This window comes from Mercenaria mercenaria, chromosome 7, assembly GCF_021730395.1.
Source record: "Mercenaria mercenaria strain notata chromosome 7, MADL_Memer_1, whole genome shotgun sequence".
NCBI lineage: Eukaryota > Metazoa > Mollusca > Bivalvia > Venerida > Veneridae > Mercenaria > Mercenaria mercenaria.
In genome coordinates, this window is record NC_069367.1 from 18,566,314 (window position 1) to 19,143,029 (window position 576,716).

The 576,716-nt window shown below is 36.1% G+C and overlaps 5 protein-coding genes and 3 long non-coding RNA genes across 16 annotated transcripts; 4 read left to right on the forward strand and 4 right to left on the reverse strand.

Moving 5' to 3' along the window:
• Nucleotides 1-12,326: 12,326 nt before the first annotated feature.
• Nucleotides 12,327-13,280, reverse strand: LOC123556020 (uncharacterized). Its single transcript, XM_045346609.1, has one exon. It carries the CDS (start codon nucleotides 13,278-13,280, stop codon nucleotides 12,327-12,329), a length of 954 nt encoding a protein of 317 aa, XP_045202544.1.
• A 51,058-nt stretch (nucleotides 13,281-64,338) lies between these two features.
• LOC123554809 (uncharacterized) lies at nucleotides 64,339-289,456 on the forward strand. Of its 5 annotated transcripts, none has more exons than XM_053547715.1 (10): nucleotides 64,352-64,618; nucleotides 65,383-65,444; nucleotides 65,922-66,089; nucleotides 144,592-144,717; nucleotides 144,965-145,130; nucleotides 155,441-155,606; nucleotides 223,353-223,504; nucleotides 225,563-225,758; nucleotides 234,001-234,113; nucleotides 289,173-289,456. In XM_053547715.1, the coding sequence occupies exons 3-10, from the start codon at nucleotides 66,007-66,009 to the stop codon at nucleotides 289,188-289,190; spliced, it is 1,020 nt and encodes a 339-aa protein (XP_053403690.1). In that variant the 5' UTR covers nucleotides 64,352-64,618; nucleotides 65,383-65,444; nucleotides 65,922-66,006; the 3' UTR covers nucleotides 289,191-289,456. The 5 variants fall into 5 exon arrangements, with proteins under 5 accessions (XP_053403692.1, XP_053403691.1, XP_053403690.1 ...); XM_053547714.1 differs by lacking the exon at nucleotides 289,173-289,456 and adding an exon at nucleotides 246,887-257,894 and having other exon boundaries at nucleotides 64,381-64,618; XM_053547717.1 differs by lacking the exons at nucleotides 234,001-234,113; nucleotides 289,173-289,456 and adding an exon at nucleotides 229,047-232,657 and having other exon boundaries at nucleotides 64,339-64,618.
• On the reverse strand, nucleotides 194,633-197,414 carry LOC123558138 (uncharacterized). The gene is made up of 2 exons (XM_045350015.2): nucleotides 197,198-197,414; nucleotides 194,633-196,985 (listed from the first exon to the last, which is right to left on the reverse strand). Exons 1-2 carry the CDS (start codon nucleotides 197,412-197,414, stop codon nucleotides 196,849-196,851), a joined length of 354 nt encoding a protein of 117 aa, XP_045205950.2. The 3' UTR covers nucleotides 194,633-196,848.
• Nucleotides 289,457-289,895: 439 nt separating the features above from the next.
• LOC123555568 (uncharacterized) lies at nucleotides 289,896-295,005 on the forward strand. Its single transcript, XR_006687328.2, has 4 exons — nucleotides 289,896-290,024; nucleotides 291,132-291,267; nucleotides 291,864-292,032; nucleotides 292,519-295,005. It is a non-coding gene; the product is annotated as an uncharacterized LOC123555568 (long non-coding RNA).
• An 877-nt stretch (nucleotides 295,006-295,882) lies between these two features.
• LOC123554807 (uncharacterized) lies at nucleotides 295,883-300,311 on the reverse strand. Its single transcript, XR_006687122.2, has 4 exons — nucleotides 298,017-300,311; nucleotides 297,203-297,319; nucleotides 296,432-296,801; nucleotides 295,883-296,070 (listed from the first exon to the last, which is right to left on the reverse strand). It is a non-coding gene; the product is annotated as an uncharacterized LOC123554807 (long non-coding RNA).
• Nucleotides 300,312-321,223: 20,912 nt separating this feature from the next.
• On the forward strand, nucleotides 321,224-411,597 carry LOC123554806 (FUN14 domain-containing protein 1A-like). Of its 3 annotated transcripts, none has more exons than XM_045345155.2 (5): nucleotides 321,224-321,374; nucleotides 351,824-351,989; nucleotides 390,656-390,731; nucleotides 397,618-397,737; nucleotides 403,174-411,597. In XM_045345155.2, exons 2-5 carry the CDS (start codon nucleotides 351,844-351,846, stop codon nucleotides 403,249-403,251), a joined length of 420 nt encoding a protein of 139 aa, XP_045201090.1. In that variant the 5' UTR covers nucleotides 321,224-321,374; nucleotides 351,824-351,843; the 3' UTR covers nucleotides 403,252-411,597. The 3 variants fall into 3 exon arrangements, with proteins under 3 accessions (XP_045201090.1, XP_045201095.1, XP_053403694.1); XM_045345160.2 differs by lacking the exon at nucleotides 403,174-411,597 and adding an exon at nucleotides 369,058-369,133 and having other exon boundaries at nucleotides 397,618-397,680; XM_053547719.1 differs by lacking the exons at nucleotides 321,224-321,374; nucleotides 390,656-390,731 and adding exons at nucleotides 331,520-331,541; nucleotides 369,058-369,133.
• Nucleotides 411,598-424,447: 12,850 nt separating this feature from the next.
• Nucleotides 424,448-481,360, reverse strand: LOC123554805 (peptidyl-prolyl cis-trans isomerase NIMA-interacting 4-like). The gene is made up of 3 exons (XM_045345154.2): nucleotides 481,197-481,360; nucleotides 446,887-447,006; nucleotides 424,448-424,794 (listed from the first exon to the last, which is right to left on the reverse strand). The coding sequence occupies exons 1-3, from the start codon at nucleotides 481,308-481,310 to the stop codon at nucleotides 424,636-424,638; spliced, it is 393 nt and encodes a 130-aa protein (XP_045201089.1). The 5' UTR covers nucleotides 481,311-481,360; the 3' UTR covers nucleotides 424,448-424,635.
• Nucleotides 481,361-514,483: 33,123 nt separating this feature from the next.
• On the forward strand, nucleotides 514,484-541,955 carry LOC123554803 (uncharacterized). Of its 3 annotated transcripts, XR_008371620.1 has the most exons (9): nucleotides 514,484-517,221; nucleotides 519,158-519,256; nucleotides 520,395-520,493; nucleotides 522,520-523,015; nucleotides 525,408-525,569; nucleotides 525,871-525,958; nucleotides 526,861-527,014; nucleotides 528,772-528,876; nucleotides 541,024-541,955. It is a non-coding gene; the product is annotated as an uncharacterized LOC123554803 (long non-coding RNA). The 3 variants fall into 3 exon arrangements; XR_008371619.1 differs by having other exon boundaries at nucleotides 519,158-520,493; XR_008371618.1 differs by lacking the exon at nucleotides 514,484-517,221 and having other exon boundaries at nucleotides 518,658-520,493.
• Nucleotides 541,956-576,716: the final 34,761 nt, after the last annotated feature.

Here is a 576,716-nt window from a genome sequence, read left to right on the forward strand (position 1 = left end):
TTATTGTGAAAATAAGTTTCTGATTATATTATTGTGTTTGATCAACAAATATTTTTCTTTACATAGAAATGCCAAAAAAACAAAACAAAAAAAAAACAAAACTAGTATAACTTAAAAAGTTATCAATTATATATCAATTTAAAATAAATTACATTGTTCCCCATTCTCACTAATTGATACACTTGTAAGGTAGACTGACTCTCCAATAAACATTGACCCTTGTTTATTGGAACCATACTGTGATGGTCATTAGCCCCAACTGTGCTGGTGAAGACAGAAATCCCTTGGCCCACTGCCAAAATCTAACCCTTTAATTGTTTTGTGGATCTTCACACATTTTGGTGGGAAGAATTCATGCTGGAATGCATGACTGCATTTGTGGGGGAAGGGCAGCCAGGGCTAAAAGCAGGAAAAACATGTTTAACTGACTTTTTCTCATTAATTGTTTTGTGGATCTTCACACGTTTTGGTGGGAAGAATTCTTGCCTGAATACTTGACTGCATTTGTGGGGAAAGGGAAGTCAGGGTCAAAAGGAGAAAAAAAACCATTTAACTGACTTTTTCTCATTAATTGTTTTGTGGATCTTCACATGTTTTGGTGGGAAGAATTCTTGCCTGAATACTTGACTGCATTTGTGGGGAAAGGGAAGCCAGGGCTAAAAGCAGAAAAAACACATTTACAGTGAAATCATTAATATTTGTGGTGGGCTTACTACTGTTTGCAAATCAAGTTGCCCTTTCGCCTTTTTTTTAATCGATAGACTTTTACCTTTACGTCACTAAAGCAGCGATGCTGAAGCTATTTTTGGATATCATCTATACAGGACTCCGCCCTTTTATAGTGTTTTTTTCTTCTTCCGATACGAGTTAAAAAGTACACTGAATGAACCTGTTTACATTGGCTGCATGAACGAGAATTTTACAAGATGAAATGCTGATTTAAATACTGTTGGAGCAGGTGTTTAACTGGAATGTAACAGATGTAGTAGAGCTAATCTTCATTTAAAATTTAAATGAATCTTGTCACAATGCACACTACATTTTGGTAGCGTGGATGTGAAAAAAGTCACCCTCTTATACATTATGTGCAGGCATTTTTCTTCCTAAATTTCAGTACCTTTTGCTGCAGACTTGTATCTGGTGTTTAGTTTTCACAATAATTATAAAACGCGACTGACTCGTGGTAGAGTCTAATTTTTTACGGAATATCTTCAATTATTTTGGTCCTTTTAGATTGCCCCTCACAAATAGATCTATAAAACAAACTAAACGTCGAATTATTTTGACATATGAGTTTACAACTGGTTCTTTCCATGAACGAAGAAAGGTTTGTAAATTATCTGAAATAGTGTTTAACTCCTTGGGGCCGAAATACGACTAAAGACGCTATATTTTCTACCCCTGTAGCGTCGATATCCGACTATACGCGCGTTATCAGGACTCCCTAGGACGGCGATTGACAAGTATAGTCGCAGCACCGAGATCATGCTGATTGCGTCACGTACTTGTTAAATTTTGATAATCCTGATAAAAGCAAAATTATTTTGCATACCAGCTATTATTTCTTAGATGTTATAATTATTAATTATGCTAATTATTAGTTTCCTTGTTAAAATAAATGTTTGTAAATGTGCGGTAAAAGAAATAAAGAAGACGAACTCTGCTGTGTTTCGTATTTCAAAATATTAAAATAATGTCGGCTGCCAGAGATTTTTCTTACATTGAAGAAAATATATACATTATCATGCTGATTTTGACGTATCAGTTCCGTCGGATGATGATTCCAACTATGAAACTTCATTATCAGAGAAATTGATGGTCGGAAAATGTTAAGTTTTAGAGGGCTGAAATATTCGTACACTTACATCGCATTAAATTCAAATGGATAAAAATAACACAGCAAAACATGTTTCATACATAAAAATGTGTTAAATAAATGCTTTTTGAAAATTTAATAATTCTTCAAAGATGGGTGTAAATATTACAACTTAACTATCTCAGTGCATGTCACGCAACATTTGTGTACATGTTTAGAAATTAATTTATACATCAAAATAAACATCGATATTCCCTCAGAAATGGGTGTTAATTTTGAGTAATGCTGATGTTAATACTCTGTGTTAATAATGTATTTCTATTTATTGCAATTTAATGTGTTTAAATGTGAAACAAGTAATAAAATCGAAAATGTTCAAATACATGTATTTATTAAACACAATAGGTGTGTAAAAATGGTGAATGTTTCGAAGTGAAATTATTATTCTTTTTGGATATAAGTTACGGACGAAAGTGGATATATATAAATATGTGTTCAAACTTGGAAGGTTTTATAAGTATAGTTTGATTTACACCCATGTTAATAATATTTCCATGCATGATTTCAATTGACTGCATGCGAGTGCGATTATGATAAGATCAGATAATGTTCTTCGACGTCAGGTGGTAATTCTTATCTCGCCGCAGCATGTATATTATGATATCGGCCTCAGGGAGTTAAACTACTTCAAATATAGTAGATTAATACACATAAACGTAAACCCCACCGAAAAAAAGTAAAATAAAAATCTTGATCTATAATGAAGTTATATTTTTGCGATAGTTAATAAGCTTCGGAAGACTCTCTGCAGATTCAATGATACAGTAGATCTTTCTATAAAAACTTTATGACTTGCGTAATTGGAAATTTAGTAGATAATAATTGTCCTCACAAAAAAAAAAAACGCTGATTCCATTTAGACGTAGTTGAAATATTCAACTTTTATAACAACATATCCATTCTTTACAATGAATGAAAGTACGGCGATACAGTTCTTGACATTTCAAAGACAGAGTCAGAGCACGCGCTTTGTGTGACGTCAAGATAACGAGAAAAAGAATGCATTCAACTCTTTCACGACAAGGCGAATGAATAATTTATTGCGGATGGGGCAGGGTTAACCAGTGGAGATTACTCCAAAAATAGCTTCAGGTTCACTGTTTTTGTGACGTAAACGTGCAACTCTATCGATTTCAAGAAAGTTGAAGGGGCAATTTGATCTGCAAACAGTAGTATTTTCATGGTCGAGTCAATCGACAAAATTTAATCCCAATGAACAAGTAAAATTCTCATTCATTTTATGTTCAAAAGTTGAAATCCATGAATTCCTAACCCAACGAAATTGCTATTTTTACCAAAACCTTGAAATTTCATGCCCACGAAAATAATGATTTTACAGTAACTGACTTTTTCTCATTTATTGTTCTGTGGATCTTCACATGTTTTGGTGGGAAGACTTGTTGCCTGAATACATGACTGCAGTAAAGCGTCATACAGATTGTTATGCATAATATAATAGCTTCATTTCCTTTTCTTCATTGTTTATCATTTTTAGCTGACCTGAGCAATGCTCAGGTGAGTTATTGTGATCGCTCAATGTCCGGCGTCTGTCGTCCGTCGTCTGTCATCTGTCAACATTTAGCTTGTGTATGCAATAGAGGTTGTATTTTTCAACTGATCTTCATGAAATTTGGTCAGAATGATAACCTTGATGAAATCTAGGCTGAGTTTAAAAATGGGTCATCTGGGGATAGAGGCTGTATTTTTCAATTAATCTTCATGAATCTTTGTCACAATGATTACCTTGATAAAATCAAGCCCAAGTTTGAAAAGGGTCATGTGGGGTCAAAAACTAGGTCACAAGGTCAAATCAAAGAAAAACGTGGTGTATGCGATAGAGACTGTATTTTTCAATTGATCTTCATGAAATTTGGTCAGAATGATAACCTTGATGAAATCTAGGTCAAGTTTGAATATCTGGGGTCAAAAACTAGGTCACTAGGTCAAATCAAAGGAAAACCTTCTGTATGCGATAGAGGCTGTATTTTTCAATTGATCTTCATGAAATTAGGTCAAATCATAGAAAAACCTTGTGTATGCGATAGAGACTGTATTTTTCAATTGATCTTCATGAAATTAAGTCAGAATGATTGCCATGATAAAATCTAGGTCAAGTTGAAGTACGGGTCATCTGGGGTCAAAAACTAGGTCACTAGGTCAAATCAAAGAAAATACTGCTCCAATTATAATTGGTCAGAATATTTTTTTCCCTGAAATCACTAGGTCAAACATGTTTACACTGTTATGATGTGTTATGGTGTGTTTCTCAGGTGAGCAGCCTAGGGCCATCTTGGCCCTCTTGTTATGTAGATCTTAGATATATTGGAAAGCAATATGCACTTACACAGTGATATTTTTAAATTTTTAATAGTGTTTTTTTGTAACCATACAACCTGAAGCTGCTTTATTATAGATCGTTCTGGAAAGTCTCAGTAGGACATAAATGTTCCCTCTTTATGATATGCTCCCCATGACCTGTTGCAGGGAAGTGTGTTTGTAATTCTTACTCTCAAGTATGCTGTGATCTTGACCATTGACTGAATGACCCAGAAACAATATGGGTCATCTACAGACCATAGACATTTGTTGACCATATGTCAATGTTCCCCTGCTATACATCCTAAACCATTTTCCATCTCAAGGTCAGAGTGACCTTGACCTTTGAAGTTTTAACACCTAAACAATAGAGAATGTTCTGACTGTAGTCAGTCATATGGCTAAATCATTCTCCAGTTATTGATAAGAAACCATGTTTAGTCTCTATATCACTGTGACCTTGAACCTTGACCTACTTACCATCAAAACAAAAAAGATTATCTACTGACTACAGGCAATACTTCTTTGAAGTTATTAATGCTCAGCTTCAGCATTCTACAGTTTTTTGACAGTCAATTATTTTCAGTCTAGAGGTCACTGACTGACCTCGACCTCGTGATCCACCAAATCAACAGGGGTCATCTGCTGACAGTGGGCAATCATTGTTAAAGAACCTCTTCTCATGATAGCCCACCCGGTTAGCTCAGTAGGGAGAGCACAGATCTATGGATCATGGGGTCAGGAGTTCGATCCTTAGGCTAGGCTTATGTTCTCTATGATGATTTGGTAAAGGACATTGTGTCTGAAATCATTCATCTGCCACCTTACATTCATGTGAGGAGGTTGACTGTCACTAGCGAAGAACAGGTTTGTACTTATACAGAATCCAGGATCACTTAACTGAAATACTGTTGAAAATGCTGTTAAACACAAAACAAAATCTCCTTATGATAGTCTATTATGGTCTAGCAGTTTTGCTGTATAAACTTGGTTAGAACAATGCCAAAAGATCAAGGTCAGTCACTGAATTTCTTCAGAAGGTACCCGTTGTCTTCATTTTAGGTCCCCCCTATAGCTAAAAAAGATACAAACTTTTAAACTTAAAAGTCTGCCTGATGAACCACTAGACGGATGTTTCTTGCATATTTATGCACACATTTAACATGTTTGTTCAAATGGTTCAGCACTGAAGGGCCACCAGGGTTACATAAGCAACAACAACTTCTAATAAGCAGCAAACATGCCTTGACTTAACCTTTCTCAAGTTTGTTTAGGTTCCACTGTTGTATAATAAAGGGGACAAGGGAAAAACTTTTCAATGCCTAATTATCATAAACCACCTGATAGATGTTCACCAAATTTGACAAGAAGCAAGGTCAAACACTCATGGTCAGATGTGTGACAACTGGCCTTCATTGACCACATGTTAAGTGTAAATAAAGTGGTATAGGCTACAGAAAGTGTTTTAGTTTAAAAAAATTATCACTTGATTTTTAGCTCAACTATTCAAAGAATAGGGGAGCTATCCTACTCGCCCCGGCGTCGGCGTGAGCGTCACACAAATGTTAAAGTTTGCGTACCACCCCAAATATTTTCAAAGTCCATTGAGATATTGCTTTCATATTTTGCATACTTGTTTACCATCATGACCCCAGTCTGTAAAAAGGAGGAGGCAACTTTATCAAGCATTTTGACTGAATTATGGCCCCTTTTCGACTTAGAATATGCTTATTGTAATGTTAAAGTTTTACTCATTGCTTATATTATACTATCAAGCACTGAGAATAGTCGAGCACGCTGTCCACTGACAGCTCTTGTTTGGTATTCAAGGTTTAGAGCCAAGCAAAATATCCGGGTCTTCAGAATCACCCAAAATCCCGAATTTTTAAGAAATTGAGGCTTTTTGAGGTTACCGTTGCTGGCTGTTTTGGTACATGTTTATCAAAGTAGGCGGCTGGTTGGTATTCAAGGATCATCCTGGCATCAATTGCAAGGAAAATATCCGGGTCTTCAGAATCACCCAAAATCCCGAATTTTCAAAACAATGACCCTTTTTGAGGTATCGTTTCTGGCCGTTTTTGTACAAATTTTTCAAAGTAGGTGGCTGGTTGGTATTCAAGGACCATCGTAGCATCAATTGCAAGCAAAATATCCGGGTCTTCAGAATCACCCAAAATCCCAAATTTTCAAAGAATTGACCCTTTTTGAGGGTACCGTTACTGGCCGTTTTGGTACAAATTTTTCAAAGTAGGTGGCTGGTTGGTATTCAAGGACCATCCTATCATCAACAGGTCCCGACCTGCAGAAAATTGACGCTTTTTGATGGTACCGTTACTGGCCGTTTTGGTACAAATTTTTCAAAGTAGGTGGCTGTTTGGTATTCATGGATCATCCTAGCATCAATTGCAAGCAAAATATCCTGGTCTTCAGAATCACCCAAAATCCCGTATTTTCAAAAAAATTTACCCTTTTTGAGGGTACCGTTACTGGCCATTTTGGTACAAATTTTTCAAGGTAGGTGGCTGGTTGGTATTCAAGGACCATCCTAGCATCAATTGCAAGCAGAATATCCGGGTCTTCAGAATCACCCAAAATCCGGAAATTTTCAAAAATTGACGCTTTTTGAGGGTACCGTTACTGGCCGTTTTGGTACAAATTTTTCAAAGTAGGTGGCTGGTTGGTATTCAAGGACCATCCTAGCATCAGTTGCAATAAAAATATCGGGGTCTTCAGAATCACCAAAAATCTGGAAATTTTCAAAAATTGACGCTTTTTGAGAGTATCGTTCCTGGCCGTTTTGCTACAAATTTTTCAAAGTAGGTGGCTAGTTGGTATTCAAGGACCATCCTAGCATCAACTGCAAGCAAAATATCCGGGTCTTCAGAATCACCCAAAATCCGGACATTTTCAAAATATTGACGCTTTTTGAGGGTACCGTTGCTGGCCGTTTTGGTACAAATTTTTCAAAGTAGGTGGCTGGTTGGTATTCAAGGACCATCCTAGCATCAATTGCAAGCAAAATATCCGGGTCTTCAGAATCACCAAAAATCTGGAAATTTTCAAAAATTGACGCTTTTTGAGTGTAACGTTGCTGGCCGTTTTGGTACAAATTTTTCAAAGTAGGTGGCTGGTTGGTATTCAAGGACCATCCTAGCATCAATTGCAAGCAAAATATCCGGGTCTTCAGAATCAGCCAAAATCCCGTATTTCAAAAAATTTACCCTTTTTGAGGGTACCGTTACTGGCCATTTTTGTACAAATTTTTCAAGGGATGGTTTGGCAGGTTGGTATTTCAAGGACCATCCCTAGCAATCAAATTGCCATAGCAAAATATCCGGGTCTTCAGAATCCCCCAAAATCCGGAAATTTTCAAAAATTGACGCTTTTTGAGAGTATCGTTCCTGGCCGTTTTGGTACAAATTTTTCAAAGTAGGTGGCTGGTTGGTATTCAAGGACCATCCTAACATCAATTGCAAGCAAAATATCCGGGTCTTCAGAATCACCCAAAAACCGGAAATTTTCAAAAATAGACGCTTTTTGAGTGTATTGTTGCTGGCCGTTTTGTTACAAATTTTTCAAAGTAGGTGGCTGCTTGGTATTCAAGCACCATCCTAACGTCAATTGCAAGCAAAATATCCAGGTCTTCAGAATCACCCAAAATCCCGAATTTTCAAAAAAATGACCCTTTTTTAGGGTATCGTTTCTTGCCGTTTTGGTAAAAAATTTTCAAAGTATGTGGCTGGTTGGTATTCAAGGACCATCCTAGCATCAATTGCAAGCAAAATATCGGGTCTTCTGAATCACCCGAAATCCCGAATTTTCAACAGGTCCCGACCTGCAGAAAATTGACGCTTTTGAGGGTACCGTTACTGGCCGTTTTGGTACAAATTTTTCAAAGTAGGTGGCTGGTTGGTATTCAAGGACCATCCTAGCATCAATTGCAAGCAAAATATCCGGATCTTCAGAATCACCCAAAATCTGGAAATTTTCAAAAATTGACGCTTTTTGAGTGTGTCGTTGCTGGCCGTTTTGGTACAAATTTTTCAAAGTAGGTGGCTGGTTGGTATTCAAGGACCATCCTAGCATCAATTGCAAGCAAAATATCCGGGTCTTCAGAATCACCCAAAATCCCGAATTTTCAAAAAATTGACGCTTTTTGAGTGTATTGTTGCTGGCCGTTTTGGTACAAATTTTTCAAAGTAGGTGGCTGGTTGGTATTCAAGAACCATCCTAGCATCAATTGCCAGCAAAATATATCACCCAAAATCCCGAATTTTCAAAAAATTGACGCTTTTTAAGTGTATTGTTGCTGGCCGTTTTGGTACAAATTTTTCAAAGTAGGTGGCTGGTTGGTATTCAAGAACCATCCTAGCATCAATTGCCAGCAAAATATATCACCCAAAATCCCGAATTTTCAAAAAATTGACCCTTTTTGAGGGTACCGTTACTGGCCGTTTTAGTACAAATTTTTCAAAGTAGGTGGCTGGTTGGTGTTCAAGGACCATCCTAGCATCAATTGCAAGCAGAATATCAGGATCTTCAGAATCACCCAAAATCCCGAATTTTAAAAAAATCACGCTTTTTGATAGTACCGTTGCTGGCCGTTTTGGTACAGATTTTGCAAGGTAGGTGGCTGGTTGGTATTCAAGGACCATCCTAGGATCAATTGCAAGCAAAATATCCGGGTCTTCAGAATCACCCAAAATCCGGAAATTTTCAAAAATTGACGCTTTTTGAGGGTACCGTTGCTGGCCGTTTTGGTACAAATTTTTCAAAGTAGGTGGCTGGTTGGTATTCAAGGACCATCCTAGCATCAATTGCAAGCAAAATATCCGGGTCTTCAGAATCAGCCAAAATCCCGAATTTTCCACAGGTCCCGACCTGCAGGAAATGGTCGCTTTTTGAGGGTACCGTTGCTGGCCGTTTTGGTACAAATTTTTCAAAGTAGGTGGCTGGTTGGTATTCAAGGACCATCCTAGCATCAATTGCAAGCAAAATATCCGGGTCTTCAGAATCAGCCAAAATCCCGAATTTTCCACAGGTCCCGACCTGCAGGAAATGGTCGCTTTTTGAGGGTACCGTTGCTGGCCGTTTTGGTACAAATTTTTCAAAGTAGGTGGCTGGTTGGTATTCAAGGACCATCCTAGCATCAATTGACAAAACTGACTTTCATTGTCCATGAATTTGACCTACTGGCCTACTTTCTTGTTTGTAAGATACAGCCTTGAAATTTGCATGACATGACTGAACTTAAAACTGAATTTCAGTGACCATAAATATGACCTACTGATCTACTTTCTTGTTTTTCAAGATACAGCCTTGAAATTTGGATAACATGTACAGTTTTACAGACTGATCTTAAAATTGAATTTCAGTGACCATGAATGTGACCTACTGACCTACTTTCTTGTTTTTTAAGATACAAGTCTTAAAATTTGGATGACATGTACAGTTTTGCATATCGATCTTAAAACTGACTTTCAGTAACCATAAATGTGACCTACTGAGCTACTACTTTCTTAATATTTTAGCATCAGTTTGACCTTTGAAACATATAGCTCATATACTAGTATACACAGGTTTGCGATCCAGGGTCATCATGACCCTCTTGTTAGCTCACCTGAGCAAGGCTCAGGTGAGTTTTTGCGATAACTTGATGTCCGGCGTCTGTCTGTCTGTCTGTCTGTCTGTCTATCGCGAAAAGTAATCAAATGGACAATCAAATACATGAATCAAGTAAAAAGTGCTTTAATTTATTTCAACATTAGTTACATCCCTCTCCAAAGGGATTGAGATAGAACCATCTTTCGAGATTGAACATCAGTACATAAAGATTTAGCCTTACTCATCTGGCTTATGGAGATGACTTATTTTATGATCTGATATTTTTAAGTTGTCATCCTTCTAACGGAGACAGCGACAGTCAAAAGTTATCACGCTGTCCCGAAACGTCTTATTATTACATACCTAAAATTATTGTCCATTGAGTTTCTATGGACCGCGATCGTGCAATATTTTTCCATATTGACGTGGAACGCTTTCATATCGGACGTGGAATGTTTTCTTAACGTTGTAATGGAAAGAATCGCGTGACGTCCATGGCGCCCACGCGCACCTTGCGACAACAAGTTGACGTCATTTTCGACTAATAAAGATTAAGGACTTAATGCCAAATGTATATATAAAATATATTTTTAATTGCAAAAGTAGGTACTGGGAAAGATTACATATTTCGTCTAGAAGAATGCAGGAATAAAATAGTATAATTGCACTCACATAAAATTTTGCTTACTGGCTTGCGAGCAGTTCCCGTGCAATAGCAGTTTCCGTAATGTTCGTATAACTGCTCAGTTTTTACCATGAGCTTTTGTGACCGCTCAATGTCCGTCGTACATCTTGTGTCGTCCGCCGTGTGTCTGTCAACATTTTCTAAAAACATCTTCTTGAAAACCACTGGGCAGAATTACACCAAACTTCACAGGAATGATCCTTGGGTGGCCCCCTTTCAAAATTGTTCAAAGAATTTAATTCCGTGCAGAACTCTGGTTGCCATGGCAACCGAAAGAAAAACCTTTAAAAAATCTTCTTGTCCGAAACCACAGGACCTAGGGCTTTGATATCTGGTAAGTAGCATCATCTAGTGGTCCTCTACCAAGATTGTTCAAATTATCCTCCTAGGGTCAAATATGGCCCCGCCCCGGGGGTCACATGGTTTATATAGACTTATATAGGGAAAAGTTTGAAAGTCTTCTTGTACAAAACCACACGGAGTAGGGCTTTGATATATGGTATGTAGCATCATCTAGTGGTCCTCTACCAAGATTGCTCATATTATCCCTCTAGGGTCAAAGATGGCCCCATCCCGGGGGTCCCAAGTTTTAGATAGACTTATATTGGAAAAAAATGTTAAAAATCTTCTTGTCTGAAACCACAAGACTTAAGCCTTTGATATTTGGTTTGTAGCATTGTCTTATGGTTCTCAACCAAAATTGTTCAAGATGTACCACTGGGGTGAAAAGAGGCCCCGCCCGCGGGTCCCAAGTATTATATAGACTTATAAAGGAAAAAAAACTTTAAAAATCTTCTTGTCTAAAACCACACGACCTAGGCTTTTGATTAGGGGTGACTATTATGACTAATTTTGACTATTGCAATACTATTGATATTGCTGAAAAACTATTGCGATACTATTCTATTGCAGGTTACTATTGCGATACTATTGCAATAGTTATTGGCCACCATGTTTTATACAGTAAAACTACCAGCTGGCATTGTTGCACAGTGTAAGACACAGCACTGTTTATAATTGCTGTTTAATAAATATTGAAATGTTTGTATAACTGAAATGGACAAAATAAATCTTACACTAAATATTTTTAACATTTGTTTTCTATTTCTTGCATTTCTTGGCTTTGAAACAACAACAAAAAAAACCTATGCAATACCTGACTTCTTCATTAGTCATTACTAGCAGTCATTACCCGTACACCTATGTGGAAAAAAAAACATGTACTTCTCATTAAAACTTATCGAGCAGTCTAAAAGTACTTGTACTATATTAGGTTACTAATAGAAAAGACCACTTATTTAGTGGAAACATCCTATCAAAAATATAAATTAAAAGTAGATTACATAAACATTGAAAGGGAGCTCCTGACTAGATCAAGTTGATCAACAAACTTCAAGAAAACTGTATATTTCAGTCAGACAGTCACTAGAATCTATGGTTATGGTTTCCAGTTCTTTTTAAGAAATATTAACCGATCTACATGTTTAGGCTTAAGTGATGCCCTCAGAGCTGTGACTATATCTCCAGCTGTTGAAAACACCCTTTCTGAGGGGACAAAGGTTGCAGGAATACATAGATACTTTTTTGCTAATAATGCCAAAGTAGGAAACCTGTCACAGTTTCCACTCCACCATGTAAGTGGGCTTTTACTTGTAGCAATAGGCGGTTCCTTTTTGTAATTAGACACCTCTATCCCGGTAATTTTTTTGTGGAGATTTTACATCTTCAACCCCATAAAGACTTGACATGGCACTCGTCGTAGGGACTTTAGTAGGGACACTATCATCGTCCTCTGTCTTGATCTTCTTAGGAGGTGGGGCTGTGTCAGATAGTACAGTCACAGGATCACTTTGGTAACAATGGTAGGGGCGGAACTGTAGATGGATTAGACGTATAATCTGTAGGCGAATAAGTAGGCTCTTCTTTCTGAGTTTTCACCTTAACTTTATCGGACTGAGCCTGCAAAACAGAAATCGCTCTATTAACTGTTAAGTCATAGTATGCTTCCATCTTTTCCTGCTCTGTCAAAAATGGTGCTAATTTAAACCGTGGGTCAAGCAGTAAGGACAATACCAGTTCCTTTCTAGTGTCTTGGTTTTGATACCGTGCTGATAAATCCTCTACTATGGCTTTCTTAACAGCCTTGATCAACTCAGTGTCATTATCCTTCTCCTGCAGAATATTTGTTACCAACTGATACTGCAGAGGTATTATCAGAGATACTGTAGGAACACTTTCCTTACAAAGTGCAGTGGTAGCTGTCTTAAGTGGACTAAGGACAACAACCAGCTCCTCTGCAGCTGTTATTTCAGATTCTGACAACGTAGTAACATCTTTTTCCTTCCCCCGAAGCTCTCTGCTTGTAAGAGCTGCATATATAGCTGGTTGTTGTTCCAAAAACCTGCTTATCATATCAAGGGCTGAGTTCCACCTAGTGGAAACATCAATAGTAAGTTTATTGTCTGGCAGTTGCAGAAGTGTCTGTTTGTCTTTGAGAATTGTAGCTGCAGTAGTGATGCGGTGGAAATAAGATACAACTCGTCTCATCCTGGCCAGAAGCCTTGAAGCTGTAGGAAGTTTCAAAGCCTTTCCACATGCTAAATTCAGAGTATGGGCAAAGCTACCCAAATGCAGTTCAGTTTCAAACTGTTTCGCAGCCACAAACATATTTGAAGCATTGTCAGAAACAAGCGGAGGGTTAGGATAAAGGCTCCACTCATCCACTGCTTCTCTAAGGACCTTTGCTATATTTGTAACTGTGTGGCTCTCTGGCAAACATCTGGTTTGGAAGAAAATCATCAAAATAAGTTGTCATATATTTATACATGTTATTTGATTTATTAATATTTAATATTTAGTAATAGATGTGTATTTACATTTCATATGCCTCCCTCCATAGTCTAGGAGACTAGGAGGCTGTACTTGTTATTTCTGTCATACTTGTTACTTTACATGTCATACCATTATCTATTATAATGCTACTTACATTGTCAGTCATAGATCTGTCATGTGATTTTAGCAAAAAAATTGCAAAGAAAATAAGGAAAATAGCTCTACAGAGCAAAAAAGCTGAAGACTATTTGTATCCGCCATTATGCATTTTTTTCGCGTCATTTTTCTATTTAGTGTCTGTATGCCTACATAGCTGTTTAATATACCATCCACCAACTCAGATAGCTGACGAAGTAAAAGAAAGTGAACAAAATTACCAGAAACTGTCTCATATTTTAAAACATGTTTATATTATATAAACAAGAAAAAAATTAGACGGATGGCGGAGTTCTTAACGCGTGCTATCCGAATGGCTAATACTCTCCAATATACCATTCTAAATCAGTTTCTATTGCAAGTGAAATACACATGACACCTGTGTTAATCATTATCAGTACAGAAGTCGACTGTAAGTATGAAAAATGTGTAATTATATAGGGTTAAAGATTTGTACGGGTACTGCTTCTCTCTGCGAAAATATATAGTGCAAACCACACCCACTTCTGTGCTTCATAGCAGATGTGTACTTTATTTAGAACACATGGGGATTTCGAAGAAAATATGAGACTAAGCTGAATTTCGTTGTGTGTTGATCTTGTTTCCTTGTTGAAGAATAATTTTGAAATAACTTCGATTTTTGTACGGGTACTACCCTGATGCAAGTAGAGTCATTGCAAATGGCAGATTTCATACAAAGGGAGATAACATGACACGCTACATGACTAGCGTGTATGTTTTCCGAAGTCAAAATATATGGCTTGTGTGTGTTTTGAAAATTCAAGACGCACGTCCGTACCAAGATCACATCAAAATTACCCCCGAGGTACTGAGAAAATAAATTACGGTTATTAATATTAGGAGATCAGATGAGTTACAGTTAAATGCACATTTGTAAGACTCTAACATGTAGTTATATTTTAAATGTGCTTTGGTCTTGAAAAGGTAGTTTTCAGTTGAAAAAACATTACCAACACGGGCAGTAGCCACCTTCATCTCGTGCAGTATCCAGATAATTTTACCATATTACTCGTGCAGTATCCATTTTGTGCCACCAAGTGCAGAAAACCTGTCATTTTGGAAAAAGCTACCAAGGCCAGTGCATACATCTTTGCGAGTAAATATTCTAATATTGTTCCACTACATATTCACGAAATCAGAGTTTTCGCTAGGGTCTGTAAGTATTTTACACAAATGGAATCTTGACATCCGAAGAACCGGCAATACACAACATGTCACTTCTGACACGCTAAATAAATCGATTATTTCCAGTAAAATTAGAGAAAAAAAATGTTATGAATGGAAAGGGAATGAAAAAAATAAACAAATAAAACTGTATAATGACCTACTTTATTGAAAAACAACATCGCCGATGGGCTGAAGAACTGACAATACGCATCATATGTCACTTCTACCAGACCAGTTTTGACACGCTTATAAATCAATAATTTCCTGTAGTTTAGACTAGAAAGAGTATCAGGAGAAAATACTTATCGCTGTTTCTGAAGGATAAATTAAACGAATAATGGTACATTTCCCCTAGAAACACAGAAGTAAAATCCGAAGCTCCTGCGTTACAGCATTTTGTAGTCGCTGATCCTTTGGCTCCTGTGTTACTGATCAGTTCAGTCATGAATCGCCTTATGTTGACCTTTCAAAACATTTAATTCATTTTTTGTAGCACCAACGTGTTTCATGAATGTATCAGGGACAACACGGAATTGATAATATTGTATATTTATCAAGGAACGTACTGGAAATAACGTACTGAGTCATGGCATTGTTTACCTGCTATTTTGGTATGGTTTTCCGAAGTAACTGAGAAAAGTGCTTAGATTTTCTGAAAAACAAATAGCAACGAGTATTCCATTATGTTCAGAGCACATCTTGCGCTGTATGCCGTCTCTGACAATAATTTCTAAATAACTGAAAGAGACAATTTTCTTACCAAAACCGCTCCATTTGGTCCGAGATCATGCTTTACTGATCCGGTTTTTCAAAGCGTACAGATACACGTTTTAAGATTACTTTTATTTTTCTTCCTGGCCAATTTCTGTGAGTTTAACCCGATGGTCTACAGATGACCTAGGCACTTGAATGACATTGGTTCAAGCCGTCATGATTTGAATAGTTTGGAGATAGATTGTCTGTATTTGAACATCGTATCACCAGGGAGAGCGCAGATACTGTGAGTTTGATTCCCTGGCGTGTGACTATTTGATAAAGATATTTGTGTCTGAAAAAATTCGACCTCAACTTCTTCTGGAAAACAGAATCCAGAAATACATGACAGTTAATTGTCCGCTGTTAGCATAACAGAAATACTGTTGCAAAATGTCGCATAATCTAAACCAATCAGACTTGTAATTCAAAAGCTACTAAAGCAGTGTATTATCTTTTCCTCTGTACGGAGACTTCAGAAGACCAAAAATCAGAAAATAAAGCAACCAAAAAGTAAAGCTCTCTCACTGATTTACTCCCTTTTATTCAACTATTTCAACTGACACGAAAAAAGGTTGAAAGATGTACATATGAAATAAACATATTTCTGTATTCAATCGGTAATACATGAAAATTTCCGTTATTCAGATTGTCACTGTTGAAACCTGATCTCTTCAGAGGGTTAAATACTTGTCTCGATAAAAAAAAAACTTTTTCTCTCTGGGGTTTTGTGCATTTTCTTCAAAGTTTGTCAAACAAGTGGTTACTGAAAATTATCCTCGCTATCTAAAAATCTCTTTTTAGTCTTAAACATATCTACTTTAATTTTAACATTTTGTAGACGAAATGAGATTAGTATATGCTTGAGTACAGAACAGCTACTTTATTATTTCGTATTAGCTTTATTCTGCCTATTAATCTTACTTTGTTCTCAGTATTAATATCTTATTATTATATATAGAAATATATGTATCTGAATTTCCTTTTTATATAACTGAGTATTTTAGATAAAATTATACCAATAAAGCTTGAATTATGGTTCGAATTAACTCTAAACCTTCATCCTGTATAAAAGTGTATTTACAAACCTTACTCCAATTGGCATACTTTCAATTCTGCATCTTCAACAACGGGATACACAGGCGCTCGTGATGTCCTCATATATAAAAATCCTCTGAAAATATGTGAAATACTTTTGAATTTAATTGTGAATAATTTAATTAAAATATATATTTTCTCTTAAGTTTGTCGTCATATTATTTGTTCTATGAATGAGGTGGTTTGAATGGAGGGCAATGGCCCCATGATAACAAAAGAGCACGAGACGGAACAACAAGAGCTGCCTAGCTGTTGACAGCGCGCTCGACTATTCGAAAAATTCATATTAGTATGGGGTCAAAATGTAACCTGAGTTTTTCAGAAAAGAAGGAAAATAGACAAATAATATACCTGTATTTGTGGAACTGTATATCACAATGTGTAACTTTCCACAAATACAGGTATATTATTTGTCTATTTTCCTTCTTTTCCCTGAAAATCTCTGGTAATAATAATATTTATTACAATTTATAATAATTTATTATTAAATAATTTCTATGTCAAAAAAGGCCAAAGTTTCAAAGCCATATGTCAAACATTTTGGACAAAATATGGACTGGTACGAAAATTGAACAATTTCCAAGTCCAAACAGGGCCATAATTCATCCAAAATATTTGGCAGAGTTATGAATTCTTGCCTACAGATAAAGGATTGTTATAGTAAATAAGTGTTCAAAGTTTCAAAGCCATATGTCAACAATTAACTTAAAATGTGGACTGGTACGAAAACTACACCAATTTCCAAGTCCAAAAAAAGCCATACTTTAACCAAAATACTTGACAAGAGTTATGAGGGTACAGACTGTTATAATAAACAAGTGATAAACGTTTCAAAGCCATATGTCTAACAGTTTACCAGTTCGAAAAACTCAACCAAGATTTGTAAGCTAAAAGGGCCATAATTCTGACAAAAAGCTTGATGGAGTACTCTTGCCTAAAACTGGACATGGTGATGGTACACCATTGTTGAAAGTTTCAAAGCCACTTGTCAAATAACTTGGTCTGCCAGTTAAACAAAGAAGAAGTTCAAAGTCTGTATATTCTGCGATAAACAACTGTTGACGCACCGACTGGTAAGAGAAAAGATTCATTACTACTCGAATAAATGAAGCCCGGCATAATTTTCATCAAAATATTTCAATGGCCAATGTTAAAGAATGAAATCAATCAAGGCCTTCTTGTGATTTATCGTCTAATTTACCACGGTTCATCGGTCAGACGCTTGGATATTAACCCACTAGGGTAACGCCCTCGTGGTCCAATTCCTGCGCATCTAAACTTTTACCCGTGATAAATTAGACGCCAAACCACTCGAAGGTCTTGATTATTCGTTAAGGAAACAATGTTTGACTTAGGACTCTGCGAGAGACAATGAAATATACTCTCTAGTACCGGTAAATACATGTATACAGAAACGTGTATACAGAAACACTGCAGCTCCGTGGCCGAGTTGTTAAAATCGCTGACTTCAAATCGCTTGGCCCCTCACCGATGTGGGCTCGAGCCTAAGTCGGGGCGTTGAATTCTTCATGTGAGGAAGTCACTCAGCTGGCTTACGGAAGGTCGGTGGTTCTACCCAGATGAGAATTCAGACTTCGGTATCCTTTAGGATAAAAAATTGGCGTTTGTTTTAGGTAAAAATTCATTTACGAAAGTGGTTCCCGAACATCAACGGTGTATTGTAATCAGTATCCCCTAACGTTGCATTTTATAAAGTGCATTTCAACGGCATAAGGAATACCTCAGTCAAAAATTATTTCATACTTCATTATCTGGCTAGATTACGTCGATATTGAATGCGACGATAAAATCTGTCAAATTTTACGTCTGTTCGTGTCATTTGAACATCACACGCAAAGCTTTGTTGCGTTTTACGACGAACCCAATCGTTTTCTAGCGATATAGAATATTTCGGCGTATGGACTGTACAATACAATTGAAAATAAAAGGAAGAAGGAAGAAAATAAGTGTTGTTAAAATTCGCCATGTTTTCTCGAGCTTTGGCGGTCAAATACATGTTAAAGGTGGTCAATCACATTTAATCAACATTTAATGACATTTTTTACTTTTTGTACATTCTGGTAGAGAATTATTTAAGGAACAAAAAGACCGATTACATAGAGTTAGATTCCTATTTGAAATGTATATTTTATTATTTTTATAAAATTTTGTAATTACTCCACTTTAATATGAAAGTATATAAAAAGCTGGGTATTTCTTTTTATTTCGATACAATGTCTAGTTTTACGTTTGCATTTGATAGACATATCAACTATTGAACAATTTGAACCAAAATGCAAGTTTTAAAGCTGTGTGTAGCTTCTGAATTCATTTATTTCCAATCTATCTTTGTTGCGCAACCAAGATAGGCAAAGGGAGGTAATAATAATTTTTCAAACTTGCGTTTCTAATGAATTCCATCTAAATACATAATTTTTAATGCAAATATTTTACAAATATATTACAATATGTCTAATATTTATACATTTCCTTAGGCAAAGTATGTTTATCAAATTTATACTTATGATAAAATAACTCTATCTTGGTTGGGCAGCCAGGATAGGAAAATGAAATTTTAAAAATACCTCCAGTGAAAATCTAATTTGTATTAAGTGTTAAGTGAACATAAATGAGTGTAAATGATCAGATGCTAAAGTTTCGAACAAATCCGTTACATGGCCAAAATCTGATTATCCACCTTTAAGACCCCTGTGACCTTGACCTTAAACAGAGCGGCCAACTCTGTATGTCTAATCATCCTATTAAATTTTAAGGATGACTACCCGTAATAGGCCTCAATTTCACCAAAAGCGTACATATAATAACTTGATAATGTAAGCTTTGAAAATGTCAAACGATAGAAATAAGGTGCATATTGACAAGTTATATAGTGACAGAAGTTCGCAAAAAATTCCTTTAGATTACCTCCCCTGATAATTTTGGTTTTTCATGAATTATCTCCCCTGAAAACTAGAAGAAAAAAAATTCTCTTTTTCCCTACGGGGAATTTTAGATTTCTTTTTGATATTTGTATCAGAATCATATAATGCAGCTTTCTACCGCAAAAATTTCCCGAAACTCAAGTTCAGATTCTTTTTATCTAAGAAATTTTATTTTTCCCATAGGCATCAATGTTAACTTCAATACCAATTATCTCCCCCAAAAAATGATAAAATTTGAAAAATCTCTTGTTGAAACGTTCTTAATTTTGAATGTCTTTAAAGTGACCAAATTTCATTTAAATATTTCCATCCAGTTAAAAGATATGAAATATGGCTATTACACCATGTTATCCTTAACATTTTGAAGAAATCGTGTACATTGTACTTTTTTGGTGAACTTATATATTTTTAATCAGTAATGATATAAGGATTCTACAAACAAACAAAGTTTAATGTCATACTGGTCAGTAGTTTCTGAACAGTAGATAAGTAAAATGTGAAATAAATTCTTAATCCCATCTACGAATCAGCAATATAAAAAAAAAGCTAATTTGTGAATAGTTGTAAATAAATATAATTATATACATGTGTAAGTACCATTATAATGAACTGCGTATCTGTATGTGAATACGACTTTTTTGTCTTTTTTATATATTAGTAGTAAATTTTTTGTACTATATGTTGAGGCTTCAGACCTTAAACATAATTGCAATAATTATCTCCCCTGAACATTGTCATTGCGGAATCTGTTTTTCCTATATTTTTTTTATATCTTACATTTAACTCATTTGTATGTGTGTATTTGTAAGGTTAGCATGGGATGGTTCCCCGACCCATGTCTAACCATGTGACGGGGAGAATAAACGGAGTCACCCATTGGCCTCAAACGAAAAAAAAACAACAACAAAATCTACGAATCACCAGGGGTTGCGGTCAAATTGAATTCTTTAATGTTCAGCTATTTTAGTAAATCTTTTTAAGTGCCAAGCTTTAGTTACATCTGACTCACATTTCCTTTTAGGAACTTTTTTTGTTGAAGCAGTTTCATTGTTTCAACTTTCTGAGAACTGGCACTTGTCAAATTAGGAACAGTTCAGTTGCAAAGTCATGTTATACATTGCTAAAATTGAATTGTAACTACATACAGGATATTATTTGTTTTTCTGGCAATAAGGAACAAAATGCAAACCAGTTAGCTGCGGTGCAACAAAATATTTTCTATAAGAAGAGGGCAAAGTACTATGCAACTTCTTAGATTAATTGAAAATCAAATGGTATTCTTCACTGTATATAATGTATATATCTAAAATAACTACCAGGAGTTAATAACCATTAACATCATCTGAGAGGTGACACTTAATTACAAGCAAATCTGAATGCTAAACTTATGGAAATTACTTTGGCTAAGGATGGAATTTTCAGCTTAAACCTTGGTAAGCCAAACATGTAAGAATGAAAACAATCAATGCCTCCTCTGATTTGTCTTCTAATTTACCATGGCTTTATCATTCAAGTTATGGGTGTAACGATATGCTAGTCTCACGATACAATACATACAGATGCAATGATACGGCACACATCGCGATGTGTACCATAAATTATTCCTGTGACAAAATGAAAAAAAAATCAATGTTCCTACTAGTGATGAGACATCGGTTGGAATCGGTTAGCAAACTGATGCGATATATCGGGAAAATAATCGGTTGAATGTTATTTATTTTCATACTTCTTTATTCAAATATTAATGAGTTCAAAGTGACTGTTTTACTTTAAATTCTAATGCTCTTTTGAAAAATAAAGAACTACCATTAGTCAGATGCTGTAAAGCTGGTTCCAGGTAAACAGAAACTTGTTTAGTAATCACTAATCGTACGTCGCACGCTATTTTGCACAAATGCGTAACGTCATTTTGACGTCAGTTCGACGTACAAATTACTAATTGAGAAAATAAATAGCAAAAATGCGTTGAGATAAATCTGCATATTCTTTAATGGTATCGTAATTTACAGTTATTGCTTTGAACACATTGTTATTGTTTTTTATCATTAAGTATTACCGCCCGTTTCTTCAAATTAAATAATATGTATGCATTTTAATCTGCAATTAATTTTATCATGTTGTACCATGTTGATCGCAAACATTTATATCAACCTCCGGACGTTAACAAACCTAGCATCAACAGTGATCAGGATAATTATAACCCACAAAGAGGCAGTGCTGTTGCACGAAAATATTTGAAAAAAAAAAAATTTCATTAAACCGTAAATCAGTTAATTTTAGAAAAATTTTATGCATTTAAGAATATAACAGGTCCTGTGGATTTAAAACTTTTTTCATGCTAAATTCAGTTTTGTACTCTTTTGTTTAAAACAACACCAAAAATTTAATTCTAACACGACCAACAAATAACCCTACAAATAGAAGAAAATCAGACAACGGTTATTTTGCGATAATCCTGCGCGTGCAGTGATGTCATCCGGTCCTGGTGCGTAGCACGGTCGTAAAACGTAGTTACCATTTTTAGCTCGACTATTCATAGAATAGTAGAGCTATTGGACTCGCCCATGCGTCGGCGTCCGCGTCCCGATTTGGTTAAGTTTTTGTATGTAAGCTGGTATCTCAGCAACCACTTGTGGGAATGGATTGAAACTTCACACACTTATTCACTGTGATAAACTGACTTACACTGCACAGGTTCCATAACTCTATTTTGCTTTTTTACAAAATTATGCCCCTTTTTTGACTTAGAAATTTTTGGTTAAGGTTTTGTATGTAAGCTGGTATCTCAGCAACCACTTGTGGGAATGGATTGAAACTTCACACACTTATTCACTGTGATAAACTGACTTACACTGCACAGGTTCCATAACTCTATTTTGCTTTTTTACAAAATTATGCCCCTTTTTTGACTTAGACATTTTTGGTTAAGGTTTTGTATGTAAGCTGGTATCTCAGCAACCACTTGTGGGAATGGATTGAAACTTCACACACTTATTCACTGTGATAAACTGACTTACATTGCACAGGTTCCATAACTCTATTTTGCTTTTTTACAAAACTATGCCCCTTTTTCGACTTAGACATTTTTGGTTAAGGTTTTGTATGTAAGCTGGTATCTCAGTACTCACTAATTGGAATGGATTGAAACTTCACACACTTGTTCACTGTCATGATCTGACATACACAAAGCAGGTTCCATAACTCTGTTTTGCTTTTTTACAAAATTATGCCCCTTTTTTCGACTTAGAATTTTTTGGTTAAGGTTTTGTATGTAAGCTGGTATCTCAGTATCCACTAATGGGAAAGGATTGAAACTTCACACACTTGTTCACTGTCATGATATGACATGCAGTGCAAAGGGTCAATAACTCAACTTTGCATTTTACAAAATTATGCCCCTTTTTAAACTTAGGAGTTTTGGGTTATATTCTTATATGTAAACTGGTATCTCAGTACCCACTAATGGGAATGGATTGAAACTTCACACACTTGTCCACTGTCATGAGCTGATAAGCACTACGCAGGTTCCATAACCCTATTTTGCTTTTTTTAAATTATGCCCCTTTTTCGACTTTCGTATTCATTCAGTCGACAAGGCTGTTGAATAGTCGAGCGTTGCTGTCCTCCGACAGCTCTTGTTTTCTAACACTGTTAATACTAGTATGTCTTATTAGAATCGAAATAACAAATTCGCAAGTGTGATTTATCATAGAATAACCCTAATTTTTCTTTCTTATGCGAAACAATATATCAATCAGTATGAACTGTGCCATGAGAAAACCAGCATAGTGCGTTTGCGACCAGCATGGATCCAGACCAGCCTGCACCTCCGCTCAGTCTGGTCGGGATCCATACGCTTCGCTTTCAAGGCCTATTGAAATTAGAGAAACTGTTAGCGAACAGAATGGATCCTGATGCGCAGGCTGGTTCCATGCTGGTTGCAACCGCACTATCTTTGTTTTTCTCGTGGCGCGGCTCATATATTCTTATGCATACGAAATCAAAAGACGTGTTATCCTACGTTAAACAACGATTGGGAAGTTATTATTTCATAAAGAAATTATTTAGGCCCTATAACCAGTTCTCAACCAGCTTAAGTACCATTTAAATAACACCTTTTTTTATTCACATCATGTGCGACACTACAAAAAAAATGTTTCGTGCTCAAAATGAAATAAAATGTAAAAGAAAAGTTTAATAATCTCAGTGCTTTGGACAAACTTACCTAGATCTATAGACATTGTGTGCACTATCATAATAAATTAATAAATAACGGCGTTATCGATTAAATTTTGTTTATTGTCTTTATTAAAGACCGCGTATTATAAGCAGGAAAAAAAACATAGTTCGGTATCAAAGTTTGATGATTTCTTTATATCTATTCAAAATACATGTAAAGCATCAAAATGTCAAATCAGCTTTTTATATTTTATATTTGAGCGGAAAGCCTTGAAACTTCACATCCGATACTAGTCACAGTTCTGCATCTAGCGTTCACGTTTCTGTTCAAGTGGCCGTTTGTTTCTGTGCTTTTTTTTTCTTTTGGCGGTACCACTCTCGCCTCTCCGCAATTCTCAGACAAGGGTGGGGTGGGGGAAGTGGGGAGGGGGTATCACACTTCATTTGTTTAAATATCAATAAGATAGAGTAATCATTGACAAAATTCATAACATTTGTATATCAACTACGTATAGATACTGACCGACATAATCTCTAGTAAGACAGACAGATAAACGGACATACTGAAGAAACAAATCTTTCAGGCTGACTAAATGAATGATCGAGTAAATAATTACCAACTGGTCATGAATTCTTGCATACTCATCGGCTATTCGACTGCAAAAAGACACGCGGATGGATTGAATGGTCGATTGAATGTTGCGTTTCATTATTTGTTATGTATATTCATTTATACCTATTATTACCGCAGTAAATAATACACAACTTGCATATTTATTCGGAAAAAATAGAGCGAAAATAAACGAAACACTAAAAATTGGACGGCTATAGTTAAAATTCGGACACTAAGCTGTGTACGAACTTTTTCGAATTTTATATTAGCAAACGAAATATACAACAATGGAATGATATATAAAGATGAGTATGTCAAAGCATACATTAATCTAGGTTATATACTTATGAAAGAAATTTAATATACAAATTCAGCTGCTTCATGTCCTTTTTGATACAGTTTCTAGTTTTTCACTCCGTTATAGACCTATTTCCAAAAAGACATTCATGAATCGAAAAAGAAAAAAGGGTGTTGATAAGTTTGCAGTTGAATACAAGTCAACTGAAGATAAGTACCCTCATATTGCCGCATTCCAGAAAGCGATACGCAGAATAAACACCGTACTTTCGTTTTTAGAGCAATAAAAAGTTAAAAAGAAAAAAAAACAATAATGAAAGGTATCTTTTTTCCCGGGATTACGCGCAAATGCGCTAAAATGAAAAAAAAACTCCATTTATTAGGGATCTTAACGACTACGCTACACTGCGGAAGCATATTTTTGACCGAATTACTGCTGTATAACATCAAAAACCAGCAAAATGACCTACGTGAGGGAGCGAGGGAGCAGTTATTGCGTGACCATGTGAGTGAGGGACTGCGGACGAAGCAGACTTCTTTTCATTTGAAATTTATTAATTAAGACACCATGACTGTGCCTAATGATTTTTATTCTTTTTGTGTGCTCATTAGAACATAAAAGTATAATTTTCCCCTCGAACTCTGTAACCTGGCATATTAATCCAATAAGTGATAAAAAATGGAAATATTTGGCAGCTTATTGGATGTTTAAACTAATTAAATTATAAGAATCCTTATATAAGCCAATCCATAATTCGAACAAAGACCACCCACTTAAATCATTAGGGAGACTATGACTAACGAGTTGAGTTCGAGTTCAAGTCCGGAGACACTTACGTCCTCTGTGACTATTGAAAGAAGACAAGTTACTAAACCTTTATTCCTCCCACTGCGATTCGTGGGAGAAGTTGACAGGTTTTTTTGCTGAGAACAGGTAGAACCACAAGTTAGGCTCGCCGTTAATAACTGAAATACTACAAGAACGACACTAAACCTGAACCAACAAATAAACAAGCATGTTCGGTATTTAACAAAACTTGAAAATCTATTTCAGATCTCATGTAAACTATTTATAGATTGGTTGCATCAGACTCGGGCAAATAGTAATGATTATTTACTAACAAGCCAATTTATCCGAAATGTATGCTACTGACGGCATGGCATTACAATGAAAATCCAAAATTATCCTATTTCAAAATATACTTTTAAATAGTAGCACTAAGGACTGGCGAGTTATAATGATATACGTATTTTACATCAGGTATAATAAGAAATGCATAATGTCATCTCGCAGTACTATTTAAACATTAGAAATAATCAATCCTTAAACAGATACAATGCACGTTGCTTTACCGTACCGGCTTTAAAACTACGCAAATGTCGGTACTAATCAAGGTTACGTTTGTCAAATTTTCACTCACGAGACATTGCGAGCTAGTACCGATTCTTGTCAGCTTACATGATAACGAGCTGATATCACTATTTATACTATTTATTAAACTAAAATCACAAAAGGCACGAGACTGCTCTGTCTCGCCACACAAATAATTTTGAACTGTGCAATGCCGCCACACATTTTTTCGACCATATCATGTTTGAATGTCTATAACTCATTGAATATTGCGTTTTGTCGGTTAAAAGTTGGACAATATTCAGAGCAAACATTATTTTAAAGGTTGACATTAATAGTATAGCTGTAAGTTGAAATGTGAATTAAATATATCACGATAAACTTTCGTTTTCGCATTTTTCAACAAGATCACACTTTTACCTGGCCATAACTTACTCAATATACGTTACTTTTAAACGAGAAACATGGCTTGTTCTTTGTTCATGCTACTTTTTATAGAAATAGAGATCTTTAACATATTTTGCACCAACCGATTCTAGGATCGAAAATACTTACCCCAATATAGATGCCGGCAAAAATATCGGAGAACTGTTTTGTCCGCCACGAACTGTTTTGCTCGCAACCGGTTAATGGGTGGGGAATGTAATGCATTCATATAGACCTGTAAATTACCACTTAAAACACTGGATTTTATGAAAAACTAAACGGGAAACAGAACATTTGATTAGTTCATAGATGGTAGGTCTGTAGGAATATGTAATATAAATTCGTTGAGAAAGTAATTTAAAAATACTTCCATTTTCGTGGCACATCAAATAAAATGACGCTTGCCATGCAATTTTCTCTTTCTTTATAGGTCCAGTACAATTTTCTTACAGAACATTATTTTTTTGGACTGGACCTTAGATTTAAATGTAAAAGTGATTTGTTCAAATTATCATAGATGAGACGTTCATACTTCAAGTTTACTTCTAGGCACAATGTTCAGAATAAATTATTTCGAAGATACTGAAAATATAGAAGAAAGATTATAAAGATCTATAATATGCGTCACAAATTGTGAAATGAACCAAATACTTTAAAGTTATTTAATGGAAATCGAGCTAATAAAATCATCAAAGACGTTGCGTTTTTATGTACAGCAAAGTGAAATTATACGACGTAACGTTATGCAATCTAATATTTGCAGCTTTACTGTAAACGATGTAATATTTTCTCAGAATGATGGTTCATGAAAGTTTTATACTAACAAGATAAGTCATATATCTTAAGAAAGTTCATACAATGCACTTTTAGCAATCTATAAAGATCAATGCCAACTTTCAATAATAACTCGCATAAAATGGGGAAACTCACTTTTGAAATGGGGTTTTTGACGTAACATTTTCAGTATGTAATTTTTTAAAATATACCGTAGTCGTTTAATACTTGTTAATGATTATTGATTTAAACATGTACATAATTGTTAATGTATGCATTTTATGATAGTGTAAGTTTTGGTATTTTTTCCGATAAATTATTACAGTATAATTGAATAAATACGCACCAGGATGACGAGCGTAACGCTTGTAGAAAAATCCGTCAAGGTTTTGTTAAAGCGAGTAAATACGGAAATGACGTAAAATAAACGCATTGAATGATGCGCGGTGTGGCAACGTTAAATGTCGCAACGCCGCTAAATGTCGCAGCCACCGTTAAATGTCGCAAGGTTGACGTTAAATGTCGCAACCACCGCTAAATGTCGCAAAATTGTCTGCCGCTAAATGTCGCACCATTAACGTTAAATGTCGCAAAAATTTGCCCACCGTTATATGTCGCAACACCAACGCTAAATGTCGCACTTCCTATTTGACCCTATGACTATTAATTCCATGTGTATATTTATTTTTTTTTTTTTTTGAGAGAAAAAATGACAGGTTTATGTAATACAAATAATTATATTAATGATAAGTGCTGTTACGTATAGCAACAAGAGGGCCTTGTTGACCCTAGATCGCTCACCTGAGTCCACACCTTGCTTGAACAGTCACGCAAGAAAAATATTTGTGAAATTATTTTGTAATAGGGCCAGTGTTTTAAGACAAAAATGGTCTGAGGTTTCTTCTAACTAAATACGATTTGGTAATGGTGTTGTATGTTTGTGGGGGTTGGGTATGGGTGGAGAACGAGGTGAATAACGACACAGAAATCTAAGACACAAACACACAGCACCAAGACAATTAACAGAAAATATAACTATTTACACTTGTGAAAGAGTGGGGTGGGGGAGGGTATGTGTGGGTAGGCGGAAAAGGAGGATAATGAGGACAGGGGGAATGAGACTAAACCAAACAATTTTAAGAGACTAAAAGTAAAATAATATCAAAATTCCCGCTTTACCTGAAAGAATGTACAGAGGGCCACATAGGATCTTTCTCCGCCATTGAAGCCAGATAGTCGCCTTATGACTTTAAATGTTAACCTCCCAACAAAGAAATGAACCCATGGCTGATTAATAGAAAATCTTCGTTTTCTACAGCTGGTACAAAACACATTTACACTGTTTAGGTTAACTGGGTACGGGTATATAATAAGTGACACGGACAGGTTTAAGTCTTATTAAGATTGGTATGGTTCGCATGTGTAACAAAATTAATTGCGATTGAATGTGTTTTAACATATCGGGGTTCGATCCTTTGGTGGCAAGACATTTTAATGTCGTATATATCTTAAATTTTTCCATTACAAAACTATATTTTGTAGCAGCTTTTACTGAAATGAAACAGATTGGGCTGGGCTGGGCTGGGCTGGGCTGGTTTAGCCTAAATATTTGATAGAAGCTATTCGCTTTCTATACGCCCGAGGGGACTTATGTTGTTATGACCCCGATGTACGTCTGTCTTTTCGTCCGTCCGCAAGCAATTTCGTGTCCGCTCTTTATCTCTTGAATCCCTTGAAGGATTTCAATGAAACTTGACATAAATGTTCACCGCACCGAGACGACGCGCAGAACGCATGTGTTTAGTTTAAACATATTTATTCCCAAGAGTATATTACAGAATTGTACAATTACAACAATTAAACATTATATAAGGACAGGATAAGAATGAAAGACAATGTCTTATAGAATTCTTCATTCGCATGTGTTTGGACGACTTGCTTAAAGGCCAAGTTCACAGTTAGGGGTTTAAGATCATATGATCGTTTGTCTTGTATCCGCACTGTAACTCTGAACTGCTCGAAATATTTTTAGAAACTTGGTACAAATGTTCAGTATATCAAGAATGCGTGTAGAGCGCCTGTTTAGGATGGCTCGCTTCAAGGTTAATGTCATACTTAGAAGTCAAAGGTCATGCCTTCGTGCATATATCGTTCCGCATTGCGGTGCTCTTGTTACTCATGTTAGATTTTTTTGAACACGTGAGTTATGATGGCACGTCAATGTATCCCGTGTACTCAATATCTTATCTCGAGCGCATGACATTTATGTCGAGCACTCGAGATAATTCAATCTAAAACAAAAAAAGTATGTGTCCTAAACATACCACCATATAGAAGGACATGTAACTGATTTTTGTCTTGTGAAATTGTTCAGGACCAAAGGTTATCTACATGTGAAATTAAAAACTTAAGAATTAAACTAAATATTGTTAAAAGTCGTATTTGTTGACTTTAGCAATACTTCAGATTTTAATGAAATTTAATTGAACACATGATTCGCTACGCCAGGCAACCGTGATTATTTTTTTTTGAAAGAATACCTTAACTTTTAAGTTTATATTATTAAAGTATATTTCATTATTCTTGCGTTTTACATTAATGACTACAGACAATTGCTCAAAGAAATGGCTTTCCTAACATAAATGGTCAAGGTTGTTGATTCCAAGGACTAGAAGGGCAACAAATATAAGTTTCTTGATGATAGGATTACGTCATAATTTTAGGCCGTTATATTAATCTTTATACGGGCAGGTTGGCAGGTATATCTATAGGAACAGTACATACAATACGCTTTGATCAAAACGCACGACACGCGACATGGCCACACACGGTATTTCCACACAACACGCGACATAACTTCCGTGTCGTAATGTAATTTGAGAGTCGTGTTGCATAGTTTAGCGTCGTGTTGTGTCTCCTAGGTCGACGCACGAAATGCGGTATGACGCACGGCAATAAGAAACAAAGCACCCCGTGACAAGCGCACCAGATCTGTTTTAGTCACAGTATTTTCGTGTCGCGTAGTTGAACATCCTGTTGTGTAACAGACCCGGATCGATCCCTCCACCCCCAAACCCACCCTTGTTGGCTTAGTAGTGACTTATATACTCGTCAAAGTTGCTACCAATTATTTTGGAAATAATATTTTCTCAAAATTAACACCCAAAACGCCCCAGAGGCGACCATTTTATATCTATATTTCAATATTCTCCAGGGGGAAGAACCCATGACCCCTTAAAATAAGGGGAGTACCTCTCCAGTACCTTGAGATTAAGACAAAAAATGCACCAGAGGCAACCATTTTATACCTGTTTTTCAAGCTTTCCCGGGGAGAGCCCCTGAGCCCTCGAAAATGACAGGGGTAACCCCTCCCATACACCGAAATTTAGAACCAAAAATGCAATAAAAGTCCAGCATTCCATACCTGTATTTCAAAATTGTCAAGGGAAAGCCCCCTAACCACCTAAATTAAGGGGAGTGTCCCTCTAGTACGTACCTAAAAATTAGACAAAATATGCATCACAGGCCAACATTTCATACCTGTACATAAAAAATCTTTCCCACAAATACGGATAGAGGCACCCCGTACCTACCGCACGTCGCCGGTGACGCTTTTGTTTTAAACTGGTGCTCCCCCACCCCCTACACAACCCATCCCCCCCCCCTCCATCAACAATTTCTGGCTCCCGACCTGTTGTGTAACGAAATAAAGGTCGACTCAAGACATGCGATATAACGTGCGACAACACGAAGCGCGAGCTTAATGCCTCATGAGTTAAACAGGACTCCATAGAATTACATAGTTCAGACCTAAAATAAATTTAGAACTGTGGCGAGTACCACGTTATTGCTCAAACCTTTAGATATAAAATGTATAACGTATTTATGTTGCTGGACCACTGAAAAGCAAACTTGCAGATTAGAGTGGAAGGTCATTTCAGCCCTTCCCAAATGAACACATTGCATACTCATGCATGCAAGCATGCATTACCCAATCTTATCTCTAAGTTGTAAAGAATGTTTAACTTACCTTATTTTGCAGTGCGACATTTAGCGTTGGTGTTGCGACAGATAACGTTGCCACACGCGGCACTGTGCACAAAAGGCCTACTGTTCTTGATCTTTGACATTGACATCAAAATCAATGCTGGTCATGATCAACCTCCCTATTAAGTTTCGTGATCTTAGGCTCAAGCATTCTAAGTTATCGTCCGGAAATGGTTTAACTATCCTGGGTCAATGTGACCTGGGTCAGTGTGACCTTGACCTTTGACATACAGTACTGGCCTCAAAATCAATAGGGGTCATCTGCTGGTCATGACTAACCTCCCTATCAAATTTCATGATCCTAGGCCAAAGTGTTCTCAAGTCATTGTCCGGAAATGTTCCGGGTCACTCTGACCTTTGGTCTTTTGAACTAGAAATTAATAGGGGTCATCTGCTGGTCATGACCAACCTCCCTTTTACGTTTCGTTATCCCCCTCGTAAAGTTCGAACAAGTCTCTGAGATACCGGAAATGGACCAAACACTGAGTTGTGCCACGTGACGATTATATGAATGATGCATTAGTGATTAATGCTCCTAACTGTGTACAGAATCTAGTCACTATTACAAAAAAATAAGTGCAGGTTAGAGTTTACAAGGAAATTTATTGATGCAAGCATCAAAGACGCCGCCAAGTGTTGTGTCTGAAGTACATTTTTTGCAATATGAGAAATCACCTAATCATTACTTTATTAGTCTGACTGACTACAAGTTATCAACATGCAATACAAATCCTCTACTTGCAATGACATTAACATTGCGAGTAGGTGGTCCCTTTACATACAAAATTAAAGTAATTATTTCACTAACTAAGATCACCTCCTGTGAAAAGTTCTTATATGCAGGAGCGTGTGTATGAAGTTTCACAGAAATGCAGTTTGTTGGGAAATGAGGAAATGTTGAAATTATTTCAAAGTTGTGGTTCACAGAAACCATTATTTTTATTATCATGTAATGTAATGAGTGTTTTCTATTTACTGATGATTTTTTTTTTACCTTAGTCACCTGATTTCAGAATGCAGATTATACACCGCAATTTACTGTTTCCGTTGCCAAAAACAACCAACAATTTTGTCCAAGAAAAGAATGATATAACATAAATAATCTCTGTATTGCCCCTATTCACAAAGCATAAATCTTTCTTATATACTTTTGAATATCATAGAATTCATTTTTTTCGGACGAACGATAAACTTGAAGTCCTCGTTTAACTGTAAGGTTACTAGGAGTATGTCAGTGTCTAGATTCAAATCTAATATTACAAGAAATTTAGCAAGCATAATAACCCGCTGCCAAAGTGTAGAAAATATTTCAATGAAAATGTTTTTTTTTTTTTGTTTTTTTTTTGTTTAAGAAATAATCTGTAACAAAAGTGTTTAACACTATTTATGCACGATGGGCGGTTATACGTCGGGTGTAATAATTTCACGAGGGTGCAGCCCGAGTGAAATTATTAGTAAGACGTATTACCGCCCGAGTGTATAAATAGTGTTCTAACACGATCCGATTCATTTTTCTATTAAACAAAGAAGGCAGAAAACAGTGAATTATCATAAAACAAATCACTGTTCTGACGTCACAGTTATTACGTCATGGCGTCAAACGGCATAGCGGAACGCTGGAAAAGAAACCGATTGAAAACGGGCAAGTATTTTTAATGACTGTAATTAAGGATGTATTTAAAAATCCTTGGTAACGTGTTAGAATCGAAATAATATATCTCATTTAGTGATTTGCTCTTGAATAAATCATTGTTTGTCGTTCAGATGCGTATTATTATATCACTCGGGCTGCGCCCTCGTGATATAATTCCTTCGCATCTGAACTCCAAACAATGATTTATTCATCGACAAATCACTGGATGAGATATATTATTTCTTAATTAAAACACGATTTTGCTATAAATTATTTCATTTCCAATATGCCTTAAATCTAAAACAGTAGATAAAATATAGTAGCGCTACAAAAACTTTGACGTCATTCTAGCGTAAGCGTACTGTTTATTGGCGCATGTTTGGTAGATCCGCACGCTCCTTTGTTTATACACGCCAGGACCGGAAATGGTAATACGTCTTGCTGAATAGTTCCATTAGGGCGTAAATGATGGCGAATTATTCTGCATTGCTAATATCCAACTCATTGTGGTGTAAATTAATTAAGACAGTGCTATGTGACGTTTCGTTTTAAACATATTTTTAAGTAAACTATTTGATTAAATTTGAAAGCGTTATTTCTCGATGACATGGCGCCAAATATCACGTCTACGCGATGTCAACATAATATCGCTGTGGTAATTAAAGCATTTTTAGTCATATTAGAATTGAGTGCACTCAGTGAATGGCGTTTGAGAAATGTCTTTGGATATAGTCCTTACTTGTTTATCGTGGGAAGACGTCTAAAGTCAACACCCAGATTGTATGTAACAACTATTTCCAGTAGAACACACGGCAGGAGTCATATTTGCCCCTCCACCTTCAGTCTAGGCTGATACTGCCGGATGCAGTATCAATTTTAGTAAATCTCCCTCTACTAAACACTATAGACGGGATTTCAGCCGCAAAAATATGCTGTTCGACACAAAACCTTCTAATAACACGGTGTATGATCAATCCTATATTGTTGGTACAGAACTTGCGGTGCCTTCACTTATTGGTATAAGCAACGAACTTTTACGTACAAAAAAATGTAAACACGTAGGAGGCGAGTACGCGGAAAAATACGACTTTAGAGACGTAAATTGATTTTACTGATGTTATCAAGTAACTTCCAAGCTTCCATCTGCATGAAAACAAAATGAAAAGCTTCAGCAGTTTTCGCCAGTTTGAGTACTGCTGTACAAATGCAGCTAATGGAAATCATTTATTGCATTTTTGTTTTAAAGATTTGCGATGTTTTGAGCATAGTATTTTTTTTTAATAAATATATTCAATTTTTATCCATAGAAACAGTAAAAGAAAACTATTTTTTGAATCAATTCCTACTTGTAAAAAAAAAGATTTCATCAAAATATAAAGCACCTATATTTTACGTATAACACTGAACTGAGGCACCTCCGTTATTTTCCAAAACTTTAATGTAATATTTAGCAACTATATTTTGTTTTGGGAGGGACTAGACCCCGATTTTCAGTAACAAATTGCGTTCTCGCATAAAGATTAAGATCGGAAGCGAGACGGGAACCAACGACCCTTAAGAAGTCTTAAGAATGGATCCAGATCAGACAAAAGATCTGGATCTAAGATGTCTGCCACTCTGTCAATACTTCTGTCAAATTGAAAGAGCAGACGACAATTTTAGCAGACGACAATTTTCATAGCACGTGGTCCTTATCATTTATAACGAAAATTATGTTCCGCAGGTATTCCTAGCATGGATGAGATTTATAATGGTATTTGTTATTTGTCTACACAAAGATAGCGTGTACATAAATGATTTTTGTTCGGTTGTACGACCATTTTCAACATTATTTCTGTTATATAGGGCGGGCAGTTCACTTAACTTTAGTTCCTGGGAAGGACAAGTACTAGACCCAAATTCCGTAAGCAACTGCCTACTTTCTTACATAAAGAGTCGTGGTCAGTAGCGGGACCCAAATCCACGCCCCTCCATCAGTGAGAGGTTTCAGAGAATACAAACTTATCTATATATGTATTCCCTAGATTCTACACCACCCGGCACGTCCATAAATGAAGTAGATTTTGAAAGCGGGTTCCCTTAATAGCTACAGTTATTGTCAGGCAGTGGACGTTGGCAATTTGAGGCCCGTCTGGTAAATTTTCATTAACTCTGTCATACATGTGTAGATCAATTTATATTTTTGCTACATTTAATTGCATGCACATATTCTAGCTTAAAAGACTGCTACCTGGATTTCTGACCAGTACTCGCCTCCTAGGAAGGAATTGTGAAGATCACAGTCAAATTATGCTTACGGGATTCGAACCCGCGACCTCCGAGTATGAGTTCAACCAGCCCTATACCAATGCGCATCCACGCTACTCCGGACATTTTCAAACATGAACTGCAATTTCCATTTTTGTTTAACACCCGGGTCATAAATAAACCTTACATTCAATTAACGTTGGTGCCATGTCGCAGTAGTAAACTTGTAGAACGTAACCGCTCACCTGATGACTACACGGTCGATCCTATAGTTTTTAATTTCTCAGATCTCTTCTCTACTCTCTACAGTAAAGAAATCAAAGAACTTATTTTGAAGTCAAGAATAAATCAATTTGTACAGAATAGATTAAATATAAATCTAAATTGATTGAAATTAAACATAGAGAATATTTGTTTGTTTTGAGTGAAAATTTCAAATATTTTTCATGAGCGCTGTTAAATTTTCTCATTTTGAGGTGAGATCTACTATATTAACGAAAAAAACCAAACAAATTTTCTTTTTATGAGAGTCATGATGGAACTCAGTCGCTCATCCGACCTTGGCCTTTTGACCTTAAAAATATAACGGCCCTAGATTCAGTCAAGAAGGACCATTGGAACACACGTGAGAGAGGTCAATGCAACTCTATCTTTGACATACATCGAGAGATATTTAAGGAACTTGGCACAACTGTTCACAACAATTATTTGATGCGCCGCTCGGCAGTGAATTTAATTCTGATGGCTACCGATTAATTTATTCACCGTGAGTTACCGAGGTTGGTCGAGTAAATATCAGGCATTTTTTGGTTTTTTTTTGTTTTTTGTTTTGTTTTGGGTTAACGCCTTTTTTCAACAGTATTTCAGTCATGTAACGGCGGGCAGTTAACCTAACCAGTGTTCCTGGATTCTGTACCAGTACAAACCCTGTTCTCCGCAAGTAACTGCTAACTTCCCCACATGAATTATCAGAGGTGGAGGACGAATGATTTCAGACACAATGTCCAGGCATTTTTGTTATACCGGACATAACTTTTTCGTATTTTCACCTGGTGCTCGAAAAACTTTTGTTACACCCCGGGGTGTAGGATAGCCGTTGGGCCGAATGCACACATGTGCGCTCCTAGATTGTTACATCTGTTTTAAAGTTGAGGTTCAATGGGGTCTGTCCATTACTCGACTAAATGTTGGTACCTTGGTAACATAAGCCTGCTCATTATAACTGAGTATTCAGGATAAATACTGTATGGAACGAGAACCATATATCACATATATCACATTAGGACCCTTTCGGTGGCGTCAGTGCCAAGTTGGCGTCCGCTTATAGATTTACATGTAAACAGTTTTATCAGAAACTACTGGACCAAATGCTTTCAAACTCGACGCGTCTGCAACATGAGATGTCTTCACCTGACAGTAACATAAGTCTTTATTATATTTTATCAAAATTATGCTCTTTTTAAATTAGATATTTTGGTGGATGTTATTTTGGTGGATGTTTGTATATAAGCAGGTTTCTACTGTACCGAATGCTTTCAAAAAATGAGAATAAGAAGGAATTTTGACTTTCAGCATCAAAAGCTAACATGTGATAAAAGAATATTGCATTTCCTCATTGAATTTTTAAAACTCCTTCAGCCTTATTCAGTATGAAAAGATACTCATGCAATATCTACTATATATTGATACGAAGTTCTAAAATATCTTAAATAAATCTCGTTTTACAGAAAGATGACATCACATTTTTTCAACCTTTTGCCTTCGAATCACAGGTTGTTTTAAAATATTATGTTAGCACTAATTCCTCGTTGGAACTTTGATGTTAGCAAACTAATCTCTTTAATCTTAAAACACGCCCGTTGTTCATCTATTCAAATAACAATATATATCCATCAGGAAGGCTTATCAGTTACCTGCCGGGGTTTTTATCAACCGTTATCACCAACATTCGTCTACGCTTTAATGAAATATTGGCAAGTTTTGCACGAGAGTTCGGTAGGTTTTGCAAGTTAAAGGGGAAGTCCTTTTAACGGATGTTTATAGAGTGCTTGATGGATTTACTTTTGACAAGCAGTGTTTACTTTTAACAAAGACAAGTCCGAGGCTGGCGTATTTGACGAGGTGGGTACTGGTGTGAGATTAGAATCATGTATTACATTTATTTGTGTTACTAAGCATTATTCATTATTCATTCGTTATACGACAGACAACCCGGGGGTCAAAACCCCCTAGATGGATAGTCATAAATTTGACATTTGAAACTTTATCGATCCATCCTGTTCCATCCGTATTACAACAAAACAAGTTCATAATATAATTGGCTTCATTATATTATAATAAGATAATCATTTTTTTTTATCTATTTTTTGTGTGTTGAACTGTTTAATTAATATTACAGAAGGCCACATTGAAACTTAAGATGTTTAATATGTTCTAACACTGTTATTTATCTTTGTGTTACATTCTTTAAATAAAGTTATATGCTTTAAAACCATTTTGATAATTATAAATTTGACGACTAAATAAAACATAATCTGAAGTCTATATATCTTAATTAAAAGAACCAAGTGTATGAATACAAATATTGCAAGTTTATGGTCACGTGAACAAAAAGATTACCTCATGTCACCTAAGCTGCAGCTAATAACGTAGCAAAAATGGAAATACACAGATCGCCCAAAATGACAAAAATAAAATGTCACAGGCTTGCTTTGACAAAGCCAGTCTAATTTTATCAGTTTTTCAGAAAGATGACTCGGGAATGGTTACAGTAAGCTTGAGCTATAAACAGATTAGTATAAATTGATACACTTTCACCATTGATATACTATGAATGGATAGAATATGATTAAATCCAGTAAGGGTAGATTTCTCGGAAGCACAGAGCACAACAAACAGCTCAGCATTTGCAAAGTAGACCCACAACAAAAAGAATCTGTAACGGAAAAACATTATAGACGGGTTGCTTCAAAAATCCAACAAGTACATATTAATTTTATGCAAAATATAGAAAAAAGGGAAGAACAGCGCAGACACTCGTGTACACACGCACTCACGAAAAAGGGAGAGGATGGGGGCGCGATGATAGGGAGAGTGAGGAGAAAGAGGAATGAAAACACTAACAACAAGGCAACATACGGAACATAAAGTTACAAGACAGACTGAAAACATGTATCTCTTAAATTTACTGTTAGAAAAATATGCTCTTGTTTCATTGCATGCCAGATAATTAACGTTTTCTCTTGCAAATGTTTTCTCAATTAAGGCTACTCTAGAGTAGAAAAGAACTTATACTCGAACATTTGAAGTGTGTGTTTATTAGCTTTTTTCTGTACGTGGTATTTTATTGCAGTAAGACAAGAAGTCAAAAGTAGTATTTTTTGTTGTGCATAAGGTTGAATTTGCAATGAATCGAGCTTTACATGGAGTTTTGTGTAGTTTAAGGATCCAATAAAGAGTAGGACGCTTCATCTGATTGTCGTAAAATTTTTACATTGATCTACATGACTTTTTACAATATTATATATTCTTATCTTGTAGCGATAACTGATAAGTCTTCGTATGTAAGGTCGCATTCACCATAACGTAGGTTAATGTTTCGACCACCTTTCCTGAAGTAATAACTTTTGTTCTAGCAGAATTAACTAATAACCTCCATTTATTACAATAATCATACAATATATCCAAGGCAGATTGTATTTCTGTAATGTTTGCAAATATTACAATATCATCAGCATACAGAATCAAAAAAATTCTAAACATATTAACGTCAATACCATCTAAGCCACTTGCCACATACAAATATCCTCGATATCATTTAAACATGGAAAAAGAAAGGGAGATAACGCCTAATTGACATTCAAAACTATTACTTAACTGATTCATATATTTCACTCTTGATTTTACACAAGTATATATAGTGCGCACGATATTTAGTTTATTACCTTTTATTCCTAGTTTGATGTTCGATTAATTTTAACCATAAATTATCTCGATTAACATAATCAAAAGCCTTACTAAAATCTATGAGAGTACAATGTAACTGTTTGCCATTGTTAATAATATGTTTATAAGCCCATGTAACACAAAAATATTATCTGTAGCACCCATTTTTGCCATAAAATCTGCCTGAGCTTCAATGTATTACACTATAATTTTCAGCCCAGTCATACAAACGATTATTTAGAACTCTACCAAGTGTACTAAGAAGGGTATTAAATTATAATTATTAACGTCATTGAGACGGCCTATCTTATACAAAGGCACAACAAAACCTTCAGACCAATATCCTTGGGAAATAATCTACTTTGAAAATTTTATTAAACAAATTTAGTATATACGAGAAAGAACATTTTTACCGTGTATGAAAAATTCATTAAAATACTTTTGTTTGATTTTAGTAGACTTCAACAATTCAATCCAACGGAAGTGGATTGAATCCGGCTTAGCAATGAAAACAACAAAATCCTCGAGGACAGATAAAAAGAGCGAGATTTCACTTCCAAGCCGGGCTCAATCTACTATGAAAAAATGGCATGAGAGCTACGTTGTCATTTTTTAATATCACTGAAAAATTCTGAATTTTAGAAAAGCATTTAAGGTGGTTCACGGGTTTCCTACGAAAATTTATATAAGACTGAATATTAGGTCTGTATGTTCTAACATCTCCTGTCTTTCATTTGGAGAAAAAATAAAATCGTTCGGAGTCCACATTTCCTGGCAGCACAAGTATTTTTCAAGGGAAATCACCGCTTTTCTGTCATAATCGCATGTTATATCATTTTTTTTCAAACTCAATAGCTAAATTCAATGCTATCGGTTTGTAAATTATTTCATTTTGAAAATTCTTAAATAAAGAGATATCCGTAGTAAAGGTTGGGAAAAACAGCGGAAAAATTCAATGCATTAGATGGCCGTTTAGCCGATATAAAATAAACGGAATGGTCAAAGTTCTTGATTTTCAAATATAGAGGATAATTGTTGGTTTCGGTGTAATATCACGTTATAATTTCACCGAGTGGGCACCAAAAGTGGTATTTTCACGAGTGGCGCAGCCACGAGTGAAAATAACAACTTTTGGTGTTCACGAGTGAAATTACAGTGATATTACATCGATACCAACAATTTTTCTGTTTATTTTATGTCTAAAACTCTACTTTTGTTGTGTTTATTTCAATAAAATGTCGAAATTTGCGGGAAATTTTATCAGGAAGCATCGCAAAGATGACGTCATTTTAACGACGTCATCGTCATATTGTTTCCGGCTTTCAGTACGCTCGGTAAACTTTTTGACGTTAATCCGGGTATCAGATTTGATAATTTTCACTGAGTGGCCAGTGAGTTTATCAGGATATAATTCACCGTTATATTTCGATAAACCACCGAAAAACATAAAATAAAAAGTCTTATTTAATCATTTCCACACTGATTATTTTGGGTATCTACTCGTGTGAGCGATACCGCCCTCATGTGATTTATATACATGTAGGTTGTTTAGGGTATATAAAAACAATGCCAACGTATGACACATATTTAAGATTGTTGAGAATTTTAAAGACAGGTTCGTCCGAGGCAACGCATTAATTCGCACTGGTGAAAATATCAGTCCTCAATAATATTGATATGACTATTAAATTTGAAGAAATGTAATTCGTGTATTTTGACGTTTTGAGACGTATTTTTCTTTGTTCAAAGTTGAGCTTACTGAATTTGCCACTCTCCTTGGTAGAATTATACATACTCAACTATAAAACGTATGGATCATGTACCTGCAAGTTATTTTTGTTGGTACAATTTCAATTATATGCATTCTGTCGCTGTTTTTGATGGTACCTCTGACGATGGGTGAAAATAAACAAAGATACCTACCCGTTTGCACATGGGTACCGTCCTAGTTATGCTTGTATGTCAATAAACATTTATAAAAAAAACAAGCAGCGTTTGCTTCCGCATACGGTACACTAAATGAACGCAATTGAAGGTAATCGCTTTGAGGTTCTGGAAATAAGAAACTGGAAATGTGAAACCCGACCGTAAAGATGTAAAGAAGTGAGAGTGGACCGTGTTAGCAGTATTTCACCAATATCAATATCCTCACACCCACCCTCTATTCTACACATTCTATCATCTTGCCTTCTTGAAGTTCTTTTTCTCCTTCAGTCTCATTATGAAAACGACCAAATTTGTCGACGAATTGTGCAAAAGTGCTTATGTTAAGACCTTCTTTTTCTTCCTGAAAGGGAAATCGGACCCTCTCTCTGGGCATGTATTCGTATGTATGCTAACTTAAAAAGAAAAGTACTATCATTACTTTGAAATAAACGTTGAAATGACATTAGATTTGACAGTTGAAAGTCATTTGGTATATATTTTACTCTGTCTAAATTAAAGAAGGGACATTCTAAAATGTAATGAAATTCATCTCCTAAAGATGTATTATTACACAGATAACAAGTCCTGTTATTGCGCTCAATATTCAAAAATATTCCTAACAAATTTTTCCTACGTTGGAAATGACAATGATATTGCGAGATTTGTTGGTAAAACTTTAAAATAATTTCAAACTCAAAGGTTGTTTTAAATATTCTATAACACAAACATTTTCTGGAAATTTGCAAAAGTTTCATTTCAAGATAGAATAAACTTTTCCTTCAACCTCTTTTTTACAATATTGCGGAAATACACTGGTGCGGAAATACTGACTGATTCAACCAGTATTCAGCAAATCCAAGTTGTTCTAAAGATTCTTTTACATATTAAATCAAAGAAAAATAATTTACATTTAGCTGATGGAGTCTATACATGAACCTGTAAAGTTTACAGTTTATCTTTTCTTGTTTACCATTAATAGTTGTACACCAGTAGTTCAATATTCTATTTCTAATTATAACATCTATTGGTAATACACCAAGCTCACCAAAACCATGACATTAGGTGTTGACTTTTTAACCTGCAGTAATATTTTCAAAAGTTTAAGCTGAACACTTTTAACAATGTTAACATCATCACAACCCCATACTCCTGATCCATACACAGGCTCAAATAAATGTAACTATAAATCAGTACAAAGCTGCAACTTCCTACATTTTTTCAACCGAGCATACAAAGCTTTTCTAGCTTGGTCAACCAAATACATGTTAATTTTATTGAAGTTACCATTGTATTTAAATTTAATTCCTAGATAAATGAAGTCATGTTCAAGTGCCGCATTATTATAATAAAAGGTAGGCTTATTTCGCATTTTTCCACGTGAACAAATAACAACCTTAGTTTTATTGAAATTAACTGGAAGTTTCCAAATATCACAATATTCTGACATAACATTTAATGCAGTTTGTAAATCATTTTGAGATTCTGCAAATAACACTGTATCATCTGCATAAAGCAACAAAAATAACTTGAAAAACATTTCTGAAATATCACTTAGCATGACATCTTTTACATTGTTTGATAATTCCACTAGCCCTGAACAAAAATTAGACAATCAAGAAAACAGAAAATAAGATTGGTGATAAATTTTCACCTTGTCGTACACCAGTTCAGCTAATAAAGAAATTTGATAGACCTTGGCTACTCTTTACCATATCATATATTGCATATATACTTTCCCATCAATGTTATGCTGTAGCAATTTATTCCATAAACACATACGATTGGCAGAATCAAACGCTTTCTTGTAATCTACAAAGGCCCAATATAAGAGCAAGATTGGTTTGTTAATACTTTTACTTACTTCTCTTAGATTCATAATCACCGTTTGCAATACAGAATTAGCAACAGACGATAAGACAGGTAAGATGATATTTTGTTAAAGTTTAAGTATCAGACAAGCTGTAATAACTTTGAAATAATGTACAAATAGACAGAACAAGCATAGGATGGACCCAGTTCACCAAAAAATTTCTCGTCGTTTTCTTCTTGTTTCATTTCCCACCAATTCTAGCTCTGATTTTCAACATTTTGATGATAAGCAAAACTAAAGCCCCCGTGGTTCAATTCCTACACATCTGAACTCTGAACCGTGGTAAATCAGACGATAAACAACGCGAAGGCCTTGATTAGTTGTTAAATAACACATAGATTCTATACATTTAGATCTACCCTTGGTGCAAAAAATTTCGAAAACAACTTTTCGTAAAATTTTGAACCGAAACCATGATAACTGTATAGGAAACTTTCTAACTTAGAAATTGAGTGCTTACACTAATATGTTTCGTTCAAAAATAAGAAAGTTATCGTATTTTTTTTTTCAAAAAAAGAATTACTGCTGTCGCTATATACAAGGGAAGTAATTCAAAATCTCCTTATACGGAATCGGAAGCGTTATCTCGTCCAGTATGAAAAGATATGGATTTTTGGGATTGGAGTCCAATATGAAAAAAAAATACAGAGTTTGTGGATTGTAGATTTCGGAGTACAATATTCATTGTCACGTGATAGAAAGAAAAGCTTCCAATTGGTTAAAAATATATAGGTGTGAAATAAAGTTAATTACCAATGAAATGGTGTTGCTTTACATGCATATTTAGTGGGGGCCATCTTTGGTTCTTATCATATTCCGTCCTTTCTTTGTTTTTTCGAGAATATTGAATATCTCACTAAGAAGTGAGAAAATTTTCATCATGAAAATATTGAATTTTTCTCTTTTCTCAGTGAGATTTATTCTGTATTCACCAAAAACAAACAAATATCCTCTATATATTAAGTTGTTTATTATTATAAAGTTCATACTTCTTTATATATATAGATTTTGTCATTATATAATACGGAAGAGTATACTGACCCCCAATGTACATTCATAGTAGATAAATTCGTCAACACTTAAATATTATATTGATGTATTTCTAAACTTTTTGAGAGTTTATAAATATTATTTTTATTACCACTTTATATTTCTTTGTAGTTATATATATTAAAACAAAACTGTCAGTTACTGCATATCACTGTAAATGATATATAGCTTTGCCGATCTACCTGTACAAATAAAATAAAATGAAACTTTATGTCGTATGCGTCTTTCTAACGTCACAACACGCCTGACGTGATGGTCTGTTTCCTGCGCTGAGATTAAAATTTATTGCAAAATCATATCTCAACGTAATTAAGCATAAAATAAAAAGATTTTTTTTGAAATTTTCTCACTTCTCAATGAGATATACTGTATATTCACTCAAAACAAACAAATAATAAATATCCTCTACTTATCACATTGTAGATTAATAATTCGTTATGTAAAATTGTAGATTTTTATATACAGACGAGATTGTTTCCTACAATGTATGTAACCATGTTTATAGAGAATATTAGGTTACTGTCTGATAAATTTAAATCTAACACCTTTTGAAATCATGAACCAAATATTGTATAGATTACCCCTTCAACAATTCATTGCTGCCAAAATTATTAAACATAATATAACAATATTAACATAATTCTTATACCAGATAAAAACTAAACATAAAAGAAAAAATGCCATCGCATTGGTGACCCTCTGACAAATCTGAGCTGCTCTCCTTAGTCCCATTGACATCACAAAATATATGGTTTTACCAAATGTAAGCCACCAAATTATAATTTGAAGGACAAATATTCATTTGTCTGTAAGCTCTTGATAATAAGTAGATTGGTCTTTTAGCAGTATGTTGTGACAGTCAGAAATATACAAAAAAGAATCCCCCTTTCATATGAAAATGACTTGAAAAGTCCCTCTCAGAGCAAGAGGGACTAGCCAAATTTGAAGAGAAGGCCCCTTGGTATGACTATGGCCCTTTTTGCAGGTAGGGACCTGGATCTCTAAACATTTGTGAAGTTTCAATAGCGACAAAATAATTTCAGTCACTTTAAACCTTCACCGTCAGGTATTTAATAGCCGGTTTGACTGAGGACTGAGGTCAAATATTATTCCTCTGTTTCCTGGCAAAGCCAAAGGCGTATTTACTCTTCTAATAAAAGACCCTTGGAAATACTGATCAATATTTGAAGACGCGCTTTTTGCCAGTGTAAGGTTTCATATGCACAGTAACACGAGGGATATATCATTAAGTAGATGCGCACAAGTCATGTATTTATCCTACCCTCATACAAGATATAGCACAAAATCGGTCTGCCTAATAAACTTTGCTTTATCTAGTCAGTGTCAAGATATCACTTTTGCGGGAACTTTTGAAATCAAATATCTTATCAAAATTTTGCATTGATACCGTCACCATTGTATTGGAAATGTCTTAACTTAGAAAATGAGTGGTCAAATCAAAGGTTTTTGTCCAGAAAAAAAAAGTTTTTGCTCATTTTTCACTTTTACAGCACTTCAGCCGGAAATTTTGAAACATATTTTTCCGAGTTTTTCATTGAAACTGTTATAATTGTATTGGAAGTGTTCTAACTAAGAAAACAAGTGGTAATTTCATAAGTTTTTATCCAGAAACAAAAAAGTTACTACATTTTCTCAATTTTATCCACAAATTGAATTGCACTTGCAACCTTCATATATGCACACTGTTGCTTTTTCCAACGACTTCTTCCCAAAATTTCTGAGCAGGTAGGATAAATAGAATATTAGATTACTGTCTGATTTTTTTTTTTAATTCATTCTACGGAAAAATATATGACTCGGCAGAGCCTCGCCTAATATATTTTCTTCAACTCGCCTAATAAATTTAAATTTATCAGACAGTAACCTAATATTCTCTGTAAACATGGTTACATACATTGTAGAAAACAATCACGTCTCTATATAAAAATCTACAATTTTATTACATAACGAATTATTAATCTACAATGTGAAATTGCGTAAGTAGAGGATATTTGTTTGTTTTGAGTGAATATGGAGTATATCTCACTGAGAAGTGAGAAAATTTCAAATATTTTCATGAGCGCGTAATATATTCTATATTCACTCAAAATAAACAAATTTTCTTTTTATTTTATGCTTAATTACGTTGAGATATGCATTTTGCAACAAATTTTAATCTCAGCGTGGGAAACAGACGCACGTAAACGAACATGACGTCAGATGTGTTGTGACGTTAGAAAGACGCACACGACATAAAGTTCCATTTTATTTTATTTCTTGTTGCATAATGTTACGAAATTCTCATTAACTAAAATAATTTGAATCGAGAAATATACTATAAACAACAAAGTGCGACTACAATTTTCATCCTGTTTTAAGGAAATAAATTAAAATTTATACACAATGTACAAGTAGATCGGCAAAGCTATATCATTTACAGTGAGTGATATGCAGTGAGTGATATGGATCGTATATTAACTAGGTATCAATCTTAAATCAAGGTAACTGATCTCATTGCAACCAGAGGCCAAGTTCACATTACATATGCTTTGCTGACTAAGAAAAATCCTTCCACGGGGACCCCATTTAAACGGAATTACTTGTTTGCCTCTGAATTAAAAATTAATGGACCATTTCAACCTTGTGGACACTGTAGCTGGTTCATGATTTAATTTATATCAAACTTTTGTCACGTCTAAGATTGGCAAAAGATCTTGGCTCCTTTCACAACCTGGTCCTTTCCAAAACCAGTCAGATTGTAAATTATTGTCCAAGTTATATGTATGTGATATTGCAGAAGTAGTTAATTTAAAGTTTGTTTGCAAAGTAGCACAGTCAGTTATCAATTTTGCTTCACTTGATCGGCAAAAGATCTTAGCTCCTTAGGAAAACTGATATCGGATAAAAATTTACAGCAAAGTAAGACATAAATAAACCGTTCTGAAATTCATTTTTTAAATTATTTAGTTTTTATTATTTAGTTTATACATTGAAATTTGTTCTGCAGTAAATATATTCTCATAAAATCAAATGTTATGAGAATCGTTTCTCTAAAAAATCTGACAGTTTTTTTAAGTAATATATTTATAACTACAAAGAAATATAAACATGTAATAAAAATAATATATATTAACTCTCAAAAATTTAGAAATATATAAATATAATATTTCAGTGTTGACGAATTTATCTACTATGAATGTACATTGGGGGTCAGTATATGGTCCGCCGGCCAAGGGAAAAAATGAAAGTCGTAACCCAGAAATTAGACAAAGGTTGAGCTATGTATATCATGATGTTATTCAGGCAACTTTTAAGGATGGATGTCGGTCTGAGCAATATGTCAGTAAAATTTAATGACGATTTTAAAATCGTTGGTGTCTAATGAATACAATTTACCATTGCATAAGGATAACGCTGATTTGGATGGGGAAAAAGAAATTTATGTGACATTTCTTATATTATAAATTATCTTTTAATGCCTAATCAATCATTAACTTTGGTTGTCAAATAATGCTACGCTATGTACCATATACCGAATGAAATGTAAACAGTGTGGTTGATGTACCCCAGCCACCACATTAGTATATATACTTACGCGGGAAATCTTAAGAACATCTTATCCTTTAGAAAGGAACCGAACCCACATGTTTACAATAAAGAAAACAAAGTGATAACTAAAAAATAGGATGCCTATTCACCTTAATGCCAGTTGGCCAAACCTTATGGTTCGTGTTTCATTTCTGAGCGATTTGCATACTAACAGGCCTATTCTTTGCTAGTGAAGTAGAAATGCTGAAAGTATTGCAAAGCTAATAAGACTGCAAAATATTTAATTAAGGAAGTTCCCTATGGGGAACATCAAAAGGGAAGCAGATCCAGCAATGTAAGTCTTTATTCAAGATGACAGCTATTTCAAATTAATCCGAAATTATTATAGATATGAGTTAATGCTACCAAAGTTTTCATATTTTGATGGCTTTAATTCTCTTCTACGTTAGCTTAGGTCTTTTTAGTAGTCATTATGTACGAAGAAATTAAATCATCCAAAATTTAAGTTTGTTAAACAACCAACAAAATAGGGCATTTAGTTACACAGACTATTCAAATTATGATGGCCTCCATTTTCAAAATTTCCAAATAACTGCCTTAAATTCGATGAAACATGTACATATGAAGAGGTATAGTTCTTGAAAAGTCAAAGCTATAAACAGAAATCATCTGATATTGATTAAAACATGTTACAGCGGATTTAAGCCCATAACAAAATGACAAGCTGAATATTGATGAGCTACTATTGTTAAAATATTCAGTATTATGAAACAAATCAAATAAGTTTTCAAGGGATTGAAGTTTGGTAATTCAGATCAATCTAATAAAGATACTGTCCTGTCATTTTCAAACTGGCCGCCAGAAATAAGTTAACAAACATACATATGGATAAGATCTAAGTAATCATTGCTGTAAAAGAAGTCATCTGATTTTGTTAAAAAAAAATTAAAATAAAAAATTGAAAACTACATTACCAATATGAGCTACTTCTCTTGTTTTAATCACGATGGCGCCATTTTCAAAATGCATACCGTAAAAGATGTTGCAAAAATGATTATAATTTAAATGTTTCTTTTATTTCCTTAAAACTAAATGTTACTCTCAATTTTCATTCGAAGGATTTTGAATGTAGTTACAATGTAATATTAATTTGTATCAGAATTGTCTTCCCGATGAATGTTACAGTGTAACCTAGTAAAATAAAACGAGAAATGGAGAATATAATGAAATTGTCACTTTCTTTTATCAAGTGAAAATATCACATGTTTTTTTTTAAACATTTGAAAGGATTTATAAAGTCCATGTTTATACAATTCAGCTAAATATTCTTGGACAAAGTCCTATCTGATTACACAAACGGAAATGAGCATAAACAGTTCTAAACCTATCAAAGCAGTTTATGATAAATATATATTGATGTACCTTTTAGTGGTGCTTGAACGTTTTATCTGTTTTGTTTGAAATAGAAATTTTCAGATATATCACAATGCCAAAATCCTTCAATATCCTTCGACAAATACCTTTCAATGCGTATGCCTCTAAAATAGTGCCAAACTATACGAATTAATCTATAGCCAAGCATTTGCTTGACATTATGAACAGGTATTACAGAGCATCACAGTTGAGCATTGGCTGGAATCAAGAAGTCGTGTATCGTATCTGTTTGTTGTTTGGTCGTATGTGTAATACTAATTGGTATAGTTGTAATTGATACTTAAAGTAACGTATGTTTCAATCCAGTTGGGATGCAGCTTACTACCCGTTAAGAACATATTTCCCGTTTGACGCTTTGTCCGCGTTTCATTTTGAACAACTTCAAACAAAAAACCGGTAGTTTGATATCGCCGCAATATAATACGTCACAGTCGCCAGCTGTCGTTTACTCTTACAATGACAAGCGTGTAGGCCAATCAAAAATTAGTTGTTTGTTTTATTTTATCTATTGGTTTCTAATTTAAGATAACTGTTCAAATTCAGTATGAAAGTTCAACATTTCTATTAACATGAAAATGTAACGTCAACATATGCACATCATGGAAGGCACGTTCAACTTTCCCGCCAAAACACGTATAAACTAGCTCTTGTTTCAGAAAATATGTCGTTCTTATTAAATAATAACAAGCAGAACGACGTTATTGTAGATAATGTATACGACACTGTTTCAATAAAATACAATGTTGAAAGAATTATTTTCAGTCAAGGGCATTTTAACTTTAAAAAAAGTACATGTATGTCATGATGCCGAAAAGACTGACGATTCTTATTTTTTTTGCTGTAACTCTGTGATTCAAGCAGGTATGCAAATTTTGATTCCTTACCTCATGTTTTTATTTCGATGTAAACACGCCATGTACCCGGATAATCTTAACTCTGTTCAGCGACCCTAATTCAGTGCCAACATGGCGGATGTAAAGCCGATACAACTTTGTTTTCTGTGTAATTACGATGTATAAAGGAATGTTTCTGTTGTTATATCTATCTCCATTGATCAAGTGTATATTTATTTCAAAATGTATCATGTTAAATATATCAGCCTTTGTGTATTCAGGTGGAAACACGACGAACAAGGCAACTTTTTCAATGAAATCTTTTACAAAAAATCTTTAAAAATACTTCTATGCTTTTGATGCCTCGAATATTTTGTTGTTCAAAAGCAAAGATATACTGCTTTATAGGCCCCTTTACACTATGTTGTTAACCCACTACATGTTGACACAATACATGTTCAAATGTACTGACAGCGAGAAAAGGGATAAAAACATAACTTTGAATTGATAAAAACCGAACTCAGTTTACATAAGGAATGGATAAAAACCTAACTTACATGAAATTGTGTGACGGATAAACACCTAACTGACTAGTATTCTATAGAAATGAATGAGTTGACATGTACATGGTCTGATTATTGTAAACGTTACTTTATAAGCGGTATTGTCTTCAAACTTTGTCATTAATTTTAAGATGTTATATGTATGCCCACTACAGTCAAATATTTTTTCATAATTTTAATATTATGCAAATAGAAATGTTTGGAATAAACCCTAAAAATAACTCAGTATAAAAGTCAAAATTATTATATTTACATAAGAAATTATTTAATACCACCGATGTTCGAAGTTCTGTAGCCCCCAACCCTCTCTCCCTCCCCACCCCCCCCCCCCCCCTATATCTCTCTCACACACACACACACACACACACACACACACACACACACACACACACACACACACACACAGAGTTTCGGAAGAATTGTGTTTGTTTCAAATCTTGTATATCGTATAGTGTAAGAGATTTTTATAGAGGTGCTAATGGAATATTTTTGATATTGTTTAAATGGGGTTAGATTTATGATTAATTTTAAATATGATATTTTTCAGACGGTAAATAGGGAAGAAAAGTGTGTGTGTGTGTGTGTGTGTGTGTGTGTGTGTGTGTGTGTGTGTGTGTGTGTGTGTGTGTGTGTGTGTGTGTGTGTGTGTGTGTGTGTGGTGGGGTGGGATGGGGGAGTGATGCATGGACTGACGGGACAGGGGTGTGGGTATCCTTACATTTTTCACTTGTCCACGGACACTTAAAATCCACTTGTCCATAGTCAAATTTCACTTGCTCTGATTTGTAATATTAAACCTTCATGAAAGCGCAAATAGACTGGAGATCGAGTTCCTTTTTTAGGACAATGAAAAGAAAAGCATATCACAGTAACTGTGGTAAAATATACGCTGTTGAAATATTTGTCTTTTAACGTTTATAAAAGTCTGAAATCGCGTAAGCAGTGTTCGGGATCTTTTGAGGTCATGCCCGAAACACTGCCCACGCAATGGTGCAAAGCCAGATGAATTCAGAGAAAGACTCTTAAAACGTTCCGACTTGTTTTAGTCATACTTGCGATCTCTGTGTGCTTTTGATTTTAATTTGACTGACTACTGGGTCAAATTATGTTTACGTTTCTGATGTCTTTAAATGTCCTTTTAGTTCTCTGTGTGTAACCCTTGTTTTCCTTTTTATGGTTTTAGTTACAGAATGCTATATGCTGATGGTGCAAATATTTTTCTTCAGCTACTTTAAGTAGTTCTTATGTTCCCTTTAGCATGTATATGGTTTCTTCTTTTATGTTTTTTTTTTAAATGCATGTTGTAAAATGTGACTCTTCTTATTCTTGTGTAGTGTCAGCTAATTTTTTTATGTTGCTTTAAATGTGCTAAATCTGTATGTGGTAAATTACTTTTTCGTTTTATTTGCTAGTACATAAGAAGAAGAAGAAGAATCTTTATTATGCAATAAATCAAACAAGATCCATCAGCATATCTTCAATATACAAACAAAGTAATAAATATAACATGTATGGCAAGATAGCAGATATGTAAATACAAGTTTAACAATTGTATCAGTAATTCATAGGCATCAGTAATAACACAGCTTTGGGAGAGACAATTTTGATAACCCCAGCATGTGTATTAGCTACTTAAACATTAGAATTTATCTATTTAGATACCTCCTTTTTTCAAAAGCTTTAAAGATATACGTTGCGAGATTACGAGTATCTTTACTATTTTCATTATTAAATAATTGCAAAAATTTAAGATAACTTGGATGATGCCAGAAATACTTCCTGATATACTGTTTTCTTAAATCTACAAACTCCTGACATTCAATGACAAAATGATACTCGTCTTCTAATATGTGACAGTTAGTACAAATTCTATTTTCATAAGGTATATTATTTGGACGGCTCCATCTACCAGTCTCAACAGCCAATCTATGCGATGACAACCTCAGTCTTGTTAATGCTATTCGGAACTTCCTTATATTTATTACTGTTAAGTAATTACTGAAACTGAAATTAAATATATTCTTGTAAAATAGTGCTCGGCTGGACTCATTTATAGATGTGTTCAAATCCTGTATGTAAATATCCCTTAGACGTTGTTTTAAAATATTAAGAAAAACCTGTGTGTCTCCTACACTCTGAGCAAGCCAAACATGATAGAATCCTAATTTTGATAACAAAAATTTCACCTTGGAGACCCAGTTTATTTTGCGAAGATTTAGATCTATACAATTTTTCAAAGAAATATATACTTGTTTAGTATATTTAACCTGGTCACAATTGCTAATTTTAAACCAATACTTCATAATATTATAATGTCTGTCTGTTTCTAAGTTGTATCTACCTGTTTCCGCATAAATAAAACTGTTCTGTGTGGTAATTTTCACCCCGAGTAACCTTTTACAGAAGCTTAGATGTGTTCGTTCTACTTGTAAACCTTTATTAAACCCCCAAACTTCACTTGAATAATATAAAATTGGAATGATGAGTTTATCAAAAAGATCTAATGTATGTTTTGGCCCTATATCTGTAAACTTGTAAAGATATTTATTCATTTTAAAAATTGCCTTAAGTGCCTGTCCTGAAAGCATTTTGTCAGTCTCATTAAAAGAGCCACCTGAGGTAAATAAGATACCAAGATATTTAAATTTACTCACTATTTCTAACTGAATATTCTTATATCTGAAATTGATATTTTGGCTTAGCCTTCCCCCTTTTCTAAAAATCATAACTTTTGTCTTTTCTGTATTAACAGTTAGTTTCCATCTATCACAATATTCGGCTAAAACGTTTAAAGATTCTTGCAGATCATGTGCTGTTTTCGCTATTTTGTTTTAATGCGCTGTAACATGTATGTGATAATTTGTGATTGGTTTCTTATCTACTTAGAGCCAGATGCTTTATTTGCTTTAATATGCTTTAACATATTTGCATTTTATTACAGCTGTTTTACTTATGTTGAGCTTATTTACATGTGTTTGTCGGAAAATAGCTTTAAGCTAGTGTTATATGTTTATACTTTTCCGACGTTAAATAAATCTTCTTGTATCTAAATCTTCTCTGATATTTTATCATAGTCACCGAGTTACAGTGTGCGCGAGACCTAGTCAAAGAACCCATTATCTTTATCACCTCCATACCCCTGAAGCAACACACAATCTAAATTATATTTTATGTTTTCTCATTTTATACCTGAAAAAGTATGCTTGTCCGCGGACACACAGAATGAAAAATGCACTTGTCCGCCGGCAAAAAATCACGAGTCGGATAAGTTGGACATAGGAATCCCACATCAAAGAACTTCGAGCATCAGCAGTCCATAAAAAAGCACAGACGAACAGCAGTTTTCGTTTGGTTAGGTGTTTATCCATTCTAAGTTCGTATTTATCCAGCACTGTTTCCTATACCAGTTAGGAATTATCCGCAAATTTAAACCCACCTCATAATCAATACAATTTTTAAGCTATAAAAATCGATTTCAAACTCTGATACTGTTAAACATTGTCAAAGAGATATTTACGGAACTAATACATTTAATAAGTAAGGTCTTGCTGCAATTTCTGGTACTTTAAAACAGTTAGAAACATAAAACATGTTCATTTTGAAGACTTTTTGAGTACATTTTAATGATTTCCAGCCACATTATGTGACATTTCGATTGAAATATTTAGTACACAAAACATGTTATCAATACAGGATATCATGACTATCAAAAGGTTTACGCTAACATTGCATACTCACACAAAAACACGAAAAAAGACAAGGAAATTAACTACATACATCGTTTTTCTGTCAGCCATGTTGGCACTGAGTTAGGGTCGCTGAACAGAGTTAGGATTATCCAGGTACATGGCGTGGTAAATGAGATTTGAAACCAAAATTTGTAGTCCTGTTTGGCGCCATATAACATATACTGTGTTTTAACATAAATAAATAAATTCAACGGTCTGTTATAAAATTTTCACAGATTAAAATTGGCGATATTTCCGACAGTGTGTTATTTTTTTCTCCATTTCGCTGCCATGACCATCGGTTGTCTCTTCAACACAGCGCAAAATGACATACTTGATTTACATTAATTAATTCGAATTTAGTTTTTGTTTCTGCTGCTGGATATAATGAAATAAAATCACAATAATAATAATAAGTAGATGTTAGCCTATTTCATGGCATTGTGTTCTCCTACGTCACATACACACGTTTATTGTACACGAGTCCGCATGTCCAAGTCAAACGGACTCAGTCGACTATTACATTAGTGCAAAACACAGTAAAATAAGCCGATAGCACGATTCTGTTACATCTTTTATTCCTGAAACTGTATTGAGAAAACAGAAGTCACGTAAAACTTTTACCGAATAAGGGTCCTCTATGAATTTTAAAGCAATAGCACTACAAATTCGACAGGATAATACAACAATATTTTAATGAACAGAAATGAAAACAAATAAAGCGGAAAACAAACAAAATTTGGGCCTAACCATGCCTATCGATAAACTCCGTCCGTGCTGAAATGTACACGCACAACTTCCGATGACATGTCGAGTAAGCTTCAAAGACATGTACCGAGGTCACGGAGGGCAAACAGGTGTTTGAAGTGATTCACAAGTTCTTAATGAGTAGTAATGGTATAACTACGGAATAAAGCACATAACTAAAAAAAGTTTTTACAAATATGTCATAACGACATCAATGCACCACCGGCGTGTTCCAAACAAATGGTGCAGACTCTGTAACAGACTCTGTGCAGACATATGCATCTATGCATGTATGATGGACGTATTCTATTACTGATACCAAACATAGTGACTTCTCGTAACCTCTCAAATCAAATTTTAGAGTATATTTTTGCCATGTGGTGTACATTGATGTAATAATGTGTCCTCTTGTGTAGTTCTGAAATATACGTTACCGAAATTAGATAAAGGTAGTTACTAGATTATATTTTCGTTAAGGAAATGTAATATGATCGCGTAGTTAATTCCGTCCCCAAAGTGTGATATTTGAAAATTATTTTGGTCTATTTGAAGAAACATTTAAAGGTGACATTTGTTTCACTACCTGTGTTGTACTATATATGTAAGATATTCTATGTAAATAGATATATGTAAATGTGCAGTGTTAATTTACATCAGGAATTACATCAGCATCTTTGAACACATAATGCATATAAACCGATAATCACAGTAATTAATACAATCTTACATTCCATAAATATCAACGACGTATTACCGCCCGAGTGAAATGAGTTTATTTCCGCCGATACCCTGGTTAGGCTGGCGATATTCGCCAGATTATTATAACCATGTATCGAGTTTCTGCAATGTTTAACAGGTGCTGAGACTGACAACAAAAAATATAATTTCATGCGCAATTCAAATAGTCCGCCACGTTTATCAGTTTTGCCATAGAGTTGTATAAAGATTGTTAAACTTGCCTGTTTCAGTAGATCTATTTGCTCAAACATGTTATAATAATGTTTTATTTTTCTAACGGTAAATACTTGAAAGATAACATTAGAAAATATTACATAATGATGGTTAATTAATTCGCCTCTATGAATGAAATGTCGGTATGAATGGAACTTTTTCGTAACTCAACGTTGACCGCTCCGTTATAGATTATGACCTCGGTCTGAAAGCAGCAAAGGAAACAAACGCTGGTTCCGTGATGAATTATACTGCGCATTATTCAACGACCTGACATAACGTGGGATATAAGAAATGTGAAATATCAATTAAAATGAACTTATAGTGATATGAGTTATGTCAGGTCTTGTATTTAGGGCTTAAGTTTTAAGAATCAATTCTTTCAGATCATTTGTGATAGAAGAAACAAATTGCCACATTATACCTGTTTTTCTTTTCTTTTAGGCTATTTTTATACTAGTAAATTCGTTTTAAACCTTTTGACGAATACTGAAAGATATAATGTAAAAAGCGCTTTGCACAATTTGCTGTAAGGTAGGGGGTGTAGATGTAAGCGAGTTTTGTTTAAGCACACGTTTTCATGTTATATTAAGACAGTGGACCCGTATTGGTAATGTTTAACAATTGCACTAACTAGTGATATATTTTCGCACTGTGATTCATCTTTAAACGACTTTTACCGTGTCGTTGTTGTTTGTTTGTTTGTTTTCTTTATTTGTTAATTTTGTAGAAATTGTCTTTTTTCCTCCAACTGAAACAGAGACAAATTTCAAAGTGATAGCCATTGCGCAAAACGATTCATTTTACCAAATATTTTTCTGAATGAAACCTCAAAATATTGCGTAACAATTATAAAACACAAAATAAAATTGTCGATAACAATTTTTCTGGGGAACCTCGAGTAAAAGGATTTAATCGGACAGAAATTAAGGTCCAACTCATTAAAAATTATGGCCTTGCTCTATGCAGTCATGAAGAACCATATGGCAGAAGTAAAACCTACCTACCTTCATTTATACCAAATTTTGTAAACTAAAGAATAAATGTAAAATCAAGAACTTTTACAAATGCTACTAAGTATTTTCAAAGATGTCTAAACATTCACCCTTCAGGTAAAATTCATTTGAAACAGCAAAAAATGGCTAATCAAATAAAACATTTCTGGTTTTGTACGACAGATCAATGATAAGTCTTAAAAAAAAAACTCGGAGAAAAAGGAATATAATGAACAAAGTGGTCCTAGTGGGGCTCGAACCTACGCCCTCATGAAAATTAGTTAAAGTAATCTCATGGTAGGAATTGAATACACTTTAAAGAAGGGGTACATGTACATTATTACGGGTACTTCAATTTTCCTAACCATCGTATTAGGCAAGGAACATCATTAACAGTCCGGTTTACAGCGGAGTTCGAGCTCAAAATTTCCCTCATACCAACAAGAAAATCGCCCCATCTGATCAATGTTTATACATTCACACATGATGTGTGTGTGTGGTGGGGGTGGGGCGCGGGGGGGATTGCATATCGAAATATAGATGTTATGCTTGTTACCATTATATTTTATCTGATATTATGTCCCTCAATGTTTATTATCGCTTCTTAAGAAACATATAAACGGTTATGGCACGCCAATTGTCCAATAATAACGTGAACCCAGGTTTACGGTAAAAAAAAAAGTAGAATTAACAATTACAGATAAACAAGGGTTTTCGAACGTAAAACCAGGTTTTTCTAATACTTATCCATATTTTCGAGCGAAAGCACCCCCGTGAACCTAGGTTTAAACTAGGTTTTTAAATTGAACTTTGAATTTCGGCCGTTATTTAAGAAATAATCAAGATCTTCAAGTGGTTTATCGTCTAATTTACCACGGTTCAGAGTTCAGATTATGTAGGAAATGAACCACGAGGGCGATGAACTGTGGTAAATTAGACGATAAATCACAAGAAGGCCTTGAATTTTTTCATTCTGACATGCTTATTTACATATATTTTAAGAAATATTATGCTGGACTTTATTTACCCGAGGAGTAATGTATCGGACGTCATGTGGCAATTTGACGTTATCATTGACGACGTCATTATGCTCTCTTACCGGTCTGTGCGTCAACCGTTGTTTATCGCAGAATATACAAAGGTTGATTTCCTTCTTTGTTTAACTGGAAATCAAACCGAGTCATGTTAGAATCTAAGTTCACGAGCGTGAACCTATGTTTACGGGAGTAAACCAGGGTTCACGAGTGTAAACCATATCTTACGAACGTGAACATATGTTAACGATCGAGAACTTAAGTTTACGACCGTAAACATAGGTTTACGTTGGTGAACATAAGAGAATGACCAAAAATCATAATATTCTAATATGCTTTTCTCTGTTAAAACACTCTTACGCTAGAATGACGTCACGCTTCCGTGCGGTGACGTGAACGTTTTTGTTGCGACAAAGAAAGAGCGCTACTATATTTTATCTACAGTTTTAGATTAGAGCAGATTAGAATCGAGGCCTGCGCCCTCGTGATATTATTACGCCCGACGTATAAACTGCCCATTGTGTATAAATAGTGTTAATACACTCTTTTGCTATATTTTTTTTCTTAAATGGTTTACTGTTATTAGTTTCATGCAGACTTGTTGACTAATTTTAAATGACCGTACAGGCAATGACCAAAAATATACGTCGGTAATGGAGGCTCGAGTGTTGAGTGTTATTAGTACCCAAAATCTGTTTTACTTTATGAACCTAATGTGTTGTCAGTTGATCAATAAGCCAGTTTCACACACTGTACAAAATGACCTGTTATATGAACATGTAGATTTTAAACAGAGAAAATACAAATATTTATCAAGATATACTGCTTACGAATAATACTAAGGAGAGTTTAGATGGTTTTAGAGAAAATGTATGTAAACCGTTTTTGATAGTGTGGCTTCTCTTTTGTTTAAGCGCCAGGTAAATGATTTCAGCGATGCTACTGACTGTGACAATGTATTTGTAACGCCTGAATGTGAAGAAAAAAGGCAAATATTTTACACAGTAACGATTTATTATGTTTACTTCTTGTAAACCAAAGTGTATATGTAATATAATATAATTAAATAATAAGTTTTCCTTTCTAATTTCAGTCTATCATAGTCCTGTTGTATCACCGAGTATCAAGCTAGCAGAGAAAACCAAATTTGTTTTCAAAAGGAAGCTAATGGGCCTAGTGTTTATGTCAGTCCTGTACTGTAAGTAACTCTATTTATAAACTACATTTGAATAATGAGATATATATGAATTATACTTAATCAGTTTAGTTAATAAAAGTGAAACTACCGAAATAATTATTGGTAAAAAACAAATGTACCTTATTTGTTATGAATGTTACGTATGTTACATTTTGAAGTAATTATACACGTAATCTTACTTTGACATCTAAATGGAAGGAACCATTGGTGCCCCAAACCTTTCCGAATGAAACACAAATAGGCTCGATTTATATGTATCTCATTTGTATGCACGTCGTCTATTAATAAACTGATTGCAAAATTTTATATTTTCCCATAAAAATATATAAAGTTTTGAGTCTTTACACAATCATTTTGATGATGTCTTATTTTTACAGTAATTACAGTAATTTTGATAATTTTATGAGTAATAAAAGCGGCGAATATGTAGCTCTGGTGGATGGGGGTGGTTTTTTTTACCCCTAAAGTTTGGTAGAAACAGTCAAAATTTGGATGACCCTTTAAATTGATTTAGAACAGTCACATAAGCAAACCGCTAATATCTGAAAGTCCGTATTGAAACAATCTACTAAAAATTTGTGTGTAGCCAATAATACTTTTTGAAAGAGAGAGGATTCTGCATTCTTCATACACAAGGTTTACTCAAATGAGTATAATTTTTGTTTGACATCCAGTCTTAAACAATCCCGGAATAAATTCAATACGAAATTGAAAAACTAGAGGAATTACTGAAACTGGCCCCACAGACCAACAGTCATAAATTAGTGTAAATACCATTAATAATAAAAAGGAGATACCGAATGCCCTGTTGTTGCAAAATCATTACAATGAGTATTTTATATTCGATGAGAGAAGAAAAAAAGTGGAATTGTAATCATATGTGCAAATACCTATATTTTCAATGCCACAAAACGTTTCTCTTAATCCATGTAAAGTTCAATTCTATGGTCCCAATCAATGAATGTGTTCTGTTTTTTTTCAAAACGGAATAAACTAACCAAAAGGGCCAAATGCTTGTAGCATTTTTGTATAAAAACAACAAACAAGAGCTCTTCGAACACGAAATGCCCCCCTTGATGCATTCAGTAATTGCACAAGGAACAGAAATTATTTGCTTACTGTAAACAAAAGTTCTACTGTTCTGGTTCAATGTGACCTTGACCTTTGACCTATTGACCTCAAACTCAACAGGGGTCATCAGCTGGTCATGATCAATCTCCCTATTAAGTTTCGTGATCCAAGGCCCAAGCATTCTCAAGGTATAGTCCAGAAAGTGTTTAACTGTTCCGGGTCAATGTGACCTTGCACTTTGGTCTACTGACTTCAAAATCTATTGTGTCATGAACAACCTTCCTATCAAGTTTCATGATCCTAGGCCCAAGCGTTCTCAAGTAATTGTCTGGAAACGGTTTAATTGTTCCGGGTCAATGTGACCTTGACCTTTGGTCTACTGACTTCAAAATCTATAGGTGTCATCTACTGGGCATGATCAATCTCACTATCAAGTTTCATGATCCTAGGCCCAAGCGTTCTCAAGTAATTGTCTGGAAATGGTTTTAATATTCCGGGTCAATGTAATCTTGACCTTTGACCTACTGACCTCAAAATCGGTAGGGGTTATCTGCTGGACACGATGAACCTCTCTATCTTTCATGACCCTTGGCCCAAACGTTCTCAAGTTATCGTCCAGAAACCGTTTCACTGTTCCTGGCAAATGTGACCTTGAACTTTGACCTAATCACCTCAAAATCAAAAGAGTCATCTGCTGGTCATGACCAATCACCCTATCCATTTTCCTGATCTAAGGCCAAAGCGTTCTTTACTTTTCGCTCGACCTTGACCTTTGACCTACTGATCTCAAAATCAATAGGGTGCATCTGCTAGTGATGACCAACCTTCGTGTCAACTTTCATGATCCTAGGCTCAAGCGTTCTCGAGTTATCATCCGGAAACGGATTGGTCTACATACAGACCGACCGACCGAATTACCGACCGACAGACCGACCGACATCTGCAAAACAAAATTATGGGCAATAATTCATATGTTTGCAGGCCTTAATGGGGTATAGGCTCAACAAACATTTTATATAAAGGAGTCATTATAATAGCTCATATACTTTTTGAGCTATGAACATCACGAACAAAATAGAGTGCAGAGCCAGACGAAAAAAGAGCGCATGTTCATATCATGATAAAGACTAATGCAAGGTTTCATCTATTTTTATGAAATACATTTTGGCCTAGGTGCGTGAAGGTGAAAATGTGTATTTTGACTATTTGAGGGGCCATTACTTTGGAAATAGGGGACAGAGCCAGACGATAACTAGGAGGTGCGCAAGTTCATATCATGATAAAGACTCATGCAAAGGTTTCATCAATTTATAATGAGATACTTTTTGACCTGGGCCGCGCCACAGGATGAAAATGTGCATTTTTGACTATTTCCGGGACCATGGAAGTGTAGTTATACAAGTTGCAAGTTGCGTACTTTGGCACCGGCGAATGCAGCTCTTTTTGGCACCGGCCTCAAGGACGTGATTCTCAGTTCCCGATGATTTCGACATAATTTTGTGTGGTTTCTTTCCTGGCGTTTCGAACGTTCTCCCGAGTAATGTTGTGGAAGGTTAAAGGCCTGAAATTGTTCTTTAATAGATTGTCTGAGATTGTCTGAGAGGATCCTGAAAAACGCATATCCCATATCTCACGAAGTGATCTCTCCTCCTTTAAGCTCAACCTTTCGTGAGTTCAATCCCCGGGCGGGGCACATGTTCTCGATGACGATTTGATAAAAGACATTGTGTCTTAAATCACTCGTTCTCCACCACTGATTCATGTGGGGGAAGTTGGCAGTTACTATCCTCATGATTTGTTATTAAACAATATGTTCCTTCATGAACCTTTGGGACCACATCCTGTATAATAGTCCCAACATGTATAGAAATTATCACAATATCATTTTTAAATTCCTCTTACTTAAAAAAAATTACGATTTTTTTTCCCCTTAAAAAATGTTCTCGATACAGAACTTTGTGTGCTGTAGTTAAAATTCTCAACTACCTATTGAAACCTGAAACCTGAAATAAGAATAAAACTCTATTAAAAAGGGTGTTCAAAATATAATTAAATCATTCCAGACAAATTATGATAGTAATACTTAGAGTGTCAAGAAATATTTTTAAGTTGTATCAGGAAAGCCTTTCTTTTATATAGAAATCATAATTCAAGTAATAAACACAAACCCTTCTGCTTCTGTACAGGAAATTGTATCCGTTTATCAAGATGATCTTGGAAACAGGTTTAATGTTGATTTTCAAAGGAACTTGCAATATACCTTTACTTTTTTGTAACCAAATTATTCTCTTTTTTTCAGTTATGAATGGAGAAAATATTTGCTAAGTAGATTTGTAACAATTTGCACTCTCTTCGGCACCGGCCTGAACGTTTCCCGAGAATCATTACTTTAAATATAATAACTTAACCACTTACATGCATTGTTGATATCTATGGTTTTCTGAAAGATAATAAGTTAGTCAGTTTAAAACAAAATAATAAAAAAAACTCAAGGACGTGATTCTAAGTTCTATCCCTTTAATAAGATGTTCGTATTCTACCTGAAAAACATGATCTTATCAACTTGAATCGTCTGGTAAAATAATCCAGCAGAGTAACCACTTTCCTCAAGTGCACTACTATCATTCATAGAAACTAAACCGACGCTTCTATCTCAGCAGGTATTGCCAATCTATTTTAAATATGAATGAAAACATGAATTTTCATTACGCGATAGCTGAACAATGATGACGCCATTTCGGAGAATTTAGCATCACACCCACGAAAAATGCATGCAATTACGTATTTAGAAAGTGTTTATATGATTGTGATATTAAAGGAATTTCTTATTCATCCTAGAAGATGCTGCCATGAAATGTTACTTCACTAGGACAAACTGACAAAGTTGAACAATCATGTAAATATACCGTACACACCGTTTATCGAGAATATATATGTAACCAACGCACATCGGAATTGAGTTTTCTATGAAATAATTTCTGTCTTGGATGCACATATTTAAAACACTAAGCATGGCTGTAAAGATATGTATCTTTAAACGAAGGTATTAATCATTTAACGTTACGAGAAAAGACACTTGTTTATTTTGTCGTAGATAAAACATTTGCTTTTTGCCTATAGGTAATCCAACACTCAAGAATACATATTTTTATCGTGAATAATGATATGATATACATTTTGATCATAGATAATCCGACACTTAAATTTACATATTTAGGTCGTAGATAGTCCGACACGTGCATTTTTATCCAGGACAATCCAACATCCACATCTTGTGCATAGGTAGTGTCGTATAGATCTCGACATTCCAATCGTAGACAATCCGAAAATCTAGGGTATACATTTTGATCGTAAAAAGTGTCAGAGTAGATACTCCGAAACTCAAACTTTTGATCATAGATAATCCGACACTCAAAGATATACCTTTTGATCATAGATAATTCAACACTCAATGATATACTCCTTGATTCAAGATTGTCCGAAAGTCAAAGATGTATCTTTAGATCCTTAATAATCCGACGCTAAAGGATATACCTTTTGATCATAGATAATCCGACACTCAAGGATATACCTTTTGATCATAGATAAATCCGACGCTAAAGGATATACCTTTTGATCACAGATAATCCGACTCTCAAGGATATACCTTTTGATAATTAAAAAATAAATGTATAGAAAACCAGTGTTTTAATGTTATTAATTTTACGAGGGCGCAGCTCGGGTGAATTATTCTGTCGACGTATAACCGATTTTGAGTGTATTAATTTAATGTTGAATATCGTGAACAAGTTTAACAATGACCTAGGAAGGCAGCGTGGTATTGAGCGCAGACAAGTGTTGTTGAATAGTGATGACCTAGGAAGGCAGCGTGGTATTGAGCGCAGATAGCGGTGTTGAATATAGCGAGCAAGTTAACAATGACCAATGAAGGCAGCGTGGTACTGAGCGCAGACAGGGGTGTTGAACATAGTCCGCAAGTTAACAATGACCAATGAAGGCAGCGTGGTACTGAGCGCAGACAGTGGTGTTGAATATAGTGAGCAAGTTAACAATGACCTATAAAGGCAGCGTGGTACTGAGCGCTGACAGCGGTGTTGAACATAGTCCGCAAGTTAACAATGACCATTGAAGGCAGCGTGGTACTGAGCACAGACAGTGGTGTTGAATATAGTGAGCAAGTTAACAATGACCTATAAAAGGCAGCGTGGTACTGAGCGTGTTGAATATCGTGAACAAGTTAACAATGACCTAGGAAGGCAGCGTGGTACTGAGCGCAGACAGTGGTGTTGAATATAGTGAGCAAGTTAACAATGACCTATGAAGGCAGCGTGGTACTGAGCGCAGACAGTGGTGTTGAATATAGTGCGTAACCTAGAACTGAACGCATACATGCTACCTTACGCATATTTTTGATTGCTACATATACTTACCGCACTTATCTACTGCAATTAAGTTAAATCGAATCGAGACTTATATCCCACTTAGTTTTTTTTTATGAACTTCAATGTAATTTTATGAATGAAACATTTTAGGTCGGGTCAAATCGAGGTTGCAGTATAAATATCAGCGCGTGTATTACAAGTTATTCATTCGTAAGAAATCAACAGAAGCGTTTAAAGCGTAGTATTATAGTGCTACTATAGGAGATATATATATTATAGTGTAATAAATGCATTCATGGTGAAGGGATAATATGTATTACATCAGGTATGGTTTTTATGTATGAATTGTGTTGATAGTTATTTCATAAAATTTGTTAAAGCAAGTAAGTAAATCGTTTCTACCACCTGTGCCCGAATATTTCCAAACTTGTTTATTATTTTGCACCTAAACATTGACTAGATTTGATTTATAGATTTTTCTGAACTGATGATGTGTATCAATTACAGTCAGCACAATTTGAAAAAAAAATATTTTGAAGGGTATCCCATATCGCCTAGTAAACAGTTAAATATATTCCGGAAAAGCAATACAAGTTAAGTTCTGTGATCATATCAATCATTGAAATGTGCTTTTCCAATAATACATGTTTTTCAGTAAATTATCACAATATTAGAGAGAAATATATCTGGTATTTCAAATGTATTTTTCACTGGTAAGAAACTATACAATAGGTAAAACTTGTCAAAACATGAAATAAAACAAAAAATTGACACTGTTTTCAATTAGAGAAAGACATTTCAATCTTACACTGATTTCAATCTTACACTGAACACAAACAAATACTCTCTCTCTCTAAAATTCTTTTAAATTTCTAAGACTTGGTGAAACAGAAGAAAAATGAATGGGAATCTGATCTCGGGAAAGGCGTGCAGTAACCATGATTATTAGTTTAGACAGATTTACACTAAGATTTGGCTCTGAAACAAATCTACACGGATCTGTTAATACGTAATTTATAAACACATTCAGGCATACAAATATTTACCTGTAAAAAAATGTAATAAATATTCTTGCTTTTTTACCTGAAGATTCTGAAGAAGTTTTTGGAAACACTGGACTTTCAATGCAGGGATATATTTAACGACTATTAGTAAGTACATATTTAATATTCAACGCGCTGTCTTAGTAGTTGTAGATCCACCAACAATAATGAAATATTTATGAAATAAGTGTATGCATGAGCAAATCGATGCTATTTTGAAGTTTTGCGTCCTAATATTTGCAGTATTTTTTCTTTTTATCTCTAAAAGTATGTTAAAGTAACTTAGCAGCTTCTAAACTCTGTGTGGTTGCAAACTGATTTACAATTCTGATAATATTTTATTAATAGACCTTCAGTTCATAGAAGTCTGTGAATAAAGTGTATATGTTATATGTTATTTGTTATATATAGGTGGTATTTACTTACATAGATCCATACAACAGCAACTTTTGTTTTTCAAATTTAAAAGGATCTGCAGCATAAAGTTTATTTTCAGTTACTAGAACTATTTCCTAACATTTTAAATTTCGATTTCGAAGTTATTCATACTAAACAAAAATTTAACTCTTACACTTTATTTTACAGACAACATACAACGTAACGGAGACATTGAAGGCACAGAAACAAAGAGAAACAGAAAAATATCAGGGATTCGGATTGTTTGTGATTTATGTCAAAGAAATCCACTGCTGATTTCTTAAACAATCTGTTAATAATGGAGCGGGTAATTTACCTAATAATATGTTTTACATGGTAAGTAGAAGTTTAAGATGCTTTTAGATGGCTTTAAGCTGTTAGTTTTTTTTTTTAATTCATTATGAGAGATATTACAATGGGTAAGTTTGTTTGGTCACCAGTGTATTTCATCACTAGCATAAGTCATAGTTGCGAAAATTTTAATTTGTTTTTCATTGATTGTAGCAAGAGCACACTAGGTAACCCGATATGTTCGGCGCAGGATGCTATGGTTCGGCGCAGGATCGATACATAGATTTGAAAACTTTAGTGGTGTTAGTGTTCTCCTTATTTAGACAATTAACCAGTAAAATCACCTTACTAGTCTTATCACGTAGTAAATGAAGTTTCCAAAGCCGATTTAAAATCCTGAAAAGATGCCATTTTAAGCAAAACGGCGAAGTTAAATGTTAAACTTTACGCCAATTTCAGCAATTTTAAAGTTTATAGCCACATTTCTTTGAAAATATTGCAAAACAAAGCCAATATGGACTATATTTATCAACCTTTTCCCTGTCATCCTTCCAAATCATAATGTCTAAATCGGTGTTTTAGTGAAGATTTTTAAGTTTGAAATACACCATATGCACGAAAAATGGCGATGTTTGGCGCAGGATAAAAATTTTGCGGTGATGTTCGGGAGCAGGTTATTGTAAACTTCAAAATATCGCAATTACCGTTTTTGACGCTGTCAAGCAAATTGTTGATATCTAGTAGATTTTGCTGTATATGTTTAACGGTTTAGTACTGTAAAACACTTTAAATTCGCGAGATCTTTATTTCGCGAATTTGTCCCGATTTTTGGCATTTTATTATTTCGCGAAATCTTAAATTCGCGATGTTAAAATCGTTATTTTAAATTCGCGAATGTGAATCCGGAAGAAAACCGGAAGTACGACTGCATTCGGTTACTTTCTGCAATTATGGTACCTGTATGACGTCACTGTTAAAAGTTTATTCTCCGGTCCGCTAGTGCGTGTTACGCTCTTTATTGATAGCAGATTAGCATACATACCTTTAATATCTGATATGTGCTCGCTGTTGTATAGTCGTCAATAAATTGTCCTAAAGCTGTTCACCGTTCCTTTCTTTTGTTATTACGTAGCTTTAATATCCGTAACATTTTGCAAGTGTTAGAAGTATCAGATTGGGTTTAAAACCGGCTATAATCGCAATGTCTTCCCGGCGAATCACGTCGTTCTTTAAAAGAACAGATGTTACTGGAAATGGATTACCAGCACCATCCTCACCAGCCGAGAGGATTGTTACTTAAGAGGTTGAAGAGGCCGTGGCACTCAGTACCCCTCCGTCGAGGAAACGTAAGAGGGGACAATACGGGGACTACTCTCCAGAAACGAGATCAAAAATAGCGAGGTACGCGATTGAAAATGTGAACTCCAAGGCTGCTCGCCACTTCAGTGCCATTTTGAAGAGGACAATAAACGAAAGTACTGTGCGTAGCATTAGGGGATCGTATGCAAAACGACAGCGTCTTGATTTGGAATTTAATAAGGATAGTGAGGTCAATGCTCTACCACGGTCACCTCGTGGCCGTCCTGTTAAAATCGGAAAATACGATGATCAGGTTAAGGAATATATTCGGAAATTAAGACTAGCAGGGTGTGTAGTGAACAGCAGAATAGTGATAAGAGCTTCTAAGGGGTTTATTCTTGCTGATGATAGGACAGCACTGAAGCAGTATGGTGGCACCATTACATAAATCATGGGCAGCATCTATAATGAAGCGTTTGGGCCTTACAAAAAGGAAAGGTACTAAGGGTGTAAAACATCTACCCGATGACTTTGACGTTATCAAGTCTGAATTCCTTTCAAAAATCAATTACAACGTGAAAACGTATAACATACCCGACCAACTCGTCATTAACTGGGACCAAACTGGATGTAATTACGTGCCGGTGAGCTCATGGACGATGGAAGAAAAAGGTTCAAAACAGGTAAAATAAATCAGTTTAAACTAAAAAATATCATGGCTCGACTGGGACTCTATATTTACAATGAACGCTTGATCTTTGAACATTTATTATGCACCCCAATCATTGCAAACTTTTCACAGTTTCTTTCAGTTTAAAAAAAGTGTAAACCATTGTAAAATTGGTAAACAATGGTACATTTTGTATAATAATTATCTTCGTCTTTTTTAAAAGGGAAACGAGCACTGAGCGTATTTGATATTTTCAAGGCCCACCGTGGCGAGGAACTTAGGGATCTTCTAAAGAAGAACAACATTCAGATAGTTTATGTGCCAGCTAGTTGCACAGACAGACAGACAGCCCTTAGACCTGAGCGTAAATACCAATTTCAAGTTGTACATGAAAGCGTGTTTTGAGGAGTTTTATGCTAACGAAATCGCCGTCCAATTAAAGGATAGTAACATTGACTCTGTAAATGTTGATTGCGCTTGTCCACTGTGAAACCACTGCACGCTAAATGGCTTGTTAAAACCATGCAGAAAATTGAGAATGACACTGATATGGTACAGCGTGGCTGGATTCAGGCTGGAATTCACGTCACAGCTTAATTTAGAATTACTAGTACTTAGTACATGTACTATAGTATTGTAATGGAAGATAACTTTGTTTGAGCGGTCATGTACAGTAACATCGTTAGTTTCTTCCCTTGTGCTGATCGATACGTCATGAACTGGATAAATGTTTACTATTAAATAATAGAGATTATAGTTTGCTGTATACATGTATATTTTGTATATAATATAGTCATTTAACTGTACTTGTTGAACCATGGTGGAATCACGCAAAATCACAATAACTGAATTTCGTAAGTGCGAACATTTATCGTTCAGACACTATTTCGGACATCAGCGAATTTCGGATAAACACGAACAGGTAAAGCTATTTTTCGCGGTCACTTTGAATTCGCGAGTACTTAACCTCACGAATATTAGCGAAAATTAAATTCTCGCGAATAAAAGGTGTTTTACAGTATACGATGTACTGGTTTTCATTGGATAGAGTGCAGTGATCAATTTGGACACGGTCAAAGCATTTGTGTCTATTGTTTTTACCCGATTTCTGTAGGATAGTTTTTTATGCATGTGTCTGTGTCCATAATTCAATACAAGAAGAGTTGTGTCAGCCAATTAGTAAGACCATTTATTGTTATACAAACTTTAAGATCTCCGCCCTGGCCTTGATTCTTTTCAGACTTACGAAGCATATAAAGATTTATCCGGATAAATTTCTATTTTTTAAAAGAAATGTTAAGTTTTTAAAGATATATGCTGATGCAGGAAAATGTTCAGCATTGGCATATATCATTTATGGCGAGAGTAAAAATGTGACTGTCTAAAATGAAAGGAAATGAACTGGACAACTGGAGTATCAGACAAAACTATTAGATAACGCATGTTTTTAACACGAAAAAAAAAAAAGAAAAACATGCGTTAACGATATTCTAGCATCAAACGCGTATTCTTGCATAAAAACTTACATTTTTTTACTTGTATACCATGTTTGTATAAATGGTAGAAAAACCGTGTGCAAACAAGGCAATTCACGTGCTGATAATAGATTCTACATGATATGCTTTGTCAGGGATGTATATATGTATTTCTGTGCAGATTGACATCTGGTATCTGCGTCTTGATTCTTCCATAATATTCTCTTTTTTTAGCATAAAATATGCAATCTAATCCATAGTATGCCACGGTTTTGCTGTATCAGTTACCAAAACCAAACGCACTACCCCCAAAAATATACGTACTCGCCCCACACTTGTTTAAACCCCCTTTTAGACGTCGGAGTCGATTCATTTATTTGTTGATAACCGTGAATGTATAAGAACTGAGTGTAAACATTTTGAAAGCTTGTCATTACGTTCGTACTCTAACTCATCCGTTCTCTAAATGTGTTCGTACTCAAAATAATTCGAATGTAAAGTTATAACTTTTGAAATTGTATACTTGTTTACCCAAATTTTTAAGTGATATGTAAAAATATGGGTAATTTTGTTTGTAATAATGACAGATTTAAAAAAAAATGATTAAAACCTTCAATACATGCTTGGAAGTGTTGCTGATTTCTGTTTAAGGATATTTAAAAAAATATGTCTACCGTTTCCAAGAACAACAGAATGGTAATTAAAAATGTACCGGAATCTTAAAGTCATCACATATGAAAACAATGCATTTAGTTATGTAATTTTTTTATGCAAGAATAGCGACAATACACGTTTGTTATATTGTATTCCCTTGGGATATGTTTGTGACCTCGGCCTTCGGTCTCAGTCACAAACAATCCCGCGGGCTTCTGCAGGTGTTAATACACAAAGAAAACGCGTATTATCCCTACATTCAACCAAGTAAATGGATATAATTATTGTCCATCAACATCATTAAATTTCAATGAAATGCGCGGTAAAGTCTACGTTGTTTTTCACGTTGACGTCATTTCCTTTTGAATTATCCGTTTTGGGGCCGTAATACGTTTACGCTTTGCCACAGAACGCGCATATATAATATTACAACACTTATCCCCTTGTTTTAGATAAACATGTATCTTACCGTCCGCAGAAACATGTATGGCACGTGATACTTGTTTCACATTCTAGCATAAAACTACTGTTATTGTCACTTTTCGGGGGTGTTTTAACGGGAGAGAGAAAATGTGTGTTAACAGAGAGATTCTCGCGCTCACGTGCTGTGATAACACCTTTTTACGTGGCAAAGCGTAAACGGGCTGGGATACCACGGGAAACCGGTCCCATGGGATTCTGCAGATGTTTAATAATACGAAAAAACCATGGTTATCTCTACATTATCAAATAGTTTTGTCTGATACCCCAGTACGGTAATCTAGTTTCATTTCTATATTTTTAGACAGTCACATTGTGACTCTCGCCATAAACGATATGTGCAAATGCTGAACATTTTTTTTTGCAAAAGCGTATTTTTTTTAAAAAAAAACTTAACGTTTCTTGTTTAACAGTAAAAAAAAAATCACCCGGATAAATCTTTACATGCATCGGAAGTCTGAAAACGATCAGGGCCAGGGCTGACACAACTCTTCTTGTATAGAATTATGGACACAGACACATGCATGAAAAAATAATATAATATCCTAAAGAAATCGGATAAAAACAATAGACACAAAGGCTTGACAATGTCCAAATTGATCACTGCACTCTATCTGCTAAATATGTATCTAGCATGTATGTATATATATGTTATAATGTGTGTATATGAACACGTCTCTAAATAAAAACCTGTACATCGTATACTAAACCGTTAAATACATACAGCAAAATTAGCTTCACAGCGTCAAAAACGGTCATTGCGGTATTTGTGATGAAGTTTACAATAACCTGCTCCCGAACATCGCCGCTAAATTTTTATCCTGCGCCAAACATCGCCTTTTTTCGTGCATATGGTGTATTTCAAACTTCAAAATCTTCAGTAAAACACCGATTTAGACATTGTAATTTGGAAGAATGACAGGGAAAAGGTTGATGAATATAGTCCATAAAGTTATTGGATTTGTTTTGCAATGTTTTCAAAGAAATGTGGCTATAAACTTTAAAATTGCTGAAATTGGCGTAAAGTTTAACTTCGCCGTTTTTGCTTAAAATGGCATCTTTTCAGGATTTCAAATCGGCTTTGGAAACTTCATTTATTACGTGATAAGACTAGTAAGGTGACAAAAGAGCCACCAAAGCCATTGCTCATTGTATGGATATAGGAACATTGTATGGATATAGGAACATTGTATGGATATATGAACATTGTATTTTGACTATACAGTGGCACAAGTAGTAAGCTGTCAATCCAATTCCTGGGAGTACAATTCGGACTCGTATATAAAGCAGCATCGAAACTAATCTTATTGGGTAGTGGACTTGCTGTGGCATGTGCGAGTTAGTTTGTACTGCTAGCCGCTTTACGTAATTGGTCTGGTATATTGTGGTTGTGATTTAGTTCGTATTAATTCTCTCTGCTTAACTGTTTACGTATATGTAATAGCAATTATATGGAGAGCGCAGATCTACGTGAGGCGTATGGTCTCCGCTGTGGTAAAAAAAAATCGTGTCTGAAATCATTTGTCCTTCACCTCTGCTTCGTGCTTATGGAAAACATGTACCGAATCTGATCAGGTTAACTGCCCATATAATACAGTTGAAAACGGCGCTAAACCCATAAAAAGCCAATATCATGTTTCCTGCTCTGTTAATTCAGACAATCAATTTGAAGTCAAAATTCATAAAACTCTGAAAGGGACTAGTGGTGCAAACTTATTTACAGTAGATTTTTGCAAAATCTTTTGAAATAATGCAGAAAAATTACATTCTATTTGCATTTTTACTAATATCGATCTTTTATTTTCACTCACTAAATACTTTATCGCATCATTTAACCTTGTATAGCCTCTTGGTTCCAATCCATACTATTTCAGTATTTCAGATTTTGCTCAATTTCTTTACTGTTTCATTTGTATTACTTTCGATTTGAAATATTTATTTGTATTCGTAACATACAGCAGCTTCCTGTGATATAGAGTTTTCTTATTGTTTTATGTTTATTTCAGATAATCTCAGTTAGCAAAATTATACGTTCACGAATACATTAGACATGAGACAATACATTTACATGAGACATGAGACAATACATTTACAGATACATGAGACAATACATTTACAAATACATGAGACAATACTACATGAGACAATACATTTACAGATACATGAGACAATACATTTACAAATACATGAGACAATACTACATTCACGGATACATGAGACAATACTACATTCACAGATACATGAGACAATACATTTACATGAGACATGAGACAATACATTTACAGATACATGAGACAATACATTCACGAATACATACATTATATAGAGTGATTATGTCATTATATAAATTGTGCACACTTCTTTATATGTAGTGATTTTGTCATTATATAAAGTGCAGACTTTTTTTTATATTTTTTTATGGTTATAATTCTTTATATGGAGTTCAAATTGCCATTATATAAAGTCAGTACTTCTAGAGTGGATACTTTTTTTTATAAAAAGAGCTTATATCATCATACTGCTGTATATAAAGTCGTACTTAGATTACATAAAGACAAAACTTGATTATAAAATGTGATTAGTGATTATGTCATTATGTGTAGCGGATTGTTCATTAAATAGAGCCGTTATTTCTTTAAATAAATAGGTCCATTTATGCGGGTGTGCATTTACCGCATCACCGCCATATTTATTTTATGTTTTTCGGTGGTTTATCGAAATATAACGGTGAATTATATCCGATAAACTCACTGGCCACTCAGTGAAAATTATCAAATCTGATACCCGGATTAACGTCAAAAAGTTTACCGAGCGTACTGAAAGCCGGAAACAATATAATAATCTTTCACTCGGCTGGAAGCCTCGTTACCGCCTAAACAGTTACCCTCGTGCCGGATATTCCCATCTTTACCCGCGACCAGTGATTGATTCTTTTTCTTGCATACCGATTTCAAGAAATAATAATAAAAATAAAATCAATCGAACGGCTTTCCTTTTAGAACTATTTCTTATAGCAGTGTATTTAAACAAAGCGCGGGAAACCAACGTCCGTAAACAGGAAAGACGTCATGACGTTTCAAAACAAATAACAATGTTTAGTTCCGGTTTTGTTTTATCAATTGCAGCGTAACGTTATGAATTTTTGATAAAATAACGTGATTTGAATCGAGAAATATACTATCAGGAACTAATAGGAACAGTCAAGGTATTGAATTTTTATTCCGTTTTTTAAATAAAATATCAATTACTACATAAATCTTCTACATAGATGTAGTTCGTAATACGTCATTTACAGCACGAGAGTCATCTTACACCCCGGGGTGTAAGATGGATTTTTCTAGCACCGGTAAAAATACCGGAAATCCCCGTCTGGTATGCAAGAATATGACGATGACGTCGTTAAAATGACGTCGTCTTTGCGATACTTCCTGATAAAATTTACCGCAAATTTCGACATTTCATTGAAATAAACACAACAAAAGTAGAGTTTTAGACATAAAATAAACAGAAAAATTGTTGGCATCGATGTAATATCACTGTATTTTCACTCGTGAACACCAAAAGTTGTTATTTTCACTCGTGGCTGCGCCACTCGTGAAAATATCACTTTTGGTGCCCATTCGGTGAAATTATAACGTGATATTACACCGAAACCATCAATTATCCTCTATATAATTCGCGTTGGGAATTCGCACTTCTATTTGTATAAACATACTAAATATTCCATATATATTTGACAAATTTCAAATGGTTGCAGCGCACAACAGGACCCATTTTCTTGAGGAATATTGTCAGTACTGAATAAAAATCAAAAGAAAAGTGTGTGAGGTTGGGAGGGGGCGGGGGGGGGGGGGGGGTGATCTGGCCAGTTGAGGATGGAAACTGGCTATTTTTATTAGAGTTTGATAGAAATAAATGACAAATGTATTGCAATTTTGCCGTCAAAATGGAAAAAAGCCAAAAACATCACATTTCCACTGTTTTGTGTGTATTTATTTCTCCAAAAATGCAAATTTGTAGTCTAAATATTGCTAATTTCTAGCAGTCAGGGATAAGGATGAACATTTTTTAAAATTTTAAATGTGAAATTTGTGTGCAGATCAGAGTAGACAATGAGATTACAAGGCTTGAAAATTATGTGGCGACAGCTATTTTTGACTATATTTGACGTGTTCACATACCTACAGAAAATGCCATAAACTTTTAAAGAATGTTGGTATAAAGCTAAAATATTTTTATTTTTCATGCAGTAAGGTTGCTCGTACTTTTCAAATGAAACTGGCACTATCTTAGAGAAAAAAGTTTTTCTTATAGGTATACTCTAAAAAGGAAAATTGCGCGAAAAAGTGATAGTCGCGTAAGGGGCAGATTCAAATAGTTCTCTTTTTTTTTCTGTAAAGCCTTTTTCCTGATTTTCTTTGAATTTGTTGTGTTTTTCGACAGTTAGAAAGCATTTTCATATCAATGTGGGTCTCGCTTTTAGCTGATTTTGTAACTTGGAATGTTTGACTGAAGATTTTTTTTCTTGCATCAAACATGACCCCTACTTTTATTTTCACAATTATATAGCACTGACAATATTCTTTGAAAATATGTAAATTAAAGACATTTAAAATGGGTCCTGCTTTGTGCTGCAGGGGATCCTGGAAAACCAGGGATGGGCTTGTGGGATGGGATGGGATGGGCTCAAGGACATGGGCTGAACCCCCCCCCCCCCCGCCCCCTCCGCGTCCCCAATTTTCTCAGATTCTCGAAGGTTTCTTAAGGTGAAACTAAATGATACTCCTGGGAATTCAAACAGAGGTGCCAATAAAATCTGGTCGACAAAACAAAATGGGTTAATGTCTTCTTCAATTAAGATACTACCGTGTTTAACAGATATTAAATTTTAATTGTTCGAACCATTGAAATTTACTGCGACAAAACATAATTTTTAATAAAACATTACGCTTCGTGTACATGAAACGGTTATCATTTTTGTTCTCAATTCACATCTTAATGTATTAATTAAGAAATAATTTATAGCATAAGAGTGTTTTGACACTATTTATGCACGATGGGCGGTTATACGTCGGGCGTAATAATATCACGAGGGCGCAGCCCGAGTGAAATTATTTATAAGACGTATTACACCGTCCGAGTGTATAAATAAATTATTTCGATTCAAATATGCCATTAATCTAAAACAGTAGATAAAATATAGAAGCGCTCTTTCTTTGTCGCTATGAAATGTATCTTTTTTCATGCGTTTGAAATAAACTTCAATCGATTGTTCTAAAATCGCTCACAGGGGTACGCTTAGTATTGATACAAACCTTTATGACCTGTGTGGCTTCTACAGTTTCCGTGAGAACAAATGACTTCTGTTCTCAATCATTTATCTCCATCATTGTGGTCTATATCATTAAAATACAAATACGAGTATTGTTTGACCTTTATTTTTCATTCGTATTATAGCTCGCAAATATTGCAATATTAAATGTATTTTTTCACCATGGGCCTTGTTGGTTACAGATTGAAGAAAACTGCGTAGAAACTTCGTGAAGATCCATGCTGTTCGCTAACAGTTTCTCTAATTGCAATAGGCTTTGACAACGAACAGCATGGTTGCGCAGGATCCATGCTGGTCGCAAATGCACTTATGTTGGTTTTCTCATGGTGCGGCTCATATTATTACTGTCTAACATCACAGGTGTTACCACTGAACTACTGCGTTCACTCTACATGCACAAACATCTTATAGCACAATTTTTAAAGGTAAAAAGTACAGCTGTCTTTGGCATAATGTTAACTTGTCAAAACACTGTCTTATTACGTTTCAAAGCGATGTTATCATTTCAAACTGTAGATGTTTAAGTAATAGTTATTGTTCGAGGAAAAGGTCTGAATTGTGTTTATAGACCTGTGAGGGATTTGTGAACCGAGCGAGCGTAGCGATCGAGGTTTTCAAATCTCCTTACAGGTCTATAAACACTATGCAGACCTAACTGACTTACCTACATACTTCTTTGTTTTACATAGTCCAGATTGGTTTCGGATTTGTAAAACGTTTTTAACGTATATGTGTATTATTAAAAATAAATAACTAGAAGAAGGAGCAAGACAATATGTGTTACAATTTATTGGATACTATTAATATAACAAAATGCCCAACTTGCTACGCACCTGTAATATATTTGCCAGCAATTAGGACATGACATTTTGTATTGCATGAAAAATCCGTGCACATTTGGGAAATATTTGGAAGATTATAGTCTCTTTCTGAGATCATCAATGTGTGCCTAGTCAATTAGTCAGAATTTTACGCGGATGTTATTTCGTATAATTATTTTAAGAAACTTATTTAGTTCTTTGATTTGCTACTTGCATATACATTGCCGTGTAAAAGAAACGATATAGATTTATCATTACATTATCACAAGAAATGCGTATCATCCGTATCACGTTAACCAGTAAATGGTACGTGCCCGTTACGTTACACACGAATAGCGTAATTGGGTTCTTTTGTATATTTTTGGTAAAATAATCTTAGCAGGCTAGGCATTTCTCCCAAGGGTATATCATCTCGATCGGGATAAACAATATACACCAGTCGGTGTAACGGGAATCTTTTTCTTCTTCTTCTCGTTCGCGATGAAACGGGAATAACAGGAACAACAGAAAACACTAAAGTTTTGATAACTTTTTATTAAGAAAGAGCTAATACTCATACCATCATGACAACTTTGTAAGATACATGAATAAAAGTTCAGCTTTTTACCACAGGAAAACAGGTAAAATTGTACCACTGGCGTGTTCATGTTGTTGATATATAGTTATGACGGCATTAAAAACATTTCTTCTTTGGTCATACTAAATTGTCAAAGTCTACAGTGTTTTAGAATTCCCTTCTTTTCCATTCTTTCAAGTGAAAGGTAAGTTGCCAGATCATGTTCCTTGTATAAAATAATCCAAATGCTATTGAAAACACAGAAAAATCAGAAACGCCTGGCTACCACAAAACACTGGATGAAAACTGTGCGGGAAAGATGTTTGCAAAATCATAGATATTATTTTTTTCCATATCAAAGTAAGTCAAGCGAAAGGTAACGCTGTGATTAAGCATCTTGGTTAACTCGAGAAGGTAAGTGTAGGGATACTGCAGACTATAGATGGTGAAAAAATACTTTGTGTTTGCTCCATTTGGGATAACATAATTAGTTAGAAAAACGGCACATCTTGGGTATCTGAAAGACGAAACATTCATTTCTAACAAAAAAAGTCAGGTTCTATTCTAATCAGATAACAACCCCGTAACAGTGTATGTATTGATTTGTACACATAAACATATGTTGAAAATATAAATGAAGTAAAAATTATAGACAAACGAGCCAAAATGAACAATGAAAGAAACAGAGTCGGACATCGTCTTGTAAATATCAGTTGCAAACACGTCACAGGTTGATTTAAACCAATTTACGCTACGCTTGTAACCTTATCATTGCCCCACCATGATTTCAAAGTTAACACTAAAAAGCCTAGCCGATTCATTGACTTTAATATAACATGGACTTGCATATAAATAAGTAAAATCTCATATCAAAATATCGTGTTTAGGAGACTATCCTAAGGACAATGAAATTGCACTGTGTAAGTTTTAAGGGGTACAAACACGAGTAAGACAAGACTTTCTTCTGGTTAGGAACATTGCAAACAAAATTGAGGTATTATAAAGAACAATTACAAGAAATGAGGTATGTTTGTTTGTTTTGGGTTTGACGCCGTTTTTCAACAGTATTTCAGTCATGTAACGGCGGACGGTTAACCTTACCAGTGTCCCTGGATTCTGTACCAGTACAAACCTATTCTCCGCAAGTAACTACCAACTTCCTCACATGAATTATCAGAGGTGGAAGACGAATGATTTCAGACACAATGTCTTTTATGAAATCGTCACGGAGAACATACGCCCCGCCCCTGAATCGAACTCGCGTGAACCAACGCTCTCCCTATTGAGCTTAACGAGCGGGCTAGAATTGGAGTAACTTAAAAGGAAGAAGGAAAGCATGTGAAAAATACCAGACGTTGCGAAATTAAAACTATGAATAAACCATCGGCTTTTACTCTTGAACTTTAGACAAGTTAACGTTAATATGTTTTTACAAAAGAAGAGATAATATAACGATATTTTACTTAAAACAACAACAACAACAACAACACATTGAGGGACATAATATCAGATAACATATAAAGGTAACAAAAACCATACTTCGATATGCAATCCCCCAAATCATGTATGAACATTAAATAGGTTGAAAAGACTTGCATTTTTGTGGGCAGCGAAGCGTGACCACAGATTTACCATACCACAAATTTACGGTCAAAACGCTTATCCGAAACCGAAGAACAAATAGTTCCATGTCCTCCATAAATTTTACGAAATTCAAGTCTGTTAAACTTTCAGAAAACTTCTGAGATTCAATTTTATCAAAAAATGCATTGCTTGAGAACATATTTGTCGTATCTAAAACAACGCGTATGAAAATGAGCATGCTTGCTTTGATCACATGACAAAACAATTCTTCATCACGTGACCAAAATAAACTATAAATAACCTACAAAATACAGCACAGTACTTAAGCACCATCTGCGTAGATCTATAATCGGTATTAAAACCAAGTTGCATCTTTTGTAAATGTTTTAAATTAAAACCCAGTTCCTGCTAGAAAAGTTAATCTAAATTTTATTATTATAACAACACCAAAGAGCTTGTTTTGGTCACATGATCAGAAAACATCTAACTAGCACGACGTGCGTTCTATTTCGGATAAAATTTCACCTGTCTAACTTCGTTGCATAGAAATTGGTTTATGGAAAAATACATTGCATGAAATCAACAGAAGAGGTGTTATCTTATTTATTTTTCATAGAGAAAGATACGATCATTTCATTATATTTACGTAAATAATTTTTATTTGCAAGACTTAGAAGTCAATAGAGGATAGTAGCGAAAGACAAAGAGACACTAACGGTTGGCTCTAGAGATCATCTACTTGGCATGTCCAATCATCCTATAAAGTTACAAAATTCTGGGTCAAGTGGTTCTCAAGTAAACCGAAAAATTCGTACCTGTTTCCCGAAAATACGAACTTAAACACTTCAATTTGATTTAATATTACATTCCAGCTGGTGTTTGCGATTGACATGGTATAATTAATTCGAAAGAAACATTATTTTTAACAAGTTCACCTTTTAATCGCTTGCAGATTTGCGGGGTCTATTGATTTTTAAACACTTGATCAAAAGTTAAGTTCACAGGAACCAGAACTTTGAATACAGTTTCCAACCAATAACTTTAGAACCATTTGACCCACAGGTGGCAGTAACGTTCCTAGGATACAGTATGGGTCCATGGGCCATATGCACTTAAATTTATTACAATTATAATGTTTTCTTAGGAAAAAAATGACAAAAAGCCATTTTGAAAAAAATTTTGCTCCTGTGACAATGAGCCATCTACAAGGTAAATATGAACAGTTTCACACGTGCATTGCTACCAGGTCCGTATTTTTTTTTTCAAAACAATATTTCCTTATCAATGATTGGCCGCCTTTTCGGCAAGAGATTAATCTTTCAGAAAAACCTTACTTCAAAACCCAGTTCCAAACCGTTTACGCATCACGAGCGAGCAACGGCGTACAAAACGATAGTGATTTCTCCACCCGAAAAAATCCCACACATTTTTCGCACCGAAGTCTCCCCCCTAAAACACATCAAGTACTCCGTCCCAGTTAAAAATAACGTTACAACCGGTCAGAATTGGCCAAATGCAAACTAGCAAGACCGAACATCAGGTTTAACTCTTCGTAATTACTTACAAATTTGTAATTTAACTTTTTCGCTTTCGAAAATTACTTTCGCCTGCCATGATTACCGTTGACAAAACGGTGGTTGTAAAGAACGTTTTCATTGGCGGAGACAGTTTACGTATTTCAAACGTAGCGATAAAATCCAAAGAGTACCCGAATATAAACAAGCAGCGATGGCTCACGAAGATTATTTACCAAATTCAAATAAATAACAACTGGTAAGTAATAAAGTAGAATTGAACCTTACTTTTAGTCTTGTTAGTTTACATTTAGCATATTCTGACTGCTTGTAGCGCAACTTTTAACTGACAAGGTGTACTTGATTTGTTTTAGGGGGGAGACTTCGGTGCGAAAAATGTGTGGGATTTTTTCGGGTGGAGAAATCACTATCGTTTTGTACGCCGTTGCTCGCTCGTGATGCGTAAACGGTTTGGAACTGGGTTTTGAAGTAAGGTTTTTCTGAAAGATTAATCTCTTGCCGAAAAGGCGGCCAATCATTGATAAGGAAATATTGTTTTGAAAAAAAAATACGGACCTGGTAGCAATGCACGTGTGAAACTGTTCATACTTACCTTGTAGATGGCTCATTGTCACAGGAGCAAAATTTTTTTCGAAATGGCTTTTTGTCATTTTTTTCCTAAGAAAACATTATAATTGTAATAAATGTAAGTGCATATGGCCCATGGACCTATACTGTATCCTAGGTACGTTACTGCCACCTGTGATTTGACCCAGAACCTTCAATTACGATGATAGGAATTACAAAATCGATGATCCTTAATGTTTCTGGGGTCATCTGACTTAAGAGAAAGGTCGTGAAGGCATAAAGATGGAACAACTCTTTCTGGATCAATAATTTGAGAATCACTTGACCCAGAATGTTGAAACTTCATAGGTTGATTGGGCATGCAGAGTAGATCACACCCGTTAACCGGTTCCGAGCAAAACAGTTCGTGGCGTACAAAACAGTTCACCGATATTTTTGCCGGTATCTGCATTGGGTAAGTATTCTCCAACCAAGAATCGGTTGGTGCAAAATATGTTAAAGATTTTTATTTCTGTAAAAAGTACCATGAACGAAGAACATGCAATGTGCTTTCCGTTTAAAAGTAACCTATATTTAGTAAGTTGTGACGAGTTAAAAGTGTGATTTTGTTGAAAAAATGTAAAAACGGAAGTTTATCACGGTATATTTAATTCACTTTTCAATTTATGTCTATTGTATTAAAGTCAGCCTTTAAAATAATGTTTGCTCTGAATATTGTCCAATTTTTAAGCGACAAAACGCAATATTCAACGAGTTATAGACATTTAAACATGACATGGTCGAAAAAAAGTGTGGCGGCATTGCACAGCTCAAAATTATTTGTGTGGCGAGCAAGAGCAGTCCTGTGTCTTTTTTATTTTGCTTTAATAAATGGTATAAATAGTGATATCAAGCTTGTTACTCACTGTTTTCTGACAAAAACAAGTGGTACTAGCACAGCAATTTTCAGAAAATACAGCGGAGATGACATGATGCAATTCGTATGCATATCGTGATGTAAAATACGCGTATAATGGTTATACACATCGCCAGTACGTAGTTGGCACTATTAAACCAGCACATGTATTTTGTAAAAAGAACATATTTTTGGATTTTAATCGGGTTTTTCTGTCAGTCAGTGATGAAGCAGGCTCGAACCCCCAGCAATTTATATCTCCCATTGTTTTGCCTTTACCCCTTGCAATTTTCTTTCCGTCTATGCCAATTTTGATAGGTTTTTCCCCTGCATAGTTTTTAAACATCTTCATGGTGTCTACAAAAACACCTAGTACATGTAGTATCGGTTCCAATGCGTCCTGGGCTATGATTGGTTTAGGAAGCACTGCAAAGTTTATACTTGAGTTTTGTGTAGAACAATCACCAAGAACTTGCTGCCCACTTATAACTTGACTTGTATTTTGGTGACCAGCCATCAAACGCAAAAATTTCCCATGGAACAGTTTGTAACCAACTTTCCAGAAATTTAATCAACTTTCCAGAAAGTTTTTTCGTGCATATATCTCATCCGGGATGAAGAGGATATAATTCTAACTGACCATGTTCCTGTAATATTTCTATTACCTCAGGTATATTGTTATAAATATCAGTTAAATTTACTTCAGGTGGGTCTGTTTCTTCTAAAAAAGAGGGAGAGGATTCTAATTTGAAGGTTGGAAATGTTTTTCTAATTCCTTGTTTTCGTTAACGTTTAGTGAAAGATTGGCTTCTGCTACTTCAGATGAAAAAGAATTTTCAGTGTTGTTTTCGTCAAGAAGAAATAAATGTATGTGTAACTGATTGTTTTGATAATATATGTAACACGGGTTTAATACATTCAAATATTTTTGTTCGATATCCAGTTTTTCCTGTACGACAGTCAAGCTGAAATTGTTTGTACTTTAGCATGTCAAACTTATGGCTATCACAGAGGTGCTGAATTAACTGGCTATAAACGTCAGCTGTTGCATTGCAGTAGTAGCACAGGTACATATGCATTGTGATCCTGAAAGAAATATCTCAAATGATATAATAAAGTAAGTGGAACGTTTCTAAATGGGAAGGCATCACATCAAACTACCGTACCACTGTAAACATAATTTGAAAATGTAGGAAGACGTGTTGATGATATATTACATTGTTAGGCGGTTGTATGATTAATATATACTTTGATGTACATCTGTTTGTTAATAAAAATTAGTGTAAATTGCTGTTGTCTGATTATAAACGTTATTTTTTCAAGACTAACGAGCTTGATATCACTATTTAGACAATTTATTAAAGTAAAATAAAAAAGACGCTGGACTGCTCTTGCTCGCCACACAAATAATTTTGAGCTGTGCAATGCCGCCACACTTTTTTTCGACCATGTCATGTTTAAATGTCTATAACTCGTTGAATATTGCGTTTTGTCGCTTAAAAATTAGACAATATTCAGAGCAGACATTATTTTAAAGGTTGACGTTAATACAATAGACCTAATTTGAAAAGTGAATTAAATATACCGCGATAAACTTCCGTTTTTACATTTTTTCAACAAAATCACACTTTTAACTCGTCATAACTTACTAAATATAGGTTACATTTAAACGGGAAGCACATGGCATGTTCTTCGTCCATGTTACTTTTTACAGAAATAAAAATCTTTAACACATTTTGCACCAACCGATTCTTGGATGGAGAATACTTACCCCAATGCAGAGATTTGCAAAAATATCGGTGAACTGTTTTGCCCGCCACGAACTGTTTTGCTCGGAACCGGTTAACGGGTGTGGTAGATGACCTCTGTAGATTTTGGACTCACTCGATCAAAGATCAAGGTCACAGGGACCGGAACATGGAAAACGGTTTACTTGAGAACCATTTGACCCAGAATTTTGTAATTTTATAGGATGATTGGACATGCCAAGTAGATGATCTCTACTAGAGCCAACCATTAGTGTCTCTTTGTCTTTCGCTCCTATCCTCTATTGACTTCTTGCCTATTACGACTATGCATTGGGGGACTAGGGAGACATGGGCAACTTCTAATTTGAAAATTAATTGCCCTCCTTCGAAGAAGTAAATATTAATGTCTCATGATGGTTGTTGGTCGGTCTGTAGACGAATCAGTTTCCGGATGATAACTGGAGAACGCTTGGGCCTAGGATCATGAGATCGGTAGATTTGTCAAGACCAGCAAATGACCCCTATTGATTTTGAGTTCAGTAGGTCAAAGGTCAATATCACATTGACAATAGAACTTTTTTGCCAGAAAACTAGATAATGCTTTGGTCTAAGATCACATTTGATACGGAGGTCATTTAAACTAGTAAATGACCCATGATTACTGATTTAAGGTCAATACGTTAAATGTCCAGTGGGCAGTGGCCAAATAATTTCTGTTCCTTGTCAGTTACTTCATGTAAGCTTTTGTTATAACTAGAAACTCCAAATATCACATAATTATCAATTAGTCCATGACCTTTGCTCACATTTACTGTTATTCCCCTTGTTCCTTACTAGCAGACTGTTTCCCATTGATTTGTTAAAAAATGCTTATAATAGCACACTCCCGTGTTCTATAAATAGAACATAGAGTAGTTATACCATAATGCAATGCGCGCATTGCGGACAAGGGAGCGTTTTCTATATATAACGAATTTTAACTATCTCAGTAAACTTCGAAGGGAATTAAAAAAAAGTAACATGAAATATATTGGAAATGTAAGGAATATAACAAATATACAGACATATAATTTTAACAAGGCGATTCAAAACGGGCCGACTAAGCAAAAAAAAAAAAAAAACAAAAAAAGAGCACGGTTTAAAAGCATGCTGCATGCACATTACCCCATATCCTGCAATAATACTATTAAAATTTTGCATCAGAAGAACGGTCTACAGTCTTAATAAAAAATTACAATATTTTCGAATGTGACACACCGAAGGGCACTTGTGGTTAAAACTTTTAATGCTAAATCATTTTGATTCATGACGTTCAAAGAATGTATCAGTACAATTAAAATCATAACTACAATAACTAAATGTATTTCATTTTTAAACAACTGATTCACACAACACAAGACACAAACTTGATGATGATCCCGGATGTCTCAGCTGTGGTCAGTGTCCGTCAAACATTTCCTTATTAAAATACATATATGCATGGTTTGGTAGAAAATAATGGGGTTGCATATATATAACGAATTTTAACTATCTCAGTAAACTTCGAAGGGAATTAAAAAAAAAGTAACATGAAATATATTGGAAATGTAAGGAATATAACAAATATACAGACATATAATTTTAACAAGGCGATTCAAAACGGGCCGACTAAGCAAAAAAAAAAAAAAAACAGAAAAAAAAGAGCACGGTTTAAAAGCATGCTGCATGCACATTACCCCATATCCTGCAATAATACTATTAAAATTTTGCATCAGAAGAACGGTCTACAGTCTTAATAAAAAATTACAATATTTTCGAATGTGACACACACCGAAGGGCACTTGTGGTTAAAACTTTTAATGCTAAATCATTTTGATTCATGACGTTCAAAGAATGTATCAGTACAATTAAAATCATAACTACAATAACTAAATGTATTTCATTTTTAAACAACTGATTCACACAACACAAGACACAAACTTGATGATGATCCCGGATGTCAGCTGTGGTCAGTGTCCGTCAAACATTTCCTTATTAAAATACATATATGCATGGTTTGGTAGAAAATAATGGGGTTGCATTAGATTAGCAACATGTTTTATTATATAACAGCTAAATATTACTATAAAAGTCAGATATCTACATGTCACACTAAGTGGTCATTTGTAATAAAACACAACATATGTATATCACAGAGGTGTTAATTGTTTCAACGAATAACTAGATATGTGGCAGAAAATAACAATGTGTATGACAGTTTACTTTAAAAGATACATGTTGTTCATCCAATAAATTTAAATTATGCGATCATATGATTTCCTTTTACATTCACAAGTGGATCTTTTAAATTTATAAACACTTACGGAAGATTTATATTTTGTAAAAATATACTTTTAATTTGGAACAACTGATACGTATTAGACCTTCCTGTTTTAATGTATGACAGTAACCAAGAACAACTTTGATTTTTTTCTGTTCTGTAAATACATTTTAATATTAAAGCTTTCCATTTGCCATTAATACATTTTTTCTCAAGTTGTTTTATTTTTTCTAAATATTCTTTTTTAAAACTGAAAGTGTCACAAAATGAACAGAACGACATAATAACATCATCCATTCATTAATACCGTCCTTTCATACATTGAAGAAAAAGCGGTATGCTATTTCTAACATGGATATAAAAAAATAGTTTCTCGGCTAGTTTATTGAAATTAAAAGTGGAAAAAATCAATTGTTTGCGATGTGTAGGCTAGAAACCTGATCAAAAATAACGAATAAAATGCAAAATCTATGATTTACTTATGCTTTTGTACAATGAATGGACTGTTTGTCCGCAAATTGAGTCCTGTGCTATTTTTAGATAGCAGACCTTATCGGTGACGTCACATATCCTTACATACGGGAGTGTGCTATTCAAAACAGATTATGAGCAAAATTAACCAAGCCTCACAAAATTTTCAATAAGCACATGAGCTTTGCTCATATATTATTTTATCCCCTTTTACAAAGTAAAAGATGAGTTTTACCCCTTGATTTTGGTAAAAGAAAGGTTGAAAATGCTTATTAATCAAAAGAAGTTTAACTAGAATCACCAAACTTAAGCTAACTGTTCATGCTTATTAATCAAAAGAAGTTTAACTAGAATCACCAAACTTAAGCTAACTGTTCATATCAGAAGCTGTTAACCGCTGCCCACATCAGTCCTCTCTGTGCTTTGATTTAATAATGTTCTAGTAAATTAGGGTGAATTCAATGCCAAAAGGAATAAATTCCTACAAATACATATATACATATACTTAGCACAGTAAGATAGAGAAAAGTACGTGCGGTATAGCTTTTATCATGAGTCGCAAACAAAGAAAAACCTAATAATTATATTTCTGAGGAAATGCCTAAAGAACCATTACTTGAAAAAAGGGATATAATAAAATGACATCGTTTTAATGTCTGTGACAGATTTAATGTACCTCCAAGATCGAAGAACTGAAGTACTGATGGGGCGATTTTCTTGTCGGTATAAGGAAATTTTGAGCTCGAACCCCGCTCCTAACCGGGCTGTTAATGATTATGGTCTAGTCATGTTCCTTCCCTAATACGACGGCTAGGAAAATTGACGGACCCGTAATAGTGTAGCTCATTTTATGAAGAGTATTCAATTTCACGTCTACTTGAACTATTTTTTCAGGAGGGCGTAGGTTCAAGCCCCACTAGGACCAAACATTTTTTCATTATATTTCTTTTATCTAGTAAGATAAACTGTTTTGTCTTTTTCAAGACATTTTATCATTGATTTGTTGTAAAACGTGTGATTAAAAATAAGCTTACAGCTACGCCCCCGCCCTCCTTAAGCAAATTAGATACATTTTAGCACATTTTACAGTTTTACTTTCAGCATTCGTCAGAATGTTTCTTAAACGAATTTGTTTAGTAAAGAAATAGCAAAAAATAAAAAATATACAAAAAAATAAATAAACCACCGTTAAATCAAATAATATCTTAGTTTTTATTGTAAATATAAACATTATTTCGGTAGCAAAACATAACATGTCCGGTATTCATAACTTTATCATGACATCACAGTATATTAGGGGTTCTAATTGACCAATCAGAGAGCAGCATTTTCGAGTACCTGCCAGTTTCCACTTGGGTATAACGAAGTATATTTACAATGAACATATAGTGACTTTAGAAATAAATATCACACTACTTTAGAAATCAAATTAAGATTTTTCACTGCACATGTCCCAGATGATGCTACAGACAACAAAACTTTGAAGTTTCATTGAAATATTGTTTCAATGTAATACCTTTATTTTAGTTAAAAGTTTGAGATTTTACACAGGGAGTCTATGATAAAGTCCGAGTAAAATATAATTAATACCCAAGTGAAGTAAGTATCATTCCACAATGTTTTGGACATGTTAAAATTATGAATACAAATCGTAGAATGTTATCATTTGTTTCTTCTCACGTTACCTTGGCAATTCCACGCAGCGATTACGTCCCGTAGAACCTATAGCAAATGATCTGGAGGAATTGATTTTTAAAACTTATGCTTCACTTTTACATTATACAAATATGTGCTCATTATTTATAGACCGAGGTCATAATCTATAACGAAGTGGTCGCTGGAATTCCGTTTCCATTTAAACAACAAACATTATCTAAGTGTTTCGATACAATTTCAATTCGATGTGTTGTATTTTATTATGTTTTTGTTAAATACGTTTCGCATGATTGATCAGATTTATCTCTACATATTACACAGTGTGTGCATTATGTCATTGAGTTTTACATTACCAAAGACGAAAAAAATCCATTCATACGGACATTTCATTCATAGAGGGCGAATTAATTTACCTTCATTATGTAACATTTTCTAAAGTTATCTAAAAGGATAACAGAGAGAGATGCATGACAAAATCATTTACAGAATCAAATAAAATGGTTGAAAAAAAAATTGAGCAGCTGTGTTTAACAATCTTTAAAACAAATAGGTGGTAAAACTGATATACATGACGGAACTATTTGAATTGCGCATGAAATGAAAAATATGTTGTCAGTCTCAGCACATGGATGGTCTTTGTGACTTTCGACTTGCGGTAATAATAGTCTGGCGAATAAAAACAATATGTCGCCCATAATGCAAGAGCACCGGCTAACTATGAATGACATCAATACAATACAATACAAATTTTATTTATTGTCGGTATAGTGCAACAATAGAATTTGTATCACTATTGTAAACAATGTATTCTTCCGCAAACTTTCCCAGCATCCTCATCTGTCGCTAAGCAACATCCTCAAACTACATATTACCAACTTCTATATATCTGACCTCTTCTAAAATACTCTATAAGGATATGATTACTGATCAAATTGAAAATAAAAGCAATACCTAGCATGAAAATGCCTTTTTACCACCGAAAAAAATTGAACTATATAGTGTCAGGGACTACATTCGAGTGGAACACGCCCGCTTAGCTCAGTAGGTAAGAGCGTTGGTCTACGGATCGCGGGGTCGTGAGTTCGATCCTCGGGCGGGGTGTATGTTCTCCGTGACTATTTGATAAACGACATTGTGTCTGAAATCATTAGTCCTCCACCTCTGATTCACGTGGGGAAGTTGGCAGTTACTTGCGGAGAACAGGTTTGTACTGGTACAGAATCCAGGAACACTGGTTAGGTTAACTGCCCGCCGTTACATGACTGAAATACTGTTGAAAAACGGCGTTAAACCCAAAACAAACAAACATTCGAGTGGACCACGGAGGAATACCGTCGCATTACTCCCGTCATACCTATTATGTAAACTAAATAAAAAAAAATGAACTGTATAAAATAAAAATGTTAGCACTTTTCTAGAGATACTGGAACGTTTGTGTTTTTTTTTTCTGTTGTTCTTGTATTTCTCTGATCAAGGCAAATTAAAGAAGTTGTGAAAGAAGACACAACGAAATATGCTAAAAACAGCGCGCACACCATCGAGAAGATATTAAAACCTTCTATCTTCTTGACAATGAAAGTAATGAGTACTACTAATTAAGAGGTTTGTAGTTCAAGGTCTCTGTTTTCAGTGACATGGCAACAATTATTTCATTTAAAGTCGTTCTGATCCTCCACATCTGATTCACGTGAAGAAGTTGTCAGTTACTTGTGGATGTAAAGTCAAGTACAGAACCCAGGAAGCTGACAGTTTTACACAAATGAAAGACTGTCAGGTCGACAAAACTTTGTGCAGTGCAAAATTAAATACGTTTTAACTGTCAAGCTTATTTCAGACACGTCCAGAATATATCACGAACATTTAACTTGGTTATTTTTCGAAAACACAACTTCGTTATTTATGTTCCATGTTAACTGTACAGAATATCGTCACATTTTTCATTAGCAAATTAATAGGAAAGTTGTGGTGTTTGTATTTTTTGCAGTTACATCATTGTTATTATTTTTCTTTGTAAAATAAAATGCCCTGTTTCATGAAGCATTCTCCACTTAGACGGAAGAGTATGCCCGTATTTAACTTTCAGACCAATATCAAGACTAGGTACATGTTTAGAACTGAATGTTAAAACTTTACAGCAAAATCATGTTTAGATCAATTTTTGTAAAACTTAAAACGGACTTTTTTGAAACAAGAGATAATGTTGTTTACGATGTCAATCACGCGCGCACCGTAAATGACATGCACGGACTTCTCATGAATCTACTGCACTGTTACGGTCGCTTAACCTTAAATTTAATCTCTGACAACTGTATGTGTGTCGACAATTTGGCTCAGTGGTTAGAGCATTGGACTAGCATCCGAGCGACTCGGGTTCGATTCCCGCTACAAGCACTTGAGATTTTTCGTCAAAAACGTTTTCGTGTAAACAGTAGAAGTAGGACAGGTCTGGTAATTGTTAAAGAATTCTTTATCGAAACAAAAAAGCCGGTAGGTAACTTGCTTAACTGACCTCCAGATCGTACGACAACAAAAAAGAGAACATTTTTAGCTAAATATCAGAAAATTGTATATTTCTAAAGAAGGCGTTACTGACGGAATCTCATGGGAATTAGCTTTTTTTTTTTACTAACATTCCAACTGGAAAAGCGTTTGTAACGGGTTACCAAAGGCAAACTGTAAAAATTTATATTTAACGACCGTTATGCCCCAGTAACACATACGGCGCGGATAGCTACGTCTAGCCACGGATAGAAACGTTGTAATCCGTATCGAGCCGTACCTCAAAGTAGTAACCCGTATCAATGCGTACCGAGGATCGAGTTAAAAAGTTACAAAAAGTGAGTTTCGAGTTAAATTTAAAATTGTGAGTTTCGAGGGACAGGGTGAGACAAAGCCCCCACGACAGAGAGATCAGAAATCAGATACAGGCTTGTCCGGCTAACTATGCTCGTTGCGAATAGACAGCCTGGTTCTTTAACACGGTGCACAATCACGTGACTTGTTACGTTTCAACTGGGTTATCACGCCAAGCAGAATTCGTAAACAAAACAGTGTTTTTGAAGGTAAAATTTTTAAAGATATATTTTTGTAAAATGACACCTAGCTGGGTGCAGGTCCTTATATCAATGTGTAACTCCGGTGATATAACATATGTCCGTTGTCTGCTTTAGTTTTGCTGGTAACCTGGACAAACCGCAATGCTTCCACAGCAAGCATATTTTCAAATTGCTTGAAAACCAAACCCACGCGACTGTTCCTTGATAAATGACCAATTTGTTGTCACCGCTGCGTTCTGTTTGATATCTAAGATCATTTTGGTAGGATTTTTGCTCAAAACTTGGCATATTTCTGGATAGATCGAAAAATGTCCGTTCTAAAGTCCAAATGCTCTCACAGAAAGCACTATTTTAAATCGCGATTTTCTCGTTCCTCATGTTGAATGCAATGCCGCAATTAACAGGTAAAGTTTTTCCCTACCAACGCAATACTTTGCACAGTTAACTGCACGTGGATAGTGATATTTTCAAGAAAATGTGGGTAACTCAATAACATGCTCTCGCAGCCACTTACTTTAGACAAATGCTTTCACATCAAGCAAAAATCTTTAGCGGACAGTTTAACCACTTTCTACTGCTAATTTTGCCAAGAAGATAAAGCAAAATGATTCCTATTTGACATAGAGTCCTTTCCAAATGGGATTTCACATGAATTTAGTTGTATCGAGACAACACTTGAATAATCAAAAGATATAACGCAAATACTTAATTTGCTGTTAACACGTGGTCAATACCACTGGAGCGTCATAGAAGGCACGTGCAGTTTTCCAGCCGAAATGATTGAAGAAACGTCTGCTTTCCGTTCCATTTTGAAATCCTGTATGGCGTATAAGATTCTCCGATATTTACGCATATTTAAATCGTGTTCATTCGTTTAGGCTGGCCCCTTACAACTTACGCCCACGTTCAACCAAATATTTGGAAAATCTGCTGGTCAGGTGACGAAAATATGTAGAAGATCTGTATTGATCTAGCATAATTTCTACAGAAATACGGTTTTGCAAAAGTCCTGTTGAGCCAACGGCATTATTTTAAAGTTTACATGTATTATGCCCCGACGCCGACTAGGCTTAACATTTCACTGGACATGATTTATTGAAAATTAGTCACTAGATTTTAGAATATCATGAGATACATGTTTTAGTAAACATATTTCATTGTATTTCTATAAAATGGCTAAAATGCGAAATTAACACATTGTGATCATTTTTGGCCACATACTACCTTAACGAATAACAAATTTAAAGACGGATAATGCTTCGGAAACGATATCAGATAATTCGCCAGTCACAATTTTTACTACATCGTAAAATAGCTGACTTTGTCAATAATAGTTTAAAGCAAAAAAAAAAATGCTGCAGGGCTACCTATTAATAGCTTTAATCACGCAACAAAATATGATTTGAAACTAACAGAAGGTAAATTCACCCTGCAAATAATCAGTCATGAGAGAAAAAATGATGTTCTTATTTTAGTGTTTACCTTTTATTTACACTGATACATATCCTTATTAATCTTTACTGATTTTGGCAATATAACCAAACAATACGACAGACAAAACACGTGCGCAACAGCTTTAATACGCTTTGCGCAGAAAAAGTGTAAACACTGCAGTCAGAAAGTTTGCTGTTTTATAAACCGAGGACAGTCGGGGATAATTATGATACGGGTTTCCTAGCAACTTTAAAAATTGTTTTAATATAAAAACGTTTCGGAATAGGCTAGTGCTTTCACAAATATATAGAAATTCCTGTCTATGGATGACGATGATAATTATGTTACTACTGTGGTTTTCAATCACACTACGTCGCCACCGGATAATGAAAAGGATTTATGTGACTAATAAACATGCGAATCACGAAGATTCTCTACAATTGTTTAACTAAATTGTATTTGTATTAGCAAAGAAAAATGCGACTAGTTTTAAGGAAAAGTGATCTTTATTAAGAGAATTTGTTCTCAGTTCAAGCACGTTTTTGTTTCAGTTTCGTTTTCATTATTGGAACTCTCGTTAGTTGCAAATGCACTCTATTTCTTTTCCTGGTTCAGTTTTGGTAAGTATGAAACGACCATTACATTGAAGTAAAGAAATCATTGTTCGAAATGTCGACACTACATAAAGCGGTTTTGTGGAACTATTATACATGAAGAAGAATTTCGAACAGTAGAATAGTTTTTCAAGAAAATTAATGATAATCATGATAAGTGTGTCTGTTTAGTTGCTATATAAAAAACAAAATGATATGGAAACACAGAGGACTTGATCCTACAACTACGAGATGGATCTAAAGTTAATAAATAAATGTATTTTATTGTTTTTTCACGGATTATCTTTATTTAGGTTCGCACACCGAAAATTAGTAACGGACACATACGGAATATTCATGAGTACTAGATCAATGCATAATAAACGCGACGTGCCAGTTGAATCATTGCGGGAAAATGGAAGAATCAATCGGTCTCCACGGATTTTATCGACATCTTACACAAGTGCGAGATACAGTAAATAATCGGTGGCTGATTCCATAAGAATCATTTTACTTTATCTTCTTGGCAAAATTAACAATGGAAAATGGTTAAACTTTCAGCTAGATCTTTGTGCTTGATGTGAAAGCATTGGTCTAAAGACAGCCAGTTAGGCGTGAAAGCATGTTTTTGAGTTATCCACATTTTCTTGAAAATATCACAATCCACGTGCAGTAAACTTTAAAAAATATTGCGTTGGTGGGGGAAAAACGTAACCTGCGTTAATTGCGGCATTGCATTCAACGAGAGGAACGAGAAATTCGCGATTTAAAATAGTGCTTTCTGTGAGGGCTTTTGGACATTAGAACGGACAATTTTCGAGTTAGATACGCCATTTTTTTAGCACAAATCCTACCAAAATGATCTTAGATATCAATCAGAACGCAGCGGTGACAACAAATTGGTCGTTTATCAAGGAACAGTCGCTTGGGTTTAATTTTCAAGCCATTTGAAAATACGCTTGCTGTCGAAGCATTGCGGTTTGTCCATGTTACCAGAGAAACTAAACAGACTCGGACAAATGTTATATCACCGGAGGTACGCATTGATATAAGGACTTGCACCAGCTAGGTGTCCTTTTACAAAAATATATCTTTAAAAACGTTACCTTCAAAAACAGTTTTGTTTACGAATTCTGCTTGGCGTGATAACCCAGTTGAAACGTCACAAGTCGCGTGATTGTGCACCATGTTTAACGTGCCCAGTGTATTGCACAGATACACGCAAGGATTACCTGGGTTCCTGACCAGTACACCTCTAGTTGGGTGGGAAACACTGAAAAGCGCTTCTGAAAATTCCCGAGTAGCTGCCGGGGATCGAACCCCCGACGTCAGGATTGGAAGGCCAGTGTCTAGCCGTCCGATAACCGGAGACCTAGCCTGCGTTCTAAGTCTAAAACATGAAAATTAAAAGTTTTTCAAAAATGTTTTAATATTGAAAATCCAGTGAGAAGTTGTTAAAATTTAAGAATTCCGATGCCATAAAAGCCGCCACATGAACAGATTTTAATGATTGTCATCACGGCGATCTCGCCATTAATTGATTTCGGTAAACTTTCGTTTTATTGGCTGATTTATTGTTAATCACATTCACACGCAATTTTGTTTGCAGATAAGTACCGATATCTTAAGTTAATAACATTAAAATCATTACTTATTCATTAGGAAATCTATTACCGGACGGCTAGAAAATCCCCTGAGAATTTGCTAGCCGTCCGGTAACCGGACTGCTAGACACTTCCTATTATATTGTGCTGGTTTGTGACGCATACTTTTGAGACAGCAGTATATACCGTCATATTATACGCGAAGCATGTTCAAGCTGATACAACTGAACTGTTTTATAGCACTAATAAGACATTATTACATCCTCATTCTGTCATTTATTTGCATTGTATCTATCTGCTGATTCGTATAGATGAAAAACTGTAATGCTTAAATCTAAACAAATTCTTTATTCTGTTCTGTCCTGCTAATATCCATGCCAAAACTGCACTGCCACTAGTAGCACAATGTTCAGATTAATGTTCGATTCTGACGATAAAGGCTACTTGAAATAACTATTGTCTGGCCATAGTTAGTTAATGAACGAAATGACAAGATGTTTTTGGTATCACACCTTTTTGGTCTCGAATGTCAGATTTTTATGAATTGGTCATTAATGAGCCATGCCTCTATTATGAAATGAAAACAAAACATCAAACACCATTCCCAGTGACCAGTTTGTATCGGTTATTAATAAAACCCGGTCCGGCCCGGCCCGGCCCGGTCCAAACCACGGAAATAGCCGATTCTGATTGCACGGAAACCACCGTAAACTTACGGACGGAAGGCTAATATAATTACGAATGATATCGTGTCGATATCAACTTAAATACAGGAAGTCGTTATACATAGCGTTGTTTTGACGAGCCTTCTAATTAGTTCCCGATATTTTGTATCGTTATCATTATATACTATTTTATAATCACGTTTTGTCTAAAAAGTTGTTATATTTCGAAGAAAGGAATTCCTCTCGGGCCTCAGAGTTTTTGTTTCACCTGTGCATTCCCAAAGCCTAAATAATTCATTGTGTCCGGTAACATGCCTAAAAAAATAGGTAGTAAAAAGGCAGGATTTTTTATACTTTTTTGTTCAATGGAACTTTACGGAAATTATTTTTATGTCAAAAAAATGAATACGAATAATTTCTAATATCACTGACAATTTTTAAAGAATAGAATGAGCAGTTTTTAAAAACTTTTTATTAAAAGGTTTTTAAAAAATCTCAAAGACCATAAAACATTTAGGGTCATGTAAAAAAATAGGATAGGTCGGGACACCGATTACGCACGAAGAATGCAGCGTTGAATATTGAAAAGTTTTACACACGGTATCCCATATTTTTAAAATATTCATGTACAAATATATAGAAACAAATACTGAGATAGGTTTGTTCACGCAGTATTCTGAGTATCTCTTGAACTTAGTCGACTGGATTGACGTACGATGAAAGTCACAAATTGAATATATTGTGGTACATTGCAGTTTGTGGCATAGCCTTTGCACTTTCGATAATCGATTTCATATTCGGCAGGTTGCTATAATGTTTTTTTTTTTTTTTTTTTTTATTTTTTTTTAAGTTTGCAAGTAATCTCTGAATAAACTGACTTACTTAAGTTATATTCAAATTAGTTCAAAACTATATAGAGTAGAATCGAGATACAAATTTTACATTTTTTCATTTTTGTACAGATGTCTCGGAGGTCGCGGGTCGAATCCTGTCAGCGGATTTTGACCGTGACTCCAACAGTCCCTTCTTTCGGTGCGAGTACTGGTTACTTTCCAGGAAGCAGTCATCGAGTGTATTTCACATTAGTTGGTGAACCAAAACTCGACGCGAAAAAGAAATCTTTTAAATGGGAACAAAATTACCATTTAACTGCACTAAATATACAGAACGATTCACACTGTTTCGTGAAAAAAGACCAAGTAAAAACTTGTTAAGGTTCGTTTGGATATTTACCAATGCTCTGCACTTTCAGATTATGCATTTAGATACTTCAAAATTACACTTCAATGGTTAGACATATCTTGCAAAACTTTGCAATTTATTTAGTTGATTTGATATATAATTGTATACAGAATCCCTTTTCAGTCAGTTTGCTAGTGCTCGGCATTTTTGATACAGAACAAATGAAGAATCGTTTGAGCCCGCTAATCATAATTTACAAATAAGTCTCGAAAAAGCAAAATAAAACTTTGAACGGATGTTGTTTCTTCAAATCTCACAAATTTCTTCATTAAGATTTTTTTTTGTAAATTTATCAATATCACCAATGTACTGCAAACGATTTACTCTAACACTGCTTACTTTACTGTGGTTACGTGACCACACCGGAAGTGAACTGTACTTGGATCTATATTGAACAGCTTTAATGCTGTCGCATTCTGAGACCTTACGTTTTGTGAGTTTTTCATTGGTAGAACCAAACCTATTGTAATTATGCAAATAAAACTGTTGCTCGTCTTTTGTATATACCGAGTAATTGTACGATAGTTTGCAGTTTTTTACGAAAGATCTGAGTGTAATTCTTCAGCTATAATTGGTTTGTTAAACTGCCCATGTGTGGCCAAATCCATAAAGCATCTCAGAAAAGTTTTAACCTTACAATTTTTTTTTCAACTTTACGGTAAAGAAAGTGTAATGAGCGGGATTTTCCAAAAACAAGTTGCATCCTTCATAACTTGTTTAAATAATAGTAAAAGTTGATCTTCACCCGATATTACATTGTATTGAAAAGGAAAAAATTCGTACTCCTTATGCAAATCGCGTCGAGAAATCACATTTTAGCTCAACCCTAAATATATATAGTTGTGACGTTTCTGTTTTACGGAGATTAATTTATTTTTTGGGTTTCAATTATATCCAAAAAGTAATTATGTTTCATTTGGTATAACAGGCCCATTGAAACCTATATGTTTTCAAATGGAATGACTAAGTAGTGTGTTCTTTTTTCACAAATACAATTATGATAAAAAAAAATTCAATTAATGAGCGAAAAATAAACAGGGATCTCCTTAGTTTTCGCGGTATTGTCTTAATTTTCTCCTACCCTATTTTCACGCGCAGCTATTGCACACTCAGTTTTAACATACAAATGCTTGTATCTAAGGGAAAAATAAGTTAATCACCACAAAAAAGTTTACAACAACATAAATTTCATTTAATTATATTCTTATTTTGTTAACCATTTTCGATTTCTTTCCGATCTTTATTGTTACGCGTGTATCCCTGAATACATGTTACACACAAAAGCGGTGTAATGAAAAACAATATAGTACTTCTTATTAAACATTTTACTGATCGTTCGCCACTTAGTATGTGTCTTTTATTTTCTGAAAATGTTCCTGAAATGTTTTTGAATGAAATAAAATTATAAAATGACTTTCAGCGGGTTCATTTTTATGCTGTGGTGCTAGGAAAATTTTGATTGTGCATATCAAAGTCCCGACCAACTTAAAATATTTCCTGTTGTGGCCTTTTAGGATTTTAAGCCCATTTTCGTCAACATTTTCTTATACATTTACATTTTAAATACTAAATTCTTTCTCTAAAGTAACTTACAATTGTCGCACTGAAAAATATTAGTCACGGATAGAGTTATTTTGAGGGATCACTCTCTCAGGAATACATTATTTATTTTATTATACCGAAAAAATAATGAAATGATTTATTTAACATTAAAAAAGTTATTACTTACCAAATAATGAAGACAGAATTAAGGAGGCTTTACTAGTAAGCACTTAGAAATTGTCGCGACTTTGCTGTATAAAATCATTACTTTTTGATAGGTATCTATAGTCTTGAGGTTACATAACGCTGTATTTATGGGCATATTTCAACAAAATCAGCAGCAGTAACATTCGAAAAGCGGCGATAACTACGGAACATATAACGAGAGCACTCATTTTCCTAGTAGTTAGTAGTTAGTTAATTTCCAATCTGATGGTGATAGTTTCAGTTTGATATTTGATGAAAAATTGTTTTCAAAATGTTGCATGTAGAACAAATCATTCAAAAGCAGAAATGAAAAATAGGCCGGGTTCACACATGTATGAACACAAGATAAAGTAATTTAATCCTATGTATAAATAAGCGCATCGTCTTTTAATCAGTACGAAAGTATCGATCTCTCATAGGGAGACATGAAAATGTAAAATCACATGCGCAGAAAAACAAAATAGCGTTGTTGCGCATGTGATATGAAATTATTGTTTTTATCATTAAATCTATATTTATAGTCCTTTCCATTGTTCTAGATGTAGTCACATGTTCAACGATAAAAAAATCGTATTTTCTCGAAGGCGGAGCCAAACACACATATTGACCTCCAGCTGTGACGTCCACGCGTTATTACGTTAAAACAATGCGACGTCGTATACAATTAACCACGGAAGATGACCTAAGGCTGCAGACATTTGTATCTAATGTTTATACTTATGAGTAGGCTAGATTTGATAATAAAACAATTGTCGTTTTTATGTGTGGTCAATATGCGGATTTATTGACCTGTTAAAGCGATATCAAGTCGATAAATTCGCTCGACGTTGATATTGCTTTTATCAGGCCGATAAATCCACATATGAGCCAAGCCATGAGAAAACCAACATTGCGTATTGCGATTAGTTTTTAGTTTATACAAATTTGTTTTAGCTCGATTGTGATGAAAGCTTCAAGCTTATTGTAACCACTCTCGAGTCCGCTTCCTGGAAAAACCAGTACTGGTGTCATATGAAAAGTCATGGTCGTGACCCCAGTGGGGCTCGAACCCACGACCTCTGGACTGAGCGGCCAACACCTTATCCACTAGACCACCGCTCCCTATTGCAATTAGAGAAACCGTTAGCAAACAGCATGGATCCTGACCAGACTGGGCGGATGTTGGTTTTCTCATGGCGCGGCTCATATCGACCTCAACAAAAGGCAATTATTGTATAATATCACATGCGCAGAAATTGAAAATAACGATTTTGCGCACGAGATATAAAAACGCTTATGATATATTATTCAAGTTAAACTAATGGGAAAAGTGCTCTGGACATTGTGTGGGGTATAATAATTTAACATCTGAATTGCACACATTTGTAATCCATGCTTTAAAATATTCATTTTAAAAACAAAAAAAATAACATTGTGTGAATAGTTGTATAAGCATATAGCAAAAGCATAGTTCGTAGTCCGACCGGACCGGTTTTTTTTTTAATTCTGTGTTAAAAAGATATGCTAGTATTATTTCAAATATAAAAGAAAGAGAAATAAAAAATTAAATAATCTAAACAAAAATAAAGTTAGCAGTAAATTGTTAAAACATGAAAGTTCATTGCTTATCACTACCCTCCCATTTATACTATTAGATATTTACCGTTTTTTATTGTTTTGATTTAAACAGACTGAGCGGACATGTTTCGGTGTGTGTGTGTGTGTGTGGGGGGGGGGGGGGTCCGGGTTCGAAACTTTGCGACCGATCTTCCATATTTTATACTCTCCAGTTCATTCATTTCTACAACTAACTGTAACTCTAGGTATCATCTCCATACAAAATCACCCGGTTTTGTTTAAAGCTAAATCATATAATTTATCATTTGAGCAACATTTTATGATATTTTTTTTCAGTTTTCTTGTATTTCAGGAACAAGGACCTATAAAATAGAGCTATACCTCTTCTGCAAATGTTTACTTTGATATTTTTTATGGAGGAAGACCCCAGGCGCCCCTCCGTGCATTATTTCATCACGAGCGGGCACCTGGGTAGAACCACCGACCTTCCGTAAGCCAGCTGGATGGCTTCCTCACATGAAGAATTCAACGCCCCAAGTGAGGCTCGAACCCACATCGATGAGGGGCAAGTGATTTGAAGTCAGCGACCTTAACCACTCGGCCACGGAGGCCCCCGGACTATGTTTTTAGATTTTGATATAATTTATTAGTTTATTTAGTTTTATATTCAAATTTGAATACTTCAACAACCTGAAACAAATTATGACAAGTATGAAAACAGCGCATAGCTTCGTAGTTCATCTATTTTCGATCTATCTTGGTTGCGCAATCGAGATAGGCAGAAGGAGTATAATAATAGTTTCATAAACTTACATTTCTAGTTAATTTTCGCAAAATGTGTACTTATCAATGCAGAGTGTTTATATTCATATGTTCCCTAAGACAAGATATTTTCATTAAATTAATACTTAATATGCTAAAACGCTATCTTGGTCGGGCAACCAAATTTTATAAATACTTCCAGTGCACGGTATAGACCCCTTCGCCTTACTACACAACCTAGTGTCACATCGTTAGGTGTGAAATAACGACGTACATTTAACTAGCCTGTCCAGTTCTGTTGAAAGTATCCTGCAAACTGCTATCTCGTGTCTGTCCGGTACACAAATGAACATCGACGCGAACGTATTACTTCTTATGGTTATTCAAATTTTGTTTTTTGTCTGCTTATGCAATGCAATACTTCATCAACTACGTATCCAATATAAACTTTGCTTCTATTTGTAATAATGAAATAAAAAACATAATGCCTATAGTGACGTATCACATCGTAATTATATTAGCATTCTGTCCGTAAGTTCCGGTGGTTTCCGTACAATCGGAATCGGCTATTTCCGTGGTTTGGGCCGGGCCGGGCCGGGTTTTATTAATAACCGTTTGTATCAGGCAAGCGTGTTATATTTGGGCAGGATGTAAGTTAGTTGTACCTTAAATCTATCTATCAATCTATCTATTGATTCTGCTTAACTCCCTTTCCGGGTATTACTAGCAGCTATATCCTTTCCGCAGCCTTAACGTACTAAAACGTATTAGCGTCTGATGGCCCTTTCACGCTTCCGTAGAAACAACATTTATTACACGAAACTTATTTTGAAAATATTTCTGAAATGTCTAGGTCTGCAGCTCTCAAAATACGGTTATATTTTACATCTGAGGCATACACTGACACTCTCAGACAACATCAAAAATGACATTTTGAGCGATTTGATGAAGTTCCAAAATTATCAATATACCCTTGGTCCGTTACGGACCCCTGTGGGATTTGTGTTTATCCAGAGCTCAAATATTTTTTCATAGATTAAAAGCTGACATGCTGTACTAAAGCCCAGGTAATTTCAATTCATAATAAAATGCTGAAAATTGGCTCTCCAATAGCAAAAAAAAAAAAAAAAAAAAAAAAAAAAAGAACTCCACGCGCATACATTTAGACCGGGTGACCCCTGCGCGTGACCCCTGACTATCTACGAATCAAAATGCGGTTTTCGTTTTCAAGTTTAGCATTTCTACTTTCATTTTATTTACTTCCGGAAATAGCTGAAGGTCGAGTGACGTCATTTTCTATGTTGTCAAAAACATACATATGCCTGGCGAAATAGCATAAATATGTGCTGGCCGTCCTAAGGTTATGTACATCAGTTACATGCATGTTACAACTTACCCCATTTCGGTGTTCTTTGAAAAATAATAAAATATGCATTTATATCTTCCTAAAATATGATGTCTTTAAAAAGCTAATGGTGTGGGTATTTCCGAACAGTTAAGCAATAATGTTGAATGTTCGAAAATACACACTTATATTGCCATTTAAAAACAACTTGTTTATAGAGTGATTCCAGCTGATTTAGCGTGTATAATTCCGAACTATATAAGTATACAGATATTGTCAGTATAGTGTATTGAAGATATTTCCTATTGGACGTGTATTTCCGAACAGAGGGGGTAATTCCGAACAACAGGGGGGCTAATTCCGAACAGTTCCAACTTCTTAAAAACAGAATGTTTGTTTGTTTACAATGATAAACAAATACATTCTTTACGGTATTACTTGCATTTTTAACAAAGAAACTTTATAAAACAAAACATATAACTGGAATTTACAGAGCATCTGTATCTAAACCTAAATTTGCAGAAGCACAGCACAACATCTGTGACAACTTTCTACATGATTAATGTCCGAAACATTTAATATGGTATTAACACCCTTATACATGATGGAGTGTGCAGTGTTAAAAATGTCTTAGAATCTGTGTTTAAATTAACAGTATTTGCATTCAAACGGAAGTTCGTCTGTATAGCCCAATAATTCATCTGCCACACATTTAAGGTGAAATCTGCATCCACAATTGGTGCATGTAGGGTTTTTTCACATGCATAGCAGTAACGTGGACCTTGTCGTGCAGGGTGGTCTTGGCACCCAAAATTTGCTTGCAACTCTTGACAAGCTCATGCTATTGCTACATGAGTCGCCACCTCCTCTACCAGAGTCGGATCATATTGCACATGTTTAAAACAAGCCAATATGAATGAAAGGAAGTTGAACTCATTTTACAAAGTAGTAGATTTATTTATTTGTTACTGTATCTTTTTTTTATATATATATTTATTTATCAACTTATTTATTTATTTATAATCTAGCTCTAGTTATTTGCTTCAAATATAGTACAAGTCTTTATATATACTTATTTTGGATAAACTGTTCCTCATACATTGATTGTTTGGAATTAGCCTCACATTAATTAACAAGTGTGTCTAATTCCGAACGGCTTCTTTGATCATTCAACGTTTTCCATAATGAGAAATGCAGTTAACTCCCTTCCCACGGGACACTTGTGATGTAACAATTCCATCAAAACATTGTCAGCGGTAAAAACCAATACTTTTAGATCCTTACATACTACTTACATCAAAATACGAAAACAGGTAAGAACGACATGCATGCAAGCTGTCGTATAAATTCTAGTCTGTTATTTTGAAAAGGTGCGCGACAAAACTTTGCATTCATTGCAATATGATATGGAATTCGTTGTTATCATGTATGTGACGCCGTGGATTAGATTGGTGCCTTTCAAGAATACGAAAATGTCATTGGAAAAATGTGTTCGGAATTACCCCCCTGTTCGGGATTACCCACACCCGCTCTACTAACTTTGTTACTTTACTCCCCTAAGTCATTATTAGGGATTCTGTTAAATAATAAACATAACATGGCCGTTGAAGTCAGCCAAAGGTCACAATACATGATGAGCACATTTGTAATCTCATAAATTATCAAGTCATTAGAGTTAGATTTAAGGGATATGTGCACATTTTCAGAAAGAAGGATTTTGTGGTGTACAGATTTTATAACAATTTACTCAATAATCACATCCGTGCTGTTTAAGCGGCATCAATTAGTAAATCCATGCTAAACAAGAGCTCGTAGAACACGAAATGCCCCCTTGATACATTCAGTAATTGCACAAGGAACAGAAATTATTTGATCATTGTGAACAAAAGTTCTACTGTTCTTGGTCAAAGTGACCTTGACCTTTGACCTCAAAATCAATAGGGGTCATCCGCTGGTCATGATAAACCTCCATATTAAGTTTTGTGATCCTAGGCCCAAGCATTCTCAAGTTATCATCCGGACACATTTTAACTGTTCTTGGTCACTGTGACCTTGACCTTTGACCTACTGACCACAAAATCAATAGGGGTCATCTACTGTCATGATCAACCTCCCTATTAAGTTTTGTGATCCTAGGCCCAAGCATTCTCAAGTTATCATCCGGACACATTTTAACTGTTCTTGGTCACTGTGACCTTGACCTTTGACCTACTGACCACAAAATCAATAGGGGTCATCTACTGTCATGATCAACCTCCCTATTAAGTTTTGTGATCCTAGGCCCAAGCATTCTCAAGTTATCGTCCGGACACATTTTAACTGTTCTTGGTCACTGTGACATTGACCTTTGACCTACTGACCTCAAAATCAATAGGGGTCATCTGCTGTCATGATCAACCTCCCTATTAAGTTTTGTGATCCTAGGCCCATGCATTCTCAAGTTATCGTCCGGAAATGGTTTTACTGTTCCGGGTCACTGTGTCTTTGACCTTTGGCCTACTGACCTCAGTATCAATAGGGGTCATGTACTGGTCATGACCAACTTCCCTATCAACTTTCGTGATCCTAGGCCTAAGCGTTCTTGAGTTATCATCCGGAAACCGTTAAAATGTTCCTGGTCACTGTGACCATGACCTTTGACCTACCGACCTCAAAATCAATAGAGGTCATCTGCTAATCATGACCAACCTCCCTATCAACTTTCATGATTCTAGACCGAAGCGTTCTCGAGTTATCATCCGTGAACTGTTTAACTGTTCTGTGTCACTGTGTCCTTGACCTTTGACCTACAGATCTCAAAATCTATCTGGGTCATTTACTGCTCATAACCAACCATTCTGTCAACTTTCATGATCCTAGGCCCAAGCGTTCTGGAGTTATCATCCGGAAACCGTTTAACTGTTCTGGGTCACTGTGACCTTGACCTTTGACCTTCTCATCTCAAAATCAATAGGGGTCATCTGCTGGTTATGACCAACCAACATATCAACTTTCATGATCCTAGGCCCATGTGTTCGGAAACGGATTGGTCTACATACCGACCGACGGACCGACTGACATCTGCAAAACAATATACCCCTCCTTCTTCGAAGGGGGCATAATAAGATACAAAGATAAGACTTATAACTGATAAATAGCACAACTGTAATTCATTCTGGAAATACTAGTCCCAGCACAGACCTATATTGGCTATGATTTGATAAATGCAAAAATGAAACACTCCTTTTCTGTCTTACTCGAAACTCACTTATTTAACTCGAAATTCACTTTTTATTTACTTTTTTTTTAACTCGAAACTTGAGCACTCCATAGCCATTAAAATCTACATGTGTTTATATGTTTTCACCGCATTGTTTCTTTTAAATATGTTATTAGAGAAATTTGATATTAAACTGTTTTATAACTGTGTTGTAATAATTAGTTTCAAATGTATTATATTTAATATTTACGTCTTTGTATATTTTTAACATAATTTATATATTTTTGTTTGTATATTTCTAACATGATTTATATCTTCTTTTGTTATTTATGTTTAAGAGAAATTTTATATTAAACTGCTTTTATAACTTTTAGCATAACACTGAATTTGTAGACTATATCGAAATTAAACTTGAGTTAATATGCGATTCAATTCAAGATAGAAATAACAATGAAGGCTTATTCCTAAGAATAATTTTATAAAAGAAAATGTAAATACATCCCATTTTTTTTTTAAATACAATAATTATTTTACGTCATATTACGATTATTTATAGTCGTGTAATAATTAGTTTCAAATGTATTAAATTAACGTGTTAGTATATATGTTTCCAACAAAATTTAGATAGGTTTAAACTTAAAAGAAATCTAAAAAAAAAAATAAAACGTAAAAATATAAAAGATATCTGATGTTTGTGTTTCCTTTATATCATTTAATTACTATTCCAATGACATATTCTTAAGATAGATATTATATCGTTACTAAAAAAAAGTGATTCCATTGCGCACTTTACCTCCATTGCGCACTTTAGGCGTACCCTTTTAATAATAATAAGGTAGCAGGGTACACTTCGAAATTTCAATATTTGTTATAAATAGAACTTCGTGATTTTGGATGTCTGTAAATTAAGGTGAGAGATAATGATTATTAATTCTTTAGAAAATTTATACAGCTGATACATGTAAAATTCTAATGTCAGTTGGAACTAACTGCTGGTAGCTTTGTATGATCAATGGGACACCTTTTCGCGGAAAAATCAAATCACGGAAGGGTTCTGTGCTTGTTGATTGATACTCAGGAACATTCTCACTATTTTGTGAAAAACCGAGCTGGATGGGCCTCCATTCCGTTTATGTCCTGACGTTCAGTAAGGGCTATTAAATTGAGAAATGCAATAAAATTGGGCATTGTTCTTGCAGCGGGATCATTGCAGGCTGTTCAAAAAGTGCAAAACTGATGATTTTGGCATGCTGTTTTTCATGGATGGTGTAAACCTTTCGTTTTGATAACTTTCTTTATTCTTGTATAAGAATCCTGATCTTGCCATTGATTAAAAGCACAAAACATGCACGCAATTTATAAAATGGCCACCCTAATTCTGCTCATAAGGGAAGTGCAATATTGCAACTCGCTACAAGTAAGACCGTCCGTGCCCAAAATTTTCGCATCTAAGTGTACCCTGCTACCTAAGGAAAGTCTGCTAAAATTAAATTTTGAAAGAACTCTTAAATTTGTGCGGTTTCAAATAGTTTAGAACCTCTTCTTCGATATTCTAAACATTCTGGGGACTTAAAACGCTACCTGACGGCACAGCAGCTCAAAAATGTTACGGTGAGGACACATAAAAGCATAAATGTCAATATACACGCATACGATTATTTTAGATTCTAGCTCCAGTAACAAGGTTCTGGTACAGTAAAAACATCATTTTTATCGTTATTAACCCACACAGTGCATCTTTGGCCCACCAGCAATGCATTTCGTCGATCAGAGGGATGTTCGGACGGTGGGGACCCCATGAAATAGGAAAATAGTGGGTGGGGACATTTTATTTTCGCAAAATGGTGCAGAATTGCCCTTAAATCATTCCTAATGACAAAATACGTTAAATCATGTCAGAAAATGGTAAAAACGGATGTATTGTACGTTCTTTGTCTCGTAGTGACAATTTGTAAATTTTGGCTAAATTTGCGCATTAGGGGTGGGAAAGTTTAGACTCTCTCATACAGACTGCTTTTCATGCTATTGAAAACATTTTCATTTGGTTTAATTTGCGAAAGACATATAAAAGTTCTGAACTAGTAAACCCTCTTTTGTTCATTAACTGAAAAATCTTAAGGTAGCAGGGTACACTTCGAATTTTGGCCCCCGTCAATATTTGTTATTAATAGAACTTCGTGACTTTGGATGTCTGTAAATTAAGGTGAGAGATAATGATTATTAATTCTTTAGAAAATTTATACAGCTGACACATGTAAATTCTGACGTCAGTTGGAAAACTAACTGCTGGTAGCTTTGTATGATCAATGGGACACCTTTTCGCGGAAAAAATCAAATCACGGAAGGGTTCTGTGCTTGTTGATTGGTACTCAGGAACGTTTTCGCTATTTTGTGAAAAAAAGAGCTGGACGGGTCCCCATTCCGTTTATGTCCTGACGTTCAGTAAGGACTGCTAAATTGAGAAATGCAATAAAATTGGGCATTGTTCTTGCAGCGGGATCATTGCAGGCTGTTCAAAAAGTGCAAAACTGATGATTTTGGCATGCTTTTTTTCATGGATGGTGTAAACCTTTCGTTTTGATAACTTTCTTTATTCTTGTCAGCGCCGTAGCCACACTGAGGCAAACCGAGGCAGTTGCCTCGGTTAAAATTTGAGAGGCAAAAACAAAAAAAGAGTAAAAAGTAGGCCTTTCACACTGATGAAAATTTCAGTTATAAAAGTTCAGAGAAGTATATTAATATCATGAGAATATAACATAATATATCTGCCTCATGACATCATTGAGGCGAGGTGAGGCGGAAATCCATATTGATAGACTTGTCCATGCCCCCTCCCCAAAGTTGGCTGAGAAGTGAGCTACTCATCAAAGTCGAACCCAATTGTGTATTATATTTATCAAATTCAAATCCAAAAATGCACCAGAGGTCACCATTTCATACTGAATTTTCAAAATGTTTCAGGGAAAAAGCCCCCTGAAAATGAGGGTGAATCCCCTTCCATACCTTAAAATTCAGACCAAAAAAGGCACTAGAGGCCACCATTTCATACTTGTAATTCATTTTTTCCAGGGGGAGAGCCCTGACCCCCTAAACTGAGAAGATCCCCCTACAGTACCTCAAATTTTAGACCAAACAATGCACCATAGGCCACCATTTCGTATCTGTATTTCAAAATAAGAGAACCATCTGACCACCACTAAACTGAAGGGGAATCCCCTCCAATACCTTAAAATTCAGACCAAAAAAATGCACCAGAGGCCACCATTTCATAGTTATCTTTACACCAACATGGAAACAGTCCCCCTCCAGTACCTCCAGTACCTACCCCCTCCCGGGTTATAAACTAATAAACTACTAGTATACTAACAAGAGGACCATGATGGTCCTGAATCACTCACCTGTCCCCACATGACCCAATTTTCATGAAGATCCATTGAAAAATATGGCCTCTAGAGAGGTCACGAGGTTTTTCTATTATTTGACCTAAAGATCTAGTTTTTAAAGGCATGTGACCCAGTTTCAAAATTGATCTAGATATCATCAAGGTGAACATTCTGACCAATTTTCATGAAGATCTATTGAAAAGTATGGCCTCTAGACAGGTCACAAGGTTTTTCTATTTTTAGACCTACTGACCTAGTTTTTGACCGCACATGACCCAGTTTCGAACTTGACCTAGATATCATCAAGATAAACATTCTGACCAACTTTCATAAAGATCCCATGAAAAATGTGACATCTAGAGTGGTCACAAGCAAAAGTTTACGGACGGACGAACGAACGGACGTCCACGGACGCACGGACGACGGACGCCACGCGATCACAAAAGCTCACCTTGTCACTTTATGACAGGTGAGCTAAAAAAGCATGTTGTATGTCTTACTGTTGGTTTTCTGATTTTACTGCCTTTCAATTACAAAAATGATTGTATCCGAGACTATATTAGAATAGGATAAATCCCCAGTTATCCTTGTTATAAATATATTTTTTCTTAAAATATGAACGTTCTGTGAAATATAGGGCTAAAGGGACGATTTTACTGTGATATAAAACAGTTTGAGAGTGCTTCAGACTGCACCAGAGACGTCCTGGGGAAAAAATCCGGGAGGCATGCCCCCGGATCCCCCTAGGTTGCCTCGGTTAAAATTTGTGTCTGGCTACGGCACTGCTTGTATGAGAATCCTGATCTTGCCATTATAATTAAAAGCACAAAACATGCACGCAATTTATAAAATGGCCACCCTAATTCTGCTCATAAGGGAAGTGCATTATTGCGACTCGCTACATGGAAGACCGCCCGTGCCCAAAATTTTCGCATATAAGTGTACTCTGCTACCTAAATACTACGCACACATCGTGTAATAAAATCTGGAAAGTAGACTTATATTTAGTTGCATTAAAGTTATTTCCCCTTTACGCAGTTACGCCATTTTCTTCAAATGTTTGCCAAATTGAGTTGCTACATTTAAATCGTATTTATTTCATTGAAAATTGGATGAAAAAACATACTTATTTATTTGATAACACCAATCTACATTATTTTGGTAAGGGTAAATGCGTATTTATGCATGTCACTTTTCTGTGTTCTGTTTTTCCTGTCCAAATGATCAGCATTTGTATGCGAAAGTGGGTGGGTTCAGGAATTTACATATTGAGTTGTGTTCAGCAGTTCAGACCAGTTTAGACTTTCAAATTTTCCAATCCTCGAGTAGAATAATGTTAATGCACGTTAATCTCCATTTCAGACCTTTTAATTGAGACTTTCTTTCAACAAATTTAATCTGTTAAGAAAGTTTAAAGTTAAAACAGGAAGGTCTAATACGGGGAGTAGAAACTCCGTATAAATCAATACATTTATCTGTACTATGCTGTCGTCAATACCTGTAAATATCGACCAGTCGTTAGCGATCGATATTTTGTTTTCGCCACTATCGATTAGCGCATAATTAGCATATTACCTCATGTTAATCATGGAGCTGTTACACTTATTGTTCAAAGGGTTTACCAGTCACATGTTAAGTGGCGATAATTAGATGATCAGAGATTGATCTAAAGGGATTCTGAAGCAAAAACAGCATGCGACTGCATGTGGTGATATGCTTAATTATTATGAATTAACTCGAGCTCACTTCCCTGAAGAAATATTTTACCACGTAACTTCAAATCTAAATCAAAGGGCCGATTTTTGTTGGATTTGAATAAAAAAATGGAAAATAACAGAAAGCTGACACTTCTTAATCTTGTAGAGCCATAATTATAAACAATTACTGTTTATAATGTCAGATTTCTACATACAGAAACAAAACATTCTTCTTGAACGTAGGGAATGTTTCAAACGAAACTGTTGTTTAAACTCCAAAAATTAGTTTAATAAATTTAATCTTAAAACTGATGTGTGAAAATACAATGTATTTAAATTAAAATAACAATATTTTTTTAAAAAAGGCCGACAACAAAGTTACATTTAGTATTCCGAACTTTTAGATAAAACTGCAGAAAATCATCTAGGTTTAACACGCATTTAAATGGTGAAGAACAGAGCAATATCATAAACAAATATTTTCAGACAACAGTTTACAGTTTTGACTTGCTATTTTTATTAAAATATGTCCTAATTTTTTTATTCTAAATACCTCTAAATCAACAAGGCAAATATCATGTAAAAAACGACATCTTTCTCTCTGGGTAAGACAAGTCTAGATTTAGCCATTTTCACAGGGCGAAAAGTAACATTAATGTAGATATTTTCCATTTAAAAACAGATGCAGGCAATAATTTCATGGCAGAACTTTTGCTTTCAACAAAAAATTCAGCAAATGCTTTCCCAGACTTTCACTGAAAGGACGAAATAAACTGTAAGGCGTAAGTGTTTGAGTAATAGCAGAATAACCTACGGCATACGCTTCGATCGGACGACAGCATCAGATAAGATAAATGCCGGTTTCCAGTCCCCGTATCAGTTGTTCCAGGTTAAAACAAGAGCTGTCAGTAAGACAGCAGGCTCGACTTTTCTAAGTGCTTGACTCTGAATATGAGTTTTGCCAGTATAAGGGGCATAATAGTCAAAAACTTTGAAAGTAACAGAGCTATTGGACATAATATAAAACTTCAGCAAAAATATTCTAAGTTAAAAGGGGCATAACTCTGTCAAAATTAAATCAGAGTTATGGGGGTTGTTTCCCCTGGTGTAGACTTTGATAGTAAATATTTATTTCAAGTTTCAAGTCAAAAGCTTTAATAATAACAGAGATATTTAATATCAAAAACTTTGAAAAGTCGAGCTAAAAATGCTACATTTTCATACATGTAGCAGTAAATACTCAAGTCATATCTATGTCATGAGTATGGTTATGCCTTGTTGTATATTACATATTTTCTAACAGCATTTTCAAAAGCATACATTATTTGATTTCACTGTACATACTACAATTCTGGAGATCTTTATTGTTAAACATGTTAAAAGCAGACTTCCGGAAAGTTGGGAAAAGTGGCTGGACATTCGGTGCGGCAATGTCTAAAAATCTGCTGGACCGAAAAACAATCCACCGGACCGAAAATGAACTTGTAATACAGAACCAAATAAAGCCTCCGTAAACTAACTACCAGTTTAACACACTGTTTTACAAGCCAGGCACGAATCTTCGCCATTTATCATTCATATTAAGATAGAACCTCTTCATTTCATACTTTTTGCTTTCTGTACGTTCGGCAGGTGAGTATTTTCATTAATTTTCTGGATTCAGCACTGTATCTTTTTAATGACGCCATTTTGTCCGAGATGTTGCGGTTCTCGGGATACGATCAGTCGGACCGCATCTGGGTTAAAAGCGACGGACCGTGTCAAAATTTTGCTGTCGTGTCCGTCAGACCAAAGACTTTCGGATGTCTGGTTAAAAGTGTAAAATGAAATATGGTTAAAATATTAACAGCTACTGGTCGAAATACGTTCAGTTTTTTAACAGTGTCCAGTCCTACATGATGATTTTGCACGTGCAAGGGGCCACAACAGACCAGTTATTTTCCAGTTTTTGATGATGTCATTTAACTGTCATTTAACTGTATGCCTGTGTAAACCAGTTATTTTCCAGTTTTTGATGATGTCATTTTACTGGATTTATACTGCCATTTTTAATTAACCAGTTTTATGTCAGTTTTTTATGATGTCATTTAACTGGCTATCTTATTAACATATTTTGGCTTATTTAACTGGTTTTTAACTGGAGTTTGACTGAAAACCGGAAAAATAACTGGTTCATTTGCATATTTGCAGCATTGTCACACATTTGTGATTTGTTAGTATTGTCAGAGGTTTTTAACTGGCTTTTAACCTGAATTTAACTTCATTTCAAATAACTGGAATAAAACTGAAAAATAACTTCAGTTCTTTTTGCTAAGGGTTTCTTATCTTCAGTCAGCCGGGCAGCAAGAACTCTTCCTCAAGTTAGCAGAGCGTCGTTTACCTCTGTGAAGAGGCATAATTCTGTCCAAAAAAAAAATCAGGATTATGGGAATTGTTTCCACACATGCAGATGTTGATGATAGCGATGTATGAGTTTCACAAAATGAAGTTTGCCCAAAACCTTTAACCTGAAAATAACCTAAGTATAACACCTTGGTGACCTCAACCTTGCGTATAATGGCACAGTCCCTGCATAAACTTTGTTTGTATGCTGCACAATGTTTATTTAAAGTTAAAGTCAGATATAAGCAATAATAACAAAGATATGACAGAAAAACAAAGGTAGCCAAAAAACTTTAACCTGAAAATATCCTAAGTATAACACCTCGGGTGTCCTTGACCTTGGGTATAATGGACACATCCCCTTCATAAACTTTGTCTGTATGCTGCACAATGTCTATGTGAAGTTACAGTAGGATCTAATTAATAATAAAAAAGATGTGACAGAAAAACAAAAGATTGCCGAAAAAACTTTAACCAATTAAGAAAGCCAAAGCAGAAGGGGCGAGTAGAATAGCACACCTATTCTCTGAATAGTGGAGCTAAAAATACAAAGAAAAAGTGAAAAACAAAAAGTCCTGTCAAACTGAGTGGAATAAATATATATTTTCTCGTATGTTAGCGGAAACACGCATATCGATTCTATTTCTTGTCGGGGACAAGGACATCGTTGGTGAAATAGACCAATAAATACTGTTTGACAGTCGCAAGTGAAATACAATACAAAATTATATTTATTAATTCAATGAGTACAGTGTATGGAGCTTATAAGCCCAAACACTAGCCAACGAGCTATAAAAATAAGTGTATTTTATACTTCTTTGAATAGGCATACAATTTTTTGGCGAGTAGTGGAACAGTTTTGCCACTAGGCGGTCAATGCATAATGCATATACATGTTGATTTAAACAATATTTCAACCATTCAGGATTGTAAATGCATATTTGTATGTACAAACTCATGTGCATGGATTAATAATGAAACATTCAGAACTGTTCTGACTTATGAATTTCCTTCGCAATTCCAAAATATAAACGGGCAGTTTTAGCCTGAATGCTTCGTCTTTTGCTTTGACTATCTGTGTTTTTGGTGAAAATACATTTTAACTTCAAGCGTTAATGTCTATTTAACGACTGTGTGTTGCAGAGACATTTATCATACACTGAAAAATCAATCTTTAAAAAGAGAGAATGGGGTGTAAAACTAAAGTCTGATGATCAAGGTTGCTTGATGTTTTGTGCTATGCGTCAGAAAAAACTAGTCTAATAATCAGCGCCACTTCTTTGAAATCAAGACATTTTGAGTAAAATACTGAAATCGTTTGCTTATTCATACATATTAATCTACTCATTCACGTTCTTCATCCTCACCACACGCATTAGCCTAATTTTAGTGCAAAGCTGCAAACATAAACCACTATCTAACAATTTTATGCCCGACTTTTCAAATGTTACGGAAATTCAGGTGATAACTCTGAAGATGTCACAGAGTTCTTATGATAACTTTTATTACTGCCAGGGTGTTTCTTGAGCTATGTTAAGATACTTTTTAGCTAATTTAATTATTTACAAAGGGTGTTAATCATGTTCTATTGTAATATGTTTATCCACAGCACAGTAGTGTGGTTATATAATGTATAATATGAGTCTTTTGTAAAATTTAAAACTATGTGCAGTATAATGACATATATATAGTAAAATACGAATAGGTAACAAATGCAGTAAATTGTATTGTTCGTTCTATCAATGGATGTGCCAATGTTCATGAACAACGGTTTGGTGGATACCGTTTGGATTGATCACTGAATCAAAATCAAATCCTTTAATCTTTAATTTAGGGTACATATAAATGCTGATTTTTTTCTGAAGTGGTTTATTTGCATTACTATGTATGACTGCTGTTGTCATCTCATGCGATTCAATTGCTTGTCTTGTTATGCATATTCATATTATGACCTTTACGTTGAGTTGTTATGTGGTAGGTTGAAAAGGCTAATATGCTAGGTAAAGCTTTAGATAATTGTCCTTTTTTTCAGGATGCGACAGTCAGATGTAAATACTGTCACAAAAGATTCCTGACACCGTCTGAAGCAGTTGCTCATGTTGTAAATATTCATCCTGAAAAGAAAGTCGCGATTACAACATTGAGGCCATGTGGCAAAATTAAACCATGCGTGACCATGCTATGACAAGAAGGAAATGATTCTAAATTAAAATTGTTATTGTATGATATTTGTTGCCATCTATATCAATCCTTCACCAGAAACGACCTTTGCTTTTGCCAGAATGCTATAAGATGAATAGAAGTGCATTTTGAGTTTAGTTGGAAATATTGTATGAGGAATAGTTAGCTAGATCATCATTACGAGCGTACACAGTCCCTTTAAAAGTAACATCTAGTAAGAATTAAAAACATAACACTAAAACGTTATCATTGGAACTCAAAAACACACATTCCATACATCATATAACCACAATACTGTGCTGTGGATAAACATCATTAGAACATGATTAAAACCCTTTCTAAATAATAAAATTAGTTAAAACATATCTTAACATAGCTCAAGAAACACCCTGACAGTAACAAAAGTTATCATAAGAACTCTGACATCTTCAGAGTTATCACCTGCAGGGCCGGATCCAGAAATTTTTGATTGGGGGGGGCACCAGTCTAGGGGGATCAGGAGGTCATCCCCTGGATTTTTTTTTAAATACGGGTATAAAATGTTGTCCTCTGGTGTATTTATTGATGGGTGTACTCTCCTCATATAAGGGGGGTCAGGGGGCCCTCCCCCTCGGCCCGGCCCTGGATCCGGGCCTGACCTGAACTCCGTAACATTTGAAAAATCGGGCATAAAATTGTTAGATAGTGTTTTATGTTTGCAGCTTTGCACTAAAATTAGGCTATTGCGTGAATGAGTAGATTAATATGTATGAATAAGCAAACTATTTCGATATTTTACTCAAAAGACTTGATTTCAAAGAAGTGGCGCTGATGGTATCGGGTCAACTCGTCCCCGATTTGGTCATTTAGTCCCCCAAAATTGGTCATTTCGTCCCCTTCATGATAAAATTTGGTCAACTCGTCCCCATTTTGGTCAAGTCGTCACCCTTTTGGTCAATTCGACCCCCTTTTGGTAATTTTGTCCCCCTCAATATATGGGGCATTTTTGCTTTTTATGATATCTTAGACTTTGAAAATTGGTATTTAAAATCATTGTGAGTTTTGAAGGAGTTATATTGGAAATAGTTTACTTTAGATAATTAGGTTAGATAAAATAATAAAAGAAATATACTGAAAATATATGACAATTAACTGAAATAAAATAAAAAATAAATACAATGCCTTCAGTAATAATAAATATGATATAATATAATAATAAACTTTTTAAGAATCATAGTAAGAAAAGAGAGAGCAATAAATTCTTATTTCTGGTCATAATAAAAGAAAGTTTTAATTAAAAATACAATAAAAAAGTAAATAAACAACTAATATCTGTCACATATGTATTACTAAAGATAACCAACATGCTTTATATTCATTTTTATACGCCCGTTTGAAAAACGGGACGTATTATGGGAACGTCCCTGGCGGGCGGGCAGGCGGGCGGGTTGGCGGGCGATCGGGCTTTCGGCGTCCACAGACCTTGTCCGGAGCATATCTTCTACATGCATGAAGGGATTTTGATGAAACTTGGCACAGTTGTTCACCATCATGAGACGGAGTGTCATGCGCAAAAACCAGGTCCCTAGGTCTAAGGTCAAGGTCACACTTAGAGGTCAAAGGTCAAATTCAAGAATGACTTTGTCCGGAGCATATCTTCTTCATGCATAGAGGGATTTTGATGAAACTTGGCACAATTGTTCATCATCATGAGAAGGAGTGTCACGCGCAAGAACCAGGTCCCTAGGTCTAAGGTCAAGGTCACACTTAGAGGTCAAAGGATACAAGAATGAAAACTTTGTCCGGAGCATTTCTTCTTCATGCATAGAGGGATTTTGATATAACTTGGCACAAATGTTCACCACCATGAGGCGGAGTGTCATGCGCAAGAACCAGGTCTCTAGGTCTAAGGTCAAGGTCACACTTAGAGGTCAAAGGATACAAGAATGAAAACTTTGTCCAGAGCATTTCTTCTTCATGCATAGAGGGATTTTGATATAACTTGGCACAAATGTTCACCACCATGAGGCGGAGTGTCATGCGCAAGAACCAGGTCTCTAGGTCTAAGGTCAAGGTCACACTTAGAGGTCAACGGATACAAGAATGAAAACCTTGTCCGGAGCTTGTCTTCTTCATGCATAGAGGGATTTTGATATAACTTGGCACAAATGTTCACCACCACGAGACGTAGTGTCATGCGCAAGAACTAGGTCCCTAGGTCTAAGGTCAAGGTCACACTTAGAGGCCAAAGGTCAGATACAAGAATGACTTTGTCCGAAGCATTTCTTCTTCATGCATGGAGGGATTTTGATGTAACTTGACACAATTATACACCATCATGAGACGAAGTGTCATGCGCAGTTCCCTTCTTTCGAATTACTTCCCTTTGCTTATATTGTAACTTTTTCATTACTAGTCATAGGGAAAAATCGAGACCACTTTTCTGTAGTACAATATGCATGCTACATCCAATTTTGAGGTGTATTTTGACCAGTCTCTACCTGGTAAAGATTTTTGTGAGGACTTACAATTTTTTTTTTTTTTTTTTTTTTTTTTTTTTAAGATTAACTTCCCTTAGTTGTTACTACAAATAACTTATTTTGTAACTTTTTTATAATTGACCATTTGGAAAAACCAAAACCACTTTTCTGTGGTACAACATAGATGTTACTTTCCAATTTTAGGTGTATTTTAAGGTATCTCTACCTGGTAAGGAGTTTTTTTGTGGACTTAGAAAAACAAAACACTTAGTTATTACTAAACAAGCACAAAGTTAAAATTCCATTTGCAAATACAGGTGCTAGAGTAAAGAAATTTGCTGTGACGGGCGTATATTGTGACATTCTTGCACTCTTGTTGTCATTAAGGACGCTCGCTACAGTTTCGTAATTTTTTTCTCATTAATAATAGATTTTGATGAAATGTTTTGTATTAAAAGATCTTGTTATGATGTATTGAAAAATGAAATAAAAATACTAGCTTTGTTTCATTTTAATTTGCCCATAGATATGGTGCTATTTTTAACATTTTTCAAAATTTCTATAATCCTAAAATATATTTCAGTAAAGTAAAATAATCAGCATAAATTTGAAATATCTAAGCATTTTTATAACGGAAAACAATATATCTATTTGAAACATGCTCAGAGAAATCAAAAGAAAATGATTTTGTAAAGAAAGGAATACTTGTTCAGCAGACCCAAGGGCTATTTTTGCATATTTTTGTCAATTTTAAGTTGGTACTTCCGCTATTTTATCGAGTTTCACATAATAGAATTTAAACAAACTCTGCACATACATTTTTCCATTATAAAAATGCCTAGATATCATATTTATGCTGATTATTTTACTTTACTGAAATATATTTTAGGATTATAGAAATTTTGAAAAATGTTAAAAATAGCACCATATCTATGGGCAAATTAAAATGAAACAAATCTAGTATTTTTATGCCCCTGAAGGGAGGCATATAGTTTTTGAACCGTCTGTCTGTCTGTCGGTCTGTTGGTCTGTCGGTCTGTTGGTCTGTCAGTCTGTCGGTCTGTCGGTCTGTCCGCAATTTTCGTGTCCGGTCCATATCTTTGTCATCGATGGATGAATTTTCAAATAACTTGGCATGAATGTGTACCACAGTAAGACGACGTGCAGTGCGCAAGACCCAGGTCCGTAGCTCAAAGGTCAAGGTCACACTTAGACGTTAAAGGATAGTGCGTTGATGGGCGTGTCCGGTCCATATCTTTGTCATCGATGGATGGATTTTCAAATAACTTGGCATGAAATTGTACCACAGTAAGACGACGTGCGGTGCGCAAGACCCAGGTCCGTAGCTCAAAGGTCAAGGTCACACTTAGACATCAAAGGATAGTGCATTGATGGGCGTGTCCGGTCCATATCTTTGTCATCGATGGATGGATTTTCAAATAACTTGGCATGAATGTGTACCACAGTAAGATGACGTGCAGTGCGCAAGACCCAGGTCCGTAGCTCAAAGGTCAAGGTCACACTAAGACGTTAAAGGATAGTGCATTGATGGGCGTGTCCTGTCCATATCTTTGTCATCAATGGATGGATTTTCAAATAACTTGGCATGAATGTGTACCACAATAAGACGACGTGTCACATGCAAGACCCAGGTCCGTAGCTCAAAGGTCAAGGTCACACTTAGACGTTAAAGATCATTTTTCATGATAGTGCATTGATGGGCATGTCCGGTCTATATCTTTGTCATTCATGCATGGATTTTAAAATAACTATGCATGAATGTGTGACACAGTAAGACGATGTGTCGCGCGCAAGACCCAGGTCCGTAGGTCAAAGGTCCCAAACTCTAACATCGGCCATAACTATTCATTTAAAGTGCCATCGGGGGCATGTGTCATCCTACGGAGACAGCTCTTGTTATTTCATTTTTCAATACATCATAACATGATCTTTTAATACAAAACATTTCATCAAAATCTATTATTAATGTCTACCTAATCTAAAACAAAAAGAAAATTGATAGGTCACCATATTAGATTTCGCTTAAATCAAATTACAACGAGGTGAGGTGTGGCGGGCATTTATACAACACAGGTTGGTACATAATACTCTTTCAGTGTTTGAGCAAATGACTAAGAGATATATCAAATTATAAAACGGCAGATTTCTTAATTAGCTTTTTGATGTCATAGAACGATAAACGTTTCCGCCTTTCTCCGAACAAAACCTATAGTTTACGAGTACGGATGTACGGTATGGGTACGGTACGGGATTAGAAACAGCTGTGACTCAGTGCAGAGTTGGAGCGCCGGTATAAATTACAGACTCCAGTATATGTCGGATTGAGGCAATTTGAACTAAATGTACTTTAAATGTATATATTTTGTAACCATGGTGATACTTACCCTAACATTTAGTCAGTATATTATACATATTTTACATTAAATGCATGCGAACACACAATAATTTGCGAATTTTTGCCGTACGCGACATTAGATAATCACTTCTGGGCATGCGCAGAAAACCGCTCCAACTCTGTAGTGAGCTATATCGATTAGAAACACAACCAAATTGGCACGGTGTTGGGGTAAATATCGACCCGTCCGGAAAAACTGTAGCAAGTGCCTTTAAAATAAAAAAAGTTGGGAGACCGGGGTTTCTAAAAAAAAGTAGAAAAAGCCTATATACCTATATATATGAAAGGTGTTAAAGGTTATTAATCACATTAAAAGTCGTTGATTGGGCTGATTGGAAGGTGTTATTTAACTGCATTAGAAGTTGTTGATTGACTGAATGAAATGTGTTAATAGGATTGAGAAAATTATTTGTTATAAAAAAGTTTGAAAATAACCAGCATCAAATACGAATATACAACAGAAAAAAAACCCACAGAAAATACTCTTTGTTAAATCGATCATTTTTGAAGCAAAAATGTTCTTAAAATAAGCAAAAACTTGTGTATATTTTTAGCATGGCTTATTTGAAAAAAAAACCGGCTTATCCCTGTTTCTTGTATTCTCAGGGTTTCTCATATTCTCGTTTTTTGCCTTCAAGTTTTAAAAAAGTTTAATGTTTGTTATTTTCTAGACAGGAATAGTACAAAACTGACACACTCAAAATTTCAAGTGATTGAATGCATATTGACGAAACTATCAGCATTTTACTCAATTTAAAAAAAATCCTTATTTTTTTCTGGTGGTGTTAGCAAATTTGCCATAAATTATTGATTATGCAATTAATTGTAATATTTCTTGATGTATTTACTACAGAATATATCTTTTATAACACAGTGGTAATTTTAATGTTTTAAATTCTACAACTTATCTGTGATGAAAAGACAAATCTAAATCCATGGGAATACGAGAAACTCTCAGTCCATTTCTGCGGGTGAGGGTGGTATCAAATACACAAACAAAATAATTAAATGGGATAATTTCAGTAACATTTTATGACTCCATCTGAAAGACAAGTGAATTTTCTACAAAATAACACCCAAATGCTGTTTATGAAATGGTTAATCTGTTACTGGGAATAAAATAGAGAATATGAGAAAACAGGATAATTTATCATATTTTGATACTTAAAAAAAAAAAAATTGCGTTTAAAAAGGGGGCCGAAATGACCAATTTGAAATTGCCAAGGGGGACGAAATGACCAAATCGGAGACGAGTTGACTGTAAATCGCGCTGATTATTAGACTAAACAATTTTTTTCTGACAAATAGCACAAACCATTAGGCAACCTTGATCATCAAACTTTAGTTTTACACCCCATTCTCTCTTTTTAAAGGTCCATTACTAAGGGAAAGTGAGCTGGCAATTTTTTTCATAGCCAGTGCATAGACTTCTGCAAGACACTAAATAATGAAGATTGGCAGGTCAAAATTTACAGAAGGTCTTTGGAACTCAAAGAAATGTCCCGCTTAGTCTCATGTAGGAAGTGTCGGATACGGATCGACGGTCGCGAGTTCGACCCCGCAGGGCTATGTTTACCTGATCTCATTGATAGAAAATATGTGTACTAACATTGCGATCTATCTTCGAAATTCAATGGACAGTCTGTCATGTTCATTGCGGAAACAGTTTGTACTGTGTTACAGAAATCAGAATCACTGGTTCTTAGTACTGCCGCCGTTAAAGACTGATAATTACATGTTTGAAACCGGCGATTAACCCAACAAACAACAGAACACCAAAAATATGTTGTGTATTATGTTGAAATTTCAATGAACGACGAATGCCATCCACCTCGAGGTCGTTTTTAACTTCTTCATCCCTTCATAGAAAAATAATGTACGAGGTATCCTGCGATTTATTTCGAATTCTGAAATCCATTTTCATATGTCACAATAAAACGAAAATATTCTGCTTATTAAAAAGAAATAAAAACACTCTAGAATATTGAACCTTTTAAAGATGATCATTACCAGTTTTTCCAAGACGATACTTGCCTAACGATGTGGTTCGAGCAACTCGGCGTGAATCTAATTCTTCATGCGAGGAAACATCAGCAGGCTTACGAAGAAGTCCGGTGCTTCGTGTACCAGGTCCTCGCTTTGAGAAATAGCACGGAGGCACTGGTCTTCTCACCTAAGTGAAAGTCCCATATACCTATCATGATCGGTGCGCATATCCAACAAAAAAAAAAACAAACACAAAAAACATGTTTGTCATACAGATACAGAAATCGAACGTTTTCCAGGAACTCGACAGTTATCAAAAAATGTACAGGTTTCAGAAAACTCGTCTCGGTAACACTTCTCCCGTGAAATAATACAGTAGCTACACAAGCTGAATATTTATTTCATAGCCAAGAAAAAATAGTTTGCATACGGAGAGTCTGTACACTGTGGGATTTGCCGCTCATATATTTTCAGAAACACAAAAAATATTTTTCTTTCTTTTTTGGCTTGCGCTCGCAACATTGAAAAAAAAATCAAGCCAAAATTTGTTTGTGCGCTACTTTTTACGGACGTAACAGTGTACAAATGCTTATAATTCCAGTTCCAGATTGTTCTAAAATTTTGGTAAGGGTATGCATACTGTAAATACGTATTGATGCATGTCACTTTTCTGTTTTCTGTTTTTCCTGGCCAAATGATCAACATTTGTATACGGAAGTGGATGGGGTAAGGAATTTACATTATGAGTTGTGTTCCAGAGCAATTTAGATCTTCAAATTTTCCAATCCTCAAGTAGAATATTGTTAATGCACGTTAATCTCCATTTCAGACCGTAATTGAGACTTTGTTTCAACAAATTTAATCTGTTAAGAAAGTTTGAAGTTAGAATAAGAGATGCCTGTAAGACAGCATGCTCAACTTTTCTCAGTGCATGACTCTGAATTAGAGCTTTGCCAGTAAAAGGGGCATTATAGTCAATAGCTTTGAAAGTAACAGAGATACTGGATGTTATATAAAACTTAAGCAAAAAATTCTAAGTTAAAAAGGGGCTTAACTCTGTCAAAATTCAAATCAGAGTTATGGGGATTGTTTCTCCTGGTGTAAACTTTAATAGTAACTGTTTTAAGTTTCAAGTCAAAAGCTTTAATAGTAACAGATATTTGACTTTATCAAAATCTTCGAAAACTAAAAGTGCTATGTACATTTTCATAGCAGTAAACATTCAAGTCACATATCTATCTCATGATTATGGTTTAAGGTTATGCATTGTTGTATATTACATATTTTCTAACAGCATTTTCATACGCATACATTATTTGATTACAGTGTACTGTATGCCAGTGTTATTACCTTTTTTCACGAGTTCGCTTTGTTGTGCGCCTGCAGGTCAAGCTTACCCAAACCAAAATGTACCCATGTTTTCACAATCCCTGGTGAATTATTATCCCCTGCCGATGAAATCGGGAGGGTGGTATTGAAATGGCGTTGTCCGTCCGTCACGTCCGTCTGTGCGTAACCATATCTCAGTAACTAGTAGGTAGAATTTCATGAAACTTAAAATAAACATGAACCAACATACTGCGATGATGCCCGTCAAGTTTTTAGCTCACCTGAGCATGAAGTTCTCAAAGGTGAGCTTTTGTGATCGCCCTGTGTCCGTTGTCGTCCGTCCGTCCGTCCTCTGTCGTCAAAAATTTGACTGTTAACACTCTAGAGGTCACATTTTTGGCCCAATCTTAATGAAACTTGGTCAGAATGTTACCCTCAATAAAATCTTGGATGAGTTCAATATTGGGTCATCTGGGATCAAAAACTAGGTCACCAGGTCAAATCAAAGGAAAAGCTTGTTAACACTCTAGAGGTCACAATTTTGGCCCAATCTTAATGAAACTTGGTCAGAATGTTACCCTTAATAAAATCTCGGAGGTTTCGATATTGGGTCATCTGGGGTCAAAAACTAGGTCACCAGGTCAAATCAAAGGAAAAGCTTGTTAACACTCTAGAGGTAATATTTTTGACCCAATCTTAATGAAACTTGGTCAGAATGTTACCCTCAATAAAATCTTGTACAAGTTCGATATTGGGTCATCTGGGGTCAAAAACTAGGTCACCAGGTCAAATCAAAGGAAAAGCTTGTTAACACTGTAGAGGCCACATTTATGACTATATCTTCATGAAACTTGGTCAAAATGTTAATATTGATGATCTTAAGATCCAGTTTGAATCTGGGTCATGTCGGGTCAAAAACTAGGTAAACTGGTCAAATCAAAGGAAAAGCTAGTTTACACTGTAGAGGCCACATTTATGACCATATCTTAATGAAGCTTAGTCAAAATGTTAATCTTGATGATCTATAGGTCAAGTTCAAATCTGGGTCAGGTTGGGTCAAGAACTAGGTCACTAGGTCAAATCAAAGGAAAAGCTTGTTAACACTGTAGAGGCCACATTTAAGACTGTATCTTCATGAAACTTTATCAGAATGTTAAACTTGATGATCTTTAGGTCAAGTTCGAATCTGGGTCATGTCGGGTCAAAAACTAGGTCACCGGGTCAAATCAAAGGAAAAGCTAGTTAACACTTTAGAGGCTACATTTATGACCATATCTTAATGAAACTTGGTCCTAATGTTAATCTTGATGATCTTTAGGTCAGGTTTAAATTTGGGTCAGGTGGGGTAAAAAACTAGGTCACTAGGTCAAATCAAAGGAAAAGCTTGTTAACACTCTTGAAGCCACATTTATGACTGTATCTTCATGAAACTTAGTCAGAATGTTAAACTTGATGATCTTTAGGTCAAGTTCGAATCTGGGTCATGTCGGGTCAAAAACTAGGTCACAGGGTCAAATCAAAGGAATAGCTAGGTAACACTTTAGAGGCCACATTTATGACCATATCTTAATGAAACTTGGTCAGAATGTTAATCTTTATGATCTTTAGGTCAGTAGGTCAGGTGAGCGATACAGGGCCTTCATGGCCCTCTTGTTTTTTGGATTGGTCAATTTCCCTTAGAGTTATTGCCCTTGATTTAATGAAAAATGCCCAAAAATGTCCATCTGCAGCCATTTCTCAGTAACTAGCAGGTAGAATTTCATGAAACTTGAAATAAATATGAACCAACATACTGCGATGATGCCCGTCAAGTTTTTTTTGGATTGGTCAATTTCCCTTAGAGTTATTGTCCTTGATTTAATGAAAAATCCACGTCTGCAGCCATTTCTCAGTAACAAGCTGGTAGAATTTCATGAAACTTGAAATAAATATGAACCAACATACTTCGATGTTGTCTGTCATTCTTTTTTTTCAATTGGACAATTTTCCTTAGAGTTATTGCCCTTTAATTGTTTGAAAATCTATAGATTTGTACACAACAAACCAACCAATTGATAGAATTTCATAAAACTTCTTTCATTCTTTTCCATGAACATTTATTATAAACATGTGAAGTTGTGTACCCACATCTGGTCACCACCTTGCCTTGGTCACATCCCCCCCCCCCCCACCCTCCCGCACACACACACACTTGTATCTTGTAACTTGTATCACCATAAGATCTTGGTTCCTTTCTTGAACTGGCCAGATTCCATTATGGGTTCCAGAGTTATGGCCCCTTAAAGGTCCAAAATTGGCACACACACACTTGTATCTTGTAACTTGTATCACCATAAGATCTTGGTTCCTTTCTTGAACTGGCCAGATTCCATTATGAGTTCCAGAGTTATGGCCCCTGAAAGGGCCAGAATTAGCTATTTTGACCTTGTATGCACAATAGCAGCTTATTTATGATTTTATTTTAACCAAACTTGCACACAATGTGTATCACCATAAGATCTTGATTCCTTTCTTGAACTGGCCAGATTCCATTATGGGTTCCAGAGTGATGTCCCCTGAAAGGGCCAGAATTAGCTATTTTGCTCTTGTCTGCACAACAGCAGCTTCATTTATGATTTGAATTTAATCAAACTTGCACAAAACTTGTGTCACAATAAGATCTCGGTTCCTTTGTTGAACTGGCCAGATCCCATAATGGGTTCCAGAGTTATGGCCCCTGAAAGGGCCAAAATTAGCTATTTTGATCTTGTCTGCACAATAGCAGCTTCAACAATAGCAGCTTCATTTATGATTTGATTTTAACCAAACTTTCACACAACTTGTATCACCACAAGATCTTGGTTCCTTTCTTAAACTGGCCAGATTCCATCATGGATTCAAGAGTTATGGCCCCTTAAAGGTCCAAAATTGGCTATTTTGGCTTTTGCAGCCATATAGAGACTTCATTTATGTTTTATTTGATACAAACTTCCAAAATATCTTCAACAACAATAAATCTTGGATTCCATGACAAATCAGATCCAACTGTAGGTTCCAGAGTTATTTTATATCTGATTACCTCCCCTGATTGTAATCAAAATGGATTTATATCAGTAAGTACTTATAAGACTTATTTGAAATTTCATTATTGTCATTAGTTAGACTGAGCCAATCAAGGTAGATAATTATGGACTGATTTTATGTCAAATTACCTCCCTTTATTTCAAATTAAAATTGGTATATCTCCGTAACTAATGAAGATACTGATCTGAAATTTCATTTATGTCAACAGATTTATTTGGCAGATCCTTCTTTTGTTCACTTACAATAATTTTTTTTTTTTTGATTACTTCCCTTTTACGTTACTATAAATAGCTTATTTTTAGTAACTTTTTTATTATTGGCCGTATAGAAAAACCGAGACCACTTTTCTGTGGTACAACATGGATGGTACCTCCAATTTTTAGGTGTATTTTGACATATCTGTACCTTGTAAGAATTTTGTTTTCTTTTTGGTTAAATTTCTTCCCTTTGTTGTTCCTGTCCTTTGGACTTAGATATTTTTTCTGAGGACCTTCATGTCCTCAAGTGCAATGATAACAGGTGAGCGATAGAGGGCTATGACGGCCCTCTTGTTATTATTTTTTTTCAAACCTTTCATGAATATTTTATCAACATGCAAAGTTGTACTGTTCCCCCACCTCATTCGGGTCTAAATAGCGGAAATAACTTTTTTTGAAAAAAAGACTTTAAATAGCAAAAAAAGCTTGGCATTTGTATATTTTTTAATTTATTGATATGGTTGTTTTTTCATATCGTTAATAATGTTAATAGATTAATAAATACAAAATATGAGCATGATGTTTATTGAAAAATGGTGGTTATTAATTGTTTTCAAAGCGCACCATGAAGAAAATCTTTTTCTGCTATTTTCACATGATATTTAATAGCAAAAAAAGCTCGGCGTTTGTTTGTTATTTAATTTATCAACATGTTATTTTTTTAAATATCATAAATAATGTTCATAGACTAATATATACGATACTTGACCATGATATATCAAAAAATGATGGAAGTTATTAAATGTTTTCACAGAGCACCATGAAAAAATCTTTTTCCGCTGTCTTCGCATATAAGGTACAATAGCAAAATAAAGATTGGCGTTTGTTTATTGTTTATACTAATATGGTGCGGTTTGATTTCCAGTTAAACAAAGAAGGAAATCAAGCTCTGTATATTCTGAGATAAACAACGGTTGACTCGCTAACTGATAAGAGAGCATTATGACGTGAATTATAACGTCAAATTGCCGTATGACGTCCGATACATTACTCCTCACAGGTAAATGAAGTCCAGCATATTTATTAAAATATGTCAATGAGCATGTCAGAATGAAAACAATCAATGCCGTTTTGTGATTTATCATCTAATTTACCACGGTTCATCATTCAGATGCTTCAGTATTTAACCACTCGGGCTAACGCCCTCGTGGTTCAATCCCTACGCATCTGAACTCTTAACCGTGGTAAACTACCGGTAGACGATAAACCACTTGAAAGCCTTGATTGTAAAATAAATCAACATATTTAGAATATCATAAATAATGTTAATAGACTCATATGTACAATGTTGAAGCATGATATATTGAAAAATGATGAAGTTATTTAATGTTTTTAATGTGCACCATGAAAAAACATGCATTTTGGCATATGAGAAACATATCGTTAATAATGTTAAGAGACTAATAAATATGAAATATGAGCATGATGGCAAAAAATTATAGCAAAAAAGGTCAGCATTTGTTAATTATAGACAGACAGACAGACAGACAGACAGACGGTTCGATGGGCCGTGAAACATATTTCATTCAATTAAAAATTAATAACGTCAGTATGAGCACACATATATTTTATATGTCTCCGATTTCTCTCATAATTGTAAAGTATTTATGACAATGTAACAAACAGCATAAATTAGTATTACCATCATTACTTTTAGTCTTTTTAGCAAGTACAAGTGTTATTATATAGATTCCAGTATTGGCGAACCTTGTGCGAAAACGAAAACAAAACAACAAGGTTGACAACTGGCAATCATTGTCAAAGACACTCACGCGCGCGCACGCACATACACAGACATTTAGAGAAAACATACATGGTCTTGACATAAGTGAAACAAGAGGGCCATGATGGCCCTATATCGCTTAGCTGTTATCATTGCACTTGAGGACAAGAAGGTCCTCAGAAAAAATATCTCAGTCCAAAGGACAGTAAGAACAAAGGGAAGAAATTTAACCAAAAAGAAAAAAAAATTCTTACAAGGTACAGATATGTCAAAATACACCTAAAAATTGGAGGTACCATCCATGCTGTACCAAAGATAAGTGGTCTCGGTTTTTCCCTACGGCCAATAATAAAAAAGTTACTAAAAATAAGCTATTTATAGTAACATAAAAGGAAAGTAATTAAAAAAAAAAAAATTTTGTAAGTGAACAAAAGGATCTGCCAAATAAATCTGTTGACATAAATGAAATTTCAGATCAGTATCTTCATTAGTTACGGAGATATACCCATTTTAATTTGAAAGAAAGGGAGGTAATTTGACATAAAATCAGTCCTTAGTTATCTACCCTGATTGGCTCAGTCCAACTAATGACAATAATGAAATTTCAAATAAGTCCTATGAGGACTTACTGATTTAAATCCATTTTGATTACAATCAGGGGAGGTAATCAGATATAAAATAACTCTGAACCTACGCTTGGATCTGATTTGTCATGAAATCCAAGAATTATTGTTGTTGAAGTTATTTTGGAAGTTTGTATCAAATAAAACTATAAATGAAGTCTCTTTATGGCTGCAAAAGCCAAAATAGCCAATTTTGGACGTTTACGGGGTCATAACTCTGGAACCTATGATGAAATCTGGCCAGTTCAAGAAAGGAACCAAGATCTTGTGGTGATACAAGTTGTGTGCAAGTTTGGTTAAAATCAAATCATAAATGAAGCTGCTATTGTGCAGACAAGGTCAAAATAGCTAATTTTGGCCCTTTCAGGGGCCATAACTCTGGAACCCATAATGGGATCTGGCCGGTTCAACTAAGGAATCAAGATCTTATGGTGACACAAGTTTTGTGCAAGTTTGATTAAATTCAAATCATAAATGAAGCTGCTATTGTAGAGACAAGGTCAAAATAGCTAATTCTGGCCCTTTCAGGGGCCATAACTCTGGAACCCATAAAGGAATCTTGCCAGTTCAAGAAAGGAACCAAGATCTTATGGTGATACAAGTTGTGTGCCAGTTTGGTAAAAATCAAATCATAAATAAAGCTGCTATTGTGCAGACAAGGTCAAAATACCTAATTTTGGCCCTTTCAGGGGCCAAAACTCTGAAACCCATAATGGGATCTGGCCAGTTCAAGAATGGAACCGAGATCTTATGGTGATACAAGTTGTGTGCAAGTTTGGTTAAAATAAAATCATAAATGAAAACACTATCGTGCAGAAAAGAAATTGTTGATGGATGGACGCACGCACGGACGGACTGACGACGGACGACGGATGAAGGGGGATCACAAAAGCTCACATTGTTACTATGTGACAGGTGAGCTAAAAACAAGACAATATGCAACAAGTTTAAGTAATAAATTATATGTAAGTTCTAATTACACATTTTTACAATAACACAATTATCAAACATTTGATAAAAACACAAGTGTGTGAAATATAAATATATTTTTTGTTTGTTTTGGGTTTAATGCCGTTTTTCAACAGTATTTCAGTCATGTAACAGCGGGCAGTTAACCTAACCAGTGTTCCTGGATTCTGTACCAGTACAAACCTGTTCTCTGCAAGTAACTGCCAACTTCCCCACGAGTGAGTTGGGTTTTATGGCGAATCGATACAAAATGGTCATATATCGCCATCAGAGGTGGAGGACTAATGATTTCAGACACAATGTCGTTTATCAAATAGTCACGGAGAATTATAAATATATTTAAATAGAGAAAAACAATATTTTTTTTTTATTTTATGCTAACTGATGAAATAATGTGTTTTATCAATGAGATATAATCCATATCTATCGCTGCATATAACTCACTGTAAATGCTATAGCTTTGCAGATCTACTTGTACATTGTGTATAAATTTTAAATTATTTGCTTAAAACAGGATAAAAATTGTAGTTGCACTTTGTTCTTTATAGTATATTTCTCAATTCAAATTATTTTACTTAATGAGAATTTCATAACGTTATGCAGCAAGAAATAGAATAAAATGGAATTTTATGTCGCGTGCGTCTTTCTAACGTCACAACATGTCTGACGTCATGTTCGTTTACACGCATCTGTTTCCGGTGCTGAGATTAAAATTTGTTGCAAAATGTATATCTCCATGTAATTAAGCATAAAATAAAAAGAAAATTTGTTTGTTTTTCGTGAATGTAGAATAATATCTCACCTCAAAGTGAGAAAATTTTCACATTTTCACTTGTGCTACGCGCTCATGAAAATATTTGAAATTTTCTCACTTTGAGGTGAGATATAAATCCATATTCACTCAAAACAAACAAATATCCTCTATATATCAAATTCTTTTTTTTTTAATTCACTCTTAAATAATTCATTGTATTTATGACATTGACTGAAAAAAAACCATATATTTGTACATGAATTCTATCAAACTGTAAAATAAATCATTCCTTTCCGTACAAAATACAATTTTGTTATATTTTATCAAAGCATTATCACCGTCTGTACTTTTTGATAACAAATACAAATAAAATTCCATTTCGGTACTTTCATTTTCAGTTTACCCGCCAACTGATATCCCAGCTAAATTCAAAAATAAAAGTTTAAAATATGTACAAAAAGAATCAGTCAAAAATGTCTTGTTTATAATTCCCCGTAAAGCAAATTGTTGAACATCCTTTCACTAAAAAAAATAAAGGGAGCCGTTGAAGCATGTTTCAGCAATGAAAAGTTTTCATTGGATGGCATCGTTGTAGGCGGGACTAGCCTGGGAAAGGGGTGGAGCTAAAATATTATACATTATGAAACAATATTTGGGAAAATAGACATATATAGTGACTAATATCATACATTTTGTATCTGATGTTTAAATGCACTTTATATTTCGAATGTTATAGACTTTGTAGTACATACTTAATATATTTTTCATTGCTATGTTTCTTTTCATTACCATGCCAGTTCTACCATATCTAAATCAGGTCTTAACATGGCTTGTACAATCTTTATACCTTGTGACATAACTAAATGATACTAGTATCCCTTAACTGACACAATTTAAGGTTGAACCAAAAAAAAAAAAATATGTTTGGTTGCGGGTTTATCCCGCTACCAAAGTTACAAGTGTATTTCTGACAATCATATAGCATGTTTATTTTATTCCGAATCACATCCACAGGATGTTCATGTGCTACACAAAATAGTCCTATTCATGAACAATGCGGATGAATTATCAATGAACAAGCAGTTCTTATTCAACCTGTATCCACTCACACTGACCATTTAGATTATATAAGATCTATCAATGATAAGGTATTCCAGTCCATGGTTACATCACAAGCTAGGTCAGTCAGAGTTCATCTTAGATATGAGGCACATTAAATTTGTATTTGTTTCTCATTCATGTATATTCATAGACTGGCATTTAAACAGAAAATAAATCTACCAAAATCCCCCAACCATCAGACATTTCAAGGCTTTGATTGTCAATTGTCGTCAAGTTCTTTCTTTGACTTTGACATATTCCTAAATAAGACTAAACTGAATACATCAACACGTTACAATATTTCTTAGCTATTCGATCTTTTTCAAAATTGTTTAATTTTTAGCTCGACTATTCGAAGAATAAGTAGAGCTATCCTACTCACCACGGCGTCGGCGTCGGCGTCGGCGTCACACCTAGGTTAAGTTTTCCGTACCAGTCCACTTTTTGACAAAGTCTTTTGAGATAAAGCTTTGAAACTTTCAACACTTGTTTACCATCACCATGTCCAGTTTTAGGCAAGAGTACATAACTCTATCAAGGATTTTGGCTGAATTATGGCCCCTTTTAACTTAGAAATCTTGGTTAAGGTTTTCGTACCAGTTCACATTTTGTGTAAAGTGTTTGACATATGGCTTTGAAACTTTTATCACTTGTTTATTATAACAGCAGTCTCTACCTGTGGGCAAGAGAACATAACTCTGTCAACTATTTTGGCGGAATAATGGCCCTTTTTGGACTTGGAAATTGGTACAATTTTTGTACAAGTCCATGTTTTGTCAAAACTAGGGATGGGAACGAATACTGAAATCAATATTCGAATATTCGGTTTGCCATATTCGAATATATTCGAATATTCGATTAGTTTTAATGGAAGCTTTCAGTTTAATCATATTTTATTGCATATTTTCATTATATACATAATATACACATATCTAATACAGAAGTATGAAAAGAGCAAATGGGTTAGACTTTTAAGTTATACCAACATTATAAACAGCCCTTCCCACTGCGTCAAATAATTGTAGATTAAACTAATGGCGGTTTTTATAATTTAAAGAAATGAGGAAAAACACATAGAAAAATGTTTCAATTACACAAACAAAAAAGAAAAGAAAAAGTGGAAACAAAAAAGGGAAATAATGATTATACAAAAACTATGGTTGTACTTCTGTTACAATGCCACCAACGCGACCTGGAAGCTTTAAATTCTTATTAAGTGACTGGCATATACACAACGTATTCATTTGTTTAAAGCGTGGATCATCGTAAATAAGGGCAACAAAATGTTTGTTTCGGGTAACCCGATCCTACATAGCAAAACTCGCCGATCCTAGCTTTTTATTTCACGATTCTGTTAGTATATTCATGAACATATTTAACTAATTCAGTGTTTTAGCTTCAAAATGATACAAAAAATTAAAACGATTATAATTTAGACCGTCGCAATTTTATCTAAAAATAGCAGGTTGTCCCATTTAAACATGTGACGCGCTGTGGTATTACCCCCGCCATTTTAAAAAATTTCAGTCGGCGTGTAAAAATCGTTGTGTAAAAAGCAAGTATGGCAGACTTAAACCTCCGTCAACATGAACTTATGCATCAATCATATTTTTTTTTCTTGATTTTATTATTAACTACTTCAAAATTTAATTCGGATACGGCCGATTGCGGATGAAAACCGATTCTGCGGATGGTCTGAAACGTCGTACAAATTATTGTGAAAAGATCGACAATATCTATAAGTTTGGTATTGTTTTCGAAAAAAAAAAATTTGCAACTTGTTACATAAAACAGGCGCCAATAAAAATGAACAAAAGATAAAAAGTTATCACATATACGCCTAATACAAACTGTTAATCCGTAGCGATGACCCCAGGTAATTATGCATTGCAATTTCCTTGTTACTTGGACATCTTTTGACGTGCATCTGACACATTGATGCCTGTTGCAAACTGTTAATCTGTAACGATGGCCCCTGCCAATTATGCATTGCTATTTTCTTGTTAATTGGACATCTTTTGATACGCGATAAGCTAACATGACTTGGTTTTATTCTGTAGAATTAGCATGCTCATATTGCCCAAAATCAATGATACTTATTTCCAAAAAAAAAAAAAAAATACAATAATTTACGAATATTCGAATTTGATTTTCATATTTGAATATTCGAATATTGTTTCCCATCCCTAGTCAAAACTATTTGACATGTGGCTTTGAAAGTTTGAACAATTGTTTATCATCATGATTTATATTTGTAGGCAAGAGTACATAACTCTGGCAACTATTTTGGCTGAATTATGGCCCTTTTTTGACTTGGAAATTGGTTCAGTTTTCGTACAAGTCCATGTTTTGTCAAAACTATTTGACATATTGCTTTGAAACTTTGAACACTTGTTTATCATCTTGATTTTCATCTGTAGGCAAGAGTACATAACTCTGTCAACAGTTTTGGCTGAATTATGGCCCTTTTTGGACTTGGAAATTGGTTCAGTTTTCATACAAGTCAACGTTTTGTCAAAGCTATTTGACATGTGGCTTTGAAACCTTTTAACACTTGTTTATCATCATGATTCCCATCTGTAGGCAAGAGTACATAACTCCGTCAACAATTTGGCTAAATTATGGCCGTTTTTGGACTTGGAAATCAGTTAAGTTTTTCGTACCAGTCTGTATTTTGCCTAAACTGTTTGTCATATGCCTTTGAAACTTTACCTTCATAGTCTGCTTAACTAGGACAAGGACTTTAGCTCAGTTATGGCCCTTGTTTGGACATGGAAATTAAGTAGGTTTCGCATACCATTCGATATTTTGTCTATTAACTGTTTGATATATGGCTTTGAAACTGTGAACACTTGATTACCAACATGGTCACACATTGTCATATAGCGCAAGAGTAAACCAGATCCTCAAATTCAGGTACATTGTTTGTCTTTTCTGTTCCTTTTCTTTTGTCTGAAAATCTCAGGTAATATTTTGACCCTATACTTCTATCAATGCTTCGAATAGTCGAGCGCGCTGTCAACAGACAGCTCTTGTTTAGCTCACCAGAGCACAAAGTGCTCAAGGTGAGCTTTTGTGATCGCCCTGTGTCCGTTGTCCGTAGTCGTCAGTCGTCCATTGTCGTTAACAATTTGACTGTTAACACTCTAGAGGTCACAATTTTGGCCCAATCTTAATGAAACTTGGTCAGTATGTTACCTCAATAAAATCTTGGATGAGTTTGATATTGGGTTATCTGGGTTCAAAAACTAGGTCACCAGGTCAGATCAAAGGAAAAGCTTGTTGACATTTTAGAGGCCACATTTTTGACCCTATCTTCGTGAAGCTTGGTCAGAATGTTTATCTTGATTCCTAGGCCAAGTTTGAATCTGGGTCATGTCGGGTCAAAAACTAGGTCACTAGGCCAGATCAAAGGAAAATCTTGTTAACTCTCTAGAGACCACATTTGAAGTTTGAAGCTCCTGAGAAATAGTCAGAATGTTGCCTTGATGACCTCTAGGTCAAGTTCGAATCTGGGTCATGTGGGGTCAAAAACTAGGTCACCCATTTAAATTAAAGGAAAAGCTTGTTAACACTTTAGAGGCCACATTTATGACCCTGTTGTCATGAAACTTGGTCAGAATGTTTATCTTGATGATCTTTAGGCCAAGTTCGATTCTGGGTCATGTCGAATCAAAAACTAGGTCTGTAGGTCACTAGGCCAGATCAAAGGAAAATCTTGTTAACTCTCTAGAGACCACATTGTAAGTTTGAAACTCATGAGAATTGGCCGGAATGTTTGTTTTGATGATTTCTAGGTCAAGTTTGAATCTGGGTCATGTGGGGTCAAAAACTAGGTCACCCAGTCAAATTAAAGGAAAAGCTTGTTAACACTCTAGAGGCCATATTTATGACCCTATCTTCATAAAACTTGGTCAGAATGTTTGGTATCATGAAGTCTTGTATGATTTGGACTCTGGGTCATGTAGGGCCAGAAACTAGGTCACTTGGTAAAATCAAAGGAAAAGCTTGTTTATACTTAGAGGCCACTTTTTTGCTCCAATCTTCATGAAACTTTGTCAGAATGTTTGTTTTTATGAAATAATGGACTAGTTTTAATCTGGGTCATGTGGGGTCAAAAATTAGGTCACTAGGTCAAATGAAAGAAAATGCTTGTGAAACTTTGTCAGAATGTTTATCTTGATGACCTTTAAGCCATGTTTGAATCTGGGTCATGTGGGTTAAAACAAGAGCTGTCTGATGACAGCGCGCTCGACTATTCGAAGAATTGATTGAAGAATGGGGTCAAAATATTTCCACGGATATTCAGACAAAAGGAATAAATAGATTAGACAAACAATGTTCCTGTATTACTCTGATTTCGAGAAGTCTTGCACTAAATGGCAATATATGAGCCAATTTCAAAGTCCAAAAAGGGCCATAATTCAGTCAAAATAGTTATGTACTCTTGCCTACAGATGGAAATCATAATGATAAACAAGTGTTCAAAGTTTAAAAGCCATATGTCAAATAGTTTTGACAAAACATGGACTTGTATGAAAACAGAACCAATTTCAAAATCCAAAAAGGACCATAATTCAGCCAAAATAGATGACAGAGTTATGTTCTCTTTCCTACAGATAGAGACTATTATACTAAATAAGTGATAAAAGTTTCAAAGCCATATGTCAAACACTTTACTAAATATAAACTGGTACGAAAAACTTCACAAAGATTTCTAAGTCAAAATGGGCCATAATTCAGCCAAAATCTTTGATGGAGTTATGTACTCTTGCCTATAACTGGACATGGTGATGGTAAACAGGTGTTGAAAGTTTCAAAGCTTTATCTCAAAAGACTTTGTCAAAATATGAACTGGTACAAAATATTAATCCAGATTTCTAAGTCAAAAAGGGCCATAATTCAGCCAATATCCTTGATGGAGTTATGTACTCTTGCCTATAACTGGACATGGTGATGGTAAACAAGTATTGAAAGTTTCAAAGCTTTATCTCAAAAGACTTTGTCAAAATATGAACTGGTACGAAAAACTTAACCATGATTTCTAAGACAAAAGGGGCCATAATCCAGCCAAAATCCTTGATGGAGTTATGTACTCTTGCCTATAACTGGACATGGTGATGGTAAACAGGTGTTGAAAGTTTCAAAGCTTTATCTCAAAAGACTGTCAAAATATGAACTGGTACGAAATATTAACCCAGATTTCTAAGTCAAAAAGGGCCATAATTCAGCCAAAATCCTTGATGGAGTTATGTGCTCTTGCCTATAACTGGACATGGTGATGGTAAACAAATATTGAAAGTTTCAAAGCTTTATCTCAAAAGACTTTGTCAAAATATGAACTGGTACGAAAAACTTAACCATGATTTCTAAGTCAAAAGGGGCCATAATTCAGCCAAAATCCTTGACTGAGTTATGTGCTCTTGCCTATAACTGGCCATGATGATGGTAAACAAGTGTTGAAAGTTTCAAGCTTTATCTCAAAAGACTTTGTCAAAATGTGGACTGGTACGAAAAACTTAACCCAAGGTGTCATTGTCGTTAACAATTTGACTGTTAACACTCTAGAGGTCACAATTTTGGCCCAATCTTAATGAAACTTGGTCAGTATGTTACCTCAATAAAATCTTGGATGAGTTTGATATTGGGTTATCTGGGTTCAAAAACTAGGTCACCAGGTCAGATCAAAGGAAAAGCTTGTTGACATTTTAGAGGCCACATTTTTGACCCTATCTTCGTGAAGCTTGGTCAGAATGTTTATCTTGATGATTCCTAGGCCAAGTTTGAATCTGGGTCATGTCGGGTCAAAAACTAGGTCACTAGGCCAGATCAAAGGAAAATCTTGTTAACTCTCTAGAGACCACATTTTAAGTTTGAAGCTCCTGAGAAATAGTCAGAATGTTGCCTTGATGACCTCTAGGTCAAGTTCGAATCTGGGTCATGCGGGGTCAAAAACTAGGTCACCCATTTAAATTAAAGGAAAAGCTTGTTAACACTTTAGAGGCCACATTTATGACCCTGTTGTCATGAAACTTGGTCAGAATGTTTATCTTGATGATCTTTAGGCCAAGTTCGATTCTGGGTCATGTCGAATCAAAAACTAGGTCTGTAGGTCACTAGGCCAGATCAAAGGAAAATCTTGTTAACTCTCTAGAGACCACATTGTAAGTTTGAAACTCATGAGAATTGGCCGGAATGTTTGTTTTGATGATTTCTAGGTCAAGTTTGAATCTGGGTCATGTGGGGTCAAAAACTAGGTCACCCAGTCAAATTAAAAGAAAAGCTTGTTAACACTCTAGAGGCCATATTTATGACCCTATCTTCATAAAACTTGGTCAGAATGTTTGGTATCATGAAGTCTTGTATGATTTGGACTCTGGGTCATGTAGGGCCAGAAACTAGGTCACTTGGTAAAATCAAAGGAAAAGCTTGTTTATACTTAGAGGCCACTTTTTTGCTCCAATCTTCATGAAACTTTGTCAGAATAGTTGTTTTTATGAAATAATGGACTAGTTTCAATCTGGGTCATGTGGGGTCAAAAATTAGGTCACTAGGTCAAATGAAAGAAAATGCTTGTGAAACTTTGTCAGAATGTTTATCTTGATGACCTTTAAGCCATGTTTGAATCTGGGTCATGTGGGTTAAAACAAGAGCTGTCTGATGACAGCGCGCTCGACTATTCGAAGAATTGATTGAAGAATGGGGTCAAAATATTTCCATGGATATTCAGACAAAAGGAATAAATAGATTAGACAAACAATGTTCCTGTATTACTTTGATTTCGAGAAGTCTTGCACTAAATGGCAATATATGAGCCAATTTCAAAGTCCAAAAAGGGCCATAATTCAGTCAAAATAGTTATGTACTCTTGCCTACAGATGGAAATCATAATGATAAACAAGTGTTCAAAGTTTAAAAGCCATATGTCAAATAGTTTTGACAAAACTTGGACTTGTATGAAAACAGAACCAATTTCAAAATCCAAAAAGGACCATAATTCAGCCAAAATAGACGACAGAGTTATGTTCTCTTTCCTACAGATAGAGACTATTATACTAAATAAGTGATAAAAGTTTCAAAGCCATATGTCAAACACTTTACTAAATATGAACTGGTACGAAAAACTTAACAAAGATTTCTAAGTCAAAATGGGCCATAATTCAGCCAAAATCTTTGATGGAGTTATGTACTCTTGCCTATAACTGGACATGGTGATGGTAAACAGGTGTTGAAAGTTTCAAAGCTTTATCTCAAAAGACTTTGTCAAAATATGAACTGGTACAAAATATTAATCCAGATTTCGAAGTCAAAAAGGGCCATAATTCAGCCAAAATCCTTGATGGAGTTATGTACTCTTGCCTATAACTGGACATGGTGATGGTAAACAAGTATTGAAAGTTTCAAAGCTTTATCTCAAAAGACTTTGTCAAAATATGAACTGGTACGAAAAACTTAACCATGATTTCTAAGACAAAAGGGGCCATAATCCAGCCAAAATCCTTGATGGAGTTATGTACTCTTGCCTATAACTGGACATAGTGATGGTAAACAAGTATTGAAAGTTTCAAAGCTTTATCTCAAAAGACTGTCAAAATATGAACTGGTACGAAATATTAACCCAGATTTCTAAGTCAAAAAGGGCCATAATTCAGCCAAAATCCTTGATGGAGTTATGTGCTCTTGCCTATAACTGGACATGGTGATGGTAAACAAACATTGAAAATTTCAAAGCTTTATCTCAAAAGACTTTGTCAAAATATGAACTGGTACGAAAAACTTAACCATGATTTCTAAGTCAAAAGGGGCCATAATTCAGCCAAAATCCTTGACTGAGTTATGTGCTTTTGCCTATAACTGGCCATGATGATGGTAAACAAGTGTTGAAAGTTTCAAAGCTTTATCTCAAAAGACTTTGTCAAAATGTGGACTGGTACGAAAAACTTAACCCAAGGTGTGACGCCGACGCCGACGCCGACACCGACGCCGACGCGAGTAGGATAGCTCTACTTATTCTTCGAATAGTCGAGCTAAAAACTAGGTCACCCGTTCAAATCAAAGGAAAAGCTTGTTAACATTCTAGGGGCCACATTTTTGATTCAATCTTCATAAAACTTGGTCAGAATGTTATGTATCATGAAGTCTTGTATGATTTGGACTCTGGGTCATGTAGGGCCAGGAACTAGGTTACTTGGTAAAATCAAAGGAAAAGCTTGTTTATACTTAGAGGCCACTTTTTTGCTCCAATCTTCATGAAACTTTGTCAGAATGTTTGTTTTTATGAAATAATGGACTAGTTTTAATCTGGGTCATGTGGGGTCAAAAATTAGGTCACTAGGTCAAATGAAAGAAAATGCTTGTTTGCACTTGGGCCACATTTTTTGGTCCAATCTTAATGAAAATTGGTCAGAATATTAAATTTGTCTCCATGAAATTTCAGACAGGTTAAAAATTAGCTCCATTTAGGTAAAAAACTTGGTTACTAGGCCAAATCGAAGGAAAAAACACTAGTGGCCACATGTTTGCTCCAATCTTCATCAAACTTGGTCAGAATGTTTATCTCCTTGAAAACTCAGACAAGTTTGAAACGTGGTCATGTGGTTTCAAAAACTGGGTCACTAGGTCAAACATGCTTCTAATGTTGTGTTACTCTGGTGAGCGACCTAGGGCCATCATGGCCCTCTTGTTTCAGTTTTTTTTTCCGTTTATTTTTAGCTCACCTGAGCACGAAGTGCTCAAAGGTGAGCTTTTGTGATCGTCCAGTGTCCGTCATCCATCCGTCCGTTGTCGCCAACAATTTGACTGTTAACACTCTAGAGGTCACAGTTTTGGCCCATTCTTAATGATCTTTAGGTCAAGTTCAAATCTGGGTCAGGTGGGGTCAAAATCGAGGTAACCAGGTCAAATTAACACTCTAGAGGCCACATTTATGATAATACCATAATGAAACTTGGTCAGAATGTTAATCTAGGTGATCTTTAGGTCAAGTTTAAATCGGGGTCAGGTGGGGTCAAAAATAGGTCACCAGGTCAAATCAAAGGAAAAGCTTGTTAACACTTTAGAGGTCACATTAACTGTATCTTCATGAAACTTGGTCAGAATGTTAACCTTGATGATCTTTAGGTCAAGTTTGAATCTGGGTCATGTGGAATGTGACCTATTTTTTAAATTTCCCCCCGGCCGGGGCGGGGGATTATGGGAATGGTCCGTCCTTCCGCCCGTCCGTCCGTCCTTCCTCCGTAACAAAATCTGCCGGCCCAAAACTTTAAACCCTTAAAGGATTTTCATAAAATTTGGGTAAAGATTACTCATCAAGCGCTGTGCAAAACCCATGATCAGCCTGTGGGGTTCGGTCAAGGTCAAAACTAAAGGTAAAAGGGTTTGAGCCGCCATTTTGTGTCCGCTCTATATCTCTAAACCCCTTGAAGGAATTTTATAAAACTTGGTTCAATGCCCTCTCAAGACGATGTGCAGCCCCATGAGTCACCTCCCGGCTCAAGTAAAGGGTCACAACTTAGGGCAAGGTTTTGACCCTTCCTTTTTTGTGTCCGCCTATATCTTTGAACTCCTTGAAGGTTTTCATGAATTGGGGGTCAAATGATCCCTCATAGCTGTGCAAACCCCATGGTCAGCTTGCGGCTCAAGGTAAAGGGGGAAACTGGTAAAAAGGTTACCCTTTTCCTTTTTGTGTTAACTCCAAAACCCCCTTTGAAGGAATTTTATAAATTGGGGTAAATAAACCCCTCATAAAACCGATTGCAAAAATTTATCACCCATGGGCTCAAGGTAAGGTACAATTAGGGGTAAAGGTTGACCCTCCATTTGTGTCCCTCTTTCTCCAAACCCCCCTTAAAAGGTTTTAAAACTTGGGAAAAAATATCCTCATCAAAAAATTATGAGTAAAACCACCCCCAATAAAGGGTACAACTAAGGTCAAGGTTTCCCCAGCCCTTGTATCTCCTAAACCCCTTAAGGTTTTTTCATAAACTTGGGTCAAAAAACCCTCATCAAAATCATGAGTAGATTAAACCAAGTAAAAGTTAAGGCAGGTCACAGCTAAAAACAAAGGGTTTAACCCCCTTTTACTATCCATAGCATGGCGGGGGATTTCTTTTTTCAGACTGCCTTTTTTTTTTTTTAAGATAAAAGTCTTTAAATTTAGAGACATGTACTTTTTTCAACCGATCTTTAAAAGATTCATACCATGAATGTGACCTACTGACCCATTTCTTCAGGTGGGGGTACAGGGCCCTTTAGGGCCCTCTTTTTTCTAAAACGTGTGTTAAAAAACAAGCGATTTAAAGGGGACAATTTAGCACATAATCCAGCCACTAATTTTGACTGATTATATTGTTTATACCTAATTCATCAACCCCCTTTAGCCTTTTGCCTGCTGGAGGCAATGTTTTGCTTTTGGCCAGGCAGAGCAAGATAGCCTGCACGTGTGATCATGGTTTTACTGTTTTGCGTTTAGTCTGTAATTTTTTCAGTGAACCCCCCTTCAAAATAATAAAAAAAAAGGGTATGCCCCAATTGAATGAAGACCAGTCCCTTTTAGAAAATTTTGCAGGTAAATGTTAATCATAAATCAAAAAAATGTTATAAAAAAATATTTACTTACACGTTTTGGGCCCCCCGTTGATTTCTTATATATCATTATTAGCATTAATTAATAAAAAATAATAAAAAAAATGCCCGGGCCTTTTTACCTTAATGTGAACCAAAAAAAATTTTTTTCGTATTTATATAGCTCTAATTTCTATATATAATATTTTAGCATTATTTTACAATATGAAATAAATAAACGTTTATAAATAAGTAAAATCAAAGCAGTCCTTTTTGCTAAAATATCTCATAGGAAAAAGCGACAAAAGATTTTTCATGGTGCACTTCAAAACATTTTATAAGTTTAAATTCTCATTTTTAGCTCGACTATTCGAAGAATAGGGGGGCTATCCACCGCCCTGGGGTCGGCGTGAGCATTACGTGAGCGTCACACAAATGTTTAAAATTTGCTACCCCCCAAATTTTTCAAAGTCCCTTGAATATTCTTTGATATTTTGCATACTTTTTTACCCTCATGACCCCCGTCGTAAAAAAAGGGGGAGGCAACCTTTTCAAACATTTTTTACTGAATTAGCCCCTTTTTGATTAGAAAAAAATTAAAGTTTGCTACCACCCCCTATTTTCAAACCTTTTAGATATTGCTTTGTATTTTTTCAACTTGTTTACCATATGACCCCATTAAAAAAGGAGGGGCAACCTGTCAAGCATTTTGACTGAATTTGGCCCCTTTTCGACTTAGAATAAATGTTAAAGTTTGCGTACCACCCCAAATATTTTCAAAGTCCATTGAGATATTGATTTGATATTTTGCATACTTGTTTACCATCAGGACCCCAGTCTGTAAAAAGGAGGAGGCAACTCTATCAAGCATTTGAATTATGGCCCCTTTTCGACTTAGAATATGCTTATTGTAATGTTATAGTTTTATTCATAGCTTATATTATCCGTGGTGGACGGATAGCTCAGTGGTTTGCACATTGGCCTTCCAGCCCTGAGGTCGGGGGTTCGATCCCCGGCAGCTACACCGGGAATTTTCAGAAACGCTTTCAGTGTTTCCCACCCAACTAGAGGTGTACTTGGTCAGGAACCTAGGCAATCCTTGCGTTATCAGTGCTATACACTGGGCACGTTAAAGAACCAGGCTGTCTAATTTGCAACGAGCTAGGCTAAGTTAGCCGGACAAAGCCTGTATCTGATTTCTGATCTCTCTGTCGTGGGGCTTTGCTCACTCTGTCCCTCTGGTCAGATCGCTCTGTGTCTGTACTATAGAGGATGAATTATGCGCCCTGTGTGGCTGCATTTGAACTATGTAAAGCACCTTTGAACGTGAAATTGATCATGAAAAGGGCGCTATATAAATCTGGTATAATAATAATATAATAATAATAATATAATATTATACTATCAAGCACTGAGAATAGTCGAGCGCGCTGTCCACTGACAGCTCTTGTTGGGTATATACAGCTCAAAGTTCGTATATTAGACTTTATTAACATTGTTTACGATATGAAAAAACAACCATGTCAATAAATTAAAAAATAAACAAATGCTGAGCTTTTTTTATTATTTAAAGTGGGTTTTTTTTTGCAAAAAAGGTGATTTCCGCTATTTAGGCATACACGAATGGCCTCCTGTGGTGTGAAAAGATAGTAAACCAAAACTTTCAAATGCATACTGCATTCTTAATTCAAGATGGCAGAAGTACCTTAAACGCATACAACGTATGTACAATATTACTGAAACGCATGTTACAATTAACATGCGGGTGTCTTCTTTGCAGATGCAAACGATTAGAAGAAGTAAAATGGTGCTTTGTTTACATTTAGATATACATTTTGTAGTATTAAGTCTATTTGACATATTTTCTAGAACAATCTATGGTGTTCCCCGCTTGCTACAGCCCTGTATCTAGGTTATGCATTTGGGAAAGCCCCCGATATTTTATCGGCATACAACATCCAAGTCAGCTTCGGGATATGCCGGAAATGCTTATTTGCGGACCATGATTTAAGGGGCCACTCGAATAATGAGGTTATTCTCGTGAACCCTACTCTTTCAGTTACATAACACACAGTTTAAATACGTTAAAACAACAGTTTGGAGCGTACTGCACTAGGCTTAGTCCAAATAATAGGACGTTTCGGGACAGCATGATGACATTTGACAGTCGATGACAACTATAAAATATCAGATCATAAAATAAGTCATCCCGATAAGCCAAATGAGTAAAGCTACACTAGGCTTAAATTATCCTTCTTTCCAAAAACAATTTTCTGTCATGCTTATTATTATTTTCAGCATTTTTTGATAAACAATGTAGTGCTTTTATAGAATATGTGCATATTTATTTAACTGTCATTTTCAGCTACTTTTGATAATAACGTAATAAAACAGTGTTTTTCTGTTGTTTAAGTGGTTTATGTGAACGTCTTGAACTACCGGCATACGAATATCTCAGGCGATTTAACCAACAGCTATATCTTGGGCAGTGTGCAAACCGTATCGTCCAGTATCCACAAGGTCCCTACGCAGAACTATGGTGTGTCCATTTTTATTTTTTATTTTCCCCATTTTCAGTGTTTATGTAGTTTCTTTTCATTTTACATATTATATAATAGTCAGCATGCTTAATGAAGCAAGATAAGATTAGGTATATTAATATGCTAATATTTCAATCAGTGTGTTTTTATAGATAAATGATCAGGATTTAAATGAATTCTATGCTAAACTTTAATAATGAGCTTACTTTTAATTCATTCTTTAGTTATATTCAACATTTCTTGTAGTCCATTTCCGAAAAGACGAGGCAAGACAGAGTCTCGTTTTAAAGAAGTTCATTCACGGAAGCTTATACCAATCCATGATGCTTCTCATTTAATGCACTATTTGGGAATGTGCGATGCCAAGTCAGCGGAATATTTCGGCTTGCTTGCCAAAGGAGATTGTGTCGCGGTAAACCAACTTTCTTTTTACTCAGTGAGAAAATCTTTCTTTTCAAACTTCAATAATCATGATAATAATGGCAACTGTCTTATTTCGCATTTAAAACATTTTGGTAGGTATAAGGGTTGGAGCAGTTTATGAATAATACATCTGTGTTGTCTTTTTAATATACCGGTATAGAGGATATTGTTTTGTTTCAGTGTAAGATTGAAATATATTTCATCGAGTGAACACTATAATTAAATATTTTCACGAGTGGCTCATGTTCATTATGGTGTTCATGATTGAAATATCTTTCGATCTTGCATTGAAACAAACAAGTTTTCTTTTTATTTTCAATGTGTTTTCAATTGTTTTAAACAAATTATATCCATTTTACCCGCGCAGCATCATATGCATAGCATCATGACGTCATAATTTAATGATGTCATGATATCTATGTAGAAAAACTGTCAAACAGTTCTATGATGTTTCCAGATTTCTTTTAGATTTTGTACAATGGAACATATTATATCTTAATGATTAAGGCATCGCCTACAGTGGCAGCCATTTGACTCAAAATTTTACATGCAAATTTTCATAAAAATGAAAGATGACTAAGTGGTAACTATAAAGTCAATAAATTTGTCATAATTATGTTTTAAATTCTATGTGAACATATGCAAGTTTGAAGGATGTGCATTTTCACTACCGTATTATGCCTTTATTCGATATTTTTTTTTGACAAAATTTTGCAATTTTATCTGCAGTCAAACTCAATAATATTCAATACATTTCAAAGATAATTACAGCCAATTTTAAAGCAGACCGTGAAGAATAAAGTCTTCAGAAATTATTTTGAAAATTTTACCTGATTACTGAATTATACAAAAAAAATCCAACACCATCCCTTTATCCAATTTGTGTTATCTGTTCACACATAATTTACATGTATATAAACAGGTGATATTATAGGATTATGTAAAGGTTTTTCTGGCTACCTGTGGTCAGTAATGCATGTAAAAAACAACATTTTAAATTAAATTTACATGGGGTTGCTTTTTGTGTCTAATGCAATAACCAGGAACAATTTCGACAAAAATCCGTAGGGGTTGCAGTATACATATTGTACTATGAAATTAACTAAATTTTGTCTTTGTAATATTTTTAGCTCACCTGTCACAAAGTGACAAGGTGAGCTTTTGTGATCGCGCGGTGTCTGTCGTCAGTCGTCCGTCAGTGCGTCCGTGCGTCCGTAAACTTTTGCTTGTGACCACTCTAGAGGTCACATTTTTCATGGGATCTTTATGAAAGTTGGTCAGAATGTTCATCTTGATGATATCTAGGTCAAGTTCGAAACTGGGTCACGTGCCATTGAAAACTAGGTCAGTAGGTCTAAAAATAGAAAAACCTTGTGACCTCTCTAGAGGCCATATATTTCATAAGATCTTCATGAAAATTGGTCAGAATGTTTACCTTGATGATATCTAGGTCAAGTTTGAAACTGGGTCACGTGGGTTCAAAAAGTAGGTCAGTAGATCTAAAAATAGAAAAACCTTGTGACCTCTCTAGAGGCCATATTTTTCATGAGATCCTTCATGAATATTTGGGCAGAATGTTTACCTTGATGAATATCTAGGGCAAGTTCGAAACTGGGTCACGTAGGGTCAAAAAAATAGGTCATAGGTCTAAAAAAAAGAAAAACCTTGTGACCTCCTAGAGGCCATATTTCTCAATGGATCTTCATGAAAATTGGTCAGAATGTTCATCTTGATGATATCTAGGTCAAGTTTGAAACTGGGTCACGTGGGGTTAAAAACTAGGTCAGTAGATCTAAAAATAGAAAAACCTTGTGACCTCTCTAGAGGCCATATTTTTCATGACATCTTCATGAATATTGGTCAGAATGTTCACTTTGATGATATCTAGGTCAAGTTCGAAACTGGGTCATGTGGGGTCAAAAACTAGGTCAGTAGATCTAAAAATAGAAAAACCTTGTGACCTCTCTAGAGGCCATATTTCTCAATGGATCTTCATGAAAATTGGTCAGAATGTTCACCTTGATGATATCTAGGTCAAGTTCAAAACTGGGTCACATGCGGTCAAAAACTAGGTCATTAGGTCTAAAAATAGGAAAACCTTGTGACCTCTCTAGAGGCCATATTTTTCAATGGATCTTCATGAAAATTGGTCAGAGTGTTAAACTTGAAGATATCTAGGTCAAGTTCGAAACTGGGTCACGTGGGATTAAAAACTAGGTCAGTAGATGTAAAAATAGAAAAACCTTGTGACCTCTCTAGAGGCCATATTTTTCATGAGATCTTCATGATTATTGGTCAGAATGTTCACCTTGATGATATCTAAGTCAAGTTCGAAACTGGGTCACATGGGGTTAAAAACTAGGTCAGTAGGTCTGAAAATAGAAAAAACCTTGTGACCTCTCTAGAGGCCATATTTCTCAACGGATCTTCATGAAAATTGGTGAGAATGTTCAGCTTGATGATATCTAGGTCAGGTTTGTAACTGGGTCATGTGTGGTCAAAAACTAGGTCAGTAGGTCGAAAAATAGAAAATCCTTGTGACCTCTCTAGAGGCCATATTTTTCACGAGATCTTCATGAAAATTGGTAAGAGTGTTCACCTTGATGATATCTAGGTCAAGTTTAAAAGTGGGTCACGTGCCTTCAAAAACTTGGTCAGTAGGTCAAATAATAGAAAAACCTTGTGACCTCTCTAGAGGCCATATTTTTCAATGGATCTTCATGAAAATTGGTCAGAATTTTTTATCTTGATGATATCTAGATCACATGTGCTCAAAAACTAGGTCACTATGTCAAATAATAGAAATAATGACGTCATACTCAGTTCAACACTGGGTCATGTGGGGATAGGTGAGCGATTCAGGACCATCATGGTCCTCTTGTTTATATTGGAGTTCTACTGCACATAAAATTTCAATATTTTGGGGTAAATTTTCGGTCTAAACGACACTCAAATATTTTACAAGCGGTATATGTACTATAAATCATCATATGCTTCTTATGTTGATGATAATTTGACCAGCTGTTAAGGCTTTAGTGCAATTTTCAAAAGAAAAATACTCAGCCTGAAAATATGAACTGATACTGAGTTGTGACTGTGGCGATGCCTTAAGTATATATACACAGTGCGGGTGATCACGTGACTTTTGTTTATGATCACATTGTGTCCACTTTAATGGCTGCCCCCATGTACTAGAAGTTTTTTTGTATTTTTCTGCAATTTTTCATCATATTTGAACATATTTTATCGATCATGTTCCAGTCAACAACTTTCCGGTTCCAACGATGTATTATTTTGCTATGCGGGTGTTGCCGTTTTTCCATTTACCCTGCAGAGATTTTCGAAGCGGTGATTTTTCTCGTGAAATAGTGTGGTCATATTGAGTCCCAAATTCAAAAAACACATTTTATGCATCTTAACAGGTTCGTTGTTGGTAGAAATCAACTGAAAATGCACCTCAATCATGTATTTTGCTTCGTATGTGACTTTTGAATGTTTATGCGTGTTTTCTACAACGCTCCATGGATTCATGTCTGAATGGTTACATTACGTCATGGTCACATTGTGTCCAATAAATTTAATAAATGGTGTATATAGCAAATAATTCCAATCTTCTATATGATAATGAGTCTTTTTAAGTGTTTTAGTGTTGCAATTGGATAAAGGTATACATAAAAGTACTAAATAGGTAGTCCAGCAGTATTTTCGGGCTTGTCACATAGATCTAATGGCTAAAAGAAAAAATAATCTTTTTTTTCCTAGATAGAGTGTCATTGTCGTTTTTTTTTATGTAAGCTAGTTCCTATTTTTACATCATTTTGGGCCTATTATTGACATTTTGTATCATTTTCGCAAGACTTTTTTATGCCCCTGAAGGGAGGCATATTAGTTTTCAACTGTCCGTCCGTTAGTTAGTTCGTTCGTTCGCATGAAGGCACTTTACTCGCGAACCACTGCACCCAGGACCTTCAAACTTCACATGCTGATAGTACTTACTGAATATACCACCCCTACTGACTTTGGCTTCACCAAGTCAAAGGTCAAGGTCACAGGGGCCAACGTTAACTTTTTGCATGAAGGCACTTAACTCGCGAACCACTGCACCCAGGACCTTCAAACTTCACATGCTGATAGTACTTGTTGAGTACATAACTCCTACTGACTTTGGGGTCACCAGGTCAAAGGTCAAGGTCACAGGGGCCAACGTTAACTTTTTGCATGAAGGCACTTTACTCGCGAACCACTTCACCCAGGACCTTCAAACTTCACGTGGTGATAGTACTTATTGAGTACACTACCCCTATTGACTTTGGGGTCATCAGGTCAAAGGTCAAGGTCACAGGGGCCAACGTTAACTTTTTGCATGAAAGCACTTTACTCGCGAACCACTGCACCCAGGACCTTCAAACTTCACATGCTGATAGTACTTATTGAGTACACCACTCCTACTGACTTTGGGTTCACCAGGTCAAAGGTCAAGGTCACAGGGGCCAACATTAACTTTTTGCATGAAGGCACTTTACATGCGAACCACTTCACCCAGGACCTTCAAACTTCACATGCTGATAGTACTTTATGAGTCCACCAACCCTACTGACTTTGGGGTCACCAGGTCAAAGGTCAGGGTCACAGGGGCCAACATTAACTTTTTGCATGAAGGCACTTTACTCGCGAACCACTTCACCCAGGACCTTCAAACTTTACATGCTGATAGTACTTTATGAGTCCACCAACCCTACTGACTTTGGGATCACCACGTCAAAGGTCAAGGTCACAGGGGCCAACATTAACTTTTTGCATGAAGGCATTTTACATGCGAACCACTTCACTCAGGACCTTCAAACTTCACATGCTGATAGTACTTTATGAGTCCACCAACCCTACTGACTTTGGGGTCACCAGGTCAAAGGTCAGGGTCACAGGGGCCAACATTAACTTTTTTCATGAAGGCACTTTACATGCGAACCACTTCACCCAGGACCTTCAAACTTCACCTGCTGATAGTACTTATTGAGTACACCACCCCTACTGACTTTGGGGTCACCAGGTCAGAGGTCAAGGTGCTGCGGGGGCATTTGTCACCATTAGTGACAGCTCTTGTTTGTATTTGTGCCGGAAAAGTAAATGAACCTTTTTACACTTATTCCTCGTAAAAGTTAACATTGCCTAATTTTGTGTCGCTCAACAATCTTGACTGAACTTATTCTGCATTGTATTTAGAATCTTTTGTCATCATTTTCAAACTGTTTTCATGCAAGTCTAACAAAATTCATCATCAATGGCACACAAAATTAATTGTCTGTTCATTCAAATATAATATATTGTCGCCAAAGCATTAATCAGATACGTTACCTTCATCTGTTAAATTACTATGAAGTGAAACAAATGTGAAAATCTTATCTTTATTAATAATGTGCGCCCATTACATACAACATTTATAATACTATTTAATTTTTGATAAACAGTACTATAACAAAATCCACATACATTGTTGAATAATTGATGCATGATTTCACAATCAGCAATCGACTTTTTTTATTTTCCCTTACTGAACAGAAGAATTGCTGATAAGCATTTCACTAACATGAAATATTTTATCTTTATTTATATGGAATTGAAAAGGAAGAACAATTTAGGTGGTGAAACCAGATACTAACTAGTATGTGATGAACAGATACGTTATTCAAAATGTCACTTAATTCTGCGTTTTAGAAATACATAAGTGATGGAATTAATATCATATAATCACTGAAGGGATGTAATGAATGTTTAAGAATATATATTTGAATGCACAGATAATTAAAATTATGTGCCAATGATAACGAATTTTGGTAAACTTGGATGAAAACTGTTTGAAAATGATGCCAAAAGATTCTAAATACAATGCAGAATAAGTTTAGTCGAGATTGTTGAGCGACACAAAATTGGGCAATTTTAATTCTTAAGAGGAATATGTGTATAAAAAGGATAATTCACTTCTCTATAAAGACAAAAAGTCTTCTCAAAAATGGTACAAAATGTCAATTATAGGTCCAAAATGATGTAAAAACAGGAACTAGCTTACAGAAAAAATGAAAATGACACTTTATCTCCGAAAAAAAAGATTAATCTATTTTTTCTTTTAGCCATTATGTGACAAGCCCGATAGTATATATACTGCCTGCTGGACTACCTATTTAGTACTTTTATAATACCTTTATTGAATTACAACACTAAAACACTTAAAAAGACTCATTATCAAATAGAAAATTGGAATTAGTTGCTATATACACCATTTACTAAATTTATTGGACACAATGTGACCATGACGTAATGTAACCCTGGAGCGTTGTAGAAAACACGTATAAACATTCAAAAGTCACATACGAAGCAAAATACATGATTGAGGTGCATTTTCAGTCGATTTCTACCAAGAAGATGCATAAAATGTGTTTTGTGGAATTTGGGACTCAATGTGACCACACTATTTCAAGAGAAAAATCACCGCTTCGAAAATCACTAGAGGGTAAGTGGAAAAACGGCAACACTCACATAGCAAAATAATACATCGTTGGAACCGGAAAGTTGTTGACTGGAACATGGTCGGTAAAATAAATTCAAATATGATGTGAAATTGTACAAAAATACAAAAAACCTTCAAATACATGGGGACAGCCATTAAGGTGGGCACAATGTGATCATAAACAAAAGTCACGTGATCACCCGCCCTGCAATCCTTTACTGAAGCATATTTTGCAGGGAATTAATGATTATGTATAGTTAATATTCATTCATATTCAAGTGTAGTTTCGTACCAGTGAAAATAAAAATGACATTTTCACTGTTGGAAGCAGTTAAAATATCAATTTTATTTCACTGATAAATTTCAGTATTTCATCGGAAAGCATAAAATAAACGCTCATAACACTGAAATGAATTGCGCATTACTACTATTTTACTACTATTTTCCAAGAGCTATATTTCATAGAATATAAACTAATAAAAATCTAGCTATATTTCATAGAATATAAACTAATAAAAATCTAATGTTTGTAATCCAAATTGTATTGTACTGTACAATAAGTCTACTGGCATATTCTATTTGATATTTCAGTGTTCTTTACTTTTTTGGCGTTTTTATGCCCCCGAAGGGAGGCATATAGTTTTTGAACCGTCTGTCGGTCTGTCGGTCTGTCAGTCTGTCGGTCTGTCCGCAATTTTCGTGTCCGGTCCATATCTTTGTCATCGATGGATGGATTTTCAAATAACTTGGCATGAATGTGTACCACAGTAAGTCAACGTGCAGTGCGCAAGACCCAGGTCCGTAGCTCAAAGGTCAAGGTCACACTTAGACGTTAAAGGATAGTGCATTGATGGGCGTGTCCGGTCCATATCTTTGTCATCGATGGATGGATTTTCAAATAACTTGGCATGAATGTGTACCACAGTAGGACGACATGCAGTGCGCAAGACCCAGGTCCGTAGCTCAAAGGTCAAGGTCACACTTAGACGTTAAAGGATAGTGCATTGATGGGCGTGTCCAGTCCATATCTTTGTCATCGATGGATGGATTTTCAAATAACTTGGTGTAAATGTGTACCACAGTAAGACGACCTGTCATGCGCAAGAACCAGGTTCGTAGCTCAAAGTTCAAGGTCACACGTAGATGTTAAAGGATAGTGCATTGATGGGCGTGTCCGGTCCATATCTTTGTCATCGATGGATGGATTTTCAAATAATTGGCATGAATGTGTACCACAGTAAGACGACATGTCACATGCAAGACCCAGGTCCGTAGCTCAAAGGTCAAGGTCACACTTAGACGTTAAAGATCATTTTTCATGATAGTGCATTGATGGGCATGTCCGGTCCATATCTTTGTCATTCATGCATGGATTTTAAAATAACTATGCATGAATGTGTGACACAGTAAGACGATGAGTCGCGCGCAAGACCCAGCCCCGTAGGTCAAAGGTCCTAAACTCTAACATCGGCCATAACTATTCATTCAAAGTGCCATCGTGGGCATGTGTCATCCTACGGAGACAGCTCTTGTTTATATTGATTTTGATTGTTAAATATAAGCTCCTTAGGCACAGTTTTACATTATCAAAACGACGACCTCAATTTTTAAAACAGTCTGTTTAGGAAATAGTCTTTGCTTCCAAAAAGATGTATTTGGATTGTCCAAAACCGAATCGATTCAATTAATTTTTATGCAGAAAAAGAGAATATATCACTTGTTTCGGACCTTAAACCAGAGACAGGTTCTTACTGCTAAAAATGCGGAAAATGTGCAAGCAAAATCAGTAAAAGCAGTCATTTCACCAAAAACCTGATTCAAACCATAGAATATGGATAAACTTTTTATATTTAAATTTGGCATATCATGTTAAGGGCACAAACTAAGATGGTAATTGTATATTTGACAAGCTGCAAAAGTCGTATATTTGACAAGCTGCAAAAGTCGTAATCTTCTAAATACTTTAGTGTTGTATCAGTATTCTATTCATTTTTAGCTCATCTGATTTTTTGAAAAAAAAATGATGAGTTATTGTCATCACTTGAGCGGTTGTCGGCGTCGGCCCGATTATTTTAAGTACAAATGGCATTCATTTTCAAAGGGAAACAACTTTTTCTGATTATTTTAAGTAATCTTTGAGAAAAAATTGTCTCCCTTTGAAAATGAATGCCATTTGTAAAGAAAAAAAGATAAACAATTGTTGAAAACTATGTTCCACCTTGTTACGTGAAATTTCACCACTCGCACGCTATTGCAAATGCATCAAAACAAACATGTGTAACAGTTCTTTGAAAATGGTGAGTTTTTAAAGGCGTTTAACTGTCCGGAAGTGGAGCCCCTTTAGGCAGCCCTTTTCCGGAATTCAATGTTTATATCAGTATACTGACACTTGTTTCGTAAAGTAATATACATGTTTTATATGCTGTTCAATTTTCATGTCAAACAACTCTTTCTTTCTATGATTTGGTGTTGTTTGATTTTTGTTTCTCAAGGCCTCCATCGAAACCTTAACTTTCCATTGTGAATGAAGTTATTTAGCTTAGAAATTGGCATTTATTATCTCGTCCAATATGTCGGGGAAACATATTGATTTTATGTTTCTATCTGTCCATCCTTCAGTCGATTTTTTTATGAATGCCTATGATTGACATTTGAAAAAAAGCTATTTCCTGTTTCAGTCTCTTTGCCAATCCTATGCATTTTACACAGAATGTGTAAATCTATGAGATCTTGAGATCTTCGTTCAGGTTTATGGTCAGGTCAGAATTATGTACCCTCAGTTTATCAAAAACGCTATAATCTAACACTTAAGCACCTTCATTTCTTAACTAGTCCCTAATCATATTTACACTGAATCCGACCTTTTTCTTGTTGGATAACAGACAGGATCTTAGGTTAAATGTTGTGTTCACTTTCAACAGTTAGTTTACTTGTAAACAAATCCTTATCATATTTACAACAATGTGTGCATTATTAGATGGCTTCTCATGTATCAGTGCTATACACTGGGCACGTTTAAGAACAAGACTGTCTACAAAGAGCTAGGCTAAGTTAACCGTACAGGCCTGTATCTAAAAGGATTTTTCTCCCTGTGTTCTAGGGGCTTTGTCTCTGTCCCTCTGGTCAGATTGCTCTGTGTCCGTACTAGTACAGGATGAATTGTGCGTGTTGAGTGGCTGCCTTTGAGCTATAAAGCGCCTTTGAATGTGTTTATCATGAAAAGGGCGCTATATAAATCTGGTAAAATATATATAATGTATAGTAAAATCATCGCTAAGTCAGTACTGGTGAAAAATATTGACTGCAGAGGTATTAATTTTTTTATGATATAGTTTTAAACTTCCTTGTTACATTTATTTTCTGCACCATAAACATATTTCCCAACATTTAACTTTGTGTTTTATCCATTCATCTTGCTGTTTAAATGAATCAGTATGGGTTGACAAGTTTTTTTCCAGAAACACTTATAGCTACGAAATATTTTGGAGTGTATATTAAAAAGATAACGCACCTGTTCTTAACATAATCCTAACATAAACTAGAGAAAAACTAGAGAAAAATACCTAAAATTGTCTCACCTGCCCGCCCAAAGATTTGATTTTGAATTATGATCAGCCTACTGGTATCCTTGTGAATAAGGACATTCCTGAATGTATTTTTTATTACTGAAAGCCCTATGTATTGCGATTAGTGAAATACATTAAATTCTGTTTTATGATACGATGCTTTTGGTTTAATTGGTAGAAGTAAATCTAGAATATTAAAAGACCAACTTGTGTAATCTTTTGTTTTCACAGGCTGACATAGCAGGCAAAATGTCATTTAAACCAAAAACAGTAACATGGGTGTACCTGGAACACTTTCGACCAAGAATAAATACACTGAAACCGGAACCAGTTTTGGCTGATATTCCTGAAGAGTACACATTATACCTAAACAATACATACTACACAGAAAATATAGGTAGGTGTCAATTTGGTAACACATCTCAACCAGTTGAAGTTCAGGTTCCATCAATATACACGTGTCTCTTACATTTTTTGCTCACCTAGCCAAAGGCTCATGGTGAGCTTTTGTGACCGCTCAATGTCCGTCGTCCATCTTGCGTCGTGAATCGTGCGTTGTCAGTCGTGCGTCGTCCGTCAACAATTTCTAAAAAAATCTTCTTGAAAACCACTGTGCAGAATTACACCAAACTTCACAGGAATGATCCTTGGGTGGTCCCCTTTCAAAATTATTAAAAGAATTGAATTCCATGCAGAACTCTGGTTGCCATGGCAACCGAAAGGAAAAACTTAAAAAATCTTGTCCAAAACCGCAAGGCCTAGAGCCTTGATATTTTGCATGTGACATCATCTAATGGTTCTCTATGAAAAGTATTCAAATTATGCCCCTGGGGTTAAAAGAGGCCCTGCCCCGGGGGTCCCAAGTTTTACATAGACTTATATAGGAAAAAACTTTAAAAATCTTCTTGTCTAAAACCACAAGACCAAGGCCTTTGATATTTGGTATGTAGCATTGCCTTGTGGTCCTCTACCAAAAATGTTTAAATTATTACCCTGGGGTTTAAAGAGGCCCTGCCACGTGAGGTCTCAAGTTTTACATAGACTTATATAGGAAATTCTTTATGCCCCCGAAGGTGGGCATATTAAAATCGCACTGTCCGTGCGTCCGGTTAATTCTTGTCCTGGTTGTAACTCTTTCATCCATCAAGGGAGTTTGAAATTACTTGGCATAAATGTCAAGGTCACGAAATGATGTGTGATTTTTTACACATACAGCTGTATCATTCTTGGGCATGCTTTGGGGGCATTTGTCACCAATAGTGACAGCTCTTGTTTAAAAATCTTCTTGTCTGAAACTGCAAGGCCTAGGCTTTTGATATTTGTTATGTTGCATTGCCTTGTGGTCCTCTACCAGAATTGTTCAAATTATTACCCTGGGGTGAAAAGAGGCCCTGCCCCGGGGGGGGGGGGGGGGGGGGGGGGGGGGGGGGTCTCAAGTTTTACATAGACTTATATAGGAAAAAACTTTAAAAATCTTCTTGCTTGAAACTGCAAGGCATAGGCTTTTGATATTTGGTATGTTGCCTTGCCTAGTATTCCTCTACCAGAATTGTTCAAATTATGCCCATGGGATGAAAAGAGGCCCTGCCCTGGGGGTCCCAAGTTCAACATAGAGTTATATAGGAAAAAAATTAAAAATCTTCTTGTCCTAAAGTTCAAGGCCTAGGCCTTTGATATTTGGTGTGTAGCATTGCCTAGTGGATCTCTTACAAGATTGTTCAAATTATACCCCTGGGGTGAAAAGAGGCCCCGCCCTGGGGGTCACTTTTTATATGAGTTATATAGGAAAAAGTACTTAAAATTATTAGATCATAGTTCCTAGACTGTTTAATTAAAATTACCTGATGACCCCAAGTGATTAGGGGTCACCTGACTGTGACATTGACCTACTGACCTACTTTCTTGTTTTTTAAGATACAACCTTGAAATTTGGATGACATGTACAGTTAAGCACACAGATCTTAAAACTGACTTTCAGTGACCATGAATGTGACCTACTGACCTACTTTCTTTATATCTTAGCATCAATTTGCCATTTGAAACGTGGCTCACATTACTCAGGTGAGCGGTTCAGGCTCTTGTTTCCTCCAATGAGTGTATTTTGTAAGTCACGTCTCAACTAAGTCATGGAACAAAATATCAACAACAAAACAGTTACAGTGTCGTTGATATGGCATTATTGGAACAGAGATGATGAATTTGCTGTGTTGTGAAAAATATTATTTTGTATCAATAAATTTATACAACCAATGCATATATTAGGAAATAGACCAGTTTCACATTCGGCGAATTTAGCATTCTCGTGATTTCTCGCCAAATCCCGAATTTTCAAAACAAGGTGCAGACTACCAGGTCGGAACTAAGTGATAATGGTAACAAAGCGATAGGATGTTGTTTGACAAAATAATATACCACTTCTACAGAGTCCTTTAAACGTCAATGGAAAAGAAATCTTAAAAGTAATTATGTCACCCACCACACAGTGGTGTGGGAGACATATTCATTTACTCCAGTCTGTGTGTCTGTCTGTGTGTCTGTCTGTCTGTCACAAAGCTTGTCCCCACTCTAAGTCGAACATTTCTCATCCGATCTTCACCAAACTTGAACAAAATGTGTTTGACCATAAGACCTCGGCCAAGTTCAATAACTAGCCAAATCTGCCCAGGAACTTTTAAAATTATGGCCCTTGAATTACTGATTGGATCCACTCGTCCAGACCATCTAATTGGATCCACTCGTCTAGACCATCCAGAGAAACTAAACATTTTTAATAGGAACCATTCGTCTGAACAGTCCAGACAAACAAGGCAGTTGTGGGAGACATGCGCTTTTCTCAAATGCATCTCGTAGCTTTTTATTGAGTTTAAAATATTAGAACAAAGTTAGCAGATCCAAGTTACATAAGTGCAACACAGTCCTCTGACATTCTAATAACTGCTATTTTTCAAAGAGGTATTCATGATGTGAATCCCACTTATTGTTCAATTTAAATATTAATAAGTTTTAACCAGGAAAAAAACAAGTTCAGTATGTCTCGCGCTAATTTTTTTTTCCGCCCATCATGGCCTTTTTAGAAGCTACAGAATTAGTGTCTATTAGTAATAGTTATTATATAGTAGCTTTGTTGTATCAACTCTTTTTTAGCTCACCTGTCACATAGTGACAAGGTGAGCTTTTGTGATCACCCTTCGTCCGTCGTCTGTCGTCAGTCCGTCCGTGCGTGGGTCAACAATTCCTTGTCTGCACGATAGTGGTTTCATTTATGATTTTATTTTAACCAAACTTGCACACGACTTGTATCACCATAAGATCTCGGTTCCTTTCTTGAATTGGCCAGATCCCATTATGGGTTCCAGAGTTATGGCCCCTGAAAGGGCCAAAATTAGCTATTTTGACCTTGTCTGCACAATAGAAGCTTTATTTATGATTTTATTTTTACCTAACTGGCACACAACTTGTATCACCATAAGATCTTGGTTCCTTTCTTGAACTGGCCAGATTCCATTATGGGTTCCAGAGTTATGGCCCCTGAAAGGGCCAGAATTAGCTGTTTGGACCTTGTCTGCACAATAGCAGCTTCATTTATGACTTGATTTTAACCAAACTTGCACACAACTTGTATCACCATAAGATCTTGGTTCCTTTCTTGAACTGGCCAGATTCCATTATGGGTTCCAGAGTTATGGCTCCTGAAAGGGCCAGAATTAGCTATTTTGACCTTGTCTGCACAATAGCAGCTTCATTTATGATTTGAATTTAATCAAACTTGCACAAAACTTGTGTCACCATAAGATCTTGATTCCTTAGTTGAACCGGCCAGATCCCATCATGGGTTCCAGAGTTATGGCCCCTGGAAGGGCCAAAATTAGCTATTTTGACCTTGTCTGCACAATAGCAGCTTCATTTATGATTTGATTTTAACCAAACTTGCACACAACTTGTATCACCACACGATCTTGAGTCCTGTCTTGAACTGGCCAGATTTCCTCATGGGTTCCAGAGTTATGGCCCCTTAAACATCCAAAATTGGCTATTTTGGCTTTTGCAGCTATATAGAGACTTCATTTATAGTTTTATTTGATACAAACTTCCAAAATAACTTCAACAACAGTAATTCTTGGATTCCATGACAAATCAGATCCAAGCGTAGGTTCAGAGTTATTTTATATTTGATTTCCTTCCCTGATTGTAATCAAAATGGATTTATATCAGTAAGTACTTATAGGACTTATTTGAAATTTCATTATTGTCATTAGTTGGACTGAGCCAATCAGGGTAGATAACTATGGATTGATTTTATGTCAAATTACCTCCCTTTATTTCAAATATTTCAAATTAAAATGAGTATATCTCCGTAACTAATGAAGATACTGATCTGAAATTTCATTTATGTCAACAGATTTATTTGGCAGATCCTTCTTTTGTTCACTTACAATATTTTTTTTTAATTACTTCCCTTTTACGTTACTATAAATAGCTTATTTTTAGTAACTTTTTTTATTATTGGCCGTAGGGAAAAACCGAGACCACTTTTCTGTGGTACAACATGGATGGTACCTCCAATTTTAAGGTGTATTTTGACATATCTGTACCTTGTAAGAATTTTTTTTTATTTTCGGTTAAATTTCTTCCCTTTGTTGTTACTGTCCTTTGGACTTAGATATTTTTTCTGAGGACCTTCTTGTCCTCAAGTGCAGTGATAACAGGTGAGCGATATAGGGCCATCATGGCCCTCTTGTTTCGTTATTTTTTTTCCCTGTTTTTATCCTGTTTCATTTACTTTGTAAATGCGAAATTTCACAGGACAATTTGTTGAAGTTGTTTGTTTTAGTAATCCTCGATTTTTGGAACCGGGTTTCGAGCTTTTGATTTTAACTCAGTGATTCAAGTCAGAGTCAAAGTTAAAATCAAGTTGAAATATCACCTTTCAATAAATGCAAGACCTTAGAATTATAAACAGCATCAAGAAGTTTTTCAGCCAACACATCTTTATTATGCAGCAAGTAAGAACTATGACACTGAGCCAGTTCTCAACTGATCACGACATTTAAGCCGACGCAACTATTCATCTTTTTACATTTGCAAATAAAATATCGATGCGATTTGTGTGGTTATTCTAAACTTTGATAATCCTGGGAAAATCTAAAAGAAAAAAGTTTTATTTCGTATAGCAAAATATTCTAGGTTGTTGACACGTCTGAATGCAAGCATTTATCTGACTATGTATTATAAGTGCCATATGAAAACTTTAACTGACACCCACCATGAGTATTTTGATCAAAAGAACTTTACCAGTTTCTATGTTTATCATGTAGCTATTAGAGAAGCAGTATGACTTAATTTACTGTAATGTAAATGTTATTGTGTTTCTCGTCAATCCAAATATTTTTTAGGCTTAACTTGAGATTTTATGATGAAATCTTAAAGTTGATAATATGTTATTCTATGAGTATGTTACAATTTTTATGCCCCCGAAGGGAGGCATATAGTTTTTGAACCGTCTGTCGGTCTGTCAGTCTGTCCGGTCCATATCTTTGTCATCAATGGATGGATTTTCAAATAACTTGGCATGAATGTGTACCACAGTAAGGCAACTTGTCGCGCGAAAGACCCAGGTCCGTAGCTCGAAGGTCAAGGTCACACTTAGGCATTAAAGGTCATTTTTCATGATGTGCATTCGTGTCCGGTCCATATCTTTGTCATCCATGGATGGATTTTCAAATAACTTGGCATGAATGTGTACCACAGTAAGACGACTTGTCGTGCACAAGACCCAGATCCGTAGCTCAAAGGTCAAGGTCACACTTAGACGTTAAAGGTAATTTTTCATGATAGTGCATTCGAGTCAGGTCCATATCTTTGTCATCCATGGATGGATTTTAAAATAACTTGGCATGAATGTGTACCACAGTAAGACGACGTGTTGCGCGCAAGACCCAGGGACGTAGCTCAAAGGTCAAGGTCACACTTAGACTTTAAAGGTCATATTTCATGATAGTGCATTGATGGGCGTGTCCGGTCCATATCTTTGTCATTCATGCATGGATTTTAAAATTATTGGGCATGAATGTGTACCACAGTAAGACGATGTGTCGCGCGCAAGACCCAGGTCCATAGGTCAAAGGTCCTAAACTCTAACATCGGCCATAACTATTCATTCAAAGTGCCATCGGGGGCATGTGTCATCCTATGGAGACAGCTCTTGTTTAAATGCATATTCAGCTAAACATTGCTATTTTATAAACTGTGTGAGTGCATGTTCTTCAACTAAAGCATTGCTTAGACTCACTCAATCGCTTTATTGACTTTTAAGCTCACCAGAGCCAAAGGCTCAGGGTGAGCTATTAGGATCACTCACCGGTCCGGCGTCCGTCATCTGTTGTCCCTAAACTTTTACTTTAAACGACATCTCCTCATAAACCGCTAGGCCAATTTCATCCAAACTTTACAGGAATGTTCCTTGGGTGAAGCTCTACAAAAATTATTCAAAGAATTGAATTCCATGCAGAACTCCGGTTGCCATGGCAACCGAAAGGAAAAACTTGAAAAATCATCTTCTCAAAAACCAGAAGCTCTAGAGCTTAGATATTTGGTGTGAAGCATTGCCTAATAGACCTCTAGCAAGTTTGTTCAAATCATGACCCCGGGGTCAAAATTGACCCCGCCCCAGGGGTCACTTGATTTTACCAAGGAAAATCTTAAAAAATCTTCTTCTCAAAAACCAGAAGACCTAGAGCTTAGATATTTGACATGTATTTCAGGAATGTGTCCTTGGTGAACTCTACAAATATTCATAGAATTGAATTCCAGCAGAAATCCGGTTGCCATGGCAACCGAAGGAAAAACTTGAAAAAATCATCTCTCAAAACCAGAAGCCTAGAGCTTAGATATTTGGCTGTAAGCATTGCCTAATAGACCTCTACAAAATTTTCAAATCATGACCCCGGGGTCAAAATTGACCCCGCCCCAGGGGTCACTTGATTTTACCAAGGAAAATCTTAAAAAATCTTCTTCTCAAAAACCAGAAGACCTAGAGCTTAGATATTTGACATGTAGCATTGCCTAGTGGCCCCAGGGGTCACTTGATTTTACATAGATTTCTATAGGAAAATCTTCAAAATTTTTTAAAAAATAAACCAGAAGGCCTAGAGCTTAGATACTTGACATGTAGCATTGCCTTGTGGACCTCTACAAAAAAATTTCAAATCATGATCCCCGGGGTCAAAATTGACCCTGCCCCAGGGGTCACTTGATTTTACATAGGAAAATCTTAAAAAATCTTCTTCTCAAAAACCAGAAGACCTAGAGCTAAGATATTTGACATGTAGCATTGCCTAGTGGACCTCTACAAAATTTGTTCAAATCATGACCCCCGGGTTCAAATTGACCCCGCCCCATGGGGTTACTTCATTGTACATGGAAAAATCTTCAAAAATTTCTAAAAATAAACCAGAAGGCCTAGAGCTTAGAACTTTGACATGTAGCATTACCTAATGGACTTCTACACAATTGGTTTAAATCATGACCTCTGGGATCAAAATTGACCCCGCCCCATGGGTCACTTGATTTTACATAGGAAAATCTTCAAAATTTTTCTAAAAATAAACCAGACGGCCTAGGTCTTAGATATTTGACATGTAGCATTGCCTAGTAGACTTCTACAAAATTTGTTGAAATCATGACCCCCGGGATCAAATTGACCCTGCCCCATGGGGTTACTTGATTGTACATAGAAAAATCTTCAAAAAATTTCTAAAAATAAACCAGAAGGCCTAGAGCTTATATATTTGACATGTAGCATTGCCTAGTGGACCTCTACAAAATTTGTTCAAATATTGACCCCCCAGGGTCAAACTGACTCAGCCCCAGGGGTTACTTGATTGTACATAGGGAAATCTTCATAAATTTTCTAAAGAAACCCAGAAGGCCTAGATCTTAGATATTTGATATGTAACATTGTCTGGTAGACTTCTACAAACTTTGTTGAAATCATGACCCCCGGGTTAAAATCGGCCCCGCCCCAGGGTTCAGTTGATTTTTCATAGGAAAATCTTCATATTTTTTCTAAAAATAAATCAGAAGGCCTAGAGCTTAGATATTTGACATGTAGCATTGCCTAGTGGACCTCTATAAAATTTGTTCAAATCATGACCCCCGGGGTCAAATTGACCCCGCCCCATGGGGTTACTTGATTGTACAAAGAAAAAACTTCAAAATTTTCTAAAAATAAACCAGAAGGCCTAAAGCTCTACAAAATCTGTTCAAATTATGACCCCCGGGGTCAAGATTGACCCCGCCCCAGGTGTCACTTGATTTTACATAGGAAAATCTTCAAAAATGTTCTAAAAATAAACCAGAAGGCAAAGAGCTTAGATATTTGACATGTAGCATTGCCTAGTGGACCTCTATCAAGTTTGTTCAAATCATGACCCCCGGGGTCAAAATTGACCCCGCCCCAGGGGTCACTTGATTTTACACAGGAAAATCTTCAAAAATTTTCTAAAAATAAACCAGACAGCCTAGAGCTTAGATATTTGACATGTAGCATTGCCTAGTAGACTTCTACAAAATTTATTCAAATCATGACCCCCGGGGTCAAATTGACCCCGCCCCATGGGGTTACTTCATTGTACATAGAAAAATCTTCAAAATTTTCTAAAAATAAACCAGAAGGCCTAGAGCTTAGATATTTGACATGTAGCATTGCCTAGTGGACCTCTACAAAATTTGTTAATATCTTGACCCTCCACGGTCAAATTGACCCAGCCCCAGGGGTTACATAGGGAAAACTTCATAAATTTGCTAAAAAAAACCCAGAAGGCCTAGATCTTAGATATTTGATATGTAACATTGCCTAGTAGACTTCTACAAACTTTATTGAAATCATGACCCCCAGGGTAAACTTGGCCCCGCCCCAGGGGTTACTTGATTGTACATCGGAAAATCTTCCAAAAAAATTCTAAAAATCATCAGTTTGACATTTGAAACATGTAGCTCATATTTCTCAGGTGAGCGATCCAGGGTCATCATGACCCTCTTGTTTATATATAATTACTTACCATGTAAAGTGCTTGGTATTTTGCTAATAATATTACCCAAATATTCCATGTTGGTCATTAACAGAATGGGACTGAAGCCATCGAAAACCCTTATTTTTATACATAGTTGTTTAAAAATGAGAGAAAATGCGTTACCATGGAAACGTGAGCCCTGCGACATATACATTTTAAGCTTATATTAGAAAGCTAACGTGCATATTAGTAAAATTATCAATTATGCAGACTTCTACAGATATCAATGAAATTAAAATACACTGAAAAGTGTTAAATATCCGTATTTTCCCTCTTCTTTCAATATGAAATACCTTTGGAGGGTCATGTTCTTCAAACCTGAATAAAAAATGAACTTGAAGGGACAGAGACAAACGAAATTGAGATTGTAGCAGTTAAAACTTCATATTACACGAAATACAAAAGAATGCTGCGGTTCAGCTAATTTGAATTTACCCTTGTAACAAGGTAACCTACCTCCTTAAATGAAATACTGGCAAACTGGTCACAGAAATCAGAAAGCCAATCTGATGTCAATCAAAAAGGAAGTCAAGATCTTTATGTCAAGATCTTTATCATATTCGAGCACAAAACAGAATTAATCATTATGTACATAATACCAATTAAATTACCTTAGAGTGCACGGACTGTCTTTAATCATTTTATCAAACTGCTTCTTGTCAGCCACTCAGTGTGATTTTACTTTCACTTGCATCGTAATAAGGGTAATTAATCGTAATAAGGGTAATTATGAATATTTATAGAAATGAAATTTTCAGTATGGAACCGACGGACAGGAAGGGTGTGAAGAAGTCCAGTAAAACAATTTGATTTTGGATTTTTTCAGTTATCTGATAAGAAAGAATGATTATTACTATATATCAAGGTCAGCAGTCTGCGCCTATTTTGGATAACAATGTGCAGATAACTCTGCATGTAACCATGGAATGGGAAAAGGGTCAGGGCTCCCCTTACAGAAGCAAGCCTCTGTGGCGTACATGCTGCGTATTTGCTGTGTATATGCCGCGAACACAGTAGTACGCCAGAGGAGTACATTTTACATACACCGCATGCCGCGTACATGCCGTGTACTATTTCGACGAGTACACAGCATGTACGCAGGAGGTCACTAGTACACTTCAAGTACGCAGCACAGACTCTGAAAATTTAAGGAGTACACTGCATGTACGCAGGAGGGACTTGTACAAGAAAATAGTACACTGCATGTACACCGCAGATACTTTGAAATTTGTGCAGTACACTTCATATACGCGGGAAAGACTTGTACAATTTCTTTTGGCATTTATACTTAGTTTTTTTTTATAAGGTAAAGTCTGAAGTAAACTTCATATACGCGGGAGGGACTTCATGCAGGAAGGATTTGTACATTTTTTTTTTTTGGAAGCAAGAACTTGATTTGCGAGTAACTTTTATCTTAATAGCATAGAATAGTTCAGATTACCGGTATTCTGAACAATAAAAATTTGCCAAACTATTTGCAATGTTCATTTGTGAAGCTTACATCTTAGTGATTTCTGAGCTGCACCTTGCATGCAGTGTAAAAATATATTCTTTTTCATTTTGAATTAATCCTGGAGCTTTCTAACTTGGATAATTGAAAAGCCTTATTTGAACTTCGTTGCATTACATTTTGTAATACATGAAATAATTACCAAGATAATGCCTCAACAGCGCCCGAATGAGAAGAATTAATAGCTCTCACTGTTTTTTGAATACTCTTAAGCAAAACACCACTCTATCATGTTTTTATAAAGGCTTTAATGCTCATTATGTTAACTCATTAAGGCCTCACCAAATTAAAAAGTTGTTTATCGGATTTGCCGCTCGTATATTTTCAGAACGTTTTTTGGCTAATTGCGCTTGCCCCAGTGGAAAAATCAATCCAAAATTTTTTGGTGCGCTACTTTTTACGGACGTAAAAGTGTAAAAATGCTTATATAATTCCAGTCCTAGATTGTTCTCAGATGGATTTTAATCAAAATAAATACATACTACGCACACATCGTCTATAATAAATCATAACACTTATATTTAGTCGCATTAAAGTTGTTTCCCCTTGATGCAGTTACGCCATTTTCTTCAAATGTTTACCAAATTACATGCTACAAAAATTGATTTATTTCATTGAAAAGTGGATGGAGAAAAGCATACTAATTTATTTGATAACATCAATCTACATTATTTTGGTAAGGGTAAATACTTAATGATGCATGTCACTTATCTTTTTTCTGTTTTTTTCTGTCCAAATGATCAGCATTTGCATACAAAAGTTGGTGGGGTAAGGAATTTACATTATCACAGCAGTTTCGCCACAAGAGTACACAGCATGTATGCAGCAGGAGTACACAGCATGTACGCCGCAGGACTCGGGCCAGGAGTACACAGCATGTACGCCGCAGGAGTACACAGCATGTACGCCGCAGGGGTAGTACACAGCATGTACGCCGCAGGGGTAGTACACCGCAGGCTCATTTGCATGTGAAAAGTGTATGTGCCGCGTACATGCTGCGTACTATTTCTCGCATACTAAATTCCTCCAGCGTACATCCTGTGTACTATGTAGTCCACAGCATGTACGCAGCAAGTACGCGGCAGAGCTCATTTGCATGTCAAAAGTGTACTACAAACGTACTATCGGTGTATGTGCGGTGTATATCCTGCGTACTTTTGATTTCAGTACACATCATGTACGCATCATATACGCTGTATGTACACAGCAAGAGTACGCAGCAGGCCTTTTTCTTCTGTAAGGGTCACGCTGTCAGTTGCCATTATTCCCATTTGGGATTATTTTATTTAAATGGCAAATATTTTTTCATTTTGGCGACAGGAACTGGCGATTATTTTATTTAATAGCTACATTGATAATTATGCCAAGTGAGACAGTAAACTGCGATCAGCTAGTGTAGAAAATCGATAAAGCGGACTGTTTATTACCTCGTGTATTCCAAACACGTGTCAACTATGCCGATAACATTGCCTAAGGCGGTAGAAAGCAGACGACAATTAAACCGATTATAACCGGAAGTCAATCTTACTACTTTAGCTATCAGTCTGACTGAACTCACACTGGTTATTCGGGTACCTACTCGAGTGAGCGATACCGCCCTCTTGTGATTTATATACATGTAGGTTGTATAGGGTATATAAAAACAATGCCAACGTATGACACATATTTAAGCATGTTGAACATTTTAAAGACAGAATCGTCTGAGGAAATGCATTAATTCGCACTGGTGAAAATATCAGTCCTCAGTAATATTGATATGACTACAAAATTTAAAGAAATGTAACGAAATTCATGTAATTTGACGTTTTGAGACATATTTTTCTTTGTTCGAAGTTTAGATAACTGAATTTGCCACTCTCCTTGGTAAAACTATGCATACTCAACTACAAAACGAATGGATCATGTACCTGCAAGTTATTTTTGTTGATAAAATTTCAATTATATGCATCCTGTCGCTGTTTTTGATGATACCTCTGACGATGGATGAAAATAAACAATGATACCTACCCGTTTGCACATGGGTACCGTCCTCGTTATGTCAATGAACATTTATTAAACTCCCCGCAGCGATTATTCCGCAATATGGTACACTTAAATGAAAGCAGTTAAAGGTAATCGCTTTGAGGATCTGGAAATAAGAACTGGAAATGTGAAACCCGACCTTTAGTAGATCTATTTGATTAGAATGTTAACTTTAAAAATGTAAAGAAGTGAGTTAGAGGTATTTCACCAATATCAAATCTTCCCTCACCCCACCCTCTATTCTACACATTCTATCATTTTGCCTACTTGGAGTTTTTCTTTTTCTCCTTCAGTCTCATTATGAAAGCGACCAAACTTGTCGTCGCACCATGCAAAAGTGCTTATGTTAAGACCTTCTTTTTCTTCCTGAAAGGGAAATCGGACCCTGTCTCTGGGCATGTATTCGTATAGGGAGAGGCTGCGGCTTCATAAATCTGCCTTTAATCGTATCTTGTAATTATAAGTGCATCCTCCATTAAGTTCGTGCTAATTATGCGACTTATTTACAAGTGCATACAATATACACTACTGTATAAGTGTCTTACAGGTGACTAACTGAAGAAACAGAAGCAGACATGGAAGTCTTGGTATCAGATTCTATCTCTTTTTATTGTTTGTTCAAACACTCCTCACAGCGGTTGTAAACATAAAATGTACGTCAAGGGAGGAAATCTGTGAGATTCAAGATTTCAAGATTTTATTTATAACTGAACCCATACGGGCATCAGTATTATAATAACAACAAATTTAACAAAACAAACACTTAAAGGGCCTACATAAAATAAAACAGTAGTTTTACGGTCATAGTAGATCTGATACAAATATTTTGTAAGCTAAAAGATAAAAGACGGTGTACATTTAGAATTAACCAGTGTTTTAACTGGCCAGCAAATAACTGCCAGTGACAAAAACCTATTCCTCCCCAAAAATTTTAAGTATTTTCTGTACAAACAATGCTAACTTAAAAAGAAGAGTACTATCATTACTATGAAATAAACATTGAAATGACATTACATTTGACTGTAACACAGTTGAAAATCATTTGGTATATATTTTACTCTGTCTAAATTTAAGTACGGACATTCTATAATGTAATTAAATTCATCTCATAAAGATGTATTATTACACAGATAACAAGTCCTGTTCTTGAGCTTAATATTCAAAAATATCCCTCTTTCAACTTGTAACAAATTGTTCCTACATCGGAAATGACACATGGATATTGCGAGATTTGTTGGTAATTTTCAAACTCAAAGGTTGTTATAAATATTCTGTAACACAAACATTTTCTGGAAATTTGCAAAGTTTTTTTTCATTCCAAGATTGAATAAACTGGCCTTCAACCTCTGTTGTACAATATTGCGGAAATACACTGGTGAATACTGATTGATTCAACCAGTATTCAGCAAATCCAAGTTGTTCTAAAAGTTCTTTTACATATGAAATCCAAGAACAATAATTTACTTTTTCTGATGGAGTCTCTACATGAACCTGTAAAGTATACAGTTTGTCTTTTTTTGTTTACCATTAATAATTGTACACCAGTAGTTCAATATTCTATTTCTAATTATAACATCTATTGGTAAGACACCAAGCTCGCCAAAAAAAAACAACATGACATTAGGTGTTAACTTTTTTAACCTTCAGTACATTTTTAAAAAAATTTAAGTTGAAAACTTTTAACAATGCTAACATCACCACAACCCAATACCTCTGATCCATACAATAATATTAATTGAACCACAGACTCAAATAAACGTAATTGTAAATCAATACTAAGCAGCAACTTCCTACATTTTTTCAACAGAGCATACATATTTTTTCTAGCTTGGTCAACCAAATACATTTTAGTTTTATTGAAGTAACCATTGTTGTTAAATTAAATTCCTAGATAACTGAAGTCATCTACTACTTCAAATGCCGCATTATTATAATAAAAGGTAGCCTTATTTCGCATTTTTACACGTAAAAAAAAATAACAACCTCAGTTTTATTGGAATGAACTGTAAGTTTCCAAATATAACAATATTATGACATAACATTTAATGCAGTTTGTAAATCATTTTCAGATTCTGCAAATAACACTGTATCATCTGCATAAAGTAACAAAAATAACTTGAAAACATTTCTGAAATATCATCATTTAGCAGGTCCTTTATATTGTTTGATAATTCCACTAGTCCTGAAAAAAAATAGGCATACGTGAGACTAAATCATTCAAGAAAACAGAAAATAAGATTGGTGATAAATTTTCACCTTGTCGTACACCAGTTGAGCTATAATGAAGAAATTTGATAGACATTAGCTACTCTTTACACAAGATTTGGCTTTATCATATATTGTATATTTAGCCTCAAAGACTTTGTCATCAGTGTTATGCTGAAGCAATTCATTCCATAAACACATACGATCGACAGAATCAAACGCTTTCTTGTAATCTACAAAGGCACAATACAAAGGCACAATATAAGAGCAGATTGGTTTGTATATACTTTAACTTACTCCCCTTAGATTCATAATCACCATTTGCAATACAGAATTAGCAACAGACGATAAGACAGGTAAGATGATCTTTTGTTAAAGTTTAAGTATCAGACGAACTGTAATAACTTTGAAATGATGTACAAAATGTTAGCCAGAGCAAGCATAGGGTGGACCCAGTTCACAAAAATTTCTCGTTTTTTTTTTTTTTTTTTTTTTCATTTCCCATCCTTTTAGCTCTGATTTTCAACATTTTGATGATAAGCAAATTCCTCGATGCTTGAATTGTTCGACAAACCTGCAAACCTACTAAACTTCATGTCCTCTTTACCTATCTTATCAAGCACGTAGCTACCTTTACGCAAATACGCAGCTGCGTAGTGAAAATCTGGCAACCATACACAATTAATTGGCTAGGGTCATGCAACGGAGATGGCTTCATACACTGTCATTGCTTACTTCATATTGTGTTTGAAGTACTCATCGGGACAAGCAAGTGCGTTTTCGTTATAACCTGAGGTTGTAATAAAAATAAAGTGAACCTGTTTCTTATAGACATTATTTGTATAGCAAACTGATTTATATGATTAGTTGATTTAACGTGCATTGAAATTCACCAATTGTCTTTGTAGTTTTATAACAATTTAGGTACAGTTTTGCAATTTATCTCATAATCCTACTATCTGATTGCTTATTTTGTAATAATCCTGACCATGTGAAATATTACAATCATACGCTGTCTAGGAGGAAATTTCTATAACAAAATTATAATACAATGTTAACAATTAATAAAATGTTGGTTGAGAAATCGGAAAAAATTACATTTTCAAGGCTAAAAGCTGTTAAATATGACTTTTTGTATAACACTGCAGACGTAATTTGTCTCGCATAATATTATCTTGAGCTGAGCGCGAAACTATTAGAACGGTATATATATAAAAAAAAAAAGATATAATAGCTTCACGCTCAGCCTTTGATATCATAGATATATGTTATAATTGTACTTAAGTGTATGAAATTATCAACTATTATTCCATAGAAAATAAAATTCAATAGAAATCCATTCATTACACCTAGTTAAATCTTACGCTATTGACACTGGCACAAGTCATATGATATTACAGTATTTGACAACCAATTCACAGTGAGATAAATATGCTCATTCTATATAATTGGTGATTTAATATTTTCAGTGCGTATTACGTAACTAAATTATATGTATAATATTTCGAAAGACCTTAAACAACTTTTTTAAAAATCATCAAAACAAGATTTCAGTGTAATACTTGGTTTTAGATGTCGTTTATATAATATTATAGCAACAATCCCGCTACGTTTAAATACTTGTTTTATGATTCAATATTGTTGGTACGAAATCTGCCCAATGCTAATGTTAAAGCCTGAAATTTTCATAGTTTCGCACTTCACCGTTGTGATCTCGCGCTTCATCTTTCATGCTTTTCTGTCATACTGCATTCGTGTCCGGTCCATATCTTTGTCATCGATGGATGGATTTTCAAATAACTTGGCATGAATGTGTTCCACAGTAAGACGACGTGTCGCGCACAAGACCAAGGTCCGTAGCTCAAAGGTCAAGGTCACACTTAGACGTTAAAGGTCATTTTTCATGATAGTGCATTCGTGTCCGGTCCATATCTTTGTCATCCATGGATGGATTTTCAAATAACTTGGCATGAATGTGTACCACAGTAAGACGACGTGTCGCGCGCAAGACACAGGTCCGTAGCTCAAAGGTCAAGGTCACACTTAGACGTTAAAGGTCATATTTCATGATAGTGCATTGATGGGCGTGTCCGGTCCATATCTTTGTCATTCATGCATGGATTTTAAAATTATTGGGCATGAATGTGTACCACAGTAAGACGACGTGTCGCGCGCAAGACCCAGGTCCGTAGGTCAAAGGTCCTAAACTCTAACATCGGCCATAACTATTCATTCAAAGTGCCATCGGGGGCATGTGTCATCCTATGGAGACAGCTCTTGTTTTTATTGTTTTTTTTATTGATTTTTTCTCGAAATTTTTCACTTCACCACCGTGATGTTTAGCTTCACCATCGTGATTTCGCACTTCACGCTTCACAATACGTAAAGTGTTCACAGCGCGAAATCACGATGGCTTCACAGCTTGCCAGTGAAAGAGATGCATGAAGCGCTAAGCACCATATCACGATGGCAAACTGCAAAATAATTTAAAAGGAGTAAGAAACATTTTGCAGAATACTGTTTTAGTTGACGAAAAGATAATAATACATTTTAACGAAGTTGACATAATGCAGACGTCGATGACATTCGCCGAAATATTTTCCCTATGCAAGGCATCAGTTTCTTATTTGGTACATTTATAACAATATCATGAAACTTAGCATGTCTTTGTTGACTAGTATTCAGTTTGGAGTTATGGCAAAATTCCTTTTAACAACTCTCGAACATAAACTTATACACACATCTCTTGTTATCCAATCATAATGATGTTTTGAAAGTGTGCTACCACCAACCGTCTGTTTTGAATACTGCACACATATAACATGGATCAATGAACCACAAATTGCACGTGCAATATTACATGCATACCTAGTAAAATCATACATTTTATATCAAAGATTAAGAACGAATAAGGTTTTCGTGCAATGTTTAGCTTCAAATACATGCCAAAATGCACCATTTGCGGTTCTCAGATAAAAAATATCTTGGGGAGGATACCAAGACCCTACGCATTACCTCTGCGTACTATGAAGAATGCCCTAGCTACGCCCTTGTTAATAGAACATCACTTTTTCCAACACCTATTTTTCATGAAAGTTCTATCATAACTTAAAGAGAGGGAGTGTAATAGTTCCTAGTAAAATGCCAGTCAGTTGTGGTCTGCTACCCTAAAATATGATCACATCCTCACAATAAACCCCTACTTTCGGTTTCGATCCACAAAACTTGCAGTGTGGAGTGTAGGCCTATAAACATAAACCATCTCATTTCATGCATCAGGCCCGGATCCAGGGCCCGGCCGAGGGGGCCTGTGCCTCCCCAGTTTGCCGAGAAGTGACATACTCATCAAAGATGCACCCTACTATTTTGGCAAAGGAATAATTATTTCTCAAAATTTAGACCCAGAAATATACCAGAGGCCAACATTTCATACCTGTATTTCAAAGTTTTCCAGGGGAGAGCCCCCTGACCAAACAGTCAAGAGGGAAGTATCATACCCCTCCAATACAAAATTCAGACCTAAAATACACCAGAGGACACCATTTTCTGCCTGTATTTGAAAAATTTCCAGGAGTCCCCCTGACCCGCCCCCTGACCCCGGAATCCCTGCCTAATGTCTAACATGGGCAAAGGCACCCCCTCCAATACCTTGCAGTGTTGCACCTCGGCAGTGATGTCTTCATTCAAGACTGGTGCCCCCCCCCCCCCCCCCCCCCACACACCCCGTCAAAAATTTCTGGATCCGGCCCTGTGCACGAGTGCATGATGTATTCTTGCAGTAAAATGTGTGATTAAAGCACTTGTTCCATACGAATTTTCGAAAAACAAAACATGGAGAAATAAGAATCTGTTTACTACTGGCTTCTTTCGACTACTCTTGACGAAGCACATTTTCGACCGAATTACTGGCTTTATTCTTCAAAACGAAGCTTAGAAACATGGGTCGATCGCAATAAAATATTTGACAAAAATCATAGAATTTCTGAACAAATTTAATTTTGTTTTTGCTATGAACATTTTATACCCCGTAACAACTTAAATAACAAGACCACATGTACGGAAGCAATATTCAATTGAAAATACACATAAGAATGTGTGTATGTAGATGGATCTTGATACTAAGTTGATAGCGAATTTGAAGCGATGTGAGAAGTTTTTCTCCGGATAGGCTGCTTCCAGTAGCTGGAGGGCATAAAAGACCAAAGTTTTATCTTTATCTTAGCTGGTCATTGCATGTTATCGCTAAATTAGAAAATGGGTCTGCCTCAATGTAATGCTCATTTCATAAACGAGGACGGTATCTGCTCGATTGACAGAAACAACGAGGATGGTACCATGATACATCGTCAGAGGTATCTTTTTTTCCACACACTGTCTTCGAAAAAATCGATCTAATTTTACTGTGAATCCAGGTTTTGTGAAATGAAAGTAATGGCTAACACATAGAATGACTGCTTTTCATTTTCCTAACAAAAATTTCCTCATATAATCCGAAATAATACCATCAATCGTGAAAATATATACCATCGCCTTAAAATATCTTCATTTTCGCAGTAAAAAAATGTATTTTTTTTCAGTTATTCAGATTATATTAGATAGATATTTGACATAGATATAGTTAAGGTATGATCTTACACATTCAGTACTAAAACTTTTCAAATCTTCAATTAAATACGGAATAATAACCTGTTCAAGGTGTGAATTTCCTGTTCACCAACATGTACATAAATCACACGAGGGCGGTATCGCTCACACGAGTAGGTACCCGAATAATCAGTGTGGAACTGGCAGGCTACTTTTTGGGAACATTTTCAAACGCCAACGCTAATTTTCTTCAACTCTATATTCGGCAGACAACAATTAAACCAACTTGTACCAACAGTTTCCTGATGAAAACCTAAATTGCCGTCTATAGTTACCGCTAATTTAATTATCTGTAAAAACGTATTATAAACTGACCTAACTGTTGACGATTTCAAAATATCTTTAATCAGAATCTAGATTAGATCTATATGTGTTTTAATTTGAAATGCAATTGTTCGAAGTGAAAAAATCTTCTTTTTCGAATTTTCAGAATTTGAAAAGAACGCGAATGTGTTGAAATATTACATGCCAGATATTTTTAATAGTTTTTATACCAAGACAATTCTGGCATAATAAATGTTTGTTTTGCACATTAAACCCAGAAATGATCGGAAAACCCAGTCTTGTTTCTATTTTTAGAAACATGGCTGATATGGGAAAGCTAAAAAAGTCAACAAATAAATTTGCTTGCATACTGTCATTAGCGTAAGTAAAAACATTCTAAAACACTTTAAAAAAAGATAGTATATTTATTGAATAAATCATCAAAAACTTGTTGACAAAAAACTGTAATTCAATAGAGTGCATAGATGCCAAATATCATGTATTTTTGCGACCTGATTGTTTTGTACTTTTCGGGCAATTTAAGTGCAGTTGTGGTCAAAAGATCATGAACCAATTCAGCTGCCTTACCCAAACTAAACATGTGTCCTGTAAATGCCTTCAAAATCCATCAGAATTTAGCATTTTAAACATTTATAGTGGGACCCCTGATTCCCACACCCCCTGTTGGAGCCTACTAAAGCAATTAAGAAAATATATATGTTAAAATTTATTATTTTTATGAAAACTGCACGCAAAGGTCCGCATCAGTTTTGACTATTATTTTTTATAGATTAAAAAGTTGGCTATTATTTTTTGGAGGCCAGTGTGAAGGTCTATTGTCCAATGAGGTTGCTGATTTTTTTTCGAAAACTGTTTTATCCTTATTAGTCATGAAAATCTGCAATAATTTACTGATTTTAATGTCTTACATGTATTTGATGTCATGATGTCATTAGGTATTCGAAATACATGTAAAAAAATGTGCCAGACCATTCAGTTTTGCTGTTGAATATCAATATAGATGTCTGTCTGCATTCCGAAGCTCCAACAAATAATCACCCCATGGCTAAATTCAATCTGGGGAATATACCATTCATTTCTGAAAGATAATAGTACTTTAGCTGAAATTAACAGTCTGATTGACAAACTAGAACAGGGATTGCGGAGGCAGTCACACATTGACACAGTTTATGATGGCTGGTGTGGTATTCTTAAGAAAGAGATGTATAGTGTGTTCGCTTAGAGCCATATTTTGGGTCCTGTGCGATTGGAAAAAAGATTTATGGCGACATATACCAGTCTGTTCCGCAATGTCTGAAGTTCATTCTAAGCCATGTCGCCAGTCTGAATTCTGCGACTGGACCGAATTATGACGTCATTGAAATGGCGGCCATTTTTTAAAATTATATCTATCATAATCTTCAAAAAATTGATCAGAGTTGCTTCTTTTTGATGCTAATAGTGTTTTTTTTCTTGTAGCTCACATCGAACACATATATAATTATTTAGCATTATGTTATTTTGAATACAACAGCACCGCCTTGCGGGTGCTGACGCTCATCTGATTTTTTTTGTGTAATAGAAATATTGTCCTACCCATGATTTTCTAAGTCCAAAAAGGGCCATCATTCTTGCAAAAAGCAGGATAGAGTTATGTTTCTTGATGTACAGTGTCCACTTATGATGGTGAAAAACTGTTGCAAGTTTTAAAGCAATAGCTTTGATAGTTTATGAGAAAAGTTGACTTAAACATAATACTCAACCAAGAAATTGATTTTATAAGTCCAAAAGGGGCAATAATTATTGCAAAAAGCAGGATGGAGTTACGCTGCTTGCTGTACAGGGTCAGCTTATGATGGTGAACAAGTGTTGCAAGTTTCAAAGCAATAGCTTTGATAGTTTAAGAGAAAAAGTTGACCTAAACATAAAACTTAACCAAGAAATCTGATATTTTCTAAGTCCAAAAGGGGCCATAAATCTTGCAAAAAGCAGGACAGAGTTATGTTTCTTGCTGTACAGGGTCAACTTATGATGGTGAACAAGTGTTGCAAGTTTTAAAGCAATAGCTTTGATAGTTTAGGATAAAAGCTGACCTAAACATAGAACTTAACCAAGAAAACCGATTTTCTAAGTCCAAAAGGGGCAATAAATCTTGCAAAAAGTAAGATGGAGTTATGTTTCTTGATGTACAGGGTCTGCTTATGATGAACAAGTATTCCAAGTTTCAAAGCAATAACTTAGATAGTTTGGGAGAAAAGTTGACCTAAACATAAAACTTAACCAAGAAATCTGATATTTTCTAAGTACAAAAGGGGCCATAAATCTTGCAAAAAGCAAGATGGAGTTATGTTTCTTGCTATACATGGTCAGCTTATGATGGTGAACAAGTATTCCAAGTTTCAAAGCAATAGCTTTGATAGTTTAGGAGAAAAGCTGACCTAAACATAAAACTTAACCAGGCAACGCCGACGCCGACAACCGCTCAAGTGATGACAATAACTCATCATTTTTTTTTCAAAAAATCAGATGAGCTAAAAAAGAACGTCATTTATACAAAGATATATTATGCCCAAATTTCAAATATATGAACAATTATTGCATATTATTTAAGGAATGATGGAATAAACATGTTTGTGAGTATGAATGGTAGTGTGTAAGGTTTAAATACTGCATACTGATTAATGTGTAAGTAAACACAGTATATATTATGTGGTATGCCACTAAAAATCTGGAAGTTTGTTTAAAACAAATGGTTGTTACTTATAGATATTAAAATGTGATTGCCATATACCCAGTTAGTTTGTATATTTAGCCAAGGTAAAGATGTTAAATGAGGGATTTCTAGATTTAGATCAATATGCAAGTAAGCATAGTACATCTTTAAAGGGACGTGAAATATAATAAAAGCTTTGGTGAAGTATTTTATACTGCATCATAATTAAATGTAAATCAAAAATAGAAACTTGTGGATAATTATCTGATAATAACCTTACAAAATTGAAAACAGTTATAATAGATTAGAAAAACTTAAATCCAAAAACACCATCAACTCGCAGGGTCTTGAACTCACGACCCTTCAAAAACTGTATATTAATATACGGTGCAACCTCTGTAGAGCAATACCTTTTGGGAGATACAAGTTTTGACTGTTATGTAGGGATTGTTGTTCTTGAGAGGTAGATTTTATAGTATATTTCAGCTTAGGGAAATTTTGATGGTGTTGTTATAGAGAGGATTTTGCTTAAGAGTGGGCGGCTTTGGAGAGGTTGTACTGTACTATAATATAGTTCTACATCTGGACTATTTCATGTAACTTTCTGAATGAATGAACTCTTTTCTTTCTAGTGACCTCTTGTCTTTCGGTTTAACACAATTGGACACAACTATAGAATAAAAGATCATAACTACATCTAATTTATCTTTCACATTACAAGTTACTTTTAACTTTCGTTACTGTTTTTGTTACGTTCATGTATTTTTGCTATTGACCCATTCAAATTGATGTGTCGCGAACCATGAAATATCGCTTTTCCGTAAAATATACACAGCATTCAGTGAAAACTGACATGGTGTCTGTGGAGCATTTACAGTCGTTTCAGAAAAGTTTAAGGTGATGTCACTTTTTGAATTTCCGGTGAATAACATTTTTTGTTATTCAAAAAATATCCAAAGAATATTCAGTTCTTTCCAAAAACCGTTATAATTATGATTCAACCAAATAGTTTCCTTTGTCTACCACAAAGGAACAATTTAATATCTTAATATTGAGATTTGGTACCTTTATAACAGACAATAAACTAAAACAGTAGACATTGATATGTGACGTCGGTGAGCTCAACAAAGCAATTTCAAGCACAAATATTAATGTGTAATGTAAAGTAAGTTACACACAACAATATCCGTCCAAGATACTTTCAAAAACAATGCATTTGCAGAATAGAGAGATAAAAATAATTTTGACAGCCCGTGAAAACTAATGACAAATTTTGACAGGTATATGATGACTCATGACCTAATTAATTTTTTTCTGTTATTTCTAACTTCCAGTTTGATTTTCATAAAATGGGTATTCTTTATTGTAGCTTACAACTCGTACATTAAAAACAATAAAAGAATATAATATATTATTGTTACCTCACAGTCGTTTTGTCTATCCATCTCTCTTACGAATTCCTATTGTTTCAGTCATATGTCAGTAATTAGAGCAACTCACAGTGTTGCAATCATACAAAACACATCCCTTATTTTCACATAGATATTGAGGATTTATCTAATGAGCACATGTATTAGAAACACAATTTCAATACAGACTGTGTTTTGCAATAATGCTAAACTATCTCAGCCGTGACGTGTCCTTAAGCCTCTGTTTGAAACACATCAATAAGTTTGCTTCATACATTTTCTTGACTTTATATCAACTTATGTTTGTTAATATCTTATCTGTGATATTGTTTTAAAGTAACTTGACAGGGAAAACCAAGATGGCGTCACAAAATTAGGGTTGGTCACATTATTTACTCTTACAGACGATATGCTGGTACAGAGGTCTAAAGATGCATTTTAATCATTTAACACACACATAAACACTTGTAAAAATGCATTTAATTTATAAAAATATAACATCAAATGTTCTGAAACTCACCATGAAATCAAGTCAATTTTTGTGCGTATTTTGCGGAAAAGTTATGTATCCAAACTGAAAATAATTTATATCCTCATACGTTTGAATGTGTCCTTCAGGTGCTCCACCTATGAACAAAAGAACTTATCCACTGAGTTTTATCCTGTTTGCTCTGGAATTTCATCAGTAAATTATAAATTTCTGTATTTTACACCCAAAAAGTTGAAACCTGCTTGCAGTACGAGGGTCGTTAAAAAAAAATCAAAGTACATGTAAGTTTACTTTGTCCTTATTTCTGAGACTTTACATCCTCACATATTAAGAGTTTTGAGTGATGTGTTCATTTCTTAGTAATTCTACATTGTTTGTTTTTAAATTTTATAAAACATTTACAATCTTTTCAATCTGTGTCCTAGTTCAAATGTGTTTGCTACTGTTTGAATAACCCTCAATGTCAAAACTTTACTGACTTGCATGGAAATCTCATGGAAAGTGTGGATCTTAGGCCATACTAAATTAATATATGTTAAATGTACATGTAATTGATAAAGTACATTTTCTTGATTTTCTGTTGCCTCCCAAAAAATATAGAGACAGTTTAGATAAGGATTTCCTCATTTGAACATGAAGGGTAATAAAAAATAATGTAATATACCCAAAATCAGCTATGTTTTGGTTCATTTTCCATTCATAGGACTGGGTGAGTTTTACAATAAACATATTTTTGGAATTGCATAGCCCCTTGTTACTGAATTTATTTGCAACAAAATATTGAAATGTATAATTTACTGATGAAATTCCAGAGCAAATAGCATAAAACTAAGAGGATAAGTTCTTTTGCTCATAGGTGGAGCACCTGAAGGACATATTCAAATATATGATGATATAAATTATTTTCAGTTTGGATACATAACTTTTCCGCAAAATGCGCACAAAAATTGACTAGTTTTCATGGTGAGTTTCAGAACATTTGATTTTATAATTTTATAAAATAAATGCATTTGTACAATTGTTTATGTGTGTGTTAAATGATTAAAATGCATCTTTAGACCTCTGTAGCAGCATGTTGTCTATAGGGGTAAATAATGTGACCAACCCTAATTTCGTGATGCCATCTTGGTTGTTCATGTCAAGTTACCTTAAATATTATTGTTTTATACCTGTAAACATGTACTGAATGTCTCATTACAACAACACTAAGCTCCAATAGCACAACTTTGTACGATATGGAAGCTATGTCCGTATATGGTATGTTAAAATTATGGTGGCAAAATGTGTCCAAGCGCTTATGCAACAGTCTTTTCTACCATTCAAGGACGTATTCAATATGACGACCATGATTTATCTGACACAGACTGACTGCATCTCGGTAAAGTGATTGTGATAGAGCCGCATCGGTAGGGACACAGTGGATCGTACTAAAATCAGATATGAAACGATTATTGTTGCTAAGACAACAGTGTCAAATGTGACTGAAAATAAACAAATGCCCCTAGTACTCACTAAAAGTTATAACAACTCTTTTAGATAAAAAGCCTGTTTGTTTTCTGTCAAGAAAGGCAATCGCAAATATTAGTTGTTGAAAGAGGCCAATGCTGTGTGGGTGAAAAATTACAGACGGCAATCAGAAAATCTTACAATATTTCAAATACGTCTAAATTCGGCAATAAACACAAAATATGCCAAGCTGTTGTCGATGAAACGAATACACAGTAATTCAGGTTTTGGACGGAAAGGTTAACATACAAGAGCTTTACAACTTAATTCTTTAGGGTGAAATATGATACTCATTCCTCTGGCTGGTACTGGTACAGGACCAGTAACGGTTACTGCTGATAATCAAGATTTTCTTAGGAAGTTCATTCATATGTTATTGCACGTTTTCAACGTTGATTGATTCTTGGTCCTTCCGCGGGAAGCGAGAGTGACAGTTTGTAGCATTTTGTACATGTCATGCACAGCCACGTTCTCAACTCGTCACAGACTCTTATGTGCTCGACCCTTACATGTACGCATACATGCACAATAACATTTACATGCTGCAGCCGGTAAATTATACTTTAAACCACATATACTTGGGTTTTGGACCATCTACGACCTTGTCCCGGTCTACCAAATGCCAAATGCAACAACAACCATTGAACAATATCAAAACCCAATTACCTGTGCATTAAACATCAAGAAGTACAGAATTAAAATACTTCTTACAGGGGTTATATGTTTAAGTAAACTACTTTTAGCCCATTAGAATCAGATAGCTTATAATAATATACAGTAAGTGTTCTCGAATGATAGTATTTATATTCCAAGAAACTTCGTGAATGGTCGCAATATATGTTCTCTGCCGTTGGCAATTGTGATTTCAAGAAATAGACTTTTGATAGCAAGAATTATGTAATAGAACTGTTCTCCAAATTCTTCAGAAATATTATTAAATCTTGTGCCAGCCCTTTGGCCATTGACAAAGTTATCACAAAACCTTCAAGAGTTACTCCGAATGCCAGACGATGGCAAATGTTTCATCACCCAGCCGTGATACACATCATGAAACATTTCCTTCTCACAAATATTGCTTGCCACAGACTGGGCTGAAATAACCGACATGTTCTAAAGTGATGGTAACAATCAAAACTATGGACTGTGGAAAGTTGAATATTTAAAAACTCAGTTATTGTTTAATGAACTTGTGAGTTCCTATGGAAACTATTAACCCTTACTTTTGAAAGGTTTATATTGAAATAAAACATATCTACCGGGAAAGAAACGTTAGAAGAAAGGTAGAAATTCTAATCATTGCATTTGATCTCACTTAGTGTGGATGATTAAAACCATTGTGGAGTTCAACTGGGCCAGCAAATTGGTTCAGAATAATGTTCATGTGTAGCAGAGAATGAGCTTTGTTCCTTTACATGCTACACGAATATCGAAATTGACAAGTTTACATAACTTTGAGATAGTTTAAAGTGCTCATAAAAGGCTACAACACTATAGGAATATTGATGATAGTCATACATTTTAATGGTATATCAAAGAAATATATCAACATGAAAATAATCTGTTAAAATAAAGTGGGTGGGGTAAGATATATTTGGATCATTTTACATTATTTAATTGTTTATATACTTCCATATTGTTATTACATTGACTACAAATATTCAATGATGAAACACCAAAGATAATAAAATGAAGTTTTGCTTTGTAACTTAAATAAATTATGAAAAACGCAAAGTTATATTTTCAAACATGGGCGCCATTTTGATGAGGCCAGATCGGTTCATTCGCAGAACTCGGACTGGCGACATGTCTTTTTGTAACCTTCAGACATGGTCTAACAGTTTGGTATATGTCGCCATTAATCTTTTTTCCGATCGCATGTGAACCCCGTTCTGAATACCATATAAAACTGTTGCACCTAATTTGTATTTTCCTAAGAAAATTAGGAAACCAAAACTGTGGTGGAATAGCCATCTTACTGAATTGTCCCAAAATGTACATGTTGCTGAAAGAAACTGGCTTAAATGCATAAATAGGTCAATGAAAGGCTTGCTGAAATATGAATTGTATGTATTTAGAAACAGTTTGACAGAGAGGTACAAAGAGCACACTGGTATAAGCTACAGAATGATTACTGTCAGACTTAGAAACTGACCAGAATATATTCTGGTAAAAGATAGGTAAGGTCAGCTGACCACACTAATTCCATACCAATACAGGTTGTTTTAGATGATGGCAATATATCAAGCAAGATAAATGGAAACATGATTTTTGTAGGTTATTGAATGTTAATAGGTATAATAGGTCAGAAAGAAATGCTTCTGATGTCACTATTGTAAATGATGAGTTGGACCAAAATAATTAGCATTCTCGAAATAATTAAGGCTGTTGAAAGGGCTAAAAATGGTAAAGCTGCTGGAGTTGATATGATACCCACAGAGGTTATTAAACATGATCCATCTATTTTAGTTTTACTTAGCTTATTTAATATTGTTAATTTTACAAACAGGAAAAAAGGATTTTAAATGAGAGAATTGTGAAATGGACTGATGCTAATGATCTTATTGTCGAAGAGCAAAATGGTTTGCATAGAAAGCGCAGTACCATTGACCAATTGTCTGGAGTTTGAGGAATATCAGTTAATAGACAGGCAACATTCTGTGCCTTCATTGACTTTTGTAAAGCCTTTGGTTTAGTGAATGGAGGTTGTCTTTGGAATAAACTAGTTGATATTGCAATGTTATCCAAAATGCGCTTTGCAGTAAAGTCGTTGTACCATGATATTTCAATGGCCATTATACGGATTGTTTCTCTGTAAACACCGGTTTCTGTCAAGGTTGTTCATTATCTACTATGCTGTTTAATTTATACATCAATGATTTGGCAGTTATTGTAAAAGAATACTGGTATTAGTATTGATATCGGTAATGAAGGTATCTGTATTTTACTGTATGCTGATGATATCGTTCTAAGCGGAAAATGAAAGTGATCTTAGCTCATGTTGTGTATTCACAATGATTGGTGCACAAGTAATAGCATGTTTGTTCATGTTAGTAAAAGCAAAGTTGGTGCATTTTAGGTCCAATGCTGTACAACAGTCTGATTCCATATTTAAATGTGGTGATTCTGATATTGAGTGTGTCAGTAGATATGTATACCTTGGCATTACGCTCACTGAGCATCTTGACTAAAATGTAATAGCAAAATTGTAGCTGAGCTCTGAGTGCTGGTCGTGCCCTCGGGCATCTCATTGCTCGCTTCAAAAATAGTGGTGGCTTGCCCTATAGTGTGTATACAAAGTTGTAGTCCCAGTTATAACCTATGGGTCCTCTTGTTTGGGTTTTGCGCACAATGTCATGTATCAATGCTTTACACCACAGAACAATGAGATTCTTCATGGGCACAAAGGAAAACACCAAATGATGCAGTGCAAGGTGACATGGGTTGGAAGCCTATTATAGTACACTGCCTTTCGTAATCGCGCTCGAAAATAATTGAGAAATATAGCCACATATAACAAATTATTCCTTGGTCTTTGACAAAAACAATTTACATGTATCCCTTCTGGCGATTGTGACTGGATCCGGAAATGACGTCATCAGTATGGCCCCCAGATTATGAAAATTATACTGCTAAATTATGTCTGAAGAAATCAGTAGAAACCCTTACAGAAGAAAAAGGCCTGCTGCGTACTCTTGCTGTGTACATACAGCGTATATGATGCGTACATGATGTGTACTGAAATCAAGGGCTTTAAATAGTACGTAGGATATACACCGCACATACACCGATAGTACGTTTGTAGTACACTTTTGACATGCAAATGAGCTCTGCCACGTACTACTTGCTGCGTACATGCTGTGGACTACATAGCAGGGGCGTCGGAAGGCGTTTGATATTGGGGCCGCGAGGTGGGGGGGGCCCTCCCCCTGAATTTGTTTTAAAACAGGATCATAAATGGCGAGTTCTGGTGCATATAAGGGTACCGAATCGTATCTCAAGTCTCCAGTATTTTCTTACTATTTACATGACTATAAGCAAAATAAAGTTTAATAAACTCTTATCAGAATTAATAATGTATAACGCAATACAAAGAATGCATGTATGTTTTTTTTGTATTTAATGTATTGAACAATAATCATTCATGTTACATTCATTTCTTATTTTTGTTTGAAATACTTTTTGAGTAAAAGCAATTTATGTAATTAATTCCTTACATCTTAGCAGTGTGATAAATGTTAACACTTACCTCTTTCATTAAATAAAAACATGATAATTATTTTTCTGAGTTTTATAAGTTACCGGTAATACCTTAGATCTTTGCGGCTGGGTATAGCTTAAACGTTCCATTGACTAAAGACATGCCAATTAAAAACATGCTGATTTGTTCATGCGTAATTAAGTCCAATCACGGACACGTGTGTACGACTCCAATTAATACCCTCGATCGTGTCACCGTCACCACGGTAACACACTAATCTGGACAGCGTGTATTGTTTAACGCGAAGCAAAATTTAATATACTATACAAAATATTGGGTCCGCGGACCTGCGACTCCAACTTATGAATTTACAAAAAATCGTTTTTGGGCAAATTATTGGCGGCCCCACTTCCGACGCCCCTGCATAGTACACAGAATGTACGCTGGAGGAATTTAGTATGCGGGAAATAGTACGCAGCATGTACGCGGCACATACTCTTTTCACATGCAAATGAGCCTGGGGTGAACTACCCTTACGGCGGCGTACATGCTGTGTACTCCTGCGGCGTACATGCTCTGTACTCCTGGCCCCGAGTCCTGCGGTGTACATGCTGTGTACTCTGCTGCATACATGCTGTGTACTCTTGTGGCAAAACTGCTGTGATAATGTAAATTCCTTACCCCACCAACTTTCGTATGCAAATGCTGATCATTTGGACAGAAAAAAAACAGAAAAAAGGTAAGTGACATGCATCAATAAGTATTTACCCTTACCAAAATAATGTAGATTGATGTTATCAAATAAATTAGTATGCTTTTCTTCATCCACTTTTCAATGAAATAAATCAATTTTTGTAGCATGTAATTTGGTAAACATTTGAAGAAAATGGCGTAACTGCATCAAGGGGAAACAACTTTAATGCAACTAAGTATAAGTGTTATGATTTATTATAGACGATGTGTGCGTAGTATATATTTATTTTTATTAAAATCCATCTGAGAACAACCTAGGACTGGAATTATATAAGCATTTATACACTTTTATGTCCGTAAAAAGTAGCGCACCAAAAAATTTTGGATTGATTTTTTCCAATGGGGCGAGCGCAATTAGCCAAAAACGTTCTGAAAATATACGGGCGGCAAATCCGATTTTAATTTGGTGAGGCCTTAATGAGTTAACATAATGAGCATTAAAGCCTTTATAAAACATGATAGAATGGTGTTTTGCTTAAGAGTATTCAAATAACAGTGAGAGCTATTAATTCTTCTCATTCGGGCACTGTTGAGGCATTATCTTGGTAATTATTTCATGTATTACAAAATGTAATGCAACAAAGTTCAAATAAGGCTTTTCAATTATCCAAGTTAGAAAGCTCCAGGATTAATTCAAAATGAAAAAGAATATATTTTTACACTGCATGCAAGGTGCAGCTCAGAAATCACTAAGATGTAAGCTTCACAAATGAACATTGCAAATAGTTTGGCAAATTTTCATTGTTCAGAATACCGGTAATCTGAACTATTCTATGCTATTAAGATAAAAGTTACTTGGAAATCAAGTTCTTGCTTCCAAAAAAAAAAAAATGTACAAATCCTTCCGGCATGAAGTGTACTTCAGACTTTTACCTAAAAAAATTCAAAGTATAAACAACAAAAGAAAATGAACAAGTCCCTCCCGCGTATATGAAGTTTACTTCAGACTTTAAATTATAAAAAAAAAACTAAGTATAAATGCCAAAAGAAATTGTACAAGTCTTTCCCGCGTATATGAAGTGTACTGCACAAATTTCAAAGTATCTGCGGTGTACATGCAGTGTACTATTTTCTTGTACAAGTCCCTCCTGTGTACATGCAGTGTACTCCCTAAATTTTCAGAGTCTGTGCTGCGTACTTGAAGTGTACTAGTGACCTCCTGCGTACATGCTGTGTACTCGTCGAAATAGTACGTGGCATGCTGTGTATGTAAAATGTACTCCTCTGGTGTACTACTGTGTTCGCGGCATATACACAGCAAATACGCAGCATGTAAGCCACAGAAGCTTGCTTCTGTAAGGGAAGGCCAATAATATTTGATATCATGCCACAAAACAAGCTAATTTGGCATTTTAAATATGTATATATACACCTTTAGAAAATGTACTTAATCTATTTATTTGCACGTTTTGAGCTTTTTAACCAGGTTTTCAACGAAAACCTGAGTTATTAGATTGGGGTAGATGTCGGCCGGGCGGGCGGGCGGCGGCGTCAAACTGGTGTTTCCGGTCAATAACTTTTGTTTCGGTAAAGATATTTGAATAAAACTTGGTATGTATGTAGCTTATATCAAGACAAAGGCTGGGATTGATTTTGGGGTTTCTGGGGTCAAGGTCAAGGTCACTGTTACTTAAAATAGAAAAAGGGTTTCCGGTCAATAACTTTTGTTTCGGTAAAGATATTTGAATAAAACTTGGTATGTATGTAGCTTATATCAAGACAAAGGCTGGGATAGATTTTGGGGTTTCTGGGGTCAAGGTCAAGGTCACTGTTACTTAAAATAGAAAAAGGGTTTCCGGTCAATAACTTTTGTTTCGGTAAAGATATTTGAATAAAACTTGGTATGTATGTAGCTTATATCAAGACAAAGGCTGGGATTGATTTTGGGGTTTCTGGGGTCAAGGTCAAGGTCACTGTTACTTGAAATAGAAAAAGGGTTTCCGGTCAATAACTTAACTTAGGAATGAGCTATCATGATGAAACTTGGTGTATAGAAAACTTATATAAAGTTGTAGCTTGGGATGGATTTTGGGGTTTCTGGGATCAAGGTCAAGGTCATTGTTACTAAAAATAGGGTTAGGGTTAGGTTAGGTTTAGGGTTAGCATATCTTCTACATGCATGGAGGGATTTTGATGAATGTTGGCACAATTGTTCACCATCATGAGACGGAGTGTCATGCGCAAGAACCAGGTCCCTAGGTCTAAGGTCAAAGGATACAAGAATGAAAACTTTGTCCGGAGCATATCTTCTTCATGCATAGAGGGATTTTGATGTAACTTGGCACAATTATACACCATCATGAGACGAAGTGTCTTGCGCAGTTCCCTTCTTTAGAATTACTTCCCTTTGTTGTTACTATAAATAGCTTATATTGTAACTTTTTCATTACTAGACTTAGGGAAAAATCGAGACTACTTTTCTGTAGTACAACATGTATTTTGACCAGTCTCTACCTGGTAAGGATTTCTGTGTGGACTTACATTTTTTTTTTTGTATTTTTTTTTTTTTTTTTTTTTTTTAAGATTAACTTCCCTTAGTTGTTACTATAAATAACTTATACTGTAACTTTTTTATAATTGACCGTAGGGAAAAACCAAGACCACTTTTCTGTGGTACAACATAGTTGTTACTTTTTAATTTTAGATGTATTTTAAGGTATCTCTACCTGGTAAGGAGTTTTTTTGTGGACTTAGAAAAACAAAAGAATTACAATGATTACTAAACAACCACAAAATTAAAATTACATCTGCAAATACAGGTGCTAGAGTAAAGAAATTTGCTTTGACGGGCGTATATTGTGACATTCTGGCACTCTTGTTTATTCTTATGAAAAGTGTTGAAAACCTGGTTTCGTGGCATTGCCGCGTTTCTTGTTGTCTATATGTTTTACTTTGTTCGTTTTTCATCATGTTTCTAACTATAAATAAACTGTTTAATTTTGTAAAGGCTGCATTCTTGAAATGTTGCATTTTGTGGAGGTTCTCCCTCAGTTGCAGAGAAGAAAGGATAGAAGAAAGAAAATGATACAATTGTTAAGTTCCAGTTACGACATTACCACCTGCCCCTGATGCCCTTCTGCAATTATTTTCATGCAAAGAACATATTACATCAACGCTTGCAAAACATCATTGGTGTGTTTAAACTAGTTAATTTGGCCAAAGGTCTCAGACTACCTTGATATCCCTTCCTGTTCCAAGGTTATATAACAGTATATATAAAAGTAACCCCCGACAGCTGAGTGCCTTATACACAATGTTGACAACTAAGATTAAGAACCCAATGAATCAGGACAGCAAACAAATACCAGAACATGTCAGTTCCAGTGGGCTTTAAGAACTACATATCGTGGCATCTTCTGCATCTTTCGTAAAATTTACTCATTTTACGCGGGTGATACACAGTATCTGGTTATTACAAGTAATGCTCTTTTCTTTTATAGTAGTATAATACAACAGTAAATCAGGGTTTTATTTACCCTTGTTGATGAAAAATAATAACGTTTTGGAAAATACTTTATCACTAAATGGCAATATCTGGTGTACACATCCTCACCGTGAATGTGTTAAATTAACAATAATGCCGCATAAGTATTTGAAGTTGATGCTTTAGAAATAAAGAAATCGGACTAATAAAATAATAGTTCTTTTGTTCAATCTTTTATGCAGTAAAAACGGCAAAAAGTTTCCTATGGACAGAATTTCTTTAAACTTTGTGTACTGACTGAGAACCAACGGAAATATGTATTAAAAATCATAGGTACCAAGGCTTGATATTGAATTATCTGCCCTTGAAAATAGATTCTATTCAGTACTTTCCGACTTTCAAGGGCAGATAATTCATGACCATGGTTGGGTACATATGATTTGTTTATTTCTTATTTCTGTTTTTTATTAGCTCACCTGTCACATAGTGACAAGGTGAGCTTTTGTGATCACCCTTCGTCCGTCGTCCGTCGTCAGTCCGTCTGTGCGTGCGTCCGTGCGTCCGTCAGTCAACAATTTCTTGTCTGCACGATAATGGTTTCATTTATGATTTTATTTTAACCAAACTTGCACACAACTTGTATCACCATAAGATCTCAATTCCTTTCTTGAACTGGCCAGATCCCATTATGGTTTCCAGAGTTATGGCCCCTGAAAGGGCCAAAATTAGCTATTTTGACCTTGTCTGCACAATAGCAGCTTTATTTATGATTTGAATTTTACCAAACTGGCACACAACTTGTATCACCATAAGATCTTGGTTCCTTTCTGGAACTGGCCAGATTCCTTTATGGGTTCCAGAGTTATGGCCCCTGAAAGGGCCAGAATTTGCTATTTTGACCTTGTCTGCACAATAGCAGCTTCATTTATGATTTGATTTTAACCAAACTTGCACACAACTTGTATCACCATAAGATCTTGGTTCCTTGAAGTGGCGAGATTCCATTATGGGTTACAGAGTTATGGCCCCTGAAAGGGCCAGAATGAGCTATTTTGACCTTGTCTGCACAATAGCAGCTTCATTTATGATTTGAATTTAATCAAACTTGCACACAACTTGTGTCACCATAAGATCTTGATTCCTTAGTTGAACCGGCCAGATCCCAGAATGGGTTCCAGAGTTATGGCCCCTGAAAGGGCCAAAATTAGCTATTTTGACCTTGTCTGCATAATAGCAGCTTCATTTATGATTCGATTTTAACCAAACTTGCACACAACTTGTATCACCACAAGATCTTGGTTCCTTTCTTAAACTGGCCAGATTTCCTCATGGGTTCCAGAGTTATGGCCCCTTAAAGGTCTAAAATTGGCTATTTTGGCTTTTGCAGCCATATAGAGACTTCATTTATGGTTTTATTTGATACAAACTTCCAAAATAACTTCAACAACAATAATTCTTGGATTCCATGACAAATCAGATCCAAGCGTAGGTTCAGAGTTATTTTATATCCGATTACCTCCCCTGATTGTAATCAAAATGGATTTATATCAGTAAGTACTTATAGGAATTATTTGAAATTTCATTATTGTCATTAGTTGGACTGAGCCAATCAGGGTAGATAACTATGGACTGATTTTATGTCAAATTACCTCCCTTTATTTCAAATTAAAATGGGTATATCTCCTTAACTAATGAAGATAATGATCTGAAATTTCATTTATGTCAACAGATTTATTTGGCAGATCCTTCTTTTGTTCACTTACAATAATTTTTTTTTAATTACTTCCCTTTTACGTTACTATAAATAGCTTATTTTTAGTAACTTTTTTAGCTCACCTGAGCACAAAGTGCTCAAAGGTGAGCTTTAGTGATCACCCTGTGTCCGGCGTCCGGCGTCCGTCCGTCCGTCCGTCGTCAACAATTTGACTGTTAACACTCTAGAGGTCACATTTTTGGCCCAATCTTAATGAAACTTAGTCAGAATGTTACCCTCGATAAAATCTTGGACGAGTTTGATATTGGGTCATCTGGGGTCAAAAACTAGGTCACCAGGTCAAATCAAAGGAAAAGCTTGTTAACACTCTAGAGGTCACATTTTTGGCCCAGTCTTAATGAAACTTGGTCAGAATGTTACCCTCAATAAAATCTTGGACGAGTTTGATATTGGGTCATCTGGGATCAAAAACTAGGTCATCAGGTCAAATCAAAGGAAAAGCTTGTTAACACTCTAGAGGTCACATTTTTGGCCCAATCTTAATGAAACTTGGTCAGAATGTTACCCTCAATAAAATCTTGGACGAGTTTGATATTGGGTCATCTGGGGTCAAAAACTAGGTCATCAGATCAAATCAAAGGAAAAGCTTGTTATCATTCTAGAGGTCACATTTGCCCATTAATGAAACTTGTCAGAATGTACCTCATAAATCTTGGACGAATTGATTTTGGTCATCTGGTCAAAACTAGGCACCAGTCAAATCAAGAAAAGCTTGTACATCTAAGGTCACAATTTAGCTCAATCTTAATGAAACTTGACCAGAATGTTAATCTTGATGATCTTAAGGTCCAGTTTGAATCTGAGTCATGTAGGATCAAAAACTAGGTCACTAGGTCAGATCAAAGGAAAAGCTTGTTAACACTGTAGAGGCCATATTTATGACTGTATCTTCATGAAACTTAGTCAGAGTATTAAGCTTGATGATCTTTAGGGCAGGTTTGAATCTGGGTCATGTCGGGTCAAAAACTAGGTCACCGGGTCAAATCAAAGGAAAAGCTAGTTAACACTTTAGAGGCCACATTTATGACCGTATCTTAATGAAACTTTGTCAGAATGTTAATCTTGATGATCTTTAGGTCAAGTTTAAATCTGGGTCAGTTGGGGTCAAAAACTAGGTCACTAGGTCATATCAAAGGAAAACCTTGTTAACACTCTAGAGGCCACATTTATGACTGTATATTCATGAAACTTAGTCAGAATGTTAAACTTGATGATCTTTAGGTCAAGTTCGAATCTGGGTCATGTCGGGTCAAAAACTAGGTCACGGGGTCAAATCAAAGGAATGGCTAGTTAACACTTTAGAGGCCACATTTATGACCATATCTTAATGAAACTTGGTCAGAATGTTAATCTTAATGATCTTTAGGTCTGTAGGTCAGGTGAGCGATACAGGGCCTTCATGGCCCTCTTGTTATTATTGGCCGTAGGGAAAACCCGAGACCTTTTTTCTGTGGTACAACATGGATGGTACCTCCAATTTTTAGGTGTATTTTGACATATCTGTACCTTGTAAGAATTTTTTTTTCTTTTTGGTTAAATTTCTTCCCTTTGTTGTAACTGTCCTTGGACTTAGATATTTTTTCTGAGGACCTTCTTGTCCTCAAGTGCAATTATAACAGGTGAGCAATATAGGGCCATTATGGCCCTCTTGTTTGATTTTCTGTCAGTAAACACAGTTTAAAGAAGAAATTCTGTCTGTATGAAAATTTAGGCCAATGTCAATATCACAATGTACAGACTCTGTACGCTGAAACGGAAGTCGCCAAAAGCTAGGCGTTCACTTTTGTTTTTCAAATTTTTTGAAGCTGTCGGTAGTAAGTATTTTTATGCTTTTTCTCTGGCTATTTGAAATAAATATTCTTGTTGTATATATTTTTCAGTGTATGATAATGTCTCTGCAACACACAGTCATTAAATAGACATTAACGCTTGAAATTAAAACATATTTTCACCAAAAACACAGATAGTCAAAGCAAAAGATGATGCATTCAGGCTAAAAATGCCTGTTATTTTGGAATTGCAAAGGAAATTCATGTCAGAACAGCTTCTGAATGTTTCATTATCAATCCATGCACATGAGTTTGTATGTACAAATATGCATTTTCAATCCTGAATAGTTGAAATATTGTTTATCAACATGTATATGAATTATGCACTGACCGCCTAGTCGCAAAACTTGATATAAAACTGTTCCACTATTCGCCAAAAAATTGTATGCCTATTCAATAAAGAAATGATGAAGTGTTTGGGCTTACTCATTGAATTAATAAATATTGTATTGTATTTTACTTGCGACAGTCAAACAGTATGTATTGGTCTATTTCACCAACGATGTCCTTGTCTCCGCCAAGAAATAGAATCGATATGCGTGTTTCCGCTAACATACGAGAAAAATATATATTTATTCCGCTCAGTTTGACAGGACATTTTGTTTTTCATTTTTAGGTTGAGACCTATAATTACCGTATTCCAGAGCTTGCAAAAATATCAGACTAACCATTTTCACTGAATGACAGATTAATCCGCTGTAAGGTTCTTGCCCGTTTTTTCGGGCTAATCGGCAGATATTCTTTTTGATATAAACTGTTTTCTGAACATGTTCTACAGTCGGTTGATATTTTCATACATATGTAAATACAATAAGGTTGAAGAATGCGTCATTTCGTATTAAAATTATGTTTTTAAGTCTGTTGATCCATCGAGCATGGCTAAGTTGAAAAGCGAAGGTGTATTCCTTTAAAACACTTCAGAAAAAACCCAGAAGTGACCGAAGCGCACAAAAATATGCCGTGAAAAAATAGTTCAAAACGTATAATAAAGATTTCTCTAGTTTAGCCTTAATACATAATGCACTCATCAGTAATAAAACAGCGTATGTTCTGAATCATTTTTATTAGTTGTATAGGATATAGATCTGCATGCGATTCTTTCAACCTGTCCTGATTCGAATGTCAAGGGAGATCACTGTGTAGGAGTAAGCTAAATGATAAACTGCTTTATTTCTAGGGGTATAACGATACATCGAAATATCGATGCATTGCGATACTGAGTGTCCCGATAGTTTGCATCGATAGAAAAGTCACGATCCAATAACAATCGCCGATAGTTCCTTCAACAATAGATAGTTTCGATAGTTTTGAAATTTTAGTAAATACAGAAAAAATTAATAATTCATAAACCAAAAAACAGAGCCAGTTCTCATTTGCGCTTCGGAAAATGTTTACGTCTCCATTACATTAATTACCCTCATGGAATTAAACTACCATAAAGGACTTAGAAGTCTGGGAGATAATTAATAAATTTAATTTTTTTTTAGAAACTTTGATTAAATATATTTAAATAATCTTAAATGAGAAAAAGTACTTTGGACATAGAGAAAGTAGGCTACTTGTATGATATAGCAAACTGTTCGGTAGGGCCATTCATTTAGTACCGGTAAACACAACTGATTCTAGGAAGAGGGCAGTCAATGAAGCTGGGGAGGAGATCTATTGCTATTGTGAGCAGGTGGAGCATGGGAAAATGATTGGGTGTGATAATGATGACTGTGAAATAGAATGGTTCCATTATGCTTGTGTCAAAATTGAAAAGTCTCCGGTGGCAAATGGTACTGTCCTGACTGTAGAAAATTGCCTCAATGTAAAAGACAAAAAGTGACCAGAAAAAAGTAAAAATGAAAGCTGACATAACAATAAACATTTTAATTGGTATATCATAGTCATTACATCAATGAATACAACATATAAATTTGGCTATTTTGAATAAACAACCTTGTTTGAAATGAGACAGATGTATATACATTGTTATTATTTATGTATGAATATATGTCATTCTGTCAACTTACAGAAATTTACCTATACCCTGACTTTTCTGTACATGTTTAAGGTATGCTTCAAATAAATTAGTATTTCATAACCTAATAAATTTATTTATAAATATTTTATTGTCTTTAAGCAAGTTATTTACTACTGAAAGGCAATCTGACTAAAGTACTTGATCTTCTAAACGAAGATCTGAGAACGACCCATTCACATTCGTCTTCTGTATATTTTGGATTTCCAATATTGCTATTTTTATTTTCGCAAATCTATTTTCGTTTGAACCAATCAGACAACTTGTTCGAATGTCAAAGTGTAAGAAAAATTTGCAGTTAATCCAGGGCTCGAACCCGGGACCTCTCGCTTACAGAGCAAGTGCCCTACCGACTGAGCTAACCGGCTATCTGACATCTTTCGACATAAAAATTGTTGATATCAAAAACCAAGGCTTTTTAAAGCTTGCAGAATGTTGTAAGTTAGCTTTTGATTGGCTAGCGGAAGGGTTGTCAGAACGAGGCCATCAATAGCTCGTTGTCAGATCCTATGCGTAGCATAATAGGAGATGTACTTTAGTCAGATTGTACTGAAAGGTAAATTTTATTTATGTCAATCCTATTTCTATAGGCATTACTTTAAATGACAATGACCTCCACATTTAAGTGGCAACTTCCCCACTGTCATAGTGGTTGAGAATAAAAACAATACCGGTATGTCTGTCAAACCAGTTTAAAGTGAAACAGTTCTAAGTTTTACATCATGCTATAGCAGGTTTTAGTTAAAATCAACAACTGAGTCACAAAGATTGACAAGCCCACAACACACTGTGACAATTTTTGAGTCTTTGTTCATGAGAAAATGTATTGGTAAACAACCATTTAGTATAGTGTACTTTTGTCGAACAGATCCAATAACTCGTTCCACATGGATCCTTGAATGTGCCAGTTTGCGAGTCGCCTCTACATCAAGAGGAGACAACTGGTCTCTTCCTTTAGTGAATGCTGGAATTTTTACTTATGCACATACCGATCCAACACTGTCTCGTACATCAAACCCGCGATCGGCCAAAACAAGATCTCCTGGTAAAAGTTTATTTAAAAAGCCGCTGTTTTCTGTTATGTACTTGTCGCTAACACGACCGCCCCATACATCAGAAATGTAAGAAACTGTGCCTTGTGGTGTAATACCTATGAGAAATTTTATAGTGTGATGGTGCTTGTAGGAAGACCATGTTTCAGCCCTGGTTTTCAGTCCTGTTGGTTTATCAATAAACACCTCAAAACAGTCAATTATAACAGCACATTTTTTTCCGAAGTTCTTTCGAAACTCCATTGGCATGGTTTTTTGTAGAGTTTCACATTCTGGCCATTTGATTAATTTTTTCATTCGTTTGTACATAGCTGAAATTGTTAATGTTAGTAATCGCGAAACAGTTGACTGTTTTGTCTCAAACTCATATGACAGAAACATGTTTGACAAGTTAAGTCTTAACTTCACTAGAGTAAGGATCATAAGCTTGAACTTGTTCATTACAAGGCTTGTTGGAAGGAATGGTTCTAGAAACTGAAAGAGAATCACAAGAGTTGAAAAGGACTGAAGCCCAGTGAGGTGCTTAACTTTCTCATCATTATCCCTAAAATACTCCAGTGAAAACTTTGTTTCAAGAGAAGTCACTCTGTCCTTCATTGCCGCATTCTCATTACGTAGTTCCTGCAGTTCTGACTGCATAGCATCCATCAAGTCATTGTTAATATCTGTCTGTATATACGCCCCGGTCTCCTGGACCGCTGGTTCAGTATCTACCTCTGGTACTTCTGGAAGTGCCGCTGTCTCATCTTTTTTTAAGACTTTCGCCTTTTTCTTTCTAACATGCGGTCATACCTGTCACAAGCTGTTTCAGATGCATGTCTCTTTCTACCAAGGTTAACTGTTGGAGCCCAGTCTGGTGAAAGTTTGTCATGTAGATAAGACTTCTTTCCTGAAAAAGAATTAACATAACAGAATTATTGTAGGATAGCTCTATAATTACAGTGGCTATATGTAAACATGTAAGAGACAAATTTATGCAGTGTTGTGTAGAAATTCCAAGCAAAATTCATGGGTGGGGAATTCCCGAGTTTGATAAGTGGGTGGGGTATTCTTTAATTGTATAAATAACAGATAAGAGATATCGATATAAACAGCGCTTACCGTTCACAAAGTGAGCTGAACAGACTCTGACATTCTGTATATTCTTATTTTCAAAGTTTTGACCGATGTTTGCTAGCCATAACCGGCGCCGTTCACTGCTCAACTTCTCGCATTCTTCGCCCTGGTTTGTGACAACTGCAGGCAGACGATAATACTCTAGATCAGTTTCGTGATCTTTCCTATTTGTACAACCAAATATAGAACATTTAACAACCATATTTGCTATTTTTAGATTAAAATTTTCTCATGTGTATCGGTGTCAATATTTAGTACATGGGGAAGCCGTCCAAAATGGCCGCAGTTCCGGTTGTGACGTTACGTGAAATATCTCAAAAGTCACCCCTATTTATTTCATTTAAAAATAGATTTGCTTTCTGAATTACTTCCCTTTATTCTTATTTTATCCTTATTTTTGTACAGCTTTTATAATGACCGATTCATATTAATTATTATTTAACATTTTATTTTACTGTTTTAATATCTTTGTAAGATTTATGTAAAATTGAATCAAAATATTTGTTTAAGATTTCCTTTTTATAAATAATTATAACTATAGTATATTAATTGCTATAATAGTCCACATTAGCACGGAAAGCTACACGTTAAAAGTTAAGCAAGTGGTGGTGCTACATGTGCACGTCTGGTTAGCTTACATACTTGACTGGATATTTAATGTAACAACCTATTTTAGTACTTACAAGATAAATAAATGACATTCCTTGCAAATCCTGAATATATTTAGATATTAGCGGTACTTTACTATGACTTTTAACAACATTACACCAGTTCCAGATTTGTATTTTAATTGTTGTTGAATTGAAAAATTCACATGAAAGTTGTCATTTTGATAAACGTTAATAAAACAGAGTAAAAGCTACAGAGTCTTTAAAATAGATTATTAAGCAAAATAGAATCAAAGCAGTACATAACGAGAATTTATAGTTGGTTAAAAATCTCATCAGAGCTTATGTTACTTGTAATTGTCTTTCTGACTCAATTAATAAATCTTATCTTAGAATATCAATGTGGGTGTTTGCCTGATGTGAAGTTTCTCGATGTTGGCCTACATATGTGTCCCCGATAAATGAAACTGTTTGATTTCTTTTAAGCAAAATTGAATCAAAGCATAGCAAGGGGGCATTTGCGTCTTCTCCCGACGATTTTCATGTGTATAGTTCTTTTTCTTATCTCAAAACTGCATGGAAGTCGGAACAGTAGGATCTTGGGGTAGATACAGGTCTAGTTTCTAGCTTGGTGGACCCCACTGACTTCAACTGTTGTTTTAGCAGGGTCGGTCGTTTGTACAAACATTTTTAACAAGGTAGCGGAGTTTAAAGACAACAATCAAAGAATTAAAAAAGTAGGGTTGCAACATTTTTAACGTTTTGGTGTCACAATTACTTAAGTCGTGACATTAGTACATTTTATTTCTAAGGTCGACTAAACAAGACGTTGATTTCGCAGAAATGTATAGAATTATACAACCCTTGCTCCAAGAATTGTGAAAGTTGGTGTATTATGTGATATCGTGTTAAATTTTGAGAAATAATTAGATTTTTCTATTCTACTCGATACTTTGAACCTAGCTACTTAGAAATACTTTTTAAAGTATGTCTTCTAGCTTATAGACTAAGTTAAGAATAAGATTCTTATTTGTCAAAACACTATTCTATATATCTGAAAATTGTGTTTTTGATTTGTAGAAGACGACAAAATGGCTCTTCTTAATAAGTAGCCTTATTTTTTAATACATAACGATTTGTCAAAGAAAACATTCACTCAAACATTATATGTACAATAGACTGGTGAACATAGAAAGTAGTATTGATTAGGTCAAGAATGTGTATTATTTGTTGTTGCCTGCTGCCAACTGTAGATTTGTTCTTTAGTTTTCGAAACGCTATGACATACTGTAATCCAAAGACCGACATGCAGAGTACATCCAAGATGGTATACATGTGTAGCTTTTGAATTCTGAACCTTTCTAGAACAGTTCTAGAACAGTTCTCACTTATATGCCAATCCTGCTAGAACAAATCATAATTCTTGTTTAATTCACAATTTAGCAACTGTACAGAAAAAAAAAACTTGAAACCTAGCAAACAGTCATGGGAGGTGAGCAAATTTAAAATCTTGGCGATCTGATTACTTGGAGAATGATCTTGGAGTTTAACTTTTGAGGTGTTGAATGTTTGGAGTTGAACTTTTCTGTGTGTTGTGCCTGCAGTAAGTGCATTCTGATACTGTACGATGTGCATTGCCTTTAGTCTTCTGATTTTACAATATTATTTTCATATCCTTCTAATTTACGCTTGATAATTCTTTTGATTTACTAATTTATCACCACAATTTAGCAATTCTTGGAAATATGCTTCAGCTTACAATTATAGAAAAAAAAACTTGACACATAGCAAACATAAATAATATTGGAGTTGAACTATTGGAGATCTGGTTACTTAGAGAATAGCGTTTGATACCCTGGTGAGCAGTAGGACCACAATGACACTTTTGTTTGTTTTATCTTTCTTGAATGATAAACGCAGTTTGGAAACAAGGGAAGCGCATTTATGTACACAATGAGTTTGTAGTTTTTGTTGAATAAACATTGTTTGGAAACGCAAATATGGTATAGGTAGACAGCAGGAAATACAAACTTTACTTTAACTTTACCAAACAGCTTCGACTAACTTTTGAAGCATATAACATAGCTTAAAACATCAGCAGACATTCTTCTTACAAACAAGCATAAATAAAGCTGATATTTGACATGAAAATAGGTTTTACTAGTCGGGAAAATTCTACTTATATGGACTAAATTCGAGTAGACCATGGTGGCATATTCGGCGAATAACTACCTTCATGCCTTAAATACCAGCTCCTGTGAAAGTGAAGGTTACGTATAGACTAGCCACTAGACTGATGATAACTATATTTCTATATTTTTTCCTTTTTTGACAAATTCAATTTCATAGAGACAAAAGCCAGTCTATTTTAGAGATTTTCACACAGGACTGATGTTGAAATTATCAGTCTAGTACAATCCGAAATGCTCTCAGAGAGATGATTGGCACCTATGGCTATTAGATTACCCATGGATAATTTGGTACATCATGCTAGTGGTCAAGTGTTGTGCTACTGATCATAAATCTGTTTACCTAACTGATTTTTAATGGTCAGCGCCGTAGCCACACTGAGGCAAACCGAGGCAGTTGCCTCGGTTAAAATTTGAGAGGCAAAAACAAAAGAAGAGTAAAAAGTAGGCCTTTCACACTGATGAAAATTTCAGTTATAAAAGTTCAGAGAAGTATATTAATATCATGAGAATATAACATAATATATCTGCCTCATGACATCATTGAGGCGAGGTGAGGCGGAAATCCATATTGATAGACTTGTCCATGCCCCCTCCCCAAAGTTGGCTGAGAAGTGAGCTACTCATCAAAGTCGAACCCAATTGTGTATTATATTTATCAAATTCAAATCCAAAAATGCACCAGAGGTCACTATTTCATACTGAATTTTCAAAATGTTTCAGGGAAAAGCCCCCTGAAAATGAGGGTGAATCCCCTTCCATACCTTAAAATTCAGACCAAAAAAGCACTAGAGGCCACCATTTCATACTTGTAATTCATTTTTTCCAGGGGGAGAGCCCTGACCCCTAAACTGAGAAGATCCCCCTACAGTACCTCAAATTTTAGACCAAACAATGCACCATAGGCCACCATTTCGTATCTGTATTTCAAAATAAGAGAACCATCTGACCACCACTAAACTGAAGGGGAATCCCCTCCAATACCTTAAAATTCAGACCAAAAAAATGCACCAGAGGCCACCATTTCATAGTTATCTGTACACCAACATGGAAACAGTCCCCTCCAGTACCTCCAGTACCTACCCCCTCCGGGTTATAAACTAATAAACACTAGTATACTAAACAAGGACCTGTGGTCCTGAATCACTCACCTGTCCCACATGAACCAAATTTCATGAAGATCATTGAAAAATATGGCCTCTAGAGAGGTCACGAGTTTACTTTAATTTGACCTAAAAGCTTCGACTTAACATGTGAAGTCAAAATGATCTTAGAACATCAAGGTAACATTCTGACAACAATTCATAAATATTGAAATTATGCCTAGAAGTCACAAGGTTTTTACTATTTAGACAATCTACTAGTTTTTGACCAATACCATTTCAACCTTGTAGATATCATCGCAAAACATCTACCAACTTCATAAGATCCATAAAATGACATCTAGTGACAAGCAAAGTTACGATAGACGTAAGCCACTAGACGAGAGAACCCCCATCAAATAGCTCATCTTTCCTTTATGACAATGAAAGTCTAAACAAAGCCAGTGTATGTTTAGAGATTGTTTCCACAGACTTAGTTGCTTTCATCTATACAAACAAATGTCTCAGAGATATATGAATAGGAAACCCTTATTGTTTATAATAATTTTTTTCAAAATGATAATTTGTACATCACTAGGGCTAAAGGTAGTTTACTGATCATAAAATCGTTGGGTTTACTAACTGACAAGATAATGGCAGCGCCGTAGCCACACTGAGGCAAACCGAGGCAGTTGCCTCGGTTAAAATTTGAGAGGCAAAAACAAAAGAAGAGTAAAAAGTAGGCCTTTCACACTGATGAAAATTTCAGTTATAAAAGTTCAGAGAAGTATATTAATATCATGAGAATATAACATAATATATCTGCCTCATGACATCATTGAGGCGAGGTGAGGCGGAAATCCATATTGATAGACTTGTCCATGCCCCCTCCCCAAAGTTGGCTGAGAAGTGAGCTACTCATCAAAGTCGAACCCAATTGTGTATTATATTTATCAAATTTAAATCCAAAAATGCACCAGAGGTCACTATTTCATACTGAATTTTCAAAATGTTTCAGGGAAAAAGCCCCCTGAAAATGAGGGTGAATCCCCTTCCATACCTTAAAATTCAGACCAAAAAAGGCACTAGAGGCCACCATTTCATACTTGTAATTCATTTTTTCCAGGGGAGAGCCCTGACCCCCTAAATGAGAAGATCCCCCTACAGTACCTCAAATTTTAGACCAAACAATGCACCATAGGCCACCATTTCGTATCTGTATTTCAAAATAAGAGAACCATCTGACCACCACTAAACTGAAGGGGAATCCCCTCCAATACCTTAAAATTCAGACCAAAAAAATGCACCAGAGGCCACCATTTCATAGTTATCTTTACACCAACATGGAAACAGTCCCCCTCCAGTACCTCCAGTACCTACCCCCTCCCGGGTTATAAACTAATAAACTACTAGTATACTAAACAAGAGGACCATGATGGTCCTGAATCACTCACCTGTCCCCACATGACCCAATTTTCATGAAGATCCATTGAAAAATATGGCCTCTAGAGAGGTCACGAGGTTTTTCTATTATTTGACCTAAAGATCTAGTTTTTAAAGGCATGTGACCCAGTTTCAAAATTGATCTAGATATCATCAAGGTGAACATTCTGACCAATTTTCATGAAGATCTATTGAAAAGTATGGCCTCTAGACAGGTCACAAGGTTTTTCTATTTTTAGACCTACTGACCTAGTTTTTGACCGCACATGACCCAGTTTCGAACTTGACCTAGATATCATCAAGATAAACATTCTGACCAACTTTCATAAAGATCCCATGAAAAATGTGACATCTAGAGTGGTCACAAGCAAAAGTTTACGGACGGACGAACGAACGGACGTCCACGGACGCACGGACGACGGACGCCACGCGATCACAAAAGCTCACCTTGTCACTTTATGACAGGTGAGCTAAAAAAGCATGTTGTATGTCTTACTGTTGGTTTTCTGATTTTATTGCCTTTCAATTACAAAAATGATTGTATCCGAGACTATATTAGAATAGGATAAATCCCCAATTATCCTTGTTATAAATATATTTTTTCTTAAAATATGAACGTTCTGTGAAATATAGGGCTAAAGGGACGATTTTACTGTGATATAAAACAGTTTGAGAGTGCTTCAGACTGCACCAGAGACGTCCTGGGCAGCGCCGTAGCCACACTGAGGCAAACCGAGGCAGTTGCCTCGGTTAAAATTTGAGAGGCAAAAACAAAAGAAGAGTAAAAAGTAGGCCTTTCACACTGATGAAAATTTCAGTTATAAAAGTTCAGAGAAGTATATTAATATCATGAGAATATAACATAATATATCTGCCTCATGACATCATTGAGGCGAGGTGAGGCGGAAATCCATATTGATAGACTTGTCCATGCCCCCTCCCCAAAGTTGGCTGAGAAGTGAGCTACTCATCAAAGTCGAACCCAATTGTGTATTATATTTATCAAATTTAAATCCAAAAATGCACCAGAGGTCACTATTTCATACTGAATTTTCAAAATGTTTCAGGGAAAAAGCCCCCTGAAAATGAGGTGAATCCCCTTCCATACCTTAAAATTCAGACCAAAAAAGGCACTAGAGGCCACCATTTCATACTTGTAATTCATTTTTTCCAGGGGGAGAGCCCTGACCCCCTAAATTGAGAAGATCCCCCTACAGTACCTCAAATTTTAGACCAAACAATGCACCATAGGCCACCATTTCGTATCTGTATTTCAAAATAAGAGAACCATCTGACCACCACTAAACTGAAGGGGAATCCCCTCCAATACCTTAAAATTCAGACCAAAAAAATGCACCAGAGGCCACCATTTCATAGTTATCTTTACACCAACATGGAAACAGTCCCCCTCCAGTACCTCCAGTACCTACCCCCTCCCGGGTTATAAACTAATAAACTACTAGTATACTAAACAAGAGGACCATGATGGTCCTGAATCACTCACCTGTCCCCACATGACCCAATTTTCATGAAGATCCATTGAAAAATATGGCCTCTAGAGAGGTCACGAGTTTTTCTATTATTTGACCTAAAGATCTAGTTTTTAAAGGCATGTGACCCAGTTTCAAAATTGATCTAGATATCATCAAGGTGAACATTCTGACCAATTTTCATGAAGATCTATTGAAAAGTATGGCCTCTAGACAGGTCACAAGGTTTTTCTATTTTTAGACCTACTGACCTAGTTTTTGACCGCACATGACCCAGTTTCGAACTTGACCTAGATATCATCAAGATAAACATTCTGACCAACTTTCATAAAGATCCCATGAAAAATGTGACATCTAGAGTGGTCACAAGCAAAAGTTTAAAGGACGGACGAACGAACGGACGTCCACGGACGCACGGACGACGGACGCCACGCGATCACAAAAGCTCACCTTGTCACTTTATGACAGGTGAGCTAAAAAAGCATGTTGTATGTCTTACTGTTGGTTTTCTGATTTTATTGCCTTTCAATTACAAAAATGATTGTATCCGAGACTATATTAGAATAGGATAAATCCCCAATTATCCTTGTTATAAATATATTTTTTCTTAAAATATGAACGTTCTGTGAAATATAGGGCTAAAGGGACGATTTTACTGTGATATAAAACAGTTTGAGAGTGCTTCAGACTGCACCAGAGACGTCCTGGGGAAAAAATCCGGGAGGCATGCCCCCGGATCCCCCTAGGTTGCCTCGGTTAAAATTTGTGTCTGGCTACGGCACTGAATGGTGATAGTTGAAGAACCATTCTCATCTAAAATAAACCATTTTGCTACTTTTGAAATCTTGATGGGTCATCTTGCAAATATATTTATTAACAATAATATGTTTATTTTATTTAAAGGATTATTCTAATCATTAAAATTCTGAAACTGACGAATGGATTTTAAAAGTTTATTACAGCATGTCTTTGTCAAAGGCACATTTTAAAAAATATGTTGAGTTCAAGTTTATTCAAACGATAAAGAAACTGCTTTGTATAATATGTGTCAAAAAAGAAGATTATGATTGCTACCATATAAAACTTTTCAAAGGTGTTAATAAAACCGAGACTTGTTGTCCCATTGGAAAGCCAGTAGATATAGACAAAATTATGAGAAAGCTGTACCAAAATTAAAAGAAACACAAGTGTCAGCATAAAATGATTTCTATTCAGTGACCAAGCACCGTACTGCAGTCACTGCAACACCAAACAAAAAAGACGTTTTATTTTCTTAACAAAGTTTGATAAATAACAAAACTATTGAAGGTCGATGCATATATGGAAGACTGGTGCACCATTCTTATTGCCAGTTATCTAATGCTAATCGCTAAATACAATATTCTTACTCTCAAAATGCGAAAATTTCAAATATCTAATGTTTATAATGCTGAAAGATAATGCTAATTGTCCATTGATTTTATGAAAGATCTGCATCATGTTTTATGAGTCTGATTTGAAGCATCTTCTACCATGTCATGCCAGCATCGGACAATGCATGTTAGCATTCAGCTTTGTATGGAGGGCGGGTGCGTCATGCTAATTGCCGAATGTCACTTTTAATGCTAAATGCAAATAACTTTATGCTAAATACGTATTATTTAATGCTAAATGCCATTTTTTATTAAATAATTTGTCATTTAGCATTTTGCAATTAACATGGCGCACCGTCCTTCCACAGTATTGTTTTGCCATCGCATTTGACAATTATGACTCAATGTTTAAGATTTGACATTTGGCATTAAATATTTTGCATTTGGCATTGTGGCATTTTTCAAATGAAAGGGCGAAGTTATAATAACTCCTAATGCTATATATTTTATGCGAAATATCAAATGCTTACAAATGCATTTAGAGTATTAAACATTTTTAACGTTAAAATGAAGTATTTGGTAAATTGAACAAGCCTTCCATGAATAAAACTATACTATTATAAACTAAATAGCAAATAAAGTGGTCTAATAAGATGTGATAACCAGCGCTTAAAATTTCAAATAATATTACTTTATAGTATACATAAGATTTTCAACCATCTCCAGTCCTCTCTACACTGGCGATTAATTGAACAAATGCATGTACCTAGACTAGCCACTAGACTGATAATAACTATATTTCTATATTTTCCCCTTTTTTGATAAATTCAATTTAATAGAGACAAAAGCCAGTCTATTTTAGAGATTTTCACACAGGACTGATGTTGAAATTATCAGTCTAGTACGGGATCCTGGAAAACCTGGGATGGGCTCATGGGATGGGCTCGTGGGATGGGATGGGACGGGCTCAAGGACATGGGCTGAACTTATTTGGCCCTAAGATTTTCTCAGATTCTCGAAGGTTTCTTAAGGTGAACAGTTCTCTATAAAATAAATGATACTCCTGGGAATTCATGCCACTGTCAATAAGATCTGGGTGAGAGTAACAAAATGGGTTAATGTCTTATTCTGTAGGCTAATAACAGTATATTGTTATCATTATTATTGTTAATTCTCTTGATTCAGTCAGTAGTACACTTAATAAAACAGTAATAATTTTAAAGTAATATTATGAAAAATAAAAACACGTAGAACAGTAATAATTTTAAAGTAATATTATGAAAATTAAAAAATATATACTTCTTGCATGTGTATTTATAATTGATACCTTTATGAAATAAAAGTAGACTTATTATTATAGCAGAAGAAGTTGAATATCAAAACAAAACAATTTGGTATAATGAAGAATTATGAAGATAAAGGGTAGAATTACATGTATATATGTCACAGGGAGAAAAATGATGAATTCAGCAGTTGACCTCTAACCCAAGTAAGAGAATGAACCTACAACATTAATGTTTGATGAAAATTCATTTTGAGAGAAAATATGAAATGGAACTTATGAAAAATCAGTTCTGGAAAAAAAGTTACTGAAAAGAAAATAATAATAGACAAATTTCAGAATAAAAAGATGACAGAAATGAATTTAATATATTAGACATATTATAACATATGAAAAGGGGGATTCTCAAACATATGACAGTTTTCAATTTATTGGTAATAGATTTTGATGTTTACATTAACACCAAGTGGACAATAAATGATTATATTTTATCCAAATTAATTGCTTTTTTTTTTGCTTTAAATATAATAAAAAATGATGTTTATATTAACACCAAATGGACAATAAATGGTCATATTTTGTTCAAAATAATTGCTCTTTTGCTTTACTTATGATAAAAATACAGTCCATAAATTTTTCATCACTTATATTGGAACCGTAGAAGTACATTCTAACAAGTTAGAAGACCAAGTGTTGGTATTTTCTTTCTTTGTTTCCCTTCTTGGCAGTCAATACAGTGTGAGTCTCACTCTGGGAATTGTAATTACAGGCTGTGTCCCTGTTATCCTTAGCTGACCTCTTAATTGCCCAGTTGAACTTTTAATTCATGTTTCTCACTATATATTTCTCTGACCTTGGGCCCACGATCCCATGACCTTCAGCCCATCCCATCCCATCCCACGAGCCCATCCCAGGTTTTCCAGGCTGCCGTCTAGTACAATCCGAAATGCTCTAAGAGAGATGATTGGCACCTATGGCTATTAGATTACCCATGGATAATTTGGTACATGATGCTAGTGGTCAAGGGTTACCCTGCTGATCATAAATCTGTTTACCTAACTGATTTTTAATGGTGATAGTTGAAGAACCATTCTCATCTAGAATAAACTATTTTGCTACTTTTGAAATCTTGATGGGTCATCTTGCAAATATATTTATTAACAATAATAATGTTTATTTTATTTAAAGGATTATTCTAATCATTAAAAATTCTGAAACTGAAGAATGAATTTAAAAAATTTATTACAGCATGTCTTTGTCAAAGACACGTTTTAAAAATATGTCGAGTTCAGGTTTATTCAAACGATAAAGAAACTGCCTTGTATAATATGTGTCAAAAAAGAAGATTAGGATTGCTGCCATATAAAACTTTTCAAAGGTGATAATAAAACCGAGACTTGTTGTCCCATTGGAAAGCCAGTAGATATAGACAAAATTATGAGAAAGCTGTACCAAAATTAAAAGAAACACAGTTGTCAGCATAAAATGATTTCTATTCAGAACAAAAAAAGGCGTTTTATTTTCTTAACAAAGATTGATAAATAACAGAACTATTGAAGGTCGATGCATATATGGAAGGCTGGTGCACCATTCTTTTTGCCAGGTATCTAAATGCTAATCGCTAAATACAATATTCTTACCCTCATAATAAATGCGAAAATTTCAAATATCTAATGTTTATAATGCTGTGAGATAATGCTAATTGTCCTTTGATTTTATGAAATAAAGATCTGCATCATGTTTGAAGCATCTTCTACCATGTCATGCCAGGCATCAGACAATGCATGTTAGCATTCAGCTTTGTATGGAGCGTCGGTGCGTCATGCTAATTGCCGAATGTCAATTTTAATGCTAAATGCCAATAACTTTATGCTAAATACATATTATAATGCTAAATGCCAATTTTTATTAAATAATTTGTCATTAAGCATTTGCAATTAGCATGGCGCACCGTCCTTCCACAGTATTGTTTTGCCATCGCATTTGACAATTATGACTAAATGTTTAAGATTTAGCGCTTGGCATTTAATATTTTGCATTTTGCATGTGGCATTTTTTCAAATGAAAGGGCGGAGTTATAATGCTAACTCCTAATGCTATATATTTTATGCGAAATATCAAATGCTTACTTGTATTTGGAGTATTAAACATTTTTAACGTTAAAATGAAGTAAATTGAACAAGCCTTCCATGAATAACATTATACTATTATAAACTAAATAGCAAATAATGTGGTCCAATAAGATGTGATAACCAGCGCATAAAATTTCAAATAATATTACTTTATAGTATACACAAGATCTTCAACCATCTCCAATCCTCTCTACACTGGCGATTAATTGAACAAATGCATGTACCTTATAACAGAAATGTAACTAGTAAATGTTTTAATATGTAGTTTTTTAACACCAAAACACTTTGAAACCACTTGCACACTGGATAACCGGCTATCTTGACGCCCGCTGGAAATGTAACTCAGCTGGAAATGTACAATTTCTGGGCCAAAAACGATCGTTATTCTCTAACAATTTCTTCACTTTGAAAAATCGAGCAAAAATCCAAAGTTTTGCGCAAATTGTTTTGTTTATGAACAACCTGTGAAAAATATTATCATCTGGTTGAACAGATGTGTCCTTTCGGAACACCTGTGTGAAGTTTCCGGGTTCTACGTTATTCCTGAAAAAGTATATTAGCCGTTAAATAGGCATGGTCGAAAAAAAAAGACTGTCGAAAATGGCCGCTAGTGCTGTCGTTGAACTCAGATGTTAGCATTTATAGACTATCCATTAACTCCGATGATTTTGAATACTTTTGTAAGTAAAAAGTATTACTGGTAGTGATTTGACGGAAACGTAATTATTTTTAAAATTGGCACTTTCATTTCAAGAGGCTTTAGGACTATATTCCTTCACACCCGGGCTGAATTTAAATGTAGTTCACGCGTTCTTGCCATTTTTCCAGCATGCGAAAGCCAACCATATATTTTTTTGCAGTTACACCGAAGCAATATAGTGCATATTGCAATTTTGCCAGCTTTTGTTGGTGGAGGAAAACCACTACAGGTGCCTCCGGGCTGCTACAGAAAGTAATTTCACCTCGGGTTTTGCAAGTGCAAATGATTGCTTCTGGCCGTCAGTCCTTGATGGTGCTAGATGGTGTATAATATTATTTGCTCATACATAATTATTTAATTGCTCCTAATGTAAATCTGCTATTTTGTTTTATTCATAAATACCCTTTCAACAAATACCAGTTTATTCATGGTCTAAAACTGCAAGTTGTTGATGTATAGAGGCAAACGATTGAAAACGATTGTTTCAAATCTAAATAAGCAGTACTTTGCAAAATCTCACATGAATGTTAATTAGTTATTTCTTAGCATGGCAGTCACATGTAGCTTTAATCAACATATAACAAGGTAGATCGGAACTGTTCTTTGCTTTTTTACGATCTTACGATAACGGATCCCAGAATTTATGTCACAAGAGTTATCCCCCTTTTGTGCAGTTTACGCATTTGCTCTTTCTGTCTTACACTGTTATTTTGTACAACGCTAGGTATTGTATATTGTTTCACATACATAATGTCTTTTTGTTTAAAAATAAAAGTTTTACGCATTCACAGTATTATAAGCCATAAATAAGCTGCCATAAAACACAGACTTTTAGTGTATTCGTGTATATACCTTATCTACTAAGATTCGTGTATAAATGTGACTCAGAGGTACAATGATAGCCTACTGATTTGTACTGCCAATCCCGTACTTCAAAACATGATAGATGTCATTTGGATATCTTAGATCCAAAAATCAATTAGAGGACAAGTTCAGGTTCTGCACACGAGGAAATTGTTCACGTGCATGTAGAATCAGATTCCGGACAAGACACTGCGGGCGGACGAACGGACAGACGAAAGGAACTAAGCAACTTTTAGACCCTAAACCAAACGGACAATGATAATGAAATCAACCAGAATTACTCGACAAGGCAATAAGGACCATACATAAGTATATTCAAACTGTTTACGGACTGCAAGTATACACATTTTACACAAATTAAAGACGAAAGAAGTCGCAAAAACACAGACAGACAAAACAGATCCAAAATATACATAAAGAGGAGACTCTACGGGGCATATTACATGTCTACAAGACATTTTTTTTTACTTTGATACAGCTGTATTCTCGATAGCCGACAGCTGACTTCAACGACTGCCTTTTGCAAATACAGCGGCCGTTTTCGACAGTCTTTTTTTTTCGACCATGCCTATTTAACGGCTAATATACTTTTTCAGGAATAACGTAGAACCCGGAAACTTCACACAGGTGTTCCAAAAGGACACATCTGTTCAACCAGATGATAAAATTTTTCACAGGTTGTTCATAAACAAAACAATTTGCGCAAAACTTTGGATTTTTGCTCGATTTTTCAAAGTGAAGAAATTGTTAGAGAATATCTCAAAACATAACGATCGTTTTTGGCGCAGAAATTGTAAATGTAAGCAATGGTCATTCCTTGATAAAACTGTCAAGTTGATTTGCAAGAATTGGCTTCGTTTTAATAGAAATAAATGAAAAACTTTACCTACCTATTTACAGCTGCGTTGCATTTCCAGCTGAGTTACATTTCCAGCGGGCGTCAAGATAGCCGGTTATCCAGTGTGTTGTCTCTATTTAACATTATATTTTTCACAAATCAATTAATTTTTATTTTAAAACATTTGGCTCTGCTAATCTTTACTAAAGGTTATACAAGTATGGGGTTTTCTTGATTTGTAAAGTAGTAGTGACCTAACTGGAGTTAACTTAGAAATATAGTATGCAACATGCGAAATTTGCACAAATAAGAAACATACAGGAATTATAAGCTTAAATGTATATCTAACGTTGAGACGTTTCTATCTTCTGCAGAAATACCAATTTTGATGTAAAAAAGAGTGCTTTCATGTATTTACATATAGATTTTTAAAGCTAAGAATTCCTCAGAAAGGCCATAGACCTTCTAACAGAATACAGGAATACAACACTTCAATATGCATTATTCAGCCCCAGTGAACCTGGATATTCATTAATGCAAAAAGAGGCGATATCACTATATTATATGTGCATTCCGTCTATTAACGTTCAAGGTTTTAACACAAATATTGCAAAAGCTAACTTTTTCCGCTACCAGTTCAGGGAAAAAACACATATGTTCTACTCCTTTATTGTTCAATTGCAGTTTAATTCCTTATTTACATTTTATGACAAGCCATAGGAATGTGTATCTTTCAGATTTTCCAATCTAACTGCAAGTACCAATACAGAGAAATGAAAATTCATTTCTGATAAAATTTCAACTCCGCTGACCCCTGCAGTTGTAAATCCCAGCTACCAGATGGTCTCAATAAATTGCATAAACATGTGGCAGTAAACCACTGATCTCTATCAGTTAGGTAGACGGGATCCTGGAAAACCTGGGATGGGCTCATGGGATGGGCTCGTGGGATGGGATGGGATGGGCTCAAGGACATGGGCTGAACTTATTTGCCCCTAAAATTTTCTCAGATTCTCGAAGGTTTCTTAAGGTGAACAGTTCTCTATAAAATAAATGGTACTCCTGGGAATTCATGCCATATACTGCCAATAAGATCTGGTCGAGAGTAACAAATGGGTTAATGTATTATTCTATAGGCAAATAACAATAACTACATTTTCTTATTGTTGTTATCATTATTATTGTTAATTCTCTTGATCCAGTCAGTAGTACACTTAATAAAACAGTAATAATTTTAAAGTAATATTATGAAAAATAAAAACACGTAGAACAATAATAATTTTAAAGTAATATTATGAAAACTAAAAAGTATATACTTCTTGCATATATTGTATTTATAAGTGATACCTTTATGAAATAAAAGTAAATTATATAGCGGAAAAATGTATTTGAATATCAATATCGGTATAATGAAGAATTATGAAGATAAAGGTTAGAATTACATGTATATATGCCACATGAAGAAAAATGATGAATTTAGCAGTTGACCTCTAACAAGTCAGAGAACGAACATACAACATTAATTTGTTAGATGAAAATTAATTTTGAGAGAAAATATGGAATGGAAAATAGTCAATTCTGAAAAAAAGTTACCGAAAATAAAAAGAAAACATTGATTGACAAATTTCAATATAAAAGATGACAGAAATGAATTTAGTATATTAGACATATTATAACATATGAAAAGGTGGATTTTCAAACATAATATTATGGCAATTTTCAATTTATTGATTATAGATAAATTAAATAAATTTTGATGTTTACAGTAACACAAAGTGGACAATAAATGACCGTATTTTGTTCCAGATAATTGCTTTTAAGTTTTACTTATCATCAAAAAGATGTTTACATTAACACCAAGTGGACAATAAATGATTATATTTTGTTAATTGTCCTGTTTTCGCTTTACTTATGATAAAATATGATGTTTACATTAACACCAAGTGGACAATAAATGATTATATTTTGTTCAAAACAATTGCTTTTTTGCTTTACTTATGATAAAAAATACAGTCCATAATTTTTTCTTTACTTATTTTGGAACCATAGAAGTACATTCTAACAAGTTAGAGGACTAAGTGTTTGGTAATTTTTTTCTTTGTTTCCCTTCTTGGCAGCGAATACATGTGAGTCTCACTCTGGGAATTGTAATTACAGGTTGTGTCCCTGTTATCCTTAGCTGACCTCTTAATTGCCCAGTTGAACTTTTAATTCATGTTCCTCACTATTTATTTCTTTGACCTTGGGCCCACGATCCCATGACCTTCAGCCCATCCCATCCATCCCATCCCATGAGCCCATCCCACGATCCCATCCCAGGTTTTCCAGGCTGCCTAGGTAGACTGGCTCCCGTCCCTATGTTTGTTCTTATTTACATATATTATGTTTATTCATTAAGAGGGAAGTAACTCCAGCAGGTTGTTTCTACATTGACATTTTTTATTGCCCCTGGCTCCGAACATGTATGGTTCAGCCATCAGATAAAATGTGCTATTTTAGAGGCTCAAAATTTTCTTATTTTGCTTGCAGTATTTATATTAAAAAAATAACCATGCAGCCAGGGAGCCAGGCTATCAGTTAGGCTGTGGTCAGTTCTTGACAATGATTGATAACAAACCTAAAAAGAGGTTTGTGAATTTTCGGATTGTACTAGACTATGATATTGGACATAGGATATAGACTGGCTCAGTTCACTACATTCAATCATAAAAATGTAAAAAGATATATCATAGTCTAGGAGCTAGTCTAGCATGTACCTTATAAGAGATATGTAACTAAATGTTAATACGTAGAGTTACCTTTTTTCAACACCAAAACACTTTGAAACCACATGTCTCTATTTAACATTATATTTTTCACAAATCAATTAATTTTTATTTTAAAACATTTGGCTCTGCTAATCTTTACTAAAGATTATACAAGTATGGGGTTTTCTTGATTTGTGTAGTAGTAGTTAACTACCGTAACTGGAGTTAACTTAAGAATAATAGTATGCAACATGCGAAATTTGCACAAATAAGAAACATGACAAGAATTATAAGGCCTCACCAAATTAAAAAGTTGTTCATCGGATTTGCCGCTCGTATATTTTCAGAAACACAAAAAAATATTTTTTGTTGTTTTTGGCTTGCGCTCGCCCCATTGAAAAAAATCAATCCAAAATTGTTTGGTGCGCTACTTTTTACGGACATAAAAGTGTATAAATGCTTATACTTCCAGTCCCAGATTGTTCTCAAATGGATTTTAATCAAAATAAATACATACTACGCACACATCGTCTATAATAAATCCTAACACTTGTATTTAGTTGCATTAAAGTTATTTCCCCTTTATGCAGTAACGCCATTTTCTTCGAATGTTTACCATATTACATACTACAAAAAATCGATTTATTTCATTGAAACTGGATGAAGAAAAACATACTAATTTGTTTGATAACATCAATCTACATTATTTTGGTAAGGGTAAATACTTATTGATGCATGTCACTTATCTGTTTTCTGTTTTTTTCTTGTCCAAATGATCAGCATTTGCATACGAAAGTTGGTGGGGTAAGGAATTTACATTACGAGTTGTTTTCAGGACAGTTTTGATTTTCAAATTTTCCAATCATTTTGTAGACTAATGTTAATGCACGTTAATCTCCATTTCAGACTTTAATTGAGACTTTGTTTCAACAAATTTAATATGTTATGAAAGTTTGAAGTTAGAAAAAAGAGCTGTACATAAGACATCATGCTCGACTTTTCTAAATCAGAGCTTTGCCAATAAAAGGGGCATAATAGTCAGAAGCTATTAAAGTACAGAGCTATTGGTCATTAAATAAAACTTAATTAAAAATATTCTATGTTAAAAAGGGGCGTAACTCTGTCTAGATTCAGACTTGAGTATTGTTTCTCCTGGTGTAGACTTTGACAGTAAATAACTGTTCTAAGTTTCAAATCAGAAGCTTTAATAAATCTAGCAACACTCACATAGATATTTTATGTATCAAAAACTTTGTAAAGTCAGCTAAGAATGCTACATTTTCATAGCAGTAAATATTCGATTCAATATTTGATGACAGTGTACTGTATGACAATGTTATTACCTTTTTTCACGAGTTCGCGTTGTTGTGCGTCTGCCGATTAGATTTTCTCAATCCCTGGGGACTTACTTTTTAATTTAAAAGGGCTATACATTCTATTTTAAGGTTTTTATTAGTCAGTCGAGAGCCAAATGAAGACAAATATATTTCTTCGCTCTTCGCTCGCTCCTGATTTTCTCAAAAACCAAAAAAATATTTAAATTATTTTTTCGCTCGCCGCCTCAAATTTTTCAGAAAAAAATCCGATGAACAACTTATCAATTTGGTGTGGCCTAAGCTGAAATGTATATCTAACTTTGAGACATTTCTATCTTCTGAAGAAATACCAATTTTGATGTAAAAAAGTGTGCTTTCATGTATTCACATATAGATTTTATAAACCTAAAAATTCCTCAGAAAAGCCACAGACCTTCTAACTAACAGAATACAGGATAACAAGAAATGAAAGCGTTCTGGCCGAATATTCTCAGAGCAATATTGCAGATTTATGTGCCTGTACTTGTGTTTCACTGTCCTTCAAATACAACACTTCAGTATGCATTATTCAGCCCCTGAACCTGGATATTCATTAATGCACCAAGAGGTGATGCCACTATATTGTATGTGCATTCCGTCTATTAACGTTCAAGTTTTTACACAAATATCGCAAAAGCTAACTTTTTCCGCTACCAGTTCAGGGAAAAAAGCACATCTGTTCTACTCATTTATTGTTCAGTTGCAGTTTAATTCCTTATGTCCATTTTATGACAAGCCATAGGAAGTGTATCTTTCAGATTTTCTAATCTAACTGCAAGTACCAATACAGAGAAATGAAAATTCATTTCTGATAAAATTTCAGCTCAGCTGACCCCTGCCGTTGTGGCATGTTCTAATCTCTGGCCTGGCCCGATGAGCCCAATTTTCGACTGGGCCGGGCCAGGCCAGGCCAGGCCAGGCCAGATTTTATTGTACATAGAGAAATGAATGGCATAAAATCTAAATATACATGTTTGCAATTACAATAGCAGGCAGTATTAACCTGCATTGTTTACTTGCTGCATGTCAAACAAAATGAGAAACCAGTCCTCTGGAGAATCATTAATTAGCCGTCATTCATCTTATTTGAAATACTGATTTGCACTGAAGAAAATGGTGTAACAAAATGATAACTACCCATGTTTTCTGTGATCAAATTATTTAAAGTCAACTTTAACACTTGGTTTTAAAACTAAGGGCTAATTTCATTGATAAGTTTACCTACTGCAATATAACTGAATATTTGCATGCAGAGAACACATCTCTTTGGGAATTGTAATTACAGGTTGTGTCCCTACTATCCTTAGCTGACCTTTTAACTGTTCAGTTGAACTTTTAATGTGTTTGGTTTTTAAGCTGATGTTCAATTTATGGAAGAGTAATAAAAATAATATTCATTGTGGGACCTCTAACTCATTGTCAGGGTGTTGGCATTTTAGATTATTGATATTTTTCTTGCACAAAAAAATAATGGTGCATTGTGTTTATGTTATTTCTAAGTGATATATTTAATGCTAAAAGATGCTCTTGAGCCTGTTTCACAAAACTTTGTAGGATTTTTTTCCCACAAACTTAGATCAATATAAAAACAATCTTACAAAAATATTCAGTATGTGTATAACCTAAACTACAAAATTTATATATCGCTTCCCCGCACCATACCATCCCAGATTCTAGAACGGAGGTAGCATTATTTTAGAAATTGAAAGTTGTTGTCCGTTAGTATTGACAGGTGCCACTCTTTATTTTACACCATATGATATTTCGCGGGCTTAGCGCAAAACGGTTGTAACTTATATGAAATAAAGAAGGAGTTACAACCGTTTTGCGCTAAGCCCGCGATTTGTAACCTGAAAATATCTAAATTGACCAAAATAACATGCAAAGTTTATCAATGGCACAGTGGCATAGTGATAGGTTCTCCGACTTTCGCACATGTTACCGTGGGTTCGATTTCAATTCAGATTGTTTTCATTAAATCAATATAATGTCATTTTATTGATACTGGTTTTATTCTTACAACATTTTATGGTAATAACTTGTATGTAGAAGAATGTCAAATACTTGTGTATTTCTTTCAATAAATGAACAATAAATCACGATAAGTGACAATATTCCTGCATTCTAAGTTTACAGAAGAAATTTAAAAAAAAAATGATAATGAAAAAGATCAAACAGGTGATTCGAACTTACAGTCCCGAGATTGGTAGCTGAACGTTTTGTCAGCACAACTTTATCTGCATGTACGACCTGGCAGTAAAGAAATGTTTATATTTTATTTGGTTTTCAATATTTATGTTTTTATTTATGTTTGGGCACCGAATTTTTTTTTACGGAAGCATACGGAATATGCTTGAGTGCTCGTTAAATAATTTCGGACGATACTAAATAATCCTCAATAGACAAAATAATAAAATTAGTTAGGTTATTCAATCGGGGGAAAACCAAACCACCAGTCAAGAGTCAATTGAGGTGGAGATCCCCTGATAATAGTCATAACAATTAATCAGGCATCACCTTTAAATTAGACATAATAGTTATGTTAGCTACAGGCTTATTCCCAGGTGTATAATTTTACAGAGTGGGAGTTCAAAATGTATTTATATAATGTCTGAAATATCCAAACTTATTCCAAAAGTCAGATTTTAAAGATGCTATAGAAATCACTTTCACCTTTTACGAAATTGAAATCTATGGCCTGGCCTGGCCTGGCCTGGCCCGGCTCAGTCGAAAATTGGGCTCATCGGGCCAGGCCAGGCCAGGCCAGGCCAGGCCGGGCCAGGCCGGGCCAGGCCAGGCCAGAGATTAGAACATGCCTGCAGTTGTAAATCCCAGCTACCAGATGGTCTCAATAAATTGCATAAACATGTGGCAGTAAACCACTGATCTCTATCAGTTAGGCTGTGGTCAGTTCTTGACACTGATTGATAACAAACCTAAAAAGAGGTTTGTGAATTTTCGGATTGTACTAGACTATGATATTGGACATAGGATATAGACTGGCTCAGTTCACTACATTCAATCATAAAAATGTAAAAAGATATATCATAGTCTAGGAGCTAGTCTAGGTTACGTACACACTTCTTACTAGTTCGGTAAGTAAACGTCGGACTTCAATATTTTACGATTTTGACATTTTATATAGTCCGATGTTTTATCGAAGTTTTTATAAATTTCCCGGTAGACCTTTCCGCAAAATATCTTGCGGAAGGTTTTACAAGTTCACGGTGGAAGTGACTAAAATGTGATAGGTAAATACAACAACGGACAAAGAAAACCTATTTTACTCATCCATTGAACATACTGTCTTACTGAAATTAGTGAAGACCTGTCTTCACTTTGAAAGTGAAATTTACATGCATTCACTTTTGTATCACAACAGTTACTAAGGTATTGTCTGTGTAGTGTGCATATGATTATAATTGATGGGTGTAACCAGCATTTATTATTTGTGTTAAATTAAAATTTATTTCATTAAGTTATGAGTTCATATAAAAGCGGTTTAAAAATCTAGTCTACATGCATTCAGCGGTACAAGTGCGTTAAATAATGGCCGCAGTTTTTTTTACTAGTGAGTTGTATTGTTCATGATATTTAATTAAATTACGCTAGAATAGTCTGCTATGTGTAGGGGAAGTAATTCCTGGCGCAGTTTAAATTACGATAAACCAATATATCACGTGTTTGAGAGTTTTCCTACATTACACTTCAATAAAATAAGGTTGAAATTTTTGCTATGTAAATGGCTGTCATTCAATTAAACTTGACAAAGGGACATGTTGAACGTCCAAGTATTAAAAGGCGCCCTGTTCAAATTTAATGTTATTGAACTAACTTCTTACCGGAACCACATGTTTTTCGAAAGGTTTCAACCTTTCTGTGCTTTCAGCGCTTTGATTTCTTTATATTTTTAGCTCCACTATTCAAAGAATAGGTGTGCTATTCTACTCGCCCCGGCTACGGCATTGGCTTTCTTGGTTAAAGTTTTTTCGGCAAACTTGTTCTTCTGTCACATTTTTTTTATTATTAATTATATCCTACTGTAACTTCACATAGACATTGTGCAGCATACAAACAAAGTTTATGCAGGGGATGTGTCCATTATACCCAAGGTCAAGGACACCCAAGGTGTTATACTTCGGTTATTTTCAGGTTAAAGTTTTCAGCTACCTTTGTTTTTCTGTCATATCTTTGTTATTATTGCTTATATCTTACTTTAACTTCACATAAACATTGTACAGCATACAAACAAAGTTTATGCAGGGGCTGTGCCCATTATATGCAAGATCGAGGTCACCAAGGTGTTATACTTTAGGTTATTTTCAGGTTAAAGGTTTTGGGCTAGCTTCGTTTTGTGAAACTCGTACATCTCTATTATCAACATCTGCATGTGTGGAAACAATTCCCATAATCCTGATTTTATTTTGGACAGAATTATGCCTCTTCACAGTGGTAAACGACGCTCTGCTAACTTGAAGAAGTGTTCTTGCTGCCCAGCGGATTGAAGATGAGAAATGACGTCAGGAATGCATGTGTCAGAATTTTTATTTCCACATCATATTGGTTGCTATTGTAATCAACAACCAAATAGTACCAACATATGCCTCAAACATGTGCATGTGTTCAATCTGCTTCTTCATCATCGGTATTGTTGATTACTGAAGACGCACGTCTGTTGTCTGCTTTCACTGTCTGAGCACTTTCTTTTTGGGTGATGTAAAGATGTCTACATCTTCTAAACATTTAGATATTTTTACTTTCCAAGCCCCTGATTCTTGAATGGAGGTTATAAATTTGTTTTGAGAAGAAATTTCTGCTGCAGTAATTTGATAGTTTTTTAGGGACAGGGAAAATGTTTTGTTTTTTTTTCATTTAAAAAGATCTGTTTTACTTTCAAAGTGCTGTCATTGTGTTTTGTTTAGGTGTTATCTATTACTTCAGCAAAAGTGGAATCTAAACTGCAATAATAACATCTAAACTGGTCCATGACTGTTCTGAATATGAAAGAAGTTATAACTATTATTTTTTAACTGTTGGTTATCATAAAACAAAGTCAAAACATTGAAATATAAGAATGAAAAGAAGTTTTGAATAGGCGTACAGATTTTCGACTATGCGTACAGTCTGGATTTTAAAAAATGCAATTAGTGGGCCAGTAAATTATATATCGAATAGTGGCATGGGACAGTGTAATCGGCATACATGTCCCAGAAAAACACATTTTCCTGAAATCGTATTCGTTACCATAGAACCATGCTAGTATTTATTGATGCGTATGATATTTATCTACGAAAAAAACTCAAGATACATATATTTCAAAGAATCGATAGTTTCATTACGAAAATCGAACAAATATCAACACTTGATTTGACTTGAAATTAAGTATATAATGAGTTTTATCAGGCATGTTTGGTATATACGTAAACAGTAGCTCTTAGACAATACGTAAATTAAAAACTATACTTACTTTATGCGATATTAACGAAATAAACAAAAAAATCCAAGCCATCCGCGACAGCAAAAATTTGTGTTTTGATTTTTGAACGCCTAGTTTTTGGCGACTTCCGTTTGGGCGTACAGAGAGTCTGTACACTGTGAATATAGACACTGTGGCAAATGTCTTTAACTATGAACATGACAAAGTAAAACAGCAAAGTCCTGATCTTGCCCATGGGCCGAATTTCTTTAAACATTGTATACTGACTGCAAATGGAGTCTGAAACAGAAATATAAATTAAAATGTACAGTTTCCTTGCCTTGATCTTGAATTATCTGCCCTTGAAAATTGGATTTTTTACTATTTTCTGATTTTCAAGGGCAGATAATTCAAGATCAAGCCTGGGTTCCTATGATATTTAATTTCTGTTTTTAAACATGGCACTCAGTCAGTACACAAAGTTTAAAGAAATTCTGTCCAAATTCTGTCCGTAGGAAAATATTTGTGGAAGAGTTTGGTGTTTTGGGTAAAAGCTATAATTTGCTCCACCCTTTTTACTCACACATATATTTCAGCTGGATTTTTACTTGAAAAATGCACATAATTCCACTTTAATAGGTTGGTCTGTTTATGGGTAGCTGCAGACTGTTGGTACAATTTTAAATATCTAATAACCTATGGAATTCATTGCCTGCAAATGACAAAAGAATGCTCGTGAACCGATGTTCGCCTTTCTTGAGAAACAACTGAGTCGGTGTGTAGTTTTAAGTGCGATCAGGAACACCTCTAGAAAGAAATGTGACATATTCACAGATTGGTGCTATCTACCATATCTATATTATACTGATATCAACTGGTTCGGGAACTTTATAGGAAGTCTGGCATCAAAACACTGCAGCTGAATAATTTTCTACATAATATATGTTAGCTGAAATAGTGAAAAAGAAAGTTAGTATAAGCATTACCAGACAACCTCTTTCAGCACAGACAAGGGATCTGAAATCTACATTTAAAAGAACAAAAAGACATAAAAGGTATGAAAAAACAACATACAGAAAAATATGAACAAAAGTCCAATATCAAAAGAATGCAGTAGAATGAATCGAGCAAAACTTAAATTCAAATCCCGTCAAGCAGTGTTTCCGGTCGGTACCAGGACAAATATATAAAAGGTAAACTTGACGAGGCTGTCCGAGAAAATCGGCCCTGTTTATTAGTTTCTTAGAAACACAGATGTTGTACACCTGAAAAGCAAATCAGGATAGAAGCATCACATCCAAGGCAGAATGTCTGATGATGGCCTGATGCGGGCTGAAACGGAAAGCTCGAAATATGTTTTAAATTGAAAAATAAATGAATAAATAAAATAATACACAAACTACAACAATAACAATTTTGTCCCACTGAAGCAAACCTCCATGTTATTCCCTGTAATACAACCAATGTCCTGTCAGTTTAGAGAAAACTTGTCATGCATTAATAACGCTGACAAATGCACTAAAGACGTCTAAACACACTGGCAAGCAATGTCCTTCAATGCCAAATTACCAGTAGCACGCAAAAATGAGTAAAATAATTATTTCATAAATTATTTGTTATTCGTCTCATACAAAAGATAACAAACATTCACGCCATTTCTTTATATCACATTATGAGATGCCTGCTGACTGGCTCGAACATCAATGTCGCGACACAGTGACCAGTTGAGGTCCATGCACGACAGGCGGTCAGTCTCTCAAATTCCAAAAACTTTGAAAATATCCTTTTATTGTTATCAGCTACTAGCATGTGAAGTTTACTGTAAACCCTATGGTTGCTGAGATATTCCACTTTCTAAATTTGGCACAGTACAATTTCCCTTCTTTGCTGTACAGTAAAACAAGCACTTTTGGACATGGATTGTGAATTTCACAGCCTATTGACAGCTCTGTATTTCTTAAGAGTAACACTATACCAGTCAATATATCATTAAAAACGCTATCATCAACGATGAACTTTTTTGCTAAACATCAAATTATTCAGTCAATGTTCAAATTTCCCAACACATCTGTCATGACTGCCAGTCTGGTGTAGTTCCTTCATCCTTCCACACAGAAATGTAATCCTGAAAAACACAGACAAAACAGTTAATGGTTTCAAATTGGGAACTTCAAAATAACACAGACAAAACAGTTAATGGTTTCAAATTGGGAACTTCAAAATAACACAGACAAAACAGTTAATGGCTTCAAATTGGGAACTTCAAAATAACACAGACAAAACAGTTAATGGCTTTAAATTGGGAACTTCAAAATAACACAGACAAAACAGTTAATGGCTTCAAATTGGGAACTTCATAATAACACAGACAAAACAGTTAATGGCTTCAAATTGGGAACTTCAAAATAACACAGACAAAACAGTTAATGGCTTCAAATTGGGAACTTCAGAATTTCAAAGAACTACTTCCTAGGATACAACGAACCGGAAGTACTTCAAATGCCGGGGTGACACCTTATCATTCAATCACTTGAATCCCGTATATACCGGAGTCTGTAATTTATTACAGGCGCTCCAGGTCTTTTTTTAGTCACAGTCATCAATGACACCCATGACTTCATAAGCTGTATTTACAAATTCAGGTATTGGAACAGAAGAGGTGATTATAGTGCAGATGATGTTCAGGAGTGTAGATGAGGCAAAGAAGGCCTACTCTGATAGATATACAACTCAGAGATTATCAGAGAAGCTTCTTAATATAGCCAGATCAGTCGCAGCGCCAAGGAAGGTAAAGGTAAGATCAAATTGATTTTTCTAAATTTCTATCTTTTTAAGGCATTTTTAAATACATTTTGAATACGCTCAGGACTTATCTATAGGGTCTGAATAAACGCTAGGCTGACATGTTTGCAGTATTACAAACGTTCAAATCATATTTTACCTTTAATAGATAACAAAAAATAGGAGTGAGCTGCTTTTATGCATTGACACATTATTGGATTATTAGTCCCCTACTGGTTGAAAACCAGTTTCGGGGACTATAGGAATGCGCTTTTCTGTCATTCCGTCCGTCCGTCCGTCCGTCCGTCCGTCCGTCCGTCTGTCCGTCCGTCCGTCCGCAATTTCGTGTCCGGTCCATAACTCTGTCATCCATGAAGGGATTTTAATATTACTTGGCACAAATGTTCCCCATGATGAGACGACGTGTCATGCGCAAAACCCGGACCCTTAGCTCAAAGGTCAAGGTCACAATTCGAGGTCAAAGGTCAACAGGGCTTTTTTCCTGTCCGGTCCATAACTCTCCCATCCATGAAGGGATTTTAATATTACTTGGCATAAATGTTCCCCATGATGAGACGACGTGTCGTGCGCAAAACCCGGACCCCTAGCTCAAAGGTCAAGGTCACAGTTGGAGGTCAAAGGTCAACAGGGCTTTTTTCCTGTCCGGTCCATAACTCTCCCATCCATGAAGAGATTTTAATATTACTTGGCACAAATGTTCCCCATGAGAAGACGACGTGTCATGCGCAAAACCTAGACCCCTAGCTTAAAGGTCAAGGTCACAATTTGAGGTCAAAGGTCAACAAGGCTTTTTTCCTGTCCGGTCCATAACTCTCCCATCTATGAAGGGATTTTAATATTACTTGGCACAAATGTACCTCATAATAAGACGATGTGTCATGCACAACTTTCAAACCCCTAGCTCAAAGGTCAAGGTCACACTTAGCAGTCAAATGTTAACATAGCATGAACAGGGTCTGTTTCGTGTCCGGTCCATAACTCTGACATTCATTAAGGAATTTTAATATCACTTAGCACAAGTGTTCCCCATGATGAGATGACGTGTCGTGCGCAAATCCCAGACCCCTAGCTCAAAGGTCAAGGTCACAATTGGGGGTCAAAGGTCAATAAGGTTTTTTCCCTGTCCGATCCAGAACTCTGTCATCCATCAAGGGATTACAATATTACTTGGCATAAATGTTTCCCATGATGAGACGACGTGTCATGCGCAACACCCAGTACCCTAGCTTAAAGGTCAAGGTCACACTTTGAGATCAAAGGTCAAGAGGATTTTTTTCCTGTCCGGTCTATAACTTTGTCATGCAAAGCAGGATTTAGATATCAGTTGGCACAAATATTCCCCTGGATGAGACAACATGTCATGTGCAAGAACCAGGTCCCTAGGTCTAAGGTCAAGGTCATATTTAGAGGTCAAAGGTCAAATTCAAGAATGACTTTGTACGGAACATTTCTTCTTCATGCATGGAGGGATTTTGATGTAACTTGGACCAAATGTTCACCACCATGAGGCACCCTTGTTTTTAGAATTACGTCCCTTTGTTGTTACTATAAATAGATTTTATTGTAACTTTTTTATTACTGGCGGTAGAGAAAAATCGAGACCACTTTTCTGTGGTACAGCATGCATGTTACATCCAATTTTTAGGTGTATTTTGACCTATCTCTACCTGGTAAAGAGTTTCTTGTGGACTTATATTATATAGATTTTTTTTTTTTTTTTTTTTTTTTTTAAAGATTAATTTCCCTTTGTTGTTACTATAAATAACTTACATGATAACATTTTTATAATCAGCCAAAAAAATTCAATATGAAAACAACTATAGGTTTTTATATATATAAATTTTAATCCAAGTGTTTTGTTATAGCATATTGTATATATAGTACAATATTGTTTATACAACATTGACAGATATCAGTTCATTATGTTATACTGCAGTAGAGAAAATTAGGTGCCTTCCAGTAGGGGACTTTGTATTGCATGGCAATACTTCATTCACTTGTTTAACGTGTGGTTGCCAGGGTTTTTTAAGGCTGTCTCTTTTAACAACAGGTAATTCGACTATCAACTTCTGAAGAGGTTTTTAAATCTCGGAATTTCAAGAGACAATTTGCTATCTTTGATGCAGTTCAATTCGTGGAAGGTATTGAAAAACAGATTTCCAGAATAAGACAGGAACTGCAACATGGTTTAAGAAGCTCACATCTAAAATATAGCTTTAAAGCTTATGAAATTGGTCCCAACGCTTGTAAGTATTTTTGGTTATGTCATTTAATTGATAAAATGGTAATCGACCTCAACATTGTATGTTGTATCAGTATGTAATAAATAAAGTAGCATTTTATCAAAGAAAATTAAGTATAAGGTTAAATAAGAATTGTAAATTTTCAACCTCCAAATCAAGGTTATGCCAAAACAAGATTAAATACTAACGATTTTAAAATCGTCCTAAAACTGTACTGACAGCGTTATATAGAAAACTGTACTGACAGCGTTATATAGAAAACTACTGACAGCGTTACGTAGCTGAAGCCTTTGCTTAATATCTGGGTAAAGGCTTTCAATATTTTCTACCTTTAGCTTCTCTTAAACATTTGTAAAGGTTAATTTCAAGCTAAAGAAAGACTTTCTTCGCGATGTAAGTAGGATGGCATGTCAAAGAAAATACACACGGTGAGGATGCGTACACCGGATATTGCCATTTAGTGATAAGGCGTAAAAAAAAAATTTGTTTGTTTCCGGTGGCCCGACCTACCCTATTTTTTTACTGCCGACCCTAAACCTTTTTAGCGCTAAAATCGGGCCACATATTTTTGCAAATAAGTATATTATTATTTGTATAGCTCTTTGCACGAATGGACTACTCCACCCATCGGGCGAGTGGTTTTTACGTGGTAACTTTACCAAATTGAGAAATTACATCAGGCAAAATTACCTGGATTGACTGGAATTTACCTGCGAATCGTAAAAATATCAAAACATCATGCTGGTAATTTTCCATTCCACAAGCACTTGCGCCCTATCGTAATATCTAATTTACATCACGGTTACTATTGACACAAAAAACGCGCGTAGTGCATTCATTTTTTAATATAATGGCTTCAGATTTTCAACACCACTTGAGAACTAATACAGTTTGAGTTCTATAACAATTTTAATAAGATATCGACAGGAATGTAGGCAAAATTCTTTAAAAACGATCAAATTTTCATATAATGTTTTGTAAAATTTCAAACAGCGCGATCTTGATTATTTACTTCTTTCTTAAAGTAAATAAACGGTACATACTATGGTAATAAAATTCAGACTTTTGACTAGAACATACAAAAAACACAATTAAAAAATCTTAAATAATGAAAAAGCGGCAGCAATTTAAATACATGGAGTAAAACGATTTTTGGCAAACAGATTTCTGTTAGCACGGCAGAATAGGTTACGTGACCTCGAGAACGTAAATAGAAATGTGGTTTTAAAATAAAGCAGTATGATGTTGTTGCAGATTTTAATAAGTTTTAAATGATTCTTTGTACATGTATTTTTTGACACAACACTTTGTTAGATATTCTTCTCAAACAATAACGTAAATTCCTTGAGGGCAAATAGGTCACAGAGGTAGGCTATCCGCTATCATCGTTCATGGCTTGACACATTTACATGTCAGTTTATTCGGGATATTGCACATTCGCTTTTAAAAAAAGATAAAAGAAAAAACTTTTGTGATTTCTTCTCAACAGTTTAAGGAATCGAGAAAGTGCGATCAGACAGTGATGCGTCACATGGCGCGAAAACATGACGTAATGCCATGACAATCTCGGCAACTATACTGCTTTGAGCTCCACTTCAGATGCCATAATAACCTGCACACTTCTTTTAGCTCTTTGAGGGGTGTTAATTGATGATGAAAACAAGGCTAATTACTTAGTTTATCATCAGAATAATTACCGATAATTGTTAACGTTTTTTTTTTTCACTTTCAACACGGGTCGGGTGGATGATGATTATTTTGTCCATATTTTGGGACACTTTTCAAAGTAATTATTTTTCGGGATAACAGATTGCTACAGTCTTCCATTTTTAATTATTTTAGAAATAAGTCCTGTTTCTTTGAGTCATATGAAGTTATGACGTCTACAACATCACAATTGGAGGTCCACTAAAGTCTGAGCAGGTCTACTAGATTTCAGCAGTTGGTGGACCAGCTGAAAAAAGTTAAGGTCGAGGCCTGCAGAGTCTTAGTCAGGTTTTAGATGGGATTTATAGTAGTAAGACGTTGAACAACCACTTGCAGCTTTATTAATTCACAGTTTGGGCATACCAGTCAAAACTCCATTGTCTGGCATTTCCAGTTAATCCAGAATTTTAGATAGGGGTAGGGGGTGATGGTATTAATCTCAATGCAGCTCAAAGATGCAAATCATATTCCTGGCCAGTGGGCTTTTACTTGGTTTAAGTCTGAAATATAAATGTTGGTTGTTGAATAATATTCGATATTAAATGTATCATTTAAAGAGAGAATCCACAGCAAGATTTCATTCAAGTTTCATGTTTAATCTAATATAAACCATGTTCTCCGCAAGTAATTGCCAACTTCTCCACATGAATTAGTGGCGGAGAATGAATGATATAGGACACTACGATCCTATGACCACTTGATCCGTAGATCGACTGCCCTACTTATTGAGCTAATCGGATGGGCTAATCTGGAAATGAAAAAACAACAACAACAAAACGCAAACATGTAAAGCAAATATTTGTTTCATAATATTTAAATACACAATCAAATGGCATTTTATATTGCTAAAACATCATCAAAGTCATTGTACATTCGGGTGTAAATCAAACATAACAATAGGATGCATGTTTATAAGGTTTATAATCTCCCTGTTTGAAATTACGATGGTGTTAGGTTAAAAAAAAAAAAAAAAAAAAATTCCTACCTACCTACCCTATTTTTTTTGGCCATGTCACTTGGAAACAAACAATTTTTTTTCTAGGCCTAAGGTATTTTCCGAGAAAGTGATTTTTTTTGTCAGAAAGGTAAGTAAAACCCCGATTTACTGTATTATACTACTATAGAAGAAAAGAGCATTACTTTTAATAACCAGATACTGTGCATATGCTCTCACAAGCATAAAATGAGTCAATCTTAAGTAGAAACACTAAAATTTGTGATAAAATGACAACTTTTATCATTTGATAAATGCATGCCGTGAACACATTTCTCCCGATACCATCACCTATTTGCATTGTGGAGAAAAATCTGAATCGTACGATTTATTAAGTTACATACAAAGAAAAAATTTGTTAAATTTCAGCTTTGTAAATGTTCAAATGACGGAGAAATTGGTCATAAATGAACGTCGCTGGTGTACTGTGTATTGAGTTTTCAAAGTAATATTTGAACTGTGCATTGCAGTTTCGTGTACTGAGTATTGATATTGAAAATCGTGCATAGTTTCAGTATTGGTGGTCATTAAATAGACAAGGCATGTAATGGCATTGGTCCAAATGATAGAATGTTCTTTTCTGTTTGCAGATGGCATTAGACTTCACAGCGAAAATAACAAGCAACAGTTTGAACACTGAAATTACAATTAAAATTACAGCCGCATGCCAGTAACTGTCTGAAGACTAGCCATTGCCAAGTACAGGTTCAGCCACAAGTACACCCATGAAATTTGATTATAATGTAACACAGGAAATGAAGTGTGGAAAAGGTTTTCCCTTATAAGAAGAGCAAACATGAAAATATGTAATCCTGTTGCCTTTAAACTTCAAAGAGACATAAATCTTGGTCAGTAGATGACCCCTATTGATTTTGTTGTCAATAGTTCAAAGGTCAAGATCGTAGGGGCTTTGAACTTTTAAAGTGGTTTCTCCTCAATAACCTTAGACTCACTTGACATAGAACCTCCGAACTTCAAGTTTCACTTTTCTTTCAAAAAACATAGTCAAAGCTATTTTTATTACTTTCAATATATTGTCCTGAAATGTAATCAGCTCACCACTTGCTTCATTCAAAACAAAATAGGTGTCATATGCATTGAGCAATTTGTTTTAAAAGTAGGAGGAAACAGTGCTATGCATTATTCTTGAAATGTATTTTGCACACTTCATTTACAAGATATGTGCCATTTCTGTGCAAACAGTTCGTTACTGCTTTTATGTGATCAGATTCCTTGTTGGTCAAAATAGTATATTTTTTGTCAAGGTCAACTTTGAACAATAACAACAGTTGTTATCTAAACGATCAAGAACTGAAACCACGTCTGTCCATGGAATTGCACTCTGTGTATCATTGAAGGTTCCATGTACACCGCCATATATGACTTCATCTGTGGGTGTCTCTGAATTACATTTTGGTACTGGTAGCATGTGTAAATGTTGAGTTCTGCTAGAGGGCGTAGTGGGTAGCATGCATGAACATGCTACTCACAATTTGCCCAAATTAAATGTGTCTTTACAACCTTTTTGAAGGCGTTTTCTGTTAGAAATTGGTCCCTTTTGTAAGTTCCTTTTTATGCCACCGAAGGGAGGCATATAGTTTTTGAACCGTCTGTCGGTCTGTCCGCAATTTTCGTGTCCGGTCCATATCTTTGTCATCGATGGATGGATTTTCAAATAACTTGGCATGAATGTGTACCACAGTAAGACGACGTGTCGCGCGCAAGACCCAGGTCCGTAGCTCAAAGGTCAAGGTCACACTTAGACGTTAAAGGTCATTTTTCATGATAGTGCATTCGTGTCCGGTCCATATCTTTGTCATCCATGGATGGATTTTCAAATAACTTGGCATGAATGTGTACCACAGTAAGACGACGTGTCGCGCGCAAGACCCAGGTCCGTAGCTCAAAGGTCAAGGTCACACTTAGACGTTAAAGGTCATATTTCATGATAGTGCATTGATGGGCGTGTCCGGTCCATATCTTTGTCATTTATGCATAGATTTTAAAATTATTGGGCATGAATGTGTACCACAGTAAGACGACGTGTCGCGCGCAAGACCCAGGTCCGTAGGTCAAAGGTTCTAAACTCTAACATCGGCCATAACTATTCATTCAAAGTGCCATTGGGGGCATGTGTCATCCTATGGAGACAGCTCTTGTTTGAAACATGTATTTTAATATTTTCTGAATCAACAGTAATTTTTTTTCTGCTTTTTTTCTTAGCATATTTCTGGTGTTATCTTGTAATTTACATTTTTGCGGTTTTGGTCGTTAGCATACTATATTATTTTCGTCATTTGGGTGGTGTTGAATAAAATGACATACAATGGCATTAAACTCGTTCATTGAGCTATAAACACACATAAACAAGTTGAATCTGCAATGAAATAAAATCACAATATAGTATTTATTTGTAGGACTGGGCTTTCTGCAAAATATTGAGAGTAAGACTTCAGTGCCAAATTTATAAAGAAATCTTTAAGGACATATGCTAGAATTTGGTGCGAAAATTGAAGGACAATCATCTAAGAAACAAAAAAATGCAATAAAAATCATAGGTCACCGGATTCGAAAAAGAGTTATCTGCCCGTGAAAACGGCATTTCCCCCAAAAATGACGTTTTCAACGGCAGATAACTCTTTTTCGAATCCGGTGACCTATGATTTTTATTGCATTTTTAGCTCACCTGTCACAAAGTGACAAGGTGAGCTTTTGTGATCGCGCGGTGTCCGTCGTCCGTCGTGCGTGCGTGCGTCCGTGCGTGCGTGCGTCCGTTCGTAAACTTTTGCTTGTGACCACTCTAGAGGTCACATTTTTCATGGGATCTTTATGAAAGTTGGTCAGAATGTTCACCTTGATGATATCTAGGTCAAGTTTGAAACTGGGTCACGTGCCATCAAAAACTAGGTCAGTAGGTCTAAAAATAGAAAAACCTTGTGACCTCTCTAGAGGCCATAATTTTCAATGGATCTTCATGAAAATTAGTCATAATGATCATCTTGATGATATCTAGGTCAAGTTCGAAACTGGGTTACGTGCGGTCAAAAACTAGGTCAGTAGGTCTAAAAATAGAAAAACCTTGTGACCTCTCTAGAGGCCATATATTTCACAAGATCTTCATGAAAGTTGGTCAGAACGTTCACCTTGATGATATCTAGGTCAAGTTCGAAAGTGGGTCAAGTGCCTTCAAAAACTAGGTCAGTAGGTCAAATAATAGAAAAACCTTGTGACCTCTCTAGAGGCCATATTTATCATGGGACCTGTATGAAAGTTGGTCTGAATGTTCATCTTGATGATATCTAGGTCAAGTTTGAAACTGGGTCACATGTGGTTAAAAACTAGGTCAGTAGGTCTAAAAATAGAAAAACCTTTTGACCTTTCTAGAGGTCATATATTTCACAAGATCTTCATGAAAATTGGTCAGAACGTTCACCTTGATGATATCTAGGTCAAGTTTGAAACTGGGTCACGTGCCATCAAAAACTAGGTCAGTAGGTCAAATAATAGAAAAACCTTGTGACCTCTCTAAAGGCCATATTTTTCATGGGATCTGTATGAAAGTTGGTCTGAATGTTCATCTTGATGATATCAAGGTCAAATTCGAAACTGGGTCACGTGCCATCAAAAACTAGGTCAGTAGGTCTAAAAATAGAAAAACCTTGTGACCTCTCTAGAGGCCATATATTTCATGAAATCTTCATGAAAATTTGTCAGAATGTTCACCTTGATGATATCTAAGTTAAGTTCGAAAGTGGGTCATGTGCCTTCAAAAACTAGGTCAGTAGGTCAAATAATAGAAAAACCTTGTGACCTCTCTAGAGGCCATATTTTCCATGGGATCTGTATGAAAGTTGGTCTGAATGTTCATCGTGATGATATCTAGGTCAAGTTTGAAAGTGGGTCACTTGCCGTCAAAAACTAGGTCAGTAGGTCAAATAATAGAAAAACCTTGTGACCTCTCTAAAGGCCATATTTTTCAATGGATCTTCATGAAAGTTGGTCTGAATGTTCATCTTGATGATATCTAGGTCAAGTTCGAAACAGGGTCATGTTCGGTCAAAAACTAGGTCAGTAGGTCTAAAAATAGAAAAACCTTGTGACCTCTCTAGAGGCCATACTTGTGAATGGATCTCCATAAAAATTGGTCAGAATGTTCATCTTGATGATATCTAGGCCAAGTTTGAAAGTGGGTCACGTGCCATCTAAAAGTAGGTCAGTAGGTCAAATAATGAAAAAACGTTGTGACCTCTCTAGAGGCCATATTTTTCATGGGATCTGTATGAAAGTTGGTCTGAATGTTTATCTTGATGATATCTAGGTCAAGTTTGAAACTGGGTCAACTGCGATCAAAAACTAGGTCAGTAGGTCTTGAAATAGAAAAACGTTGTGACCTCTCTAGAGGCCATACCCTTGAATGGATCTTCATGAAAATTGGGAAGAATGTTCTCCTTGATGATATCTAGGTCAAGTTTGAAACTGGGTCACGTGCCTTAAAAACTAGGTCAATAGGTCAAAGAATAGAAAAACCTTGTGACCTCTCTAGAGACCATATTTTTCAATGGATCTTCATGAAAATTGGTCTGAATTTTTATCTTGATAATATTTAGGTCAAGTTCAAAACTGGGTCACATGAGCTCAAAAACTAGGTCACTATGTCAAATAATAGAAAAAACGACGTCATACTCAAAACTGGATCATGTGGGAAGAGGTGAGCGATTCAGGACCATCATGGTCCTCTTGTTTTGTTTCTTAGATGATTGTCCTTCAATATCCAAAGTTTAAAGAAATTCTGTTATTGGGAAAATTTTCGCCCATCTCATATACAGGGAATTCTAGCATACGCCTTTAACTGTTTTTGAGATAATTCATGTAATATCAACTAAAACAATGTTTAACATCACATAGCAAAAGAATAGAATATACATTTACAACTGGTAAGCATAACAAAAATTATTGCCCACTGTTGCACTGTTGTGACTGTGAGTTACGATTTAGAGCTTATTACATAAATTACAACAATTGAAAGTATATCTTCAGGGCTAAAGACATTACCGTTCTGTACTTTGAAAAGGAAAAGATAATGTACATTTTGTAAGATTCATGCTATAAAACTCAGTGATTATGGCAACATTACTCAGTACAGTAAAATGTGATACAGGTCAATACATATTTTCAATACACAGTACACCATCAATGCTCATTTATGACTGATTTCTCTGTCATTTGAACATTGACAGAGCTGAAATTTTGCACATGTTTTCTTTGTATGTAACTATATCAATCGTACGACTCACAAGACGAAAGGTGACGATATGGGGAGAAATGTGTCCCTGGCCTGCATTTATGATCAAGTAGTCATTTTATCAAAACTTTTAGCATTTCTTCATAAGATTGATTCATTTCACACTTGAGAGAGCATGTTTCTAAAAAAATCCATTTTTCCTATGGTAGTAAATTAGATTTCTTTTGGAAAATACCTTATCACAAAATGGCAATATCCGGTGTATGCATCCTCACCGTGATAAATGTTTACCTGTTTTACAGTACCAATGAGTACAGTTTCGCAGGAGGACATGCGGAAAAACTGGAAGGACGTTGCACTTTTGCAGGTTGAAGCCAAACGAACATACACAACAAACAGAAGATATAGAAAAGTTGTAAGTTAAAAACACCACCTCTTTAAAGGTTGCATAATCTGTTTGGCGTATTTGCACAACTAATAAAATAAAACTTGATCTGTATACCCAACGAAAATATCATAAAAAAGTTAACAAATCAAAAAGGAAATATTCTGTAACTCCGTAACATGAAATGAAATAGGCGAAAAAGGCCCGCTCGTGATGAAATAATGCACGGAGGGGCACCTGGGGACTTCCTCCACAATTAAAGCTGGAAAGTCGCCATATGACCTATCATGTGTCGGTGCGACGTTAAATCCAACAAAAAAACAAAACAAAAAAAAAATTAAGTACCATTAAAACTGGCTGTCAAAATGTCAATCTAAAACCCAGCTGAGACCAAAAATTGTTTTGTGAACATTAGGCATGGGACGCGTCTAAGGTCAAATTCTGTTCATATTCCAAAAAATGTTTTATGGCCAGTGCATGCATAGAATTGTCAACGAAATTATATTTTTGACACCATTTGAGCAATTCTGTGTGGTCATTTGATACAACCAGCTTAGTAGTCGAGAGTAGCCTTTATCATTATTGACAAAGCCTTTAATTTTAGTCGGGTACCTTTTCGTACACATGCATACATATGGTATGTGTAGATACTCGGCTTTGGGGAACTTGGACAAAGATTTAAACTCATGAAAACTCACGGTATATATTGGTTTAAAAAAAATATAATGTAGCCATCTTTTATATCCTGATAACTTGACCGGGAAAACTAAATGAATTTAGTACCGTATAAAAATGAATTTGTAGGGTTTGAAATAGTTCAGAATATACATGTATAATACAAAGTAAGACATTTTTACCACGGTGCATTAAACTCTCACGCATCGTATTGTGCATATTCAAAATTGTGCGTCGTACAATAGCATTTAAGCGACCCGAGGGCAATAGTACGGAACTATGTTTCCAAAATGATCACTATATACATTCTTTGATACCAAATATTCAACTGACTTGTAACATATATTGTTTTGATTCCCTGATCTAAAATAGGCGAACCTCTTGCGGCACAGGGAAGAGTGTCTGTCTCCTTACCAGGTGGTCATTGGTTCAAATCCTTGATTTAAAGGTAATACTATGTTGATCGTTGAGTTAACACATTTTCACTGCTAGCCAATACTGGCTAGAACGTCACGAAATTGACCAGAAGCATATAAATAAATAAGTTGCTACACTTCAGATAAAAAAAGAATAAGTTTGCGATGTCTTGTTTATAAATACGGTAGTCAAAGGAATTGTACAGATACATTTATAAAAAGGGTATAAAAGGTAAAATGATATTTTAAAAAAAAATGCGCCCACACTATTAAGAATGCTTGTAAGACAAAATACATGTATATCGGTAATTCATATATACAATACAACAGATAGTAATAAATCTTATAACTGTCGTTTCTCAGATATTTTAAAAGGAAACAGTATTACGGCATTAGAACTGGATGCTAAATATGCCGCTGTTCAGTTATGCATAAAAACATTAAAGTTTGAGAAAACCCCTATAGTAAGTTCGCAGTACGCATCGAAGTAAGCTGAAAATCTCTATTAAAACTTTAAACCCTATGGCTTCTTATCAATAACTGAAACATTCGTAGAATTGTGTTTCCGCCGTCGACTTAACACATTAGTGTAATTCGTTTTTAGTTTATACTAATCTATTTGATGAAAGCTTCAAGGTTATTTTAACAACTCTCAAGTCTTTTTACTTGAAAAAAGTACTGGTGTCATACGAGAGGTGTAAGCCCCGGTTTTGAAATTAAAATTATTTTGCCATGCATGTAAGAATTATTGTCTGAAGCAAAACTTGACGAAGTTTTTCATTTTGTACAAGTATTATTAAAATTTCAATTTGTTTGATTGCAATTCACGTAATCCCAAGAACTGATTTTTAGCTCCACTGTTCGGAGAATAGGAGTCTTATTCTACTCGCCCCGGTGTTGGCGTCAGCATGAGCTTTCTTGGTTAAAGTTTTTCGACAACCTTTGTTTTTCTGTCATATCTTTGTTACTATTGCTTATATCTTACAGTAACTTCAAATAAACATTGTCCAGCATACAAACAAAGTATATGCAGGGGTTGGGCCCATTATACCCAAGGTCAAGGTCACTAAGGTGTTATACTTCGGTTATTTTTAAGGTTAAAGTTTTTCAGCAACCTTTGTTTTTGTGTCATATCTTTGTTGCTATTGCTTATATCTTACTGTAAGTTCACATAAACATTGTCCAGAATACAAACAAAGTATGTGCAGGGGTTGGGCCCATTATACCCAAGGTCAAGGTCATCAAGGTGTTATACTTAGGTTATTTTTAAAGTTAAAGTTTTTCGGCAACCTTTGTTTTTGTGTCATATCTTTGTTGCTATTGCTTATATCTTACTGTAAGTTCACATAAACATTGTCCAGCATACAAACAAAATATGTGCAGGGGTTGGGCCCATTATACCCAAGGTCAAGGTCATCAAGGTGTTATACTTAGGTTATTTTTAAGGTTAAAGTTTTTTGGCAACCTTTGTTTTTCTGTAATATCTTTGTTACTATTGCTTATATCATACTGTAAGTTCATATAAACATTGTCCAGCATACGAACAAAGTATGTGCAGGGGCTGGGCCCATTATACCCAAGGTCAAGGTCATCAAGGTGTTATACTTAGGTTATTTTTAAGGTTAAACTTTTTCGGCAACCTTTGTTTTTCTGTCATACCGTATCTTTTTTACTATTGCTTATATCTTACTGTAACTTCATATAAACATTGTCCAGCATACAAACAAAGTATATGCAGGGGCTGGGCCCATTATACCCAAGGTTAAGATCACAAAGTTGTTATACTTGGAATTATTTTCATGTTAAATTTTTTTGAAAGCTTTGTTTATAGACATATCTTTGGTTCTTTAAAAGATAATGACTTGAAATTAAAATTATTTCTTTATAATGTGTGTTACAATCCCCATAACGCTAATTGTATTTTTGACAGAATTATGCCCCTATCATACTTAAATTGTTTTGGCAATCATCGCTTTCTTGATGTTACTTTAGTACAATATAAGATAAAGACTTGAAACTTGAAATGTATCTTTATCATCATCATCATCTGCATGAGTGGTAACAATCCCCATAACTCTGATTTGTATTTTTTGACCAAATTAAGCCCCTTTCATACTTAAATTTTTTGACAATCTTCGTTTTCTAGACATAACTTTGATACTATATAAGGTTATGACTTGAAACTCAAAATATATTTTTACCATCATCATCTGCATGGTAACAATCCCAATAACTCTAGTTTGTGTTCTTGACAGAATTATGCCCCTTGGTGTATCTTCCTTTTAAAGTAGAGGTCTCTTTTTGAGACATATATTCAATTTACTGTCAAATCGCTGAATAGTGGAGCGCACTGTCTTACGGACAATTCTTGTTATTTTTGGAGTGCTGTGTCAGTGCCGAATATTTATAAATGTGTCGCTGTTACACTTGGAAAGTGCTGTATATTTAACTGCTATTTGGTTTTTAGCTCACCTGTCACATAGTGACAAGGTGAGCTTTTGTGATCACCCTTCATCCGTCGTCCGTCGTCAGTCCGTCCGTGCGTGCGCGCGTGCGTGCGTCCGTCCGTCAACAATTTCTTGTCTGCACTATAGTGGTTTCATTTATGATTTTATTTTAACCAAACTTGCACACAACTTGTATCACCATAAGATTACGGTTCCTTTCTTGAACTGGCAAGATCCCAGTATGGGTTCCAGAGTTATGGCCCCTGAAAGGGCCAAAATTAGCTATTTTGACCTTGTCTGCACAATAGCAGCTTTATTTATGATTTGATTTTTACCAAACTGGCACACAACTTGTATCACCATAAGATCTTGGTTCCTTTTGTGATCACCCTTCGTCCGTTGTCCGTCGTCAGTCCGTGCGTGCGTCCGTCAACAATTTCTGGTCTGCATGATACTGGTTTCATTTATGATTTTATTTTAACCAAACTTGCACACAACTTGTATCACCATAAGATCAGGGTTCCTTTCTTGAACTTGCCAGATCCCATTATGGGTTCCAGAGTTATGGCCCCTGAAAGGGTCAAAATTAGCTATTTTGACCTTGTCTGCACAATAGCAGCTTTATTTATGATTTGATTTTTACCAAACTGGCACACAACTTGTATCACCATAAGATCTTGGTTCCTTTCTTGAACTGGCCAGATTCCTTTATAGGTTCCAGAGTTATGGCCCCTGAAAAGGCCAGAATTAGCTATTTTGACCTTGTCTGCACAATAGCAGCTTCATTTATGATTTGAATTTAATCAAACTTGCACAAAACTTGTGTCACCATATGATCTCGGTTCCTTTCTTGAACCTGCCAGATCCCATAATGGCTTCCATAGTTATTGCCCCTGAAAGGGCCAAAATTAGCTATTTTGACCTTGTCTGCACAATAGCAGCTTCATTATGTCTCCCACCACACAGTGGTGTGGGAGACATATTGATTTACTCCAGTCTGTGTGTGTGTGTGTCTGTGTGTGTGTCTGTCACAAAGCTTGTCCGCACTCTAAGTCGAACATTTCTCATCCGATTTTCACCAAACTTGAACAAAATGTGTTTGACCATAAGACCTCGGCCAAGCTTGATAACTAGCCAAATCGGTCCAGGCGTCTTGGAGTTATGGCCCTTGAATTACCAAAAATCTGTCTTTTTACTCTTGTCCGCACTCTAATTCGAATGTTTCTCATCCAATCTTCACCTAACTTAAACAAAATGTGTTTGACCATGAGACCTCGGCCAAGTTCGATAACTAGCCAAATCGGTCCAGGCATTTTGGAGTTATGGCCCTTGAATTATCAAAAAATTGGCCTTTTTACTCATGTCCGCACTCTTAATCAAATATTTCTCATCCGATCTTCACCAAACTTGAACAAAATGTGTTTGACCATGAGACCTCGGGCAAGTTCGATAACTAGCCAAATCGGTCCAGGCATTTTGGAGTTACGGCCCTTGAATTATCGAAAAATCGGCCTTTTTAGCACACCTGTCACATAGTGACAAGGTGAGCTTTTGTGATCACCCTTCGTCTGTCGCCCGTCGTCAGTCCGTGCGTCCGTCCGTCCATGCGTGCGTCAACAATTCCTTGTCTGCACGATAGTGGTTTCATTTATGATTTTATTTTAACCAAACTTGCACATAACTCGTATCACCCTAAAATCTTGGTTCCTTTCTTGAACTGGCGAGATTCCGTTATGGGTTCCAGAGTGATGGCCCCTGAAAGGGCCAGAATTAGCTATTTTGACCTTGTCTGCACAATAGCAGCTTCATTTATGATTTGAATTTAATCAAACTTGCACAAAACTTGTGTCACCATATGATCTCAGTTCCTTTCTTGAACCCGCCAGATCCCATAATGGCTTCCATAGTTATGGCCCCTGAAAGGGCCAAAATTAGCTATTTTGACCTTGTCTGCACAAGAGCAGCTTCATTATGTCTCCCACCACACAGTGTTGTGGGAGACATATTGATTTACTCCAGTCTGTGTGTGTGTGTGTCTGTCACAAAGCTTGTCCGCACTCTAAGTCAACCATTTCTCATCCGATTTTCACCAAACTTGAACAAAATGTGTTTGACCATAAGACCTCGGCCAGGTTTGATAACTAGCCAAATCGGTCCAGGCGTCTTGGAGTTATTGCCCTTGAATTACCAAAAATCTGTCTTTTTACTCTTGTCCGCAATCTAATTCGAATATTTCTTATCCAATCTTCACCAAACTTAAACAAAATGTGTTTGAGCATGAGACCTCGGCCAAATTCGATAACTTGCCAAATCGGTCCAGGCATTTTGGAGTTACGGCCCTTGAATTATCAAAAAATTGGCCTTTTTACTCATGTCCGCACTCTTAATCAAATATTTCTCATCCGATCTTCACCAAACTTGAACAAAATGTGTTTGACCATGAGACCTATTATTGGCCGTAGGGAAAAACAGAGACCACTTTTCTGTGGTACAACATGGATGGTACCTCTAATTTTTAGGTGTATTTTGACATATCTATACCTTGTAAGAATTTTTTTTTCTTTTTGGTTAAATTTCTTCCCTTTGTCGTTCCTGTCCTTTGGACTTAGATATTTTTTCTGAGGGCCTTCCTGTCCTCAAGTGCAATGATAACAGGTGAGCGATATAGGGCCATCATGGCCCTCTTGTTTGAACTAGCCAGATCCCATTATGGGTTCTAGAGTTATGGCCCCTGAAAAGGCCAAAATTAGCTGTTTTGACCTTGTCTGCACAATAGCAGCGTCATTTATGATTTTATTTTAACCAAACTTGCACACAACTTGTATCACCATAAGATCTTGGTTCCTTTCTTGAACTGGTGAGATTCCTTTATGGGTTCCAGAGTAATGGCCCCTGAAAGGGCCAGAATTAGCTATTTTGACCTTGTCTTCACAATAGCAGCTTCATTTATGATTTGAATTTAATCAGACAAAACTTGTGTCACCATAAGATCTTGGTTCCTTTCTTGAACCGGCCAGATCCCATAATGGGTTTCAGAGTTATGGCCCCTGTTAGGGCCAAAATTAGCTATTTTGACCTTGTCTGCACAATAGCAGCTTCATTTATGATTTGATTTTAACCAAAGTTGCACACAACTTGTATCACCACAAGATCTTGCTTCCTTTCTTGAACTGGCCAGATTCCATCATGGGTTCCAGAGTTATGGCCCCTTAAAGGTCCAAAATTGGCTATTTTGGCTTTTGCAGCCATATAGAGACATCATTTATGGTTTTATTCGATACAAACTTCCAAAATATCTTCAACAACAATAAATCTTGGATTCCATGACAAATCAGATCCAATCGTAGGTTCCAGAGTTATTTTATATCTGATTACCTCCCCTGATTGTAATCAAAATGGATTTATATCAGTAAGTACTTATAGGACTTATTTGAAATTTCATTATTGTTATTAGTTGGACTGAGACAATCAGGGTAGATAACTATGAACTGATTTTATGTCAAATTACCTCCCTTTATTTCAAGTTAAAATGGGTATATTTCCATAACTAATGAAGATACTGATCTGAAATTTCATTTATATCAACAGATTTATTTGGCAGATCCTTCTTTTGTTCACTTACAATATTTATATATTTTTGAATTACTTCCCTTTTACGTTACTATAAATAGCTTAATTTTAGTAACTTTTTAGCTCACCTGTCACATAGTGACAGGGTGAGCTTTTGTGATCGCCCTTCGTCCGTCGTCCGTCGTCCGTCCGTCGTCCATCCACAATTTCTTGTCTGCACGATAGAGGTTTCATTTATGATTTTATTTTAACCAAACTTGCACACAACTTGTATCACCATAAGGTCTCGGTTCCTTTCTTGAACTGGCCAGATCCCATTATGGGTTCCAGAGTTATGGCCCCTGAAAGTGCCAAAATTAGCTATTTTGACCTTGTCTGCACAATAGCAGCTTCATTTATGATTTGATTTTTACCAAACTCGCACACAACTTGTATCACCATAAGATCTCGGTTCCTTTCTTCAACTGGCCAGATTCCATTATGGGTTCCAGAGTTATGGCCCCTAAAAGGGCCAAAATTAGCTATTTTGACCTTGTCTGCACAGTAGCAGCTTTATTTATGATTTGATTTTTACCAAACTGGCACACAACTTGTATCACCATTAGATCTTGGTTCCTTTCTTAAACTGGCCAGATTCCTTTATGGGTTCCAGAGTTATGGCCCCTGAAAGGGCCAGAATTAGCTATTTTGACCTTGTCTGCACAGTAGCAGCTTCATTTATGATTTGATTTTAACCAAACTGGCATACAGCTTGTATCACCATAAGATCTTGGTTCCTTTCTTGAACTGGCGAGATTCGATTATGGGTTCCAGAGTTATGGCCCCTGAAAGGGCCAAAATTAGCTATTTTGACCATGTCTGCACAGTAGCAGCTTTATTTATGATTTGATTTTTACCGAACTGGCACACAACTTGTATCACCATAAGATCTCAGTTCCTTTCTCTAACTGGCAAGATCCCATTATGGGTACCAGAGTTATGGCCCCTGAAAGGGCCGAAATTAGATATTTTGACCTTGTCTGCACAATAGCAGCTTCATTTATGATTTGATTTTAACCAAAGTTGCACACAACTTGTATCACCACAAGATCTTGCTTCCTTTCTTGAACTGGCTAGATTTCTTTATGGGTTCCAGAGTTATGGCCCCTTAAAGGTCCAAAATTGGCTATTTTGGCTTTTGCAGCCATATAGAGACTTCATTTATGGTTTTATTTGATACAAACTTCCAAAATAACTTCAACAACAATAATTCTTGGATTCCATGACAAATCAGATCCAAGCATAGGTTCAGAGTTATTTTATATCTGATTACCTCCCCTGATTGTAATCAAAATGGATTTATATCAGTAAGTACTTATAGTACTTATTTGAAATTTCATTATTGTCATTAGTTGGACTGAGCCAATCAGGGTAGATAACTATGGACTGATTTTATGTCAAATTACCTCCCTTTGTGTCAAATTAAAATGGGTATATCTCCGTAACTAATGAAGATACTGATCTGAAATTTCATTTATGTCAACAGATTTATTTGGCAGATCCTTCTTTTCTTCACTTACAATAATTTTTTTTTTTTTAATTACTTCCCTTTTACGTTACTATAAATAGCTTATTTTTAGTAACTTTTTTATTATTTGCCGTAGGGAAAAACCGAGACCACTTTTCTGTGGTACAACATGGATGATACCTCCAATTTGTAGGTGTATTTTGACATATCTGTACCTTGTAAGAATTTTTTTTTCCTTTTTGGTTAAATTTCTTCCCTTTGTTGTTACTGTCCTTTGGACTTAGATATTTTTTCTGAGGACCTTCTTGTCCTCAAGTGCAATGATAACAGGTGAGCGATATAGGGCCATCATGGCCCTCTTGTTGGTTAAATTTCTTCCCTTTGTTGTTTCTGTCCTTTGGACTTAGATATTTTTTTCTGAGGACCTTCTTGTCCTCAAGTGCAATGATAACAGGTGAGCGATATAGGGCCATCATGGCCCTCTTGTTTGTTTTTAACCTACAACATTCAAATTTGGACCACATGTATAGTTTTAAGTGGCTAGATGAACCTTGACATGAGTTGACCTTGTTCTTGACCTAGTGACCTGCTTTCACATTTCTGTAGCTACAGCCTTCAAATTTGGACCACATGCATAGGTTTGTATACTGAAATAAACTTTGACCTTGACATTGACCTAGTGACCTACTTTCACATTTTTGAAGATACAGACTTCAAATTTGGACCACATGCATAGTTTTGTGCACCGAAATGAAATTTTACCTTGATTTTGACCTAGTGACCTACTTTCACATTTCTGAAGCTACAGCCTTCAAATTTGGACCACATCCATAGTTTTGTGTACCGAAATAAACTTTGACCTTGAGATTGACCTAGTGACCTACTTTCACATTTCTCAAGCTACAGGCTTCAAAATTTGGACCACATGCATAGTTTTGTGTTCTGAATTGAAATTTGACCTTGATTTTTACCTAGTACCTACTTTCACATTTCTCAACTGGATCCAAGGACTGTGATGACCTGGATTCTGACATAGTTACCTACTTTTAGGATTTTGAGCTAGTCTTAAAATTTGGAACATTCAAAAATGGCTCAATATAGGGCACCAAGATTACTCTGTGATCTCTTGTTTTATTAAAAACTTGTATAAATTGATGTGTGTTCATTAAATTATCTATAGCATTATATTATTATATAGTTGCCTTAAATTTACTGAAATGGTTCCCTTTGGCCTCGTTGAAAAACTTGGCCTGAAACATCTGTGTTACTAGGTCTTTTAGACAGGAATATCTATGCCTGGCATGTGCTCGGACAAATGTTTACTTTCCCCGCTACAGGCCCGGATCCAGAAATATTTTACTGGGGGCACCAGTCTAGAATGAAGACGCCACCGCCAAGGCGCATAGCGCTGAAAGTGGGTAGGTATGGGAAGGCGGGCGTCTGCCCATGTTAGGGGGTCAGGGTGTCTACCCCAAGAAATTTTTGAAATACAGGTATGAAATGTTGGCTTCTGGTGCATTTACTGGTAGGGGTACTCCCCTCATTTTAGGAGTGGGGAGGGGGTCAGGGGGCTCTCCCCCTGTAAATTTTTGAATGACGGGCATGAAATGGTGGCCTCTGGTGCATTTTTAGGTCTAAATTTTGAAGTAATGGAGGAGTTATTCCAGTCTTGATGGTTGGGGGCTGGGGTCCCACATTTAAGTGCGGGATTTTGAAATACTTGTATGAAATGGTGGCCTCTGGTGCGTTTCAGGGTCTAAATTTTGAGAAAATATTATTCCTTTTCCAAAATAGTAGGGTGTATCTTTGATGGGTATAGGTCACTTCTCAGCCAACTTGGTGGGGGGGGGGGGGGGGGACAGGGGTCACAAGCCCCCTCGGCCTGGCCCTGGATCTGGCCGCTTGGTAGGCAAGAATAATTTCTCTTTCACATTTATTCAGATATGACCTTGATTCAAATGCATCTCTTTCACATTTATTTGGAAAAAGAAATAAACGTCTATATACGAGGGGCTATCAAAAAATACGTAGACACATGTAACTGACTACTGAAATGTGGCCTTGTCTATAATTGATTTGTTAATTTGTGTTTATTCTTGTATAGTTTACCTAATATGAAAAACAAATAATATATTATAACGTTATAAAAATGTGTTTCTTGTGTTTAAACGACCATATGTACGCTCTTATGGCACAAGCCGAAATAATAACCAAATAAGAAAAATACTTCAACTTGTTTATGCATATTGTCCTGGTGATTAAAGTCAAATTGCGCCAAAACATCACGTTTACATTGTCTGACGTCATTATAATAAAAGTGCAAAATTATGACGTCATAATATAACACGTTATTGAAATATTCAATGTTTTGTAGTACAGGTGTGAAATCATAAAACGAAATAAATGACAACGCCGAAATTGACGGAGCAGCGCGCTGCTATTAAATTCTGTGTTAAACTGAATAAAACGCCCTCGGAAACCATGAATATGTTGTCAGATGCCAATTTGAAACTGCCGGTATGTAGGGCACTTGTGTATAAGTTGCACAAACGTTTTTGAGAAGGAAGGGAATCACTCGAGGACGATTCCGGAAGAGGACGGCCAAAACTTGTGTCTTCTGCAATGATTCAACGAGTGAACGACGTTGTGGATGAAGACGGGCGAATCACAATAGGGGAAATATGCGATAGAATTCATGTGGGTTACGGTGCTATACAAACAATATTAACTGAGAAACTCTGTATGCACCGTACATGTGCCCGTTGGATACCTCGTTTACTATCTGCTGATGACAAAAGCCGTCTTGTTGTGGCATCCAGGGAATTTCTGCGCCGTTACAACAACCAAGGTGATGCGTTCTTGAAAAGAATCATCACGACAGACGAAACCTGGCTGTTCTTTTATGACCCGGAAAGTAAACAACAATCGTCCCAGTGGAAGAGATCATCATCACCACCTCCATTAAAAGCAAAAGTTGTGAAATCGGCAAAAAAGAATATGTTTATATTCTTCATGGACATGGAAGGAATGATCCTAAGTCACGCAGTACCACAAGGACAGACGGTCACAGCAGCATATTATTCAAAGGTTTGTTATGATGTTCTATATAACAATGTAATATGAATATTTGTATTTTTGAAACTACTGTTATTATAATAATCTAAAGTAATTCAGTATTTGAATAACATACATGAAGTATTTAATTTGAACAAAATGCGTAAGCACGTGATTTAAAGATAAGACATCTCTCAATTTTCAGGTCATCAGACGAGACTTGATGCATGCGTTACGAAAGAAACGACCACACATTGCAGCTGAACATATTATATTTCATCAGGACAATGCACCAGCCCATCGTGCCGAATCAACCACCCTTGAAATGGATATTCTGGGGTTTGAACGGCTGATTCATCCTCCATATAGTCCGGACCTCGCACCCATGGATTTCAGTGTTTTTCCTGCCTGAAAGTCTGAATTGCGCGGTCACAAATTTGACAATCTTGATCAGTTGCGATACGCCACGAGAACTATACTTTCCCAGAAGTCATGTGATTGGTACAGAGGTATCTATAACACTTGGGTCCGGAGACACACGAAATGTATAGAGAAAAACGGCGAGTACTTTGAAAAAGTTTAAATGACTGACTTCACTGACGTCATTTTACTTGCACCGTGTGCGCTGTGCTGTAAGCAGTGACTTATTTTATAATACCGTGAAAATGTAATTATTGATTTGTTTACTGTAAAATTTTCAACATTTATTGGGTGAAAATTAAATATTTATGCTGTGTATATTTCGATTATCTATTACAAACCATTTGCTTAATATACCGAATGTCTACGTATTTTTTGATAGCCCCTCGTATTTTATCTATACAAAATCTGTGAAAAAGAAGATTTTTATCAGTTGCATGAATTATATAAAAACAGAAGCAATGTTAATAAAAATGAGTAACATAATTCTATGGAAAACTGTAGAAAACACCTTTTTCTCCAGAAAACAGAAAGACTACCGGTAAGGTATTTTATCTAAAATTGACTAAATTTAGTCTGACAGTAGGTCGAGCCAGGTTCCTTGGACTAAGTTCTAATCTTGTAACAAGATGTTTTTATACTAAGTTTCGTCTGAATCCAATTAAAGCTATTATTTGGAATTAAATCAATCACATTTTTTTTTTCTATTTTCAGTGTCGTACAAAAGTCAAACATCAGAAGTATTGCCTTCTCATGAATCAGACTCTTAAAGAACTAAAGCGGGCGATCACCATGATTCATACACAGCGTCGTGATTGGTCAAAGATATCATTTGATCAACAATTACTTTTTCTAAATAAAGCAAAGCAAAAGCTGAAGCTTTTAAAAACAAGAACAAATATGCTTGCCAAAGTGTTAAAGAAACTGATGAAAAAAAGTTTTAGATAAAAACTAACTGCAGGATGGAAAGTTTTGTTTGGGTGGCAACATTCGATGCAAGGAAGTTGATGAAGCAGCTTGAAAGCGAAAGTGTGTAAAATACAGGTTGTTGTATTTGATTGTAGGGATAAAGGATTTTTTTTGTGTTGCAGCATCTACAGAATCCCGAGGGATTTGTTGGTTCCCACGAGCTTGCTAGGGCAAGAGTACCATTGTTACATATGCCAAAGCTATTCTAGTATAAAACGTGTAAAAACTAATAAATGAACATCAACATCATTTACATGTGAGCTCACGTTGATTCTCCTGTTTAAACACCAGCGAAAAGTGACAAGAACAGCAGTTTTTATGCTAGAATACCTGTTTGAAGTTACATATTCAAAATCGGATATTTTCAGTACTACTTGTCTTCTGAGTAACGAAATGCGCACTTTCACAGAATCAACATTTCAACACATTATTTTCGTTTTCTAAGCTTCATCTGTGCTTTTTCTCAGGTGAATTTTTGTGATCACCCAGTGTCTATCGTCCATCGGCATCAACTTCTTACTTAAATATCTTCTCCTCTGAAACTGTTGGTCAACCAAACTTGGTCTGTAGCATCCTGACAAGGTCCTCTCTCAGGTTTGTTCAAATGGTTCTGCTTGGACTGCTAGAGCTAATAAAGAATAATATATATTAACAACTTCTTCTCATGAACCATGTGATAGGTCCTCACCAAACATTTCTGTAGCAACCTGGTATAGTCCTCTCTCAGATTTGTTCAAATAGTTCTGCTTGACTGATATAAGGGCCGCCAGAACCAAAAAATAGAAAAACAAAATTTAAAGCAACTTCTTCTCATGAACCACTTCATTGATCATCACCAAACTTGGTCTGTAGCATTCCTGTAAGGCTCTCTATCATCACCAAACTTGGTCTGTAGCATTCCTGTAAGGCTCTCTATCATCACCAAACTTGGTCTGTAGCATTCCTGTAAGGCTCTCTATCATCACCAAACTTGGTCTGTAGCATTCCTGTAAGGCTCTCTATCATCACCAAACTTGGTCTGTAGCATTCCTGTAAGGCTCTCTATCATCACCAAACTTGGTCTTTAGCATTCCTGTAAGGCTCTCTATCAGATTTGTTCAAATGGATTCGCTTGACTGAGGCCACCAGAGGTAAAAATAGAAAATCGTATTAATCAACTTCTTCTCATGAACCATTTAAAGGATCATCATCAGTTTTGGTCTGTAGTGTCCTAGTAAGGTGTTAATTGAAAATGGTATATATAAAATTGTAATTATTGATTAATAAAAAATAATTATGTATTGATATCTGATTGCTAAAATATAACCTCCATTAATAAGATTCTGCTTTTTACCTAATTATCCCCCGACGAAAGTCGGAGGGATATAGTTTTGGCGTTGTCCGTCCGTCCGTCCGGAGCTGTATCTAGGAAATCATCATCATCATATCCTGTGTTTATTTGTCGACTGCTGCGGGTGTCCCAGTAACTAGGGTAGGCAGCAGGTGGCTAGATTGTTTAACACCCAGTCTCCATGCTTCTCTGTCATGTGGGTCAAAGCTGTCAAGGTTGTAAGCCTTCAAGTCCCGCTTGACACATTCCAACCAGGTCTTTTTAGGTCTCCCACGTCCTTTGGAGTTTGGTATGGACATACTCAAGATTGAGTTGATGCATGAGGATGCACGAATGACATGGCCATACCACCTCAGGCGTCTGGTACGAATAGCCTCTGTCACCTCCTGTAACCCCAGCTTTGCGTACAGTGCTGCTATGGGTACGTCATCATTGGGTTTGATGCCACAGATCCATCGGATCATTGACCTGTCGTTTCGACGGAGCCGCTGTAAATCTGGAGCAGAAGGCGCCCACGTTTCACTACCATGCAGTAGGGCAGAACGGACACAGGCATTGAACACTTTTCCACGAGTCTTGAGGGATACATGCTTGGAAGTCAGAATTGGCAGGAGAAATGGTTGGGAATATTTATTTAAAACTTCATATACATGTTCACCACTATGAGTTCTTGCGGCCCGTCAAGTTTCAGTCAGATTGCCCATGTAACACCAGAGTTATGGCCCTTAGAAATTTCTAATGTTAACTATATAGGGTACTATAAATATGGCAATTTCTGCATCATAATTTTTGATATATTTGACCTAGAACTATGAAACTTAAACAGAATTTAAATCACCATAATGTGGTTATGTATACACAATTTCATTCGGATTTATTTGTAAATTAAGAGTTATTGCCCTTTAATTGTATGAAAATCCACATATTTGTATATAACAAACTTACCATTTGGTAGAATTTCATTAAATTTCTTTCATTCTTTTCCATGAAAATTTATTGTAAACATGTGAAGTTGTGTACCCACACCTGGTCACCCCCTTACTTTGATTACATCCCTCCCTATCCCCCCCCCCCCCAAAAAAAAAAAAAATTACTTATTTAAATTGTTTAAAACAAACTTCAGATACATGTTCACCACTATGAGGTTATGGGGCCCATCAAGTTTCAGACAGATTGTCCAAGTAACGCCAGAGTTATTGCCCTTAGAAGTTTCCAGTGTTAACTATATAGGGTACTATAGATCTATAGATATGGCAATTTCTGCATCATAACTTTTGATATATTTGACCTTGAACTATGAAACTCAAAACTTCCATGATTATTTATCAACATGCAAATTGTACCATTCCCCCACCTCACTCCTCCGCCCAGTCATGCCCACCACTGATCATGCATCCTCTGCCCCCCCCCCCCCCCCCCCCCTCCCCCAACTTCACCCTTTTACCCTTTTTTTTCATTTTTAATTTTCCATCAATATTTATAATCAACATGTGAAATTTTGTTTCCTCTCTCGTTACCCCGCACCCCCACCCCCTAAAAAAATAAATATATTAAGTTGTGGCTGCACAAACCTTGTCCTCAGCCATGTTCAAGATATCTTACCTGTGTTCTCTTTAAGAACATCTGTTCTTTTAAGTTCAAATGTACATGAACTTGTTAAACAGCAACACCTGGTGCCAAACCACTCAAAGACAATATTTCGTTCCAGTTAAATTTCAAGCTCACATTTCAATTAACTGCATTTAATTTTAAAAGCTTAGCTTTCTACAGTTAGCATATCCCATTCAAAATAAATTCTTTAGTCAGGATCAAAGTATCATATTTTATTATGTACTATTTTATTAAACATTTGTTTTCTGTTAAATTGATTTTGACTAATGAAATTATTTGCTTCTTATTAACATCCTTAATTTTTTTGCCGGATATATTTTTTTGCCATTCCTCACCACAAACCCTTTCCACGGGGGATACCAATTCATCGAATTTACTTGTTTTTACATGTATTACTCTACAATCTTCGAGGCAATTAACCTTGATAGTCATTGGATTGAAAATTGATTGAGGGACTAAAAATTGATTGAGGGGACTAAATGATAGTAAAACAATTAACCTGATCTACTGATACTGATAAAAACATGTAGGTTTCCTGTTTATTTGCACCTGTAGGTTATTATGGCCAGCCATTAATTTGTTCATAGTGATACTGATAGGAATTAACCATGAAATAATAATTAAGTATAAAGGTAAGGATAAATTCTGCCATGCGAAATGTGGACTAGGTTTTTATACAGTTTTATACAATAATAAGATTATTATGTGAAGAGTGGATTGATAACTTTAGATATATAGAGAACTTAAATATCAAAACATAAGGTGAAATACTTTAAATTTTTATGCCCCGGGGTATATTGTTTTGCAGATCGGTCCGTCGGTCTGTATGTAGACCAATCTGTTTCCAGATGATAACTCAAGAACGCTTGGGCCTAGGATCATGAAAACTGATAGGGAGGTTGGTCATGACCAGCAGATGACCCCTATTGATTTTGAGGTCAATAAGTCAAAGGTCAAGCGCTCAGTAACTTTGAATAGTTAAACCGTTTCGGACGATAACTCAAGAATGCTAGGGAGGTTGATCATGATCAGCAGATGACCCCTATTGATTTTGAAGTCAATAGGTCAAAGGTCAAGGTCACATTGATCCAGAACAGTAGAACTTTTGTGTACAGTAACCAAATAATTTCTGTTCCTTGTGCAGTTACTGAATGCATCAATGGGGCCATTTCGTGTTCTACGAGCTCTTGTTCAGACAGTTTCAATTATCAAGTTTAGATAACTGCTGAATTATAGTTTATTTCTAAATAATTATCAAGCCTATTTAAAAAAAAAAATTTTATGCCCCCAAAGGGAGGCATATAGTTTTTGAACCGTCTGTCGGTCTGTCAGTCTGTCCGCAATTTTCGTGTCCGGTCCATGTCTTTGTCATCCATGGATGGATTTTCAAATAACTTGGCATGAATGTGTACCACAGTAAGACGATGTGTCATGCGCAAGACCCAGGTCCGTAGCTCAAAGGTCAAGGTCACACTTAGACGTTAAAGGTCATTTTTCATGATAGTGCATTCGTGTCCGGTCCATATCTTTGTCATCCATGGATGGATTTTCAAATAACTTGGCATGAATGTGTACCACAGTAAGACGACGTGTCATGCACAAGACCGAGGTCCGTAGCTCAAAGGTCAAGGTCACACTTAGACGTTAAAGGTCATATTTCATGATAGTGCATTGATGGGCGTGTCCGGTCCATATCTTTGTCATTCATGCATGGATTTTAAAATTACTGGGCATTAATGTGTACCACAGTCAGACGACGTGCTGCGCGCAAGACCCAGATCCGTAGGTCAAAGGTCCTAAACTCTAACATCGGCCATAACTATTCATTCAAAGTGCCATCTGGGGCATGTGTCATCTTATGGAGACAGCTCTTGTCTTTAGAAAATATACATGATATACATATATTTGAAAGTGAAAGTGCAGGCAAAAACAGGTCAGTTGTTACTTTGAGGCTGCCTCCAGGTTATTAAGGTAGGTAAAAGATCAATTTCTATAGAGTCAAAGTTAATTGATTAAAAGATAATATACAGTGTCATAAATTAAAAGGTTGTACACAATTTTCAAAATAGGAGGGGATAATCTTAGAATTAAGATATTTTTAAAATTGAAAAAAAAAATGAAAATGAAAAGTAATGAGAAATTTAGTATTTTTTGGATGTTATTTTATCAGATAATACAATCTGACTAAAGTAAATAGCCTCGTTCTGACGACCCTTCCGCTAGCCAATCAGAGCCTTACTTACAACATTTTGTATGTGAAAGTAGAAGTTTAAAAAATCTATATTTAGCCTGGGTTTTTCATGTTTATTATGACGGCCACATCATGACTGTGCCGTCGTGTTTTGAGAGGTATCATATGTCACTGTACGGACTTGGTCACGAATATGTGTCGGGCAGCCAGTTAGCTCAGTCAGTAGAGCACTCCCCCTATAAGCGAGGGGTCCCAGGTTCGAGCCCAGACTAAATGCACATTTTTCTCACCCTGTAACATTCTATTTTGATGGTTCAGCCAAATGCTTGTTGAAATGAGTCGTCTGATTGGTTCAAATAAAAATAGCAATATCGGAAATCCAAAATATACAGAAGACGAATGTGAATGGGTCATTCTCAGGTCTTCGTTTAGAAGATCAAGTACTTTGGTCAGATTGTCAGATAATATATATAAGACATCCTGAAAAACATCAGTGGAGTTAATAAGATAAACAGGGTATACTTGGAAATTTGAATTTGAAACTTTTTTTGGCTCATGGTGAGCTATTAGGATCGATGAATGTCTGTCGTCCGTCCGTCCCTCCGTTCACATTTAGTTTGTTTACACTCTAGCATCCACAGTTTTGAAGTAATCTTAATCAAACTTGGTCACAATGTTTCTGGGCACAAGACCTCAGATGAGTTCGGTTATGGGCTAGATTGGATCAGTATGTCCAGAGTTATGTGCCCTTGATTGACAAAATTAGCTATATTTCACTTTGTTTACACTCTAGCATCTTCATTTCTTTGCCAATCCTAATTATATTTATGTAGAATGTGTATGACCTCAAGATCTTTTATGAATTCGATTATGAGCAAAACCGGGCTGGTAGGACCAGAGTTATGTGCCCTTGATTGACAAAATTTGCTAAATTTCACTTCGTTTACACTCTAGCATCTTCATTTCTTTGCCAATCCTAATTATATTTATATAGAGTGTGTATGACCTCAAGATCTTTGATGAATTCGATTATGAGCAAAACTGGGCTGGTAGGACCAGAGTTATGTGCCCTTGATTGACAAAATTTGCTATATTTCACCTTGTCTACACTCTAGCATCTTCATTTCTTCACCAATCCTAACCATATTTGCATAAAATGTGTATGACCTCAAGATCTTGGATGAGTTCGATTATGAGCAAAATCGGGCTGTTAGGACCAGAGTTATTTGCCCTTGACTTACAAAATTACTGTATTTTACGTTGTTTACACTCTAGCACCTTCATTTCTTCACCAATCCAAAACATATTTACATAGTATATGTATTGCCATAAGATCTTGGATGAGTTCAACTTTGAACAAAATCAGACAAGTAGGACCAGAGTTGTGGGTCATTGATTTTACAAAAATCCCTATATTTTACTTTGTTTACACTCCAACATCTTCATTCCTTCAGCAATCCAAATCATATTTATATAGAATGTGTATGAGCATAATATCTCAGATGAGCTCAGTCATGAGTGAAATCTGACCATAAGGACTAGAGTTACTCACTCTTGATTTTACAGAAATTGCTATATTTTCCCTTGTTTACACTTGAGCACATCATTTCTTCACTAATCCAAATAATATTTACACAGAATAGGTATGATTAAAAGACCGTGGACGAGTTCCAAGAGCTAAATCAGTTTAGTAGGACCAGAGTTATGTAACCTTGATTTACAAAAATTGCTCTATTTCACATTGTTTTGTATTTTTCATTCTTCACCAGTCCTAATCATGTGTGTGTGATTGATTTGAAAGTTCAGTGGTCTCAGATTATCAAGGTAGATAACTCTGGACTGATTTTATTTCAAATTACCTCCCTTTGTCTTTAATTAAAATGAACATATTTTGGTAACTACTTGCATGATTGGTTCCAAATTTCATTTATGTGATCAAGTGGACCCAGACAATCAGGGTGGACAACTCTGGAGTGAAATTTTGACAAATAACCCCTTTTATTTAAGAAATAATAAGTTCCCAAGTGTGGTTTATCTTAGAATAACCCGTGTTTTGAGTTCTTATGCATAAAAATATATCAAGAAGGCTGTAGGCCTGAGTGATATATTGTTTCGCATAAGAACGTAAAACTTGGGTTATTCTACAATAAATCACACTTGGGAACTTGTTATTTTGATTCTAACACAACATACAAGTATCAACAATGTTAGAAAAAAAGGTACCGTAACTACTTTTTAAGATATGAACTACACTTCGTGCTAAGCACCTGGGTCATTCTATACATAGAAATGAAGTCAATAATTTTCACGCGCATGGGTTATCGCAAAATAACAGTTGATTGATTTTCTCCTATGTGTATATAGGTTATTTCCTGGTTGTGTTAGAATTTAATTTGAATGGATCAAAGGAAAATCTTGTTAACACTCTACAGACCACAATTTAAGTTTGAAACTCATGAGAATTGGTCAGAATATTTGTCTTGATGACATCTAGGTAAAGGTTGAATATAGGTCATCTGGGGTCAAAAATTAGGTCACCCGGTCAAATCAAAGAAAAACTGTGTGTGTGCAATAGGGGCTGCATTTTTTACTTGATATTCATGAAATTTGATCAGAATGATTTTCATGGTGAAATCTAGGTCAAGTTTGAATCTGGGTCATCTGGGGTCAAAAACTAGGTCACCTGGTTTAATCAAAGAAAAACCTTGTATAGGCAATAAGGGCTGCATTTTTCATTTTATGTGCATGAAACTTGGTCAGAATGTTTGTTATTATGAAGTCTTGGATGGTTTTGAATTTTAGTTACGTGAGATCAAAAACTAGATCACTATGTCAGTTCAAATGAGAAGCTTGTTTACACTCTTGAGGCCACTTTTTTGCTTTAATATTCCCAAAACTTTACCAGAATGTTTGTTTTCATGAAATCTTGGACAAGTTTTAATCTGGGTCATGTGGGGTCAAAAACTAGGTCAAATCAAAGAAAATGCTTATTTATACTCAAAAAGCCACATTTTTGGTCCAATCATTAATGAAAATTGGTTTGAACATTGTCTCCATGAAATCACTAGTTCAAACATGTTTACACTGTTATGGTGTGTTACTCAGGTGAGCGACCTAGGGCCATCTTGGCCTTCTTGTTCTGAAAATAGGATTTATAATGAAATTCTCGGGATATATAGCTAGTAGACTAAAACAGTTCACTTGTTAACGTACTAAAATTGCAGTCAAATTTTTAGCTCATCTGTCACAGTGACAGGGTGAGCTTTTGTGATTGTCCGGTGTCCGTCCGTCCGTCTGTCCACAATTTCCTTGTGAACACGATACAGACCACATTTTGTATTTGATTTTAATCAAACTTGCACACAACTTGTATGGGCATAATATCTCGGTTCATTTCGAAAACTGGTCAGATCCCATCATGGGTTCCAGAGTTATGGCCCATAAAGGGCCAAAATTTGCTATTTTTAGCTTGTGAACATGATAGAGACAACATTTTACAATCAACTTTAATCAAACTTGCACACAATTTGTATTGGCATAATATCTCAGTTTCTTTCGAAAACTGGCCAGATCCCATCATGGGTTGTAGAGTTATGGCCCCTTAAAGGGCCAAAATTTGCTATTTTGGCTTTTGCAGCCATATAGAGACTTCATTTATGGTTTGATTTGATACAAACTTGCAAAATGTCTTCAACAACAATAAATCTTGGATTCCATGATGAATCTGTCAGATCCAATTGTAGGTTCTGGAGTTGCGGCCCCAGATTGACCCCTAAAAGAGCCAAAGTTTGGTAATTTTTACCTTGTGAACATGATAGAAGTGACATTTTATATTTGTTTTTAACCACACTTACACACAACTTAAGTCACAATAAGATCTCGGTTCCTTTTGAAAACTGGCTAGATTGCACCATGGGTTCTAGAGTTACTGCCCCTGTCAGGGGCAGAATTTTCTCTTTTGGCCCTTTCAGTCATATAGAAGTTTCATTTATGCTTTGATTTGATACAGACTTGCACAGAATGATTATCTTGATGATTTCTAGGTCTGGATCGAAACTGGGTCAAGTTGGGTCAAAAACTAGGTCATCAGGCCAAATCAAAGGAAAAACTTGTTAACAACCTAGAGGCCACATTAAATTTTATGACCATTTATGTGTTCATGTAACTTGGTCAGAATGTTTATCTTGATGATTTCTAGGCCAAATTTGAAACTGGGTAATATGGGGTCAAAAACTAGGTAACCCATTCAAATCAAAGGAAAAGCTTGTTAACACTCTTGTTCATTTGATGTGCATGAAACTTGGTCAGAATGTTTGTCTGCATGAAATATCAAATGAATTTTTATGTGGGTCATGTGGAGTCAAAAACTAGGTCACCAGGTCAAATCAAAGAATAAGCTTGTTTACACCCTTGGGGGCACATTTTTGATTCTATCTTCATAAATTTTGGTCAAAATGTTATTATGAAGTCTTGGACGATTTCAGATCTGGGTCACGTGGGGTCAAAAACTAGATCACTAGGTCAAATCATAGGAAAAGCTTGTTTACACTGTAGAGGCCACTTTTATGCTCCAGTCTTTCCGAAACTTTGTCATGGACAAGTTCTAATCCTGGTCATGCAGAGTAAAAATCTAGGTCACTAGGTCAAATCAAAGAAAATGCTTGTTTACACTCAAGAGGCCACGTTTTTTTGGTCCAATCTTAATGAAAATTGGTCAGAATATTTGTCTCCATGAAATCACTAGGTAAAACATGTTTACAGTGTTATGGTGTGTTACACAGGTGAGCGACTTGGGGCCATCTTGGCCCTCTTGTTATATAATTTCTTTTAATGTTCCTTGGGTGAAGTTCTGCTAAGGATGGCTCCCCTGATTACTAAAAATCACTATCTTTGAAAATTATCTTGTTTGAATTTGTTTGAATTCAGAATGATTTGACACAATCTTTCCTTTGGTGACCCGCCACCAAAATGGTTATATCGTCACCATAGCTGGAAAACTCGGGTGAGCGATCTAGGGCCATCATTGTTTGAAACAATAATTTTTTTCAATAGAAAAAGCCATCGAAATATACAATTTACAATTACGTAGAAGGATCAACTAGAAAGAGATCAAACTTATGTCAAAAAATTTTCTAAACAGGACGCTGGCGTCGAAAAGTTCTTTGCTAACTGATATTTTCATGAATGACATTTTCCAATTATCTATCAAATTATTTATTGGAGATTTTGATCTACACTCATAGACATCTATAATCGGTCACCTATGATTTTCATATATTTCGTTAAGACTACACTGAAAATAAAACAATAAAGTATACCATGCGTGGTTGATTTAAGCCATTTTAATGGAAAAATACCCTCACAGATAAATAGCATAATGGGAACAAAGGTGATTGACAAAATTTCAGCCGTGTAATTTAAATATTATCAAAGTTACCGCAGTTACAACATTGACCTATTATGAAATTCTATGAGTGTGTGTTGTTTTTTTTGTAAATAGTTGTATTTGCATGTCAGTATGATTTTGCGACTGCATTTTATTATACGAACTTACAATCTTATAATAAATCAGTTTGGTTGACAGACATAGTTTATGAGGTATATTAAAGATTTTTAACAGATTTTTATTCTTGCATTGGAAGTGTAGCTATTTTAAATGAGGAGATTGAATAGTTGAAAATGAGGAGTTGTTGTTGTGGGAGTCAGAATGGCAGAAAATGATGTTTTTATTGTCGAGAATTTTCTGAAAACTTTGTAAGTGTAACTTTGTTTGCAGTTTTTTCTTTACTTCAATGCAGCCGGTCCAGAGAGCTATGTTTTGGCTTTAATTGGCATCATTTGTTGGGTAAATAGATGTAAGAACAAAAAAGTTATGGAAGGCACCAGTTGGCTGATTGGGGTAATATTTTGAAAGACCTTTTTTTTTCTCCATTTTAATGTACCTAAACCTTACTCAGGCCATTATGTTGTTAACTATGATTAATCACATGCTAAGTAAGAAATTCATCCAATTTTTACGCTCATAAATACAATTATCGCTGATTTTTAGCTCGACTATTCATAGAATAGTAGAGCTATTGGACTCGCCCATGCGTCGGCGTCCGTGTCTGCGTCAGCGTCCGCGTCCCGATTTGGTTAAGTTTTTGTATGTAAGCTGGTATCTCAGCAACCACTTGTGGGAATGGATTGAAACTTCACACACTTATTCACTGTGATAAACTGACTTACATTGCACAGGTTCCATAACTCTGTTTTGCTTTTTTACAAAATTATGCCCCTTTTTTGACTTAGAAATTTTTGGTTAAGGTTTTGTATGTAAGCTGGTATCTCAGTAACCACTTGTGGGAATGGATTGAAACTTCACACACTTATTCACTGTGATAAACTGACTTACATTGCACAGGTTCCATAACTCTATTTTGCTTTTTTACAAAATTATGCCCCTTTTTTGACTTAGAATTTTTTGGTTAAGGTTTTGTATGTAAGCTGGTATCTTAGTACTCACTAATTGGAATGGATTGAAACTTCACACACTTGTTAACTGTCATGATCTGACATGCACAAAGCAGGTCCCATAACTTTATTTTTCTGTTTTACAAAATTATGCCGCTTTTTCAACATAGAAATTTTTGGTTAAGTTTTTGTATGTAAGCTGGTATCTCAGTATCCACTAATGGGAAAGGATTGAAACTTCACACACTTGTTCACTGTCATGATATGACATGCAGTGCAAAGGGTCAATAACTCAACTTTGCATTTTACAAAATTATGCCCCTTTTTAAACTTAGGAGTTTTGGGTTAAATTCTTATATGTAAGCTGGTATCTCAGTACCCACAAATGGGAATGGATTGAAACTTCACACACTTGTCCACTGTCATGAGCTGATAAGCACTATGCAGGTTCCATAACCCTATTTTGCTTTTTTTAAATTATGCCCCTTTTTCGACTTTCGTATTCATTCAATCAACAAGGCTGTTGAATAGTCGAGCGTTGCTGTCCTCCGACAGCTCTTGTTTAGCTCACCTGAACCAAAGGCTCATGGTGAGCTTTTGTGACCGCACAATGTCGTGGGTCGTGCGTCCGTTAACAATTTCTAAAAAAATCTTCTTCTTGATAACCACTTGGCAGAATTACACCAAACTTCACAGGAATGATCCTTGGATGCCCCCCTTTCAAAATTGTTCAAAAAACAGAGTTCCATGCAAAACTCTGGTTGCCATGGCAACCGAAAGGAAAAGCTTTAAAAATCTTCTTGTCCAAAACTGCAAGGCATACAGTCTTGATATTTGGCATGTAACATCATCAAATGGTCCTCTATGAAGATTGTTCAAATTGTGCCCCTGGAGTGAAAAGAGGCCCCGCCCCGGGGGTCACAAGTTTTACATAGACTTATATAGGAAAAAACTTCAAAAATCTTCTTGTCTAAAACCACAAGACCTAGGCCTTTGATATTTGCTATGTAGCATTGCCATGTGGTCCTCTACCAAAGTTGTTCAAATTATAACCCTCGTGTGAAAAGAGGCCCAGGTCTTTAAGGGATTTAGCCTTTATAATTTAAAAAGAGAACAATATGCCTGGGCAGAAGAAAGAAAAGAGTGTACAGCCATAAAAGTCATATATAACACTTGCGTGCCCCAGCTTCCTCAACGTATAGCCAGAAATATGCTCTTACCGCTGCACTGAAATAATAACAAAACGATAAAGTCATATAACGCCTAGTTTTATCGGACTTCCATACAGTATAGTCTGAAGGTTGTCAATGCATTTATCGTTCTATCTTACATGCTACTAAAATGAAACTAAGCTTTCTTATCAAACTCGCACCAAGCTTCAACTTTACGGCAACCCTTGTCAGTTCAAATAAAACAAATTGCTTAACACAGTTGAAGGAAGAATGAAAAGGACAAGATAAGAATGTTCTGTGGTGGTTCACTTAAATGCTCTCGTTAATTGCTGAGTTTGTCGTCAAAAATAATTTTGAAAAATTTACTGTTTCAAAAATACAAAAATTTAATGTTTCAAAAAGTATGCTGCTTCAAAGTTGAAAAAAATAACAATTTTCAAAACGATCCCACTTCTGTCACCATTATGTGGGAAATAAAATTTAACTGTTTAACTCGTTTAAAATCTATATGATCGTTTAATAGTTTGCTTGGAAGCAGTGGCAGTAGTAGTTTACTAATAGTAAGTTATTACGCCAGAATTACTGACACGTCAGGATGACACCACCATTTACTTAGCAAGGGAAAATAAAACACAAATACTAAACCAACCAAATTTTTACTTTAATTTCTTTACTAATATTTTGCAAAGTTATCTAAATATACAAGTTAGAAAATTGCCAAAGATACTGATGAAGATGACAAATCAGCTTAATGAATAAAAAGATTGAAGTTTCAAGTTCTGCCAGAAGTAAATAATAATTTCAATAAATGTTATTATTAAAATATCTAAATGTATTTTAGTGAATCTGTGCTTGTATGACTCTGTGCCTTAACAAAAATATAAATTAATTACTGATAACTACTTAAGTATTTAAAGATGAAAATCTAAAACAATTGCTGTTAAAACAACAGAATTTAAGTTACTTAATTAAAGACAATTACTTACTAATTTAGAGAAAATTTACAATGAATTTAGTAAAACTCTTAAGGTTAAATAGATAGCCAAAAATAAATACAAAATTAATTATTAATTACTAAACCCTTAGCGAGTTTCTAAGATGTTGTCTACATTCGTTTACAAAACTTCGGGATATATGCATGACTTGTGCCAAGTTTCATAACAATATACAGTCGAATACCGTTACCTCGATATTCAAGGGACTGTAAAAATTGCATCGACGTATCAGAAGTTCGACGTAACAATATCGACTATCTGGGACTACTTTGTACTTGTGTTGGACGTCTGTACTATCAGTATATCCAATGCTTTGTTTCAGAGGGTTTGAAAGAGGAAAGAAATAATATAAAACATAAATACGATTTTAATATTTTATTGACAAAAAAAAATTATCTTATTATAATTAAATACATACATACAACTTTTTAATTTTTCAAGATATACTTTTAAACATTAGCATTTTATTCCTTCCTGAAACAAGTCTGAACGCAGCGGTAATGTTCATAGTTGAGTAGTCATTTTGACTGTGCTTCGATAACGAAATTTTGCCAGTTAAATACGCAGATTTTCACTGCGTCAAACAGAAAATGTTTCATCCAAATTAGTTGTTATATTGGAAAACAGCTTTGCTGCTTGCACACTGTTTTATAAGACTAATTATTGAGAATTAAATGCAAACTCGCTAACATTTAAACTGGAATAAAGATTAAGTAACAAACAAAACAAACACACAAACTAGCCTGATTATAATTAATACATCGCCGGACAACAATAGGCTGCTTTTCACACCTTACAAATAACATTGGTATTTTTTGACAAGCTGTGATATCGAAGAAACCAGGTGTAAAAACAGTACAGGTAAGTTGACGGGACTGAAAAATCTCATCGAGCTAAACTAAATATCGAGCTAATCATATCGAGGTAATGATAAATAATTACATTAAGATAAATAGGGGAAAATTGGGACCGACTCAAACACATCGTGCTAACCGGAGTTTCGAGCTAACGGATGTCGAGGTAACGATATTCAACTGTATCAAAATTTGTCAAAGATATAGAAGTTTTCATAAGAACATATTTGTATATTTTCCGTACAATTTGGACAAAAACATACAGTGTCACTTATTATATTTACAATGTTTGAAAAACAATACCAGTATCTTTCAATTGTATACATACAAAACAAATATTGTCTTGCAGATTTGTGCTCTTGTTAATAACTTACAAAATGAATATTTGCTGATAATAATTATAATTCCATAAGTTTTCACGTTTTTAAACCCCAAGTTTCCTTTATATAGGTTACTGACCATTCCAAGGCAGTTCCTATTTTCAACTTGTTTTCTGTCTGTCTTGTATTTAATAATTTTGTATTGTGTATGTTGACATGTTTGTTGTTGGCATTTCATTCTCTTTCTCCTCACTCCCTCTATCGCCCCCTTCCTTTCCCCTTGCAATTGCGCTCCCTTACTTTGGCATCCCCTCCCCTTTTACCATGAGTAAGTTATTGTGCCCACCTTAATTTTGGCTGCTGGAATCCTAAGGTGGTGCCCGATTGTTGTTTTTTTTCCTGCTTATGTGTGCGTTTGTGTGCTTGTGCATCTGTGTGTCTTGGGCGGTGCCGTACAGTGTATAATTGTTACATCTTACTTGTTTGTTTATCTGTGTAAGTTAGTTATATGTGTGCGTGTGTGTCTCTTTTGTACATGAGTGTCTGCGCTGCTGTGGTTTGCATTGTAGGGTAACTGTGATTAATTAATTTTCAAGAGAACAGGCATTCTTTTAAGCTGTAATAATAGTAGCTTATGTAGTCAATAAAAAAATGGACACTTAAAAAATTTTCTTACTGTCAAAATTTGGAATAATTCATAATATTTTGCCGGTTTACCATTATTACAACTGAAAAAACATTTCTGTAAGAAAACTGCACCCTATTAAATGCTGCCATGCACCTAGGACTGTCCTAGATGACATGTCAATTATATTTTTGGGCACAAACACCTGTAAAATCAAACATGTCAAAAGTTGGGACAACACATTATTTGCAGGAAAAATCTCATTTGGCATAACTATGTCAAATCTGTGTTAGGACTGATTTTTAGGGTCCTCCTCCTCTTAGTAAGAATGTGCAAATAAATAAAAAAATTCACATGAACAAGAAAAATATTTATTAATTTTGCTTTTTTGTACACTTAGGACATTTTTGTAAACAGTGTTCAATATTACAAATAATGTGCCGTTTAAAATGAATTACAGTAGTTGAAAAAATATTGAAGAAAAAAAAACAAAAACAAAAACATATCACTATTAAGGATGACATCCCATAATAGGCCTCAATTTCAGCAAAAGCGTACATACAACTTGATAATATAAGCTTTGAAAATGTCAAACGATAGAAATAAGGTGCATATTGACAAGTTCTATAGTGATAGAAGTTCTCAAAAATTTTCATAAATTACCTCCCCAGATAATTTTGGTTTTTCATGAGCTATCTCCCCTGAAAACTAGAGAAAAATAATTTTCTCCTTTTCCCTATGGGGAATTTTAGATTTCTTTTTGATATTTGTATCAGAATCATATAATGCAGCTTTCTACCGCAAAATTTTCTCGAAGCTCAAGTTCAGATTCTTATAATCAAAGAAATTATATATTTCCCATAGGCATCAATGTTAACTTCAATACCGATTATCTCCCCAAACAATGATAAAATTTGAAAAATCTCTCGGTGAAACGTTTTTAATTTTGAATGTCTTTAAAGTGACCAAATTTCATTTAAATATTACCATCCAGTTACAAGATATGAAATATGGCTATTACAACATGTTATCTTTAAATAAAGAAAACAGACTTCATCTAATTAATAATACTTTTCAATGCTGCGAGTAGAAAAGTATCAATTGGCCATTTTCGGAGCAAAATAAAACTTGACACTTTTTCATTTCAAGAAGCCATGAAAAATAATCATTCATTAATATTTTCTAAACTTTTGCTAATTCAGTAACCAACACATTACACTTCAGCATAAAAAAAACCTTTTTTTAGCTAAGGTGAGCTTTTGTGACCGCCCTGTGTCCTTCGTCAGTCCGTCGTCAACAATTTGACTGTTAACTCTCTAGAGGTCACAATTTTGGCCTAATCTAAATATAACTTGGTCAGAATGTTACCCTCATAAAAATCTTGGAGGAGTTCGATATTGGGTCATCTGGGTCAAAAACTAGGTCACCAGGTCAAATCAAAGGAAAAGCTTGTTAACACTCTAGAGGTCACAATTTTGGCCCAATCTTAATGAAACTTAGTCAGAATGTTACCCTCAATAAAATCTTGGATGAGTTCGATATTGGGTCATCTGGGGTCAAAAACTAGGTCACCAGGTCAAATCAAAGGAAAAGCCTGTTAACACTCTAGAGGTCACAATTTTGGCCAAATCTTAATGAAACTTGGTCAGAATGTTACCCTCAATAAAATCTTGGACGAGTTTGATATTGGGTCATCTGGGATCAAAAACTAGGTCACCAGGTCAGATCAAAGGGAAAGCTTGTTAATACTGTAGAGGCCACATTTATGATGTATCTTCATGAAACTTGGGCAGAATGTTACTCATGATGATCTCAAAGTCCAGTTTGAATCTGGGTCATGTAGGGTCAAAAACTAGGTCACAAGGTCAAATCAAAGGAAAAGCTTGTTAACACTCTAGAGGCCACATTTATGACCATATGTTAATGTAACTTGGTCAGAATGTTAATCTTGATGGTCTATAGGTCGTGTTCAAATCTGGGTCATATGGGGTCAAAATCTAGGTCACCGGGTCAAATCAAAGGAAAAGTTTGTTAACACTGTAGAGGCCACATTTATGACTGTATCTTCACGAAACTTAGTCAGAATGTTAATCTTAGTGATCTTTAGGTCAAGTTCAAATCTGGGTCATATGGGGTCAAAAACTAGGTCACCAGGTCAAATAAAAGGAAAAATTAATTTACACTCTAGAGGCCACATTTATGAATGTATCTTCATGAAACTTGGTCAGAATGTTCATCTTGATGATCTATAGGTCGTGTTCAAATCTGGGTTAGGTGAGGTCAAAAACTAGGTCACTAGGTCAGATCAAAGGAAAAGCTTGTTAACACTCTAGAGGCCACATTGATGACTGTATCTTCATGAATCTGAGTCAGAATTTTAATCTTGACGATTTTTAGGTCAAGTTCGAATCTGGGTCAGGTGGGGTCAAAAACTAGGTCACCGGGTCAAATCAAAGGAAAAGCTGGTTAACTCTCTAGAGGCCGCATTTATGACTGTATCTTCATGAAACTTAGTCCTAATGTTAATCTTGATGATCTTTAGGTCAAGTTCGAATCTGGGTCATATGGGGTCAAAAACTAGGTCACCAGGTCAAATCAAAGGAAAAGTTAGTTAACACTTAAGAGGTCACATTTATGACCATATCTTAATGAAACTATCTTGATGATCTTTAGGTCAGTAGGTCAGGTGAGCGATACAGGGCCTTCATGGCCCTCTTGTTAATATATAAAGGTGGTTTCAAAGTAATTAAAAGTTAAAAACATGATTTCAGTTAAATGTCACGCCTAAACCAGTACACATGGGACATTTTTTGAAGTTTTTCTCTGCATTCCTTTTTAATGGACCATCGTAATGCGACGAAACCTGAAATAACAATTAACCACTGTAAACCATATTTTCAGAAGTAAAAAATGAATTATTTCAGTAAACAATATAATGGAAATCTTTAAAGCTTCATAAAAGGCTTAATTTTTTTAGCTCACCTGAGCACGAAGTGCTCAAAGGTGAGCTTTTGTGATCACCCTGTGTCCGGCGTCGTCATCAACAATTTGACTGTTAACTCTCTAGAGGTCACAAATTTAAGCCAATCTTAATGAAACTTGGTCAGAATGTTACCCTCAATAAAATCTTGGACGAGTTCGATATCGGGTCATCTGTGGTCAAAAACTAGGTCAACAGGTCAGATCAAAGGAAAAGCTTGTTAACACTGTAGAGGTCACATTTTTGGCCCAATCTTAATGAAGCTTGGTCAGAATGTAACCCTCAATAAAATCTTGGACGAGTTCGATATTGGGTCATCTGGGGTCAAAAACTAGGTCACCATGTCAAATCAAAGGAAAAGCTTGTTAACACTCTAGAGGTCACAGTTTTGGCCCAATCTTAATGAAACTTTGTTAGAATGTTACCCTTGATAAAGTCTTGGATGAGTTTGATATTGGGTGATCTTGGGTCAAAAACTAGATCAGCATGTCGAATCAAAGGAAAAGCTTGTTAACACTGTAGAGGTCACAGTTTTGGCCCAATCTTAATGAAACTTTGTCAGAATGTTACCCTTGATAAAGTCTTGGATGAATTTGATATTGGGTGATCTTGGGTCAAAAACTATGTCACCAGGTCAAATCAAAGGAAAAGCTTGTTAACACTGTAGAGGCCAAATTGATGACTGTATCTTCATGAAACTTGGTCAGAATGTTAATATTGAGGCTCTACAGGTCAAGTTCAAATCTGGATCAGGTAGGGTCAAAAACTAGGTCACTAGGTCAGATCAAAGGAAAAGCTTGTTTACTCTCTAGAGGCCACATTTATGACTGTATCTTCATGGATCTTAGTCAGAATATTAATCTTGATGATCTTTAGGTCAAGTTTGAACCTGTGTCATGTCAGTTCAAAAACTAGGTCACGGGTCAAATCAAAGGTAAAGCTTGTTTACACTGTAGAGGCCACATTTATGACTGTATCTTCATGAAACTTGGTCAGAATGTTAATCTTGATGATTTCAAGGTTCAGTTTGAATCTGGGTCATGTAGGCTCAAGAACTAGGTCACCAGGTCAAATCAAAAGAAAAGCTAGTTTACAGTGTAGAGGCCACATTTATGACCATATCTTAATGAAACTTGGTCAGAATGTTAATCTTGATGATCTATAGGTCAAGTTTAAATCTGGATCAATTGGGGTCAAAAACTAGGTCACTAGGTCAAATCAAAGGAAAAGCTTGTTAACACTGTAGAGGCCACATTTATGACTGTATCTTCATGAAACTTGGTCAGAACGGTAATCTTGATGATCTCAAGGTCCAGTTTGAATCTGGGTCATGTCAGGTCAAAAACTAGGTCACTAGGTCAAATTAAAAGAAAAGCTAGTTTACACTTTAAGAGGCCACTTTTATGACCAAATCTTAATGAAACTTAGTCAGAATGTCTTGATGATCTTTAGGTCAACAGATCAGGTGAGCGATACAGGGCCTTCATGGCCCTCTTTTTTTTTGTTTTCACCCTTATGCAATATTAAAACTATGTATTATATAACTTTATGCCCGAAGGGACGTATTATGTTATGGTCCCGGTGTCCGTCTGTCCGTCCGTCCATCCGTTAGCAATTTCGTGTCCGCTCTGTAACTCTTGAACCCCTTAAAAGATTTCAGAGAAACTTGACACAAATGTTCACCACACTGAGATGACATGCAGAGCGCATGTTTTGGATATCTCATTTCAAGGTCAAGGTCACACTTAAGGGTCCAAGGTCATATGAGTGTGTTTCGTGTCCGCTCTGTAACTCTTGAACTCCTTGAAGGATTTCAAAGAAACTTGGCACAAATGTTTACCACACTGAGACGACGTGCAGAGCACTCATTTCGGATGACTAGCTTCAAGGTCAAGGTCACACTTAGGAGTGAAAGGTCATATTATGACTTTGCTGTGTCCGCTCTGTAACTCTTGAACTGCTTGAAGGATTTCAAAGAAACTTGGCACAAATGTTCACCACACTGAGGCGACTTGCAGAGCGCATGTTTTGGGTGACTGGCTTCAAGGTCAAGGTCACACTTAGGGGTCAAAGGTCATATATGACTTTGCTTTGTGTATATTGCTATGCATTGCAGTGCTCTTGTTTTTATTTGGCAGATCCCTTTTTGTTCTCTTACATAATTTTTTTTTAATACTTCCCTTTTTTAGCTCACCTGAGCACAAAGTGCTCAAAGGTGAGCTTTTGTGATCGCCCAGTGTCCATCGTCCGTCCGTCGTCGTTGTCAACAATTTGACTGTTAACATACTAGAGGTCACAATTTTTGCCCAATCTTAATGAAACTTGGTCAGAATGTTATTCTCAATAAAATCTTGGACGAGTTCGATATTGGGTCATCTGGGGTCAAAAACTAGGTCACCAGGTCAAATCAAAAGAAAAGCTTGTTAACACTCTAGAGGTTACAATTTTGGCTCAATCTTAATGAAACTTGGTCAGAATGTTACCCTCAATAAAATCTTGGACGAGTTTGATATTGGGTCATCTGGGGTCAAAAACTAGGTCACCAGGTCAAGTCAAAAGAAAAGCTTGTTAACACTGTAGAGGTCACAATTTGGACCTAATCTTCATGAAACTTGGTCAGAATGTTACCCTCAATAAAATCTTGAACCAGTTTGATATTGGGTCATCTGGGGTCAAAAACGAGGTCACCGGGTTTAATCAAAGGAAAAGCTTGTTAACACTGTAGAGGCCACATTTATGACTTTATCTTCATGAAACTTGGTCAGAATGTTAATCGTGATAATCTTAAGTTCCAGTTTGAATCTGGGCCAAGTAGGGTCAAAAACTAGGTCACTAGGTCAAATCAAAGAAAAAGCTAGTTAACACTCCAGAGGCCATAATTATGACCATATCTTTTAATGAAACTTGGTCAGAATGTTAATCGTGATGATTTATAGGTCAGATTCAAATCTGGGTCAGATGGGGTGAAAAACTAGGCCACTAGGTCAAATCAAAGGAAAAGCTTGTTAACACTCTAGAGGCCACATTTATGATGGTATCTTTATGAAACTTAGCCAGAATGTTAGTCCTGATGATCTTTAGGTCAAATTTAAGTCTTGGTCATATGGGTTCAAAAACTAGGTCACCAGGTCAAATCAAAGGAAAAGCTAGTTAACACTCAAGAGGCCACATTTATGACCATATCTTAATAAAAGTTGGTCAGAATGTTAATCTTAACGATCATTAGGTCAGATTCAAATCTGGGTCAGGTGGGGTGAAAAACTAGGTCACTAGGTCAAATCAAAAGAAAAGCTTGTTAACACTCTAGAGGCCACATCTATGAATGTATCTTCATAAAACTTAGTCAGAATGTTTATCTTGATGATCTTAAGGTCAAGTTTGAATCTGGGTCATGTGGGGTCAAAAACTAGGTCACCGGGTCAAGTCAAAGGAAAAGCTAGTTAACACTTTAGAGGCCACATTTATGACCATATCTTAATGAAACTTGGTCAGAATTTTAATCTTTATGATCTTTAGGTTATTAGGTCAGGTGAGCGATACAGGGCCTTCACGGCCCTCTTGTAACTATAAATAACTTATTTTGAAACTTTTTTATTATTGGCAGTAGGGAAAAACTGAGACCACTTTTCTGTGGTACAACATGGATGGTACATCCAATTTTTAGATGTTTTTTGACATAACTTTATCTGGAAAGAATTTTTTTGTGGACTTAGAAATTTTTTTTTTTTTTTGAATTTCTTTTTTTGGTTCCTGTCCTTTGGACTTCAACAGTCAAGTTCTTTAAATTTTGCTCCCATCCTCTGATGTAACCCTTTGGGCGTATATTGCCCCTCTTGGCGGCGCTCTTGTTATTATTGTGCTGCCAGAACTTTGAACAGTAATTGTCCAGATAAGATCTTTTACTCAAGATAAATAAGATTCTAAATTGTAATAAAATTGTAGTTTATATTTCACACACACGTATAATGTAGCTATCAGTGTTGAAAAAGGAAATGTTCTTATTTCATTTCTAAATGAATACATATTACCATATCTTCCTAATTAGGAATATTACTATAGTTCAGTATATCAAAACACCGTGATCAACCAGGCGTCTGTTTCCCCAGTTAGAGACTCTTCCAGAACACGGCCAACACTTTTGAATAGTTCCATATTTTGACAAAATAACTGGCAAAAGTTATCAGTTAATAATGCAAACATCAACCGACTCATACATGTATATATATCTATGTAAATATTTGTATTACTACTGTCAGCTATAAGAAATAGATAAAGCGAAGAACTAACTCCAGAAATATACTTTTTACTTCAAAACTAACATGTTTCGTCCATTGGACTTCATCAGAGTATAATAACAAAATAGTATGACGTCACAGGAAAGTACGACTTCAATGACGACGTCAAAAGACGTTACCCATTTTGGCGTAATATTCACATATAGTATAGGATCAAAAATAGATACTTATTCCCTGCAAAAATTGCAAAGCAAAAATAATATTAATACAGGCAAGGAAAACTAACTTATATGCAAAAATACATTAGGAAGAATCTGTGTGAAAAAATGAAAGACTAAAATAATATTTTAGCATTCATGCCATGAGGCCAGGCTGTATTCAATGTATGAATCGAACGAGTCTCTTTCAAGAGCCTAAACCAGTCATTTTTTACCAAGTCAATTGGCATGAAAGAAAAATCACTAACAGAGTGATTTTCAGAATTGAAATGTTCAGATACATTTGTAGGAGTATCAGGAAAATGTCTGATATCAAATTTATGGCTGTTCATTCTTTGAGAACATTTTCTGATGTGTTTGTCCCACATATTGTAACTTACACTTTTTGCATGTGATTAAATAGATAACATTTTCAGACATGCAGTTAAGATTTTGTTTAACATCGTAAGTTTTTAAAGTTTGAGAGCTTGTAAACTGTACAGATTCAGTGATATTAGTGCAATGAGAACACCGTGTTCTATTACATTTAAGAACACCACCATTTACATCCGAAGACATCAGGCTACTGTGAACCAAGATATCACTAAGATTTGTAGGTCGCTTGTAAGCAATAATTGGTTTGCATTTCACCAGGTTGCGTACACTGCTTTTCTCAGATAGTTCAAAAAGCCCCCAATATTTATTAAGGATCTGACCAATGTTTGATAGGGATGGGTTGTATAAGCAAACAAAGGGGATAATATCATCTGTGTTCTGCCTGTGATTGGTCATGGCTTCTTCGGTTGACAATGCTGATGCTTTATCTAAAGCATCATCAAGGATATGACTTGGATAATTACGATTTTGGAAATACGTTCGCAATTTCTCCAATTCATTTGTGAACAAATCATCATTAGAAGTGAGACGCCTGTATCGCTTAGCTTGGCTATACGGGATCCCTTTCTTGCATGAAAGAGGGTGACAGGATGAAAATTCAATGTATTGATGTGTATTGGTTGCTTTTTCATGAACAGAAAAATCAAAATTACCATCTCCTGTTCTACCAATATTAACATCAAGAAATGTAGCTGTATCTCTTGAATAACTGTGGGTGAATTTTATATTGGGTTGGACATTGTTTAAACTGTCAATAAATTTAAGTAGGTCTGCTTCACTGTGTTCCCATATAAAAAAAATGTCATCGTGGAAACGTAACCAAAGCGATGGCTTAACAGTAGTATAAGCTAGGAAATCGCTTTCCAGTTTTCCCATAAAAAGTGAAGCATAAGTAGGAGCCATACGTGTACCCATAGCAGTACCTAAAATTTGAACATAATTTTCATTATTGAACTGAAAATGGTTTTTAGTCAAGACTAGTTCAATAAGCTGGCAAATATCATTGACTGACTGATGTGACAAGTATGAATGAGCTTTGTCCAAATATTCCCGGCAAGCCTCTATCCCGTCAACATGCGGAATATTAGTGTATAAGGATGAAACATCCATAGTAACCAAAAATGCATTAGGGGAGATATTAGGCATAGACCCTAGCTTTTTAATGAAGTCAGTAGAGTCTTTAACATATGAGGGCAGGGCTTCCATGTGTGGCTTCAAGATATTATCAATGTATTCAATTATGCCTTCAGTAACAGAGTTATACCCAGATACAATTGGCCGTCACGGGTAACCAAGTGGTAGTTCTGAGTTAATATCTTTATGAATTTTGGGCAAGATGTAAAACTGTGGCCTTCTGGCATCACTAGGTACAACTAAAGTATCATTAGAATCACCATTAACATTCCTACAAATAACATCTAAAACATCAGTAACATCTTTTGAAAACTGTTCAACAGGGTTATGATCAAGTTTTTTGTAGTAAGCAGTATTATTCAGCTGTCTGTTGACTTCAGCAATATAATCAGTTCTGTTCATTATCACAATAAACGAGCCTTTGTCAGATTTCTTAAGGATTATACTATCATCATTTCGAAGATTTTTCAGGGCAGAAAGTTCATCAGTAGATCGAAACCTGTACTTACTGTTCTTTTGAAGAAGTTCATGCATTATAGCATCAATGTAAAAATCAAGTGTAGAGTCTCTTCCAGAAGGTGGAGTAAATATTGAATGTTTTTTCTTATATTTCTGTTATTTTTCCCACCTTCAGCACTATCACAATCATTTTCGCCATCAGAATCCTCTTCCGGCATGTAAAAATATTCTTTCAACCGTAAACGTCTCGTGAACTCAAAAATCTCTTGTTTTAACTGTATCTCATTATGGTGCTTAGGTTTAAGACAAAATTTTAGTCCCTTACCTAAAAGTCTGTACTCACAGTTTGTAAGTTCCCTTGAAGAAAGATTTTTCACTGTCTCCTTGCCCCTTTGTATTTCTTTCTGTATTTTCTTTTGTTGTTGCCATTTTCTCCTACTTTGAATTCGGATGAATCTCCTATTCCTTTTATTTCTCCCAGACACTTGATGAGGTGATCTATTGACTCCTTGAGGCAGCTCTGTGAATCCCGAGGTTTGATTCTCGGAGACTGATTCTCGTCTCTCTTCTGTTGTTTTTTCCCCCATTTTGTGACATTCGCGTAGGTCATATTCTGTGCGTTGCCTGGGGGCATCCCGTTTTTTGACTGATTTAAGTTAGGGCGAGAAGAAATTGGATTTTTTTCTGCGTTTTCTTGATTACTGTCAGCTATGGCATTCAGACATACTAAACCTGGTACAAAGGCTGTTCAGCCTGCATTACCCCTAGATAAACCCCATCACAAATTTAATTGCAGTTTATGAACTTGGATAAATTTAGTGCGTTTCTCAAAAAATCTTGTAAAGACAGGTACAACAAAATGAATCACAAATTTCTGCTATCTAGAACAACATAGTTTCCTCTTGCATCACTGTCAAACCCATGTAAATAGAAAACAACAGTAAACTAAAGAAATCATATCCCCCATGCAGATCTTATATCATGATATTTAATATCTTGACAAGTGTAAGAGATCAGGTAAGAAAGTATTGAAAGTAAGTTAGTATTAAAATCTTTTCCCAGTTGTGTGAACATGTTTCAAATGTCAATGCTGATGAAGTAGGTCAGTGTGTCATATTCAAGGTCACTGAAAGTCAGCTTTAAGATATGCGTGCAAAACTGTAAATGTCGTCCAAATTTCATGGCTGTACCTTAAAAAACAAGAAAGTATGTCAGTAGGTCAAGATCACAGTCAAAGTGACCCTTAATTTCTCAGGACCTCATAATTAGCTCACCTGTCACATAGTGACAGGGTTAGCTTTTGTGATCGCATTTTGTCCATCTTCCGTCCATTCACAATTTCTTGTGAACACAATAGAGACCACATTTGCAATCAATTTTAATCAGACTTGCACACAACTTGTATTGGCATAATATCTTGGTTCCTTTTGAAAACTAGCCAGATCCCATCATGGGTTCCAGAGTTATGGCTCTTTAAATCCTTAAAGGGCCAAAATTTGCTATTTCAGCTTTTGCAGCCATATAGAGACTTCATTTATGGTTTGATTTGATACAAACTTGCAAAATAACTCTAACCCTAACCCTAACCCATCAGATCCAATCATAGGTTCTAGATTTATGGCCCCTGAATGAACACTGAAAAGTACCAAAATATGTTAACTATGTGACAGGGTTAGCTTTTGTGATCGCATTTTGTCCATCGTCCGTCCATTCACAATTTCTTGTGAACACGATAGAGACCACATTTTGCAATCAATTTTAATCAGACTTGCACACAACTTGTATTGGCATAATATCTTGGTTCCTTTTGAAAACTGGCCAGATCCCATCATGGGTTCCAGAGTTATGGCTCTTTAAATCCTTAAAGGGCCAAAATTTGCTATTTCAGCTTTTGCAGCCCTATAGAGACTTCATTTATGGTTTGATTTGATACAAACTTGCAAAATAACTCTAACCCTAACCCTAACCCGTCAGATCCAATCATAGGTTCTAGATTTATTGCCCCTTGAATGAACACTGAAAAGTACCAAAATATGTTAATTTTTACCTTGTGAACATGATAGATGCCGCATTTTTCATTCAACTTTAGAAAATCATGCACACAACTCAAATCACAATAAGATATTGGTTCCTGTTGCTTGAAGGTCAAGGTCACATACTGAGGTCAAGGTCAGCACTTATCCATAAAATGGTTATTTCTCTGCAACTATTGATGGTATTGAATCTGAAACCTAATGTATGTCATCAGGTTGACCTAGACACTATGCATTTATTTTATATCTGATTACCTCCCCTGCTTTTAATCAAAATGGATTTATACCAGTATGTACTTATAGCACTCATTTGAAATTTCATTATTGTCATTAGTTGGACTGAGACAATCAGGGTAGATAACTATGGACTGATTTTATGTCAAATTACCTCCATTTATTAGTCCACTACTGGTTGAAAACCAGTTTCGGGGACTATAGGAATTTGCTTTTCCATCCGTCAGTCATACCGTCCGTCCGTCCGCAATTTCATGTCCGGTCCATAACTCTGTCATCCATGAAGGGATTTTAATATTACTTGGTACAAATGTTCCCCATGATGAGGCGACGTGTCATGCGCAAAACCGGAACCCCTAGCTTAAAGGTCAAGGTCACAATTGAAGGTCAAAGGTCAACAGGGCCTTTTTCCTGTCCGGTCCATAACTCTGCCATCCAAGAAGGGATTTTAATATTACTTGGCACAAATGTACCTCATAATAAGACGATGTGTCATGTACAACTTTCAGACCCCTAGCTCAAAGGTTAAGGTCACACTTGGCAGTCAAATGTAAACATGGCATGAACAGGGTCAGTTTTGTGTCCGGTCCATAACCATGAAGATATTTTAATATTACTTGGCACAAATGTTCCCCATGATGAGATGAGGTGTCATGCGCAAAACCCGGACCTAGCTCAAAGGTCAAGGTCACAATTGGAGGTCAAAGGTCAATAGGTTTTTTTTTGCTGTCCGGTCCAGAACTCTGTCATCCATCAAGGGATTTTAATATTACTTGGCGTAAATATTCCCCATGATGAGACGACGTGTCGTGCGCAACACCCAGAACCCTAGCTTAAAGGTCAAGGTCACACTTGGAGATCAAAGGTCAATGGGACATTTTTCCTGTCCGGAGTATAACTTTGTCATGCAAAACAGGATTTGAATATTACTTGGCACAATTGTTCACCACTATGAGACGGAGTGTCATGCGCAAGAACCTGGTCCCTAGGTTGAAGGTCAAGGTCACACATAGAGGCCAAAGGTCAGATACAAGAATGACTTTGTCTGGAAACTTCTTCTTCATGCATGGAGGGATTTTGATGTAACTTGGCATAAATGTTCACAACCATGAGACAGATTGTTGTGCGCAAGAACCAGGTCCCTAGGTCTAAGGTCAAGGTCACACTTAGAGGTCAAATGCCAAATTCAAGAATGACTTTAACATTTCTTCTATATGCATGGAGGGATTTTGATGTAACTTGGCACAAATGATGACTACCATGAGGCACTCTTGTTTTTAGAGTTATGTCCCTTTGTTTTACTATATTGTAACTTATTTGTTTACAGGCCATAGGGAAAAGTTGAGACCAGTTTTCTGTGGTACAACATGCATGTTACATCCAATTTTTAGGTGTATTTTGACGTATCTCTACCTGGTGAAGAGTTTTGTGTGGACTTGTATAGAATTTTTTTCTTTTTTACTATATAACTATTACATAATCCAAAAAAAATGTATATGAATAATGAAACACTATAGTTTTTATGATAATTTAATCCAAGGTTTGTATACATATTGTTATACATATCAGTTCTATGTTATACTGCAGTAGAGAAAATTAGGTGCCTTCCAGTAGGGGACTTTGTATTGCATGGCAATACTTCATTCACTTGTTTCAAAGTAAAATGGGTATATCTCCGTAACTAATAAAGATACTGATCTGAAATTTCATTTATGTCATCAGATGGACTTGGACAATCAGTGTAGATAACTGATATTGACAGAATTTATGACAAATAACCTCCCTTTATTTTTTATGTAAATATGAATATACCTTAGCAGCTTCTAAAGAGATTGTTTTGAAACATTATTTATGTCTTCTATGTTAGATAACTCTTGATTGAACGTTTATTGATATGAATATTTTTCTAATATATTGTTGTAAAGGCTTGTACTCTGTATCTTCTACATGCATATACCAATACATGATTACCTCCCCTGATTTAAAAAAAAAATGGATTTCATTAAGTATTTATAGGTAGCCTGGCTCCCTGGCTGCATGGTTATTTTTATATAAATAATGTAAACATTTTATAATAAAATTTTAAGCCTCTAAAATAGCACATTTTATCTGATGGCTGAACCTATGTTCGGAGCCAGGGGCAATAAAAAATATCAATGTAGAAACAAGCTGCTGGAGTAACTTCCCTCTTAATAAATAAAACTTATTATATATGTAAAGAAGAACAAACATAGGGATGGGAGTCAGTCTAATTTATAGGACTCATTTGAAATTTCATTATTGTCATTAGTTGGACTGAGACAATCAGGGTAGATAACTATGGACTGAGTTTATGTCAAATTACCTCCCTTTCAAATTAAAATGGGTGTATCTCAGTAACCAATGAAGATACTGATTTGAAATTTCATTTATGCCATCAGATGGACTCGGACAATCAGGGTAGATAACTTTTGACTGAATTTATGACAAATTACCTCCCTTTATTTCATGTAAATGAAAAAAATACCTTTTTTTTTTTAGCTCACCTGTCACCCTTCGTCCGTCCGTGCGTCCATCAACGATTTCTTGTCTGCACAATATTGATTTCATTTATGATTTTATTTTAACCAAACTTGCACACTACTTGTATCACCATAAGATCTTGCTTTGTTTCTGGAACTGGCCAGATCCCATTATGGGTTCCAGAGTTATGGCCCCTGAAAGGGCCAAAATTAGCTATTTTGACCTTGTCTGGGTTTTGGCCCCTGAAGGGGTCAAAAATAGCTATTTTGACCTTGTCTGCACAATAGCAGCTTCATTTATGATTTGATTTTATTAACCAAACTTGCACAAAACTTGTGTCACCATAAGATCTTGGTTCCTTTCTTGAACCGGCCAGATCCCATAATGGGTTCCAGAGTTATGGCCCCTGAAAGGGCCAAAATTAGCTATTTTGGCCTTGTCTGCACAATAGCAGCTTTATTTATGATTTGATTTTAACCAAACTTGCACACAACTTGTATCACCATAAGATCTTGCTTCGTTTCTGGAACTGGCCAGATTCCATTATGGGTTCGGGGTTATGGCCCCTGAAGGGGTCAAAAATAGCTATTTTGACCTTGTCTGCACAATAGCAGCTTCATTTATGATATGATTTTATTAACCAAACTTGCACAAAACTTGTGTCACCATAAGATCTCGGTTCCTTTCTTGAACCGGCCAGATCCCATAATGGGTTCCAGAGTTATGGCCCATGGAAGGGCCAAACTTGGCTATTTTGACCTTGTCTGCACAATAGCAGCTTCATTTATGATTTGATTTTAACCAAACTTGCACACAACTTGTATCACCATAAGATCTCGATTCCTTTTTATACGCCAGCAGGGACGTATTATGTTATCGCCTCAGTGTCCGTCTGTCTGTCTGTGTGTTGGTTAGCAGATTGTAGGACATTTGCCCCCTAGGACATTTGCCCCCCAATGAAATATGAACAGCTGGACATTTGCCCCCCAGTTGAAATGGCAGATAGGATATTTGCCCCCCACTGCTTATTTTTGGAATGGACATTTGCCCCCCAATATTTTTGTCCTATATGCAAGTATATATAACTGTATTTTTGGTTGTTTTATTATGAAAATCACTCTAAAAGGCAATTTTCACTAAAAATAAAGTGTTTTATTGATAATAATTTGATAAATATGTTAATTGCTTTCAACTGTTAAGGTAAATAATAGCCTATTATTGAGTAATAAAAGTGCTTATAACAGTGTTAAAATTTCTTAATTAGTGCATTATTTTTAACACTCAAACTTGTTAATTTGGCAATTATCTACTACAAAATTATATAAAACAAAGCCATTGTCCCCTAAAATATGACGAATGTCTTGTATCAAGTTCCCAAAAAATCACTGGGGGACAAAAATATTGGGGGGCAAATGTCCGTTTCAGAAATAAACACTGGGGGGTAAATGTCCTATCTACCATTTCAACTGGGGGGCAAATGTCCGGCAGTCCACTTTTTCATTGGGGGGGCAAATGTCCTGGGGGGCAAACGTCCCAATCCCTGGTTAGCAATTTCCCTTCCACTCTGTAACTTTTGAACCCCTTGATGGATTTCAGAGAAACCTGACACAAATGTTCACCTCATTGAAACGACATGCAGAGCACATGTTTCGGACGGCTCACTTCAATGTCAAGGTCACACTTAGGGGTCAAAGGTCATATGACTTTGTTTTGTGTGAATATTGCTCTGCATTTGTGTTGCATTGCAGTGCTCTTGTTTTTATTTGGCAGATCCTTCTTTTGTTTGCTTACAATAATTTTTTTTTAATTACTTCCCTTTTATGTTACTATAAATAGCTTATTTAGAAACTTTTTTATTATTGGCCGTAGGGAAAAACCGAGACCACTTTTCTGTGGTACAACATGGATTGTTTTTGGTTAAAGCAATAGTACTCAGGTGAGCAATATAGGGCCATCATGGCCCTCTTGTTGTTTTTTTCCGTTGGGTTTAACAATGCACGGACACAATTTTTAGGTCATATGGTAATTTTCCAGCTTTGATGATGGAGGAAGACCCCAGGTGCCCCTCCGTGCATTATTTCATCACGAGCGGGCACCTGGGTAGAACCACCAACCTTCCATAAGCCAGCTCACATGAAGGATTCAACGCCCTGAGTGAGGCTCGAACCCACATCGATGAGGGGCAAGTGATTTGAAGGAGTGTATATCAAAATCCCCTTGATCAAAATCCCCTCCACTGAAAAATGACTGGAAATTACAAAATCCCCTTCAAACATTTGCAGGGGGTATCATAATCCCCTCTGTGATTTTCATTATAGATATATAGATATCAGTGCCCCAAATTAAATTATGTTTGCTAAAGGCATTGTATTTACGTGCTTTATGTAATTGAATTTTTAATTGTGTAAAGTTGTATTTGAACTTGATGAAATAAGTAAAAATCACAGAGGGGATTATGATACCCCCTGCAAAAGTATGAAGGGGATTTTGTAACACCCTGTCAGTTTTCAGTGGAGGGGATTTTGATCAAGGGGATTTTGATTGTCTCCCGATTTTAAGTCAGTGACCTTAACCACTCGGCCATGGAGGCCTCAGCAACATCTAATGAGGTTGGTTTTAGATGTTATTTATGTCTTCCAGGGTAAGTAATAGTCATGCTAGTACAAAAATGCAGCATTTGAGCCTAGGACCCTCAAACTTGGTATGGAGATTGGCCCTGACTAGTACATGACCCAAAGGTCAAAAGGGACTGTTACAAGAAAATATTTATCCCGATGATATTTAATGTGTGTGCCTATGTGATCTATGTCAAAACTTGATCTTATCATTAAGAGCAATGGTACTCAGGTGAGCGATATAGGGCCATCATGGCCCTTTTGTTTGAATAATCATAGTAGAGGATCACTAGGCAATGCAACATACCAAATATCAAAAGCCTAGGCTGTGCAGTTTCAGACAAGAAGATGTTTAAAGTTTTTAGCTCACCTGTCATGTAGTGACAGGGTGAGCTTTTGTGATCGCATTTTGTCTGTCGTCCGTCTGTCCGTTTACAATTTCTTGTGAACATGATAGAGACCACATTTTGGAACCAATTTTAATCAAACTTGCACACAACTTGTATTGGCATAATATCTCGGTTCCTTTCAAAAACTGGCCAGATCCCATCATGAGTTCCAGAGTTATGGCTCCTTAAAGGGCCAAAATTTGCTATATTTTAGGGATTGGAACAAATATTCGAACATTTGAATATTCGAAAATCGGTCGAATATTCGAATATGAAAATCAAATTCGAATATTCGTAAATTATTGTAATTTTTATTTTTCAAAATAAGTATCATTGATTTTGGGCAATATAAGCATGCAAATTCTACAGAATAAAACTGTTTGTTCTGTCGTGTTTGTAATCGCGTATCAAAAGATGTCCAATTAACAAGAAAATAGCAATGCATAATTGGCAGGGGCCACCGTCACAGATTAACAGTTTGCAACAGGTGTAAATGTGTCAGATGCATGTCAAAAGATGTCCAATTAACAAAAAAAATGCAATGCATAATTAGCTGGGGTCATCGTTACGGATTAACAGTTTGCAATAGGCATAAATGTGATACCTTTTTATTAGGGAATACTGAAATCAATATTCGAATATTAGGTTTGCCATATTCGGTTTGTTTTAATGGAAGCTTTAAATTCTTATTAAGTGATTAGCATATTCCCAACGTATTCATTATACCCCCACCAAACATGTTTGAGGGGGGTATATAGGAGTCAGTTTTGTCGCGTTCCGTCGCGTCCCGTCCCGAAATCTATTATCTCAGTTATTACCAAATGGATTTGATTCAAACTTAAAATACATGTTCCACCTTATAACCCACATCATGTGACACAAGGTGCATAACTCCGACACCAAATTTTTTTTATGAATTATGCCCCTTTTTACTTAGAATTTAAGGTTGATTTTGATGTATTTTCACTATATCTCAGTTACTACTGAATGGATTTGATTCAAACTTAAAATAAATGTTCCTCCTCATCACCCACATCATGTGCCCACATCATGTGACACAAGGTGCATAACTCTGACACCAAGTTTTCATGAATTATGTCCCCTTTTACTTAGAATTTAAGGTTAATTTTGTTGTATTTTCACTATATCTCAGTTATTACTAAATGGATTTGATTCAAACTTAAAATAGTTGTTCCACCTCACCACCTACATCATGTGACATAAGGTGCTTAACTCTGACATAAATTTTTTATGAATTATGTCCCCTTTTACTTTAAATTTAAGGTTGATTTTGATGTATTTTCTTTATATCTCAGTTATTACAAAATGGATTTGATTCAAACTTAAAATAGATATTCCACCTCATCACCCACATCATGTGACACAAGGTGCATAACTCTGACACCAATTTTTCATGAATTATGCCCCTTTTTACTTAGAATTTAAGGTTAATTTTTATGTATTTTCACTATATCTCAGTTACTACTGAATGGATTTGATTCAGACTTAAAATAGATGTTCCACCTCATCACCCACATCATGTGACACAAGGTGCATAACTCTGACACTAATTTTTCTTGAATTGTGTCCCCTTTTACCTAGAATTTAAGGTTAATTTTGATGTATTTTCACTATATCTCATTCTGATTGGCTTAGAGCCTAAGGGAAGTAACCTTTTTTTAACTTTTGTATGGAGTTTCTTCACCTTAAATTCCAGGAATTGGTCTATTTTTAGAAATCCTATTTTTAGATTTTCAATATTTTAGGTATTTTTCTAACTTTTTTATTATAAGTCCTATGTAAAAAGTAAATACATTTTTCTGTGGTAACATGGGTTGGTAAGACACTTTCTTATATTCACTTTTAGTGTATCTCTAATATTAGAGATTTAATATATTTACTAGTATTACTATACTAGTATTATACTAGTATTACTTACATGTGGAAGCCCAGGATGAAGTACTCCAAAGACTAAGTATTTTTAAGATTTCTTATGGTTGCCATTCTTCTGTGACAAGACTGTATGGTGGGGGTATGAGTCACTCCTGTGACAGTTCTAGTTGGTTTTAAGCGTGGATAATCGTATGTAACAAGATCAAAAAGGCCAACTTTATCTAAAAATAACAGGTCGTCCCATTTAGGCACGTGTCGTGCTGTTGTATTACCGCCGCCATTTTGAAAATTTTCAATCGGCGTGTAAAAAGCAAGTAAGGCAGACTTAAAATTTCTTCAACATGAACTTAAGCATCAATCATATGTTATTTCTTGATTTTATTATAAACTACTTCAAAATTTAATTCGAATACGGCCGATTGCGGATGAAAAGTTTTCATTGAAAACCGATTCTGCGGGTGGTCTGAAACGTCGTACAAAATATTGTTTAAAGATCGACAGTATCTACAAGTTTGGTATTATTTTCGAAAAAAAAATTCTACAACTTCTTACATAAAACAGGCGCCAATAAAAATGAACAAAAGATAAAAATATATCACATTTACGCCTAATACAAACTGTAAATCCGTAGCGATGACCCCAGGTAATTATGCATTGCAGTTTTCTTGTTAACTGGACATCTTTTGACATGCATCTGACACATTGACGCCTGTTGCAAACTGTTAATCGGTAACGATGGCCCCTGCCAATTATGCATTGTTATTTTCTTGTTAATTGGACATCTTTTGATACGCGATAAACAAGCATGACATGGTTTTATTCTGTAGAATTAGCATGCTCATATTGCCCAAAATCAATGATACTTATTTTGAAAAAAAAAAAAACAATATAATTATATACAATAATTTAATAAAATAACATTCGAATTTGATTTTCATATTCGAATATTCGACTGATTTTCGAATATTCGTTCCCATCACTACTTTTTATCTTTTGTTCATTTTTACTGGCGCCTGTAACAAGTTTTAGAATTTTTATGCCCCCGAAGGGAGGCATATAGTATTTGAACCGTCTGTCTGTCTGTCGGTCTGTCAGTCTGTCCGCAATTTTCGTGTCCGGTCTATATCTTTGTCATCGATGGATGGATTTTCAAATAACTTGGCATGAATGTGTACCACAGTAAGACGACGTGTCGCGCATAAGACCCAGGTCTGTAGCTCAAAGGTCAAGGTCACACTTAGACGTTAAAGGTCATTTTTCATGATAGTTGGGCGTGTCCGGTCCATATCTTTGTCATCCATGGATGGATTTTCAAATAACTTGGCATGAATGTGTACCACAGTAAGACGACATGTCGCGCGCAAGACCAAGGTCCGTAGCTCAAAGGTCAAGGTCACACTTAGACGTTAAAGGTCATTTTTCATGATAGTTGGGCGTATCCGGTCCATATCTTTGTCATTCATGCATGGATTTTAAAATTATTGGGCATGAATGTGTACCACAGTAAGACGACGTGTCGCGTGCAAGACCCAGGTCTGTAGCTTAAAGGTCAAGGTCACACTTAGACGTTTTAAAAATATCATATTTCATGATAGTGCATTGACAGTGCCGTAGCCAGACACAAATTTTAACCGAGGCAACCTAGGGGGATCCGGGGGCATGCCTCCCGGATTTTTTCCCCAGGACGTCTCTGGTGCAGTCTGAAGCACTCTCAAACTGTTTTATATCACAGTAAAATCGTCCCTTTAGCCCTATATTTCACAGAACGTTCATATTTTAAGAAAAAATATATTTATAACAAGGATAATTGGGGATTTATCCTATTCTAATATAGTCTCGGATACAATCATTTTTGTAATTGAAAGGCAATAAAATCAGAAAACCAACAGTAAGACATACAACATGCTTTTTTAGCTCACCTGTCATAAAGTGACAAGGTGAGCTTTTGTGATCGCGTGGCGTCCGTCGTCCGTGCGTCCGTGGACGTCCGTTCGTTCGTCCGTCCGTAAACTTTTGCTTGTGACCACTCTAGATGTCACATTTTTCATGGGATCTTTATGAAAGTTGGTCAGAATGTTTATCTTGATGATATCTAGGTCAAGTTCGAAACTGGGTCATGTGCGGTCAAAAACTAGGTCAGTAGGTCTAAAAAATAGAAAAACCTTGTGACCTGTCTAGAGGCCATACTTTTCAATAGATCTTCATGAAAATTGGTCAGAATGTTCACCTTGATGATATCTAGATCAATTTTGAAACTGGGTCACATGCCTTTAAAAACTAGATCTTTAGGTCAAATAATAGAAAAACCTCGTGACCTCTCTAGAGGCCATATTTTTCAATGGATCTTCATGAAAATTGGGTCATGTGGGGACAGGTGAGTGATTCAGGACCATCATGGTCCTCTTGTTTAGTATACTAGTAGTTTATTAGTTTATAACCCGGGAGGGGGTAGGTACTGGAGGTACTGGAGGGGACTGTTTCCATGTTGGTGTAAAGATAACTATGAAATGGTGGCCTCTGGTGCATTTTTTTGGTCTGAATTTTAAGGTATTGGAGGGGATTCCCCTTCAGTTTAGTGGTGGTCAGATGGTTCTCTTATTTTGAAATACAGATACGAAATGGTGGCCTATGGTGCATTGTTTGGTCTAAAATTTGAGGTACTGTAGGGGATCTTCTCAATTTAGGGGTCAGGGCTCTCCCCCTGGAAAAAATGAATTACAAGTATGAAATGGTGGCCTCTAGTGCCTTTTTTGGTCTGAATTTTAAGGTATGGAAGGGGATTCACCCTCATTTTCAGGGGGCTTTTTCCCTGAACATTTTGAAAATTCAGTATGAAATAGTGACCTCTGGTGCATTTTTGGATTTAAATTTGATAAATATAATACACAATTGGGTTCGACTTTGATGAGTAGCTCACTTCTCAGCCAACTTTGGGGAGGGGGCATGGACAAGTCTATCAATATGGATTTCCGCCTCACCTCGCCTCAATGATGTCATGAGGCAGATATATTATGTTATATTCTCATGATATTAATATACTTCTCTGAACTTTTATAACTGAAATTTTCATCAGTGTGAAAGGCCTACTTTTTACTCTTCTTTTGTTTTTGCCTCTCAAATTTTAACCGAGGCAACTGCCTCGGTTTGCCTCAGTGTGGCTACGGCGCTGATTGATGGGCGTGTCCGGTCCATATCTTTGTCATTCATGCATGGATATTAAAATAACTACGCATGAATGTGTGGCGATGTGTTGCACGCAAGACCCAGGTCCGTAGGTCAAAGGTCCTAAACTCGGCCATAACTATTCATTCAAAGTGCCATCGGGGGCATGTGTCATCCTATGGAGACAGCTCTTGTTTTTTCTTTTTTGGAAAACAATACCAAACTTGTAGATATTATCGATCTTTTCACAATATTTTGTACATTTCAAACCGTCTGCAGAATCGGTTTTCATCCACAATCGGCCGTATTCGAAATAAATTTTGAAGTAGTTTATAATAAAATCAAGAAATAACATATGATAGATGTATAAGATCATGTTGAAGGAGGTTCAAGTCTGCCTTACTTGCTTTTTACACGCCAATTGAAAATTTTCAAAATGGCGGCGGTAATACAACAGCGCGACACGTGCTTAAATGGGACGACCTGCTATTTTTAGATAAAGTTGCGACAGTCGATATTATAATCAATTTGATTTTTTTTTTGTATCATTTTGAAGCTAAAACACTGAATTAGTTAAATATGTTCATGATTATCCTGACAGAATTGTGAAATATTTTTAAAACGCTAGCGTCGGCAGGTTTAACTAGGCAGGGTCGGGTAACCCGAAACAAACATTTTTTAGGCCTTATTACGTACGATGATTCAAGCTTCAAACAAAGGAATACATTGTGTATTGCCAATCACTTAATAAGAATTTAAAATTTCCATTTAAACAAACCGAATATTCGAATACTGATTTCAGTATTCGTTCCCATCCCTACTATTTTTGGCTTCTGAACATGATAGAGGCCACATTTTGTCAAACTTGCACACAACTTGTATTGGCATAATATCTCGATTCCTTTCAAAAACTAGCCAGATCCCGTCATGGGTTCCAAAGTTATGGCCCCTTAAAGGGCCAAAATTTGCTATTTTTTGGCTTCTGAACACAATAGAGACCACATTTTGCAATCAACTTTGATCAAACTTGCACACAACTTGTACTGGTATAATATCTTGGTTCCTTTCGAAAACTGGCCAGATCCCATCATGGGTTCCAGAGTTATGGCCCCTTAAAAGGCTGAAATTTGCTATTTTGGCTTTTGCAACCATATAGAGACTTCATTTACGGTTTGATTTGATACAAAATATCTTCAACAACAATAAATCTTGGATTCCATGATGAATCTGTGAGATCCAATCATAGGTTCTGGAGTGATAGCCCCGGATTGACCCCTGAAAGAGCCAAAATTTGGTAATTTTTACCTTGTGAACACAATAGAAATGACATTTAAATTTGATTTTAACCACACTTACACACAACTTAAGTCACAATAAGATCTCAGTTCCTTTCGAAAACTGGCTAGATTCCATCATGGGTTCTAGAGTTATTGCCCCTGAAAGCGGCAAAATTTTCTATTTTGGCCCTTATAGCCATATAGAGGTTTCATTTATGCTTTGATTTGATACAAACTTGCACAGAATGATTATCATGATGATCCCTAGGCCTGGATTCAATTTGGGTCATGTCGGGTCAAAAACTAGGTCATCAGGTCAGATCAAAGGAGAAGCTTGTTAACCTAGAGGCCACATTTATGATCCTATCTTCATGTAGCTATGTCAGAATGTTTATCTTGATGATATCTAAGCCAAATTTGAAACTGGGTCAAATGGGGTCAGATCAAAGGAAAAGCTTGTTAACAACCTAGAGGCCACATTTATGACCCTATCTTCATGTAACTATGTCAGAATGTTTATCTTGATGATATCTAAGCCAAGTTTGAAACTGGGTCATATGGGGTCAGAAACTAGGTCATAAGGTCAAATCAAAGAAAAAGCTTGTTAACATTCTTCAGGCCACATTTATGACCCTATCTTCATGAAACTTGGTCAGAATGTTTATCTTGATGATTCCTAGGCCAAGTTTGAAACTGGGTCATATGGAGTCAAAAACTAGGTCACCCAGTCAAATCAAAGGAAAAGCTTGTTAACACTCTTGTTCATTTGATGTGCATGAAACTTGGTCAGAATGTTTGTCTGCATGAAACATCGTATGAATTTTTATCTGGGTCATGTGGGGTCAAAAACTAGGCCACCAGGTCAAATCAAAGAATAAGCTTGTTTACACCCTAGGGGGCACATGTTTGATTCTGTCTTCATAAAATTTGGTCAGAATGTTTGTTATCTTGAAGTCTTGGGTGCTTTCAAATCTGGGTCATGTGGGGTCAAAAACTAGGTTGCTAGGTCAAATCGTAAAGCTTGTATACACTCTAGAGGTCACTTTTTGCTCCAGTCTTCCCGAAACTTTGTCAGAATGTTTGTTTTCATGAAATGTTGGACAAGTTCGAATCTGGGTCATGTGGGGTAAAAATCTAGGTAACTAGGTGAAATCCAAGAAAATGCTTGTCTACACTCGAGAGGCAACGTTTTTTGGTCCAATCTTAATGAAAATTGGTCAGAATATTTTTGTCTCCATGAAATCACTAGGTAAAACATGTTTACACTGTTATGGTGTGTTATACAGATGAGTGACTTAGGGCCATCTTGGCCCTCCTGTAAATAATATTTTTGTCTTTTTATGTCTCTGGAAACGGGCTTCAAACCCTCTTACAGCTGTTATTCACAGCATGATATCGATATATTGTTGGTATGTTTGTTCAAAAGAGACTACATATTACATTGTTGGCGGATGTTCAAGATACCAACGGCATCCTATTTTTTTAAAGGCTCGAATCCTTGTTACTGCTGTAATTCACAGCATCCAGGAGGGACTTGAAGATGAAATAAACCATGTGGATATATTGCTGGTATGTTTGTCAAAATGATAGTACATATAACATAGCCGACGGATATTCAGGATGCGGACGGCATAGGTCCAAAGAAGGCCTCATTGCGAAATTAGAACATGTTTTCGTACTCAGTTACTGCCATATTCTGCGCCGAAACGATGCCCTTAAGCCAATATTTGGTCATCGTTGGGGTCTTTATAACATACGAAATGAAATTAGTTTTAGCACTTTATGCATAATGTTCCGACAAAGAACGGTGAAATTTGCGGAAAATCTGAATTAAGCATTTTCTAGGTGTACGGAATTGGGCTCGAATCCTTAATGATCAAACTAGCCTGTTTTGGGGCCCTTAAAGGAGAAAAATAACTAATTGTAAAGAACACTATAAACGTTTGGCTCTGCATATTTTTGGGATAGTGCTATACCAAAATAAATCTTGTTCAAGCTAGTTTTTGTTGCAAACTTGTACTTCAAGAAATTTCTGTTGCAAACTTTATCTGGAAAAATAGTGTCCAACTCTCATTGTGCAATTGGTTGGCGAGGCAAATCAGGAATTTCCTCAAAGTTGCAGCAGATAGCGCGAGATTTCATAATTCTATTTCTAATCACGTATAACGACGTCTGGGCACAAAACAGAGACTTTTTTAGCTTTTTGTGAATTTGGAAGATGAGTGAAATAATATGGCCGATGTTTTGCTATGGTGTGCACTAGCCTTAAGGCTGTCATTGATTGGGTCTTAGACATATTGACGATACCGATATATCAGAGGACAAATATCGATGATACATCGATATATCGATTATTAAGTTAGATTAACAACCTATTTGTTCATCTGCATACTATATACCTTCCTGTAAATGGTATTTTAATTTTACTGCCTACTTTTCATATTACTGTTTGATTGTGTTGTATTTGTATTTATGAAAATAAAAAAAACAAATAAAAATTAATAAAATCTTTCATTTTTATTTTGCCTTCACTTCTCTTTTGCATTTATCTAAATTTACAACTTTGTAAGCTTAATTGTTTTTGAGGGTCTGAGTGTTTATCTGGATAGTTTTTTCTCTCTGTCAAATATCGATTTTTGAAAATGGGAATCGATAATCGATCGACAAAAAAATATCTTTGATACATCGATATTGTTTCTATCGATGACAGCCCTAACTAGCCTTGTGTGTATCTTGCCCAAGAAATTACTTATATTCAAACCGTGTAATCTGACAAGTTCTTGTCTCAATTCTTAGTCCAAATTTTAAGTTCCCATCTCCATTGACAGGTATTTATAATTGACAGAAAATTTGTTAAAGATATTTTACATAAAAGAAATATTATAATCGAACTAATATATAGCAAACTTGTGCTTTAATTACAATCAATCTGAAATCTACAGTATTGTATTTCCTTGTTCAATTTATTTTTCAGGCAAAAATGCAAGACTGAGACAGCGATGGGAATTCTCCTCTGGAATGTGGTATTTGCGAAAAGAAATTCCGTTCACGGTTTGTGCTTCAACGTCATTTGTTGTCGCATGAAACAACAAACTACCAGGATACATGATTTGTTCATAAAAACTGTTTTTCGTAAAATATTAGTACATGTAGTTTTGATAGAAAAAAAAACAACAACACATTTATATGCAACAGTGATGTAATAACATAATGACATAAATGCGTACGTTATGTTTCATTTCTAGATTAAATGTACAAAAATATATCCCAGTCTTAGGGGCATCCGTGGCAGAGTGGTTAAGGTCGCTGACTTCAAATCACTTGCCCCTCATCGATGTGGGTTCGAGCCTCACTTGGGGCGTTGAATTCTTTATGTGAGGAAGCCATCCAGCTGGCTTACGGAAGGTCGGTGGTTCTACCCAGGTGCCCACTCGTGATGAAATGTGACGTCGTCTTTGAAAACCGGTCCAGATGCGGCATGACGTAATATCGAGAAACGACGTTTAAAGTTGCGCCAAGTTTACGCGTGCAGCTTTCTTACACATGTTTTAATTAGCAAAAGTTTGACCGTTAAAATACAACTGCTTGTTACATGATTGATAACAGCCTACTAGAGAAAGAGTATTTAGACATCAGACCTGTAAAAAAAATAGTGGTATTACGCCTGAGACAAAATATTTCGTTTAAAATCAGTTGTTTCCCCTCCGCTACTGTATGTTTCCGGTTTCATATTTTATCAGGGAAGCACGTGAAGTTTACTTTTGTTTAACTACCTTCTGTTCAACGATGAAGGGATCTGAGACTTGTAATACTGTTTACTGATTTGGTAAGTACCGTTTATAAACAGTTGTTAATGTAGATTCTCTAATATATTTGAAACTTTCACTGAAATAAGTCTGTCTTTTACCCGGAAGTGAATCCAACTGTCCAAAACATACCGAGGGAAATTTATGAAATTTATCTTGTGGCCACTAAACACAGATGATTTCATTATGCCTGTATATTTAATATAAAATGGCCGGTTGGGTTATCACAAAGATTATTGAAGGCAGGCAGCTTCTTACTCATGGTGACCAGGATTCATCAAATTATTTCATTGTCCATAGTAAGCATTAGTATGGAAAAATACAAAATACATGTAGCTATGATAATTAATAAATTTGATGCAGACTTATAGATGCCTGCCTGTGTCACATCATTTCTCGAAAAGTCCCGTCTCGCAGTAGTAGCCAAGGTTTTTTAAAAGGAAATATGTAGATGTCCGGTAACCGGACGCCTACCCTGCCTAATTCTAGCTGTCCGGCAACAAGACGACTAGCCTCTCCGCGAATGTTTTTCTAGCTGTTTGGCGATCATTTTATATATGAATACTGTAATGAATAAATTTATTGTATTATTTTTTTTTGCCGTACTAAGGTTTGAATATTCACCTGTAAGGCTTATTCAGACAATATTTTAAAATTGATTACCGGACGCCTAGAAAACCTCTATAGGATAGGATAGGCTAGGCGTCCTGTTACCGGTTGGCTGAAACACTGGCTAGGTTTCTGGTTACCGGCTGTCTGGACGCTTCCATTTATAAAATGGTAACTGTTTTTGCTGTGGGTCTCATAAGTCATGTTATTTCTGTCTGGTGACTACTCTCTTTCCATTATTGTTGATTCAGAATGTTTTGTAACAGGATGATTGTATATGGATAGTGGGAATTTATGCTATATAATGAAAATCTTTTTATTTTTAAAATTTTTGAGCCTTGCTCAAGTTGCTGTGTGTAAAACAATTTATGATCCTTTAAAAATAGATTCATAGTATAAGAACTTTTAAAGTATTTTGTGGTAAATTAATGAAACCTTTCACAATCACATTATTAATTAAGTATTCAGTTTTTGATTTTTAGTGATGTTTACAGTACATGTAATGTATCTTCTTTCAGATAATATTCCTTGTTCCTTTGATGGTTCATTCCACTACAGCTGGTTCATTTACCCTACACCAGCCAGGAAATTGGTCTGTTTACTTTAAGATCTGAAGAAAATGTAACATATTTTGGATATGCTTTGAGGAATCAGGTAAGTAACATGCAGCTATTTGCTCCTATTATAATTGTAATGCAATATATTATTAAATTATACCTGTGTCTAGGTTTTGTTGGAGCCCATATAAAATTGTCTACTTCTACACTAATGATTTATGTAATGTATGTGCATGTACTGTGACTATTGAATGGCTTAAACTGGCATTATTGAAATTAAATTTCAACAATCCGGTTTTAAGGAGGATCATTTTGTGTAAAGTCTTCATTACATTGGCTATTAGCCTGAGAAAAGTCTGTGGCACTCAATAAGTACATAGATAATTTGAATGCTTAACACTACATGTACATGTGTATAAGTTGATATCTCATTAAGTTGTAGAAGACTTCTAAATAATAGGAATTTTAATTAATTTTTTGAAGTAAATCAATTAATTGTAATTTAGTTTAATTGTAATGTGATTATTTTCAAATTTAATTAACCCATTCTTGACTTAGAAATTGTGATGTGATTGAATTTTTTTACCATTTTTATTGCACCAAGAATAAGGATTAGAATGAAGACTGTAACGGTTCCTGAGATACATGAAGATAACAGATACCTTTACCAAAGACTTTTAAATGTTTTTTTAGGAAGGCAAGTGTTTCCTCTTGTTTATGAAAGCAGCTCAGTTGGTTAAGGAGCAGACAACTTGTGAGCATGGTACATCACTACCTGTATTGGTATTCCATTTTGACAATGCTGCTAGCTAGAATAGAAATAACATCTTGCTGTGGTTTGGTCTGTGGAGAGTTTTACTAGGTAACAACCATTTTTGATAGCTGTTAAAACAGTGTATACTTTTAACCCTTAGGCTGAATGAGGCAGCTATGTCTGCCTTTGCCACCAGTGCAGATCAAGATCAACCTGCACATCTGTGCAGTCTGATCATGATCTGCAGTGTTTGATATTTAGTCAGCAAATTTTCTATGAGAACCCCCTATAAGCTATAAATGGTACTGTCTCTGTTTAAGATGGATTAGTCCATTTTGCAAATTTAGCAGGTTAGGGGTTAACACAATAAATGCAAAAAAAAATGTGTTATAGAACATCCTATTTGCAGTAATCAAAATCTACAAACATAGTACATTTTATATACTGACAGCACGCTGTTGTCAGTCTGTGAATATTTTAGAGCATTGGTTGTAAGAATCATCTATTATCAAATAGTGATAACTCTGCTTTTATTAAATAAAGCGACTCCCAGGTTAATTATTTAAGATAAAATGTTTTATTTATTTGTTACAGGATATCACAGATCGACTAAATATTCAACAATGATCACAGACCATGCAAAGTTTGAATCTGACTTGCACTTTTGAATTTAGAAGAATCTGTGGAGGAGGGTGAATGCTGAGACCTTTAATAATACATGATATTGTTGACACAGTGTGTCAGTCATAAAAGAAAGGTCATATCATTGCACAGTTGGTCAACAATGATTTAAATCCTGTCACATTCTACCAGTGGAGAAATATCTTATCACAATATTTTAAACTTTTGAAGAAGATAACCAAGTATTACCACTTTATCATGTCTGCAGAAACACCTGGATTGTTATTGTTAAAAGTGACAGTCCAGTTGAGACAGTTAACTTACTAAAATCTACTCCCCCTTGCCAAACGAATATTATTGACATGGCATGACACAAGCCTGACAATGGTACCTGTATGAACTCCTAAGAGAGTAGTATTTGTCTGAAAAGTCAAAGGATTCTGTTTGTCCCAGACCACTTGAACTGAAAACTGAAATTGTGATTGACGAGGATTTTTCTGAGAACTGAAAAATGGAAGAGAAATTGTTGTTGAATTCAAACGTTTTAATACACAACACTTTAGCCTGTTTTGCTGTTCATATAGATGTGTTTAGCTGTTAAGGTTAAACATCAAGTAAAGGCTGTAGTTTCAGTTACCTACATTAAAGTATTGGCTGGAAATAAATATTTACTTTTCACCAGAGCTTGTAGCTGTGTAACCTTCATCAAAAGTTAAGCTGTTGTGTTAAGTATTAAAGTATTTTTAGAAAAAAGGAATTAAGTATGTATGTTGCCATAGTAACATAATTCAAATTATATTTCATTGAAATTATGGATTTGTATTTTAAGGGATCTACAGCATGTAATATAATGGTAAAAGAATGTTCACTTTCTTCAGTATTGTCAGTTATAACTAGCCAGTGAAAAAAAACAGATTATGAGGAAAGGGATGACTGAAATGTTTATTCTTACAATAACTACTTTGGTTACTTTTTTTGTTTTGTTATTTTAAAGTTTTTTATGTGAAATTTTCAGATTTCTTTCCTGAGTACTTTCAAATATTTAACTTATTAGAAATACTTTTTTAAATGAGCTTTTGTTTTTAAGTATTATTGTAGGAAAAGGGAATTTAAAACATATGTCGCCATGGTAACATAATTTTCTTAGAAAATATGGAAAGTTTTTAATTAGCTGTACTTTCTAGTATTCTACTTTAAAATAAGCATAACCAATAAAAAAAAATCAATAGTAATATATGTTTCATTTATTTCAAAGTAGCCATTTATTACCAGCAGGTAAAAGGCAAGTTATGAAGAAACAATGACAGAAAATCAAATGTCTTATTCTTATAGTTGTTACTCATGTTACGAATGCTGTCATAAAACAAAACATTTTAATATTTTTAACACGGAACTTTGAGATAATATTCTTGTATACATACTACTTTATAATATTCAAGTTATCTGAAACACTTTTTCCAAATATAGCTCCTTTTTAAAGTATTATTATAGAAAATAGAATCGAATGCATATGTTGCCATGGTAACATAATTTAATAATGTTTTTATAGAAAATGTGAAGGACTTTAGCCAGCTAGATGTTTGCACTTTATGTGAATATCTAAATATTCTTTGTAAAAGAAGATTCATTTATTTAAAAATAGCCAGTGATTACCAATAAGTGAAAACACAAACTGAAGAAACAACGACTGAAATAGTTTATTCTTGTGGTTATTACCCGTGTTACGAAATCTGTCATAAAATCAAACATTTTATATCTTTTCACATAAAAGTTTCAAATTTTACTTTCGAATACATATACTTCGAAATATTCAACTTATAAGAAACATTATTTCAAATTAAGCTTTTATTTTTAAGTTCTATTGTAGAAAAAGGAATTTAATGCATATGTTGCCATGGTAACACAATTTGAATAATGTTTTCATAGAAAATATGAAAGATTTTAATTAGCTGTATTTTTCTGTTTTAAGTAAGCATCACAAGAATAAAATTTCATAGTGATACAAGGTTATTTTTTTTTCCAAAATAGTCATTTATTACCAGCATCTAAAAGACAAGTTATGAGAAACAATGACAAATCTAACTTATTCTTATGGTTATTACCCATGTTACAAAAACTTGTCATAAAACCAAACATTCTTAATATTTTCATGTGAAATTTTCAGAATATTTTTACAAATACATATGCTTTCTAATATTTTACTTTTTAAAGTCCTTACTTTAAGTGAACATGTTTTTTTTTTAAAGTTTTATCATAGAAAAGGGAATTTAATATATTTGTTGCCATGGTAACAGAATTTGAGAAATTTTTATAGAAATTGTTGTAGATTTTAGTTGATTATCATTTTGTGTAATAAGGAGGGATCTTATATATATCATGCAATTGTAACAGAAGATAAATTTATTTCAGAATTGTTAGCCATTACCAGTAAGTGAGAAATAAACTAGAAAGAAAGAATAACTGAAATGTTCTGTTTTCATTTAATATCTATGTTACGAAATCTGTCATAAAATTGACAATTTTGAAGATTTTCATCTGAAAATTTCAGGATTTATTTCTGAATGAATATACTTTCTAAATATGCAAAAACCTGAAAATGTCAAAATTCCTCATCTGGACCCATTTTCTCAGTCATGGTCACAAATAATGCACGGAGGGGCACCTGGGGTCTTCCTCCACCATCAAAGCTGGAAAGTCGCCATATGACCTATAATTGTGTCGGTGCAACGTTAAACCCAACAAAATAAATAAATATCCCAGTCTTAAGATATGATTATGATGTAAAATGTTTTGAACTCATTAGAAGTTATAGTCGATATAACATGATCATAATACGAAACAAGGTTATTGAGTGGTGATTAGATACATAAATTACCCCTTTACGGACTGGCATGCGGCATAGTTCATATTTTGTTTCTGGAACATAAATAGTCATCTTTGAATATCTTTTAGGTCATACTACTGTGTATCAAAACAATAAATTAATCAATACTTACACTAAAACACGTGGACACTGTACAATGAGAGTAAAACTGAGATAAAATGATTAACTCATCTATGTTAAAGTGTAACATCTGCTGAAACATGAACGTAGTTCTCATCATTTTATCACGTGCTTGATTTTATTGTTTAAAGTTTCTGATTGGAAAATTGAATGGTTTTAAACAGAAAGAAGAAGTATCACATACAACTTCGGAAAAGGCAACACCCAAGTTGCACGGTATCCAAAAAGATGTAATCTTGGACACAAACAACTTTATTAAGGAAAGATTGAAAACAGTAGAGTTGGCATTTAAATTTGTGGTGGCAATCAACAAAAAACATCATAACTATCAACAAAAAACATCATAATTATGTTTGTTCATTTGTAGAGAAGACAGATTTAATGGCAGCCGAACATTTTCTTGTTATAGTTTATCAATTTCAATCCACTGTATACAGGAGGCAATCAGTTTTCTGAGCTTCTCGGCCTAGAGTCGCCTACCCAACTTTCAAAACCTCACACAAAAGTCTGTAACCACAAACCTGAAATAAAGATATTGCAACATTAACATCACTGTATGTCTATCGTTACAAACCATCTGCAATACATCTCTAATATCTAGTTTTCTGTTTACAAGACCTGAATTTTGTGCTCTCCCTGTTGCGGAAACTGATGACGAAAATAGCGAAATTTGCCAATTTTCAAATCGCTGGAGAAAATTCCATGCAAATGATAGCCCCAACTGCTACACTGTTCCATACTCCAGTAACACTGTAAAATCTGAAAATAAGCTGAAATATATGTGCCATCCGTACTGTTTTTTCACTATTCCAGTTTTCCTGAGGTCCCTGCTAAAATGACAACCCCACTTTAAGCTAGCTCAGAGGAAGCATGTATACGCACCTGCAAGTCATTACGTCATACTATCAAGATCAAGGCTACTCAGCTGATTTTCTTTAAATAACTGAAACTCAATTCTAGCCGCTGAAACTTCAATTCTAGCAATTATCATTATTTTAAACTTCAAATATCCACTTCAATCCGTAAATTGCCTCTTATTTGTAAATTTGACCCTGGCCAATTCGACACGTAACAGCTCAAAACTGTTTACTGCCTCCACAGCGTAACTGTTGTGCTGTATTCGCTCATATATAGTCTTAGCAGACTCTTCAACTTTGTAATGTGATTTAACTGTGTCGAACACCTCTTGGTATATCATTCAATGTTCTTAATGTTCAATACTTTGGTACGCTTCCTTTCCTTTGGTTAAACTCTGCAATAAAAAGTAACACTGGTAATTTGTATAATATACTGCAATGTAATGCAAAATTAACATAATATAAAGAACTGAACATGAAACATTATACACTGTTACACTTGATGCTTTTGTTTTGTTTCTAACAATTAAAATAAATTTTGCAAGTAAACAGCATTTCAATGTTTGTCATTCATTTCTGTAGCAATACTTATATGTCTTCTGTATTATGGCACTACTCTGCAATTAATTTACTTTTCATTACTGGTTGATAACCAACATTGCTTATGTGTTCTATATATTACGCAAAAAATGTATCTGACTTTAGGCTGCTAAAATTGTTGGTTCAGAATAGGAATAGAAAATAAGAATAGGCTTACAAAATTTTATAAAGTGTCTTTGATACCAATAACACTTACCTAAGGGTTATTTCTGATATACGTGTTAGCATAGTTTGTTCAGCAAACAAAGATTCATGTTCATGCTCTCGGGTCATAATAGCATCTGATGTTCATAGCATCTAGACTTGAAAAGATCTGAAAGAAAACAACTGCATGTTAAAGTCGTCTGTATAGTGTGTAAAGTTGGACAAGATCCAAAAGACAAAATGTACCTAGACAGTGTCTCCGAAAGTTTTATTTCTGCTTGCAATCTAGACAGCTGAATCTATAAACAGGGAAGATGTTAAAATTATATAGGAACACAAACCCTAATCCTACTAGGTTTCATGAAAACATGATAAGGTTTTTTATCAATAGTTATATTAAAATATCAAAGGGTCATTTGATGCTATAAAAATGTACGACCATAAACAGAAAAGAAATGTACACGAGTTGCACAATAAACATTCTCTGATAGTTAGACACTATTTTTTCAGAAAAAGTTTGCTATGGAAATTGCTTGAAGTACAAGTTTGCAACAAAAACTAGCTTGAACAAGATTTATTTGGGTATAGCAATATCCCAAAAACATGTAGAGCCAAACGTTTATAGAATTCTTCACAATTAGTTGTTTTGTCTCCTTTAAAGGCCCCAAAACAGGCTAGTTTGATCATTAGAATGTTAAAAACGGCAAGAAACGACACAATTCAAATATCAAAACATGAACATGACCATTTTATAACTTCAATAACTTTGAGAATTCGAAATCTACAATGTTGAAACGCAAAACCGAGTGTGACGTAGATGCATGCACATATCCATAGAGTTCAAACTACAACAGAAACCCACTTACCTGATAAAAAAAACAAGCGAACATGCGATGATTTCAGAAAATATCCGCCATTTTGTATGTTTGCAACCATTTTGCTCGCTTGAACCAAGTGTGCAACCACTTCACATCCTGCCCCTTGATAAGACTGTGGGATCACTGTAGTTCAGGTATCCAATGGTTATAGTCAACAGCAGTAAGATTTGACTTTCTTGCATACCAGACGGGGATTTCCTGTATTTTTACCGGTGCTGGAAAAATCCATCTTACACCCCGATTTTATTTTTATTATTACATCTTTATATCGGTATGCAAGAAAAAGATTCTGTCACTGGTTATAGGTTCAGATGGGAATATCTGGCTCTCAGGTAACTGTTTAGGCGGTAACTTGGTAGGAACCTCGTTACCGCCTAAACAGTTACCCTCAAGGCCGGAAATTCCCACATGCACCTACAACCAGTGAAAGAATCTTATATTATCACATGTTTAAGACTGTGGGATCAAGCAGTTCAGGTTTCTTGTAGGCATCAAATGGTTATAGTCAAGAACAATAAGATAGTACTTCATTCTGAAAAAAATAGTGTGACTACAATTTAATACACACCTGTATCTAAGACACATGGTACAAGTATTAAAATCAAAAGTCAGATATAAACTACATTAAATGACACTATTAAATACATCATAACCCTGCAAATATTGTAAAAATCTAGAAAGAAACACAGACAAGTCTCTCCTTTTACTCTTTTAATATGAAATATAAATCTGAGGATAGTGTTTAAAATTTGTTTGTTTGCTGTAACATAACCCTTTGCTTTGGGCAGCTTCGTGACGTCAGTACTAATTTCTTATTCAGTATCTCACAACTTTCCTGCATAAGTGGAACACATACCATTTTTAGACAAATTATAAAAGAAATATTAGCTACCTTTGGTTTAAAGGTTCAGACTAAACACTTGACTGAGTGCATACATGAACTGGTTTCTTTTTAAAAACAGTTTGCTCTACATAACCTCTTATTATCTAGATAACATACAGAAGGAAGGGACATCACTGCTGCAAACTGACCCACAAAATACAGTAATTACCTCCCTTAGCATTTACTTAATTAAGTCAGTCAAAGATGTTAGGCCCCAAATTGGCAATACTGAGTCCAAAAGTGTAACATAACAAGAGCTGTCACAGGAGACAGCACGCTCGATTATTTCGATGCTGAATAGTGAAACTGGGCACATTTGAGGAAACTGGAGCTGTCACTGGAGTGTTTAATGACTCCAATGGTGGATGAAGATATTGCACAATAGCTCGAGTCTGTGTCAAAAATATTAAGTAACAAGCAAATTCGATGAATTGGTATCCCCCGCCGAAAGGGCTTGAGGTGAGGAATGGCAAAAAAATATATCTGGCAAAAATCCAAGGATGTTACTAAGAAGCAAATAATTTCATTAGTCAAAATCATTTTAAACAGAAAATGAAGGTTTTTGTGTGTGTGTGGGAGGGGGGAGGAGAGGGGGTGACCGGGTGAGGGTACAAAATTTCACATGTTGATTATATTGATGGAAAATTAAAAATGAAAAAAAAATGGGGTGGGGAATGGGGATGCATGATCGGGGTGGTGGGCAAGACTGAGTGGAGAGTGAGGTGGGGGAACGGTACAACAAAACAGTTGTATTAAAGGTTGTCGTTTTATTTATTGATTTTGATCGTAGGAATATGCATTGTGATGCATTTCCGTATTCTCGGAGAAAATGTTAGATATCGAAGTGGTGTATCTAAATAAATTTCCAAAGGCCAATAGACCAGTATTGCTCTAATGCAAAAAGATCGCGCCAAAACTGACCACATGACAGGTCACATGACCCCTTCTTTGCTTCATTGCCGAGGAAGACGCCATATTGTTGTCGAAGACATACCAGCCTATACAAATGCTTCTTCCCCCTCCAATAATATACATAGGTGGAAAATCTTTCGATTTTTTGGTTACGGGTTTATCCTGCTACCATAGTTAAGTGTATTTCTGACAATCATGTAGCATCTTTATTTGATTCCAAATCACATCCAAAGGATGTTCATGTGCTACACAAAATAGTCCCATTCATGAACAATGCGGATGAATTATCAATGATCAAGCAGTTCTTACTCATCCTCTATCCATTCACACTGGCCATTTAGATTATATAAGACCTGTCAATGATTAGGTATTCCAGCCCATGGTTACATCACTGACTTCCAGCTGTTCATGTAAGGTCAGGCAGAGTTTATCTTAGATATAAAGCACATTTATGGCAAGCCAATTGTCCAATAATTACGTGAACCCTAGTTCACGGTCGAAAAACTAGGATTAACAATCGATAAACTAGGTTTTTCGAATGTAAAACTAGGTTTTTCAAATACTAACCTATATTTTCGAATGAAAACATCAGATACCGGGCGTAAACCATAGTTTACGCTCGTGAACCCAGGTTTACGTTCGATAAACTAGGTTTCATGATTGAACAATGAATTTCGGTCGTTATCCTATGTTTACGACAGTAAACTTGGGTTTACGAACGTGAACCTACGTTTACGAGCCTGAACTATGGTTTATGACGTTATCCTATGTTTTCGCTCGAAAAAATAGGTCAGTATTTGAAAAACCAGGTTTTACGTTTGAAAAACCTGGTTTATCGAACGTAAACCTAAGTTCACGCTCGCAAACCCAAGTTCACGTTCGTAAACATAGGTTCACGCTTGAAAATATAGGTTCAGGTCCGTAAACTATGGTTCACGGTCGTAAACATAGGTTCACGTCCGTAAACATAGGTTCATGGCCGTAAACCCATGTTCACGCCTGAAATTCATTGTTGATTCTATAATCCTAATATATCGACCGTAAACCATGGTTTACGTTTGATAAACTAGGTTTCTCGATTGAACAATGAGTTTCGGTCGTTATCCTATGTTTACGATCATTATCCTATGTTTACGCTCGTAAACCCCGGTTCACGCTCATAAACCATAGTTTACGAACGTGAACCTATGTTTACGACCGTGAACTGGGGTTTACAATCGTGAACCTACATTTACGAGCGTGAACTATGGTTTACGGCGTTATCCTATGTTTTCGCTCGAAAATATAGGTTAGTATTCGAAAAAATTAGTTTTACGTTCGAAAAACCTAGTTTATTGATCGTTAATCCTAGTTTTTCGACCGTGATCTAGGATTCACGTTATTATTGGACAACTGGCTTGCCATACAGGGTTTTACGAAGGTAAGCTGTAATTCAGGGCCGTAAACCTAGGTTCACGCTCGTAAATATAGGTTCACGACCGTAAACATAGGTTTACGGCCGAAATTGATAGTTGATTTCATAATCCTAGTATATCAATCGTAAACCATGGTTTACGTTCGATAAACTAGGTTTCTCGATTGAACTATGAATTTCGGTTGTTATCCTATGTTTACGACCATAAACTTGGGTTTACGAACGTGAACCTACGTTTACGAGCCTGAACTATGGTTTACGATGTTATCCTATGTTTTCGCTCGAAAAAATAGGTTAGTATTTGAAAAAACAGGTTTTATGTTTGAAAAACCTGATTTATCGAACGTAAACCTAAGTTCACGCTCATAAACCCAAGTTCACGTTCGTAAACATAGATTCACGCTCGAAAATATAGGTTAATAATAATAATAATAACTTTATTTTAAGAAGGTGACATATTAAGAGTACATAGTATACATACAACTTATTTCCAATATGGCCTTCTACATAAATGTTAAAACACAGTATCTACAACAATAAGAGTATCAGTAGCACTCAATTTGAAATGATTTTACCAGGAGAATAAATCAGTGTAATTCATTATGCATACTTGTACATTCATCCATCAATATCATAAAGTTTAAAAGCTACCTTATACGACATAAAATGCATGATAATTGATGAAGATTTGAGAAAAAAAAAAATGAATAAATAAATAAATAAAAATCTCAGTATTAGTAACGTTGTTCTTGTAATAAATAATCCTTAATTTTTCGTTTAAACGTTAACAGATTATCTTGAAGTTTGATGTTTGATGGAATGGAATTCCATAAATGTGTGGCTTTGTATGAGAATGTTTGTTCGGGGCTTTAACAAAGAAAGATCTTTATGAGTTGAGGAACGAAGATTATATCTATCGTTATGAGCAAAAGATAATAATTCAGCCATATAATTTGGTACAAGGTTATGGTCACATTTAAAAACCAGTACTGCCATGTGGTAATTGCATCTGTTTTCAAAAGTGAGCAGATTCAGAGTTTTAAACAAGCTACCTGCGATACGATTTTTTGTTATTACACGAATTGCCCTCTTTTGTATATTATATATTTTATCAGTATCTGATTTACGGGCAAGCCCCCATACAGTACTGCAATAGTCCATGGTTGATATAATATATGCATTATAATATAACATCTTCATTTCATCGGTCAAAAAGTACGAAATTCTTTTTAAAAGTGCAACCTTTGAGTTAAGTTTATTCACAACATTGCGAACTTGTGTATGCCACGTTATATTATTATCTATACAGATTCCAAGAATATTTTGACTTGTTACATTTTCAATTATCGTTCCATTGATAAACAGTTCAAGATTCCTTGCTTGTTTCGTTTTATAATTTGTACTTAGAAGCATACATTTTGTTTTTTCCGGATGTAATGACATATTATTATCCCCCGCCGATGAAATCAGGAGGGGGGTATTGAAATGGCGTTGTCCGTCCGTGCATCCGTGCGTGCGTGTGTCCGTCCGCAGCCATTTCTCAGTAACTAGCAGGTAGAATTTCATGAAACTTGAAATAAACATGAACCAACATACTGCGATGATGCCTGTCAAGTTTTTTTTTGGATTGGTCGATTTCCCTTAGAGTTATTGCCCTTGATTTAATGAAAAATGCCCAAAAATGTCCGTCCGCAGCCATTTCTCAGTAACTAGCAGGTGGAATTTCATGAAACTTGAAATAAATATGAACCAACATACTGCAGTGATGTCCATCAAGTTTTTTTTTGGATTGGTCAATTTCCCTTAGAGTTATTGCCCTTTATTTACTGAAAAATCCACGTCTGCAGCCATTTCTCAGTAACAAGCTGGTAGAATTTCATGAAACTTAAAATAAATATGAATCAACATACTTTGATGATGTATGTCATTTTTTTTTTCAATTGGTCAATTTTCCTAAAAGTTATTGCCCTTTAATTATTTGAAAATCTACAGATTTGTACATAACAAACCAACCAGTTGGTAGAATTTCATAAAACTTCTTTCATTCTTTTCCGTGAACATTTATTATAAACATGTGAAGTTGTGTACCCACACCTGGTCACCACCTTGCTTTCGTCACACCCCCTCCCCCGACCAACCTCCCCCCCCACCCCCCAAAAAAAAATTCTTTCCTTTTTATTATTATTTTTTTCAGACTTTCATGAATATTTATCAACATACAAAGTTGTACTGTTCCCCCACCTCACTCCTCCACCCAGTCATCCCTCTCCCACCCCCTCCACTTTTTTATTTTTTTTCATTTTTAATTTTCCATCCATATTTCAATATTTATAATCAACATCGATGATCATTGACAATAATCGATGTTTTGTACCCTCACCCAGTCACCCCCGCTGCCCCTCCTCCCCCAACCAAAAAATAGCATTCATTTTCTGTTAAATTGATTTTGACAAATGAAATTATTTGCTTCTTTTGCTTCTTAGTTACATCCTTAACTTTTTGCCGGATATATTTTTTTGCTATTCCTGACCAAAAACCCTTTCGGCGGGGGATACCAATTCATCGAATTTGCTTGTTAATTTTGCACCATGTGTTAATGAGGCTAAGATTACTTTGAAGCTCTTGCTCTATAACTGAAATGTCAGTGTCGGATTTATGCACAGTGGAATCGTCAGCATACATGTCAATATTAATAGTGTCTGAAATAAGTGTCATATCATTTATATATAATATAAATAGTAAGGGGCCTTCAAATCGAGCCTTGTGGAACTCCAGACTTTACAAACAGTTTTTTAGAATATAAATTTCTAATTTTAACTAGCTGAGTTCTTTTCGACAGATATGATTCAAATAATTTCAGTGAGTTATCTGTAAAGTGATAAAGCTTTAGTTTATGCAGTAATATTTCATGGTCGACAAGATCGAATGCTTTTCGAAGATCAAGAAATTCGGACCCTACATATTTACCACTGTCAACATCTTTCAACCAAGTATCAATTAAAAGTGTTGAAGCAGTGTGGCATGAATGTGTAGGACGAAAACCCGATTGTTTTGTGTGCAATATATTTGTCTTTTTGAAATACAATTGCAACTGTGAACCAATATGCCTTTCAAATATCTTAGATATGGTAGGTAAAATTGAGATAGGTCTATAATTACTTGGATTCTGCTTATTCCCATTTTTAAAAATTGGAATAACGTAAGCATCTTTTAATTTATCGGGAAAAACACCACTGTGTATGCTTTTATTTATTATAGATGTGATGGCTGGAGTTATGAAATCTCCGCAGTCATGTAGAATCTTTGGGCTTATTCAGTCTATCCCAGTAGCTTTTTTAAGATCAATTTTAGATATGATATTTTTTACTTCCAAAGGAGTAATGAAATCAATCTCAAATTTGTGAAATGATAATTTTTCATCTAGATAATGTTTTAAATTTGAAAAATTGTCACTGACAAATTTTGTTTTTTCAATTATATTTGAAATATTTATAAAATGTTCGTTTAGGGCATTTATTATATCAAGTTCTCCGTCTACTACTTCATTGTTTTCTGTTACAAGTGTATTTGGAATAATTATTCCCTGATTAGATTTATCAGTATTGGATATATCTTTTAGACTTTTCCATAGGAAACTTGGGCTTTTGTTGTTTTTTACTGCATTATTGTAAAATGTTTTCTTACTTTTCCGTTTTAAATATGACACTCTATTTCTGGTTTTCTTGTAATTGTCGAGGTCTTTACTTTTGTAAAAATAATCTCTTAGATAGAGTGCCTCTTTTATTTCATCTGTGAACCAGTCAGGTTGAGGTTCAGGTCCATAAACTATGGTTCACTGTCGTAAACATAGGTTCACGTCCGTAAACATAGGTTCATGGCCGTAAACCCATGTTCACGCCCGAAATTCATTGTTGATTCTATAATCCTAATATATAGACCGTAAACCATGGTTTACGTTTGATAAACTAGGTTTCTCAACTGAACTGAGTTTCGGTCGTTATCCTATGTTTACGCTCGTAAACCCCAGTTCACGCTCGTAAACCATAGTTTATGAACATGAACCTATGTTTACGACCGTGAACTGGGGTTTACAATCGTGAACCTATATTTATGAGCGTGAACTATGGTTTACGGCGTTATCCTATGTTTTCGCTCGAAAATATAGGTTAGCATTCGAAAAACCTAGTTTTACGTTCGAAAAACCTAGTTTATCAATTGTTAATCCTAGTTTTTCGACCGTGAACTAGGGTTCACGTAATTATTGGACAATTGGCTTGCCATACACATTAGTATTTGTTTCTTATACATGTATAATTAGAGATTGGTAAAATGAAAATAAATCTAGCAAAACCCGCAACCACCAGACATCTCAAGGCTTTGATTTATTACTCCTGTGATTTCAAAAACCCGTTGAAATAAACTAGTTCTATACTAACAGTATTATGTTTGTTATTTTTTTTTTAATTTTACCAGTTTTATATTTTTCTAATGAATTCAACATGAATTTTGCAAATATTGTCACAATAATCTTGTTTCGAAAACAGGTTTGTTTTGGTGTCCGATTTCAATGTGGATCAACTTCATACATACAGTAGTCTGAATAGAATCTTCATCAAACTATAAAAAGAGGGGTTCCAAATTATAAGGCGTGAAATGTTTGAAAAACACTTGTTGCTACACTATCCATTCATCCACAAATTATTAGAAATCATGACCAGTGTTTTAGATCTACATTTAGGGAAAAAATGTTGCTGTACAAACGAGAACTTATATTCCACCCCTGCTCTAAAGAGATGATAAGTATAAACCTTTAAAAAGCCCTAGACCTAGACTGTTAGCAGTTTGGAAAATTAAACATAGGGTTTCGAGAATTTCTATGTTCAGTGTTTGTCTCTGTGTAAATCTCTGATTAATAACTTTTTAAAAAGTTCTTGTTTTGAATTTCTTTTCAGAAAGAATTTTGATTTTCTTCACAGGAGTATCTAGCTCTAGTTAGCAAAGTTGGTCAGGCGTTATTTCTATTGTTTGATGGTCGCATCTGATAACTTTAGCGAGATCTGTATCCGTACATAAACTCTCTAAAGCTGAAATTGTATTGTTCTTGCACTGTATTTCTAAAAAAGATCGATGATGGATCTATCATGTTCACCAGATTAATCAACGATAGCCTGCAACATATTTTCTAGTTTTATTATGTTCTTTTGGATTACTTTTAGATTTCAACAGTATTTCGGCTATTTTCACAGAAAGGCGGTTTACCGAAACATCATACATGGGAAAAACCAGTGCTAATCTCCAATCCTCCGTCTATCAGAGATGTTAATGCACGGCTACTAAACGCTAGCGCCACCACCAAATTGTGGTGATAAGGAAAAGTATAGAATGATATTTAGGTAAATATTACACAATGCCTGCTGACTGTTACAATTTACTCACTGACACTCCCATTGTGCTTACTGGTATAGTAATCATGCATGCTGACACCTTTAACACGCTTGTTGACAATGATATCACGCTTGTTGACAATGATACCATGCTTGCTGACAATGATACCATGCGTGCTTGAAGTTACAACTTCTTTGCTGCTTACACCCTGATGTCTATATCATAATTTCATTTGGCAAAATGACAGTGCCGTGTAGCGTATTGGAATATTTCAACATGCCGGGACTGTATATAAGCAACATTGCACAGTTACAATGCTCACAGAAGAAATACACGATGTGATCACACAATATGAAAGATGCAATCAGCCACTAAGCAAGTTGAAAGTAAGCATAATGCAAAGTGCAACATTGCATGTCACATTTTGATACCAGGGGGCGCAAGTTCGTAGTTTGCACGAAAGGTAACGGGAATATCCGGCCTATAACGGATTTTAATTAGCTCTTGGCTTAACCATTTGCTATCAGTTATGTCCCTTTGTTTCAATTACTCCATTTATTAGCGAGAATTTTTATACGTTCAGCGCTCATTCGCTGCAAGAAAACCAGCCTGTTTAGCGCACATTTGCTGCAAGAAAACCAGCCTGTTTAGCGCACATTTGCTGCAAGAAAATCAGCTTTACAAATTTTATATAATTTTTGTACGCTTTGATGATTTGACACGATTTTGGGGGAAAGTGCACCCGACCTGGGACCCGAACCAACGACCCCAGGATACTAGTCTGTAGCTCTGCCAACTGAGCTAGCCCGGCACCTGTCGTAGCCGTAGTAGGATCCCAACATCACTCCAGCTTAATTCTTAGCACCTTAGAAGACAGTATACTATGCCCAACAAACTTATTAGTCCCCTACTGGTTGAAAACCAGTTTCGGGGACTATAGGAATGCACTTTTCCGTCATTCCGTCCGTCCGTCTGTCCGCAATTTCGTGTCCGGTCCATAACTCTGTCATCCATGAAGGGATTTTAATATTACTTGGCACAAATGTTCCCCATGATGAGACGACGTGTCATGCGCAAAACCCGGACCCCTAGCTCAAAGGTCAAGGTCACAATTGGAGGTCAAAGGTCAACAGGGCTTTTTTCCTGTCCGGTCCACAACTCTCCCATCCTAGAAGGGATTTTAGTATTACTTGGCACAAATGTTCCCCATGATGAGATGATGTGTCGTGCGCAAATCCCGGACCCCTAGCTCAAAAGTCAAGGTCACAATTGGAGGTCAAAGGTCAGCAGGGCTTTTTTCCTGTCCGGTCCAGATGCACATTATTGTTATTTGCGTGTCAATTGACAAAGGGATTAATAGAGCTACTACATAAAAAAAACTTTAACCAATACACATGCCCGAACATTTAGTTCATTTGAAACTTTAAAATTAATTCACCAAACTATTGTTTGGCTGGAAGGACATTTCTTCAAAAAAAAATGTCTGCAATAAGATTACATATAGAATAAAGTATAAGTTTTCAACTTTATTTAAATGACTTTCATACTTAATGTACTTCGACATTATAGCATTTTACATTAACTAAATAAAATATATCGCACAAAGTACATTTCAGAAAATGGCAACAATATAATTATTTCAGAGCATTAAAACATTTAGAACATTAGAAAGTTACTTTCGTCAGCGATTTTGACGCTCACATCATAAATATTTGCTGTTCATTTCTTCATTTTTTGGTATAAAATCAATTATTTTTCGTATACAAGTATGTGACATAAAGTACAGTTTTAAAAAATGTAAAACATAAAATATATAGCTTATTTTCGCATATAAAAAAGTTATTTTCGTAAGCGTATTTGACGCATGTTAATTTAAATCGCTAAATATTTCCTAATGGTTGGACTAAAATCTTTAATTGCATTATAAGTGTGTAATGATCGTTTCTGTATAATGATATAAAATTAATTTACCTTAGATATAAAAGATAAAATATACTGGTTTCCCAGTAGTTTCCGGACCCAAGTAGTTTTCCGGACCTTTTACATTTCGTGCTGTATAGACTTTGTGCCGTCGTAAACACTCATTCTCACGGGAATTGGGAATTTGATGTCGCCATACACTAAGTCCAACATGTGAATGTTATAATATTGATTTTGAAAAACAGATATCAAATACAGGGTGCAATCGACCCACTGGATGTAAAAAATTGTCCCAAAATCGATTAATGCATTAGAATTTGCTACATTACTGTGCAAAATGTAATGTTCGAGACTGTCGCCATTTACATTGTTCTTCTTTGGGTAGATGTACTGATGTACAATTGGACATTTTAATGATATATTTATCTTTGTTGCATATTTTGATATGTTACAAACAGAGTCTTATATGATTTCTTGAAAGAAATTGACGAAATAAATAAAAAATATGCCCAAACATGATGTCGCCAAATTTCTTGTTGCATTGTAATGTCCGCGATCAGTAATCTTATGTAATGCACAGTCCATTATATTTACACAACAGACATGCGAATTTCGTCACTAAAGGTGGTAAATTGATATGACATATCAAATTAAAGAATATTGAAATATTACGACAAATTTTAAATCACAATTATAGTTTACACTGAGGCCTGTTAACTCAATAAGCTATATTACTGAACATAATGTAATGTCCGCGATCCATTTTCTATGATAAAGGTAAATCTTGGACGTTGCATTTATTTCATCACTGAGTTACATCAAATGGCTGTACGGCGGTAGCTTTTGGTAAGTTAAAAACGCAATAAGGCTGATTTGTCAAGCCAATAAACAATGGTGTGTAATGTACGCGATTGTAATGTTCAATACTATACTCATTAAATTGCAATTAAAAGACATTAAAAACACCTGTTAACTACGTCATTAATAGTGACGTCACAATTCTGTTCCAAGAATTTGTTTACTGCTAGAAAAATACCCGGCAGCCATTTTTTGTGAAGTTTGTTCTACGGAAATAAATACGATTTGGTAAGTAAATTCTTCTGCTTTCTTTTATATATTAATAATCGTTTATGTCTTTTGCAAATTTGTAATGTTGTAACCATATAAATCGGGTAAGCGATGCAAATATAAATGATGAAAATATGTGAATAAATACATGCTTTGTATGGCGTGTAATGTACGCGATCTTTGGTATCGAACATTACACATTTATATATTATTTGAAATACTTTAAGTACTTGTTTCTTTTGTGTTATATACTTGAATAAACAGCATCCCTCCCCTTTAAAAAGGTTTATCTATTCAGGGAAAAATATTTTTGATGCACATGAATGTTGTATATAAAATAATGCGTCGTAAAACATGTGTTATGTTTGGTATGTTGTTCTAGCATTTGTTTAATGACATAATCCAAAAGGGGATATTTCTTAAGCAATTAATTACAATTTTACTAGAAACCAAGCCTTAAACTTGCATTTAATAGTTTTAAAAGCATATGATCAGGCGCCTTTATTGTAAAACTTGGTCTCGAACATTACATTATTATGTATCGAACATTTCATTGAAAATGGTAACTTTTTTCGTTTATATTTCAGGTGAATATGGTAAAGTCACGATCAGAAATATGTAAAGATTACAGAAAAAGGCTTAAAGAACAGGATAATGAGGCATATCTAAGAAAGGAACGAGAGAGGCGTCGAAAGAACTATGTCCCTTCTGGTGTATTAAGCTCATCTGAACGAGCTGTAAGACGGCATAAAGTACGTGAGGCCGTAAAACGATGTCGCGAGAGGAAAAAGGTGATAGCACAAGAAAGAGATAGGGCTGATCAACGTGAATCATTAAGCACAAGTGGGTATGAAAGTGCAGGTGGGTCTGCGGAAAATAGCGAGAGGTTTGTTGTTGCGATGCGGTTTTCAAATAGAGCAGTCGGACCAAGGAATCGAGTCACAAAGGAGTTAAAACGCGCCAACCAACAACTGAAAGAACTGAAAATGGCTAACCTAAACCTAATGAGAAAGTTAAAAACTGAACAGCGGAAACGACAAAGAATCGTCAAAAGACTTCATGGTTCACCCCAAACCCCAAGAACCAGTACGGAAAAGCTGATGAATCGAGCTGGACTTTCTAATATTCAGAAGAATAAAGTCAGAAAAGAAATCTATATTTGGTCATGTAGTAGCTGCTGAGCTGAAAGAGAAGGCAAAGGTTTGCAATAAGTCAACAATAAAGAACATTCACCGACTTATTGCGGGTAAAATAGTCAAGAAATATAAATGTCGTTTCGCACTTGGCAAAAAAATTGGACTGAACAAAAACACTGTAACCAAGTACTCAGCTAATGGTGTACGAGTAAACAAAGAAAGCCTGAAGAAAACAAGAAAGTTGGAACAAGAAATAACCCAATTCCTCGAGCGCGATGATAACAGCCGAATGCAACCTGGGAAAAAGGACACAATAAAACATGCTGGAGAAGTCAAACAAGCAAGGGTTCTTACAGATTATCTTCAAAATCTGTATGAAAAATTTCTAGCTGAAAATCCAAGGAGCAACATATCGTTTGCAACATTTTGTAGAATCAGACCTAAACACATACAACTTTCCGCATTCATTTCAAGAAGTAGTTGTTTGTGCACTAAACACCAGAATATGGCACTAACGGCCAAAACACTGCGACGAGAAGGGGTCTCAACATCAGTCAACCCAGAGGTATTTTTAAAAGAGAACCACGATAGACAGGAAGTACTAGACAAAATATCAGAGACAATTGCTGTACCTCAATGGAAGAGAGTTGAAATTGAGGATAGAGGGAAAAAGAAACATGTAATGAGGATAACCAACACTGATATGAAAAGGGATGAATTCGCTGATCACATTGATAAACAGAAGAATGATTTTGGTGAGCATGTTGACAGAGTCAAAACCCAGTATGCCCAAATAAGGACACTTAAGCAAAACTTACCTGTAGACCACGCGATAATTCAGATGGATTTCGCCGAAAACTATGCCTGTAGATGTTCGGAGGAAATTCAATCAGCATATTTCAACCAAACTGGTGTGACACTACACCCTGTAGTGTTGTACTTCAAAGAAGACAACGAACTAAAACACAAAAGCATCGTAATTGTGTCAGATACTCTTTCACATAATGCACAGACTGTTGTTACATTCATGGACAAAATTGTTCCAGAAGTAAAGAAGTTCGTTCCTAACGTGAAGGTGTGTCATTATTGGACTGATAGTCCTACGTCTCAATACAGGAATAAACTGATATTTGACACAGTGGCCAATCATGAGAACATATACAACTGCGCAGCTGTGTGGAATTATTTCGAGGCGGGCCACGGGAAGGGCCCGTGCGACGGGTTGGGCGGCACGGTTAAAAGAATGGCCGATACAGCCATTAAACAGGACGAGCCATGATTCAAGACGCAAAAGATTTCTTTACGTGGGCAAGTGAGGCATCTACGTTTGAAAATGTATCATTTATATTTGTTGGAGATCAAGCCATAACAGAAAAGGTCCGTGACATGTCACACATATTTGAAGATCTTCGACCGGTCAAAGGAACAATGAAACTCCATGCAGTTGTTGGAAATGGACAATCTAGCGTCTTAGTGAAAGAAACAAGCTGTTACTGTCAGCTTTGCTTGTCAGGTGAACGCTGCAACACGTGGAGACAAGAACGAACACGTAAACGGAATACAGAAGTTGGAAACCAAACTGAACCCGAAAAACATTTGGACACACATATTGCAACACATACACATATTACCATTGATGATTACGTTGCAGCAGTGTATGAGACCGGGTGGTATGTTGGGAAGGTGGTGGATATCGATGACGAAGATGACGAGGTTGAAATATCCTTTATGGTGAAGAAAAAGGAATTATATCAGTGGCCGAGGCAAGCTGACAAGATATGGATTGCAATGAGGGATATTTTGTGTGTTATTCAAACACCTATAGGAACTGGAAAAACAAAGCGAATGTACAAACTAGTAGATACTGATGAGGAGAAATGTGAACAGTTATATGCAAATAGAAGTTAGATCTTATAAAGGTCAGGTTAATTGATTATATGACCATCAAAACAACATAGATGGTTTTGTAATGTTCGATACATCAGAACATAATTAACAAATTATACTGTATATACATACTTATCAAATACAATTATGCAGAGACAACTAACTATCATCATATATGAATGCAACGAAACATGTTTAGACATTATGTATTTACAAACAGAAGTTTATCTATCATTTATAGAATTGAGTAATGTCCGATACCCCAAACTTTTTATAAATGTTAAGCTTGTATTCATATTGATAGCTTTATGATTGAAATTGTTATTATTGTTGATTTGTTTGTTCGATGTTGTTGGCAAAAATGTTTCTTTTTAAAGTTTATAATGGAGTAGAAAACATAAAATATGTGTTAATTAGTGTAATAGTGTGTATATTTACATTATCCAAGAGAATTCATGCGTAAAATGTTTACCAATAATGTTGCAAAACATATGTTAAACAAATTGATGATATCATAATAACCAAATTTATGTGTTTGAATGGATATATAGTAATTATTGAATGGAATAACCGGTATAGTGTCTGTTACATAATCCATGTAATGTCCGATACAATAGATCTAATATCAAAACGTATCAATACAGTATAGGATACGAACTTTCAAGTATTCAAATGTTATTATATTCAATTATAAACCATATACTATCTGTTTAAGAGGTTATTTTAAAAATTATGTCACATTCATCTAAATTATATACATTGAAACAAGGTAACTTTCAAATGTACACAATATTTTTATCAAGCACATTATATACACCTTCTTTGGATATTTCTAAATGAATATTATATAAATGTTTATTGTAAGATATCTTGTTCCACAACAGGCGTTGATATACCTTTCGTTATTACAGTCGTTTATAGCCTACAATTATATGCTTCAATTACAGTATAAGGTATTCTTGTCAATACGTGTACATGTAGCGTACATTACTGGACGCAAAATAGGCAATCTCATGCTGTATTTTCAATGTGTCATAATTTTTTTGTTTTCTAAATGTTGTTCGAAAGTTTTTCACAATTTTTTATTCAATGTTCGATCAGTTAGTTCCATATAAAATAAATATATTTGGAACAATTCCATTTTGTTGTTTTTAGGTATGGCCGTTTTCCCAATTCTCGTGAGAATGAGTGAAAGCATCTGAGTAACGATATCATATCATCTAGACATTTGTTGCCTTTACATAGCAGCAAAACCTAGCATTACCGAACTTATTTATTATTTGAATATCCCGGTTGTTTTAACTTACTTCGATGTAATGTTTAGGACGGATTACACCAAACCGGAAGTGACTACTCAGTGTTACATGTGAAGTAGTCCAAAATGTAGTTCCATGCTATGGATGAAATCTGGTATAATGAGTGACATGAGGAAGTGACAGTTAAATTTTTGGCTTATGTTTATTACTTTTTTCATTGTAAATTTCTTGGAATAAGTTTTATTCTTTGCGAAAAATGTCTACCTACGCGTAACTGCTAAACGGCTGTTTTCATGGGGGCATTTTTAGAGGATGATGTTTCTCAGAACAGATTATTTTTCTTATATTCAACATAACATGTCAATATTTTTCTATTTTTGATAAGAAGACATGTTATACTAAATGACCATATATGGTTTTCATATCATTGAAATGCTCTAAAGTGCTGAAAATGAGGTCTGAATGTTTTGTTATTAATACGGGAAAACCGAAGGTTTTTCCGTCTATAGATAATGTGTACGTGTATATATGTCAAAGTAAACCTATATACCGTTCAACTTGGGAATATGTTCTATACCTTCACCGGTTTTGTTGTTGTTGTTCTCTCATAATTCTACCGGACCTGCTGCCGTGCTTGCGCAATAAATAATTTTCAGGACGACATTTGATAAAATAAAATTTCTTATGAACGATCGGGCGCCGCATTACTTTACTCCATAGATACGCTTTTTACCACCTCTATCCATTCCCTGATAGATACCCTTTTTACCACCTCTATCCATTCCCTGATAGATACTCTTTTTGACGCCTTCAAGTTTAAAAGCAAATTATGAATAAAGTACAACATCAAGAAATCCCACAAAAGCATTTTTGTAAAGTTTAAACCATGTACAAATGATATCTGTCAAAAAAATATATGGTTTATATTTGATTTTTAATGGTAATTTAAACCTGAAATGAGGTAGTGTATTTATGGAAAATTACTGTGAGGAAAGTTTCATCTTGAGCTAAAATTAGCCTGATCAAGGCTAATTATACCCCCAAGTTTATCTTTACAAATTATGAATTTGTGTAGTACTTATTTGTACAAATTGTGAATTTGTGCAAGCTAAAAATAGTACTGTAAATATTTTTAGGTTTCTGCATTTCCCAGGTGATTTAGAAAGCGGAACTTTTTTTCAATGGATTTATATAAAAAATATACACTTTATGATGGATTAAAAAAGTAACTGTTGCAAATACATATTGGTCTGATTTACCCTGAAGACAAATTAACAGCTAATTACCTGCTGCACTAAGGAATTTTATGACATAAGTCTGTATATTACCTATCAGTGTGGGGTATGGTTGATTGCCTGGGTGATCTTTGGATAATTGGCGTGTGCTATGGATAATTGTAGGCAACTTTGATGTTAATCCAATTAAGAAATTTTACTGATAAGTGTTTTTATAAGCTGATAAAATTGCTTTTGATCAATTATTCTTATAAAAACATTATGTAACTAATATACCAGGGGAAAACCTGAGGGTGTCAAATATGCAAATTAATCATACAAATTACAAGACTTAGTAAAAAAAAAAATTAAAAAGCTGATTATAATTTGCATGGGAAAATAAAACTGCAGATTTTCTTAAAAATATATTAAAAAAAAAAGATTCAGATAAAAAAATAACAATACTGTCATAAATAATAATAAAAAGGAAAACAAAAATAAGTTGGCAGTAACAAATGTGTTTTTCTTTCTTTTTATTACTTTTTAAAAGCCCTTGACTTGATGAATCCTTGAAGAAATCCCTTTTTAGCCAGCCTTTGTCTTGAATCTAATAAAATAATTTTATTTACACCAAAAATATTTTCAAAATAATATTAAATATGTAAAAATGCAGAAATAAATAAGTACCATCAATAGAAAAGTAGCTAAAATTATTATAGAAAAGTAAACTAATGGGTTTAAAGCTTTGTATGTCAAAAAATATTTATCACTCTTTTATGTAAAATGTACCATTAGAAAGAAAATTTAATTGTGAAAAAACTTTATGTTGGTTACTAAGTGTTTAAAACAATATTAAATATAGTAATATTGAATTGAATAACACAGGTATAAATTCTGCATATTTTCCCCAATATCCTGTATGGAGATAGTGTACTGATTATCAGTAAAGCTGTATGGATATGATAAGCCTAATTAGGCTAAATGTATATGGAGTAAAGGGTTAAACAAATTATTCTATCCAGTTGAAAATTCGCGGTATCAATAGAAATCGGTGTTATTCGGGTTTCTTCATGAAACGAGTTTATGGATGATTCAAGCGGCCCGCTTTTTGTTCCCAATAATGAATTATGATGTAAGCTACATTACTGCACTGTTTGAATAACAAAACCATTGTTTATTTATTTCTATGAATGTAGAAAAGCCAATAATTTCAAAAATGTCAATGTAAAACGAATATACACACGCTGTCCTAACAAAATTCATTTATATACATAATTTTATCACACATTTATGTCACAAGTCACTGTGGTCCAGTGGTTAGCGTACATATTTTCCATGCGCGAGGTCCGAGTTCGAATCTCGTAAGGTAATTGATTTTTTTTTTTTTTTTTTTTAGCTAAGGCCCAATTTAATTTTTTTTCTTTATATTTATCACACTTTTTTCAATTACTGGAACACAAATCAATAATAAGTATAGTTAACCAATGTTCTGTCTGTAAATTTTGAACAAAATATTCGAAGGCATGGAAAAGCATATATCAATATTGCTTATCTCCCCTCCCTTCCACAATCTTTCACATACATTGCAACTACTTTCTAAAAGTCAATTCATTGACTAGAGTTTTAGTAAAATTACACTTGGAACAAAATGTTGGCTATAAACTTGAGAGGCTCACTACGATCACTATCAAGCTAAGAAATTAACCTTAATCATATTCAAAAAAAGGTCCCAGACTGTTAGCAGTTAGGTATATTAAATTGAATTTAGACCAAGAGTGTTTGTGTTATATATAAAATTCTGGTCAAGAACTTTTTACAATGAATTTGAAATAAAAATTTCACAAGTAAATGGTTGTTTGTCATTCTAACATACACGAGTTTTACCATATCTGTATTAGTGGAACACAATTTGTCCTAAAAGAGTGTCATTTGACAATAACGGCATTTAAAAGAATTAAAATAGTCTGTGTTTAGGATAGCAGGATTATGTAAGTTCCGGTATCTATACTACAAAAGAATATCAGAACAAGATGATATTGAATGTGATGTTACGCAGGCATAATGTGTAAATTGTTGTGTTTTATTTTTTGGATTGTTTTGTCGTTTTTAGAAACTATTTGTTTGTAACAAATGAACTGAAAAGAATATGTGCATTTCCGGATTCAGAAATTTGTATTAGAGAAACAAATTGATAGCAAAGGCATGTTCGTTGTAAACAGAAACAAAATTGGTAATATTATGTATAAATAAATGACTTGCATTTATCTGTATATAATAAAATATTTATCCAAAACTACTGAGGAAGAGTGTGTTTTACGCATGCTCACTGACAACACATAAAGGCCTGATATTGGGTCACTTTTGAATGACTGTTGCACCATATATAATACTATGAGGAAATTTTTGTAAATGACAAAGTGTTCGAATTTATCAATGTTCGTACAGCCCCCATTTTACATACCCCTTTCCGGCGCTCACTTCGTGTGAGTTAAAATTTGCTTACTAGATATAAATTCGAATTATGTAAAGTTTTCAGCAAAAGCATTATTTTGATACCAATAAATGATAACAATTTGCAGAAATAAAAAAGTGACAGGTCAAAACCCCCCCCCCCCCGTTATCTGTCCGGGTTTATGCAACAGTTTCGTTTTTGTCGTGTTGAGCGACATGTGAAGTTTCCACTTTTCTCTATTTTATCATCAGTACAACTAATGGTGCGTTTTTGGGGCTAGATTCTGTGCACCCAAATATCACTATTATCTTTAACTCATGAACACTGTTTTCCATTGTCTGTCTAGTCTTGATACATTTGAAGAAATGATTAGATCTATGTTCATTTAAACAAAACTTTTTAAAACATTTCCCCTTCTTATTTTTATAACAATAGCAAAACCATCAGGCTTACTGTCAAAACTGAAAGCCAAACAAAAAATATCAGAAAGAACAATTTAATGCAGAAAAAATGATAGAATCCGTATCACTATCACTAGGTTTTCCCGTCAGATAGGCAGCGCCTAATTTCATATTATGAAATAAATAAGGAATTGAATTGGTAGAATGTAACCTATATTGAAATCGGTCGAGAGATGGTACAAGGAGGCTATAGCTTATTTTCGCATATAAAAAGTTATTTTCGTAAGCAATTTTGACGCATGTTAATTAAAATCGCTGATTATTTCCTAATTGTTGGACTAAAATAAATTATTTTTGCTTTATAAGGGTCTATTGATCGTATCTATATAACGATATAAAATAAATTTAATTTAGACATAAAAGAAAAAAAAGGCTTATTTTCGTAAAAATTCTTATTTTCGCGAAAATAACCTTATTTTCGCACTTTAGGCCTACTGCCTAAAGTACGAAAATAAGGTTATTTTCGCGAAAATAAGATTGTTTTACGAAAATAAGCCATATATTTTTTATTTCTTTATTTTTTTTAATTCTTTGGTTTCTTAAAGACTATATTAGTATATGCTTCCATACGGAAAACGAGCGATTTTTATCTAATAATAAAGAAATAATCATCATTTATATGCAAACCGCGCTGATTTTACTTACGAAAATAACCGAAATAAATGCGAAAATAAGCTATTTCTTTTATATCAGTTTATTTTTTAGATATTTTTCTTTAATTTTCTTAAAGACTATAACAATACATGCCCCCATACGGAAAATGATTAATTTGAATCTTATAATAACGAAATAGTAAGCATTTATGTGTCAGCCGCACTGATTTCAATTACGATAATAGCAGTAATAATTGCGAAAATAAGCCATATCGTTTAAACTTTTTTTTTTTAAATATCTTCTTTTACTTTCTTAAGGACTATAACAGTTAATGCCTCTATGTGAAAAATCAATCATTTTTATCTTTTAGTGAGAATAACGGGAATTATTAACGAATATAACGGGAATTATGTATTAGATTACGGGGATTTTAATTACTAAAATAACTTTATTAAGTTACATATTTTAAATCTCTTTTTATTATAATTTTTTTATGAACGATACATGCATCTCATTTCAATGGGTTTCATCCAAATATAAATATTTATAATGTTATTCAAAGTAGTTTATGATGTTAATATTTACAATCATAAACAGGAAAACGTTATATATATATATATTTATATATGCAGAGAGATGCAGGTTTCGCATTTTAATAAGAATTACCTTTTTTGGTGAAATTTCCGTAAAATACATAGAAAAATAGTTTATATCATACAAAATAACGATTTATGTCTCTTTGAAATAATATGGTATATAATAATATTTCTCTCCATTGTTCCCTTTAATTGCTACTACAAACAACATATCACTTTTGATTGGATTATCACACCTTGAAATTATGAGATATGATATCTATTCAGTGAAAAAAATCAGAACCTTTCCTTTTAGAAATACAAAAAAAGGTATAGAGTTTTCATGTTACTTAATGAATATCACTTCAATATCATAAAAATCATAAATGATATATGCCAGGTAATATTAAGATTTTATATTTTAAAATATATGAAGAAAAGTCAAGAATTTCAAGATTTTTTTTTTTGATATAATTTTTAGTGGTTGTCACAATAGACTTGACAATGATTATATCTATAAGATACAAGTGTCTCCAAAATCGAGACCTTGTCTTGACATTGGCAAACATGTAAATTGATATCAGTTTGGATACATTCTTCTGTAGTAGTTAAGGTGTCAGCCACTCAATACAGAGGTTGCGGGTTCGAATCCCACTGGGGTCACGACCGTAACTTCTCATAAGACACCTGTTGTGACTGTTTTTATATATCATATTATGAGGGATCCCAAAGCCTGAGGAGGACCCTCAGGTTTAAAAAGTAGAGATTCCTTTGGGAACCTTGTTCAAATAAGTTAGTGTCTAACCCTGTATGTTTCATTTTTAAAAAAATAATTTAAATTAAATATCCCAAAGGAGTTTCCATAAAGAAATTACTACCGTTATAAAAAATAATTCATAACAAAGCTAATATAACATACCTGTGCCACATAGTCTATGGCGCCACTTGTCACACACGTCACATGTTACAGCTTCACATTTTGCAGTAACCTCCCTATCACAAACACTCATTGTCAGACATTGTCCACAATTGCACTTTTATTAATAATTTGATATTAAATTCAGAAAATATTCCAACTTAGGTTAAATACACAATGTTTACTATTATAAATATTCCGTATCACAATAATTCAGATTCAAAGTTTCAAGAAGACATGAAATTAAGAAAATAAGTCTACAGTATATATAATAATCAGAAGCAATTAAATTCTCTCACTTTTAATTGCAATCAATTTTTGGTATAGAATTATTGTTTGATTTAAAAAAAAAATATTTTATCTAAGAATATTTACAATAAAAAGCTACACTATTATGATAATATTAATTACTCACTGTTTCTTTCATGTTTTCCTTTGATCAGAAATTCATCAAAAGACTTCAAAAACACCATGGAAATAATCGGATTATCCCCGAAAAGCTGATAATCTTTAATTGATTGATCAGTAAGTGGTCAATCATGATTATGTTTTACTCAGTTTAGAGCTGCTAATTGGTTGACATGCACTTCTTTAATCAATTGAATTTGAATTCTTTTATGTCATTTTCAAGTTGCATATTAATTGTTAATTGCACTTCTTTAATCAGTTGAATTTCATTTCTTTTAAGTCATTTCTAAGTTGCATAATAATCATTAATTTCTTATTTATGGTCAGAACATATCTGTTTAAATAACAAAAGAAAGAGAATAATCATTAATAAATAAAACTGTCCATATAATCAACTTTGAAATTAGCAATTGAGTTTTATTAATAGATGTACTCCTGCATTTTTCAACATTGTAACATTATATATCAAAATCTGAAAATGGGGTGAAATGTCACTTCCAAAAAAATGAAATTTTGGGGTGAAGTGACATCGGGGTGAAATGTCATCCAAAACAGGGGTGAATTGTCATGGGGTGAAATGTCATCGGGGTGAAGTGTCTGTTTTCCATAATTTCCTAATTGTTGGACTAAAATCGTTTAGTTCTGTTTTATAAGTATCAAATGATCGTCTCAATATAATGATATAAAATAAATTTTAATTAGATATATAATAAAAAATATATATGGTTTATTTTCCTAAAAAAATCTTATTTTCGCGAAAATAACCTTATTTTCGCACTTTAGGCCTACCCATAGAATGTTACTGGAGAGACTACGGCCATTAGTCTGATTAGACGAAACGAAACCAGCAACCGAAGAAGTGCTGGTATGTATAATCATGGATTTTTGTTATATTTGCCTCTGTATAGAAAGTATCAATCTGTACGCTATGGTGGCGTCGTGTTGGCGAGGCGAAAACACGACAGCTATTCGTCTGGTCCCAGAATAGTCCAAATAATTGTACTCAAGAGTTGAATATCATATATTTTTTTGACTGGTCGATAAAGGTAGATAACGTGAAATATCAGAATGTAAAATCGGTCTACCCGAGGTCTCATAATTAGACTAGAGTGGTGGAACCTATGCTCGCGGTATTTTGTACATATATAACCTTTTTAAGAAGCAAGAAAAAAATATTATTTCGATTTGCCTATGCAAAAACTTAAAGTTATCCTCCTTTTATCGAAACATATTGTTGATTTGCGTCATCACGTGACTTGGTCGTCTCGTGAGCTATCGACACGGCATACGTGAAAAGGTGAAAATTCGCCCTGAATGGAACCTATGCTGGCGGTATGTAATATCGATTAAACTAAGGACGAAAAAAAAAAATCAGCAGGCTAAAAATGAACAAGCAAGCATATGCGAATATAATATTTAGAACATTACTCATTTATTATGTGAAAAACAAAATAAATGGGGATAAAATTTAGTATGTGCCTCTATGTGTAGAGTGATGGAACCTATGCTCGCGGTATTTTGTAAATATATTATCCTTTTAAGAAGCAAGAAAAGATTATTATTTCGATTTGCCTATGCAAAAACATAAAGTTATCCTCCTTTTATCGAAACATATTGTTGATGTGCGTCATCACATGACTTAGTCGTCTTGTGAGCTATCGACACGGCATACGTGAAAATGTGAAATTTCGCCCTGAAGGGAACCTATGCTGGCGGTATGATATATCTATCAAACTAAGAATGAAACAAAATTTCAGCAGGCTAAAAATGAACAATCAAGCATATGCGAGTATAATATTTGGAATATTACTCATTTATTATGTGAAAAACAAAAGAAATAAGGATAAAAATTAGTATGTGCCTCTATGTGTATATTTCTCTTACAGAAATGGAATCACTATTAGAACAAAGCTTAAAAACGTATAATAATGCAATATAAAAACAGAATGTTCAAGAATTAATGATTCAAACAACGACAGTGATTAACTCACTAATGTTTCCTACACTTCTTTGGTGTGTAGGATAATTACTCCTCCCTACATCTCAGCAAGAGCCATTTGGACTTCGTCAAAATACTATGATCAACATTGATCTTTTCATGGTTCGACAGGCACTCGTAGTGTAGCCAGGTGTCACATTCATCACATATTGCTCTTAAATGTATCTTATATCTGAATTCAATACATGATTTCTAAAAGACTATCTTTAGCTGGGTGATTTTGACGTATTTGTCTGAGATTTGTGCGACGAAAACAGATTGCGTAAAATGTATCGGTTGCTGTATACGTCACGTGAGCGGCACGCGCGGCTATCGCCACGTTTGTTGTAAAGGCATTTCACAACTGGTCTGTGTTGAACTTAGTATGATGAAATATTTTTATCTGTGCTTCTGCAGAGTGCGTATTTATCGAAATACTGCGAGCACAGGCATACCGCGAGCATAGGTTCCACCACTCTATATTTCCCTTTCAGAAATAGAGTCACTATTAGAACAAAGCTTAAAAACGTGTAATAATGTTGTTTAAAAACAGAATGTTCAAGTATTAAAGATTCAAACAACGACAGTGATTAACTCGCTAATGTTTTCTGCACTTCTTTTGTGTGTAGGAAATTTACTCCTCCCTACATCTCAGAAAGAACCATTTGGACTTTGTCAAAATACTAAGATCAACATCGATCTTTTCATGGTTCGAAAGGCACTCGTTGTGTAGCCAGGCGTCACATTCATCACATCTTGCTCTTAAATGTATCTTATATCTGAATGTAATGCATGATTTCTAAAAAACTAACTTTAGTTTAGTGATTTTGACATATTTGTGTGAGATTTGTGCGACGGATACAGATTGCGTAAAATGTATCGGCTGCTGTATACGTCACGTGAGCGGCACGCGCGGCTATCGCTGCATTTGTTGTAAAGGCATTTCACCACTGGTCGGTGTTGAACATAGCATGATGAAATATTTTTATCAGTGCTTCTGCAGCGAGCATATTTATCGAAATACCGCGAGCATAGGAATACCACGAGCATAGGTTCCACCACTCTACTGGTTTCAGACCAGTTTCCGATAAAAAATGAGGGTTTTCAATATATTTATTTTTAAATACAAATTGTTTACAAAAGTAATCTACAAATCGTTAAACCCTAGTCTTTACTCTTTGCAAGGATGTAAACAATACCGGCCTTATCTGCGCATGCGTCCAAAACAGGGGCTCCGAAAGGGCAGTCTAATTAACGTTAATTGGTTTATCTACAGTACCAGTTTCCGATAAATGGATTTTTAAGCAGCTTTAAAATTGTTTTGACTGAAAATCTTTTATAATTTTGATTTTAAATTATGTAATTAACCATTACTACTTTTCCCATAAATCGTACAGGGTGTGGCTATCTTCCGTTCCGTTACATACGGTACCGTACAGCACCTTACAATCATATTATGCAACACTTCAGACAAGCACCTTTCACATCGTGTATTTGTCTAGCTTGTAAACAGTAGTTTATCTGATTACTGTACCCCACGGTATATGGGACTTTTATATTGATTTTAAGTCCTTAAGCTGTGTTATATAGATTTTAAAAAAGTAATAAAAAAAGATAAAAGTTCAAGTGGAGGCTGGGATTCGAACCCACGACCTCTTACACCTGAAGCGAGCGCTTTACCTTGTAACTAAATACCTATGTGATACTTTAGCAATATAATTTCCTTAATATTTTATCTAATTATAAAGGGAGAGTACCAGTACTGGTTTCCCAGTAGTTTCAGGACCGAAATCACTATTTTTTGACAGTAACATTCAAACAAAACATAGTAGAAACATACATTTTTCACAGAAAAAAGCTAGGTTCTTCGTTAACACCATGCAGAATTCGTATTACTGGCACGTGAGTAGTGTATTACTGGCACGCGAGTAGTCCCTGGACAGAAATCGCATATATTTCGTCCTCAAAAGCTAATGTATACAGTTTGTTTTATATTGTGACGGTCAGACTGTAACGCGGTGGCTGCAAAAGTCAGAAATTAAAAAGCAGCCACTCAGCGACAGTAAGCTTGTCTGCAGTATTACCAGTTTAGGGGTTTTTCTGTGAAATGATGTCACGTTCGCGGGGAATTAGCAAGGCCCGAAAAGGGGTCTGTAGAACGTCAAATTCTAACACGATCCGATTCATTTTCTTATTAAACAAAGAAGACAGAAAACTGTGAATTATAAGACAACAAATCACTGTTCTGACGTCACAGTTATTACGTCATGGCGTCAAACGGCATAGCGGCGCGCTAGAAAAGAAACCGATTGAAAACGGGCAAATATTTAATGAATGTCGTCAAGGATGTACTTAAAAATCATGTTTAATGTGTTAGAATCGAAATAATATATCTCATCCAGTGATTTGCTCTTGAATAAATCATTGTTTGTCGTTCAGATGCGTATTATTATATCACTGGGGCTGCGCCCTCGTGATATAATTCCTTCGCATCTGAACTCCAAACAATGATTTATTTAACTACAAATCACTGGATGAGAAATATTATTTCTTAATTTTAACATGCTCGATGCCCGGACACCATTTTTTCATGAATATATTTATCGGGAACTGCCCATATGAGCTGGAATTATGAAAAAGACAAATGATATTTTATAAGACAACTGTAAAAAGTAAAAAGATCGAACGTTTGCGTCAAATTTATTTGTCCCAGCCACGCGGAAAATTGCGACAACAGAAAATAGAATAATTAAGCTTAAGTCATGGACAATAACTGGCTAATCGAACAAATTATGAAATATTTTGGCATACTAGTATTGTTGTCACAAAGAAAATATGTTTTCTTGTTGAAAGTGTGTGTATCTGCTAGTCGTGAAGTAAAAACATGTAGCCTTAATTTTTAAACCCTCCAGACCGGCCTTTTTTGCGCATGCGCAAAAAAACGGAAGCCCCCGCAAGTGAAAATGTAAACAAGTAACCATGCGGAAGGATTTCTACGATTATTATACTCATATGATTACCTGTGAAAAAATAAACTTTATAAACTTCTCCAAAACAAACGTCTGCATCATTAGGCACAAAAATATGTAGACGAATCGCGAAAACAGAGCGTTGCGGGAACGTGTTAGGGGACTACTGCTGTCCGGGGACTACTCGCGTGCCAGTAAACTTTCGTTCATAACAAAAATGTAGATGAGGCTTCAAACAGGGCAATTAATTCCATAAATATCTCAGTTAGTCAGAGTAGTTTTCCGGACCTTTCATTGTTACAGTTGTAACCTTTCGTTATATATATTCAAAATTAAAACACAATTCTAAGGTGTGATGATGATTTGAAAAGTATATTTCAAGAACTTAACATATATTAGATTTATAATTTGCTCATTACAGTTACGTCTAATTACGTTTGAATGACGTTTGCAACGTCACGCTAAAATGACGTGACTTATTCAGCGGACTGGTAATATTACAAAAAAGAAAATTAAGTAATTAACAACATTTTTAAAAAAAAAAAAGATCAAGACCGGTCTCAAAATTGGTAGTCTAACGCCCTGACCACTCGGGCATGGACACTGCTGCTAAACATTTGATTGATAGACGGTATCATAGGTAAATCCCTGTCTATTTTGGTTCTTATTTTTAATTGATGATTTAATGCCGTAGTATAGTGAATAGGTAGATTTTTTCTGACTTCCATTGTTTTTAGCTCACCTGAGCATGAAATGCTCAAGGTGAGCTTTTGTGATCGCCCTGTGTCCGTCGTCATCAGTCGTCCATCCGTCGCCCATCCGTCGTCCGTCGTCAACAATTTGACTGTTAACACTCTAGAGGTCACAATTTTGGCCCAATCTTAATGAAACTTGGTCAGAATGTTACTCTCAATAAAATCTTGAACGAGTTCGATATTGGGTCATCTGGGGTCAAAAACTAGGTCACCAAGTCAAATCAAAGGAAAAGCTTGTTAACACTCTAGAGGTCACAGTTTTGGCCCAATCTTAATGAAACTTGGTCAGAATGTTACCCTTAGTAAAATCTTGGATGAATTCGATATTGGGTCATCTGGGGTCAATAACTAGGTCACCGGGTCAAATCAAAGGAAAAGCTTGTTAACACTCTAGAGGTCACAGTTTTGGCCCAATCTTAATGAAACTTGGTCAGAATGTTATACTCAATAAAATCTTGGACAAGTTTGATATTGGGTCATCTGGGGTTAAAAACTAGGTCACCAGGTCAAATCAAAGGAAAAACTTGTTAACACTCTAGAGGTCACAATTTTGGCCCAATCTTAATGAAACTTGGTCAGAATGTTACCCTTAATAAAATCTTGGATGATTTCGATATTGGGTCATCTGGGTTCAGAAACTAGGTCACCAGGTCAAATCAAAGGAAAAGCTTGTTAAAAATGTAGAGGCCACATTTATAACTATATCTTCATGAAACTTGGTCAGAATGTTACTCATGATGATCTCAAAGTCCAATTTGAATCTGGGTCATGTAGGGTCAAAAACTAGGTCACCAGGTCAAATCAAAGGAAAAGCTAGTTAACACTCTAGAGGCCACATTTGTGATCATATCTTAATGAAACTTGGTCAGAATGTTGATCTTGATGATCTATAGGTAATGTTCAAATCTGGGTCAGGTGGGGTCAAAAACTAGGTCACCGGGTCAAATCAAAGGAAAAGCTTGTTAACACTCTAGAGGCCACATTTATGACTGTATCTTTATGAAACTTAGTCAGAATGTTAATCTTGATGATCTTTAGGTAAAGTTCGAATCTGGGTCATGTCGGGTCAAAAACTAGGTCACTGGGTCAAATCAATGGAAAAGCTTGTTAACACTCTAGAGGCCACATTTATGACTGTATCTTCATGAAACTTAGTCAGAATGTTAGTCTTGATGATCTTTAGGTCAAGTTCGAATCTGGGTCATATGGGATCAAAAACTAGGTCACCAGGTCAAATCAAAGGAAAGTTAGTTTACACTTTAGACCATATCTTAATGAAACTATCTTGATGATCTTTAGGTCAATAGGTCAGGTGAGCGATACAGGGCCTTTATGGCCCTCTTGTTTATTTATTACTATCGGAATGTTTTTACTGTATCGTCTGTAAATGGAAGCATCAATTGACTGATGTTTACCTTCAAGGGGCCTCAGTTTCTGCGCATGCGCACCCTGTAACTGGAATTCCCCTGCAGTTGACAATCTCTTGTGTAAACATTGCATCGAAGTATTTAAAGTTAAAACAACCGGGATATTCAAATAAGGCCTAAATTAAAATTTTGTTTGTTTGCCACTTCCGCCCGACCCACTAGAAATGCGCCTGTCCAAAAAATTTTTTGACCAAAAAAGTATGATCTTTTTTATCTCGACTATTCATAGAATAGTAGAGCTATTGGACTCGCCCATGCGTCGGCGTCCGCGTCGGCGTCGGCGTCCGCGTCCGCGTCCCGATTTGGTTAAGTTTTGTATGTAAGCTGGTATCTCAGCAACCACATGTGGGAATGGATTGAAACTTCACACACTTATTCACTGTGATAAACTGACTTACATTGCACAGGTCCCATAACTCTATTCTGCTTTTTTACAAAATTATGCCCCTTTTTCAACTTAGAAATTTTTGGTTAAGGTTTTGTATGTAAGCTGGTATCTCAGTAACCACTTGTGGGAATGGATTGAAACTTCACACACTTATTCACTGTGATAAACTGACTTACACTGCACAGGTCCCATAACTCTATTTTGCTTTTTTACAAAATTATGCCCCTTTTTCGACTTAGAAATTTTTGGTTAAGGTTTTGTATGTAAGCTGGTATCTCAGTAACCACTTGTGGGAATGGATTGAAACTTCACACACTTATTCACTGTGATAAACTGACTTACATTGCACAGGTCCATAACTCTATTTTGCTTTTTTACAAAATTATGCCCCTTTTTCGACTTTCGTATTCATTCAGTCGACAAGGCTGTTGAATAGTCGAGCGTTGCTGTCCTCTGACAGCTCTTGTTTAGCTGACCTGTCACGAAGTGACAAGGTGAGCTTTTGTGATCGCGCAGCGTCCGTCGTCCGTCCGTAAACTTTTCCTTGTGACATCTCTAGAGGTCACAGTTTTCATGAGATCTTTATGAAAATGGGTCAGAATGTTCATCTTGGTAAATTCTAGGCCAAGTTCGAAACTGGGTCACGTGCCGTCGAAAACTAGGTCAGTAGGTCTAAAAATAGAAAAACCTTGTGACCTCTCTAGAGGCCATAATTTTCAATGGATCTTCATGAAAATTAGTCAGAATGTTCACCTTGATGATATCTAGGTCAAGTTCGAAACTGGGTCACGTGCCTTGAAAAACTAGGTCAGTAGGTCTAAAAATAGAAAAACCTTGTGACCTCTCTATAGGCCATATATTTCACAAGATCTTCATGAAAGTTGGTCAGAACGTTCACCTTGATGATATCTAGGTCAAGTTCGAAACTGGGTCACATGCCATCAAAAACTAGGTCAGTAGGTCAAATAATAGAAAAACCTTGTGACCTCTCTAAAGGCAATATTTTTCATGGGATCTGTATGAAAGACGGTCTGAATGTTCATCTTGATGATATCTAGGTCAAGTTCGAAACTGGGTCACGTGCGTTCGAAAACTAGGTCAGTAGGTCTAAAAGTAGAAAAACCTTGTGACCTTTCTAGAGGCCATATATTTCACGAGATCTTCATGAAAATTGGTCAGAACGTTCACCTTGATAATATCTAGGTCAAGTTTGAAACTGGGTCACGTGCGGTCAAAAACTAGGTCAGTAGGTCTAAAAATAGAAAAACCTTGTGACCTCTCTAGAGGCCATATTTTTGAATGGATCTCCATAAAAATTGGTCAGAATGTTCATCTTGATGATATCTAGGTCAAGTTTGAAAGTGGGTTACGTGCCCTCAAAAAGTAGGTCAGTAGGTCAAATAATGAAAAAACCTTGTGACCTCTCTAGAGGCCATGTTTTTCATGTAATCTGTATGTAAGTTGGTCTGAATGTTTATCTTGATGATATCTAGGCCAAGTTTGAAACTGGGTCAACTGCGATCAAAAACTAGGTCAGTAGATCATGAAATAGAAAAACCTTGTGACCTCTCTAGAGGCCATACCCTTGAATGGATCTTCATGAAAATTGGTCAGAATGTTCACCTTGATGATATCTAGATCAAGTTTGAAACTGGGTCACATGCCTTAAAAAACTAGGTAAAAAAATAGAAAAACCTTGTGACCTCTCTAGAGACCATATTTTTCAATGGATCTTCATGAAAATTGGTCAGAATTTTATCTTGATAATATCTAGGTCAAGTTCAAAACTGGGTCACATGAGCTCAAAAACTAGGTCACTATGTCAAATAATAGAAAAAACAACATCATACTCAAAACTGGATCATGTGGGAAGAGGTGAGCGATTTAGGACCATCATGGTCCTCTTGTTTTTATTTCTGTCCATTAAATATTCTTTTTGTCATGTATCTTCTTGTTGAATTTGCAGTCTGGATCATGCTTTAAATAGAAATGAGAGCGTCGTTGATTGCGGAAAGAATGATGTCAATCAAGATGTCCCGACGTAATCTAATCGTGCCACCGATTATTTACTGTATCTCGCACACGCGTAGATGTCGATAAAATCTGCGGAGACCGATTAATTCTTCCATTTTTCCCACCATGTATCCAACTGGAACGTGGCGTTTTAATGCACTGACCTAGAACTCATGAATATTCCATGTGTTTCCGTAATTAATTTTCAGTAAATGAATTAAATAACGATAATCATTTAATTTATTAATTGATATCGCATGCGCAGATCCATCTCGTTGTTGTAAGAAGAAGTCCTCTGTATTACCATAACATTTCGTATTTCACGATGGGAAAATTGTCACGCATTAATATCGTGATTTTCGTTCAATTTCATGAAAAACTTCTCTACTACTTAACATTAATATTCTTCTTCATGCCAAAATGCTATAAAAATATTTTATACTTCTTCGTTCATGCATAATAGTTCTGCAAAATCGTTCTACGAAATGTCAACAGTAAAATTTTCGCTAGTAGGACAAGACTTAGTGTTTTATTCAATAAACGGACATTTCAAGAAACTGTCACCTGTACGCGAAAAAAGATACAGGTAATATGGATACAATTACATTACATAGAATTAATATTGATGGTCTGAGCAGAATTCAAACCCATGCTGACGTGCGTAAAAGCTGGAGAGCTTACCACTACGCCAGCATGCCATTGGTAGACAAATTTATATAGACATTTTCGGACAATAATTTCATATACTTGTAATGGCAGTTTTGCATACGCACCAAAAGTGAACAGGGAAAAGAAATAGAATGCATTGCAGCTAACGAGAGTTCCAGAATGAAAACGAAGCTGAAACGAAAACGTGCTTGAATTGAGAACAAATTCTCTGTATGGAGATTACTTTTCCCTAAAACGAGTCGAATTTTTCTTTGCCCATACAAATACAATGTAGTAAAACAATTGTACAGAATCCTTGTGATTCGCATGTTTATAAATCACATGTACCCATTTCATTATCCGGCGGCGACGTAGTGCCTTTGTATCAGTAACATATCATCGTCATCCATAGACACAGGAATTTCTTTCATATATTTGTGAGGGCACTAGCCCATTCCAAAACGTTCTTTTAAAGAAAATATATAAGTCGCTAGGAAACCTCGTATCATAATGATCCCTGACAGTCCTCTATTAAACAGTTTACTTACTGACTGCAGTTTTTACCCTCGTTTTCTTTGCAAAGGTATGGCACGAAATTGCTAGCCCAACATGTATTTAAGCTGTTGCGCACGTGTTTTGTCTGTTTTTCTGCCGAATTGTTTGGTTAGATTGCCAAAATCAAGGATCAATAAGGATATAAATCAGTGCAATGCTAATTCTAAAGATCGCGAAAGTCCTTTTTATTTGAATATTTACACAAAGAAAACATATTTCCATGATCATTGAAAAAACATAAATTGAATTGCAGGGTGAACTCTTCTGTTAGTTTGTCGTCAGATTCAAGAAAATGGTAGGTATGTTATACTTTAACTGTTATCCTGATCATTATGATATCTAGCATTCCATCTTTCATGTATATTCGTATATTTCAGTTTATACATGAAATACCTTAACCGGTCACACAGGTATACGCGTGACAAATGGTTGACCCGATCAAATGGGCATGGGTCAAACATATATTTAGAAGGAGGCTAATAATAACTATGTCCTCGTGTCTAGACAGTTAAAGGTCACGTAGCCGTTATAAAACCCATATACCACGGTATTGTGGCGCGCACTGTTAGGTAGATACTTGTAGAGTATACACGTTATTTTCCAGCCACCAATTTTGCATCAGGGTGTGCTGTATTGAAAGACATTTGGGACTATTTTTACCTATTTTAACTTGTATATACGTAAATACAGAGAGAGGCTAACGCGTGTGATTATTTCTGCACATTTTAGTTAACAATCAATACATTATATAAAGCTGACAGTGTGTTTGTTTATTTTCCATCTCTTCTCGTTTCACATGAGTTCTTGATTACCCACCAAAGACACAACGCGAAGGAACGATATTCTAAACGATCACGTAACACCAGCCGTAGGGTAATAGGTAGCCCTGCAACTTTTTTTTACTTTAAATCACCACTGACAAATTCAGCTGTTTTATGATGTTGTAAAAAAAGATGAGACTTGCGAAATACTTGTTATCGTTTCCGAAGCATATCTGTCTTATTAACTGTTAGTCTTTAAGTACAAATCGAGGGCTTGGCCAAAAACTATTGTATCTTGTTCTTTATTTATATACACTTACAATAGTTATGCACCAAGCCCTCGAAATGTAGTATGTGACCAAAATGATCAGTGTGTTATTTTTGCATCTTAGCATTTTTAAAAGTGTTTGAAAACATGTTTACTAAAACATGTACTGCGTGATATCATTATTCTAAAAACTCGTGACTAATTTTCGATAAATCGTGTTCAAAGAAATGACAAGCCTTGTTTGCGTCGGGACATGCCAATGATACATGTATGTTTTAAAATAAAAATGCCCTTGACTAAACAGGATTTTTCCAAAACCATATTGCTAGATCCATATATATATCGTCTAAGTATACATTTTTGTAAGTAGACTTTTCGAATATTTGGTTGAACGTGGGCGCAAGTTGTAAAGAGCCAGTCTTAACGAATAAAAACACGTAAATATCTGCCCATTTTATACGTCATAATGGATTTCCAAATGGAACGGGAAGCAGACGTTTTTTCAATTATTTTGGTATTGTCCACGAGTTTACAGAAAATTTAGTATTTGCGTTATAAATTTGTATTAAATATTGGACCATCTTATACGCCATAATGGATTTCCAAATGAAACGGGAAGCTGACGTTTCTTCAGTTATTTTGGTGGGAAAACTGCACGTGCCTTCCATGATGGCCGTGTGTTTACAGAAAATTTAGTATAATGCGTTATATACTGACGAGATAAAGAAACGCCTCATTGAAATTTGGCGTTATTTTTAGCCCACCATCATCAGATGGTGGGCTATTAAAATCACTCTGCGTCCGTGGTCCGTCCGTCCGTCATTCCGTCCGTCCGTCAGTCCGTCCGTCCATCCGTCCGTCCGTCCGTTAACAATTTCTCGTTATCGCATCTCCTCAAAAACTACTGGGGGGATTTTGACCAAACTTTGTCAGAATGATGTATTGGTACCCTAGTTGTGTCCCCCTGAAAATCAGACTGGTTCAACAATTTATGAGTGAGTTATGGCCCTTTGTTTATTTCTATAATTTACATAGATTTATATAGGGAAAAACTTTGAAAACCTTCTTGTCCAAAACCACAGAGCCTAGGGCTTTGATATTTGGTATGAAGTATTATCTAGTGGTCCTCTACCAAGATGATTCAAATTATTTCTCTGGGGTCAAATATGGCCCCGCCCTGGGGGTCACATGGTTTATATAGACTTGTATAGAGAAAAACTTTGAAAAACCTCTTGTCCAAAACTACAGGGCCTAGGGCTTTGATATTTTGTATGTGACATCATCTAGTGGTCTTCAGCTAAGATTGTTCAAATTTTACCCCTAGGGTCAAATATGGCCCCACCCTGGGGGTCATATGGTTTACATAGACTTACATAGGAAAAAACTTTGAAAATCTTCTTGTCAAACCACAAAGCCTAGGGCTTTGATACATGTAATGTAGCATCATCTAGTGGTTCTCTACCAAGTTTGTTCAAATTATCCCCCTAGGGTCAAATATGGCCCCGCCCCGGGGGTCACATGGTTCATATAGACTTATATAGGGAAAAGCTTTTAAAATCTTCTTGTCAGTAATTACAACATTCAAATTTGGACATGTATATTTTTGAGTGGCAAGATGAACCTTGACATGAGTTGACCTTGATTTTGACCTAGTGACCTACTTTCACATTTCTGTAGCTACAGCCTTCAAATTTGGACCACTTGCATAGTTTTGTGCACTTGAAAAAACTTTGACCTTGATTTTGACCTAGTGACCTACTTTCACATTTTTGAAGGTACAGGTATCAAATTTGGACCATATGCATAGTTCCGTGTTTCAAAATGAAATTTGACATTGATTTTGACCTAGTGACCTACTTTCACATTTTTGAAGGTACAGTCTTCAAATTTGGACCACATGCATAGTTTTGTGTTCCGAAATGAAATTTGACCTTGATTTTGACCCAGTGACCTACTTTCTCATTTCTCAAGCTACAGCCTTCAAATTTGGACCACATGCATGGTTTTATGTACCGAAACAAACTTTGACCTTTACATTGACCTAGTGACCTACTTTCACATTTTTGAAGGTACAAGCTTCAAATTTGGACCACATGCATAGTTCTGTATTCTGAAATAAAATTTAACCTTGATTTTGACCTAGTGACCTATATTCACATTTCTCAAGCTACAGCCTTCAAATTTGGACCACATGCATAGTTTTGTGTACCGAAATGAACTTTGACCTTAAGATTGACCTAGTGACCTACTTTCACATTTCTGTAGCTACAGGCTTCAAATTTAGACCACATGCATAGGATTGTGTACCAAAACAAACTGACCTTGACATTGACCTAGTGACCTACTTTCACATTTTTGAAGGTACAGGCTTCAGATTTGGACCACATGCATAGATTTGTGTTCTGAAGTGAAATTTGACCCTTGATTTTGACCTAGTGACCTACTTACACATTTCTGTAGCTACAGGCTTCAAATTTGGACCACTTGCATAGTTTTGTGTACCAAATTAAACTTTGACCTTAAGATTGATCTAGTGACCTACTTTCACATTTCTCAAGCTACAGCTTTCGAATTTGGACCACATGCACAGTGTTGTGTACGGAAATGAAATTTGACCTTGAGCTAGTCAGTAAGTCTTGAAATTTGATCTCTTGTTTTCCTAACGCTTTTAATTGTTGTGAAATGTAGTAAATCTACATGTACTCTGACCGACAAACACAGTGAACAAAAACTCGCGCGATTTCATTCAGCCATTTGTTCACTTCATGTACCTGGTTATGATTTCCTCGTGCAGTCCGTGCATGTAAACCATGTGGTTTGATTGAACGATTTTTGCACATGTACATGTGTAATACGACACACAACCATATTTTCAGCTATTCTCTGAAAAAAACATTAGTTTTCGTAATGCCGAGGCTGAATTCTGAATAGAGGGCTCAGGTTTTGGCTATGCTTGAATGTGGGCGAACGCAGGAACAAGTTGCTAGACGTTTTAACGTCTCTCATTCGACAATTGTGCGTCTTATTCGACGTGTTAGAGACACCGGAACGTCTATCGATAGACCACGTTCAGGTAGACCGCGTGTAACGTCTATAGACGACGCCATGAACGCTACGCAAACAATTGCGTTTTGGAGCACAATCGTTACGGTGGAGGTGGAGTAATAGTGTGGGCAGCAATCAACCATAGGTTTAAGTCCCAACTCGTCGTTTGCCAAGGTAATCTCACAGCCAGGCGTTACATTGACCAGATATTACGTCATGTAGTTGTCCCTTTATTCCGTCAACGTCAAGGATTAATCTATCAGCACGACAACGCGCGACCTCACGTTGCACGCGTCACCAGGGACTTTCTACAGGCTAGAAACATTAATGTTTTACCTTGGCCGGCGTGTTCACCGGACTGCAATCCGATTGAACACGCGTGGGATTATCTCGGACGGCGGTTACGCCAACGTCAACCCCAGCCAGCAAACGTCCGGGAACAAGTAGCAGCGCTGCACCAGGAGTGGGCCAGAATCCCACGATATCTGTTACGCAACTGGTGCGGCTCTATGAGGCGTCGCCTTGCTGCTGTGGTTGCTAGCAGAGGTGGCCACACGCGCTACTGATTTTTCTAATGCAATTTCTCCGAATGGGCTATTAAAATTCAAGATTTAAGCTTAATGCGACAATGAAATGATTTCTTATTGACCATAAATTCTTGTAAAGCATCTAATTTGCGAATGGAATTGTTCTTTTCTAATTTTGAATCACGATTAACGAAAAATTGTATACCGAGTTTGAATGAGGCGTTTCTTTATCTCGTCAATGTATTTTCGTGTCAGCAGTCATGTTCAAATGTTATGGAATGGTAAACAACATGTTCTAGATCTACAACCAAATGAAAATACATGCTTCAGAGCTTGAATCTATTTTGTTTCTGTAGGCCAGCGGCCTTTTCTGAAATAGTTGAGTATATATTTTTCATTCGAGTTCTTAATATTTCATCGATGTGTTCAGCATCCAAAAAGAAAGGATGTTAATGTTAAACAGCAACAGGCTAATAACGATTCTGCAAGGCTATTCCTACGGGACTGTAAGAATAGCCACTTCCATAGCTAAATCTAGCTAGAAGTACTTAGCCTCAGGTTACCAATTATCAACCAAATATTATAACTTTCTTGATTAATTATTTGATATTGGAGCATAAGAGGTTGCAGGTAGCTATGTACAATGTAGACCTCAATGCATCATGAAAATAGAAAAACCTTATATATTGTGCTGCTGTGTAATTGTGAGTAAATGTACAAAATCCAGGGCTAGAAAGAGGAAGCCCATGCCTCCACCCCCCCTCTCCCCTCCTCAGTTTGCTGAGAAGTGACCTATACTCATCAAAGTTGCATCCAACTATTTTGGCAAAGGATTAATATTTTCTCAAAATTGAGACCCAAAAGTGCACCAGAGGCCTCCATTTCATACCTATATTTCAAAATTGTTAAAGGAATTGAATTCCACACAGAACTCAGGATTGCCATGGCAACTGAAAGGAAAAAGTTAAAAAATCTTCTTGTCCAAAACTGCAAGGCATAGAGCCTTGATATTTGGTGTGTGACATCATCGAATGGTCCTCTATGAACATTGTTCAATTATGCCCGTGTTGAAAAGAGGCCCCAACCTGAGGGTCCGAAGTTTTACAATAGACTTGTATAGGAAAAAAACCTTTAAAAATCTTCTTGTCTGAAACCACAAAACCTGGGCCTTCCATATTTGGTATGTAGCATTGCCTTGTGATCCTCTACCAAGACTTTTCAAATTATTACCCTGGGGTGAAAAGAGGCCCCGCTCCGGGGATCCCAAAATTTACAAAGACTTGTATTGGGAAAAAACTAAAAATCTTCTTGTCTGAAACTGCAAGGCCTAGGCTTTTTAGCTCACCTGTCACATAGTGACAAGGTGAGCTTTTGTGATCACACTTCGTCCGTCGTCAGTATATCCTTGCGTCCATGCGTCAACAGTTTCTTGTCTGCACGATAGTGGTTTCATTTATGATTTTATTTTAACCAAACTTGCATACAACTTGTATCACCATAAGATCTCGGTTCCTTTCTTGAACTGGCCAGATCCCATTATTGGTTCCAGAGTTATGGCCCCTGAAAGGGCCAAAATTAGCTATTTTGACTTTGTCTGCACAATAGCAGCTTTATTTATGATTTGATTTTAACCAAAGTGGCACACAACTTATATAAGATTTTGGTTCCTTTCTTAAACTGGCCAGATTCCATTATGGGTTCCAGAGTGATGGCCCCTGAAAGGGCTAGAATTAGCTTTTTTGAACTTGTCTGCACAATAGCAGCTTCATTTATGATTTGAATTTAATCAAACTTGCACAAAACTTGTGTCACCATAAGATCTTGGTTCCTTTCTTGAACCGGCCAGATCCCATAATGGGTTCCAGAGTTATGGCCCCTGAAAGGGCCAAAATTAGCTATTTTGATCTTGTCTGCACAATAGCAGCTTCATTTATGATTTGATTTTAACCAAACTTGCACACAACTTGTATGACCACAAGATCTTGGTTCCTTTTTAAAACTGGCCAGATTCCATCATGGGTTCCAGAGTTATGGCCCCTTAAAGGTCCAAAATTGGCTATTTTGGCTTTTGCAGCCATATAGAGACTTCATTTATGGTTTTATTTGATACAAACTTCTAAAATATCTTCAACAACAATAAATCTTGGATTCCATGACAAATCAGATCCAATCGTAGGTTCCAGAGTTATTTTATATCTGATTACCTCCCCTGATTGTAATCAAAATGGATTTATCAGTAAGTACTTATAGGACTTATTTGAAATTTCATTATTGTCATTAGTTGGACTGAGCCAATCAGGGTAGATAACTGTGGACTGATTTTATGTCAAATTACCTCCCTTTATTTCAAATTAAAATGGGTATATCTCCATAAGTAATGAAGATCAGAAATTTCATTTATGTCAACAGATTTATTTGGCAGATCCTTCTTTTGTTCACTTACAATAATTAAAAGGTGAGTTATTGTGATCGCCCTATGTCCGTCGTCCGTTGTCCGTCCGTCCGTCGTCAACAATTTGACTGTTAACACTCTAGAGGTCACAATTTTGGCCTAATCTTAATGAAACTTGGTCAGAATGTTACCCTCAATAAAATCTTGGAGGAATTCGATATTGGGCCATCTGGGGTCAAAAACAAGGTCACCAGGTCAAGTCAAAGGAAAAGCTTGTTAACACTCTAGAGGTCACAATTTTGGCCCAATCTTAATGAAACATGGTCAGAATGTTACCTTCAATAAAATCTTGGACAAATTTGATATTGGGTCATCTGTGGTCAAAAACTAGGTCACCAGGTCAGATCAAAGGAAAAGCTTGTTAACACTCTAGAGGTCGCAATTTTGGCCCAATCTTAATGAAACTTGGTCAGAATTTATGACCATATCTTCATGAAACATGGTCAGAATGTTAATCATGATGATCTCAAAGTCTAGTTTGAATCTGGGTCATGTAGGGTCAAAAACTAGGTCACCAGGTCAAATCAAAGGAAAAGCTAGTTAACACTCTAGACGCCACATTTATGACCATCTTTTAAAGAAACTTGGTCAGAATGTTAATCTTGATGATCTAAAGGTCAAGTTCAAATCTGGGTCTGGCGGGGTCAGAAACTAGGTCACTAGGTCAGATCAAAGGAAAAGCATGTTAACACTCTAGAGGCCACATATATGACTGTATCTTCATGAAACTTAATTGGAATGTTAATCTTGATGATCTTTAGGTAAAGTTCGAATCTGGGTCATGTGGGGTCTAAGATTAGGTCACCGGGTCAAATCAGATGAAAAGTTAGTTAACACTTTAGAGGCCACATTTATGACCATATCTTAATGAAACTATCTTGATGATCTTTAGGTCAATAGGTCAGGTGAGCGATACAGGGCCTTCATGGCCCTCTTGTTTTAATTACTTACCTTTTACGTTACTATAAATAGCTTATTTTTAGTAACTTTTTTATTATTGGCCGTAGAGAAAAACCGAGACCACTTTTCTGTGATACAACATGGATGGTACCTCCAATTTTTAGGTGTATTTTGACATATCTGTACGTTGTAAGAATTTTTTTTTTCTTTTTGGTTAAATTTCTTCCCTTTGTTGTTCCTGTCCTTTGGACTTAGATATTTTTTCTGAGGACCTTCTTGTCCTCGAGTGCAATGATAACAGGTGAGCGATATATAGGGCCATCATGGCCCTCTTGTTTCTATTAGAATTGTTGATTGAAGAACTTTTATTTATATTTACATTGAATATATACAGTGAAACACCGCTCGCTCGAGCATCGATTATTCGAGCACCTGGGCTCGCTCGAGCAATTCATGTGGTCCCGGCCGATTTCCTTCTATTTTCTATGTGAAATTACCATGGCTGGGTTGAGCAGCAATAACTCGATCACACGAGCAGGACACCTGGTCCCTGTGTATTAATTTACTCTTTGTTGCTTCTGGCAAACTCGAGCAAAGATGTCAAAAATTTTCACACCTTAGACGGTCAGAATGTATCGGCCGTACGCCATGAGAGTTGCGTTGTCTATTCCCTGACTATCTTAAATGTTTGTTTGTCGGTATATTTGATCTGATAATGATATTAATTATTGATGAAAGGTTGCAAAAAGTTTCATTGATAAAATATTGATCAATTACTCTTTCTTTAAGATTAAATTAAGTATGTATTATTATTACATCTTTTCTGCTGGATCAAGAAGATAATTACGAGATCTTAATATTTGTTGTTTGCATGCAACTAAAGGAAATAATATAGCTTTTTAGCTCACCAGAGCCAAAGGCTCAGGGTGAGCTATTAGGATCACTCATCGTCCGTCGTCCTGTGTCCGTCGTCCGTCCATAAACTTTTACGTTAAACGACATCTCCTCATAAACCGCTAGGCCAATTTCATCCAAACTTAACAGGAATGTTCCTTGGGTGAAGCTCTACAAAAATTGTTCAAAGAATTGAATTCCATGCAAAACTCTGATTGCCATGGCAACCGAAAGGAAAAACTTTAAAAATCTTCTTCTCAAAAACCAGAAGCCTAGAGCTTAGATATTTGGTGTGAAGCATTGCCAAGTGGACCTCTACCAAGTTTATTCAAATCATGACCCTGGGGTCAAAATTGACCCCTCCCCAGGGGTCACTTGATTTTACATAGGAAAATCTTAAAAAATCCTCTTCTCAAAAACCAGAAGCCCTAGAGCTTAGATATTTGACATGTAGCATTGCTTAGTGGACCTCTACTAAAGTTGTTCAAATCATGACCACGGGGTCAAAATTGACCCCGCCCCAGGGGTCACTTGATTTTACATAGATTTCTATAGGAAAATCTTCAAAAATTTAAAACAAATAAACCAGAAGGCCTAGAACTTAGATATTTGACATGTAGCATTGCCTAGTGGACCTCTACAAAATTTGTTCAAATCATGACCCCCGGGGTCAAAATTGACCCCGCCCCAAGGGTCACTTGATTTTACATAGGAAAATCTTCAACAATTTTCTAAAAATAAACCAGAAGGCCTAGAGCTTAGATATTTGACATGTAGCATTGCCTAGTGGACCTCTACAAAATTGTTCAAATCATGACCCCCTGGGGTCAAAATTCACCCTGCCCCAAGGGTCACTTGATTTTACATAGGAAAATCTTCAAAATTTTTCTAAAAATAAACCAGAAGGCCTAGAGCTTAGATATTTCACATGTAGCATTGCCTAGTGAACCTCTACAAAATTTGTTCAAACTTGACCCCCCCCCCCCTCCCCCAGGGTCAAATTGACCCATCCCCCGGGGTTACTTGATTGTACATAGGGAAATCTTCATAAATTTGCTAAAAATAAACCAGAAGGCCTAGAGGTTAGATATTTGACATGTAGCATTGCCTAGTGGACCTCTACAAAATTTGTTCAAATCATGACCCCCGGGGTAAAATTGGCCCCGCCCCAGGGGTCACTTGATTTTACATAGAAAAATCTTCAAAATTTTCTAAAAATAAACCAGAAGGCCTAGAGCTCTACAAAATTTGTTCAAATCATGACCCACAGGGTCAGAATTGACCCCGGCCCAGGTGTCACTTGATTTTACATAGGAAAATCTTCAAAAATTAAAAAAAAAAATAAACCAGAAGGCCTAGAGCTTAGATATTTGACATGTAGCATTGCCTAGTGGATCTCTACAAAATTTGTTCAAATCATGACCCCTGGGGTCAAATTTGACCCTGCCCCAGGGGTCACTTGATTTTACATAGGAAAATCTTCAAAAATTTTCTAAAAATAAACCAGAAGGCCTAGAGCTTAGATATTTGACCTGTAGCATTGCCTAGTGAACCTCTACAAAATTCGTTCAAATCATGACCCCCGGGGTCAAAATTGACCCCGCCCCAGGGGTCACTTGATTTTACATAGGAAAATCTTCAAAAAAATTCTAAAAATAAACCAGAAGGCCTAGATCTTAGATATTTGACCTGTAGCATTGCCTAGTAGACTTCAACAAAACTTGTTCAAATCATGACCCCCGGCCCCATGGGGTTACTTGATTGTACATAGAAAAATCTTCAAAATTTTCTAAAAATAAACCAGAAGGCCTAGAGCTTAGATATTTGACATGTAGCCTTGCCTAGTGGACCTCTACAAAATTTGTTCAAATCTTGACCCCCCCCCAGGGTCAAATTGACCCAGCCCCAGGGGTTACTTGATTGTTCATAGGGAAAACTTCATAAATTTGCTAAATATAAAGCAGGAGGCCTAGATCTTAGATATTTGATATGTAACATTGCCTAGTAGACTTCTACAAACCTTGTTCAAATCATGACCCCTGGGATAAAATTGACCCCGCCCCAGGGGTTACTTGATTGTACGTCAGAAAATCTTCCAAAAATTTTCTTAAAATCATCAGTTTGACATTTGAAACATGTAGCTCGTATTTCTCAGGTGAGCGATCCAGGGTCATCATGACCCTCTTGTTCATAAAATTTAGACAATGATTATGATATGCACTTGCTGATAAATAAAAATAAAACTCTTCAATGTCCTTTGTCTGTTGGTCAATGTTTGGGTCGCTCGATACCATGGATAACTCGGGTACTTTGCTCATCCCCTTGCGACCTCGAGCGAGCGGTGTTTCACTGTAATACAAAGATAATCCCAGTTTGATAAGCCAATTGAATGTTCAGAGTCTCATTTTTAGCTCACCTGAGCACGAAGTGCTCAAAGGTGAGCTTTTGTGATCACCCTGTGTCCATCGTCCGTCAGTCGTCAACAATTTGACTGTTAACACTCTAGAGGTCACAATTTTGGCCCAAACTTAATGAAACTTGGTCAGAATGTTACCCTCAATATAATCTTGGACGAGTTCGATGGTGGGTCATCTGGGGTCAAAAACTAGGTCACCAGGTCAGATCAAAGGAAAAGCTTGTTAACACTCTAGAGGTCACAATTTTGGCTCAATCTTAATGCAGGGTTTTTTCTAGCTGATTTGGGAACATAGCCTATACCCTCAAAATTGGGAATTTTGATGCGTATTGGGAAATATTTAGTCCCATAGCATATAGTAAGGATGTGTATAAGCACTTTCTCATACACTTGTTTTACAATTGTACAACCTCTTTAACATACTTCCATTACAAAATTGTCCATAATTTGGTCAATGTTTGTCGATTTTGGTGAATTTTTTTTCAGAATGTAGATTGGGAATTTTTGCAGTCATTTTGGGAAAAATACTTATTTTTTGGCATTGGGAATATAGCCGAATAACGGCTATAAAAACGGCCGGAAAAAAAAAACCCTGTAATGAAACTTGGTCAGAATGTTACCCTCAATAAAATCTTGGACGAGTTTGATATTGGGTCATCTGGGGTCAAAAACTAGGTCACCAGGTCAAATCAAAGGAAAAGCTTATTAACACTTTAGAGGCCACAATTTTGGTCCAATCTTAATGAAACTTGGTCAGAATGTTACCCTCAATAAAATCTTGGACGAGTTCGATATTGGGTCATCTGGGGTTAAAAACTAGGTCACCAGGTCAAATCAAAGGAAAAGCTTGTTAACACTCTATAGGTCACAATTTGGGCCCAATCTTAATGAAACTTGGTCAGACTGTTACCCTCAATAAAATCTTGGACGAGTTTGATATTGGGTCATCTGTGGTCAAAAACTAGGTCACCAGGTCAAATCAAAGGAAAAGTTTGTTAACACTGTAGAGGCCAGATTTATGACTGTATCTTCATGAAACTTGGTCAGAATGTTAATCTTGATGATCTATAGGTCAAGTTCAAATCTGGGTCAGGTGGGGTGAAAAACTAGGTCACTAGGTCAAATCAAAGGAAAAGCTTGTTAACACTCTAGAGGCCACATTTATGACTTTATCTTCATGAAATTTGGTCAGAATGTTAATATTAATGATTTCAAGGTCCAGTTTGAATCTGGGTCATGTAGGATCAAAAACTAGGTCACCAGGTCAAATCAAAGGAAAAGCTAGTTTACACTGTAGAGGCCACACTTATGACCATATCTTAATGAAACTTGGTCTATGTGTTAATCTTGATTATCTGTAGGTCAAGTTCAAATCTGGGTCAGGTGGGGTCAAAAACTAGTTCACTAGGTCAAATCAAAGGAAAAGCTTGTTAACACTCTAGAGGCCGCATTTATGACTGTATCTTCATGAAACATAGTCAGAATGTTAATCTTGATGATCTTTAGGTCAAGTTCGAATCTGGGTCATGTAGGCTCAAAAACTAGGTCACTGGGTCAAATCAAAGGAAAAGCTATTAACACTTTGGAGGCCACAATTATGACCATGTTTTAATGAAACTTGGTCAGAATGTTAATCTTGATGATCTTGAGGTCAATAGGTCAGGTGAGCAATACAGGGCCTTCATGGCCCTCTTGTTAGCTCAACGGAGCACAAAGTGTTCAAGGTGAGCTTTTGTGACCGCCCTTTGTCTGGCGTCTGTCGTCGTCAGCCGTCGTCAAGAATTTTGACTGTTAACACTCTAGAGGTCACAATTTTAGCCCAATCTTAATGAAACTTGGTCAGAGTGTTACCCTCAATAAAATCTTGGACGAGTTCGATATTGGGTAATCTGGGGTCAAAAACTAGGTCACTAGGTCAGATCAAAGGAAAAGCTTGTTAACAATCTGGAGGTCACAATTTTGGCCCAGTCTTAATGAAACTTAGTCAGAATGTTACCCTCAATAAAATCTTGGACAATTTCGTTATTGGGTCATGTGGGGTCAACAACTAGGTCACCAGATCAGATCAAAGGAAAAAGTTTGTTAACACTGTAGAGGCCACATTTATGACTGTATCTTCATGCAATTTGGTCAGAATGTTAATCGTGATGATCTTTAGGTCAAGTTCAAATCTGGGTTAGGTTGGATCAAAAACTAGGTCACCAGGTCAAATCAATGGAAAAGCTAGTTAACACTCTATAAGCCACATCTGTCACTTTATCTTAATGAAAGTTGGTTAGAATGTCAATCTTGGTGATCTTTAGGTCAGTTTTGAATCGGGGTCGGGTGGTGTCAAAAACTAGGTCATCGCGTCAAATCAAAGGAGAAGCTTGTTAACACTCTAGAAGCCACATTTATGATTGTTTCTTCATAAATCTTGGTCAGAATGTTAACCTTATGATCTTTAGGTCAAGTGTAAATCTGGGTCAGGTGGGGTCAAAAACTAGGTCACCAGTTTAAATCAAAGGAAAAGCTAGTTAACACTCTAGAGGTCACATTTATAACCGTATCTTAATGAAACTTGGTCAGATTGTTAATCTTTAAGGTCTTTAGGTCAGATCTTCAATCTGGATCAGGTGGGGTCAAAAATTAGGTCACCAGGTGAAATAAAAGGTCAAGCTTGTTAACAGACCTAAATTTAAGTCTGGAACTCATGGGAATTGATCAGGTTGTTTGTCTTGATGACCTCTAGGTCAGGTTCGAATCTTGGTCATGTGGGGTCAAAAACTAAGTCACCCGGTCAAATCAAAGGTAAAGCTTGTTAACAATCTAGAGGTCAAATTTATTACTGTATCTTAATGAAACTTGGTCAGAATGTTAATCTTGACGGTCTTTAGGCCAGGTTTGAATCTGGGTCATGTGGTGTGAAAAACTAGATCACCAGGTCAAATCAAATGTAAGTCTAGTTAACACTTTATAAGCCACATTTATGACTGTATGTTAATGAAATTTGGTCAGAATGTTAATCTTGATGATTTTTAGGTCATGTTGAAATCTGCTTCAGGTGGGGTCAAAAACTAGGTCTCCAGGTCAAATCAAAGGAAAAGCTTGTTATCACTCAGGAGGCCACATTTATGACTGTATCTTCATAAAACATGGTCAGAATATTAATCTTGATGATCTTTAGGTCCACTTTAAATCTGGGTCAAGCGGGGTCAGAAACTAGGTCACCAGGTCAAATCAGAAGTAGAGCTTGTTAGCTCATCTGATTTTTTGAAAAAAAGTGATGAGTTATTGTCATCACTTGAGCGGTTGTCGGCGTCAGCGTCGGCGTCTGCGTCGGCGTTGCCTGGTTAAGTTTTATGTTTAGGTCAGCTTTTCTCCTAAACTATCAAAGCTATTGCTTTGAAACTTGGAATACTTGTTCACCATCATAAGCTGACCCTGTATAGCAAGAAACATAACTCCATCTTGCTTTTTGCAAGATTTATGGCCCCTTTTGTACTTAGAAAATATCAGATTTCTTGGTTAAGTTTTATGTTTAGGTCAACTTTTCTCCTAAACTATCAAAGCTTTTGCTTTGAAACTTGGAATACTTGTTCACCATCATAAGCAGAACCTGTACATCAAGAAACATAACTCCATCTTGCTTTTTGCAAGATTTATTGCCCCTTTTGGACTTAGAAAATCAGTTTTCTTGGTTAAGTTTTATGTTTAGGTCAGCTTTTATCCTAAACTATCAAAGCTATTCCTTTAAAACTTGCAACACTTGTTCACCATCATAAGCTGACCCTGTACAGCAAGCAACATAACTCCATCCTGGTTTTTGCAATAATTATTGCCCCTTTTGGACTTAGAAAAATCATTTTCTTGGTTGAATATTATGTTTGTCAACTTTTCTCATAAACAATCAAAGCTATTGCTTTAAAACTTGCAACAGTTTTTCACCATCATAAGTGGACACTGTACATCAAGAAACATAACTCTATCCTGCTTTTTGCAAGAGTGATGGCCCTTTTTAGACTTAGAAAATCATGGGTAGGACAATATTTCTATTATACAAAAAAAATCAGATGAGCATCAGCACCCGCAAGGCGGTGCTCTTGTTAACACTCTAGAAGGCACATTTATGACTGTATCTTCACAAAACTTGGTCAGAATGTTAATCTTGATGATCTTTAGGCCAAGTTTAAATCTTGGTTATGTGGTTTCAAAAACTAGGTCACTAGGTCAAATTAAAGGAAAAACTAGTTAGCACTCTACTATAGAGGCCACATTTATGACCATATCTTAATGAAACTTGGTCTGTATGTTAATCTTGATGATCTTCAGGTCAATAGTCAGGTGGGCGATACAGGGCCTTCATGGCCCTCTTGTTTCTATATTCAGAAAATAAGCATCTGTATAGTAACTAAGTTTTAAAATCACATGTGAAAAAAAATATCTATGTTATAAAAGTCATGATAGAAACTACATAGGTTTTCTAAAGTGAAAATATTCTGTCTCACAAAATAACCAAAATTCAAATTTTCTGTATTCCACCCTGAATATTATCTTTGTCCAGCTGGAATCGGCGTAGACTAATTCTCAGTTTTATGACCCCCTTCGATTCTCAGTTTTATGACCCCCATCAAAGAAGGAGGATTATATTGTTTTGCAGATGTTGGTCAGTCCGTCTGTCCGTCTGTTTGTCGTTCAGTATTTGAAATCGGTATCCGGGTAATAACTCGAGAACGCTTTGGCCTAGGATCATGAAAATTGATAGGGAGGTTGGTCATGACCAGCAGATGATCACTTTTGATTTTGAGGTCAGTAGGTCCAAGGGTCAAGGTCACAGTGACCAGGAACAGTTAAACGGTTTCCGGGTAATAACTCGAGAACGCTTTGGCCTAGGATCATGAAAATTGGTAGGGAGGTTGATCATGACCAGCAGATGATCACTTTTGATTTTGAGGTCAGTAGGTCCAAGGGTCAAGGTCACAGTGACCAAGAACAGTTAAACGGTTTCCGGATGATAACTCAAGAACGCTTGGGCCTAGGATCATTAAACTTAATAGGGAGGTTGATCATGACCAGCAGATGACCCCTTTTGATTTTGAGGTCAGAAGGTCAAAGGTAAAGGTCACAGTGACCAGGAACAGTTTCCGGATGATAAATTTAGAACGTTTGGGCCTAGGATCACAAAACTTAATAGGGAGGTTGATCATGACCCCTATTGATTTTGAGGTCAGTATGTCAAATGCTTTGGTCTAAGATCACATTTGATACAGACGTCAATTATGACTGGTAAATGACCCATAATTATTAGTTTGAGGTCAGTACATCAAACGTCCAGTGCACAGTGACCAAATGATTTCTGTTTCTTGTGCAGTTACTGAATGTATGAAGGGGGGTATTTTGTGTTCTACGAGCTTTTGTCCCTTTGGAGATTGAGCAAAGTCAGAGTCCATGTCAATTAGGCCTGAAGTTTGAAACTTTGTGTCCATTACAACCTGATAGCTGAATTTTTTGTACAGGGTAATCCAGTGTCTTAGAGTTCACTTTTAAATGCTACATTATCAAACATCACAAAAATTTCTAAGTTTTTTTCCACCTATTCGCCACCAGGAAAATTTTCTCAGTCCCTATTTTCCACTAAATGCCACCCAATTTCCACCATGAAAAAAAAGTAAGGTCTACTTTCCACCAATTTCCACCTTTTTGCCACCACAAAGAAAAACTATGTTCAAATTTCCACCTTATGCCACCTAAATGCCACCAAAATATTGTGGCTTTTGGTGGCGAATTTACCACTTGTGTGGAAAGAAGAGTGTAATTACACCAAACGCCAGCTTATGCCACCTGTTTCCACCAATTGCCACCCTTTTTTCATGAAAATAAGTGGCAAACAGTGGCATTAGGTGGCAAATCTAGAGATGGGTGGGGTCAAAAACTAGGTCACTAGGTCAAATCAAGGAAAAACCTTGTGTATGCGATAGAGGCTGTATTTTTCAATTGATCTTCATGAATTTTTGTCAAAATGATTGCCTTGATGAAATCTAGGCCGAGTTCGAAAATGGGTCATCTGGTTTCAAAAACTAGGTCACTAGGTCAAATCAAGGAAAAACCTTGTGATATGCAATAGAGGCTGTATTTTTAAATTGATCTTCATGAGTATTAGTCAGAATGATTACTTTGATGAAATCTAGGCCGAGTTCGAAAATGGGTCATCTGGGGTCAAAAACTAGGTCACTAGGTCAAATGAAAGAAAAACCTTGTGTATGCGATAGAGGCTGTATTTTTCAGCTGATCGTCATGAAATTTAGTCAGAATGATTACCTTGATAAAGTCTAGGCGAAATTCGAAAATGGGTCATCTGGGGTCAAAAACTAGGTCAAATCAAAGAAAAACCTTGTGTATGCGATAGAGGCTGTATTTTTCAATTGATCTTCATGAAATTTGGTCAGAATGATTGCATTGATGAAATCTAGGTCAAGTTTGAATATGGTTCATCTTTGGTCAAAAAGTAGGTCACTAGGTCAACTCAAAGAAAAACCCTGTGTATGCGATAGAAGCTGTTTTTAGCTCATCTGATTTTTTGAAAAAAAATGATGAGTTATTGTCATCACTTGAGCGGTTGTCGGCGTCGGCGTCGGCGTTGCCTGGTTAAGTTTTATGTTTAGGTCAGCTTTTCTCCTAAACTATCAAAGCTATTGCTTTGAAACTTGGAATACTTGTTCACCATCATAAGCTGACCCTGTATAGCAAGAAACATAACTCCATCTTGCTTTTTGCAAGATTTATGGCCCCTTTTGTACTTAGAAAATATCAGATTTCTTGGTTAAGTTTTATGTTTAGGTCAACTTTTCTCCTAAACTATCAAGCAACATAACTCCATCCTGCTTTTTGCAATAATTATTGCCCCTTTTGGACTTAGAAAATCATTTTCTTGGTTGAGTATTATGTTTAAGTCAACTTTTCTCATAAACTATCAAAGCTATTGCTTTAAAACTTGCAACAGTTTTTCACCATCATAAGTGGACACTGTACATCAAGAAACATAACTCTATCCTGCTTTTTGCAAGAATGATGGCCCTTTTTAGACTTAGAAAATCATGGGTAGGACAATATTTCTATTACACAAAAAAAATCAGATGAGCGTCAGCACTCGCAAGGCGGTGCTCTTGTTTTCAATTGATCTTCATAAAATTTGGTCAGAATGATTGCCTTGATGAAATCTAAGTCAAATTTGAATATGGGTCATCTTTGATCAAAAACTAGGTCACTAGGTCATATCAAATAAAATACTTGTTTAAACTCAAGAGACCACATTTTGGTCCAATTCTAATGAAAATTGGCCAGAATATTTGTTTCCATGAAATCCCTGGGTCAAACATGTTTACACTGTTATGGTGTGTTTCTCAGGTGAGCGACCTAGGGCCATCTTTGCCCTCTTGTTGATTATATTTGTGTATACAAATGTGTATATATTATCATTACAGGATCATATTATACAGGATCTTATCTGTTGTATCCTTATTACCAATCCCAGTGTCCAAATACAACCTAAAGCTCTACCGAACCAAATATAAAAGCTAGTATGGCGATACTTGGCTTGTAGGTAGGTGGCGATGAGATGATGTGAAGAGCACAAGAACCAGGTCTGTAGGTCAAAGGTCAAGGTGACAAATTGAGCTCAAAGGTCAAATTTGTCCATCTTATTTCCTGTCCGGAGCATAACTCATTAACCATTCAAGGTATTGACTTCAAACTTGACTTCAAACTTGACAAAAACCCGCCCGCTTAGCTCAGTAGGTAGAGCGTCGGTCTGCGGATCGCAGGGTCGTGAGTTCGATCCTCGGGCGGGGCGTATGTTCTCCGTGACTATTTGATAAACGACATTGTGTCTGAAATCATTAGTCCTCCACCTCTGATTCATGTGGGGAAGTTGGCAGTTACTTGCGGAGAACAGGTTTGTACTGGTACAGAATTCAGGAACACTGGTTAGGTTAACTGCCTGCCGTTACATGACTGAAAAACTGTTGAAATACGGCGTTAAACCCAAAACAAAAAAACAAAAAAATCAAACTTGACAAATAGGTAGGTGGTGATGAAGTGATTAGCAGAGTGCATGAATCAGGGTGGCAGGTCAGAGATCAAGGTCAAAGCAAGGTCAAATTTTCGCATCATATTTCTTGTCCCTTCTTTGTGGACTTACAATTTTTAACCAGGTTTTCAAAAAAGTGGTTATTAGAATGGCAAATGTCATTGGGTGGGAGGTGTCAATTTTTGGTTTCAGTTAGGAGTGACCGATTCAAATGAAACTTAGCATATAGGTAGCTTGCATAGGGATGAAATTTGGGATTGCATATGAGGTCGCTAGATTCAAGGTCAATGTTACTGTTGCTAAAAATAGAAAAAACAGTTTTCCATCAAATTTGCATTGTTGTATTGGAATTAAACTTTGCCTATAAGTAGTTTATAGAAAAACCAAGGTTGGAATTGTACATGGAGTCAACTTCAAAGTCAACATAACTTAATTTATCTTCATACTCAGAAAATTCCACAGTGGCGCATTTATCTAGAGCATTGGTCTCAAAGCTTCTTTTTATGCTGTGGAACGGATGGGAAGTGGTTAAAACCCCACTGAGATCTTTTTTTTTTTTTTTTGAGATTTAAAGGTCAACTTAAATGCCATTGGGTCAAGGTCATGGTCACAATTACTAGAAATAGTTTTCTTACTGTGATCATCAAAAAGACAAAAAGATGGTTTCTGGTTTATGATTTTCACAAAACTTGATGTACAGCAAGCTTTTCTGAAGGATATTTGGGATCACTGTTGATAAAAATAGAATAATGGCCTTCACTCAATATCTTTAGTATGGGTGCATCTGTTGTCAGCAAACAAACTTGGTGTGTAGATAGCTTTAATCAAACACAAACGTTGGGAGTGTATTTGGGGGGGTCACTCGGGTCAGGGTCAAGGTCACTGTAACTAAAAATAGAAAAATGGTTTCTGCTCATTAGCTCTAGTATGGAATGAGATAACTTAATAAAACCTGCTGAGTTTAAAATTGTCTCGGGTTGTGGTTCAAAATCACACTGAGCGCCTAATTTTGTTTTTTGTTCAATTGGTTCAAATAGTGGCTGCTACAATTAGATGTTGAAAAACCTTGAAATGACTTCTTCTCATGGACTGATAGATGGATCTTCCTCAGACTTGGTCTGTAGCATCATCAAAATTTCCTCTCCCAACTTTGTTCAAATTTGGGCGCTGGGCTCCTTGTATGGGTCACCAGAGCTAAAAAATATAAAATACTTGATACTCATTCTAAAATTGGCAATATGTTGTATTCATAGATCACAGTTTGTATTGAGGGATGGCAGATGAGGAAGAAGATTTTGAAGTCTTAGATCTGAGTACGGCTGCTTATAGACGGAATAGAGGATATATACAACAACTTTTTGGTGATATTTCCAAGCAATCTGCAGCAAAACAAGTAGTCATAGGGGGAGCTGCTGGATGGTAACAACTGTCTTCAGTCTCTTCATGGATTTAATTGTATTTTAGATAGGCTATAGGGAAAGTTGTCACAACTACACTGGATAATGACGTTAATGTGTTTGTCTAGTACTATTTTATTAGCTCACCTATCACATAATGACAAGGTGAGCTTTTGTGATCGCCCTTTGTCTGTTGTCATCCATTGTCCATACAATAGAGACCACATTTTGCAATCAATTTTAATCAAACTTGCACACAACTTCTATTGGCATAATATCTTGGTTCCTTTCCAAATTTTTGCAAGATCCCATCATGGGTTTCAGAGTTATGGCCCCTTAAAGGGCCAAAATTTGCTATTTTGGCAGTTCCTTTCGAAAACTGGCCAGATCCCATCATGGGTTCCAAAGTTACGGCCATTTAAAAGGCCAAAATTTGCTATTTGGCTTTTGCAGCCATATAGAGACTTCATTATGCCCCCCTTCGAAGAAGGAGGGGTATATTGTTTTGCAGATGTCTGTCTGTCGGTCGGTCTGTCTGTCGGAATGTAGACCAATCTGTTTCCGGATGATAACTCAAGAACACTTTCGCCAAGGATCATGAAAGTTGATAGGGAGGTTGGTCATCACCAGCAGATGACCCCTATTGATTTTGAGGTCTGTATGTCAAAGGTCAAGGTCACAGTGACCCTAAATAGTAAAACGGTTTCTGGATGATAACTCAAGAACACTTGGGCCTAGGATCATGAATGTTGACAGGGAGGTTGGTCATCACCAGCAGATGACCCCTAATGATTTTGAGGTCAGTATGTTAAAGGTCAAGGTCACAATGACCCTGAACAGTAAAACGGTTTCCGGATGATAACTCAAGAATGCTTAGGCCTTTCACATTTCTGTAGCTACAGCCTTCAAATTTGGACCACATGCATAGGTTTGTTTACCGAAAAAAACTTTGACCTTGTTATTGACCTAGTGACCTACTTTCACATTTTTGAAGGTACAGGCTTCAAATTTGGACCACATGCATAGTTTTTTGTTCCAAAATAAAATGTGACCTTGATTTTGACCTAGTGACCTACTTTCACATTTCTCAAGCTACAGCCTTCAAATTTGAACCACAAGCATAGTTTTGTGTACCGAAATGAATTTTGATCTTGAGATTGACCTAGTGACCTACTTTCACATTTCTGAAGCTACAGGCTTCAAATTTGGACCGCATGCATATTTTTGTGTTCTGAATTGATATTTGACATTGATTTTTATCTATTACCTACTTTCACATTTCTCAAGCTACAGTCTCCAAATTTGAAGCATATGCATAGTTCTACCTACCGAAATGAACTTTGACCTTGAAATTGATCTAGTGACCGGCTTTCACATTTCTCAAGCCACAGCTTTCAAATTTGGACCACATACACATCGTTTTGTACCGAAATGAAATTTGACCTTGATTTTGACCTTGAGCTAATCTTGAAATTTGGAACATTCAAAAATGGCTCAGTGGATGGCGCCAAGATCACTCTGTAATCTCTCGTTAGGTTAATAGGTTAAAGGTCAAGGTCAGATTAAACCAGAATGGTAGAACTTTTGTTTACAGTGAGCATATAATTTCTGTTCCTTGTGCAATTACTGAATGCATCAAGGGGGGCATTTCGTGTTCGACGAGCTCTTGTTACTAAATGCATTTGATTCAGACTTGAAGTAGTTGTTCCAGATCATCACCCACATTATATGACACAAGGTACATAACTCTTGCATCAATATTTTATGAATTATGCCCCCTATTTGCTTAGAATTATACTTATATGGTGTTTTGATACACTTTATCTTTATCTTTACCTCTCTTATTACTTAATATTTTTGACACAGACTCTAGCTATTGTGCAATATCTTCATCCACCATTGGAGTCATAAAACACTCCAGTGACAGCTCCAGTTTCCTCAGATGTGCCCTGCTTCACTATCCAGCACCGAAATAGTCGAGCACGCTGTCTCCTGTGACAGCTCTTGTCTCCTTTTCTCTGTACTTACATGATGGATTTGCTTTAAACTTAAAATAGTCATTCTTCGTCATCACCCACATCATACGGCACAAGGGCCATAACTCTCACACAAATATTTCATGAATTATCCCCCCTTTTTTATTAGCCAAAGGCCCAGGGTGAGCTATTGTGATCGCCCACCGTCCGTCTGGCGTCCATTGTCCGTCCACACTTTCCTTTAAACAACATCTCTTCCTAAACCACCAGTTCAATTTTGATGAAACTTCACAAGAATGATCCTTGGACGGCCCCCTTCCAAAATTATTCAAAGAATTGAATTCCACACAGAACTCTGACATGGTAACCGAAAGGAAAAACTTAAAAAATCTTCTTGTCCAAAACCACAAGGCGTAGAGCCTCGATATTTGGCATGTGACATCATCTAATGGTTCTCTATGAAGATTGTTCAAATTATGCCCCTGGGGTGAAAAGAGGCCTCGCCCCGGGGGTCCCAAGTTTTACATAGACATACGGTATATAAGAAAAAACTTTAAAAAATCTTTTTGTCTGAAACTCCAAGGCCTAGGCTTTTGATATTTGGTATGTTGCATTGCATAGTGGTCCTTAACCAAAATCTTCTTGTCTGAAACCACAAGACCTAGGCCTTTGATATTTGGTATGTAGCATTGCCTTGTGGTCCTCTACTAGGTTTATTCAAAATATGCCCTCTGGGGTGAAAAATGGCCCCGCCCCAGGGGTACCAAGTTTTGCATAGACTTATATAAGAAAAAACTTTTAAAAAATCTTTTTGTCTGAAACTCCAAGGCCTAGGCTTTTGATATTTGGTATGTTGCATTGCATAGTGGTTCTTTACCAAGATTATTTAAATTATGCCCATGAGGTGAAAAGAGGCCTCATCCAGGGGGTCCCAAGTTTTACATAGACTTACATAGGAAAAAACAAATAAAAATCTTCTTGTCTGAAAGTTCAAGGCTTAAGCCTTTGATATTTGGTATGTAGCATTTTCTAGTGGTTCTTTAACAAGATTGTTCAAATTATGCCCCTGGGGTGAAAAGAGGGCCCGCCCTGGGGGTCACTTGTATATGAGTTATATACTAGGAAAAAATACTGCAAAAGTTATCTGATCATATTTCCTTGATTGTTTAATTATAATTACCTGATGACCCCAAGTAATTAGGGGTTACTTGACTGTGACCTTGACCTACTGACCTATTTTTTTGTTAGCTCACCTGAGCCAAAGGCTCTTGGTGAGCTTTTGTGACCTCTCAATGTCCGTCATCAGTCTTCCATCGTCCGTCTGTCCATTTTCTAAAAAATCTTCTTGAAAACCACTGGGCAGAATTAGACCAAACTTCACAGGAATGATCCTTTGGTAGTCCCCTTTCAAAATTGTTCAAAGAATTCAATTCTATGCAGAACTTTTGTTGCCATGGCAACCAAAATGAAAATTTTTAAAAATCTTCTTGTCAAAAACCGCAAGGCGTAGAGCCTTGATATTTGGCATGTGACATCATCTTATGGTCCTCCATCAAGATTGTTCAAATTGTGCCCCTGGGGTGAAAAGAGGCCCCGCCCTGGGGGTCACAAGTTTTACATAGACTTATATAGTAAAAAACTTTAAAAATCTTCTTGTTTAAAACCACATGACCTAGGCCTTTGATATTTTGTATGAAGCATTGCCTTGTGGTCCTCTACCAAAATTGTTCAAATTATGCCCCTGGGTTGAAAAGAGGCCCTGCCCCGGGGGTCTCATGTTTTACATAGACTTATATAGGAAAAAAACTTTAAAAATCCTCTTGCCTGAAACTGCAAGGCCTAGGCTTTTGATATTAAGTATGTTGCCTTTCCTAGTGTTTCTCTACCAAAATTTTTCAAAGTATGGCTTTAGGGTGAAAAGAGGCCCTGCCCTGGGGGTACCAAGTTTAACATAGACATGTAGGAAAAAAATTAAAGATCTTCTTGTCTGAAAGTTCAAGGCCGAGGCATTTGATATTTGGTTTGTAACATTGCCTGGTTGATCTCTAACAAGTTTGTTCAAATTATGCCCCCCAGGGGTGAAAAGAGGCCCTGCCCTGTGGGTCACATGTTATAATTATGAGTTATGTAGGAAAAATGACTTAAAAAATTATCAGCTCATATTTCCTAGACTGTTTAATTATAATTACCTGATAACTCAAGCGATTAGGGATCACTTGACTGTGACCTTGACCTACTGACCTACTTTCTTGCTTTTCAAGATACAGCCTTTAAATTTTGATGAAATGTACAATTTTGCACACCAATCTTAAAACTGTCTTTCAGTGACCATGAATGTGACCTACTGACCTACTTTCTAATATTTTAGCATCAGTTTGCCATTTGAAACATGTTACTCAGGTGATCGATTCAGGGTCATCATGACCCTCTTGTTGTTTAAGATACCATACATGCCATATCTCCCGCCGGGAGACTTTTTCTCCCGTATTTTCAGTACATCTTCCGGTCTCCTGCCGGGACATGAAAACCTCCTGTAAAAAAATAAATTCAGAAAAAAAGTCCTCTGTCGAAAAATCGTATCTCGGACCCAATGTAGACCTTTAGAAAACACTTGAAATTCAATATCGAGTAGCCCAGAAATACTCTTCAAACATAATTTTGATAGTTGTCTATAATCCCTAGCTTGTTTATGGAGAGATACACGCCTGAGGCATTAATTATCTTTCCACCTACTGTCACCATCTGCAAACAATTAACCATTTAATCTTACCCATAGGCAATTGTAAACATGTGCATCGGCCAATGTGCATTCGAGATTTTAGACTGATTTAATAACATCAAAGTCGCTGATCCGTAGTTTTAAAAACAATATGTAAACCAGTCTTAAAATTACGTCATTTTACCGCCACCTGCCAAAGTGTACTTTCGTTTACGCTGACCTCAGTATTTATCGAGCCATCAGAAGATGAGACAGGTTAGTGCTAATACCGAGTTTATGCTTCTCAATTTAAATACTTGCACACCATGCAAAAAATCAACCACGATTTAACAAAAATTGGCGAGTTAATGTCAGACTACACAGAATTTCGGACAAACATGAATTCGGATAAGTGAATTTTATGAAATAAATTGCAATTCATACTGCCCAAAGAATTGACTGCCATTCCTTTGTGATATTGTCATGTTGCAGTAATTAATGGGAGAAGATTTCCCAATTTAAGTATATGTAGTTTTAATCTAAATATGGACAATCCAGCAAAAGAATGACTTTCATTTTTGTTTTAACACTTTCATTTCTGAAAAGAAATGAGTGCCCTTAAAAGACTGTTTTGACTTGATATCTCCGCAATCATTCAAGTATTGTATGCTTAAACATGTCAAAAAGATCACTCTCTCCAGATGCAGAAGCATCAACACATAAAGCAAAAACAAAGTTCCTGGTTCAATCTTTCATGGAATTCTGAATTTTCTTGGATTAATTTAAGTGCTGTAAGTAATAATCATGCATTCTGTACCAGGGGTGTAAAATTCTTTTTCATACCACTCGCCCTGCAGGACTAGTAGCTAGTAAAATCTACTCGCCCTTAGTGGACAGTCACTCGCCCTAATAATTGACATTTTTATGCCCCCGAAGGGAGGCATATAGTTTTTGAACCGTCTCAGTCTGTCGGTCTGTCGGTCTGTCAGTCTGTCCGCAATTTTCGTGTCTGGTCCATATCTTTGTCATCGATGGATGGATTTTCAAATAACTTGGCATGAATGTGTACCACAGTAAGACGACGTGTCGCGCGAAAGACCCAGGTCCGTAGCTCAAAGGTCAAGGTCACACTTAGACGTTAAAGGTCATTTTTCATGATAGTGCATTCGTGTCCGGTCCATATCTTTGTCATCCATGGATGGATTTTCAAATAACTTGGCATAAATGTGTACCACAGTAAGACGACTTGTCGTGCGCAAGACCCAGGTCCGTAGCTCAAAGGTCAAGGTCACACTTAGACGTTAAAGGTCATATTTCAACATAGTGCATTGATGGGCGTGTCCGGTCCATATCTTTGTCATTCATGCTTGGATTTTAAAAATATTGGGCATGGATGTGTACCACAGTAAGACAACGTGTCGCGCGCAAGACCCAGGTCCGTAGGTCAAAGGTCCTAAACTCTAACATTGGCCATAACTATTCATTCAAAGTGCCATCGGGGGCATGTGTCATCCTATGGAGACAGCTCTTGTTAATACTGTCACGTTTTATGGAAGGAGTATTATGTACAACACAAGCAAATTTCAAACATAACCACATAGCTCGTACACTACGTTTCCTTTTTGATTATTCATTTTTGAGTCGGCTAAACGCTGTCAAGCGTTTGACGAGTCCTTGCTATCGCACGATTTCTCATTCTTAAATGGCCTCACAACACAGCGAAGTGATGTAGTTCCATTGGATTGTCTCTAATTTCAAAGAGTTCATTGATCGAATGAAGTTCATTTATGTCAATCCTATTTGCTATGACCAATATACGATGTAATCTGTCATATTTATGACTTGTAATTGTGCAATACTCGAATAAAGCCACATATTTTCTTCCGCGGTAACTCATTAAGCATAAACACGCATAACGATTCTGCGGGATTTGGTAATACATTTGCGCATATGATTATGGTGACGAATTTTATGCCCTTTTGTCACAAAATAGCAAATATGATGTTCACAAATTCAAATAAAAACTGCATATTAACTTATAAGCCAAATTATCCATTTGTTACCCTGTCCGTTTCAAAAAATAATCTTTAAAATCATTGCGCAAATAACAAATTTATTGTGCTGTGCATTTTATGAATTGCGCAGACTTACAAAGCTTGCGTAACATCCAGCGAAAGACAATTCGCGGATGAATCCTAACTTTATTCTGGACACTTCTCGGCGAACACGCGTGACCTGTTTATAACAATTCTTCTACGACTTTACGTGGGTTGAATTCTGTAGTCAGTAAACGGATAAATTATCGGAAGAAGAAGCTCTTACTGGTTTGTTTAGTTACTACTGATATTAAAAATGATATCAATTCTTATTTTTCGAGAAATAAACAAATCGGCGAAACATTAAATTGTATTTTCTTGTAGTTTTTGAAATCGAAAGTAGATCGTCTATGTTAGAGTGCTTTGACGAAACAAAACAATTTTTTTTATGAAATGATTTAAACAATTTCACCGTAAACTTCAATGTCAGATACTGCCAATTGCTGCTAAACCGTCTTCATATCATCACAATTTGTAAAACATATTGTTGAAACTGGAGATTTTGGCATTATGAAAGAAAGTGTAATAATATCCGGATATAATATTTTGGGTAAATATCGAGCTGTGTTATGAAATTTAAACATTAAAGTAGCAGACATGATAGAAATTATTGTAACAGAAATGATTCTAGAATTTATTTTTATAATACATACATAGAATCAATATCAGACTTATATTCTAGTGCTGAGGCATGACCTGAAAGTAAAAATATGAAGTGACAGTCATTCATACTTTGAATATTGTAATACTAAAAAGAATCTAGGTAATATTTAGAAATTGAAACATAAAATTTTCAGTTAGAAATCGCACCAAAGGCTGTATCAAGGGTCTACATTTTCAAAATTTCCTTGTGGTGATACCCCAAACCATATTTGCAGAAGGGGGTATCCTCCCACACCCTCCCCCATATTGCCACTTTAGTCTTTACAGTTTGATACATTTGCCCTTTTACCACCTGCCACAATGCCCATTTCAAAATCTGACTGCAGTTCAAAGCGGGAAGGAACACCCCTCCCCACACCCACCCTGCTACCGACCACGTAGAAATGGCTCAAACATTTTTCAGCCCAGTCTGGGCCTGTCTGTCTACATGAATCAAAACGGATAATTGAAAGTACATAGACTTGGGGACTACTGACATGGTTTTGAAGGGTTAACAGGTCTGAAATAGAATAAATGATGGTTTTTAAACTAAAAAAGAACTGCATTTATTAATATTGGTTATCTTTTCCGAAATTGGTAGCTAGTCCGAGTAACTTCTCTTAGTTTCGAATGCGCAATTTTCCTGTCAGTGTAAACATTCATGACACTATATATTGACACTCAGCAACATTTACATATCTTTAAACGCAAAAGTAAGTATACTTTAAATTCACATCCCTTATAATATGATTGAACAATACCTAGCGTGTGACACGGTTATTGCCAGGCCCCTTATCTGTAAAATATCTGAACAGTTCTTTCGTCCATCCGTTACAAATTGTATGTGGCAATCCGCGCTATAAAATTTCAATATATAAATTTTCGTATTCAAATTTTATCATGTGCGAATATATACCAGCCGATAATTGCCTGTTTTAGTAATGCCGGAGGCAAGTGTTTACTGGAAAAATGTTTATAGTCATGTGCAGTATCTTAGTGTCACCTGTCAAATTGTAGTTTGTACTTTCAACATTTTTATTTTTGCGAACCACTCTTCAATTTTAGAGAAATATATTGGGTTTAAATACTTGTATAATGTCAATCAAAGTTTTACTAGGCATAGATTGAATGTCCATTTCATCTATTGTAACAAAATCTCTGTTCAGTTGGGGAAAAAAACTAAAACCAAACTGAAACTGGTAGACTTTACTACCAGTACATCAATCATTAGCCGACTCTCAGGCCCTTCAGGCCTTTGATTGTTACGCTTAAATTTCCTTTTCACACCAGACATTTCCTTTCACTAATTTTGTCAACTCCACCATCAAGTTGCTCTCCATAACTGCATCGATAGTAAAAATAATCACAGTCTAACCCCTACCGTAGTTTCCCAAAGTGTCAGGAAAGTATTAAACATCAGTTATTTTCATTTTCTCAAAACTTATTTCCCAAAAAATAATTATTTTGAAAAGTGCCCTAAAAATATGGACACAATAAACATCATCCACCTACCCGTCTTGAAAGCGAAAAAAAAGTTGACGATCATCGGTAATTATTCTGTTGATAAACTAAGTAATTGGCCTGTTTTCATCATCAATTAACATCCTCTCAAAGAGCTAAAAGAAGTGTGTCGGTATCATGACCTCTGAAGTGGAGATCAAAGCGGTATTGTTGCACGAGATTGTCATGGCATTACGTCATATTACAGTTTGCCCTCAAGGAATTTACATTATCGTTTGAGAAGAATATTTTATAAAAAAATACATGTACAAAGATTCATTTAAAGCTTATTAAAAACCGCAACAACATCATTTTGTTTTATTTTAAAACCACATTTCTATTTACGTCCACGAGGTCACGTACCCTATTCCGCCGCACAAACAGAAACCTTTTTACCAAAAAAAAAAAAAATTCGTTTTACTCAATGTATTTAAATTACTGCCGCTTTTTCATTATTTAAGATTTTTTAATTCTGTTTTTTGTTCCTTCTTGTCAGAAGTCCGAATTTTATGCCCATAGTAATTAAGATCGCGCTGTTAGAAATTTAACAAATGATTATATGAAAATTCGACCGTTTTCATACAAATTTGCTTACGTTTCCGTCGATATTTTATTAAAATCTTAGTAGAATTCATATTGTATTACTTCTCAAGCGATGTTGAAAAACTGAAACGATAATGTTAAAAAATGAATGCACTACGCGCGTTTTTTTGTGTACGTGTCGATAAACAAAAGTGACGGAGATGTAAATTTGATATTACGATAGGTTGCACGTGCTCTCGGAATGGAAAATTACCGGCATGACGTTTTGATATCTTTACGATTCGCGGGTAAATTCCGGTCAATCAAAGTAGCAACTGAACTATCTCAAAATTTGTTGACGTTCAAGATGTAATTTCTGAATTTCATTAAAGCTACGACGTAAAAACCACTCGCCCGATCGGTCAAGTATACAGCGAGATCCACTCATCCTATCCAGACTTAAACTCGCCAATGCGAGCGGGCGAGTGGAATTTTACACCCCTGTGTACACAACTGTTGGCTCCACTCATCAATTCAATATAGAAAACTTGATGATTTTTTCATGAAAACGGCTATTTAGCGCGTAAAAATGAGCGAATAAAAGTCTCCCTTATTTTTACCCAAATCTCCCTTATAAAAAGCCCTGTTGAGGCAAATCTCCCTTATTGACCATCTGAAAATATGGCATGTATGAGATACAGCCTTGAAATTTTGATGTATACAGTTTTGCACACCGATCATAACAGCATAGAAATTCGGACCACGTCAATAACTTTTGATAAAGATTTCAATACTCATCTTTAATGTTCTTAGCCCTGACCTGCTGACCTGCTTTCTTATTTTTGAAGCTACAGCAAAGAGATTTGTATAATGTTTTTAGCTCACCAGAGCCAAAGGCTCAGGGTGAGCTATTAGGATCACTCACCGTCCGGCGTCCGTTGTCCGTAAACTTTTACTTTAAACAACATCTCCTCATAAACCGCTACGCCAATTTCATCCAAACTTCACAGGAATGTTCCTTGAGTGAAGCTCTACAAAAATTGTTCAAAGAATTGAATTCCATGCTGAACTATGGTTGCCATGGCAACCGAAAGGAAAAACTTTAAAAATCTTCTTCTCAAAAACCAGAAGCCCTAGAGCTTAGATATTTGGTGTGAAGCATTTCCTAGTGGACCTCTACCAAATTTGTTCAAATCATGACCCTGGGGTCAAAATTGACCCCGCCCCAGGGGTCACTTGATTTTACATAGGAAAATCTTAAAAAATCTTCTTCTCAAAAACCAGAAGCCCTAGAGCTTAGATATTTGACATGTAGCATTGCCTAGTGGACCTCTACAAAAGTTGTTCAAATAATGACCCCGGGGTCCCCGCCCCAGGGGTCACTTGATTTTACATAGATTTCTATAGGAAAACCTTCGAATTAAAAAAAAAATAAACCAGAAGGCCAAGAGCTTAGATATTTGACATGTAGCATTGCCTAGTGGACCTCTGCAAAATTTGTTCAAATCATGACCCCCGGGGTCAAAATTGACCTCCAGGGGTCACTTGATTTTACATAGGAAAATCTTCAAAAATTTTCTAAAAATAAACCAGAAGGCCTAGAGCTTAGATATTTGACATGTAGCATTGCCTAGTGGACCTCTACAAAATTTGTTCAAATCATGACCCCTGCGGGGGGTGGGGGATCAAATTGACCCCGCCCCATGGGGTTACTTGATTGTACATAGAAAAATCTTCAAAAAATTTCTAAAAATAAACCAGAAGGCCTAGAGCTTAGATATTTGACATGTAGCATTGCCTAGTGGACCTCTACAAGATTTGTTCACATCATGACCCCAGGGTCCAATTGACTCAGCCCCAGGGGTTACTTGATTGTACATAGGGAAATCTTCATAAATTTGCTAAAAATTAACCAGAAGGCCTAGATCTTAGATATTTGATATGTAACATTGCCTAGTAGACTTCTACAAAATTTGTTCAAATCATGACCCCCGGGGTCAAATTGACCCCGCCCCATAGGGTTACTTGATTGTACATAGAAAAATCTTCAAAATTTTCTAAAAATAAACCAGAAGGCCTAGAGTTGAGATATTTGACATGTAGCATTGCCTAGAGGACCTCTACAAAATTTGTTCAAATTTTGACCCCCCCCCCCCCCCCCCCCCCCTGGTCAAATTGACCCAGCCCCAGGGGTTACTTGATTGTACATAGGGAAAACTTCATAAATTTGCTAAAAATAAACCAGAAGGCCTAGATCTTAGATATTTGATATGTAACATTGCCTAGTAGACTTCTACAAACTTTGTTGAAATCATGACCCTGGGGGTGAAATTGGCCCCGCCCCAGGGGTTACTTGATTGTACATCTGAAAATCTTCCAAAAATTTCTAAAAATCATCAGTTTGACATTTGAAACATGTAGCTCGTATTTCTCAGGTGAGCGATCCAGGGTCATCATGACCCTCTTGTTTTAATTATAGCAAATGGTAAAGGGCATTTTTTATTTATTAGTAATAGTGGTTGTTGTGGTGTGTAGGTGAGAGGAGGGGGAGAATGTAATTTCTTGAAACATTTTATTCACACTGCTTTCTTTTCTTTTTGAGCATGGTTACAATCAACCTTGAGCAATGTTCGATTTTTAGCTCACCTGAGCCAAGGCTCATGGTGAGCTTTTGTGACCGCTCAATGTCCAGCGTGCGTCGTCCGTCGGTCAACATTTTCTTAAAAAATCTTCTTCTTGAAAACCACTGGGCAGAATTACACCAAACTTCACAGGAATGATCCTTAGGTGGCCCCCTTTCAAAATTGTTCAAAGAATTGAATTCCATGCAGAACTCTGGTTGCCATGGCAACCGAAAGGAAAACCTTTAAAAATCTTCTCGTCCAAAACCACAGGACCTAGGGCTTTGATATCTGGTGTGTAGCATCATCTAGTGGTCCTCTACCAAAATTGTTCAAATTATCCCCCTAGGGTCAAATATGGCCCTGCCCCGGGGGTCACATGGTTTATATAGACTTATATAGGGAAAACTTTGAAAATCTTCTTGTATAAAACCACATGGCCTAGGGCTTTGATATTTGGTATGTAGCATCATCTAGTGGTCCTCTACCAAGTTTGTTCAAATTATCCCCCTAGGGTCAAATATGGCCTCGCCCCGGGGTCACAAGTTTTACATAGACTTACATAGGAAAAAAAGTTTAAAAATCTTCTTGTCTGAAACCACAACACTTAGACCTTTGATATTTGGTTAGTAGCATTGTCTTATTGTCCTCTACCAAAATTGTTCAAATTGTACCCCTTAGGTGAAAAGAGGCCCTACCCTGGGGGTCCCAAGTTTTATATAGACTTATATAGGAAAAAGCTTTAAAAATCTTCTTGTCAGAAACCATACGACCTAGGCTTTTGATATTTGGTATGATGCATTGTCTAGTAGTCCTCTACCAAAATTGTTCAAATTATGCCCCTGTGTTCAAAAGAGGCCCCGCCCTGGGGTCACTTAGTAATTAATTATGTGAGTTATATAGGAAAAATACTTAAAAAAACGTCTGATCCTATTTCCAGGACTATTTAATTATAATTACCTGATGACCCCAAGTAATATGATGTCACTTGACTGTGACCTTGACCTACTGACCTACTTTCTTGTTTTTAGCCCACCATCATCAGATGGTGGGCTATTCAAATCACTCTGGGTCCGTGGTCCGTCGTCCTTCCGTCAGTCCTTCCGTCCGTTAACAATTTCTCGTTATCGCATCTCCTCAGAAACTACTGGGGGGATTTTATTCAAACTTTGTCAGAATGATGTATTTGTACCCTAGTTGTGTCCCCCTGAAAATCAGACTGATTCAACAATTTATGAGTGAGTTATGGCCCTTTGTTTATTTCTATAATTTACATAGATTTATATAGGGAAAAACTTTGAAAACCTTCTTGTCCAAACCCACAGAGCCTAGGGCTTTGATATTTGGTATGAAGCATCATCTAGTGGTCCTCTACCAAGATAATTCAAATAATTTCCCTGGGGTCAAATATGGCCTCGCCCCGGGGGTCACATGGTTTATATAGACTTATATAGGGAAAAACTTTGAAAAACCTCTTGTTCAAAACCACAGGGCCTAGGGCTTTGATATTTTGTATGTGACATCATTTAGTGGTCTTCAACTAAGATTGTTCAAATCATCCCCCTAGGGTCAAATATGGCCCCGCCCTGGGGGTCATATGGTTTACATAGACTTATATAGGGAAAAACTTTGAAAATTATCTTGTCCAAACCACAAAGCCTAGGGCTTTGATATTTGTAATGTAGCGTCATCTAGTGGTTCTCTACCAAGTTTGTTCAAATTATCCCCCTAGGGCCAAATATGCCCCCTGACACATGGTTCATCTAGACTTATTTAGGGAAAAGCTTTTAAAATCTTCTTGTCAATAACTACAACAGTCAAATTTGGACCACATGTATATTTTTGAGTGGCAAGATGAACCTTGACATAAGTTGACCTTGATTTTGACCTAGTGACCTACTTCCACATTTCTCAAGCTACAGCATTCAAATTTGGACCACAAACTTTGACCTTTACATTGACCTAGTGACCTACTTTCACATTTTTGAAGGTACAAGCTTCAAATTTGGACCACATACATAGTTCTGTATTCTGAAAAATAATTTGACCTTGATTTTGACCTAGTGACCTACTTTCACATTTCTCAAGCTACAGCCTTCACATTTGGACCACATGCATAGTTTTGTGTACCAAAACAAACTTTGACCTTTAGATTGACCTAGTGACCTACTTTCACATTTTTGAAGGTACAGGCTTCAAATTTGGACCACATGCATAGTTTTGTATTCAGAAATAAGATTTGACCTTGATATTGACCTAGTGACCTACTTTTACATTTCTCAAGCTACAGCCTTCAAATTTGGACCACTTGCATAGTTTTGTGTACCAAAATGAACTTTGATCTTAAAATTGACCTAATGACCTACTTTCACATTTCTGTAGCTACAAGCTTCAAATTTAGACCACATGCATTGGATTGTGTACCGAAACAAACTTTGACCTTTACATTGACCTAGTGACCTACATTCAGATTTTTTACGGTACAGGCTTCAAATTTGATCCACATGCATAGATTTGTGTTCTGAAGTGAAATTTGACCTTGATTTTGACCTAATGGCCTACTTACACATTTCTCAAGCTACAGCCTTCAAATTTGGACCACTTGCATAGTTTTGTGTACCAAATTAAACTTTGACCTTAAGATTGACCTAGTGGCCTACTTTTAAATTTCTCAAGCTACAGCCTTCAAACTTGATGCACATGCATAGTTTTGTGTACAAAGAACTTTGTCCTTGAAATTGATCTAGTGACCTACTTTCACATTACTTAAGCTACAGCTTTCAAATTTGCACCACATGCACAGTGTTGTGTAAGGAAGTGAAATTTGACCTTGAGCTAGTCAATAAGTCTTGAAATTTGGAACACTAAAAAATGGCACATTGGTGGGGGCCAAGATCACTCTGTGATCTCTTGTTTAAGATACAGCCTTGAAATTTTGATGACATACACAGTTTTGCACACAAATCGTAAAACTGAATTTCATTGACCATGAATGTGACCTACTGACTTTCTTAATATTTTATCATCAGTTTGACATTTGAAACATGTAGCTCATATTACTCAGGTGAGCGATCCAGGGTCATCATGACCCTCTTGTAACAGATTTCAGTACTTACCTTGAAGAATCTTTACCATGACCTTCTCACCTTGTTTTTATTTTGTTTTTGAAGCTTTAGCAAAGAAATTTTGTTCAAGCAAGCAATTAAACTCAGGTGAGCGATATAGGGCCATCATGGCCCTCTTGTTTAGAATTTCAGGTTAAAGTTTTGATGCACTTTCACTCTATCTCAGTTATTCCCAAATGAATTTGATTCAAACTGAAAGTAGTTGTTCCACATCATCTCCCACATTATATGACACGAGGCCCATAACTCTGGTACCAATATTTAATGAATTACCTCCCGCACCCCCATTTTACTTAGAATATCAGGTAAAACTTTTGACGCACTTTCACTTTATCTCAGTTATTATGTCTCCCCCATTTTCTTTTGCCTTTGCCGTCCGTCTGTCCATCCGTCTGCATTAAGCTTGTCTGGCTTTCACAGGTCAAACTGCTGGCCGGATTTTGACGAAACTTCTCAGGAGTGATCAGTACCAACCCTAGTTGTGCATATTGCCAGCACGTTCCGCTTCGCTGCACAGAATGGCCGCCAGAGCTAAAAATAGAAAAATCTTGTCCGGCTTTCACAGGTCAAACTGCTGGCTGGATTTCAATGAAACTTAATAGGAGTGATCAGTACCAAGCCTAGTTGTGCATGTTGCTGGCATGTTCCGCTTCGCTGCACAAAATGGCCACCAGAGCTAAAAATAGAAAAATCTTGTCCAGCTTTCACAGGTGAAACTGCTGGCTGGATTTCATCGAAACTTCATGGGAGTGATCACTACCAACCCTAGTTGTGCATATCGTTGACACATTCGCTTCGCTGCACAAATGGCCGCCAGAGCTAAAAATAGAAAAATCTTGTCCGGCTTTTACAGGCCAAACTGCTAGCTGGATTTCAATGGAACTTCGCAGGAGTGATCAGTACCAAGCCTAGTTGTGCTTCACTGCACAAAATGGCCACCAGAGCTAAAAAAATGAGAAAAATCTTGTCCGGCTTTCACAGGTCAAACTGCTGGACAGTTTTCGACGAAACTTCACAGGAGTGATCAGTACCAAGCCTAGTTGTGCATATCGCCAACACGTTCCGCTTTGCTGCACAAAATGGCTGCCAGAGCTAAAGGTATACATAGGGAGACATATGTTTTTGTGACAAAAACACCTAGTTACTAAATGGATTTTATTCAAACTTAAAATAGTTGTTCAACATCATCACTCACATCATATGACACAAGGGCAATAACTCTTGCACCAATATTTCATGAATTGTCCCCCCTTTTTAGCTCACCTGAGCACAAGTGCTCGGGATGAGCTATTGTGATCGCTCACCATCTGGCGTCCGTCCGTCGTCCATCCACACTTTCCTTTAAACAACATCTCCTCCTGAACCACTAGGCCAATCTTGATGAAACTTAACAGCGATGTTCCTTGGATGGTCTTCTTTAAAAATTGTTCCATACATATATTTGGTATGTGGCATCATCTAGTGGTCCTCTACCAAGATTGTTTAAATTATCCACCTAGGGTCAAATATGGTCCCACCCTGGGGGTCACATGGTTTACGTAGACTTACATAGGGAAAGCTTTGAAAATCTTCTTGTCCAAAACCACAGGTCCTAGGGCTTTGATATTTGGTGTGTAGCATCATCTTGTGGTCCTCTACCAAGATTGTTCAAATTATTGCCCTAAGTTCAAAAGTGTGTGTGACATGTATAGAATATAGGCTAATATAGAAGAAACCTAACTCTGTACTTATACAAAAACATAAGCCTTGTACACAGGTGAGCGCTTTAGGGTCAATGACCCTCTTGTTTATATTTATAGACAACAACAGTTACTGTAGATTTTGATATATGGAAATTTTAATCCAAATGTAATGTTATAACAATTGTATATTTAGTACTTCATTCACTTGTTTTATGTTTAACATTCCAGTGCATCTGGCTATCTCTCTGTGAAGGTTGGTAAATCAGCTGCCATTACAATTGGAGTAACAATTCTTCTAATTAGGGTAATAACATCATTACTACCACTTGGTATCTTTGGAAACCTGGAAGCAGCTTGGAGACACCATAGTCTGGAAATGTTACAATTTTTTTATAGCTTTTATTATTCCCCTGCTATTGAAATTGAAGGATGGCAGGCATATAGTGTTACTCCCCGTTACTTTGTGTGTTCTGCAAATTATGTCTCGCTAATAACTTTGTCTTGTATTGTCAGATACTGAAATAACTCTCGCCTAAACGACAACACTAACAACAATATATCATTAATTCCATTATGAATTCATCAGTTCCAATCATAGGTTTTGGAGTTACAGCCCCTGATTGACCCCTGAAAGAGCCAAAGTTTGTTAAGTTTTATCTTGACTATACAAAGTATATGGATGTCAGGATATAAGTTATATGACCCAGGGAAGTACCTACACCTTTAGTATCTTGAACAATGAAATGGGTCCAATCACTAAGGTAACTATGTCTTAGACTAGCTGACAAACGATATAGAATGTCCTTTGTTAAAGTGTATAGCTGGTGAGACCAATTATCTCATACATAAATTTTCCTCTGGCTACCTTGCCTAAATGATTCGTGTACCAATGATTTGTAAATGATTTCAATTATGAGCTAGATAATTTCAGGGATCAGGCAAATCACTAAATGTTTCAAACTGACAATCTTCAGTTAATGATAATTAGCTCAAACTCCTATAGGCTGGAGACTCTATACTTGACTGGTCTCTTTGTTGAAGTTCCTGTCGGACAATGTCTTTGAATTAACAACATACGAGTCCTATCACATAGATGCTCGGCCTCTGTCCTCTTAATTGAAGTTGCAACACTATATGATTACCCTGACTCCTTGATGCTCAGCTCCTATATGCTATCACATGTAGCATTCAACTACCATATAGGTATATCCCCGATGCCTTGGCTGTACTTCGCCAATAATGCTGAACCGTCTATAAACTGGAACTCTCCTACTATCTCAGTAGATTACCAAACTCTGGGTCTCTGTCTCAGCTTTCCGATGCTCAGCCTATATTTGCTATTGTCTAAAGCATTCAACTACCGTTAAGGTAAAACTCTTATGCGCTGACCCTATAGCTCGAAACCTTTTTGAAATTCTGCAACTCTTCTTTAGTCTATGAACTTCAAACATCTTCTTTATAATAATTTATCCGCCCTGACAGGGTAGTTGCAATAACTTCCTTATCAAGGTACTGGGATAAATTATTAGTTGAATCCTCGATGTGTCTTCCTCAGTCACTGGATACATGATCTCTCTGTCGTCTATCTACCTATTTACCTATTTATACTTCAGCAGACGTGAGCTTTGATTGGTGCTATTTATAGAACTTGTTTTTGATTTGTCCAAATTTATACATAGTGTTTTACAACAGTACTTGCTCTATCAAATATCTGGTTCCCTTTAACTATTGTATATGACATAATGTGTGGTGCTGGGATCCAGCTATCGACATAATGAACCCAAATCAGCCACAAATGACCCAAAACCTATTATTAACAGCAATTCAACAATAATTATAGCAATGATAGTATGAAAAGGGAGTCGAACACTATCTGTGCTTATGTGTAACGTTATCGCTGTATCAAAAATACAAATTATTCTGACAATGGAGAGCTATCCTACTCACCCTGGCGTCAGCGTCTGCATCTTTCCGCTTCCCCAACTTGGTTAAAGTTTTTTTTACACTTCCTCTTTTTTCCCCTTATCTCTGTAATTACTTGATGAATTTGCTTTAAACTCAAAATAGTTTTACCTCATCATCATCATCCACATCATACAGCATAAGGGTCATAACTCTCACACCAATATTTCATGAATTATCCTCCCTTGTTACTTAGAATTTCAGGTTGAAGTGTTGATGCACTTTCACTCTATCTCAGTTATTATGTCTCCGCCCACAGTGGGAGACATATTGTTTTTGCCCTGTCCTTCCGTCATTCCGTCTGTCCGTCACACTTCATTTCCGATCAATAACTGGAGAACCGTTTGTCCTAGAACCTTCAAACTTGATAGGGTGGCAGGGTTTATGGAGTGGATGACCCCTTTTGTTTTTGGGGTCACTCCATCAAAGGTCAAGGTCATAGGGGCCTGAACATGGAAAACCAATTGCGATCAATAACTTGAGAACCACTTGACCCAGAATGTTAAAACTTAATAGGATGGTTTGTTGCAGAGTAGATGACCCCTATTGATTTTGGGGTCACTCTGTTAAAGGTGAAGGTCACAGGGGCCTGAACATGGAAAACCATTTCTGATTAATAACTTGATAACCACTTGACCCAGAATGTTGAAACTTCATAGGATAATTGGACATGCAGAGTAGATGACCCCTATTTGTGGTAACTCTTTAAAAGGTAAAGTCACAGGGGCTTGAACATGGAAAACCATTTCTGGTCAGTAACTTGAGAACCACTTGACCCAGAATGTTGAAACTTCATAGGATGATTTGACTTGAGATCGAGATGCAGAGTAGATGACCCCTATTGATTTTTGGGTCACTCTGTTAAAGGTCAATGTTGCAGCGGACAGAACATGGAAATCCATTTCCAGTCAATAACTCGAGATCCATATGACCTAGAACCTTCAGATTTCATAGGGTGGCAGGGCTTATGGAATAGATGACTCCTGTTGTTTTGGGGGTCACTCGATCAAAGGTCAAGGTCACAGGGGCCTGAACATATAAACCCATTTCCGATCAATAACTGGAGAACCACTTGACCCAGAATGTTAAAACTTCATAGGATGATTGGTCATGCAGAGTAGATGAACCCTATCGTTTTTGGGTCACTCTGTTAAAGGTCAAAGTCACAGGGGCCTGAACATGGAAAACCATTTCCGATCAATAACATGAGAACCACTTGACCCAGAATGTTGAAACTTCATAGGATGATTGGGCATGCAGAGTAGATGACCCCTATAGATTTTGGGGTCATTCTATTAAAGGTCAAGGTCACAGGGCTTGAACATGAAAAACCATTTCTGGTCAGTAACTTGAGAACACTTGACCCAGAATGTTGAAACTTCATAGGATTGTTGGACATGTAGAGTAGATGACCCCTGTTGATTTTGGGGTCACTCGATTAAATAAAGGTCAGGGTCGCAGCAGACAGAACATGGAAACTCATTTGCAGTCAATAACTTGAGAACCATTTGACCTAGAACCTTCAAACTTTATAGGATAATAGGACTTAAAGAGTAGATGACGCCTATTGATTTTGGGGTCACTCCATCAATTGTCAAGGTCACAGGGGGCTGAACATAGAAAATGCTTTCCAATCAATAAGTTGAGAACCACTTGACCCAGAATGTTGAAACTTAATAGGATGATTTGACATGCAGAGTAGATGACCCCTAATGATTTTGGGGTCACTCTATCAAAGGTCAAGGTCACAGGGGCCTGAACATGGAAAACCGTTCCCAATTCATAACTTGAGAGTCACTAGGTCCAGAATGTTGAAATTTAGTTCAATGATCGGACATGCCAAGTAGATGGTCCCTATTGCAGCCAACCTTCAGTGTCTGTTTGACTTTGGCTCCTGTTCCCTATCGACTTCTTGCCTATACGACTATGCATTGGGGGAGACATGCGTTTTTCTTCAAAAGCATCTTCTAGTTCCTGAATCAAATCATCGATTTGATTCAAACTGAAAGTAGTTGTTCCACATCATCTCCCACATCGTATGACACAAGGCCCGTAACCCTGGTACCAGTATTTAATGAATTATCCCCCTTTTTTTAGAATTTCACGTTAAAGTTTTGATGCACTTTCACTGTATCTCGGTTATTACTAAATAGATTTGATTGAAACTTAAAATAGTTGTTCAACATCATCACTCACATCATGACAGAAGGGCCATAATTCATATGACAGAAGGGCCATAATTCTTACACCAATATTTCATGAATTATCCCCCAAAGTGCTCAAGGTGAGGTATTGTGACCGGTCATTGTCTGGCGTCTGTCGGGCGTGCGTCGTCCATCAACATTTGCCTTGTGAACACTCTAGAGGCCACAGTTATGACCCAATCTTTATGAATCTTGGTCAGAATGTTTGTCTTGATGATCTCTAGGTCAAGTTTGAAAATGGGTCATGTGGGATCAAAAACTAGGTCAGTAGGCCAGATCATAGGAAAAGGTTGTGAACACACTAGAGACCACAATTTAGGTTTCAAACTGATGAGAATTGGTCAGAGTGTTTGTCTTGATGACCTGTAGATAAGTTTAAATCTGGGTCATGTAGGGTCAAAAACTAGGTCACCCGGTCAAATCAAAGGAAAAGCTTGTGAACACTCTAGAGGCCACAGTTGTGACACAATCTTTATGAAACTTGATCAGAATGTTTGTCTTAATGATTTGTAGGTCAGATTGGAAACTGGGTCATGTGGGGTCAAAAACTAGGTCACTAGGCCAGATCAAAGGAAAATTTTGTAAACATTCTATAGAGTCCATAGTTTAAGTTTGAAACTCATGACAAATAGTCAGAATGTTTCTCTTGATGACCTTTAGGTCAAGTTCAAATCTGGGTCATAATAAGATCTTGGTCAGAATGTTTGTCTTGATGATCTCAAGGTCAAGTTTGAAAATTGGTCATGTGGGATCAAAAACTAGGTCAGTAGGCCAGATCATAGGAAAAGGTTTTGAACACTCTAGAGGCCACAGTTTTGACCAAATCTTTATGAAACTTGGTCAGAATGTTTGTCTTGTGATGATCTCTGGGTCATGTGGGGTCCAAAACTAAGTTTCTGAAACTTATGAAAATTGGTCAGAATGTTTTTTGTGATCTGTGTTCTCGTTTTCTTAAAATTTTGCTGAGTCCCTGGGACTCAGTACTCTCAAAAATGTTGAGTCCCAGTCAAATATGATTGAGTCCCAGGTTTTGTGGCTACAATATTGACAATTTTCCATGTTTGCAATAAATAACACCTTATTTAACTTCATAAATGTATTCCAGTTGCGATAAACACAACACAGGTATAAAGAAATTACCAAGTTTCATCAAATATGATGGGTTTGACTAGTTAATAGTTACTTTAAAAAATAAAACCAGTGTTCGGGTTCGCCGGATCTTACTTTCAGTTTTCAATGCGTGAGTGAGCTGTTTTCAATAATATTCGCAGTAACTGGACTGTTTCCATATAATTTACATCAATAAGTAGAGATTTTGATCAATATATATATATATTGTTTATTATAGTCTCATCAATACGCTAAACCAGTCTGAATACGTCACTGAATGAAAATAGGCTATGTCATTCTGTTCCATTTTTATACGCCAGAAGGGACGTATTATGTTATGGTCCCAGTGTCCTTCTGTCCGTCCGTCCTTTAGCAATTTCGTGTCTGCTCTGTAACTCTTGAACCCCTAGAAGGATTTCAAAGAAACTTGAAACAAATGTTCACTACACCAAGAGGACGTGCAGAGCACATGTTTTGGATGTGTCATTTCAAGGTCAAGGTCACACTTAGGGGTCAAAGGTCATATGAGTGTGTTTCGTGTCCGCTCTGTAACTCTTGAACTGCTTAAAGGATTTCAAAGAAACTTGGCATAAATGTACACCACACTGAGACGACATGCAGAGCGCTTGTTTCGGGTGACTAGCTTCAAGGTCAAGGTCACACTTAGGAATGAAAGGTCATATGAGTGTGTTTCGTGTCCGCTCTGTAACTCTTGAACTGCTTGAATGATTTCAAAGAAACTTGGCACAAATATTCACCACTCTGAGATGACATGCAGAGCGCATGTTTTGGATGACTCGCTTCAAGGTCAAGGTCACACTTAGGGGTCAAAAGTCATATATGACTTTGCTTTGTGTATATTGCTCTGCATTGCAGTGCTCTTGTTTTTATTTGGCAGATCCCTTTTTGTTCTCTTACAATATTTTTTTTGAATTACTTCCCTTTTTTGTTACTATAAATAGCTTATTTTGAAACTTTTTTATTATTGACCGTAGGGAAAAACCGAGACCACTTTTCTGTGGTACAACATGGATGGTACATCCAATTCTTAGTTCATCTGATTTTTTGAAAAAAAAATGATGAGTTATTGTCTTCACTTGAGCGGTTGTCGGCGTCGGCGTTGCCTGGTTAAGTTTTATGTTTAGGTCAGCTTTTCTCCTAAACTATCAAAGCTATTGCTTTGAAACTTGGAATACTTGTTCACCATCATAAGCTGACCCTGTATAGCAAGAACCATAACTCCATCTTGCTTTTTGCAAGATTTATGGCCCCTTTTGTACTTAGAAAATATCAGATTTCTTGGTTAAGTTTTATGTTTAGGTCAACTTTTCTCCTAAACTATCAAAGCTATTGCTTTGAAACTTGGAATACTTGTTCACCATCATAAGCAGACCCTGTACATCAAGAAACATAACTCCATCTTGCTTTTTGCAAGATTTATTGCCCCTTTTGGACTTAGAAAATCAGTTTTCTTGGTTAAGTTTTATGTTTAGGTCAGCTTTTATCCTAAACTATCAAAGCTATTGCTTTAAAACTTGCAACACTTGTTCACCATCATAAGTTGACCCTGTACAGCAAGAAACATAACTCAATCCTGCTTTTTTCAAGATTTATGGCCCCTTTTGGACTTAGAAAATATCAGATTTCTTGGTTAAGTTTTATGTTTAAGTCAACTTTTTCTCTTAAACTATCAAAGCTATTGCTTTGAAACTTGCAACACTTGTTGACTATCATAAGCTGACCCTGTACAGCAAGCAACATAACTCCATCCTGCTTTTTGCAATAATTATTGCTCTTTTTGGACTTAGAAAATCATTTTCTTGGTTGAGTATTATGTTTAAGTCAACTTTTCTCATAAACTATCAAAGCTATTGCTTTAAAACTTGCAACAGTTTTTCACCATCATAAGTGGACACTGTACATCAAGAAACATAACTCTATCCTGCTTTTTGCAAGAATGATGGCCCTTTTTAGACTTAGAAAATCATGGGTAGGACAATATTTCTATTACACAAAAAAAATCAGATGAGCGTCAGCACTCGCAAGGCGGTGCTCTTGTTAGATGTATTTTGACATAACTTTACCTGGTAAGAATTTTTTTTGTGGACTTTGGAATTTCTTCTTTTTTGTTGTTCCTGTCCTTTGGGCTTCAACAGTCAAGTTCTTTAAATTTTTCTCCCATCCTCTGATGTAACCCTTCGGGCATATATTGCCCCGCTTGGCGGCGCTCTTGTTAGAAAATAATGCTGCTGAAAATGAAATTGGGATTAGTATTTGTTGACTTTAAACTCGTAACATTGAATTCCGTTTTTACTTTGCATCCCATGTATGCAATGGCCTTGAAAAATTTGCGTACAAATTTTATTGCGTATTAAGATACTTTTACGTTGTAAACTAGAACTACTTGATGGCCTCTAGGTCAAATTCAAATCTTGGTCATATAGGGTCAAAAACTAGGTCACCCGATCAAATTAAAGGAAAAGCTTGTGAACACTCTAGAGGCCACATTTATGACTCAATCATTATGAAACTTGGTCAGAATGTTTGTCTTGATGATCTCTAGGTCAGGTTCGAAACTGGGTCATGTGGGGTCAAAAACTAGGTCACTAGGCCAGATCTAAAGGAAAGCTTGTGAACACTCATCTTTATGAGTCTTGGTCAGAATGTTTGTCTTGGTGATCTCTAGGTCAGTTTCGAATCTGGGTCATGTGGGGTCAAAAACAAGGTCACCAGGTCAAATCAAACGAAAAGCTTTTGAACACTTGGAAGCCACAGTTGTAAGTCATTCTTTATGAAACTTGGTCAGAATGTTTATCTTGATGATCTCTAGGTCAAATTTGAAACTGGGTCATGTAGGGTCAAAAACTAGGTCAGTAGGCCAGATCAAAGGAAAAGCTTGTGAACATTCTAGAGGCCACAGTTGTGACTTAATCTATATGACACTTGGTCAGAATGTTTATCTTGATGATCTCTAGGCCAGATTTGAAACTGGGTCATGTGGGTTCAAACACTAGGTCAGTAGGCGAGATCAAAGGAAAATTTTGTTAACATTCTAGAGACCACAATTTAGGTTTCAAACTGATGAGAATTGGTCAGAGTGTTTGTCTTGATGACCTGTAGATAAGTTTAAATCTGGGTCATGTAGGGTCAAAAACTAGGTCTCCCGGTCAAATCAAAGGAAAAGCTTGTGAACACTCTAGAGGCCACAGTTGTGACACAATCTTTATGAAACTTGATCAGAGTGTTTGTCTTAATGATTTGTAGGTCAGATTGGAAATTGGGTCATGTTGGGTCAAAAACTAGGTCACTAGGCCAGATCAAAGGAAAATCTTGTAAACATTCTATAGAGTCCATAGTTTAAGTTTGAAACTTGTGACAAATGGTCAGAATGTTTCTCTTGATGACCTTTAGGTCATGTTCAAATCTGGGTCATATGAGGTCAAAAACTAAGTCATCTGTTCAAGGAAAAGCTTGATAACACTCCAGAGATCACGATTATGAACTTATCTTCATGAAACTTGGTCAAAACGATTATCTTGTTGATCTTTAGCCCAAGTTTTAATTTAGATCATCTGGGCTCAAAAACAAGCCACCTGTTAAAATCAAAGAAAAACCTTGTGCGTGCAATAGGGGCTGCATTTTTAGCTCACCTGTCACGTAGTGTGACAGGGTGAGCTTTTGTGATCACCCGTCGTCCGTCCATCCGTCCACAATTTCCTTGTGAACACGATAGAGACCACATTTTGTATTTGATTTTAATCAAACTTGCATTCAACTTGTATGGACGTAATATCTCGGGTTCCTTTCGCAAACTCGCCAGATCCCATCATGGGTTCCAGAATTATGGCCCCCTAAAGGACCAAAATTTGCTATTTTTGGCTTGTGAACACGATATAGACAACATTTTGCAATCAACTTCAATCAAACTTGCACACAACTTGTATTGGCATAATATCTCGGTTCCTTTTGAAAACTGGCCAGATCCCATCATGGATTCCAGAGTTGTGGCCCCTTAAAGGGCCAAAATTTGCCATTTTTGGCTTGTGAACATGATAGAGACCACATTTTGCAATCAGCTTTAATAAACCTTACACACAACTTGTATTGGCATAATGTCTCGGTTCCTTTCGAAAACTGGCCAGATCCCATCATGGGTTTCAGAGTTATGGCCCCTTAAAGGGCCAAAATTTGCTATTTTTGGCTTGTGAACACAATAGAGACCACATTTTGCAACAACTTTAATCAAACTTGCACACAACTTGTATTGGCATAATATCTCGATTCCTTTCGAAAACTGGCCAGATTCCATTATGGGTTCCAAAGTTATAGCCCCTTAAAGGGCCAAAATTTGCTATTTTGGCTTTTGCAGCCATATAGAGACTTCATTTATGGTTTGATTTGATACAAACTTGCAAAATATCTTCAACAACAATAAATCTTGGATTCCATGATGAATCTGTCAGATGCAATCATAGGTTCTGGAGTTATTTTATATCTGATTACCTCCCCTGATTTTAATCAAATTGGATTTATATCAGTAAGTACTTATAGGACTCATTTGAAATTTCATTAATGTCATTAGTTGGACTCAGACAATCAGGGTAAATAACTATTGACTGATTTTATATCAAATTACCTCCCTTTGTTTCAAATTAAAATGGGTGTATCTCAGTAACCAATGAAGATACTGATTTGAAATGTCATTTATGCCATCAGATGGACTCGGACAATCAGGGTAGATAACTTTTGACTGAATTTATGACAAATTACCTCCCTTTATTTTATGTATATGAATATACCTCAGCAGCATCTAATGACATTGGTTTTAAATGTTATTTAGGTCTCCCAGGGTAAGGAATAGTCATGCTAGTACAAAAATGCAGCATTTGAGCCAAGGACCCTCAAACTTGGTATAAAGATTGGCTATGACTAGTACTTGACCCGTAGGTCAAAGGGACTGTTACAAGAAAATATTTATCCTGATGATATTTAAAGTGTATGTTTATGTGATCTATGTCAAAACTTGATCTTATCATTAAGATGGTACTCAGGTGAGCGATGTAGGGCCATCATGGCCCTCTTGTTTATTTGATATGCATGAAACTTGGTCAGAATGTTTTTCTGCATGAAATCTCGGATGAATTTTTATCTGGGTCATGTGGAGTAAAAAACTAGGTCACCAGGTCAAATAAAAGAGTAAGCTTTTTTACACCCTAGGGGCTCATTTTTGTACCCCAGACAACAAAGTTGTAAGAGGGGGTATACTGGTTTCAGGTTTGTCTGTCTGTCTGTCCGTAGACACAATCTTGTGAGCACCATCTCTCCTTATCCCCTTGACACAATTTAATGAAACTTCACACAAGTCATCAGTAACAACAGTAGTTGTGCATGGGGCATGTTAGGTTCTTTCAGAAAAATGAATTGCAGAGTTATGGGACTTTGTTTTTTGTTACTATACTATATACATAGACACAACCTTGTGCGCACCATCTCTCCTCACCCCCTTGACACAATTTAATAAAACTTCACACAAGTGATCAGTAACAACAGTAGTTGTGCATGGGGTATGTTAGCTTCTTTCAGAAAAAAAATTTGCAGAGTTACGGGACTTTGTTTTTTTTGTTACTTTACTACTATATACATAGACACAATCTTGTGCGCACCATCTCTCCTCATCCCCATGACACAATTTAATGAAACTTCACATAAGTGATCAGTAACAGCAGTAGTTGTGCATGGGGCATGTTAGGTTCTTTAAGAAAAAAATATTGCAGAGTTACGGGACTTTGTTTTTTTGTAACTATACTATATACATAGACACAATCTTGTGCGCACCATCTCTCCTCTTCCCCTTGACACAATTTAATGAAACTTCACACAAGTGATCAGTAACAACAGTAGTTGTGCATAGGCATGTCAGGTTCTTTCAACAACAAAAATTGCAGAGTTATGGGACTTTGTTTCTTGTTAATATTCTATGTACATACAGTCTGCATATGCAATGTTGTGCGTGCCTAATCTTCTGAATCCTTGCATACAATTTAATGAAACTTCACACAAGTGGTCAGTACCAACCCTAGTTGTGCATGGTGCATGTTACGTTCTTTTAGAAAAATATTCTGCATAGTTACGGGACTTTGTTTGTTTTTTTTGGTTACTGTACTGTATATATACAGTCTATATACATACCGTCCACATAATTATGCAATCTTGTTTGCATCAAACAGCAATGTACTGTGTCAGTGTATGCGGGGGGTACATTCATCACCTTTAGTGATAGCTCTAGTTTATTCTATCTTCATAAAACTTGGTCAGAATGTTTGTTATCATGAAGTCTTTGATGATTACAAATCTGGATCACGTGGGGTCCAAAACTAGGTCACTAGGTCAAATCAAAAGGAAAAGCTTCTATACATTCTAAAGGCCACTTTTTTGCTCCAATCTTCCCAAAATGTTGTAAGAATGTTTGTTTTCATGAAAATTTTGACAAGTTCAAATTTGGGTCATGTGGGTAAAAAACTAGGTCAAATCAAAGAAAATGCTTGTTTACACTCAAGACGCCACGTTTTTTGGTCCAATCTTAATGAAAATTTGGTCAGAATATTTGTCTCCATGAAATCACTAGTTTAAACATATTTACACAGTTATGGTGTGTTACTCAGGTGAGCGGCCTTAGGGGCCATCTTGGCCCTCCTGTTTACTTAGAATTTCAGGTTAAAGTTTTGATACACTTTCACTCTGTCTCAGCTATTACTAAATGGATTTGATTCAAATTTGAAGTAGTTGTTCCACATCATCACCCACATCATATGACACAAGGTGCATAACTCTTGCACCAATATTTTATGACTTATGCCCCCTTTTTGCTTAGAATTATACTTACAGTCGACATCGTACTTGCGCCCACCTCTATTAAGCAATTTTTGCATTAAACGACTGGTCAAAATCCCTCCCGAACGTTTACAGTTCATAAATTCATTCCATTAAACGTCTTTTTTATTAAACGACTAGCGACCACATTATTGTAGTCCCAACAGGTAAAATATTCAACCTGGTACCAAATTCTCAATGGGCATTTCTTCACCTGTGTAATTAGCAAGTACGTTTTGCACCTGCCTAAATGCAATGAACTTTTGTAACAGTCGAACTGACGAACAATCCAGCTATAATGTTCACAGTTTGTGAAATATATATACATATATATATATATGTATGTTCATAATAAATGCAGTTACATAAACAGTTAAAAATAACTGTTCTCTTCACCTGACTGAAATTCATTAAGAGACCATTCTTGCAGTCCCTTGGGCGTTCTCTTAATACAATGTCGACTGTATTTAGTGTTTTGATACACTTTATCTTTACCTCTCTTATTATACGCCCGTTTGAAAAACGGGACGTATTATGGGAACGCCCCTGGCGGGCGGGCGGGCGGCGTCCACAGACCTTGTCCGGAGCATATCTTCTACATGCATGGAGGGATTTTGATGAAACTTGGCACAGTTGTTCACCATCATGAGACGGAGTGTCATGCTCAAGAACCAGGTCCCTAGGTCTAAGGTCAAGGTCACACTTAGAGGTCAAAGGTCAAATTCAAGAATGACTTTATCCGGAGCATATCTTTTTCATGCATGAAGGGATTTTGATGAAAGTTGGCACAATTGTTCATCATCATGAGACGGAGTGTCATGCGCAAGAACCAGGTCCCTAGGTCTAAGGTCAAGGTCACACTTAGAGGTCAATGGATACAAGAATGAAAACTTTGTCCGGAGCATTTCTTCTTCATGCATAGAGGGATTTTGATATAACTTTGCACAAATGTTCACCATCACGAGACAGAGTGTCATGCGCAAGAACCAGATCCCTAGGTCTAAGGTCAAGGTCACACTTAGAGGCCAAAGGTCAGATGAAAGAATGACTGTCCGAAGCATTTCTTCTTCATGCATAGAGGGATTTTGATGTAACTTGGCACAATTATACACCATCATGAGACGAAGTGTCATGCGCAGTTCCCTTTTTTAGAATTACTTCCCTTTGTTGTTACTATAAATAGCTTATATTGTAACTTTTTCATTACTAGACGTAGGGAAAATCATGACCACTTTTCTGTAGTACAACATGCATGTAACATCCAATTTTGAGGTGTATTTTGACCAATCTCTACCTGGTAAGGATTTTTGTGTGGACTTACAATTTTTTTTTTTTGGATTTTTTTTTTTTAAAGATTAACTTCCCTTAGTTGTTACTATAAATAACTTATATTGTAACTTTTGTAACTTTTTTATAATTGACCGTAGGGAAAAACCAAGACCACTTTTCTGTGGTACATTATAGTTGTTACTTTCTAATTTTAGGTGTATTTTAAGGTATCTCTACCTGGTAAGGAGTTTTTTTGTGGACTTAGAAAAACAAAAGAATTACAATGATTACTAAACAACCACAAAATTAAAATTCCATCTACAAATACAGGTGCTATAGTAAAGAAATTTGCTGTGACGGGCGTATATTGTGACATTCTGGCACTCTTGTTACTTAATATTTTTGACACAGACTCCATTGGGGTCATTAAACACTCCAGTGACAGCTTCCAGTTTCCTCAGATGTCAGTTTCACTGTCCAGCATCGAAATAGTCAAGCGCGCTGTCTCCTGTGACAGCTCTTGTTACCTTGTGAACACGATAGAAATGACATTTTACATTCGATTTTAACCACACTTACACACAGCTTAAGTCACAATAAGATCTCAGTTCCTTTCAAAAACCAGCTAGATTCCATCATGGGTTCTAGAGTTACTGCCCCTGAAAAAAATATTTTGGTCCTCTCAGCCATATAGAGGTTTCATTTATGCTATGATTTGATACAAACTTGCACATAATGATTTTCTTGTTGATCTGTAGGCCAAGTTCGAAACTTGGTCATGTGGGGTCAAAAACTAGGCCACCAGGTCAGATCAAAGGAAAAGCTTGTTAATACCCTAGATGCCACATTTATAAAACTTGGTCAGAATGTTTATTTTAAAGATTCCTATACCAGATTCCTATCTTCATGAAACTTGGTCAAAATATTTTTCTTGATGATTCCTAGGCCAAGTTTGTAACTGGGTCATGTGGGATCAAAAACCAGGTCACCACTAAGATTAAAGGAAAAGCTTTTTAACACTCTTGAGGCCACATTTATGATCCTATCTTCATGAAACTTGGTAAGAATGTTTAGCTTGATGATTCCTAGGCCAAGTTTGAAACTGGTTCATGTGGGGTCAAAAACTAGGTCACCAGCCACATTTATGACCCTATCTTCATGACACTTGGTCAGAATGTTTATCTTGATGATTTCAACGCCAACTTTAACAGCTGAGCATGACCCTCTTGCTACAAAATTATGCCCCTTTTTGTATACGCCCGTTTGAAAAACGGGGCGTACTATGGGAATGCCCCTGATGGGCGGGCGGGTGGCGTCCAGACTTTGTCCGGAGCATATCTTCTTCATGCATGGAGGGATTTGGATGTAACTTGGCACATTTGTTCACCATCATGAGACGGAGTGTCATGCGCAAGAACCAGGTCCCTAGGTCTAAGGTCAAGCTCACACTTGGAGGTCAAAGGATACAAGAATGAAAACTTTGTCCGGAGCATATCTTCTTCATGCATGAAGGGATTTTGATGTTACTTGGCACAATTGTACACCATCATGAGACGGAGTGTCATGCGCAGGTCCCTTCTTTAGAATTACTTCCCTTTGTTGTTACTATAAATAGCTTATAATGTAACTTTTTCATTACTAGTCGTAGGGGAAAATCGAGACCACTTTTCTGTAGTACAACATGCATATTACATCCAATTTTGAGGTGTATTTTGACCTATCTCTACCTGGTAAGGATTTTTGTGCGGACTTACAAATTTTTTTTGGATTTTTTTTTTTTTTTTTTTTTTAAAGATTTACTTCCTTTAGTTGTTACTATAAGTAACCTATATTGTAACTTTTTTATAATTGATCGTACGAAAAAACCAAGACCACTTTTTTGTGGTACAACATAGATGTTACTTTCAAATTTTAGGTGTATTTTAAGGTATCTCTACCTGGTAAGGTGTTTTTTTGTGGACTTAGAAAAACAAAAGAATAACAATAATTACTAAACCACCACAAAATTAAGATTCCATTTACAAATACAGGTGCTATTTGCTAATTTGCTGTGACGGGCGTATATTGTGACATGCTGGCACTCTTGTTGACTTAGTAGTTTTTCTGTTAAGTTTTTAGCTCACCTGTCACATAGTGACAAGGTGAGCTTTTGTGATCATGCAGCGTCCGTCGTCCGTCCGTGCGTCAGTCCGTCCGTAAACTTTTGCTTGTGACCACTCTAGAGGTCACATTTTTTGTGGGATCTTTATGAAAGTTGGTCAGAATGTTCATCTTGATGATATCTAGGTCAAGTTCGAAAGTGGGTCACGTGCCATCAAAAACTAGGTCAGTAGGTCTAAAAATAGGAAAACCTTGTGACCTCTTTAGAGGCCATATATTTCAAAAAATCTTCATGAAAATTGGTCAGAATGTTCATCTTGATGATATCTAGGTCAAGTTTGAAACTGGGTCACGTGCCATCAAAAACTAGGTCAATAGGTCTAAAAATAGAAAAACCTTGTGACCTCTCTAGAGGCCATATATTATACAAGATCTTCATAAAAATTGGTCAGAACGTTCACCTTGATGATATCTAGGTCAAGTTCGAAACTGGGTCACGTGCCATCAAAAACTAGATCAGTAGATCTAAAAATAGAAAAACCTTGTGACCTCTCTAGAGGCCATATATTTTATGAGATCTTCATGAAAATTGGTCAGAACGTTCACCTTGATGATATTAAGGTCAAGTTTGAAAGTGGGTCACGTGCCTTCAAAAACTAGGTCAGTAGGTCAAATAATAGAAAAATCTTGTGACCTCTCTAGAGGCCTTATTTTTCATGGGATCTGTATGAAAATTGGTCCGAATGTTCATCTTGATGATATCTAGATCAGTTTCGAAAGTGGGTCACGTGCCATCAAAAACTAGACCAGTAGGTCAAATAATAGAAAAACCTTGTGACCTCTCTAAAGGCCATATTTTTCATGGGATCTGTATGAAAGTTGGTCTGAATGTTCATCTTGATGATATCTAGGTCAAGTTCGAAACGGGGTCATGTGCGGTCAAAAACTAGGTCAGTAGGTATAAAAATAGAAAAACCTTGTGACCTCTCTAGAGGCCATACTTATGAATGGATCTCCATAAAAATTGGTCAGAATGTTCATCTTGATGATATCTAGGTCAGGTTCGAAAGTGGGTCACGTGCCTTCAAACAGTAGGTCAGTAGGTCAAATAATGAAAAAACCTTGTGACCTCTCTAGAGGCCATATTTTTCATGGGATCTGTATGAAAGTTGGTCTGAATGTTAATCTTGATGATATATAGGTCAAGTTTGAAACTGGGTCAACTGCGATCAAAAACTAGGTCAGTAGGTCTTGAAATAGAAAAACCTTGTGACCTCTCTAGAGGCCATACCCTTGAATGGATCTTCATGAAAATTGGTCAGAGTGTTCACCTTGATGATATCTAGGTCAGGTCTGAAACTGGGTCACATGCCTTAAAAAACTAGGTCAGTAGGTCAAATAATAAAAAAACCTTGTGACCTCTCTAGAGGCCATACTTTTCATGGGATCTGTATGAAAGTTGGTCTGAATGTTCATCTTGATGATATCTAGGTCTGGTTTGAAACTGGGTCAACTGCGTTCAAAAACCAGGTCAGTAGGTCTAAAATTATTAAAATCTTTTGACCTCTCTAGAGGCCATATTTTTCAATGGATCTTCATGAAAATTGATCTGAATGTTCACCTTGATGATATCTAGGTCAGTTTCAAAACTGGGTCACGTGCGATCAAAAACTAGGCCAGTAGATATAAAAATAGAAAAACCTTGTGACCTCTCTAGAGGCCATATTTTTCATGAGATCTTCATGAAAATTAGTGAGAATGTTCACCTTGATGATATCTAGGTAAAGTTCAAAACAGGGTCACGTACCTTTGAAAACTAGGTCAATAGGTCAAATAATAGAAAAACCTTGTGACCTCTCTAGAGACCAAATTTTTCAATGGATCTTCATGAAAATTGGTCAGAATTTTTATCTTGATAATATCTAGGTCAAGTTCAAAACTGGGTCACATGAGCTCAAAAACTAGATCACTATGTCAAATAATAGAAAAAACGAAGTCATGCTCAAAACTGGGTCATGTGGGAAGAGGTGAGCGATTCAGGACCATCATGGTCCTCTTGTTGTATATAAGATGGTATCTCAGTACCCACTAATGGGAATGGATTGAAACTTCACACAATTGTCCATTGTCATGTGCGGAAATGCATTGTACAGGTTCCATAACCCTGTTTTGCAATTTTACAAAATTATGCCCCTTTGTCGACTTTGATATTCATTCAATTGACAAGGCCGTTGAATAGTCGCGCGTTGCTGCCCTCTGACCTCTTGTTGTAACCCCCCGAACAACAAAGTTGTAAGGGGGGTATACTGGTTTCAGGTTGTCTGTCTGTCTGTCCATAGACACAATCTTGTGCGCACCAACTTTCCTCATCCCCTTGACACAATTTAATGAAACTTCACACAAGTGATTGGTAACAACAGTAGTTGTGCATGGTGCATGTTATGTCTTTCAGAAAAAAAAATTGCAGAGTTATGGGACTTTTGTTTTTTGTTACTATGCTATATACATAGAGTCTGCATATGCAAACTTGTGCGCACCTAATCTCCTGAACCCTTGCACATTTATAATTCAATGAAACTTAAACAAGTGATCAGTAGTAACCCTAGTTGTGCATGGTGCATTTTAGGTTCTTTCAGAGAAAAATTCTGCATGGTTATGGGACTTTGTTTTTAGCTCACCTGTCACAAAGTGACAAGGTGAGCTATTGTGACCGCTTGATGTCCGTCGTGCGTAGTGCGTCATACGTAGTGCGTTGTGTGTCAACAATTTCTAAAAAAATCTTCTTTTTGAAACCACTGGGCAGAATTACACCAAACTTCACAGGAATGATTCTTGGGTGGCCCCCTTTCAAAATTATTCAAAGAATTGAATTCCATGCAGAACTCTGGTTGCCATGGCAACCGAAAGGAAAAACTTTAAAAATCTTCTTCTAAAAAACCAGAAGCCCTAGAGCTTAGATATTTGGTGTGAAGCATTGCCTAGTGGACCTCTACCAAATTTGTTCAAATCATGACCCCGGGGTCAAAATTGACCCCGCCTCAGGGGTCACTTGATTTTACATAGGAAGGTCTTAAAAAATCTTCTTCTCAAAAACCAGAAGCCCTAGAGCTTAGATATTTGACATGTAGCATTGCCTGGTGGACCTCTACTAAAGTTGTTCAAATCATGACCCCGGGGTCAAAATTGACCCTGCCCCAGGGGTCACTTGATTTTACATAGGAAAATCTTCAAAAAATTTCTTAAAATAAACCAGAAGACCTAGAGCTTAGATATTTCACATGTAGCATTGCCTAGTGGACCTCTACAAAATATGTTCAAATCATGACCCCCGGGGTCAAAATTGACCTCGCCCCACGGGTCACTTGATTTTACATAGGAAAATCTTCAATAATTTTCTAAAAATAAACCAGAAGGCCTAGAGCTTAGATATTTGACTTGTAGCATTGCCTAGTGGACCTCTACAAAGTTTGTTCAAATCATGACCCAACGACATGGGGTTACTTGATTGTACATAGAAAAATCTTCAAGATTTTCTAAAAATAAACCAGAAGGCCTAGAGCTTAGATATTTGACATGTAGCATTGCCTATTGGACCTCTACAAAATTTGTTCAAATCATGACCCCTGGGGTCAAAATTGACCCCGCCCCAGGGGTCACTTGATTTTACATAGGAAAATCTTCAAAAAATTTCTAGAAATAAACCAGAAGGCCTAGATCTTACAGAGCTCCAGATAAGATTTTAGGTTAAAGGGATTTTTTTTCAAAAGGGTTTTTAGAATTTCTAAATGGTATTTCAGTCTTTGAAATCGTTCAAAGGGTAATAATATTAACTGTTTGTTTGTATAATTTTCCGTGTATAATTCATGTGGTCCGCTGATGTGCCTTTGTCGACCAATGTTGTTTTCCTGAATATTTTTTGCGCCTTCATTCAGATAGTTTTAACATTTTGTTTACTGCATACACTACATCTTACACTACAACTTAATTTCAGTTACTGACCACTTCGATCTATCAACAGCCAGTGATATTCGACTGCAAGTGATGATTTTTTTTTTCAGAAACACCCACATGGTGCTTCTGCCTTTTCTTGGCTGTTTCAACAGTTACTCATAATATGTCATAGATCAGAGACTTAGCGATCTGAAAGGCATTCTCAGAGTTATCTCTTGTCACACACTTAATACCCTTGAAGAAAAAATGGCATTTCTTTACAATATCGTCCGCGTTTGCTTTACAAGACGCCATTTTTGAGTCGGCTAAAGGCTAAAAGCCTTTTGACGAGTCCTTGCTGTTCAGCGATTCTCTAAATGGACCGAATAACACGTGAAGGGATGTAGTTCAATTAGATTTCTCAAATTTCAAACAGTTCACTGTATGAATGAAGTTAAGTTGTGTCAATTCCCTTTGCTATGACCAATATACGATGTAATCTGTCATATTTATAACTTGTAATTGTGCAATACTTGAATGTAACTCAGTAAACGGATAAATTATCGGGAGAAGAAGCTCTTACTGGTTTGTTTAGTTACTACTGATATTAAAAATGATTTTAATTCTTATTTTTCGAGAAATAAACAAATCGGCGAAACATTAAATTGTATTTTCTTGTAGTTTTTGAAATCGAAAGTAGAACGTCTATGTTTGGCTGCTTTCACGAAACGAAACAACTTTTTTATGAAAAGATTTAAATAAGAGGTAATTTAACCGTAAACTTCAATGTCAGATACTGCCAATTGCTGCTAAATGTCTCCGTATCATCACAATTTGTAAAATATATTGTTGAAACTGGAGAAAAGTGTAATCGTATCTGGATATAATATTTTGGGTAAATATCGAGCTGTGTTATGAAATTTTAAGAAAAAAACTAAATACAAACTGAAACTGGTAGACTATACTGTAAGTACATCAATCATTAGCCGACTCAGGCCCTTCAGGCCTTTGATTATTTGTTGTACTCGATTACAAAAAAAGATGTGCTTGATTTACGATAAAATTGGATTACGCACTTTAATCGAGTAAAATACATATCCTCTTTTTTTCAATGCCTACCAGTATGCGTAGGTTTGATTTTAAATGCGTTTTTCGTAAATTTTAAAACGTATTTACGCAAATACGCATCTTATCTGGAGCTCTGTCTTAGATATTTGACATGTAGCATTGCCTAATAGACTTCTACAAAATTTGTTCAAATCATGACCCCCGGGGTCAAATTGACCCCGCCCCATGGGGTTACTTGATTGTACATAGAAAAATCTTCAGAATTTTCTAAAAATAAACCAGAAGGCCTAGAGCTGAGATATTTCACATGTAGCATTGCCTAGTGGACCTCTACAAAATTTGTTCAAATCATGACCCCCAGGGTAAAATTGGCCCCGCCCCAGGGGTAACTTGATTGTACATCGGAAAATCTTCCAAAAAAATTCTAAAAATCATCAATTTGACATTTAAAACATGTGGCTCATATTACTCAGGTGAGCGATCCAGGGTCATAATGACCCTCTTGTTTGTTAATATACTATAAACATACAGTCTGCATATGCAATCTTGTGTGTGCATAATCTCCTGAACCCTTGGACACAATTTAATGAACCTTCACACAAGTGATCAGTACCAACCCTAGTTGTGCATGGTGCATGTTATGTTCTTTTAGATAAATATTTTGCAGAGTTATTGGTCTTTGTTTTTTGTTACTATGCTATATACATAGAATCTGCATAATTATGCAATTATGTGCACACTTATTCTCCCGAACCATTTCACACAATTTAATGAAACTTAACACAAGTGAGCAGTACCAACCTTTCTTGTGCATGGTGCATGTTAGGTTCTTTCAGAAAATATTCTGCAGAGTTATGGGACATGATCATATAGGTAAAACAGTTTCTTGTCTAGTCATTACTTCTTTATACATGCATGGATATTCATACATTCTCTATATCAAGACATTATGTCCCGTGTAAGACTTAGACCACTAGCTTAAAGGTCAAGGTCACAGTGAAAGTCCAGTTTGAATGTTTTTCTGTGTACTTACATTGACAATATGAATAAGTGGTTGGGCGTTTCCTATGGACACTTGATCACACATGTTCGTCAACATAAACAAATGTATAATTACCAGATTGATTCCTTCGATTTTTTACGAAAGATCACAAGATCTTCTCAGATTTAGATATTTAAAACAAAAAGAAATGTACAGAGAGAGATGTAAGTAATTTTCAGTCTGTAGATGTGACCAAGCTGCTTTTACCTTAGTATAGTTACATTTATTAGCTTATATAATCCATCCAGTTATGTTCATGTATTTATTACAGGTTCTCAGGCTATTTGTTTATAAAAGTTGGCAAAATAGCTGCTTGCAGTTTAGGAACCACAATACTTCTCATACAGGTACATGTTGTTCTGGTTACTGAACCTGTTTGTATCGTTTGTTTTGTTTACAACTTGGATGTTCTATTTCTTGTTATACCTGTTTGAGTTTTAAAACTTTGGAGAGTGACAGAGGGCCTGGGTAATCTGGTGTCAAAACTAGGTCATAAGGTCAAATCATAGAAAAAACTTGTTAACACAAGAAATGCCCATATTTTATCTTATATACATTAAACAAGGGCACATTTTTTGTCTGGATGAAATCTAGGTCTAGCATGAAACCGGTCATTTGGGGTCAAAAGCTTGATCACTGGTTCTGTCATGGAAATACCTTGCTTATAAAGTTGAGGATACATTTGCTTTCCCAGCTACTATGATACTCAGTAAAAAGAGCTCTCTTGATGAAATCTAGGTCAACTTAGAGGTTGTGAGTGAAATGAAGGTCACTAAGTCAAGTCAAGGGGAAGTTGATTAACAATGGTCAGTGAAAAATGAAATTTAAGAAAAGTCTGGGAAAGATGAAATTCTGGGTCGATGTTTAAAATGTTCAGTGGCTATGGCAGTCTACAAGTAGTATTTATAAGTATTTCCAAACACATTTTGGTGTAATTGTGTATAAACAAGTAAATAAACAATTGTCACTGACTAATATCATTATTATAATGTTTACACTCATAATTATATTTTTGTTATTTGTTAATAAAAGTTTGTTATATCTGAAACAAAATAAATATAAAAGGGTGGATTGGATGACTGTAGGGGAAGAGGAGGCCGGAAAAATACGGTGGTATTGGTCAGTGAAAAGTATTGTTTAGTCAGGGAAAAGTCAGGGAATTTCATTTTCTAAACTAAGTGGCAACCCTGTTTTTGCCCTGTCCGTTGGAGCTTACATTTGCGGACTTAGGTGGCTATAGGAACAATAGGTAACTGTGCTTTTTAGCTCAGAGCTTTTGTGAACGTTTGATGTCCGTGGTCTGTCTGTCAACAATTTCTTGTCTGCATGATAGTTGTTTCATTTATGATTGGATTTTTACCAAACTTGTACACAACTTGTATCACCATAAGATCTCTGTTCCTTTCTTGAACCAACCATATCCCACCATGGGTTCCAGAGTTTCCTGAAAGGGCAAAAATTTGCTATTTTGGTCTCGTCTTCACAATAGTGGTTTCATTTATGATTTAATTTTAACCAAACTTACACACAACTTGTATCACCATAACATCTTTCTTGAACCAGCCATTTTCTTTATGGGTTTTAGAGTTATGGCCCCTGAAAAGGCCAGAAATTAACTATTTTAGTTTTGTCCACTCAATAGAAGTTTCATTTATGATTGGATTTTAACCAAAATTGCACACAACTTGTATTACCATAAGATCTTGGTTCATTTGTTGAACCAGCGAAGTCCCTTCATGGGTTCCAGAGTTACAGCCCCTAAAAGGGCTAAAATTGCTTATTTTGGTCTTGTCTGCACAACAGTTGTTTCATTATGTCTCCCGCACCACTGTGTGGTGGGAGACATATTGATTTACTCCTGTCTGTCAGTCTGTCTATGCGTCTGTCTGTCACAAATCTTGTCCCCACTCTTAGTCGAATAATTCTCATCAGATCTTCACCAAACTTGAACAAAATGTGTTTGCCAATAAGTCCTAGGCCAAGTAGCCAAATCGGCCAAGGCACTTCGGAATTATGGCCCTTGAACTACCAGGCCGCTTACTCCAACGCGCTTAATCCAACACTTATCCGATAGGCCACTTACTCCAACACTTACTCCAACACTTACTCCAAAACTATCAAAGGTATATTTTTCTGTGAGTAAACAGTATATAAAGACAGACTTACTATTCAGATGATTAGGCAGTTGTGGGAGACATGCACTTTTCTCAAAAGCAGCTCTATTTTGTGATTTGATTTTAACCGAACTTGCACACAACTTGCATCACCATAAGATCCTGGTTGCTTTCTTGAACCAGCCATATTTCACCATGGGTTCCAGAGTTACTGTAGGTCCACAAATTTTGTCCGGGGCATTTCTTCTACTTGGCTTGGAGGAATTTTGATGTAACTTGGCACTAATGTTCACCATCATGAGACAGAGTGTCATGCGTAAGAACCAGGTCCCTAGGTCTAAGGTCAGGGTCACACTTAGAGGTGAAAGGTCAAATTCAAGAATGACTTTGTCCGGAGCATTTCTTCTTTATGCATGGAGGGATTTTGATGTATCTTGGCACAAATGTTCATCACTATTAGACGGAGTGTCATTCGCAAGAACCAGGTCCCTAAGTCTAAGGTCACACTTAGAGGCTAAAGGTCAGATACAAGAATGACTTTGCCCGAAGCATTTTTTCTTCATGCATGGAGGGATTTTTAGCTTGACTATACAAAGTATGTAGAGCTATCCTACTCGACCCGGGGTTGGCGTCCTTCCGCGTCCACACTTTCGTTAAAATTTTGATGCACTTTCTCTTTATCTTTGTTATTACTTGATGGATTTGCTTCAAACTTAAAATAGTTGTTCCTCATCATCACCCACAACTATGGTACCAATTTTTCATGAATTATGCCCCCTTTTTACTTAGGATTTTTTGTTAATTTTAATGCATTTTCACTATATCTCTGTTAATTCTCAATGGATTTGATTCAGACTTAAAATAATTGTTCATCATCACCACCTACATCATTTGACACAAGGGCCATAACTGTGACACCTGTATTTTATGAGGTATCCCCCTTTTGTACATAAAATTTCAGGTTAAATTTTTTGATGCACTTTCACTTTATCTCTGTTATTACCAAATGGATTTAATTCAAACTTAGAATAGTTGTACTTAGTTGTACTACATCATCATCCACATCATATGATACAAGGGCTGTAACTCTTCCACCAATATTTCATGAGTTATGCCCCCTTTTTACTTAGAATTTCAGGTTAATTGTGGTGCACTTTCATTATATCTTTGTCATTACTTAAGTAAAATAATTTGAATCGAGAAATATACTATAAAGAACAAAGTGCAACTACAATTTTCATCCTGTTTTAAGCAAATGATTTAAAATTTATACACAGTGTACAAGTAGATCTGCAAAGCTATGTCATTTACAATGAGTGATATGCAGTGAGTGATATCTCACTGATAAAATACAGTATTTCATCAGTTTGCATAAAATGAAAATATATCTATTTCAAACAAACTACTTGCATCTTTCACATCTGTGTTTATTGCATGCATCTACAAAGCAAACATGTGACAGGGTCTGTTTTGTGTCTGGTCCATAACTCTGTCATCCATGAAGGGATTTTGAAATAACTTTGCATAAATGTTTACCATAATGAGATGACGTGTCATGCGCAAGATCCAAACCCCTAGCTCCAAGGTCAAGGTGACACTCGGAAGTCAAAGGTCAACAGGGTCTGTTTCGTGTCGGGTCCATAACTTTGCCATTCATGAAGGGATTTTGAAATTACTAGGCATAAATGTTTCCCACAATGAGACGACATGTCATACGCAAGATCCAGACCCCTAGCTCTAAGGTCAAGGTCACACTTAGAGGTTAAAGGTTAACATAGTCTGTTTCTTGTCCGGTCCATAACACTGCCATTGATGAAGGGATTTTAAAATTACTCAGCATAAATGTTCCCTATATTGAGATGATGTGTCATGCGCAAGACATAGACCCTAGCTCCAAGGTCAAGGGTCACACTTAGAAATCAAAGGTGTTTCTTGTCTTGTCAATAACTCTGCCATTTATCAAGGGATTTGAAAATAATTTGACACAAATGTTAACCATATTGAGAAGGTGTGTCACGCTTATGACCTGGGTCTCTTGGGTCAAGGTCAAGGTCACGAAATGATGTGTGTTGTTTTTTTCGCATACAACTGTAGTATTCTTGGGCATGCTTCGGGGGCATTTGTCACCAATAGTGACAGCTGTTGTTGATACACAGGTGCACATTCTTGTGGCCATTTCTTTCTTGTGGTGACAAGGCTGTATTGTAGGGGTATTATTCGTCACTCCTGTGGCAGTTCTAGTTAAAACATGTTAAGAATCTGGAAGAATTATTTATCTTTTCTTTTTAGCTCACCTGTCACAAAGTGACAAGGTGAGCTTTTGTGATCGCGTGGCGTCCGTCGTCCGTGCGTTAGTCCGTCCGTCCGTCCGTCCGTAAACTTTTGCTTGTGACCACTCTAGAGGTCACATTTTTCATGGGATCTTTATGAAAGTTGGTCAGAATGTTCATCTTGATGATATCTAGGTCAAGTTTGAAACTGGGTCACGTGCGGTTGAAAACTAGGTCAGTAGGTCTAAAAATAGAAAAACCTTGTGACCTCTCTAGAGGCCATACTTTTCAATGGATCTTCATGAAAATTGGTCAGAATGTTTACCTTGATGATATCTAGGTCAAGTTCGAAACTGGGTCACGTCCCATCAAAAACTAGGTCAGTAGGTCAAATAATAGAAAAACCTTGTGACCTCTCTAGAGGCCATATTTTTCATGGGATCTATATGAAAGTTGGTTTGAATGTTCATCTTAATGATATCTAGGTCAAGTTCGAAACTGGGTCAACTGCGGTCAAAAACTAGGTTAGTAGGTCTAAAAATAGAAAAACCTTGTGACCTCTCTAGAGGCCGTACTTTTCAATGGATCTTCATGAAAATTGGTCAGAATGTTCAACTTGATGATATCTAGATCAAGTTTGAAATTGGGTCACGTGCCTTCAAAAACTAAGTCAGTAGGTCAAATAATAGAAAAACCTTGTGACCTCTGTAGAGGCCATATTTTTCATGCGATCTGTATGAAAGTTGGTCTGAAATCATCTTGATGATATGTAGGTCAAGTTTGAAACTGGGTCAATTGCGGTCAAAAACTAGGTCAGTAGGTCTAAAAATAGAAAAACCTTGTGACCTCTCTAGAGGCCGTACTTTTCAATGGATCTTCATGAAAATTGGTCAGAATGTTCACCTTTGATGATATCTAGGTCAAGTTCGAAACTGGGTCACGTGCCTTCAAAAACTAGGTCAGTAGATCAAATAATAAAAAAAACCTTGTGACCTCTCTAGAGGCCATATTTTTCATGGGATCTGTATGAAAGTTGGTCTGAATATTCATCTTGATGATATCTAGGTCAGGTTTGAAACTGGGTCAACTGCGGTCAAAAACTAGGTCAGGTCTAAAAATAGAAAAACCTTTTGACCACTCTAGAAGCCATATTTTTCAATGAATCTTCATGAAAATTTGTCTGAATGTTCACCTTGATGATATCTAGGTCAAGTTCAAAACTGGCTCACGTATGGTCAAAACTAGGTCAGTATGTATAAAAATAGAAAAACCTTGTGACCTCTTTAGAGGCCATACTCTTCATGAGATCTTCATGAAAATTGGTGAGAATGTTCGCCTTGATAATATCTAGGTCAAGTTCAAAACAAGTCCATGTGCCTTCAATAACTAGGTCATTAGGTCAAATCATAGAAAAACTTTGTGACCTCTCTAGAAGCCATATATTTTTTAATGGATCTTCATGAAAATTGGGTCATGTGGAGACAGATGTGATAATTGCTGAAAAATCTATAAAAACATTATTATTATTATGTGTATGACTAAAATTATGAAACCCTGTATTGATTTATGCATTCCATCCAACTGTAGTATAAAAACACTAAGCTGACATTGCCAAATAAACCAAAATGTTTGGGCTACCAGACAAAAATATTGGTAGCCCACTAATAAATTTGCAGATTTCTGAAACCCTGATGCATATTGTAGAACCTTAAAAATCTCACAATCAGAAACTGCTGGCCCTTTAAAGGTAAATGCAACAGTTGCCTATTTGTATGTAGGGCAAAAATTTTCATACGGCGGAATACTTTGTGTACTGACTGAGAATTAAGTTTAAAACGGAAATATGTACTGGTATTAAAAATCATAGGTACCAAGGCTTGATCTTGAATTATCTGCCCTTGAAAATCAGAAAATACAAAAAACATCCAATATCCAAGGGCAGATAATGCAAGATCAAGGCAAGAGAACTGTGCATTTTAATTTTTATTTCTGTTTCAGACTTCATTTGCAGTCAGTATACAAAGTTTAAAGAAATTCGGTCCATGGGAAAGACTAGGACTTTGCAGTATCATTTTGTCATGTTCATAGTTTAGGACATTTGCAACAATCTCTATATTGACATGAGGCAAAAATTTTCTTACAGAAAGAATTTCTTTTTTAAACTATTTTTTACTGACAGAGAATCAAATCAGAAACAGAAATATGAAACCCTTGATCATGAATTATCTGCCCTTGAAAGTCGGAAAATACTGAAAAAATCTACTTTGAATTTTTGATACATATTTCTGTTTTAAACTTGATTCTGAGTGAGTACACAAACTTTAAAGAAATTCTGCCCATAGGAAAATTTTTGCCCTATATACATATAGGCAACTGTGGCATTTACCCTTTGATAAGAATATTGTACAAATATGCTATATCAAAATAATTTCACAAACATTTTCCTTTTATGATCATCTTCCAAAATTGTTCAGTGTAATTCGGGTGAGCGCTTGTTTTTCTAAACGCATTCACTGTTTTTGTGTGATTTTCTTTTCTATTAAAACTTTTGAATAGTTGAACATAAGGCTGTGAAGTGGTAACATGCTTGCCTGTCAATCCAGAGGTCCGAGGTTCGAATCCCAGTCCAGTCACTGGATATTTCAGAGATACTATTTACTGTCTCCTGCCTATGAGGCAAGTACTAGGTCTGTTCCCAGGAAATATAGCTTCACAAGTATCGTTCCTACACACTGGGCATATAAATGAACCAGTGAGACTGTCTGTTTGCAAAGAGCATGTCTGTATCTACAAGATTTTTCTCCCTTTTCAGGGTTCTTTCTCTAACCTTTCTTAATATATAATTTCAGATAGCCCAACATCAAGGGTATATACAGATCAACTGGTCTCGTGTAAATAGGGAAGTGGGCCAAGCCAGGCGCAGAGTAGAACGTGAAGCCTACAAGCAGTATCCACAATTAGTGAATAATGTAAACATTATTATTTGACTTTTAGCTCACCTGAGCTTGAAGTGCTCAGGGCGATTGATTGTGATCTCTTGCTGTCTATTGCCCAACCGTTGATTCACCATTTCCTTTAAGCAACATCTCTGAAACCATATGTTGGAACTTAAGTTGATAAAACTTGGCATGGATGATATTTGGATAATCTTCTGGGTACATATTCATCAATGTTTTAAGGAGGTAGGTTACCTTCATATTTGTATGTGCGCATGTCCAACCGAAACTAACGTGACGATTTACGACAACGTTTACGACAAACTAAATGTGTTTGTTTATTCATTCTTCTTAAAACAAATCATGAAGCTGTTTTCGATCTGATGCTTTCTGGTTTAATAATGCAGAAATAATAAATAAATTACCGCAGAAACGCTTCAAAACAATGTTGCCTTAAAATGACGTCATTGACGCCATGACGTTACGTGTCAGTTACCGCGCAAAATTAATAGCTTTTATCTTGGAAGTACGTAATTCTGTGCATTTTCTTTATTTTAACTATTTTCAAATAACCATTATTTGCTGAAATGTTTTTATGAGACTTTTGCTCTGAATAATAATCAATATTTTGCCTCTTTTATGTAGTTATATTGAAATGTTATGCGGATTGTAAGAAAATGGATGACGGTAACCAATGTTATTTGGAATATAGTAGGGTGAAAGGTTACTTGTTACGGCCATTTTCAAATAAAAAATGTAGCAGTTTGATTTGTAATACCTATTTTTCAGGTTCCGTTGATAATTTGTTACTTATATACTAAAACTAAGATCTAAAATTGTTCAATTTTCAGTAGAAAATTGTGGTTTCTTGAATTGAATTGATGTTACCATGGAAACGAAGACCGTGACCTATGTATCTAAATGTAAAATTCCAAAGTTTGACACTGGTCTATTTAAGAAACACAGCTTCAGCTTTTTATTAGCTCACCTGTCACAAAGTGATAAGGTGAGCTTTTGTGATCGCGCGGTGTCCGTCGTGCGTGCGTGCGTCCGTCCGTCCGTCCGTAAAATTTTGCTTGTGACCACTCTAGAGGTCACATTTTCATGGGATCTTTACGAAAGTTGGTCAGAATGTTCATCTTGATGATATCTAGGTCAAGTTCAAAACTGGGTCACGTGCTATCAAAAACTAGGTCAGTAGGTCTAAAAATAGAAAAACCTTGTGACCTCTCTAGAGGCCAAATATTTCACAAGATCTTCATGAAAATTGGTCTGAATGTTCAACTTGATGATATCTAGTTCAAGTTCGAAACTGGGTCAGGTGCCATCAAAAACTAGGTCAGTAGGTCTAAAAATAGAAAAACCTTGTGACCTCTCTAGAGGCCATATATTTCATAAGATCTTCATGAATATTGGTCAGAACGTTCACCTTGATGATATCTAGGTCAAGTTCGAAACTGGGTCACGTGCCATCAAAAACTAGGTCAGTAGGTCAAATAATAGAAAAACCTTGTGACCTCTCTAAAGGCTATATTTTTCATGGGATCTGTATGAAAGTTGGTCTGAATGTTCATCTTGATGATATCTAGGTCAAGGTCGAAACTAGGTCACGTGCGGTCAAAAACTAGGTCAGTAGGTCTAAAAATAGAAAAACCTTGTGACCTCTCTAGAGGCCATATTTATCATGGGATCTGTATGAAAATTGGTCTGAATGTTCATCTTGATGATATCTAGGGTAAGTTTGAAAGTGGGTCACGTGCCTTCAAAAAGTAGGTCAGTAGGTCAAATAATGGAAAAACGTTGTGACCTCTCTAGAGGCCATATATTTCATAAGATCTTCATGAATATTGGTCAGAACGTTCACCTTGATGATATCTAGGTCAAGTTCGAAACTGGGTCATGTGCCTTCAAAAACTAGGTCAGTAGGTCAAATAATAGAAAAACCTTGTGACCTCTAAAGGCCATATTTTTCATGGGATCTGTATGAAAGTTGGTCAGAATGTTCACCTTGATAATATCTAGGTCAGGTTCGAAAGTGGGTCACGTGCCATCAAAAACTAGGTCAGTAGGACAAATAATAGAAAAACCTTGTGACCTCTCTAGAGGCCATATTTATCATGGGATCTGTATGAAAATTGGTCTGAATGTTCATCTTGATGATATCTAGGGTAAGTTTGAAAGTGGGTCACGTGCCTTCAAAAAGTAGGTCAGTAGGTCAAATAATGGAAAAACGTTGTGACCTCTCTAGAGGCCATATTTTTCATGGGATCTGTATGAAAGTTGGTCTGAATGTTTATCTTGATGATATATAGGTCAGTTTGAAATTGGGTCAACTGCGATCAAAAACTAGGTCAGTAGGTCTTAAAATAGAAAAACCTTGTGACCTGTCTAGAGGCCATACCCTTGAATGGATCTTCATGAAAATTGGTCAGAATGTTCACCTTGATGATATCTAGGTCAAGTTTGAAACTGGGTCACGTGCCATAAAAAACTAGGTCAGTAGGTCAAATAATAAAAAAACCTTGTGACCTCTCTAGAGGCCATACTTTTCATGGGATCTGTATGAAAGTTGGTCTGAATGTTCATCTTGATAATATCTAGGTCAAGTTTGAAACTGGGTCAACTGCGGTCAAGAACTAGGTCAGTAGGTCTAAAATAATTAAAATCTTTTGACCTCTCTAGAGGCCATATTTTTCAATGGATCTTCATGAAAATTGATCTGAATGTTCACCTTGATGATATCTGGGTCAGTTTCGAAACTGGGTCACGTGCAGTCTAAAACTAGGTCAGTATGTATAAAAATAGAAAAACCTTGTGACCTCTCTAGAGGCCATATTTTTCATGAGATCTTCATGAAAATTAGTGAGAATGTTCATCTTGATGATATCTAGAAAATGTTCAAAACAGGGTCACGTACCTTCGAAAACTAGGTCCATAGGTCAAATAATAGAAAAACCTTGTGACCTCTCTAGAGACCATATTTTTCAATGGATCTTCATGAAAATTGGTCCGAATTTTTATCTTGATAATATCTAGGTCAATTTCAAAACTGGGTCACATGAGCTCAAAAACTAGGTCACTATGTCAAATAATAGAAAAAACGACGTCATACTCAAAACTGGGTCATGTGGGAAGAGGTGAGCGATTCAGGACCATCATGGTCCTCTTGTTTTCATTTCAACAATATCCATGAGAATAATAGCAGCATGCTGAATGATTTTTCCATGAAAAATACTGGACAAGGGGTACTGCTGTAAGTATTCTAAGCTGTGAAGTTTGTTTGAATAAATGAAAATAACACGAAAATATAACTTACGTAAGACATAATATGTTTTAAAGCTACATCAGCTAGAAAGATAATCTTATTCAATATTTTTTATAAGAAATTACGACAAAAAGCAAGATATAAGCTATTTTAAACATCTCTGTTGCCATGGTTACTTTAAACTTTAAGAAAAAAGGGTACCATGTAAAGTGCTTGGTATTTTGCTAATAATATTACCCAAATATTCCATGTTGGTCATTAACAGAATGGCGCTGAAGCCGTCGAAAACCCCTATTTTTATACATAGTTGTTTAAAAATGAGTGAAAATGCGTTACCATGGAAACAAAAGCCCCGCGACATATACATTTTAAGCTTATATTAGAAAGCTAACGTGCATACTAGTAAAATTATCAATTATGCAGACTTCTACGGATATCAATGAAACTAAAATACACTGAAAAGTGTTAAATATCCGTATTTTCCTTCTTCTTTCAATATGAAGTATCTTTGGAGGGTCATGATCTTCAAACCTAGATAAAAATTGAACTTGAAGGGACAGAGACAAACAAAACTGAGAATGTAGCAGTTAAAACTTCATATTGCACGAAATACAAAAAAATGCTGCGGTTCAACTAATTTGAATTTACCCTTGTAACAAGGTAACCTACCTCCTTAAGAGTAAAACTTTAGACTATTTGTACAGATTTTGATAAATAAAGGATGTTCTACAACAAAGAACTGCGCAAAGTTTCAGCATTATAGATTAATTATAAAAGAAGTTACGGCAATTTGAGTTAATACAGATTAAAAGCCTAAATTTCAGATTTTTAAGTCTGATGTATATGTGCCCTGCTCAGCTGCACAAAGCTAGAAATAGAAAATGCTTCAAATGATATATTCTTAAGCACTGGTACAATTTTGAAATGACCTACAGAGATGTCCTTTGTGTGTTTCTTGGATGATCTTCTACTAATACATGAAAATTATTATACGCTTGTCTCTGAAAGAGTGGGGCGTATTATGTGAACACCCGTGGCAGCGGGAGGCATCCAAAGCATGTCCGCTCTCTTGTTTGTGGGCATAATATCTCGGCCAAGTTCGATAACCAGCCAAATTGTCCCAGGCACTCTTGGATTATGGCTCTTGAATTACTCGAAAAACTGTGAATTTAGCCTTGTCCGCTCTCTAAGTCGAACAGTTTTCATCTGATCTTCACCAAACTTGTTGACAATGTTTGTGGGCATAATATCTCAGAACAGTCTATTTTTAATATCTTGGCCAAGTTCGATAACCACTCAAATCGCCCAAAGCACCCTTGAATTAGGCCAAATTCGATGACGGGCGTATTTTGTGACAGTCTGGCACTCTTGTTCCAGTTTGTCAATTGCTTGTTGTTGGGTGTGGGTGCAAACAGGTGCCAACATACTTAACTTTACCCAGCTAAATTTCAAAAAAGACTGTTCCATCATTCAATTTAGACAATACCATTCATTATTGGAAGGGATGAAAACGTACTGACTGAATAGCGAACAGTGCAGACCATGATCAGCTTGCATGGACATGCGGGCTTATCTTGGTCTGCAGTGGTTGCAAAGGCAGAACCACTTGCCAGCAGCAGGCTAAAGGTAAAGTGAAGGATTTATGGCTGACTAATGGGCATCTTGTTTGAGAAATGCTTATAATATTATGTCTGTTTTGGAAAAACAGAGGTGTTATGTTGTGGGTGTGTGTCTGTCTGTCTGTGTGTCATATGTGGTGTCTGGAGCTTAACCAGTAACCATTCAGAGTATTGACTTACATCTAAGCATACAGGTAACAATGAGACGATTTGCAGAGTGAATGAACCAGGTCAAAAGTCAGGGTCACAGCCAGGTCAAATCTCTCATAACTTAAAAACCTGTAGGTAGATGGTGATGAGATGGTGTGCAGAGCGCATAGACTTTGGTTAGCCAAAGGTCAAGGTCACAAAATTTGAGTTCAAATCTGTCCTTTGTATTTTGTATCCAGAGTACAACTTCAAAACTATTCAAGGTATTGATTTTAAACTTTGAATATAGGTGGGTGGTGATCAGCTGATTTGAGGAGTGCACCCCCTCCCCCACCCCCTACTTCCTCTGTTCTACAACTGTTTGAATGTTTATTGCCCCACTTTGCAGAGCACTGGTGAAGCAATTTTGTTATTATTTCTCATTTGTTTTTCCAGATATGCAGATTTGCACAAGAGAACATGTTTTTAGCAGGAAGTTTTGCTGGAGGATTTTTCCTTGGTCTTGCTTTTTGATGTCGCAGAACTATGGAGAAAATTTTATCAATTTATACTGGACAAAAGGAGATAAAAGCACCACAGAAAATACTATGTTCCCATTATTTTAGCTTAAATAGCTTACTGTGTGCCAATATCTTAGGAAAAATGTGACTTCTGATGGCATTTTTTGTTAATGCTCAGATATTAGTATAAAAGTGGTCTTTAGGATAAAACATGAATTTTAAAAGGGGCTGTCACCTTCTAGGGTTCCTCATTACAGTGTAATGGGGCCAAAGGTCAAATGTGTGCATTTACAAATAAACTATGCAGCTGTGCACTCATTTTATTAGCCCACCATCATCAGATGGTGGGCTATTGAAATCACTTTGCGTCCGTGGTCCGTCCGTCCGTCATTCCGTCCGTCCGTCCGTTAACAATTTCTCGTTATCGCATCTCAGAAACTACTGGGGGGATTTTGACCAAACTTTGTCAGAATGATGTATTGGTACCATAGTTGTGTCCCCCTGAAAATCAGACTGGTTCAACAATTTATGAGTGAGTTATGGCCCTTTGTTTATTTCTATAATTTACATAGATTTATATAGGGAAAAACTTTGAAAACCTTCTTGTCCAAAACCACAGGGCCTAGGGCTTTGATATTTGGTATGAAGCATCATCTAGTGGTCCTCTACCAAGATGATTCAAATTATTTCTCTGGGGTCAAATATAGCCCCACCCTGGGGGTCACATGGTTTATATAGACTTATATAGGGAAAAAACTTTGAAAAACCTCTTGTTCAAAACCACAGGGCCTAGGGCTTTGATATTTTGTATGTGACATCATCTAGTGGTCTTCGACTAAGATTGTTCAAATTATACCCCTGGGGTCAAATATGGCCCTGCCCCGGGGGTCATATGGTTTACATAGACTTATATAGGGAAAAACTTTGAAAATCTTCTTGTCCAAACCACAAAGCCTAGGGCTTTGATATTTGTAATGTAGCATCATCTAGTGGTTCTCTACCAAGTTTGTTCAAATTATCCCCCTAGGGTCAAATATGGCCCCGCCCCGGGGGTCACATGTTTCATATAGACTTATATAGGGAAAAGCTTTTAAAATCTTCTTGTCAATAACTACAACATTCAAACTTGGACCACATGTATATTTTTGAGTGGCAGATGAACCTTGACACGAGTTGACCTTGATTTTGACCTAGTGACCTACTTTCACATTTCTGTAGCTACAGCCTTCAAATTTGGACCACATGCATAATTTTGTGCACTGGAAAAAACTTTGACCTTGACTTTGACCTACTGACCTACTTTCACATTTTTGAAGGTACAGGCGTCAAATTTGGACCACATGCATAGTTCCGTGTTTCAAAATGAAATTTGACATTGATTTTGACCTTGTGACATACTTTCACATTTCTCAAGCTACAGCCTTCAAATTTGGACCACATGCATAGTTTTGTGTACCGAAAAAAACTTTGACCTTGACATTGACCTGGTGACCTACTTTCACATTTTTTTGTAGGTACAGGCTTCAAATTTGGACCACATGCATAATTTTGGTTTTGAAATGAAATTTGACCTTGATTTTGACCTAGTCACCTACTTTCACATTTTCTCAAGCTATACAGCCTTCAAATTTGGACCACATGCATAGTTTTGTGCACCAGAAAACACTTTGACCTTGACATTGACCAAGTGACCTACTTTCACATTTTTTGTAGGTACAGGCTTCAAATTTGGACCACATGCATAGTTTCGTGTTCGGAAATGAAATTTAACCTTGATTTTGACCTAGTGACCTACTTCCACATTTCTCAAGCTACAGCCTTCAAATTTTGACCACATGCATAGTTTTGTGTATCGAAAAAACTTTGACCTTGACATTGACCTAGTGACCTACTTTCACATTTTTGAAGGTACAGGCTTCAAATTTGGACCATATGCATAGTTTTGTGTTTCGAAATGAAATTTGACCTTGATTTTGACCCAGTGACCTACTTTCACATTTCTCAAGCTACAGCCTTAAAATTTGGACCACATGCATGGTTTTATGTACCGAAACAAACTTTGCCCTTTACATTGACCTAGTGACCTACTTTCACATTTTTGAAGGTACAGGCATCAAATTTAGACCACATGCACAGGATTGTGTACCGAAACAAACTTTGACCTTGCAGGGCTTTTTTTCCCTATGAATCTCCCTCCTGTAAAAGGAGGTAATCCCAATGCCAAAAAGTATGTTTTTTTCCCAAAGTTGAATTTAAAATTTGGAACACTCAAAAATGGCACATTGGTGGGCGCCAAGATCACTCTGTGATCTCTTGTTTTCATATAACCACCTACATCGATTTAAATATTGTGTCTCAAATTTAATGCCCTAAAGTATTTTGTTAATAGAATTGATAATATCAAAAAATATTATATATAATATATATTATGTAAAATTATATATATCTGTTAAAAGTGGCACCCTTGTGATGGCAAAGTGTGTTATACTTGCCATGTTTGTTAATCATTTATACCTGGATCAACTGCAGAAATATTTTTGGTACTGTCATATCCAAGTGTTATTTTAAGGTCATTTCAAGGTCACAGGCATGTCAAAGGTCAAAACTGGACTTTAGAAAACGTACTTCTAATGTATTAAGGATAGCAAAATGGTGCATATGTTAATATTATACTCAACAACTATTCTAACTCCACACATGTTTTTTTCCTTTTATCTTTGACAAATTTTGAACATCCGTCAATATTGTCAATATGAACATGTTAGTTTTATATCAGGTTTGTGACGTCATTAATGACAACAAATGAATGGTTGTCGTGGAATCAAGAAGTACATTTACCTTAATAATTTTCAAATTTTCTCAGCCAAACAAGCAAAATATTTATGATTTTATAAGACTAGTAAAAATGAATATGCAACAAATGATGATAAGCTTTGCATCAAGAAATATGTGCTCGTGTTTTTTTCGTAAAAATATTGCACCGCATATGTAGCGCAAAACCTCAACTGCAGAACTCGCGCATATTTCTCAATACAAATCTGATACTCTGATATCTCTATTAATGCACACTTGCAGAATAGTATCCTCTGTCAGGACAAGGTCATATTCATAATGCCTTGGAGATTGAAGTATTAGCCACAAAATTGTTTAATCCCGCAGATGGCAGTACTTGCCGCTTTGTTTGTTTTGGGTTTAACACCATTTTTCAACAGTATTTCAGTCATGTAACGGCAGGCTGTTAACCTAACTAGTGTTCCTGGATTCTGTACCAGTACAAACCTGTTCTCCGCAACTAACTGCCAACTTCCCCACATGAATTATCAGAGGTGGAGGACAATTGATTTCAGACACAATGTCTTTAATCAAATTGTCATGGGGAACATTCGCTCCACCTGGGGATCAAACTTGCAACCCCGCGATCCATACGCTTTCCCTACTGACTTGCCACTTGGAGACCAGCACCATGTTGCATTCATTCTGTGACATTTTATTTTTGGGTTACCTTATTTGAAATGTCATGGCTCAACGAATGTACTTACAATTGATATCACTTGTTATTTTTAGCTCACCTGTCACAAAGTGACAAGGTGAGCTTTTGTGATCGCGCAGCGTCCGTCGTCCGTCCGTGCGTGCGTAAACTTTTGCTTGTGACCACTCTAGAGGTCACATTTTTCATGGGGTCTTTATGAAAATTGGTCAGAATGCTTATCTTGATGATATCTAGGTCAAGTTCGAAACTGGGTCACATGCGGTCCAAAACTAGGTCAGTATTTCTAAAAATAGAAAAACCTTGTGACCTCTCTAGAGGCCATATTTTTCACAAGATCTTCATGAAAATTGGTCAGAATGTTCACCTTGATGATATCTAGGTCAAGTTTGAAACTGGGTCACGTGGGTTCAAAAACTAGGTCAGTAGGTCTAAAAATAGAAAAACCTTGTGACCTCTCTAGAGGCCATATTCTTCATGAGATCTTCATGAATATTGGTCAGAATGTTCACCTTGATGATATCTAGGTCAAATTCGAAACTGGGTCACATTGGGTCAAAAACTAGGTCAGTAGGTCTAAAAATAGAAAAACCTTGTGACCTCTCTAGAGGCCATATTTCTCAATGGATCTTCATGAAAGTTGGTCAGAATGTTCACCTTGATGATATCTAGGTCAAGTTCGAAACTGGGTCACGTGGGGTCAAAAACTAGGTCAGTAGTTCTAACAAGAGGGCCATGAAGGCCCTGTATCGCTCACCTGACCTATTGACCTAAAGATCATCAAGATCAACATTCTGACCAAGTTTCATTAAGATATGGTCATAAATGTAGCCTCTAAAGTGTTAACTAGCTTTTCCGTTGATTTGACCAGGTGACCTAGTTTTTGCCCCCACATGACCCAGATTTAAACTTGACCTAAAGATCACCAAGATTAACATTCTGATTAAGTTTCAAGAAGATACAGTCATAAATGTGGCCTCTAGAGTGTTAACAAGCTTTTCCTTTGATTTGACCTAGTGACCTAGTTTTTTAACACACCTGACCCAGATTTAAACTTGACCTATAGATCATCAAGATTAACATTCTGACCAAGTTTCATTAAGATATGGTCATAAATGTGGCCTCTAAAGTGTTAACTAGCTATTCCTTTTATTTGACCCCCGTGACCTAGTTTTTGACCCGACATGACCCAGATTCGAACTTGACCTAAAGACCATCAAGTTTAACATTCTGACTAAGTTTCATGAAGATACAGTCATAAAAGTGGCCTCTAGAGTGTTAACAAGCTTTTCCTTTGATATGACCTAGTGACCTAGTTTTTGACTCCATCTGACCCAGATTTAAACTTGACCTAAAGATCATCAAGATTAACATTCTGACCAAGTTTCATTAAGATATGGTCATAAATGTGGCCTCTACAGTGTTAATTAGCTTTTCCTTTGATTTGACCTGGTGACCTAGTTTTTGACCCGACATGACGCAGATTCAAATTTGTCCAAAAGATCATCAAGTTTAACATTCTGACTAAGTTTCATGAAGATATAGTCATAAATGTGGCCTCTAGAGTGTTAACAAGCTTTTCCTTTGATATGACCTAGTGACCTAGTTTTTGACCCCACCTAACCCAGATTTGAAATTGAGCTATAGATCATCAAGATTAACATTTTGACCAAGTTTCATTAAGATATGGTCATAAATGTGGCCTCTACAGTGTAAACTAGCTTTTCATTTGATTTGGCTTGGTGACCTAGTTTTTTATCCTACATGACCCAGATTCAAACTGGACTTTAAGATCATCAATATTAACAATCTGACCAAGTTTCATGAAGATACAGTCATAAATGCGGCTTCTACAGTGTTAACAAGCTTTTCCTTTGATTTGACCTGGTGACCTAGTTTATGAACCCAGATAACCAAATATCGAACTCGTCCAAGATTTTATTAAGGGTAACATTCTGACCAAGTTTCATTAAGACTGGGCCAAAAATGTGACCTCTAGAGTGTTAACAAGCTTTTCCTTTGATTTGACCTGGTGACCTAGTTTTTGACCCCAGATGAACCAATATCCAACTCGTCCAAAATTTTATTGAGGGTAACATCCTGACCAAGTTTCATTAAGATTGGGCCAAAATTGTGACCTCTAGAGTGTTAACAAGCTTTTCCGTTGATTTGACCTTATGACCTAGTTTTTGACCCCAGATGACCCAATATCGAACTCGTCCAAGATTTTATTGAGGGTAACATTCTGACCAAGTTTCATTAAGATTGGGCCAAAAATGTGACCTCTAGAGTGTTAACAAGCTTTTCCTTTGATCTGACCTGATGACCTAGTTTTTGATCCCAGATGATCCAATATCAAACTCGTCCAAGATTTTATTGCGGGTAACATTCTGACCAAGTTTCATTAAGATTGGGCCAAAAATGTGACCTCTAGAGTGTTAACAAGCTTTTCCTTTGATTTGACCTGATGACCTAGTTTTTGATCCCAGATGACCCAATATCGAACTCGTCCAAGATTTTATTGAGGGTAACATTCTGACCAAGTTTCATTAAGATTGGGTCAAAAATGTGACCTCTAGAGTGTTAACAGTCAAATTGTTGACGACGGACGGACGGACGGACGGACGGACGGACGACGGACGACGACGGACGCCGGACACAGGGTGATCACTAAAGCTCACCTTAGAGCACTTCGTGCTCAGGTGAGCTAAAAATAGAAAAACCTTGTGACCTCTCTAGAGGCCATATTTTTCATGAAATCTTCAGGAATATTGGTCAGAATGTTCACCTTGATGATATCTAGGTCAAGTTCGAAACTGGGTCACGTGGGGTCAAAAACTAGGTCAGTAGGTCTAAAAATAGAAAAACCTTGTGACCTCTCTAGAGGCCATATTTCTCAATGGATCTTCATGAAAATTGGTCAGAATGTTTACCTTGATGATATCTAGGTCAAGTTCGTAACTGGGTCACGTGCGGTCAAAAACTAGGTCAGTAGGTCTAAAAATAGAAAAACCTTGTGACCTCTCTAGAGGCCATATTTCTCAATGGAACTTCATGAAAATTGGTCAGAATGTTTACCTTGATGATATCTAGGTCAGATTCGAAACTGGGTCAAGTGCGGTCAAAAACTAGGTCAGTAGGTCTAAAAATAGAAAAACCTTGTGACCTCTCTAGAGGCCATATTTTTCATGAGATCTTCATGAATATTGGTCAGAATGTTCGCCTTGATGATATCTAGGTCAAGTTCGAAACTGGGTCACGTGGGATCAAAAACTAGGTCAGTAGGTCGGAAAATAGAAAAACCTTGTGACCTCTATAGAGGCCATATTTTTCATGAGATCTTCATGACAATTGGTGAGAATGTTCACCTTGATGATATCTAGGTCATGTTTAAAAGTGGGTCACGTGCCTTCAAAAACTAGGTCATTAGGTCAAATAATAGAAAAACCTTGTGACCTCTCTAGAGGCCATATTTTTCAATGGATCTTCATGAAAATTGGTCAGAATTTTTTATCTTGATGATATCTAGGTCACATGTGCTCAAAAACTAGGTCACTGTGTCAAATAATAGAAATAACGACGTCATACTCAGTTCAACACTGGGTCATGTGGGGATAGGTGAGCGATTCAGGACCATCATGGTCCTCTTGTTATTTAACTGAACTGGTCATTAAACAATGTGTCCAATTTTCATTCAGATCTGTAAAAATTTTGGCAGAGATAAAAACAAAGTCAGGTGTGTTAGAAAAGTTGTTGATTATATGATTATAAAATGACACTGCAAATGCATTTCTTGCACTTCGTGCAGCAGTCAAATTTGAATTTAAGCTTTGCACTGACTATAAAAAATATTTACCTATTGTACACTTTTTGAGAAATGTGTGCGAAAGGGAAAATATGGTATGTTTTGAAGAAGAAGACTATGACAGAAAAATGAATTACATATAAATATATAAAAAATTCTCTCATCAACAGTTAAAATCACATTACTGTCAGGTAGCTCAATAAGAAGAGCGCAGTTATAAGGATCGCAGGGTCGTGATTTCGATCCCGGGAGAGGTGTATGTTCTTCATGGCGATTTGATGATAGACATTGTCAGGAGTAGTTTCGTCCTCCACTTCTGAATCATATGGAGAAGTTGGCAGTTACTTGCGAGGAAAAGGCTAGTACTTGTAGAGAATCCAGAAACACTGATTAGGTTAACTGACTGCCATTACATGACTGAAATACTGTTGAAAATAACATTTACATGTATGGAATGCTTCTCCAGCACCTAAAGAAATGATTTCAATACTGGTGATGATTCATTATATGATATATGTTTATGTTAATTTGTCCACGCGGTGATGGTTAAATAGGACCGTTTTAGAGGAAAAACTGAAAGATTGGTCACATTATATGTGTACAGAGTACATGTACTAAACAAAACAGAACAGATCTGTAGGATTTCATCTAGTTAATCTGTACACTATTTCTTTGATTTGCTATAATTTCTTTATTTTTTTACTATAGGTCAGATATTTATCATCATGTTTTATGTATTTGTATGTATTAACTTGCACATTTCAAGCTGTATCATCGAAGAAGCTATTAATGCAATATTTTCATTATTTTATTCTTAAAATTTAGCATGCTATTCCTGTTTCGACTCTTATTATTTTTGGCTTTGTTTCTACACTTCCTCTTCCTCTTCAAAACAGAAGTTGAAAACGAATCAGATCGTAACAATTTACTCATACGACACTTGCTTTCAGACAGGATGTGGACCCTTGATAACATTGTAAAAAAAACCCATAGTATCTTTACACTGAAACATTAGTCATTCGTATGTTTTACAAATAAAAATGTAAAATAAAAACATCAGAAAGGTTGCTTCAGAATTTTTTAGAATAGTAACACTAAGGCACATTCAGTGAAATATTGAAGTCATACCTTCCGATATTTTCATGATTTCTGACATGATGATTGAACTTATCAAAATGATGAAATATGGTGGTTCGAAAGTAACTAAAATGCGTAAAAATAACTTCCTGCAGGATGAGAAGAGCATGAAGAAGAGATATGAAATTCAAAACAATGGATTTATAATGAACAAATACTGCCGATTCAATATGTCAGGCTAAGACTTTTATAGCTTGTGAAGTAGGACTATTATGGGGTTTATTAGTCCCCTACTGGTTGAAAACCAGTTCGGGGACTATAGGAATGCGCTTTTCCGTCCGTCATTCCGCAATTTTGTGTCTGGTCCATAACTCTTGTCATCCATAAAGGGATTTTAATATTACTCGGCACAAATGTTCCCCATGATGAGACGACGTGTCATGCGCAAAACCCGGACCCCTAGCTCAAAGGTCAAGGTCAAAATCAAAGGTCAAAGGTCAACGGCTGTTTTCCTGTCTAGTCCATAACTCTGCCATCCATGAAGGGATTTTAATATTACTAGGCACAAATGTACCTCATAATAGGACGATGTGTCATGCACAACTTTCAGACCCCTAGTTCAATGGTCAAGGTCACACTTGGCAGTCAAATGTTAACATGGCATGAACAGGGTCTGTTTCATGTCTGGTCCATAACTCTGTCATTCGTTAACGGATTTTAATATCACTTGGCACAAATGTTCCCAATGATGAGACGACGTGTCATGTGCAAATCCCGGACCCCTGTCCGGTCTATAACTTTGTCATGCAAAACAGGATTTAAATATCAGTTTGCACAAATATTCCCCTGGATGAGACAACTTGTCATGCGCAAAACCCGGGCCCTTAGCTGCAAGGTCAAGGTCACACTTGGAAGTCAAAGGCCAAAAGGGCTTTTTCCTGTCCAGTCTGTAACTCAACAATCCTTAAAGGGATTTTAATGTTACTTGGCACAAATGTTCACCACCATTAGACGAATTGTCATGCACAAGAACCAGGTCCCTAGTTCTAAGGTCAAGGTCATACTTAAGAGGTCAAAGGTCAAATTCAAGAATGACTTTGTCCGGAACATTTCTTTTCATGCATGGAGAGATTTTGATGTAACTTCGCACAAATGTTCACCACCATGAGGCACCCTTGTTTTAAGAATTACGTCCCTTTGTTGTTACTATAAAATAGATTATGTTGTAACTTTTTTATTACTGGCCATAGGGAAAAATCGAGACCACTTTTCCGTGGTACAACATGCATGTTACATCCAATTTTAGGTGTATTTTGACCTATCACTACCTGGTAAAGAGTTTCTTGTGGACTTATATTCTATAGATTTTTTTTAGGATTTATTTCCCTTTGTTGTTACTATAAATAACTTATATGATAACATTTTATAATCGGCCAAAAAATTCCATATGAAAACAGCTGTAGGTTTTTATATATGCAAATTTTAATCAAAGTGTTTTGTTATAACATATTGTATATATAGTACCATATTGTTTATATATCATTGACAGATATCAGTTCATTATGTTATACTACAGTAGAGAAAATTAGGTGCCTTCCAGTAGGGGACTTTGTATTGCATGGCAATACTTCATTCACTTGTTCATTTTTTATATAAGAGTAAGAAGTCATTTTAGTTCATTCTGGCATTCCACACTTAATTTAATGGAAAATATATTTATTTTTATACATTTTAGGCTACAAAGCATTAGCGCACATATGTTGCATTTTATAACATCAGTATATTCCTTCATGATACATTGATACGTTCACTCTACCTGGTTCTGTAACCAACCAATCGCTAGGAATTCTGAAGGTGTTGTAACAGGAAAACAAACATGCGTTACCCCTTTATTCACAGTCAAAAAGATCATGCTAATAAAATTCGATATACTATAAAATTCACAGCTATTAAGCCTTTTTGAAGTTATGACATCCATAGAACCATCATAAACAATTACTTACAAAATAGTAGATGTTAAAAACACTTTGAAGTTAACCAGTTCTTATAATAGCCTAATGTTAATGTGCAAAGAAATTTTTTTAGCTGATTCGAAAGTATGAATAGTATCATTTTCATGCTAATGGAATGAAAAAACATAACATTTGCAGTTAGGCCAGAGTTTTTTAGCTCACCTGTCACAAAGTGACAAGGTGAGCTATTGTGACTGCTTGATGTCCGTTGTCCATCGTGCATCAACAATTTCTAAAAAAATCATCTTCTTGAAAACCACTGGGCAGAATTACACCAAACTTAACAGGAATGATCATTGGGTAGCCCCCTTTCAAAATTGTTCAAAGAATTGAATTCCATGCAGAACTCTGGTTGCCATGGCAACCGAAAGGAAAAACTTTAAAAATCTTCTTGTCCAAAACCACAGGGCCTAGGGCTTTGATATCTGGTGTGTAGCATCATCTAGTGGTCCTCTACCAAAATTGTTCAAATTTTCCCCAATATTACAAGTTCGAGCTCTACCTGAACACCTTCTATGGCTTGGCCTGACCCCTAGGGCTACCCCAGGAACTTGGGAATGGTCTTAAAATGTAGCCAGGACCCCCAGCTACACATCCATGTATCATATAGTTATATGCTATGGTCATAGAGGCTCGAACCAGGTCGAAAACCAATAAAAACGGTCAATATTACAAGTTCGAGCACTACCTGAACACCTTGTATGGCTTGGCCTGACCCCTAGGGCTACCCCAGGAACTTGGGGATGGTCTTAAAATGTAGCCAGGACCCCAAGCTACACAACCATGTATCATATAGTTATATGCTATGGTCATAGAGGCTCGAACCAGGTCGAAAACCAATAAAAATCCATTAAAAAAAGGCCAATATTACAAGTTCGAGCACTACCTGAACACCTTCTATGGCTTGGCCTGACCCCTAGGGCTACCCCAGGAACTTGGGAATGGTCTTAAAATGTAGCAAGGACCTCCAGCTACACATCCATGTATCATATAGTTATATGCTATGGTCATAGAGGCTCAAACCAGGTCGAAAACCAATAAAAATGCATGAAAATGGCCAATATTACAAGTTCGAGCACTACCTTGAACACCTTCTATGGCTTGGCCTGACCCCTAGGGCTACTGCAGGATCTTGGGAATGGTCTTAAAATGTAGCCATGGTATATTTCTACATGTTTATGTATCATTTGTATGTATGCTTGGTAGTTAGGCTTCACATCAGATGACTAACCTGTCAAAAATGGTCGATTTCTAGGAAAATGACCCTACCGGACCTCCATGTTTTGGGTCCTGTGACTTCAATATGTACTCTAGGAACCTGGTTAGGGTCTTATTTTGTAGCTAGGATGTACATCTACATGTTATATGAATAGTAAAAATATATCTAATACTTAGCTCTCGGAATATATTAAAAATCAATCAAATTTTATAAAAAAAAATACATTATTTTCGGCACATATTCATCAGGTCAAGGTCACGTAAGAAGGTGTCCAAATTTATTTATCATTATTTTATTTTAAAGCCTAAGGTATATACCTTCAAATGATATCTAAAACTTATCTTAGTATTGCCTTTAAGGGTACGAAAAATGACCCCCGACTTTGGGATTTTTTTTTTTGATTTTCTTTTTTTTTTCAGTTTTTCGAAAATGCCCACCCCTACCTCGGTTAACACCCCATAACTTTAGTTTGGGTTTAGATGTTTTATTTTTGTACCCCCCGACAACAGAGTTGTAAGGGGGGGTATACTGGTTTCAGGTTGTCTGTCTGTCTGTCTGTCTGTCCGTCTGTCCGTAGACGCAATCTTGTGCGCACCATCTCTCCTTATCCCCTTGACAGAATTTAATGAAACTTCACACAAGTGATCAGTACCAACAGTAGTTGTGCATGGGGCATGTTAGGTTCTTTTAGAAAAAAAAATTGCAGAGTTATGGGACTTTGTTTTTTTGTTGCTATACTATATACATAGACACAATCTTGTGCGCACCATCTCTCCTCATCCCCTTGACACAATTTAATGAAACATCACACAAGTGATCAGTACCAACAGTAGTTGTGCATGGGGCATGTTAGGTTCTTTTAGAAAAAAAAATTTGCAGAGTTATGGGACTTTGTTTTTTTTGTTACTCTACTATATACATAGACACGACACAATCTTGTGCGCACCATCTCTCCTCATCCCCTTGACACAATTTAATGAAACATCACACAATTGATCAGTACCAACAGTAGTTGTGCATGGGGCATGTTAGGTTCTTTTAGAAAAAAAATTTGCAGAGTTATGGGACTTTGTTTTTTTGTTACTATACTATATACATAGACACAATCTTGTGCGCACCATCTCTCCTCATCCCCTTGACACAATTTAATGAAACTTCACACAAGTGATCAGTAACAACAGTAGTTGTGCATGGGGCATGTTAGGTTCTTTCAGAAAAAAAATTTGCAGAGTTATGGGACTTTGTTTTTTTTTGTTACTATACTATATACATAGACACAATCTTGTGCGCACCATCTCTCCTCATCCCCTTGACACAATTTAATGAAACTTCACACAAGTGATCAGTAACAACAGTAGTTGTGTATGGGGCATGTTAGGTTCTTTCAGCGACAAAAATTGCAGAGTTATGGGACTTTGTTTCTTGTTAACATACTATGTACATGCAGTCTGCATATGCAACCTTGTGCATGCCTAATCTACCAAACCCTTACACACAATTTAATGAAACTTCACACAAGTGATCAGTACCAACCCTAGTTGTGCATGGTGCATGTTACATTCTTTTAGATAAATATTCTGCATAGTTATGGGACTTTGTTTTTTGTTACTATACTGTATACATACAGTCTATATACATACAGTCCACATAATTATGCAATCTTGTGTGCGTCAAATTGCAATGTACTGTGTCAGTGCATATGGGGGGTACATTCATCACCTTTAGTGATAGCTCTAGTTCGAGGCAGTTCCGTCGATGAAATAGATTGAACTTGATTTCCTGCAAAAATAAATAAAATCAGAGACAAAAATTTTTTTTTTCGAAAAATTTCACTAAGCATCGTGTTTTTTTGGGTGAAAAAACATTTTCTCTCAAAATGGGTCATATCATACATCATTCTTTTGGTCTTGATGAGTACATTACAGAAATGTAAATATATAAATACTTATCTTTAAGTTTGAGTGACTTATGACCTACTTAAGTTAAGTAAATGTACCAAAGCATGCACCATCTTTGAGCCCCTACATTAAGCCCAAAGCATATAGATGGGGTATATTTTGTTTTTTTATCCTAAAGTATGATTAAATACCTTTAATTTACAGCACAATTGATGTAAATATCTAAAAAAATAAGCTGGTAAATAAATGGTAAACATAGGGTAAAATTGCGATAAAAAAGTGAACTTTTGCTCATTTTCAAGGGCGATAATTTTTAAAGTAGTGTGGATCTGAGTTATTGCCCCTGATATGTTGGAGAGGGGGACAAACCCTACTCATATACCAAATTTGGTTAAAATCCCTGTATGGAAACGAACTATAATTAAATTTAATCTAAAAATGTGTGATATGTCCCTTTTGGGTATATGCCCAAATTTGGTCATTTTTAGAGGGTTAGCTTAATCTTGTACTTTTTTGACATTTGGGACCCAAACCCTACCAATTATCAAAATTTGGGCTCTAAATACCCATAAATAAAGATTTGACACCCCTATAAAAGAAACACAAACATACCCGTGTCAAATTTTTACTAATTATCACAAGGGCCCATAACTCTGCATGCATGACTTAGTTATCGCCCTTGAGGTAATACACATTTACTGATGAGTTACCTCCACTTGTTATGCAATATTATGAACGAGGGACATATCACACTACTCGGGGGACATATCACACTTTTCCAGGGACATATCGCACTAAATAAGTTTTTCAGGGACATATCACACATGGCCAGGGACATAACACACAAAAAAGTATAACCCTAAACCCTAACCCTATTTTTAGTAACAATGACCTTGACCTTGACACCAGAAACCCCAAAATCAATCCCAAGCTACAACTTTATATAAGTTTTCTATACACCGAGTTTCATCATGATAGCTCATTCCTAAGTTAAGTTATTGACTGGAAACCCTTTTTCTATTTTAATTAACAGTGACCTTGACCATGACCACAGAAACCCCAAAATCAATCCCAGCCTTTGTCTTGATATAAGCTACATACATACCAAGTTTTATTCAAATATCTTTACCGAAACAAAAGTTATTAACCGGAAACACTAGTTTGACGCCGCCGCCCGCCCACCCGACCAACTACATACCCCAATCTAATAACTCTGGTTAAAAAAAGGAAACTACAAAATCTGTAGATATCAGACCAAAAAAAAACTAAACAAAAGAGACAATCTACAACCTCTTAATAAGAATAAAAACACCAACATGCTAGATGTTCCTAATCTGAGAAGGAGTGAATGGTCCAGGAAACAAACTGTCTTGTTCCAGGCAAATTAATAAGCAACTACTAACAACCATTTAGTTGGAATTGATATCAAAATACTTTCCCTACACACCAAGTGGCAAGCTTCAGATATATATATATATGTATGTGCATCAGTGGAATACTTGATGACAGTTGGGTCATAAATTAGTCACTGAATCAGTGCTACCTGAAATTTCAGGTAGGGGCCATAAATCCCCTACAACAAAATGAACAAATGATAAAGCATAACAAATCAGGTGTATATTATAAGAGATATGTCAAAGATCCTTCACTGTATAAAAAAAATCTTGATGAATACATAAGAAATGCACAAATGTGGAAATTGCAAAAAGGAGTTTAAAACATTACAAAAATTGAGGAGACACTTTAGTATACATACCTTTTTTTTTTTGTGAAACGGATATAAATTATTTAATAAGGCAGCCTGTTGTAACAAACTTGGACTTAAAGAAACTACTCAAAAGATGGAGAATGCTGTGTGAAATATTATTAACACTTCAGATTACAATCCCATCTCACCACCATCATCTGGGGAAAAACAAAACCTTTTTCAATCCCTATGCGAGGAGCAGTCACAACTTTAATTACAGCTACAAGACTAAGTGGCAGTGTCAGCCAAACAGCTTTGCCGGCTGAAACTGTGAGGGAATACTCTTTTCCACCACTGCCAGACTTTAGAAGGAAAAGATCGGCAACTCCGCTTCTTGATGAAAAGAGTGAAGCTTTTAGAAGGAAAAGATCGGCAACTCCGCTTCTTGATGAAAAGAGTGAAGCTTGCAGCAGCTGCTGTAACAAAATGGCTCGCCTGGAGGAATCATTCATTTCTCACCAGAGGAATATGGAAGCCATGGTATTGCAATCTAATAACTCTATTTTGCAAGCACTTCATGAATCTCTCAAGTACCAACAAACATTGTTTCAAACATTTCTAGATGGACAAAAAAGGGGCAAACGTGGAAAACGAAAAACCATGTGGTCAAGATGGCAGAGACCACATTGCAAACATTCAAACAGTAGTTACCATACAAGTCAATTGTGTAAATACGCGGCAGCAGTGTTGCCAAAACAATTTTGCCGCATTCGCTCGTTGCGATGAGTGTAACAAGCCCATCCAATGTCTGTCAAGAGCAGTTCTGCACTGGAATCTGAGTAGCACCCTCTGGTACAAAATTAGAACAAGAAAATAAACTGTGGTTGGAATTACTATTAAATGAGACAGTAGAAGATTTAAGAATGTTGAACGTTTCTTCCTATAAATTTTGTGTATTAGGACTATTCATTGTTTAGTAAATATTCATTTAACTATTACACATCCGGAGAAGTTGTGTTTGACTTTTTGAAGTTCAGTGATTATTGTACAAATCCTTTCGGACAGTTTTCAAAATTAATGATATATTTTCTTTGTGTGTTTTCTTTGTAATATGTTTTATTACAATAAATATGTTATGACTTTTGTACAGTTATTTTAGTAACCATGTGTGCAGTTGGTTTGACATTTTGGACAATTTGCAAAAAGAAAATTTAAGGGATATATATTCATTTTAGTAATTTGTGAATGACTATTTTAGAATGTATGATATGTGTGGAATTTGTTATTTTTGTTTACAATTCTCTTATTTGTCGCCAGGAGGCTCCAATCCAAAGAGGGGGCAGTGTTGCAATTTTAGATTTACCTATTATATGATTCTCTTAAATTGCAAGTAAATAACTATGATTCTCTTAAATTGCAAGTAAATAACTAGTCTTAAAACGGTTAAAGTATTATTTTAGATGACTGTATTTGAAGGTTATAATCTTTGTTTGCTAATTTCTTCAGGTACCTATTATATCAACTGACCATAACAGCAGACCTGAGATTTGGGTACATTACATAACTGCAACTGTATCCAGCAATTGTTAAGTAATTAGCTGCTGTGTATTGAACAATAATCCCTAGAGGCCCACTGATCTATTATGTAATAATGTCTCTTGGCTGACCTGAAACTTCAGGTATCTTATGTAAGTTTATATATTATGTAATATGCTTTCCAGTTAAAATGACCAGAAAAGTCAGGTACAGTATTCTATAATTCGGGTTAATCTTATATTTCAGGTTAACCTGATATTTCAGATATAAATTATTTCGGGTTAATCTTACATTTCAGGTTAACCTGATATTTCGGGTAAATTATATAATACTTAAGTATATATAGCCTAGGAAAAACAGAGGCAAGGGGTCTTTTGAGAAAGTTGAGTTTAGGTTAAAACTTTGTAGTTTGCACCAGTATACCCTGTTGAAAGTTACATCTTACTATAATTGACTGTTTGTATTTGCATTTAAAATATTGCTTATTCATATCTGACATTTTATTATACATTGTATTCTGGACTTTATGAAAATGTGTGACTGTGCAGAGTGACTGTAAATTAAAACAAGAGATCATAGAGTGATCTTAGCGCCCGCCACTGAGCCATTTTTGAATGTTCCAAATTTCAAGACTAGCTCAAGGTCAAAATCAAGGTCAAATTTCATTTCAGTACACAACACTGTGCATGTGGTCCATGCATGTGGTCCAAATTTGAAAGCTGTAGCTTGAGAAATGTGAAAGTAGGTCACAAGATCAATTTCAAGGTCAAAGTTCATTTCAGTATACAAAAGTATGCATGTGCTTCAAATTTGGAGGCTGCAGCTTGAGAAATATGAAAGTAGGTACTAGGTAAAAATCAATGACAAATTTCAATTCAGAACACAAAAATATGCATGTGGTCCATATTTGAAGCTTGTAGCTTCAGAAATGTGAAAGTAGGTCACAAGGTCAATCTCAAGATCAAAGTTCATTTTGGTACACAAAACTATGCATGTGGTCCAAATTTGAAGGCTGTAGCTTGAGAAATGTGAAAGTAGGTCACTAGGTCAAAATCAAGCTCAAATTTCATTTTGGAACACAAAACTATGCATATGGTCCAAATTTGAAGCCTGTACCTTCCAGAATGTGAAAGTAGGTCACTAGGTCAATGTCAAGGTCTTTTTCCGGTGCATAAAACGATGCATGTGGTCCAAATTTGAAGGCTGTAGCTACAGAAATGTGAAAATAGGTCACTAGGTCAAAATCAAGGTCAACTCATGTCAAGGTTCATCTTGCCACTCAAAACTATACATGTGGTCCAAATTTGAATGTTGTAGGTTATTGACAAGAAGATTTTAAAAGCTTTTCCCTATATAAGTCTATATGAACAATGTGACCCCCCAGGCAGGGCCATATTTGACCCTAGGGGGATAATTTTAACAAACTTGGTAGAGAACCACTAGATGATGCTACATTACAAATATCAAAGCCCTAGGCTTTGTGGTTTGGACAAGAAGATTTTCAAAGTTTTTCCCTATATATGTCTATGTAAACCATGTGACCCCCAGGGCGGGGCCATATTTGACCCTAGGGGGATAATTTGAACAAAGTAGAGGACCACTAGATGATGTCACATATAAAATATCAAAGCCCTAGGCCCTGTGGTTTTGGACAAGAGGTTTTTCAAAGTTTTTCCCTATATAAGTCTATATAAACCATGTGACCCCCCAGGGCGGTGCCATATTTGACCCCAGGGAAATAATTGAATCTTCTTGGTAGAGGACCACTAGATGATGCTTCATACCAAATATCAAAGCCCTAGGCTCTGTGGTTTTTGGACAAGAAGATTTTCAAAGTTTTTCCCTATATAAATCTATGTAAATTATAAAAATAAACAAAGGGCCATAACTCACTAAAAAATTGTTGAACCAGTCTGATTTTAAGGGGGAAACAACCAGGGTACCAATACATCATTCTGACAAAGATTGGTCAAAATCCCCCCTTTAGTTTCTGAGGAGATGCAATAACGAGAAATTGTTAACGGACGGATGGACGGACCACGGACACAGAGTGATTTGAATAGCCCACCATCTGATGATGGTGGGCTAATTAGTATTAGAAGTAACAAGTTTTGCTTATTTTATTAAATAAGTTTCCAAGTTATCTTGGATGGTGGCAGCGAATAGTTATAAGATTTATCAGGCAGAAGAGGTTCTGCCAACTACTAGCTGAATCAAGCGAGAAGTAGATGCGGTTACAGCATATAGGAAATTTTTAGATTCACATCCGGAGATTGGGTGTGTGACTTTTTTCAGTGAATCCTTTTTAAACCATCCGTAGCCTCATCAGATATCACTCTCTCCCCCTACATTAAGTTCGTCAGTTAAAAAAACCCATGAACAAAACTAAATCATCAAAAAAAATCCAACTAAACCTTACAGAAATGAAATAAGTTTTACACCACCACACATCCTACCCAGACTGAGGTCCACCTCTCCCACATAAAATGATAACAATTTAGAATTTTAGTCATTGTTGTAGAAGAGCAGAAAGAAGCTTAATTGTGTCATTTAAAATTTAGATTTTTTTGCAGATATTTGCAAAAATATCAATAAATCAGATATAAAACTAGAATGTGTGCCCCCCACTGGTACATTTGTCACAAATAAGGGGAAATAATTCAAATGTTTGCAGTCTTAATTGGGTATAGCCTCAAAAAAAAAAATTATGAAAAGGATTCATTATTCTATACCACACCTTTTGAGCTATTGAACATCACAAACAAAAAATCCACTATTTTGGCTATTTCAAGGGCCATAACTCTAATAAACGCTAAAATTCTCAAGAAAAATGCCAAGTGTACAAGGTCACATTATGATAAAGACTCGAGCAAGGTTTCGTGAATTTACATTAAATACTTTCTGAGTGAGGCACATAATTAGGTGAAAATGTGCATTGTTTTACTATTTCAGGGGCCATAACTCTAGAAATAGGGGGCGGACCCAGATGAAAAATAGGAGGTGCGCAAGTTCACATCATGACAAAGACTCGTGAAAGGTTTCATCAATTTATATCAAATACTTTTTGAGCTAGGCGTGTCGCAAGGTGAAAATGTGCATTTTTGACTATTTCAGGGGCCATAACTCTAGAAATAGGGCGCGGACCCAGATTGAAAAAAGGAGGTGCGCAAGTTCATATCATGATTAAGGCTCATGCAAGGCTTCATGAATTTATATCAAATACTTTTTGAGCTAGGCGTGTCACAAGGTGAAAATGTGCATTTTTGACTATTTCAGGGGCCATAACTCTAAAAATAGGGGGCGGACCCAGATGAAAAATAGAAGGTGTATAAGTTCATATCATGATAAAGACTCATGCAAGGTTTCATCAATTTATATCAAATACTTTTTGAGCTAGGCGTGTCACAATGTGAAAACGTGCATTTTTGACTATTTCAGGGGCCATAACTCTAGAAATAGGGGGTGGAGCCAGATGAAAAATAATAGGTGCGCAAGTTCATATCATGATTAAGACTCATGCAAGGTTTCATGAATCTATATCAAATACTTTTTGAGCTAGGCGCGTCACGAACTTCGGATGGATGCAAAGACACACACACGGATGCACGGACAAGAGCAAATCTATATGCCCCCACCACTCATGGGGGGATGGGGGCACAATAACATATCTTTTCATATTTTATTCATTTATCTTGAAGCAAAATATAAAATAATTATAGGTTATTAGCTTTGTATCGGGAAATATGCACGAGTTCTTCAGTGGAAATATTGTGCGACTTTAGGAGCGCAATATTCTTCCACTGAAGAACGAGTGCATATTTCCCGATGCAAAGGTAACAACCTTTTTATTACATAAACATCTACACGTATAAATATAATGCAAATATCATAAATTTGTTCAATAGCCTGAATAGGACTGACAATACTGAACTAAATAGAAAAAAAATATTACGTCACGCACCCGATATGAAATTCAGGTGTCAGTGTATGGAAAAATATTGACGTTTCCGGTACCAGTGTAACTTAACGGGGAATAGAAATGAGTATGTAATAATCAGTTATATGTAGCACTAGAATAAAAAAAATAATTTGCCTACCTACCTACCCAACTTCAGAGTAGGCTCGGGAGACAGCAAACAAAGACTTTTTTAAATGTGGCCTTATAGTTTTGTTTTATCAAAATGGGTGTATAATAAGTTTTGACAACTTGTGTCATTACCAATGTCAGATTGTGCTATATTCAGTAATTTTGTTGTAATATAACATCAGTTTACAAAATTAAAATCAAAACTGGGAAGAAAATATGCTATAAATTCTCCAATTACCTGAATAGCTTTATCAGGTTTTTCTTATTCTGTAAACAGTGTTACCCTTAACTGAAATAGGCAACATTCAATGTAAACAGTGTGTACAAGCTTACTGAAACAGTTAAGTGACAAATTATACTGCCTTATTGATACTTATCTGTTTATGTACAAGAAATCAAAAAAGAGATAAAGTTGTTATATTAAAAGTATTATATATCATATTTTTCTTTGTACAAAAATGAATTGCAATGATTTATCATTAAAATTTTGTCCTATTTTCAAGACAAATTCTGCTGTTGGTGCACGGTTGATACCAGTTCAGCACTGATGATCCTGCAGTATCCAAAATCATACAAAACAAGAGCAAGTTCACTTTTTTCCTTCCACCATTATTACATGATATCCAAATTTTGTTTTCACAGGAGGGTCTGTATATACAGGACTATTAACAGTACTGTTCTGTAGTGCAAATGCTGCATCTTGAAATGGTCCAACCATACTACCCCTGGTCATCCATCCAAGGTCTCCCTATCAACAGAAACAATATCTATTTCTGAATAATGAAAGAGACTGTGTAAAATACGTCTCACAAAATTAATGCTAATAATATTTATTCATTCTTTTAATAATAACAGTTGATTTTTTTTTTATTGAATCAAACTGTAGAAACAAGAGGGCATGATGGCCCTAGTTCGCTCACCTGAGACACACTGCTTGCTTCAACAGTTCTGGTAAATAATTATGCAAGGAAAATGTCTGTGAAATTTTTTTGAACTATCTTTGTAAAGGGCCAGCAGGTTTCTGACTGAATTTAAATTGGGCCCCTGGCAACCATACTTTTTGACGAATCGGAATAATTTGAACAAACTTCATAGAGGGTCATACAAGGACAGTTTTGAAATTATTTTAAAACTGGGACAGCAGATTCCTACAAGATTTTTAAAGTTTCCACCATATACATATAGGGAAAAGTGACCACGCCCCCCTGGCGGCTATGTTTTCTGACGAATCGAAATAATTTGAACATTCTTGGTAGAGGGTCAAACAAGGACCATTTCTGTAAAATTATTTCAAAATCAGGCCAGCAGTTTCATACAAGAAGATTTTAAATGTTTCCATATATAAATATAGGGAAAAATGATCACACCCTCTGGCAGCCATGTTTTTTGAAGAATCAAAATAATTTGAAAATTTTTTTAGAGGGTCAATCAAGGACCATTTGTTTCCAATATATACATACAGGGAAAAATGACCACCGACGGCCATGTTTTTTGACAAATGAAAATAATTTGAACAATCTTGGCAGAGGGTTGCACAAGGACCATTTGTGTGAAATTATTTCAAAATCGGGCCAGCAGTTTCATACAAGAAGAGTTTTAAAGTCTCTACTATATACATATAGGGAAAAGTGATTTTGTATCAAGTATGCATCGGAGCTGGCCAAAAACTTTAGAAGTAGATACAATACAATATTTGATCCTACACATTCTGAACAGTGAAACTTTTTAGCTCTTTAATATAAATGTGTTACATTCTTAGCTCTGGTAGCCCCTAACTGCAACAACTTGCTGGTATGCATACAGTCAAATACTGTGAAATTGACAGTGATGACCTGTTTAGTGTTCCCATTGTTTTCTACCCTTATTTATAAAATTAAGATTTGTTCTGCACTTAATTGGTTTGTCTATTTTCACTCCGTGTGTAACCAGTATATCTACAACAGAAGTCCATAAGACACTGTGTTCAACTATTTGAAAGGTTATGATAGTTAGCTGCATGCAAGTCCGAAAAACAGCCATCACTTGTATTAAATTCAACCAAGAGTTATCCAGTTTGTTTATTTAAATAGGTCTGATGACTGGGAGCATTATGTCATGTTTTAATCCATATATAGTTGTTACTGAAACACAACTTTAACCAAATTTTCTAAGTCAAAAACAGAGTCTGACAATAATTTGAGTTAAATTCAATAAAGAGTTAATATAATTTGGTGGTTTCAGTAGGTTTGATGACAAGCAAGCCTAGTGTAAAGTTTCAATCCAAAACATGTAATTGTTACTCAGATATGAACTTGCACACAACTTTAACCAAGGTTACGATGCCGACTGCCCAGTGAGCAGAATAACTCTCACTATTCTTTGAATAGTTGGGCTAAAAGTTGTGATAAAACAGTTCATTTAACACTGAAATATGTTTTTGGTTTTGCAAGTGTGGAAAATAATAGATGAGGAGTGTCACAAGCTTCAAAATGTTAACAAGTATACTTTATTTGTGGAATTGTTCTTACCATTATGGTGCCTTATAACATGCTGAAAACAGAACAGTGAGAACCTGCTGCTGAATCATTCAGAAATGAAAAATTACTGAATACTTGATTAAGCATATGAATGACAATAAGGAAAGTACATTTGGGCTGTTCTGTGACAAAATCTGTATTAGTGACAAAATATTCATGAAGAACATTCTTTTGCCTTTCAAACCTAAAAATTTGAAAAAAATTATCTTCACTATTTCAATACTAACAATGCAAGTCACTAAAAGCATTTAGAGATGGGATGTTAAGAATGTCATGAAAGCAGTAAGACATTGTCATGCATGGTGTGTATTTTTTCATGTCATGTATGTGACAAATAATGCATGTCACTTCCTAAAATATCATACACTTGAATATTATGAAACATTTTAAAATGATTTTACTGAAAAGTAACTTAACCATGTGTTCTTTGTTTCATCACAGGGCTTTTACCTACATAAATCTACACTCTCTTAGTGTATGCGTACTTTGGAATTTTGGTTGCCATGACAACACAAATGACATTTATTTGTAAAATATGGTAAAATTGGCTTTGCCTTATATGACTGATTTACAATATACTAGTTTCTATATTCTGCATGAATATAAGACAAGAGGGCCAGAATGGCCCTAGGTCGCTCACAAGAGTAACTCACCAGAACAGTGTAAACAAGTTTGCCCTATTGATCCAGTTTTTGATACCACATGACCCAGTTTCAACTTCCTCCAAGTTTTCAAGGAGAAAAACATTCAGACCAAGTTTTGTGAAGATTGGAGCAAAAAAGTGGCCTCTAGAGTGTAAACAAGCTTTTCCTTTGACTTTACCAAGTGACCCAGTTTTTGACCCTTCATGACACAGATTAGAAATCATAAAAGAATTGATGATACAAAACAGTCTGACCAAGTTTTATGAAGACTGAATAAAAAATGTGGCCCCTAGAGTGTAAACAAGCTTTTCCTTTGATGTGACCTGGTGACCTAGTTTTTGATCCCACATGACCCAGATAAAAACTCATCCAAGATTTCATAGAGACAAACATTCTGACCAAGTTTCATGCAAATCAGATGAAAAATGCAGCCTCTATTGCATACACAAAGTTTTTAGCTCACCTGAGCATTGAGTTTTTCTGATCGCTCGATGTCCGGTGTCCGTCGTCGTCGTCCATCGTCTGTCAACATTTAGCTTGTGTATGCGATAGAGGCTGTATTTTTCAATTAATCTTCATGAATATTGGTCAGAATGATAACCTTGATGAAATCTAGGCCGAGTTCGAAAATGGGTCATCTCGGGTCAAAAACTAGGTCACTAGGTCAAATCAAAGAAAAACCTTGTGTATGCCATAGAGGCTGTATTTTTCAATTAATCTTCATGAATATTGGTCAGAATGATAACCTCGATGAAATCTAGGCCGAGTTCGAAAATGGGTCATCTCGGGTCAAAAACTAGGTCACTAGGTCAAATCAAAGAAAAACCTTGTGTATGCCATAGAGGCTGTATTTTTCAGTTGATCTTCATGAATATTGGTCAGAATGATTGCCTTGATGAAATCTAGGCCGAGTTCAAAAATGGGTCATCTCGGGTCAAAAACTAGGTCACTAGGTCAAATCAAAGAAAAACCTTGTGTATGCCATAGAGGCTGTATTTTTCAATTGATCTTCATGAATTTTGGTCAGAATGATTACCTTGATGAAATCTAGGCCGAGTTTGAAAATGGGTTATCTGGGGTCAAAAACTAGGTCACTAGGTCAAATCAAGGAAAAACCTTGTGTATGCGATAGAGGCTGTATTTTTCAATTGATCTTCATGAATTTTGGTCAGAATGATTACCTTGATGAAATTTAGACCAAGTTCTAAAATGGGTCATCTGGGGTCAAAAACTAGGTCACTAGGTCAAATCAAAGAAAAACCTTGTGTATGCAATAGAGACTGTATTTTTCAACTGATCTTCATGAAATTTAGCCAGAATGATTACCTTGATAAAATCTAGGCCGAGTTCGAAAATGGGTCATCTGGGGTCAAAAACTATGTCACTAGGTCAAATCGAAGAAAAACATTGTGTATGCAATAGAGGATGTATTTTTTAATTGATCTTCATGAAATTTGGTCAGAGTGATTGCCTTGATGAAATCTAGGTTGAGTTTGAATATGGGTTATCTGAGATCAAAAACTAGGTCACTAGGTCAAATTAAAGAAAAATCTTGTGTATGCAATAGAGACTGTTTTTTTTTCAATTGATTTTTATGAAATTTGATCAGGATGATTGCCTTAATGTAATCTAGGTCGAATTTGAATATGGGTCATCTGAGGTCAAAAACTAGGTCACTTGGTCAAATCAAAGAAAAAACTTGTGTATGTGATAGGGGCTGTATTTTTCAATTGATCTTCATGAATTTTGGTCAGAATGATTGCCTTGATAAAATCTAGGTTGAGTTTGAACTTGGGTCATCTAGGGTCAAAAACTAGGTCATATCTAAGAAAATGCTTGTTTTATCGCAAGAGACCAATTTTTTGGTTCAATCTTAATGAAAATTGGTCAGAATATTTGTTTCCATGAAATCACTAGGTCAAACATGTTTTACACTGTTATGGTGTGTTTCTTAGGTGAGTGACCTAGGGCCATCTTGGCCCTCTTGTTCTTTGATTTGACCGGGTGAACTAGTTTTTAGTTTTTTTACCCAAGATGACCCATATTCGAACTTTACCTAGATTTAATAAGGACAATCATTCTGACCAATTCTCATGAGTTTCAAAATTAAAATGTGGTCTCTTAGAGTGTTAACAAGATTTTCCTTTGATCTGGCCTAGTGACCTCGCTTTTGACCCCACATGACCCAGATTCGAACCTGGCCTAAAGATCATCAAGATAAATATTTTGACTAAGTTTCATGAAGATAGGGTCATAAATGTGGCCTCTAGAATGTTAACAAGCTTTTCCTTCAATTTGACCAGGCAACCTAGTTTTTGACCCCACACAACCCAGATTTGACCTTCCTAGAGGTCATGAAGACAAACATAACACAATATCATCAGGATAAATATTTTCTTGTAACAGTCCCTTTTGACCTATGGGTCACATACTAGTCAGGGCCAATCTCCATACCAAGTTTGAGGGTCCTAGGCTCAAATGCTGCATTTTTGTACTAGCATGACTATTCCCTGGAAGACTTAAATAACATTTAAAACCAATCTCATTAGATGCTGCTGAAGTACATTCATTTACATAAAATAAAGGGAGGTAATTTGTCATCAATTCAGTCAAAAGTTATCTTCCCTGATTGTCCGAGTCCATCTGATGGCATAAATGACATTTCAAATCAGTATCTTCATTGGTTACTGAGATACAACCATTTCAATTTGAAACAAAGGGAGGTAATTTGACATAAAATCAGTCCATAGTTATCTACCCTGATTGTCTCAGTCCAACTATTGACAATAATGAAATTTCAAATGAGTCCTATAAATACTTACTGAGATAAATTCATTTTTATTAAAGTCAGGGGAGGTAATCATACATTGGTATATGCATGTAGAAGATACAGAGTACAAGCCTTTACAACAATATATTAGAAAAGTAAGTAAAAGTAGAAATTTCTTACCATGGATGACATAAATAACATTTCAAATCAGTCTCATTAGAAGCTCCTAGGTATATTCACTTACATAAAAAATAAAGGGAGGTAATTTGTCATAAATTCAGTCAATATGTATCTTCACTGATTGTCCAAGTCCATCTGATGGCATAAATGAAATTTCAGATCAGTATCTTCATTAGTTACTGAGATATACCCATTTTAATTTGAAATAAAGCTGCATAAAATCATAAAATCAGTCCATATTTATCTACCCTGATTGTCTGAGTCCAACTAATGACAATAATGAAATTTCAAATGAGTACTATAAGTACTTACTGATATAAATCCATTTTGATTAAAATCAGGGGAGGTAATCAGATATAAAATAACTCCAAAACCTATGATTGGATCTGACAGATTCATCATGGAATCCAAGATTTATTGTTGTTGAAGATACTGCCGATTTCAGAAAAGTGCGCCGATACAGTATTTGCACCATACACATGTAGTGACTGACTGATATCAATTTTCTTATCATGAGTGGCTAATTTTGTAACAGTCATTTACATAAACTCCGCCCCAAGACGCGAGACAAGTTATGTACATTTCATATTCTGTGGGGTTTTCCCGTTAATTGTCTAAACAACACACAAACTGAAAAGTCAGTTATAAAATGTATTTACGGTTTTTAAAAACTGACGATATTACAGTTTTCAGCCGTGTCTCAGAATCAGTTTCAAATCAAACATTTTTTACAATCTCTATCCAGAACGGTACAGAATAGACATCAACCACTCGGCCCGATTACATATTATGTGTGTAAAATTGTCCCATTCGATAGCTGTTGATTAATGTCGCATTATCTCAATTTATTTCAAGTATAAATTTTTTTTCTTTCATTGGTTTCCTTGTGACAAATTGATAAAAAAAATTACTCACTACAAAATGTAAATTTAGTCAGCGGGTGCATAAAGTTTAAGATCAAAGATGTGTTTATACATGTAAAATTACACAAACAACATGTGTATTTTTATCGCGATAGGTCAGGGACTTTTCATGTTGAAAATACAATATTTGATTTAAACATAAATGCGCTGTTTATATACGTAACTCAAGTTATAAAGGTAATAAAGTTTTATGTGTTTGAGAATCTAGTAAACATGCAATTGAATCAACTGGAATCATTTCTTTACATGTATTTACACCTAATCATCGATTCAACTTTCGGTCCTGTAACCTTTGTACATGAAATCAAACGCCTTAAGTGCTGGACTCGCCAACTTCAAATCACAACCCTCTTATCGAAGTGGGTTTGAGTCTCACTCGAGGCGTTGAATTTTTCATGTGAGGAAGCCATCCAGCTGGCTTACGTACGGAAAGTCGGTGGTTCTACACAGGTGTCCGCTTGTGATGAAATAATGCATGGCGGGGCACCTTGGGTCTTCCTGCACCATCAAAGCTGGAAAGTCGCCATATGACCTATAAATGTGTCGATGCAACGTTAAACCCAAACAAAAATAAGTGCTGGACTCCTTCATTTAACTTTATATAATAGCAAATTAAAACTTGATTCGGGATTCATGACTAAGTAAGTTTCCTTGCCAAGAAACTTGCTCACGACGGAATATTGTTTTTTATTCTTGGGTTTAACGCCCGTTTTCAACAGTTCTTCCTGTACGGCGAGTGGGCAGTTTATCTAACCATCGCTCCTGGGAAGAACCAGTACAAGACTCGCGTCCTCCATAAGAATCTGCCAACCGTTCTCACATAAAGAGATATGGCCGGTAGCAAGGCTTGAACCCATCCCCCACAGGTTACAGTGATTTTCAAGTCAGCGACTAACCACTCGACTACAGGGGCGATCACACGATGGATGGTTACTACAATTCTGAATCTAGAAACCACACGGGTACGTAGTTGCAGTAATGCAAGACTGAAGTCGACATAGAACTCCTAAACTGATTTATGTCTACGGGTTCGATTAACAGCTTATTTTTATCTCTACTTTTTTCATTTGACTAAAGTTTTCATGATATCGCATACCACATGTCTTCAGTATGCAGTAATTATTTGACAGATTTCTATGAAATAATGTATATCTTTTCATATGGATTCTTTTCTTATCGATGTTAATTCTTTGGTTTGGTATTCTACAGTTTGAGAGAAAATATCGGTAAAAATGGAAGACTGAAAGTAGTAATCAGACTCAGATGGACGTATAATTACAATGACCTCATCACTTTGTATTTTTTACCAACAACTGATACGTAACTTCATACCCTGTAGGAAAGGAAATGCGTATATGTTTAATGAAAATTGGCTGCGTGTTTATCTGCACCATTTAGCAATTTTTGAAGCAATCTAAAAATATAAAGTGCTAAGACTGCACGATTTACCTGGTCGCACTCAGCGTGCGTTGTGGTCCGAAATGACTTACTGAACAAGACTTAGTGCTATTGTATTATAGTAACCTGAAAGCATATTCAGTAAAGTAATATCAGTTAAAATAGCAATCAACATGTCAAAAAGCATCGAGTGGCGCCTGCTCAATAAACTCTTTATTACAAAATCGTGTGCATGGTCATAGATTTCCATTCTCTATGTAACAAGAGCCAAATGTTTATTATTTGCAACAAGCTGCGACAGAACTATGTGCCTTTTAAAGCAGAAAGACACTACACATACTACGTATAGTCAAACTGATTTGACGCGATCCTAGGAAATATTGAGATAATTTTTTCATATGGGCAATATCCCCACTCGTGTCAAACACTCGAATTGAACAATTTCCAATGAAATTTTCATCGCTGCCAACGCTTTACATGCTATAGGTTTAAATGCCAATTATTTCATGCATTGGCCATAAACTCGAATAAAATTTACATGCATTGAAAGGGGATTAAATTCCTCATTGATTTATGTAAAAATTATCAAAGAATATCCAACATTACGAATTTTCTGGTGATTTAAACCTATGTATGTACTGTACACGATTAACGTTTACCGTGTTGACACGCTAATATGTACAAACCATAAAACCAATAACTTAACATGACTGTGTACTGTGATTTATCCTCCATTATTCTGGTCCTTCAAAGTTTGACGCATAGATTGCCCATCACAAATATAAAACAATCTGAACGTTGAATTATTTTGACTAATACTAGGTATTACAAGACGTTCACGAGTCTAGGGACAAAACTTCCAGTTATATTTCGACAGGATACTGCATGTAGTTTTAAATAAATAAATGGATGAATATTACCAAGTTTGTTTTCTCACAATTCTCATTCAAAGCAAAATTGAAAAACAAACCTTATAGTTCAATGTGTAAAGACAACATCAAGTATGCGATATTTTCCATGACCGACATCCGTGGACATTTTACGAAGACTAGATAATGTACATCAATTTAAAACTAGAAAATGCTTTTGTAAAAAAGCGCATGTCTCCCCCAATGCAAAGTCCTATAGGCAAGAAGTCAATAGGGGTCAGGAGCGAAAGTCAAAGAGACACTGATGGTTGGCTGCAATAGGGATCATCTACTTGGCATGTCCAGTCATCCCGCTAAATTTCAACACTCTTGGCCTAGTGGTTCTCAAGTCACTGTTCAGGCTCCTGTGACCTTGACCTTTGATCAAGTGACCTCAAAATAAATAGGGGTCATCTAATCTGCATGTCCAATCATCCTATTAAGTTTCAACATTGTAGGTCAAGAGGTTCTCAAGTTATTTCCAAAAAATGATTTTACATGAACAGGCCACTGTGACCTTGACCTTTAATTGACTGACCCCAAAATCAATAGGGGTCATCTACTCTGCATGTTCAATCATCCTATGAAGTTTTAACATTCTGGGTCAAGTGGTTCTCAAGTTATTGATCGGAACTGGTTATCAATGTTCAGGCCCCTGTGACCTTGACCTTTAACGGAGTGATCCCAAAAACAATAGGGGTCATTTACTCTGCATGAACAATCATCCTATGAAGTTTCAACATTCTGGGTCGAGAGGTTCTCAAGTTATTGATTGGAAATGGTTTTCCATGTTCAGGCCCCTGTGGCCTTGACCTTTAACAGAGTGACCCCAAAATCGTTAGGGGTCATCTACTCTGCATGACCAATCATCCTATGAAGTTTCATCATTCTGGGTCAAGTGGTTCTCAAGTTACTGACCGGAAATGGTTTTCAATGTTCAGGCCCCTGTGACCTTGACCTTTGATGGAGTGACCCCAAAATCAATAGGGGTCACTCTTGATGACCAATCATCCTATGAAGTTTCAACATTCTGGTTCAAGTGGTTTTCTAGTTATTGATCGGAAATGGTTTTCAATGTTCAGGCCCCTGTGACCTTGACCTTTGACGGAGTGACCCCAAAATCAATAGGGGTCATCTACTCTTCATGACCAATCATCCTATGAAGTTTCAACATTCTGGGTCAAGTGGTTCTCTAGTTATTGATCGGAAATGGTTTTCAATGTTCAGGCCCCTGTGACCTTGACCTTTGACGGAGTGACCCCAAAATCAATAGGGGTCATCTACTCTTCATGACCAATCATCCTATGAAGTTTCAACATTCTGGGTCAAGTGGTTCTCTAGTTATTGATCGGAAATGGTTTTTAATGTTCAGGCCCCTGTGACCTTGACCTTTGACGGAGTGACCCCAAAAACAATAGGGGTCGTCTACTCCAGCAGCCCTACAACCCTATAATGTTTGAAGGTTCTAGGTCAAATGGTTCTCCAGTTATTGCTCGGAAATGAAGTGTGACGTACGGACGGACGGACGGACGGACAGGGCAAAAACAATATGTCTCCTGGGGGAGACATAATTAATACATGAAACCTTCCAGACAAAATCTGCAGTAGCAGTTTTGTTTTATTTCGTCGAGAGTTGCTATATAAATACATGTATATACATCAATGTTCAAATATATAATCTACATCAGAATAATTTGAACAATCTTGGTAGAGGGTGACATAAGGACCATTTATGTGAAATTAAAAATCAGACAATCAGTTTAGAAGGAGATGTCGTTTGAAGTTTTTTCTATTTTTAGCTCTGGCAGCTCCTATGTGCAATCAAGCAGAACAGTTTGAACAACTTTGGTAGAGGACCATACAGGAACAACATGGCCAAGTTTCTTCAAAATCCATTCAGTGGTTTTGGAGGAGATGTCGTTTAAACACAATTGTTGATGACGGACAGAGGACTTGATGGACGGATGCACAACGGATGCCGGACACAGCATGATCACAATACCTCACCATGAGCACTTTGTGCTCAGGTGAGCTAAAAATCAGGGCAGCAGTTTCACACAATTTGAACAATCTTGGTAGAGGGTCACACAAGGACCATTTGTGTTAAATTATTTTAAAATTGGGCCCGTAGTTTCACACAAGAAGATTTTTAAAGTTTCCACTATATACATATAGGGAAAAGTGACCACGCCCCTTGGTGGCCATGTTTTCTGATGAATCTGTAAAATCTGAACAATCTTGGTAGAGAGTGACATAAGGACCATTTGTGTGAAATTACTTCAAAATCGGACCAGTGGTTTAGGAGATGTCGTTTGAAGATTTTTCTATTTATAGCTCTGGTGGCCCCTATATGCAACCAAGCGGAACCATTTGAACAACTTTGGTAGAGGATCACACAAGGAACATCCAGGCCAAGTTTCATCAAAATCCATTCAGTGGTTTTGGAGGAGATGTCATTTAAACACAATTGTTAACGACCGACGGACGACTTGACGAACGGACAGACGCACGACAGACGCCAGACACAGCATGATCACAATACGTGGGCTGAGCGCGAAACTATTTTAACTGTATATAGATAAAGAACAAGATAAAATAGTTTTGCGCTCAGCCCTCGATTATTATTATAGCTCACCATGAAAATTTGTGAAAAAAGCCCTGTTGACCTTTGACCTCAAATTGTGACCTTGACCTTTGAGCTAGGGGTGCGGGTTTTGCGCATGACACGTCGTCTCATCATGGGGAACATTTGTGCCAAGTAATATTAAAATCCCTTCATGGATGAAAGAGTTATGGACCGGACACGAAACAGACCCTGTTCATGCCGTGTTAACATTTGACTGCTAAGTGTGACCTTGACCTTTAAGCTAGGGGTCTCAAAGTTGTGCATGACACATCTTATTATGAGGTACAATTGTTCCAAGTGATATTAAAATCCCTTCATGGATGGGAGAGTTATGGACGGGACAGGAAACAAGAGCTGTCAGAGGACAGCAACGCTCGACTATTCAACAGCCTTGTCAATTGAATGAATACAAAAGTTGAAAAAGGGGCATAATTTTGTAAAATGCAAAGTAGAGGTATTGAACCTCTGTACTGCATGTCATATCATGACAGTGAACAAGTGTGTGAAGTTTCAATCCTTTCCAATTTGTGGATACTGAGATACCAGCTTACATACAAAAACTTAACAAAAAACTGCTAAGTCAAAGGGGCATAATTTTGTAAAAATGCCAAGTAGAGTTATGGGACCTTCACAGTGCATGTTAGATCATGACAGTGAACAAGTGTGTGAAGTTTCAATCCATTCCGATTAGTGGATACTGAGATATCAGATTACATACAAAAATTTAACCAAAAACTGCTAAGTCGAAAAAGGGGCATAATTTTGAAAAAAAAGAGTTAGTAGAGTTATGGGACTTACTTAGTGCATGTCGGATCATGATAGTGAACAAGTATGTGAAGTTTCAATCCATTCCCATTAGTAAGTACTGAGATACCAGCTTACATACAAAACCTTCACCAAAAATTTCTAAGTCGAAAAAGGGGCATAATTTTGTAAAAAAGCAAAATAGAGTTATGGAACCTGTGCAATGTAGATCAGTTCATCACAGTGAATAAGTGTGTGAAGTTTCAATCCATTCCCACAAGTGGTTACTGAGTTACCAGCTTACATACAAAACCTTAACCAAAAATTTCTAAGTCGAAAAAGGGGCATAATTTTGTAAAAAAGCAAAATAGAGTTATGGAACCTGTGCAATGTAAGTCAGTTTGTCACAGTGAATAAGTGTGTGAAGTTTCAATCCATTCCCACAAGTGGTTACTGAGATACCAGCTTACATACAAAACCTTAACCAAAATCGGGACGCGGACACGGACGCATGGGCGAGTGCAATAGCTCACTATTCTATGAATAGTCGAGCTAAAAAGCCCTGTTGAACTTTGACCTCAAATTGGACCTTGACCTTTAAGCTAGGGGTCCAGGTTTTGCGCATGACACATTGTCTCATCATGGGGAACATTTGTGCCAAGTAATATTAAAATCCCTTCATGGATAAAAGAGTTATGGACCGGACACGAAATTGCGGATGGACGGAATGACAGAATAGAGCATTCCTATAGTCCCCGAAACTGGTTTTCAACCAGCAGGGGACTAATAAATTTACTCATGGGTTGCCTTCAAACATAAAATCAGGGTCCTCCCCAGGCCCTTTCTGTCAGGCGCTGCGCCCGGCTAAAATATCTTAGCGCCCGGCTATAAAATTTCAATATATAAATTTTCGTTAAAAATCACTCTTTTATTGAATTTTCGGCCACCTGGCCTTTATCAAAACATGAAAAGTCATTGATACAGCTATGTAACATCCATACTATAATACTCGTTTTGTCTCAATGACGTGACGTGATTTCCTGTAAACACGACGTCAAACGACCTAACGTCACTTCCCGTATTATTTCACATGTGTCTGTCACTCAATTTATGTGTTATATTAACATTGCAACCATGTGGAAATTTCGTTGCAAGTTTCTTCATCCATTGCTCCTCTATTATCTGTCTGTAAAGGCGGCCTTCATGGTATAACTTTTGCAGTACTACCACCTGCAAGTCCCTTTCAGTATGACCTATAAAATGACGATTAATAGGCTTGTCAACCTGCTGTGTGATATCACACAAATGCTCACTTATTCTTTCTTTCAGACTCCTCTCAGTTTCCCCCCAACATATATTGTTTTATTGCATGGTTTGCATAGCAATCCATACACTAAATTGGTATCACTACAACTGGTAAGTGTTACTGTCTGGTATGTGTGTCTCTTTGTGGTGTCAGCTACCTCCCCTTTAAATATCAGTAGGCAAATGTGGCAGGAACATATATCAGGAGAAGATCTAAAAGCTCTATTAGTTTTGCCATGTACCAATACATCACGAATGTTTTTATCTCTTCTGAAGGCTAACAATGGTAGTTCCTGGAAGACAGTTCTCATACGTTCTGAATTATAGAGTACTTTTTGATGTTTTCGCAGGATGTTTCGTATATCTGGTAACATTTTGGAATAGGTCAGCACTAATGGGACCCTCTTTTCTTCTGGTTCAGTCTTCTTTTTTGTTTTTAATAACTCCTGCCTGTCTAATTTATCGACCCGTTGCAGCTGTTGTTCAATTTCTCTACCATTATATCCTCTTTTTCTTAGCTGTTGTTTCAGTTCTCCTCTGTGTTTGATATAGTCAGGTTCTTTTTCACAAATTCTTTTAATTCTTATACCTAGGCCATAGGCCAATGCCTTCTTGGTATGTGCCGGATGACATGAAGTTTTCTGTATATAGAGCTGTTTGTCTGATGGTTTTCTGTACAATTCAGTATAGATATTACCATTCTCTAACCTAACCAGCGTGTCTAAAAATTCCAATTTTAGATGACTCCATCTCAGTTTATTGATGATGGATTTGGACTATGGACAGGTGGCATTGAAAAGCTGAAGCAATTTAGTGAATTTGCAAATAATATTCACCAGAACATAAAAGTTGAACTGAGATGGAGTCATCTAAAATTGGAATTTTTAGACACGCTGGTTAGGTTAGAGAATGGTAATATCTATACTGAATTGTACAGAAAACCATCAGACAAACAACTCTATATACAGAAAACTTCATGTCATCCGGCACATACCAAGAAGGCATTGGCCTATGGCCTAGGTATAAGAATTAAAAGAATTTGTGAAAAAGAACCTGACTATATCAAACACAGAGGAGAACTGAAACAACAGCTAAGAAAAAGAGGATATAGTGGTAGAGAAATTGAACAACAGCTGCAACGGGTCGATAAATTAGACAGGCAGGAATTATTAAAAACAAAAAAGAAGACTGAACCAGAAGAAAAGAGGGTCCCATTAGTGCTGACCTATTCCAAAATGTTACCAGATATATGAAACATCCTGCGAAAACATCAAAAAGTACTCTATAATTCAGAACGTATGAGAACTGTCTTCCAGGAACCACCATTGTTAGCCTTCAGAAGAGATAAAAACATTCGTGATGTATTGGTACATGGCAAAACTAATAGAGCTTTTAGATCTTCTCCTGATATATGTTCCTGCCACATTTGCCTACTGACATTTAAAGGGGAGGTAGCTGACACCACAAAGAGACACACATACCAGACAGTAACACATACCAGTTGTAGTGATACCAATTTAGTGTATGGATTGCTATGCAAACCATGCAATAAAACAATATATGTTGGGGAAACTGAGAGGAGTCTGAAAGAAAGAATAAGTGAACATTTGTGTGATATCACACAGCAGGTTGACAAGCCTATTAATCGTCATTTTATAGGTCATACTGAAAGGGACTTGCAGGTGGTAGTACTGCAAAAGTTATACCATGAAGGCCGCCTTTACAGACAGATAATAGAGGAGAAATGGATGAAGAAGCTTGTAACGAAATTTCCACATGGTTGCAATGTTAAATATAACACATAAATTGAGTGACAGACACATGTGAAATAATACGGGAAGTGACGTTACGTCGTTTGACGTCGTGTTTACAGGAAATGACGTCCCGTCATTGAGACAAAACGAGTATTATAGTATGGATGTTACATAGCTGTATCAATGACTTTTCATGTTTAGATAAAGGCCAGGTGGCCGAAAATTCAAATAAAGAGTGATTTTTAATGAATTATTATATCTACTTCCCTATGGAAGTTCTTTGAATGAATATAAATTTTCGTGTATATATTTTATCACCTGTAAACATAACCAGCCGATAATTACCTGTTTTGATCATGCCCGGAGGCAAAATCTATAATGTTAATAATGTTGTCGCGGAATGTCATCATGGACAGTGTTTTGAACAATCGTATTATATTTTACCGCCAACTGCCAAACTGTACTTTCGTTTTCGTGCACAACATTTTTTTTGCAAACCGCATTTTATTTTGAGCAGAAATATGTCAGGTTCAAATACTTGTATATATCAAACAAATTTTGATATTGCATGTAATCAATTTTGGCATAATTTAAAATGAAACCGGTGGGCAGAAATTGGCGAATCTGTTCAGTTGCAACCAAATGCACATAGTGGTCAACGCTACAACAAAAGCGGAAACGATCTACACACACACACAGTCATGTCAAACAAGCGAATTCAATGAATTGGTATCCCCTGCCGAAAGGGTTTAGGAATGGCAAAAAAATATACCGGGCAAAAAATTAAGGATGTTACTAAGAAGAAAATAATTTCATTAGACAAAATCATTCTAACAGAAAAAAAAATTAATGCCTTTTTTTTTTTTTTTTTTTTTTGGGGGGGGGGGGGGGGGGGGGGGGGGGGGGGGGCAGCAGGGGTGACCGGGTGAGGGTATAAAACTTCACATGTCGATTATAAATATTGATGGAAAAAAAAAATTGGGGGGTGGGAGGGGATGCATGATCGGGGTGGTGGGCATGACTGAGTGGAGAGTGAGGTGGGGAAAAGGTACAACTTTGGGGGGGGGGGGGGGGGGGGGGGGGGGACGGTGTGTGACCAAGGCAAGGTGGTGACCAGGTGTGGGTACACAACTTCACATGTTTATAAACAAGAGGACCATGATGGTCCTGAATCGTTCACCTGTCCCCACATGACCCAGTTTTGAACTGAGTATGACGTCATTTTTTTCTATTATTTGACATAGTGACCTAGTATTTGAGCTCATGTGACCCAGTTTTGAACTTGACCTAGATACCGAGATAAAAATTCTGACCAAGTTTCATGAAGATCTCACGAAAAGTATGGCCTCTAGAGAGGTCACAAGGTTTTTCTATTAATTGACCTAAGGACCTAGTTTTTAAAAGCATGTGACCAATTTCGAACTTGACCTAGATATTATCAAGGTGAATATTCTGACCAATTTTCATGAAGATCTCATGAAAAGTATGGCCTCTAGAGAGGTCACAAGGTTTATCTATTTTTAGACCTAATGACCTAGTTTTTGACCACACGTCATCCACTTTCGAACTTGACCAAGATATCATCAAGGTGAACATTCTGACTAATTTTCATGAAGATCCATTGAAAAATAAGGCCTCTAGAGAGGTCACAAGGTTTTTCTATTTTTAGACCTAATGACCTAGTTTTTGACCCCACGTGACCCACTTTCGAACTTGACCTAGATATCATCAAAGTGACCATTCAGACCAACTTTCATGAAGATCCATGGAAAAATATGGCCTCTTGAGAGGTCACAAGGTTTTTCTATTTTTAGACCTAATGACCTAGTTTTTGACCGCACGTGACCCAGTTTCGAACTTGACCTAGATATCATCAAGGTGAACATTCTGACTAATTTTCATGAAGATCCATTGAAAAATATGGCCTCTAGAGAGGTCACAAGGTTTTTCTATTTTTAGACCTACTGACCTAGTTTTTGAAAGCACGTGACCCAGTTTCTAACTTGAACTAGATATCATCAAGATGAACATTCTGACCAACTTTCATGAATATCCTTTAAAAAATATGGCCTCTAGAGAGGTCACAAGGTTTTTCTATTTTTAGACCTACTGACCTAGTTTTTGACCGCACGTGACCCACTTTCGAACAAGGCCTAGATATCATCAAGGTGAACATTCTGACCAATTTTCATGAAGATCCATTGAAAAATATGGCCTCTAGAGAGGTCACAAGGTTTTTCTATTTTTAGACCTAATGACCTAGTTTTAGACGGACGTGACCCAGTTTCGAACTTGACCTAGATATCATCAAGGTGAACATTCTGACCAATTTTCATGAAGATCCATTGAAAAATATGGCCTCTAGAGAGGTCACAAGGTTTTTCTATTTTTAGACCTACTGACCTAGTTTTGGATAGCACGTGACCCACTTTCGAACTTGACCTAGATATCATCAAGATGAACATTCAGACCAACTTCATACAGATCCCATGAAAAATATGGCCTCTAGAGAGGTCAAAAGGTTTTTCTATTATTTGACCTACTGACCTAGTTTTTGATGGCACGTGACCCAGTTTCGAACTTGACCTAGATATCATCAAGGTGAACATTCTGAGTTACTTTCATGAAGATCTTTTTTCAACTTGATTGGTTCATGTTTATTTCAAGTTTCATGAAATTCTACCTGCTAGTTACTGAGAAATGGCTGCGGACGGACAGACTGACAACGCCATTTCAATACCCCACTCCCGATTTCATTGGAGGGGGATAATAAAACGTACGCAGTAAGAACATGCCGAACCATTAATGTTGTATTTCCATATCCACCAAGTAATAGCTAGGCTATTTCAATAACAAGAGGACCATGATGGTCCTGAATCGCTCACCTCTTCCCACATGATCAAGTTTTGAGTATGACGTCGTTTTTTCTATTATTTGACATAGTGACCTAGTTTTTGAGCTCATGTGACCCAGTTTTGATCTTGACCTAGATATTATCAAGATAAAAATTCTGACCAATTTTCATGAAGATCCATTGAAAAATATGGTCTCTAGAAAGGTCACAAGGTTTTTCTATTATTTGACCTATTGACCTAGTTTTTTAAGGTACGTGACCCAGTTTCAAATTTCATCTAGATATCATCAAGGTGAACATTCTGACAAATTTTCATGAAGATCCATTCAAGGGTATGGCCTCTAGAGAGGTCAAAAGGTTTTTCTATTTCAAGACCTACTGACCTAGTTTTTGATCGCAGTTGACCCAGTTTGAAACTTGACCTAGATATCATCAAGATAAACATTCAGACCAACTTCATACAGATCCCATGTAAAATATGGCCTCTAGAGAGGTCACGTTTTTTCATTATTTGACCTACTGACCTACTTTTTGAAGGCACGTGACCCACTTTCAAACTTGACCTTGATATCATCAAGATGAACATTCTGACCAATTTTTATGGAGATCCATTCACAAGTATAGCCTCTAGAGAGGTCACAAGGTTTTTCTATTTTTAGACTTACTGACCTAGTTTTTCAATGCACATGACCCTGTTTCGAACTTGACCTAGATATCATCAAGATGAACATTCAAACCAACTTTCATGAAGATCCATTGAAAAATATAGCCTTTAGAGAGGTCACAAGGTTTTTCTATTATTTGACCTACTGACCTATTTTTTGATCGCACGTGACCCACTTTCAAACTTGACCTAGATATCATCAAGATGAACATTCAGACCAACTTTCATACAGATCCCATGGAAAATATGGCCTCTAGAGAGGTCACAAGGTTTTTCTTTTATTTGATCTACTGACCTAGTTTTTGATGGCATGTGACCCACTTTCGAACTTGACTTAGGTATCATCAAGGTGAACATTCTGACCAATTTTCATGAAGATTTCGTGAAATATATGGCCTCTAGAGAGGTCACAAGGTTTTTCTATTTTTAGACCTACTGACCTAGTTTTTGACCGCACGTGACCCAGTTTCGAACTTGACCTAGATATCATCAAGATGAACATTCAGACCAACTTTCATACAGATCCCATGAAAAATATGGCCTTTAGAGAGGTCACAAGGTTTTTCTATTATTTGACCTACTGACCTAGTTTTTGATGGCACGTGACCCAGTTTCGAACTTGACCTAGATATCATCAAGGTGAACGTTCTGACCAATTTTCATGAAGATCTTGTGAAATATATGGCCTCTAGAAAGGTCACAATGTTTTTCTATTTTTAGATCTACTGACCTAGTTTTTCACTGCATGTGACCCAGTTTCGAAGTTCACCTAGATTTCATCAAGGTGAACATTCTGACCAATTTTCATGAAGATCTTGTGAAATATATGGCCTCTAGAAAGGTCACAAGGTTTTTCTATTTTTAGATCTACTGACCTAGTTTTTGATGGCACGTGACCCACTTTCAAACTTGACCTAGATATCATCAAGATGAACATTCTGACAAATTTTTCTGGAGATCCATTCACAAGTATAGCCTCTAGAGAGGTCACAAGGGTTTTCTATTTTTAGACTTACTGACCTAGTTTTTCAATGCACATGACCCTGTTTCGAACTTGACCTAGATATCATCAAGATGAACATTCAGATCAACTTTCACAAAGATCCATTGAAAAATATGGCCTTTAGAGAGGTCACAAGGTTTTTCTATTATTTGACCTACTGACCTAGTTTTTGATCGCACGTGACCCACTTTCGAACTTGACCTAGATATCATCAAGATGAACATTCAGACCAACTTTCATACAGATCCCATGGAAAATATGGCCTCTAGAGAGGTCACAAGGTTTTTATATTATTTGACCTACTGACCTAGTTTTTGTTGGCATGTGACCCACTTTCGAACTTGACTTAGGTATCATCAAGGTGAACATTCTGACAAATTTTCATGAAGATTTCATGAAATAAATGGCCTCTAGAGAGGTCACCAGGTTTTTCTACTTTTAGACTTACTGACCTAGTTTTTGACCGTACGTGACCCAGTTTCGAACTTGACCTAGATATCATCAAGATGAACATTCAGACCAACTTTCATACAGATCCCATGAAAAATATGGCCTTTAGAGAGGTCACAAGGTTTTTCTATTATTTGACCTACTGACCTAGTTTTTGATGGCACGTGACCCACTTTCGAACTTGATCTAGATATCATCAAGATGAACATTCGGACCAATTTTCATACAGATCCCATGAAAAATATGGCCTCTAGAGAGGTCACAAGATTTTTCTATTATTTGATCTACTGACCTAGTTTTTGATGGCACGTGACCCACTTTCAAACTTGATCTAGATATCATCAAGATGAACATTCTGACCAGTTTTCATGAAGATCCATTGAAAAATATGGCCTCTAGAGAGGTCACAAGGTTTTTCTATTTTTAGACCTACTGACCTAGTTTTGGAGAGCACGTGACCCAGTTTCGAACTTGACCTAGATATCATCAAGGTGACCAATTTTCATGAAGATCTTGTGAAATATATGGCCTCTAGAAAGGTCACAATGTTTTTCTATTTTTAGATCTACTGACATAGTTTTTGACCGCATGTGACTAATTTCGAACTTGATCTAGATATCATCAAGGTGAACATTCTGACCAATTTTCATGAAGATCATGTGAAATATATGGCCTCTAGAAAGGTCACAAGGTTTTTCTATTTTTAGATCTACTGACCTAGTTTTTGACCGCATGTGACCCAGTTTCGAACTTGACCTAGATATCATCAAGGTGTACATTCTGACCAATTTTCATGAAGATCTTGTGAAATATATGACCTCTAGAGAGGTCACAAGGTTTTTCTATTTTTAGACCTTCTGACCTAGTTTTTGAAGGCACATGACCCAGTTTCGAACTTGACCTAGATATCATCAAGGTGAACATTCTGACCAATTTTCATGAAGATTTTATGAAATATATGGCCTCTAGAGAGGTCACAAGGTTTTTCTATTTTTAGACCTACTGACCTAGTTTTTGATTGCATGTGACCCAGTTTCGAACTTGACCTAGATATCATCAAGGTGAACATTCTGACCCATTTTCATGAAGATCCATTGAAAATTATGGCCTCTAGAGAGGTCATAAGGTTTTTCTATTTTTAGACCTACTGACCTAGTTTTTGAGGGCACGTGACCCAGTTTCGAACTTGACCTAGAATTTACCGAGATGAACATTCTGACCCATTTTCATAAAGATCCCATGAAAAATGTGACCTCTAGAGATGTCACAAGGAAAAGTTTACACACGGACGGACGGACGACGGACACCGCGGGATCACAAAAGCTCACCTTGTCACTTTGTGACAGGTGAGCTAAAAACTACCCACAAAACTTGCAAAATTGCAACTGCTATTGTTGAAAATCGGGAAAAGCCGTACATGAAGCAGCAAGGTATTTCGGATGACACATATTCAAATAACTCAATACAAAGTGTCAGAGAAAATAGAAAACATCAATAATCAGATTAAATTACTTTTACTTTAAATATTCTTTCATGAAATGAGCTGCAGATTCAACTAAAACATGAAACACAGAATTATTGGTAGGTTTAAAAGATAGTGTTTGACACTGTAAGGACCAAATAGATCGACATTATTTCCTCCAAAACTGATATGTTTCTGTAAGAACTTAATTAATAGAAGAAAAAAATCACCATGCATATTTTCTTTTAAACCCAACTTCAACGAAAATCATGATTCTTGCATTGATTTCTTCTCGATTTATTTACTTATTAATTAGCTACCTTTGATAAATATGTTTATATATGTTACAGTTTCAGAACCTGGTTCATATCATTCTTATAATGCATCACCTCAATTTACTTAAATGAATAATATGTTTATCGCGATAAACTGCTAAAAAGTGTACCCGGCTATAATTCCACAGAGTCCGGCTATAACAAAATCCTGGGGAGAACCCTGAAAATGATTTCCAATTCTATATGCCCAGTCCTGGCTTGATTCTATGTTACCCAGACAAATGATGTTATGCTATTTCTTCCATCAAACACACAGAACTACCTTAAAACTAGTTTGGTGATGGTAATATTAAGAATGTGTTACCCCTGACCGAGCTTTGTCTTCACTGTACTGAGCAGCTACTTCATTGAATTTCATACCACTCTTTAATTTCTCTACTGCCTCTAAAGCCTTCGACTGTTTCTCACAAAGAATGTGACGAACCTGAAATTGAAATGTTTAATAAATTGATACAATTTTACTACAATTTTGACGTTCAAAGGGCAACAAGGTCAAGTTCATTATTTGTTCACACAACTGCTTACTGCCTCAAAACATTTCTTCAGTTTTAAAACAAGAGGGCCATGATGGCCCTACATCGCTCACCTGAGTACCATTGCTCTAAATGATAAGATCAAGTTTTGACATAGATCACATAGGCATAAAAATTAAATATCATCATGATAAATATTTTCTTGTAACAGTCCCTTTTGACCTATGGATAACATATTAGTCAGGGCCAATCTCAATACCAAGTTTGAGGGTCCTAGGCTCAAATGCTGCATTTTTGTACTAGCATGACTATTCCTTACCCTGGAAGACTTAAATAACATTTAAAACCAATCTCATTAGATGCTGCTGAGGTATATTCATTTACATAAAATATAGGGAGGTAATTTGTCATAAATTCAGTCAAAAGTTATCTACCCTGATTGTCTGAGTCCATCTGATGAAATAAATGACATTTCAAAGCAGTATCTTCATTGGTTACTGAGATACACCCATTTTAATCTGAAACAAAGGGAGGTAATTTGACATAAAAATCAGTTCATAGTTATTTACCCTGCTTGTCTCAGTCAAACTAATGACAATAATGAAATTTCAAATGAGTCCTATAAATATTTCTTGCGATAAATCAATTTTTATTAAAATCAGGGGAGGTAATCATGCATTGGTATATGCATGTAGAAGATAAACAGTACAAGCTTTTACAACAATATATTAGAAAAGTATATAAAAGTAGAAATTTCTTACCATGGATGACATAAATAACATTTCAAACCAATCTCATTAGAAGCTGCTAGGTATATTCATTTACATAGAAAATAAAGGGAGGTAATTCATCATAAATGCAGTCAATATGTACCTTCACTGATTGTCTAAAGCCATCTGATGGCATAAATGAAATTTCAGATCAGTACCTTCATTAGTTACCGAGATATACCCATTTTAATTTGAAATAAAGGGAGGTAATTTGACATAAAATCAGTCCATAGTTATCTATCCTGATTGTCTGAGTTCAACTAATGACAATAATGAAATTTCAAATGAGTCCTATAAGTACTTACTGATATAAATCCATTTTGATTAAAATCAGGGGAGGTAATCAGATATAAAATAACTCCAGCACCTATGATTGGATCTGACAGATTCATCATGGAATCCAAGATTTATTGTTGCTGAAGATATTTTGGAAGTTTGTATTAAATCAAACCATAAATGAAGTCTCTATATAGCAAATTTTGGACCTTTACGGGGCCATAACTCTGGAACTTATGATGGGATCTGACCAGTTTTCAAAAGGAACCGAGATATTATGCCAATACAAGTTGTGTGCAAGTTTGATTAAAGTTGATTGCAAAATGTTGTCTCTATCATATTAGCAAATTTTGGACCTTTAAGGGGCCATAACTCTGAAATCCATGACGGGATCTGGCCAGTTTTCGAAAGGAATCGAGCTATTATGCTAATACAAGTTGTGTGCAAGTTTGATTAAAGTTGATTGCAAAATGTTGTATCTATCGTGTTCACAAGCCAAAAATAGCAAATTTTGGCCTTCTAAGGGGCCATAACTCTTGAACCCATGATGAGATCTGGCCAGTTTTCGAAAGAATCCAAGATATTATGCCCATACAAGTTGTGTGCAAGTTTTATTAAAGTTGATTGTAAAACGTGGTCTCTTGTCATGTTCACAAGCCAAAAATGGCAAATTGTTGCCCTTTAAAGGGCTGTAACTCTGGAACCCATGATGGGATTTGGCCAGTTTTCAAAAGGAACCGAGATATTATGCCAATACAAGTTATGTGCAAGTTTGATTAAAGTTGATTGCAAAATGTTGTCTCTATAGTGTTCACAAGGAAATTGTGGACGGACGGACGACGGGCGATCACAAAAGCTCACTCTGTTACTACGTCACAGGTGAGCTAAAAATAGTACAACTGTATGAAGCATTATATGCTGGAAGACAACTTTGAACTTGATGATAAAACCTGTCAGGGATTTTGGTGAATATGGATACAAGTGACCTCAAAATCAGCAGGAGTCCACTGCCCATGAGCAATATGTCTCAGGAGACAAAAATTCCACTCGTCCACTTGTATTGATGAGTAGCAACGGCCCAAGGATGAGTAGAATTTTCTGTTATGTTGTCCTGCAGGACGAGTATTTTTTTCTTTTCTGGTAGAAATCAGTAATGCTTGTCAACTATGCTCCATATTTACCAATATAAAGCCAAAAATTCCCAACTGAAACTAGAAGATGCTTTTGTAGAAAAGCACATGTCTCCCCAACTACACTGATAGTTGGCTGCAATAGGGATCATCTACTTGGCATGTCAAATCATCAAACTAAGTTTCAACATTCTGGGCCTAGTGACCCCAAAATCAGTAGGGGTCATCTACTCTGCATGTCAAATCATCCTAGTAAGTTTCAACATTCTGGGTCATGTGGTTCTCAAGGTATCAATACGAAAGTGTTTTCTATCTTCAGGCCCCTGTGACCTTGACCTTCGCTCAAGTGACCCCAAAAATGATAAGGGTCATCTACTCTTTAAGTCCTATCATCCTATGAAGTTTGAAGGTTCTGAGTCAAATTGTCATTGGTTCTCAAGTTATTGATTGGAGACCATTTTCCATTTTCTGGTCCCTGTGACCTTGACTTTTGATCAATTACATTTTAATCTATACATGTTCTTTAGTCATCTTTTAATGAATACGTACAGGAATTGTTTCAAAACATTAAGTTCTCCTCCTCTCACATATTTGCGACTTCTTCACCTCAAAAATCCTCCATTCAGCCCAGAAAACATGAAAACAACCCCTTTTATACCAGTTACAAAATACTGAAAGCTATATCCCCCAAATATGGAATGCTATCTCATAAATTATAGCATTAGCCTTGCCAGCAAAACTAAACATCAACTAGAAGATGCTTTTGTAAAGAAGCGCATGTCTCCCCCAATGCATAGTCGTATAGGCAAGAAGTCAATAGGGGACAGGAGCGAAAGTCAAAGAGACACTGATGTGCAATAGGGATCATCTACTTGGCATGTCAAGTCATCCCACTAAGTTTCAACATTCTGGGCCTAGTGGTTCTCAAGTCATTGTTTAGGCTCCGGTGACCGTGACCTTTGATCAAGTGACCCAAAATCAATAGGGGTCATCTACTCTGCATGTCCAATCATCCTATTAAGTTTCAACATTCTGGGTCAAGTGGTTCTCAAGTTATTGATTGGAAAGAGTTTTCTATGTTCAGCCCCCTGTGACCTTGACATTTGATGGAGTGACCCCAAAAACAATATGGGCCATGCATCTACTTTGTAAGTCCTATCACCATATGAAGTTTGAAGGTTCTTGGTCAAATGGTTCTCAAGTTATTGACCAGAAATGGATTTCCATTTTCTTTCCACTGTAACCTTGACCTTTAATAGACTGACCCCAAAATCAATAGAGGTCATCTATTCTGTATGTCCAATCATCCTATGAAGTTTCAACATTCTGGGTCAAGTGGTTCTCAAGTTACTACTCTGCATGTTCAATCATTCTATGAAGTTTCAACATTCTGGGTCAAGTGGTTCTCAAGTTATTGATCGGAAATGGTTTTCCATGTTCAGGCCCTGTGACCTTGACCTTTAACAGAGTGACCCCAAAATCAATAGGGGTCATTTACTCTGCATGACCAATCATCCTATGAAGTTTCAACATTCTGGGTCAAGTGGTTCTCAAGTTAATGATCAGAAACAGTTTTCCATGTTCAGGCCCCTGTGACCTTGACATTTAATAAGTCATTTACTCTGCATGTCCAATCATCCTATGAAGTTTCAACATTCTGGGTCAAATGGTTCTCAAATTATTGATTGGAAATGCTTTTCCATGTTTAGGCCCGTGACCTTGACCTTAAACAAAGTGACCCCAAAATCAATAGTGGTCATCTACTCTGCATGACCAATCATCCTATGAAGTTTCAACATTCTGGGTCAAGTGGTTCTCAAGTAACTGACAGGGAACGATTTTCCATATTCAGGCCCCTGTGACCTTGACCTTAAATAGAGTGACCCCAAAATCAACAGGGACAATCTACTTTGCATGTCCAATCATCCTAGGAAGTTTCAACATTCTGGGTCGAGTGGTTCTCAAGTTATTGATCGGAAATGGTTCTCAATGTTCAGGCCCCTGTGACCTTGACTTTTAACAGAGTGACCCCAAAATCAATAGGGGTCATTTACTCTGCATGACCAATCATCCTATGAAGTTTCAACATTCTGGGTCAAGTGGTTCTCAAGTTATTGATCGGAAATGGTTTTTAATGTTCAGGCCCCTGTGACCTTGACCTTTGATGGAGTGATCCCAAAAACAATAGGGGGCATCTACTCCAGCAGCCCTACCATCCTATGAAGTTTGAAGGTTCTAGGTCAAATGGTTCTCCAGCTATTGATTGGAAATGAAGTGTGGCGTATGGACGCACGGACAGGACGGATGGACAGGGCAAAAAAGAAAAAATGTCACCCCCAGTGGGAGGTGGGGGGGGGGGGGAGACATAACAAGAGCTTGTAGAACACGAAATGCCCCCTTAATGCATTCAGTAATTGCACAGGAACAGAAAATATTTTGGTCACTGTACACAAAGTTCTACTGTTCTGGGTCAATCTGACCTTGACCTTAGACCTACTGAACTCAAAATCAATAGGGGTCATCTGCTGATCATAATCAACCTCCCTATCAAGTTTCGTGATACTTGGCCCAAGAGTTCTCAAGTTATCGTCCGGAAACGGTTTAACTGTTCTGGGTCACTGTGACCTTGACCTTTGACCTATTGACCTCAAAATTAGTAGGGGTCATCTGCTGGTCATGATTAACCTCCCTATCAACTTTCATCATCCTAGGCCTAAGCATTCTTGAGTTATCATACAGAAACATTTTAACTGTTCCTAGAAACTGTGACCTTGACCTCTGACCTACTGACCTCAAAATCAATAGGGGTCATCTGCCGGTCATGATCAACCTCCCTATAAAGTTTCATGATCCTAGGCCCAAGCATTCTCGAGTTATCATCCAAAAATACACTTAACTGTTCCGGGTCACTGTGACCTTGACCTTTGGCATACTGACCTCAAAATCAATAGGGGTCATTTGCTGATCATGACCAACCTCCCTATCAATTTTCGTGATCCTAGGCCCAAGCGTTCTCAAGTTGTCATCTGGAAACAGTTAAACTGTTCCATCTACTCACCTCAAAATCAATAGGGGTCATCTGCTGGCCATGATCAACATTCTTGATCCTAGGCCCGAGCGTTCTTGAGTTATCATCTGGAAACCGTTTAACTGTTCCAGGTCGCTGTGACCTTGACCTTTGACCTACTGATTTAAAATCAATAGGGGTCATCTGCTGGTCATGACCAACCACCCTATCAACTTTCATGATCCAAGGCCCAAGCATTCTTGAGATTATAATCATCCGGAAATGGATTGATCTACATACCGACCGACAGACAGACCAACCAACATCTGCAAAACAATATACCCGTCGGCATAATTACACATGACTCAAAATCAATAGGGGTCATCTGCTGATCATAATCAACCTCCCTATCAAGTTTCGTGATACTTGGCCCAAGCGTTCTCAAGTTATCTTCCGGAAATGGTTTAACTGTTCTGGGTCACTGTGACCTTGACCTTTGACCTATTGACCTAAAAATCAATAGGTGGCATCTGCTGGTCATGATTAATCTCCCTATCAACTTCGATGATCCTAGGCCCAAGCGTTCTTGAGTTATCATACAGAAACATTTTAACTGTTCCTAGTAACTGTGACCTTGACCTCTGACCTAAAAATCAATAGGGGTTATCTGCTGGTCATGATCAACCTCCCTATAAACTTTCATGATCCTAGGCCCAAGCATTCTTGAGTTATCATCCAACAAGAGCTGTCTCCATAGGATGACACATGCCCCCGATGGCACTTTGAATGAATAGTTATGGCCGATGTTAGAGTTCACTATCATGAAAAATGACCTTTAACGTCTAAGTGTGACCTTGACCTTTGAGCTACGAACCTGGGTCTTGCGCATGACATGTCGTCTTACTGTGGTACACATTTATGCCAAGTTATTTGAAAATCCATCCATCGATGACAAAGATATGGACCGGACACGCCCATCAATGCACTATCCTTTAATGTCTAAGTGTGACCTTGACCTTTGAGCTACGGACCTGGGTCTTGCGCGCGACATGTCGTCTTACTGTGGTACACATTCATGCCAAGTTATTTGAAAATCCATCCATCGATGACAAAGATATGGACCGGACACGCCCATCAATGCACTATCCTTTAATGTCTAAGTGTGACCTTGACCTTTGAGCTACGGACCTGGGTCTTACGCGCGACACGTCGTCTTACTGTGGTACACATTCATGCCAAGTTATTTGAAAATCCATCCATCGATGACAAAGATATGGACCGGACACGAAAATTGCGGACAGACCGACAGACTGACAGACACGAAAATTGCGGACAGACCGACAGACTGACAGACCGACAGACAGACGGTTCAAAAACAATATGCCTCCCATGAAGTTTCGTGATCCTAAGCCCAAGCGTTCTCAAGTTATCATCTGGAAACTGTTAAACTGTTCCTGGTCACTGTGACCTTGACCTTTCATCTACTCACCTCAAAATCAATAGGGGTCATCTGCCGGTCATGATCAACATTCTTGTTCCTAGGCCCGAGCATTCTGAAGTTATCTGGAAACCATTTAACTGTTCCAGGTCACTGTGACCTTGACCTTTGACCTACTGATCTTAAAATCAATAGGGGTCATCTGCTGGTCATGACCAACCACCCTTTCATGATCCAAGGCCCAAGCTTTCTTGAGATTATGATTATCTGGAAATGGATTGATCTACATACTGACCGACAGACAGACCAACCAACATCTGCAAAACAATATACCCCTCGGCATAATTACACATGACAAATAAAAAGTTGGCCTATTCACGGCTACTAAACCCTTGCGCCACCACCAAAAAGTGGTGATAAGGGAAAGAGCTATCAATATTTCCGTGGTGCAGCCATTACCGGTTTCAACATGTAAATTGGTGAGTAAAATTTATATTTTACGTTACATTTTCGTTGATATAAATTATTTCAAAAATCGGAGAATGTAGTGCCGCGTAAAAACATTATTACTACAGGCTGACTGTAATTTCGTTAAGATATTTTGTAAATTGTGGTGCCAACAGCTTTTCTCCGGATTCCGACGTTTGTTAATTTTGACATCTGTATGCATTCCAGCTAAATTTCGACGCATAGACACACTATATGAACATTATCGCGCTTGCAAATGGTCTAATTGTGTATGATACTCACACAGACATACATTAGTATTAATAAAATGTCCTGTAAATGAAATACACCAGCATTTTTAAAAGTGGTGGCGCTTTCACATCAGTGATGGCGCTATACAGTAGTGGTGGCACTGTGGCGAGTGGTGAGCGTTAGAACGTCTGACAACAAATAAGTACCTAGTTTTATTCATAACAAATAAGGTATAATTACAGGGATTGTCATTTACCTTTTTAAATCTAATGTCTTAAAGTTATTTTGAAGCATGTGTGTCTATAATGATTGAACGGCTAATTTTTTAATCAAATTATAAAACTTTTATATATTCAAGTATCATGCAGACACTGTTTATCCGTTGCAGATGGCAAGTCTCGAGCAAAAAGGGAAAAGTGGATCTCTCCTAAAAACTTAAAAGAAGAACAATATCTTGCAAAGCCTTTTTCTCCGAAGAGAATAATTCAAATGAACAGAATTATCTCACTGAAGGAAAGTTCTACAACAAGAACACATACTCCTCCAAAATACCATCACTCAAAATCTTTGAAAAGGGGCTTAATTTGTTCACAGATCAAAAAATAGATCATAAAACTGAAATCACATTCCAAATAAAACAAACCTTTTGACAAGTCAGTCGCTTTCAAATCAAGAAACACTTAAAGATATGAAACGATTCTAATCATGACAATGAATATGGAGAGGTACTTGAAAATATTAGCGAAATGGAGGAATGTGACACTTAGTTGTATTAATCTGGTGCACGTGAAGACTCTGTCATTAATTAGGCAGATAAGTCGATTGATTCCTTTGTTTTTAACAAAGGGAAAACTATTTCAGAAGTATTAATAGACGTTCTGGAAACATGAAAAAAATGTAAAAATTGAGTTTCTGTCAAGTCACGAAAATTCCACATGCTGATGTTACATGTATGTTGTTTCTAGATGTAATAAAATGATTCAATGCAGATGGAGTTCAGCAGGTTAGATATGTATAATGATACATTTCTCAGGGGAAAATGGCCATATGTGGCGGACACTTTTATTTCGGAAATGCTTAGCTACAAAATGTTCTTTTCTGTGTGTTTTATTGATTGAAGATTTGTTGTTTATATATGAGAAATAAAACTTCAATCTGTTCAGATCTTAAACAAGATAGACGTGCAAGTTGGTAGCCACAATTGGACAGAAAACGCATCCCATAGCCACAGCGTCACCACTACTGTATAGCGCCATCACTGGTGCGACAGCGCCACCACTTTTAAAAATACTGGCATATTTCTTTTAATTAAGGGAGATTTCATTACTGCTGATGTTAGCCTGTGAAAGTATCATGCATATTTAGACCATTTGCATGCGCGATAATGTTCCTATAGTGTGTTTATGCATCAAATTACAGCTCTAATACAGACAGATATCAAAATGTGCAATTGTGCGAATCAGGAGAAAAGCTCTTGACACCACAATTTTTAAGATATTTTCATGAAATTACAGTCATCCTGTAGTAAAAGTGTTCTTACACAGCACTACATTCTCCGATTTTTTAATTAAGTTTTATCAATAAAAATATAAGACAGAATGTAAACATTTACAGTTTCAAAGTGGTGATAGCTGCACCATGGAAATGTCGATTGCTCTTTTCCTTATCACCACTTTTTGATGGTGGCGCTAGGGTTTAGTAGCTGTGCTATTTCTGCAAGCTCTGCAAGGAATCAGCAACTTAATATATAGATAGAAAAAAACATTTCTCTAAATTTCACAAGGGTATACTGATAGTTCTTTTGAATGACCAGTAAAACTTGCTAAAAATTATTATAATATAGTGTTTAAAAATCCCAATCTTGACAATTCAGGGCGTAAAAAAACAAACTAATTTGGCCATGCTTGGACCCTAGAAGAAGCCCTGGCAACATTGCTTTAGTGTCATAGTTTATTTGCTGTTCATTAGCAACTCTGCTTCTAGCATGCATCAAAAATGAAGCAGGAACGGAGTCGGTACTTTCAGGTGCCTGTGTGTTGCTATGGCCTAAAACAGACTGTATACATCGATTTCATCATGGTTATTGGCAATATTCTATACAAGTGTTGTCTGCAAAAATATTGGACATCGGAAAATTGCAGGACTAGTGAACTCTGTTGCAGGACGAGTCAAAATTGTAAGTCACTTGACCTGCAGGACGAGTGGTCTCTGAAAAAATTTTGTCCCCTGTACACATATTGAGCAGAAATGTAATTTAAAATTACAATCACTATGCCTTTGATATTTGACCCACTTAAGAATAGGAAGTAATATGCTACTGGGCTAAAACTAACTTACTAACAGACTTATGGGTGCAAAACCAGCACCATCATATAAAGGTAATAATAGGTAATCATGCAGCACTTCCGGGCTAGGAAAACTTTCACCAGGGATCACTTTTGGCAGATACCTTTATGGGACTGATTCCAATTTGCCTTGATCAATGAGTTTTTGACAAAATGAATGCTTTTCTTTTCATAATGAGATTTTACACAGGCGGACAGCCTTTTTTACACTGAAAAGCAAACATGTTTATTTGTACTACTCATAAAATAAACAAACGTGTTTGTAAACATGGACGGTTCCAAACTGATGGGGAAGAAGCATTTTATAGAAATATTTCGATGGCAAAATACAATACATATCCGTAGCCCTGACCAACCTATAAACCGGGCCATCTATTTTATAAGTACAACAACACTGTTGACCCATTTAAACGAGGAGTAAGAAAATTTATCTTTATAAATAAACAAAACAGTTCCTTTCAGAGACACTTTAAACGTAACTCAAAATTCTGTGCCTGAATAGGTTGATGAAAGTTGTAGCCGAGTGCAGAGTCAACATGCATGGTACTAATTTCACTTGGTTAATCATAGATTACATTTTACTCGGACTTTGTGTGTGTGTGTTCGTGTTTAACATCTTTTCCAACAATTTTTCAGTCATATAAACGACGGTGTCTACTTGTAGCAATGAGCACAATGCCCAACTTTATAGTGCTGCCTCACTGGAATATCACGCCGTAGACACTTGACATCCCAGTCACATTATACTGACACCGGGCTGACCAGTCCTAGCACTACCCTCTTAATGCGGAGTGCCAAGCAAGGAAGCTACTAGTACCATTTTTTATGTCTTTGTACTCGGACTTTATCATAGACGGCCACCCCCTGTGTAAAGTCTCAAATTTTAAACTAAAATCAAAGTATTAAATCCATATATTTCAATGAAACTTCAAATTTTTGTAGTTTCTAACATCATCTGTGGCATGTGCAATCAAAAATATATAATTTGATTTTGAAATAATGTGATACTGATATTTATTTCAAAATTCACTACTAGATCTTCATTCAATGAATCATTGTAAAAAATGCAGTTCTCTGATTGGTGACAGTTAGAACTCCTGATGTCATGATAAAGTTATGAATATTATAAGCTTGTCAAAGCCCCAAGTGTCTGTGACAGAGACTACCTTGAATACCTACCTTGATTCTTCTGAGTCTTCTTAAGTCGACGACTTGTATACTCCCCCTATATGGGTGTTAATTATCATTAACTGTGCCCGGTTCATATATAATGTCAGTTCTAAATCTCTTATATGCCCATTCTTTGTCCAGTTTTGATTTAAAACTCACAACTGTTCCGCTGCATACTGTCTCTTCCTTCAAGTTGTTCCATGAGTCTATACTTCTAGCAGGAAACGAGTTTCAGTTTCATGGATTTATTACATCTAGTCTTTTCAATTTTGAAAATATGCCCCCGTGTTGTATTATCATTACACTGGAAAAACTTATCGTAGCTGATGTCTTCAAAACCATTTATAATCTTAAAAATTTCAATGAGATCATATCTACATCTTCTATAATGAAGCCTTGGCTAGTTAAGACGTACTAATCTCAGGTCTCTATACGGTAAATTACGTAATTCTGGTACAATTTTTGTTGCTCTACGTTGCACATTCTCTACGAGTTGCATATTTTTCTTGGTTCACAATTCCAGACTGACCCACCATAGTCCAAAATGGAACGAACAAGACTCTTATACAATGTAATGAAAGTCAGTATATCTAGACGTGTAAATGTTCTCTTAATCAAACCTAAAATCCTGTTGGCTTTATTTACGGTCAAATTTATGTGTCTATCAAATTTAAGATTCTTTTAAAAAGTAATTCAAAGATCTTTTTCTTCTTCAACGCCTGGTAGATCCATTTTATCATACACTGAGTACTGGAATGAAAATTTTACATTTCCCATTTGCACTGATTTGCACTGAAAATTCCAACAACCAGTCCTTTGACCATTCACCCAGTACATTCAGATCATCTTGTATTTCAAGTTGGTCAGTTTGTGATGAAATAGCAGAATAAATTTTACAGTCATCTGCGAAAAGTTTACATACTGATTTCAATTTGTCTGGCATGTCATTCACATATAAAACAAACAACGTTGGTCCAAGAACCGATCCCTAGGGAATTCCAGATGTTACACTCTCCCATTCAGAAAAGTTACCATTTACACAAACACGTTGTTTACGATCAGTCAAAAAGTCTCTTACCCATTCTATAATTTGACCACCAAAGCCATAACTCTTCATTTTCTCTAAAAGTCTCTTGTGAGGGGTACTGTATCAAATGCTTTTTTTATGTACAAGTATATAACATCAGTCTGCTTGCTATTATCAAAATTTGTTACCCAATGATTTAGTACATCTAACAATAGAAGAACGCAGTTTCTCTTATTTCTGAAGCCATACTGACAGTCACTAAACAAATGATTTGAATTCATGTGATCCATTATTACTTGACGCACTGTTTTTTCACAAAGTTTGCATGGTACACTAGTCAAACTGACAGGTCTGTAATTTGTTTTACACAACTGTTCTATTGTTCTCTGCGGGTTAATAACCAAAATGAATACCTACATACCATACCTGCGCACATGCACAAGTATCATACCATACCTGCGCTCGTGCACAGGTATCATACCATACCTGAGCACGTGAAAAGAATGTAAGATGAGTTCAAACTGTAATGTTTATTTAATGCCATGTTATTGTCCGCAAGTATTGACCCGACACTCAAGAATATTCCGTATATTTTCCGTAAACTGATTCTCGGTGTCTGAAGTTAAATAGCGATATAAATATTGTGTATATATTTCTTTATAATTTTCATAATGTCACATGTGCAAATAGCTGTGCCGACAAGACGTTTAGCTGCTAAACTGCATTTTTGGTTCAACTCCTGCGTACTGACCATTTCCCCCCAAATTTATCGGATCAAACATTATGGTCTATAAACGTTATGGAAAATGTTGAATAAAACATATTTAAAAGTATCTGAGATAAAGACAAAGTATTTCTCACCAGCATTTCCTGAAAATGAATACTAGATCTACAAGAGAAAACAATCAGATTTCGTGAAATATGTTACACAGATATTGTAAGAGTAAAAGTAACATCAATAACAACATTACATTGAATTAAAAAAAATGGTCTGAGGTGATTTTGAACTTGTGGTATCGTGCGTGGCAGTCAGATAGCTACCACTATGCCACCGTGCCATTGGTTATTTATATTGGTTATTTTTGGGATACAAATATTTCGTAAAATAATGGAAACCCCCAAAAATACTGGTGAAGATTAATGAGTGCCAGGTCAATACTTACGGAAAATAGACAATACCTGCGTCAAGTAGCATTTACAAATGTATACTTCTTTTTTAAATATTGTATATTTTGACCTTTGAATCACGATCGTCATGTTTTCATCTACAAGATACATTCACGGCTCAGTACTTAACAGGGAGGAGTAGAAGAAGAAGATAATCATTTTAATTATTGTTGTTAGATGATGATGATGATGATGATGATGTTAACGACCACGACCACTATGAAACCGTAAATGCAGAGTCCGAAACTAAGTTTATCATGTAAAATGTTTTATAAACATGCAACCGAAGTGTGAAGTTGTGCATTAAAAGATAAAAAAAAACTCAATAATAAATAACAAATAATTGGTAAACAAAAATGCATTTACATTGGCGAATTAGCAGAACTTTCATAAACTTTTTTAATATCGTTTTACGTATTTCAATTTACCTGCTGAAGTTAATAATTCCCAATATAATTTATTTTCTGACTGGGAGAAGGAAAGACTTATAAATAAATGAATAAATAAATAAAAACTAACAAATTAAAACGACGTTGTGTAAGTCAGTTACTTACCTCTTTGATCAGTGTCCATGAAATGAAATTATCCGCGCTCGTGCGGTAACACTGTCACGATTCGCACGAGCGCGGGTATTTTCATTTAATGAACACCTCCTACTCGGTTAGTAACCTACACGTATCAGATTTAGATCCCTTATTCTTATATAGTGGAGTGATATTAGCCTCTTTCCATACATCTGTAACGATCCCTTCTTTGAAGGACTTATCAAAAATAGTTTAAAGTGGTTTATTCAAAACACTGGACGTTTCCTTTAAGAACTTTGGATGGCAATTATCAGACCCCATTGACTTACTAGGGTTTAAATTATTAATTTGCTTCGTAAGCGTCTCAAGATTTACCACCAAGTCTGTTACTGGTGTACCATGATAACGTGAAGGTACATCACGGTGTATTGATTTTGTCGTCCTTTGAAGATATCTGAAGTCATTTGTACGCCACTAACTTTGTGTACTGGCGTACGGATCATAATTTTTGGCGTATTTTATGCCGGGACGCCGCTTAATAGAAGACCTGTAACGTATATTAAAAACTAAAAGTTACCCTGTCTCTTCTTTTACAAACACTGATGCAAAAAATGAATTCAAAAGATCCGCTTTCTTCCTATCATCTTGAACAATTTCACCATTAGTATCCTTCAAGTCCGTAATTCAAGTTTTACATTTTGTCTTTTCTCTTACGTATCCCCAAAAACCTTTAGGATTTTTCTTTACATCATCTGTTATAGTTTTTTCGTAATTGCGTTTAGCTATACGTGTATACTGTGTGCATTCATTCTGTACTCTCTTATTAGCTCACCTGTCACAAAGTGACAAGGTGAGCTTTTGTGATCGCGCAGCGTCCGTCGTCCGTCCGTCCGTCCGTCTGTAACCTTTTGCTTGTGACCACTCTAGAGGTCATATTTTTCAAGGGGTCTTTATGAAAATTGGTCAGAATGTTCACCTTGTTGATATCTAGGTCAACTTCGAAACCGGGTCACGTGCGGTCAAAAACTAGGTCAGTAGGTCTAAAAATAGAAAAACCTTGTGACCTCTCTAAAGGCCATAATTTACAAAAGATCTTCATGAAAATTCGTCAGAATATTCATCTTGATGATATCTAGGTCAAGTTTGAAACTGGGTCACGTGCCTTTAAAAACTAGGTCAGTAGGTCAAATAATAGAAAAACCTTGTGACCTCTCTAGAGGCCATATTTTTCAATGGATCTTCATGAAAATTGGTCAGAATTTTTATCTTGATGATATCTAGGTCAAGTTCAAAACTGGGTCAGGTGCGGTCAAAAACTAGGTCAGTAGGTCTAAAAATAGAAAAACCTTGTGACCTCTCTAGAGGCCATACTTGTGAATGGATCTTCATAAAAATTGGTCAGAATGTTCACCTTGATGATATCTAGGTCAAGTTCGAAAGTGGGTCACATGCCATCAATAACTAGGTCAGTAGGTCAAATAATAAAAAAACCTCGTGACCTCTCTAAAGGCCATATTTTTCATGGGATCTGTATGAAAGTTGGTCTGAATGTTCATCTTGATGATATCTAGGTCAAGTTCGAAACTGTGTCAACTGTGGTCAAAAACTAGGTCAGTAGGTCTAAAAATAGAAAAACCTTGTGACCTCTCTAGAGGCCATACTTGTGAATGGATCTTCATGAAAATCGGTCAGAATGTTCACCTTGATGATATCTAGGTCAAGTTTGAAACTGGGTCACGTGCGGTCAAAAACTAGGTCAGTAGGTCAAATAATATAAAAACCTTGTGACCTCTCTAGAGGCCATATTTTTCATGGGATCTGTATGAAAGTTGGTCTGAATGTTCATCTTGATGATATCTAGGTTAAGTTTGAAACTGGGTCAACTGTGATCAAAAACTAGGTCAGTAGGTCTAAAAATAGAAAAACCTTGTGACCTCTCTAGAGGCCATACTTTTGAATGGATCTTCATGAAAATTGGTCAGAATGTTCATCTTGATGATATCTAGGTCGAATTCGAAACTGGGTCGCGTGCCGTCAATAACTAGGTCAGTAGGTCAAATAATAAAAAACCTTGTGACCTCTCTAGAGGCCATATTTTTCAATTGATCTTCATGAAAATTGGTCAGAATTTTTATCTTGATGATATCTAGGTCAAGTTCAAAACTGGGTCACATGAGCTCAAAAACTAGGTCACTATGTCAAATAATAGAAAAAACGACGTCATACTCAGTTCAAAACTGGGTCATGTGGGCGATTCAGGACCATCATGGTCCTCTTGTATTCTTCACAGTCATACCTATTCCAGGTGTGGATACCGATTCCAAGCCCTGTGTTTGCGTTTAACTTGTTTCATACATTCATTAGTCATCCATTTTTCTTTTTTAATCTTATTTGTAGATGAAACTTTTATCGGAACATTCTTTTCAATTGTTTCATTAAGTTTGGATAAAAAAAAGTCCCAACTGTCTTTCACGTCCATATTTCCTATACAATCCCAGTCCGTATTTTCCATATCTAATCGGCTCTGAAAAAATTTCTTTTTACAGTTTCACTTTCACCTCTAAGTGGACTACACATTAGTTTAAATTTGCTATGGCCCCCAGATTAACACTAAAATCTATGTTGTCAACTATCTCATCTTTATCAACTAAAAGTAAATCCAAAATATGGGGATTTTGACCATCTCTATACCTTGTTTTTTTTTTTGAGAATATGTTGAGTGAGAAAATTGTCTCTCAAACACTCTAGAAATAAAAAATCTGGGTGGTTAACGTTATGTGGGGTTGTCCAGTCCTCCCAAGAAATGTCAGGAAAAATAAAATCGCCGACTATGACTGTGTAGTTGTATTTACTCTTCATAGCGTTATCAATTAATTCAAGTTACAGTTTAGTATTGGCTGGATTGCTTGAAGGACATCAATAAATTCCACCTAATAGCATTTTTTCGTTTGAACCGAGTGTCACAATGCACCATACTGATTCCTCAAATTAAGAATTATTTAAAGCATTACACTCTAAATATGAAATTCCATTTCTTATCATAATGCACACACCTCTACTCTTATCTTTAACATTACTTAACAGCGTGTCATAACCTGAAATTTTCAATTCACTAGTAGAAATGTCAGTAGACGATCCTGTCTTAGGATAAAGTTCAGTGATCACTACAATGTCTGGTTTATACCTCTCAACTTCTTCTCTCAGTTCATCGCGTTTATTCATAATATTGTCTGCATTTATATAGAAAATTGAAAGTTTATTTCTATCACAAGCATGAACATTCAAATCTTCCTCTGATATACTAGGAATGCTATCAAAGGATTGACTAGATATAAACGAATCATCATCAAATTGACTAGAAACATAAGATGCCTCAGAATACCCAGACAAAACTACAAAAATGTTAATATTTTCATTATTGACAGTGTTACTTATATCATCTGCCAATGGCGGCAAAAAGTTTTCATCATCTGCAGAAATTTCTGAAGACATATTTTCATTAGTATCATTACATGGTAAAAGTAAAAGTGGTGAATTTGTCAACGAATCAAACTTTTCAACTACTTTAACAGTGTCGACATTTCTTAACAGTTAAACATTTTTAACATTAAACAGTTCTAACTTATTTACATTATCTTCACTATTATATTTAGTGCATCTAGAGCTGTGACAGAAACAGATCATCAGGTGATCTATCCCTTGGTCTACTGTTACCACCGCCCCTGGCACCACTCAACGCATACCTATGCTCAGCTGATCTATCCCTTGGTCTACTGTTACCGCCACCGCTGGCACCACTCAACGCATACCTATGCTCAGCTGATCTATCCCTTGGTCTACTGTTACCGCCACCGCTGGCACCACTCAACGCATACCTATCTCAGCTGATCTATCCCTTGGTCTACTGTTTACCCGCCACCGCTCGGCACCGACTGCACACTCAACGCATACCTATGCTCAGCTGATCTATCCCTTGGTCTACTGTTACCGCCACCGCTGGCACCACTCAACGCATACCTATGCTCAGCTGATCTATCCCTTGGTCTACTGTTACCGCCACCGCTGGCACCACTCAACGCATACCTATGCTCCTGCGAGAGCTGACCTACACTTGATCCCCCTGTTCATTTGCATTTCTTCTCACTTCCCGCCTTTCGAAAGCTTCTTTCCTTTGTTTCTGTGTTAGGTCTGACTGGAAGAAAACATCTTTACAACGATCATCATCAGTGACCCGCAATTTTTCTCTAACCGTTTTCAGAAGTTGCTTTTTCACTTCACTACTTTTCATTGTAAGCTTTATTGGGCATGGCTTTCCAGCATTATCATTGCACCTACCTATATGAATGGGTTTCCCCTGAAACAAATCGTCTGATTCCAGTCCAAAACTTCATCTACTATTACATTAATCCTGCTTTTATCATCGTTCTGTCTTTCAATTGCGGACTTGTAAGTGCTTTCAGGAATACCAAAGCAAATTACATTCAACTTTCTGTTATCCCGCTCCTTTCTTTCTTTAAATGCCTGATAAATTCTATAATCTATGTCTATTTCCTCTAATTTTTAGACACGTTTCTCAAGATCACCTTGCTTTTGCTCAAGTTGCGCGACCTTTAACGTTGTTTGCTTCACCGCAGGAAAAGTAATCAAACAGTGGGGACATATCCACATTACACCAAATTTCTGATTTTTGCCATTGTATGGTAGGTACTCATATCAGGAATTTTAGAACAAGTCAGACAATACCAATTTTTGCAACTATCACACTCAAGCCCATTATCGTTAGTGTACAACATAATACTACATTCACAGCATGGCTCTGAATCATCATGTTCCTTACTAATACTAGATTAATTTCTTTTAGATTTAGGGGGTAAAGCACCCCTTACCTTACCTTTTTTGACAGGGGAATTTTCAATGCCCTGATATGGTGTATATTCCCCATTTGATTTCTGTTTTTTCTCGCGTCAACGGTTCCGGTCTGTGTCGATTATCTATTTATATAGTTGATAACTGGTGTGCTGAAACTTTTCCTTAGTATATATGCTTCTTATATTCATAGGTATTTTTGCACCTGGTCAGAAACATTAAAATTCAAAACTTCTCTCAGTATATATCTGACATATCATAACGTTTATTAATCCAGTGTTTGTCAAGCCTTGTTTTAAAAGTGTCAACAGTTTTTGCATTAATTATCTCAGCAGGTAAATTGTTCCATGGTGTAACAACTCGATGTGCGAATGAATTTAACCTGATGGATTTCTTTGCTCTTGGTTTCTCTAGTTTAAGTTCATGCCCTCTAAGATCACTAGCAGAAAATTTGAAAAATGCACCCATGTCTATATCATCGACTTTTTTAACAATTTTGAATGTCTGAATGAGATCATAGCGTCGCCTCCTGTATTCTAGCATTGTTAACTTCAACTCGCGTAGTCTCTGATCGTAGCTCAAACCTTCAATTCAGGAATCATACGGGTTGCCCTTCTCTGTGCATTTTCTAGTATTTGTTTGTTCTTTTTCGTGGTTGGGAAGTAAACAAGATTTCCATAGTCCAGATGGGATCTGATTAATGATTTATACAATATCAGGAACAATCTTTTGTCAACAAAGCAGAACTTTCTTTTGATCAGCCCAGTAATTTTATTCACCTTGTTAACTGTTCTATTTATATGTTCATCAAAATGTAGGCTGGTACTTGTAAACTCAATTCCAAGGTCCTTTTCACTAGTGTCAGTTTTCAACGTATGCCGGTTATCATCCTTACTGGTACTGATGATAAACCCGAACAGAAAATGAGGTTTTTTACATGTAACTTTTTTATTTCTGCAAATTGTAATCAGTGGTCGGTATCAAAATAAAGCTTAACATTTGCTAAAAGCTTTACATAACTCAAATTTAAATTTAGTAAGCAAACTCACATGAAGTGAGGCTCTGAAAGGGGTTTGTAAAATGGGGACTAAATGAACGTTGACTGATGATAAATTCGACCACTTTGTCATTTACAAAATTTTCTTTGTATTATTATATTGAAACTTTCTCAAAAAGCTGCAACAGTTATTCCTGATCAAATAATGAAAAGTGACCCAATGTCAGGCCTTCATGTTTCGGCAGTCAGCATGCGCAAAAACACCCTCTTCCCCAGTAATTTTGGATAAATATTTTTTTATACAAATAAATGTAAGTCATTTATTTATACAGAATATTTACCAATTTTGTTTTTGTTTACACCAGTTGGTGTTGTAAGTTGAAGCTATTAGATGGTGTGTTCAATTTTATAAATAACCGATTGCAATCGAATATTTCCAAGGTGGTCGACTTATCATCTGTCCGGGTTTATCATCAGTACCAGTATCGGTCATAGCATATTCGAAATTACATTTCTTGTTACCGTAGTTAACTACCTTGCACTTTTGAACATTGAAATTCAGTAGCCAATCTTTGCTCCACTTGCACAGGTTGTCTATGTCTTTTTGTATTTCTTCTTGATCTGAAGTCGATTTTACATTGCAATAAAGCTTACAATCGTCCGCAAACATTTTACATACATTCCCTACTACATCAGGCAAATCATTCACGAAGATAATGAAGAGAACTGGTCCTAGTATTGAACCCTGCAGAATCCCTGAAATGACGTCCTTCCACTCAGATAAGTTACCGTTTACCCAGACCTGGGGTAATTAGAATTAAATTACATTTCCTAAGTAATTGAATGTAATTTGTATTTGGGTCATTTGTCAATTACATGTAATTGTAATTTAATTCATATCAGTGCTGTTTTTGGGGTGTAATTGACAACTACATTTCAATTACTTTCCCATTACATGCTTTAATTCAGTTTGTTGAACAAGTAGTTATAAGTTTATTACCAGTGACACTTCCCTCAAGTTTGCATTTATAGCTGAGAAAAATATCAATAGAATATTATGGTAAGTGTTAATCCCTTGGACATAGCTCCTTTGTTCTGATCTAAATGTTTTATTAGAACCAACTGGTAAACTTGATAATGTTTGTCACTATGTTTTTGAAGAAAAAGATCAAATCTGATATGAAATCGTTATTTCGATTTTTATTTAAGCAAATATTGAAAAGCTTAACATTCAGTTTAACTGTAATCAATAATTTTATCTATGGTAAAATATGTCAAATTAAATTATACAAACAACATAGCATTAATTTTGACATCACAGTTCTAACAAGATAAAAAAAATATATTTAAAACTGTAGACATTATAGGTATTCTACAATTTTAGTGATCATGGTGACATAGTTATTCTAGAATGGCTCATGAATGTTTTACAACTTATTTTCGATCGGGTCCTTTGACAACATGTATTGTCAAAGATAACAAGAGGACCATGATGGTCCTGAATCGCTCACCTATCCCCAGTGTTGAACTGAGTATGACGTCGTTATTTCTATTATTTGACAAAGTGACCTAGTTTTTGAGCACATGTGACCTAGATTTCATCATGAAGATCCATTGAAAAATATAACCTCTAGAGAGGTCACAAGGTTTTTCTATTATTTGACCTAATGACCTAGTTTTTGAAGGCACGTGACTCACTTTTGAACTTGACCTAGATATCATCAAGGTGAACATTCTCACCAATTTTCATGAAGATCTCATGAAAAATATGGCCTCTAGAGAGGTCACAATGTTTTTCTATTTTTAGACCTACTGACCTAGTTTTTCACCGCACATGACCCAGTTACGAACTTGACCTAGATATCATCAAGCTGACCATTCTCACCAATTTTCATGAAGATCCATTGAGAAATATGGCCTCTAGAGACATCACAAGGTTTTTCTATTTTTAGACCTACTGACCTAGTTTTTGACCCCACGTGACCCAGTTTCGAACTCGACTTAGATATCATCAAGGTGAACATTCTGACATATTTTCATGAAGATCTCATGAAAAATATGGCCTCTGGAGAGGTCACAAGGTTTTTCTATTTTTAGATCCACTGACCTAGTTTTTGACCCCACGTGACCCAGTTGCGAACTTGACCTAGATATCATCAAGGTGAACATTCTGACCAATTTTCATGAAGATCCATTGAGAAATATGGCCTCTAGAGAGGTCACAAGGTTTTTCTATTTTTAGACCTACTGACCTAGTTTTTGACCCCACGTGACCAAGTTTCGAATTCGACCTAGATATCATCAAGGTGAACATTCTCACGAATTTTCATGAAGATCTCATGAAAAATATGGCCTCTAGAGAGGTCACAAGGTTTTTCTATTTTTAGATCTACTGACCTAGTTTTTGAACCCACGTGACCCAGTTTCGAACTTGACCTAGATATCATCAAGGTGAATATTCTGACCAATTTTTATGAAGATCCATTGAGAAATATGGCGTCTAGAGAGGTCACAAGGTTTTACTATTTTTAGACATACTGACCTAGTTTTTGACCCTAAGTGACCCAGTTTCGAACTTGACCTAGATATCATCAAGGTTAACATTCTGACCAATTTTCATGAAGATCTCATGAAAAATATGGCCTCTAGAGAGGTCACAAGGTTTTTCTATTTTTAGACCTACTGACCTAGTTTTTGACCGCATGTGACCCAGTTTCGAACTTGACCTAGATATCATCAAGATGAACATTCTGACCAACTTTCATAAAGATCCCATGAAAAATGTAACCTCTAGAGTGGTCACAAGCAAAAGTTTACGCACACACGCACAACGGACGACGGACGCCACGCGATCACAAAAGCTCACCTTCAGGCCTCGATCTTGACGGTAGCCCGGTAGCCCGAGGCTACCAGTTTTTCAGACGGACTACCGAATTTCCCAAGCTGGGTAGTCCGTCGGGCTACTAAGTTTTCGAACATGTTAATAATAAAAGCGTGAAATTTCACCGATTTATCTGATGTTTCCTTTTAAATGACAATGATATTTTCAGTCCGCATAACACCGGTCGGCCATTTTTCCGAAATTTAAATCCCTTAATTTTCACAATAATTACAAAAAGAACTTCATGAATCTGAAATGTACATCCTAAATACTAGCTTTCGTATATTTATGCATGAATTGATGACTTCAGATTTGCAATATATAAAGTAACTTTACAAAATTCAGAAATTACATCCCTAAAAATTACCTGGATTGACTGGAATTTACCCGCGAATCGTAAAGATATCAAAACGTCATGCCAGTAATTTTCCATTCCACGAGCACGTGCGACCTATCCTATCGCCGTTACTTAAATGTTTATCGACACGTACACAAAAAACGCTTGTAGTGCATTCATTTTTTAATATAATCACTTTAGATGCCATGATACCGACACACTTCTTTTAGCTCTTTGAGGGGGGTTTAATTGATGATGAAAACAAGGCCAATTACTTGTTTATCAACAGAATAATTACCGATAATTGTTAATGTTTTTTTTTTTTCGCTTTAAACACGGGTGGGTTGATGATGATTATTGTGTCCACGTCGCCCCGGACTGTGATAATAGGCTACATTTACTTGATCATAATGCAAAAAGAGAAAAAAAAACAAATACCGACCTACCGACCCTACTTTTTTTTGGCCATGCCACCAGAAACACAACATTTTTTGGGGGTTGGGGGCAGGGGGCTAACCAGGCTGATCCATTATTGCAGTTAAATTTGAACAGCTACACTATATTTTAAAGGCCCTGGCTAAAAAAGTAAGTTTTAGAAGGGTAGTGCAAATTTGAACCCCACGCCTGGCATATAACTAGATACTGGTATAGGTCTTACTTTTTTTCTACAGTTTTCTCCCATAATTTCTGTCTGCTAGTTACTTGAATATTGTAACATGGTTATCCACTTACTTTGGCTTAGCCTGCCCATGGATAGTGTGGGTAGGTTTGTTGCCTACCATTTAAATAACTGAATGTTGAATTAAGCATAAACTAAAATACATCATATTTATAAACAAAATGATTTCGGGCAATTAAAAATGTTTTCTGGCAAATGGTTTTCTTAACTTACTTGCCCGAAAGGACAATTGCTGAAAAAAATTAAGGTGAAGACTGTAATATATTTTTCTCTTTTCCAAAACGGGACTACCAGAAACCTGGTCGGGCTACTTGATTTCACAAGTTGGTAGCCCTGCTGGCTACCAGCAAAAGTAGGTTAAGATCGAGGCCTGACCTTGTCACTTTGTGACAGGTGAGCTAAAAAGTAAATGATTAAATACTGAACTATACTAGCTAAATTTGTAACATTGCAGAACCATGATCATATAAACTTCAGAGAAATTCAGACCTCACAGAAATACCTGATAATATGCATCTTCCCTAACCAAAGTCTGCTTGTATTAAATATAAATAAAGGGCTGACTATTGCCTTCTTTTGCAATATTAAGGACTGAATGATGTTCTTCCGCAAACATTTTGCTTTGAGCATAATTCAATTCTGAAATAACTGAAATCAGTTTATCATGTTTATGGGTGTATTATCATGTATATGTAGTACAAAGTAAAGACTTTGCAACAGATTTCATGTAAGAAGAATGTTAGGTTGTTACCACATTTGGTATTGTAATTGAATTAATTATGTTGCTAAATTTCATGTAATGGTAATTGTAATTTAACTGAGCATTTTACAATGTAATTGTAATTTAATTAATTACATTTTAAAGTAATTGGCCCCAGATCTGCATGGCTTACCACCACTCTTTGCCTTCGGTTTTGTAAAAGGCAGTGGCTAGAGAACCGGAATCGGTTCCCTAGACAGCGAACTTATTCGTCCGGAACCTGTTCTCTAGCCAAAGTACCGTGCAAAGACTAGGGAACCGGAATTTTAGTTCTAAAGTACAGCTAGCGCGGCACCTTCAAAAACCCTTCGACCCTCGCGGGTAAAAATTTTTTCAGGTGTTCAGTTGCGATGGCCGAACACCCGTCGGCCCTCGCGGTCATGAACACAGCGGTTTGCGGTGGACGGCCGCGAGGATTCGCAGTGTTCACGCGCGAGGGACCATCGCGATCAACGTTTTATTTTAACATTAATTTTTTAACAGTATATTGAAGCACTTAATTGTTAAATTTATCATCTATAATGTATTTATTATAAATATACAATGTATATCATTTATTCAATTTACTCGTCTGGACGTCTACCTTTATCGGGCCTTGTTATCTATGTCCGATATTTTTAATGTTTTGATTTTAGTTTATTGCCATTGACGATTATATCTTTTTCAATAAATTATATCCAAATTGTAAACAATTGTGTGAAGGGATGTTTTACACACACATTATATCAAATTGTGACACGTTGATTACATTCACAAGATTTTTTCATATAATTGCCTGAACACATGTCAAATTTTGACACGTTATCAGCGTATTTTAAATAGAAAGAGCTCGCACATAATCGTAAGTGTTAATAACAAAATAAACAAAATAACATAGCCGATAGAAGTTTGTTTTTTTATTTCTGAGTGAATATAATTTTGTTTTCTGTTTTCTCAACTGTTAACTAAAATCTAGAGACTGCAAGACCACCATATGCATGTAAGAAATAATAAATCCGCCGATCCGACGGTATCAAGTAAGATGTACTATCTCAAAAGCGAATCTCAGAGAACTTTAGAACCCCTAATGTTAATTAAATAATTAATCCTCCAATCCGACGGTATCAAGTAAGATGTACTATCTCAAAAGCGAATCTCAGAGAACTTTAGAACCCCTAATGTTATGAACATGTTTTTATTTTTTCACTTATATTAGCTTCAGGATTTGAGCAATTGTTTCAGTATTATTACATACTGATTTTATTTATTATGCAGGTACAGCCATTGTCAAGAAACGTATATACTTTTGTACTTTGTTATATTTATTTTCGTTCCAATCTAGTGTTCTTATACTAACAATACCTAACAGTTATATTGTTTAGTACTTAACGGTTTATCTGTTATGAAATTGGCATAAAATTAAAAGATTATAATAGAGGTAAGTTGCTAGGTTTCTTTTTCTAATGAATTTATTTGCATTAACGACTAAAAGTTATTTTACAATTAAAAAACGTTTTGTTTTGTAACTAATTTTTATTGCCAGTAACAACCTTCTGTTTGGTTCGAAAACATCTGCATGATAGTTTTTAAAAGTGCACAAGTTTTCCAAGTGAATCTAAACAGAAACAGTGTACATAGGTTCTCTTTGAATGTTTTTACAACTAAAGGTCCAGTGCTTAAGGTTCAATGATCAATAATCATTTTAATATATTTGTGTGAATTACAAGCTGCTATAATTTCAGTAATTTATTTTATTAAGGAATTAATGTAAAATGCTATGTTTGGTGAAAAGTTTAGTGGTCTTCGAAAGTATTGAGCACACATTCTGAATGTTATTGTTTTTTGTCTATTTCAGGCGAAGACTATGCAAGATTAGTGTCTTATTAGTTTTCCTGCAATATTTTGCACAAGGAGTTTTTAACATTTTTCTTTTTATACACATTTACCTAACGTGTTCCCGTCATTGTTCTGTCCTTACCATATTTGGCACATTTTTATTACGCAGTATTAGTACTACAAGTATGTGGGCCTCTGACGAACTGGGAGATGAGACACAAATGACGAACTGAGAAAAAACGGAGACATCTGGACACAGAATTAATTTTATTACCATTAAAATTATGAGCTATATATGGCAAGGCCAGAACAAGCAATGACAGGAACACGAAAAACGACGGAACGACAACTGGATGCACCACAACTAGTAACAGCGCCGACAGGACATAATTGCGTTGAAAAAGCGTAACGTCGAAGATACATTATTACTTCGGAGATATATAGCGTCAGAGACAAATAACGTCAGATACATATAAAGTCAGAGATAAGTAACGTCAAAGATATACAACTATGATTTAGAAATATTGCCTAATGCAGCTTACATATAGTACTAACTTGTACCGGTCTTTGACTAAATATCCTTTGAAATTTTTGGTGCTTACGTGACATCCAAAAGACTTCTCATTCAGACGATATTTATGTTTCATCCAGTAGCAAAGGTCATTTGTAATGATATGAATGTATAAATATGAATTATCATCAATTTATTAGTATCGTTAGTTTTTTGTGTTTTGTTTTTATATAATGGATATTTTACAGATGTTTGAATCTTCTTACAGTGTAACTACCTATGTTAAATGTTATTAAATGACAGGTTTTGTAATAATTATAAAGATAATAGGTAAGAGTAGATTTCTTGGAAGCACAGAGCACTAAAAAGCAGATTCAGAGCCCGCATTTGCAAAGTAGTACCATAGCAAAAATAAAACCTTTCAAGTACACTGAACTCTAACATGTAAACTAATAAAAGCTCGAGGGGTAATGAAATGTGCAGCATCCTTCACCAACCATCACCATCCTATCAAAACCTACCATATGACGGAACATCACTTCACAGTACAGTATGTATAGACAAGTGGATCGACTCGAGCATCCCGAAAGACCAGGAAAAAAAATAAACACAACAGAGATGACTCCAGAAACCCGAAGGCCCAGAGAAAAACAAACAACACTGAGACTACATAAAGAGAGTCTTTTTTCGGTCACCATATGGCATTTATGACTGTTTAGTTAATAAATGAGCAAGAGGGCGTAAAATAACAGACTATGTCTATTTGTATTTGAACAAAAAATTCATATTCGTCTTCTTCTCAAACACCAAATTCGCCGCTCGCTTACGTTTACCTGTAATTAGAAAAAATGCAACTGTTTCTATTGTTTACAGAAAAAGTACATGTAAATATTACAACAATATGCGGAATTCCGAAAACGAAAGGTAGGTACCTAAGTCTCATATATATCATAAAAGTGTGTATTAAATATTCATCTAATAAGTAATGAAAATAATAAATCAAAGACTCGAGTAAAAAGTTTTGAAATACTATTAAATATATTCACCTTATCAAAGATTGTCAACAAATAAATTGTCAACATATAAGATAGTAATTATATTATTAAACATATTACGAACAAATAACAATAATTATTTGATGAGTAGCAATCATAAAACAGTGTAAAGAAACTTACCAATAATTTCTAAACATCTGAAAACTGACAAACAAGCGAAACAAAAGAGCGTATTAGGTACCGTAATAAATAAAACAGAGGAAGAAACAGGTGTTAGTAAAACATAATTTGTAAGGTATTTGTTAGAAGAGGTGCGAATAGCATAAAATTAACTCAACAATCGATTTAGAAATGAACAATAGGATCAAAGATTTATACGCTTGCAGTGACCTGAAAATAGAAATAAAACTATTGGAACAAAACAAAGAATATGCAACTCTATTTAGATTTTACAGAAAATACAAAACAATGTGATAATTACTATTACATATCATAACATCGCGACTGATTACGAGTATACGGACGAGGTATACATTCTAAATAATTAGTTAGTATATGCATAGACAATTTAAGCATTTATATTTATAAATTATGAGATGAATAATTATTTCAACAAGAGTGCCAGAATGTCACAATATACGCCTGTCACAGCAAATTTCTTTACTCTAGCACCTGTATTTGCAGATGTAATTTTAATTTTATGGTTGTTTAGTAATCATTGTAATTCTTTTGCTTTTCTAAGTCCACAAAAATTAAAAAGTAACAACTATGTTGTACCACAGAAAAGTGGTCTTGGTTTTTCCCTATGGTCAATTATAAAAAAAGTTACAATATAAGTTATTTATAGTAACAACTAAGGGAAGTTAATCTTTAAAAAAAAAAAAAAAAAAAAAATACAAAAAAAAAATTGTAAGTCCACACAAAAATCCTTACCAGGTAGAGATTGGTCAAAATACACCTCAAAATTGGATTCAACATGCATGTTGTACTACAGGAAAGTGGTCTCGATTTTTCCCTACGTCTAGTAATGAAAAAGTTACAATATAAGCTATTTATAGTAACAAAGGGAAGTAATTCTAAAGAAGGGAACTGCGCATGACACTTCGTCTCATGATGGTGTATAATTGTGCCAAGTTACATCAAAATCCCTCTATGCATGAAGAAGAAATGCTTCGGACAGTCATTCTTGTATCTGACCTTTGGCCTCTAAGTGTGACCTTGACCTTAGACCTAGGGACCTGGTTCTTGCGCATGACACTCTGTCTTGTGGTGGTGAACATTTGTGCCAAGTTATATCAAAATCCCTCTATGCATGAAGAAGAAATGCTCCGGACAAAGTTTTCATTCTTGTATCCTTTGACCTCTAAGTGTGACCTTGACCTTAGACCTAGGGACCTGGTTCTTGCGCATGACACTCCGTCTTGTGGTGGTGAACATTTGTGCCAAGTTATATCAAAATCCCTCCATGCATGAAGAAGAAATGCTCCGGACAAAGTTTTCATTCTTGTATCCTTTGACCTCTAAGTGTGACCTTGACCTTAGACCTAGGGACCTGGTTCTTGCGCATGACACTCCGTCTCATGATGGTGAACAACTGTGCCAAGTTTCATCAAAATCCCTCCATGCATGTAGAAGATATGCTCCGGACAAGGTCTGTGGACGCCGCCCGCCCGCCCATCTGCCCGCCAGGGGCGTTCCCATAATACGTCCCGTTTTTCAAACGGGCGTATATAAAGTATTAAATGAACACCAGGTTTCCTCGCGGCTGACCACCACGGACCATCGCGTCCGTCCATTGCAACGCGCGGCGTTCGCTGCCTCCGGCAATGACCATTCCTGAACACCCGAAATATCCGATATGACACCCGTCGCGGCGGACAGTAAAAACAAACACGCAAATTGGAATCGCGGCGACGGGTGTTCAAATGAAGGTTCCGCGCTAGCTGTACTGTATGCATAAAGCTGCTGAAATTCACTTTGTTTCTTTTGTTAAGTATTATGCATGTTAATATCTTAATAAATTTAACATTTCAATTTTCAGCAAGCAATGCCCTTTCATTTATCTGTGTTTACCGTGTCTCCAAAAGTGTACTCGCCGCATACTGTCTGCCATATTGGAATGATAAATAAACTTGTACGAATGAATGCGGAAATAGTCAGCATTGGAGCAAGCCGAAATAAATTTGAAATGTAAAATTAAAAGGTATAAAACAATAAAAGAAACATTTAAAACAAATTAAGTAATTGCTGTTAATTAGTATTGATCACATATCTTTGAACGTGAAATGCCGAGGTGTTACAAACTGATCAAAGAATCCGCATGAAGTTTCAATGGCTAGAGAACCGGTTCCGGACGAATAAGTTCACTGTCTAGGGAACCGATTCCGGTTCTCTAGCCACTGCCATTTTTTAAAGGAAAGAGAAAATGATCAATTTATCCAAGGGTGACACAAGTCTCCCTTTTATTTATTCTACAAACATACCATAATTTTCAATTCATTTAATTTCTTACCTTCCCGATATATAAAGAATTAGTTAATTGATATATCAATATGATATTTAACCATTTTATAGTAAAAACAAAATAAAACTAGAAAATGCTTTTGTAAAAAAGCGTATGTCTCCCCCAATGCAAAGTCCTATAGGCAAGAAGTCAATAGGGGTCAGGAGCGAAAGTCAAAGCGACACTGATGGTTGGCTGCAATAGGGATCATCTACTTGGCATGTCCAGTTATCCCGCTAAATTTCAACACTCTCGGCCTAGTGGTTCTCAAGTCACTGTTCAGGCTCCTGTGACCTTGACCTTTGATCAAGTGACCTCATAATAAATAGGGGTCATCTACTCTGCATGTCCAATCATCCTATTAAGTTTCGACATTCTAGGTCAAGTGGTTCTCAAGTTATTTCCAAAAAAATGATTTTACATGAACAGGCCACTGTGACCTTGACCTTTAATAGACTGGCCCCAAAATCAATAGGGGTCATCTACTCTGCATGTTCAATCATCCTATGAAATTTCAACATTCTGGGTAAAGTGGTTCTCAAGTTATTGATCGGAACTGGTTATCAATGTTCAGACCCCGGTGACCTTGACCTTTAACGGAGTGACCCCAAAAACAATAGGGGTCATTTACTCTGCATGAACAATCAACCTATGAAGTTTCAACATTCTGGGTTGTGAGGTTCTTAAGTTATTGATTGGAAATGGTCCCTGTGACCTTGACCTTTAACAGAGTGACCCCAAAATCGTTAGGGGTCATCTACTCTGCATGACCAATCATTCTATGAAGTTTCATCATTCTGGGTCAAGTGGTTGTCAAGTTACTGACCAGAAATGGTTTTCAATGTTCGGGCCCCTGTGACCTTGACCTTTAACAGAGTGACCCCAAAATCGTTAGGGATCATCTACTCTGCATGACCAATCATCCTATTAAGTTTCAACATTCTGGGTCAAGTGGTTCTCAAGTTACTGACCGGAAATGGTTTTCAATTTTCGGGCCCCTGTGACCTTGACCTTTGATGGAGTGACCCCAAAATCAATAGAAGTCTTCTACTCTTCAAGATCAATCATCCTATGAAGTTTCAACATTCTGGGTCAAGTGGTTCTCTAGTTATTGATAGGAAATGGTTTTCAATGTTCAGGCCCCTGTGACCTTGACCTTTGACGGAGTGACCCCAAAATCGATAGAAGTCATCTACTCTTCATGATCAATCATCCTATGAAGTTTCAACATTCTGGGTCAAGTGGTTCTTTAGTTATTGATAGGAAATGGTTTTCAATGTTCAGGCCCCTGTGACCTTGATCTTTGATAAAGTGACCCCAAAATCAATAGGGGTCATCTACTCTTCATGACCAATCATCCTATGAAGTTTCAACATTCTGGGACAAGTGGTTCTCTAGTTATTGATCAGAAATGGTTTTCAATGTTCAGGCCCCTGTGACCTTGACCTTTGACGGAGTGACCCCAAAAACGAAAGGGGTCATCTACTCTTCATGACCAATCATCCTATGAAGTTTCAACATTCTGGGTCAAGTGGTTCTCTAGTTATTGATTGGAAATGGTTTTCAATGTTCAGGCCCCTGTGACCTTGACCTTTGAAGGAGTGACCCCAAAATCAATAGGGATCATCTACTCTTCATGACCAATCATCCTGTGAAGTTTCAACATTCTGGGTCAAGTGGTTCTCTAGTTATTGATCGGAAATGGTTTTCAATGTTCTGGCCCCTGTGACCTTGACCTTTGATGGAGTGACCCCAAAAACAATAGGGGTCGTCTTCTCCAGCAGCCCTACAACCCTATGAAGTTTGAAGGTTCTAGGTCAAATGGTTCTCCAGTTATTGCTCGGAAATCAAGTGTGACGTACGGACTGACGGGCGGAGGGACAGACAGGGCAAAAACAATATGTCTCCCCCAGATGGGGGGAGACATAATAAAGTCTACACATGTAATAGTATAAATTGTAATCAACCGTTTTCAAAAACACAACTTGTATATGTATTTTTGTGACTTGAAAATGGGAGTGGTTGTAAAAACCTAACAAGGTCATTATCAGGATTTTAACCTACGGTCTGAAACATTTGATAACATATACTGCATGCCACACAGAAAAGAAAGAGCAGCATTAACTATTATAAATCGACTTAATTATACAATGTTAATTCTAAAATTTATTTGTTTTATTTATTGATATTTTGTGACTTGAAAGACAAAAATACAAAATAACATTTAAGAAAATTCATATTAAGCATTGTTATGGTAAAGTTTGTATTTCCTCTAATACTTTCTATAATGATATGGACTAAAGTTCATGGACAAACAGATCTACCATCATTTTTCAAACGAGAAGCGGAGCAAGATCTTGATGAACCACCGCTCATTCACCTTATCCACAAATCAATCTTTCGTTTTAACTGATTATTGAAAGATAATTTGGACAATGACAAACTGTTGAATGTTAGTGTACTGTATTATGTTTAGGACATGCATTTTTAAAGATTGAATTATCTCGTTCGCACGACATCTTATCTCGAGCGCACGACATCCTTTTACGTTATTGTTCTGTCGCGGCGACACAACGACAATTATAGGTTATTAGATTTGTATTGAGAAATATGCACGAGTTCTGCAGCGGAAATTTTGCGCGACTTTAGTTTCAATTGAACCTAAAACATCAATATTTTTCCATATCGGGTGTGTGACGTCATTTGTGACGTCAGTTTCATATAATGATTTTAAGTATTTTAAGCGAATGTTATTAAAAGATAGGAAAAATATTGACGTTTTAGGTTCAATTCATTATTGAAACTTAACGGAGTTTATAAATGAGTATGTAATAAACGTAATTATTGCATTCTGCCGAAGGTTGCCCCGTCGAATGTCGTCTTTTCCCTTCCGGAATTACATGATTATATTAATTGAACTGGAGATAAATGGTGGTAGTAGTTATGAATAGCTACAATATATTTGTCAGTACCAAACGAAGTGTTACTACTCTCACCCCACTCCCCTGACCCTCAACATCCATCAGTGGATCCATCAGTGACACGATGTGTAATTACTAACAACTTTTTTCATATCATAGGCCTATAATACCGGGAAATATGCATGCGTGTGTCCGTCAGTCCGTGCCTCTAAACTGGGATAACGAGCCATTTTAGTAGCCCAGAGGTGACTAGGGGGTCATTTATAAACAAGGGGCCATGGCCCTTTGCTTTTTTGTTGTAAATGAGTCACAGGGCCTCAGGGGAGGTAAAAATCGTGTTTTCAAGAAATGGCCCATTACACAATGTGTCCGAAACTAGGGGGGGGGGGGGGGGGGAGACCCTTAAGGGGCCATTTTGGTTGATCAGCAGATTATTGGGGGCCATTGTTGACCCTTGTTGGCCCCTTAAAATTAGTTTGTACATCTATAAACATGTAATGACACAAATACAAATCAATATTATTTTATATTTAAATAATTTTAACATAGTACATGTTGAAAGCAAATAACATTTAAAAATGGGAAAGTGAACATGTATTTTAACTGTAGTTTTAAAGGTACAAATTATAACTCCATGGTTGCCGATGTTTGTTTTTACTAAGATAACGCCAATTCACGCTCGGACACGAGATCACGCGATATTACAGCCAGTTGCCATTCTGTGTATTTTATACTTCTTTGGTAAAATTAATTAAGATAACAATATGCATGACATTTATCAAGAAACAAAGTGGATTTTGGCAGCATTATGCATAGAAATAAATAACTCTAGCCTATGCACGCTATTTTGGTTAGAGAACCGGTTCCGGACGAATAAGTTCGCTGTCTAGGGAACCGATTCCGGTTCTCTAGCCACTGCCTTTGTAAAAAGTTACGTAGCCAGTTCAATAGTGGTCCTTTTACCCCATAACCCTCTACCTTCTGAATTAGTCTTTTGTGTGGAACGCTGTCAAATGCTTTACGAAAGTCAAGTTATATAGTGTCAACCTGAGCATCATCGTCTATGTATTCAGTCCAGTCCTCTAAATTATACTGTTAATAGTTGGAGAATAGTATTCCTGTTCTTCCGGAACCCAAACTGACAGTCACTTAATAGATTATATTTCGTCATGTGGTTTACAATCGCTTCCCTCATATTCTTTTCAAGGAGTTTACATATCACTGAAGTTAAAGACACTGGTAGGTAGTTTCCAGGGTCTGACTTTTCACCTTTTTTGAAACCTGAGTCAGCTGTAAGTCTAGATGTAGTATGGGTCTACTTACTTTCACTGCCGTCCCTCCCTTTGTCTGTTTCTGTTGCGAATCTCCTCCACCTTCAGCCCCTTTCCCTTTAGCTCCTTTCCCACCTCCACCACCGCCACCCTTATTTTTTGGCATGTTATTCGCAAAATTGAAAGTTGCCGGTGTAGTGTGAGAACGGTACGTCTAAAGGGGAAGGTGTAAAACGCAGACCACAAAGGGAATTACTGTCGCAAACGAGTTCACTTCCATGGTGGGTAGGTGGTCTACGAATGTGCACATCGCAAACTATATATCAAAATGTTTGTAAGAGTCTTAAGTTTCCAAAACTAGTTGATACCAGAATACAAGTGGTGGGCAAAGTGCTCAAATTCAAGATGGCCGCCAATATGGCCGCCGAAAATTAAAAATCATACTATACCAGTACATATTGACTGGACAATATATTTCAAATTTAAAAGCATCGTCCTAGTCTTATACTAGTTTCTGTTGCAGAATAGATTAAAACATAGTATATTTCATCTTTAAGTAAATTGAAATATATTCTTACAAAATATGATGGATTCTGCATGCAAAATGATCAGAAAAAATCGTTGTTTTACATACATTATTTTAATAATTCTACCACTTTTAATTGCTTGATTATATTTTACAAGTTTTATGCTTTATTATGTTCAGAATTTCATAAACTATATCATAAGTATCTGAAATGATAACTTTTAATTAAATTATTATCTGTTAATCCAACAATCAAGGGCTAAGTAAACAGCTTAGTGGGTGGGGTAAATCTATGTACACTTACACAAAATATGTGTAATACTTTAAAATTCATATTAAGTACAGGTGCTGGTTTTTTAATGTGTAAATTTTTTTTTCTTGACGGAACAAATACGTGAAAAAGAATTATTACATGAATAACATGTGTCATATATACCCACATAAATAAAACTAAATTTCATAATTGGTGTGGGCAAAGAAGTATGAAATACACAGAATGGCAACTGGCGGTAATCTCGCGTGATCTCGTGTCAGAACGTGAATCGGCGTTATCTTAGTGAAGCGCAATATTTAAAATACATGTTAGCTTCTAAAACAACATTAGTTTAATGTGAAATAGTCTTAAGACACAAAATGCATGTTTCTTACCATCAAAAGAAGCATGGTCATACCTTGATAACTAATTTACCGATGAATAATTGACCGTGTCCTTCTTTTGCATACAAAATGGCGCGTGGAAAACGCGTCACTTCCGGTAAACGAGATCTCGTTCAGGTGTCACGTTTTCTTGGCGAGATTTGCTCTATATGCCTTTCAAGTTGCCGATCTTTTTATTTTTATAGCTCTTTGGTGTGGGTAATCAGTAAATGATGAAAATATATCATTTTCACATTATGACACGGTTCGATCTTTAAGTAAACATATGTTTGCTAAAAGTAATTTAAACAGGCTGAAATGTAAATTCGTTTGCTAAAAGTAATTAAAACAGGCTGAAATGTAAATTCGAAGATTAAAACAGCATTTAATAGAATATTTCTTTAGCAATTACATAAAATACTGATTTAAAGTTATTAACTGCTTGCTAGTCATTTTCTAGTAAAAAGAGAATGTAAAAATGATTAATATACAACATACGTAATAATATCTTCGACATTTTGTGTTCAGTTGTAAGCTTGTAAGCTTGTGAGATATGATAATATCAGTAAAATATGGAATACTGCTCTGCAATGACATTTTTCTAAGATTTGAATAAATAACCTTTAGAATGTTATTAAATTCTAAAAAACAAAAACAAAACAACATACACTGAACACATATTGACTGATACAAACTGACACAATATGATTTAAGAAATCTACATGTACATGTTGTATCATTATGTAGATAATGTAGTATACTCACAGCGCATGCGTATATTTTATACACACCCAGTTTGGGATGTTGTTTCAGCAGTTGTTAACTTAAGGCGCACTCATATAATAAACATATACTTGTAGTAAGAATACTGTGTTGGTCATTCTTTACAATAAGACATGGTGTCAGAAAATTAACGATTTTAATACATCCGCATTTGTCAGGATTATTAACAATCATTGTGCATATAGTGCATATAGTGTATCGGATTTAAATAATGGATTTAACCGGTGTACCGACGCCTACAATGGACTGGGACAGTCCGAATTTGTTGGAAACATTCAAAACCTTTAGAGGTCACGCGGAATTGATATTCCAGGGTCCGTTAAAGGGGAAAGATGAACCAGTACAAATCACATACTTGCTCCTATGGATGGGACAAAAAGGAAGAGAAATTTATAAAACTTTAGTGTTGACAGCTGATCAGAAAAAATCAGTAAAAGCTACCGCCGACGCATTTGAAAAACACGTTCAGCCGAAATCAAACCCAGTATTTGCGCGGTTCAAATTTAATAATGAAGTGCAAGGTGAAAATACCATGGAACAATTCATCACACGACTTAAGATACTTGCAAATGACTGTTCTTATGGCGAAGCCTACAAGGAAGATTTGATTAGAGATCGAATCGTGTTCGGTGTAAAGTCGTCCAAAATTAGAGAGAAGCTTTTGACAGTAGGTGAGAAACTAACATTGGCGAAAGCTGTTGACATATGTCAAACTGTAGAATATGCACAAGAGCAAATGAATAACATGCAAGAATCGTCTTCTATTAACTTTGTACGGAAAACTACTCACAAAAAAGAGGAATCGAGAAAACGAGATATAAAGTGCAAAGGCGGGTCGCGGAAATCAACGGAAAACAAGCCCGATGTCGCGCACAAATCGTGCCAAAACTGTGGTCAATTCTATGGGGACAAACAGTGTAAGGCGAAGGGAGTGCAATGCCGAAACTGTAAAAAATGGAATCACTACGCGAGGGTGTGCAGGAGTAAACGTGTCAATGAAGTGAGGACTGATGATTCATCTGAGGATATTTACATCGATACAGTAATTAGTGCTGTGGACAAGATGTGCAATCAGGCATTTGTGGATATTAAAACTGGACCTCTTGGGAAACAAATTTCTTTCAAGATAGACACTGGCGCACAGGTGAATATTTTACCTCATTTTGCATTGCAACAATTAGGTGTAAAAACCGCACTCTGTTCCTCTGTAACGAAGCTCACAGGTTATAATGGCAACCCTTTAGTTTGTCTAGGTTCCATTACCCTGCAGTGTATACCCATGAACCTTCTGCACAGACCAAGTATGTAGAATTTCATGTAGTAGACACCCAGTCACCACCCTTGTTTGGTTTTCAGACTTCCATGGATTTTGGCCTAGTTAAACTCGCACATGCTGTCACTTCCAATTATGTATCCTCCCCGCTTAACAAAACAGCAGTGCTGAATGAATATTCCCAGGTTTTTAAGGGCATTGGCTCTATTCCAGGGCAATGTTCTATTCATCTGAAACATGATGCTAAACCTGTGGTTCATCCTCCACGTAGGATTCCTGTTGCATTACGAGATAAATGCAAGAAGGAGCTAGATAAGATGGAGAAATTGGGGGTCATTACAAAAGTAAGTGAGCCTACTGAGTGGGTCAATTCAATGGTGACAGTACAGAAAAAATCCGGTGACTTGCGAATAGTACTTGATCCGGGTGACTTGAACAGAAACATTCAACGTCCTTATCATCCGACAAAAACACTGGATGACATACTTCCCCAGCTAAACGGTGCTACATTTTTTACAAAATTAGACGCTAGGTCAGGTTACTGGGCCATGCATTTGACAGAGAAGTCTTCCATGTTGACTACATTCAATACCATATTTGGGAGGTACAGGTATCTGAGGCTTCCAATGGGTATTTCGTCTGCCATGGATCTGTTCAAAAAGAAAATAGACGAAATATTTGAGGGTCTCCCAGGGGTAGCTGCCATAGTAGACGATATTTTAGTATATGGCAAAACAAGGGAGGAGCATGATGCGAATTTGAGAGCAGTGCTCCAAAGGTTACTAGAACAAGGTATACGCCTTAATCCAGATAAGCTGGAGGTTGGGCAGTCCCAGATTAGTTATTTCGGTCATGTGATATCTAAACAAGGTCTTAGCCCAGATCCAGACAAGGTGTCTGCAATTCGAGAAATGCCTATCCCGGAAAATAGGTCACAACTCGAACGGTACTTGGCATGAGTCAGTATCTCGCTAGATATGCACCTAGGCTATCTGAGGTCACTTTGCCCTTACGAGAATTATTGGCGAAAGATGTAGAATTTCTCTGGGGTGAATCACAGCAGCAAGCTTATGATCAGATGATTGATATCATAACGCAAGCTCCTGTCCTTGCTTTCTATGACCTGGCCAAACCCTTAGAGTTGCAAACCGACGCAAGTAGGTCAGGACTTGGGGCCACACTCCTTCAAGAAGGTAGACCTATAGGTTATGCCAGTAAAAGTCTTACGCCAAGCCAAATGAACTATGCTATGATTGAGTTAGAGTGTCTTGGACTGGTATTTGGCTTGAAGAAATTCCACCAGTGGGTGTATGGGAAAAAAGTCAAAGTAGTTACAGACCACTTACCATTGATAGCTATATGTAAGAAACCCTTATTTGCTGCACCTGTTAGGTTACAGCGGCTGCTCTTAAACATTTCACAGTATGATATAGATGTCACTTATAGGCAGGGAACTCAGATTCCTTTACCGGATACTTTGTCTAGATTTCCGGTAAAGGATACATATCCGTTCCTGACGGAAACTGTAGAAGTCCAGGTTAATATGGTCAAAAGAAGCTTACCGGTAAGTGACCGGAAATTACAAGAAATCAAGGTCAATACTGACAGGGACGAACAACTTTTGTCCCTGAAGCAAGTCATTATTGAAGGTTGGGCTGATGAAAGAAATCACTGCAAGTCAGAACTGCTAGATTTCTGGAATTACAGGGATGAGCTTACCGTCATGGATGGGGTAATAATGAAGGGTCACAAAATTGTTATTCCTAAATCCCTAAGGGCAGACTTATGGTCAAAACTACATTCTTCAAGTCATATGGGAATAGAGAAAACAATAAGTAGAGCAAGTGATATTGTTTTCTGGCCTAGAATCACCCAGGAAATTAAAGATCTCGTTCTGAAATGTCCTGTATGTTTGCAACACAGAGACTCAAACCAGAAAGAACCGCTTGTCTACACCCAAGTTCCAGAATACCCATGGCAGGTAGTTGGCACGGACCTATTTGAGTTCAATGGCAAAGACTTTTTGATAGTCGCTGACCATTATTCACATTACTTTGAGGTCAAAGAGCTGCCTAACTGTAGAAGTTCGACAGTTACAAGTAGGCTCAAGGGCATATTTGCTAGATTTGGCATACCAGAAATTGTAGTATCTGATAATAGGCCATGCTATGCATCTCATGAGTTTGCAAACTTTGCAAAGCTCTGGGATTTTACACACCAGACCACAAGTCCTTACCACAGCTCCGGTAATGGTTTTGCGGAAGCGTACGTGAAAATCTGTAAGCGCATTTTCACGAAGGCCAGAGCGTCAGGCACCGACCCAATGATAGGAATACAAGAATATAGGGTTACAAAACTTAAAATAGGTTTTTCACCCAGTGAAATTATGTTCCAACGTCAAATTAGGTCAGTGTTGCCAGTTGCTAAGTCACAATTACTTCCCCGGCAAATCTCACACAAGGTCATTCGTGAGAAATTGTCAGCAAACAAGGAAAGGGAGAAAGTGTATTATGATATGACAGCCAAGCATTTACCACCATTAGAAATAGGAGATTCGGCACGAATACAGCAAGCAAATAAAAATTGGAGTCCTGCAGTAGTAGTGCAAAAACACCATGATAGGTCATACTCTGTTAAAACACCTGGCGGTAACACATATCGTCGCAATAGGAGGCATTTGTTATTCCTTCTCTTGAGAAGGAATATTCCAGTTTAATAATTCACACTTGACTGAGCTACTGGTACCTAAAGCTGTTGTCATTACAAGCCGGCCAATAAAACTCCGTGACCTTAGAAATAACCTGTGACGTTAAACTATTCTTTCTCAACTGGGGGGAATCCATGGGTTACACAATACTAAACCCCGATGATGATTAATTGGTTCTTTTATTTTCTCCTGAACATAACATATGTACATTCACCAGATAGACATATATCAGCAAATCTAAATGTAAACAACCAAATATTATCATTACCTTCAAATGCATGGTTAATATATGAAAACAAACCCCATTGCGACCCTCTTATAATTATGTGTAACAAATTCACACATGAATACTAGGTCAATTGTCTCAGTACCATATTTACTCTATTGAAACAGGTAACAGATTTAATTTGTTGTTGGATTTAACAATTTATGTTAAATAACTAGCGTAAATACTTACCTGATATTTTTTACAGTATAAAACAGACATTGCAACCAAAATTTTACAAGATGGTCATTTTATATTTATATTAGGGATGGCAACGAATATTCGAATATTCGTTCATTACACGAATATTCGAATACTGTTTCACTATTCGAATATTCGGAAAAGAACAAAAAATGTTTGTTTATCTAATTTGCCGAAACCCGCTTTCATTATAAATTCGCGCGAAAATGACTTCTTTCTTTGTCAGACGTGTCATTTTGTATATTAGCAAAGTTTGAAACTTAAACTTGTATAATTATTAGCCTACCGAGATTGTACATCGCTATGGTGATGACAGTGTACTCGTAGTTAATACCGCTAATTGCTTACCTTTAGAAATTTTTAATGGTCACAAATTGATGTAAATCCGTTAGAGCTCGCCTTGTTTTCGGTAGGTGCGAACCGTGTGTAATTAAAAATGATCAGACATCACTTCAACTAATTACTCGGATTTCAATCAAAGTCGATAAAAGACGTATTTGTGTAAAGAAAAATGCCGAAAAGTGTAGCAAACAAGTCAAATGGGATGCATATCATTTTTTGACGTAAATCGGATTATCTGAATGAAATGACGAATAAATGCATTTTGTATGGTTAACTTTTTTAAAAAAAAATCTATACTCAATTTTCAGACAAAGAGACTTAAAGTTAAGCCATTTTTTCCTTTAAATTACCCTTATCCCACCCGAAGTGAATCTACTGTCAAAATGCAAGCAATGCCTTTGAAGTATTTCACGCGATCATCCTATAAGAAGTCGGTTACGTGTAATATGCGTTGAAAAACTTCACTTACGCGAGGGCTACACCCCTGTAAGAAATAAATAAATTCTATATAAATTATTTGTATATAAAGGCAAACAACGAGTATTTTATACTCCAAAAGATAAACAAGCGATGAGAACGATTTGTCAGTTTTAATTCGTCAATGACTTCCGGTGTAAACGAAAGTAGAATTAATGCATGTCGCTGATTAGGGTATGAAAAACACGTAGGATTTTGAGCTGATTTGTTGATCACTTGATGACCGAATATTCGAATATTCGTTCGGAAGGTTGACCGAATATTCGAATACCAAAAATGCTATTCGTTGCCATCCCTAATTTATATAGATGAGCCCTAGAAGGAACTTTTGGTATGCTTTAACTTGTTACAAACCAATGAATCAAAAGAGTGCATACCTGAAGTTGACATGCAAAATGTGGAAAATAACAACCTTTCGGCGCCTCAAGAAAATTCTGACTGTATTTCACAATTCTCTGATAAAAGCAATAAAAGGTCAGATAATGAAGCAAGTGAAAAAACATATATGAGTAGATCTGGCAGGGCAGTTAAACCTCCGACAAGATTAATTGAAACAATGTAATATGATAACATTAGATAGCGGAACACGCGTGCTATGTAAACAGTGAACAGAGATAATTAAGTGCTGATAGCAAAAATATGCCATTCATGGAGAAACAGACTTGATGAAAGAAATTTTACGTTATAGTAAATTTGGAGTATTTTGATTTATTTTATTTTAGCTTTCAGAAATTGTGTTCCTTGTTCTTTGCCAAAAGGGGAGATGTATCATTATGTAGATAATGTAGTATACTCACAGCGCATGCGTATATTTTATACACACCCAGTTTGGGATGTTGTTTCAGCAGTTGTTAAGGCGCACTCATTTAATAAACATATACTTGTAGTAAGAATACTGTGTTGGTCATTCTTTGCAATAAGACACATGTAAGTCATGGTTTTGAAATAGCAACATCTTAATTTTAATTATTTGTTATCTAAGAAAGCACATGTTTTCTCATACTTTGTAACTTATGAGGTAATTGTAGCAGAACAAAATGTAGAAAAGCCTTGAATTGAAGAAGATCTTTGAGAACATATGCAGGAAGCTATCTAGGCACTTTTTAATGGGGTATCTTTGTATACGTCAAATACGCACAACTTATACATAAAATGTATTTGTGATTTAAAGTTTACTTGTAAGACGTAATTAAGTCGTTTCTGTAGAAAAAAATGCTTATTTATATCTATAGAAATGAGTTCATCTTTGGGATCGCATCACGCGAATATTCAGAGGGGCCGAGCCCCCGCCTCCCGTATGTCTGGTCCAGCAATGCAGACATCTTCGAGCCTTACGGGTGGCGCGAGGGATCATACCCCTCACCCGCATACAAATGAAATGAGTTCATCTTTGATATCGCATCACGCGAAGATTCAGAGAGGCCAAGCCCCTACCTCCCTTATGTCTGATCCAGCAACGCATACATCTTCGAACCTTACGGGTGGCACGAGGGATCATACCCCTTACCCGAATACAAATGAAATGAGTTCATCTTTGGTATCGCATCACGCGAATATTCAGAGGGGCCAAGCCCCCGCCTCCCGTATGTCTGATCCAGCAATGCATACATCTTCGAATCTTATGGGTGGCACGAGGGATCATTCCCCTTATCCAAATACAAATGAAAAGAGTTCATCTTTGGTATAGCATCACGCGAATATTCAGAGGGGCCGTGCCCCCGCCTCCCGTATGTCTGAACCGACGGATCAAGCAGCATCGAACCTCTATGCTGGCAAAGTGTGCCAGACTCCTGCTGCATATAAACCAGTTCTGACTATGATATCAAGAGGTACTGGGGGACAAGTACCTCCGCTTGTACAAATGCGCCCACATCGGTTTCCGTGCCAAGTATTATTAGTAGTGGCACCGGAGGACAAGTACCTCCACATGGTACAAATACGCCCGCATCCGTGTCTTAGTAGTGGTACCGTGGGGCAAGTACCTCCGCCTGGTACGAATACGCTCTTATCAGCTTTTGTGTCAAATTATCTTTTCAGTGGTTCCGGGGAACGTGCCCTGCAAAAGGGTACAATTGTACCAGCATCCAAGTATATGCCGCTATATCCTATGAGTGGGAGTGGGGTACTTGACCCTCATCATGGTACAGCTGTACCAGTTTTGGGTAGGGTACAACAATCTCAGGGTGAAATATGGAATAGGCTGTGTCAGCCCGACATAAAACAGTCCACTTTGGTACAACCACTCAATTATAGGGGAGGAGCAGCGCTGCAGGGCCCTACAACTGGTTCAAATGTGCCAGGAACTGTGCCCGCACTACATCCTACAAGTGGCACTTGGGATCAATCCCGTCCACCTGACGAAGGCCAGAATACTATTGCTAGACCACCCTACCATATGGGTAGCACAGGCGATCACCCCCTACTATTGACACAAATATACCCGCAACAGTTTCTGCACCAAAACCCACAAGTAGCATTTGGAATAATATCCGTCCACCTGATCAAAACGCTCTGGTGCGACCACCCTACCCTTTGGTTGGCACAGGGGTTCAGGCCCCTAGAATTAGTACAAATGTACCGGCTATGGCTCCTGTACCACATCTCACCGGTGGAACAAACGGTGGTTCGATCCTTTCCACATGGAGCTAGTGACCATGTTGTTGCACAAACACCCTACTGTACGAGTGGCACACTTAGTTCAAATATACAAGCTCCCTCTCGCATAGCGCAACCCAGGGGTGGTCATTTGCGTCAACCCCTGGCACCCGGAATGGGTATCGTTTGATTTCAATCCATTCCAACCAGTATAGCTGGGTCCGGTCTGGCCTCAATCCCAAATACTACAGTTGCTGCATTGCCATCTTACCATACGACTGCGTCCTTTGCGCAAATGCCCGCTAATGTATCTTTAGTGGCCTCGACACCATACACTATGGCTGCTTCAATGCCATCTGATGCCATGGCTACTCCCATGATCCGCACCCCAGCTTATGCAAATATGCATGCTAGGGCACCGTTCCAAGTGTCTGCCACAAGGGCACAGATCTTACCTAGGGTAAATGAGTCGATTGCGGCTCAGATTATGTACCCTTTGGGAGGTTCTGGTTCTATTCGGATTCAAGAGATACAACCCCTTATGAACATCAAGTGAGTGTTGTGGCTCCAGCCAATTTACCAACCAATGGTTCCATCTTGAACCATGAAACCTGGGCCCCCAAGGGCTATTGGGGACTCAACAGCAGGCGCCTTACGTGCTCCCCAGTAATTCTGGTTTGCAAGACTATAATAGCTCGGGTGTGCGGCTTATGAACCAAAATGGGGTTGCCCTCGCACAACCTTCTGCAAGACCATAAGACAATTCCAAAAGAGACTTTAAGCTGCCAAAACTGCCACCATATGATGGCACCTCAAGTTGGCGAACCTTCCGTCATTAGTTTGAAACATATGCACGTTTTAATAAGTGGGGGAAGAACAGAGCAAATTTCATATAGAATTGAACCTTTCCGCGAAGGCAGGGGAGTTCTTCTCAAACTCAGTCAGATGTAGGCCTAACATCTCCAATGCAGAACTAACTATAGAACTTGAACGGAATTTTGGGGATTTAACAACCCCCTCCCCCCCCCCACCCCAATTGAAAGATATCTAGTCCAACTTCAGTCTGCTACACAACGCCCGGATGAGAGCCTTGGCGATTTGTCAGATAGGGTGTTAGAATTGGCCACCGAGGCATTTCCATCCGTTGACCAGGCATTGATAGAATCACAGGCTGTAACCCGTTTTTGTTATGGAATGCGGGACGTAAGTGCAGCTGAACATGTGATCCATCTCAAACTGAATTCGGTACGCTCGTGCTTAGAACGTGCTAAGGAATTTCAACAGTGCCATAATGCATTACATGGCAATGTGTCTCCGCATAAGGAATGTCCAAATATTAGGGCTACAAGGAGTCAATTCCCAGACGTTCAGAGAGGCTTGCCTCCAGTACAGACTCAGATAGTTCAAGTCCGACTATTAGTTCTAAAGTCGTTCCAACCCCAACGCAACATGTCCTCTCAGAGTTACTAAACAGTATGATTAAAGTCCAGGAGACCGCTAGCAAAAGCCAACTTAAATACCAAGAAAACTATACTAAGCAGCAGACAGATTTTTGAAAGCTATGTCTGAGCTTACCGCCAAAGTTGATCAATCATTGTCTCCCTCTCTGTATAGTCCCGGAAGAAATAAGTCTCGGGAAAACAGTCCGGGTAGATATGGTAGTCCTTGTCGGAATGGGGGAGGCTGCTTTAATTGTGGGGGAAGTCATTGGCTGAAGAATCGTACTTTGCCTAGATCTCCAGGGAGATACTTTACTTGTCAGGGAGATCACGTGAGAAGAGACTGCCCTAAACTGGAGGAGCAGAGTGATTCTCCGTCTGACCGGAGGGTCACTTTTCAAGAGTAAGCAAAATTCAAATAAGGTAGGGTGTCCTCCGTGATGATCACGGTAGGAGTCTTAGTTTTTATATTTATATTTTGATGTACACAGTGGGAGTTCCCTTGTAAATTATACATAATGTAGGTGAAATTTTACAACCGATCAATTCAGAATATATAAGACAGGGGAGTTTACACTTGTAATTGTATATAATGTACGCGAATTGCCTATTTTATGATTGGTCAGATTAGGAAGTATGACAAAGGGGAGATTACCCTTGTAAATTTTATATGATGTAAGATATTAAACCAGGGAGGTTACCATTTTGTATAGTGTATGTTCTCAAGGATCTATTTCTTCCTGCATTTACCAGATGGTTGGCAGGGAATGTCCAGGCCATTTTGAGTATTCACCAGGTCACCGACTGGAAATAATAAATTCCCGATAGTTTGTTAATGCTGGAGTCGAATGCTCAGTATTTTGTCCTATGGGGGTTTTCAGATTTGGCAGCCCACATTTGTTGGGCATTTTGTCCCATGGGGTTTTCAGATTTGGCAGCCCACATTTGTTGAGCATTTTGTCCCATGGGGTTTTCAGATTTGGCAGCCCACATTTTTTGGCAAGTTTGTCCCTCGGTGTTTCCAGATTTGGCAGCCCGCATTTGTTGGGCATGATTGCCCAGACAGTGGCAGAAATTATTGGAACGTGCACAACGGGTGTTTTGATCCTCACAGCCAAAAATACTCGGGGCCCTGTATTTCCAATAGAAGAGCGGACAATTTCGTTATTTCCTGTAACTTTGGTGTAAGGGAAAGTTTCCCTTGATCTAGGTAATTTAATTAAGCAGTGTTCATTCACTGTGTATTTGGTGTAGGGGAAAGATTCATTTACTAGATATTTGTATATGAATATTTACATTTATAACCTATATCTGGTATGGATGTATATACCTATGTTCTGTTTCATATGTACGACTGTTACAAGATTTAGCTTACCAAAAGGTTCCTTCTAGCGCATATAAAATATTCTTTTTAAGGGATATTGTTTAAGCATAATGTTACAAATGTTTAATAATGCAATGAGAAAAATATGTGCTGTCATTATTGGTGCAAACTTAATTAAGAACTAATCTAAGTATTAACAGTTTTATCATAACCCAAAATTGTTTTTTTAATATGAGCAAGTGCAGTACATGTTCTGCTATTTGGAAGCATTTGTCTTGCAGTCTGTGTTCCGGATATTTTCATCACGCGACTACACCAGCGAGTACCTGCACACTTAACACAAAGAAATTTAATACGTGCATTTTACGATTCGAAAAACAAATCAGGAAGAGTAAAAAAAAGTACGCAAAAGAAAGCACCTGCAAATTCGAAACGTTAGAAGCTAAAAAAATCACGTGACCAGGGACAATTTCATTACGTAATTTTTTTTTGGCGGGAGTCTATTTTTAGATGATGCATATTCATATTCATTTCATTAATCTCGATTCTTTACTATAATATATTCAATTGAGGAGTTACATGATTTAAACTTTATTATTGTGTCTTGTTGTTCTGTTATTTTAGTAGTTGTATTGCACTATAAAGACTGAAATAAAGATTGATTATGCGTAAACACATATTGGGCTAGAGGCTATTTGTAATGAATATGCATGAGTCCAAGATGGCGGCGCCCTACGGGAAATCGGATTCCTTTGATGATACCCTTGCATCCATTACATGTTCAGTCAAGTGTGACATGTTCACCATAAGTGTTCCTTCTCTTGAGAAGGAACAATAACGCAAAGAAATCAACAAGCATATTCTTCAAAGGTTTTGCTGCCGGTATAAAATAATATGAAATAAGGGAAAGCCTCAAAGCGAGCTCAAAGAAATCGGATTTACCTGAAAATATTATGCATCATTTATTTGTCACAAAGAAACTATTCACTAGTCACAAGAACTCAGGAGAACCTATTCACTGAAAAAGTCTACATTTAGTGTCACCATACCTATAACAGTGAATAGCATACGTTGCAAAATTTATGGGAAGCCGGTGTTACGGTGACGTCATTACCGCGTTCCCGTTTCTTTTGGCTTATTATGACATTTTTTCCATTTTCTGGCCGATGCTTGATCTTCTAAATGAAAACAATATTTTTTTCAAACAACTGGAAATCATTTTTTTCATTATTGTTAAGTGATGAGTAATTTTTAGCAATTGAATGAAGTTCTGTATTCACTCCGGAAAGAAGTACTTCCTGTGAGCACCAGTCCGCTAGGGTGCGCTTTTTTAAAACTTCCGACGAAACTTTTCAAATCCATCACCAAGTGTGAAAGTATACTTGCGTTACCGTAAAGCTCGATTCTCGAGCAGGCCCTTCGGGCCTGCTCTTCGAGCTCGCTATAAGTCATAGCAAAAACATTGCGACAGCCATCTTGGCGGCCATTTTTTAAAATAAACTTGGTACGTTTCATCTAAATACATATTTACTTTATACATTGTTTTGATAATAAAACTATAGTAGGATGTATATATAACTGAAGATGATTATCAATTTACTTTTTATTTTACCTGTTATTAGATATATTCTATATTGAATTACCCCACCCACTTACATATATATATTATCAATAAATTGAATGTATCCTTTAACAAAATAATAATGTTATTACAATTTGTTTTCACTTGTTCAACACGGGATTGCATTGTGTAAGGAACAACAGTAAATAGAGGAATGCAAACAAAATGTATTGACCGTATGTTCAAGAAAATTTCAAGAAAGTATTTATCACATTTAAGTCCATATAAAATTGGTACAAAATGTGTCAAAAAGTTGTATTTCATATCAATAAATGCGTACAATTTTGAAGATTTAAAACTTGAACATTTTTATATTAACTTCAAATTAATTTATAACAGTTAAATGCTTTTATTTTGCAATTTTATGCATTGGGTATCATTTTCATGTATCAGCGGCCATGTTGGCGGCCATCTTGAATTTGAGGACTTTGCCCAGTGACTAGAAACTGGCATCTGGCAGTTCTGAAAACTACATATTCTGACGAACATTTTGGTATGCAGAAGTTGATGTGCACATTCATAGACCACCTACTACCAGTTTTAAGCTATTTATTTGGCCATATTTGCAGCATGAAATGATAGTGCAGACCAGTAGAGTTTTACACACAGGCATCTGGTTGAACTGATAGTAGTTTCACGTACATGGGCAAGTACCGAACGTTTGCTGCTTTTAACCTCAGAAGTAGCACTCTCTGAGTATAAAAAGTAAACAATACTGTATGTCGTGAATTCCCTATTTAAAGAATCTTAAAAATCATAATCTAAGGATAGGCCTACAGTAGATATGAATATTTGAATAATATAGCCTACCAAAACCTAAAATTTTAACATAATTTATCAGAGGGATTCTCTTAAGGAGGTAGGTTACCTTGTTACCAGGGTAAATTCAAATTAGTTGAACCGCAGCAATTTTTTGTATTTCGTGTAATATGATGTTTTAACTGCTACGATCTCAATTCCGTTTATCTCTGTCCCTTCAAGTTCAATTTTTATCCAGGTTTGAAGAACATGACCCTCCAAAGGTATTTTATATTGAAAGAAGAAGGAAAATACGGATATTTAACACTTTTCAGTGTATTTTAGTTTCACTGATATCTGTAGAAGTCTGCATAATTGATAATTTTACTAGTATGCACGTTAGCTTTCTAATATAGGCTTAAAATGTATATGTCGTGGGGCTCGTGTTTCCATCGTAAAGCATTTTCTATCATTTTTAAACAACTATGTATAAAAACGGGGTTTTCGACGGCTTCAGTGCCATTCTGTTAATGACCAACATGGAATATTTGGGTAATATAATACCAAGCACTTTACATGGTACCCTATTTTTCTTAAAGTTTACAGTAACCATGGCAACAGAGATGTTAAAAAAGCTTATATCTTGCTGATTGTCGTAATTTTTTATAAAGAATATTGAATAAAATTATCTTTCTTGTTAATGTAGCTTTAAAACATATTATTTCTAACGTAAGTTATATTTTCGTGTTATTTGCAATTATTCAAAAAAAATTCTCAGCTTAAAATACTTACAGCAGTACCCTTCGTCTTGCAATTTTCATGGAAAAATCGTTCAGCATGCTGCTATTATTCTCATGGATATTGTTGAAATGAAAATAAAAAGCCGAAGCTGTGTTCCTTAAATAGACCAGTGTAAAGGCTTTTGAATTTTACATTTAGATATATAGGTCACGGGCTTCGTTTCCATGGTAACATCAATTCAGTTCAAGAAACCACAATTTTCTACTGAAATTTGAACAATGTTAGAGCTTTAATTTTAGTATATAAGTAACAAATTATCAACGAAAACTGAAAAATATGTGTTACAAATCAAACTGCAAGATTTTTTTAATTTAAAAATGGCCGTAACAAGTAACCTTTCGCCAAACTATATTCCAAATAACATTGCGTGGTTACCATCATCCATTTCCTTACATTCCGCATAACATTTCAATATAACTACATAAAAGAAGCAAAATATTGATTATTATTCAGAGCAAAAGACTCATAAAAAATATTTCAGCAAATAATGGCTGTTTGAAAATAGTTCAAATAAAGAAAATGCACAGAATTACATACTTTCAAAATAAAAGCTATTAGTTTTGCGCGGCAACTGACACGTAACGTCATGACGTCAATGACGTCATTTTAAGGCAACATTGTTTTGAAGCGTTTCTGCGGCAATTTATTCATTATTTCTGCATTATTAAACCATAAAGCATCAGATCGGAGACAGGTCCATGATTTGTTTTCAGAAGAATGGATATACAAACACATTTAGTTTGTCGTAAACGTCGTCGTAAATCGTCACGTTAGCTTCCGGTTGGACATGCGCACATACAAATATTAAGGTAACCTACTTCCATAATACAGTTAATCAGAGCTGTTATATTTCGATCTCTTCAGATCGTTCAGCACGACATTTATGTTGTGTTAGTGTACTTCTTAATTTTTCAGCTTGAACATATCGGATGGAGAGGTTCCAATACTCCCGCTTTAAAAGACTTAGTTGTGGTTCCTGCTTTTTAATTTTGTCCTTTGGCAGTTTCTGTGATATACAGGCTCCCCTCTCTAAATTCCAGTTTATTTAGTTCTGCCCATTGTTTTCTCATTTAGGGCAAAGCCTTTATTTTATCTGGGGGCCATACGCGCTTTTCATGGAATTGCACTCTGTGTATCATTGAAGATTCCATAAATAATATGCGGATGTCTCAAAATTATTTCCTGGTACTTATAACATGTGTAAATGATAAGTTCTGCTCAACCCGGGGCTAGAGGGCATGGACGGTAGCTTGCATTTTCCACTTCCGTCCATAAACAGGCTCAATTAAATCGAGCCTGCAACATTTTCATTTATGTCGTGTTGGGCTACCTGTGGGTTTCCATTTTTTATTTTATAACGTCTTGAACTTAGTGTTTTGCCAGTCTTGGGAAGTTCTGTCAGAGTTACATAGACGATTGCAAATAATCCATAATTGATTTAATTAGTTTATTTGTTAACGCTTGGAACTATAATGTTTATATTTTTGTATCTTTCCGATAAAGTCTAGATAATTGTATTTTAGCCCAATCTCAAAACATTTAGCTTCAATTAACTGTTGTCATGAAATACATTAATACACACTTTCTCTAAATGTATCATAAATGCTTAGGAAGATGCAAAAACAATGTAATAATCAGGAAATGTGTGATAGTGATGCTCCACACCCCCTCAAAAAATACACATTGAAGATACTTTAATTAATACAAATTCATCACTATCTACCCGATAGAGTAGTATCCTGTTATAATTTTAATATTTCTATTTAAATTATACAGATGATGACCAAATGGTTATCACAAATTAATGGTAACATGTACATACCTTAAAAGATACTGACTGTATATTTCTAACTCATGCCAGTAAAAACACACACTTGTGACACAGTTCTTAAAATATAAGTTAAAAAACCAGTTCTGACTGAAACAGTAAATTATCATTAAATGAAAAGATGCTACTATCTGTTATCTGACATAAATTTTGATGCTCTAGTCTGTTTTGATTGTCTGTTAGCTAGGACCAATAAGTCATAAAGGTCAAGTGGGTTCTGTAATATAGTATTAAAACTACCTCGGGAGGTGGTTTTATTATTATATTAAAAAGTAATACTACATTATTTTACAAGTGTGAACGCAAATGTGAGTTATAACTGGTTTTACAATCCCAAATCCCCAGATCTTACCTTTTGGCGGAAGAATCTATCTATCTATTTAAGTTTAATTATGGTCCATCCGCCCTTTCAGACACAATGAAGCATATAAATGCCACGTAGAGTATAGACCGCGAACATGCCCCTTATCATGTTCTTAAAGTGTGTTTTGGTTCTAATGTAGGGGTATTGAAGTCCAGATGTAACAGTCTGTTTGGTAAGGCAAGCACTCGGACCGGACCGGACACGCGTTCCTAGCGTAGACAATATAGCAGGAGTAGGAGAAGGCGAGCCAATCTGTTGATCGGGCTACTGGAGTCTCCAGCAGGGCCATGCCAACCAGGAACCAGAAACGCACAGTAGAAGCCACACCTGTCACGGTCGTTGATGGAGCCCTTCGCCATTGTCTTCGGTCTGTTCTGTTTCAACCAGGTTTCACCCTCCCCTCTAAGAGAAGCACGTTGAGCGTATCTTCTCTTTTGAGGCTTGGGCCGCGTCGTCTGTTAGGCATCTATCTCAGTCCTCGGCAGGTGTGGGTGTGTCCTTGCCACTTGTAGACCACACAAACGTCCCCTCCGGGGGGCAGTCGTTTTTGAATTTGGAAGATGGTCTAAATTGTATGCCATATGAGAAGAAGATAATATAAAAAAAATTGCCAAAATTTGAAGTAGAGAGATTTTTTTTTTTTAATATAAATATGTAAATTTACTCAAAAGTTACTAATATGTATTTACAATGTATTAAAAAACGAAGACAACACAAGAACTAAGCTTGGAACAAAAATTAACTCGGATTCATTTTATGTTCTGAAGTGAATAGGAGCCTGTTTTTATCTATCAATACATGGTTTATTTTCTTTTATTTTTATTTTTTTTTCTGGTGTTTTTGTAATGCCAAGGCTATTACCAAATAGTTTTAGTGTATAAACAAATTGTAGCACCTGCATTTTTTCTATATTGCCGGAAGAATACCATGTGTTTCTCTTTTGTATCAAACAATTGATGCTATGGCTGGCAAAAACATTAAATTGCGGTATGGAGTCATGTTGATGTTCAAAATGGACTATAGATGGAATAAAAAGGAAATTCTTAGATGAACACAGAAGTTTAAACATTGAAGTCTCCTTCTTGTTTCTGTCAGCCTCCTTCTTCGTAACCTTTTTGCTTATTGCAAAATATTTGTTTACTTCCAACATTGCATGTATATATTTAAACCACATTTCTTTGCCTAGTGTGGACGCAAACTAAATTATATTTTGATGGGTTTTAAATGTCAAATACCAATTATAGCCAATTAGTGCCTGATAAAAATGAAACCGATCTGCTAGTGTGAACACGAGATTAGACCCTTTTAAATAGTTAAATATGCACCAAAGAAAACGTCCAGTGTAAATGCGGCAAAAATACAACGAAAAGATTCTTTGGTCATCATTGCCCGCCATTAAAAGAATTATATCTGGGGGTGAGGTGGCTATTTTTGGTAGCTGCTATAATCAAGGAAAAAAGTTAAAACATTCAGTGGAGTCTTTTGCAATAATTAATTAATGCCTTTAACAACTAAATTAAAATTTATCACATGTTTGACGTCGCAGGAGTGTAATAAAGCCATTACATAAAAATGATAATACACTAGTGTAATAAAGCTTTGACGTCATGTGCGTGAAATTAGCCAGAGTAGCCAGAGTTCAGCCAGAGTAGCCAGAGTTCAGCCAGAGTTCAGGCAGAGTTTAGCCAGAGTAGCCAGAGAAGTCAGAACTCTGGTTCCTCTGGCTAGCCAGAGTAGCCAGAGTAGCCAGAGTTCAGCCAGAGAAGTCATACTCTGGTTACTCTGGCTGGCCAGAGTTCAGCCAGAGAAGTCATAACTCTGGTTACTCTGGCTGGCCAGAGTAGCCAAAACTCTGGTTACTCTGGCTGGCCAGAGAAGCCAGAGTTCAGCCAGAGTAGCCAGAACTCTGTTTACTCTGACTGGCCAGAGTAGCCAGAGTTCAGCAAGAAAAGCCAGAGTTTCTAGGATGTTAAAATGTTCTGGCTACTCTGGTCAGCCATAGTATCCAGAATAGCCCGTGTCACCTGGATTGTATTTGTTCTGGTTGGTCTGGCTAGCCAGAGTAGCCAGAGTTTCTAGGATTTTAAGAGTAGCCAGAGTTCATTCATAGTAGCAAGAGTTTCTAGGATTTTAACATGTTCTGACTACTCTGGTCAGCCAGAGTATCCGGAGTAGCCCGAGTCACCAGGATTTCATTTGCTCTGGTTACTTTAGCTGGCCAGAGTAGTCAGAGTATCTAGGAATTTAACATGTTTTTGCTACTCTGGTCAGCCAGAGTAGCCAGAGTAACCAGGTCTCATGTTCACAAAAGTTTTTCAGTCTTAGCTGAATTTGATTATGAAATCTAATAATTGAGCCTTGACATGAGAAAACAAACATAGTGGCTTTGCGACTCGCAGTCTTGTCAGGATCCATGCTGTTCGCTTTTAAAGCGTATTTGACTTGGAGAAACTGTTAGCGAACTGCATAGATCCTGACCAGCCTGCGCGGATCTCAAGCCCACTATGTTGGTTTTCTCATGGCGCGACTCATATGTCATTTCTATCTAAATAGCATGTTTAAAACTGAATTTCAAGTTAATAATTATTTTCAAGTGGCTGTTTAGAGTAGCCAGAGTAGCCAGAACTATGGTCACTATGGCTGGCCATAATAGCCAGAGTTCAGCCAAAGTTTAGCCAGAGTAGCCAGAATTCTGGTTACTCTGGCTGGCCAGAATAGCAAGAGTTCAGCCAGAGTAGCCGAGTAACCAGGATTTCAATTGCTCTGGCTACTTTGGCTAGCCAAAACAGCCAGAATTTCCGAGGTGTCCATTGGTTCTAGCTACCCTGGCTAGCCAGAATAGCCAGAGAAAATACTGTAATACCTATTGCAAAATGACCCTTTTGGTACTCTCAGGTTTGATTTTTTAGTGTTTTATATGTATCAAGTGATTCATGAAACGGACTTCAAAGAATTGTCTTATTTTTCAGACAACAGCCAGAGTAGCCAGACGTTCTAGGACTTTAATATGTTCTAGCTACTCTGGTCAGTCAGAGTAGTCAGAGTGACCATGATTTCTTTTGCTCTGGCTACTCTGGCTATCCAGAACAGCCAGAATTTCCGAGATGGCCATTGGTACTAGCTACCCTGCTGATCAGAAATAGCCAAAGAAAATACAGTAAAACCTGTTGCCAGAGTAGCCAGAGTAATTAGAACACTGGCTACTGTGGCTGACCAGGACAGCCTGTTTCATAATTTTCACATAGACTGGCTACTCTGGCTGGCCAGAGTAACCAAGAATAACTAAAATGCGCACGGGTTCTGGTTACTCTGGCTGGCCAGAACAGCCAGAGAAAATACAGACAAACATACCACACTACCACAAGGTTTCCAAAGGGACTTTGCTGCACCCCAGCGCTAAATTCTGCCTCCCACGAAGGGTAGATACGACGAAGCGACACCGATCCATCTTGGATCTTCAGTATTTATACGGCTGTATGCCATACCACACTGGACTGTGATTTAGTGCAGTGCGACATGGCCGTCATGGTCTTTTGTTTTGAATTGACCCATTCTGGATCTTATTCATGGCATATTTTATCCCCAGTGTATTGTCTCATATTCCTTCTGTTGAAAAAAAAAAAAATGGCACCAAATTGAAAGTAAAAAACACAGGTACTCGAAACGGTTATGGGTGTAAAACCAGTAAATGCATTTTTTTCGCAAAGTGGCGTGTGACGTGGTTTTTAAAGAGCTGTCTTGGCCAAAAAAAAAACACGTGTACGGACCCAGTCACGTGAAATCCTTTAGTATGGCATCCGTGTGTGTCGGTGTTGGTGTCACACTTAAATTTGGAATTTTCTTTGAACAGAAAACTATGGTGCCCAACTCTGGCTGTGTATTTCTCCCGTAATCGCGCATAGGAGTGAATCAGTCCCTACTATGCCAAATATTAGGATAGGCGCAAATTGTATTGAGAAACTTCTGAGCAACCTGAACCCCCATGAGGCCAACAGTCTGACAAAATCAAGCCTGTAATTCTTAAAACACTCTCTGTAGAACTATCCCCCATCCTTGAGGTCATATTACAGAAATCCCTGGAGGAAGTATCACATCCATCCCAGTGGAAATCCGCATATGTTGTCCCCATTTTTAAAAAAGGTGATAGGTCAAATCAAGTAAATTACAGGCCAATTTAATTAGCATGTGTCCTTTGCAAAGGTCTTGAACACATTGTTTCCTCATCTATTGTTAAGCACTTCACCATCCATGGTATTCTGTATGACCTACAGCACGCATTTAGGGAAAAAAGATCATGTGTTACCCAGTTAGTTATTTTAATAAATGATCTGGTCACTTCAGTATACAAAAAAAGTAGATCTTATACTATTAGATTTTAGTAAGGCTTTCGACAAGGTTAGCCATGAGAAAGTTCTTCTAAAATTGCATGAATACGGAGTCAGAGGAAACACACTAAGGCTTCTTAGATAATAGGATCCAATCTGAATCTAAAGTTAACAATTACAAATTGTGAATTTTACTATGACTGTCATAACCCACAAGGTCCAAGTAAGAGATTCAGGACCTTATTCAGGACCATATGGGTCCTCTTGTTTATATTGATATCATAAACAATTGTAGTGAATTCCATATAACTTTGAGTGTAAAAATAAAGAATTTTTATTTGAAGGCTTCTGGTTTTGTATTTATTTAACTTCAGTGTTTGCCTTGAATTTGTACCAAATAAATTAACTTGAAGACATAATATAAAGAAATTGGAGAATAATTTTTTATACTTGTTGACAGCAACCAATTCCTGAAATTTGCATTTTAAAGTTGTGGAAAGTTGACGAAATGTTGACATGTGAACACATATACTTAAAGCGGCTTAATAACGGTATTTCATCTAAACCCTTGGAAAAAAAGGTAGGTACCTGTGACATGCCAATCAAAACGCAAAATGTCATTCAAAATTGATTGTGGTCACCTTATGCCATCAGACAATCAACATTCCATGTTGTATTAACTCGGTATTACTCAGTATGAAACGATATTGACTGTGTTTGGATTAAACAGTTATAGGACAGCTAACTGATAAGTAAGACAATTCCTTGAAGTCCGTTTGATGAATCACTTGATACATGAAACACTAAAAAAAACCGAGGATACAAAAAGGGTCATTTCGCAACATGTTAAAGCCCTAGAAACTCTGGCTACTCTAGCAGAAGTCCGTTTTATGAATCACTTGATACATAAAACAAAAAAATTCAACCTTGAGAGAATCAAAATAGTCAACAATCTTCTCAAACCTTTCCAATATAGCTTTCGTTCCAAACATAGCTGTGAGGCTCAACTATTATCCTCTACACAAGAAACATTTGACAATCTCCAATCTGGAAACAAACATGTCTCACTGTAATGGATTTCTCGAAAGCTTTCGACAAGATCGATCACCAACTCCTTCTCTATAAAATCGTGAAAATTTGTGTCTACAGAATCTCTCTATCCCGGATTCAATCTTTCCTTAGTAACCGTTCTTAATCTGTAGTAGTTGAAGGCTCACACTCTTTACCAGTTCTATCAGGGGGTTCCTCACGGTTCAGTGTTGGGTCCTTGTCTCTTCCATTGTTTTATCAATGACCTTCCTGACTCTGTTAAAGGTAGAATACACTTATTTGCTGATGATACTATCATATACCTCAACATAGACTCGTTAATAGACTCTTACAAAGTTCAAGATGATTTGACAAAATTAGAAGAATGGGAACGTAATTGGTTTTTGGAATTCAATCCTGATAAATGCGAAGTAATATGAATCTCAAAAAAAAGAGAGAAAAAAAATCATCTTTCCATATAAATTACTTAATCAAGAACTAAAAACTACAGAAAATGCTTAATATCTTGGGATTACTATTAGTGATGTCTTAACTTTGAAACACATATTGAAATTACATCTTCAAAAGCTAGTAATACTCTCAGATTTATAAAAAAATATGTACAATGTAATAACAATAATATTAAAGAAACTGCCTAAAAACGTACGTTCGCCCGCAATTAGAATACCGTAAGATCATATTGCATCCATTGCAGAAAAACTTAGTATATAAGATTATTATCATTATTATATTATTTTTATCATCATCATCATCATCATCGTCATCATCATCATTATTATTATTATTATTATTATTAATCCAGATTTGTTGAGTGCCCATTTAATATAAAATATACGTTCAAGGGCGCTTAACAATTAAACATGTGACATATCGTAGATATGAAGGAAAATCACAAAAACATGATGTGCGTGAACTTAGCCAGAGCAGCCAGAGAAGCCAGAGTTCAGCCAGAGTTTAGCCAGAGTAGCCAGAGTTTAGCCAGAGTTTATCCAGAGTAGCCAGAGAAGTCATACCTCTGTTTACTCTGGCTGGCCAGAGTAGCCAGAGTTCAGCCAGAGAAGTCATAACTCTGGTTACTCTGGCTGGCCACAGTAGCCAGAGTAGCCAGAACTCTGGTTACTCTGGCTGGTCACAGTAGTCAGAGTTCAGCAAGAAAAGCCAGAGTTTCTAGGATGTTAAAATGTTCTGGCTACTCTGATCAGCCATAGTATCCAGAATAGCCCGAGTAACCTGGATTTTATGTGCTCTGATTAGTCTGGCTGGCCAGAGTAGCCAGAGTTTCTAGGATTTTAAGAGTAGCCAGAGTAACCTGGTTCACAAAACATTTTCTGTCTTAGCTGAGTTTGATTCTGAAACTTAATATGTCCTTTCTATCTAAATAGCATGTCTAAAACTGAATTTCAAGTTAATAACTATTTTCAAGGCGCTATTTAGAGTAGCCAGAGTAGCCAGAACTCTGGTCACTATGGCTGGCCAGAGTAGCCGGAGTTTAGCCAGAGTTTAGCCAGAGTAGCCAGAGTTCAGCCAGAGTAGCCACAATTCTTGTTACTCTGGCTGGCCAGAATAGCCAGAGTTCAGCCAGAGTAGCCGAGTTACCAGCATGTCAATTGCTCTGGCTACTTTGGCTAGCCAGAACAGCCAGAATTTCCGAGATGGCCATTGGTTCTAGATACCCTGGCTAGCCAGAATAGCCAGAGTAAATACTGCAATACCTATTGCAAAATGACCCTTTTGGTACTCTCAGGTTTGATTTGTTAGTGTTTTATATGTATCAAGTGTATAATCGTACCATCGTGCATCGCGGTTTAGTATTAAATAAAAAGTCATGATTGTCCAAACGGAACGCCGTACATAACAGTGTGAAAATGGTGAAAAGTCAATTTACATTACTGAACAAAACTGATAGGTAAGACTAAGTCAGATTAAACGATATTTAATAGTTACCATTATATATTGAATGACCCTCATACACTATACTTGAATTTTTTTCGCTCGTGTCACTGTGTGACAAGGTGAGGTTTTGTGATCAACTTTTGTCTTGTCTATCAGATTGAGTCAGGCTCTTTGACTGAACTCAGTACTTATTCCATTTTATATTGTAAAACCTTAAAAAACCTTTTCAAGTATCACAAGACCCAGAGCTTAGATATTTTGCAAGAAGCATTGGCAAGTACATCTCTTTCAGAATTGTTCAAATCATGGACTCCGGGGTCATATTGGATCTGCCTTGGGGCTTTAAGTTTCACATAGAGTAAAATATTAAATCCTATAAAAATATTCTTATATTCCTTTAGGCCCAGACTATATATATTTTGTATGTAGCATGGCCTAGTGAATGCCTCTCTTACAATTGAGCAAATCATGTACCCTGATGTCAAAATTGCCTCCGCTTGTGCTAATGAGCTTGCCAAGTCTTACAGGAAAATCTTTTAAAATCTTCTCAAGAGAATTGCAATGACAAGAGTTAAGATACTTTACATGTTCAAATCAATACCCCAGAGTCAAAATGGTTCCTACTTCAGTTTTATATAGAAAAAAAAACATGATATACTTACATAGCAAAAATCTTTTTCAGAGCCACAAGGGTAAGAGCTGAAATATTTTGCATGTAAATTAGCAAAATTTATAATGGAGTTCTTTCAAACTTGATTGAATCACCACACCAATGGCAATATTAGTCTGTCTCTGCGGATTATCAATATACTTCTAATCTTATACAATATAACTTTAAAATGTCCAGAATGCCCAGAATTTAGAGTTAACAATTAAAAAATTGTGAATTTTTACTATGACTGTCATAACCCACAAGGTCCAGGTAAGCGTTTCAGGACCTTATTCAGGACCATATTGGTCCTCTTGTTTATATTGATATCATAAACAATTGCAGTGAATTCCATTTAACTTTAAGTGTAAAAATAAAGAATATTTATTTGAAGGCTTCTGGTTTTGTATTTATTTAACTTCAGTGTTTGTCTTGAATTTGTACCAAATAAATTAACTTGAAGACATAATATAAAGAAATTGGAGAATAAATTTTTCATACTTGTTAACAGCAACCAATTCCTGAAATTTGCATTTTAAAGTTGTGGAAGTTGACGAAATGTTGACATGTGAACGCATACACTTTAAGCGGCTTAATAACGGTATTTCATCTAAACCCTTGGAAAAGGTAGGTACCTGTGACATGCCAATCAAAACGCAAAATGCCATTCAAAAATTAATTGTGGTCACCTTATACCATCAGACAACCAACATTCCATGTTGTATTAATTCGGTATTACTTGTGTACGTGTATGAAACGATATTGACTGTGTTTGGATTAAGCAGTTATAGGACTGCTAACTGATAAGTAAGACAATTCTTTGAAGTCCGTTTGCTGAATCGCTTGATACATGAAACACTAAAAAATCCCTGAGGGTACAAAAAAGGGTCATTTCGCAACATGTTAAAGCCCTAGAAACTCTGGCTACTCTGGCAGAAGTCCGTTTTATGAATCACTTGATACATAAAACACAAAAAAAATCAACCTTGAGAGAACCAAAATAGTCAACAATCTTCTCACACCTTTCCAATATAGCTTCCGTTTCAAACATAGCTGTGAGGCTCAACTATTATCCTTTACACAAGAAACTTTTGACAATCTCCAATCTGGAAACAAACAGGTCTCACTGTAATGGATTTCTCGGCAGCTTTCAACAAGATCGATCATCAACTCCTTCTCTATAAAATCGTGAAACTTTGTGGATTCAATCTTTCCTTAGTAACCGTTCTCAATATGTAGTAGTTGAAGGCTCACACTCTTTACCAGTTCTATCAGGGGGTTCCTCAAGGTTCAGTATTAGGTCCTTGTCTCTTCCTTTGTTTTATCAATGACCTTCCTGACTCTGTTAAAGGTAGAATACGCTAATTTGCTGTTGACACTATCATATACCCCAACATAGACTCGTTAATAGACTCTTACAAAGTTCAAGATGATTTGACAGAATTAGAAGAATGAACCAAAGTAATTGGTCTAGGGAATTCAATCCTGATAAATGCGAAGTAATAGGAATCTCAAAAACAAAAAGAGAAAAAAATATCACCTTTCCATATAAATTACTTAATCAAGAACTAAAAACTACAGGAAATGCTAAATATCTTGGGATTACTATAAGTGATGTCTTAACTTGGAAACACATATTGAAATTACATCTTCAAAAGCTAATTACATTCGCAGATTTATAAAAAAAATATGTACAATGTAATAACAATAATATTAAAGAAACTGCCTAAAAACATACGTTCGCCCACAGTTAGAATACTGTAATACCATATTGCATCCATTGCAGAAAAAACTTAGTATATGAGATTATTATCATTATTATATTATTATTATTATCATCATCATCATCATCATCATCATCATCATCATCATCATCATTATTATTATTATTATTATTATGATTACTATTATTATTAATCTAGATTTGTTGAGCGCCCATTTAATAAAGAATATACGTTCAAAGGCGCTTAACAATTAAACATGTGACATATCGCAGATATGTAGGAAAATCACAAAAACATGGCATGTGCAAAATATTAAAACTGAAACTGAATTATTTGATTAATGGTTATTTGTACAACATTATTCGGGATGCATGTATTCTTCTATGTTCTAGTGTCTGCCATTTAAGTTTCAAGCATTGATGTTACGCTGCTTTGGTATGAGCAGCCAGAACATATTAAAATCCTAATAAAGTCTTGTTTCTCTGGTTGAACTCTGCCTACTCTGTCCAGCCAGAGTAACCAGAGTTCTGGCTACTATGGCTACTATAAATAGCCAACTGAAAATAGTTATTAACTTGAAATTCCGTTTTAAACATGCTATTTAGAAAGAAATAACATATTAAGTTTCAAGATCGAATTCAGCTAAGACTGAAAATGTTTTGCGAACACGGGACCTGGTTACTCTGGCTACTCTGGCTACTCTGGCTGACCAGAATAGACAGAACATGTTAAAACCCTAGAAACTCTGGCTACTCTGGCCAGCCAGAGTAACCAGAGCTACTTTAATTAACCACTTGAAAATAGTTATTAACTTGAAATTCAGTTTTAAATATGCTATTCACATAGAAATGACATATTAAGTTTCATAATCAAACTCAGCTAAGACTGAAAATATTTTGCAAACACGGGACCTGGTTACTCTGGCTACTCTGGCTGACCAGAACATGTTAAAATCCTAGAAACTCTGGCTACTCTTGCCGAACTCTGGCTACTCTATTAGAAACAGCCAGAGTAACCAGAGCAAATGATATTCTGGTGATTCGGGCTACTGTGGCTATTTTGGCTGACCAGAGTAGCCAGAACATGTTAAAAATCTAGAAACTCTGCCTACTCTGGTTGAATTCCGGCTACTCTGGATACTGGCTGAACTCTGGCTACTCTTGCTGAACTCTGGCTACTCTGACCAGCCTGAGTAACCAGAGCTCTGGCTACTCTGGCTGAACTCTGGCCAGCCAGAGTAACCAGAGTAATGACTTCTCTGGCTAAACTCTGGCTGAACTCTGGCTACTCTGGCTGAACTCTGGCTACTCTGGCTAAACTCTGGCTACTCTGGCTGCTCTGGCTAATTTCACGCATATAAAAACATGGCATATGCAATATTAAAACTGAAACTGACTGATTTGATAAATGGTTATTTGTACAACATTATTCGGGATGCATGTATTCTTCTATGTTCTAGTGTCGGCCATTTAAGTTTCAAGCATTGATGTTACGCTGCTTTGGTATGAGTAGCCAGAATATGTTAAAATCCTAATAAAGTCTTGTTACCCTGGCTGATCTCTGCCTACTCAGGCCAGTCAGAGTAACCAGAGTTCTGGCTACTCTGGCTGAACTCTGCCTACTCTGGCTAAACTCTGGCTGAACTCTGGCTACTCTGGTTACTCTGGCTGCTCTGGCTAATTTCACGCACATCAGTTTGGACACGGTCTCCGTCGACTACAATATTTCGGAACATTGTTGAAGTTCGGATGCAGTTTTCTCGCGTTTGCTAGCACGCATGTAAGAAAATTTGGTACCATCGTGCGCAGAATTTAATAGACAATAAATGACATATATAGTTTTAGAAATTATTCCTTTAGAGAAAATACAACAAGCGCAAACCTGAAGGGACATAAAACTTTGCTCTAAATGAAATTATTCCCCTTGTGTTTTTCTTATAGGGTAGGGCCTGGATCTAGGCATGAGCCGAACCCCTGTGACCGTAACCATTTCGTTACCTAAATTTCGCTAAGCTTTTTTCTAGTTTTCATCTTCTTGGACTTACAGAACTTGTTTTTCGTTGTTTTATTGTCTATATACTAGATCACAAAACAAATATTCTGCTTTTCCAGCGCGCATAAATCGTTCAAAGACAATCTTAAATTTCACACAAGTTTTGTTTACGTACGGGAGACGCTTCCATCTGAGCGGAAATTGCGCCTATATGACACTGACGAATAATGCGCTGACGAATATCGACGTTGTCGTCGTCAGAATGCAGCAAAACATCGATTTGTCTGGTTCCCGGTCGTACTCTGAAAGTACCGATAACGATAGGAAGGGGCAGGTAATCCAGACTAAACATCGATCGTCGCCCGAAAATAATTTTGAAATTTTTGAAATTTCAAATTTTTTTTTTCGAAAATGACGGAAAATAGGGTCGGCGGGTCTGAGTAACGAAAAATCAACGAACTCTGGCCTTAGTTTCTATGAAACTAAATGTAAATACCGGTAATCCGGATATTTAGGTCCTTCAAACGGTAGCAAAGCGGGATTTTATGCTATTTATGCCAGAAAAGGGGCTCGAGCACAAGGAAAGTGCGAGAGGTCCTTCCACGAAAGGGATATAGCATAAAATTATGAACTGAAAGAATTCAGAAAATGGTCATGGCCAACAAAACAGGAAAATATTGCCGTTTTATCGAAAAAAACTCATAAATAGCTGCGGAAATTGTATTGAGCATAATGTGTATCGTCCTTACAGAAAAAACTTCCTGTTTTCAGTTATGTATGCACCGCCGTTTTTTGATGAAGTATGCTCCAAAAACAGCTATTTGCACGCTTTCTTATCTTATTTGCGATGTAATTAAACGAAATATATCTCCAGCTTGTCATTGGTAAAATCTCTGACCATACAATTAAAGTATTTGGTAACTTTTTTTGTAAACTTTCTTCTCCTTCATAGATCAACTTTTTAATTTCCACAGTAATTCAACTGTTGGCTGACAGCTAGCCACTCCTCCAAAGTGCAAAACAAGAAAGTTTGGGGGTTTGTTTAAATGTTTCATTCCACTTAACGATTCCCATAAGACTGTACACGGCAAACCTAGGTTTGTGTCGTCTGGACGTAAACGGGCTCTACTTTATAGGCTCCCTTTATTATTGATGAGCCAACAATCCAAGTTTTAATGTTAGTTTCATCTGAATAAACTATATAGGTTATGGAAGGAAAGAACTAAATAGGTTATGCAAAATGTTGAATTCTGAAATATGGTCTTTTACCAATAATTCGGTATATTTAAGGCTTGTAGATTCATCGACCCCTACTGTATAAATGAATAACACGGTAAGGACTAACATATCAATAAAAAAACCCACCGTATCCTTATTATAATTTTTAGATTTTTGTTATAATAAATCTTCCGCACTACAATGGGTATATATATTTATTGCATTTTGAGCAATAATTAATTAAAATTTTACTTCTCTTGGAAAACATTTTTACCCGGTAAACGGTGTCGTATTTCTATAACTTTAACTAAATCTGTTCATCTCATAGTACACGTCATAGTAACTGCTGTCTTTGTAACTATTACGGAGTATATGCAATGGCCAAACACAGTTGTCAGCATTCATAAAAGCTGAAACAACTAATTCTTCCCGTTTTGAAAATTGCGTTTATGACCCATAAACGATGTCATAAACAGGGGGCTGGAGAGAAGTTTGTTAATAATTAAAGGTGGATCGCCGGTGTAACATTAAATTTTGACCCCGTTGAAAATTGACCCCATGGGTCATTTTTCAACGGATTACTGATCAATTTTCAACGTTGAAAATTGACCCTTCCCGTTATTTAATGACCCACCCACGCGTAAAAATTTGACCCTCGTTGAAAAGTGATCAACTAAAGTCAGGTCATATTTCAACGTTGAAAATTGACCCTTCCCGTTATTTAATGACCGACCCACGCGTAAAAATTTGACCCTCGTTGAAAAGTGATCAACTATAGTCTGGTCATATTTCAACGTTGAAAATTGACCCTTCCCGTTATTTAATGACCAACCCACGCGTAAAAATTTGACCCTCGTTGAAAAGTGATCAACTATAGTCAGGTCATATTTCAACGTTGAAAACTGATCCTAATAATCTTATGCAATATGCCTATTACCATACAGATGAAAAATTAATATTTCTGTATTTTTTTCTCGGAACTTTAAGTAATGAACGTTTAGTTATACATTCGAGCGCGCCACGAGCTATAATGGTACATAATTATTCATCGGCAATAACCCTGACTATGCAGATACTGGTCAGAAATAGATGTTTTAACCCAGTTACACATCTTTGAATGCTTATTAATGAACTAATCATCTACAGATCGGTCATTTTCAATGTTAAGTTCAAAAGCTCTCATCGATTTGTGGCCGTTGGTTCGAGTGACAGTACTGACCTGGTTGTTTATTACTCATAATTGTATCACTTGTGTGTCAGACAAAAAGAAAGTATTTGTTTTCGTATTTAACAAGAGAAATTGCCTAGTGTAAGGTAAGACACTATATCAGTTTTTGGTGAGCAATTTGGCAAAATATTTGGAAAACATTTCTCTAGTTAGATCAAACGAAACATAAAAAACCTTTTCAGATTTTGAAGAAATTATCCGATCGGGCACCTTTAATTCCATGCATTCAGCGGAAAGTAGGACACTTTATGACTTTAGCCGTTTTGTGACGTGGGCAATCTCGGTAACCGGATAAGGGGATATTACCGACAAGTACGAAAGTTGCTGCAAGATGCAGCAAAAGGAAACTCCGCACCAAACAAAGCAGCGTATGTAGTACTGACAGAACTTGAGATGGTATAACGATACTTGTGTCTTTGTTGTAGACCATAAGCAAACAGACATTCTGATGGGGTTTCATGAATGTTGGAGAAAAAATATTGTCTTTATAGAGTGAGCAGGATTTTTATTGTTGTCAATACATCGGATGTAAAAGCTTGCTAACATTAATAATTCAACACTCTGAGAGGGGCTCGAACCTACATCGGTGTATGGCAAGTGATTCGAAGTCAGGCATGTCATTTTGCGCAGTCTTGAAAAGATGACGTTAGTGGTCTTGTAGGAAAATATCAGGGACATAAATAGATACACTTTTCCTGAAGATATACAGCAGAGATATTGAGAATAAAAACACCCTTGGAAATATATGTTAAAATTTTACAACAGTCCGTTAGAAATGAGGGGTGGTGCATTCAGGCTTCCATAAACGCGAAAACTATAATACCCTTATTACACATATATTTGTTTTCGATTCTATGTTATTTGTTAAGACAGTGACTAGGCACCAGTGACTAGGCACCAGTGACTGATTCTTGCAACTTAGTGTCACATACGTAGGGGTTTTTTTAAGTAATTTTCGTGTGAATGTTATAACCTTCTGTTTAAATCGTCGGCAAGGCGGGAGAAATTCGTCTGATAAATTTTTTTGTCGTGACAAGTAAAATGTGAAATAGATAACTATAAAATGCATGTGGTCATTCTGAACAGAATTATAAGAAACTTATCTAAAAGCCATATCTGTACATTCTATAAATGAATTAAAACCGTAGATTATACACATTTGTAAAGTTAAACATCCTAATCATGAGATAAAATATTTCGAACCTGGCATTAGGACGCATAAAGACAACATTTTTCAATGTAAAAGAATAAATCTCTATGTGTTACAGAAATATCACTTACTAATATCTTGTTATGATAGGAAAAGGTGCTCCTGTGTGGAAGTCTCGATGTGCCTACACCCACCCACCTGTCGAAAATCATTGTGTTAAACTTTCGCTGTCCAACCGCTCACCGTGGCCCAGTGGCTAAGGCGTCCGCCTTGGGATCGGGAGGTCGAAGGTTCGAGCCCCATGGGGACCGTTCGTCCGAGGAATGTTTGTCATGCGACTGGTTCCGAAAAGGCCGGTTCGTGAGCCGCGAGCTAGTTAAATGAATGGTTACCGACTTCTATCCGCCTGGCGCCTGGCATAGTGGTAGGAGTTGGGAGGTAATTGGTACGCACTATAAAGGTGTCGTATGAGCCAAATTGGCCGGCCCTTTCAATAGGGGTGACACTATAATAAACAAGACCTTTACCTTTTTATAGATGATCTCTCCTACCTCGGCAAAATTGTCAGTTTGAGCCCGGACTCGGCCTTGTGAAATTATTTTTAAAGAAGCTATCCAGCAAGTCTGCGATAGTTTCTGGTTCTTTCCAGTAAGTGTGTTTCTCTACTACAAACAGATGATCTCCGACGTTTTACTTAATTTTAGCTAAACGTTAAAAATTGACCCCATTACTTATCAAAATTTAACGACTTATCAGGTCTTAACGACTTTTTGATCAAACTTTAATGTTGAAATGTTGACAGGATCAACTCTCAACGTTGAAAAATGACACATGGGGTCAATTTTCAACGGGGTCAAAATTTAATGTTACACGGATCGTCATATGAGATACAGCAAATGAGTCCGAAGCGCAACTAATGGTCAAAGTCTATCAGTCATGGGATTTAATCGGCATTTGTGTAAACTTTCCCAAAAAAATAATGTAACATGCAAAAATCTCAACTTGGTCTCATAATTTTTTCGGAATGTTTATCATATATATTGCTACACAGAACAGTAGTACGGCGCAATGACCCGGCAACTTAAATGAACTCGTACAAAACATGTTTTACACAGTCTTACACAATTCACTCAATCTTTGTGATTTAATCAACGCGTTATTCCCGAGGCACTGTTCATGCTCAGTTCACTTACCACGTGACTTTCGTGACAACGTACTGTTATTGTTATAGCCAGTCCGGGTTTTCAGAGAGGCGAGTCAACAAAATGGTATGTAATTTTTTTATTCTGTGTTTTCTTTTCTATTTTCTTTCTATTGCTGTCGTATTTCTTTTCTCATTTCTTCCGTTAAACTTGTAGATGATTCATTTTGTGGTTTTCGCCCATCTTAACCTGTGATTATCATTCAAATTCCTGTAAACGCAAGAAACTACTTCTAGAGAAATATCTAATACAACAGTTTGTTTTCTTAACACTGATTATAAAGATTGATTCCAAAGAATATTCATTAGCTTTAATGTATTTCAAATACTGGGGCTGAAAGCCAGTCGTCCTCGAAATTTTTTCAGCACGCATTCATTCCGTATAGGGACCGATGCCATTATTATGCACAAACTATATTGGTATGATGGAATTTTCACCTGTACCTTTTGCTATTGCCTGAAGTGAACGGTTGCTAAAGAAACAATCAAATTATGTATTGTGCACGTATTTTTTACTGGGAACATGTTTTATAAGTCTTATTTATATGACTGTGTTAACAACTTGGCATCCATGGAAAATTGTGCAAAAAGGGACGCATGGCGTGGCTTACAACAGACTTCCGCTCTACCATTTAAATTGAGAATTAATTTGATAATATTGATTTAAAATAAAGTTATATACTGTTCTATTACTCCATATGTTGTCAAACCATTATCTACATCTACATCTACATCTACATCTACATCTACTCCGAACAATCAATTTCTGATCATAACTGGGAGGTCGGGGCAGTTGTTAAAAAGCATGTTGCTATGTTACATGATACATGATATTCATGTTGTTAAAAGAGTAAGAGCAGTAATATATACAGCTTGTTAAAAATAAAAACAGGATGATGACATTAGTACAATACAAGTCTAGGTCAGATGTGAAGCACTGAAGGTTTAAACTGTCCTTGATATGATAAGGTAAGGCGTTCCAGTATCTGATTGTGCGGGGAAAGAAGGAGTTCATATGATATTGTGTTCTTGAAGATGGAATGATAAAGTTTAAATTTCTAGAGGTTGTCAGGTGGTTATGATCTACAGAGACGAGGTCGTGTGATATTTTATACAACATAATTAAAGATGCATGTATTCTCCTTTGTTCTAATGTCTGCCATTTAAGAGTTTCAAGCATTGATGTTACGCTGCTTTGGTATGAGTAGTCATTCATAACATATCTGGCTGCGGCTCTTTGTACCTTTTCTATCTCATATGTTACGTTTTTCTGCCATGGATGCCATATGGTGTTACAGTATTCTAATTGTGGCCGGTTGTTTTGTAGGCAGTTTCTTTAATATTACGGTTATTACATTGTACATTTCTTTTTATAAATCTGAGGGTATTACTAGCTTTTGAAGATGTAAATTCAATATGTTTTTTTCCAACAAATAGACAAATATCGTTAATTGATTTATTTTAGGGCCAACTTTTAACGGTAGTCATATCCTGGAATACAGATTCCGGGTCTTTCTATCGATTACAAAGTATCATACAAGTATAAACAAATATTTTAAAACTGCCTTCATAGCTTTAACTGCAAGTAAGACATTTACGTTTAACAAATCATGTTTTACTTTTTGCAGTTTTCCAGTTGCTATGGTGGCATTATTGCATAGATGAGAGACCATCCATAATTCAGTCACAACATCGACTGACGTGGTTTCAGATTTGGAGCAGGAAGGGTATTTTTTCCTTTTTGTTTGTCGGATTTTTGAGAAAAAGTCTACGCGGTATTGTCGTCACTTGATCGTCGGCGTTTGTTAATTTTTTGTTTAGGTCCACCTTTTCTGGTAAACCATAAGAGCTACAGCTTTGAAACTTTGCGCACTTGTTTGTCATCATTAGGTGACTGTGTAGGCCAAGAACCACAGCTGTGATATGCATTTTGTCAAAATTATGGCCCTTTTTGTAATTTCTTAGTTAAAGTTTTTGGTTAGGTCCCCCCTTAAAACTGTACCAACTACAGCTTTGAATCTTTGCACACTTGTTTATCATCATTAGGTGACCGTGTGTAGCCCAAGAATTATAACATAACTCTGATATGCATTTTATCAGAATTATGGCCCTTTTTGTACTTCAAAAATTTGAGTTTCTTGGTTAAAACTTTTATTTAGGTCCACCTTTTCTTAAAACTATACGAGCTACAGCTTTGAATTTTTGCACATTTGTTTATCATCATTAGGTGACCGCGTGTACATACAGATTATGGACTAAGGTATTGTCAGATCTGGAGTATAAATGGTGTGTATGTTTTCATATTTTCTTTGTCTGGAATATCAAGGTACCCCTAAGGTACCCCTAGAATTAATATAGGTTTCTGTTTTTACACATAAGTTTCAGTTTTTTTCCTAAATACTAAAATGGGTAGCCACGGAAACATACGTCTAGGCAATGAAATAAATGGATGGCAGCTGTTCAGATGTAAAATGTTATATATTTTGGAAAATACAGGGAGTGTACATGTATGTTTACTTTTTATCCCTCGACGAAAGTCGGAGGGATATAGTTTTGGCGTTGTCCGTCCGTCCTTACGTCCGTCTGTTCGCCATATCTAGGAAATGGTTGGGACTATTTATATAAAACTTCATATACATGTTTACCACTATGATTTTTTGCGGCCCGCCAAGTTTCAGTCAGATTGCCTTAGTAACACCAGAGTTATGGCCCTTAAAAGTTTCTAGTGTTAACTATATAGGGTACTATAAATATGGCAATTTCTGCATCTTAACTTTTGTTATATTTGACCTAGAACTATGAAACGTAAACAGAATTTAGATCACCATTATGTGGTTGTGTACACACAATTTCGTTCTGATTTATTCTGTAAATTAAGAGTTATTGCCCTTTAATTGTATAAAAATCCACATATTTGTACATAACAAACTTACCATTTGGCAGAATTTCATTAAATTTCTTTCATTCTTTTCCATGAACATTTATTGTAAACATGTGAAGTTGTGTACCCACACATGGTCACCCCCTTACCTTGATCACCCCCCCCCCCCCCCCCCCCCCCCCCCCCCCCACAAAAAATCATTCCTTATTTTAGATTTTTTTTCAAACAAACTTCATATATATGTTCACCACTTTGGGGTTATGGGGCCCATCAAGTTTCAGTCAGATTGCCCAAGTAACACCAGAGTTATGGCCCTTAGAAGGTTCTAGTGTTAACTATATATTATAGGGTACTATAGATATGGCAATTTCTGCATCATAACTTTTGATATATTTGGCCTTGAACTATGAAACTTAAACAGAATTTAGAGCACTATAATGTAGTTGTGCACACACAATTTCGCATGGATTTCTTTTGTAACTTCAGAGTTATTGCCCTTTAATTGTCTTCCAGGCTAAGGAATAGTCATGTTAGTTCAAAAATGCAGCATTTGAGCCTGACTAGGTCAAAAGGGACTGTTACAAGAAAATGTTTATCCTGATGATATTTAATGTGTATGCCTATGTGCTCTATGTCAAAACATGATCATATCATTTTGATCAATGGTACTCAGGTGAGCGATACAGGGCCATCATGGCCCTCTTGTTATTTTCTGTGGCAACAAATTTGATATATTTGTTTCTCTTTTTACACATGCCTCCCTGTATCTATACATTTAACAGGGTTACTGTGAACACTTACCACCACATCTTGGCAATGGTATGTATGGATGACCGACGTTTAGATGTTCAAAGTTTTACAACGATTTTGGAGCATATAGGGTGTGTATGTTTACTTTTTCTTACATGTGGCAACACTTTGGTATATTTGTTTCTCTTTTCACACATGCCTCTCTATATGTATACACGCAACAGGGTCACCATGGGAACGTACCGCCACAAAATACATATAGACAATGACTGACGTTCAGATGAGCAGATTTTAGAGCATATACGGTTAGTACATGTATGTCTACATTTCCTTTTATGTGGCGACGATTTGATACATTTGTTTATGTTTTTACACATGTCTTTCTGTATTTATACATTCAACTTTAACAGGATTACCATGGAAACGTACCTTAATATCTAGGCAATGGTATATTGGATGGGCAACGTTCAGATGAACAAAGTCATACAGCAGATTTTAGAGCACTAACTTCTACATCCAGGCAAAGGTATAAATGGATGACGACGTCCAAACCCACAAACAGCAGTGGGAGAAATCCTGCAACCGATAACGATCACGTGACAAACGCTTAGCTTTAAATTGTCTAAGCTTTGCTAGGACCCGTAAATGAATTCAGGCAAAACTTGAATATAAACAAACATTTGGATAATATGTGCGGTTATTGAAAACTCAATCTACCTTGCATGTGTTTTGCTGCGTAATTCTTGGTGTTCGGTGTTTGCTGTTTTGTCAGGGATTTGTTTGGCTATTTGATGGTGTTTCACGGTGGTGGTTTTGGTGTTTGTTGTGTTGTTGGTGTCTTCCATGTGGTCTTCTCGGTTGTATTCGATCATGTTTGTGTTGTTTTGTTAAAATGGGCGTTTGGTGCGAATTGTATGTCGCATTTAGTTCGTCATCGTTCGTTCCGTTACAAGGTGAATTTCTTTTTGCCACTAGCAGTACATTATAAATAGATTTATTCATGTACACAAAAACTGCTTTGTGATTGATTTGTTTTACGTTTCCCATCAGTTTTAGATAGCTGCAAAGACATGTCATGAAATTTGCAGACGACAGATATTGGGTGCAGGCGAGATCTGGGTTGAACGCGCGAAAGCTGCAAAGACATGCCATGAAATATGCAGACGACAGACATGCGGTGCAGACGAGATCTGGGTTGAACGCGCGAAATTGTTTTGTTTTATTTCTGCATTTTACGCTTTTTGTTTTGTATTTCTTTTTTTCTACTAGAATGCTGGGGTATGTGTACTTGAAGAAAAAAAGACGCAGCCGGATAGGACATGGAGATGCAGACCAAGCAAAATGTGCGTTTCTCTTTATGATGAACAGGTATGTATATTGCTACTTATGTTATCCTTTTTTAGCCCACCATCATCAGATGGTGGGCTATTCAAATCACTCTGCGTCCGTGGTCCGTCGTCCTTCCGTCCGTCCGTCATTCCGTCCGTCCTTCCGTTAACAATTTCTCGTTATCGCATCTCCTCAGAAACTACCAGGGGGATTTTGACCAAACTTTGTCAGAATGATGTATTGGTACCCTAGTTGTGTCCCCCTGAAAATCAGACTGGTTCAACAAATTTTTAATAAGTTATGGCCCTTTGCTTATTTCTATAATTTACATAGATTTATATAGGGAAAAACTTTGAAAATCTTCTTGCCCCAAACCACAGAGCCTAGGGCTTTGATATTTGGTATGAAGCATCATCTAGTGGTCTTCTACCAATATGATTCAAATTATTTCCCTGGGGTGTAATATGGCCCGCCCCGGGGGTCACATGGTTTATATAGACTTATTTAGGGAAAAACTTTGAAAAACCTCTTGTCCAAAACCACAGGGCCTAGGGCTTTGATATTTTGTATGTGACATCTAGTGGTCTTCAACTAAGATTGTTCAAATTATCCCCCTAGGGTCAAATATGGCCCCGCCCCGGGGGTCACATGGTTTACATAGACTTATATAGGGAAAATCTTTGAAAATCTTCTTGTCCAAACCACAAAGCCTAGGGCTTTGATATTTGTAATGTAGCATCGTCTAGTGGTTCTCTACCAAGTATGTTAAAATTATCCCCCTAGGGTCAAATATGGCCCCACCCTGGGGGTCACATGGTTCATATAGACTTATATAGGGAACAGCTTATAAAAACTTCTTGTCAATAACCTACAACATTCAAATTTGGACCACATGTATGGTTTTGAGTGGCAAGATGAACCTTGACATGAGTTGACCTTGATTTTGACCTAGTGACCTACTTTCACATTTCTGTAGCTACAACCTTCAAATTTGGACCACATGCATAGTTTTGTGCACTGAAATAAACTTTGACCTTGACATTGACCTAGTGACCTACTTTCACATTTTTGAAGGTACAGGCATTAAATTTGGACCACATGCGTAGTTCTGTATTCTGAAATAAAATTTGACCTTGATTTTGACCTAGTGACCTACTTTCACATTTCTCAAGCTATAACCTTCAAATTTGGACCACATGCATGGTTTTGTGTACCGAAACAAACTTTGACCTTTACATTGACCTAGTGACCGTCTTTCACATTTTTGAAGGTACAGGCTTCAAATTTGGACCACATGCATAGTTTAGTATTCCGAAATAAAGTTTGACCTTGATTTTGACCTAGTGACCTACTTTCACATTTCTCAATCTACAGCCTTCAAATTTGGACCACTTGCATAGTTTTGTGTACCAAAATGAACTTTGACCTTAAGATTGACCTAGTGACCTACTTTCAGATTTCTATAGCTATAGGCTTCAAATTTAGACCACATGAATAGGATTGTGTACCGAAACAAACTTTGACCTTGATATTGACCTAGTGACCTACGTTCACATTTTTGAAGGAACAGGCTTCAAATTTGGACCACATGCATAGATTTGTGTTGTGAAGTGAAATTTGACCTTGATTTTGACCTAGTGACCTACTTTCTCATTTCTCAAGCTACAGCCTTCAAATTTGGACCACTTGCATAGTTTTATGTACCGAAATAAACTTTGACCTTAAGATTGACCTAGTGACCTACTTTCAAATTTCTCAAACTACAGTCTTCAAAATTGATGCACATGCATAGTTTTGTGTACAAAGAACTTTGTCCTTGAAATTGATCTAGTGACCTACTTTCACATTTCTCAAGTTACAGCTTTCGAATTTAGACCACATGCACAGTGTTGTGTACAGAAATGAAATTTGACCTTGAGCTAGTCAGTAAGTCTTGAAATTTGGAACACACAAAAATGACACATTGGTGGGCGCCAAGATCACTCTGTGATCTCTTGTTTTTGTATGCATTTTATCAATTTTTTGTCTGATGTTTACAAGCACGTGTGAATATATCATGTTGTAGACAATGCAATGGTTTAGTGGATGGTGCAGCTCTGGTACATGATATTGTCTACAAGCACGTGCGTGGATGTCATGTTGTAGATTTCACAGTGGTTAAGTCGGTGCTGCAACTTGATCCTTTTTCTAAGGTATGTAATTTTTCTGACAGGTACAATTAGATAATTTCGTTTGATAGCTTTTTTTTTTGCAGTTTATATTTTCTGGTTATCGTATGGTCGTACATGGTTTTAACTTTTTTATTTTTAACTCATTACTGTTAATTGTTAGATAATGACTACCAGTATTCAGTTAAGCAGTGCATAACTTTAAACCTTTAGAAAGCAAAGAACTATTTTTCTCGTAATTCTGGAGCGTAGGAATGTGCATTCAACTTATGGCTATGGTGAAAGAAAAGCTCGAAGTATCGGACAAGAAACTTGAAACTATTCGATATGAAACTCAGGCTATCAGACGAGGAACCCGAACTGTCCGACAAGAAGCAGTTTCCTGTACCATACGTAAGGACTTCCTTATAATTTATATTGCACTTTGAATAGAGGTCGGTAAATCAGTTTAATTACACCAAATAGGTCTTCATGATTGGTGTAATTGTACGTCGGGCTCATTGCTGTGCTGCGGTCTAAACAGGCAAGCGTTTGCTACCGCATAAGCCGGAGACCTGGTTCGAATTCATGATTTTTAGTGTGTGAGTTTGAAACCCATTTTTAGCCCACCATCATCAGATGGTGGGCTATTAAAATCACTCTGCGTCCGTGGTCCGTCCGTCCGTCATTCCGTCCGTCCGTCCGTCCGTCCTTCCGTTAACAATTTCTCGTTATCGCATCTCCTCAGAAACTACTGGGGGGATTTTGACCAAACTTTGTCAGAATGATGTATTGGTACCCTAGTTGTGTCCCCCTGAAAATCAGACTGGTTCAGCAATTTATGAGTGAGTTATGGCCCTTTGTTTATTTCTATAATTTATATAGATTTATATAGGGAAAAACTTTGAAAACCTTCTTGTCCAAAACCACAGAGCCTAGGGCTTTGATATTTGGTATGAAGCATCATCTAGTGGTCCTCTACCAAGATGATTCAAATTATTTCTCTGTGGTCAAATATGGCCCCGCCCTGGGGGTCACATGGTTTATATAGACTTATATAGGGAAAAACTTTGAATAACCTCTTGTCCAAAACCACAGGGCCTACGGCTTTGATATTTTGTATGTGACATCATCTAGTGGTCTTCAACTAAGATTGTTCAAATTATACCCCTAGGGTCAAATATGGCCCCACCCTGGGAGTCATATGGTTTACATAGACTTATATAGGGAAAAACTTTGAAAATCTTCTTGTCCAAACCACAAAGCCTAGGGCTTTGATACCTATAATGTAGCATCATCTAGTGGTTCTCTACCAAGTTTGTTCAAATTATGCCCCTAGGGTTAAATATGGCCCCGCCCCGGGGGTCACATGGTTCATATAGACTTATATAGGGAAAAGCTTTTAAAATGTTCTTGTCAGTAACTACAACATTCAAACTAGGACCACATGTATATTTTTGAGTGGCAAGATGAACCTTGACATGAGTTGACCTTGATTTTGACCTAGTGACCTACTTTCACATTTCTGTAGCTACAGCCTTCAAATTTGGACCACATGCATAATTTTGTGCACTGGAAAAAACTATGACCTTTATTTTGACCTAGTGACCTACTTTCACATTTTTGAAGGTACAGGCATCAAATTTGGACCATATGCGTAGTTTCGTGTTTCAAAATGAAATTTGACATTGATTTTGACCTGGTGACCTACTTTCACATTTCTCAAGCTACAGCCTTCAAATTTGGACTACATGCATAGTTTTGTGTACCGAAAAAAACTTTGACCTTGACATTGACCTAGTGACCATTTTCACATTTTTGAAGTTACAGGCTTCAAATTTGGACCACATGCATAGTTTTGTATTCTGAAATAAAATTTTACCTTGACTTTGACCTAGTGACCTACTTTTACATTTCTCAAGCTACAGCCATCAAATTTGGACCACTTGCATAGTTTTGTGTACTGAAATGACCTTTGACCTTTACATTGACCTAGTGACCTACTTTCACTTTTTTAAGGTACAGGCTTCAAATTTGGACCATATGCATAGTTTTGTATTCCAAAATAAAATTTGACCTTGATTTTGACCTAGTGACCTACTTTTACATTTCTCAAGCTACAGCCTTCAAATTTGGACCACATGCATAGTTTTGTGTACCGAAACAAACTTTGACCTTTACATTGACCTAGTGACCTACTTTCACATTTTTGAAGATACAGGCTTCAAATTTGGACCACATGCATAGATTTGTATTCTGAAGTAAAATTTGACCTTGATTTTGACCTAGTGACCTACTTTTACATTTCTCAAGCTACAGCCTTCAAATTTGGACCACTTGCATAGTTTTGTGTACCGAAATGAACTTTGACCTTAAGATTGACCTAGTGACCTACTTTCACATTTCTGTAGCTACAGGCTTCAAATTTAGGACCACATGCATAGTTTTGTGTACCGAAACAAACTTTGACCTTGACATTGACCTAGTGACCTACTTTCACATTTTTGAAGATACAGGCTTCAAATTTGGACCACATGCATAGATTTGTGTTATGTACGGAAATGGAATTTGACCTTGAGCTAGTCAATAAGTCTTGAAATTTGGAACACTTAAAAATGGCACATTGGTGGGCACCAAGATCACTCTGTGATCTCTTGTCTTCTTTAAAACGTATCAAAGCTTTTATAACAAACTTTTTTCTGTCAGTAAAAAGAAAACGAGGATATAACTATTTTTTCATATGTGACTTTTTGTAAGTGTTGGTTTCTGAAAAACAGTGTGGCTGTTTATTTTATTGTATAAACAGGAAGAAAAATTTAGTTGAGGGAACTACGGTTGTCGTGGAATTGCCTTGCTGGTACTAAAAAGATGCCGATAACCAGAGGGGCACTGGTAACCAATCGATGTCGCTTATCAGAGGTGTTCTGGGTCCCTTATGTCAACATAGTAATCAAATGTTCTCGACAAGGTAGGCTACTAAATCACTTTAGAATTGCTATTTACGCGTTTGTATTACATCTAAGGTTTCTGACTTACCTGAAACAATGTTAAATGTGACAGGCACAGCAAAAAGCTATTGTTGACATCTGGTTCTGTGACATAAATTTCCTTTTTTCCTGAACATATTGAGAGATTTGTCAAGTTATGTATTCGCTGGTAGTTATTTAAATTTTACAAAATAACAATTTCGGTAACTAAACTTAAGGATTATATATCCATATGTAATAAGAGTATTTATAACATGACAGTTAGTTGCCAATTGTATCTAGGAGACGACACTTGCTGCTTCTACCAGATGAAGCCAGTGGCGGAAGAAGGGACCCGATGCCTGGAATAACTTTGCAGTATAAAATTTTGGTAAAATATTTGAATTTGTTTGTCGTCATACTTTCCAATATATACCGCCTCGGTAGCCTAGTGGTAGAGCGTCCGCTTCGAGTGCGGGAGGTCGTGGGTTCGATCTCCGGCCGTGTCATACCAAAGACGTAAAAAATGGTACTATAGTAGCTTCCTCGCTTGGCGCTCAGCATTAAGAGGGTGTTGCTAGGACTGGTCAGCCCGGTGTCAGTATAATGAGACTGGGTGGGGTATCATGTCACGTGTCTACGGCGTGATATTCCAGTGAGGCAGCACTATAAAGTTGGGCATTGTGCTCACTGCTACAAGTAGACACCGTCGTTTATATGACTGAAAAACTGTTGAAAAAGACGTTAAACCCGAACACACACACACACACACACACACACACACACACACACTTTCCAATATAAAACTTTCATAAAATAATTTAACTTTTATATTGTCGTCATTATGTACACTGATACTGGATTTGTATAACTTGCAGACCCTAAAGGTGACGCATTTATGATGCGTTTGTTCCGAAATGAAAAAAAAAATACCAACTTTAAACTGAAGAGTGTATAACTTTGCAAATCACGGATCGACTGTTTCACAAGATTAACTGACTTGAAAAATAATTATTGGCATATACTGTCATTTCTAATAGTGCAATAAAACTTATAAATGTAGGACTTATAGGTTATTAGATTTGTATCGAGAAATATGCATGAGTTACGCAGCGGAATTATTGCACACTTCAGGGCGCAATATTTCGCGAAAGTACGAGTGCATATTATCGAACGTAAAAATTACATCACAAATGATGCCACGCATTCGACGTGAAATGTGAAAATATTGACGTTTTTTTAACGGAGTTTATAACTGAGTATGTAATTGAGTATGTAATAAAAACATTTCAGCACTGTTCGAATGGTCAAGATAGAGTGGTTTTAGTGGAATACAGCCTTTGATGGACATATCGTCTGTATTTGCCCTGTCCTGCTGATGATAGAGAGCTCTTCCACACCTCGTGCACACATCAGAATCCGCGAGGTAGGCGACGAATTTATTCAGGTAAAGAGAAATGATACTTCATAACGTTTTTTTTCTTTTAGTTTGAAAGTTATTTTATCTGCTTTGTATGCAGATGATGAAATTAGGTTCCATAAACATGGCATTGCGGAAAGCAATTCTTCTGGCATGTATGTACTTTATATAAATCATTTTGCCACATAAATTCGTGACATGGTGTGCTCACCCGGCTATAATGGTAGATCATGGACTCCTTGTTTTGAGTCGCTGATTCAAATCCCGATTTGACAGAACTTTGACCGCAGTTTTTGATGAGGTGCGGATACTAGTTAGAAACCAGCTAGCAAAATCGTGAAAATAAACATGATTTCAAAAACTACTTTCTATGAATCTGTAAAATGAATTCTGTTTCAACTAAATATATTTAAAATTAGCGAGCAAGTCTCTCTGAAATTCAGACCTTATTTGTATATGTCACCAACGGATGTCCGAGAAATATACACATTGTTATTTGCAAATTGTTCACCTGTAAGAACTTTCAGATGGACTTAGAAAATAATCTTTTTTGCCTGCATTATAGGTAAACTATGATACGACGTAAATTATTAGATATATGTTATTACCACGGTGTCAAAGATAGTGTTTAAAATATCTGTCTGTCCGTCAGTCCTTTAGTCACATTTCTTGTATACTCAGCTGCTCTTACAGTTTATATGTAACTGAAATATACTTAGTATATACCGTTTACATTGAAATGCGCATATATTGGGGATTTTCATGTACTATTCTTTTGGGGTAATGGCCCTTTTACGGACTTTGAAATGTTACATCTATATAAGAACATTGTGTACCCAACTTCTCATACAGTTTCTACCCAATTTAAACGTAACATGAAGTGGATATGTGTATTATCGAAACTTCCATGTCTGATTTTCTGCTCGAGTTATGACCCGTTGTCGGACGTCGAAATTTTACAACTACATCAGAACACATTATGTACTTAAGTCCTACAGCTCAAATGAAACTTTGTAAACATTAGCTTGAAGAAGACATTTGCTTTTTCTGGAATTTGGTGACCGATGTTATTTTTGAGTTTCGCCTCTTTTTAAATTCTTAGCATTATTCTATTGAATATTTTCAGGGGTCTGTGTCATACAATTTGGACATCAATTTTTGTTCTCTTTAGACATTTACTAACGACAGAAATTTTATCTCGATACATTAATTTTATACTGTTTCATTATTTGATTTTTTACTCAGTTTTAAAGACATTGATGCGGGTGGTCTTTAGAAATTCTGCATTTTGTAATGATGCATCTTTACTCCGTGTCTAAAGATAAAGCACACTTTTTGCACAAGGCATAGTTTGGCGTGAATACTTGTAGTTCACAGTAACATTGCGAAATGGTACTCGTTTCAGTCGGGTTATCACTTTACTCGGACTTAATCACAGAATCCCTGTTTAAAACCTCAAATCTAATTTTAAATAAAAGCAATCAATATAGTATCCAAATTAAACTTTAAAATGTATTCATTTTAGCATCCTGTAAGACATGTGAGATTAAAAACTGAACTTGATTTCTAAATTACTGCGAGTCACTACATGTTCATTGTAAAAACTGGAAAATGACAGAACTTGAAAATGCATCTTTCTGATTAGTCAGTTAGAATTTCTGACCTGCTATATAGGCCATTTTACTTTGTATAAACAGTGCCAATTATTAAGCGACAGGTAGCATATTTTCATTGAATTGCATGAATTTCGCTTGTTAGTGTTATAAGTATGATATGTTTTTCAGGTTTAAAACGACAGGAAGGCAGTGTTTTACATTGTTGAAAGACAAAGAAAAAGAATCGATTCCAGAACGTGCTGTCCTGTGTTTGTTGTTTTCGGCAGTTGAGGGGTGAGTCTGGTGCATGCCAGATACTATCTGTAAGAAATTTATGATTACTTTTGTACCATTTATTCTGAAATAGCTTGTTTTAAACACAGTTATACACATTATGTAAAGAGCTATCCTACTCGGTGTCCGTGGCCATTCTGCAAGTTTCTTGGCAGAAGATTTTTTTTTATTTTTAGCTTCACTATTCGGAGAATAGGGGGGCTATTCTACTCGCCTTGAGCCTTCTTGGTTAAAGTTTTTCGGCAACCTTTGTTTTTCCGTAATATCTTTGTTACTATTGCTTATATCTTACTGTAACTTCACATAAACATTGTCCAGCATACAAACAAAGTATGTGCGGGGACTGGGCCCATAATACCCAAGATCAAGGTCATCAAGGTGTTATACTTAGGTTATTTTTAAGGTTAAAGTTTTTTGGCAACCCTTGTTTTTCATGCCATATCTGTGTTACTATTGCTTATATCTTGCTGTAAGTTCACACAAACATTGTCCAACATACAAACAAATTATGTGCAGGGGCTGGGCCCATTATACCCAAAGTCAAGGTCACAATGTTGTTATACTTGGAAATATTTCCATGTTAAATTTTTTGAAAGCTTTGTTTATAGACATATCTTTGGTTCTTTAAAAGATAATGACTTGAAATTAAATATATTTCTTTGTAATGTGTGTTACAATCCCCATAACTCTAATTGTATTTTTTTACAGAATTATGCCCCTTTCATACTTAATTTTTTTCTATACTTATGCTCCTTTTTATGCCCCCGACGGTTGGCATATTAAAATCGCACTGTCCGTCCGTCCGTGCATGCGTCCGGTAAATTCTTGTCCGGGCTGTAACTCTTCCATCCATGAAGGGATTTTGAAAGAAATTGGTATAAATATTTACCATAATAGACGATGTGTCATGCGCAAGATCCAGACCCCTAGCTCCAAGGTCAAGGTCATATTTACAAGTCAAAAGTTAACAGGGTATGTTTCGTGTCCAGTCCATAACTCTGCCATTCATGAAGGGATTTTGAAATTACTTTGCAGAAATGTTCACCGTAATGAGACGACATGTTATGAGCAAGACCCAGACCCCTAGCTCCAAGGTCAATGTCACACAGGTCAAAGGATTACATAGTCTGTTTCTTGTCCGGTCCATAACTTTGCCATTGATGGAGGGATTTTGAAATTATTTGTCATAAATGTTCCCTGTAATGAGGTAGGGTGTCATGTGCAAGACCTAGACCTCTAGCTCCAAGGTCAAGGTCACACTTAGAAGTCAAAGGTTTTTCTTGTCTGGTCCATAACTCTGCCATATATCAAGGGATTTGAAAATAATTTGACACAAATGTTAACCATATTGAGATGTGTCACACTTACGACCGAGGCCTCTTAGGACAAGGTCACAAAATGATATGTGATTTTTTGCGAATACAGCTTCTTGGGCTTACTTCGGGGCATTTGTGACCAATAGTGACAGCTCTTGTTTTTTGTTTTTTTGTTTTTGTTTTTTTTTTAATTTAACAATATACAGCTACAAGCTTTGAGCATTCATCTCTTCGTACACTTTCTATTCAGTTCAAACAAAACTTTGCACACTTCATAATTTAACATGAAGCGTTCATGTGCGTTTTTTTTCGCATTTTATTGTCCGATAAATGTTTTTTTTTTAGTTGAGCCACTTGTTTTAACATTACAGTATTACTACTTTTGAAATGTGTATTCATATATCCATATTCCACCCAAGTTCAATACAACTTGATTTTTCATCATCAACCTGGTGTACGTGCGCATAAATCATAGTCTGGACTTTTATGCCCGATTATTATATTTTTTTATTTCACAATATATGTATTACATCTGTACCTTCTGTATCAATTCAAACGAAACTTGGTATACGTCATCAGCATCAAGTGGGTATGTGCATTTGGTTGGGATTTTAATGTATTGATTTTTTTCATGCATTATATATGTCCCATTTTTGCCACTCATCGATGTTGGTTCGAGTTTACTCGGGGCGTTGAATTCTTTATGTGAGGTAGCCATCCAGCTGGCTTACGGAAGGTCAGTGGTTCTACCAAGGTGCCCGCTCATGATGAAATAATGCATATTTTCTCCAAAACCACTGAATGGATTTTTGATGTAACTTGACCTGGATGTTCCTTGCTTAGTTCTCTTCCAAAGTTGTTCAAATGGTTACACTAAGTTGCACGTAGTACCAGAGATAACAATAGAATAATCTTCAAACGACATTCCCTAAACCGCTGGTATGATTTTGAAAGAAGTTCACACAAATGGTCCTTACGTAATTCTCTACCAAGATTGTTCATTTTTTTCCGATTCGTTAAAAACACGGCTGCCGTGGGGTGTGGTCACTTTTCCCTATACGTATATAGCGGTATGAAACTGCTGGTCTGATTTTGAAATAACTTCACACAAATGGTCCTTGTGTGACTTTCTACCAATATTGTTCAAATTAATTTATTTTGATTTATCAAAAAGTCTTTATGTCAGAAATGGCAGACCAGATTTTAAAATCATTGTCAGAAACTGCTGGCCCTTTACGTAAATTGTACAAATATACTATTTTATGATTATTTCACAGACATTTACTTGCGTTATTTTCTTTCAAAACTGTTCAAGCAAGCATGAAGCAGTGTAACTCAACTGAGTGGTTTAGGACCCTCCTGGTTTAGTGATAAGGCTGTTGAAGAGATAAAGCGTTGCTGTCCTCAGACAGCTCTTGTTTATTATCCCTTGCCGAAGGTGGAGGGATATAATTTTGGCGTTGTCCATCCGCCCGTCCTTCCGACCGTCTTTCCGTGCGTCCGTCCGTCCGGAGCCATATCTAGGAATATTTAAATCAAACGTCATATATATGTTCACCACTATTTATGATAGCTATATAGGATACTATAAATATGACAATTTCTGCTTCATAAGGTGTGACATATTTGACCTAAAACTATGAAACTGAAACTGAATATTTAGATCACAATAATTTCGTCAGGATTTCTTGAGTAACTTCAAAAGTTATTGCCCTTTAATTGTTTAAAAATCAGGGGTAGAATTTAATCAAACTTTTTTCATTTTTTTTTCTCCATGAACATTTATTATCAACATGTGAAGTTGTGTACCCACACCCGGTCACCCCCACCTCCATTGTCACACCCCATCCCCCCATATATTTTTTTTAATTTTTTAAACAAACCTCCCATGGACTTATATAGGGAAAAGCTTTTAAAATGTTCTTGTCAGTAACTACAACATTCAAACTTGGACCACATGTATATTTTTGAGTGGCAAGATGAACCTTGACATGAGTTGACCTTGATTTTGACCTAGTGACCTACTTTCACATTTCTGTAGCTACAGCCTTCAAATTTGGACCACATGCATAATTTTGTGCACTAGAAAAAACTTTGACCTTTATTTTGGCCTAGTGACCTACTTTCACATTTTTGAAGGTACAGGCATCAAATTTGGACCATATGCATAGTTTCCTGTTTCAAAATGAAATTTGACATTGATTTTGACCTAGTGACCTACTTTCACATTTCTCAAGCTACAGCCTTCAAATTTGGACTACATGCATAGTTTTGTGTACCGAAAAAAACTTTGACCTTGACATTGACCTAGTGACCTACTTTCACATTTTTGAAGGTACAGGCTTCAAATTTGGACCACATGCATAGTTTTGTATTCTGAAATAAAATTTGACCTTGATTTTGACCTAGTGACCTACTTTTACATTTCTCAAGCTACAGCCTTCAAATTTGGACCACATGCATAGTTTTGTGTACTGAAATGACCTTTGACCTTTACATTGACCTAGTGACCTACTTTCACATTTTTAAGGTACAGGCTTCAAATTTGGACCACATGCATAGTTTTGTATTCCGAAATAAAATTTGACCTTGATTTTGACCTAGTGACCTACTTTTACATTTCTCAAGCTACAGCCTTCAGATTTGGACCACATGCATAGTTTTGTGTACCGAAACAAACTTTGACCTTTTCATTGACCTAGTAACCTACTTTCACATTTTTGAAGGTACATGCTTCAAATTTGGACCACATGCATAGTTTTGTATTCCGAAGTAAAATTTGACCTTGATTTTGACCTAGTGACCTACTTTTACATTTCTCAAGCTACAGCCTTCAAATTTGGACCACTTGCATAGATTTGTGTTGTGTACGGAAATGAAATTTGACCTTGAGCTAGTCAGTAAGTCTTGAAATTTGGAACACTCAAAAATGGCACATTGGTGGGCGCCAAGATCACTCTGTGATCTCTTGTTCAGCTTCAGATCATTTTATAAATTATGTCCCTTTTTTATTAAAGTATGATGCTCTTTTTTCTCTATCTTATTTATTACTTAATGGATTTTATTCAAACTTAAAGTGATTATTCCACATAACTAGCCGCATAATATGACACATAGTGTATAACTCTTGCAGAAGTTTTCCGTTAATCGTGTCCCTTTTATACCTAGTTAATGTTCACCCTATCTCTGATATTACTAAATACATTTGACTCGGGCTTAAACACTGTAGAAAATAGTCACACTGGATACAGCTCTTGTTACATGTCTTAATTCATTGTTTCCGACTTTTGTGTTGAATTTTTTAGCAGGCTCTTTTAATATAATTTCGTCTAAAATGTGTAAGAAAGTCGACAAAGGCGCTTGTAGTAATTACATACGAAGAGGGCTATACTATTGAAACTATTGAAAAGTACGTACAGAGCTTTTCAAACGTACGCACAGTGCTATTGAAACACACTTGCGATCTAGTTGTTTTGCTTACTTTTTGTCAAATTATTATGTCTTCCCCCCCCCCCCCCCCCCCCCCCCCCCTCTGGGGGAGACATATTGTTTTTGCCCTGTTAGTCCATCCGTACGTCCGTCCCTACGTCACACTTCATTTCCAAGCAATAACTGTAGAACCATTTGACCTACAACCTTCAAACTTCATAGAGTTGTAGGGCTGCTAGAGTAGACAACCTCTATTGCTTTTTGGGTCACTCCGGCAAAGGTCAAGGTCACAGGGGCCTGAACATTGAAAACCATTTCCGATCAATAACTTGCGAACCACTTGACCCAGCATATTGAAACTTCATAGGATGATTGTTCATGAAGAATAGATGACTTCTATTGATTTTGGGGTCACTCCGTCAAAGGTCAAGGTCACAGGAGCCTGAACATTGAAAACCATTTCTGACCAATAACTTGAGAACCACTTGACCCAGAATGTTGAAACCTCATAGGATGATTGCTCATGAAGAGTAGATGATCCCTATTGATTTTGGGGTTACTCCGTCAAAGGTCAAGGTCACAGGGGCCTGAACATTGAAAACCATTTCCGATCAATAACTAGAGAACCACTTGACCCAGAATGTTGAAACTTCGTAGGATGATTGTACATGTAGAGTAGATGACCTCTATTGATTTTGGGGTTACTCCGTTAAAGGTCAAGGTCACAGGGGCCTGAACATCGAAAACCCTTTCTGGTCAGTAACTTAAAAACCACTTGACCCAGAATGTTGAAACTTAATAGGATGATTGTTCATGCAGAATAGATGACCCCTATTGATTTTGGGGTCACTCTGTTAAAGGTCAAGGTCACAGGGGCCTGAACATGGATAACCGTTTCCAATCAATAACTTGAGAATGTCTCGATCCAGAATGTTGAAACTTCATAGGATGATTGGTCATGCAGAGTAGATGACCTCTATTGATTTTGGGGTCACTCTGTTAAAGGTCAAGGTCACAGGAGCCTGAACATGGAAAACTGTTTCCAATCAATAACTTGAGAACCTTTCGACCCAGAATGTTGAAACTTCATAAGGTTATTGTTCATGCAGAGTAAATGACCCCTATTGATTTTGGGGTCACTCCGTTAAAGGTCAAGGTCACAGGGGCCTGAACATTGATAACCGTTTCCGATCAATAACTTGAGAACCTCTTTATCCAGAATGTTGAAACTTCGTAGGATGATTGAACATGCAGAGTAGATGACCCCTATCGATTTTGGGGTCACTCTGTTAAAGGTCAAGGTCACTAGAGCCTGAAAATGGAAATCAATTTCCGATCAATAACTTGAGAACTACTTGACCCAGAACGTTGAAACTTCATAGGATGATTGAACATGCAGAGTAAATGACCTCTATTGATTTGATTTTGGGGTCAGTCTATTAAAGGTCAAGGTCACAGGGGCCTGGTCATGTAAAATCATTTCTGGAAAATAACTTGAGAACCACTTGACCTAGAATGTTGAAACTTAATAGGATAATTGGACATGCAGAGTAGATGACCCCTACTTATTTTGAGGTCACTTGATCAAAGGTCAAGGTCACAGGAGCCTGAACAGTGACTTGAGAACCACTAGGCCAAGAATATTGAAATTTAGCGGGATGACTGGACATGCCAAGTAGATGATCCCTATTGCAGCAAACCATCAGTGTCTCTTTGACTTTCGCTCCTGACCCCTATTGACTTCTTGCCTATAGGACTTTGAATTAGGGGAGACATGCGCTTTTTAGCCCACCATCATCAGATGGTGGGCTATTAAAATCACTCTGCGTCCGTGGTCCGTCCGTCCGTCATTCCGTCCGTCCGTCCGTTAACAATTTCTCGTTATCGCATCTCCTCAGAAACTACTTGGGGGATTTTGACCAAACTTTGTCAGAATAATGTATTGGTACCCTAGTTGTGTCCCCCTGAAAATCAGACTGGTACAAGAATTTATGAGTGAGTTATGGCCCTTTGTTTATTTCTATATTTTACATAGATTTATATAGGGAAAAGCTTTGAAAACCTTCTTGTCCAAAACCACAGAGCCTAGGGCTTTGATATTTGGTCTGAAGCATCATCTAGTGGTCCTCTACCAAGATGATTCAAATTATTTCTCTAGGGTCAAATATGGCCCCGCCCTGGGGGTCACATGGTTTATATAGACTTATATAGGGAAAAACTTTGAATAACCTCTTGTCCAAAACCACAGGGCCTAGGGCTTTGATATTTTGTATGTGACATCATCTAGTGGACTTCAACTAAGATTGTTCAAATTATACCCCTAGGGTCAAATATGGCCCCGCCCTGGGGGTCATATGTGGTTTATATAGACATAAAAGGAAAAACTTTGAAAATCTTCTTGTCCAAACCACAAAGCCTAGGGCTTTGATACTTGTAATGTAGCATCAGCTAGTGGTTCTCTACCAAGTTAGTTCAAATTATCCTCCTAGGGTCAAAAATGGCCACGCCCTGGTGGTCACATGGTTCATATAGACTTATATAGGGAAAAGCTTTTAAAATGTTCTTGTCAATAACTACAACATTCAAATTTGGACCACATATATATTTTTGAGTGGCAAGATGAACCTTGACATGAGTTGACCTTGATTTTGACCTAGTGACCTACTTTCACATTTCTGTAGCTACAGCCTTCAAATTTGGACCACATGTATATTTTTGAGTGGCAAGATGAACCTTGACATGAGTTGACCTTGATTTTGACCTAGTGACCTACTTTCACATTTCTGTAGCTACAGCCTTCAAATTTGGACCACATGCATAGTTTTGTGCACTGGAAAAAACTTTGACCTTGATTTTGACCTAGTGACCTACTTTCACATTTTTGAAGGTACAGGCGTCAAATTTGGACCATATGCATAGTTCCGTGTTTCAAAATGAAATTTGACATTGATTTTGACCTAGTGACCTACTTTCACATTTCTCAAGCTACAGCCTTCAAATTTGGACTACATGCATAGTTTCATGTACCGAAAAAAACTTTGACCTTCACATTGACCTAGTGACCTACTTTCACATTTTTGAAGGTACAGGCTTCAAATTTGGACCACATGCATAGTTTTGTATTCCAAAATAAAATTTGACCTTGATTTTGACCTAGTGACCTACTTTTACATTTCTCAAGCTACAGCCTTCAAATTTGGACCACATGCATAGTTTTGTGTACCGAAATGAACTTTGACCTTTACATTGACCTAGTGACCTATTTTCACATTTTTGAAGGTACAGGCTTCAAATTTGGACCACATGCATAGTTTTGTGTACCGAAATGAACTTTGACCTTTACATTGACCTAGTGACCTATTTTCACATTTTTGAAGGTACAGGCTTCAAATTTGGACCACATGCATAGTTTTGTATTCCGAAATAGAATTTGATCTTGATTTTGACCTAGTGACCTACTTTTACATTTCTCAAGCTACAGCCTTCAGATTTGGACCACTTGCATAGTTTTGTGTACCAAAATGAACTTTGACCTTAAGATTGACCTAGTGACCTACTTTCACATTTCTGTAGCTACAGGCTTCAAATTTAGACCACATGCATAGGATTGTGTACCGAAACAAACTTTGACCTTGACATTGACCTAGTGACCTACTTTCACATTTCTCAAGCTACAGCTTTCGAATTTGGACCACATGCACAGTTGTGTATGGAAATGAAATTTGACCTTGAGCTAGTCAGTAAGTCTTGAAATTTGGAACACTCAAAAATGGCACATTGGTGGGCGCCAAGATCACTCTGTGATCTCTTGTTTACAAAAGCAATTTCTAGTTTTTGTTGTTAATATGCTGATTTTTGTCAAATATTCTATCCCCAGCTTTTAGCTCGACTATACGAAGTATATGGAGAGCTATCCTACTCAACCCGGCGTCGGCGTCGGCGTCCTTCCGCGTCCACACCTTGGTTAAAGTTTTTTTTACACTTCCTCCTTTTACTCCTTATCACTGTAATTACTTGATGGATTTGTTTCAAACTTAAAATAGTTATTCTTCATTATCACCCACATCATATGGCACAAGGGCCATAACTCTCACACCAATATTTCATGAATTATCTCCCCCTTTTACTTAGAAGATAAAGTTTTGATGCACTTTCACTATATCTTAATCATTACTACATGGATTTGATTCAGACTGAAAGCAGTTGTTCCACCTCATCTCCAACATCATATGACACAAGGTCCATAACTCTGGTACCAATATTTAATGAATTATCCCCCACTTTTACTTAGATTTTCAGGTTAAAGTTTTGGTGCACTATCACTCTATCTCAGTTATTACTAAATGGATTTGATTCAAACTTACAATTGTTGTTCTACCTTATCATTCACATCGTATGACACAAGGCGCATAACTCTTGCACCAATTTTTCATGAATTATGCCCCCTTTTACTAAGAATTTAAGGTTAATTTTGATGCATTTCCACTGTATTTTAGTTATTACTAAATAGATTTGATTCAAACTTGAAGTAGTTGTTCAGCATCATCACTCACATCATATTACACAATAGCCATAACTCTTGCACCAGTATTTCATGAATTATCTCCCATTTTTAGCTCGACTTTTATACCGTTGGTTGAAGTTTTTGATAAAGTCAAATATCTCTGTTACTATCAAAGGTATTGACTTGAAACTTAAAATAGTTATTTACTATAAAGTCTACACCAGGAGAAACAATCCCCATAGCTCTAGTTTGATTTTTAACTGAGGTATGTCCCTTTTTAACTTGGAATTATTTTACTGGCAAAGCTCTAATTCAGAGTCAAGCACTGAGAAAAGTCGAGCGCGCTGTCTTACGGACAGCTCTTGTTACTTAGAATTTCAGGTTAAAGTTTTGGTGCACTATCACTCTTATCTCAGTTAATACTAAACGAATTTGATTCAAACTTAAAATAGTTGTTCACCTTATCATCCACATCATATGACACATGGTGCATAGAGTTAGAGTTAACACCAGTATTTCATGAATTATTCCCCCATTTCACTTAGAATTTCAAGTTAATGTTTTGGTACACTTTCACTCTCTCTCCGTTATTACTAAATGGATTTGATTTAGACTTAAAGTAGGTGTAACACTTCATCACCCACATCATATGCCACAAGGTGATAACTCTTGCACCAATATTTTATGAATTATGCCCCCTTTTTGCTTATAATCATACTGATTTAGTGTTTTGATACACTTTATCTTTATTAGCCCACCATCATCAGATGGTGGGCTATTCAAATCACTCTGCGTCCGTGGTCCGACGTCCGTCCTTCCGTCCTTCCGTTAACAATTTCTCGTTATCGCATCTCCTCAGAAACTACTGGGGGGATTTTGACCAAACTTTGTCAGAATGATGTATTGGTACCCTAGTTGTGTCCCCCTGAAAATCAGACTGGTTCAACAATTTATGAGTGAGTTATGGCCCTTTGTTTATTTCTATATTTTACATAGATTTATATAGGGAAAAACTTTGAAAACCTTCTTGTCCAAAACCACAGAGCCTAGGGCTTTGATATTTGGTTTGAAGCATCATCTAGTGGTCCTCTACCAAAATTATTCAAATTATTTCTCTTGGGTCAAATATGGCCCCGCCCTGGGGGGTCACATGGTTTATATAGACTTATATAGGGAAAAACTTTGAATAACCTCTTGTCCAAAGCCACAGGGCCTAGGGCTTTGATATTTTGTATGTGACATCATCTAGTGGTCTTCAACTAAGATTGTTCAAATTATACCCCTAGGGTCAAATATGGCCCCGCCCTGGGGGTCATATGGTTTACATAGACTTATATAGGGAAAAACTTTGAAAATCTTCTTGTCCAAACCATAAAGCCTAGGGCTTTGATACTTGTAATGTAGCATCATCTAGTGGTTCTCTACCAAGTTTGTTCAAATTATGCCCCTAGGGTCAAAAATGACCCCGCCCGGGGGTCACATGGTTCATATAGTCTTATATAGGGAAAAGCTTTTAAAATGTTCTTGTCAATAACTACAACATTCAAATTTGGACCACATGTATATTTTTAAGTGGCAAGATGAACCTTGACATGAGTTGACCTTGATTTTGACCTAGTGACCTACTTTCACATTTCTGTAGCTACAGCCTTCAAATTTGGACCACATATATATTTTTGAGTGGCAAGATGAACTTTGACATGAGTTGACCTTGATTTTGACCTAGTGACCTACTTTCACATTTCTGTACCTACAGCCTTCAAATTTGGACCACATGCATAGTTTTGTGCACTGGAAAAAACTTTGACCTTGATTTTGACCTAGTGACCTACTTTCACATTTTTGAAGGTACAGGCATCAAATTTGGACCAAATGCATGTTCCTGTGTTTCAAAATTAATTTGACATTGATTTTGACCTTATGACCTACTTTCACATTTCTCAAGCTACAGCCTTCAAATTTGGACCACATGCATAGTTTTGTGTACTAAAAAAAACTTTGACCTTCACATTGACCTAGTGACCTACTTTCACATTTTTTAAGGTACAGGCTTCAAATTTGGACCACATGCATAGTTTTGTATTCCAAAATAAAATTTGACCTTGATTTTGACCTAGTGACCTACTTTTACATTTCTCAAGCTACAGCCATCAAATTTGGACCACTTGCATAGTTTTGTGTACTGAAATGACCTTTGACCTTTACATTGACCTAGTGACCTACTTTCACTTTTTTGAAGGTACAGGCTTCAAATTCGGACCACATGCATAGTTTTGTATTCCGAAATAAAATTTGACCTTGATTTTGACCTAGTGACCTACTTTTACATTTTTCAAGCTACAGCCTTCAAATTTGGACCACATGCATAGTTTTGTGTACCAAAACAAACTTTTACCTTTACATTGACCTAGTGACCTACTTTCACATTTCTCAAGCTACAGCTTTCGAATTTGGACCACATGCACAGTGTTGTGTACGGAAATGAAATTTGACCTTGAGCTAGTCAGTAAGTCTAGAAATTTGGAACACTCAAAAATGGCACATTGGTGGGCGCCAAGATCACTCTGTGATCTCTTGTCTTTCTTATAACTTGGTATTTTTGACACAGACTCAGGCTATTGCGCAATATCTACAACCACCATTGGAGTCATTTAACACTCAAGTGACAGCTCCGGCTTCCTCAGATGTGCCCCGTTTCACTATGCAGCATAAATAGTCGATCGTGCTGTCTCCTGTGACAGCTCTTGGCAGTTTTTTTTCTCCTGCAAAGGAAGGGGAGATATATAGTTCTACTGATAATTCTGAGAAGAAAAAAATGGAAGATTTGGTTTAAGTTGATTTTACCTTTAAGTTACATCTTGAAATATTTTTATCCTAATAATTTGTCTTCATTTTCAGATTGATTTCAAACACTCTAGTGGGAAATATATGCAGAAGAAAGAACCAAGTATGATAAATCCACGACAGACCTGGCACAAGCATATAGTATGACACAACTACAGCCGCCATGACAAAAGCATAGTTAAACAAATTAGACATAAGCTAGCATATATATAATTATACCCCAATGTACAAAGTATATTGGGCTATGTTGGAGTCACGCATGTCCAGTCCATCCGTCCGTTCATTTGTCCACCATGGCCGCTGAGATGACTTTCATAAAACTGACATAAATTATAAACCTCATCAAGACGATGTACAGAGCGCTCAACCTAGGTCACAAGGCCCAAGGTCAAGATTACTCATGGAAATCAAAGGTCAAATAGCTTAGCTTCATGTCCGCTCTGTATTGTCTAAACGGCTTTGAAAATATCTAGCTCGACTGTTTGAAGAGTATGGAGGATTACTGTACTTTCCTTGGCGTCTGTGTCACTGTCACCGTTGCATTGAAAGTTAAAATTTTAGGCAAGCTTCTCAGTGTCACTATATCTTCTTACTACTGCCCTTACTAACATCAAACTTCACATAAGTGTTGGTCTTGGTAAGGGAAAGACATCTACATGTATTAGTTTAGGAACAAGTATCCTAAATGTCGAAGTCACTGGCTTAAATATTGTGATAGTGCTGGTTAAAGTTTCATGATAAGCTTCTCAATTTCACAATATAACCTCACATAAGGATTGATCTTAGAACGTGGCAGAAATCTTTTTGTTTAGGGTCAGGTTGCTCAAAGGTCAATGTTACTGGGTTCAGATTTTGTAACAGTGTTGGTTAAAGTCTTGTGGCACATTTCTCAATTTGACTTATATCTCATAACGTTTCTTAGAACTGGTATCCCTCATGTCCTATCCTTTTTAGCTATACCCACACTTCATCTACGTTCCTCCCGACACCCACCCAAAAAATGCGTTCCATACAAAAACTTATATTTCATGTTTCCATCAACTCCCCTACTCCGCTGTCTTCACCTACCTCCTCCGCCCCATTTCACCGAACCTTTGCCCTCGTCCCCTCCATAAAAAGAATAAAAAAAACTCCTTTTCGATCTCCCACATTTACTTATAATAATAACTTTGTTAAACATTTTCCTTATAGTCGAGCAGACACAATTAACTCAGATCACTAGGCCCACGGTCAAGGTCGCACCTAAAAGTCAAAAGTCATGATGACAACATTTTACTTCCTCTTTATCAAAGTGAGGTCTGGGGGTATTAATCGACTTCAGTGATAGCCTTAGTTGATTAGGTGTTAGTGGCATAAATGTGTAACATTTGCTTTATTAGGGGTGGGGGATAAGAATGGTCTTCGTCCGTCCGTCTGTCCGTCCGTCTGCCCGTCCGCAACACTTTCGTGTCCAGGCCATATCCCCTAAACCCCTTGAAGGATTTTCATGAAACTTGGGTCAAATTATCAACACATCAAGATGATGTGCAGAATTTATAAATCAGTCATGTCAGTTCATTGCTAAGGTCACAGCTCAAGGTCAAATGTTCAAGTTACCCTTTCACTATACATAACAGTGGCGGGGGTTTTAGCTGTCTTTCAGCCTTCCATTTTGTGTCCGCTTTGTATCTCCTAAACCCCTTGAAAGATTTTCACGAAACTTCGGTCAAATTATCAACTCATCAAGATGATGTGCAGAATTCATAAATCAGTCATGTCAGTTCATTGTTAAGGTCACAGCTCAAGGACAAAGGTTCAAGTTACCCTTTCACTATCCATAACAGTGGCAGGGGTTTTAGCTGTCTTTCAGACTGCCATGTAATAATTGATTTTAGGACGGGAGATATTTGTTTGTTTCAGTGTAAGATCGATCAAATCATTCTAAATACATCTCGCGAAAATGTAAACTCTAGTGTTCAAGCGTGAAAAATAATCAATTTTACTATAAATCGAAGAAATTTTATATTATGCAATTAAATATATCAGTACTATTAATCAAAGAAATTTTATATTATGCAGTTAAATGTATGTGTACTATAAATCAAAGAAATTTTATACTATGCAATTAAATATATCTGTACTATAAATCAAAGAAATTTTATATTATGCAATTAAATATATGTGTACTAAATTGTACACATTTTACAAGTATAACATCTCACCCAACGCGCAATGTTACGCTAAAAATTATGGCAATATATATGTTGGAAAAAGTTATATATTTTCTCTAGATGATTTCTTTTACATTTTAATATAATTATTTTTTAATGTTTTTTTTTTCTATAAAAACAATCAGATATATATAATTCATATTCTTTTCGCGTTTAATTGATGTTGCGTGCAAGTGAAAAACTGCATTTGGATTTCTTTACTTCTGAACAGTGGGTTTATCAGGGTATAATCTATCGTTTTATTTCAACAATATCTGAAAACTTGGCAAGAAATTCAATAAAACTATAAAATGTAGCGATAAAATCATAGTTCTTTTATTCATTCAAACACACTTTCTACTGCACTTTGTCTGGTTGGTATTAATGTAGCTTTTAAAAGTAATTTTAGCCTCATTTCTTGTTCACTGACTTTACACTGTTTGGTATAACTCTTAATCGACACCCAACTTTATGCACTAACATTAACTCTTGCGGCTAAAATGATTTTTAAAGCAATTCTGTCTATTATCAGGAACAAAGTGTTAAACTGGTAAATCTTTAGGAACGATGGGTAGAAAGATTAGCTGATCAAATATTTAGTAGAATTGTTGGCAAAGTTTTTAGTTTTTAGTCATCGCTTTAAATAATTACTGGGATATAACGTTAGATTATAACATGATAAACTCATTGTTTCAAACGGAGAGAAATCCAAATATGATTTTTCACTAGTACGGAACAACACTTGAACGCAAAAGGATATGAACTGTATGTAAGGACTGGAAATTTGCTTCAAATAGAAAAAAGATGTATAATACTGCTTACAAAAACACTAAAATAATACACGCCAAACTATTAAAATCTAAAAGAAACATAACTTTTTCCAACAGCATTTTGACGTCAAAAAATATAGCGTGACGTTACGCGTGGCGCAGGTCTCAGCGCGGTTGAATAAGATAACATGAGATAAATTTATTTTAACTCTGCAAGATAATAAAGCAGTACAAAATAAGCGATGAGTTTTTTCAATTAGTTAAAAAATAAGAATTAAAATGAACGTGCAATACATATATAAATCTGGTATAATAATAATAATAATAATGATTATAATGATGATGATAATAATAGATGAGTTTTTCAATTAATTAAACATTAAGAATAAAAATGAACGTGCAATACATATATAAATCTGGTATAATAATAATAATAATAATAATAATAATAATAATATCATCATAATAATAATAATAATAATAATGAATCAACTTTCACGTAATGCCGAATTAACTTTCACTCGGGAACACCAGTTTTCAGTTTATTCGGTGAAAGAAATTTCGATCTTATACGGAAACCAACACATGCCCCATTTCTATATATTTTTACAGCAATAGTAGGTAACAAACATCTATATTTTGAGGAGATACGGCTTAAAAATAAGGTTACACAACCTAGGACTGAAATCATTTTAACTGTTGTTAGATATTTTTTGTTTTGTGTTCCCAAGATATTCCCGTGAAGAAATTTAACTTCACATTATTATTCCTCAAGACCAGATGACATGTTGAACACATCATCTATGCCTGATGGTCAAAGGCCAAAGGTCACAATTCAAGGTCAAAGGTCAGATATTATGGTTTTGCTCCATAACTTCTGTGCCTAGAAGGGTTTTATTACTTAATGGATTTGATTCAAATTTAAAATAGTTGTTCAACATCATCACCCATATCATATGACACAATGTCGATAACTCTTGCACCAATATTTCATAAATTATGCCCCCCATTTTTACTTAGAATTTAAGGTTAAAGTTTTTAACACTCACTCTCAGTTATTACTATATGGATTTGATTCAAACTTAAAATAGACGTTCCACCTTATCAACCACATCATGTGACACAAGGTGCATAACTCTGACACCAATTTTTCATGAATTATGCCCCCTTTTACTTTGAATTTAAGGTTAATTTTGATGCATTTCCACTATATCTCATATATATTACTTCTGTGCCTGGAAGGGTTTTATTGCTTAATGGATTTGATTCAAACTTAAAATAGTTGTTCCACATCATCACCCACATCTTATGACACAAGGTGCATAACTCTTGCACCAACATTTACTGAATTATGCCCCCTTTTTGGTTAGAACTATACTTATATAGTGTTTTATACACTTTATCTGTACCTGTCTTATAATTTGATATTTTTTAACACAGACTCATGCTATTGTGCAATTTTCATCCACCATTGGAGTCAAATCAAACACTTCAGTGACAATTCTTGACAGATATAAATGTTTTGGTACACAGGTGTAACATCATAAAATACAGGTCAAGTTCGATTTAAGTTGCACCTTCTTTTGGCCATGTCTTTCTTATGATTGCCATTCTTCTGTGACAAGACCGTATTGTGAGGGTATTCGTCACTCCTGTGACTGTTCTAGTTCTGCTTGCTGGTTGTTTCTTAATGACAGTCAAAACTTTATATATATTCCTTCGATTGCATTTTTTTTCTGACGGAGTTTTACGTTTTTAGTGAAAGCATAGTTCAAAGCAATGATTTCTTTGTACATGTATTAAATTTTAGAAATATTCTTCAGATTGAATATTTCTATTATGATTATACTTTACATGTCATTTGTGACTACGTGTGTTATTTATTGCAGCTTGAGAAATAAATATAATACCATACAGTTGTGTTGTTTATTTTGTTTAAATAAAATAGGACATACAGTTGTATTGATTATTGATGTTCCTTTCCTTTAATAGGTTTATTTCCTTCATACCATTTGCAAAATGCAGGTATGTTCAATTGGTCATACTTAACAACAGTATTCTTAACAACTAGCGCTTTGTCATCAATAGTTACCCTTCTTTCATTGACGCCATTTGTAAAATGCATGTTACAATTTTTACCTTGTACCGTCAGGTTACCCCGACACGTCCGCTGTCATCCAGTTACTTTCCCTTCCCATATTGGCGCCATCTGCAAACACCTCCATTTATATGTACTTGCCCTACCCCTTTGACACCATTTGCATTATAAACGAAAGGTTATATAACCTACTTCTTTTTTAATCAAGATATATATATATATGTATATAACCGACCTTTTCTATCCACAGCTTCTTTAATTACCCCCCTAGTAATTTGTAGGGACTTTGTTGTACTGCATTTGCAGAATCATGGGGAAGTTACTGTTTCATCTATTCCCATAAAAGGGGAGGTTAACTGACTTACACTTTTCATCCAAAATTACTTCCCTTGCCCAATAGACGCCATTCCTAAATGGGAGGTTACCCTAGCACCTCTTTCCCATGCAAAGTTACTTTCCCTATCCCCTTGATTTGTAAAACCTGTTTTTCATTAGAAATTACTTCCCCTACCGCTCTTTCCCTATTTGGAAAATTAAGGGGAGGTCACCGACCTTTTTTCCATTAAAGGTTACTTCCCTAACCCCCATGACGCTATTTGCAAAATTAAGGGGAGGTTACAAACCCTGGTTTTTTCCATTAAAGATTACTTCCCCTTCCCGCCATGACGTCATTTGCAAAACTAAGGGGAGGTCACTCTGACCAACCGGGATTTTCAATTAAAGATTACTTCTCCTTCCTAAATTGACCGCATTTGCAAAATTAAGGGGAGGTCACTAACCGACCAGGTTTTATTTTCCATTAAGATTTACTTCCTCTACCCGGCTTGACGTCATTTGCAAACCTAAGGGGAGGTCACTAACCGACCTGGTTTCTTTCCTTTCAGATTTACTTCCCCTACCCGCCTTGACGCCATTTGCAAAATTAAGGGGAGTTTACTAACCGACCTTGGCTTTTTCCATTAAAAGTTACGTCCCATACCCGCCTTGACGCCATTTGCAAAACTAAGTGGAGGTCACTAACCGACCTTGCTTTTTTTCCATTAAGAGTTACTTCTCCTATCCGCCATGACGCCATTTGTAAAATTAAGGGGATGTCACTAACCGACCTTTGGTTTTTTCCATTAAGAGTTACTTCCCCTAACCGCCATTTATAAAATTAAGGGGAGGTCACTCTAACCGACCTTGGCTTTTTTTTCCATTAAGAGTTACTTCCCCAACCCGCCTTGACGCCATTTGCAATATTAAGGGGAGGTCACTATAACCGACCTTGGCTTTTTCCATTAAGAGTTACTTCCCCTACCCGCCTTGACGCCATTTGCAATATTAAGGGGAGGTCACTCTAACCGAACTTGGCTTTTTCCCATTAAGAGTTACTTCCCCTACCCGCCTTGACGTCATTTGCAACATTAAGGGAAGGTCACTCTAACCGACCTTGGCTTTTTTCCATTAAGAGTTACTTCCCCTACCCGCCTTGACGCCATTTGCAAAATTAAGGGAAGGTCACTCTAACCGACCTTGGCTTTTGTCTGTTAAGAGTTACTTCCCCTTCCAGCCTTGACGCCATTTGCAAAATTAAGTGAGGTCACTCTAACCGACCTTGGCTTTTATCCTTTAAGAGTTACTTCCCTTTCCCGCCTTGACGCCATTTGCAAAGTTAAGGGGAGGTCACTCTAACCGACCTTGGTTTTTTTCCATTAAGAGTTAATTCCCCTTTCCGCCTTGACGCCATTTGTAAAATTAAGGGGAGGTCACTTTAACCGACCTTTGGTTTTTTTTTTCCATTAAGAGTTACTTCCCCTACCTGCCTTGACGCCATTTGCAAAATTAAGGGGAGGTCACTTTTACCGACCTTGGCTTTTTTCCATTAAGAGTGACCCGTACCCGCCTTTGACGCCATTTGTAAAATTAACGGGAGGTCACTCTAACCGACCTTGGCTTTTATCTGTTAAGAGTTACTTCCCCTTCCCGCCTTGACGCCATTTGCAAAATTAAGGGGAGGTCACTTAACGACCTTGCTTTTTCCCAATAAGAGTAACTTCCCCTACCCGCCTTGACGCCATTTGCAAAATTAAGGGAGGTCACTCTAACTGACCTTGGCTTTTATCTGTTAAGAGTTACTTCCCCTTCCCGCCTTGACGCCATTTGCAAAATTAAGGGGAGGTCACTCTCACCGACCTTGTCTTTTTTCCATTAAGAGTAACTTTCCCTACCTGCCTTGACGCCATTTGCAAAATTAAGGGGAGGTCACTCTAACTGACCTTGGCTTTTATCTGTTAAGAGTTACTTCCCCTTCCCGCCTTGACGCCATTTGCAAAATTAAGGGGAGGTCACTCTCACCGACCTTGTCTTTTTTCCATTAAGAGTTACTTCCCCTACCCGCCTTGACGCCATCTGCAAAATTAAGGGGAGGTCACTCTAAAAGACCTTGGTTTTTTTCCATTAAGAGTTCATTCCCCTTCCCGCCTTGACGCCATTTGTAAAATTAAGGGGAGGTCACTCTAACCGACCTTTGGTTTTTTCCAGTTAAGAGTTACTTCCCCTACCCGCCTTGACGCCATTTGCAAAATTAAGGGGAGGTCACTCTAACCGACCTTGGCTTTTTTCCATTAAGAGTTACTTCCCCTACCCGCCTTGACGCCATTTGCAAAATTAAGGGGAGGTCACTCTATTCGACCTTGGTTTTTTTCCAATAAGAGTTAATTCCCTTCCCGCCTTGACGCCATTTGCAAAATTAAGGGGAGGTCACTAACCGACCTTGACTTTTTTCCATTAAGAGTTACTTCCCCTTCCCGCCTTGACGCCATTTGTAAAATTAAGGGGAGGTCACTCTAACCGGCCTTGGCTTTTTTCCATTAAGAGTTACTTTCCTTACCCGCCTTGACGCCATTTGTAAAATTAAGGGGAGGTCACTCTAACCGACCTTGGCTTTTTTCCATTAAGAGTTACTTTCCTTACCGGCCTTGACGCCATTTGTAAAATTAAGGGGAGGTCACTCTAACCGACCTTTGGTTTTTTTTTCCATTAAGAGTTACTTCCCTTACCCGCCTTGACGCCATTTGTAAAATTAAGGGGAGGTCACTCTAACCGACCTTTGTTTTTTTTTCCATTAAGAGTTACTTCCCCTACGCGCCTTGACGCCATTTGCAACATTAAGGGGAGGTCACTTTAACCGAATTTGGCTTTTTTCCATTAGAGTTACTTCCCCTACCCGCCTTGACGCCATTTGCAAAATTAAGGGGAGGTCACTCTAAACGACCTTGTTTTTTTTCCAGTTAAGAGTTACTTCCCCTACCCGCCTTGACGCCATTTGCAATATTAAGGGGAGGTCACTCTAACGGACATTGTCTTTTTTCCATTAAGAGTAACTTCCCCTACCCGCCTTGGCGCCATTTGTAAAATTAATGGGAGGTCACTCTAATCGACCTTTGGGTTTTTTTCCATTAAGAGTTACTTCCCCTTCCCGCCTTGACGCCATTTGCAAAATTAAGGGGAGGTCATTCTAACCGACCTTGGTTTTTTTTCCATTAAGAGTTAATTCCCATACCCGCCAATGAAAGGGATGTCATTCTAACTGACTTTGTTTTTTTTCCCATTAAGAGTTACTTCACCTACCGCCCTGACACCATTTGCAAAATTAAGAAGAGGTCACTCTAACCGACCTAGGCCTTTTGCATTAAGGGTTTCTTCCCGTACCCGCCTTGACGCCATTTGCAAAATTAAGGGGAGGTCTCTCTTACCGACCTTGGTTTTATTTTCCAGGAAGAGTTACTCCCCCATGCCCGCCTTGACGCCATTTGATTGATGTTGTACACTAAGCACATTAATGCTTTGTCGTTCTAGTCAGATCGCTTTGTGTCTGTACTGAAAGAGGATGAATTTGGCACCCGGAGTGCCTGCCACTTTACGTAAAATTCTTCATAATGGACGGATGCTGAGTAAATCTAATATGAAAGTAGGTGCTACCTAAAAGGCAGAGCTCCCATGAAAAATCACCAGTGCCCGTTAAAAATTAAAAGAGTGGTGCTGGAATTATGGATTCGTTTAGGAAGTTTATGTTCTTTAGATCTATCAAAATTATTAATGATAATTCATGGTTTCTGAATGCATGTTTTAGACTGCATCAAGATTAATTCTCGACATGTGAAAACTCTACAAATATTCTGTATATAATCAAAAGAAAGTTTGGTATAGATTACCATCTGCACCAAGATAAAGGAAAAAAACGTATTTGAATTTCTGTTATTCTTATTAAAACGCACTGCATCAACAATTTTACATAACTTATTATCATACTGGAAACCAGTCACAAAATGATAACTGCTTCAAATTGAAAAGCTTGAACTTTGAAAATTTCAAACCTAACAGAATCTCATTAGGCCAATAGCCAAAGGAATTCTGTGTCTTTGCGTGTGAATGTTGGGCAATGAGGACTTAATGTAAAAAGTTAGTGTTCCAATTCCAAATTTGATTACAACAGACTTTAGAGTGGTGGAACCTATGCTCGCGGTATTTTGTACATATATAATCTTTTTAAGAAGCAAGAAAAAATTATTATTTCGAATTGCCTATGCAAATCTTATCCTCCTTTTATCGAAACATATTGTTGATGTGCGTAATCACGTGAGTTAGTCGTCTAGTGAGCTATCGACACTGCATACGTGAAAAGGTGAAAATTCGTCCTGAAGGGAACCTATGCTGGCGGTATGTAATATCGATTAAACTAAGGACGAAAAAAAAATCAGCAGGCTAAAAATGAACAAACAAGCATATGCGAATATAATATTTAGAACATTACTCATTTATTATGTGAAAAACAAAATAAATGGGGATAAAATTTAGTATGTGCCTCTATGTGTATATTTCCCTTTCCGAAATGGAGTCACTATTAGAACAAAGCTTAAAAACTTATAATAATGTTGTTTAACAACAGAATGTTCAAGTATTAAAGATTCAAACAACGACAGTGATTAACTCGCTAATGTTTTCTACACTTCTTTTGTGTGTAGGAAATTTACTCCTCCCTACATCTCAGAAAGAACCATTTGGACTTTGTCAAAATACTAAGATCAACATCGATCTTTTCATGGTTCGAAAGGCACTCGTATGTAGCCAGACGTCACATTCATCACATCTTGCTCTTAAATCTATCTTATATCTGAATGTATTGCATGATTTCTAAAAAACTAACTTTAGTTTAGTGATTTTGACATGTATGTGTGAGATTTGTGCGACGGCAATACACCAATTAGCTCATCAATTAACAGTTGTGTATGCATTTTTTTTATTATTATCAAAAGATCATTTTAATTATTATAAAAAGATCAAACAATTATTGTCTTCAAACATTTTAAACTCAAACAGTTCATCTCTAATTAATTGAAACAATTGAACTTATTAATTTCAAAGGTATCCAGTTAATTAAATTTAAGGATAAAAGCTATAACTTTTAACAGTTTGCATAATTAATGTGCCATAATTAGCAATTAAACCCATTCATTTTATTTTATTCATATTCTATTTCGTCTGCGTTTTCCAATATCCTTCTTTACCTATATGGTCTGCATAAGGGGAAACCCTTCTTTGTGTATGTGGTCTGCAGTCACTCTATCTGTATGTGGTCTGCGTTTTACCCTGTCCGCACCATTAGTTGTACTGATGATAAAATAGAGAAAAGTGGAAACTTCACATGTCGCTCAACACGACAAAATGAAACTGTTGCATAAACCCGGACAGATAACGGGTTTTTTTGACCTGTCACTTTTTTATTTCTGCAAATTGTTATCATTTATTGGTATCAAAATAATGCTTTTGCTGGAAACTTTACATAATTCAAATTTATATCTAGTAAGCAAATTTTAACTCACACGAAGTGAGCGCCGGAAAGGGGTATGTAAAATGGGGGCTGTACGAACATTGATAAATTCGAACACTGTCATTTACAAAATTTTCCTCATAGTATTATATATGGTGCAACAGTCATTCAAAAGTGACCAAATATCAGGCCTTTATGTGTTGTCAGTGAGCATGCGTAAAACACACTCTTCCTCAGTAGTTTTGGATAAATATTTTATTATATACAGATAAATGCAAGTCATTTATTTATACATAATATTACCAATTTTGTTTCTGTTTACAACGAACATGCCTTTGCTATCAATTTGTTTCTCTAATACAAATTTCTGAATCCGGAAATGCACATATTCTTTTCAGTTCATTTGTTACAAACAAATAGTTTCTAAAAACGACAAAACAATCCAAAAAATAGAACACAACAATTTACACATTATGCCTGCGTAACATCACATTCAATATCATCTTGTTCTGATATTCTTTTGTAGTATAGATACCGGAACTTACATAATCCTGCTATCCTAAACACGGACTATTTTAATTCTTTTAAATGCCATTATTGTCAAATGACACTCTTTTAGGACAAATTGTGTTCCACTAATACAGCTATGGTAAAACTCGTGTATGTGAGAATGACAAACAACCATTTACTTGTCAAATTCTTATTTCAAATTCATTGTAAAAAGTTCTTGACCAGAATTTTATATATAACACAAACACTCTTGGTCTAAATTCAATTTAATTTACCTAACTGCTAACAGTCTGGGACCTTTTTTTGAATATGATTAAGGTTAATTTCTTAGCTTGATAGTGATCGTAGTGAGCCTCTCAAGTTTATAGCCAACATTTTTTTTCCAAGTGTAATTTTACTAAAACTCTAGTCAATGAATTGACTTTTAGAAAGTAGTTGCAATGTATGTGAAAGATTGTGGAAGGGAGGGGAGATAAGCAATATCGATATATGCTTTTCCATGCCTTCGAATATTTTGTTCAAAATTTACAGACAGAACATTGGTTAACTATACTTATTATTGATTTGTGTTCCAGTAATTGAAAAAAGTGTGATAAATATAAAGAAAAAAAAATTAAATTGGGCCTAAGCTAAAAAAAAAAAAAATCAAGCGCCTTACGAGATTCGAACTCGGACCTCGCGCATGGAAAATATGTGCGCTAACCACTGGACCACAGTATCTTGTGACATAAATGTGTGATAAAATTATGTATATAAATAAAGTTTGTTAGGACAGCGTGTTTGTATTCGTTTTACATTGACATTTTTGAAATTATTGGCTTTTCTACATTCACAGAAATAAATAAACAATGGTTGTAGCTTACATCATAATTCATTATTGGAAACAAAAAGCGGGCCGCTTGAATCATCCATAAACTCGTTTCATGAAGAAACCCGAATAACACCGATTTCTATTGATACCGCGAATTTTCAACAAAGAAATTTTATTTTATCAAATGTCGTCCTGAAAATTATTTATTGCGCAAGCACGGCAGCAGGTCCGGTAGAATTATGGGAGAACAACAACAACAAAACCGGTGAAGGTATAGAACATATTCCCAAGTTGAACGGTATATAGGTTTACTTTGACATATATACACGTACACATCTATAGACGGAAAAACCTTCGGTTTTCCCGTATAATAGCAATAAAAATAATGAGAAGAAAGAAGAAGAAGAATGCAATGTTGCGTGTTGGCTACATAATAAGATCTAAAATGATTGAACGCATCAGTGTTTACAGGCAAATTAGTGTCCCTAGGTAGGACCACACGACTTATGTAGGTTCCTCACAAAAACGCGAAAGAAAGTATATGTTTCATTATACCATTATGAAGATATGTTATTAATGCACAAACAATGAATAATATAAGTGATATAATTAGAATGAAATTAAACAGCTGTTCCATCTGAAAACTTTTATAAACTGACATTTTTATGTTGTTAATTGTACATATATTGTAGGAAAACACACTGTGTATAGTATATATTTCTGGTATATATATATATATCACTTGTAAATATTTTTAGTTGCCAAGTTTTATATTGGATTGACATCTCGGTAGAACAATCAAACAACAAAATTCTCGTGTGTACAACATCAAACAACAAAATGTTGCTTGTACCAAAATATTTTTGCAATAGAAGGTTTTAGAAGTAGCAGTTAAAAAACTTAAATTACAGTATAAATTTATGTATATGTACAAATCAATAAACATCAGAAATTACTTTTTCATGCACGGCTACGATTTTTTCATCACTATAAACTGGCACTGTACCTTCAATAACTTTTTAACAAACAACGATAAACATGTAAGACTAAAAGCCGAGTGAAGATAAATTATATGGCCACCGACTGGGCGTTATCGTTCGAAATTTTGTATTTAATAAACACACTTACCACTGCAAAATGTGTCCTCTGTTAGGTCAAATGGTAAACAAATAACGCCATTTTGAACTGCAAACAGCATTTTCCTCGCCTAAAAAGCAGCAAAATGCAAAACACGTCCACCCCCTGCATAATGTTAATTTTAGTTTAAATAGAACTGTTTAATATGATTAGGAACCAACACATAAATTAAAACACAACTAATTTTTCTATTGGCCTACAAGAGTAACTGTGACGTATATATTGTGGCAATATCAAACTATCGCTGTTTTTGTTTGAAGTTGTTAAAATTGAAACGCGGACAAAGCATCAAACGGGAAGGATCTTCTTAACGGGTACAAGTAAATTTTTAGAAATTTATACACACCATATAAAACCATTCAAAGCATGTGGTCGTTTTATACAGAATTATAAGAGGCTATATCTAAAAGCTATTTTTGTACATTCTATAGTAAATGAATTAAAACAGTAGATTATACAAATTTGTAAAATGAAATCCTAATTATGAGATAAAAATATTTCGAACCTGGCATAAGGACGCAAAAAGACATATCTTTATAACGTAAAAACATATCTCTTTGTGTTACAGAGATATCACTATAATTCACAGACATATCCCTTATAAATATCTTGTTATGATCGGGAAAGGTGCTTCCTGTGTGGAAGTCTCGATGTGCCCGCACCCAAACACCTGTCGAAAATCATTGTCTTAAACTTTCGTTAACAGTTCCCTGTCAAACATATAGATGATCTCGCCTACCTCGGCAAAGTTGTCAGTTTGAGTCCGGGCTCGGCCTTGTGAAATTATTTTTTTAAAGAAGCTATCCAACAAGCCTGCGACAGTTTCAGGTTCTTTTCAGTGTGTTTCTCTACTACAAACAGACGATTATCGACGTTTAACTTAAAAACTAACCTGTAAAAAAATGACCCCATTACTGATCAAAAGTTAATGACTGATCAGGTCTCAACGACTTTTTTATCAAAATTTAATGTTGAAATGTTGGCAGGGTCAATTCTCAACGTTTAATTTAATGTTACACCGGCCCACCACATAAAGGAATTTTGGCAGATCCTTTGAAACATCATTTCATACAACGACTTGTGTATCATGCGGCCTTTTTACATTATTGTCATAACGTTCTTACAGAAATTCTCCTAAAACAGACACAAGACAGATCCGGCAACGGAATCTGAACTTATCGGATAGAACTTTTGTATGCATCTGAGCGCCATCGGCCACGTACTTAATATCGTTGATCGCACCACCAGCATAAAACATACTGGTTGTACCGCCTATCCTGAATGAATGTGACTTCAAGCTGAGATTCTCAAGGCCGGCAAATCTTAGAGCTTTTTTCAGTACAGCATTGAACTGAAAACTTGTCATTGGTGAACGGTCAAAATAACAGAAAAGTGGATCATTAGTGTTGAAGCGATAACGTGTATGTCTTTATGCTTTCAACACAGGGTTTATTTTCCTCATCGATCATGATATCGACTGAAAAAAACATTTTTGCTTTAATCACTTTTGGATAATCTGATAAAAAGTCGAATGAAATATTCAAAAACTTTAACATCATCAGTAGTTAGAACATGTAAATTCACTAAGTCTCAAAAGACCAATGTAATCAAGGGAAAATGCAGCAGAGAAAAGCATGGAATTATGCTGAGATCGACAAACGACAAACGACGGGAAATACCTTAATCAATTGACTTAAAATACCTTGCATTATCGGTTGTCATGTGTCATGCCTTTTCCTTAATCTACGTAAAACCTTCCATCATGCTTCGTACAATAACGTGCTTAGTTTCATCTTTAAAACTATATTGATCACATTCACATAGCTTATGGATTGCAGAAAGCTGAATGCCAATGAAAAAATGAGAATAATGTCTCAATGACAAGTAAGCTACGTATTCGCATAAAATATCAACTTCTGGGGGCCAGATTATAAGATTCTTTCACTGGTTGTAGGTGCAGATGGGAATTTCCGGCCTCGAGGGTAACTGTTTAGGCGGTAACGAGGTTCCTACCGAGTTACCGCCTAAACAGTTACCCGAGAGCCGGATATTCCCATCTGCACCTATAACCAGTGACAGAATCTTTTTCTTGCATACCGATATCAAGAAATAATAATAAAAATAAAATCAGTCGAACGGCTTTCTTTTTAGAACTATTTCTTATAGCAGCGTATTTTAACAAAGCGCGGGAAAGCAACGTCCGTAAACAGGAAAGACGTCATGACGTTTCAAAGACAAATAACAATGTTTCTTACATACCAGACGGGGATTTCCGGTATTTTTACCGGTGCTGGAAAAATCCATCTTAAACCCCGGGGTGTAAGATGACTCTCGTGCTTTAAATGACGTATTACGAACTACATATATGTAGAAGATTTATGTAGTTATTTATATTTCATTTCGAAAAACGGAATAGAAATCCAATACCTTGACAGTTCCTCTTTGTTCCTGAGAGTATATTTCTCGATTCAAAACACGTTATTTTATCAAAAATTCATAACGTTACGCTGGAACTGATAAAACAAAACCGGAACTAAACATTGTTATTTGTCTTTGAAACGTCATGACGTCTTTCCTGTTTACGGACGTTGATTTCCCGCGCTTTGTTTAAATACGCTGCTATAAAATATAGTTCTAAAAAGAAAACCGTTCGACTGATTTTATTTTTATTATTATATCTTTATATCGGTATGCAAGAAAAAGATTCTGTCACTGGTTATAGGTGCAGATGGGAATATCCGGCTCTCGGATAACTGTTTAGGCGGTAACTCGGTAGGAACCTCGTTACCGCCTAAACAGTTACCCTCGAGGCCGGAAATTCCCATCTGCACCTACAACCAGTGAAAGAATCTTATATTAGTTCTGGTTTTGTTTGATCTGTTGCAGAGTAACGTTATGGATTTTTGATAAAATAACGTGTTTTGAATCGAGAAATATACTATCAGGAATAAAGAGGAACTGTCAAGGTACTGGATTTTTATTCCGTTTTTCGAAATAAAATATAAATAACTACATAAATCTTCTACATATATGTAGTTCGAAATACGTCATTTAAAGCACGAGAGTCATCTTACACCCCGGGGTGTAAGATGGATTTTTCCAGCACCGGTAAAAATACCGGAAATCCCCGTCTGGTATGCAAGAAAAGTAATTCTTGCATGCCGGACAGGATTTTTTTTCGTGCTTTTCCGGTGCTAGAAAAAGACTCACGTGCTATAATTTATGAATGAATGCGTAAATTCATACGCTACTACAGTGTAACTTCTGAAAACCGGACCTTCTAAAACCCGGAAACCTTTGAAAACCGCACGAAACTCAAAGTCCCGTTTTTTTCCTTCTTATTTCTATATATTTTTAACTTCCGAAAACCGGAACTTCCGAATTCTGAAAACCGGACGATTTTTGAAGGACCGTTTATATCATAACACTAAAACTGACTTCCGAAAACCGAACAGCAAAATATTTGCCGGTCTGTCTTTAACATGTTTTAACCCCAAAACGCCCGTTGCAAGTTGTCAACATGTTCTTTTGTTTCTCTATTAGCGGCACGCGTTTGTTTTGATACACATTATAATCACAATGATCATTTGATGCAAAAGTAAAGAATTAATCAGAGATTACTTTAATTTGTTTTCAATATATGAAAAAATGATTTATTAAATGTCTTCCGTGTGGAATACTTTTGTAATGTTTGAATGAAAGAAGGAAGTGGCTATTCCTATGGTCCCGTAAGAATAGCCTCACAGGCTATTCCTACGGCTCTCCCGTAAGAGTAGTGAAATAGCCCGCAGGTGGCTATTCCTACGGCTCTAAAGAAAGTTTTGTATGTCCATCTTGAACTGCATTGTACGGAATTAATTTAAATGGTATATTTTCAAACAAATTGTTTACCTTTTAGTATCACATCGAGAGAGAACTTTGCATGTCAATTTTCAAGAAAAAATAGTTATATATAAGGTGGTTTTGAAACGAAAAACGTATAAGGGTGTTGATTTCACCAGACTCTACTGTATACGCAGAAATTTTAAATGACAGGCAAAATCAAGATATAAAATTTAAAGTGATGATTTTTTAAAGAATCATTTTAAGCTTTTATTGACGAAAAACGTTTGAGGGTGTTGATTTGGACAGAATTTATATGCGAAGAAATCTCAAGTAAAAGGCAAAATCAAGACATAAAATCTAAAGTGTTGAATACTTTTTAAAATCCTTTTAAGCTTTTATTAAGTATATATTTCTATGTGTGCATGCCAATTTTCAAGAAAAAAATACTTATACTAAGTATTAATTAGAAACGAAAAGTATATACGTGTGTTGATTTTGCCAGATGGTCATCGACATGCAAAATCACGTCATAAAGATTACAGGGAGCACTTTGGTAAAAATTATTATAATTTCATTTCAAACCACAGTTTGTGGTTCCCATATCTTGCCATCCAAATTAATTGCCTTATTTTTTCAGTTCACTTAGAGATAATCGTCTTTAAGATATGTAAGTGCTATTTTACAATTGTTTTAAAGAAAAGGAAGTAATATTCGAATCACTGAACTTAGCGCAAATATCGGTTAAAAACCAATAATTACCGGTATGTTGTTAGTACCAGGTAGATAAATGGTTTATAGCGGTGGACGAACAATTCATCAGATAATAGTTTGTACTGTTTTTCGAGGAATTTTTTTAATTTTTCAAAGTTTCTTTTTAAGAGTTTTACTTCAGTTTAGACCACAATTACTGCCTGTGCTTGTGAACATGTAGAAAATATTATAAGTCTTCTTATAAAACAATGCATTAGATAAGGGGTTTCACATTCTGAGTACATTTTCATGTTTTTATTGAAAAGGGGAAAATCTGGGTGAATTCGCCAATTTCACAATAGATACTTATTTGGCAGATGTGAAATAAGTACATGCACTTGTTAAAGGACGTGGCTTAAAGAAGCTGCATAAAAATTTTATCTTTTCAAGGAAAAATAAGTTTTCTAATACCACCTGCATTTGGCCTCCATTACATGTTCATTATCATTAAGTCACTGTTAAATTTTGATTGGAAGGTAGGTGCATTTTCTTTCGGTTGTTGATCAAATATTCATGCATTAAGGCTTTCATTGCCAGACAGCTACATATTGTGTGTGAAAATGCTTAACATAACATTGACAGGAAAATGTGTCATTTGATGATTTTCCAGTTTTTCTGGTACTAGAGGAAGAATCCAGGCGCTTGTCAGGCACGTAGGAAGCATTTTTAGAGTGGGGAGCTAGGGCGGCGTACATTTTGAAAGTCAGCCGACCTATAACAAACCCAGTTCCATAAAATGTTAAACGTTTTTTTTTTTGTGTGTGTTTTTTGTTTTTTAAAGTGGTTGTTAAAACCTCAAAAACAACTACAAAACTGCAGGACACAGCTAAAATTGACTCGTTGTCAAAAGATTGTTAAGAGAATTAGCTTAATTGGTCAAATTATTGGGAGGGGGCGCCCTGGGTGTGAAACTGAAAAGTAAACAATTTGTTCGAAAATATACCAGTTGAATTAATTCAGTACAATGCAATACAAGGTGGACATACAAACTGTCTTTAGAGCCGTAGGAATAGCCACCTGCGGGCTATTTGAATTTCACTATTCTTACGGGAGAGCCGTAGGAATAGCCTGTGAGGCTATTCTTACGGGACCGTAGGAATAGCCACTTCCATGAAAGAAAGATAGATGTTTTAATGATTAGTTACATCGATTAAACTACGCTTTATCAACATCCATTACATATTGATGAACACGGGACTTCAAAGATGGTAAAATATAAGGGGAAAATGTTTGAGTAAATGCTAGATCTATTATTGTTTTATATACATATACAAAAAAGGAAATTCATTATACGTAATTGATTATCCTTAATGTTTGTAACATATTAATTCAATAATTATTAAATCAATAAATCACTTTATACAAATTTGTACAGTTAAAAAGGCTAATAATCTTCTTCATCCAACGTGTAAGAAAACAACTCTAGTGCAGAATGTCCACTTTGCCTGCAAACTTCCGAACTTCTGAATTCCGGAAACTTCTAAATACCGAACTTTTAGATTGGTCCGGATGTCGTTCGGTTTTCGGAAGTTACACTGTATAACAAAATAGCGCCTTAAAGAAAAAAAACTTCGTTTTTCTTTATATCTTCTACAAATTGAAGAATAAGGCCTGCAAGAAAAAGAATCAATCACTGGCAGCGGTTAAAGATGGAAATATCCGGCGCTCGGATAACTGTTTAGGCGGTAGCTCGGCAGGAGCCTCGATACCGCCTAAACTACTTTATATCTTCTACAAATTGAAGAATAAGGCATGCAAGAAAAAGAATCAATCACTGGCAGCGGGTAAAGATGGGAAAATCCGGCACTCGTGTAAATGTTTAGGCAGGAGCCTCGATACCGCCTTAACAGTTACCCTCGTTCTGGATATTCCCATCTTTACCCGCAACCAGTGAAAGATTCTTATAATAGTCTGTTTTTTACAAAAGTTTTCAAAAGCAGACTGGTAGCTTTTATGAGTACCCCCCGCGAGGGACGATTTGATAAGTCTGTCTATTTCAGGTAGAAGGTCTGCTTGAAAGATTCTGGGATCTCGAATGGAATCTTGGAAGCGTGGTCTGGGAGAAGCTTGCTTAAGGAGGTAGGTTACCTTGTTACAAGGGTAAATTCAAATTAATTGAACCGCAGCATCTTTTTGTATTTCGTGTAATATGAATTTTTAACTGCTAAAATCTCAGTTTCGTTTGTCTCTGTCCCTTCAAGTTCAATTTTTATCCAGGTTTGAAGAACATGACCCTCCAAAGGTATTTCATATTGAAAGAAGAAGGAAAATACGGATATTTAACACTTTTCAGTGTATTTTAGTTTAATTGATATCCGTAGAAGTCAGTATAATCTATTATTTTACTAGTATGCACGTCAGCTTTCTAATATAAGCCTAAAATGTATATGTCGCGGGGCTCGTGTTTCCATGGTAACGCATTTTCTCTCATTTTTAAACAACTATGTATAAAAATAGGGGTTTTCGACGACTTCAGTGCCATTCTATTAATGACCAACATGGAATATTTGGGTAATATTATTAGCAAAATACCAAGCACTATACATGGTACCCTATTTTTCTTAAAGTTTAAAGTAACCATGGCAACAGAGATGTTTAAAATGGCTTATATCTTGCTTTTTGTCGTAATTTCTTATAAAATAACATTGAATAAGATTGTCTTTCTAGTTGATGTAGCTTTAAAACATATTATTTCTAACGTAAGTTATATTTTCGTGTTATCTGCATTTATTCAAACAAATTTCTAAGCTTAGAATACTTACAGCAGTACCCCTCGTCTGGCATTTTTCGTGGAAAAATCGTTCAGCATGCTACTATTATTCTCATGGATATTGTTGAAATGAAAATAAAAAGCCGAAGCTGTGTTTCTTAAATAGGCTAGTGTCAACGCTTTTGAATTTTACATTTAGATACATAGGTCACGGGCTTCGTTTCCATGGTAACATCAATTCAATTCAAGAAACCACAATTTTCTACTGAAATTCGAACAATTTTAGATCTTAGTTTTAGTATATAAGTAAGAAATTATCAACGGAAACTGAAATAGGTATTACAAATAAAACAGCTAGATTTTTTATTTGAAAATGGCCGTAACAAGTAACCTCTCACCCAACTATATTCCAAATAACATTGGTTACCATCATCCATTTTCTTACATTCCGCATAACATTTCAATATAACTACATAAAAGAAGCAAAATATTGATTATTATTCAGAGCAAAAGACTCATAAAAAATATTTCAGCAAATAATGGTTATTTGAAAATAGTTTGAATAAAGAAAATGCACATAATTACGTACTTTCAAGACAAAAGCTATTAATTTTGCGCGGTAACTGACACGTAACGTCATGACGTCAATGACGTCATTTTAAGACAACATTGTTTTGAAGCGTTTCTGCGGCAATTTATTCATTATTTCTGCATTATTAAACCATAAAGCGTCAGATCGAAGACAGGTCTATGATTTGTTTTCAGAAGAATGAATATACAAACACATTTAGTTTGTCGTAAACGTCGTCGTAAATCGTCACGTTAGCTTCCGGTTGGACATGCGCACATACAAATATAAAGGTAACCTACCTCCTTAAATGGTCCCACTGAAAACGGCTAATAACGTCACATTATGTTTTCTTTGCCGGGAATGTGTTTTGCTTTAATCTGAATGTTTCTTTTTAAAATTAATAGCATTAAATGATGTAAAAGTGTCATTACATTTTTGGTTTATATGACTTTATTCAAGATCCCAGCTAGTGCCTCATTATCCGATCTCAAAATATTTTGTTTTGTTAACAAGAGTGTCCCCCAGTTTTGGGGCCATTTGAATACAGACCAGGAACCATTGAAATAGCAGCCACATCCTTACTGTTTGTTACCGGCTGAATCTGTAAACAACTCAATTGATCTGTCTTCAATCCACTTAGCTTCAGAAATCATACTAAAGACTTTAGTGCCATTGAAATTTTGTAGAAAATGTAACCACACTTTTGCGTCATCAATCATACCTTTTTTATCCTAATATGTTGGGGTTACTTAACATGCGACATACTCTCGTAAAACCGGCGATTAAAAGCTCTACCGGACGGTACAGCTTTTGAAAGAAAATTCAGTAAACCTGTAACAGACTGTAACTGCCTCAATTTCATTTTGTTTTACTATGTGGCTGTTTTCGCTTTTTTCTATTTTGTCGTCAGGAACACTGATAATTTGATTTAATGAATCTATTTCTAAACCTAGGTATGTAATTCTTTGGACTGGACCGACCCACTAATCTTTGCTCAAAGGAACCTTAAGCTGGTCACATACATTTTCGAAAGTTTGCATGAGATGGTTACAACTGTCGAACGAATGAGTAGCCATAAAAATGGTCTATGTTTTCGGACCGTGCTTGTTTCATGACGAGCCATTGTAAAAATGTTGATTTTTTTTTCAAATATAAAACAAGAACAGGATGCACCTTGAGCTTTGTATCTTTTGTATCCAGTAGCCTTCGCTTGTCCGAAGGCCGAGAAGATCAAAATTTCCCGGCCATATGGGACACAAATTAAAAGCTGACGAAATATCTACATTTGCCACAAATGCGTTGTACAATTTAACAGTATTGTCGAAACGAGAATATTTCACATGTTTAAAATCGGAGTCAGTATAATTATTCACGCTGTTACCAGTTGGGAAGGATAAATTTGTTATCAAACGCCAACCCCCAGTCTGTTTTGGAACTAAACCTACTGGCTTTATTCTAAGGTTCGAAATAGGTAGAGACTTAAAGGGGCCTACTATTCTCTTAATGTAGCTGAACTGATTCATTATTTCTGGCTGATATGAGGTTAGTTGAAACCATTGGAACCCTCGGTCCCTTATAATGTAACTTGAAACCGTTCTGAAAACTACCTAAGATATACCCAGCGTCATACAATCTTCGAGTTTATATCTTAATTCATTAACATTAATAGGGGTATTCCCTATGTCCCATAGCCCGTCCTTGAGATTGGTTTCTTGGTGACTGCGTCTGAGCGCGATACAATATACAGCGGTATTGAGCGGTCTAGCCGGGCGTACTGTATTTACTTGAGTAGGCGACTGGAACCTCTGGAAGTTACCATTACCATTTTTACAAAAGCTGACAGCATTTTGGCCATGATATTTTAAACACGCATGTACATATTGGCAAAGACTGTTTTCACAATGCCCACTGCTGAAAGCCTAACATCTCTTTACTTTGGTACCGTACAGTAAGAGACTGATCTTTCAAACTTATTGGGACATAGATAACGTTCATAATTCTGGGTCAATAGAATACCAGTAAAGGCTTTAGTTCAGAGACTTTTTAAGTCTGTAATTGCCAACCCGCGTGTCGTGAAGCTGCAAGCCTTAGACTAGCTAAGTTCTGTAGTAAATTATGTATTTCATCCGGACGCTTCATTGTATATATAGCAATGAATATGATGAATGCGTCAGAACAAGGTCCGGTCTTTCTAATGCCCTTTCTGAATTATCTTTCTGAGAATCAACTAATTCACCGTTTACAACCTGTAATTTTTGTTTGGACTCTTCTGGCCTATTTTGGATGAGATGATATAATTCAACATATTCGTTGTTCCAAATGTTCTCTTTCAGTTTTATGTTAACATGAGACACAAGCATATATTACTAGAGCAATTTTGAATCAAATCACCTGAGATTTGCCCTTCGGGCGGAAGGCTTGATCCTTGTTGACAATCATCAGATTGACTCCTGGCCTGCTCCGGGTCTGTCTGTACTGCCATGACATTGGTACCTTGTTTTCGTCTTCTCGCATCTTCCACTTGTTCAGCCAATTGCGACTGTCTCCTCTTTGGCATTGTGATGGTGTTGTCAATGTTATTGATATAAAAGAGGAAATAACAATTAGTAATTGGAAACAATATATATCTTTTACGATTTATCATCATCGACATCATCATTATCATTATCAACATTATAATCATCATCTTTTTTATCATCATCAACAAGAAGAAGAACAACAACAACATCATCATCATCATTATCATAAACATCATCGTCATTATTATCATCATCAATTATCATCGACATCATCAACAGCAACAATAAAATCATCATCATCATACTCATCATCAAGATCATCAACAACAACAACATCATCTTCATCAATATCATCGTCGTAATTAACAGCAACAGCAACAACAACAACATCATCAACAACAACAACATCATTACCATCATCATCATCGATAATATGACAGCAGTTACAGCATCCGGATCACTAATTAAATCATTCAAGCAGTAAAACTGACCATCATCGTCTATTTTGCAAAGTTTATAAAATTTAGCAGGTGGCAAAACGAAGATCTCATCCATTTTTGTTCCACGTGGGAGCCACGTTTCTAAAACAAAACAACTTAAATTGTTTTTAAAAAATCATGATAATATAAACGACAATATTTACGATAATATAAGATCAGTAAATACTATTTTTGTACATGTATATTGATTAAAATTTTGAGGAATAAAATAATTCGGTCAGAGATGTTACGTCTTAGAAGGTTATGTAATAAAAGAACGGAAGTAGCCAGGTATCGATTTCTGTGTTTATAATAATACCCACGACATGCGCGATTCCTGGAATTCAGTCACATGACTGGGTCAACGTGCTTCCTGGAAGTCTGTGAGACGAAGTTTGGGTTGTTTTTTTTTTTTTTGCGCTGGATAAAACAGGTTTAATCTTTACCGATTAAACAATAAATTGTTTTGTGATTAGTCGAAGCATGTAGAAGCCTTTTTTTTTTTTTATTAAATATGTTATAATATTGTTTTGTAAAAAGTGAATAAAAGTGGTCACATATATTAAGCTATTGCTATATGTTTCTATTCCGTTTAAACATACCATACTGAAAAAACAAAAACAAAAAAAACTAGGATTGTTATGGCAATGCGCCAAAAGAAAATACAAATTAAAATGAATATCAATGAGAACAAGCGGTTAGTCGTATGGTAAACAGTGTCCAGACGTTTGTAGTAAACATATCTATTTAGTTAGTTATTTAATTAATGTATTCATTTATACAGACTTCAGAACAAAAACATCTATAACAAACTTTAAAGAAAATATCTAATATTGGCTATAAACGCTTAGCATTATTTTTATTGACAGGAGCTGCGTATAACTTTTCTTTTCTTAGTTCAAAAGTTACCCTAACTTATATATAACTGTTGTGCAAACATTTTCAGAACTAAACAATTCAATAAATTTTGGCATAATTGGTCTCTTCCAGTAATACATGGGAATGAAACATTTCCCCAAATGTACTTTACATTCAAATACAAAATGATATTCGTCTTCTACATTTCCTTTAATTTAAAGGTGTATTGTTTTGCTTAGTCTAATGATCAGTCTCAATATGCAATCTGTGAGAAGACGCTCTTTACTTAGTTAGATCTTTACAAAACGTTTAATGCTAACACAACGAGTTACGGTTAAAACTGAGAAATAGCAATATGTCTGCAGAATATAGTCCTGCCCGAATTATCTAATTACTTGACCAATTTTGTACAAATTGATCTTTCAATCTTCATTTCACATGACATAAGAATAGCTTAGTGTTACCAACACTTTGCATAAGCCATGGTTTAACGTTGTCAAAATGCTAATATAATTATATTCCAGTTTGTATGCGTACAAGAGTAATCATTTGGTATGGTAAATAAAAAAAAATATACATGACAAATATGTGACTGTAATGTGTTTGAATTTATTATTATTATTTTTTTTCATTATAAGTATTGTTGTCTTATTTGAAAAGTAATCTAAATAAACATAAATATAATCTTAAGGCAACATAAAGTTACTGTAATTTATAGCTGTTCACGAAATTTGTTCATCTCAGAAAAACGGTTCTCATTACACCTAAACGCCACCGTTATAATGACCAGACTCTTTGACAATAATTCTATAAATAGCAGAAAAAAATCGTTAAAGACGGTCAGTCACATTTAAGCAACATTTTACACTTTTCGCACATTCTGTTAAACAGTTATTTAAGGAACAACAACAACAACAACAAACAACATTACATAGAATTAGATCCCTTTTAGCAATATTTTTGTTACTTTTTCTAAACATTGACCCTCCCAATTGAAAGTATTGAAAAAAAAGCTGAGTATTATTTTGTTTTAGCTTCATTATAATTTCTAGTTTTACATTTGCATTTGATAGAAAATGTGATGTTTCAAGAGATATGTTTTAAGACTTTGCAGTTTCCGAATTCATTAATTCTTAATATCCGTGAGTTGCACAACTAATATAGGCAAAGGGATGTAATACGAATTTTACAAATGTGTGCTTCTTATGAATTTCGGCTAGATATGTAATTGATACTATCAGTCTGTAACAAACATAATACAGCAGTTCTTATATCAATGTAATCATCATCATTATCATCCAGAGTGAGGGTAATATTCCTGACGGAATGCCTAGTACCCTGTGATAAAAAGCTGCAGTGCCCAGTAAAACAGCTGTAGTATTTGCAGGTTAAAGGCTTTAAAACTATGTACACGGCTCTGAATGACTAGTAACTGGCTGGCAGGGACCCGAGTGCTGCCCTCAACCCCTCGATGATATGGCAGTTGGTTACCTTGGCTGGTAGTCGATTCCAGTCGCTTATAGTGCGTGGAAAGTAGGACATCTGGTAGAAAGAAACGGTTGGCGTCTCTGGTTCGATTGTCGCTTTGTGTCAGTGGGCTCTCAGGGACTTCTACAACGCCGTTGGTGATCTTGAAGAGAAGTAATGTTCTAGGCAAAGTAGGTTTATAAAAGTAAAGGTAGTTTTTTTGTACTAAACACTGGGCCGTTGCTTTATGCAGAAATAACCCTATCGTGATAGAAAAATCACATTTTAAAAGTACCTCCAGTAAAAACCAATGTTAATTAAAGTCATAATTTGACCAAAAGATCCGATTAACCACATTTAAACCACCTTTTTACTTCTATAAAGGCTTTACGTTACTAATCTGATTATTACTATCAGACTGAAATGAAATGAAAGTGATTATGACGTCACGAGTTGGATTTTAACAACGCTAAAAACAGCATTCAACCCTTTTGAACTTTGTTGAAGACGAAAAATGGCCAAAATATATTACTTTAACCCTAAGACTGCCAGAGGGCTACTTTTGTGGCCCGACTAATGTTCTAAAATTGCCAGAGGGCCACTTTTGTGGCCCGAAACCCGCTCAATTTTGGATCGATGTGGAACGTTTATTTTAGTATTGTATTGCTAAAAAGATGATTTGATGAAATTTAAATAGTTGTTATTTTGCACATTTATTGACGTCATTTCCGCCGTGACGTCGACTACGTGAAATTTCGCGCCGTAAATATTCAATTACGTTGATAATTGAACTTGTCTATGTAGTTTTATCTGATACAGTATACCTATAAAAATTGCGTGAAAACGAAATTTTTGGCACATTGAGCCCTTGTTTATACTGTCTTGAGTGAAATGCATAATGGTTAACGTATGTAATTTGTATGCTATATATTGTACGAAACAATTTATTTGTCCTTAGTTCTGAATGGGAGTTGTGCACTGACCTCCAGATTTTGGATAAAAATGATCTTCCTTTCAAATTGAACATTCGAATATTAGTTTTTGTTTCTAAACTATTTTTAAAATGCCAAATCAAGAAAAAAAGATGACCGCGTCGGGAATCGAACCCGGACCGCCAGTTTTCTGCTGTCGATACCAATAACGCTATGGAGGATTTAATCTTCATTGTAGGGATAAGGCATGTTGTTTCTTGTTATAACGTCTGCAGAATCCCGAGGGATTCTGAAGATGTTATAACACGAAATGAACATGCGCTAACGCTATTCTAGCATAAAACGCGTGAAAACTAATAAATGAATATGTACATTGTCCCACAACGTCATTAGATTTCCATGAAATGCGCGGGAATATCTGAGTTGTTTTTTCACGTTGACGTCATTTCCATTTGAATTATCTGTTCTGGGGCCGTACTACGTTTACGCTTAGAACGCGCATAAATAAAAAGGTGTTATAACAGCACGTGCGCGCGAGAATCTCTTTGTTAACACACGTTTTCTCTCCTGTTAAAACACCCCCGAAAAGTGACAAGAACAGCAGTTTTATGTTAGAATGCGCGTTAAATATAGATTTTTATAATGTGCGTGAAATTAGCCAGAGCAGCCAGAGTAGCCAGAGTCCAGCCAGAGTTCAGCCAGAGTTTAGCCAGAGTAGCCAGAGTTCAGCCAGAGTTTAGCCAGAGTAGCCAGAGAAGTCAGAACTCTGGTTTATCTGGCTAGCCAGAGTAGCCAGAGTTCAGCCAGAGAATCATAACTCTGGTTACTCTGGCTGGCCAGATTAGCCAGAGTTCAGCCAGAGTAGCCAGAGTTCAGCCAGAGAAGTCATAACTCTGGTTACTCTGGCTGGCCAGAGTAGCCAGAGTTCAGTCAGAGTGGCCAGCCAGAGTTCAGCAAGGGTAGCCAGAGTTCATCTAGTATCCAGAACTCTGGTTACTCTGGCTTGCCAGAGCAGCCAGAATTCAACCAGAGTAGGCAGAGTTTCTAGATTTTTAACATGTTCTGGCTACTCTGGTCAGCCAAAGTAGCCACAGTAGCCCGAGACACCAGGATATCATTTGCTCTGGTTACTCTGGCTGTTTCTAACAGAGTAGTCAGAGTTCAGCCAGAGTAGCCATAGTTTCTAGGATTTTAACATGTTCTGGCTACTCTGGTCAGCCAGAGTAGCCAGGTCCCGTGTTCGCAAAATATTTTCAGTCTTAGCTGAGTTTGATTATGAAACTTAATACTAGTATGTCATTTCTATGTAAATAGCATATTTAAAAATGTGCGTGAAATTAGCCAGAGCAGCCAGAGTAGCCAGAGTTCAGCCAGAGTTTAGCCAGAGTAGCCAGAGTTCAGCCAGAGTTCAGCCAGAGTTTAGGCAGAGTAGCCAGAGAAGTCAGAACTCTGGTTCCTCTGGCTGGCCAGAGTAGCCAGAGTTCAGCCAGAGAAGTCATACTCTGGTTACTCTGGCTGGCCAGAGTTCAGCCAGAGAAGTCATAACTCTGGTTACTCTGGCTGGCCAGAGTAGCCAAAGTTCAGCCAGAGTAGCCAGAACTCTGGTTACTCTGGCTGGCCAAAGAAGCCAGAGTTCAGCCAGAGTAGCCAGAACTCTGTTTACTCTGACTGGCCAGAGTAGCCAGATTTCAGCAAGAAAAGCCAGAGTTTCTAGGATGTTAAAATGTTCTGGCTACTCTGGTCAGCCATAGTATCCAGAATAGCCCGTGTCACCTGGATTGTATTTGTTCTGGTTGGTCTGGCTGGCCAAAGTAGCCAGAGTTTCTAGGATTTTAAGAGTAGCCAGAGTTCATTCATAGTAGCAAGAGTTTCTAGGATTTTAACATGTTCTGACTACTCTGATCAGCCAGAGTATCCGGAGCAGCCCGAGTCACCAGGATTTCATTTGCTCTGGTTACTTTAGCTGGCCAGAGTAGTCAGAGTTTCTAGGATTTTAAGATGTTTTTGCTACTCTGGTCAGCCAGAGTAGCCAGAGTAACCAGGTCTCATGTTCACAAAAGTTTTTCAGTCTGAATTTGATTATGAAATCTAATAATTGAGCCTTGACATGAGAAAACAAACATAGTGGCTTTGCGACTCGCAGTCTTGTCAGGATCCATGCTGTTCGCTTTTAAAGCGTATTTGACTTGGAGAAACTGTTAGCGAACTGCATAGATCCTGACCAGCCTGCGCGGATGCGCAGGCTGGTCTGGATCTATTCTGGTCTCAAGCCCACTATGTTAGTTTTCTCATGGCGCGACTCATATGTCATTTCTATCTAAATAGCATGTTTAAAACTGAATTTCAAGTTAATAATTATTTTTAAGTGGCTGTTTAGAGTAGCCAGAGTAGCCAGAACTATGGTCACTATGGCTGGCCATAATAGCCAGAGTTCAGCCAAAGTTTAGCCAGAGTAGCCAGAATTCTGGTTACTCTGGCTGGCCAGAATAGCAAGAGTTCAGCCAGAGTAGCCGAGTAACCAGGATTTCTATTGCTCTGGCTACTTTGGCTAGCCAAAACAGCCAGAATTTCCGAGATGTCCATTGGTTCTAGCTACCCTGGCTAGCCAGAATAGCCAGAGAAAATACTGTAATACCTACTGCAAAATGACCCTTTTGGTACTCTCAGGTTTGATTTTTTAGTGTTTTATATGTATCAAGTGATTCATGAAACGGACTTCAAAGAATTGTCTTATTTTTCAGACAACAGCCAGAGTAGCCAGACGTTCTAGGACTTTAATATGTTCTAGCTACTCTGGTCAGCCGGAGTAGTCAGAGTGACCATGATTTCTTTTGCTCTGGCTACTCTGGCTATCCAGAACAGCCAGAATTTCCGAGATGGCCATTGGTACTAGCTACCCTGCTACTAGCTACCCTGCTAATCAGAAATAGCCAAAGAAAATACAGTAAAACCTGTTGCCAGAGTAGCCAGAGTAATTAGAACACTGGCTACTGTGGCTGACCAGGACAGCCTGTTTCATAATTTTCACATAGACTGGCTACTCTGGCTGGCCAGAGTAACCAAGAATAACTAAAATGCGCACGGGTTCTGGTTACTCTGGCTGGCCAGAACAGCCAGAGAAAATACAGACAAACATACCACACTACCACAAGGTTTCCAAAGGGACTTTGCTGCACCCCAGCGCTAAATTCTGCCTCCCACGAAGGGTAGATACGACGAAGCGACACCGATCCATCTTGGATCTTCAGTATTTATACGGCTGTATGCCATACCACACTGGACTGTGATTTAGTGCAGTGCGACATGGCCGTCATGGTCTTTTGTTTTGAATTGACCCATTCTGGATCTTATTCATGGCATATTTTATCCCCAGTGTATTGTCTCATATTCCTTCTGTTGAAAAAAATGGCACCAAATTGAAAGTAAAAAACACAGGTACTCGAAACGGTTATGGGTGTAAAACCAGTAAATGCATTTTTTTCGCAAAGTGGCGTGTTACGTGGTTTTTAAAGAGCTGTCTTGGCCAAAAAAAAACACGTGTACGGACCCAGTCACGTGAAATCCTTTAGTATGGCATCCGTGTGTGTCGGAGTTGGTGTCACACTTATATTTGGAATTTTCTTTGAACAGAAAACTATGGTGCCCAACTCTGGCTGTGTATTTCTCCCGTAATCGCGCATAGGAGTGAATCAGTCCCTACTATGCCAAATATTAGGATAGGCGCAAATTGTATTGAGAAACTTCTGAGCAACCTGAACCCCCATGAGGCCAACGGTCCTGACAAAATCAAGCCTATAATTCTTAAAACACTCTCTGTAGAACTATCCCCCATCCTTGAGGTCATATTACAGAAATCCCTGGAGGAAGTATCACATCCATCCCAGTGGAAATCCGCATATGTTGTCCCCATTTTTAAAAAAGGTGATAGGTCAAATCCAGTAAATTACAGGCCAATTTAATTAGCATGTGTCCTTTGCAAAGGTCTTGAACACATTGTTTCCTCATCTATTGTTAAGCACTTCACCATCCATGGTATTCTGTATGACCTACAGCACGCATTTAGGGAAAAAAGATCATGTGTTACCCAGTTAGTTATTTTAGTAAATGATCTGGTCACTTCAGTATACAAAAAAGTAGATCTTATACTATTAGATTTTAGTAAGGCTTTCGACAAGGTTAGCCATGAGAAAGTTCTTCTAAAATTGCATGAATACGGAGTCAGAGGAAACACACTAAGATGGGTCAAAGGCTTCTTAGATAATAGGATCCAATCAGAATCTAAAGTTAACAATTACAAATTGTGAATTTTACTATGACTGTCATAACCCACAAGGTCCAAGTAAGAGATTCAGGACCTTATTCAGGACCATATGGGTCCTCTTGTTTATATTGATATCATAAACAATTGCAGTGAATTCCATATAACTTTGAGTGTAAAAATAAAGAATATTTATTTGAAGGCTTCTGGTTTTGTATTTATTTAACTTCAGTGTTTGCCTTGAATTTGTACCAAATAAATTAACTTGAAGACATAATATAAAGAAATTGGAGAATAAATTTTTATACTTGTTGACAGCAACCAATTCCTGAAATTTGCATTTTAAAGTTGTGGAAAGTTGACGAAATGTTGACATGTGAACACATATACATAAAGCGGCTTAATAACGGTATTTAATCTAAACCCTTGGAAAAAAGGTAGGTACCTGTGACATGCCAATCAAAACACAAAATGTCATTCAAAATTGATTGTGGTCATCATATGCCATCAGACAATCAACATTCCATGTTGTATTAACTCGGTATTACTCAGTATGAAACGATATTGACTGTGTTTGGATTAAACAGTTATAGGACAGCTAACTGATAAGTAAGACAATTCCTTGAAGTCCGTTTGATGAATCACTTGATACATGAAACACTAAAAAAAAACCGAGGGTACAAAAAGGGTCATTTCGCAACATGTTAAAGCCCTAGAAACTCTGGCTACTCTAGCAGAAGTCCGTTTTATGAATCACTTGATACATAAAACACAAAAAAATTCAACCTTGAGAGAATCAAAATAGTCAACAATCTTCTCAAACCTTTCCAATATAGCTTTCGTTCCAAACATAGCTGTGAGGCTCAACTATTATCCTCTACACAAGAAACATTTGACAATCTCCAATCTGGAAACAAACATGTCTCACTGTAATGGATTTCTCGAAAGCTTTCGACAAGATCGATCACCAACTCCTTCTCTATAAAATCGTGAAAATTTGTGTCTACAGAATCTCTCTATCCCGGATTCAATCTTTCCTTAGTAACCGTTCTTAATCTGTAGTAGTTGAAGGCTCACACTCTTTACCAGTTCTATCAGGGGGTTCCTCACGGTTCAGTGTTGGGTCCTTGTCTCTTCCATTGTTTTATCAATGACCTTCCTGACTCTGTTACAGGTAGAATACACTTATTTGCTGATGATACTATCATATACCTCAACATAGACTCGTTAATAGACTCTTACAAAGTTCAAGATGATTTGACAAAATTAGAAGAATGGGAACGTAATTGGTTTTTGGAATTCAATCCTGATAAATGCGAAGTAATATGAATCTCAAAAAAAAGAGAGAAAAAATATCATTTTTCCATATAAATTACTTAATCAAGAACTAAAAACTACAGAAAATGCTTAATATCTTGGGATTACTATTAGTTATGTCTTAACTTGGAAACACATATTGAAATTACATCTTCGAAAGCTAGTAACACTCTCAGATTTATAAAAAATATGTACAATGTAATAACAATAATATTAAAGAAACTGCCTAAAAACATACGTTCGCCCGCAATTAGAATACTGTAAGACCATATTGCATCCATTGCAGAAAAACTTAGTATATAAGATTATTATCATTATTATATTATTATTATCATCATCATCGTCATCCTCATCATCATCATCATCATCATTATTATTATTATTATTATTAAATCCAGATTTGTTGAGTGCCCATTTAATATAAAATATACGTTCAAGGGCGCTTAAAAATTAAACATGTGACATATCGCAGATATGTAGGAAAATCACAAAAACATGGCATATGCAATATTAAAATTGAAACTGACTGATTTGATTAATGGTTATTTGTACAACATTATTCGGGATGCATGTATTCTTCTATGTTCTAGTGTCGGCCATTTAAGTTTCAAGCATTGATGTTACGCTGCTTTGGTATGAATAGCCAGAACATGTTAAAATCCTAATAAAGTCTTGTTACCCTGGCTGATCTCTGCCTACTCAGGCCAGTCAGAGTAACCAGAGTTCTGGCTACTCTGACTGAACTCTGCCTACTCTGGCTACTATAAATAGCCAATTGAAAAAAGTTATTAACTTGAAATTCTGTTTTAAACATGCTATTTAGAAAGAAATAACATATTAAGTTTGAAGATCGAATTCTGCTAAAACTGTAAATGTTTTGCGAACACGGGACCTGGTTACTCTGGCTACTCTGGCTACTCTGGCTGACCAGAATAGCCAGAACATGTTAAAACCCTAGAAACTCTGGCTACTCTGGCCAGCCAGAGTAACAAGAACTACTTTAATTAACCACTTGAAAATAGTTATTAACTTGAAGTTCAGTTTTAAATATGCTATTTACATAGAAATGACATACTAGTATTAAGTTTCATAATCAAACTCAGCTAAGACTGAAAATATTTTGCGAACACGGGACCTGGCTACTCTGGCTACTCCAGAGTAGCATGTTAAAATCCTAGAAACTCTGGCTACTCTGGCTGAACTCTGGCTACTCTGTTAGAAACAGCCAGAGTAACCAGAGCAAATGATATCCTGGTGTCTCGGGCTACTGTGGCTACTTTGGCTGACCAGAGTAGCCAGAACATGTTAAAAATCTAGAAACTCTGCCTACTCTGGTTGAATTCTGGCTGCTCTGGCAAGCCAGAGTAACCAGAGTTCTGGATACTAGATGAACTCTGGCTACTCTTGCTGAACTCTGGCTGGCCACTCTGACTGAACTCTGGCTACTCTGGCCAGCCAGAGTAACCAAAGTTATGACTTCTCTGGCTGAACTCTGGCTACTCTGGCTGAACTCTGGCTAATCCGGCCAGCCAGAGTAACCAGAGTTATGATTCTCTGGCTGAACTCTGGCTACTCTGGCTAGTCAGAGTAACCAGAGTTCTGACTTCTCTGGCTACTCTGGCTAAACTCTGGCTGAACTCTGGCTACTCTGGCTAAACTCTGGCTGAACTCTGGCTGGACTCTGGCTACTCTGGCTGCTCTGGCTAATTTCACGCACATTTTGACGTCGTCATTTATAGTATAGGAGACGTTGGTGAAATTGACTTGTTTATACAGTAAAAGAAAGTAGAATTTCTGATGTTTCGACAGGAAAAGCTAACATATGATAAAAAGAATATTACATTTGTGACTTTCCACATTGAATTTATTAAACACGTTGAATAAAATTGATAAAATGCTCGGCAGCCTCGCATTTTATTATTTTATTCAACTCGTTTAATAAATTCAATAAGAAAAGACACTCATGTAATATCCTCTATTTATGTGACTTACCTTGAAATTTCCAGTAACAACTTTACCGTATGTTTGTGAAACAACATCTTGCATATATGGCCCAAAATGCGCAGCTCTGCACAACTGTACAACTGTGTCCATTTTGTGTTTTTGGTTACTGTACTCTTTTTCAAAATTCTAGTGTCAGTGCACAAGTGTCCATTTACAACCCATTATATTCCTTTGGTTACCAAGGTTACTTACTCTATAACTTTGGTTACTGCAGTTTGTATTGCACTGAAGACTGAATTTTTTCTTTTTTTTTTCATAGAAATGTATTGAGTTTTTCATCATTTTCAGTGTAGACCGAAGTAATGATTTTATGCTTTATTGCACAACTATTTTATGCTTTATCGCGCGGCATTCTTATTCAAGATGTTAGATATGGCACCCATGAGGAGCACATTTTGGGCCATATAGGATGCACAAAGTGCGATTCCATGAAAAGCGGCGTATGGTCCCAAGATAAAATAATGGCTGTGCCCTAAACGAGAAAACAATGGGCAGAACTAAACAACTGGAATTTAGAGAGGGGATCTGTGGTTACGGAACCTGCATATCACAGAAACTACCAAAAGACAAAATTACAAAGCAGGCACCATATCCAAGGGGTGATTAAACAATACCCAAAGCTTTTAAAGCGGGGGTATGGGAATCACCCAAGTAGTAATATATATAGCGTTTTTAAGCCACTCTGACCCCAAATTGACCCCATTTTGACCAATGCTGGCCAATTCAAAAA

What these genes read in the sequence shown, in the direction of transcription:
- LOC123558138 (XM_045350015.2), bottom strand. Translation starts at nt 197,414, where the DNA reads ATGGTTGTTAAATGTTCTATATTTGGTTGTACAAATAGGAAAGATCAC. An exon ending in TTCAGCTCACTTTGTGAACG is followed by an intron (nt 196,986 to 197,197) that starts GTAAGCGCTGTT and finishes ATTCTTTTTCAG; the next exon opens with GAAAGAAGTCTTATCTACAT.
- LOC123556020 (XM_045346609.1), bottom strand. Translation starts at nt 13,280, where the DNA reads ATGATTTTCTTCCAAACCAGATGTTTGCCAGAGAGCCACACAGTTACA.
- LOC123554806 (XM_045345155.2), top strand. Translation starts at nt 351,844, where the DNA reads ATGGCAGATGAGGAAGAAGATTTTGAAGTCTTAGATCTGAGTACGGCT. An exon ending in ATAGGGGGAGCTGCTGGATG is followed by an intron (nt 351,990 to 390,655) that starts GTAACAACTGTC and finishes TATTTATTACAG; the next exon opens with GTTCTCAGGCTATTTGTTTA. An exon ending in ATCCACAATTAGTGAATAAT is followed by an intron (nt 397,738 to 403,173) that starts GTAAACATTATT and finishes TTGTTTTTCCAG; the next exon opens with ATATGCAGATTTGCACAAGA.
- LOC123554809 (XM_053547714.1), top strand. Translation starts at nt 66,007, where the DNA reads ATGTCAAAGAAATCCACTGCTGATTTCTTAAACAATCTGTTAATAATG. An exon ending in CCAAAGGAGATTGTGTCGCG is followed by an intron (nt 145,131 to 155,440) that starts GTAAACCAACTT and finishes TTGTTTTCACAG; the next exon opens with GCTGACATAGCAGGCAAAAT. An exon ending in ATACTACACAGAAAATATAG is followed by an intron (nt 155,607 to 223,352) that starts GTAGGTGTCAAT and finishes TTACAAATTCAG; the next exon opens with GTATTGGAACAGAAGAGGTG.
- LOC123554805 (XM_045345154.2), bottom strand. Translation starts at nt 481,310, where the DNA reads ATGCCAAAAAATAAGGGTGGCGGTGGTGGAGGTGGGAAAGGAGCTAAA. An exon ending in AGGGAGGGACGGCAGTGAAA is followed by an intron (nt 447,007 to 481,196) that starts GTAAGTAGACCC and finishes TTTCAATTTCAG; the next exon opens with GTTCGTCACATTCTTTGTGA. An exon ending in AAGACAAAGCTCGGTCAGGG is followed by an intron (nt 424,795 to 446,886) that starts GTAACACATTCT and finishes TTCTGTTGATAG; the next exon opens with GGAGACCTTGGATGGATGAC.